Source organism: Mustela nivalis, assembly GCF_964662115.1.
Source record: "Mustela nivalis genome assembly, chromosome: 7".
Lineage (NCBI taxonomy): Eukaryota > Metazoa > Chordata > Mammalia > Carnivora > Mustelidae > Mustela > Mustela nivalis.
This window is the reverse complement of record NC_139026.1, coordinates 44,156,577-44,655,349: the sequence shown is the minus strand read 5'-3', so window position 1 is coordinate 44,655,349 and position 498,773 is coordinate 44,156,577. Positions and strand designations below refer to the sequence as shown.

General features: G+C 36.7%; 2 protein-coding genes across 3 annotated transcripts; one reads left to right on the top strand and one right to left on the bottom strand.

Moving 5' to 3' along the window:
• Positions 1 to 14,555: 14,555 nt before the first annotated feature.
• Positions 14,556 to 107,982, bottom strand: LOC309870518 (uncharacterized protein). 2 transcript variants are annotated; one of them, XR_014314637.1, is made up of 6 exons: positions 107,892 to 107,982; positions 66,624 to 66,857; positions 65,516 to 65,703; positions 36,332 to 36,421; positions 30,243 to 30,410; positions 14,556 to 15,518 (listed from the first exon to the last, which is right to left on the bottom strand). XR_014314637.1 is itself a non-coding variant. In XM_082742856.1 (5 exons), the coding sequence occupies exons 2-5, from the start codon at positions 66,629 to 66,631 to the stop codon at positions 15,505 to 15,507; spliced, it is 300 nt and encodes a 99-aa protein (XP_082598982.1). In that variant the 5' UTR covers positions 66,632 to 66,857; positions 107,892 to 107,982; the 3' UTR covers positions 14,556 to 15,504. The 2 variants fall into 2 exon arrangements, 1 of the variants encoding a protein (XP_082598982.1); XM_082742856.1 differs by lacking the exon at positions 30,243 to 30,410.
• A 744-nt stretch (positions 107,983 to 108,726) lies between these two features.
• TRHDE (thyrotropin releasing hormone degrading enzyme) lies at positions 108,727 to 484,763 on the top strand. Its single transcript, XM_082742838.1, has 19 exons — positions 108,727 to 109,642; positions 121,608 to 121,881; positions 216,745 to 216,871; positions 304,406 to 304,560; positions 307,528 to 307,641; positions 328,037 to 328,174; positions 372,388 to 372,453; positions 393,248 to 393,313; positions 393,942 to 394,129; positions 399,289 to 399,377; positions 405,952 to 406,082; positions 406,214 to 406,269; positions 447,885 to 448,032; positions 449,925 to 450,022; positions 450,511 to 450,618; positions 471,784 to 471,951; positions 472,416 to 472,556; positions 475,023 to 475,104; positions 480,970 to 484,763. Exons 1-19 carry the CDS (start codon positions 108,732 to 108,734, stop codon positions 481,111 to 481,113), a joined length of 3,204 nt encoding a protein of 1,067 aa, XP_082598964.1. The 5' UTR covers positions 108,727 to 108,731; the 3' UTR covers positions 481,114 to 484,763.
• Positions 484,764 to 498,773: the final 14,010 nt, after the last annotated feature.

The following is a 498,773-nucleotide window of genomic DNA, read 5'->3' as shown; positions in this document are numbered from 1 at the left end:
CCAGCACTCTCCCTTAAGGACCTACTACTTGGGGGATCTGCATTAGTTCAGTTGATTAAGCATTTGACTCTTTTTTTTTTTTTTTAGATTTTATTTATTTATTTGACAGACAGAGATCACAAGTAGGCAGAGAGGCAGGCAGAGAGAGAGAGGGAAGCAGGCTCCTTGCTGAGCAGAGAGCTTGATATGGGGCTCCATCCCAGGACCCTAGGATCATGACCTGAGCCAAAGGCAGAGGCTTTAACCCTCTGAACCACCCAGGTGCCCCAAACATCTGACTCTTTATCTCAGTTCAGGTCTTGAACTCAGGGACATGAATTCAAGCACCATGTTGGGCCCTGTGTTGGGTCATGCTGGGTATAGAGCTTACTTAAAAAAATAAATAAAAGGACCTACTTTTCATCCCACCCATACTGTTCCTATATGTTATTTTGCTATAGTGATTCTATAACCCTCGGAGAAAACTGGTGATCAAATACTTCAATGAGATTTAAATTTTTTTATTATGAAATAATTGTAAACTAAAGGACTTATGAGAATATCCTTTATACCTATCATGCAGATTCAGCGTTAGTTTCTCTCTCTCTCCATATGCATGCACATATATTTTTTCCCAAGCTATTTGTAAGTAAGTTGAAGACATTATGCACCTTTATCCATAAATAAACTTCTGTGTGTATTTTCTAAGAGTGAGGACATTCTTAATTACAGTATTATGGATTGCAAAATGATGAAGTATTCCTCTTATATCTGTATGCAAGTCCTTTTGTAATGTGACTTTGCTGCGGCTTCTATCAAGGGGGAGAGTCTATTTCTTCGCTCTCAAATCTGGGTTTAGCCATGTGACTTGCCTCAGACACAGGACATTAAACGTTAATGTAAGCAGAAGCTTGAAAAGTGCTTATGCTTTGGGGCTTGCCCTCTCTTGATGCTGGGAACCTTTCTGCCACCATGTGAACAAGCCTGGGCTAAGCTGCTGGAGGATCAGAGACATGCAGCTGTCATTTCTGCTGACATCAAGCCAAGTGTCATTAACGAGTGAGGCTATCTAGACCATACAGCTCCAGCAGAAACAGCTCAGACTGTAAGAGTTACACAGTCAACCCACAGAACCATGAGAAGGAATGAATATTTGTGGTCTTAAGCTATTAAGTTTTAGGGTGGTTTGTTGCACACCAACAAAGTGAAGTGACCAAACCAGAAAATTTAATACAATATTATTATCCAAGCCATATTCAGGTTCTTCCGGTTGTCCCAAAAATGTGCTTTGATAGCGTTTTTTTCTCTCCAATCCATGTTCAATTCCAAGATGATACAGTGTAATTAACTGTTTTGTTTCTCTCTCTTCTTTTTTTAGTTTTCAAATTATTATTTTTGGACATGTAAAAAGCTGTACATAATTTTTATTATTATTTTATACAACTGGATGTGTTTGGAGAGAAGTATATACCCTTAAAGTCAGCACCACAATCTATGCCACAAACCTATCACCTCCAAAAGTTTTCTTCTACTCTTTTATTATTATTATTATCAGTATTATTCTTATTGTGATGAGAATACTTACAAGATCTACCATCTTAGGAAATTTTTAAGCACTCAGTACTGCCTTGCTATCTATAGGCACTGTTTTATATAGTAGATATTTAGGATTTATTCACTTTATATAATGAAAACCTTTTACTCTTTGACTAATACTTGTTTTCCTCTTCTCTCAGCCCCTGGCAACCACCATTTCTCTCTCTTTCTGTGAACTGACAATGTATTCAACATGTAAATGTTATCATGTATTTGTTTTCTGTGTCTGGCTTATTTCACCTATCATAATATCCTCTCAAGTTTATCAATGTTGTAAATGGGAGGATTTCCTTCATTTTTAAAACCAAATAATATTCCGTTGTATGTATATTCCTCATTTTTTAAATCCACTCATTCATCAATGGACATCTAGGACGCTTCCATGTCTTGGCTATTATAAATAGAGCTGCAATGAACATGAGAGCAGAGCTATCCCTTTGAGACCCTGATTTCGATTCCTTTGGATATGTACCCAAATGTGGGATTGCTGGATTACATGGAAGTTCTACTTACAGTTTTTTGAGGAGCATTCATATTGTTTTCCATGATTACTCTATCAGTTTACCTGTCCAGTGTAACAATAATAAATAAATTGTACATTGTACACTATATAAGGGTTCCCTTTTCTCTATATCCTTGCCAACATTCTGACTTTTTTTTTTTTTTTTTTTTAAGTAATAGGTATTCTAACAAGTGTGGGGTGATATCTTATTGTGGTTTTGATTTATATTTCCCTAATGATTAGTGATATTGAACACCTTTTAATATACCTGTTGGCTAGTTGTATGACTTCTTTGGAGAAATGTCTATTCAGTTTCTCTGGTCATTTTTATTTTATTTATTATTATTTTTTATTTTATTATGTTATGTTAGACACCATACAGGACATCATCAGTTTTTGACATAGTGTTCCATGATTCATTGTTTGCATGTAACACCCAGTGCTCTGTGCAATCATCTCCTCCTTTTTTTTTTTTTTAAAGATTTTATTTATTTATTTGACAGAGAGAGATCATAAGTAGACAGAGAGGCAGGCAGAGAGAGAGGGGGAAGCAGGCTCCCTACCGAGCAGAAAGCCTGATGCAGGGCTCGAGCCTAGGACCCTGAGATCACAACCTGAGCTGAAGGCAGAGGCTTAACCCACTGAGCCACCCAGGTGCCTCAATCGTGTCCTTCTTAATACCCAACATCAGGCCCAACCATCCCCTTATGCCCTTCCCTTCTAAAACCCTCTGTTTCCTGGAGTCCATAGTCTCTCATGGTTCATCTCCCACTCTGATTGCCCCCCTTCACTTTTCCCTTTCTTCTCTTAATGTTCTCCATGTAATTCCTTATGTTCCACAAGTAAGTGAAACCATATGATAATTGACTTTCTTTGCTTGACTTATTTTACTTAGCATAATCTCCTCCAGGTCCATCCATGTTGATGAAAAAGTTGGGTATTCATCCTTTCTGAAGGCTGAGTAATATTCCATTGTGTGTATGGACCACACCTTCTTTATCCATTCGTCTGTTGAAGGGCAACTTGGCTCCTTCCATAGTTTAGCGATTGTGAACTTTGCTGCTATGAACACTGGGGTGCATATGGCCCTTCTTTTCATCACATATATATCTTTGGGAGTAAGTACCCAGTAATGCAATTGCTGGGTCATAAGGTAGCTCTATTTTTAATTTTTTGAGGAACCTCCACACTGTTTTCCAAAGTGACTATACCAACTTGCATTCCCACCAACAGTGTAAGAGGGTTCCCCTTTCTCCACAACTTCTCCAACATTTGTTGTTTCTTGCTTTGTCAATTGTTGTCATTCTAAGTGGGGTGAGGTGGCATCTCAGTGTGGCTCTGATTTGAATTTCCCTGATGGCTAATGATGTTGAACATTTTTTCATGTGTCTGTTAGCCATTTGTATGTATTCTTTGGGGAAGTGACTGTTCATATCGTCTGCCCATTTTTAAATTTGATTATTTGGTTTTTTTGGGTGTTGAGTTTGAGAAGTTCTTTTTTTTAAAATTTATTTATTTTCAGCATAACAGTATCAGAAGTTCTTTATAGATCGTGGATGTCAACCCTTTGACTATAGTGTCTTTTGCAAATATCTTCTCCCATTCCGTGGATTGCCTCTTTGTTTTGTTGACTGTTTACTTTGCTGTGCAAAAGCTTTATATCTTGATGAAATACCAAAAGTTCATTTTCACTTCTGTTTCTCTTGCCCTTGGAGATATGTCTTAAAAGAAGTTGCTGTGTCTTTGGCCATTTTTAAATTGGGCTATCATACTTCCTGATTTCAAAATATGTTACAAAACTACAGTAATCAAAAGAGTATGGTACTGGCATAAAAATAGATATATAGATCAACAGAATCGAATAACAGAGCCCCCAATATACTCATACACATAAGGCTAACTGATCTTTGACAAAGGTCCAAGAATACAATGTGGGGAAAAGATAGTCTCTTAAATAAATCACGTTAAGAAAACTGGATATCCACATGCAGAAAAATGAAATTGAACCCTTATCTTATGCTACTTACAAAACTCAACTCAAAATGGATTAAAGACGTAAATGTAAGACCTGAAACTCTAAAACGTGCTAGAAGAGCTCCTGGACATTTGTCTTAGCAATGATGTGCCATGGGTATGAGATCAAAATCACAGGCAACAAAAGCAAACACAGATAGGTGGGATTAAAAACTTCTTCATAACAAAGGAAAAATCAAAACAAAAGGCAACCTATGAAATGGGAGAAAATATTTGTAAATCATATGTCTGATGAAAGGTTAATATCTAAAATATAGAAGGAACTTACACAACTTAATGTCCTGTCTCTTTAATTTTCTTTGGTCTAGAACTTTTAGCTGTTTTTTTCATAACTGACATTTTTTAAGAGTACAGAGCAGGTTTTTTTTTTTTTTTTTTGAAGAATGTCTTTCAGTTTGAGTCTGTGTGATATTTCCTTGTGATTAAAATATTACATTTAATATTTTTTAAGAATACTACATAAATGATCTTGTATCCTTCTCAGTGCTTAAGATTAAAAGGCACATAATGTTAATTTGTCTCATTATTGGTTATGTTAACTTTGACATTTCATTAAAGTTGTGTCCACTAGGTTTCTCCACTGTAAGATTACCACATTTCCCTTTGCTATTATTAAGTATCACCACACCAGGGAGGGGATTGGATGGCCCTAAAACAAAGCATTGAGGAAGGACAAGGTAGAACCAGTACTCTTAATTCATCTGGTATTACCAATACTGATCTAGAAACCTGGACTATGGAACATTTTATTGATAATATTGGGTATGGATTTCTTTTTTGTCAATCCAACTAGGTAGGCAGCCCATCAAACTGCTCACCAGAGGGTCCTAAAAATACCACCATTAGAGCCATGGATTACCATGCTCAGATTTGCAAAAGGTTCATGTGGCTCATCCCAGGTTATGGACATTTGAGAGCCCAGGCACTCCTATGTTGGGAACAGAAAAATTACCTAAACAGAACCAACCTGATTGTACCATGACTATGGGATAGATATCATTGGAACTGTGGAGTTCATTTTGTCATATTATAGGATAGTGGTTGGTTTCCACTAACTGGCCATGCTGCCCAGGTATTTATTGGGTATCCCAGTGGTTGTATAGCACAAATCTTTGGTGATGGCTTCTACCTGGGTTGTTGAGCTACAGCAGCCTGGGGTTTCCCTGAACACAGGAGAGAATCTGGTCCATAGAAACAAAAATTGCGAAACTCCCTCTCTTCAACACCAAGTGGGCACATTTTATTTTCTACTGGTACAATTATTTGGCCACTATCTTTGACCCCTCCATCAGCCCAAAGGATATTATAGCACACATAGATGCCCTCATTAAATTTATCCTTAATGGATAGCCACCAAAGCATGTCTTTACTGAACACTGAAATGTGTCTGATGAGAAAAAGCTGTCTTCTAAAATAGGTTGGCCTTGGACATTATTATTGGCTCATGAGGAGGCACCTGTGCCATTATCCAAGCAGAATGTTTTGTATTTATACTTGATGAGTCTGCTAATACATCATCTTTATTAAATCATATGAGGATACAAGTGAGTGACTTGAATGACTCACCTAGTCAAGGGGATTTAATAAATCAGTGGTTCAGATTAGGGGGCTCTTGGTGGACAAAGGTTTTACTTATGTTGACTATCATTATCTTAATCTGTGTTTTCTCTTGCACATGTCTGTATTATTGCTGTGTTATCTGCTTTCAGTGTAGCCAAAGAGTCACCAAACAAGGTGCTCCCATGCCAGTGACTTGCTGACTGCTCAGGTCACACTGAGGAAGAGGGGGCAAGTAAGATTGATGGTAGGAGCTACTCATGATGGGAGGGGTGTTGGGAGGAGGTTATCAAGAGGATGTGACCACAGGTTGACCCCCAGACAATTGGAGGCTCCTCATATACTTTTCTGTCATTGGAATGTATGTTCCACCCATCATACCCATAGCTGGGGCCATTTTAAGAACAGCCTTGAGAGAGCAATGTGTTGTTGAGACCATCTCAACTAGATACTTGACTGAATTCAGTGAAAGACTCTATATAAACTCTTAAGATTCTGGTACATGTGTACAGAGATCTATTCATCTGATAGCTGCTGGAGATAAGCTTCAAGTAAGTTCCTTTGTACATTAAACCTGCCATCTATCAGCTGGAGTGGCTTGTCTCTTTTTTGGGCCTCTCCTTGCCCTTTGTGTCCATGGGTCAATTTAAGATTTCATCTGGGAAACCAAAAGAGTATTGCTTGCCAGAGAATCCTGGTCTGGCCAAAATTGCTGGTCCTTTATACTCTCACCCTGAGAAAGGTGTGATCTCGGGCTGAGTGACTCTCAAAGTTGAGGCAGATCCCAAAAGAGTTTGATAGTTTGGATGCTCTCTGATGATTACCCTCCCCACATCTTGGCAGCAGATCTTTTTGGACAGCTCATCTTTGTGCCTACCACACCATCATACTCAAAATGTGAGTGATATGTATTTATATGAGTAAACATATGCGGTCCTCAGTTAGTTAAAACTAATTGTGTGCATTAATGTAGTGGTATGCTTTTCCTAAAGAGCTGTTATTAAATTTATGATGCATGTACAGCCAATGTCATCTTAGAGTGAAAAAGATAGAGCAATTGAGATTTGAGTCATTAAATGAAAAGTGGTCATTAACTTGTTTGAAAGTTTCCTGTCCTATCCCATTTATTTCATAGTATATAAAGGAACTTTGAAAACTTTACTTTCAAAGGAGTTACTTCTCATTCAGAGGAAATGATAGTAGCAAAACCAAAATGGTCATTTTGGTATTTTGATACTAGGGTTCTTGTGGATTTATTTAAAAGAACAAGTTAAATAATACCTTAGAGAGAGGCAGAAAGCATATAAGAAGAACAAGATAAATAATGGAAAATAAAAAGTTTTTTTTTTTTTTTCCAGTGGTAAGGAAGCTTGGGCAGTCCCATACATCATGGTGACAAGTGAGTGGTGATAACAATAAAAGATATTCTTGGAATGGACATCCCCACAATTCAAGTGACTGGCCTTAGTCCAGGTCTTTATTTCTAGGTCTTAAAAATGATATGTGTCTGAGCATCACCAAAGGTTTTTTTTTTATTGGAAATTGCTATAACTAAGGACAGATATGATTGGAATTTGGAAGGCAGCATTTATCATTGCTAAATTGGATTGCTTATATTTATAGTTCTTTCAAAAGTACCAAACATGGAAGGTTTCCACTTGCAACAATTCTACTATATTGTATGTTGGCTCAAAAAATATGAGAATGAGGTACTTTTGAGACTTGGTTTTATAAATACAATTTGGCAAATATACATTGTGCCTGGAACCCTAATACCAGGAGGTCTCATCAATTCAGGTCCCTCAGTGGCGTTTATATAGGAATGTGTGCTAAACACAGGCATGCAGAAGATGAAATAAATAGCTACAGTACAAATGCTTCAACCTACAGTCTAGCAACTGTAAGACCAATGAGGACAAAATTAGGAAATTTCTGTAAATATTATCATAAATAAATATACACTATAAATTCTACACATGCAGAATAATGACTAAATGCCAACCAACCTATTTTCTACAAAACTAGGATTATAGCATGCCATGATGAGGTGTGGATTTAGACAAAGAAACATTTTTTTCTTTTTTAAAAAATGAAAAGTTTTATACTGCATAGCTGCCCAGGACTTCAGATAGCTATTCAACTGTGCCCAAATATGTAAAATGATTAACTATCATTAGAATCTATATATTTATATTAACCAGCAATCATGACTTCTACGCCTACGAAAGGAAGACAAACAAAACAAGGGAATACTTAGAACTGTGTTTAACTTCACTCCATACTCTGTTTTGTTAGAGGAAGCTTCAAGATACACATTCCAGGCGTTGCAGGGGGAAGGCGCCCATTGCCTTCTTTTGTGAAGGAGAAAAAAACAAAGACGCTATTGAGAGCTAAGTCTGGGGGCTCTAAGTGCCAAATATGTAAAGGAAAAGTATCAAATAGGTTTTGGAAGATTGTTTTATACATGCATTTCAGAAAATGAACAATTTGTATGATGTCAAGCACCATTAATTGAAATCTTTGTGCCCTTGCTTTGATAAATTTGCCTCACTGACTTGATCCAGAAGCTTTTTTGATTAAATAGCTTATATTTCTAAGTTAAAAAAATATATAGGAGGAGTATGTATTTTGACTTAGTTTGGCAGGATGTGCTGCAAGTAGAAAGCTGTATTATCTATCAGGAAATGCAGGCTCCAATATTAAATCATCAGATAATACATACGGCTATCATAAATAATAATATTTGTAATAACAGCTAATAGCAACAGCATCGACAATATCAAGCCCAAATTTAAAATGGCAAAAAATAGTGACAATATATATACTGGTTTGAAACTATAAAACCCGATTTAAAAAAATCTTGTCCAATAAACCATACATTTTATTCCCTAAAACTAATAATATGAGGGAACCTATGCTTATAACTATTCTAAATAGAAACATCTCAATAACAGAGGGGAGCAATATTGGTGTTGCCTGTGGGTTTGACAAGATTTGATGAGAGATGGAAATTGAAGAATATCAAAGAGGTAGAGGTAGTTATCTTGCTAAGAGGAGTGGTTTCAGAATGGCTAAAGGGAAATATTACACATCTGGAGACTCTATTGCTCTTCAACATCAGTTAAAAAGTTACTGCTTCCTGCTACTTGTCATACATCAGTGTATTTCTAACCCCAAGAGAAGATATGATAATGTATTTGACCAGTACTGTTAAACTGACTTAAGAACAGATTTATCTGACCTGCATAAACAAACATAAATTATAAGTCCAGGGTGAGAAATACCAAATATTTCTTTAAAATGAATAGAAATATCTTTGAGACCACTTACTATGGGAAATTGCCTACAGACGTAATTCCCACCAACTGAAGATATATGGAAGCCACAATTTGGAAGTTTCCCAAATGTCACTGAAACAATATGGCCTTGAGAAGAGATAAATTAGACAGATGGAACCATGCAAATGTAACCTATTGGAAATCTGAACAGGAGGTGACTGATAAAATAAAAGCAGCTTGTAACCAGAAAGCTCAGGTTCTGACTTATTGCAGAATTCTGGTACAAGAGGATCATGAAACACTTGGAGTTGTTGCAGGATATATCATGAGTAAATCAGAATACTGTACTTAATTAGACTGGAAAACAAGTAGCAAGGGTAAATAATACTCGTTTGAAGTCACTAAAATTTAGATCAGTAACATTTTACTTATTTTCTATAAACCACTGGCATCAGTTTTGTTATGGGAGATTGATCCTCTTGAGAGGGAAATATCTCCAGGGATGAACTTCAAGAATGTTACTAATCATGTTACTAATCAAGGATGTTACTAGTCTTTATTTGCCTTCAGGTATTTCATTTTCTAGCCAACCCAACACTGTCCCACATACCTATTCTTTTCCTAGTCTCATGTCTTTGCTAATGCTCTCTGCTTTTCATGGGACCCCTGCAAACCATCTCTACCTATCCACATCTTACCTTTACACATCTTCTCAAGCCACTTTCCATGAAGCCTTTTCTGATCATCCTTAGCCAGACAGAATCTCTTCCCCGTCTGACCCATACAGCCATAACTCACTTATGGCTCTTTTGCTGATTTTAACTTATACCTTGGTTCTGTACTACTTCCTTATTAAAATATTCCTCAAGGGCCCTCTGAATTGTTCTTATTTTCTCTGCATCAGCTAACAATATCTGGTACATATAGGAAGCATTTGTTAAATGATTAAACAAATTACAGTTTAATTTCCAAGGAATTAAGAAACTAAGAAATATAGTTGTGTCTACTCATGATTCTTGTTATTTAAAGGACTTATAGAAGTTTAGGCAGTCTCTGTTATTGGTTGCTTTATATTGGGTTATTAGCACAACCACTGGGTTGTAGCACATGGTAACTCTTTAGTACCACCCAATACCCATTCCTCCACTGTGAAATTTGTTTTTTAATCAACTTTAGCCTAGGCAAGCATGCATCACGGTATTATGGTGTATATATATTTTTTAATAGTTTGCTTTTAGACCCTGGTTAAAATTTTCAAGCAGTTTTCAATTTACATATTTTGGGGACAAATAGGACATGCAGAAACATTTGTGTGACCTGCATATTATTTTTTCAAACATTGAATAGGTGTCAACATTTTAATAATGGAAGAATTCACCTTAAAAAGAACTACCATATTTCTGGCTTTTCTTGAAAAATCAAATCTGACAAGACTCCATTCCCATTTTTTCAGATCCCCAAACTATTTGATTTTAATATGGGGATGTGAGATTCTTTCCAGTTTTGGACAGTTCCAGCCCGGCCCCTGTTCCTCATTTACGTACTTTCTTTGTACATTTTAGGCCTCTGAGTTCATTATTCCTATTTTAAAGCTTCTTTTGAAAAGATAGGGTGTGTCAGAGACTACCAGCTATTTATTAAACCTGATTTGTTTGTCCTGGCTGTAGAGTCAGACTATTTTTCCTAGCTTCCTTTGCAGTTCAGTGTGACCATGAGATTGAGGTTAGCCATGAATGGGGGAGAAGTACTATATGCCACTTTGCAGCCTATTTCATGCAAACTTTCGGTGCAGACTTCTCCATTGTATTTCTCCTTCTGATAGCCAGCTGTAGACAAAGAGACCCCGTAACTTGGCAGAGTCACAAAACTGAAGGTGTGGGTCCTTCAGTGACCCTGTCTGTAGGGAAGCAGAGTTACTAACTGCTATGGCCTTGATTGTTGTTATGTGAGCAAGAAATATACTTCTTTTTCAAAAAAAATTTCTGAACTTTAAATCTCAGAGATCAAAAAGTATGATACTTTTCTCAGAATTGTACTGCAAGTTCTAGTCTTTTAGCTTCAGTTGTTGGAGTCATATGTAAGTTTATGGTTTGAATAGAACAGAAGAAGAAATATACTTTTGGGGCACCTGGGTGGCTCAGTGGGTTAAAGCCTCTGCCTTCGGCTCAGGTCATGGTCCCAGGGTCCTGGGATCGAGCCCCGCATCAGGCTCTCTGCTCAGCTGGGAGCCTGCTTCCCTTCCTTGCTCTCTGCCTGCCTCTCTGTCTACTTGTGATCTCTGTCTTTCAGATGAATGGATAAAATCTTAAAAAAAAAAAAGAAATATACTTTTATGGTCAAACTTCCTTTATTTAGGTCTCTTTTATGGCAATTGCTCCATACTAAATAACCCAGCATGCTAATGAACTGGTAATTGCTCGTGGCATCTGATCTTTGGTAGCAAATGTCAAGTAGGCAGAGGACAAGTGAGAATAAATGCCCCAGCTTTCCTGGGGGTGCTACTGGGTCTGAGTGCCTGGTATGAAGGGCCTTGTAGATAAAATTTGGCAGCAGCAAGGGGTGAGGGAGAGGCATGTAGGGTCATCCCTGACTTTTAAAATGCTTTCTAGTCAGAGAAGCCCTATCATTAGTAGCAACAACAAACCTTCACTGAGCACCTGGTTAGTGCTTTGAGTTCATATCCAAGGGCGGTACAATGCATTTCTCTGCTAGCTTTATTGAAATTTTTTGATAGAAAAAAACCCCTCAGTTTTGACTTACATGCAGCCTCTTTGAGAGCCCTGGGCTAACCAAACCATTTCACTTACATCTTTCTGAATTAGTAGGTTCAAGCAAAATTCATTTAAATCAAGTATTTGATGTTTATTATAGTTTGCCTATTAGTTTTAGGTCAAATTTTGAGGCTATAAAATTAATTATTTACATTCAGCATGACTTAAAATTATATATTTATATGCTAATAATACATTGATCCTAGCATAATCATTGTGTAGAGAACATCATACCCATTATAATATTTGAAACATAATTTTAATTGACCAGAGCATGGTTTCTATAATTATTGCTTTGAAATGTTTATCAGAGAAGGCCTCTGTGGGGAGAGGCCTGGAAATTTCTAGCTGTTCTGCTTGCTACTGTGCAGGTAACTTCAACTTTGGGGATGTAAACAGCAAAGGCAGTCCCTTTGACCTCCAATGTGTTGTTCATGACCGTAATGTGCTAGAGGGCACATGACTCCTACTTGTACTATTGTTTTTATAGTTTGCTTAATGGCGATCCACTTAATGACATAATGTTCAGGACCACATTGCAATAAAAGTGAGGAATACCCGAAATCCTTTAATGTAGAGTTTGGATGGCAAGAACTTTTATCTGTCAAATCGAAAGCCATCTTCTTACTGTGTTCATTATGTGGGATTCATTAAATAATAACAGCTTTAAGAGTGAATGCTCCTTTAGAGTCCTGGAATGTTAGCGTTCATAGAGACTCTATGAATTAGACTCTCTCTTGACTCTTGGTGGTTCTACCCAAGTTACTTCCCCATTGTTGGGGAAATTTTCCCATGGTTTTTGCTGAAGTGGTAGAAGGAGGCTTAACTAAACTTACCCCATTGGTCCTTACTGAAATAACTGTCCACAAATGGGATAGACAGTTGATTTAAATTGAACAGTCGAATTATCTTGCTGTCTTTTGTTTGAACAGAGTTATAGAGACTGAGGTAGTTGGTCGGTGGCTCCAGAGTTGTTTGTTGTTAAGGAATGAATGGGTCAAGTAACCAGGGTAAAGGAGAGACACAGGATTTAAGAAGATACCAAAATATTAGCTTTGTTCTTAGTAAATCTGAGTTGGAAAACAGATCTGGATACAAGACCAAAATGGGCTGGCTTCCTAGCCTTACTCTTTTTAGTTGGAATTTCCTTCCAGGCAGCAGAAAGCATTTAGAATTCTCTACCTCCCACCCTCTGGGGCAAGGCCTGACTGGATGAGCACTCTGCACAGAAATCACATACCCTTGGAGGAGAGAGTACCCAAAATTTTTGAGCAGATCAGGCTCCAAAAGAAAGATAATAAAAAAGATCCTGGACTCTATACATGCAAAGGTCTTCTCAGTCCCACCAATCAGGTAAGTTACTCCCAGGGAAAAGAATGAGAGAAGGGGCTAAGGAGAAGGTGTACTGCCTGCCCCGCACTGTCTAAACAGGGAATACTTGCCGTTTTATAGGCCAGGCAGGAATCTGAGGAGGAGACAGTCATTTCTCCCATACAGTCTTGGAACCACATTGTAAGCCAATGTCATAGGGAGCAAGGATTAGGAGTGTGCACAGAAAGAAAAAATAAGGACAGTATTGGGGAGAGATCATATAGCTGACAAAAAGTGGAGAAAGTAGTTGCTGGACATCTCTATTCCCATGCGGCCAACCTCTTCTTGTTACAGGTTCTATGAAGGTCCTCTGACTCCATTTACTCATTTGTTTGTTTGCTTGATATTATTTTTATTTTTAAAGATTTTATTTATTTATTTGACAGATAGATATCACAAGTAGGCAGAGAGGCAGGCAGAGAGAGGGAGAGGAGGAAACAGGCTCCCTGCTGAGCAGATAGCCTGATGCGGGACTTGATCCCAGGACCCTGGGATCACGACCGGAGCTGAAGGCAGAGGTTTTAACCCACTGAGCCACCCAGGTACCCCTTGATCTTATCTTTTTTTTTTTTAATTTTATTTTATTTTTAAATTTTTTATTTTTTATAAACATATATTTTTATCCCCAGGGGTACAGGTCTGTGAATCACCAGGTTTACACACTTCACAGCACTCACCAAAGCACATACCCTCCCCAATGTCCATAATCCCACCCCCTTCTCCCAAACCCCCTCCCCCCAGCAACCCTCAGTTTGTTTTGTGAGATTAAGAGTCACTTATGATTTGTCTCCCTCCCAATCCCATCTTGTTTCATTGATTCTTCTCCTACCCACTTAAACCCCCATGTTGCATCACCACTTCCTCATATCAGGGAGATCATATGATTAAGTAATCTCTACACCCAACATGGAGCTTGAATTTACAACTCCAAGATCAAGAGTCACATGCTCTACAGATGATGTTCACTAACTGAGCCAACCATGCCCTGGTCCTCCAACCCAACTCCTTATAACAAACCCTGACTACTTAACTTGGCTTATAAGCTTCTCTCTTTTTAACCAAATCATCCTTAATATACTAAATAACCTTTGGTGGTTTTAAAACTTTATTATATGCTCTACACTGTGGTATGCACCTGATAATCTTTAGTTAATTTAGGGAAAGCCTGATTTGTTATAATAGACTTAAGTAAAGATTTAGTAATTAAGTCTTTTAAAAATTAATTTAATGTATTAATTAATAAGGTTTATTAATTAAATTAGATATTTAAAAGATTAACATTTCTGTAGTCCCCTTTGCCTTATAAAGACTGCAAGCAACTGTGCAGAATATTTTAAGTAGTACTTTAAAAATCCACCCCTTTCAAAAGAAACAAAAAAAACAAAACAAAACCAAAACACGAATTCATTTATGAAGAATTATTACACACTTTCTGCAGAAAAGATGTAGTTCCACAGTTTCTGTGAATACATTTGTAATAGTTCTAACATTTATTTGACATTATAAAATGGTCAAGTGCAGACAAAAAGATCATGATATTCATTCGAACCATATGACATTTTTTGTAGGTCAAAATGGGCAAATATAGGCAAATTCCTATGAGCAAACCTCATTATGCACCATAACAATGTTATAATAGTGCTAATGGTTTTGTGCATCTGAGAGAATTCTTCATGCGGAGAATTGTCTAGGCTCTGATCCAGTCTTAAGTCTAGGGAAGTAGTTCACAAACCCAGTTCATGACTAAGTTGAAACCTGCCTAAGAAAAATGAGAGAAATAATAATAATGTAAAGAATTTTAGTTTCAAAAAAAGGTAAAATTCTGCAATTATGAAAGTCTGAGATTAGAGGATCTTGGAGGGTTAAAAATAGCTTTCCTTTTGTAAAATGATGTTATAGTAGATAGTACTTCTAAAATGTACTTACCTGGAAAAAATAATGGCAAGTTCCTATCAGCCTTCAAAACAGTTCTTGATATTTTACTATTCTCTAATATCCAAATGTTTAGGAACCATCCACGGGCACACAAAATAACCACAAACAGGATGACACAGACGTAGGCAAGGAAGGAAAACCGAAAGCTGAACAGCCCATTCAGTCATCGTGGATTCTTTATTCTTTCTTTTATCCATGCGATGAGGAACCAAAAGTTCTTTCTTTCTATTCTTAGAAGAAGAAGGTCTCCACTGCCTGCGATCTTCTCTGATGCCATTCCCCCATATCTCGTCTTTGCTTTGTAATTCATTGCCAGGGGCTTTATTCTTCCCAGCACCTTTTCTTCTGAAGCCTGAGCAAGGTGATGGAGAAATTATCATTCTCTCCCTGGTACTCCCACTCTGCCATCTTCCTCAGCACAAGTGTGTATCTGATTATTGTAGCAATTTCTTGAGTTCTCTGATGAAGGGTCTTCTAGGTCTCAAAACACCAAAACTGTAAAGAAAAAACAGAGGAGAAGGTTGTCTTACTTTCTTTCCCTCTTGTACTAAGGAACCTTCATTTAATTTAGCCTTCAAAAGTCCTCTTTTTCTCTTCACTGACTTCTCTTCCCTTGATATTTTACAGTCAACTTTTCTAAGTTTCTCATCTGTTTCTCTACTCCTTCCTTCATAGAATGGAGTTTCCATGTCCACCATTGGCCTTCTCATTCCTTCCTGTGTCTTGAGGGCCTCAGGATTGACTGTGTCCAGTCTGGAGATGGAGGAGATGACCTTTTTTCCCTATGCCTGGGGGAAAAGTAAAATTCTCTAATTTTAGTTTAGTCTGCCCCCCAGCAGATGCTGTACTTGATTTCCAAAGTGATTTTCCCTAAGAAATAAGGTAAGAATATGTTTTTTTTTTTTCCATAGACAACATGGTATTATCTAAATGAGTAAAGTATATTTCTTCTATTAGCATTTGGGCATGATAGGACTTTGCCCATTACTAAATAATAATATCAATGAATATGATTTTTTACCAAAAAGATTTGACTCTTGTTTGGATTTGGATTTTAAAAAAAGAGTTTACAGTTGCAGTTGTAAATGGCTCTCTACCACTCTGGAGGGGTGGCACCAGTTCCAATTAGATTCCATTAAATTCTGAATCTCCTGGCTGATAGAAATAGAATGGACAGCTTCTGTTACCGGTCCCACCACTTACATAATAGGAACTGAATTTGGCATGGTGATACAGAGAAGAATACAGTATAGGACCAGCTTTTAAAAAGCTCAGTCTAGGAGCAGGCTGGGGGATTCAGGCAGTTGAGCATCTGACTCTCGATTTCAGTTCAGGTCATGATCTCAGGGTCAGTGAGATGGAGCCCAGCATCTGGCTCCCTCTCCCTCTGCCTACCCCCCCCCCAAAGGGTATGCTCTCTTTTTCTCTCTCAAATCAATCAATCTTAAAAAGAGAGCTCACAGTCTAGATGGAACTTAAATTACAAACATTTATATAATCTTGTACAAAGTAGTCTATAAGCCAAGAAACAGAATTTAGCTGTTCAACACAAGACATTCTTGATACTTTAAGGCTACTACGAAGTCACACAAGATTAGTTTATAACAGTTTGCAAGTGTTTTTAATTTTTATTATTTCATTTGACCCTTGAAATTATGTTGTTAGATGTTGTTATTTCATTTTAAAAATTAATAGAGCTCAGTAAGCTGAAGTAATTTGTCCAAGATCACCTAGTTTCTGAGAGGCAGAACTGGGGTTCAATTGTGATTAAACTCTGACTGCTCTGGAATATATTACCAGATTAAATAAGCTAAGAATGTGTATTAACAGTTCTCGAATTTAAGCTAATCAACAGTTTAGGGCTGTATTACACACACATGATAAGAAATAAGGAATAGGAGAATACAAAACTCTGCTTCAAAGAATAGGTGTTGTGATATTCGTTTAAAGTAGTTAGTAGTCATGACTCCTGATACTACTTTCCCGTGAAGTGAGGGTATGAAGAATTTACCCAATGACATATATTGTTGAGTATATGAGTCAGAGGAATTGCTCAATCAAATGTAGAGACTGATTGAATTAATTACTAGGATGATTTTGGTGACAGGGTATAGTAGTTTCTAATTTAATTTCTTGATAAAAACAGAATTCATTGTAGTTGTAAGTAAATTCACTCAATTGCACTGACATTTGGAATCAAACCAGACAAGTTTCAGTTTCTTTAAATAGTTAGGGCAATTGTGAGTCCTTAGGTGGCTCAGTTGGTTGTCTGCCTTCAGCCTGGGAACTGAGTCTGGCATTGGGTTCCCTGCTCAGCCTCCACCCATCCCCCTGCTAGTGATCTCTCCCTCTCTCTCTCTCTCTCTCTCTCTCAAATAAATAAATAATATAAATTTAAAAAATAGTTAGAGCCATTGTGAAAATGGATCTTTTTATTGGAATCAAGGAAGAATATAGTGTTTCTGTATCTCAATTCTCAAGATCTACCTTAGACCAAGCTATTTATGCCCCACTCTTTCCCATTCCCCCAACTCTGTACCTAGTAGAGCTGGAATAATAAGAGTAAGCTTAAGAGCCTGTGAGAGCATTGTAGACGACTTGGATAAGGGAGACAGGCTAAATGTAAACAAAGACTGTTGGGCATTACCTGTGCCCTTAGTAACTACCTCTCCCACCTCTCTCACCCAGACTCACCTTCCTACAAATGCGTGACAAGCTGAAAATCTCATCCCCATCCAGATGCTCATGTCATAAAGGTCAAGAGAAAAGCATTTGGAGACTGATAGACCTATAAGTTCAAGGGATAAACTTATATTTCAACTCATTTGTTTTCTTAACTAAAATGGAGATTATAAAACTCATCTTCACGGTAGCTACCTTTATTATGTAAGAACTTGATTATTTCACCATCTCAAAAACAAAACAAACAAGAGAACACGTATTGACCTGTTTCCTTTATGACCTCATAAAGGCAGGACCTGGTAAATAGATAGTACAGTTATTCTAGAAGTCCTGGTAGGAAATATATGATTTGAGAGTAGGAAAATAATCCAAAGAGAATTTAGGGCCAGTTACGTCAGTGAAATTTCTGGGAGACTGTGATCTGGGGTGTGAAGGACTATCCCTTCCAAAGTGCTTCTAAGAAGGAGGTGCTTAGCATTGTGGGTCACTTTGGATCTCAGGGACAACATATCCCACATTTGGAATCTATTTACTAATAGAACCCATAAAGTTACTAGTTTTGAATGGAAGAGCTCACTGCAGCTGGTCCAAGCCTCGGAACAAAGCTCTGCCATGCAGTCGTTACGAGCCAGCAAGTCCAATGGTGCTTGAAATGTCTGTGGCAGTTTGGGATGCCCTATGTAGCTTCTAGCAGACCCCTATCAGAGCATAATATACAAAGCAAGCTGGTAATATTTGGAAATAAATACTTTACTGTTGAGAAACTGCTCTTGGCTTGCTAATGGACTCTGTTACGCATTGAAAGTCTGACCATGTGAACTTCACCTCTATTAATGACATGTCTTCTGCCCCACCAGGCACTAATGTTCAGTTTGTCCAGCAGCACTCCATCATCAGGTGAAAATTGCATGCATGAGATCAGACCTACACATGTGCTGGAGGCACTAATAAGTTTTAAGACCAGGTGGCTCACATCGCCCATGTACTTACACCTATTAAAGTAACAGACTTCCATCAACCCACCATGGCCTCAGGTAGACTTTTCTCTAACTAGCTAATATAGGAAGAAGTTCAGTTCTGGTTTACAGATGCTTCTGTCTTATAATATAACTTTGCACCAGTGCCCTGCTGCAGCCATATAACCCCATGAGGGGTGGACCTGAAGGACAAGAAGAAAGAAAATCCTTCTAGTGGGTAGCAATTTGGGTGATATAACTGATTTTCAGTGTTGTTTGTCTGAAAGGAGAGATGGTTGTAATCATGTATCTATACCAATTTATGTACTGTGGTTAATGGTTTGGCTAGATATTCAGGGATTTGGAAAGATCATGATTGGAGGAATGCTGATAAGTAGGTTTGGGGAAGAGATATGTAGATTGACTTATAAGAATGGGCCCATCTAGTGGCAGGTCAGTTGGATCAAACTCTGTTTTAGAAAGGTTCTCAACTTGTTCTCACTGAAGTATTCATTTGTCCTAGATTTTGTGTTGTCTTCCCTGTTGTCATCTTTCTGCAAATACTTTGTCATGTTACCGCACAAACAGTGAGTTTGACCAAGTAAATAATTTTATGTAAAAAGTAGAAGGTGATGGGCTTTCATGGAATACACTGGTCTTAACATGTATTCCGTAAATCATAGATAACTTCTCCCTCCCCAGCTTGACTGAGGTATAATTGGCAAATAAAATTATTAGATATTTAAATTATGCAATGTAATTATTTGATATATACATTGTGAAAAGATTCCCCGCATCGAGTTAATTAACACAGCACTACATATTTACCTTTTTTTCTTGGTTAGAGCATTTAGGTTCTACTCTGTCATCAAATTTCAATTATACAATACAATGTTATCAACTATAGTCACCATGTTACACATTATATCCTTAAGCCTTATTCATTTTTGAACTGAGAGTTTTCACTCTTTACCAAACTCTCTCTAGTTCCCCCAGCCCCTGGCAACCTCTTTTCTACTTTACGTTTCTATGAATTTGACTTTTTTTTTTCCAGCTGCCATATGTAAGTGATACCATGCAATATTTGTCTTTCTCTGCCTGGCTTATTTCACTTAGCATAGTGTTCACCAGGTTCATCCATGTTTTCACAATGGTAGGATTTCCTTTTAAGATGGAGTAATATCCCATTGTACATAGATGCACTTTTTCTTGATCCATCTGACAATGGCTCTATAGAATGCTTAGCAGGCTCTATTGAAGACTGGTTTGTGTGGATTTTGGCAGAAGTGGTGTGGTTCTGGAGCTAGTTGCTATTGTAGAGGCTTCCCAATGCCACAGGCAGTTCTTCATCATACAGTTTCCTGATTTTTGTCAGAAGCAGTAGCTCCCTTAGTAAGCAAGTACTATGATGTGACTTTGGGAGTCACTCCATGAGTTCCAGACTGCATTCAGTTTCTATAGCACTCCTAAAGTCGAAGTCATTTAATTTAAGCAATTTCCATACTGCTTTCTTTAGTTAGCTAGAATGGCTTCTGTGTTCTCCCACTAAGCCTTGACTGGTACAGTCAGGAAAGTCTTACCCCAATCCAAAAGTAGTCAGAAAATGGACTCCATGCACAGGTAAAGGCAGTTTTAACCTGTGTCTTTAATAGGTAGCATTTTGAAAAAGTTTCAATAGCAGCATATTATATATATTCCCAAAATGTTTCATTGCTGTCTTAATGCTAAGCAGATTATGAGAAAGGACAGAAGAGTATTGGTATGAATTCTTGGGAAGTTTAAGTTTAAAAATGTGAAGTGAAACTAGCAATAATAATAATGTTTACAGATTCTGTGACCATGTGGACAAGTCACTGACTATTTTGTAAATTTAGAATAGCAATGTGTTCTCTTCAACATATCATGAAACTACTGGAGATGTTAATGGGGTATTTTGTGATTCACAGCAATGTGCTATAGAAGAGAAATATAAGGAAGCCATAATGTACTGTGAAAATCTTATCTATTCATTATTTTTACAAAAATCAGTGACGGAAATACTTTTTTGAAAACAGAATCCTCCCACTGAAGTCAAGCAGTAGTAAATGCTGTCTGCTTAAAAGTCTCTAAATAGAAGCTTTTCTGGGTTAGCTCTATAGATTGGAAAACTGGGGGAAATTTGAAAACCCAACGAAAGTACTTCCTGAAGCTTAAACCAGTGCATCTGCTGGCCTCCTTTTCCTATCATTGTCATCAAGTACTAGAAGTTTATAGTATCTACTTGCAAAGGATACTTTAAAACATGACTGTGCTTTTAGGTAATTTTAAATTATGTAATTTTAAAGGGTATTAGTGCTGGATCTGTGTAAACCTGGATGACCTATTATTTGTAGCAATGTTTCTTAAGCTGGGGACTTGTTTGGCTGGCCAGTAAGGGGACTAAATTTCTGCATTTCCAACAAGGTCCCAGGTGTTGTTGATACTTCTGACCTATGGATCACACTTTGAATAAGAAGGATTTGTAGGCTAAGATTTAAAATCTTAGCCAAGTTCTTTAAAAATTAATGGCAAATTATTTGTTTCCTTCTTCTAATTCAGACAGGTAATTTGGATACTGCACTTAACCCAGTCCCAATGTCAAACCAGGATACATATTTGTAAAAGAAAAAAAAGGCATGGAAGTTAAGGTTGTGATTTTAAATACTGGCAGATTTTCTATTCTGGAGTAACTAAAGCTTTTATTTCCGTGTTACAAAACAGAGTCTACTTAATAGTGTGGACTTGAATTAAGAAAGATGTGGACTGAAGTAACTGGGTGGCTCACTTGGCTGAGGGTCTGACTCTTGATTTTGGCTCAGGTCTTGATCTCTGGGTTATAAGACTGAGCCCTGCATTGGGCTCCATGATGAGAAGAGAGTCTGCTTGAGATTCTCTCTCTCTGTTTTCCCTCTTTGCCATTCCCTCACCCCTGTTCTTTCTCTCTCTCAAATAAATAAACAATTCTTTAAAAAGAAAAGAGAGAGAAAGACCTGTATTTGGATCAGATTTACCTTTAACGTTGTATGAACTTGGGCAAATCAAAAAAATTCCTAAGCTTGGTTTTCTGTGTGGTTGTCACAATGTCTTAGAGTTGCAGTGAGGTTAAAAGGGACAATATGGGGAGTCCTTTGCCATGTGCCTACATACAGGAAGTCATCAATAAAGATTACTTGCTTCATTAGTTATTATCTCCAAGCAGCAGTCTGGCTCCAGGTTGGTTGTGACTCTTAATTAGAGTAGGAATTCTTGACTAAGAGTCTAGTGCCTCTAATGAGTGAGATTGCTTTGTGAAAACTAGTCATTGCCATCATCATTGTCTGGTCATATTGTCAAATATGGAGCTGATAATTGCCTATGAAATACTTCACCTGGAAGAAATAATGTGAGTATCAAAATTGGATACATTCTATTTTCAAATTACTTATAACTAGACTTGTGTCATTATAGCTTTTGGCTTAGACCCTTAAATATCAGCATACTTATTTGGGTGGAGCTAGAGAGTATTATGCTAAGGGAAATAAGTCAGTGAGAAAGACGAATACCACATGATTTCACTCATATGTGAAATTTAAGGAAAAAAATGGTCAAAGGGAAAAAACAAGAGAGGCAAACCAAGAAACAGACTCTTAACTATAGAGAACAAAGTGATGGTTACCAGAAGGAAGGCAGGGATGGGGGTTGGGTAAGAGGGAAATGGGTGATGGGGATTGAGGAGTGCAATTGTGTTGAGTACCAGATGTTGTATGGAAGGTAGAACTACTACATTGTACACCTGCAATGAATATTGCACCATATGTTAACTAATTGGAATTTAAAGAAAAACTTAAAAAGTAAAAACAAACAAACAAACAAATATTCATATATTTTTTTGTTATTCTGAATATGTAAGGAAAATTTTAAAGTATGTATATTTTGTCTTTATGAATATTTAGCTGTGTAGTTGCCTGAAAGCTTTGTAATACAGAATCCTAAAAAAATAAAGATTAATATTCAATACATCAAATGTTCCATATTTATCCAGCATGTTAGCTACTTTCAACCTCAGAAACTTTTTTTCCCCCCATTGAGGAGGCATTTGTGCAATTGTTCATATCTGTAGAACTTCTAACACTGTATTTATGTAAAATTATACTTCAGTATAATTGCCTATGTAATTAACATTCAGGAAAAAATTATTTATTCAGGAGCACATTTCACAATTCAATTTCAGTCTGTGACAAAGAGGCTTTTAAATGTTAATCTTATGAAAGAAAACGGAGCAAATAGTAAAGGCTGTGGATTAATACAAGAGGCAGCTATTTACAGCGTAACATTTTTCCTCCCTGGGAATTACCTATTTTCTACCAGAGAGTCTAGGCATGTTTCAAATCTCACTGGGAAGTGTGGGGTTGAATCTTATATTTTGTGCATATTAGACAGTTTCACATCAGGTGACTAAATAAAAGAGCAAAATGGTTACAAATACATTTGTTGTTGAAGCTTTAAAAGAGACAGAAGAATAAATGCACATTATGGTGGAGTTAAAAATGATCAAGAATACGTAGAAAATAGAAATAGGAGGTATATTTTCTCAGTCTCAATTCTACAGGTATTTTCTGCTTCAGATAATAATCCTTTCAGAGCTTATGAACAGGATGCGTGCTCCCCCTCCCATCAGCTAGCTTTTAATTTCAATAACATGCAGTAACATCTCTGGAGAACCACAGGGACTATTTCTGTCACATACCTATGATTGTGGAAATTGGTGGAAGTTTGAGGGAGACAAGAGTAGAAATATCATTATCTATTCACATGTTTCTTTTCTGATTACAGAATATCATGTTGGAATAAGATTAAAGAACTTGTTAATACCTAATGAAACATAAAAACTTACAGGAAAGTTATTTTCTAGTGGTATTTTTGATAGGAACTTAAAAATGTACTGTGTGTCTGTAATTGTTCTAAGGCATAATGTAGTGCTTTCAGTTTATTTGCAAAATAAATGTATAAATAAATTCTTGTTAGAAAGATTATTGTTGATGATACACAGAAATAACATATGTTGTTTAATCATAATATAGAACTTCATTGTCATTGCCACCACCTTAGTCCAAGACACCAAAATCTCTTGTTTATATAATTGCACCAGCTTTCTTTCTGGACTCCCCGCTTTCACACTTGGCCTATTGCCCACAGAACGGTCAGAATTAACTTTTCAAGCTTAACTTTGATTATATGCACAGACTCTCAGAACCATGTCTATCCACCTACCTGTATATGTGCCGTTCTGACCTCCTTTTCCTCCTACTATTTTGGATAAACTCTCCCATCCAAAGCCGCTCCTCCTCTCATGGGTGAGATGCAATCTTGTTTCACTTACTCAAAAAATGACTCCAGATATTCTCCCGGTTCTGTCCAGCATCACTACTTTCCCCTCTCCATCAGGTCATCTCTACGAGCATATCTACCCAAACCCCTTGCCCCATTTTTCTACTTCCATTTACAAGGAAATTCCTCTAAGTAGTAATTTATACTTATTTCCTCCACTTCTCCATTTTCTCTGAACTCCTTCTATTCAGGCCAATCCCCACCGTTACTTTACTGAAACTACTTTATTAAAGTTTGCCATTGATTTCCACATTGTAAAATTCAACCAACAGTCAAGTCTTAGCCCTCCTCTTAACTGAGCAATAGCCAGCATTGGGCACAACCGATTGTTCTTTACTACTTGAAACACTATCTTTAGTAGGCTTTTGGGCTATCACAGTTTCCAGTTTTCTTCCTACCTCACTGGCAGCTCTTTCTTAGATTCCCTCATGAACACTATGTCCTGCTTCCTTCACTTCTTTCAAGTCTTTGTTCATGTATCACATCACAACGAGGTCTTCCTATTCTCTCTGTGTTAGGACTCTCCACAGAAACAGATTTAATAAGATATATATATGAATATATATATTCTTGTGAATATATATGATATGATATATATATGATATATATATTCATGAGAGACACAGAGAGATATTTATTATAAGGAATGGCTCACACAATTATGGAGGTTAAGTCCCAAGATCTGCAAGCTGGAGATGAAGGAATAGTTCCAGTCCCAGTTGGAAGGCTTGAGAACCAGGACAGGGTGAATGTTCTAGCCCAAGGGCAGGAGAAGACCAATGTCCCAGCTCAAGAAAAGCAGATTTCAGGCAGATTAACTTCCCACTTATTCAGCTCCCTTTTTTTTCTACTCAGGTTTTCAATTGATGGAGGCCATCTACATTAGGAAAGGCAATCGGCTTTACTCTGGCTACAGATTCAAAGGTTAATCTCATCTAGAAACACACACACCCAAAATAATGTGTGACCAAATGTCTGGACATCTCATGTCCCAATCAAGTTGACACATTACATTTACCATCACACCACCCTATTTAAAATGGCAACCCTCCTTGACAGACTCTATCCCTTTCCCTTGTTTTCTTGTCTCCACAGCAGCCATCACCATCCACAGATACTATGCTGCATTAATTTACTGATCGGGTGACTGTCTCCTCCACTAGACTGGTAGTTCCATGAGGGTAAAAGATTGTATGATGTTTATGGCTGCATCTTCTGTTCTACAACAGTGCTTAGCACATGGTAGATGATAATTAACCTTGTTGGGTGAATGAACAGGGGTCACTCCCTTGCTTAAAACTTTTCAGGGGAGGGGCACCTGGGTGACTCAGTGGGTTAAGCCTTTGCCTTCGGCTCAGGTCATAATATCAGGGTCCTGGGATCGAGTCCCACATTGGGCTCTCTGCTCGGCGGGAAGCCGGCTCACCCCCGTCTCTGCCTGCCTCTCTGACTGTGATCTCTCTCTGTGTCAAATAAATAAATAAGATCTTTTAAAAAAAAACTTTTCAATGGCTTCTTTTTTCACTTAAGATAAAATCCAAATGTTTACCATGACCTAAAACCCTGTGTGATCTGCCCATTTCTTCCTCTTTAACTTCTTGTGTCCTTTTCTCATTTTTACATTGGATTCCTTGAACACACCAAAAGTCTTCCTGCTTCAAGGTCTTGATTCTGTTCCTTCTTCCAGGAACAGGTTCCTCTTTCTTTGTGTATCTGGATCTTGCTTATTTTAGGTATGAGACTGTCTACTGCCACTCAGAATGACTTTCCCTGACCATTATGTTTCCTAGGTTTCCCTTGATTATTCTGTTCCACTCTACTCTTTTTGCTTATTCACATCTCTGATTAATGGTGATTAAATTCTTTTTCATTTTAAAATTGATTATAATTCATGTACAATAAATTTATATGGGGCCTGTTATGTTGGCAAAACTATGCAGAAACACGTGTCAGGTTGTGGCAACATGTTGGAGGGACAAACTAAAGACCACAAGGAGGATGAGAATATGCTATAGATGGGGGTTAGTTTGTGGAAGGCCTTGGAGGCTGGGAGATATTTGTGCCCACAAATGCCTGCAAATAGTAAGGAGCCACTATGGTGGTTTAAACAGGTAACAGGATAAAAATAGCCTCTAGGAAAATAAAGACATCGCATACTAGCAGGCCACTCCAAGAACTGAAATAAGCCTTCAAGAGGCAGGTAATTTGATTAAATTACTTTGTTCATTATTCATTCAGTGATTTGGGGGCTTGCCATTTAATTCTTGGATTATGTGAAGATTCTTCTGGTCCCTGTGCACCAGTGCATTCTGATTAGGGAGCTCATGTGATTTTGGTGTTTAGATCCTTGTAGGAATTTAAATTCTAAAGGGCTAGCCTGTTTGAGATTTCTTCTTCTTTGTGCTAAATGTGGTTGGTTGTGGTGAAATGAAGCCTGAACTCCTTAAAAATCCCTTCAGTGTTTATCCGCACATGTTTAATTATTTCTGATAGGGAGGGATGTGTGTCTCTCAGCCGAATATAGGGTGCCCCTGAATAGTTCTACTGCGTTCCAAGGTATTCTTGGGTGAATTACAGCATGACCTGAGAAACCCTGTGATTTCTAGCAAATTGATGGATGGAGATTTATTTCCTATTGACATTGTTCCTTGAATAGAATAGGAACAGTGACACCCCCAATCCATTAGGCTGACATGTCTTGTAATGGAAAGCCAAGTGGGTGTGTGTAGTAGAGATTGCTTGTGGATTTGCACATGTGTTGTGAAGAGGGAAAGTGGGGGTAGAACAGAAAGTGAAGGGGGAACACTATAAAGTAGGGGTTGAAACCTTAATATATTTAAAGAGCTTGAACCCTGTCATAAGAGGGCTCCATTTAATAAGCTGTCACAGAGATATGTACTAGAACACACACTTGTTGCCGAGAAAATTGGTGTCTCACTTGGAGTTACATTTCCCACAGAAGTATCATTTGTGATAATGGTTTATATCATTGATTATGAAATCAGAAAACACATTCCCTGTGCCTGGGTGGGAGGTATTGACTATTGGAAAAAAGTTAAAATGATTTTTAGAAAGTTTGCTTTATGACTTGGGATTGGTAAGTGCGGGGAATGAAAAGGAAGTGAAGTGGAGAAATCACTTTTAGGGGTCCAGTAACCTGGAGCGCTGCTGTATGTCTAGTACAATAGTGAGGATGTAGGTGACCAAACTGGCCCCTAGATTCAGCTTAAGGTACGGATTCATTCAACCCCTGTGTGGCTTGTCCTGCTTGCAAGAATCTACCTGTCTAGTGGAGAAGACAGAAAAATAAACAAATAAGCAAACCTGTAATACAGATAAGGCTTTTACAGGCTGTTTAGGGCCTCAAAGGCAGGGCATTTAACCCAACTTTGTGAGTGTGGGCATCAGGGAAGCATTTGGGAATGGCTGTGAATGACACTGAATATATTAATAGGGAGTCTGGAGAAGGACAGTGACAAGGGAAGACTTCCCTTTCTAGTATGTCCAAACTGCTAGGGGTAGAATTTTACAGAATGATATGCCATTAAGTGCATTGATTTAATATTCCAGGAGATCCTCTCACTCTCTCTCTCTAATGAATTGCAGGGAAGGTCAGTGTGGATGTGGAACTAGGGAAGCATGTAAAGAGATGCAGCTGCGGCAGTAATCAGGCTCCAGATCACAAAGGCCTCATAAAACCAGGTTAAGTGATCTTAGTCAATGAAATGGAAACAATTAAAGGAGGAAAAGAAAATGCTATAGCCGTAAACAACAACAAAAAGGGTTATAAAATCCAAATTCAGGAGCTTGTACTTACAAGTGTTTTTAGAAAAGGATTTTTTAGGTGAGCGGAAAAACATAAAGAAGACAAAGTAAAAAAGCATAGCAAGGAGGGATCAGTGTTTTTATTTTTATTTATTTGACAGACAGAGATTACAAGTAGGCAGAGAGGCAGCCAGAGAGAGGAGGAAGCAGGCTCCCCGCTGAGCAGAAAGCCTGATGTGGGGCTTGATCCCAGGACCCTGGGAACATGACCTGTGCTGAAGGCAGAGGCTTTAACCCACTGAGCCACCCAGGTGCCCCTTCGCCTCCTTTAATTAAGCTCCTAGTTAGTCCCATGTAGTATCTCTAGTTGTTGAAGATTTGGAAACCCAAGGATGACTCTTGGGACCCCTTTAAGCTCCAGACCCTCTGAGATGATTTTCAGGTGGATTGCACGAGGGAACACCTCAGGTACTGTAGGAGTGAGGTCATTAGTTTAGTGGAGTGAAGCATGCTGGGATGGGAATAAACAGGGATCAGCATGCACCATTAAAGGGAGAAGTAGCTGTTCAGTCAATTGTTGCTATGCAGCCACCGTGCCCTGGTGTTCATCGCCACATCTTCTGTTTTGTACAGTATTGATGACTAATTAAAATTTCCTCTGGTTTTTGCCTTTGTTTCTATCACAGCTACCTCCAATCATTTGTGTTGTTCGAATCCTAAAACCATGTGAGCTGTTGGTTAATAGTTTATAAAGTTTCTATTTTTAATAACTCCAGAATGCTATTTTATTAATTCTGAGTTGAGAATATAAAATGCTAAGTGGAATAGATATTTGCATTGGCCTCAACAGTTTGCCTCTCTCTGCAAGCAACCTAAATGGGAAGCCAATTAATCATGATGGTTGCTTGGTGAGATGGCTGAAATCAGATTTGGGTTTTAATTTGCCTCCATCTCCATGGTAGGCCTAGGCCTTAGATGCTCTGCTTGTTTTTTTTACTGCTAAGACTATTCTCTTTTCTGTCAGTTTGATGCCTTGTCCTCTGATTAACTGTTGGCTCTGACCAATGGGGAGCCTTGACAGGAGTTCTGAAGGAGGAAGGGAAGTAGGTCATTGTATTTATTTCCTTGGTTTCTCCAGGGAGTATCTAGATCATACAGTTATTGGGAATTTAAATAATGTAAACTTAGTACAGTCCCTGGAACATGGAAGCTCTCAATAAAACTTCTTTTAGTTTTCTTTTTAGCAATGATTAGTACAGGGGTGCCTGGGTGGCTCAGTTGGTTAAGTGTCTGCCTTCAGCTCAGGTCATGATCTCAGGGTCCTGGGATTGAGCCCTGTTTCAAGCTCCTTGCTTTGTGGGGAGCCTGCTTCTCCACCCCCCCCCCCCCCGCCCCTCCCCCTGTTCAGCTTGCTCTCTCTCTCTCTCTGTCAAATAAGTCAACAAAATATTTTTTTAAAAGAATAATTAATACAGTTTAAGAAGTCAAATAATACTTTCTTGTCTCTCCTATGGGATGTGGGTCTTTTCAAGGTAATCTGCTCTCCTCAACTCCCTTCTTGAATTTTGATGCTCTATCCTTCCCATCTTCCTTTAGGTCTAAGGGGAAAGTTGATTTTAGTCTTACTGCTTCTAATTCCTGATTTCTGCACTATCCCTTGAGGTTCCCTATCCCCACTCAGATCATGCAATTAAATTTCTTCTTAAATAAACTCTCCTAGCATTATCTTAATATGAATGTGCCATCCATTTCCTGTTGGAATGCTGACTGTTTACTACTTGAAGCCATTGATGTCTCTGGCTTAGACTATTTCCTTTCTCCAGTCGCCTTTCAGGCAAAGACAGCTTAATATGTAGTTCTGAATATACCCCTTCCTTTCTGAATATCTCTCAGAATCCACTACCTTCAATTTAGCTTCTGTTTATATCTTATATTTAACTCTTTTTTTTTTTAAATTTTATTTATTTATCAGAGAGAGAGGGGGGAGAGAGCAAGCACAGGCAGACAGAATGGCAGGCAGAGGCAGAGGGAGAAGCAGGCTCCCCGCCGAGCAAGGAGCCCAACATGGGACTCGATCCCAGGACGCCGGGATCATGACCTGAGCCGAAGGCAGCTGCTTAACCAACTGAGCCACCCAGGCGTCCCTTTAACTCTTTTTCAATGAGAACTTTACCTATATCTTCACCTGCCCTTATCTTTCTCCAGACACAGGTGGAGCTGGAACCCTACTGTTAAGCAATGCTTAACTAAGTGGTTGATTCAGGCTCTCCCCTTCCTCCAATCCTTTGAAATGTCTTCCATATTGCAAAATTCAATCAGTGATTAATTCTGCACCCATCTCACTTCATCTCCTAGGAGAATATGAATCAGTTGACTAATTTTTCCTTCTTGAAACACTTTTATTTCTTACCTTCCTTTCCAAGATACTTACGGGTTTTCTCCTCCTTCATAGCTTGCTTCTTTCCAGTTTCCTTTGATAGATTCTCATCTTCCTTTCTTCTAAATTTTGGGGGACTCCAAGGCTCTGTTCTTACCCATCTTTTTAATATAGGCTCTTCCTCTGGGTAATTTCATGTATCATCTTGACAGTAAATAGTATCTATATGGAGATAATTATCACATTCCTCTCCTGAAACTTGAACCCTTCTTTGAATTCTAGGCACTTACAGTAAGGTCATTAGTTTAATGGAGATGTTTCAATCGCTTCTCAGCCTTTTGGCTAAGATCAAGTGTAATGGAGATGTTTCATATTTATCTCAAATGTATCAAGTCCAAAATAGAACTCCTTATTTGCTACTCTCCTTAATTTAATCTTTCTCCTTTTTTTTATTGTATACATTTTAGGTTGTAGTATTTCCTGTAACTACTACTATAGCTAAATTCATTATTGTTATATAATAATTCATTATTTTCTAAATATTTTAAAATTTCCTTTATGAATTCTTTTGGATCAATGAATTATATAGAAGTATATTTTGAATATTTCAAATGTGGGTCTTTTAGAATTACATTATTTTTATTCACTTCTAATTTTATTGCATTTATTGAGAAAGTAGTCTTTATGATATCCAATCTTTACTTTTTTGTTGAGATTTGCCTTGTGGCTTAGTACATGGTACATTTTTATTACTATTTAATGTTTGCTTAGGAGAGAGGTCAAGAGGGAGGGAGAGAGAAAGAGAATAGTTTTGTGGGGCAGATTGTGGGAGATCCCTGAAAAGCATTTTTTTCTGCCAGGAGCCCCAGGAATATAGAAAAAAGTCTGAATTCATTTTATGTTAATTTCTTGGCTTTGGTGTTCTGGCCACCAGACACCTACATGGATAGGCCTGTTGTTTTGATATTTTAAAATAAATTTCTTGATTGTTCAGTCACTCAGAACTCAGGAGGAATCAGATAAGTTTCATCATTATCTCCCTGAGCTCGTGGATAGATTTTTTCTAGTCCATCCTTTAATTGAGCTTTTAACACTTTGAAGTGCCTGGGTTTATGACGTATCTCAGTTGCAACTCCCTGCATCACATAGGCCAGATGCATTGTTTTCTTCTTGCTCATGTGTCAATCCTAAATTAGCTTAGTAAGATTTTTAATTAATTAAAAATATATTTTACTATTTTTTTGATGAATATAATTGTATATATTTAAAGTGTGCAATGTGGTTATTGGACATACATATACATTTGTGGAATGATTATCAAGGTCAAGATAATTAACACATTCTTCACTTCACATAGTTAACTCTTTCTTGTGCGTGTGGATAAGAATGCTTAAGAACTTTTCTCAGCAACTTTCAAGCTTACAATACTGTATTTTTAACTCTTGTCACCATGCTGTACATTAGATCTTCAGAACTTATAACTGAAAATTTGTACCCTTTGACCTACATCACCCATCTCCCCATCCACCAACATCTATTCTCTGTTTCTGTGATATTGGCCTTATTTATTTATTTTTTAGATTTCACACATAATTGACACCATTCAATGTTTGTCTTTCTCTGTTTGGCTTATTTCACTTAGCATAATGTCTTCCATTTTCATCCATAGCATCACAAGTGGCAGGATTTCCTTATTTATAAGGACAATATATATACCCATATAATGGAATAATATTTTCTATAATATATAATATGTAAACCACATTTTCTTTATAGGTTATTCATATCTTGGCTATTGTGAATAATGCTGGAATGAACATGGGAATGCAGGTATCTCTTAGAGATACTGTTTTCAGTTCTTTCATATATACCTAGGAATGGGATTGTTAGTTCATCTCATAGTTAAATTTTGAATTTTTTGAGGAAACTCCATTCTGTTTTTCATAATGGCTATACCAGTTTATATTCCTACCAACAGTGCAAAAGTGTTCCCTTTTCTTCACATCCTTGTGAATATTTATCTTTTGTATTTTTGATAATAGCCATCCTAACAGGTGTGAGATGATCACATTATGATTTTGATTGGCATTTCTCTGACAATTAGTGATGTTGATCATCTTTTCAAATACCTACTGGTCATTTGCATGTTGTCTTTTAAAAAATGTCTAATCAGGTCCTTTGCCCATTTTTATATTGTGTTATTTGCTTTTTTGCTGTTGAGTTGTATAGGTTCTTCATATAATTTAACTATTAATTCCTACCAGATTTTTGGTGTCTAAATATTTTTTCCTTTTCTGTAGGTTACCTTTTCAATTTATTGACTGTTTCCTTTGTTGTGAAGATGCTCTTTAATTTGATCTAGTCCCGCTTGTCTATTTTAGGGTCTGTTGTCCATGCTTTTGGTGTCTTTTCCAACAAATTATTGGCAAGAGCAATGTTCAGAGGCTTAACCCACTGAGCCACCCAGGCACCCTTTGCTCTGTGGGTTAAGCCTCTGCCTTCAGCCCAGGTCATGATCCCAGGGTCCTGGGATCGAGCCCCGAGTCAGGCTCTCTGCTCAGCAGGGAGCCTGCTTCCCTTCCTCTCTCTCTGCCTGCCTCTCTGCCTACTTGTGATCTGTCTGACAAATAAATAAATAAAATCTTAAAAAAAAAAAAGAAATGGATCACAGACTTAAATATACAATCTGAAACTATAAAGCTCCCCCAAAATAATTATATATATATATATATATATATATGAGAAAAAATTCTGATCCATTTCAAGTTAATTTTTGTGAGTGATATAAGATAGGATTCCTGTTTCGTTAGTTTGCATGTGGGTATCCAGATTGCCTAGCATCATTTATCAAAATGACTATCCTCTCCCAGTTGTTTGGTTTTGGTGCCTTTGTCAAAATTAGTTTACTGTATAAATGTGAGTTTCATTCTTGTCAAACTCTTTTCTAAGTTCCAACCTCCTGTTATTATTGATTATTCAACATTTCCATCTGAATGTCCCATAAGCATCTCAAACAGGCCTAGTCTAAATTCATTACTTTTACTTCCTTCTTTCTATTTTAATTATTAATATCTTTGTCAAATTAGACAGAAATAAGTTTTGGCCATTAAGGTTTATAACTGTCTTAAATAAGAGACTTGGGCAACAACAAAACATATTCTTATATATATCAGAATTATAAACTTAGTAATGAGCTTTGATTTGTATATACTTTTTCTCTTGATAGTGTTTTTAATGTCTGTGTTTCTTGAATTGAATTGCTTTGTCCCATGTTAAGTCATGATAAACAACTCTTTAAAATTTAAGGGCAAAAATATCAAGATTTAGTGGAATCACAATCTATTTCTTTCTACACTTTCTAGGAGGGGTGTTAAATAAGCTATGATGTATAAGACTTTTACAATGAGGTTATAAAATAACATTCTATCCTGGTAAAATAGCTGTAAATTGTTACAGATAACAGAGAAGATGTTATTGTCCTTTAAAGGAAGCTGTTTGAGAAGTGCTCTGAGCTGGTCCTACATGGCATGTATTCTAACTACCCAGATTGCTGGTTCCTCAAGCAATCCATGAAATTTTACTTATCTGGATCTTTGTTAATGCTTTCCCATACCTTCTTGTACATCAAAATTTTACTCACTCTTCTAAACTCAGGTCAAATGCTGCCACCACTCTGAAGCTATGTTCCCCTGAATCAGAATTAATTTATTCCTTTCTTTATATTGCTAAAACACTAATTTTTTTTGAGGACTCCTTTTATTGTGGTAAAAAACATATAACGTACATTTATCCTCTTAACAATTTTAAGAATGTTATAGTATTGTTAACTGTGCTCATTGTTGTACAAAGATCTCTAGAACATTTTAATTTTGCATGATTGAATTTCTATACTCATTGAACAACGCCCCCCTTGCCCCTCTTCCTACTTCTTGGTGACCACCATTATACCTTCTGTTTCTATGAATTTGATTACTTTAGATAACTCATACAAGTAGAATCATGAAGTGTACATCTTTATGTGGCTGGCTTATTTCACTTAGCATAATGTCTTCTAAATTCACTCATCTTTTGCATATGATAGGATTTCCTTCTTTTTAAGGATGAATAATATGCATTGCATTTTACATTTTCTTTATCCTTTGACGCATTGATGACATTTAGGTTGCGTACATATCTTGGCTGTTGTGAATAATGCTACAATGAATGTTGGTGTGCAAATATCTATTTGATATTTTGTTTTGAACTCATTCTGATAAATACCCAGGAGTGGGATTGCTGGATCATGCGACAGTTCTATTTTTAATTTTAAAAAAAAAATATTTTATTTTATTTATTTATTTAGAGAGTGAGCAGAGAAAGAGCCAGAGGGGCAGAAGGGGATAGGGGGATGGGGAAAGAGGGAGGGAGAGAGACAAGCACACTCTGTGCTCACTGTGAAGCCTGACATGGGGCTCCACCCCACAACCCTGAGATCATGACCTGAGCTGAAGCCAAGAGTGGGCCCTTTAACTGACTGAGCCACCCAGGTGCCCCCTATTTTTAATTTTTTGAGGTTACTCCATACTGCTTTTTCCATAGTAGCTGCATCATTTTATAATCCCACTAACAGCATATGAGGGTTATAGTTTTCCCCCATCCTTGCCACCCTTTATATATTTATAGTGGCCATTCTAATACTATGAGGTAATATCTCATACCAAAGTGCCTGACTCTTATTTAATTCTGTTTTGCACTTTAGATAGTTGTTTACATGTCTTTTTCTTCATTAAGCATAGAGTAAGCACTGCCTACTAATAGTAACCTCATAGTGCCTAGTTCATAATAGGTGCTCAAGGTGTACTTAATTATTTAATTCCTATTAGTAGGTAAATAATATTCTACTTCTTATTATCCCTCTGTCAATATGTATACAAAGAGTTGATCTAACACCAACTGTATCCTCTATTTTTTAAAAGCGAAGAACATGAACTATGTTTCAATATTATTCCTTTTCCCATGGAATTTGATTGACTCATTGGTGTAGTTATTCTATTCCTATTCCAAAATGAAGATTTCTTTAAAAAAAGAAATAAACATCATTATATTGTTTTGTAAGTAAGGGCTTTATTTTAAATTAAAGTGTTATATGCTATAAATTAATACCTAAATGCTTACTTACATGTAATATGTTTATCTATAACAACACATACAAGGAGAAAGGGTTTTGCATATGATAAATTGGACCTAACAACTAATGACAACTCCTAGTAAGTGAACAAACTTCTCAAAAACAACTGGAACTACATGATTTATTGAACACAATGGATGAAAATAAGACTTTTTACCTTTTCTCTTTTAGTGTTGTACTCAAAGGTCCTCAACATTTTCTATTACAGTTTGCTAAAGTGTGCCAATAAATCTCTACATTTTATTTGCAATGTTATTTTATCTTTCTCTTGGACATCTGTTCATACTTCATCCTTTTGAGAATTTTTAAAAGGCTGTTTCCCCCCTAAGATTGCCTGCTACAGCTGATGACTGAAAAGATATGTACAAAATAAAAAATAGGAGAAGGACAGCAGGGCTATTACATATGGTCCAGTCACATTAGCTTACATAAAAAATGCTTATTCTGTTGTTTTGAGGGTTTTTTTTTTTTTTTTTTTAACGACTTATGTCACCTGGTCCTTGGAATCTGACTTCAGGCAACCTAAGAAAACACAAGTTCAGTGAATAGTTAAAAGGTCACAGTTAAATTTCTTAAGACTTGAATTGAATCACATCTGGAGGGACAAGCTTGAGTACCAAGTGCCAGTACTAATGGGAAAAATGCACAAAAATTTGCACATTGTGAGAATACCATAACAAAGAGAACAACCATTTTAATATATGATTAAAATTCAATATTTATAATAATGACTACAAAAATAAAACCTCAACAACAAAGGCCTTGATGGATTATAAACTATTCTAACACAACATTTGTGTTGACCTTTATTAAGTAGAATATGTTGGTGGTTGTGCTCAACATGATGGAAGGGCTCTTATTCTTCCCTCTCTTGAATATCCGGCAAGCTAGGATGTCCCTAGGCCTTGCTGGTCTCTGCAAATAATGCAGTCCCATTAACAAAAATACTTGCATTTTGCTCCTTGGTGGTGCTTACCTGTACAACTCGGGGGTCTCATCTTTTTCCTGCTCCCATTCAAAGCCTCCCTTTTATTTCTAAGATTCTCTGGAAGAGTTCTCATGAGACCTGAAGAACAAGACCATCAATCTACATTAGTCTGTTCGAAATCTGCTGGTTGTGAGTCACCCGCTGTCCTTAGCTGGTGCTGTGCTGAGTGTCTCAGTCCCTTCTGTTGCCCTTTCCCCAACTGTTCCTCATTTTATCACTTGGGCTTTACTCAGCCTGTGTAAGTCACAAGTTTCAACCAGTTCCTCCTAAACACAGCTCCTCTATTCCCACCTTCAACCTTTCGCTGTTCTTCAATCTCCACCTTCTCTATCCTACCCACGGCCCTTTACATCTGTATGAGTATGTGCAAATGCATAAGCACGTGCACGGGCACACACATACACACACACACACACAAACCCTCATGTCCTTTATATGGTTCAGGCACTCAAAAGCGAAACTTCTCTGGCCCCAAGCCAGAAGTCCTTCCTTATTTTAACCCAAGCAAATGGGTTTGGAAGAAGAGGAGGGCATGCTCTTATGTATTTGAAGTCCTTTCCCCGGTATCCACCATGAATATCCCTCCCGATGTTCATGATATGATAGAAGGGGGAAATCAGAGGGAAAAGGGTTGAATAGGGCAAGTGGAGTATAAAGTAAGAAAATAAGAGAAGAGCTCAGCTTTTGGAGTTTCTTGGAAGGTACAAGGAAATGAAAGCAGCATACGGTACTGGTGAAGAGTATAGACAGCTGGCTTTCATATCCAGCCCTACCACCTAACGTCACTTGGGGACGTTACTAAATCTTCTGCACTTAATATTTCTAATCTCCAAGTTGAGGATAACCATAGTACCTACCTCACAGGGTTATGGTGAGGATTGAATATACACAAAGTACTACTAAGTGCTGTGTAAGTATTGACTATATTTATTATTATTATTTACCACTGAGACTGTAAATTAATCCTAGATTCTATATTTTTGCCTTAGTCAGGAGTTGAATTAATCTACATGTATCTGTCTGTTCTGAAGTTACAATCAATGTCTCTGGTTCCAGACACACCTGTGTTCAGCAGGCCATTAAAACAACCCACTCCCTAATGCTGTTCTTTTGGCTTCTCTGAGCTCCTGGGCTCCAAATAATTCCTGTGTTTCTGCTTCTCCAAGCCTCCTACTTCTGTCTTCCTTAACCAAATCGGCCTTCTGTCTCTGTCATCATGGTAACTTCTAGACATCTTTTGCTTAGCTGGACTTGTAGTGTTGGCCTGTCTGAGTCAGTTCTCTCCTGGTATCAGCTTGCCATGGCAGCATCAGATATTCGGAGACTAGAAACAGATGGATTATGATGAACACTATATATTGTGTCCTCACTCATCTTGGCAACAGGTGGCTGCTCAGCCAGCTGGGGTCTTTTTAAGGACACTCTCCCAGGCCTCCCTCTGACCATTTGCACTTCAGTCCAGATGGTGACATGGCTCCCCAGAGTCCTGAATGAACTTAACGGGAGATGGCAGGGTTATGCTGATTTTGCCTTGGGTCTAATACAAGCTTAGAGTTTTCTTTTTTTAATTTTACTTTCTAATTCAGGAAAAAGGAACAAGCCTTATGTGAAAGTCATGTTCACAATGTGGTTTCAAATTCTGTCATAGGAAGTCTAAATTTACGTGATTAAATTAGAATTCATAAATGCCAAGGGCCAGAAAGCAAATTAATTTGTTTTTACTGTTGGAGAAGAATAAAGATGACTTTGGGTAATCTGAGGTATTAGTTTATTTGCTTTGTCTATCTGATTTCCCTTTATAAAGATTCCTGCTACATCAAACCATGGCAAACATATTTGGTATGATATATTGGGTACAGGTTCACCTTGGTAAGAGATGGAGGCAAGTTGCTTTCATTTAAGGTTAAAACTACTTTACACCATATTCTGGAACTAACCTACTTTCAAACAAATTATGGCTTAGAAGAACAGTACATATTTGCTTAAAGTTATCTCTGCTTATACAGTGTTTTCCGATGCATTTATGCAAGTGTTGATTAAATCCTTCATGTTGCTTGAATGCTTTATGATCACTGAATTGTTGGTTAAGGAAATCAAGGAAAAGTGTTCCAAGACCAAGGCATAGACATTTTTGAGATGTAAAATGAATAAAAATAGTAGACATTATTTAAGACTGGTTGAGAAATTTATAATAACTGCAAAGGACATATTTTATGGACTCTTTCCAGTTAATTTAAGTATCTAAAATTTTATCTTAATATCTAAACATGAACTTCGGAATATCTAGAACCAGAAAGGTTCTAAGTTCTTAAAGATAGGTTTAAATATATATACATTTTTCTGATAGAATAACATACCTATTTTATAGATGTTTGTTAAGCGATGACATTCAGACATTAATCTGTGAATCATTAATCTATGACATAAAAGCTTTGGTAACAACATTGAGATACTACCTTACACCAGTTAGAATGGCCCAAATTAGCAAGACAGGAAACAACGTGTGTTGGAGAGGATGTGGAGAAAGAGGAACCCTCTTACCCTGTTGGTGGGAATGCAAGTTGGTGCAGCCACTTTGGAGAACAGTGTGGAGATTCCTCAAGAAATTAAAAATAGAGCTTCCCTATGACCCTGCAATTGCACTACTGGGTATTTACCCCAAAGATACAGATGCAGTGAAAAGAAGGGCCATCTGTACCCCAATGTTTATAGCAGCAATGGCCACGGTCACCAAACTATGGAAAGAACCAACAAGCCCTTCAACAGATTAATGGATAAGGAGGATGTGGTCCATATACACTATGGAGTATTATGCCTCCATCAGAAAGTATGAATACCTAACTTTTGTAGCAACATGGATGAGACTGGAAGAGATTATGCTGAGTGAAATAAGTCAAGCAGAGAGAGTCAATTATCATATGGTTTCACTTATTTGTGGAGCATAACAAACAATATGGAGAACATGGGGAGATGGAGAGGAGAAGGGAGTTGAGGGAAATTGGAAGGGGAAGTGAACCATGAGAGACTATGAACTCTGAAAAACAACCTGAGGGTTTTGAAGGGGCAGGGGGTGGGAGGTTGGGGGAGCCAGGAGGTGGGTATTATGGAGGGCACGGATTGCATGGAGCGCTGGGTGTGGTACAAAAACAATGAATACTGTTACGCTGAAAAGAAATTAAAAAAAAAAAACGCTTTGGTAACATTCTTCTCAATAACATGGCTCCTTATTGAAACATTACAGAATTCTGATGGGGCCTCCATTGTTTCCTTGTCCATCATCAGAGTTGCACCTGCCTGCTACTTTCCATGTCTAACCCCGAGATTAAATTTAGTAAATAGGAAAGAAAAGTTATGAAAGAGAGGAAAATCAATGAAGGGCAGAGAAATTAGAGCAGCAGCAGTAATACTGCCCACATAATCTTCTGTATTTTAGAGGGTCATATTTTTAAAAGGGTAAAATCATACAGATTTCATACAAATACAAAATGAACAGTGTTAAAGAGTTTGTTTAGCTCGTTAGTTAATGAGGAAACCAGTAAGATGTTACAACTGGTTAAAAGGGGAATTTAATTTATGTTCTCTGTGGAACAGATCTATTTGCATTTGAATGAAGAGGAACCATTTGCATAATTATGGACGAGGAACTTTTTCATTACTATCAGTTTTCTAAATAGGCTAGTCAAAGGGGGAGATAACCCTAATGACTGAGCTAAGCAGAACCCCAATTTCTTTATTTCTTCTTCTTTTTAACCAATTAGAAGTCATTCACCGTTTTTTTCTGACATTCATATACATGATACTTATGAACTAAACTGCGTTCTCCCAAATTCATATGTTGAATCTCTAACCCCTACTATGACTATATTTTGAGATAAGGCCTTTAGAGGGGCATTAAAGTTAAATGAGGTCATAAGCATGGAGCACTAATCCACTATGACTAGTACCCCTATAAGAGGAAGAGACACCATGTTGACTTGCATATGCAAAAAAGACCATGTGAAGACATAGCAAACTGGCCATCAGCAAGCCAAGGAAAGAGGTCTTACGAGACACTAAACCTGCCAGCACCTTCATCTCGGACTTCTAGCTTCCAAAACTTTGAGAAAATACATTTTTGTTGTTTTAGCCTCCCAGTCTGTGGTATTTTGTTATGGCAACCTTAGAAAATGAATACAATTCCCGAATCCTACTTTAACATGAATAGACGAAAAACTTCAAAGAGAGTACTGTTTCATTCCCAAATTAATGAAATTATGAAAACTTAACAGCTGGCTGGCCAGATAATTAATACTTGTCCATTGATGCCATCTCCCTGCTAGCTCTCAATTCTATGACATTTGAACCCTCACTTCAAAGGAATTGTGAATGTCAGGTGAATATCATGAAGTGGAAAGCCTCTCTCCTTGATGCTTCCAGAGACAGTTTTGTCTGCCAGCCCAGCACCCTCCTCTTACTCTCCTCCATTTCTCTCCAACTCATCTCCCAACTTCTCCTCCCTCTAGAAATACACCCTTTCCCCAGAAATGAGTAGGAGGACAGGCACCAAGGTCTACAGGTTATTTCATAATACTAAACTGGATTGGATTTTATGTTAATCTGTTTTCTGTTTAAAAAAAAAAAAGGCAAACACAGTCTTGTTAGCTGCTATTCGCTACCCAGTGAACCTTGCAGGTCCACTCCTGAAACAGATCTGAGAACAGCCCTACCCCCAGGCAACTTCCAATCATATCTGTTCTGAAAACATTATTAGCACAATCTCAAGCTCTTAGTGTTATTCATTTTTTAATTCAAAGAATAATTGACATACAATAACCTCTTAGTTTCAGGTGTACATCATAGTGACTCAATATTTTTATACACTACGATATGATCCCCACAATCGACCAGTTACCAAATCTGTCATCATACAAAGTTATTACAATATATATGTATGTATATATGTATGACTATATATAACTGAAATTTTGTATCTCTCAGTTCCTTTCACATGTTTTGCTCAACCCTCTCCCTCCACCATCTCTGGTGACCAATAGCTTGTTTCCTGTATCTATGAGTCTGTTTCTATACTTTTTTGTTTGTTCATTTGTTTTGTTTTGTTTTGTTTTTAGATTCCACACATAAATGAAATCACACAGTATTTACCTTTCTCTGTTTGATGTATTTCATGCAGCATAATGCCCTCTAGGCCCATTTTATTGTTATTCTTAAAGACTTCACATCTCTTTTGGTACCTGCCTCAAGGCATCAGCATCCTTAGGCCTTTGCCTCTAGGCTCCTTTTTTCCCTCTTCAACTCCTTTCTTATAGTACAAGAAATCTGAAAGCTTCTAAGGGGATGTTTCTGAGCCTATAATGCTTTTTGCCTGGAAAGTTTCCACTATAGAAATTTCAGTAACACTTAAAAAATTATCATAATGGGAATGGCAGAGTAAGGAGATCAGTAGACCCTAAGCAATTTAAGTGGTGAAATTATTAAAAAAAATATTTAAAGTCTCTGGAAATTTTCCTGAGGGTATACAGAAAATGGAGAATCATTCAGGAAAATCTACTAAATCTTTTGGCAAGAACACCAGGGTCTATGGTATTTCAGCCACAACCTAGTCCATCATCTCCTCCATGTTATGAAAATCTACCTGGTATATTCTAATTTGGTCAAGTATAGGGAAGGAAATGGGCTCTCTCTTTCCCCCCAGCTCCCATCCTGGGGCTATAATCCTCCTGAAAGGGCAGGCTGCCAGTATTTCTCATGCCTCCTTTCCCACTAGCTATAACTCCAGTCACTGACCTTAACCCATCCCACCCACCCCCCCCCCCCCATAGGGTAGAAACTCTGTCTCAGGTGTCACAGGCCTTGAATCCTGGGAGCATAATCTTCCCCTCCTCAGCTGTCTCCTCTGGTTGCTCACCCAAAGTGGCAAGCTGAGAAGACCAGAGGCAACCACTCCCAGCTCCACTGCAGTGGTACTGGAACTCTGCCTAGGGAGAAAGGGAGACCATTAGGATGAAGAGCTCTACAGTTCCTAGTTGAGGGGACTTTATATGTAACAGATGGAAAAATATATATCATGCGAACAGCAACCATGAGAGAGCTGAAATGATTATGCTAATATTAGACAGAGCAGACTTTAAACCAAAAATATGTTTCTAGAGATAAATAGGGATATTTTATGATGATAAAAGGGTCAATCCATCAGGGAGATATAACAATTATAAACTTATACTCATCAAACATTTGATAATATTAACTTCATGATCAAGAACAACACTTACTTTTAAAAAATTCAGAGGTGTTGACAGTAAACATTAATTCTGACAATTGCTGAGCACTAATATGGGCCAGGAATTGTGGCCGGCTTTGGGGACCAAAGATATAGACCTTTAATCTTGAAGAATTTAGTGGACATAGGCATTAAAGAATTATTAATTTGCTAATATAGCGGGATGAGCATTCTTTTTTTTTTTTTAATTTTATTTATTTATTTGACAGAGAGAGATCACAAGCAGCAGAGAGGCAGGCAGAGAGAGAGAAGGAAGCAGGCTCCCCGCTGAGCAGAGAGCCCAATGCGGGGCTCCATTTCAGGACTCTGAGATCATGACCTGAGCCGAAGGCAGAGGCTTTAACCCACTGAGCCACCCAGGTGCCCCCGGGATGAGCATTCTTATAGAGTATTGGAAGAAAACATTTCAGTAAAAAGGACTGATTTAGCACAATAATAAAAACAAAATGAATTTACTCTATTAATAAAATCTTACAAAATGCTTTTACATCATTATTTTACTTGATCCTAACAATTACTTGCTTTTAGACAGCTAAAGAAATTGAAGTTCACAAAAGACCAAAAAACAGAAATGTAAATATGTTTATAATTATCAAAGGAAAAAAGTTGCCTACAGAACCTGTCCATTATGTGATCCCATTAAAAAATAAATAAAATACACATACAGAGAAGAGGTTTTAGAAGCATATAAACCAGAATGCTAAAAGTAGTTATTTAGGGATAAATAGGATTGTGGATATTTTTTATTTTATTCCTTTTTCTTGTATATATTTTATGATTTTTTTTAATGAACATGTATTGCTTTGGGCATATTTAATTGACAAAACAATAAAGTTGAACCTCTATCAGCGATCATTAACAAAAATTAACTCAAAATGGAGCATAGACCTAAATGTAAGAACTAAAACTATATAACTCTGAGAAGACTTAGGAATAAACCTTAGGACCTTAGGTTAGGCAAAGCCTTTTTTCTACAATGCCAAATGTGGATACAAAAGCAAAGAAAGAAAAGATAGATTGAACTTCATGAAAATTAAAACATTGTGGTGTAAATAATAACAATAAGAAAGTAAAAACACAATCCACACAGTGACAGAAAATAGTAAACCATATATCTGATAAAACACTCTAGAATATATAAAGATTTCTTACAACTCAATAATAAACAATAACCCCATTATATAATGGGCAAAGGGTTAAGACATTTCTCCCAGGAAGCTGTACAAATAGTCAATCAGCTCATGAAAGGTATTCAACTCATTAATCACTAAGAAAATGCAAATCAAAACCATGATGTCATACCACTACACACCCACTAGGATGATTATAATAAAAAAGCTAACAATAACAAGTGTTAGTGATGAGGTGGAGAAATTGATATTCTTATACATTGCTGGCGAATGTAAAACAGCACAGCTGCTTTAGAAAACAATTTGGCAGAGTCTTCAAAATGTTAAAAAGTTATAGAATCCAGTAGATGCACTCCTTGATATATACCCATTAGAAATGAAAGCACACATCCACACAAAAACTTGTACATGAATGTTCATAGCAGCATTATTCATAAAAGCTAAAAAAAGTAAACAACTCAAATATTTGTCATCTGATGAATGCATAATAAAATGTGGTTTATCTATACAATGGGAAGTTATTTGGCAATAAAAAGGAAGGAAGTACTGATAATATGTACACTATGGATGGATCTTGTAAAGACGGCCAAGTGAAAAAAGCCAGTCACAAAAGATTATGTATTTATAGGAGTCCTTTTATATAAAATGTACAGAACAGGAAATCTATAGAGATAGCAGATAGACTTGTGGTTTCCTGGAATAGGGACAGAAGGAGCAGGGAACATTGGGGATGACTGTTAATGGGTATAGGGTTACTTTTGGGGAGGCAAAGAGGCTTTAAAATTAGATGATTGTGCAATCTTGTGAATTTAGTAAAAAAAAAAAAACATTGTATTGTATACTTAAAATGTGTACAATTATATGGTATGTGAATTATATCTCAATCAAGCTTTAAAAAGTACCGTATCTTTAGAGTGCATACAGGTAGTGAAGATACCAGACATTTCTCTTAAACATGGCAGTAACCTTTATTGCTATTTCTTAGTCATTTTTAAGGCATTCTTTTCAATGAGTTTTTGAGGATAGGGATCTGAAATTCAAAGAGAGTGACTTGCACAAGACCATATTACCAGGGCTGGGACACAGATAGTAGATCTTCTGAATCTAAGTCTCCTGTTCTTTCTGTTTACCATGCTACCGGTTATATTACACCTGCAACTATCAAATTTCAATATGAGTTTTGTAGTTGCCTGAAAGATGTACCTGGATGGGCACCACAATTGTGGTGGGGCTTTGTAAAGCCCCAATAGCATTGTTTGGAATTATTTGCATGTGACACTGCAACACGGAATTTGTTTAAGCTTCTGCAAGTCAGTTGAAAGGATTATATTTGAGTTGAATAAAATTATCGTTTTGTCATGATACTGGCCACGTTACAGAGATCACCTAGCTAGGAACTGAGGAGAAAAAAAATTATATAATAGTCTTTAGATCTCCTTTACTTTTAAAAAAAATATTTTATTTATTTAATTATTTAGAGGGAGAGTGGGGGAGAGAGAGAGAGCTAGCGAGCAGGGGGAGGTGCAGAGGGAAAGGGAGAGAGAATCTCAAGCAGGCTCCCTGCTGAGTGCAGAGTCAGATGCTGGACTGGATCTCAGGATGCTGAGGCCATGAACTGGATGGAAATCAAGAGTCAGATGCTCAACTGACTGAGCCACCCAGGCCCTCCAGATCTCCTTTACTTTTATATTTTTGATACTAAAATTCCAAAATCAATGACAAATTGAAAAGTGAACGAAAACAGTAACAGCTCTCTTCATCCTTGGTCACTCATACATAACTAGACATAGTTTTCGGTAAGTTAAAACTTTGTACTTTTTACTCACTACAGATCAAGAATAAATAAACAGCTTTGATACTTTTAGTATGGTTTGTGGGAAAGTGTCTGAGACATGGGGAAGGGTTAATACACTTAATAATCTCACTAATACTTTCTTTGGAGAGGTCACGCAGGTCTCCTGCTTTCTGTGGCAGCTCTCTCTACAGAGCACTGCATTCTGAATACTGAAACACAACACTTTCTGGAATGTAAAATAAAACCATTAGTTCTCTTTGACCCTATTCCCGGATAATTTGACTAGAAATTAATAACTGTCAACTGGAGATATTTTGCTGGCACTAAGGCAAAATGATGTGTGATTCCTCCTTCAGGTTACTCACAGTGCATACCGAATTTACATTCAAAGATTAAGTTACTGACTGGAGTGGGGAAAAGGATTTTAATTTGCCAAACAACTATTGCTTTTTCTGAGGTCATGAATTTGGTTTTCTAGATGTTTCAGATGTTTTAAAGTGCTGCCTCACTCAATTGCTGAGTAACAAGCAAAGCTAATGATACGGTTTCTGTGACTTTATAATAACATGTTCAGTGTTTTACATTTGAACTGGGTTTTTAGAAAGCATTTTAAACAAAATGATGCCATGACTACAATATAAAACAATAACAAGAAACAAAAAAAAAATGATGGAAAATAACATTTACTTATTTTTCTTGAATGAGCCGTCATTTTGTTGAAATTTTTAAAAAAAAATAGACCTTACGAGACAAATTTTAAATTGTGATTGAAATTGTGCTTCACTATACTTTTCTTCCCCTCACATAATTTTTTTTCATCCTATCCCTGGTCAAAGGACCAAACTCTCTTTTTCTTTCTTCATGCACATTCTCCTGTGTTGCTAATTCATGGCAGGGATTGTCCGGAATCTCTAAAAGCTTTGTAGGCATTGTGGCAGGAAGAGGGATATATTTTCACTCCTTAATCCCACCAAATTCTCATTCCTTGAGAGCCTTCTTTGTGTTAGGAGCCTCTCCTATGTGACCTCACTTATCTCTCAACACTTTGAGGTGCTGTTTTCATCTTTATATGTGAAAAATGAGGCTCACAGAGGTCTGATAACTGCCAAGGTCATGAGCTACTGATGGGAAGCATTGGAACCAGCTTTGGTCCCTAAATTCATTGTGTACCTTTCTGCTGCCCTAGTCAACAACTCTTCACCTGTCTTCAGCTGTCCTCCTCAATCTGTCGTGGTGATCATAGTGTCTGGGATCCCACAGCTAAATTCTCTGGGCCCATGAAGATTTAGATTAATGTCAGCTCATGAGGCAGCTTTGTTTTGTGACTTCACCAGGAGTTTAGAAAGGACAGGTGGCCCAGCAGTGCCCTGGAATCCATTTGGATGGCGGCGGCAACACCTGAGTTCCCTGGGGGCCTCAGGGATGGTTGGACACTGACAATCTGGAAGCTAAGCAGCTACGTTTGAACACAGAGGAGGATCATGGTTATGCTTATGGTTGACGTGTGACTCTCCCCCTCGAATTGCACTGTAGCCAGAAGGAGAAATTCGGAGGGGTTACAGATTCAGGTAGGAAAAATAGTTTGGGCATTGCTGCAAAAGACAGCTGAGTTTGCATCTCACCTCTGCTGTTATTTCCAAATGAAATGAGGCGAGTTCCTCCATGGGGTCTCCTGCCTCATTTGTAAAAGGCAGATAGCAAAGCCGAACTCTCTATATTGTTGTGGGGATGAATTTAGGTTATGAAAGGGAGTAGGTAGTCGGCACTCAACAAATGTCGAGTTGGCTTCATACTTCCCAGAAATCCAATGAATCCTGTTCCAGTGGGAACAGTAAAATTACAGAACGAAGACTGCTTGATTCTATGAGACTTCGGGGCTGGCGGCTTAGGACTCAGGAGTAGCTGCGAACGCATTCCGACTCTGAGGTGTTTTATCATGTATCAAGCATTCTTTCATTATTTCACTTGACTCTTATAAGAACTTCATGGTAGGGGCATGACTAGCCATTTATGCATCTACTATTTAAACTCCATTTAATACAGATGAGGGGACTGATGCTCAGAGAGGTCCTACAACTTAGGAAAAATCAGAGAATTGTCAGGGAGAGACAGGAGGATAAAAGCCAGGTCTTTCTTCATCTGAGACTTCATTAGGGGTCTGTCCTGAGAGGTGAGGACATGGTCGTGCTGCAAGGTTTATGACATTCAGATCCACTTGAACCCACAGTGCCTACTTATCTCATTCCCCTCTGCAACGTGTCTTAAATAGAAAAACATGCCTTCTAATGGGCAACAAGAAATACATTTTAGTGATTTTTTTTTAAGCTTGACCATTTACGCTGATTGATTTGTTGTGTCACCAAAACAAGTATCATTTCTATATTTTCAATTATGATTTGCATTTCCTCTAAGGTTTTATACCAGTCTAGTCATCTAATGAATTAAATTTGCATTTATTTCACTTCAGAAAGGTGAGAGAATTTCCTATTATAAATAATTTAACTGAAAAAATTTACATAAATTGAATTCTTGGCATTTCATTTTAATGGTATTGGCCATGGAAAGTAAACAGCAACCTAACTTGATTTTTTTGTTTGTTTGTTTCATTTTTTTTTCTTTTCGTCATTGAAAAGGTTTTAAGGTAATATCAGTTTTTCTTTCTTTCTTTTTTTTTTTTTTTTTAAGTAAGAGTATATTAAGGGAATTGTTCAGGTGAGCAATCACAGTTTTCTGATTTCATTACACATACCATAAATGATTTCTTTTGGAATGTCTATTGGTGTGCACTGCTACCCTAAGTGAAGAAAATAGGAAGAGGATAATTTTTACTGATAAGAAACAATTTTAAAAAAAGTTCAAATGAAGGTGTAGAGAAGGTAATCATATATGCAGTATTTCTACTATTTCCCTGCTCAGGAAATCAGGCCTGGTAATGAACTTTGATTGTTCCCATTCAATTTTAGCTAGTAGCCATAATGAATCAAATTACTCTATAATCTCATTAATACTAAATAGCTCTCTTTCTAGCCTTTGGTTTCCTAAATAACTATCCATCCACATCTTGGTTAAGGACTTTCCCTAGTGCCTTTAGTAATTAATGGATGGCAGCATTCTTCAACAGCTACTTGAAAAGCCAAAGATCATTTACTGCATTTGGAAAAATCCAATGGATGTCTGACAGGACACGAGAGTTACTTGCATCTGTCAATCTCTTATTTGGTCATCAATGTACATGCAACATGTCAGTTAGATGATCTCTGTAGGAGGAAGTAAGCCTTGTTAATCACTATGAAAACCAGAAATTGCTGTTCCATCATTCCAACTTAATGGCTGATTTTTATGCTAGAAGCACAGTGCATATACATTTAAAGTAGCAAGATCTCTGCAGATTCAACAGAATGCTAAGTGAAAGAGAGATGCTTTCATTGCACAATATAATGAATCAGAAACATGAGAAACATAAAAATTTTAAAAACATAAGCCTAAATGTCAGATTGCAGAACAACAGCAACTCAACTTTTTTTTATACTATGTTTGATGGGGAAAGGTTAGAACAAAATATTGGGTCTTGCAGAGACCCAGGATCAGATATACTCATTCCTCATTTGTTTCTGCATATTATTAAAATAAAATTTAAAATCCGGTTTAAATTTTAATTTCCTTTGTCTACAACAAAGAATGTGTATATGATTATGAGTTATGATGTAGCTCAGTTCATGATTTAGCAATGGTAAAAAAAAAAAGTAGCCTACCTACATCACTAACCCTGATTTTTAATTTCCTTCATAGATTAGTGATGAAATGATATTACATATCTATTGAAATAAAGATTCCAAGGTAAGCTATAGGCAATATAGGTGCAGGAAAAAAAATGTGAAGTTACTTTCTTCATGATCCTGATTTTATGTCAGTAAGATTTTATATTAAAGCAAATAATGGAAAATTTTACACAGTGGTTTCTGAATTGGGTATAAGAAATTTGGTCAAACAAGTTTGATTAAAATTTGGCTTTTATAGCTATGTATACTTATCAGCTCTGAGTCAAAAGAAATGCAAAGTTGGGAGTGCTATCACTTGATACTCTTCTTCCAACATAAAATACTAAACACAATGGCCTGTCTCAGATTACAGATTCCTCCTTTTTCTTACATTCTCATAATGCCTTGTTTGCCAGTCTCCAATAGAATAACTCCCTGTATTAGCTTCCTAGGGCTGCTATAACATTACCACTAACTGGGTGGTTCAAGATAACCAAGATTTATTCTCTCACAGTTCTGGAAGCCAGAAGTCTGCCAGAGATTTCTGCTCCTTCAGGGAGAACCCATTCTATGTTTCTCTCCTAACTTCAGGTAGCTACTGGCAATCCTTAGTGTTTCTTGGTCTATGACTGCAGAACTCTTATCTACAGCTGCTGTGGTTCTCAAATCCCCCTCTGCATTTTTCTTATATGGATTCTCATTGTTGGATTTAGGGTCTAGGATGACCTCATCCTGAGATCTGTAATGTAATTATATCTGCAGAGACTGTTTTCCCAAATAAGGTCACAGTCACTTGTACTAGGGGCTCGGACTTGGACATTTTTTTGAGAACCCCTGTTCAACCTACACTCTCCCTAGTGCCCTAGTTCCATGGTAAGTCTGACCTAAGTTTCCTAGATGGCAAAGAATTAAGAGAATCAATGGTAATGAAGTTAATTCTTCATAAAGTTAAATGAATTCAATATAGATAAGATCTTTTGTTCCAAGATTACTCCTTCCTAGTTTCTGCTTATTCAAATGTGATGATAATAATAGATAATAATAATAAATGGAGGTTCTTTGAGGGAAGGGAGCAAGCACATTTTGGTAAAAACCATGCTAATGTAATAAAGCTCCTAATCTGATTTTTCTATTAGGACTCTTTACTTGCCAGTAGCCCAAACTCCAACTATGTCTGAAAATATGGCTGTTGGGTGCTCTGGACTCATTCATCCAACATACATTTTTTGAGTATTTGTTTTGTACCTATTCATGTCCAGCTATAAAAAAGACATTAAATGTCCATGTTCTCTTGAAGCTCACATTGCAATAACTTACATAAAAATGTAGACCCTAATCCAAAGGGTTTACCCTGGCCACCAAAGGGTAAGAATCATTCCAATCAGCTACAGTGAAAGTCATTTTCAGAGAAGGATCCCAACGGGCTGAGCTTGGGTTGTGCTTTGCCCATTGTTGAACCAACCACTGTGGCTGTGAGCAAACTACTCTGATCAACCCAGCTTGGGTCACATGCTCAGCACTGAGGTCCACATGATAGGCTTATTGCTAGCAGTTAGGAATAAAACCTGTATAAACAAAATCAAAAGATATTTATGACCTTCTGATACTTGGACACTGAGCATTCTAGAGGAAGTCACAAAACTGTTTTTGGGAACTACAAATTCAGGGCATTCAGTCTCAGGTCTTTACTGACGATCTCTGGCCCTTTTATTCATCTTGGTGTTGATTTTGTGCATTTATTCACTGGCAACCTGTTGAGATGTTATGTTTGATGCTGAGGGAATAAAGATAAAAGGGTACACAGGCCCCTCTCATAAATAACTTTAAACATTTAATTAAAACATAACATGGTTAACTACCCTCAAAGGAGTATGGGAAAGTGCCATTTGCAGCAATGAAAAAATAACTAACCAACCCTAGAATAGGTTGAGATTCACTAAGGAAAGGAGAAGTATGAGTGGGCCTTCCAGGCTTAGATAATAAATGGCATGTAAAAAGGCATGGGTGTTTCAAAGGGCACCACATGTCTGCAGATGAATTTAGGGTGGCTAGGAAAAGGGTGTGTGGTGGGGAGAGTGCAAAATGTGGCCAGAGGCTTGCGAGTAGAAGTTTTGCATGACTTTGGGCGGCATCTTTTTGCAAGCCACTTAAAGGTCTCTGCAGCCTCCAGATTCTCCTCTTTTCAGTCCTGAGAGTTGTCATCAAGTTATTCGTCTTGAAGGTTGCTTTGGTCATGTCATCTTCCTGCTAAAAAGCTGACTAGATGTCTATGTGAAGTGGTGGATACTTGAGTTTTTGGTGGGAGAGAAGGCCACAGAAGAGGATTTGTTACTGTTTGACCAAAAAATCCCCACCAAATTCTGCCTCAGGCTCCAATTGGAAAGCTTCTTTCCTTCAAGAACCTGCTGATAACTTATGACAAGTTCTGTCCATACAGTGGAGAGCAACTCATCTTTGATGAGTCTTAGATGACAGGGGTTTCTGGACTGTCCCAAACCCTCACCTAGTTAGTGTAGTTACCTGAGAAACAAATTGGAAGAAACAGTGTGACATCTCATAAAATTGAAATCTTTTTTTTTTAATATTTATTTATTTATTTATTTATTTTAGAGGGAGAGAGAGAGAGAAAAAGAACATGATCACAGAGAGGAGGGGCAGAGGGAGAGAGGATCTCAGGCAGACTCCCCACTAAGTATGGAGCCTGATGCAGGCCTCAAGCTCACCGCCCTGAGATCACAGTCTTAGTTGAAGTCAAGAGTCAGATGCTTCACTGACTGAGCCACTCAGGTGCCCTTGAAATAGTCTTATAATCTTTGGTGGCATAACAATTTCCAATATAATTAGTCCAGGTGGGAGGATCTGAGTTTAGCTGTAAAATCAGAAAAGAGGCCAGATTATACAATGTAGTCTCCTGAATTTGGTGATGATGTCATGGAAACTCAGCATTCAGAGGACATCTGGAGGGTTATTTTTCCTGGTTTTGCAACCCAAGTTTAACAACTCTGAATTTTGTGGAAACTGGGATACTCTGGCTGGTGAAACTTATTCACAGTTGACTTAAATGCTCAAAGCAAATAAAGCTGGCAGAGAGGAGCATCTTTCCCCAATACTGTTCAAGGACAACTTTAAGTGTTGGGCTCTGATCCTTGTCTGTATTAATCCAGGTCATAGACTGTTTAGTTGGAGTAGATGAAAAGTTGTTCAACTTCTTTTTTTCTCAAAGGATGAAAAGTTTTTAGCCTTGGATTATAGGTGTATTAGTTTAATAACTCTGTCTTTTTAATTACTATATTCAGCCATATGAACTCAGTGCAATATAAATGTAAAATATCTTACATTTTCTCCAATAGTTGAATTCAAACATACTCAGTTGAATGGGCTTTTTCATCCCTTACCTGCAATTAGACAAGTTCTATGGTTTTCTATTCCTTTGTTGGTTTACAAAGCTCAGTTTAAAGATTCTATCAAACCACTACCAGTTTCCAACTCACTCTTGACCAGGGAGGGAGGCTTGCTAGGGAATGGAAGGAGCCTATCCTTTGCTTTCCCCTCTGTTTTGGGGCTACTGTGTATCCTTTAGGGTGTTGAGATCTGGCAAGCAAAATGAGAGATGATATTAAGTAGCACCACTCAATAATATTACTATGGTCCTTTTATAGTTGATGACTTCTGTATAACAGGAACCCAAACTCGGCTTCTATAAGATGTATATGTTTGTTCTTCAGGGGCCCCTGGGAGAGTCCCCACTGCATCATCCTTGACATGGGAGATGGGCTCCTGCAAGACTTCTTCCAAGTCCCATCAACCTTGGATCCCAGTGGTACTTCCTACAGCCTCCCATTGCCTGGGATCTCATACTTGTCAGACATCCCATTAGTTATCTTCCATGGTGTTTCCTCACACCCCAAACTCAAGATTTCTTAAATCCTTGCCACTTCAAATGGAAATGTACAGGCTAGCACACTAACTGTTGTCCCCAGTTTCACACTATTTTACTTTATTTTTACTCCAATTCCTTCCCCCTGTCCACCTAGGCAACTTCATATGTTACATCAGTGTATATCCAATTAAGAATTGAGATGGTAGTCTATTTTTTTTTGGCAAGGACTTCTCATCCTTACAAGTGACTTTCATCTCTATTATACTCAAAGCCCCCTTTGGTAATAAATACTTCGTATATCCTCTTTTTTAAAATCATGAAATAAAATTCAGAGAAAATAAAATATCATAAAAAATATTTTAACTTTTAAAAGAACATAATTTAAGAAGAATAATAATTTAACACTATAAAATAAAGAAAAAAGAGTGTAATTTATAATAAAATAATAGATAATATGAGTGCTAAGTCATGATTACACTGGAAAACATAATGAAATAGTCAGATGCTTGCAGTTACTTATGATGAATACTTGCGTTTAAGATAAAGGAGCCAGAAGTCATTCTGCACATAGGAAAGAAAATTAAAGGGCAGAGAGCAGGAGGACCCTAATTAAAACTAGTGGAATGATAAGTAATAATAACCTGGCTATATGTAAATGATAAGGAAAAAAGGAAAGAACCTTGACCAAGGTAGGAATAACAATGCCCTAGCAAATTACAGACTCTGAAAATGGAGAAAATTAGGAATCAGCAAATGATCAAATAACACAGAAAACATTCTTCCGGACTTGAAATGCCACCCCCTGTGCAAACATATAGTAGTATAATATCTAGCTCGTCATGTGAAAGATAAGAAGGTGTGAAGTTGCCTAGGTGGACAGGGGGAAGGAATCTTCATTGGGTGGGATTCTCCTGGGCGTTAAACATTTCTGGCACCCCTGCCTCTTCCCCATCAAATGCCTGTAGTGCCCCACAAACACAGCAGTTACAAAACCAAAAAAACCAAAATTTCCAATGCTCTCTAGAGGATGATTCCTCCCTTGTAGGAAAAGGTTTAAAAACATTTCTTTTAAAACATTAAGCCAGACCATTTCTTTGGTGCATCCAGTATGAACAGATTTCTTTCTCTCTTTCTCTCTCTCTCTCTCTTTTTTTTTTTTTTTTTTTTTTTTTGCCACATTAAGCTTTCACATGATGTCGCTGGTCTACTCTGAAACTCAACACTGTATTTTCTACAAATGTAGTGTTGGGGATATCACACAGGGTCTTCTGTGCAGACTAACGGGATATATTTATTTCTGTTCCAATACTAGGGTACTCCAGCTTTTCCTGAATACTGTTCACCTTGAGTCACAGATCTCAACATGTTTGTTTGTCTTGCAAAAATGAAAGCTTAGATATCTGACCTGTGTCCGGCAAGTTGACAAAATGGCATAGAATGCCTTGCTTATACTAGCTTCATTCTTTTCTTTTTAATTTTTTTTATTTATACTAGCTTCATTCTTGATTTCTATTTTATTTTCTGCCCTCTTCCCCATTTTTCTTTTGTCATTTCATGTGTTTATCTTTTTAAAAATATTTTTTTCCCTGTTGGGACAAAATAACTCAAAACGTCCAGTTTTAAGAGTGCAGACTAAAAACATGTCCTAACCTCTTCTTCCTTGCACCAAACCCTTGCATCAATATATTAAATCATATACTGTTCTTAACTGTGGTTGCAAATAAGAAGGGTTCCTGTGGTGGACCAGGACTTATGCGGGGAGAAAGACATTAAAAAGCCTGGAGCCTTTGTAGGTCGTATCTGCCCAAGAAAGCACCATAGGATCTAGAGCCCAGGATAACGGGCATAGTACCATAGGAAGGACAGCTGCCCAATATCTTTCAAAATCTCAATATTCATCTCTTATTCCATACCAATGTGCTCCACATCACTAATTGGACTTGGTGAATGCAAAATATTATTTTTGCTTGGAACTTGTTATTGAAGCATCAGGGTCACATGGTTCCCCAATGGAGGGTTGTGCAGAGATTACTGGTTAGATGTGGTAATAAGATCTGTGTTCTAAGGGAACAGTGGCATTCTCTGTAGGTTTTCATCACATTGATGGTTCCCTGGAATTGCCATTATGAGCTGCTCAGACAAAGATAGCAATCAATAAGCTACACTTCAGTAACAAGAAAATTAACTGCTAGCATACAGCTTCATACTAATGAGTATTTTGCAGCATACATATCCTATAAGCCACCTTAAAAAATTAAAATGGGTTATAAAGAATCTCAATGGTGTGATTATTAGTCATATCTCTCCACTAATGCAACTACATATCATGGTTACATTTTAATCATTCTCCTCCCTCTTCTTTTTAAAATCCTTATTAGCAAACTCAGCATTTCATCATTTAATTTTAATGTTTTTTTCTAACTATGTTATTTATTAACACTGAGTCTAAGTAATTTTAGGTTTACTTTGGAATGAATAATTTGCACTGAGCTTAAGTCAACTCTCCCATTTCTTGAAGCATTGGTAAGTCCGATTCTGCAAGAAGTTCTGCAGAGAAATACACCTCTTCCCAGCGAATAATAATATAATAGTATGCTGTCTGTCATATACTAAAATGATGCAATTGACCAACTGTCAGGAAATGTTCTCTGAAATCTTTTGTAGCGATCTTGCTGAATTACTCTGCTGGCTGCAGTTATGGATGCAGTCTTGTTGCCGAAAGAGTTTTCTCTCTATGAAGTTAATTGGCTAAGGTAGGAATGAATGTGTGACTTTAGCCTCATAAGCATCATACCCTCTAACCAAGTGAATTGCTTAAATAATACTTATTACTATTAATTATAATAACCTATTGTTTATTAAAAGCCTGATGCCAGCTGCTTTCTGCATAGTGTTAATTTGTCTCCAACTGTCTTGGGAGTTAGAGAAGAGCCAGTGGAGAGAGAGAAGAAAGCTGGGAAGCAGAAATGGGTGATGGGATGAAGGACACATTAACTTCAAATTCAGGCATTGAAATTCATTCCAAAGATTTTTGTCCTGGTCTGAAGGAAGTGTTGTGTTGGTTTCCTTGTATAAAGTGTGCATGATTAAGCACTTAGTGTGGTGATATTTGAAAACACAACTCTATTGTTTCTTCTGTTTATAGGAAGCATTCCATTTCTCCTGGGTGGGTGGAAGATAAGTCATTGTCTCCCTAGAGAGATCAGGAACATGAATAGTTTCTTTTTGTGGTTGGCTGTCTGATCGTCCAGTACTTCGTGATGTGCCACAAAGAAAGGACCAGAGAAAGAAAGGCTGTGTTGTTGTCATCGTTGTTGTTATTGTTGTTTGTTCTTTATTATATTCTGTATTGTGTTCTGTATCTGCTGGTTTGTATTGTTTTGTTTGGGGCAGAGAAATGAAAGCTTAACCTTTCAGAAGGCAGGAGAATTCCTCAGAGCAGAAGGGGTCAAAGGCTGACTGCCCTTTTGGGGTGGCAGACACGAGGTCTCACCAGAAAGCTGAGCCTAGAAGGGGCCATAGCTCATAAACAACATCTGGATGGGTGTCAGGGAGGTCTGTGCCCTAAGGGTTGTCATACGGGGGACCACAGCGGAAGTGCGCGGTGATGACATGGATGCGACCTGCAGAGTGGTCCACCTTTGCACGTGGGTGGGTATGATCAGCTTCTCAACCATGACCAAAACCTCTCCTTTATTTCCATGGGATTCTATAGACTCAGGGGAGCTTGGGATTCTGCAATCCTCCTAAGGGAGGAAAGGGAGCCATTTAAAATGACCTACATTTCTGGCCATTGCAATTGGGGGTCCAAAGGTAGACTTGATTTGACATAATAAGCAAAGGTGACATTTCCTTGCACTTTGGGAATGAGACCTTTTGGTTATATTAGCATGCACACTTTGCCCTGTTCACAGCAAAGGGTTTCTAAAGGGATTAGGGTTATTCCTTGCTGTTCAGATCTTGATTTTCTTTAAACTCCTGTACATACAAAATTGTAGAAAACAGTTCTTTATTTTGTGGAAATCCTTTAAAATAGGTCCAACCTATTTTTAACTGCAGTGTATTTGAACTGACAGTTATGTTAATAAACATTGTATTAATAAAATAGAAACTACTTCTAATTAGTAGAAATTCAAGTTACGATCTTTAACTTATCATGTAAAATAAATAGACTGTAAACCTCATTGCTGATTTGTGAATTTCCAGGGACCAACTAGTAATTGTTTGACTTACTGTTGTAAAGAATGTACCCAAGTGACAAATAGAATTATCATTTAAATATGCTGAGGCTGGCATAATTGAGTATGTTGTGGAATATGTATAAGCTATTTAAAAGTACTCTAAAATGGATGACAAACATAACCTCTGATTGAATTGGCACATGATTCAGAAACTACAGATTTTTCTTATGATTTTATCAGGGAATAATTAGCTAAAAGGATGAGCTTGGTGCCTAAGATTAATGGTAACATCAATAAGCTATTTGAACTCAATAGGCTAAAAATGAACACATGGAACACAGCAATTAAGCACAGTTGGTTTAAATAAAGCACCCTTACTTGCCAGGAAAATTACCCACTGTGTTTATGTTTCCATTAGGAAATATTTCTTGGGATCAGGGCAACCAAAGCATTTCAAAAACAATAGGAACAATAAGCAAGTTAAAAATACTTCAGAAGGAAAGAAAGAGATAAAAGGAAGCCTTCTCGCTATTACTATCTTAAATTCTTAGTAGAATAACAGAGTGGATATTAAGAAAAAAAAATATTATATATGTGTGAAGAGAGTAGTAGAAGCCTGGGAGATAAACAGCATAGGCTTATACAGAACCCATTATAGCGGACATATTCAATTTCATCCCTTTGATCAAATTACCAAGTGGATGAAGGGAGTTCAGTAGATATAATATATCTGGACTTCACTAAATCATTTGCTTTATGCCTTTTGAAAGCCTGCTTAAAATTTTAATTAAAATTAGCTTAACTAGTTACAATGATACATTGTCTAAAATAAACTCATAAATAAAAAAAAAAGAGAGATCAGATTTAACAGCCATCTGAGTTGAGAAAGAGGGAAATGGAAAAGCTCCAGAATGGGCAGTAGAGGAACAATTGGTCCCCAAAGACAGTGAGAACCATCAAAAGAGCAGAGAGGTGAGAGGCTAAAATGGTATTACAGAACGGAATGGACATCTCAGATAGTATAAGTCAGTGTTTATTTTGTGGGATCTGGAAAAAATGGGTATTTCTACACATAAGAAATGATATTCTGTCAGTTTGTAGCTGTGCTAGCAAGAAGATCCTCTGGCCTGCTACCACCTTAGGTCCTAAAGAGTCTGAAAACTGCACTAATAAAACCCTATTTCCTCTAGAAGGTTTAATAAATATTGCCTTAGAGCCCATCTAGGTTTTAGTCATTAATAATGGTCTTTGTGTTCTCATTATCATTAACCCTACCATTAGCACAGTGCTTCCATACATTCATATCATCCTTATTACCCCTATTATGATAAAGAAAGCAGCTGTTATAACAGTTGCTTCAATTTTTTCTTCTTCTATGAATGCGTTGGCACCCAGACATGATCCTGCTATAACAGATAATCTCTGTTTTGCAAAACATGTTTTGCAATTTATCAATCACATCATATCCAATTCAGAATATGGAAATTCACACTGTTACATAAAAACTGTGTATAGAAGTAAATTGTTTAACAGCACACCCCAAATGCGTGTCATTCAGGGTAACTGGCTATAATTTTCAGTAACTGCCACTAGATGGTGAAATCTATGACACTATAGTATACCAAAATTCAAACAAATTTCGGAGCTCCCCACTCAGAGCCCTAAGCTTTTCCCTAGAGTGTCTGTTGCAAAAGCTCTCAGAGCACCCTAGCGGAAAGACCCACTGACCTTGTCCGGGCAGGGAGATACATTTTCCTTCTACTCTTTTTGCTATAAAATCTGCCCCCCCCAACAATCCCCAACATATGCTTATAAAAGTTTGCTGTGCTTTATAAACTGTCAAAGCTTATAAACCAGAAAATATGGTAATGTGTTAAACAGATATGTAGTCTTTCCCCTCCAGTAGCACAAAATTCTTTTTAAGGCAAACATACTGTTACTATGAATCATGATTCTGTTTTCATCTCTCTATAGAAATGTAATTGAAAAATAACACACTGGGGTTATTTTAGGACTAAGAATTAACATAAATTGTGAAAGGAAAATGAGTAACAGAAATGATATTGTCACTTTTGGAATTTGGACATTTATCAACACTTAGAAGTCAGAACTCTGTTGTTCCCAAAGAATTAATTCACATATAAGGCAGCATTTTAGCAGATTAAAAGTTTTAACTGTTTTTTGAAAAAAAAATTAAAAGCCTATAAAAATATATGTATATGTCTATTTGACAAACATAACAATTAAGAATAAAAACCTGATATGAGGAAGTAGTGATGCAACATGGGGGCTTAAGTGAGTAGGAGAAGAATAAAGGAAACAAGATGGGATTGGGAGGGAGACAAACCATAAGTGACTCTTAATCTCACAAAACAAACTGAGGGTTGCTGGGGGGAGGGGGTTTGGGAGAAGGGGGTGGGATTATGGACATTGGGGAGGGTATGTGCTTTGGTGAGTGCTGTGAAGTGTGTAAGCCTGGTGATTCACAGACCTGTACCCCTGGGGATAAAAATATATGTTTATAAAAAATAAAAAATTAAAAAAAAACATGAAAACACAAGGCAAAATAAAACAAAATGTTTCCTGTTTCACTATGTTATTGAGATGCCCACAATCTATGAGATAAGGTTTTTAATGGCTTTAATATTTATCTACCCCCCCCCCCCCACTCAAATCAGACAGTTATAACTGCCTAATGTACATAGTCAACTTCCAAGGTCATAGAGATGGAATATATTATTCAGTATTTACAAAATTTACTTGCTCAACGAAAGCCTCTCTGGGACTCTTGGTTGGCTCCATGGGTTTAGTGTCCAACTCTTGGTTTCGGCTCAGGTCATAATCTCAGGGTCCTGAGACTGAGCCCAGAGTTGTGCTCTGCACTGGGCCTGGAACTTGCTCAAGAGTCTCTCTCCCTCTCTCTCTGACTTCACCCCCCGTGACCCGCCTCTCTCTCTATCTCTCTCTTACTTCCTCCCCACGCCCCCCCCCAAAAGAAAACCTCCCTTTTGGAAGAATATCAAGTATGAGGAGAGTTCTGTTGTATACAACAGTCTGGAAAACCCAACTCACATTCCCAGCTAGAGGGTTGGGCCATCAAGGGTGGCCCATCATGCCATTCCTGCCTTTTGTGTTATCAAACCAGATGGGTGGTTTTCTTAAAGTCCAGAAAAGGCAGAACGTAGAGTCTCTAGGGATACCAACTTGTTAAGGTCTGTAGATGGATACTTCTGAAAAAACTGTAAGCCTTCCTGGGCCACAAGACCTTGTGCGTAGGATATGTTTAGCTTAGAGGCACCTGGGGGCTCAGTCCCTTGAGGATCTGACTCTTGGTTAGGCTTAGGTCATGATCTTGCAGTTGTGAGTTCTAACCCTATGTTGGGCTCTGTGTTCAGTGAGGAGTCTCTTCAGATTCTCTCTCCTTCTTACTCTCTCTCTCAAATAAATAAAAGTTTTTTTTTTTTTTAAAAGATATGTTTAGTTTAGGTTTGGTCACTTCCTTAGTGAACACACTGCTCAAAATTAAGGTGGTAGATTATATGTGACCTGGGGTGCATCCCTTATATTAAAGAATTAAATGGTATGGAAATTGGAATGAGGCTATGGAGTGATGGCAGGCATTTATGGTCATGTAATCAGAAGTGGAGTTGAATTTTAGTGCCATAGAAGATCTTTATTTTGTGTAGGTAAGTTAATTGATGTGTTTGTTAGTTATGCCAAGGTAGATCTCAAGACCTGGCCTGAGTAGGAGCCATTACTGGAAAGAAAGAGCCGCTGTTCTTTTACTGAGGAATAAAAAGAATCTGTGAGCTGTCACTGGCTACCTGGTATGGACTTCTCTTAACGTGTACCTGGGATTTTGTTTTTATTCAGGTATGGTGAGGCCGACAGATCAAGAGATGATTGCCATCTCTTGAAAGGATAGTTTGTTACAGTTCCCAAAAGGTGATGAGATGCCATGCTGAGCAAAGCCATATGGGCAAACACCAGAGCCAATAAGAAGGAAGAAGCAGGGGAGGGAGAAGCATGGACAAAAGTCTTTATTGTGGGTTTCCAAGGAAGGAATGAGTGAGGCAGGATAAGCAGCTAAGCAGGTTAGTGTCAAAGGTTAGTGTGAATAACTTGGACTCTAGGCTTTGGGGCAGTTTCTAGTTGTCTAGTACCTGGTCCTAGGATAATTAGGGCAGAGGAATATTGACTCTGGGTGTGTAAAAGCCAGACAGCAGAGACAGTTCTGAGTTTGCGTTCTGATCTGGCTAATTTGCATGTGAGAGATGATCCTTCTGGATAGTAATTTGCTATCGTTAGGAACTGACTGGCCCTGGAGGGGTAATCTCTCCCCAGATGAGAGGCCTAAGACACCAGAGCTTTAAGAATTTAGAAAATAAAGAAATATAGTTAATATGGGACTCTGGAATGAGAAGAGTCTAGATAGTAAAAAGTTTCAGAATTTAACCCCGGTATCATCTTTGCTGTTATTTTAACATACCAAGGAAACTTCTACCAAAGGCCATTGCATTGGCTATTCCCTTTACCTAAGCTCTCTTTCCAAACTTCTCTCTGTGGCTTCCTCCCTTATTTCCTTCACATCTTGACCTGAATAACACAGAGTAAATCTTTCCCTGACCACTCTACATAAAGTTGCACCCTTAACAGTCCCTCTGCCTTCCCTGCTTTATTCTTCTCGATCACACCACTCTGTAAGATACATTTTATTGTTTATTATTAACTCTTTCCGAGAACTAGAATGCAAACTCTATAAAAGCAGATTTTAAAAATTATTTTATTTACTGCTGCATCTCCATTATCTTGAACACTGCCTGTATGTAGTAGGTACTTAATGAATATTAGTTGAATGAACAAGTTAATGAATGGGCAGTGATATTCAACATTCAATGAAGGCTGCTTTCTGTTTCCCTGAAACCTCCAATAACACCCTGTTGGATACACAATCTTGGGTAATGGTACCTTGGACAATGAACTGGGAATAGTGTCCAAATGGGAATGAAAGAGTACAGGGAGAAAATGGTAGCTCCAGGAGGAGAAACCATAGGTTGGGATCAAGAAATAGGCAAGAGTAAGAATTCAGGGTAAAACTGAAGAGTGGCAGATAATCCAGAAGAACTGGAGGCAACTGCTCCAGTTCTTGGGGCCAGGTATGTGGATTGGATTTCCCCAGGTATGTGGCAGGGACAATCAAATCATTTTATCTGAATATTCAACAAATAAAGTGACTCTGATGGCTGGAGTGCTGGAATACCTATACATTAAAATGACAGTGAAAGACACTATTAGGTAAAAGAACATTTAAAGAACAATATATTTAATAATAAGCAAATCTGACTTTCTAAGGTAAGTCCACTTCATACATTCATGCAAGAAAGAAAGCACACTGAGTTTTGTTAAGGAGTGAGGAGACAAGGTCTGTCCTAGTGTCATTCTGGGTTCTTCCTTGATGATCTCCATGCATTTCACTGAAATATAAGAAACACAAAACCTCAGCACAAAATTGCATCGTTTGTGAGTCAACAATGCAAGGACATGTACAATAATGCAGCAGCCTTTAGATAAATAAAAACACTGCTATTGTTTCTCAGTGCTTGGCAAAGTTATTCTCTTTTATGCATTTTCAAGATTCCACTTTGCAGATATTTTTCCCAGTCAATGCAATACTTGCTTTGTTTTGTCACCTAATTTTTCAATCACCTACTTCTAGCTGATAATACAAGAAATGAATAATATCCCGAGCGTATGCACAATTCTGTGTTTGTATTACCAATGGCAGGAACTACTTGTATATAATAATAGTAGACCATTTCTCTAAAGTGAGGATAATTTAAGTTGTTTTTATTTGTGGTATGACAAGTCTACTGTATACCTATGAAACCAGAAAACACTGAATTTTATTATAAAGCTTGCTGATGAGATACAGTATACTTCAAACACATTTTAGTATAAGTGAATAAAAGAAATTTTTTTTTTCTGTAAGTGATACAGAGAAAATATTTAAATGTTGAATAAAGCCATATAATTTTTATGTTCACAGCTTTGTCAAGAAGATGTTATCTTCTCAGCAGCATCGTGTTATCAAAGATGCAAACCTTAAATCAACAGCTGTTACACCTCCAGCAAGTTGTGAATTTTTCCTGATTTATAGAAATCATTCTTTTTATTTCTTTTCTCAGTCAAGCAGGGAAATTAAGGTTATTTTCATGTAAAAGATACACACATTGTGGCTTAGCATTGCACATAATCCACATCTCTTACTTTTTAAATTAAATTGCTGTTGAATTGAATGTTATCTGAGGGCTCTTCTTCATTAATACCAGAAATATTGTTAGTAAATAGAAGGTAGAAACAACATTATTTACATAAAAATAAAGAGAAAATAACAGAGACATAATAATAGGAATCATTTTTATGATTTTCATGATTCATATTATATTATTATATCTGAACAAAATGAAGATAAAAGCTAAAGATATTTGTGTTAGTAGAGGAGAGAAATGTTATTTTTATTGGTTTTAGGTATTCTTTAAAAAAAAATCGACTCGGCCTCAAATAGATTAGAGGTTACCTTTTGGTGAATTTTGGCAAACAGTACTTTGAAGTTACAATCTACTTCCTTAACAAGCTGAAAGTGACCTTGCAGTTCCTAAAATTGTTTGCCTAAATTGAAAGTAACTAACATTTGTTAGGCAATTATAATGCATTGTTTATTGTGTTACAGTGTTACAATGTTACATAGAACACCTACTGTAACACTGCTAACTCTACAGAGCTAACTACTGTGATGGTCTCCAGTTACTGATGAAGGAATTGGACTGGGAACAAGATCTTAGATTGTGGAACGAGAATTTAAATCCAGGCTGTTTGACTCATCAGAAGGAAGTCTCAACAGATGGAACTCTTAACATTATGTAACACAGACTCCTGATTACAGAGAAGAAGCTCTCTGGAGAATTCAAGCATCCTCTGGCAGCAGCAACCAATATAGAAATTGTCATGTTCTTGAATAGGGTTATTTTGCTGATACATTTATGGGTTAATGAGGTTTATTCTGTTTATCTCATGTATACTATGGCAATGACTACTATGTTCCAGGCACTGTAGCACTTTCTAAGCATTAACTGTATGAGATAGGTACAATTATTTTTATTACTAAGTATATTATGAGATGGATACTATTATCCCATTTCATGAATGAGAAAACCAAGGCATGGTTTAAATAACTTTCACAAGGAAATGTAGCTAATGAATAATATAGATTTGACATAAAGAATTTGAAAACTTTTTTTTGACACAGAGAGAGAGCACAAGTGTGGAGTGGAGTAGAGGGACAAGGAGAGGGAGACAGAATCTTAAGCAGGCTCCATACCCAGCATGGATCCCGATGCAGGGCTCAATCTCATGAACCTGAGATCATGACCTGAGGCAAAATCAGGAGTTGGATGCCTAACAGACTGAGTCATCCAGGCAACCCTTGACATAAAGAATTTAGCCAAATAGTCCACACCCTTAACCACCGTACATTAAGTCGGCCTGTGTATCATCAGCTAGTGCTTACTCAGTGGCTTATAAGCATACGCTTTTCTTGCCGAGAGAGCTTTAGGGTAACCAGCTATGGTTTGTCTGATCTACCAAGGGCTCAGCTGGATGACTCCATCTCCAACTGTGGGTCAAATGTCCTTTGCCTCAGGCTGTGGGTGGGTTCAGGCTGCAGGACTTGGGCTGAAGGGGCAGCAATCCAGGTCATGGTCTTCTCAGACTGCAGTCCAGCAGGGTGCTGCACCCAAGTCCCACACGACACAAGCATATTTAAGGCTTCTACTCATACCACATCTGCTGACATGCCATTGGCCAGAGGGCAACGTCACTACTGCAACAAGTATATCCTTCCCACAGCGGGAGGAAGTGGTGAATGTTTTCTAAATAGCAGCAATCCAAATTATTTCTCTTTAACCCGGTTACCCAGTTACCACCCAACCAAGTTTAAGGAGTAAGGGTGTGCATTAGTTGAGATTATTTTGGCTCCTAAATTATATAATCCCCCAAATGTCAATTATTTAACATAATAATATTTATTTCTCATGCACATGGCATTTGGGCAGTGTTTCACTTGTTCATTTATGGGGTCAACTAGATCCTAACCTAGCATGCTGTCTCTGTCTTCCTCTGTGATCTTGGAGACCATTTGTTCAGCCAGCAGACATAGAAGAAGAGTGGAGGATTGGGCACGACAGCTTGTTAGGGACCAAATCTGGAAGTCGCATTCATTACTTCTCCACATTCTTTTGGCTAGAACTCGGTCACATGGCTGCTCCTGACTCCAAGAAAGGCTGGAGAGAAAATAAAATTGTGAACTCAGAAAGAAGGATAAATGGACTTGGTGAGAGCCTCTAGCTGGTCTTTGTCAGGGAGGGCGATGTGCTTTTGTAAGCAAAGGTGTTCATATGAGCATACAACAAAGCCTGGGTATTTGAGCTCATGCCTCATGGTACCATCATATAGCATGAACCGGAAAGACTTGGATATATTTAGTCTCTTTCTAAAATGAAGATAAAATCTCAGGATAAAATGAGAGACTTATGATAATGGTAGAGAAAGTCTTGACATTTTGGGGAGCTGAGTGGGCAGAGTGGTCATGTGAAAAGAGGAAGCCAACTCTACTGATCCTTGCCTCTATCCTGTCCTGTAAAAATGAGCCCGGAGTGTGAAAGCCCAGAGTTTACACCAGAATAAAGCAGTCAATATGTACAAATAGGAAGGTTTGAAGTCCCTAAGCAGCATATGAGTCTTTTGAGGAAAATATTTTGTGATGGCATGATTTCCCTGAAGCCATTTAGAACTGACATTTCTCTTCAGTTTTATGAAAGCATACTGCAATTTTGCAGGGTCTCAGGGAAGTCTTATCTTCCCCATTAATCTACACTGTTCTTGAGGACCATGACCAGTTAAAACTCTACCTCATTACTTAACTTCCTGAATTTTCTTTTCTTTCTGTGTATTTTTAAAAATAAAATTATTCATAAAAGACAGGTGGAAGATGAAAGATTAAATCTATTTTCTATATGGCCAAATTGAATTCAATTTTGAGGCACAACTGTAGCTATACTATGAAAACAAGTATTCAGTTAAAGATGATATTCATGATATGACTCACTAATTACTAATACAATTATTAAAACACTTGTTGCAATGAATAGTTCAATTATATTAGAGCACAATTACAGTGAAATCCAAAATTGATGTTTCTTACCTTTTCATTTTCAGGGATTTGAAGCACCTCAATCACATCTCGTAGCTGTCAGTTTTCAATCATTATTTATGTTGGATGTATTATTGACTGATAAAAGCTGGGTTTTCCTTGCACCCTTTAAAACACTTAGAAGAGTTGCTTTTGTATCCTGCATTTGTGACAAGTACTTTTTGTGTCAAAAACATATTATGTCACAGTATAAGTCACTGCCGCAGCCTCTCCATGCATGCTTTTCTAAAAGGAGATAAAAGCTGTTAGAGTCCTTTAAAGTGAAAAGCCCATAAAACAAAACAAAATGAAAAAAAAGTTGTTACACATCATCTGCAACATTTTAGTTTTAATTTATCACATTTGCTTTCCACCAGTTATATGGCAAATTTAATTGGGAATGTGGGTGAGGCATTTTTGTGTCAACAGTGTAATAATAATGACAACTCTAATTATGAAAATTCATGGTTTATCTGATTTTGTTATTTTCCTGGGAATTTTTGTATCTTGTACCTTAACAGAAGAAATCTTGCAGTGTTGTCAAAACTCAGGTTTGTTTGTTTGTTTGTTTGTTTGTTTTGAGTTGATGTTTGTTTGGTTTAGGTGGCCCTGAGAAATGCTCCTTTATTTTCTCTTTCCTCTTTTAAGTAAAATTGTTCATTCATGGAAAAGAACTGTTCTCTAATGTTAAAGCAGCTGGTGCCTCAATATTCATATTTTTAAGCTGAAATAGCATGGTGAGATCATTGTGGATAGAGAAGGAAATAAATCAGCTTGTGAGATATTATCATTCACTTTACATCATGAAAAACAAATACAGCTGTCATATTCTAACATGCACCATAGATAAATTGAAAGTATATATCACTATTTAACATAGTAAAAAAGAGAGACCATCAATGACTATGGAATGTACAGTATTTTGGTAATGTGTCTTATTAAAGCAAAGTAAATTGGCTACTGGATGGTAAAATTGCAAAGAGCTTATCCAAGTGCTGAATCAGAGGTTCAGTGTATGGAGAAAATTCTTACACATTTAGAAGTGAACATCACATTATATTTATTAATCTCAAGAATAAGTTATAGCATTATGCAGCGTTTTATTTATTTTTAAAAAAGATTTTATTTATTTATTTGTCAGAGAGAGAGCAGCATAAGCAGGGGGAGCGGCAGACAGAGAGAGAAGCAGGTTCCCTGCTGAACAAGGAGCCTGATGCAGGACTCTGCAATCAGGCTCTGAGATCACAACCTGAGCTGAAGGCAGATGCTTAGCCAACTGAGCAACCCAAGCATCCCATTATGCAGCATTTTAAAAAAATGTAAAAAGGTATGGAAATGTATTTTTTATATTTTTTTTATATATTTTATATATATTTTTAATATATTTTATTTACTTTTCTCACCTCTCATTTCTTTTGGGGAAAGGAAATTGGTTTCTTCTGAGGAAGTGCTTCTCTTTCCCTCTTTTCTGTTCACATGAGAATAGTTGTCATTTTGTGGGCAGGGACCTGCATTTTTGATGACAGTGATTGCTAGTGGAGGGAATGGGGGAGAGGGGCAACGTAGCATTTCTTGTTCTTTCCAAAATGGGTGTGATTCAAGCTGAGGCCAATAGAAGTCAGTCCTTCCCTGGGATTTTTTTTTTTTTTTTCCCCTTAACTACAGCTGGGAGAATTTCCACAGTCAGTCTGCAATAGGAGAAAGGAAGTCCAAAATACAGGAAGAACAGAGAAGAGAGGAGAGAATTTTGTTTGAGTCTTAGTTCTTGTGTGTAGGCTCTAAAAATCCCAGAAGCTGTGTGCTAAGTTTTTGTCTCTCATTTCTCTGAGATTCCACAGTATCTTTCTAATCAAGGCCTTCCCCACTTTTTTTTTTTTTTTCTTCTTTCAGAAGTTCAGGTTAAATTTCTATCACTTTCAACTAAAGGAATAAAGGAATCCTGGTATATACTTATTCAATATAATAATCTACATTTATTTAAATCAGGAAAATATTTAAATGAAAACTCAAACATCTTTTAAGTCTAGGATAATGAATTTTATTTAGATAATAAAGCATGTTGGATAATGTGGCTTCAAAAATATTGAAAAATAGAATATTTTTCAAGGTCCCCAAAGTTAAATTTGTATTTTATTTTACTTTGATATCTAGTGGGAAAACAAGTTTCTAGCTACTCACTTGTGTGTTCATTTATTAATAAGCATTCATTGAGAACTTTTATACTAGGCACTGTTTTAGAGGCTGGGGATACAATATTGAAAATAAAATAGGCAATATGCCTGCCTTCATGGAGCTTAATAGCTAATACAGAATGCAGATAGCAAACACAATAAATAAGAAAGAAATATGGTAAAGTGGAGGAGAAAAGAACCATAAATAAAAAGAAGAAGAAGAACAACAAAAAACCCATGGGTGCTTCAGTGGCTTGACTTACTTAGTTGAATGTCTGTCTTTGGCTCAGGTCATAATCCCAGGGTCCTAGGATGGCTCCCCGCTCAGCAGGGAGTCTGCTTCTCCCTTTCCTTCTGCCTGCCCCCCACACTCATGGTCTCTCTCTCTAATAAATAAATAAATAAAATCTTAAGAAAGGCCCCATGAAACAAGGAGATGTATAGTGTGCTGAGGTGGGGCCATAATTTTAAATCAGAAATTACAGAGTTCTCAAGAAGTTGAAATAGAGCAGACCTGAAAGAGTTGAAGCAGTGAAACATGAATAGGGTGATCATATAACTTATCATCCAAATGGGGACACTTTCAAAATTGTGCCTGTCATTCTGGGATAGCAGACAAAAATGAGGACTCTCTCAGGTAAAACATGGGCTATGGTCATCCTGGCTATGTGAGGATCTAGAAGCAGATACTCCTAGGGAGAGAAGAGAGCACATGCAAGGGCCCTGAGGCAGGAGTGTGTAGGGCTTGTTTAAGGCCCAGCAAGGAGGTACCCTGGCTAGAGCCAGAGAGCAAGAGAGAGAGCAGGAGGGAAAAAAGAAACCCAAGCATTTCACTAGGGCCCCTGAAGGTCATGGTAAAGATCTTGGCATTCACTTTGAGTAAAATGAAGAGTTATCTAAGAGTTTTCTAACAGGAGTGACATGATCTAATTTGTGTTTTAAAAGGGTAGTAGGGTGTAAGTAGTCAAGAATGGATATAGGGATTACACTTAGAGGCTGTTGTAACAAGCCAGATGGGAAAAGATGGTGTATGGCGGGGGGCACTGGGCCACAGGGTAGTGGTAGCAGCAATGGTGAGAAAGTGGTTGGATCATTGATGTATATTCAAGGTAGAACCTAAAGTATTTGCAGATGGATTTGAAGGTGCAGTGTGAGAAACGGTGATGCATTAGGGATGATTCTATGATGGTTGGCTGGAGTAACAGAAGGTTGAAGTTGCTATGTCCTGAGATGAGAAAGATACTAAAAGGACCAGGTTTAGGGGAAAAGATGAATTAATCGTTGGACATGGTAAGTTTTAGAAGTCTATAAAATAGCCAAAGTAATTTCCCCAAATAAAATCAAGACACTATCATCAGCAAGAGAGAAAAATGTGTTGAACAGGTCAAGTCTGAGGACATCTTGAGTAACTTTCTGGAAAATGAAATGAAGTTCGTGTTGGATCATTGATGTATATTCAAGGTAGAACCTAAAGTATTTGCAGATGGATTTGAAGGTGCAGTGTGAGAAACGGTGATGCATTAGGGATGATTCTATGATGGTTGGCTGGAGTAACAGAAGGTTGAAGTTGCTATGTCCTGAGATGAGAAAGATACTAAAAGGACCAGGTTTAGGGGAAAAGATGAATTAATCGTTGGACATGGTAAGTTTTAGAAGTCTATAAAATAGCCAAAGTAATTTCCCCAAATAAAATCAAGACACTATCATCAGCAAGAGAGAAAAATGTGTTGAACAGGTCAAGTCTGAGGACATCTTGAGTAACTTTCTGGAAAATGAAATGAAGTTCGTGTGTCATGACTTATTTTTAGTGAGCCTAAGCTAGGATCCTAGTAGTATATCTTTTCTAAGTTCTCCAAATCCACTCCTTCAATAATTAGGTGTAAGGTCTTGCCATACTTTTCAGAAACTTTGATTTTTGAAGATTGGGATTACTTTTGCATATGTTCTATACTCCAATATTTCTTGCTGTGCTTTGGGAAGTACTTAATTGTAACTCTCATAGAATCTCTATATTCTTTAAAAATCTTCTCCTCTGGAGATTCTGTTTTCTTAAAGTTTCTTTTATGCTATTTTTCATTTTAAAGCCACTTATTTGTTCTGCTTTATTTTGAAAGTATTAAGTGTGCATTGAGGAATATTCAGCAAATACATGTGCAGAGCAAAAAGGAAAATGAAAATCTTACACCTAGAAAGGACAATTGCTAACATATCAGTGTATATGCTTCCCATGTTATTTCTATACACATACAGGTGTGTGTGTGTGTGTGTGTGTGTGTGTGTGTGTGTGTCTTTGTATCTATCTGTTTCAAGTGGAATTATATTGTACATTGTGTTTTGGAATATATAAGGTCACTTCCTTGACAGATAAAATGGAGACATAATAACAATTAGACAGTCCCATGTTCTCACTGACATCTGTTAACCTTATACCATCTGCCCTTAACAGAGGGCTTATTGCTTCCTTATTTTTGTTCCAAATAACTAAAAAAAAAAAATCAGGTTTATTTTTGTATTAATTTTCATACATGGCAATTCAATGTAGAATTTATCCACTACCACAATTTTTAAAAGATCTAAGCTACTGTCTTTATGTATTTTTCCTTTATTGTATGCTTATAGTGATCACTGCTGGTTTGTATATTGAACACATATATATATATATATATATTTTGCCTTTCTTCTTTCTAAAAGGATTCCTGGGTGTGGCTGAATTATCTCAATCCTTACCTAACACTCCGCTTATACATGCAGTCATGTGCCTAATCCATTTCACGTTTTTTTAAAAAAATTTTTAAATTAATGTACAATTCACTTTGTGTGTGTGTGCATACAGTACCAAAGATTTTTAACACATATGGATAGATGGTAACACCACTACAGTCAGAATTCAGAACAGTGCCATCACCCCCCAAAATTTCATTGTGCTATCCCTTTTTAGTTATGGCCTCACCCTTACCATACGTCCTGGAAATCACTGAGTCTCTGTTAATATCATTTTATCTCTTTGAGAGTCTCTTATAAATGTAATTTTATAGTTGTAAACTTTAAGACTGGCTTCCTTCATTCAGCAAAATACTTTTGAAATTCATCCAAGTTGTGCATGTGGCAATACTTTGTTCCTTTTTATGCTGAGTAGTATTTATGATAACTAGGAAGCACAGTTTGTTTATTGACTCACCTGCTAAAGGATATCTGGATCATTTCCAATTTTTGGTGATCATTTATAGAGCAGTAGTAAACATTGTGTACAAGTATTTTTGTGAACATGGTTTTCATTTCCCTAGGGTAAATATTAAGGAGTAGGATAGATAGTCATATAGTAAGTGTATATTTAACATAAGAAAGCACCAGACCATTTTCCAGAGTGACTGGATCATGCATGGCCATCAGCATTTTATGACTGCCCATGGTTCTGCATCTTTATCTGCTCATGGTATTTAATTTTAGCTCTTCTTATAGTTATGTACTGGATTCATTGTGGCTTTAATTTCTATTTCTCCAATGATTGATCATATTGCTGGTGTTTATGTAACTTATATATGTCCTCTTTGGTGAACTGTCTTTTCAAGTTCTTTTTCTATTTCTTAATTGGGTTATTTTACTATTGTATTATAATAGTTCTTTCTATATACTGGATACAAGTACTTTGTAGCTATATGATTTAAAAATATTTTCTCTCAATCTGCAGCCTGTCTTTTGATTATTTTAACAGTATCTTTCATAGAGCAATTTTAAAAAATTTTAATGGTTTAATCTATTAATTTTTATGTTTTATGGATTTATACCTATGTGTTATACTTAAGATCACTTTGCTTAATCTCAGGTCATGAGAAATTTCTTCTGTGTTTTATTCTGAGAGATATAGTTCTGCGTCTTGTATTTATATCTATGATTCATTTTGTGTTCATTTTTGTTTTAAGTGTGTGATTTAGGTCAAAGTTCTTTTCTTTCTCTCTTTTTTTCTGGATGGATCTTCAATTGTTCCAATAACCACCTTTTAGAAAACCTATCCCTTCTCCATTGAATTGGTTTTCCATTTTTGTAAAAAATCAGTTGGTCATATTTGTTTGGTTCTATTTTACTCTCTGTTCTGTTCTCTTGATCTATGTGCATTTCCCTTTGCCAATATCATACTGTCTTGATTACTGCAGTGGGGTAGGGAGAGGGTGCTTGGGTTATGGACATTGGGGAAGGTATATGCTATGGTGAGTGCTGTGAGGTGTGTAAACCTGGCGATTCACAGACCTGTACCCCTGGGGCTAATAATACATTGCATGTTAATAAAAATAAAAAGTTTTAAAATATAAAATTGAATAGTGTGATTTCTCATACTTTATTCTTCTTTTTCAAAATTGTTTTGGTTACTCTAGTTTCTTTGGACTTTTCATTTTTCTATATATATATATAACTCTTAGAATCAGTTTGTTGATCTCCAGTAAACATTCTACTGGATTTTGATTGGACTGTTTGCTTTGAATCTGTACATTGATTTGGGCAGAATTGATATATTTACTATGTTGAGTTTTCCAATCCAAAAATGTTGAGTATCTTGTTACTAATTCAGGTTTCTTTGAATTCTTTAATTAGTGTTTTATAGTTTTCAGGATACAGATCCAGTACATGGTTTGTTAAATTTGTATCTATTTCTTGTTTTGGAGTTATTTTAAATGGTATTACTTTTGAAATTTTGATTCTCACTGATTATTGCTAGTGTATTGAAATATCTATATATATTTTGTACTAACCTTATATCCTGTGATCTTGCTAAACAAAATAAATATTTTTGGGTAGATTTCTTGGGATTTTTCTATAGAAGCAATTATGTCATTTGTAAATAGAGCCAGTCTTATACCTTTCTTTCTCAATTGTATGCCCTTCTTTTCTCTCTTCCTCCTTCTTCCCTTTCCTCCCTCCCTTCTTTCCTTATTTCCAAACTTAGGGAGAAAACTCAGTTTTTTCACCATGTAAGTATGATGTTACTCATAGGATTTTTGTAGATACTCTTTACCAGGTTGAGGTTGGTTCTATTTGCTTCATTTAGTTTGCTATGCATCCTTATGATGAATGGATGTTGGATTTTTTTCAAATGTTTTTTCTGCATAAATTGATAAAATCATATGATTTTTCTTTTTATATTATCAATATAATGGATTACACGGGTTGATTTTTGAGTATTGTACTAGTCTTAAATTTCTGAGATAAATTCCACTTGGCTGTGTTCTATTATATGTTTTATATAGTGCTACAATTGATTTACTAATTTTTTTTGAGGATTTCTACATCTATGATCATAAAGAATATTGGTCTATAGTCTTTCTTTTGTTTTGTTTTGTGTTTTTGTATTGTCTTTTCTAGTTTTGGTATCAGGGTAATGCTGGTCTCATAAAATAGGTTGGGAAGTTTTACTTCCTTAGTATTTTCTAGAAGAGTTTAGAATTGGTGGTACTATTCTTTCTTTAAATGTTTGGTATAATTGATTGATGAAACCATGTGGGTTAGAGATTATTTTCTTATAAGGTGTTTAATTATGGCTTTAATTTCTTAAATAGTCATAGGGCTACTTAAGTTGTGATTATTTATAAAAGTGCTCATTATTCCCTTGATTTTCCATGTTTGGAGTTTTATCTGTTTTATCATTCCTGATATTCCTGAAATATTCCTGATTTTTCTCATTCCTGATAATTAATGACTTCTCTTTTTTTAAAAGTCAGTCTTTGTTGAGTTATATAAATTTTATTGATCTTTTCAAAGAACTTGTTTTTGATTTGGTTGTTGTTATTGTTTTTCTGTTATCAAAGTCATTGATATTTGCTCTTATATCCTTTATTCTACTTGCATTGATTGGCTTTACTTTAATTTTTTTTTGTTTATTAAATTAAAAGCTAGATTATTGATTTAAAGCTTTTCTGCTTTCTAATATGAGAATTTGATGCTATAAATTTCCCTCTAACCACTACTTAGGAGTGGGTGCCTGGGTGGCTCAGTTGGTTAAACATCTGCCTTCAGCTTAGGTCATGGTCCCAGGGCCTGGGACAGAGCCCAGCGTTGGGCTCCCTGGTCAATGGTAAGTCTGCTTCTCCCTTGCCCTCTGCCTCTTTCCCCTGCTCATGCTCAATCTTTAAAAAAATAAATAAATAAATAAAAGAAAGAGAAAAACAAAACATTGCTTAGGAGAATCCCCAATTTTTTGATATCTTGATTTTTTCATTAAGATCAAATTATTTTCTCTTTTCAATGGAGAATTTCTCTTTGAATCATGAATTACTTAGAAGTATATACTTAGAAGTATATTGTTTAATTTCCAAGTGCTAGTGGATTTTCTCAGTATCTTTATTGATTTCTTCTTCAATTCCATTATGATCAGAAAAGTACTTTATAGGATTTTAATTCTTTAACACTTTTTAAAGTTTTATTGTTATTGTCCTGGATGTGGTCTATCTTGATGATATCCCATGTCTAATTGAAAGTGATGTGTTCTGAAATCATTGAGTAGAGTGTTTCTATAAATGCTGACTGATCTAGTTTGTTGATGATACTTTTCACTTTTACATATATTTTTTTATTTATAGTCTACTAATTCTATCAATTTCTGAGAAATGAGTTTAGAACTTTTCATCTGTAATGTGGATTTATCTATTTTTCCTTTCAATTCTGTTATTTTTATCCATGTATTTTTAATCTCATTTGTTATATATGCACAGTTTTGTTTGTTATATCCTAATTAGTCATTCCACTCTTTTTATCATTATGTAATGTCTCTCTTTTACCTTGTTAATTTATTGTATTCTGAGATTTAATTTGTCTGATATTAAATAGCATTACTAGCTTTTTTGTCTAGTGTTTGCATAGTATATTTTTTGTTTCTGCCCTTTTATTTTATTTTTATTTCTATTCTTTTAAAAACTTTTAATGTATCTATAGCATTATTTTGATGTGAGTTTCTTATGGACAATATATAGTTGAATCAGACAGTTTAAATCCATTATGTCAATCTCTGTTTTTTAGTCTACACATTTAGGCCATTAACATTTAGTATAATTATTGATTTATTTAGTTGGAGGTATATACCATTATTTTTTCCTGTTTCTTTCCCCTGTTTTCCATTCCTCTGTTTCCCCTTTCTTGCCTGGGTTATCTGAAAATTGTTTTAGGATAGCATTTTAAATTTAAATATATATTCTCATTTACATTTTCTTTTTTAATAGATGACCTAATGGAGGCATTACAATATGCATACTTAACTTTTTTCAGTTATTTAAAATCAATCAAGGAGAATGTATATATCCTACCACATGGTACAGATGACTTTATCTTACCCATTTGTGATATAATTTCATATATACCTCATTATTGAAAACCTATAGTGTAATAATATATTTTAAACTATCAATCATATTTTAAAGAACTCAAGAGGCAAGTAGTATATTTACCAATATATTTACTATTTCTAATGCCCTTTTTATTAATGATATCCTAACTTTGCTTCAGTTATCATTTCCCTTCTGTCTGAATAACTTGCTTTGACAATTCTTTTATAGCAGGTCTAGAGGCAATGAATTTTCTTAATTTTTCTCTAGCTGAGCATGTCTTTGTTTCATCTTCATTCCTGATATTTTCATTGGATATAAAATTCTGGGTTGATAGGTATTTTCTTCCATCACTTTAAGAATGTTGTTCTGTTTCCTTCTGGTCTTTATCATTTTTGATGAGAAATCCTCAGTCATTTTAACTATTGTTCTACTATGAGTAATGTGTCATTTTTCTCTGACTTCTTTCAAGATGCTCTTCTTTAGTCTTCAGTAGTATGAGTGTGAAGTGCATGAGCATGGATATGAAGATACTAATGGCTTTTCTCCTGTTTAGGATTCACCAAGTTTTTGGAATTTGTAAGTTTATACCTTTTACCAAACAGGAAGTTTTTAGCTATTAGCTTTTCAAATATTATGTTCTGTACCATACACTTTTTTTTCTTCTAGGGTTTTGATGAAATGAATGTTAACCTTTTGGTATTGTCTCTAAGATCTCTGAGGCCCTGTACAGGTTTCCAAACTTTTTTCTCTCTGTTGCTCAGATGAGATGATTCTATTAGTCTGTCCTTAAGTTCACCAAATCTTGCCTCAGTCACACCCATTCAGCTATTGAGAATATCCAGTGAATTGTAAATTTTAATTATTGCATTTTTTAGTTCTAAGGATTTTATTTTGGTCTTCTTTTTTTTTTCTATTTCATTGCTGAGACGATATTTCTGTTCATTCATTACTTGTTAAACATTTTTTTACTAGCTTCCTGCCTTCGTAAGACAGTTTCAAAATTTGTGTCATTGCAGGATTGGCTTCTATTGATCATCTTTTCCCATGTGGGTTGAGATTTTTCTGGGTCTTAATATGTTGAGTACTTTTGGATTTAACTTAGGCATTTTGAATATGAGATTGTGAAACTTTATGTCTTATTTGAATATTATGGACATTGTTGATATTTTTGTTTAGCAGCCAATTGATCTGTTGGAGTTCAAGCCATTAGTTCCAGTGAGCTTTCTATGAGTTGTGGTTTTAATATCAGTTTTATTTCAAAACCTTTCCTGAGCCATGCAGATTTGTCACACATCCAGTGACCAGTCTGGGACCTGGTAGGGTTTTGTCTCTTAATTCAGTCATCAAAATATTTAATATACTGTTTAGTATTAGATCCATGTATGTGAGACTCCAGGGTGAGCCCAGGAATTAACAAAGAACCTTATAGTGTTGCTTTTTTGAGCTACTTCCTCTCCACTAGCTCCTCAGTAGTTTGTGGTTCCTGTGACTCCCTTTTATGGTCCTATGGCTAGAAAGCTGAGGTTTTATTTACCCTGCTGTCACACAGTTCTTGCACCTGCACCCAACTTCAGAACCGAAGTGAAATGTGCACTAACTTTTTAGAGCATTTCCTCTGTAGTCATCTATTTTCATCAGAACACACAGAAAAACAACAGAAGTTCTTGCCACATTCTTGGGACCACAGCTCCTTTGGCTGGAGAGTAAAGTTTCTGTTCCTTGGAATTTTAGGGGCATGTGGGCTCCTGCTGAAGTGACTGTTGCTACCAGTAGACTTCTGTGCTCCTTGAGACTGGACTAGAGGGCTGCTTCTTGAGATCTCTCTATCCACACTAATGTGTACATCTGGCTTTTGGCCTGCCTTGAAACCAGGCTCTGAGATATTGGAGGAAAAAAAGAAAGAAAGAAAGAAAGAAATAGACTCACTGTTGATTCAGGGGTGATTTGAATCCTTATCTTCTTCCCAAATCTGTATGCTGATCTTCACTTTTAAGAGTCCTCAAATATCTTTTCCATTTATATTTTTCTAGCTTAATTTTTATAGATATGTTGGAAAATGCCTACTTCATATTATCCAGAATTCCAGAACTCCCCGTATTCACTTCTTGACAGTGACTAGTTAAAGAATAGCATTTAACTCAACTTTGGCCAATGAGATGTGAAATGAATCCTGTGGGGAGGGTGGGTCTCTTGGCAAAGTTTTCTTATAAGAGAGACACAAAAGAAGAAGTGCTTCATTTTACTTCTGAATGCTGTTGTGTCAAGGCATGACATCTGGGACTACTGCTGCCATTTTCTACCAGCCTTGGGATAAAGGCAACACACATATGATGATGTAAAAACATGGAAAGAACATTGGTCTTTGATGACATGTTTGTATTTGCCCCACTTCAAGACTTCCTCTAATGGCTGCTACATTCTTTCCTCTAAGCTTGTTTGAGGTTTGGGGCATGAGGATTTTACTTGTTGCCCAAAGTATCTTAAAGTACAGTATTCTTACTATAATTCATTAAATTTTTTTTTATTTGAACTTTTCCATTTCCTTTGTAGTCATCTATTTTTTTTTTTAAACCTGTGCTGTCCAACAAGATAGCCACCAGTCACATGTGGCTATAAAATACTTAAAATGTGGCTATTTTGAGTTAAGAATGTGCTCTGAAGTGTAAAATATACACCAGATTTTGAAAACTTAGTTTTTTTCTTAAAAGACAGTTAAGTGTCTGGTTAATTTTTATATTAATTACTTGTTGAAAAGATAATATTTTAGAGACCTAAAAAATAAATATAACACTAAAATAAACTTTACCTGTTTTTTTTAAACTTTTAAAAATGTGGCTACTAGAAAATTTAAAATTACATATGTGACTTGCATTATATTTCTATTGAAGAGCACTGAATCCCAAACTCATATATTCAACTGCTATTCAATAGTTCTACATGGGAGTCTAACAGTCACCTCAAACTTAGTATGTCTAAAATTGAATTCCTCAGTTTCTCTTCAAATATGCTTATTCTGTAGTCTTTCCACATTTCAGTAAATGACAACTCAATCCTTCAAGTTACATGGGTTAAAATTTTGAATTTATTTATGGTTCTTTCTTTCATATCTCACATCTATTTTTCCTACATTCAGAAACGATCCATGATCCAAACCCACCCCATTGCACTGTCTTCTATATTTCTATTTGAATTCATATTGCTATCATCTATTGTCTGTATTATTGAAACTGTCTCTATTTTAAATAGAAACCGGAACAGTCCTTCTGAGAAGTAAGATTATGTTACTTCTCTGTTCACAATCCTCCAATGGTGTATCTTTTCACTCAGTGAGAGTTCAAATCAGAGCCCTGCCATCTCTCCGACCTTATCACCTCCAACTCTCTTCCTCATCCACCAGACTCCAGCCACGTGGACTTCATGCTGATCTTGCACTTATTCAGTGAGCTCCTGCAGGATCTTTGTACTTAACGATCTATCTGACTGAAATGCCTTTTCTTCCAGATATCCATAGGGCTTGTTCTTACTTCCTTTGTGTTTCTACCCAAAGTGTGTAAGATTTTACACTCTACCTCTAGTGTGTTTCCTGTCTCCCTTATCTTATCATTTCTCCTTAGTACTTATTACCATCATATGTTATTTATTTTCTATCTTATCCCCACATGATGAACTCTGTCAGGGCAGGGATTTTGTCTACTGGATTCACTCTTGAATCTTCTGCATCTAGAACAGTGGCTGGCACATGGTAGGCATTCCATATCTACTCTTTCTTCCCTTTTCATTAAAGATCATTCAGATTTACTTTTCACAGTTTACCCTTTGTTATCTTATGGATTTTGATATACTTTTATTCCATACTCAAATTTTAAATTTAAAAAAAAGAGAAAGAAGTAATAACTTTAGAGTAGTTTCACCACTATTTCATTTTCTTTCTGAGAGTTGAAAATATTAGCAGATGCAATTAAAACCTCACTGACAATTTATTTAAGAGGAAAGTAAGACTTTCAGCAAAATGTCCAGGTAGTTAATTTTATGACTAATATCTTCTCCTCTCTCTTTTCCTGTTTTATAATCTATATTAATGGGGAATATTTATTTCCTACTGATCTTTCTATATAGGGAGTTAAAGTAGTAAACTATGGGTCTCTCTTCTCTATTTACTCACATTGTCCCTGGGGGGTTTTGGACTGGAGAATTTGGCAGGAGCAAATGGGAATGCTTATTTCAGCTTTCCCCTTATTTCACTGAAGAGGGAGGATGTGCATAGAAAGGTTAAATTTTCCTTTGTTCATCCTTGTTGTAAGCTGATGTAAGCCTCCTTAAAACCGCCTGTGAATAACTGGCTTCATTTTCCTAATTCAGAGATTACATTAGAAGTGATGGTAGGAGAAAAAAAAAAAAAAAAGAAGTGATGGTAGGAAAGGAAATGCTATTTATGGCATCTTCTTTAAGATTTACAATCTGCATAAAAAATCATCATCAAATTTGAACTGGCTTTGTTGTCTATGGTATATTTTAATAACAGTGTCATTTTTTTCCTTTTTAAAAATTAAATTTATTTATTTTCAGCATAAAAGTATTCATTATTTTTTCACCACACCCAGTGCTCCATGCAATCTGTGCCCTCTATAATACCCACCACCTGGTACCCCAACCTCCCCCCGCCCCCCCCGCCACTTCAAACCCCTCAGATTGTTTTTCAGAGTCCATAGTCTCTCATGATTCACCTCCCCTTCCAATTTACCCCAACTCCCTTCTCCTCTCTAACACCCCTTGTCCTCCATGATATTTGTTATGCTCCACAAATAAGTGAAACCATATGATAATTGACTCTCTCTGCTTGACTTATTTCACTCAGCATAATCTCTTCCAGTCCCGTCCATGTTACTACAAAAGTTGGGTATTCATCCTTTCTGATGGAGGCATAATACTCCATAGTGTATATGGACCACATCTTCCTTATCCATTCGTCCATTGAAGGGCATCTTGGTTCTTTCCATAGTTTGGCGACCGTGACCATTGCTGCTATAAACATTGGGGTACAGATGGCCCTTCTTTTCACTACATCTGTATCTTTGGGGTAAATACCCAGGAGTGCAATTGCAGGGTCATAGGGAAGTTCTATTTTTAATTTTTTGAGGAATCACCACACTGTTCTCCAAAGAGGCTGCACCAACTTGCATTCCCACCAACAGTGTAAGAGGGTTCCCCTTTCTCCACATCTCCTCCAACACATGTTGTTTCCTGTCTTACTAATTTTGGCCATTCTAACTGGTGTAAGGTGATATCTCAATGTGGTTTTAATTTGAATCTCCCTGAGGGCTAGTGATGATGAACATTTTTTTCATGTGTCTGATAGCCATTTGTATGTCTTGATTGGAGAAGTGTCTGTTCATATCTTCTGCCCATATTTTTATATGATTGCCTGTTTTGTATGTGTTGAGTTTGAGGAGTTCATTATAGATCTTGGATATCAACCTTTTGTCTGTACTCTCATTTGCAAATTTCTTCTCCCATTCCTCGGGTTGCCTTTTTGTTTTTTTGACATAACAGTATCATTTTAATTCATGGTTTCTGGGATATTTTTCTAACTGTTTCTCAGTATGCTACCACAATTAGGTGTATAAGGGATGAATGACGTACAGTCGTACCCTGCCTTCCTTCAAATATCTCTATTTGGACTACATTATAGTTTTGTATCATTTCACATATTTACTCAGCTGTAGTCTTTATCACCTAAGTTATTTTATCACCTATTAGATTTACTTTTTATCTATTGCTTGCACATTGGTATATAAATGTGAGATTACGATGTTATTGATCCTTTTCTTAAGGACTTTCTCATGTGACCTATTGGACCCTTGCCATCACTTTATGTTGTCCTGATTTTCAAACGGGGGCACACATAACTCTGGAGTAAATGAGCTTTTCCAAGGGATATGGTATTAGAGTTGGGTAATTTAACAGAAACACATTGTGGATTCTACTGTAAGTGATGCATTTAACAACACTGTTTTTAAGTCCAGCTCCTAATGGTGGTCCAATATGTCTCTTCTTTTGGCTGTTAATTTCCACTGACTCCTCATTATAAATAAAAGGAGTAATCATCCATGAATACATGAACTCAGTGAAAAATACAAAGCATCTTAGTTTCAGTAAGGGATGACTTGTCAATAAAATTTTACTTTATGTTTACTAATTCTAATAATTTTAAATACGTTTACATTTTGATTATGTACTAAAAGTTATTTTAATGAAAATTCAGTCCAGAAGAAAGGCTGTCATACTTAATGGTCTCATAAAATTTTTGAAAATTAAACTTTTAATTTTTATAAATATTTTATTAAAGAGAATATGACAAGTTGATCAATAAAAGACTTTTAAGCATAACAATATCTTGCTTTAAGATCAAATACTTTGGGACTGGGGAGTTGAAAATGTACATTAAGATAGAAAAAAGAATGATAAAAGAATGACAATGAATGTATTCTTTGAATTATGTCATTTAGATTCATCTGACTCACATTAAATATGATGGAACAGTTCTATTTAAGAATGTAATTATTTAAAATACACAAGAAATTATATCCTTTACAACAATTTATACATATATTAACATTTTTAGACCTTAACCCCAAAATGTGGAAGTGATATTAACAATGAAAAATTATTTCATAGAGTGCAAGAGAAACTGATGCTTTTGTGTAAAAATTGTCAAATTTTGTCTGGATATTTCTTGTTCCCAACTTATCATATTCAATATAAATTCTCCTTGAAAAAGTCAGATAGATAGTCTGTAGGTCAATTATCTCACCAGTTGGGTGACAAGAATATATTCCTAATTAACTATGTTTAGAGATCCAAACCTTATTCTTTGAGTTTGTAGCTATATCTATATCCATCTCCAGCTACTCACTTCCTACATACTACTTTTTCCTCTCATACTCCAACATTCAGAGAGAAAACACAACAAAAGCACTCCACTCTCCCAGAGGCCTAAATGCTACAAATCCTTGTTTTCTCTCTAAGACTTCATTGTCTCTATAGAAGAGTCCCAAGTCTCTTCTGTGGGAATTTTCCCTTCTCTGACCCTTACAAAAAGCAGCAGGGTATTGCTTCCACTTTAAAAAGTCCACTTTTACTGATTTGGGTATAGTCATATATCTAGGAATACATGCATATGTCCTTGTATCTATTTATATATTTATTTATTCAATACCTTTTCCTACATTACATGAACTAATGTAGGAAATTATTTAAATTTTTTTCTATGTCTTTAAATACACACACACACACACACAATTTAGTTGAGGTATTTTTATATTATTGGGGCATAGTATATATTTTATTGATCCATCTCATTGTTCTTAACTACAACAAAATACAAAGTACCATGCTATATTTAGCTCTGTCCATTTTCATGGCCACATAAGAGGTTTTCTGTGCTTAGTCTCAGTCACAGATAATACTGCAAAGAGCATTCTTGTGACTGTATCTTTGTGCTCATGTTTGATTATTTTTCAAGGATAGATTCTTGTGAGATTACTTGATCACAGTAACGTTAACCTTTAATGGATATTATCCTCCAAAAACTGCCATTTTTACATCTAAATAACAATGGAAGAAATATATGTTTCCTTATACCTTCCCAAAGATGCATATAATCAACTTTTATAATGTTTTGCCAATCAAATAGCAAAAAATGAATTCTTGTGAATATTTAAATTTGCCTTTCTCTGACTTCTGGTGCATTACTCTGCGAGAAGAGGCATGCACTTAAATCGAGTTTTGGTAATACTAAGTTGCTGTTCGTTTTCCCTTAGGCCATATTTATCTGCTTAGTATTATTTTGCTATGGCTTTTGATTCCCCTATGACTCCTAAAAAACATATTTTCCAGGTTTTTTTTTGGATCATTTCCTCTTTTCTATTTTTGTCTTCATCTTTTTTGATAAAGTATAAAGAGCAGTCTTCCTCAAGCCTGCTTGCTTTCACTTCAAGCAGCTGACTTGCTTAACATAAATAGCTAGATATTGCTTCTGGCAAGAACACAAACCCAGACACTCCCTGAAGGGCCAAAGGAATAATCACCTCACCTTCCATTCCATTCCTCCTGCTTTTGGTTAGTTTCTAACACTTTGTTATTAAGTGTTAGAAAAGTTATTTTCTTCTTTATATTAAGGTGGTGCTTTTGAAACTTCTCCACCAAATTGCTTCTATAAGCAGAGAAGAGTGATCTTAAAAACAATTATTTGTTTTCTTTTTCCAAACCTTTGAATGAAATAGAAAGTATGAGAACACTTATTGTTTTATTGTCAATTCTTTTACTCTCTGACAAAGAATATCTTGTTTCAAAATCACTGTATTAAGTTGAATGAAGATCAAAATCATGATTAACTCAATTCAATATATCAAAGTGTATATATTGTATGCTGAAAGGTCTATTCAATAATTATATAGGAGTTTGGGAGAAAGGTTTGTCATTTAACATTGTAGACCCCCTGAAAAGGTCTCAGAGACCTCACTTTAAGGCCATTAATAGCTTTAAAGCCATTTATGGCTCTCCATCTACCTGAAATGAGAATCATTTGGGTTACCTTGAGTTTCAGCCCCAGAGATTTTGATTCAATTAGATTGGGTAGGCCTGGCCATTGGTATTTTATCAAAACTTCCTAGGTTATTTTAACATGCAGCCAGAGTTCAAGATCACCACTATAGAACATAGCATGGTGTCTTTCTCATTGTCGACACTCAAGATCTCTTGTGGAATTGTATTGAAAAACATAAACACAGAAACATTTAAAAGACAAAATTATATAACACAATATTAGGCCATGTTGTGTAGACCAGGGTTGTTGTGTGTAGAGAATGGGCCAGAGCAATTTCAAGAATCACTTTTTTTGGAATTACAGACATTGGAATGGTGTCTTAGAACCTCATTTTCATTAGGTACAGACCACTGGTTATCTCTGTATTTATGCGTATATTTATATTTATATATATAAAACTATATATGTATATGTATATGTAAAACTATAACTATATATGTATATATATATTTATATATGTATATATAAAACTAATGGAATTAGATATTAAAATCAAAGAGTGAAATGCTTATTCATATGTGTCTTCACATTACTTACATAAAAAATGAATTAATAATATAAAATGCTTTTCCTAAGTCATTATAAAACTTCCTCTGATGTCTCTTGAGGCCAATCCATTTCAGAACATAAATCATTAGAAATATGAGGGAAATAGAAGTATGAGGGAGGAAGATGGAACACTAAGAGCAGAATTAAAATACTGATTGTATAGTAGTTTTCTCAACTCTTGAGTATGAGATGAGGTGGAATTTTGACTGAGCTCTCTCCTCTGGTCACTTTTTCTTGTAAGATAGATCTATTGAGATCTTTCTGAGAGTAAAAGGAGAAGCAGGGACAGAGTACTTGAAAAAAACATGATTAGGGTAGAAATTCTTATGGTTAGTGTTTTTACCTTGGTACATGTGAAATGTGATATTTTTGCTAAGAACAAAGCAGTTTATATATTAGAAACCCTCACTAATAGATATTACTGTTCAGATTTATTACATTGATAGTAATTCTTGGGGATTTAAAGTAAAACACTGAATCACTAATAAATTCAATTTAAATAAGTTTAATATTAATGAGGACATAGGGAGGAGAGTTATGGCTTTTATTATTATTTTTAAATCAAAAGAGAATTAGAATATATTATTGACCTAAACATAAAAAATAAAACTATAAAACCTCCAGACAAAAATATAGGAAAAAATCTTCACAGACTTGGGGCAGGCAAACATTTCATAAGAAAGACATTAAAAGCACCACTGATAAAATTTTAAAAATGATAAGTTGGATCTTATTAAAATTAAAACTTATGATCTTCATAAGATATTCTTAAGAAAAATTGAAATAATAAGCCATGGATTGGAAGATAATATTCACAATTTGTGTACCTGACAAAGGATTTTATTCAGAATACATAAACTCAATAAGATAAACAATTCAAGAAACAAATGAGAAAAGACTTGAGCAGACATTTCATAAAAGAAGTTATACAAAGGTTAATAAGCATATAGAAAGATTTTCATCATTATTCATCATCAGGAAAATGTAACTCAAAACCACATGATATTCCATTATATACCTACTAAAAGTTAAAGTTAAAGAGACTAAACTAGTATTAGCAAGAATGTGGAACAACTGTAATTCTCATATGTTGTTGGTAGGAATGTAAAATAGTCTGGCAGTTCCTTATAAAGTTAAATATATACCTACCATTTGTTCCTAGGAGCCATTCCCCTCACAAGTATTTACCCAAGAGAGGTAAAACCATATGACCCCCTACAAAGACATGTGCATGACTCTTTATAGCAATTATATTTGGAATAGTCTGAAACTAAAAGCAATCCAAATGGCTATCAATATGTGAAAAAAAATATATGTAGTATAACTATACATATACACACAATAGAATGGAAATGAACAAATACTAATACACACAACTGTATAGATAAGTATCAGAAACATTATGTTGCATCAAATAAGCCAGATAATAAAGAATATACACTTTCTGCTTCCGTTTCAGTAAAATTCTAGAATAGGCAAAACTAATCCATAGTGATAGAACACAAAATAATGGTTGCCTGGGGCAGAGAGATAGAGAAAGAAGCCAAGGGAACTTGGGGTGATGGAAATGTCCCATAATTTAATTATGATGGTTACAGAGAGGTGAATTAATTTTCCAACATGTATTAGCTTACACTTAAAATGAGTGCTGTTTTATTGCATATAAATATGCCTTCACTGAAAATCAACACAGTAGTGTAGGTAATAAGTGTTAGAGAAGTTCAGGGATGAGAGCTATCATTAGATGCTGACAGGTTAGAATGCAGAAATGTCAGGCCTGGCTAAACTCTGTGACATGCAGCTGAAGACGGTCAGAAGATCACACCGGAGTGGGAGTTTGACAATCCAGCTTTGAGGACTCTTCCTTTCATCTAAACTTTGTTTTCACAGATTATAAGGGGCTGAAAGGTGTTTCTCTGTTATGCTAAAGATCACAGAGTAATCAGAACTGGGTAAAATGAGAATTGTGTTGTGTTAAGAAAGCAACTTACAATTTTTTTTTCAATAAGTTAGAAATATATTCAAAGAATGTCTGACACTAAGCTGCTTAGAAAGGTATCAGAGACGTCTCAGTCAAGAAAGGCTTCAGAGTGGATCTGAAGAGTTTCTTTCTTTCTTTCTTTCTTTCTTTCTTTCTTTCTTTCTTTCTTTCTTTCTTTTTCTTTTTTTCTTTCTTTTGCTTTTCTTTCTTTCTTTTTTTTTTTAATGGTGTGGACAGAGAAAAAACCAGAGATAGTGTAAAAGATTACTGTAGAGCTAACGTATGCTCCTGTTTTTTTTTCTTTTCACTTTTGCCCAAAATGGTGTATAACTTTTAATGTAAGTTATAGATTTAAAATTGTTTGATTTTGATGGCTTCTTTTTGAAAGTTTAAGATTGCTTGAATTATCTGTTCTTCACAGGAGAGCCTTCTCTTGTTCTCTCTCCCTCTCTGTGTTCCTTTAATTTATGCATTTAAATTTTTAATTTGAAGTAATTGAGATTTGCAGGCAGTTATACAGAAACAATTCAGAGAGATCCTGTATGTTCACCACCCAGCGTCCCCAAGCATCCACCTTGGATAACTGTAGCACAATAACAACTGGAAAACTGACACTGAATGCACTTCATTGACCTTATTCAGATTTCATGAGTGAGAGCGTGTCTGTGTGTTATGGGGGTGGTGTGTGTGTACTTAATTCTACGTCATTTTGTCGCAGGTGTAGATTTATGTGACCATCAAAAGTCAGGACGTGAAAGTTCCATCACCACAAGGATCTCTTATATAACTACAGCCACTTTCCTCCCACTCACTCTTACTGCTATATAGAACTCCTAGAAACCTCTAAGAAGTTCTTCATTTATATAATTTTTTAAAAGGTTTAAAAAAATTATTTATTTGACAGACAGAGATCACAGAGAGAGAGAGAGAGAGAGAGAGGAGGAGGAGGAAGCAGGCTCCCTGCTGAGCAGAGAGCCCAATGTGGGGCTCGATCCCAGGACTCTGGGATCATGACCTGAGCCAAAGGCAGAGGCTTTAACCCACTGAGCCACTCAGACGCCCCCATTTATATAATTTTATCATTTAATGAACATTACGGAAATGGAATCATAAAGTATATAACGTCTTGGGAATAATTTATTTTCACTCAGCATACTTCCCTCAGGATTCATCCTAGCTGCCGCATATATGAATAGTTCATTCTTTTTATTGCTGAGTTCTAATCCATAGTATGGATGTACCTGTTTGTTTGGCTGTTCACTTAGGACATTTGGACTGTTTGCAGTTTTTGGCTATTATGGATAACACCGTTATGAACATTCAAATACAGGCTTTTGTGCAAACATAAGTTTCCATTTCTCTGAGATAAATGCTGGAGAGTAGAATTACTGTGCATGGTAACCACATGTTTAACTTTAAAAATTTTTTTAATTTATTTTTTTATTTTTACTTTTTTATTTTTATTTTTTATTATTTTTTTTATTTTCAGCATAACAGTATTCATTATTTTTGCACCACTTTTTAAAAAACTGCCAAACTGTTTTCCAGTATAGCACAACAATTTTATATTAGCATTAGCTATATATATGAGTGATCCAATTTCTCAACATCTTTGACAACATTTGGTATTATCACTATTTTTTTTTAATTTTAGCCATTCTGATAGGTATTTAGTGATAGCTAATTGTGGTTTAATTTGCATTTACTTTATGAAATTGCATTAGGCCTACAGATGAATTTAGAGAGAACTGATGTCTTTAGTATGTTGAATCTTTCCAGCCTATGAACATGATATGTCTTTCTATGTAGATTATTGACTTCTCAACATTTGTGTGTATTCCATTTTCTTTGGAGTGATTATAAACATGTTTTAATTTGTTTTCATATGTGTTACTATATAGAAATGACATGTCTGTCTGCCTTTCTTTCTTTCTTTTTTCTTTCCAGCATAACAAAATTCATTGTTTATGCACCACACCCAGTGCTCCATGCAATCCGTGCCCTCCATAGTACCCACCACCTGGGCTCCCCCAACCTCCCACCTCCCGCCCCTTCAAAACCCTCAGGTTGTTTTTCAGAGTCCACAGTCTCTTGTGGTTCACCTCCCCCTCCAATTTCCCTCAACTTCCTTCTCCTCTCCATCTCCTCATGTCCTCCATGCTATTTGTTATGCTCCACAAATAAGTGAAACCATATGATAATTGACTCTCTCTGCTTGACTTATTTCACTCAGCATAATCTCTTCCAGTCCCGTCCATGTTGCTACAAAAGTTGGGTATTCATCCTTTCTGATGGAGGCATAATACTCCATAGTGTATATGGACCTCATCTTCCTTATCCATTCGTCCGGTGAAGGGCATCTTGGTTCTTTCCATAGTTTGGTGACCATGGCCATTGCTGCTATAAACATTGGGTGCAAGACATTGATTTCTGTGTGTAGATCTTTTCTCCTCTGATCTTGCTGAAATCAATTTTTAGGTTCTAGGCATTTTATTTTTGTAGAATCCTGGATATTTTAAAAATAGGCAGTCATGTCATCTGCAATCATAGAGTTTTATTTATTCCTTTCCAATTTGTATGCCCTTTCTTTCCTTTTCTTGCCTTACTGCACTGGCTAGAGCTTCTAGTACTTTGTTGAGTGGGAGAAGTGAGAAATGAATCTTTATTCCCTAACTTAGGGGAAAGTATTCATCTTTTACCATTAAGAATGATTTCTGTAGGTTTTTTTAAACACGTTCTTTATCAAATTGAGGTATATATTGTCTATCTCTAACTTAGTTGTTTTTTTAAAGATTTTAATTTATTTGTTTGACAGAGAGAGACTCAGAGAGAGAGGGAACACAAGCAAAGGGAGTGGGAGAGGGAGAAGCAGACTTCCCACTGAGCAGGGAGCCTGATACAGGTCTCAATCCCAGGACTCTGGGATCATGATGCAGATGCTTAAAGACTGAGCCACCCAGGTGCCCCTCAATTATGGTTTCTAAATTATGAATGAGTACTGGGTTTTGTCAGATGTTTTTTCTGCTTTAATTGATATAATCATACTAATTCCTCCAACTCATCCTGTAAGTTGAGGGCTTATGGTGATGAAATTTATTATGAAAATGGAATCTTGGAAGAAAGCCTGGTGTCAGTCATGGCTAGCAAAAATTAGGAAAAGTGCCGGAAGAAAATAAAGTCCAAAGAATGGATTCATAACAGTACAGAAATTTTGTACTATACATTAAAGTCAAGGGGGGGTGGTCAGTGGAATTACATGTGAATTCTTAATAAGTGACAATGAAGAAAAGGATATATGTGTATTTGAGTTCTGGAGCATGGAGGATGTTATTACCTCTTGAGATACAAGAGCCATTATTTTCTGGGATTCACTGTGCCTTAAGAATATAATACCTTCATTTCAATAACCAATATTAAACAATAATATTTCTTTAATTTTTCAGGGATGTATAATCTATTAAATCTACCTCATTTTCACCATCTTTAGCTCTTGATATTCTTATTTTCCTGCTTATTCAGTCTTGATTCCACTGTAAATATTTAAAATTGCTCCCTTGCTGATAGACTTTATCTTCCATACCTCACTCTCACTCCATTGCAGCTGCCTGAATCTTAATCCTATTAAATCCAACGGTCCAACAACTCTGGACCTGCATCTACATGGCATGGAAGTGGCTCCACTTTAAATTTGTGTCTACTAATATCATCTAGGCCCTTAGGCCCAATAAGCTTAAAGCCCAACATTTCCATTTACTATTTACTCATCCTTTTAGATGATTATAGACTATTTTTTACCTTTTTCCTCAAACCTTCAATATCTTCTTACCCACTCAGTTGGTGACCTTGCTTCCTATTTTCACTGATAAAATAGGAACAATTGGGAGAGAATGTTCACAAGCACCCACTACCACATGTACCCACTAAACCATCTTCCTCTTGGTTCCTACAGATGAACTGTCTATCCTCAAACCAAGGCCCACCCCTTTACTTCCAGCCATCCTCTCAAACCCATTCTAGGACATAATTCCAACAACTCTTCCCATTCTCTCATGCATCAAGGTTTTCTCCCTGACTGGATCATTCCCATTAGCATATAAGTCTGTTATAATTAACTCCAATCTACCTACCCTCCCCCACAACCACTACCAAGCCATTTCTTAATCCTCCATCTTCTTCTGGATAATATCCATTTCTCTATCACCTTTTACAGAAAAAAACACTATAAATATTTGCCTGTATGCTCCAGTTACTACCACTCTTTTCAGATTCATTCTTGAACCCTCTCTAATTAGGCTTTTGCCTCCAACAATCTACTGAGACTGATCATGTGAAGGTCAATAATGGCTTCCACATTGCCAAATATAATGATCAATTCTCTGACCACATATTCTTTTTTTAAAAAGATTTTATTTATTTATTTGAGAGAGAACAAGAGACAGAGAGAGAGAAAGCATGAGAAGTGGAGGGTTGGGGGAGAAGCAGACTTCCTGCTGAGCAGGGAGCTCAATGTGGTACTTGATCCTAGGACTCCAGGATCATGTCCTGAGCCGAAGGCAGTCACCTAACCAATGGAGCCACCCAGGGTGTCCCATGACCACATATTCTTAACTATCAGCAATATAAACACAAAGATCTTGATCTTCCTTTCACACCTGATTCTCTCTAAGCCTTTGCTATCTCAATAAACGTCAACCTCATCCAGCTAGCTGCTCAGATCAAAATCTGGCGTCAACCTTGAAGTTTCTCATTCATACCCTAACTACAATTAGCAAATCAAATCTCTTCTTACTACTTCTACTGTCCTAGAACAAACCACAGTCATCTCTTATATGGACTATTTCAATTGCCTTGAAACTCTTCTTTCTTTTTTATTCTTATGTAAATTCTCATCAAATCCACCATAAGGATTTCTCTAGAACTCACTACAGATTATGTCATTCCTTCAGCTCAAAACTCTCCAATGGCTTTTTACTCTCAGAATAAATGCAGAGTTCTTATAAAAACCTACAAAGCCTTATACAATATTGGCTTCACATTATCTTTCTGATCCCACTCCCTTTTCTGTCTCTCTAGCTTACTCTACTCCAGCCCCACAGGTGGTCTTGCCATGTCTCAAACACACCAGTCACACCCCTGTCTTGGGGCCTTTGCTCTTGCTGTTCCCCTTCCCTCAGTGATGTACACACCTCACTTCCTACAAGTCCTTGTTCAAATGTGAAGACTTCCCTGTCATCTTTAATACTGTGACCTCTCTTCCCGGACCTATCACTCTCTATATCCCTTCTCTTATTCTCATTTATTTTACTTAAAATTTTTTTCATTGTCTGTCTCCCATATTTGAATGCAATTTCCATGAGGTCAGGAATTTTAACCCATACTGCTCACTATGCCAAGAACAGTACCCACTGCACTCTTGCTTCTTAGTAAATATTAGCCCAATAAATAAATTAATTAGTACATAAATTACAGGGATGATAATCTTGGGACGAGTTTGAGAAAAGAAAACTTATGAGGTAACACTTACATTAGTGGCCATACTGAAAAGAGATTGATGTTAAGTCGGGAAACACATCTGAGTTCCCGCCCTTATGGTACTCATAATACCTAAGGAAAGCTATAGTCTGTTGAGAGGTATGGGGGCAGACCTGCGTTGGAAGAACATAGAACCAGGATTCTCTTCAACTCAGAGATGTGGCGGAATGAGAGGGGCTACTGGATGAAATCAGGAACAGCCCTTGTACCAGCTCTGCGTGAACACTGTGTCACATGGAATGAGAAATAAACGTCGTATTAATTCAAGTGGCAATACTTCTTGACTACAGAGTGCTCAATGGGAATGAATGTGTTAGCAATGGTTTTCATGATGCCAGGAATAGTGCTGCTTAGCCGCGTAGTTGCTTTGTTTTTTTGTCATCATCATCATCGTCAAATCAGAGTGACTACAAGGAGAGCACTCGGCTTTTTATGAGTATATTTCCCAGGTTTTTGTGAGGCAGGTTTCGGCAAGAGAAAGGAACTATCTCTGCAAATATAATTTGAGGCTGCGTTTCTCAGATGTTTCTGGTATCCTAGGAGTGTTGCTTGACATCTTAGACCATCTCTTTATTGTCTTCTTTCTGCCTCTCCTGTCATTACTACAGAATGGTGGCTATTTTAATTGTAGTTCAGGTAATTTGAATTTAGATCTTTTGAGGTTTCTTCTAAGAAGTTCTGATATTCCTGGCAAGCAAGTGTTGTTTAGAATGGCAGACTGTTTCATAGCCCCGACTTAATGCTGAGGAAGATGGCTTAGACAGCAAATAAATAAATAAATAAATAAATAAATAAATAAATAAATAAAATTAAAAGTACAGAGTTAAGAAAGGGGATATTATTTCAGTCCTGATTTTCTCTCCTTTATATCTTAAGTGAAGGGTTTGAGTACTTTAGATTATAGGGGAAGAACAGTCCCTGGAGGCTCAATTCTGCTAATTAACTTCAAGGACAATTTTACATTCCTGGTCCGGGAAGAAAGGAGGAAAATAGTGATGAAGAAGAATGGGTGTGAGAGACTGCTGCCTGGGTGAGGAAGGGTGGGTGTGTAATGGTGCTTCTCTCTTCTGACTGATCAGAGGCTACTTTGTCAAGGGGGTGAGGCAAGGTATTTTATGTTAAGGATGGGTTCTTCTCATAGGATGAATGCTGCTTCTAAAATAAATAAACCAAGGAAGAAGGGAAGAAGAAGAGGAAAAGAGAGAAAAAGATAAAAGCAGTTGCAAAAGGGATTCTCAACATATCTTTTAAAATGTGTTCATGAGATAATATTGAAGGAAAAATGTGAATGAGCAAAACTGGTGCCTTTGGGATGCCAAGAGAGTAGATAAAACCCAAAAAGCATTGTGAAAAAATTAGTTGATGTCATATGATTAGTTCATCTTCTCTGACATGTTATTGATGCTCCTATTACTGTTTTTCAACCAATTCCTTTCCTGGCTTGTGTAACTTTGGAGCTGCACATTGGGAGTTTGAAAAAGTACCAATGAGCCTGGACTTCTTTAAAAAATATTTTTTACTTTTTTACTTTCAAAAAGTTTCAAACTCTCAGAAGAACTGCATGAATAGCATGGCAAGCTTAATGCCTTCTTCTAGACCCCTGGCTCAAATTTTGCCCGTTGTTCTAATAATATCTTTATACTGAAAGGTCCAGTTCAGGACTACGCATTGTACTCAATTATCCTGTCTCTCTAGCCTCCTTCAATCTGGAAGAGCTCCCCAGTCTCTACTTTACCTTTATGACCTTGACATTTTTGAAGGTCAGTTATTTTATAGAAGTTTTCTAAAGTTCTGTTTGTCTGACATTTGTTCCTGATTATAACTGGGTTGTGAATTTTTTCCTTGTGGAAGTAAAAGAAGTATGGTGTGTTCTTCTCACTGCATGTTATCAAGTGGCACATAATACTGATTTGGCCCAGGACTGGTAATGTTAACTTTGGACATTTGATTCAGATGGTGTCTGTTAGATTTTTCCACTCTGAAGTTAATTTTTCTTTCCTTTTGTAGTTAATACACTTTTAGAGAGAGCTATATTGAGACTCTAAGAACTTGTCCCTCATTCTTCCTTCATCCACTAATTTAAGCGTTCATTGATGTGTCTAGCCTGGATCCCTCCTGTATTGGAATTCCAATCTAAAAAAGATTTCCTTTCTATTTATCTGTTATGATATCAGTGTAGATTCATGGATTCATATATTATTCAGTGGATTATAATCCATTACTGTTATTTTTTAAATTTTAATGCTCAAATTGTTCTAGATTTAGTAAGTGGGAGTTTCTTCAAGGTGGCTCCTATATTATTCGGTTATATCCTCATCATTCTTTCAAGAACTTCCTTATTTTCTGGCATAGTGGTATGTTCAGTGCTCACCTTATTCTTTCCCTGATCCTCCCTTAGAATTTGCAGGGAGCCTTGGACGATGTATTTAGTAACCAAGACTTGGGCATTAAGTTTGCTCATTGCTACTTAGGTGTTACCACTCTCAGGCCGTCTTAATGAATACACACACACACACACACACACACACATCTTTATCTTTATATATTTATAAAATCATAAATTTGTATCTATTCTTCCAATTCTAATCCAATGATCCAGCCTCACAGGGTTCATCTGAACTTCTTCCCCTTCCATATTTGTATCTTCTTCCTCCAGCACTAAAAATCTCAACTCCTTGTGTGTGTAGCTAACCATCCAATCCTGCTGGACCTCTGACCCACTCCGAAGCTTACCCTATGTGAGCCCTGATTCCTACTTGATGCAAAGGCAGGGAGGCATTGCCCTTATTTTTAACTGGACTTTCTGCATTGGTTGGTAATTTTGGCATCAAAGAAACATGGTAGTGAATTGATAGCAGTGCTGTTATTAACAGTGGAGTCACAACATCCTGGTATTTTATTTACTCTACTTCAACTGAATTAAAAACACTGAAAACATTGTATTATTGTACATACTTTACACTTACATCTATATGTATATATTGCTATACAAGAATGGACATACATAACCATGGTTTGCTGCCTTTTGACCCCAGTTTTAGGGGATTTTCAAGGGCAAATTTGACCAGAGGTACTTTTAACTTTATATGACACTTTCAGACTCTAATGATCCAGTATGTAGCCTAAATTGTCTCAAAATCTCCTTCCAGGAGAACACATCACTTTGGTTTCCAAGATGAAAGCTGAGAGGATCAGATACTGATTTTAGATTGTATTTACTTATTCAAAGAAAAATGATACGGTTTTTGTTTGTTAGCTCATTCCCTCAAAAATATGGATAAAAATGCTTTCAATAAATACTTTGATGCCATGTTCCTAGGCCAGAGCTCATCTTGGCCATGGGAAAACCCAATAGGGTGGCTCACTGGGCCAATTCATGGTAGGCCATGCTGAAGGGTACCCTCACCAGGTGTGGAGGCCAAGGAGTGCTCCAAAGAGAGGAAGGAAGAGAGAAGACTTAAACTACTGAAAGAAGGGGCCAAGAATCTGACAACGACACTACTGAGTGGAAATCTCAGGAGTCTTGTTGTAGTTTTAGATTTGTGAATTTTGACAGCTGTTGCTAAATTGTTTTCCATAAGGTTAATAAGAGTTGGAAAGTCATTTCTAAATACTTATTGAACAACCCATTTCACACATGTCATGTATTTGAAAGGCACAATTTAAGAAGATTTAGATAAGAATTCACAACCTACCTAGGATACTTCCCCTCCCCTTCTTAAGTTGTTAAATAAGCACCAAGAAAGTAGATAATGGCTTTTTGAGAAAAAACAAACAAACAAACAAACAAAACACAAAATACAAAGACCAAAACCAGTGCCTCTATTGCCTGTATTTTTCTAGATTTTGATGGTAATGGACTGGATTCCAAAGGGTATAGAGAATTATGTTTCAGTTAAAGCATTGCTAATTTGTTACTTTTGTTGATTGTTCATTATCTTAACATTTGTAAATGGCTATTTTGTTTAAGAGGTTGTCTGGACTTCATAAAATCAAGTGGTAATTCCATAAGACACTCCTCCCCAGGAGATAACATGTCTGGCAGAAACTTATTTTGAGAATTAGGAAGAAATTACAAATTGCTCTTAAGCCATTGTCAATAAATAAGCAGTGATATTTGTGGAATTTATCTTCAACAAAATTTGATTTTTAGAAATAGGATTTGGCTCTTCTTTAAAAAAAAATAAAAAAAAAACTTTATTTGAGAGAGAGAGAGAAAGAAACTGAGAGCAATCACAATTAGGATGAAGGGAAGAGGGAGAAGCAATCTTCCTGCCAATCAGGGAGTCCAATCTGGGACTTGATCGAGGGACTCTGGGATCATGATCTGAGCCAAAGGCAGATGCTTCATCAACTGAGCCACCCAGGTGTCCCATGGGATTCAGCTCCTTTATCTTTATTTTTAGTTACTTCTTGTTTATTTGTGAGCCTTCTCTTGGTCACTTCTCTTTGCTGACATACTTTCAGTTCTATAGCGTTTTTGGCAAAATATATTAGAAAAGCAAGTAAATCACCATGATGTACTATATATTACGTTTGCAAAGAATTCCTTGGGCAAGAGCTCTAGACTAATAAATGAGAGCATGTGGATAATTCAGAATGGTTTTCTTTTTAGAACCAATTGCCTACGAATTGAAAAATTCAAAGTGCTTTTTCATGGCAGTATTGTTTGAATTAATTAGAAAAAAAAAAACTGCACTTCATTTAGACCTGTTTCTGTGTCTTCTCAATTTGCTCTCTGGAGAAAGAACCAGGGAATGTTGCACTTCGGGAAAATTTAATTAAGTCAGTTCACAATGGAACATCAGAAGATAAAATTCTTCAGGCCAATCCTTTTTGGAGTTGTGGAAACAGACAGGAGGTGAAGATCTGTAGCCAGTCTTCTGTCTGCAGAACCCAAACTCCCCTCTCTGGTAAGCAGGAGCAGAAAGACTGGTGAAGTGAGACTGAGGTCAAGACCATAATTTATTCTCTTGTTTTAATGCATTTTCAACTTGCTGGAACGTATGATGTGTGTCATGAGCATTAACATTTTGAGCCTTAGGCCATCAGATCTAAGGGCTCATTCTGTTCAATTCATAATGTGGATTGTGTTTCATAATGTTGCTAGAACTTGAGTACTTGCAGATCCTAGAAGGTGTAGCTCCTGCTCTGAATATTTAGAAGAGCACTGCTGTAGAGCTCTGAACACTGAATGATATTCACTATAGGTAAATCTCACAGAAATAAAGAAATGAGACTATAATCATGGTTTTGGAATTACATATTTGGATAAATATCATGCCAGCAGTTTAATTTGACTATCCAGGCAAGCACTGAAAATGGAGAGGCACAGAGAACTATTTGCGTGCTTTATAACATTGCAAGTTAGCACGGTGAAAAATAAAACACCTATTCAGACCACACAGAAACATATACACTTTTCTCATCTATTTATATCTTTACAGATAGATATAGATGAATAAAGACACCCCCCCCAAATAAGACATAATGGCCAAAGTGTTTGTAAACATTAATGGTAACTTCTAGACAGACATTGATTTTAAATGCATCCTTTACTTTAAATAGCTTTGATTTTCTGTCTAGAAGACAAAAGAGAACATTAATAGCTATCACTTACTTAGTTTACCTAGTTGAATGTTAGCGCTTCTAAAAATGAGTCAATATTAATTACTTTCCCACAATGGAAGATTAGAGGAGTACATGATCCTTTGAAACTGAAATTCTCAGAAATGTCAAGAAAATATTTTGCTTTGTCTCACTTTAAGAGGAACTGAATGGAGATCATAAAAGCCTTTTGATATTAAAAGGGAAAGTCTGTTGGTATATAATGTAACCCAATTAATCAGAATCTGCTTAATTTAGAATCTGTAACACAGTAGATATGAAATGTGTTTTGTTGCTTTGTAACTTGTTTAAAAAACACATATGGGAGCAACCGGGTGGCTCAGTCGGTTAAGTGTCTACCTTCGGCTCAGTTCATGATCCCAGGGTCCTGGGATTGAGTCCTGCATTGGGCTCTCTGCTCAGTGGGGAGCCTGCTTCTCTATCTCCCTCTGCTGCTCCCCCTGCCTGTGCACACTCTCTCTTTCTCTCTCAAATAAATAAATTACTTTTAAAAAAGTATCTAACATGAACATAATAAAAATAAGAAGAGGCTAAATCTTATTCCTAGAATTATGCTGTACGGTGAATGGAGGTCCAGCTTATCTGAATATAGTGCAGCCCCACCATGGCCAACAAACGTGTCCAAGGAGTCTTCTCGATAGTACCACATGGCAGTTCATTCAGCTTAAAGTGAAGGAAGACACACCTAAGCTACAGTTGAAGCAAGAGTGGAAAAATGGTCACAACTTTTCTTGGTTCCCAGAGAAGAAAGCCCTTTCCCTAGTTTTTGGTTTTGTTTTTTAGGATAAATTCTAAGAATAAGGACTTGTTTAGTGATAGTCACATAAAGGTTAAATGGAGGACTATGGATTGAATGTTGCCATTCTAAGGCACCTTTTAATTTGCTCCAGTACCAAATCCATGAAAAACTGATTATGTGTCAGAATGTCATGGAAAAATTCAAATAATAAAGGGTATAAAAATTAACAGTTGAAGTGCATTTCCTGAATTGGAAAGCACAATATACTACTTTTAGAGACAAAGCACAAGACTTGTTCAAGTTAAAAAATGACTAGGGAGTTAAATTGTAAGTTTTTGCAGCCTTATTTGATACTATTTAGCTACTTTGGTTTTATAATAAGATTTCAGCAAGCCTATAAAAATGCTTAAATTTTTTTTGTTCTTGGTGTGCTTCCAGAATAGATAACTGATAGCTTACGATATTCAGGTTATAGGTCAAATATGATGCTTTACTGCACATTTAGGGAAAATTACTTTTTGAATAACACCCAGTACAACCTTTAACTCATGATAGGGCAGGAGGAGTTCTGATACAGAATTTACACTTTCAGAGTGACCAGCATATATAATTTTCACTTGCTCTGAAATGACTCCATAAATGCAATTTCAAAATGTATTTCTTCATCATACCACAAAAGACTTAGCAATAAATTGTAACATGCTTAGGTGCTTCAAAGAGGACAAACTATTCTTTTTTGTTTGGTTAATCAAGATCACTATAGCATTTCTACTATATGGAGAATGTTAGAGAACGTGGAACACATTTCCTGTGTGTCTCCGTTAAAAGATATTTCAACATACTATACTAAATTTTTCCTTATTCCCTTACACCTTCAGCATAATTAAAAAGTTAACTCAATACAAATTAAATATGATGCTAGCAATGAGCTGCATACAAGTCTAAAACAGATGCGGGAGTTTCTTCTAAAACAGGATTCAACAGTGTTTTGAATCACCTGGGATCAATTCACATGGGACAGTATTGTAGAAATTATGATACTGAGTTTAGAAAACATTTTTCTTATGGAAAAATCATCACAAGTCACAGCTTGCCACTTATGTTAGCCATTGTCAGTTTGGTGATTATCCTTTAAATTAATATCAATTTTTGTGTAGATCCAGTATTTTCAATCTTCGAGAAACTGTTCTGGTGCTCAGAATGGTCGATTGCTGAATTATGGCAAATATCTTCTAGTGAAGTGCTTGCTTCTTGGAGAAAACAAAGAAATTGCTTCACATCTGAGTTCTACTGCAATATTTCCCATGACGAACTTTAACATAGCACAGGAAAGAAAAAACCCCAAACTCAAAACCTTATATATTTAATTGTTACTAGCTAACCCACAAGGTGGCACTAAAGAGAAAAGTGACAAAAGTGATCACAGGCAACTTTTATACTAAATCAATTCTATTATGAGAACTAAATTTATTTCATGAAATGATCATCCACATTTTAATATGCTAGTAACTAAAAACATATATATTCAAGTTCATTGCTTTTTTCCTACAGACTTTTTGGAGTAAAGAAGTTTCATTTAATCAAGCAGTTGGTTATTTTCAAAAGTTAGTAATTTGATTATTTCTGTGTAGTTCTTCTATAGGAAAGTTCCCCCCACCACCATAAGCAGACTCCATGACCACTATATGGTTATAAATTATGAACACTTCTTTTTTATGTTTATACAATGCCTAGCATGTACATATAAATATAAATGTAAAAAATATAAATATATTATTAATAGAAATGTAAAAAACTAACATTATACTATTTATAACATAATGATTTATTTAGACTTTCAGTCTTTGTATAATAGTTTATAAATAACTTTTTTAAAGCTCCAAGGAAAAGGCATTTTAGCCAAAGGCTAATTGTTTAAATTCCAAGCATAATTTCTGAATCCTGAAATACAAAATTTCACCTAACTTTCAAGGCAGGCAGGAGAGAACTCCTTGGATGTGAATGCAGAAATGTTCTTAGAAAACCATGTATGGAGGGAAAAAAAATGGTAGGACATTGGCATACCCTTGGTACACCACCCTAAAAGTAAAGATGCATGGGGGAACCTTAATTACAGAGTCACATGGTAGAAGGAACCAACTCATTATGAGCAGGGAGAAGGTATAGACCCAAAAAAGAGAGCTATTGTTCAGTTCATGGTTAAGAGAGAGGATCTTCACGCACAGGCCTAAAACTTGAAGGGAAATATTATGCTTCATCCTTTTTTTCTTAGTTTCAAAGTAGGAATTCAATGAGTTGAAAAATAATGTAATATTAATTTTTACTATTATTTTATTAGCAATTGTGAAATATTTTTCTAACAGAAATACTTCCTAACAGAAGATGTGTTTCTCACCTGAAATAACTGTCTTTGACTACAATACTGATTCAGCAAAACTACATATTTTATATATATATATGTTTTATATTCTTAAAAAAATTTTTTTTAACATATAATGTATTATTAGCCCCAGGGGTACAGGTCTGTGAATTGCCAGGTTTACACACTTCACAGCACTTACCATAGCACATACACTCCCCAATGTCCATAACCCCACTCCCTCTCTCCACCCCCCTGCCCCCCCACCACCCTCAGTTTGTGAGATTAAGAATTTCTTATGGTTTGTCTATGTTTTATATTCTATTATGAAAAATAAAAATAAAATAAAAAAAACCACTGTAGATCAGCTTTCAAAAACTCACAAGTACTTGAGCCCAGGATTAGTGATATCTCATTATTTGAAAGAGAAAAACATCATTATATTTCTTTTATCAACCCACTCATGATGATCATTTGCGGCTCAATTTTAAGAAAATACTGTAACTACCTCATTTAAAAAGCTACAGTGATAAACATTTACATATCACTAATGTGTAGGTGTAAAGAGAGGAGCAGTCAAGAATAGGAAGTACAGATTTTAAGAGATAAATAATATATTTTATTGTTAAATGGAAGAGGGATAAATAAATGATTGGAAAAGAGGAAAAAACATGTATCAGGAGGTGCCTATGGAAGAAATAAAACAGGATACTTTATGTCTTCATGAGACTTTACATTAATATTGATATGTGTGCCTTTGAAGCAGATACTTTTTGTGGTTTCAAAGGGGTGAGGCACCCTTCAAATCATGTAAATTTGAGTTGTCAAATAAGCCCGGGTCAAAGATACATTTTTTAATGCATTCAAGAGGTAAGATTTCTAAGGCATATAAACTGCTGGTTCTGCAGTATGAAAATAAGCTATAGTTAATGCTTTCAACTACTTGCTTCTCAATCCAGGGTGAATAATGCTCTCCTTTTTTCTTTGTCATTATTTTATAAAATTGCAATCATTATTCTACTCAGGGTCATACTACATTTTCTCTATTTATTCATCTATTTTATTTTTAAAAAGATTTTATTTATTCACTTGAGAAAGAGAGTGTACATGAGTAGAGGGGAGAGGCAGAGGGAGAGGGAGAAGCACACTCCCACTGAGCAGGGAACCCAATGTGGGACTCGATCTCAGGACCCTGTGATCATGACCTGAGCCAAAGGCAGATGCTTAATGGATTGAGCCCCCCCCCAGGCACCCCTATTCATCTCCTTTAATAAACACTCACCATGGTACTTAAAATGGGCCAGGCACTGTACCCCACAAAGAGGGTGGAGATCATGGCTCTTTGGTTCAGTGCTCTACCTCTAGCACTCTGCCTGGCACTGACTTCCCAACTTGTGCAGCAAATATTGCTTATGCATTTGGATAGTGTGCATCTGGCTGATTTTCAGACTGCAGTACTGCATACTGGTTAAGCGTACAGGTGATGAAGTAACATTGTCTAAATTGGAATTCCAGCTCTGCCACCTAGTAATTATAAGCATTCGGGCAAGGTATTTCTTCTTGCTAACCCTCCATTTCTTCATCTTTCAAATGGGGGAAGTAACAGCACCGACCTATGGGATTAATTTTCATGATTAAATAACACAAAGTGCTTAAACAAACACCTGGTGCAAGATGGACACTTGAAAAGTGTTGGCTGTGATTATTATTAATTCTTCGTACCTTATTTATCTAGAAACATGGATTTGAACAACTTATATTCATGGTAAAAGCTGTATTGGTATGTTTACTATTCGATTTTTTTTTTTTTAAGATTTATTTAAGAGAGAAAGAGAGTGTGTGGGAGTGGGGAGGGGAGGAGGAGTAGAGGAAATCTTAAGTGAACTTGCTGCTGAGCACAGAGCACGATGAGGAAGGGGCTTGATCTCAAGACTGTGACTTCATGACCTGAGCTGAAACCAAGACTCGGAGGCATAATCGACTGAGCCACCCAGGTGCCCCTACTATTTCGATTTCTTAAGCTTCTAGACAAATTGAATAGTTCAACAGACACATATCCAGAAAGTTACCCAATTTCTATTCTGTTTGCAGAATTTGGCATATATTATGTTTTCAGATTTCATGAATTAACTATAAACATTTCCATGACACATTTTTTTTTTTTTTTGCCTTTTTATGGAACTTTCTTACTGAGATCATAAACCTTCTTGGGATCCCAATTCTCTCCTCTCTGGATATAACATTTAATGCTGGAATTGGGAGTGATATGATGGTTATTTGGTTATACTTTTTTTTAATATTCACCATCTACAGAGGTTCTTTCTGTGCTATAAGATTTGTTCTGTTTTGGTGAAGCTGTAATTATTGAGACTTTGCTAGGGCTGATAACATATAGTAATAGATTACGGAATGTTTTCTTTTTTTAAAAAAAATGGATAATTTCATAGATTTTATGTGAGAAAAAGAGATAATCAAATTTAGATATAATTTCCTTTCAGATCAATATTTTTAAATAAATAGAAGTCAGACAACTAACAGTTAAATCAAGGTGTTACTTGTATTTAGTGAATTTGGCAAACAATTGACATCATGAAATTGCCCAGTCTCAATTATGGCTAATTTTAAACAATTCTCCTCTTTCCCTCTTTAAGATCTTCTATCTAGAAGAGTATTTCCTAAATGAAACCGCTCAACAATGTCAACAGATACAGTGATTAGATGATATGAAATTCTGAAATGACACAATATAAAATATTAAAGTTTGCAATAAGCTGAGTTTCCTCAAATTAAAAATTTCATGAAATAATCACCGTCTCCAGGCACCTAGCTGCCTTGGTCAGTAGACCATGCGACTCTTGATCTCAGGTTTGTGAGTTCAAGCCCCATGTCGGGTGTGGAGCCTACTTAAGAACAAATTATCACAATCTCAAATTTCCAACTGGCTTTTTATAATTGCCACATGGCGGCACCACTTCAGCTAGTAAACAGACTTCTGCCATTCTTTGTCAGCACTGGTCTCTAATTGTGTGGGGTCTTCAGGAACACATTCCACAAAGAAAACACATCTGTTCACTGCCAGGGTAGTGGAGCTTGTTTTCTCCCAACACCACCCCTCCCTCATGTTTTTGCTAATACAGTGTATTCTTATAAAGTCTCTTTACCCACTGAACTTTGAGTTTTTCATTGAATTTTTTTGGCTTCTCAATAGAGAAGATTAATTAAAAATCACTTGAAAGCATAAAGAGACTCTGTATTAGCTTTGGAATTTCTTTCACAGACTTTGAGAACCAGAGAGACCTCTGAGCTAACCCTCTAACTCCAATACATTAACACATCAAGAAAATGAGTTATAAAGTAACCAGGTTAAGATAATGTATGGAGGGGAGGGCAGAGTGGGATTTAGTTCTTTCTTCTGAGTCAAGCTTCTTCTGGATGTGAAGTGCTAATCACACGTGAAGGACTGAGTACTTAAGGACACTTAAGTTTTAACTCTCATACAAATCAGAGTGAAAGGAAAAAAAAAGCAGTTCTGGTGTCAGCAAAGAGTAAAGACTCTGGGCCAGGACATTTACTGAAGATAGTTCATTTTGATTATTTGCAGGACCAAGGGGTAGATTTAATTAAGCATAACTTCTGCTGGCCTCGTGTATATTAAATGTTCATACTTTTTAAGTCCTTAAATCAAATATGGCTACAAAATGACTTTAAAGACGTTTGTTAGCTAAAGAAATAACCATAAAATTCTCCCAGCAATAAATGTATTTCTGAGAGAAGTGTCAGGCACTTTGGAAAGTCTCATCCCACTAAATGGCCCTAGCATTTAGCAAAGTCAAAACTATCTCCAATTTAGTGATTGACAACACTGAAGGCAACTTCTTTATGGAAAATTAGTGAGTCATCCCTTTAATATTTTTTTCACCTACACAATCTGAACTTTTGCCTTTTTTTTTTTTTCTTGGTTTGTGGGTAGAATGGACATTCTCTAGAAAAAAAATATTAAAAAAAACTATTCACAGAGTACTGGCTTTTCAGGGGAAGGGTGTTATATGCCTTCAGAAATTAAAAAAAGAAAGACTTACTGGGGCCCTTTTGTAACACTGATACAAGAGTAAGAAATACTTACCCACCAGACCTGATACTGAGTTTATTGGATAAAGTTACATTTTAAGGGAATCAGTATTTTAATAAACTGTGTGTACTCTGTGTTAATAAGCTTGGGTCTGTTCCACTTGGATTTCAGAAAAAAAAAATCCATCTACTAATTTAATCACAGGCAGTAGTGACTTTACTACTTGGTAAACATATACTTAAATTCCCAAATATTTGAAAGTTGCCTTATAATTTTCAGAAGTACATATACACTTCAGTAAAATACAAATAAGATTGAAAAAGTCTTTCTTCTTTGAATCTTTTCTTGACTAATATCATTTTAGAGAAAGGTCTTAGAGATTCCTTAGTGGATGAACTCTTCATTTAGGTAGTGATTCTAAAACTTCTCGGGGTTTCCAGGCCCCTCTTGATAATCATAGTGAGTTGAATCCATGGATTTTAGGTTGATAATCCTGGCTTGACAGATTAGCCCCTTGTGGTCAGGGAAGTCTGGTGGTCTCCTAAGAGTCACACAGTGCTTTTTGCCTGCCTGTACTATATTTCCTGATTCTGTCAAAACAAACTAACAAATCCCAACTCCTCAACTCTTAAAATGCATACAGCCAAATACATATGGACAGCAAGAGCATGGAGATTTAAAAACAGAGCAGAAAAAAGTAACTTGAACAGAATGTGGCATTTCCCTTGGTCTGTTGCTAACGGCCCACATACAACATGCTTTAAAAAAAAAAAAAAATCCCACCCTGGCACTTCTTTTCATCATCATTTAAAAAGGATTCAAATGGACCTTTAGAATGTATGGCATTGAGAATATATCCCATCTGGGGATAAATAGAAAAGAGCTTCATTGAGCAGGGCTGTTTTCAGTGGTTGTCAGGCTAAAGTTTATGTGCATTTCATCTCTTCTGTTTGGTCATGCTTTTAAAGCCAAACACAATATTTTAGTTGTTCATTTTCAGGATGTGTACAAAGCCAGGGGCATTTAACGTTCCTTTTGGTAAGAAAAATAATTATGGACATGATTTTTAAAATGCCTTCAGGATTTGAAGATGTGAAAGAAACACCTAAAAAGGAATTACTTCTTTTTATTCTTTATTTTCTATTTATTATTCATTTTTTATTGGCTCTGAAGTCCATTATACTTTGTTTTATTAAAAAGTGGAGACTCCTGCCTCTTAGTTGTTACCTTTGGGGTGGCTGCTTTCTGAATATTATTCCAATTCAAGTTCTTCACACAAATCCTAAGGCTTGCATATCAAATATACTCATACACACTCTGCACTGTACAACTTCAATAAACTTAGAAGTCCATAACCAGCCAACAGTCTGTGAGCCTGTTTGGATGCTCCTGCTATCAGCAAAACTTCCTCTTGATATCTGTTCTAAAAAAAGTTTAAACGATTTTCCTGATAACACTAAAAACTGCAAAAAAGCAATTGTGGCTGGGTGAAGTGAAAAACTGGTCAATCATGGAATGTATTTGTTCACTGCTCTAGTGAGTCCCCAGTGATGGGGCTCAGATCCCAAGCTTCTCTCAGTCTCAAGCTTTTGGTCCTGCATGTAGGCATTCGATTTTAATCATTTCCCCAATCTATAAATAGAAATTATTCATTGGGGGAAAGTACTTCTTTTATTTAGCCTTTCCTACTGGGAGATTCTAATGCTTCATTGCTAACTCGTATTTTCATACTGAACACCTGGACTCATCACAACAGTATAATATATGTAGTCAGGCTTTGGAGAATTTGTTTCAATTTACATACAATCCTCCAAATCCTCTGGCGAGCCTGATGTGAAATCTGATACAACCACGTCTCCGCACCAGGATCTTCCTTTGCTCTCGATGTTAATAGCCAAAGGCTCCAAGGATCCCTCCCGAGAGGCGCGGTGAGGCTAAGGAGTCGGGGGAAAAAGGGAGACTGCCGGGCTGGCTGCGCTGAAGATTTACAATGTACTTCTTGCAGGCGGCTCAGCAACCCCCTCTGTGGCTGTGGGTGTCTGGTGTGACAGAGCGGAGAAAAGCTCTCTAATCTCCCAGTGCCTGCCTCTGCCGCTCAGCCGCTCCCCTCCCTCCCGCCTTCCCTGCCTCCTCGCGGTCTCTCGCTCTCTCCTTTGCCTCTCTCGGGGAGTTTCAGTCCCTGAATGCAGTCAGAGTAGCCTTGGCAATCTGGACCCGGAGACTGTGTGTACACACACAGGCACACACGCGCACACACATGCACACACACTCGCACTCGCACACACGCACTCCGGCTCTCCCCACGGGGATACAGAGCAAACCCGGAGCATCATCTACCTGAAGGGGATGGCCCGACCGGACACTTCTTGCTCACTTGTCATCCCCGGAGGTCAGAACAACGTCGGAACGAGGGAGGCTCGCTGTCCGGTCTGCAACCTCACGCCGTTTGCCGCCCCCGCTGCTTAAAGTGTCCGGGGTGGAAGAGACGGCTTCTTCAGGGCAGATTCCCGGCGCAGCTCTGCGGCCCTGGGACTTCGCCCGCCGGCTTCACCCCGCTGTCTTCTTCCCCGGCCATCCTCTCGCCCCCGGCTGCGGAGTGCATGGCTCGGGCGCCTCCGCTGCTGCCGCCGCTACCGCTGCGAGCACATCCCACCCAGAGGACTGAACGCCACCGCTGGAGTGGGGAGAGAAAGCGGAAGCCCTAACTTCCCTCTCCACCGCTCCCCGTTCTTTCTAGCCGAGGACCCGCTGGAAGGCTCCCGCGGAAGGCTCCCGCGGAAAACCTGGGGAGAGCCGGGCGCAGGGGAGGGCGAGCCGGGAGCGGCAGGCGCACAGGGGCGGAGGCAGCATGTGCCCCGGCGCCTCGCGCCGGCCGGAGAAGTAGCGCGCCGTGGGGCGAGCGAGACGCTCCCTAAGTTGGGCGCGTCCCAGACCTCGCCGCCCCGCGCCTCGACCGCCAGTGTCCGGAGAAAGGCGGGGCTGATGGGGGGCGCCGAGGTTGCCGTCGCCTGCGGCCAGAACCCGTCTTAAAAGAACCTGGGCCGGCGTCTCCAGGGTCCCAGCTGGCGTCGCGCCCTCGGCCCGCGTGCGCTCTCTGATGCCTGCGCCGGCGGTGGCCCGGGTGGCCCGCCCGCGGGGGGTGCCGGAGGGGGCGGGGGAGGAGGAGGAGGCTGTGTGATGGCCCTGGACGGCGAGCGGGGGGAGCAAGAGGAGGAGAAGAAAAAGAAGAAGAAGAAAAAGAAGAGGAAGAAGAAGAAGGAGGAGGAAGAGGAGGGGGCTGAGAAGAGCAGCTCACCCTTCGCGGCCAGCATGGGGGAGAACGACGCCGCGCTCCGGGCCGGCGGCAGGGGGCTCTCGGACCCGTGGACGGACTCCGTGGGGGTGCGACCCCGCACAACCGAGCGCCACATCACGGTGCACAAGCGGCTCGTGCTGGCCTTCGCGGTGTCCATCGTGGCACTGCTCGCGGTCACCATGCTCGCGGTGTTGCTCAGCTTGCGCTTCGACGAGTGCGGAGCTAGCGCAGCCCCGGGCGCCGACGGCGGTCTCGCCGGCTTCCCGGCACGCGGGGGCAACGGGAGCCTTCCGGGTTCCGCCCGGCGCAACCACCAGGCTGGCGGGGACTCCTCGCAGCCCGAGGTGGACGGAGAGGCCACCCCTGGGACCCCGTCCGCCCAGCCGCCGTCGGAGGAGGAGCGGGAGCAGTGGCAGCCGTGGACGCAGCTGCGCCTGTCCGGCCACCTCAAGCCGCTGCACTACAACCTAATGCTCACCGCCTTCATGGAGAACTTCACCTTCTCCGGCGAGGTCAACGTGGAGATCGCGTGCCGGAACGCCACCCGCTACGTCGTGCTGCACGCCTCCCGGGTGGCGGTTGAGAAGGTGCAGGTGGCCGAGGACCGGGTGGCCGGGGCTGTCCCGGTGGCCGGTTTTTTCCTCTACCCGCAAACCCAGGTCTTGGTGGTGGTGCTGAATAGGACCCTGGATGCGCAGAGGAATTACAACCTGAAGATCATCTACAACGCCCTGATCGAGAACGAGCTCTTGGGCTTCTTCCGCAGCTCCTACGTGCTCCACGGGGAGAGAAGGTAGGGAGGGAGGCGGTGCCCGGCACCGCCCCACCCAGCCAGGCTGCTTGAAAGGCTGGGCGGCCGGCGACCCGGGGGACCCGGTTGGCTTCCGAGTCCGAAAAGCGCGGGGTGGGTGAAGGAAGCGAAGGTGGGGTAGGGCCGTCACCCAGAACCCCTGGGGTCTCCCAGATGCTCGGGCTTTCACTGCTGCCGACTCCACACAGTTACCAGCACCAAACGTTGAGTGCCACCCCCTCCTCTAGTTTGGAACTCCCTCCTGTCAAAGTTCCTTAGCCAGCATGGCGCCTAGCAATTTTTAAAGGGTAGTGTGAAATCTGAGCGATGCCAGGGTGACATCGAAAGCCTGCCAAGATACCGTCGAGGGAATATACTCGCGGGGTCAAAGGCCAGGGCTGTAGCGCATCCAGGTGAGATGGCAGTGCAGGGCAAAATCCTTCCCTCCCCCTCAGCATGCCCACCTCGCCTGTTATCTGGCAGGCACAGAGCAGAGAGTGAGCTTTGGCTGCATGAAGTTTCCCAAACTGCAAGTTGAGATTCGGAGCAGTAAGAGCAGGCCCAGGTGACAGACTCAGGGGGAGGGCGACAGGGGTCTGGGGGAGGCTACCATGGCCAATGCCAATGAGAAATGCCCTTGCAGGTGCTGCCAGGTCTCTCAACACAGACACAGAGTGACTTTAGCTTTTTGTTGTTGTTCTTGAGTTACTGCCTCTGGAAATGACTCCAGGGGTGCAAAGAGGGAAAGCTAGCCATCAGTCTCCAATGCCTTGTTAATGAGTGCCTTTGATGCTTTTTAAATTTGGGCAGTATTTTATTTTATTTTTTTTCTGAGAGTCTGTGGGGTTTTTCACAACTTGTTTAGACCTCAGATTTCGGAGTCAAACAGAAGCGGGTTCGAATCCCAGATGCAGAGCTAGCTGTGGTGAAGGTTGGAGGACACTGACGAATCTGTCACCAGCTCCTGACAATGGCTATCTGTAGTGCTTATCCAGCCAAATATATTAACTTAGTCCCACAAGACACTTTCCTATCTTACAGGTAGGGAAATGGAGGCACAGAGAAGTCAAGTAATTCGTCACGTAATGAGCTGACACAGCAGGGATTTAGACCCAAGCAATTTGGCTCTGGAGCCCATACGCTTAGTTTTAACTTGAGGACAATAATAAGTACTGTCTTCATAGGGATTTGTCCATGAGCAAATGCATTGAAAAGCACTTAAACTATACAGGGCATATAGAGTGTCTACTATACATATGAGCTATTTTGTGCCTCCTGGAGTAGTGAGCAATCAAGCATATTACTGAAGGAATAAACAAGTGATTTTTGCTTTTTGTCCTAATCCATTGCATTTAAAACAACTTTGATTAATTAAATGACGATAGGGCCAGCAAACAACTGAAATGACCTTAAAAAAGAAACTGACAACCTTAGAAGTAGAGGTAGGTTGGAGATTAGCAATGATACCCCTGGAAGAGCCTCTTCTGTCCTCAAATGATTTTCACAACAGCAGAAAACTGGGGCTCAAAGCAGCCCCAGGTGCCTGAGATCAGCCCCATGTGTCTGAGAACAGCAGGTTTGTCAGTGGAGAAGTGAGGCTTGAACTTTGGTTTTCTGATGGACCGGGGCTTATGGTGGCTGGAAACTCCCAGAAGAAGTTGTTATTATATAGGAGGCTGGGAAATGTCAGTGTGTTATGGGAGAACACAAACGTTTTATTATTTATATATTGCTTATGAAGCAACCTCAGATAAATTTTCTAATGCTTTAGTAGTTGTGTGATAGTTGAAGCCTCCTACAAGTGAATGTATAAATTATTCACTTTCAAACTACTAAGATCAGGTGTGGATAATTTAAACCCTCTTATACCACTTCCTTCAACATATTCTAAACAATACAGAATAAATACATTTTTAAAACCCACCATCATATCAAATATGGGGGGAAAATGCATAGAAGGCAAATTTGCATGTTGTGTTTGGAAACAAGCTTATGTCAAAATGTCAATAGTGGGAGTGCATATCACTGATAAATCTTGCTCTGGTGAAATAAATACTTCCAACAAATCCTGTTTTTTTGAGCCATGCCAAAATGTGTTTGTTGGAACTGAGCTTGTTTTGGTCAGTATATTCAAATTAGCAGGACTTTTAAAAAGACCAGATGTTTCAGCTTGACCCGTAACTGTTTTCTTGTACCCCTAATGCATATTTGTGTTTAAACTGTCTCCTTCAGTTTTCTCCCAAAGATGTAAATGACTTGGTTGAAAGTTTAACCTAGAGCACATGTAGCTGTATTCTGCATCCCAATAGAAAATCTGGATTCAATATTTCTGGAGCTCTCAGGTTTTTCTTTCTTTCTTTTTTTTTTTAAGATTTTTATTTATTTATTTGACAGACAGAGATCACAAGTAGGCAGAGAGGCAGGCAGAGAGAGAGAGGGGGAAGCAGGCTCCCTGCTGAGCAGAGAGCCCGATGTGGGCCTCGATCCCAGGACTCTGAGATCATGACCTGAGCCAAAGGCAGAGGCTTTAACCCTCTGAGTCACCCAGGCACCCCAGGTTTTTGTTTCTAAACAGCATCTGAGAGAAAGTCCTTCTCTTCTTCTTCTTCTTCTTCTTTTTTTTTTTTTCCATCAATACCAGAGTGAATATGATAATTTTTTGAGTGTGTTTCTAACTAGGGTTAATATGGCAAAGGAAATCTCTGTTCACAATTATGTGAACATTACATCTATTAAGTCTTTTTTTTTTTTTTTTTTTTTTGATTGTTGTTGTTACCATGGCTACTTGGAGAATTTTTAAAACACACCAATGTCAGGAACTCAGTCAAGTTTGGACTTTGGTGATGATTTCATCCCCAGAATGCTCTGTAATTTGATATTTTAAACACTTTCAAAGAGGACATAGGTATAAATTCTAAATTTTCATTTGATTAATGATAAAACATCATGGTCTTTAGTTAGTTGCAGTTTTTGCCAAGTTAATTATTGGATAATCTTTGCAATAAAATAGGTATTTATTCTGCCAATGGGGAGTCACAGAGAGCAACTGGAAGTATTTAAAAGAGCAGTGCTGCAATTGAGTCCACCTTATTTAGCCTATATGGAGACATTAATACCCAGGAGTCAATGTGATTCTTTGGTTCACTTCTCGGAAATCTGAGAAAAAGAATTTGGGTGAGGGCAGGAAAATTAGATCTCACTATTGCTATATACCTATGACCCTTGGAAGGTTTTATCCCCCACAAGGTATTGAATGGGACCTGGTTTTATCCTACATGGAACACTTACCTTTTCTGGTTCTTATACCGCACTGGAGAAAGGTAGAGGACAGAAGGATAGACTCTACCTTGAAACCCAAGGCTCTTCTGCTTTCAGTTGATAATTTGGATAATGAGAAATTCACCACTTGTTGAATATTGCAAATACATAAATTCTCTTGAATTTGAAATGTTTACACACAGTGGTAAATTATCTCCATTAGGCGGAGCACATACTCATTTTTTTCCTCAAGTTGGTGCATAGCAGGCAGATAAAAAGGGTGTGTATTTAGGTAGATTATCCTATAGTAGAATATACTTTAGAATTAGGTATATGTTCATTTACCTGAAGTAATTGCTGCTTTCGGGTAGCCAGATGGCAAGCATACCCATGTTCAAAGTAGGGTACCTTAATTTAGAACCAGATGGTTGGATCAAAAGAGGAAATTTACTCAAAGTAAATGAATGTTTTATCCATTTTCAAATGGAAGACTTTTTTTTTTTTTTTGACAAACTTTGATTGGGTCTATAACATGCCACAGTTACAGAAGACAAATTAAAAATGGGTGGTCTTTTTCTGTAAAGGATTATTTTAAAGAGAAACCATGATCTCCACATAAAATGGGAAAATAAGATTGTGGTTCTCAAGGAGAACTGCAAAAAACTGTCTTGCAAAGTCTTGTGGCGAGAATCGAGGATTTTATGGAGAGCTATTTGATCTTCTGTGGTATTAGTGTACATGATCTGATGCCTCATACTTTCCCGGACTGAATTAATAATCATGATATTTAATAAAAACTAGAAAACCACCACATGGCTTTTATATTGAAAGCAGTCTCATTTCTGATGTTCATTCCGGAGAGGAGATATCTTTATATGAGCAAGTTAGAGTTTATGTCTTTTTGCTCCTCTATAGAAGGCTCTGAACTGAAAAATCTGTAAGAACCAGTTATTTCTGTGAAAACTTTTTTTTATAGAATTCCTTAATGGACTTAGCTCATTGTTTTCTTGTCAGGCACACATAACCATATGGCCTAACAGAGTCCCAAGCTGGATTTTGGTCATAATTCAGAATGCCATCAGTAAACCATATCTAGAAAACATTTTTAAAAAGCTTTGATCAGAGGTACCTGAGTGGCTCAGTCTGATAAGCACCTGCCTTCTGCTCAGGTCATGATCCCAGGGTTCGAAGATGGGGTCCCGCGTTGAGGCCCCTGCTCAGCAGGAAGCTTGCTTCTCCCTCTCCCACCCACCCTGCCGGATTCCCTCTCTTGATGTTTCCTTCTCTCTGTCAAATAAATAAATTAAGGAAAAAAAAAAAAAGCTTTGATCAGTTCATAATGACTAGTGACTCATTTAGATAGGAAAATCCATACAGTTGGTGTTTGTCCTGTGTGCTTTTCTTTTTCTTTTTTTTTTTTTTTAAATATTTTATTTATTTATTTGACAGAGAGAGATCACAAGTAGGCAGAGAGACAGGCAGAGAGAGAGGGAAGAAGCAGACTCTCTGCTGAGCAGAGAGCCTGATGCGGGGCTCAATCTCAGGACCTTGAGATCATGACCTGTGCTGAAGGCAGAGGCTTAATGCACTGAGCCATCCAGGCGCCCCTGTCCTGCATGCTTTTCTGATTTGATTACCCTGGATAGTAATACAATATATACTTCTTCTCAAGGAGTTAAATTAGTTTGCCTGTGTTTTTATGTGTTCAAAGTACTCTAAATCCTAAATAGGGCCTATCTGCTCAGATCCGTTTCAAACAAAGGTGGACCTGTGACTGGTTCTCTGGTATTTGTTTGGTTTGCAAAGCATGTTTTATTTCCTCAAATCAGTTCTCCCCACTGGGTATGGTGATGGGCTGGAGGCCGTTTGTTGAGGATGGGGACATTTGTCCATGTGATGACAAGAATAACACTCACTTCTTTAAGCACAGCTTCGAGAATGATATAAAAGGAGCAAGGAAGAAATGATTGATCTTTAATACATCCTTTTGCAAGGAAAGGTGTTCCTCTTCACCCCCTGCTCATTCTCCCACCTGACATCATCATTGTCAAAATTGCCCACTTCATTTTAATTATTTATTTGTCCTTTACGTGCTTTTAGATTTGCTATGGTGACTAGGTTCCTCCAGAGTTTTTCAAAGTCCCAGGTCTTCCTGCTTTTTGCCACTAGAGAGTGGATGTTTCTCCAGCAAGTAGAATCTCACCACATGGAAATTGGAAGAATATAAAGTTGAAAGATACCCCCTCCCCCAGGTTTCCTGGCCAATCTAGAATGATTTCACGTGGCCGCAATGTATGGTGGTATTGAAAATAAGATTGGCAAGATTGGGTGGGGCTGAAGTGGGTGAGGGGGTTTCGGCTCACCCCTCCTGCCTTCCCTGCTTCTGAATAAATGAGTGGCTTCCTGGTTTAGAGAGCTCTAGCACTGGTTTTTCCAGGATTGGGTGAATTCCCAGTGTAGATGTAGGTTCACTTGCAGGGTGATGATTTAATTTAATTATTCAGATCTTTCCCTAGGACCACACAACTGAAAAAAAAAAATCAGAGGATGGGTATACAAAGAAAAAAGTTTTAAAATTACCAATCCTGGTTACTTCCCATCTCTTTTAAGAATCGGTTCAAGCTGCTTTTGGTTGTTGCTGGATGGAAGAGCACGTGTGTGCTTAGCGTGTTCAGGGACTCTGGATCCAAGCTGCCTGTGTTCATGACCTGACTCTGCCACTTCCTAGCTTTATGACCCTGGCAAAATTTCCTAATTGTTCTGTGTCTGGTATCCTCATCTGGAAAATGGGGATAATGATACCCTGTTTCCTAGGGTTATTGTGAGGATCACAAGTTAAGTAATAAAGCATTTAGAGCCATGTCTGACAACTGGTAAGCTTTTTTGGGGGGTTTTAATATTATTATATTATTCCATGGCTGGAGATCTACTATTTGCATTGGTACAAGGTCATGTAGGGTCAATATTCTTGGGTTGGGGTTTTTAACTATTATCAAGACAGTGGGGAAGTGGTCACCTGTGGACATTCCTCCTGCTGCTTTCTGTTTTTCCTCCCAAGCAAGGTTCCAAAGACAGAGAAGAGGAAGCAGAGCCTTTCCACTCTGAAGAAGAGAGTGAAGAGCAGTGCTGTGGTTTTGGGCAGCGAGAGGAACCCATGCTTGGTCCAGGCCCTGTGAGCTGGAGGGGGCCGAGAGAGCAGGAAGAGAGTGTGAAACAAAAGGAACATACAACTCTCTAGTTATGGTACTGCTCTCTATCAGCAGCGAGAAGAGCAGAGACCAGTGGCTGAAGGGCCGGGGCGGGGGGTGCCTTCATTGTCATCGCAAGCTAGAGCATCAAATAGAAAAAAACTGCAAGTACGAAGGGAAAGGCACAGTAGTCATTAGCTGTTGTTCCTAAGACTTTATTTGAGTTCTGAGAGTAGTGGTATTTCATAATACTTACGTATTGCTCTGCCTCCTTCCACTATGAAACAAATGAATCTCAGACTCTAGTTTATTTATTCTTATGAGAACCTAATATTATGGCCTGCAAACGTAATTTTAGTGCATTCATAATACTCTTCATCAATGGTGATCAAGCACTCAGGACTCATTTTTGATAAGAGTATTTAGTACATAAATAGGAAAACAATTATGAATATTGTGCTCTGTTTTTATAACACGATTATTCACATATGCACCACTTCCTACATACATATTGCTGGCATTATTGCATTATGTTTTTACTTTACTAGAATGGTTATTTAAAAAAAATAGATTACACGCTTGCTTATGGCACTGAATATTCAGCAGGAGCACTTTTCTTCTGAAGTGGCAGAGGTTTAATGACTCATTGAAGTACATAAAAACACACAGTCTAAACAACGACCCGTTTTAGCTTAAAATGTTTTGTCATTGAGTAATAATTTGCATTTTGATTAACAACCTTAACTTTAAATGGGACATGTGAAACTTCCATGACCTTGTAACTGAGTCCATCTATTGCAAACAGTGGAATAGTTCCATTGGAACTTTTCTTTAGGTCTTGGGAGTTTTCATTAAGAGTCAGAAACTATTGCAACACCGGGCAAATTGCAAGTGAGGTAGAAGGAAACTAAAGATCATTCTCGCTGCTTTATGTGTGGTGTGCAAAGATGTGGTCCAGACGCAAACCTCTTGAATAGGGCATACCATTTGTGGGGTTCTCTTAGTTTGGGTGGGTTCCACAATGAAAAGTCACAAATCAACCTGAATGCTAACAGAGTCATGCAAATGTTGGTTTCCTATGCATATTTTAACTTTACGAAAAGGCGAACTGAAAATAATGGAACAGAAATTGTTTTGCATCACATACAGTAATTTGTTGGCAATATCAGCCAACATTAATGCATTACTTCTGCTGGATCTTATCATAATGACTAGACACAAGTAGCTTGCCTAGTGAACTTCCGCAGAAATAAGAAGAAATCAATTCTCTGTATCCTTCAGAGGCAACACGGAGCTTTACGCCCTCCTTCTTAGCTCAACCAAAATGTCAAATAGGCAAGTTGTTAAGAAATAAAGTAATTTATTTTAGATAGAAGAGAATTAAAATATATGTATATTATTTCTGTTTTTCTAGTTATGCTAAAGTGACATTCTTGGAATGACACTTCTAGGATGTCACTTTTGGATGTAGCATTTTTTATGGTAATAGAGAGATTCATTAAAAGATAAAAATGATTTTGTTTAAAAAGCAGGAGAAAAACAGAAAATGAAATACTTGTCCCGATTACCTTCTGCCTCCTGCTGTTTTATATTACTTGCTGCATTTACGTGTATATTTCGTATCTATACTATATATGAAAATGTTTCTATTTTTAATTAATTTTTTGTATTTCTTCTATCTGGTGTCCTGCTACCACTTCAGACTTACTTTGAATTTACTCAAAACCCAAATTCATTACTTTCTACTCCAAGTCACCTTGTTTAGAGGCTTCTTTGATGTTTGGGGTGATAGTAAACAGAAAAGAAGTCTCATTTCCACCAACTGAAGGCAACCCTAACAAGGCAACGATGAAGGCAGAATAATATTTTTAAAATCCAGCAGACACTGTTGCATGTTGAGGGGACAGAGCCTTGAACTAGGTCTCTTTGTTAGACAGAGGAGTACTGAGGGTAAGAGAGGTGTTAGAGACGGACAGGCAATGCTGAGACCTGTTAAAGCCAGAATCCATGAGAGGCCAGGCAGAACGCTAACTTAATAAGTGAGTCAACACTCTTTTAAAGGCTTATTTCTGTGCTACGTGGAGTCAACTGCCTTACTTCTTCATCTGCTTCTGACCTTTAAAATACTACCCAGGCTTCCAGACCAATTGTTATGCTTCTTTCTCTGTGAAGTCTCTTCCGTTCTTAAGGCAGATGGCTCTCAACTGAGTATTTGCCCTGCTCCTCCTTTAGGCTGTCAGATGGGGTGGAAAGTGCTATTGGCATCTAGTGGTAAGGGCCCCGGGATGCTGCTACAAATCCTACAGGACACGGGTCAGCCCCCAACAAAGAATATTTATCCAATCTAAAATGTCAGGGGTGCGGAAACTGAGAAGTCTTGCTTCAGGAGAATGTAATGTCTTCATATGTTTTCCTTTTTTGTCATGGCTTTTTGTAGAATACCTGGTTAGGTATTTGTTTAATTTCTTTTATTAGAGTATAAACTCCTTGAGGGAAGGAAGCATATATATTTATCTTTTTCTCCTCAGTGTTGAACACTCAAGAATGATGATTAAGAGAAACAAATGTGCAACAGAGCTTATAGTAAAAAGCTATTTAGCGGTAGTGTAATTTAATATTCAAGAAAAAAATCTCATCAAGTTCAGGGAATATTTTATTTCTCAGTTTTGTTCAGTTATAGGATCTTGAGCTTGGAAAAGACCTAAAAAGTAATCTAGTCCAACCACTCTTCTTTACCAAGGGACTTCTTTTGATTTCCTAAATACCGAATTGAAATTCAATTGCAATCGTCCTCAGTTGCCAGACTGTGAAATTGGTATTTCCTCATTTAGACATAATCAGAATATATGGTGGCCCTCTGTGCATAGATATATACTGTGGTGTGTGAATTCATTAAGAATATTAATTGCAGAAAAAGGCACTAGATGGTCTTTATATTCCTTTCAACCCTGAGAATCAGTGATTTAAATTGCTAGCTTTACTAACATATTTACTTACTATATAAGGCAAAAAGAGAGTACACAACATGATTCTTCTGCATAAATATTTGGTTTATGAATTTATCATTAACCAAGATGTATTAAATCTTCTATATCTAATAAATTCCTACCCACTAATTACTTAATGCCAAAGATAACTTTGATTTTTACTTAATGACTAATACATTCTAATTGCAAACCTTCTGTTGAACTCTTGCAGAGCCTTTTCCCCAGAATTATTAGTCGTCTACCTTATCATGACCTTAAGAAAAAAAAGGTCGTATCTTAAAAAAAAAAATCCTACCATGTACCTAAAAAGCTCACACACAGCAGATGTCTGTCAGTGGTGGAACTGGAGTTCTCAGACTCAGAAAATTAAAAAGGAACACTCTTTACCCATATGTGGAATCCTACAGGTAACTTCTAAAGAGCTCAGGAAAGAAATATCAAGCTCAGTGAACATTTCAATTAATGAGATGGAAAGATGAGATTCAAAAACATTATGGAAGACCAAAGCATGTCAAGAGAAAATTGTAAATGGGTACTTTTTAACTGAAAGGACATTTTATTAAACTGACCTCTCATTAAACAAAACTATATTACTATCAATAGAAAATCATAAGGAAAACTATTATCATGGTACTGGCATTTTTGGAAAGAAGAACCTTTATTACCAATAGTCAAATTAAAACATTGTTTATAAATTATGGCTAAAGGTTATTTTACTGTTCTTGAAATATAATAACTTTTTACTCAGATGCAGAAACTGACTTCTAGACCCAGCTTTGTGCTAATTGCTAGTGTAACTTTGGACAAATCACTTACCTACTGGAATTACTTTTTCATTTTAGAAATTTATGAGAGAGGACAGTTTGCTCCTAAGATTGCTTCCAACTTTAACCTTTTATTTGTCTGAAGATTTGACTTCTTTCCCATATATTATATCATTTTATCATCTCGACAGCTTTAGAAGGAAAGCATAGAAAGCATTATTATTTTCCTTCTGCTAATGAAAAAATAGGCTCTAGCAGTTACCCAAGCCTGTTATGTGGCAACCCAGTACTCTTTTCAAGATAACTCCCCAAAATCCTCTTTCCAAGAGTAAGTATACAGTTAATCTTTAGAATGTCTTATTTTTCTCTGTTTCAAAATTAACTTTTAAAAAAGTAGACTCTCCAGGATAAATGTAAGCTTCATAATGTTAAAAAGGTATAAGCATTTACATCTGATGGTTTGAGCCGGGGAAAGCCAATAAGATTCAATGCATATGTCAACTCCTATTGATTGCTAGCAGCTGCCTCAAGTGTTATGCTGAAAATAATTTTGAGGCCAGGTTTGAGCTCAGTGGGATAGGGTGCCATGTTAGATTAACCAGGAACATTGTGGGTGATGAAGAGGGGAGTGGTGGCAGGACTACTTCTGGGGGAAGGAGTCTTCTAAAGAAATGACTTCAGCGCTCAGTCATGTTTTATGAAGGGTCTGATGTTGACTTGCCTGGTATTGAGTTTTGTAACTAATATTATCAGAAAACTTTAGATTGATTTGTATCATGACTGTTTTCATAAATGATGGCTTCTTTTTCAAGTTAAAGGGTGGCCCTGAATTACTTAGTTTGAGTATTTTCATTTGTAATAACTGTGGAAAAATGAAGAGGTTGTTTCTAGTTAGCTTTAATGAAATGCAATGTTGCAGCTTGATCTGAAAACTTGAAGGCATTAAATATACTTAGTAGAACTATATACACCTATATCTACATTAACATGTTTATTATATATTTATTATGTACAATTACCTGTATTATATTAACACAATAATACCAAAGTTATAATTTGTATAATAAATATGTATTGTGGGTCGTAAAACTGATAATCTCTGGATTAGTCAATATAAACATGTGTTTATATATATTTCCAATAAGCTTTATAGTATTTTTTAAAAGTTAGGCTTGATTATTTCCTTCCAAGCAAGGAATACCTAAACCGTAGGGAAATTTAGTAGTCATCCAAGATGATATGGCTGAGAATGTTGCAAAGCCAGAATTTAGACCAAAGTTTGTCATGTTTCAAAGTCCTTAACAAAATCAGATCACATCTAGCTGAAGTTTGAGGGCACAGATGTTTCCCACTGATGGTCTGTATTCTACATGTATCTGATGACATCTTTTGGATTTTAGTTTCATTAACTTAAATGCATTTAGAGGGGAAAGTGAGGGCATACCAAAAAAGAGAACTATTGTTTTCCAGTGTTAGCCAATGGGATGCTGATGAATTGTTTTTCTGTAAAGTGTAATGTTTCGTCTAAAAAGCACTGGTCTGGGTTTAGAGGATTTACTTTAATTGAGATAAAAACTTCCCCAAAGAATTTTTATTGTTGGGGAAATACATACAAATTATACTTTCATGCTATTCATACACCTAAGTTTGGCACAGAAGAAACTACCTTGCAATTTGGCAAAATACATTATTTTATCGGCAGAAGCATGTAAAATGGTCATAACTTATCAAGCCATGAATGTAATTGAGAACGTCATTTTCTGTTTTCCAGATTCCTTGGTGTCACTCAGTTTTCACCTACCCATGCCAGAAAGGCATTTCCTTGTTTTGATGAGCCGATCTACAAGGCTACTTTCAAAATTAGCATCAAGCACCAAGCAACCTATTTATCTTTATCCAATATGCCAGTGGAAACTTCTGTGTTTGAGGAAGATGGATGGGTTACGGATCACTTTTCACAGACCCCTCTCATGTCTACATATTATTTAGCCTGGGCGATCTGCAACTTCACATACAGAGAAACTACCACCAAGAGTGGGGTTGCAGTAAGTATTTTACACTTAAATATGCTTTTAGATAATGTACGCATTGTATAGTAATCTTATTTCTGGATGAAGAATGAATCATTTTTATCCTCTTCAAGACCTACAGAGCTAAATTCTGTTGTTAACCCTTGGCGGGAAATTATTTTCCTGGTTTCTAGAGTCAAAGAGGAGTGTCTTTTCCGTACCCACCCCTCTTGTCCCTTTCACTGCCTCCTCCGTCCCCAGCATCCCCATCCCTTTGTAGCTTCTCAATGTTTCTGAAACAACTGTTGTCTGCTTTGGGAAATTGCTTTTGATTCATGGGGCTGGGAAAGCTGCTTCTCTTCATAGTGAAATATTTCAAATATCCAGAAACTGTAGAGAATAATGCAATAAACTCCACAAGCCTACAAGCCAGCTCTAGAGAATCTAAACAATTTACCATCTTTGCTCTCGTCTAATTTAGTTTTTGGGAAAGTGAAAGGCACTGGATAGAATTGAAGCCCTCTGTCTGCACCTGCCTGATCTCATTGCCTTACCTCTTCCTTTAGAGATAATTATTGTCCTGAATTTGATGTTTGCCATTTCTATGCATATTTTCATACAATTACCAAGTGTGTGTGTATGTCTATTTCTATAATAGATGCTGTGCTTTAAAATTTCACATAAGTGATTTATATTACAGATATAGTCCTCTAAGTTATTTCATTTTAATTTTTGATTTAAATTATGTTTTTGTGGTTTATCTGAATAGAATGGTTTGAGTGAAGATATCAAAATCTGTCATCCTCCTATAGATAACCATTTTAATTTTTTTGATTAGCAACAATGCTCAATGGGTATTTTTGTCCATGAGTTCATCTGCCAGTGTGCTAGAATTTCTGTAGGGTTATCAAGCTTCTCTTAGCCCGTAATACCGAAGTGTACAGAAATACATTCTTAGGGGCGCATGATATATAGGAAGCCTAGAGAAGACATGCTCTGCATTTAGTTTACAATAAGATGCAATTGGACGTTCTGTGATAACTATCATTTGTGACAGCATGGTGTTCCAAGCATTTTTTGCATGCTGTTTATTGTATTGGCACTAGTCAGGTCAGGTCACGCTATGCTGAGTTAACAACTTCCTCCTCATTTCAATGACTTACACAATAAGTATGTATCTATTTTAATTTTTATGTTGCCCCTAAAGTAAGGTATTATGATTCTGTTTTTCCAGATGAATAAAGTAAATTGAGGTTTAAAGCGATTAAGTAACTTATCCTGAGTCAAAAAGTTAAATAAGTGGTAGAGCTGCAAGACACACTTCGTTGGTCTGATGCCATATTTTGGGCTTTTTCCCACCATGTGCCCTGGGAACTCTGTTTCATCATTTCAGCTGTATGTCTGTAAAAGAATTCCAGTAATAGTTCTCCCTGTTCAGGGCCATTGTATTCAGCATTGCTCAAACATGACAAAAGGAGTTAACAGAAATCTATATTCTTGTTCTGTAAGAAGTTCATAGGTCCAAAACCACCTAAATTTTGAAAAATAGGTTTGGATCAATAAATTTTCTCAGTGTTACTTTCAATTTAAATCACTGTGGCACCTATTTAAAAAGTAAAATCTGCATGCATAAAAAATTAATGCCATTATTGAAGAACTGTGTATAATGAATTAATCTACATAATCCTTAAAATTAGGTCCTAAGTGCTGGCTATAGAGGGCCAGAAGATATTTTGCTCTTCTGGACTTGTACTCATTTGATATGTTGAGTTCCTCTGATGTTTGTTGATGTCTCCTATGGATACTTCAAGGCTATACATGTTGGACCGCACACAGAAAAGGACCACCAAGACATCTCATTTACTCTGACGTCTTCAAAAGTTGATGGCTGGCTTGCTGTGCATCAGCTTGCAGCATGGGGCACACTGGAAGTGTTTTTTCTAGTATGTTTTCTTTAAAGCATCTTAAAGGTGTTCTCAGCTCTACACAATTAAGCTTGTTGCTAAGTGACCTATATTTAAATCCAGACACACTCTAATTATTAGATGTGACTTTTATTAGGGTTAAGAATCCAAGTAGTAAATATTTTAAAATTCCTCTTTAATAATTTTTATGTAGAAAAGATAAAACATGCTACCAGAGAACATCGAAAGGTCAACTGAAATAAAATTTTAGATTATATAATCTAAAAATGCTAAGGATAATAAAAAGGAAAATGAAATTGCCACTGGGAGCCCTTATTTATCAATTGTGGAAATACAGTTTAAAACCTGGTTCTTTTTTTTTTTTTTTTTTTTTGGTCACCCCTTGGATATCCAATCTGTTTTTATTTTCATCACGTTTCCTCTTTATTACTGGAGAGGAGCACATAGGAATCACATTTCTGAACTCTTAACAGCTGGAAGGAGTGGAAGTTTAGCTTTAGGATCTTGGGGGTAGGGACAGTCTTGTGAAGTCCAGGTGGTCATGTTGGAGCAGAAGCTGACACAGATTTCTTTGAGCTGTAAGAGCATAACTAGAGTAGCATCTTAATAATTTGCAGCTGAATCGTAATAGTGCCTCAAGTGTGTGTATTTGAAGCATCATCATTTACTTCTCAAGTTTTCTGCACCTTGCTAGGCACTATTCTAAGTAATTAGGTAAAAAACTCTCAGATCGTTCTAGTACAGCAATTGCACGTGCCTCTTTCAGGTGGAATCCAAGCTGGGAGACCTATTTTGTTTACCCATTCCTAAAACGGCTTAATATTTTTGTAATAAATTGTTGATATTTAGAAATTGAGAGAGTGCACATAAAATTATTTATTTCTGGCTTCTCTTGAAAAATGGGAAGAACTTGTGACATTGGGCTCACATTCCCATGTGGCAACAACTGGTCATTCATTTATTCCTTCCGCAAATACTTACTGAGTGTCAGGTATTGTTCTGGGCTCTGGTGATATAGCAGCAAACAAAGCAACAACTCTACTCTCAGGGAACTTACATTCTCATGGGGAGAGAGTGACAATAAACAAATAAATGTATATCAGGTGGTAATATTTGCTATGAAGAAAATCAGTGCCCTGTAGCTGGGTGGTGGCTGGTCCATTTACATGAAACAATTGCTTCCTAGTGTAACCTAATTCAGACCACTCTTTTCTTTTGCACCATGTCAGATTTATTATTGTATATTACTTGCTTTCATTCTGTAGGCATTTGGAGTCTAGGGACATAATTCAAGAGCATAGCCAAGGAATCTGCATTAGAAAAGCAATGAATTCACTCATTACATCTTAGTGATACTGGCATTCACTAATTGTGAAATGAAAGTTGTAGAAAATAAATTCAAGACCATTTAGAAGAGGGAGAAATTGCTAAGGCTGGAGTCTAATGGTATGATTTATGGAGTAGATGGGATTTACTAAGACCCCGAATGATGGTTTGGTCTTAGAAAAGCAGATGATGTATGTATATAGTCCTTGGTGGGAAATGTTACTAAGAAAAGACAAAGGTAGGGATATCTATGGGGTATCTACGGGACATAGTGTGTGGTTATTATGATCATAAACATTATCACTTCTGCTCCTGGTTACAAGCAGGTCATTAAGGCTGCTTCTGAATTGCTGGAGAAGGGCGTATATCCCACCTCTTGATAAGGGAGTGTCAGTGAATTTGCGGATGTGTTTTCAAATCAGTACATCTTCTCTCAGGCTGCAAATTATTTACATTCATCTCACATACAAAATATACTCACCAGTAGGTCTAACTGCATTACAACATCAGGCTGAAGTCTGACATCCAGGATCTCACCATCTGATTTAGCTCTAGGTGTAGATGAGACTATTTGGATTTCGTTTCTTGGACATGGTTCTTTTGCTCTGAAGGCCTGTTAACTAAAGGGACATGTTATCTATCTTCTCTCCCACAACAGATGATGCTGAGCTGGGAATATGATTGTTTCAAAAGGACTTTCCATTCAAGAATGGAGAAAATGGGAGGACATAGCAGTTGTTGGCCCATAGCAGTTCTGAAATCCAAGTGGGCACATGTTGGCAATTTAAAAATTATGGCTTAATACTGTCCAATATAAATTGTCCTTTTGTCCTCCTGGCCCTTGGCACCATCACTTGGGTTCTTAGTTTTGCCTTTTAAGCCATCTTTTATTTCGTAATTAAAAATTAGTTTGTGTTTGCCATGGAATAACCTTCTCCACCTGCTTCCTATCTGTAAGAACTTAAGGTTCCAAAAGCTTATTATTATTATTATTTTGCATTGGTTCTGTTGCTTTAAGTCAAAACAGGCATAATTATTATTTTTTAAAAATGATTTTATTTATTTGAGAGTGAGAGAGCACAAGAGAGAATACAAGTGGGGTGAGGGGCAGAGAGAGAAGCAGACTCCCCACTGAGCAGGGTACCTGATGTGGGGCTCCATCACAGGACTCCAGGATCACGACCTAAGCTAAAGGTAGACGCTTAGCTGAGGCACCCAGGCACCCCCAGGTATAATTATTATTTTTTTTAAATTGGACTTTTTGTGTATCCAGTTACATACATTCCATTAGACAAAATTATACTCTGGGTTTCTTTAATATGAGCCTTTGTCTACTGTGAGGCTTTGTAGAACAATGCTCATAACACTCTTAGATGCTCTGTTACTGAACAGAGAAGGTTTATGAGGCAGAACCTTAATGTCCTTAGAAACTTTTTATCTGTTTGAAAAGGTTTGAAGGGCACCACTTTAAAAGTATTTGAAGTCTTAACAGTTCCTGAAGTTGAGTCCTTGGCTTCATCTTTAGATCATCTTTTCCTGACAGTGACCTATATTTTTCCTCCCTGAGTTTGTTTCTTACTTTGAGAATCTCTTGCCATCCGGAGAGCCTGGGAAGGAGAAGAGTTTTAATTTCAAGCTCCAAATTTTGCTTGGAAACTGGACAGTTTGTTCTTAAGCTCATCTCTCCTGTTTGGGACTTTTCATGGCCAGAGAAAAGGTGCTTTCCATATTCTACTTGAAAGTCTTCTGAGCTAGAAAATATAGTTACATTTCCTATTTTACATAGCATTACAGACATCACTGTTGCCAGACTTGTTTCTACTGTGTGACGGAGGACTCCTTTCCTTTTGCTTCCAGTACCATTTACCTTAACATCTTTCATACTGTCACCAGCAGCTTCCTTAAAGCCCATAAAGCCTCAGATACATAGTCCTCTCAAGGATCGTTTACTGTCACCCACAGTCCAATCCCAAAGCCAGTACCTCATGTTTTAAGTCTTCTGCTCTGCCAGTGCCCTACGTCTATGTACTAAAAGTAGCCCCAATTGATACTGGTAAGTTAGAAATCACTATGAAACTTAGCAATAAAAAAATAACCATTTCTTATGCATGTGGATTCTGTGTGTCCTGAGTATGGGCAGTACAGAGTAGGGGAGGACTCTGCTGTCAGTGTTTTAGCTGGGAGGGTTGACAGCAGGGGTGACTTGACAGCTGGGGGCCAGACTCATCTGGGAGCATCTTTACTAAGTGTCTTTACTTGATGTTGGCTGTTTCTCGTCCCTTATTTGGGGCTCTCATCTGGAGCACCTGTGGGTGGTCTTACCATGTAGCCTGAGCTACTTTGCTGCCTGGTGGCCTGAAGTCATCAAACACATTATTGGTGCCCCAGGCCTCCAAAGGTGAGTGTATCAAGGGGCCTACACTGCCTGTTCACTCCATTACAAATGGTTACATAGACGGTATTAGTCACCACCTTTTTTTCTCCCTCTCTGTCTTTGAGCAAGGAATTGCTATCTTACCCAGCCTAAAAAGTTTAACAGTGTCACTTTTAATGCCCTGTATTAGGAACAAATAGAGCATCCCAGATTCTAGCAAAGGGAATGTAGACCCCATCTTTCAATGAGAATAGTGTCAAAGAATTTGGACTCATTGGAAATCATCACAGTAGTTATATGTATTATAGGAGATTATATTAATAAAATCCTAAGCATGGTGCCTGACACATTGTTCTTACTCTGATGATGATAATTAAATTGATAATATATTCAGAAATCCTAGAAGGGAGTAGGGATGTATAAATTTGAGAGGTAGATGGAAACTAGATTGTGAAAGAGCTTGATGCCAGGCTTCATTTTCAGATTTTGTTCAGTTAACAATAAGAGCCACTGAGAATTTAAAAGCTGCAGTCATGACATGTGTAATTTTTATAATCTGCTTGAGAAAAGCATGGAAAATATGTGGACCTGAGGAGAATGGGGTGAGGGGTTTGGGGTTAAGACTAGGTCTTTCACCTGAGAAACTCTGGACTAGAGTAGTTATAGTGTAAATGGATAAGGTTGTATGGATATGAAAGGCATTTAAAAAAAAATGGTAGGACTTGATGAGGGACAAAAGATAGGAATAAGTAAACATTGGGGAAGCAGAAAAGCAAAGACTCAAGAATGTGACCCTTGAGCAAAGAATCAAGAATGTAGTATCATAGAATGTTTCTTTCCTCCAGATTCCCTATGTATTCTGAATTGGCTATCACAACCAAAGAAGGGTTTTCATTTTTTTTTTTTTTTGGTTATTCTCTTGGCTGCACAGTCTACACTGCCCAAATATTCTGTTCATCCTATTATAACTGGATATATAAAATTTTATTTGTTAGCATTCTTTTATTAGCAAGTTGCAAAAACTCAATGTGAGCTTAAGCACAAAGGAAAATTTATCGGGAAGGTATTGGGATATCTCAAGGCATCCCAGGTCAGGGATAGACCTGGGACTTGGAGTCCCGTGAGAAGCTTGGGAATCCTATGGCAGGTCCTCATCAGTGTTGCTTCTGCTTTGCTTTACTCACTGTGGACAGACTTCTGTTCTTTGATTCACATGGTGTCATATTGCCAACAAAAGTCCCCAAGTTTCGCATATTGTCACGGAGGACCCAAGAGGGAAAATGACCTTTAGAAACCCCCAGACTTATAGAGAGTGTTACTGATTGCCCCTGTATCGTTCATGTGATCATCTCTGGTCACTGTGTCTGGACAGTATACATGTGGAGACACATCATAGGAACATGGCATCTTCTGCTTCACCTCATAGATGGGAGGGTATGTTGCAAAGAAGAGGAGTTTCTAGAGAAGGCACACTGGGAAAAATCTACTACAAGTGCTGCAGATGTTTTCTTTTAGTTTTATTGTGTGGACTGCGTACAACAGGAGGGATACACAAAATTTATAGTAGTGATAAATATTACAAATATACCAAGGAAAATGTATACAAGCATACATGTGACACACATTTCCGATGCTAGAGTTCTAGTAATATTGTATATATACCCTTAAAATATGGGATTATTCCATGTAATTTCCTACTGAAAATAAAACTTAGGTCTCATTTTAATAAGAGATGTGCAAGTGTAGGTTAATGTGCTCTAAGCATATATTCCAGTATGAAAAAAATTCATGTTAATAGTAGATCTTTTGTCATTAGACATTCTGTTTAGATTGTATTACCAATATAATAAGGTCCACTGAGAAAGAAAAATAGTAACAAAAGAGTTAGATTACAGTCAATTTAGGAATATAAATGGAGGCTTCCTGATGACCCCAATAAGAGACAGCTATCCTCCTCCTCTCTACTCCTAGAAAGTTTGTAAACTCATCCATTATAGTCAGTACATATCTTATTCATCTTTGTAAGATTTTGTAAGATTCAGCACCTAGAAAATGATAGGTACTCATTGAAAGTCCATTGAACATCTAAATGAGTGAATTCCCTTTAGAGAAGTCACAAGGCCAGGGGTGTTCCAAAATCTTTTGATTAATATATGACATGAAAATTTGTGAAAAATGTTTGACTAATATTGAAATATAAATAGCAAATGTTACAATACAGATATCATTTGTTTTTAGGAACTTTGTAGGAACACGTAGGTGAAAAGTGTTGAGAGTTGAATACTGAGGGGAAAAGTTTTACTGTCAAACAGGGAGCTGAATTCAGTACAGAGTCTAAGCTGTGGGGGATCTAGTATGGGGGGGTGGAAATTGGGTGGCCCTTAAATACAAAAGGACCAGGGATTGTCTCTGTCCCTTATCAGGAAAGCCAAGTTTCTGAGTATTATTGATTGGCTGGTAAGAGTTAGGCTTGCCAGTGAGGAAGCCCTAGGCTGGCTGTCCTACGGGTGCCTGCCTTGGGATTATAGCTCCCAGCTCACCTCTGCTGCATGAGAGATAAGTTTGAGCCAGGTTTGGGTTATCCAGTTGGGTCTGCAGTCTTGTCAGCAAGCTATGTGGCTAGGTCACAAGTTTATTGGAGCCAACGAGTTTGATAACTGAAAAAGGAAAATGATTTAATTGACGAACCTCCTTAAATTTCATTAGTGTGGGAGGAACAAACCTGATGAGTTTTGCAAAGAAGTGAATGTAGAGTGAAGAAATGCACGCAGTGACTGTAGACTGTTTTTAATAGTGCTAGTTATGGAAGGGATAAGAAAATAAATCTATGCAGAGCCTACTTGTGGGTGGCTTTTAGATATGGGAGAGCTGAATTTATAGGAAGAGAACCAAAAAGATCCCAGACAGAAGCCAATGACTACTTGATGTTTAATGGCTTGTTTTCATAGGGGAAATAGCCAACACTGTTTTGTACCTTTCTGTTTAAAGAACCCAGGACCAGGAACAGAGAAAACAGATGTGGGCAGATTCAGCATGGGAGACTGATGAGGCACACAAGGCCAATAGTCAAAGGGGTAGCAGTAAAAGAGTGATCATAAAAGCCTTGTTGAAATCATAGGCCTTGGTGTCCAGAGAGGCAGAAAGGCAAGAGAACCCACAATGGGAGTGATATTCATGGAAAATGGATTGGGACAGTTGGCGAATAGAAGTCACTGTGAGAATAAAAAGTAGGAGTAGAATGATAAAGGGAGTAAGGTGGAAAGATGGTCTGGGGTAGAGTGGGAGGTTTCAGATTTCAGGATGAGTTGAAGGAGTTTTAAGCCTGTTATTGCAAAGTTGGATGGATGAACAGGATTGAAGACACAGTCATGGAGTGCACAGAGAACTGTGGGGCCATATTGGAACAAACATCAGAAACACTAAGGGGGAATCCTTGAGAATGTGGCAAGAAAACTATGCCAGCCTTCAGATTCTCGAGTGTAACACCTACATGCCTAGATGTGGAAGAGGGTTGGTGAAAGCCATGAACTCTGAAAGAAGAGTTTATTTTAATGGAAGTGGAGCAATAGTGGTGTAAAGTCACCATTGAGGAGCTGGGAAAGTGCTCACGTCTCTCACTCCGGCTCTGAGGGTGGATAAGAACAGATCTAAATAAGGAAAAGAATGTGGGCTGAAGCATGGGTGTCTAGGGTTTGTGTAAGGAATAAGAGCTGTTGATAATAAGGATTACTTACGTAGAGGATGGAATGGTAGACCGGAGGCATGTGTTAACAGAGAGGGAGTGAACTGAGTAGGCACAATTTAGTTAATGGAAGAGCTTAAGAACTATCTTGCCCCAAAGTTTCCATTGGGATGTTGGTGTAATGGAGTGTGCTTTAGCAAATACCCATCCCCTGGTGGCTAGCCTGGGCTGATGGTGAGTTCAGTGATGGATGATAATGGGTTTCGTTATACAATCCACAACTGTCCTGAGGTTTAAGAGTCTACATATTGAGGAGGATAATAGAAGCTACAGGAAAAGCTTGAAGTAAAAAAGCAAACCTGCAAAACAGACTAATTTAGTTAGTGTAGAGTATTCATGGCTGTAGTATGTTTATTCTTGATTGTGTGTGTGATGGGTTGTGTGGTACATAGCGAGGTCCACTTCTCTTTTTGGGAGAGGGAAGGTTGATTTGGCTATGATCTTCCTTTCCCCAGACTTCCTGATAGGATTTTCAGAGCAGAGGCCACCACCAATTCAGCTGTCTTTTAGCTACTGTCCCCACATATCTAAGTAGTAGCATATAATCTGATAACATAATTTTCTTTGCTGTCTACTTTCTTTCTAACTTCAGATTCATTACTGTTGTTTTTTGATATTCCTAATTCTTTTTCCTTCTAGTTCTTTAGGACTTCTACTTTTTTAATTTTAATTTTTTTTTTTATAAAGAGGGGTTCATTCTTTGAAAAGAGTTATTTATTTGAGAGTGAGAGTAAGCATGCATGAGTGGAGGGAGGGGCAGGAGGAGAGAGTGAGGGGAGAGAGAATCTCAAGTGGTCTCCCCACTGAGTGTGGAGCCTGACGTGAGGAACTCTGTCCCATAACCATGATATCATGACCTGAGCCAAAATCAAGAGTCAGAGGCTTAACTGACTGAGCCACCTTGTACTTAAAGGATTGTTTTGGCTAACCCTTTATAATCTAAGAGAGGTAGACAGAATATTGTGTAATATTGAGGAGAGAATAGTAAGAGACGGGGTTGGGGATTTATGCAGGGGCCAGATCATGAAGGGATTTGTAAGTCATGTTAAGGAGTTTTGATTTTATCCTTTAAGCAGAGGGATTTGAGCTTGGGAGGGCTTCAGATCATATCAGGAGTTTTCTGTTGAAGCATGGGGATAATCTAAAATAATAAACTAAAATCTAATCTAAAATGTCTCATCATTGTTGCTAAAAGACTCTCACTTCCTTTTTTCCATTATTTACCTGACCAGGGTCTGTTTTCCTGTTTGATTAAAGCTGCCATGCCAGTCTAGATCAAGCTTTCTAAGGATCAAGGAGCAGACAGTAATTGGATGTAGGACAAACAAGCTCCATTGCTTAGATTGTGGCTGACATGAAAAAGTAGCCCAGCTTTTGCATCTAGACTCAGACAGAAAATGTGCTGCCGTCTAGAGAAAAATCTCTGGGTAGCTATGATCTAAAACAAAGGGTGAAACAAAATCATATTCTAAAGGTTCATGTAACTCAGATCAGACTATTATTATATGATTTATAATCAACTTTTAGGAAGACTAGGATATTTAGTTGAGGTATATTAATATTTCTGGAGATGGAACTTACAGGAAATAAAGAGAAATATTCTTTGCTAAAGAATCAAAGGAAGGCCTACAAGGCCTTTATATTCAGTTGGATATATAAAAGCGAATATTCAGAGTGGAAGAAGGCATCAGAAGTGCTAATAGTACTGCCTGTCCTTAGCTACTGCCACCTACTTAATGTTTCTTGACTTCCTTTTCAGACCAGATGGCAGAAAAGAAATTCACTGGGTCTGTGAGTGCTGCTTTCTGATTAGGTTTGATTTGGGGAGGAATGGTGAATGCCTAAAGCCAATCATTACCCATATGTACTATTCACACGACACTGAAAATGACTTATTTCTTGTTATATTTCTTAAAAATCATAAGAAACACATTTCTTTATCCATTCACAAATATGTATTGAGCAACTGCGTTCAATAATGGACTATTGATATTTGGAAAATTATGGCCCACTTAAGATCAATGAGAGAAGAGACTGAGCAGAATTCATAAGTTCACTTATAAGACTTCAAGTGGCAAGGAGAGGAAAAAATCCTCTAACTATTCGGATTAACCTTAATTAGTAAGCTAATAGATACCCGGTGTCATCTCTGGACTTAGCACCATGTTAAATACTAGACATATACTGATGCATAAGGTATAGATTTTGTTTCCCAAGGATTTAGAAGCCAGTTGATGAGACAAGATAAACTCGCAGCCGTACCCTGGATGGTACAGAGGGCACTAGTTTATAAAGGAAAGGTAAAGTTCAGTGGTATGCTAGATGTTGAAGAACAGAAAAAGAAATCAGTGAGGGCATAGATAATTATTGAAAAGCTTTGGGTCCTGAGGGATGGGTGGATATGGGTAGGCAGAAAGTAAATTAGAGAGCCTCTGTGTGAGGTGAAGAGAATGTCCAAGGAAGGAATGAGATTGGGGTTTTCTTCAGTTTGAGAAGATTAATATATCAGGCAGTTGGTCCCAAATATCTGAAAGCATCTCAGGAAAACTTAAGCAAAAGAGAAGAAAATCAATGGTACATTCTGGAAAGCTCACAGAAATGAAGAATTAAATAATTAGGTCTTGAGAAGGATAGTTTGAGGATCTAGATGGCATACCAATTAAGAAACTTCTCAGGGCACTGTCATCAGATTGTTTTAGCTTTTGTCTTCAAATTTTCAGGAGAAAGAGCAATTTATTTTACTTGAATAGAGTGCCCACTTTTGGGATGATGAAGATACTTGGGTTCCTTCTTCAACGTACCTTTCAGGGCAGAGTGGTAGTTTTTCAAAGGAAAAACAGTAGGACATTATCAAGAAAGGAGAAAGTATATCCTATAAGCAAAAGCAGCAGAAATAGAGATATCCCTTACGGAGTCCTGACTAGCTGCTGGGCACAGTTCTAAGTATTATTTCATTTAATACTTCAATAATTACTATTCCCATTTTCTAGATGAGGAAAGTGAGGCACAGGGAAATGCCTGCTGAACTTGCCCATGGTCGTGTGGCTTACAGTGGCAGAGCCAGCATCCAAACCCAGGCCGCTGAGCTCCCACGCTGAGCTCCAACCAGGCTGGATCCCAGAGAAGATGCAAGGTGGCATTGTGGGAAGTGAAATTAAATAGGTAGAGTGGGGTCATAGAGACTAGTTTAGATCAGGAATGGAAAAAAATAAGGACGCCCAAAGGGTAGGGAAATGACATAATAAATGTGAAGTTTAAGAAGTAGTCATCTTTGAAGACCTGTGCGAATAATTTTAGAGGGTAAGGAAGCCTACAGTTTTGGAAGCATCCCCCACCGCAAGGTCATGACTGAGCATGGATAATGAACATTTAGACCTTGAAAAGGCAAATACAGCAACTGTCTATCTGTGTTTTTTACATGACAGTGAAACTTTTTCTCAGCATAACTCTGTGAGGGATGCCTGGGTGTCTCAGTTGGTTAAGCGTCTCTCTTTGGCTCAGGTTATGATCCCAGGGTCCTGGGATCGAGTCCCACATCGGGCTCCCTACTCAGTGGGGAGTCTGCTTGTCCCTCTGCCCTTCCCCTTGCTTGTGTTCTCTCTCAAACAAATAATTAAAATCTTTAAAAAAAACACCCCATAAATACTGTGCTTCAATTACTGAGTTGAAATTTTAAAGAACATTGGTGTAACAAGGAAGAATTACACTTGCTTAACTGTTTAAGGGAATACCTGTTCTTCTAGTTGGTTTTAGGTTTCACGGCCTCCACAAAGCCTTGCCCAGCTAGTTTCCCTCCCTTCCTTGAACTGTAATAGCCCTTCAGCTGTAAATTCTCTTTGGATCATTGTCCTAATGAATTCATTTTGTTGTTTCCTGCACATCTTCTCTCACTAGATTGCAATATCTGTAAGAGCTGTTGTCAGTGACGAACACACGCATGTGCTATTTGATATATGTGATCACACACACACACACACACACACACACACACACACACATGCTGGGGAAGCTCACAGAAATGACATGGATAGCATATACTATATCCTCCATTGTGTGTAGCAAACAGCAGTCACTCAGTAATTATTTGAAGCATGGATGATAGGAGACACATTTGGAAGAAAAATCAAAAAGCCTTAATGAGTGTCTTGGTTTGGGTGACAAAGGAAGAAATAAAAGTGAATCACAGAACCTCAGAGTTTTAGGTTGCTTGACCTAGAGGATGGTGTATCAGTAGTGTGCCCTGATTTCCAGTAGTTTTTCCCTGCTTTCTTTCGCTTACTCTCTTACCTTCTCTCTTTTCCATAGAGCTCAGATTCAGGCTGAGGACTGGCCAGAGTGAGGCATTTCATTCTTTCTTCCCCTCCAACTTAACATGACACACTCCTGTCGTGCCAGTGAAAGAAAATGAAGAAATACAGAGTTCTTTTTTTTTTTTTTGTGGCAAATTTATTATACATGTCTCTCTGATGATGTAAATCTTTTAAATGGCAAGTCAGGCTGGAAGTTGGGTTATCTGTACACACGCTTAAAATTAATGCAGAAGTGTGTCTCAGCATTTCACATGGAGAAAAATAATTGTTTGAAACAGGATCACTTTGTCTGAGTGGGAGAGTGTTCTTCTTCTTATTTTTTTTCTCTAGTTATTCATTAGACGACGAGAACTTCCATCGGAAGGACCTCTGTGGAAATATTAGAGAGGCTCCTGGTGGAGACCGTCCTTTTGCCTTCCCTTCCCTTTGGGAGAAGCAGTGTGAACAGCAAGCATGTAGAGTAGTCCTGTGCAAAACATCGCCGGAGCGTGAAGGGATTCTCTCCCGTGATGTGTGTTTTTTTGGGAGGCTGTGGGGAGTCAAGTGCAGGCTGGGAAAAGAAATGTGGTGGAGGTAACATTGGTATTTGGCACTCAGGGTGAGATTTTGGATTTCCCCCATTTACTAGGGCAGGTTTCTTAACTGGAGCTGCAGTCTCTTCTATAGAACAGGGTTAACAACATATGCCTTCTAATGCTGCTGAAAAGCTCAAAGAAATAGAGTGCTGGACCCAGAAGGATGCTCAGGGCATGGCCACCTCTACAGAAGAGAGACCACTTGTGTCTCAGTAGTAAGAAGGCTGATTGGAGCGTGGGAAGGAAGAGCACACAAGGTTGACATGGGAACTTTTGTGTGAATGCCTTAAAAATGATGGTCTGTGAAGGAGGATTGTTTAGCGGGGGAGACAAGAACCCCTGCCATTTCATCTCAACTCCCCAGCATAATGGCACTGTGAAAAGTGCTGCAAAATTTGTAATGTTTATTTTTCCCGTGATTACCAGCATCACGCAAGTGACTTATAACCTTATGGTTAGAGGAAGTGAGATGGGTGTGAGGGATATTTTACTATGATTCTCTCTCATGGGGGAAGATGGACTCTTCTTAGGTGTGTGGAAGAATTGCTCTCAGGAGGAAATCAGGGAAAGAAAGCTATTTGAAGACATGGAGAATTAAACCAGAATTGAACAAAGTGTCTATGTCTATTATCCTATGTCCACATATAAAAAATAAAGTGATATTCTGTATCCTGTTAGTTACCAGATTACAGTTAAGGGTGGGGGGGAGGTCAGGGGAGTTTGGGTTAAAAGATGGAAAGGAGGAGATTTTCTGCACTATTGGACATTGGAAAATCATTCATTCATCAGATTAGTTATTTCATTTTATAATAGCATTATTTTATTAATCCCGCATTACGTGTCAGTTACTGTTCTAAGAACTTTACATGGATTATCTAATTTAATCTTTAGAACAGTGTGATTAGGAATTTTCATTCACAGATAAGGGGATAAGCAGCTCTGAGAGATGGCATACCTTGTCTGTTGTACCACAGTATTAAATGCTGAAGCGGGGGCTTGAGTTCAGTTGGTCTGACTGCAAAGCCTGCATTCCTCTCTGTTCCTGCTATACACTTGCACAGACGTTAAGACTGAAATCTGCCCCTGCAGAGGTGTGTGCACGAGGAACAAGGCTTCTCTCTTCATGGAGCTTATTTTCTGGATCAGTGTGAGATGCTTCTTAGAGCTTGTGTGTTTAGGGTATTCTAACCACAGATCTATAGGGGAAGGGGTTTCGTTCAACTCCCTTTGGAACAGTTTCTCCATCCTTGACGCTGTTGATTTTTGGACTGGATATTTCTTTGTTGTGATTCTCTTCCTGTGCATTACGAGGTCATTAGCAGCATCCCTGGGCTCCACATGCTAGATGCTGGTGGCGCCCCCCCATTGTGACACAGATGGTGTCAGATGTGCCCTGGCAAAATCACCCTTGATTGAGAATACGGGGGGTTGATGACCCCGTTTGAAGGAATGGAGGCGACTCCGTCTGGAAGTGTGCAGCCAGGCTGCTGCACGTGTTCAAGAGGCAACAGAGGACTCATCCAGATCATTTCACTTACAGATACCCGCTTGCTTCTGCAGATCAGCGTGCACGCAAAGGCCCTGGGAGGTAATCTAGGGCACACCGTTAGGGAGTTGGATGTTCTGGTTGGGAAACAGAAGGATTAAGAGACAAAGGTTTTCATAATTAAAGAGCATAAGCTCATCATGCAGAAAGAACACATGAGAAGGCACTTTTATACTGTGTTCTGCGCTCAGGTATCGTTCGGCTGTTTTAGGATAGCATGAATGTTGTTCTGTTTGAGGAGTTTCCAGATGTATGGAACTTTTCATATTCCCGATGTATGGAACTTCATGGAGGCTCTACAGCCGTGGTCCTTAAAGTACAGGTGCGTATCTGCATCACCTAGTAACTGTTTCTCAGTTTCACATTTCCAGGCACTCCTCTAGGCTTGCTGAACCTGAACCTTCAGGCTGAGGGTCTTGGCTTTGGGAGTATATTAAAATGCTCTGATGTACATTCCTGAATCAGGATCATGGACAAAAGGTTTTCTTCCCATGCTATCTGGATGATCTTTGGTCATTCTGTCACATATAAAGCATTAAAAAAAATGCTCTCATTGACTTCAATTTTCTTACTTGCTACACACATCCAGGTGGAAAGGCTATTGGGGAGTGTTGTGTATTCTATAAAGTCATGTGTTGAAATGAAAATGTGGGGTTCTAAAAGTAAAAAGCACAGGGATTGGACATTGGTAGATAATTAGCAGTCCTTGCCACAGAATATTATCATTAAAACACAATAACAGCATTAGACACTTAGCAAACATGAAGCCTGTGCCCGGAGCAGTGAGAAGTAGCTATGTGATGATGCTGCTGTCATTATCCCTATTTTTTTTTAGGTAGGGAAATGGAATCTCAAAGGGCTTAACAACTCCATCATTGTCACGTAGTTGGTGGATGTTAGAGCTAAAATACTAAACAGGTTCTGTCTGGTTCTACAAACATTTTCCATGAGACAATCTAATTGCACTGCCTCTATTGCCTCCAATGAAGCTCCTAGTTACAGTTTTTGGATTCTTCAGATTTACATATAAAAGATATTTGGCCCTTATTGGTAATGGGAATGTCAGTATTCCTTTATCCTTCAGCTTTTGTTGCAATTTTACTACTGTGCATTTTAAACTTAATGTCTCCCTTGTCATTTTTATTCTAAGTGGGGAAAGGAAATATCTCCATAAGATAGGGTGGCTACAGAGAGAGCCTGATTTTATTTAGTAAGTTTGGCATCGTTTCCAGTATATAGGGCTCAATGATCAAGGGGATCATATAGAAATATTAGGAAATATTGACGTTGTAGTGATCCTACCAGGGTATGATTTATAGAAAATTTTGTTTGGATTTATATAAATATATGTACCTCTCTCTGCATGATAGCTAGCTCATGAATTAAGTAGAGAAATACCTGGTTAATCTTATTCATTATCTTGAGGTGACACAAACAGCAACCTCTTAGAAGTCTTAGGCATTCTGCTTTAATCAAGAGGTTAATAATGAGTTCCTTATAGCTAGGTCTGTCCCTGAGATGGTTATTTGCCTCGAGAATCTTTCCTTAAATTTCTTTGGATTCCCAGTAACACTGAGCTGGATTACACACTGACTGAGCCAGTTTGATTATACACTAAGTGAACTGGTTTTTTAAAGGAAGTATTTCCTCTATAGGTAGTTGTACGGGGTTGTAGAAGAGCAGAAATCAGTCTTACTATATCATGTGTCTGTCATCTCATTCTGGGGTTGGATGAATATTCTGAGATGGAGAAAGAGAGTGAGAGATCGAGATTGATTTTTTTTTTTAAGATTATATTCATTTGGTGTTCTTTTGACATACAGAGATCACAAGTAGGCAGAGAGGCAGGCAGAGAGAGAAGGAGGAAGCAGGCTCCCTGCTGAGCAGAGAGCCCTATGCGGGGCTCGATCCCAGGACACTGAGATCATGACATGAGCCGAAGGCAGAGGCTTTAACCTACTGAGCCACCCAGGCGCCCCAATTGATTTTTTTAAATTAGAATAATCCACCAAAAAAAGAGAGACCCTAATAAAATTTCAAAAACAGTAAAAGCCCTTATTCCTGGGAAATAGTCTCATTGAATTTTTTTTGTATTTTTTATTCCAAGAGTACCTAACCCCCTCCATAACAATTGAACCATTTTGATAAAATTTTAAAGGTGACATGTGGCATTCTCATTAGGAAATAATAAAAATAATAAACTCTCTTTCCAGAAATTAAGTGAAGTTATTTTCAACAATTTATCTATTCTAAACCCCTTTGAAAGACTCCAGGCCAATCATCATGGGTAATTACTGAGAATGATGTTGGAACATTGTTGGTGCTCATGGTGTGACTTTTGCAAAAGCAATCATAGAGGTATAAATTGCCATTGATGAGAAGCCAAACAATTAATCACCAAATGGTGACTAAGCATCCAGGAGGATATTGGCTACAGAGTCATTTGCCTCCTCAATCATAGGTACTAATATTTTCAGTAGGATAGTTTCTAACTGTATGGGGATGGTTGTATCAGGATGTATCTAGGACTAGAGAAGGAATCTCTTTCTGGTTGAATATATGGGACCAATCCCAATCTAGGTAAAAAACCCCAGAGTGATGAGATTTTATTATTGAAGGTACAAGGTCTGTCTGAATGAGGAGGTACAGTCTGACAAAAGTAGGTCATTTTCTCCAGTAATTTTACTTGTTTTACTGATTCCGTGCCTTAAACTCCTTTCTTTTCCTTGAACATAGCTTATTATCCCTCTTCATGCTCCAAATCTTGGAAGGCACTCCTGGATTTCTGTCTTGGTGTTCTGCTTTCCTTTACCTTGGCTGTTATTACTTTTTAGCTCCATGTGGTTATACAGCTCAGTTGTCCGAACAAATCCATCTTACAAGGTCACTCCTAGTGAGAGTTGCTACTCCTAAGACAGATTCTTTGCAGCTTGGGTTCTTCGGTCCTCTCCTTCTCCCCCTCCACCTGCCTCATGAGACCTTGTTCTGCTGATGGATACCCAACTGAAACTCTTGGTTTTCTCAAAAAAAAAATTATGAGATTAGTTTAAAATCTAATATTTTGTAAGACAAACAAAGTAGAATTTATTCACATCTATTTCTTTCTTATTTTGAGAATTTATTTATTTCACAGAGAGGGAGAGTGAGAGCAGGGGGAGTGGCAGGCAGAGAGAGGGGGGTGCAGAAAGAGAGGGAGAAGAAGGCTCCCTGCTAAACAGAGAGACCGACAAGGGACTTGATCCCAGGAGCCTGGGATCATGGTCTGAGCCAAAGGCAGACACTTAAAAAACTATGCCACTCAGGCACCCCTATTCACGTCTGTTTCTTATAAATGTTTCCCATACCCATAGTTTTCACTGAAAACAAGCTAGAGGACAGTATTTATTAATTCCATCATTAGTTTTTGATTCCATGTAAGAAAGTAATGATGTATTAAGCATACTATTTCTGTAAATCACAGCCTAGTAAATGCTGGGCTTTTGGAAAATCTGCATAATACTAGCATTTTTAAATTGGAGAGGATAGGAAGCCTTTTTATGATACACATAATTCCAGTACTCAATACATCAAACATTCTTTTGCCCTAATTCCTCATTTGTTTTAAATTTACATTAAACAACTTGGCAACAGTACTAGATGTAGTAAATGTACATATTTCAGCTGTAGCTAACAGGATATGCCTTCTTCTCTCTATAGATACCATAATTTCATTCCTTTAGTCAACCAGTAATGTTCACTCAACAAATATTTACTGGAATTTTTACATATCCCAGCATGGTTCTAGGTACTAGGGGGACCCCACAATGAATAAAACGGGCAGAGCTTCATGGAGCCTACATTCTATTTCAGTGGGGTAGAGATTGACAAGAAAATAGAATTCATAATATATGAGGTGGTGATATGTGCTAAGGAGAAAGAAAAAGCAGGAAGAGAGTGTGTTTTATTAAAAAGGGGATGCTTATGAAAGAGCTCTGTGAACATGTTGAGTAGACAGAACTACACTGAAGGAGCGAGTACTGGAATACCTAGGGAAAGAGAGAATACCTAGGTGGAGAGAACAGACTGTGCCAAGGCACTGGGGCCGGGGGGGGCATTGCCTGGAGTGTTCCAGGTGCTTCAAAAAGAGCATTGGGGTGAGGAGGAGAATGGGAGATTATGAGGTCAGATGTCTGTTGAGTGTGCGTGTGTGCGTGTGCATGTAGGTGGTATCTTGTAGGTGATCATAGGGATGTTTATTTTCATTCTGAGTGTGACAGGTGGCCTCTGAAAGGTTTCAAACAGAGGAATGACATGTCAGACTTACAGTTTTAGAAAATACCTCTGCTGCAGTGTGGGAATATACGGTAGCGGATTAAAGGATGGAAGCAAAGGGACCATCTACATGGTGACTGCAGTGTGTAGGCAGTGGAGTGTAGAAAAGTAGTAGAATTGGGGCTATATTTTAAAGGTGGAACTGCCGGGATTCATGATATATTGGATCTGGGTTTTGAGAAAATGAGAGAATTCAAGGAATGCTCTCAAGTTTGTTTTATGCTGAGGAGATCCGTACGGTTTCTGTGTTACACAGGGAACAGCTGAGTTAGTTGCTCATTGTCGTCAGAGCGAACAGCTCCGAATCTGCTCAACTAAAACTAAAATTGAAATCTTTCCATTTTCTAAATAGGTAAGACTAAATAATTCCACCCAACAAGGTAATTCACTGAACTTTGGCAAATGAATTTTGTAGCAAATGCATTTTATGTGCAACTATAAAAATGTAGTTTTTATTAAAAATCGAATGCTTTATGGTGAAGGTCCCCTTTTTGTCATGCTTGTCTCTTCCCTATTATATGGTGTGGAACTCTTGTTTTGCAAAGAATAACTGCCTAGCGGCTTCAGTAGAATCAAGGCTGATTGTATACTTTTTGCTTTCTCGAAGGTTCTTCTCTGGTTTACATCATTTGAGAGGACTGGGAGACAATACAAGTAGGCTGTCCAAGCAGGGCCGCTCTTGGTGGTTAAAGCACATTTATTTCTCCTTCTGTCCCATAGGCTATTAGGACACCATGCACACAGCAGTGTATGTGAGGACACATTGCCTGTGACCCAGCATTTGCCAATGACTTCTTTAGACAATTGATATCTGAGAGCATTTAATGGGCATGTGGACAACGTACTTCTTTGGATAGTGGATGTGTGTGGCATAGAGGGAGGATTTTTTTTTTTTTAAGATTTTATTTATTTTCTTATTTGTCAGAGGTCGAGCAAGCACAAGCAGGGGGAGGAGTGGCAGGCAGAGGAAGAAGCAGGCTCCTCACTGAGCAGGGAGCCTGATGCAGGACTTGATCCCAGGGCCCTGGGACTATGACCTGAGCCGAAGGCAGACGTTTAACCAGCTGAGCCACCCAGCATCCCCAGAGGGAGGATTTTAAAGGTTGGCTGATTCTGGAATGGAACTGATTTCTGGTTCTACTACACGTTAGCCGTGTTATTTAAGCACTTAGAATAAGTAATTTCATTTAACCTAACAAGCTTTTATTATGCATGTTAGACAAAATGAGAAGACATATATAAAGTACCTGATGTGTGGAAGATGGTTTTTCTCCCACTCTTACCTATTCCTGCAGTGTATTACATTGTCAGAGAGTAACAAGCCCCATCCAGATTAGAGTGGTAACTACAGAAATGCTTTCATTGAGTAATAATTCAATGTTATGCTTTCATCTTTTAAAAATTGGAGGTGATACATATAATGTTCAATTAAATGACATTTCTCTATTTTTTTTAAAGGTGTTCTGTTATCTAAAATCTCATCTGTAAAGTCTACATGTTACATTCCTCATTGAAGAAATTTCTCTAAGCCAATGTCATTTCCTTTCTGAGGCTGAAAGGAAACTCACATCTCAATTTAGTGTCTAGTTGCATAATTTATCTTATTTTAGTTTTTGATAATGCTAGTCGACTTACTTTTAGCTCATTTCTCATTCTTTTTTTCTTTAACAGTAGAACTCTTTGTCATACTGGGTTTATTTTTTAATCAACTGTAATCAACATGATTTGTGTATGATAAAGGGCACCCTCTTAAAGTGTACAATTCATTGGGTTTTGACAGTTGTGAAACTGGGGGCACAATGAGGAGACAGATCATTTCTGTCATGGCCCAGGATTCCCTCATGCCCCTCCCCCCACTTCCAGCCCCAACCCCAGCCAGCTACTGTCTGCTTTTAATTCTGCCAGCCTTTGCAAAGTCGTTTTAAGGTAGAAGACATTTGACACTGGTTTGAGAAGCAAAGAGGAGGAGAAGAAGAGGAGATAGCAAATATCCACTCTCGAAAGAAATTCAATTGAGATGAAAGCCTAAGAGAGGAAGTCAGACACAAATTGAGGGAGGAATTTTTAAAAATTAAAAAAAAAAAAAGATTTTAGCATGCTTATGTGCTGAGTAGAAAAAGCAGTGGAGAGGGGGATTATAAAACTACTGAAGAGAGTGGAGTTCTGTGATGGAAAATCAGCCAAAAGAGATGAGAGGGCCTGGGATGAAAAGTATAATTGGGGGAATAACTCGAAACAAGAAGAGAAAGAGCTTTTTCTCAAAAAGTGGAGGTGAGGTGGTATGAGACAAAGCAGAGAACAGATGTATTACTATACTTCAAGGCAGGGTTGAAGAGCTCATATCTGACGGCTCAATTTCTTTTATCGAGTACCAGGAAAGCTCATGTGTTGAGAGATATGGAGAAGAGAAGCAAGAGGGTGCCCGAGGACACTAAGGAGGCTTTGGAACAGCAGCTGTGAGAGAAAGGGAGCGGACAAAGTTGTCCTGTGTGACGAAGATTGCTGAGTGGCACTAAAGCTCCATAACCTCGGAAGTCAGGACTTCATGGTGGAACCAGTCTCCTGGTGATTGTTTCTTTCAGTTGTGCTGTGTGGCTAGGATACAGCAGCAAGAGAAGTAGAAGATGGGGTTTTTCAAAGCTGAAGAGAAGTTGCAAAGAGAGGAGAGTGAAAGGACTGGAAAATCAGAAGATCGAATGCTTGTAGTCAAGGAGATGGTGTTATACGCCACGGAGTTTAAATGTTTTAGGGAACAAGTCAGCGTCAGGAGTCAGGATAGGGTGAAAATGTTTCATGTTCTCTTTCATATAGGAAGCCCTGTAAAAAGAAAAAGAAGTGAAACACCAATCCTTCTAATTTATAACTTGTTAATTTAATTCAGTTTCCATGAAACAAACATGAGTTGAGTGTGTGTTGGTTACAGAAGGCCTTCTGCACAGTGTAAGAACAACAGAAGATGCTGTGACACACAATATTTCATGATCTTGGACCATGCAATCTGGAGACCTTGTGTCTGTGTTTCAGTTCCTCAGTTGTCTAGCTGTGTGACCTTGGACAAGTCAATTAACCTCTCTATAACTCAGTTTCCTCTTTGCTAAAGGGAGACAATAATAGTTTTCAATTAATAGTGTTTTGTGCAAATTAAGTGCTTTACTATGTGCTAACTGGTAAGTCTAGCTATTATGAATAGGAGTCAGAAAACCTGAGTTTAAGCCGCAGGTCTAAATCAGAGCCTTGAGTCTGGGACTCTGGGCAAACCATCCAGTCATTGCTGGTTGCTTTTCACTCAGCTCATTTGTAAAACAGGTTTAATAACCTTGACTACATATGCTCTAGTGACAATTGAAGGAGATAATATATGTGGCAGTAATCTATAACTCTGAAATCCTAATCAAAATAAAGACGTCTTATTATTCCCAGGTAATGTGTTGTATTAATTGTGTGTCCAGTTACATAAGAATTATATAAAGTAATGAATGTGAAAATTTCAAAAAATGAAATGTTTATATAAATGTAGAGCAGCATTGGGAATTGGAATTGTTTTGTGGGCTTTATTATAATATAATTATATAGTAATATGGTTATATTTTCAACTTGGAGCTCTGAAGAAAATAAATTGGAGAGAAGGCAGCCATTTTAATTCCTAATTAAAATAAAGTTTTTGCTCTCTCATGGATCTCATTTCCTCCTTTTGCCTTAGCATGTGGAGTTGAAATTTGATAGTACTCAATCAATACCAATTTCAGTTGATTCTGACCTTTAATGGTATTGAATCCAAGAATTTATTCATGTACAGAATGTTGCAAGTTCTTTTAAAGATTTGTGACAACTCTGCATTTTAGCTTCACGGAGCATTATTGGAGGATAAATTATAGCATTTGTTGTCACTAAGGGCCCCTTGACTTTCTTTTCCCTTTTCCAATTAGCTGGCTCTTATTAAAGTCAGGTTTATTGGGCTATAAGTTATAAAAGTAATATTCATCCTTTTTAGGTATATAATTCTGTGGGTTTTGACGAATGTATGCAGTCGTGTAATCACCAACACAATCAAGATATAGAACATTTCCATCACTTCCAAAAGTTCCTTTTAAGCTTCTTTATGGTCATTCCTCTTTCCCCGACCTCTAGTCCCTGGCAATCACTGGTCTTTTTTCTTTTCCAATTGTTTCGTCCTTTTCAGAATGTCGTTTAAGTCAGTTAGCTACTTTAAGACAGGTTTGGAAACCTTTTACTGAACTTTATTACTCATTACACCCTTATTTATTCATCACCTGGGCATGTGTGAGTGTTTGTGTGGGTCTAGGTAGCTGGCTATGGGTCGTTGAATGAAGATGGGCTAATGAGCCCACAGATGCAAGCTTCGTTTAAGACATACTAGCTCCTAGGTGTGATTGTCATAGATGGGGTCAGCATGTAACAATTGCAGGAAATCCAGGAACAGGAAAAGATTATTTTTCAAAGATTTTATTTGTTTATTTATTTATTTGTTAGAGATAGAGACAGAGAGAGAGAGAGAGCACATGAGCACACAAGCAGGCAGGGGCGGAGAGAGAAGCAGGCCTCCTGCCGAGCAAGGAGCCCGATGTGGGACTTGATCCCAGGACCCCGGGATCATGACCCGAGCTGAAGGCAACAGCCCAACCCACTGAGCCACCCAGGTGTCCCCAGGAAAAGATTATTTTTGTCAGCCGCCACTCAGTAGATTTTTTTTTAAAAAGATTTTATTTATTTATTTGTCAGATTGAGAGAGAGAGCAGGAGAGAAAGCACAATCAAGGAGAACAGCAGGCAGAGACAGAAGCAGGCTTTTCTCTGAGCAAGGACCCCATTGAGGAACTTGATCCCAGAACTCTGGGATCATGACCTGAACTGAAGACAGATGCCTAACTGACTGAGCCACCCAGGCGTCCCACTCAGTAAATATTGTTGACATCAAATGAGTGATACTCTAACGGAACACTAACAAAATTGCCTTACCTATTGCCAGTCTATATGATAATCATGATAATAAAAGCAGAATTAATCGTATTTTTCCCATTACACTGGCCAGTTTGGAGTACCAAAGTTGAGTCTGTACATTTTAGTAGATGTCCAGGAGCACAACGAGAGAAAACTAAATTGATCGCAAAATGGTCAGTTGGGAGACAGTGTAAACTCTTCCCATAACATTTGCGAGAGAATGAAACTCATTCCTAACTGCCAGTTGTGATAGCTTCAAATTATTTAGTACATTCCTTGGAGAAAGTGGTCTTTTCTTACAATTCTTTTTTTCTTCCCGTTCGTTAGGAAATCCAAAGTCTGGATTGTAACCTTAGCATAGGTGTAGGTAGGCAAGGAGGCAAAATGAACCCACAGTTAAGTCTGTGCTACACAAACAACAAGCACTTTTAATATATTTCACTTAATCTTCACAAACCCCTTGAGAAGTAGGTAAATCACCATTATATAGATAAGTAGGTGGAAAGGGAACTTGTCTAGGGTCACCCAGCTGGCAAAACCAAGTGTGTCCTCAAGGGCCATAGTCAATGCACCTGCCCTTGCCGATTTCTCATATGGCAGCCTTTAATGACTTTTCAGTGTTATCCCTTATGCTCCATTTATCTACTGGCTAAATGTATTGATACTGGTCACAGTGCAGCAGCTTTATGATTATGTACAATTGTTCAACAAAAAACAGGAGTTGCTTTTTATTTTCTATATTTAGGAGGTTAGACCAACTTATAATAAATATGATGACCTTTAGGTCAGACATTTCCTGTAAAGTAATGACCAGGCCTTCTCTAGCCTGCTATTAATTATGATCCAAGAGCACTCAGCCATTGTTTTAAAAATAATAAAAAAAAATAAATAACACAACAAATGATCCTTTGGTTATTATGTAACAGTGTGGTGGGTGTTAAAAAGGTAATATCGGTAGCCTGTGACTATTTCCCGTCATTTCATTTACAGAGTAGATGAACACATTTTCCGGGAGGCCACGAATTTACCAGATTTCATTGGGCTATATTATTCTCTCAAGCCTAAAAAAAATTCCTTGAAGGTTACAGTTAGGCAAACTTTTGAAGGTTGTCTCACTTGAAATTATACGAAATACACACCTGTTTCTTAGGCTAATGAGAAAACATTTTATTTTATTATGTAATAGTGACCTGTATGTCACTGCTATCATTTCCCTTCCTTCTCTCTTTCTCCATCTCTCTGAGCATAGGTGAAGAAATCTCTAGTTTTTGAAGGTCTTGAAGCAAAACTTTTCTTAATTTTTTTTTTCTCTTGGGGGCGGCTCCCCCTGCCCCTCTCTCTCCCTCCCTATAAGGAAGATAAAATTTCAGACCCTTCCCAATTCTTGATATAATCCTGTTCTATCACATGTGAGCTGAATATGAAAGACCAGAGCACCAGGTCTTTCTTTAAAAAACAAAACAAAAAAAAGAACAAAAACATCTTATAAATTGCAAACTTGCAATCTGTTACTCCCGATTTTTGGTTGATTTTGCAAATTAAATGCACTGGGAATGAATCGTTCATATATAATATTTGCCTTATAAAACATAATCCACTATGGCAGCATTTATGGTAGACGCAGTACATGAATATGAAATTAATTTTATTTGCATAAAACTGCTACTGTTTCAAATGAATGTCACTGAAAGAAAAATGGTAGTTCTGTGGAGTTCAACCCTTTGGCCTACAAAAATTGCAGGTGAAGTTTTTACCTGAATTGTAGCAACTGCCTAAAAACAGAGCTGTAAAGAGTAGAGATTCCTGGTGACTATGACCTTGTTTTGCCTCTGACATGGTGCCTTTTTTTTCTCCCAGACTCAGATCCTTTGACTAAATCCTGGAACTAGAAATTTGGGATTAATATGTGCTTTTATTAAAACTAGTTTTTTAACATTATGTTCAGGACCAGTGTTCAGCAGTTAGATGGCAAGTTTGCTCTCACTGAACCACAGATACCTGTTAATATAACTCTTGTGTTCATTGCAAATTGACCAGATTAACTTTGTGCTACATAATTGAAAATAGTTAGGCAGGTCTATCTCTATAATTTATATTAGGATGGGATCTTAAAGTATATTTAGAGTGTTTTTACCCATGGCTTTTTTGAAGAAGACTTTCTGTTCCATTTAAGGGAAAATTGTCTGTGTGTTTGTTTGTTTGTTTGTTTATTTATTTTTAAGTTGATGTGTTTGCCCTAAGATCTTTCATTTGCCTAATCTATGTGAGGAAGATAAACTTTTACCTTCGTCTCTGGTGAGATGTGAAAGTATTGCCAAGTGAGACCTATGGGTTGCTTTCTACTAATTTTGTAAGGAAAAAAAAATGAATGAACTGATAAGTCTTACACAAGTTCCTCAAGGTGGCAATATTTTATGGAACAAGGAGTTTGGATTTTATGATGTCCATATACACTTTAGGGTTTTTTTTCTGCAGCCATCTGTGCTGCAACTCATGATTTCTTGTGCGTTTTTAATCAGCATCTAGTTATGCATAGCCCCAGAGTTATTGCCATCTAAGTACTTAAAAGAGTCAAGTGCTGCAGGATATTAGAACCCGTAGCTGTGGCATTACGGTGTGCACTTTCTTCCTGTACCTGAGCAGATGATGTGCAAATAAGGCCTGTTGAGCGGCTGGGAGCTCGGCTGGCAACAGGAACCCCGGGGCTGGCGTCTGAGGCTGCCAGGGGGCCTGGCCTTCTTGCGGTTGGGCCTTGGGTCCTGCGGGTTTGGAAAGATGGACGGGTGCCCTCTCACTCCTGGCTGACTCTGACCAGCCTCTCAGTACTGAAGGGAGAGGTGCGACGGCAATGCAGCGTGATTACCACCTAGCCTGATTTTCGGCAGCATTTTAATTGCATTGTGTGGCCTTGGAATTATGGTTCCTTTAAATGGATACGTAATGATTTCCCCCCACTCCGTTATATGTAATTTAGCTGGGAAAAAAAGAACGCAACTGAATTTCATTTCAAATAGAAATGTGTTGCACCAGCTGCAGATTGAGGCCTGGCCTTGATTTGCACATTTTCACAGATTCAGGGGATGTTCTGCCAGCAGCCAGCGTAAGAGCTGGGACATGGCCAAAGAGCAGCTTTTCATCGAATATATTCTATTCCAGCTTCCAAATGCACAGATCCAAGGAACTTTTTCCTTGAGAAGACACTGATATATTTACTTGGAATAGCATTATGCACACATATAAATCAAGAGGCCTGGCAAGAAAATCAGTACTTGCAGGTTTTAGTTCTGAGTCATGGATTTGTTCTATGACTTTGGGGCAGTCACTTCTGCTGCTGCACCCTTCTCATTTTAAAAACCTGTGCATTGCCTGTAGAACGGGTATCACTGGGAGTTGGGCAGCTACCATGGAATATGGCTGATCCTTGGGCTACCAAAAAAAAAAAAAAATTAACATTTTTATTGAAGTGTAACAAATGTACAGAAGAGCGATCAAGTCATGTGTTTATATTTCCATGAATTTTTACATGGTAAAAACACCCATGTAACCACTATCCAGATCAAGAAAGAAACACCCATAAAGGCCCTCCGAGGCTCCCTCTCAGTAACTAACCCCACCCACTTTCCCAAAGGAAAATGCTATCCTGACTTCTAACACCATAAATTGGTTTTTGTGTCTTTTTAAAACTTTGTGTAAATGGGATCATCCATTCTTGCTCTTTGTTTTTGACTTTTCACTCATCCATACGTCTGTAAAATTCATTCATGTCAATGCATGTGGCAAAATTCCATCATTCGAATGTACTAAAATTTACTGGTCTGATAAAAAAAAAATGAGAGTGTATTAGGTTAAGTGATGCTGTAGTCTCTCTTTGGTTTGAAGGAGAGATTATGCTGAATGACCCATCAGAGACCTGTGTTCTGATGTAGACATGATGTGGTTGTGTTGTGGTAGTTCTCACAAGATAGCATTTAATGCAAACTCAAATTCTGGAGAAGTAGGATATAACAACTTTAAAAAATAGAGATGTTTGAACCTAATATATATCAAAAGAAGGGTTTTTGTATATTTTGTTGTGCTCTGTACTATTAGATTCATTAAATGTATTGAGTCTCAGACACTATATTAGTTATTTTTAATTCTTAAAGCAAGTCTACAAAGTATTATCATTCTAGTTTTTTTTTTAATAGATGAGAAGACTGAATATGAGCAAGTTTATTAGTTGTCTGTTTCTATATAGCTTCTAAGTAATGGAACTGTGAAATAGGCTGCATCATCATGCCTCTTCTACTATGTCTTACAAATTACTTAAGCCGTGATATTTGCATGCCTGGAGTGTGTATTTCTGTGAAGGCTGAAGCTGCAAGTGGGCAAAGCAGACAGATTAGAAGGGAATTTCAATATGGTAGAGAAAAATTTTAAGAGCCATATGGGAGCTATCAGCACATAGGAGGGAAATGCCAGCGGCAGCCCACGGAGTGAGGAAGAGACTGCAGGAGGGGTGGAGTTGTAGGGTGGAATGGTCAGAGAGCGTTCAGGGCAGTACAGGGACACACCTGGAATATTTGGGAATGTTGCTGTCATAAGACATCGAGGCGGCTGGCTGGAGTGGGGTGGCAGAAGGAAGGATCTAGTAGGAGTAAGGCTGAAGAAGGAGGCATAGATCGAAGCACAGAGGACTGGGATTTCCTCCTCATGAGCTCAGGTTTTTCCATGTCAGGAATGTGTAGCCATCAAAAGGTTTTCATCACGGAAAAGTCATGATTATAGGTAGGAGAGCATTCTGGTGCCAGTGTCCTTTAGCCAGGGACATATCTGTAATTGGAAAACATAAATTTGTTGCTCATTGCAATGAGGGAAAATCTATGCTACGGTCAACAGGGGGACATCTCAATAAGAAGGTGTTAGAAAGGACTTGTTGGATCAGGATTACAGTTGGCTGAGTTTGGGGAGGGTCTGAAAAAGTGGGGGTTCATTCTGGATTGGGATCTACCAGGAAATGGGGGTAATTCTATGTACCATAATTAGTATAATTTATGTCCCATAATTATACTAATTGGTACATATATGGTACATAATAGTAATTATGTACCATAATTAGTGTAATTTAATACTATAATAATCTTGTCTAAAAGAAGGAAAGAAAAGAGAAGTTTAAAGCTGTATTTGGCGAAGATGCAGCAGCCCCTCATATTAGTTGGAGACAGGGATGTTTGGTATTTTTGTCATTTACACAGTAAATTTATTTGTGCGGGCAGAGAAGAGATTATGAAATGGTCTTGGTTTTAGTCTCGTTTCATCACAGTAAACTTGGCTGATGTTGGCATTCTTTTGAGATTGTTTATACCAATGGAAGAGTCCCATGGCCTAGCTGTGAGTTTCAGGCCAATTTCTGGAAGGGCTGCTTTTCTGTTTCTCAGTAGTTAGTAATGTGGTGTGTAAACTCAGTCTGGCACTTCTCATATCCTGGATCCATTATGTCCCAGCTGAGTGATATTTGAAAAATACTTATTTTTCTTGTGCCTTAATTTCTTTAACCCACTGAGTCACCCAGGTGCCCCAACCTTAATTTCTTATCTGAAGATGGGGCTGTTTTGATGAGTTATGAAGAATATATGAGGATATGTACCCAATACAGGATCACCTAAATATATAAAGCAAATATTAGCATACTTAAAGGGAGAAGCAGGCAGCAATACAGTAATAGTAGGGGATTTCACTAATAGTAGGGGATTTCACTACCCTGCTTTCCACAATGGATAGATCATCTGGACATAAAATCAATAAGGAAACATTGGATTTAAACTACGCATTAGACCAGAAGGTCTTAACCAATATTTACAGAACATCCCATCCAACAGCCGCAGGACACACATTCTTCTCAAGTGCACATGGAACATTTTCCAGTATAGATCATATGTTATTAAAGAAGTCTTTATATATTTAAAAAGATTAAAGTCACAGCTAGCATCTTTTCTGGACCCTGTGGTATGAAACTAGTTGGTGAAATGTCAATATGCACTTAAAAGTGAATGACATTGGTGAAAGAAATTGGAGAAGACACGAACTAATGAAAGATATTCCCTGATTATGGATTGGCAAAATGAATATAGTTAAAACCCACACTTCCCAAAGCAATGTGCAATGCAATCCCTTTGAAATTCCAACAGCATATTTTGTAGAGATAGAACAATCCTGAAGATTGTGTGGGAACATAGAAGACCCTGAATAGCCAAAGCAATCTTGAGAAAGAAGAACAAAGCTGAAGGCATCACACGTCCTTATTTCAAACTATATAACAGAGCTATAGTATTCAAAACAATATAGTATCCGTGTAAAAACACATACAGATAAATGGAACAGAATAGAGAACGCCGAAATAAACCCACACGTATATAGTCAATTAATTTATGATAGAGAGGTGTATTTATGACAGAGAGTATATGAGGAAGAAGGGATAGTCTGTTCAATAAATGGTGTTGGGAATACTGGACAGTCACATGAGAAAGAATGAAACTGGCCTCCTCTCTAACACCATACCAAAAATGAAATTAAAATGGATTCAAAGGTTGAATGTAAGACCTGAAACATAAAACTCCTGCAAGAAAACACAGGGGGAAATCTTCTGAACATTGGTCCTGGCAATGACTTTTTAGAGCTGATACCAAAAGGAAATGTAACAAAAGTAAAAATAAACAAATGGGACCACATTAATTGAAAAAGCTTCTGTATAACCAAGGACATCATCAACAAAATGAAAAGGCAGCCTACCTAATATGAGAAAATATTTGTAAACCATGTATTTGGTAAAGGGTTAATATCCAAAATATGTAAGGAACTCCTACAACTCAGTACCAAACAATCTGATTAGTAAATGGGCAGAGGAATTGACTAGACATTTTCCCAAAGAAGATAGACATATAGCTCACAGGTACCTGAAAAGATGCTCATTACCACTAACCATCAGAGAGATGCAAATCAAAGCATGATGAAATAGCACCTCACACCTATGGGAAGAAATGGTTTTGTTCAAAAGACCAGAGAGGACAAATGTTGGCGAGGATGTGGAGAAAAGTGAACCCTGTGCACTTTTGGTGGGAATGCGAACCAGATGCATCCACTGGCAGAACAATATGGATGTTCCTCAAAAAATTAAAAATGGAGCTACCGTGGCACCTGAGTGGCTCAGTGGGTTAAAGCCTCTGCCTTTGGCTCAGGTCATGATCCCATCGTCCAGGGATCAAGCCCCGCATCGGGCTTTCTGCTGCACGGGGAGCCTGCTTCCTCCTTTCTCTCTGCCTACCTCTCTGCCTACTTGTGATCTCTGTCAAATAAATAAATAAAATCTTAAAAAAAACCACTTTCTAGTAAATTTTAAAGTCACTATAAAAACTTTACTTTTATAAGAGAAATGAAAACAATAAGTATTTAAAAAAAATAGAGCTACCACATGATGTAGCCATCCCACTTCTGGGTATATATACAAAGAAAACAGGTGATCAGAGAGACATCTGCACTTGCCATGTTTGCTGCAGCATTATTAACAAAAGCCAAGGTATGGAAACAACCCAAGTGTCCATTAACAGATAAATGGATAAATGAGATGTGACATATACATACTGTGGAATTCTAGTTACTGTATATGGGAAAAGAAGTCCTGCCATTTCAGACAACATGGATGGAACTTAAGGGCTTTATGCTAAGTGAAATAAGTCAGAGAAAGACAAATACTGTACAATATTACTTATATGTGCAGTTAAACCCATAGACACAGGATGTAGAAAGTGGTTGCTAGGGGTGTAGGAGGTTGAGGGAATTAGGGAGAGGTTGGTCAAAGGGGGCAGACTCCTGTGTAAGATGAAAGGAGTCGGAGGAGCTACTGTAAAACATGGTGATGATAGTTGATAACACTGTACGCTGTATTGCACAATTGAAATTTGCTAAGAAAGTAGAATTTAAATGTTCCCACCACACACACACACACACACACACACACACACACACACACACAAAGATAAATATGCGAGGAGATGGACGTGTTCATGAACTTGATGTGGGAATCCTTTTATAAACTATATGTACATCAGGGGCACCTGGGTTGTACAGTTGGTTAGGCATGTGATTCTTGGTTTTGGGTCAGGTTTTGATTTCATGGTCATCAGATTGAGCCCCATGTAGAGGCCCCTATGAAGTCCTACATGGGGCCCCCCTTGAGCCTGTGTGCAGCCCCACTTTCGAGCTTCTTGTGGAGTCAGTGGGGAGTCTGAGATTCTCTCCCTATCTACCCCTCCCATTCATGCTTTCTCTAAAATTAAAAAAAAATCTTTTTAAAAAAGTATACATATGGATGAAGGACCTCAATGTGAGAAAGGAATCCATCAAAATCCTTGAGGAGAACACAGGCAGCAACCTCTTCGACCTCAGCCACAGCAACATCTTCCTAGGAACAACGCCAAAGGCAAGGGAAGCAAGGGCAAAAATGAACTATTGGGATTTCATCAAGATCAAAAGCTTTTGCACAGCAAAGGAAACAGTTAACAAAATCAAAAGACAACTGACAGAATGGGAGAAGATATTTGCAAACGACATATCAGATAAAGGACTAGTGTCCAGAATCTATAAAGAACTTAGCAAACTCAACACCCAAAGAACAGATAATCCAATCAAGAAATGGGCAGAGGACATGAACAGATATTTCTGCAAAGAAGACATCCAGATGGCCAACAGACACATGAAAAAGTGCTCCATATCACTCGGCATCAGGGAAATACAAATCAAAACCACAATGAGATATCACCTCACACCAGTCAGAATGGCTAAAATCAACAAGTCAGGAAATGACAGATGCTGGCGAGGATGCGGAGAAAGGGGAACCCTCCTACACTGTTGGTGGGAATGCAAGCTGGTGCAGCCACTCTGGAAAACAACATGGAGGTTCCTCAAAATGTTGAAAATAGAACTGCCCTATGACCCAGCAATTGCACTACTGGGTATTTACCCTAAAGATACAAACATAGTGGTCCAAAGGGGCACATGTACCCGAATGTTTATAGCAGCAATGTCCACAATAGCCAAACTATGGAAAGAACCTAGATGTCCATCAACAGATGAATGGATCAAGAAGATGTGGTATATATACACAATGGAATACTATGCAGCCATGAAAAGATATGAAATCTTGCCATTTGCGACAACATGGATGGAACTAGAGCGTATCATGCTTAGTGAAATAAGTCAAGCAGAGAAAGACAACTATCATATGATCTCCCTGATATGAGGAAGTGGTGATGCAACATGGGGGCTTAAGTGGGTAGGAGAAGAATCAATGAAACAAGATGGGATTGGGAGGGAGACAAACCATAAGTGACTCTTAATCTCACAAAACAAACTGAGGGTTGCTGGGGGGAGGGTTTGGGAGAAGGGGGTGGGATTATGGACATTGGAGAGGGTATGTGCTTTGGTGAGTGCTGTGAAGTGTGTAAACCTGGTGATTCACAGACCTGTACCCCTGGGGATAAAAATATATGTTTATAAAAAATAAAAAATTTAAAAAAAAGTATACATACATCAAAGTCCTGTGGCATGCACTTTAAGTTGCTTACAACTTTATGTATCAATTATGCATTAATTAAACTGAAACTAAAAAAAAATATGCGATAATATATGTAAAATACTTAAGACAGTGCCTTGCATGTGGTAAAGTCTCAATAAATTCTAGTAGTAGTCATAGTAGTAGTAGTAGTAGTAATAAAAAGCAGAGGAGTGGTATTTTGGCAAGATAATTCCATCAGAGCAGAAAGTAGGCATGAAGAAGGAGAGATGGAGAAATTCATTAGGAGCACTGTCCAGGAATGCACGTGATAGATGGTTCTCTCTTGAACCTGTGCCATGGAGGCAGGCATGGAGAGAGGGTGCAGCTGGTGAGCGCTAACCCTGGGAGCTCTTGTTCACCAGTAATGGGTTGAAGGGAAGGAGAGGAAATGAGACAGTTTCCATTTGCTTCTAGTTTAGATGAATGGGTAGGAAGTGAGTTCAGCACTAGAGACTGGGAATACAAGAACAGAAGAGCACATTGAAAAGCAGACACTAGAGCCAGATGGAAATGTTCAGTAGGCTGCTGATGATACAGGACTGAAGCTCAGCGGAGAGGTCAACCGCCATACCCTTCTGCACTTTCTGATCTCTCATAGAGGGGCCAGCTGTCTAGGTGAGAAAATAAGTGCCACTGACCTTGCCCTCCATGGCTCCATGGCTCCCGTCTGTAGGACTGTGGGAAAGGGCTTCAGTTATTTTGTATGCAGTATCAAACCTAGACCCAAGTCAGTAGACTGTCAAAAGTTATGGATTTGTCTTTAATCAACAATGTGAAATTTTTCTGTGCCAAGATCTTGTCAGCGATTTTTAACCTTGAACTCTTTTCTGCATGATACTTAATCAAAAGCTTGGATAGGAAAAAGTATATGTATGGAATGCCTGAAAGGTATACAGTTTATAGATGGTTTATCAGATGTCTTATATGTCACCTATGCATGTATGTATGTATGTATGTATGTATCTGTCATCTGTCATCTATTTGTTTTTATTAATCTGGCCATCAGATTTGCTGGGTAACTGGATTGTTTCAAATTGGTTCTTATAAGATTGCATTTGCTGACCTGTGATTTGGTATTATGCCATCAGCCTGTATTGAGAAATATTATAAGAAACAACCAAGGGAACTAGGGCTTACTCTTTTATTCACTGTTTTCATATATTGGAGAATCAGAGTCTTTATATTGCACAGAGGAATTTATGAGGACTCTGGGGAAAAAAATCTCTTTGAGACAACAATAGTATATATTTCCTTCCTTAACATGTGGAATTGAGTGGCTGAGGATGTTTCCTTCTGTGCACTGATCACTGGGAAGCTCAGAGTAAGATATATGGTCTTGAATGAAGCTTCCGATTATTACTATATGTGCTCATGTACTAACCATGCCTCTAGATTTATTTTCTCTCTCCTATTTTTATTTCCCCTTAAACATCATTTTTTCAATTTTTCTAGTCTTATAGTGGTAAATTGCTCCAGTTCCTATTTGGAATGAGGAGTATACATGTGCACTGGGGCATGAACACACGTACCGAAAATCATATATTTTTTAGTAGCATTAATGGAATGATCTAGACAAAAATGTTTTTATTCAAGTGAAGTTGGCTCTTCTTTGTGGAATATAAAAGAAACACCTTAATTTCTATCACTTCAGAGTTTTATCTTGATGGCAAAGTCATACTAAAAAAAGTACAATATGTGATAAAATATGGGTCAGCCCTCTTGCCTCTATGCATAGTATATTAGGAAAAGCTCTGCAGTTGGAATCAGAAGATTTCTTAGTCTGTTCCTAGCTGTGTGGCCTTGGACAAACTGCTTAATCTCTGTGGGCTTTGGATTTCTTAGTAGAGCAAGCATGAAAATATCTGCTCTCCCTGCCTTATCTTTATTGCAGATTAAATTAGGGAAGACATGAGCCTCTGTAAACTGTAAAGAGGTATAAGCATGATTGCTCTTCAGGCATTGATTCTATGAGGGGTATATTTTAACTTTGTCTGAAGAGTATCTACCTTAGCTTTAGAACAGAAATCACCAACTCAAATGCCTCTACGAATGAACAGGGGGAGGGAAAATATTGTGATTCTCAGCAATTTTTCATCTCTTTCATCTTTTTCAAATCTTTCATCTTTTTGATAGAGGCATTAGTAGGAGACGTAGTGAACCTGTACCTTAATTTTACAGTAGGAAAAATGCAACTGACACTCAGCCAGAGTGGGAGGGTTAATAGGATGTGGCAGAAACAGGCCAGCAGGAGAGGGCATGTGCCCTGAGCTGGAGCAATCATTATTGAGTCCTTGCTAATGGTTTCCACGCAGGAATGGGAGCTTGTGTTCGCAGATGACTTTTTTTCAAGAGAATACAGAAAAATTAAATTTTGTGAAAGTTCTCCTGATTTATAACTTCAGTAATTAGTTCAAATTCTAAAGAAATACACTGTGTAACGTTGTTCAGGGAAAACTGAATATTGTATTCAACCTTTGGCCTACTAGTTCATGCTTTCTGCTCTGGAAACAGTTTTCAAAATTCATCTTGTGTTTGAGACCATATAGGCTCAAGAAAGGATACATTTGTAAGTTGTTTTTAGAAAGCATGCCTGGATCTATTTTACCAAATGTTACAAAGCCTTTTCTCTGGTGCGTATTCATTAAAATCTATACATTGTGTTCTAAATATATTGTTTTGTTTCTAAAAGGCACACTTTACTATGAATGAGTTTTAGAGGCATACATTAAAATGCAAAGCTAATATGGGTGTAAAATACAAAAGTAGCAGTATTTATAGACGATTATTTGTAAATAATGTAAAATTTTGCTTAGCGTTGGTATTCTCTGCCTCGTTGTTGACAATATAATGTTATACATATGACATTATGTTGACAACATAATGTATGTATGTACATGTATGTGTGTGTGTGTGTATGTGTATATATACACACACACACACACCATATATACCATATATATATATGGTATATATACATATATATGGTAGTTCTGGAGGCTGTTTTCCACGGACACCAAAGAAACTGTTGGCTGTTCATTTGATTGTAGTATTCTCTACATAAATATCAGGAAGAAAAGCAACAGGAAATATCAGGAAGAAAGTAGGATGCAATTTAATTACCTAGATTATATATAAATACAGTCAGTCCTCATTATTTGCAGATTCCATGTTTGCATATTTGCCCACGTGCTAAAATTTATTTGTAGCCTCAAAGTCAATATTTGTGGCATGTTTATGGTCATGCTCAGACACGTACAGAATGGTGAAAAATTTGGGTCACCTGATGTGAATGTGCCCAGCTGAGGTCAAATAAGGCAACATTTTTTCCCACTTGTTTTCAGCTCTCCTGCTGTAGACAAGTGTCCTTTTCATAGTGATTTTAGTGTCATTTCTTTTCTTTCCCTACACATCTAGGCCTTTTGTTGGTGATTTCCCTGTTTAAAATGGCCCCTAAGTGTAGTGCTGAAATGCTACTTAGGGTTCCCAAGTTCAGGAAGGCTGTGATGTGCCTCATGGAGAAAGCACATGAGCTGGATAAGCTTTGTGTAGGTGAGTTACAGCACAACTGTGCTGTTCAGTGTTAATGAATGAACAGTGTATAGTAAATAAGTTGTCTTTAAACAGAAATGGGCATATGAAATGGTTCTGTATTGATTGGTTGAAGAGGATGTGACCAGAGGCTTTCAGGAACCGAACTTTGTATTTTCCTAGGAGCAGTGATTCAGTATTCATTAAATCAATTTTTGCAGCAACGTCCCAGAACATAAGTACTGCAAATAACTACTCTGAGTAGACCGTATATGAAAATAATGAGATAATTGCTATTTTTTTCAATAGGTACACACACTTGTAAATACTACTTTAATATTGAAAGACATCTCTGACAAATTCAGTAACTACATAAGAAATTATAAATGAATTTTTCGTAGAGATATGCCTGCTTGTGTGTCATATAACATAGATAGAAGGGGGCATAAATACTGGCCATGACTGTAACCCACCTGGGTTCTTGTGCTAGCCCTATCACTGATTAGCTGTTTGAAATCAGACAAACTATTTTTACTCTGTTTGGACCCCATTTTGTCATCACTAAAATAAGGAGAAGAGTGCTTATAATTAAGAAGGTCACAACCAATTTGGAATAACACACTAAAATTGAAACAGTAAGCAAATATGAAATGATGTATAATTAATCATAAATTAGATCCTTTTGAGCAATGGGTTTCAATCTGGACATGGACAGTAGAGACATGGCTGGCAGTGGCTCATTAGAATCACCTGGTGGGGAACAGTATTTTTTCTGATTAACTACATATAACCCCCTCTCTCTTTTGCCCTGTTCTAAGAAAATAAGAATGTGTTCTCCCAAAATAAGATTTCAAACCCTTGGTGGTGAGTGTCGTATGAGTTTCCAGAAAAGGCCCGCCATGTCCTTGCCATCCTTCTCCTGATTTGTCCTTCCTACAGCTTTGCTTGCAAGGTCACACCCCTGAAAGGGCTGCCCTTTCACACTCCTGCCCTTCTTGCAACCAGGCTGGTCACTGCTTCCTGGGCCTGTTTCTCCTCCATGGAACCAAAGGCTATGACCATACTGAGTATTGAACCTGAAGTAATCAGCCTGAGTCCTGGTTAGTGAAAACCTACTGAACACATTGTATATGTTCTATCTGTTTAAAACCAGTAGGGGGGCATCTCTGCTTAGAGACCTCTGAGGCACAGAGGGGTTAAATGACAGACAAATAAGTAAGTACATCAAAGCCACGACCGGAACCTGGGTCTCCCCGATGCCACAGGCCTCGATTGTTACATACTGTTGCCGTGAATGTAGAAAAGGCTTCATGAAGGAGGTAAGGGCGCTGGTGATGGGGCGGGTTTACAGCGAAAGGAGAGATGAGTCTTTCACATTTTGATCACATGGCATCTGTTTGCCTGGCATCTGTTCACCAGGACTAGAGTCTGACTTCTGGTAGTTGGGACTTGTGCCGAATGCATCTTAGTATGGGAGTTGCCAAGGAAAGCCCAGTAAAGGCACTGATTAGAGCAATGCTTTGACTCATATGGAGAAGAGACAGAGCAGGACCAACTTCAGTAGTGCGCATGAGCCTACACTGGGTGGTTCCCAGCAGCAAAGGGAGGGTCATTGACCTCTTTTGTGCCTGCAGCAGAAGGACCCTCTCTCCTGCCCACAGAGAACACGCACATAGAGCAGCGGGGCTGGCCAGGTACCCTATGAAGAACATGCTTAAGCAGAATAAAGGAGCGAGCACACATTGAGTCTGGAACAAGGGTAGGTAGTCCCAAGCAAGGCGATAAGCCCAATACAAGCTGGGAGAGCACCTTCTCTCCTGCTAAAGAGTGCTCCAGGCTGAAGGCTCATTCTTATGCAGCCAAGTGGGGTCAAGACTGCATGCTTGAGACTGCCTTTCCCAACACATGTAGAAGTAAAGACATCTCAAGATGTCTGTGCAATGGAAGTAAGTGTGGGAAACTTTGGGTGAAAAGTCAGGTATGAGCTGGATATTCCTGTGGTCCAGATTGGTCATCACAGAAAGGCTCCCAAATTAGGCAGGGAAGTTCAGTGGCTATGTGGAGCTGTGCCATGGTTTTAACCCCATGGTTAAAAGCGAAGTGGATCTGCCAAAAAAATCAGAGTCAAGGATGGGGTAGAATTTAACTGCATAAATCACAATTTTTTAAAAAGATTTTATTTATTTATTTGACAGATAGAGATCACAAGTAAGCAGAGAGGCAGGCAGAGAGAGAGGAAGGGAAGCAGGCTCCTTGCTGAGCAGAGAGCCCGATGCAGGGCTCAATCCCAGGGCCCTGGGATCATGATCTGAGCAGAAGGCAGAGGATTTAACCCACTGAGCCACCCAGATGCCCTCATAAATCACAATTTTATATGACCTCCTGAGAGAGGGGAATATTTACCCCCATTGTGGATTTTTGCAGACTGTCACTTATATCTCTAGATTTTTGTATCAGAAGGCTTCATACACCATCTTTAGTGTTATTTTATGAAACTCCTTAATAAATGACTATATGTAAGTGATGTTCTTTCATCTTTCTGTCATAAACTTCTTTGTAGACCTTGGTTATGACTTGACATTTCAGAAAACACTGGTCATAATATGGTCAATGTATGGTGAATTCTGCTTCTGAGGCGTCGATCATCAGTTGGAAGCTTTTGAGCTAAAATATCCTTCTCAGGGGTAGCACAAAAAAGCAGTGAATTGTTTGAAACAAAATGAAAAAAGAATTAAAAGAGAAAAACGAAACAAAACTCAGTGGAACTCTTTTGGCATAAAACATTGCCCATAGTCATTTGGTCCATATTTTTAACCTGAAACAAACAAACAAACAAACAAACACATTTTATTATTTGTTCTATCGACATAACAGGGTTATGTGCAGAGAAAGATTAATTCTAAATTAAATGCTAGTTTTTTCAGTATAAGCCTGCACCCTCCAGTTTTGTTCTCACACATCACTTTTTGTCTCTTAACAATTCTTCATGTATTTTAAAGTTCGGCACACCAAAGACATTTTGAATTCATCTTCAGAGATTTATATACTTTTATACATTTATTCAAATCTCAGAAAGAAGAAATCTAAAGAAAGAAAGCCAGTAAAACAAATGAACACTTCTGTTTACCAAACAGCATTTTGTAAAGAAAAACCACACTGATGATTTTGCTATTGTCCCCAAAATTTGATGCTTTGGTAGTGAAGAAGCTATATACATATAACAAATAGCAACAATGTCAACAAAATAAGGGATCCTCTCCCCCCCCCCCCCACCGGGGGTGGGTGGGTAGAAATAAAGGCTAGGAAAAAGAGAGTACTATTTTTTATCAGAAGTCTTTTACGTATATTTTATCATTTCATTTACCTGGAAATTGTTTTCATTTTTTTCAGCCTTTCGAAGATTTTAATCAATGATTACAGAGCCAAGTCTCTGTGTTTAAGCACCACAGTGAAACCTTTCTATTATAAGGATGATTTTCATTACTTTAAAATGAGGAATTATTTAGTGAAATTGACAATAGAGCCAGCCAGTTCCTTTTTTAATAGCAGGCTTGGGGCTTTTTGCTTGAATTAACTGGATAACTACGTGTTGTGCAGTTCACTTTACTTCTACACAAAATTTGATTCTTGGTTTATGGGACTATAAACCAAGCACTTGATGTGGTGTATTCAGTCAAGGAAGTTGCCTGTTTGTTGGGGGGACAAGTCTTATTCTTGTAGACCACTCAAAGCAGTCATCAATCTAGTCCTCCAAGTAGCTGGCATTCTTAACAAGCAATTAGAACATAGAGACAAGAGAACAACGAGAACATTTGAAAGAGTCTCTGCTTTCTTTTTAACTGCCAATGGTTGCATGTTCATAAGGAAAATGGTCTTTTTATTGTTTCGTTTTTATTTTTTTATTGTTTTATTTTTAAAGGACACCAAGACAGTTCAAAGACAAATGGTACTGATTTGTTGTGAAACGAGACTAATCCTCTCTCCCATCATGGTACATACTAGTCCATGTGACTTTGTTCTAGTTTATCTCACCTTTCTTCCTCTTTAAAATACAGTGTTTGGGTTAGATAAAAATGTAAGCTGAGGGAATTCACAGAACAGAAAAATTAAGCAACAAATATTATAGATTGGCATAGGTTTGCCATGTTTTAGTCTGCCAGATAAACACAGGTCGCCCTTCCTCCAGCAACCACCATCATCATTGTCATCATTGAAATGAAAGAAAGTCTAAGTCTATCAAAGAAAGTCTATTTAACATCGTTCCAGTAGGAACTACGCTCTCAGAATAACAGATAATTCTTCATATTGAACAAATTAAGCTTTGTGAAAACTTGCTGCATTACTCTGACCTTTCTCATTTTGACCTGAATCATGAATATTGGAATATATTGGGAAGGAGCAGCAGCAACCTTGGGACCCCTATTTGGAATCTTCTGGGCTAGATTATTATCTATCTCTCGATCACCATTTCTGCTTCTATCCCAACAAGCTTTAAAGTTCTTTGATTTTATGACTCTAAGTTTTGTTTAAGCATACATTTATAAACTAGAGAAAAAGATAAAGTCTATTGCCAGATTTTGATTTTTTTGCTTTTATACTTCTTGAGGACTTTTATCTCACTCATATTTTCAACTGGAGGTTGTTTCACAAAATGTTTTGAGCTGGCATGTCTATTGAGAAGGAAGGGCACAGAGCAGGAGCTCAAATTGGTGAGCATGAAGTCTGAGTGGGAGAGCCCTTTTTCATATCTCCTTAATGAATATTAGGGGATACAGAGAAAAATGGGGCATAGTGTTGAGACTTGTGGGTTGGGCAGTCATAGAAGTCTGGTGTAGATTTCCCAAGTTGATAAGTATTGGTTGGGAGAATGAATGAATGAATGAATGAACTTTTTTTCTCACTTCATTAAGTCCTCCTGATGAAAGTACTTAAGTTGGATTCATGATGTTTTGAAACTGTTTGTATCTGGGAAATCCTTATGACTTAATGGGTCATCTAGTAGAACACACTTAATTACCAAACTGACTATAGAGATTTCTTTTCATATTTCAACACAATATTCAGAGTGACATTGTCAATAGAGAAAACTGCTCTGAGGCCACAATTAAGAGATGGTACAGATCGTTTTAGGAATGATTTTTTTTTCCTGTTTTTGCAGACTTACACTTTTTTTTTCTTTTGAAGCTTCTTAAATCCCAGATGAAACTAGCTCTTAGCAGTTGTTCTCTTTTATGGAATTAATTTTAAAAGAAAATAAAAAGATGTAACATAAAATTAACACCTAAGCCATTTGATTACATATCAGACCATAAATACGAAAGAACTAGCTTTGACTTTCAGAAGATGGTTTTGGGATTTTTTTTCTACTCAGACTTCTTTTTGCCACTTATGTCTCATCTATATGTTTTCCCCTCTGTTTTCTCACTGGGAGTGTGTGCAGGGCAAGCAGCCCAGTTTTAGTAATTGTCCTTGCTTGGCTCTTACCTAATCAACACCAGTCACTCTGGTTTTGCATCCTGACATGTATTGTAAATGGCCTAAGAGTATCAGAGGGAAAAACCTGGCTTACCAGCTTTAAACAATGTCAGGTTATAAATTATATAGACCAAGGCCAAAATACTGAAATCTGAGACCCCCAAAACTCCATTTTGAGTTTGATGCTAGGATGCGTGTCCTTTCGTTTTGCTGTGTACTGAAACATACTAACATTAGATTTCTACAAAGGCTGGCATTATGGGATGGGTTAGGTGTTCAGGGACAGTAAAGACAGAAGCTGGGCATTACAGACACATTATAAGTAATTGCCTAATTTGGGATTTCTTTTTTTGCGGTAGGTCACTTTCTACAATTGAATGGTTCAAATTTAAATTTGATCTATATTCTTTTTCTAAGTAGCATTCACACATTTTCTGCTGGTTTCTCTTTTAAATGCTTGTGCATATGCCTAAAGATAAAAGGGATAATCTTACATGTACCTTTGAATTATTGATGACTTAATTTATCACGATCTTAGGGAGATAAAATAGGAAAGCAATTTGTATTTTTATGATTTGGGGGCCTTGAGCGGGAAGCATATAGATCATTTTTACTCTAGGTACCTCTGACATTTTAGTACATTTCCACCATGTTCTGTTTTAGAGAGAAACTATACTACCTATGCACCATAAGTGGATTGAGCCAGAAAAAATTTTGTTGAAATGGTTTAACATGACAATATTTAACTTTTCATAGAGTGAGGAAATTTTACAGTGAGGAAAACTTCGTTTGCTGCTAACTTTGCCATACAGTGAATTTTCAAGGTGTATTTTCAAGGCATTCTCTTAAGTGACATAATCCTCTATGAGAAAATAGTTTATTATTTATTCAGGCTAGTACTATAATATCTAGTTTATTTAACAGCTAAATCACATAAGTTCCTGAGTAATAACTTAGCCGTCTGCTATCCCCATTTATTTGGTCCCATTTCTCTGATGTTATCAAAACTGTCTCTAGTGAGATAGGAAAAATTGTTTCTTGTAAGCTTTGTAAGGTTCTTGTTCATTCCATCACAAACACATTTATGGAGTGTTCACTATGTTCTCTTGTCTTTTGCTAGACATGGGTTATCCTACATGCTTCCCAGCTCACAATCAACTGATTAGGAGATAGTTAAGAAAATCAGTAACTATTGTACATGGTCTACTATGGTTAGCCAACAAGAGGGCATTATTGGACTGCTAAATGTATGTTCTTTCAAATATTAATTGGAGAACAGTGTTGGTAGCATTCATCCACTTTAGATAGAGCAGTCTTTAAGTTTTTTTTTTATTTCCAATATTATCTTTTATTTATTTACTTATTTATTTTATTTTATTTTTTTAAAATTTTTAATTTTTTATAAACATATATTTTTATCCTCGGGGTACAGGTCTGTGAATCACCAGGTTTACACACTTCACAGCACTCACCAAAGCACATACCCTCTCCAATGTCCATAATCCCACCCCCTTCTCCCAAACCCCCTCCCCCCAGCAACCCTCAGTTTGTTTTGTGAGATTAAGAGTCACTTATGGTTTGTCTCCCTCCCAATCCCATCTTGTTTCATTGATTCTTCTCCTACCCACTTAAGCCGCCATGTTGCATCACCACTTCCTCATATCAGGGAGATCATATGATAGTTGTCTTTCTCTGCTTGACTTATTTCGCTAAGCATGATATGCTCTAGTTCCATCCATGTTGTCACAAATGGCAAGATTTCATTTCTTTTGATGGCGTGCAGCCAAATGTTTATAGCAGCAATGTCCACAATAGCCAAACTATGGAAAGAACCTAGATGTCCATCAACAGATGAATGGATCAAGAAGATGTGGTATATATACACAATGGAATACTATGCAGCCAGCAGTCTTTAAGTTTTATAGTTGACAATAAACTCAGCAATTTTAAAGCCAGATTTAGGCTGCAGAAAAATCCAATTTGATCTGGAAATGTGACTTTCATATATCTAGAGCAAAACATGGGAAATCAGAGAATTATTAATATGATACTGAATGCCTTGAACCCATTTTTATCCTCCATGTTGATAATGCAATACCTTTCCCATGGAGTCTTTGAAATGGGTGTTGTGTTATGTTTTTAAAAGCAAGCAGATGGAACTTTTTAAGGAAAATCGATTCTTTGGTTTTTTAAAAAAATATTTTATTTATTTGACAGAGAGAGAGAGAGAGATCACGAGTAGGCAGAGAGGCAGGCAGAGAGAGAGAGAAGAAGCAGGCTCCCTGCTGAGCAGAGAGCCCGATGCGGGACTTGATCCCAGGACCCTGAGATCATGACCTGAGCCGAAGGCAGAGGCTTTAACCCACTGAGGCATCCAGGTATCCCGATTCTTTCGTTTTTGAGGAAATTTCTAGCTTGTTCCAATTTTGCTTCATTACTATAATACAGGTTGCATTGGTAGATGGTAGAACCATATATCTTCATTTTAAAGAAGAATAAGTAGTGAAAGTGGAACATTTTCTTTGACTTTTGTTTATCTCATTTGGATAGAAAAAAGTGTTGTTTGTTTTTGTTTTCTTCTGGTTTACACTGTGAATTGATGGCTTATTTATCCTGCGTCACATCCCTCGGAGAGGAAAAGTGGTCTTGGGGCTTGGTGCCCAAAGGACTCCCTTGTACTGGATGCCACCAGTTTGTTCTCATCAAAATTCAAGAACACTGAAATGACAGGAGGGGTGGGGCTGACAGAACCAAGAGAAACATAAGGGAAGCAGAGAGATGAAAGTGGGACTCCAAAAAAGATAAATGGTTTTGCTGTCAGTGCAGTGTAATGAAAATGAAATCAGTGTAGGCAGCGCCCATTTCCCTCATCATGCCTAGCCCCAAACACTGCTTTAAATAAAACATATTTCTTTTATTTCCCATTTCTTGCTTGCTAACTTAAAGATAAATGACTTGCTTGCAAGTGCAGTGAAAAGGAAATAAAATCAGTAACAGGCAGTGCCCAAAATGCCCCAGCTGCTGCATGGTCTGGCCTTGAGCAATACACGGTTTTTATGGAAAAGTTTTACTGTTTGCTGTTAAGGAAACAAAAGCTGCTCTCCCTAACCCCTTCCCACAACTCTAAAATAAATAAATAAATAAAAACAAAGAAAAATAGAGCTCCAAAATCAAAGCTGAAAAAGGCAAAGCAATTCCGAGTCATGCACGTGGTTGGTTCCTGGGGCCAACGCGACCGTGAACTGTGCGAGGGAAAACTTGGCCACTGGAGTTTTGTGTGCGGCGCTCGGGCTCAAGGCTGCTTTCCTGAACTGGGAGAATTCCTGGTCTTGCTACTGCAGCCAGGGGTCAGCCGCTGGTAATGAGGAGCAGGGCTGTTTCTAGGTAGGAAATTGGATAAGCAATTAAATAGTTTGTGAGCAGCAGTTTGGGGCACTCTGAAAGGCCGGCAATTAGGCAGCTCCATGACTGAGGCCATGAGGCAGTTGGCTACGCTGGTCAGAAGAGTTAACATTAAGAAATGGAATAAAGGGGCTTTCCTAGCAAAAATAATAGGAACCATTTAGTATCTTTTCCTGTGCCTGACACTAATCACAGGTCGTTAACATCTCCAGTTTCTTTAACCTTTGGAACAGTGCTTCTCAAACTTAGCATCTGATTTCCCAGGGCTTGTTAAAAGCAGATTTCAGGGGCCCCCCTTCCAGAGACCGGAATTCAGGAAGTCTGAATAACTACGTATTCCTAACAAGTTCCCAGGTGACAATGCTGCTGGCTCTGAGAACCAATGCCTACAGAAAACCCTCTATGGTAATGGCTCCAGTAGCAAACTGGGAGTACCTCCTATATGCCAGGCACTTTGCTCAGCCAATTAAATCCATTATCTCGTTTAATCTTTACAGAGAGTTTGTTGGATATCACTTATCCCCCTTTAAATGCACAGTTTTGGGCTCCCACAAGCCAGAGGACTGGCCAAAGCTGTGGAGATAACTAGTGATGGAGGTGGAATTTGAACCCACGTGTTGGTTTCCAAAAACCCGTGCTCTAACCATGGCATCACAGCATGTCTTGGTGCCTTGTCTTTACAAATGGCCTGGCTCAAATTTCTCACTTGTTCTTGTATCCCAAGAATGGAGAAACCTCTGAAGAGGATTAATCTTATTTATTTAGCAGGGATCATGCAAATACAAGACAGCTTTCTCAGTGGATTTTACCTTGACCAGAGGACATTTCATTGCTTTGCCATCAAAGTTATAATTACATTTGCCATGGAGCTGCTCACGTGTCCTTTTGCTCTACTTTGGGTGTCCAAAAGAACTGAACTACAGACTTCCTGGGAAGGTGGTATTGGGGATGGTCAAGGACAGTGGGTAGAACTTCAGGGAAGAAGTAAGACTCGAGCCAAAGAGGTTGGCAAACCCAGACTGTGATGGGGAAAAAGGAACAGGGTAGGTTATAGGTGTTCTATATAATGGGCATGCATTTATGCACATATATTGAGAAAAATGGTCCAGTCTGAGGGGAAGGTAGGGGGAGAAGCAAAAATTAGGGATGGGGGAGTCAAATATGGATCAGTTGGATGTCCAGGATGCAAAGTTGAGTTTAAAAATATTTTGACCAATTCCATGAAAGAGAAAAATTGAGTTGAGATGAATGCACTCCTTCTCTATATTTTTTCTCCTTTAATTATGTCTCTTCCATGACTATTCATTCCAAAGATATTTATCAGGCATTCACTATACGCACTATATGCAGTGGGCCAGGCACTGGGCCAAAGTGACGTATAAAAGACCAACAGAGACACTGCACTTGGAGGACTTCCAACGTAGCCCCTTGCTACTCAGTGCTCTGGCAGCATCAGCTTTAGGTATTATCATCTGCGAGTGTGTTAGGAATACATTGTCTCAGCTCTAGCCTAGACCGACTGAGTTGGAATCTGCATTTAAGCAAGATTCTCAGGCTATTTATGTGGACATTCATGTTTGAGAAGTACTAAACAATTCAGCTTTTAGCACTTGTCTCTGTCCTTCTCATTCACTGAAGTTATCACCGTCCGTGAAGGAGAGTCTGAATTAGGAGATGAATACATTTCCAAGAATGAACAAAGTAAATAGGAACACGTAAAAATATGAAAGATATAAAGTCCCGATAGTCAGCTGGTACTTGATTTAACATCTCTGGTGATAGGGAGGATGCTTATTTCCTTTTTATCTCTTCTTCAGCTTTTACCTCAGGGCCAAGCACTTTGGTGGTGCCCCGTGAGGACTGATGGATTGTTCAAATGGTGAGAAAGGGATAAAAATTAAATTAAAAAATAGAGATTATTTATGAATATTTACCAATATATGTTAATGTCTTACTGTGAGATCTAAAGCTAGGACAAAAATTGTAAGGAAAGCTACTTTTAGCAGATTTGAAAGCTGTCTGAATTGAGGAATGTTAAGAATTCAGAATTTGGAATAGGAAAGAGAGGTAATCCAGGTGAAGATAATTGAGGTCTAGCTTTAGAAAAGGAGGTGGTTTGGGGAGATATTGTGACGAATTTGTGACAGTAATGGGATTAAAATAATAGCTCTGTGCTACTGAAGATTTCTTGTTCCACGCATTAAAAATGGATGGACATGGGCTGAAGGGACCCAGTAGGTGGAAATTCACCAACCTTGATGATTAGGTATATATTAGGTCAGGAATACATGCCTGTGCCATTAGTAAATCTTGTTTGATCCTCCTGGCTATGTAGCCTGGATAAACTTCTAAAGATAGAACTGGGGACAAAAAAATACCAATACCACCAGACTGAGTCAGTGATTTGGATTTGGGGCTGAGATGAAGGGTTATTTTGAATCTTGGTTATCTATCTATATATTTTTTCCTTAGGAATGTGTACACTGTTTATTGGAAATCTTGTTACTCAAGAAACACAGGGTTTTAAAAAAGCATTATGACACTGGATAATTCAAATTTAAGTAACAGTGCATGGAGAGATGTGACGTTTTATGGTCCAGATAGTTGGGGATTAAAGTCAACCTTTGATTTTCTATAGCTAGTGGATGGTATAATTTTAGGTTTGTGCAGAGTCCTCTGAATGACTTTTCTAATTACTCTCTCCTCTTCTAATTCTTTTAAAGTGGAAAGAGAAGATAGCAGTGGCTTATACCGTTAGAATTGTATTTCAAGGGGCATGGTGTAAAATAATAACATTATAGTGCTGACAGAGAGCAAGAATCTCTGTGTAATATATTGTTCAGCAAATCATTCATCATCATAATTGCTATACTCGACACTTGGCTCATTTGTAGATTTTTCCTTTCTCACTAGAATTTTTCTTCAGTAAAAATGATTTAAAGAGTAGCTATAGGGTTCAATCCTATCCTTCATGATAGAACAGGGACAAGAACAGTGTCTTTTTCAAATCCACTTCCACTCGAATTCTGGTTTATTGTGATTGCACGTTCCTCAGGACCTTGCCAATCACAGAGCATTTTCTTTATGTTCTCTTGGGGGCGGATTCCATATTCTGTCAAGAGGTTTCAGGAAGTAGACCCTGTGACTGCTGCATAGCCCTTAAATGCCATTTTGTATCTATTTTAGGAAGACTCATTCTTTGAGCCACAGATAGGAAGTTCCAATGAACCAGTGGGCACACATTTGTAATATTAGAAATTACTTTGGCATTTAGGCATCTTTTATTTCAGTCTTTTCCTTGATGGGCCAGAGAAATAAAGAAGATGGGACTTAAAATGAGTGACTTGGCACCAAATACTAGACTACACTCCGGGGTGCTTCCCTCGTTTCCCGCCAGCCACCACCTGGCACACACACAGCACCTCCTTGAGTATGAACCCCCGGAAGGCAGGGACAATGTCATAATCATGTAGGTCTGTCCCATAGAACCGTATGTATAGGAATTCAAAGATGAACATCTATCAAATTGAGCTTATTGAATAAAGAATTTAATAAAACATTTCCCAGAGACTGTGGCAGCAATTTAGAATACTCAGTTTTATATTTCTGGTGATATTTTTCAGCCAAAAATTGGAGACCATTCTTTGATGAGTGGGCAGAATATTTGAAATCAGAGCTTCTGTGAAAAACCAAGGGTGTATGATTGCCCTGTTTGTATTCCTGTTAAAGAATAGTCTCATGAACAATTATTTCCAAAATGCTTAGTGAGCAAGTAGGATAATACATTGAAAACATTAAAAAAAGAAGAGAAATGTGTAAATTCAATGTTATTTTCCTTAGATGTAAGCACATCCCGAGTACTCAGGAATAGAGCAGGATTGGAGGGAAAGGAAAAACATTTAGGGGGAGGTTGGAGATGCAGTTTATTTTAGGTGCTAGTAAAAGGGAAAAAGAGCTTTAATATTTGTTAAGAGCTTGTGTTTGTTATCTCTTCTAAAACCCTGTAGACAGGTTGTTTTTTCCCCCAACTTTATTGAGAAATTATCAACAAATATCCCTGTGTATGTTTATAGTGGACCAGGTGATGGTTTGGTATATGGAATGATGAGCAAGTTTTTTTTTTATCATTTCAAATTTATTATTATTATTATCATGTTTAATTGTACTAAAGTACACATAACCTAAATCATATCACTGTTACCATTTTTAGTGTACAACTCAGTGGTATTAAATATATTAATGTTTATAGAACCATCACCGTCATCCATCCCTGAAACTTCATCTTGCAAAATTGAACCTTCATGCCCATTAAGTAGTAACTCCCATTTCTCCCTCCCCCTCACCCCCAACAACCACCACTCTACATCTTTCTCCGAATTTGACTACTTTAAGTACCTCATACAAGTGGAATCATACAGTATTTGTCCTTTCACTTAACATAATGTCTTCATCCATGCTGTAGCATGTGTGAGAATTTTTTTCCTTTCTAAGATGGAATAATGTTCCATTGTCTAGCTGTACCATGCCTTATTATCCATTTATCCATGAATGGACACTTGGGTTGCTTTCATCTTTTGGCTGTTGTGCACAATGATACTATGAACAGGGACCTGTTCAAGTCCCCGTTTTCAGTTCTTTCAGGTATATACTCAGAAACCAATTGCTAGATCATAGAGTAATTCTATTTTTAATTTTCTGAGGAACCACCACGCTGTTTTCCATGGTGGCTGCATTTTACAATACCACCAGGAGGGCACAAGGGTTCCAGTTTTTTATATCCTCCAGTACTGTTTTCTTCTGTTTTGTTATTGCTGTTCTTAATGGCCATCCTGACAAATGGGAGATGGTATCTCATTGTGGTTTTGATTTGCATTTTCCTAAAGACTAGCAATGTTGAGCGTCTTTTCAAGTTCTAATTGGCCATTGGAATATCTTCTTTGGAGAAATTCAATAGACTCTTTAAGTCCTTTGCTTATTTTTGAATTGGGTTGTTTGTTTTGGTTTTTGAGTTGTAGGAGCTCCTTATGTAATTTGGTTATTAACCTCTTATCAGATATATGATTCCCAATGAGTGGGATATTTTTTCATTCTTTCATTCAAAGGACATTTGATAGTATCCTTTGATGTAGAGAACTTTGTTTGTTTGTTTTAATTATAGCCCTATTTATTTGTTTTTTCTTTTCTTATTGTCTTTTGCCACTCCTATTCAAGAAATCATTGCCAAATCCAACATCATGAAGCTTTGCCTCCATGTCATCTTCTAAGAATTTTATAGTTTACCTCTTAGCATTCTGGTCTTTGATTTATTTGGAGTTAATTGTTGTGTATTGTTTTATTACGCTTGTTTTACTTCTGGGAAACTGAAGCTCAGAAGAGGCTATTTGACCTAAAAGCCTATGCTATTTCTACTCTACACTCTTCTTATGTTAGAGCACTGTAAAGCTCATAGACTAATACAAGAAAGTCAGCAGCTAATAGAATCCCTCTTAATCCTCAAAATATCCATATTAATTGCATATGAATGAATATCATGGGAATTTCCTGGGCACTCTTTTCTGATGTTTAATTGCTAATATCCTTTCTGACTCAGTTCAAAGGATTGGTCTCTTCAAGAAGCTTGCTTTCGCTGTACCTCCCAGGTTAGGTTAGATGCCTATGGCATGTTACCGTACTGTGTTTTAGTTCACTCTGTGTCTGCCTATCCCAAGGGACTAAGCTCCTAGCCCCTTATTACTCAGAGCCCCTTATTACTCAGCAGCGTTGACATTACGTGTAAGCATGTTAAAAACACAGAAATTCAGGCTTCACTCCAGACCTATTAAGTCAGAATCTGCATGTATGGAAACCCCCAAGCGGTTTGTTTGCACTTGGAAGCACTCTCCTAGCAGAAGGTAAGCACTCATTTGAGCAAACAGATGAAACAACAAATGATATTTAAAATACAGGAAGCTTAGGGCACCTGAGTGGTGCAGTTGGCTAGGTGTTGGATTCTTGGTTTTGGCTCAGGTTGCAATCTTGGGGTCCTGAGAGCCCTCCCTCTGGCTCAGCACTCAGTAAAGGGTCTGCTTGGGTTCTCTCTCCCTCTTCCTCTACTTCCCTCCCCACCCCATTCTCATTCTCTCTCTCTCTTTTTCTCTAAAATAAATAAGTAAAATCTTTGGGGTGCCTGGGTGGCTCAGTCAGCTAAGTGTCTGACTCTTGGTCTTGGCTCAGGTCATGATCTCGAGATCATGAAATTGAGCCCCACTTGGGGCTCCGTGCTCAGTGAGGAGTCTGTCCCTTCCTGGGCTCACATACATGTACAGGTGGTCTCTCTCTCTCTAAATAAATTTATTAACTTAAAACAACAACAACAACAACAACAACCCATGTAGTTCAGTTCTATGCTTGGGTTTTAGAAGAGTATGGGTACTCTGATTTCCTGGGGTGCAGAAGTGTGTGCTGAGAAAGGTCCTACTCTTCTGCTTCTGCACCTGCTCTTTATAGTCCTGGGCTGCATGGCTAGAGAGAAAGAGAGGGAGTCATGCTCCTCATGCAGGATAGACTAGCTCCAGGCCTCTGCCCATCTCGTGCTCTGTTCCAATATATCCCAGGCAAGAGCAACCAACTCTCCATATCAACATGTTCTGATGTCAAAAAGAAAGGAAGGGAAAAGTAAATCTAAAACTTCATTTTTAGACTTGCTTAAGAGACAACGAATAGTTCTCCTTAATTATTTATGGTGTTACCTTGGTGGTATTTATAGATTATGATCAGGTTCCCTCCTTGAAGCTCATTCTCTAGACTGTATAAATTTAGTTTCCCCGAGTGTGTCTCATATGTCTTTTCCTCTGAGCCAAGCCTGAAATGCATTCTATTCCCCTTTACTTGCTCTATGATTTATCTGCATTATTCCTAAACTGCTGGAGTCAGAAGAGTTCCTGCTTATGGTCTTTGGCTGGTTTAGATTCACTGTTGCCTCCCTGGTTTCACATGCTGTTCCTAATATGCATAGCTGAGATTGCACTGGGGTTATTACTATTATTATTATTATTTTTTATGGTCATCCTGGTGCAAACATTTCAAGGTAGTAGGGTGGATAAATACACTGTTTTCCTGCCACATGGACTTGGCTGTGCTTATGCACGATGCTAAGAACTCTTGTAGGTAGGAACTTGAATCTGTGAAAACATATCGACAAAATCAAATAAAGCCTCAAATAGATCCTGGAAAAAAAGAACTTTTAGAAATTTCAGATTAGTAGGAATTTTCTGCTAATTAGAACTCGTAAATATGTTTGAGATGACTTTTTAAACAAATGTCACTGTGCTGCTTATGTTTTCACACAGAGCATTGGAAAGGAATGTGTTTTCTCTTTCTCGGTTAAACTTATTTCCTAGATTGATGCCAAGCTTTTCCTCTGAAGCTTTTTTATTGCCAGTTTGGGGCTTTATTCCACCATCCCACCTCAGGCAAAAATCCTATTGTTTTCTAACTAAGGACAGTGGTGATTGCTTTTTTGCTTGGCAGTTGTTACACCAAAGATTTCTTGTGTAGATAGAATGTGAATTCTCCAATTGGGTATTTCCTTCTTGTAGCACTTACCTGGTAAATTTTAAAGAATTCAGGGATGGTGAAGAAATAGATACTTCATAGCTAAACTGACCTTCAGAGTTTGGAACTATTGAAAGTAGAAGAAAGTATATTTGAGTATCAGTGTATTTCCATATTCAAGTATCAGTATATGAAGATATCATAAGTACTGGGTCAGGAGTCAGGAATAGGTTCTAACTTTGGATCTACCATGTGGTGGTTATATGACTTTGCCCAAGTCACTTGTTTGTACTGAGGATAAATTTCTCTTTCATAATACTTTAAGGAGGGTTGAGTGGTTGATGTATGTAAAGCCCTTGGCAAACATTGATGTGCCATAAACATATCAAGTAGCAGATGATGAAGATGCTGCTTTTGTTCATGGTAATGAAACTTATGTCCCATAAGGAAGACATATTATAAATGAATTTTGTGAACTTACAACATATCTTTAGAAAGAGCTATGAACAAAAGGAGACTATTAGTATATGACTTCTTTTTCTCCCAAGAACTCCAGGATTTAACAATCAACATAATTTGAGTTCCTTAAAAAGGAAAAAGAGCCTAGATGTTTTTTCTTTTAGAATTGACCTTACATTTTTTCCTAAGAGCCAAATCCTGAAATCAGTCAAGATGTCCTTCACGAGATGAATAGGTAAATAAACTGTAATACCTCTAGACAATGCAATATTATTTGGCATTAAAAAGAAATGAGCTATCTAGCCATGAAAAGACATGGAGGAATTTTCAATGCTTATTACTAAGTGAAAAAGCTAATCTGAAAAGGCTCTAGACTGTATGATTCTAATTATCGGTGTTCTGGAAAAGAAAAAAATATGGAGACAGTACAAAGTTCAGTTTTTGCCAGGGACTGAGGGGCCAAGGTGGTAAAGAGAGCTATATAGGAGGAAATAGACAGGATTTTTAGGGCAGGGAAAATACTCTTTGATATTATAATGATGGATATATGTTATTACACATTTGTATAAATCCATAGAATGTACACCAAGAAAGAACTCTAGGGTAAACTATGGCATTGGGTGAGAAAATCCCCTTACATGGGGGAAAAGGATAATATTAAGTTGAACAAATCCAGGCTACCTATGTTATCAGTAAAGTATTTTTTGAAATGAAAATTCTAAAAATAACTTTTTTCCTGTAAGCACTGACTTTTGTGACCTGGTGTATGACAACTAATGGTCCTTACACTTTAACTGAACTTCTGGCGTGGTTAACAATGCTCTATGTAGATGCCCACCTTCTGCATATCTCTTCATTTCCAGAGACACTCCTATAACATCTTTACAAACTTTGACCCTTTTAACGTTCTTGCAAACTTCTAATCATTTTCCACTAATTATTTTTACTTTCCATTTTGCTGAAAATATTGAAGCTTTTAACTTCAAATTATCTCCTTAAACTCAATATTTTTTTTTCTTTGAATCAATACTGGCTTCTTTTGTTGCTATCATAACAAATGAAGTATCATTCCTTATTTCCTTATCTTCGACTAGTTTGATCTACCTATGCCTCAACTGTCATTCCTACTATGTACCGTATCTCTAAAGAGTGGCAGCCTAGAGCTGATGTGTTACTGCAACCCTGTTTTCGTCTCTCTGGCAGGACTTTGCTTCCATAGTTATCATTTTCATGAGCCTCTTCTTTTTCCGCTTTATTGATTTTATCCCCTCTGCCTGAAAATAGACATCATTATTCATTGGTTTGGTGTCATCTGTCCATCCATCCATCCATCCATCCTTCCATCCATCTATTCATTTATTCAAAATTAAATGGTTTCCTTTTTCCATTGTTTTAAGCATTGCTTTATTTCCAAACAAACAAGACACAGTCTGTCACTGTAGTGGATACTGTGGTGCTTACCCATCCCCTTGTTGCTGAGGATCCCTACTGCTAAAGGATCATAGTTGAGTCCCCACCTTGGGAATTGCTCTTGGCTGGAAGTAAATTTCTCATTCCAGGTTTATCTTCCTGGGAGGTGAAGGGAGGTAGTAGCAGTAGGAGAAGGGGCAAAAATAAATAACTCATTCATGTAAAGAAAACAAGGCCTCTACTCCTTTGCTTTTGTGACAACTTTGAAGAGCCACCCTAGCCCCAGAGGGCCATCCTGCCCTCTTGGATGGGCTGGAGCCTCAGGTCCATCAGGTTCAACTGAATTGCAGGTCAGCCTCCCCCTCTGCCCAGTCCTGCCTTCCCTGCTTCCTTACAGATACTTTTTTTTTTTTTTTTGAGAATGCATCCTGAGAGACATTGTGTATACAGTTCTCTCCCCTGAGAGTTGGTTTCTAGAGAAACCAGTCTAAGATACTGCTTTTCAGGAGTTCATACCTTAGTTAGTGTAAGAGATTGACAAGAAAACCAGTCATTAAAAGTAAATATGGTAAGCACAATGGTGAACTGCTGAGTTGTGTGAGAATTCGCAGGAAGGGTAAAAGATGCTTTGAATTAAGGGAATGCACAAAACAATAAGGAAGTAAAGATTGATGACCTCACACCTGTGTGTATAGAAGCTGGCCATTTAGATGAAGGGGATAAAAGCAATCCAGGCAACAAATGTTTTTGCTAGGAGAGCTTGATATATTTGGGAAACCCTAAATAGAAATGAACTCTGCACAAATGAGGGAAAAGGTAAATGGAATGATTGAAAATTATGAATGGCTGTGTGCAGTGGGCATCTATTGTTTTATTCCTGTCCATTATCCAGTACTCTTGCTTCTAGTGTTAACATTTTGAGTTGCTATGAGGAGCTGCTTTAGTTGAGTTTGGATTTGGCTACAAGTAATGGAAACCCCACAATAATAGTGGCTTAAACTAGAAATGTTTCTGTTTCTTTGTCACATAAAAAGAGTAGGGATGTAGTCAATCTAGGGCTGCTATGGTGTTTCATGGTAGCAGGGACCCAGCTTCACTCTAGGCTGTTATTTCACCACAGATGGCTTCCATTCCCAAAACCGCTAGATGTTCAAGATGCCTGCTGGACCCATCTATCCTTTCAGTATTCCAGCCAGCAGAAAGGAGCAAGGGGAGGAAAAAAACCATGCCCCCATCTTTAAAGATACTTACTGAAGTTGTACACAATAATGTCCATTTATGCTCCGTTGGCCAGAACTCAGTCACATTATTTTTCGGAGGATAAAATGTGGTATTTATTCTAAGAGACTGTGTATGAAGTAAAAATATGATGAAAAGACACAATATTGTGAATAATTAGTGTTCTCTGCCACGGAAGCTGTCACCTCCCACGGGATACAGTCTTGTTAGATGCCAACGGGTGGACAGGTGATTTTAACCTGGTAATCATATGCTCGGTCCATGATATTTGTATATCACCTGAATGACCCAAAGACTGACATGGTTGGTATTCTGAAAGACCATCCGTGTGTTCCTGCATCCTGGAACTCCTTTTCTAAGCCTGTTTAATCAATCTTCTCTTTGATTTTGTGAGCCACTCTGTGTCTTTCCTCAGTTCAAAGTTGTTTCTGTTACTTGCAAAAAATTTCCTAACTAGTATATCATATTAACTACATTAAAGGATTCAGACATAATTCTAGAGATGAAAGAGTACATTGATGAATTTTAAGCAGGATAGAATGTTATCAGATTTTTGTCTTGGAAACGTTTTTTAAAACCTTCAGAATTGGACGAATTGGAAGAAGTTAAGATTGGAAGCAGAGAGAGCTCTGAAACTAGTGCATGAATCTAGATAAGAAGTGGTGAGGGGCTCAGCTTAGAGATGCCAATAAGGACGGGGCCAAGATGCAGTGTTTAAAAGATATTTAAAAGGTAGAGGCCACAGGATTTTAAAAATTCCATATCTACAGACCAGTAATATTCATTAATAAAAGATGAAGCTGGTGTTTATGAAGGCAGTTCTAAAAGAACCTTCTAAAAACAAATGAAATACAATATTTATTGAAAATCCTGGTCTTATAAATTATGGGTATATGTTCAGAAAGAAAATATTTGAAAAGGTTTTGAAAGGGCTAGTCTACAGAAATGGTGAGCTACAAAACAGCAGGAAATGGATAAATAGTAGAAAGGATTGAAATACAATTCAAAATCAGTGCTCAAGATACAAATATGAGTAGAAAGAAAAGACTTCAAAAAGTCCCAAATTTCTATAAATATGGAGCTATGTGAAATAAAATTGAAGCTCATTTAGAGAAAGAGTTGCCAATACTTGGTATTTGTCTTCCTGAATTGTTAGTATGTTTTATTGTTATAATTTGATTCTCTTCACTTACCTGCATCACTGTACAGTAACCTAACTTAAAGAAAACTGTAGATGTAATAACCTTTTTCTTAAACTGGCAAATACTTGAGAAGTGTGGTGTAAGTAATATGAGTTAAATCTACCAGTGCTACGGACTTGTTTTAGTTCTCAACCAATCATTTCTTTTTAAATGTGTCCTCTAAACAAATTTTTGGTGTTTTGAACTCTTGGAGAACAGAATAGGTTTTCAAGGAGAGAGAAAAGTTCCCTGTACCCACTAAAAAGCAGGGAGTATATCTTTGAGTATATTCTATTTCCTAAAGAAAGCAATGATGAAGAGAATATGGTTAGTGCAGGTGATTGAGATGTGGAATTGGAAGAATAAATCTTTTTTATATTCATTAACTTGTGAGGTAAGCAGTTAATGAAAAAAAAAGAACACCATTTGAGCATAATTTATGTATCATATAAGTAGATTTAGCTAATAACTCTGAGGAAGAATTCATTCTATTGTCTTTCTTAACATTCGAGGAAGATGAAGCTGAACATTTAGGAATTAGAACACATTCATTGCTTTTCTCTCTGTTTATTTTAGTGGCCATTTAATATAGTTGTTTGAACATGACTCTCAGATAGAAATTTTTTCTTTCATTTTTTTTTTTTTAATGCAGCCAGTGTAGAAACTAGGCTTTGGGATATGCTCTGGTCAGTTTGGGCTGCTGTAACAGAATGCTATAGACTGGGTGGTTTAAACAACAAACATTAATTTCTTATCGTTCTGGAGGTAGGAGAGTCTGACATCAAATATTGGCAGATTGTTGGGGGCCATCTTCCTGGTTTGAAATGCAGCCTTCTTACTGTATTCTCACATCGTGGAGAGAGACAGAGCTAGCCTTCCAGCCTCTTTTTATAAAGGAATTAATGCCATCAAGACAACTCTATCTCACCTAAACCTTGTTACTTCCCAAAGGCTCTACCTCCAAGTATCATCATGTTGAGGGTTAGGATTTCAACATATGAATTTGAAGAGGGATACAAACATGCAGTCCATAACAAAATATTTAATTTCAACAATGATGCTAATAATCACAGCCAACATACAGCATTTATTATACTTTACAAGTCCTTTACGTATAATACTCCTAATATCCCTTGAGGTAGGTCCTGTTACTAACTCCATTTTGTAGATTAGAAAAGTATGGAGCAAAGAGATTATATAACACTGCTAAAAACAATCAGAATCAGGATTCTAATCCAAGCAGTAAGGCTCCAGAATGTATGGTCACTATGCTATTTAAATAGCATATATTGGGAATGTCAACCATGCCCAAAGAAGAAACCAGAGAAAGTAGCTTTGCTGTATAAATATTGATTTGCCAGCTTAAATGTTAATTAAATTTTCTTAACATTTCTTTTTAAAAATTTTATTTAAATTCAATTAATTAACATAGAATGTATTATTAGTTTCAGAGGTAGAGTTCAGGGATTCATCAGTTGCCTATAATACCCAGTTCTTATTACATCAGGTGTCCTCCTTAATGCCCATCACCCAGTTACCCCACCACCCACCTTCCTTCCAGAAATCCTCAGTTTGTTTCCTATAGTTAAGAGTCTCTTATGGTTTTTCTCCCTCTCTGATTTTCTCTTATTTTATTTTTCCATCCCTTACCCTACAATCCTCTGTTTTGTTTCTTAAATTCCACATGAGTGAAATTATATGGTAATTGTCTTTCTCTGATTAACTTGTTTCACTTAGTGTAATACCCTCTATTCCATCCATGTTGCTGCAAATGGTAAGATTTCATTTTTTTGATGGCTGAGTAATAATTCATTGTGTATTATTACCACATCTTCTTTATCCATTCATCTTTTGAAGGACATCAAGGCTCTTTCCATAGTTTGGCTATCATCGACATTGCTGCTATAAGCATTGAGGTGCATGTACCCTTTTGGATCACTACATTTGTGTCCTTTGGGTAAATATCCAGTAGTGCAATTGCTGGGTCACAGGGTAGCACCATTTTTAACTTTTTGATGAACCTCCACCCTGTTTTCCAGAGTGGCTGCATCAGCTTGCATTCCCATCAACAGTGTAGGAGGGTTCCCCTTTCTCTGCATCCTTGCCAACATCTGTCATTTCCTATCTTCTTAATTTTAGCCATTCTGACTGGTGTGAGGTGGTATCTCATTATGGTTTTGATGTGTATTTCCCTGGTGCCGAGTGATGTTGAGCATTTTTTCATGTGTCTGTTGTCCATTGTTGAATATATCTGTGAAGTCCACCTGGTCCAGTGTGTCATTCAAAGCCCTTGTTTCCTTGTTGATCTTCTGCTGAGATAATCTGTCCATTGATATGAGTGGGGTATTAAAATCCCCTACTATTATTGTGTTATTATCAGTGTGTTTCTTTAGTTTTGTTATAATTGGTTTATGTAATTGGCTGCTCCCAAGTTAGGGATCTAAAAGAATTTATAATTTTTAGATCTTCTTGTTGGATAGACTTTTAATTATGATATAATGCCCCTCTTCATCTCTTATTACAGACTTTGGCTTAAAATCTAATTTGTATGATATAAGGATTGCTACCCCAGTTTTCTTTTCATGTCCATTACCATGATAAATACTCCATCCCCTTACTTTCATCTGGAGGTGTCTATGGGTCTAAAATGAGTCTCTTGTAGACAGCCTATCAATGGGTCTTCTTTTTTTTTTTATCCAATCGGCTATGCTGTGTCTTTTGATTGAAGCATTTAGTCCATTTACATTTAGAGTAATTATTGAAAGATAAGAATTTAGTGCCATATTATTCTTAACTATAGTTTATAGCAGTCCATATGTTTTTGTCTTTGGCCAGGTGAAATTAACAAACTTACTACCTGTTACTTTATTTATTTATTTTTTAAAGGATTTTATTTATTGATTTGTCAAAGAGAGAGCGAGCACAAGCAGGGGGAGTGGCAGGCAGAGGGAGAAGCAGACTTCCTGCTAAGCAGGGAACTTGATGCGGAACTCAATCGCAGGACCCTGGGATCATGACCTGAACCAGATGCAGACACTTGGCTGACCTAGCCCCCCAGCCATCCCTATCTGTTACTTTAAATTTAATTTTATGTGCTTTCCTGCTTACTGTGCTGAGTTTGTGTTGTCAGTGTCAGTTGTTTGAAATAGTTTATAACTGTTGTTTGAGTGGCACTCTTCTCATTGGATATACTGTTTTAGAGATTTTTTTCTGAAGGAAAAAAAAAATTAACATGAATAGGGATATGGCACAGAGAGACTTAAAGGATCTAAAGAAAGCATGAAGGTTCCTAAAATATCTTCTAGCTCCTTGGCTCTAAATGGAGAGGGTCCTTCTCACGGCTGGAGAACTGATTGTTAATTTAGATCTTGGAATAGGTCATTTATATATTTTATTGCTTTCACTGAAAACTTGCCTTGTGGTTGTTATTCTTATTTATCTAAATCAGCTTTATAGTAGAATCATATTTAATTTCCTTTGACTATATTGATTTCTTATAATTTGTTGTCATTGGACTCACTAATATTTGCTTTTTAGTACAGGATTTACTGAACATATGACTGGATTAGATGGGCTGCTTCTTTATTAATATTTTAATAATAATTTTATTGGAATTTATTGCAGCTTAAACACTGATTCAAATACTTCATTGCTTTGGTGGGAGTAGATACAGAGATATTATTTGAGTTCTATGATGTGAGCATAAACTTCTGAAGCCTTAGTTTTTGCCTTTCGAAAATGGGCATAATAATAGTACCTAGCTCCTAGAGTTAAAGAGTGATAGTATTAAAATGAGATAGTCTCTGGAAAGCTCCAAGCACAGTGACCAGCATGTAAGTGCTTAGCAGATTTTGCTACTATAATTATCACCTAAGTATCTTATTTAGTCTCTGCAGCAAGGTAAGATTTATTTCTCCTCCCCACTAGGAAACCAAAGTCTGAGGAGCTTAAATGTCTTGTCTGATGTAGCTAGTAGCTCATGGACCAAGCATTGGTGCCCATACAATTCACTTATTCATTAATTCAATCAAGTGTTTGAGTCCTACTATGTACCAGGCCCTGGGTTGGGTTTTGGTAATAAAATGATGGAAATAAAAGGGTATTCCATGCAAATAAGCAACATGAGCAAGAGCTTGTTTGTCAAACAACATGCTGTGGGAGGTGTGAACACTGCAGTCAGTCTGTTTTTGGCATGCAAAAGGCAAGACAGTTACAGAGAGTGGTATGGGGCCTGGACTGCCCGTCAGAAGTCTAGTACCTGCAGAACTATGTCAGAGTACAAGCTGAAACCATGCCCAATCTCCCAGCCTTATGCTCTGACCATCTGCAGTTCTTTTGTCTTTCCACTCCTGGCTTAGTCATCCTGGCTTATGGATGAACATATGGATGAACATATCTGTCCCACGTATCTGTCCGCCAAGGGTGGACACCCCAGGTAACATGATCCTCTCCTCTCTTGGAGGATGGATCAAAGAAGAGGTCAGTTCTGGCCCTAGTAATGAACTCTGGGCCTAGTGGTATGTAAACATTTAACAACTAGCTTTGAGGAATAGTTCTGTAGCTTTTGGGTATAATTCCTGCATGCATAGTGGTTGACACATTTATTTATGTTAATGAGTAAGATGAAGGTGAAATGGTGAAGTGAAACTTCACTTGTTCCTCAACGACATGGTGACTTTTTTGCTAAATTATGTGATATTTTTTGAATAATGGATACATTTTTTTAAAAAAAAGATTTTATTTATTTATTTGAGACAGAGAGAGAGAGTGGGTGGGGAGGAGCAGAGGGAGAAGCAGACTCCCCACTGAATAGGAAGCCCAATGTGGGGCTCGATCCCAAGACCCCAAGATCATGACCTGAGCTAAAGGCAGATGCTTTACCAACAGAGCCATCCAGGTGCCCTGCGGATACATTATTTTTTTTATGCCTATATATAATGGCAAGAGACACAGAACTTTTTGTTTTGTTTTTGCTCTCTTAATTTCTTTATTTTATTTTCTTTATTTGCCAGAGAAAGAGAGCACAAGCAGGGGGAGCAGCAGGCAGAGGGAGAAGCAGGCTCCCTACTAAGCAAGGAGCTTGATGGGGGACTTGATCCCAGGACCCTGGGATCATGACCTGAACTAAAGGCAAACTTCTAACTGACTGAGCCACCCAGACGTCCCAGACACAGTATATGTTTAAGTTGACTCTGCATTATTAACATTTTCTCCATCACTTTCTTATGCCTAAAGAATCAAGAAAACATGAAATCAAATCTTTATTTATAGCATTTGCTGATTTCTCTGTTGTAAATACTCTTACCATGACCAATTTTAAGCTACTAACATGATGTATGCAGGCAAATTTGGAAAGAGATGTAAGTAGCACACTATCGTATAGTAGAATCTACCATACAGATACATAGACATAAATAACTTCAAATTCATAAATAATAGCAATATGATTAAGAAATTATGCGTTTTTAATATTTAGTATGTTTGTTTTCAACGTAACTTGCTTAAACTTATTTTTAATTATGAACACTTTTAATACCCTGCTTACCAAATTTTGGAAATTTAAGAGTGGTCTTTTGTGAACCAGTAGAAGTCAGAACCAGAACACCATGCTGTTTGGGTGTGGGATTCTGGGTTCTTGGGTATCTAAAGCATTGTCTAATGGGGTGGACAAATGTGTCAGCTTCCAGGGGTCATATCTCCTTGACCCTGGGGGAGAGACTCAGGTGGAGAAAAGGAAGAGAGAGGTCCTCCAAAGCTTGAGGCCAGTAGAGGGACCCTGGTCCCTCATCAAAAGACCATTCTGAGGCCAGATCACAGAATGCCTTCTGGTCTGCTTTTGGTACCTCTCAGTGTTTAAGCAATTAATTGTTCCTTAGTTGAGTGAAGCTACAGTATGAGCATCTTCATACAGTGTTTTACTGTTTTACTGAGTTTTACTCAGACGTTTGAGAAGTAAGACTATTACTTTCTCTTACAGTAAGAATGAATGTATCATGGAAATGTATAAAAATTTGCATTTATTTTTCAAACTAGATGCCACACAGAACAAATTTCATGTCTGAGGTCATCTGTTTCTGTATACTAGAAGATTCTATCATTTTCCTCTGCTATCATGGGCCAGTCAGTGGACATCGAGCCCTGTTGTAGGACCCAGCTCCAGCCAACCACTGTTTGGGCTGTTTGAGCATGGGATTCTGGAGTCTTGGAATAACACCAATGAAGAATCGATGAGGAGCGCTGAATAAATGTTATATTTTGAAAGATCTCTAAGGGGAGGGAAGTAGAGAGAGATGTTTAACTCAGGTCTGCCATTAATGGCTGTGGAAGTTGTCCCCTCATAACAGCATCCAGCCAAGAGGGTGGCTATGCAGGCTGAAATCCAGTTGGTGTACCCTTACCAAGTATAATTCTTCTGCCCAGATGGAACCGATGGAGTTGTCTGCCCGTGCGCTGTAGTTTGGTCTACTTATTCCTTCAGGGGAACATCTTTCTATTAATTCATCCCACATAAGGGAACAACATTTTGCAATTTGTCTGCCTGGAGATGACCCTTCTTTTCTCAAGCACAAGATACCCTTTGTGCTAGTGCACTCATGTATGTAGCAGCTGTATCCCTTGTTTACTGCTGAATGTCCAGTACTTAGCTTAGAGCCTGGCATATAGAAGGCACCGAGTAAGTACTTGTTGAATAAATGAATGAAGAAGTGCAATGACACATAAGATTCATATTTCAGATGGATCTCCCTTGGCAAGTGTGTAGAAGATGATGAATTAGTTTACTAGGGCTATTGTAATAAAATAGCACAGACAGAGTATTTTAAACAAAAAATTTATTGTCTCATGGTTTTGGAGGCTAGAAGTCTGTGATCAATGTGTCAGTAGGGCAGTACATCCTCTGATGGTAGGAGGGAAGAATCTGTTCCAAGCCTCTCCCTTAGTTCTGATAATTCTTTGGCTGTGCCAACATAACTCTAGTCTCACATGGCATTCTCCCTGTGTATGCATCTGTGTCCAAATGTCCCCTTTCTGTAAGGACACCAATAACATTGGATTAGGGGCCCACCTGTTCCAACCTGGCTTCATCTTGATTAATTACCTCTGTAACAACCTTATTTTCAAGTAAGAATATACTTTGAGGGTTAAGACTTTAACATATGAGTTTTTGAGGGATGTAAACCTGTAACAGTGGCTTCAGGGGTGCAAAATTAGAAGCAAATAGACAAGTCTGAGGTGAGAGATACTGATGTCCAGGAATTGAGTAATATGAATTGGGGTGAGACAAGGGTCTTTCCATTCTGAAATCAGTAATATATTCATTCAAAGTGGAGGCCATTAAGATGTTTTGTTGAATATTGTACATTGATTTTCACTATGTAACAGATTATTTCAAAAATTGAGTGGCCTGAAACAACAGCATGGTGTTATCTCATGGTGTAGCTGGGGCCTCTTTTGGCTCAAGGGGTTCCTCGTGAGGCTGCCATCAAGTGTTGGCAGGGACCTTGGTTGTCTCAAGGCTCGACTGGGACAGGAACCACTTCCAAGTAATTCACATGGTTATTGGCAGGATTCAGTTCTTTGTGGGTTGCTGGCATTGGCTGGAGGCTGCCCTCAGTTCTTTGTCATATGGGTCTCTCCATAGAGCATCTCACAACATGAAAGCCGGCTTCATGACAATGATTAAACTAAAAGAGCCAGGTAGTTGCAAGACAAAAATCATAGTCTTCATAGTCATCTGAGTGACAGAAGACTATGACTCACCCACTTTCAGAAAGTGGCTCACCCACTTTCAGAACTGGTAGCCCATTATTTCTGCCATGTCCTCTGCATTAACAACATGTTGCCAGGTCCAGCTAACACTTAAGGGAAAGCAATTACACAAGGCCGGCAAAGATCCCTGGGGACTGTCTTAGAGAGTCTGTCTACACATATGCTTTGTTCATGTGAGTAATGATTTGCACTTGAAGTAGTTATTCATCCTTTTAAGAGTTTTTTTGTGGCAGTCATCTTGGAATTTATTTATTTAATCCCATTAAAGTAGTAGAAAGCCTCCATCTTCTGGTTTAATTCTCAGTGTGTATATGCTATGTCACCTCTCTTCTGCATTTCTCTTGAGAGTGGCTTGACCTTTTCTGTCTAGGAGGGGTGCTATGTGGGCAACTGTCTAATTGATTCAGGTTATTTTTTCTCTTTTTTTTGGTGTGTACTACTTTAAAGAGATTGTTCAAGGAGCCATTACAAATTTTAGCATATTTAAGTATATTGAGAGGGTCAAATCTCTCTTATTTGTCTAACTCTTTATAATGGAGACACCAGAATTCTTTTCCAGATTAAATGTTGTTTGGAGTAATTTCATGATGGAATTGAAAACTTGAGACACTTCACATCAATTTTGTGGTAGCTAATACAATACTTTCTTAAACTAAAAAAAAAAAAAAATGCATTTTTGTACCCTTCAATTGACATGCATTCTTTTGAGATCTGTACACTCAGAGAACTATGTTAGCACTTTGATGGATCTGTATTGCCAACACAATATCAACCGTATAAATTTTCTGGAATTTTTTTGTGACTTTAAATCATTTATTTCTATATTTGTTTTGAGTTGAAAACATTTTGTTTAGTAGAGGTCTTTTTTGCTAATAGATTTTTTCCAGTAGGATATGGTATATGGAAAGTTTGATTTTTTGTTTCCCTATTTCATGGTTAATGGATTTTGCTTTTTCAAGCTGAATTGTATGTCTTTCCCTTCTGACATGTTTTTAGCTTCAGGGAATGTAGTCCCTTCTGGTCCATTAATATTAGGAACTGTCAGTGATGTAATCCTGTTTTCATTTCTACTATGGATTTTATACCGTAGTTATGACTTCTCATACATAAAGTTGAGTTTAGCAAAGCATGCATTTTTACCATTTTTTCCTATGAATATCTTTGCATTCCCAAAAATGCTAACCATATATATCAGAAATTCATTTGCTCATACAAATATTCTGCAATCATCGTGGAAATACATAGTTTTATTTCTAATCTGCCTGACTTTATTTTGTTTTATTGCCCTTATTAGACAAATAGGTGTTCTCTATGCCTCTGAAATTTCTAAGCATTTTATGGCAATCTTAAAAGGAATATCACAAGCAATGCTTTTATTAGAATGACTTTATTTGATGCCTGGGAACAATGAATGCAAACATCGTTCATTTTTTTCTTTCCCGTGTTTTACTTTTCATCAGAGGATTTCCTTAAAAGGTAATTGGTATTGTTTTAGCTTGTAGACAGATACACTCATACAGTGTCCTGAGCAGTAAGACCTTCTTACTTTACACTGAGGCCTAACTGTTGAGGATGGTGATTTGTGACTATAACTAATTGCATGTGCAACGCTGATCTAAGAAGGCCAACCTGTGTGGCTTTGGGATTGACTTTGGTGTAGAAGAAGAGCATGGACTTTTGAAATGAGTTTAGGTTTTGGCCTATAATTTTGGCCTATAATTTCCTAGATGTATGACTATAAGTGAATCACTTCTTTGGGCCTTACTTGCCTCCTGTGTAAAATGGGAAGAGCTGTCATGCATTCTCATTCATCATTGTTAATTATACACAAGAACATTCTTCTTTTGACACAAATATGAGAACCAAAACAAAATAGAGATATTGGATTCTTCAATTTGTGGAATATATTTTCCATATACCATCTACTTTTTTATTCAGAACTACAGCTTACTCTGTCATTGAACCTACTCAACAAACACATATGCAAACACCACTTCACACCTTCTCTTTTTATTTATTCTTGCTGGACTTGCCTAATTCTTTAAGTCTCTAATTGTGCGGTTAGTTGCATCTTTCAGTATTCTAGGAGATGGAAGATCATTGGCACAATTTTTTTCTTCTTGAGTATCTCTCCTTTGGTGAATGGTCATGCCTGGAGGCAAGTAGGAAACCTAACAGTGGTGACAGCATTGCTGGTGATGATAGCTCCCACACACATCTCTGTGTCATGCACTTTATATATCCCAACATATTATATACTGTGTAATATAATGTGGAATATAATATATTTTATATGAATTTTTAATATGAGACTAAGGCTTATGTATGTTGAATGACATGCCCAAGGCCATGTAACTGGTAAATGGTAGAATATCAGATTGATACCAAAGCTGACTTTTTAAAAAAAGATTTATTTATTTAGAGAGCAATAGAGCAGGGACAGGGGCAAAGGGAGAGGGAGAGAAAACCCAAGCAGATCCCTGCTGAAAACAGAGCCCTGAACCCCATGACAGGCTCAATCCCACGACCCCGAGATCATGACTGAACCAAAACCAAGAGTCAGACTCTTAGCCAACTCACCACCCAGGCACCCTCTGAAGTCCATGGTTTTGGTTTTTGTTTTTAAAGATTTTTATTTATTTATTTGACAGACAGAGATCACAAGTAGGCAGAGAGGCAGGCAGAGAGAGGGGTGGGGTGGAAACAGGCTTCCTGCTGAGCAGAGAGCCCCATGTGGGTCTTGATCCCAGTACCCTGAGATCATGATCTGAGCTAAAGGCAGAGGCTTTAACCCACTGAGCCGCCCAGGTGCCCTGAAGTCCATGTTTTCAACCGGTGGCTGTGGACCCAGAATTCCAGCAGATGGTTATACGCTAATTCTACTTGGCTAGGTTAGAATCTTCTAGGTACCAAACTCCCTTATTGAAGGGAGAAATGAGGCTTGATGGAAAAATGGAAGTATAGATGTATCCTAAAAATTAAAACTGGATGTGTTTTCAGAATATGTGAATGGATGCTAACAAATAAATCTAATAATCCATTTAGAAGAGAACGTGGCAAAAGCTCACAACATCCATAGTGCTTATGGCTTAGCAAGAAACAAATGTTAATCTCAAAATCGCACAAGCACACAAAGGTGAAATTACTCTGAAGACAGGATTATGGTCAGTGTTTACTATGAGAATCTATAGTAAAAGAATCCAGACCTAGCCAAATAGAACTATCTGTTTGCATACAGTTGACTATGAACGTGAATGAAAAATTGTAGCAGAGCCTTTAAAACACGTTTATATTTCTGTTATACACACTTTGTTCAACTAGTAGTCAACCCAAAGGAAAAGATGAGAAAATTTTCTAAATTTTTACAGGTAAAAGATTTTATAAACAGGAAAAATCCTTGGAAAAAAATGAAGCCCTGGGAAGTGGACATCCTATGTGTGATAATCTGCCATGCTGAAGAGGCAAGCAAAATTAACAGCTATGAAAATAACTTGTGTCCTACAGGGTTAAAAAGGATCTTACATTGGTCTGGAAAATCAGTTCTGCCATGTCACAAGAGTGTAGATTACAGAATATCTACAACTAAAACTTTTATTGTAAATGGCACCCAAAACAATTTCTTTCATGGATACCTAAAAATTCCACCTGGGTATCTAAACAGTTGCAAGCATGTAGTTTCTGTTCAGTCTGCAGGATGTGACTGACTGGCGGCCATAATAGAAAGCAGTACAATGCCTGAAGATTCTTGGGGAAATTAGGAAAGAGGCTTTGTTGCCTACTCTATTCTTACTTAACTCATCCTATTGATTTTGCTGCTTCAGTGTCTCTAGATGTGCTATACTTCTCTTCATTACTACCACCTTAGTTCAAGTTACTACAATCTTACCAGGACTCTGGAAACATTTTTATTTGCTGCTCCCCCAAGTCATTCCCCAAATTAAAATCCCATCACAGCTTTCCGTTTCACTTACAGAATAAACCCTTAAGATAACTAAGTAGCCAGGCACATTCTGGACACCCCCCAGTTCTACATTCCATCTCCTTTATACATTCCCTTCCTGCCATAGTTGTGGACTCACCACATTCCCTTACATGGTAGAGTTTTGAACATGCTGTTCCCTTCACCATCTTAATTTATCTTCTCCCTACAGATATTGGCTCAAGGAAGCTTTCTCTAAGCTTCCATACTAGGTCAGATTCTTGTATAATATAGACTTTTACAGGAACATTGACCATGATTCTCTCCTTCAGGATGATTTCACCTTGGCATGATTTTCAAATCAATATTCTTTCCTGCTCAGTCAAAACCATTAGGGATATTCAGGTTTTACTCATAATTGTAACTCCAGAATGTTCATTAAACAGAATGAATCTGCCTATCAGCTTTGGAATTTGTTAGAGAAGATGAGAATTGGACAACTTTTTCATAATTATGTCTATTTAATCTACTAAGAATATTACTAATGCAGATAGAAACACGTCATTATTCACCAAGATGTCTTCTCTGTCAATGCATGAATTCATATCTACATCATTTCCATTAAAAATTAAAAAAAATAGTGGCATCAGGTATTAGAAAGTCATCTGGGTGGCACGTGAAAGTGGTGGTGATTGGTCATCATTTCTAAGTCATATTTAGCTATGATTCCCACCTCCACTTTTATGTACATTGCACACCTTTAAGATAGAGACAATTACTTTTTATTCACTGATACTTTTGACCCTCTGCTTAAAAATATTGAGTAATCATAGACTTCCTATATAGATCTGAACTGAACAGTTTACTTGCCACTATATTGTCATTTTGTGTTATGTCCTGAGTTGCTAGGAAAATGGTACAGATTTGGGAGCTCTCCACAAATATTTTCATTAAACACTTGTTCTATCAAATGTTTATTAGAGGGACGCCTGGGTGGCTCAGTGGGTTAAAACCTCTGCCTTCGGCTCAGGTTATGATCCCAGAGTCCTGGGATTAAGCCCCGCATCGGTCTCTGCTCAGCGGGGAGCCTGCTTTCCCTCTTTCTCTCTCTGCTTGCCTCTCTGCCTACTTGTGATCTCTGTCTGTCAAATAAATAAATAAAATCTTTAAAAAAATGTTTATTACAGCTCTATTTTGGAGTTTCTAAGATTCTCTGTGTGTTTTTTTTAATGGTTACTAGAATTTTATTAAAAGTGGCCCTTTAGGGTGCCTGGGTGGCTCAGTGGGTTAAGCCTCTGCCTTCAGCTGCGGTCAGGATCTCAGGGTCCTGGGATCGAGTCCCACGTTGGGCTGTCTGCTTGGCAGGGAGCCTGCTTCCTCCTCTCTCTCTGCCTACTTGTGATATCTCTCTGTCAAACAAACAAACAACAAACAAAACTTTAAAAGTGGCCCTTTAATGGTGATAAATAGTTCCTTTGGTAGTCTTGCAGAAAATTAGGCTGTTTTGGCAGCCCATTGTAGGGATTGTTCTCATTGAATAATGAGTTTGAAATTGAGACAAAGTACTTGTCTTTGATAGCATTTGACAAAATCAGTAACTCTTTGTACCCTCTGCTTTTCTAAAAAATTGCCCAATAAAAGTCACAAATAGCATTATTTAAATTTTTCACTGTGGAGCTAGCTATTTTCCCCCCTACAGTTGTGGCTTTGTGTATTGTTGACTTAGAAAAATGGAATATAAATTAAATTTTATTTAAAATTTATTGACCAGATTAAAAATACATTGAGATTCAACATTTTGTTCACAAAAATGACCCAGCAATGCAGTGAGTATAGAAAGCAAACAGCTGGATCTCTGTTAAGACAAAACTGGCATGTTTAATCTCTGATCACTCACTCACTTATTCATTTAAACACATTTGGAGGGAATTGATATCCAGAATACACAAGAAGCTCATGTAAACCAGAAAGGAATATATGGAAAATATAATGGAAAAATTAAGAGGTATCAATAGAAAATTTATAGAAGAGGAAACTTGAATGAAAGATAATAGAAAATAATTTTAGTAAGTGATAATAATATCCAGCTTTTTAAAAAATATTTTATTTATTCATTTTGCAGACAGAGATCACAACCAGGCAGAGAGGCAGGCAGAGAGAGAGAGGGGGAAGCAGGCTCCCTGCTGAGCAGAGAGCCCGATGCGGGGCTAGATCCCAGGACCCTGAGACCAGGACCTGAGATGAGGCAGAGGCTCAACCCACTGAGCCACCCAGGCACCCCTATCCAACTTTTACTGAACACTTCTTTGTGCCAGATTTTCTTGTGGTGCCCAATTTTTAAACCATTTAATTTCTCATTAAAGAAGTATTATCAGCCTTAGTTTATAGAGGAAGCAACTGAGTCATAGAGCAATCAATGATATACTTATGACTTGGATGCTAACTGGAAGTCTGGCTTCAGATCTCTCATATGTTTATGGATATTCAATTTCACTAGTTAGCAGAGAAACATGTATTAAAACAATAATCAAAGAATACAATAATCAGATTTTCAGAGATGTGAAAATCAGATAATATTAATTCTAAGTGAGGATGAGAAGATGGGGGAGCCCTCTTCTACTATTGGGGGGCATAGGCTGGTATGGCCATTTCAGAGAACAACTTATAGCTTTTAGGGAAATTGGGTATGCTAGTCCTGACGTGCTGACACTTCCACCCTTGGACATGTGCCAGAAGGAAAATATCAAGTCAATGCATGTGGAGACAAACACTAGGATGCTTTATTGTCTCAATGTTGGAGTTGTGGGGAGTTGAAAGAAACATGGCAGGTTTTTTTTTGGGGGGGGGAGTTTCAAGTTTTTATTCAAATTCCAGTTATTTAATGTATGGTGTAATATTAGATTCAGGAGTAGAATTTAGTGATTCATCACTTACATGCAGCAGTTTTTTTTTTTTTCCCCTCTTAGGGGAATTGATAACTTGGCATATTTATAGGCTGGTTTAGTATGGACTACTCGGAAGAAATTAACTAGATTTTACAGTTAGAAATATGGATAGATCTCAAAATTAGTTGAGTGGACAACCAGTAAAAGTAAAAAAGAAGGAGATGATAACATAATATCATATATAAAACTTTAAGCATACACTACTGTATGTATTTCTGGATATTGTTACGTGTAAAAACAGGTCGGGTAGACGGATAGAAAGTACATATGAGTAGTTACCAATAAGGAAAAAAGAATGGCTTTGAAAATAGGGAATGCAGGGGAAAACAAAAATAAAGCCAAGTATAAAACTGAAGAGGAAAATTTCACAGAACACCAATGCAAGCATGACATGACATAAGCTCAATGCAGACAGGAATTTAGTTAATTTTATTTATTGCTATATCTATTTTGCCTGAACCAGTACTTGGGATGTAGCATATACTCAGATAAGTAAAATAGGAATGAAGACTGGATGAATAAATTAAGAAGAATGGCCAGTTCTGTTTCATATACCTGGAAGACAATAAAAACTATTGCCCTTCCCCCAATTTCATATTTTTAACTAAATACAGTGGGCTGGTTGTGGGCTGGTTGTTAGAGAAACAACAGTGGATCTGTTGTATATACTTTTGCCCTCTGGGGAGCTCATAATCTATTTGGGGAGATTGAGTGGAAAACTATTAGTAATGTCAAGTGTAATAACTACTATAAGATAGGAATTTGCCAATTAAGGTGGAAGCATGGAGGAAAAATGCCAGGGTATATGTTCATCCATCCTTCCTTCCTTCCTTCCTTTCTTCCTTTCCTCTTTTCCTTCTTCCCTTCCTTTTCCTTCCCTTTTTCCTTCCTTCCATCCTTCCTCTCTCTCTCTTTCTCTCTCTCTTTCTTTTTTCTATCTGAGCTAAGTGATTGAGTTCTTGCTTTATGCCAATTTCTTTTCTAGGTGTGGGGGATAAAATGTGGAGCTTTCATGAAACTCCTGTCTCCCCTGGAGACTGACATTAATCAAATAATCATACACACACACACACACACACACACACACACACACAAATGGAAGGTACAAAATTGCTATTGCGCCAGGTGTTCTCTCTGAGAACTTATAAAAAAGAATGAAACAAAATCTTGATCTAGATCTGGATTCCAAGGATGGTTTCTTTGAAGAAGAGATGGGAAATCTGAAGGATTACTAAAAGTTAATTAGGAAGTCATTAGGGGGTGTGGTGGAGAGTAGAGTTTGGGAAAGGTGTTCAAGATTAAGTTAATAGTTTATACATAGGTGTTGGGAGATGGATCACACAGCTTGTCGACCTTTTCTTCAGAGAAGGTGAAGCTTTTCAGATGGAGGTTACATCATTGAATCCGCATTCTAAAAAGAGCCTCTGGCTGCATTCTGAAGATTGTAGAGGGGAAGGAAGGAACCTGAGAAGTTGTGAAATGATAGTAGCGCAGGCTAGAGATGTGTTCACGTGACTCAGATGGCAGTGGATATGGAGAAAAGTGGTGGATTAAAAATGTATTAAAGAGGCAAAATCAAAAGGGCTCAGGGATGGATTGGATTTGGGATAGTGTGATGAGGTAGAGGAGAGGTCAAAATGACATGAGCAAAGTAAGTAAAGACAAAGCCATGCTGGATACATTATGATAAAACTATGAAACACCAAATGCAAAGAAAGCTTAAAAGAAGTTGTATTTCATTTTGTGAGATGTATAATGACATTGAGGTTACATAAAAAAAAATTGTAGTTTTGGAAGTGCATATGGTATGGATGAAATGGCATAGTATCTGTGATTTCCTTTAAAACACCTCAGTAGGGGGCACCTGGGTGGCTCAGTGGGTAAAAGCCTCTGCCTTTGGCTCAGGACATGATCCCAGGGTCCTGGGATCAAGCCCCACATCGGGCTCTCTGCTCAGCAGGGAGCCTGCTTCCCCCTCTCTCTCTCTGCCTGCCTCTCTGCCTACTTGTGATCTCCATCTGTCAAATAAATAAATAAAATCTTAAAAAACAACAAACAACAAAAAACAAAACAAAAAAACAAATCTCAGTAGGGACACCTGGGTGGCTCAGTCGGTTAAGTGTCTGTCTTTGGCTCATGATCTCAAGGTCCTGGGGTCGAGTCCCACATCACGCTCCTTGCTCAGCAGGGAGCCTGCTTCTCCTTCTGTCTGCTCCTGTCTCTCATCTCTCTCTCTCTCTCTCTCTCTCTCTCTCTCTCTCTGACAAATAAATAAATAAAATCTTAAAAAAAAAAACAAAACCATTTCTATAAAGGAAAAAAAGAGGTAGTTGAAGTAAATTCTTAATAATTATTAAATATAGGAGATGATTACACAGGGGTCCATTATACTGTTCTTTCTGCTTCCTTCTCAAAATTTAAAACTTTTCATGTTTAATAAAGAGCAACCTGAGACAAAGGAAATATTACGTATTAAGAATGGAATGACACGTAGACTTCTCATCAGGGAAAACAGAGTTTCATAGATAGTGTAACACATACTTTCAAAATGCTGGGAGAAGGTTGAATTCATGGTCTACCTCGGCTTCCATATATTTCTAAATTATTAAATATGAGTGAAGGCAAATATAGACATTTTCAGACAAAAAGGACTGACCATTTTCTATTTATAGACCATTGTGAGAAGACTGACCACAGGATATACCCCAGGAAGAAGGAAATTGAACTTAGAAAGAAAGAAACAATGGTGAAGCAGGAATTGGTAAATCTGTTGGTAAATTAAACTACACATCATCTGTAAAATAATGATAATGACTAACTTTGGTAGTTTTATTTTATTTTATATTTTTAAAGATTTATTTATTCATTTTAGAGAGAGAGTGAGCATGTGTGGGAATAAGGGCAGAGGGAGAGGGAGAGAGAGAATCCTCAAGTAGACTCTCTGCTGAGCACAGAGCTTGACTCGGGGCTCCACATGGGGCTTGACTAGGGGGTCTTGTGTGGGGTTCCATGTAGGGCTTAGGTCCCAGGACCCTGAGATCATGACCTGGGCTAAAACCAAGAGTCAGCCACTTAACCAACAGAGCCACCCAAACATTCCTAACATTGGTGGTTTTAAAAATGAGTTGTAACTATAGTTTAATAGGAAAATGAGCATTTGTAACAGCTGATATATGTACTTGGTATTTCTGTAAGCCCTTTCCTTGTGTGACTAATCTAATTCTCACGATTTCCAAGCAATTATTATTAACTTTATTTCTCAGATGAGGGAACTGATGTGGAGACATGGTTAGTAACTTGCCTGTTAAATGTTAGTAAGAGGTAAAACAAGGATTCACATTCAGGTAATCCATCTTCAGACCTAATTACGGGACAACTATACTCTATTGAATGTATAGTGTATTCAGGTCCTTGTTCTCAAGGCATGTGGAAATATGAATTAACATATGTAATATTTAACATATGTTATAAAATGTTATAAATAAATACATATTTGACATATGTAAAGTCATTATACATTAACATCAAAGTGCAACCACTGAAGGGTAAATAGAAACAGAGTATACAACTTCCAAGTGAGTGAAAGGAGAAAATTAGAATAAAGAAAACAGGATCAACCTAATAGAAAACAGAAATGAAGAGTAGTACCTGGGTGGCTCAGTTGGTTAGGTGTCTGACTCTTGATTTTGGCTCAGTTTGTGAGCTCAGGGTGGTGAGATCAAGTCTCAGGTCAGGCTCCATGCTGGGTGTGAAATGAGCTTAAGATCTCTCTTTCCCCCTGCACCTCTCATTCCCACTTGTGCTGTCTCTCCCATTATCTCTCTTAAAAAAAAAAAAAAAGCATAGTAAAATAAAGATGAATAGGAAATATTGAATAAGATAGTAAAATAGTTCAGGAGAATTCATATATATATATATAATATCTCTATATATGGATATATACACATATATCTATATCTGTTTATACTGAATTTGCCTATTAAAACATAGAGTAGGTAAAATTGGATAAAGAAATAAAATCCAACACTATGCTTAACAGAAGATTCATCTTATATATGAAGCCCAAAATTCTGCATGTGAAAGGAAGAAAGCTGATGTTACTTGGTGAAATAGATTTTAAAGCATTAGCATAATTGAGGCTAAAATTATGAAAGCTTTAACCTGAAAGATATCAACCTGTATGCAACAAATAATAATGGCTCAAAACGTATGAGGCAAGAAACCAGCAGAACTACAGAAGGACAGACTCCAATTAATGGATTTGGGGGAGATTTTTATACCTTTTTTAGAAACATAAAGCGAAAAGCCTAGCAGGTTTAGAAACATTAGACAATACAATATTAATCTAAGTAGTATATTTAGAATCATGTACCTTAAAGTTAGAGGTTAAACATTGGTTTCAAGCATCTGTATCAGTTACGGAATTCATCAATTATTAGTCTATGAAAAATCTGAAATAATACCGAGTATCAGTATCAAACAGGCCATGGTTTTGACAATAAAGTTAGATAACAATAATAAAAAGATAACTTAAAAATCACATACATTAGGAAGTTAAGTGCATATTTCTAAATAACTTATGGGTTAAATAGAAAGTTACTAAATACTTAGGAATTAATGAAAAATGAGAATATTGCTAATTAAACTTCATGGGATGCAATAAAGCTGTACTTAGAAGGAATTTATAGCCTTAAAGGACCTAGTATATAAGGTCATGTTTAAAACATGACTTGAAGAGTTCAGAGAAATAACAGAGTATAAGGGAAAAAATTGTCTGACAGTCTTGATCAAGAGAAACAGAAGATAACGAACATTAATAGAGTTGAAACGATTATAGATAAGGGAGAGATATTAAAAACAGAATATTATGAAGAATTTCATGCTCATGCTTTTAAAACTTAGATGAAATGCATAATTTTAAGAAAATTATAAATTACCAGTAACCATAGAGATATTAAATCACTAATCAAAAAATCTATTCTCCTGCAAACAACTACAACCACCATGTTTACACAGTTTTGGGAAAAGTTAAATCTTATCTATCTATCTATCTATCCATCCATCCATCCATCTATCTGAGCATAGTTACACACCACGTGACTAGTTTCAGGTGTACAAATTGGTGATTCAAGGACTCTATACCTTATGCTATGGTTACACAAGTGTGGGTCCCATCTGTTACCATGTTAACACTATTACAGTACCATGGACTGTATTCCCTGTGCTGTGCCTTTCATTCCTGTGACTTATTCATTCAACCTGTATCTCTCGCTTCCTTTCCTCCATTCTGCTTATCCCCTCCCAATTACCTCTCCTCTGGCAACCACCAGTTTGTTCTCTGGATTTATAGGTTTGATTCTGCTTTTTAAGTTACATCTTATCTTAAAGAGGAAGGCTCCCCAACACATCTAAGTAGGTTGTCTTCTACCCTTTCTCCCTGCCCAGGAAAGCAAACAGTTTAACACTGGAAAATTTATTACTATAATTCACTGCCTTAACAGAACACAGGAGAAAAGAAGAAACATGTTATCTGAATAGATGTGATGAAAGCATTAGAAAAATCCAACACTATTCATGTTGCAATTCTTGGCAAACAATGAATAGAAGGGAATTTCCTTATCTTTGCAGCAAGAATTATAGTTGGTAGTGAAACAATAGAAGCATTCCAAATAGAGTAAAAATAAGATAAGGATGCCTTCTTTCACTGCTCCGATTTGGCATTGTTCTAGGAATCCTGACTGAGACAAGCCAACACAAAACAACACAGTAAAACTATTAGAATTAATTCAGAAAGTTGGCTTGTTTCCCAGTCACTTCATGAAAATCAGTAAGTAGCTAATATCAAACTAATAGATTAGAAATATGATTTTTCAAGTCCCATTCAATGTAACAACAAACTGTAAGATATCTAAAAATAAAATCTAATGGAAGATGTGTAAGGCTTTTCTCATAACACTTGAAAGTGGGGTAAGGACTGAAATAATCAAGAGATATTCCATGGGCATGGATGTTAAGATATAATGTTTGAAGATGTCAAATTAACATGCAAATCCAGTGTAAGTTTAGCAAAATCCCCAACAGGATTTTGTGTGTAAGTATGGAAAATGATCCTAAAATTAATATAGAATAATAAGGAAGTTTTGAAAAAGAATAAGAACAGCGTCTTATTAGACCTCACAATTTATTATTTAGTCCTAGTGATTACAGAATGTGCTATTGGCACGATGATAGACATACTGACCAATAATAGAAACAGAGATCCAAGTAGATGTGAGAGGGGGCATTATTAATCAGTGGGAAAGACAGTGCTCTTCAACAAATTGTACTGAGACAATTGATTATCCATATAGAAAAAAATAAAATGAGATCTTTATTTCACATCATTCACACAAATACCATCTACATGACTTAAAGCTCTGACTTTGAGTAGCAGAAGTTTAAAAACTTTAGAAGAAAATGTAAGAAAAATATCTTTTTGACCTTGAGGGCAGTGAAAGACTTCTTTAAAGAGACCCAGAAAGAAAAAACCCTAAAGGGAACATTTGATATTTGACTACATTCAAAGTAAAGCATTCTGTTTGATCAGAGACAGTGCACAAGGCTAGCAGAGACTAGGAGAAGGTTTTTTGCAAATCATATACTGCGAAATGATTACTGTCCATAATATACAAAGAATGACTACAAATCATGAGAAAAAAAAAAGAGAAACAACTGGAAGAATGGGCAAATGAATAGAGCAGTTTGCGGAAGAACAGCTAAGAAACATATGAAATGATGTGGACATCACCAGTATCAGAAACATGCAAATTACAACTAACAATGAGACACCATTCATACCCACTGATTAACAGGCATTTCAAAATACAAGATTTGGTGAGGATGTGGGGAAGCAGGGCTGTCCTGCACTGCTGGTGGGATGTAAATTGGTACAATTTCTCTGAAGAGAAGTTGAATAAAAGTGTAAGACAAATATAACATGCAGTAGAAATATACTCTCATGCCATGGCCTGGCTAATTCTAGAGTGGGAGGGAGGGGAATGGGGAGGGGGGGGTGTATTGCTTCAAAGGAATTGTAATGTTTTACATTGTTAAAGAAGACCCAAAGCAAATGTAGAAAAACGTACCAGCATTATTTAAATCTTTTGAGGATATGAGGATAATGTACTTTGGTCCTGTACTTTTCTATTATTTGGCAATTTCTTTAGAGAAGGAGTTGATTTGAGAGGCTTGAGGACTGAAACAGTGATTTTCAGGACACTGATAAGAGCCTCTTCTCCTTGCCTCCAGAAATCCGTATCCACATTGCTCTCATCCTCACTTATTTTATTTTACCTTAAATAACACCTTTTTGGTGAGGCATTCTCTGGCCTTTGACATTTCCTCCCTCCCTTCTTTGACTTACTTTTGTGCTGAGCATTTGCTATTATTTAACATGCTATATGTTGTTTGTATTTATCTCACTTAGCTCTCCATGGCAGGGGTTTCTGTCTGTTTGGTTCATTTCTATATTTGCAGCACCCCAAAGAGGGCCTGGCACAAAGTCAGACTCTCAGTAAATACATTTTTTACTATTTTATTTATTTATTTGAGAGAGAGAGAGAGAGAGAACAAGTCGGGGAAGGGCAGAGGGACAATCTGCCTCCCTGCTGAGCAGGGAGCTTGACTCAGGGCTAGATCCCAGGACCCCAGAACCATGACCTGAGCTGAAGGCAAACACTTAACTGATTGAGCCACCCAGTCGTCCTCACTAAATATTTTTGTTAAATGAGAGAACGAACAAATGAATTCTGGGTTCTGCTCCTAGACGGTAGAGAGCTACCGAAATCACTGATAGATACAGGAGAACCAAAGAGGCAGGCAGGACTGTGTTTGAACTTGACAGTCACTTTGGAAGGGAAGGTGGCATATGCAAAAGTGAGGTCAGCAGGGAGTGTGAAATCAGGGAATAAAAGGACAGATGGGCCAAACCAAATTGAAACTGAATCCAACTGAGCACTGAGCTTCTGTATGTACAAATAGATGTACTTGGCTGTCCGTCTTGCTGAAGAAATTTGACCAGTCATAACAAGGATTGCTCAATAAGGAAATTCTCTATATTTATTCTATGTTATTTAAAAACAAACAAACCCTGAAATTCAATTAACTATCAAAGAGGTTCTCTACCTCAGAGAGGGATTAAAAGCTACTGTTTTATCTATACTCTGTGACAGTATTAAGCAACTCTTCCTGGTTTCCAATCAGTAGACTTGACCCATCTGTTGTTTATCATTTATTGTGCAGGGGAAGGAAAGATTGGTTGTTAGAGCTAAAAATAGTATCAGCCATGCTGAATGGATCTTATATTTATATTATATTATATTATTATATTATTTTATATTATATCAGATCAAGAGTCTGATATTGAAAGAGATTTAAGGAATAAAGATATATGTTTTCCTCTGTGTTAGGATTTTGCTAAATATTTCTCTCAAGACTTAAGGTTTGCTTGCCATGGAGCTGAATGAACAAAAGTTTCTTCAGGGGACTCTAGTTCCTCAATTTTAGAATACTTCTATGATTCCATTGGTAGGTTTATTAAAATGAAGGATTTTTAGGGCCCTACCCGAGAGAGAAAGGTGATTCTAAATTCCCAGAGTGTGTAGGCCCAGGAATCTGAATTTTAAAATTACCCTCCCCAGGTGATTCTGATGCAAAACAGAGTGCAACACTTGGGAGAAAAATTGCTGTAGATGATTTTAACTTTTACTCAATCATCTCACTCTTTTGCCTGTGGACCAGATACATGCAGTGTTGTGTTGGGTGCGTGGTAATAATATGTGTGGGTAAAGTAAGTGTGCCAACGCGAGCAGTTTGAAAGCTGTAAATAATATGCTTACCACAGAAAGAGCAGCACATGAATAAATACGAAATGTGCTCCTGCAAGAAGCTGAAAATCTAACACAAAACAAACTGTATTAACTGGTGGGAAGATAAAAAAGGTATAAAGTATTCATTTCCTCTTGCTGCTGTAACGAATCACCACAAACTTAGTCACTTAACACAAATTCATTTTCTTACTGTTCCAGTGGTTAGTAATTCAAAATGAGTCTTATGGGATTAAAATAAAAATGTTAGCAGAGCTGGTTCCTGTATTGCCTTTCCAGCTTCTGCAACTATTTTCCTTCTATGCTCTGGTTCATAGCATCGGCAGCTTTCTCTCTTTTTTCTGTCATCCTATTAAGCCTTCTCCTTTTCTGTCCTCAAAACTCCCCCCCTCCCTCCATCTTATAAGGACATTTGTGATTCCATTGAGGGCCCACCCAAATAATCCAAGATGATCGCCTCACCTCAGAATTCTTAATTGATCACAACTGCCAAGTCCCTTTAGGGAACATTCACAGGTTCTGGGGATTGGGGCATGGCGTTCTGGGGGCCGTTATTCAAGCCATTATTCAGTATATTAGAAAAATGTGACAACAGTGTTGTGACTATGGCAAAGCCGTGTCCTTTCCTTGAAGTATCCGTAAGTAAGTGAACTTGTAAGCCCCATCATGAACTAGCAAATACTGTGCTTAGTAAATAAAGGTGAAGTGATTTAGAAGAAGAGACTATACAGGTTGCCACAGTGCTAATTTCCTTGCCTGAAGCAAAATGCGGTTGGAAGGTGTAATCAATCTCTTATAACAGCATTTTAGTGCTGGAGCGGACAAGGACCTTCAAAGTTTATTGCCATTTTATGGGAGTCAGCAACATGTTGTTAGTCCCTACTAGGCGAATGGCCCTGTATTAGACATAGTAAGGAGTGAAAGGAGAAATTGGAGAGATGGACACAGTACTGAAAGCAGTTGTTGTCCTGTGGAGAGACGAGACAAAAACACTTCAGATATAGAGAGCCGATGAGCCTGAAGAGTAAAGGCTACTGGGTCCCAAAGGAACAGGTAGCAGCACTGTCTCAGAATCCTTAAGTCAGACACTCAAGGTGGAGAGAGGAAGCTAGTAGGGACAGGCCCTTAAGAACCTTGCGCAGGGACAGTATTCTGCGTCTCCATGACAGGGTTTGATATGAAATGGATCTGAGTGGAAGGCTGGTACTTGGCCTCACCCGTGATGTGTTAGTCCTGGTTCCCAGGATAGCTGTCACGGGGCTCTGGGGGCCTGCTCTCCACGGCGAGACTCCCGGAGAGGCTCTGATACTAGTTTCTGCGGTGCGTTTTGGGAGAATGGTGGGCTTTGAAGTAGTTGTGGGGTTGCTTTGGTCCTGAGCTTCATTCTGAGGACCGTCCTGGGACTTGACTACCTCCCCATCCCCGATTCTAAATTCACCTCCTTCCCAGAATGAGTTCTTGGGCTGCAGGGGTGGAGGCTGCCTATTACTGGCTGTTCTCACTGTAAAAGCTCCAGAACAAATTTTTCCCTTGTAATGAGCTTTTTGACACACAGGCCTCCCTTTCTCAATACATCTGAAATTCTGTTGCTTCAGTCCTCTCCTTTTGTCTTTTCCAGTTAGGTTACTCTGCTTCAGACCCTGAGGTGACTCTCGGTGGCTCAGAGCAGCAACGGAGACCGTCCCCTTGAGATGTCTGGGCTTCGCAAGTCCCTGTCTCCTGGGCCCACACAGCCTGCTGTAGGCCGGCCAGCTCCCTCCCTAGGCCCCTCCCCGCCTCCTCTTTATGTTTATTGGCTTGTGCTCTGAGCACGGATTCCTTGTTTCTATCAGAATTTTGTGTGTATTGATTTCCCTTTGGCTTCACACACACACACACACACACACACACACACACACACAGAAAATTATCTTCTGAATTTTAAATAAGACGAGCACTCTCGGGCTTTTAGTTTCTTGTTTACACAATCCTTTCCTCTTGGTATCAATATATTTGTCTTCTACATAGTACCAGAAGCACCTGCTCCCTTCTCCCTGGCTTGTTCTGTTTTACTGCTTTATATGGAGAACCCCCAAATCAAATTATATTCACAGAGGTGAATTAATTCAGCTTTATTGGCTGAGAATTTAGTGACAACAACATCGTCGTTTTGCAGTTATTAAGAAAGAGACTGATTTTTCAGTTAGGTGGAAGGAAAAGTGAACTTATTATCATTACTATAGTGATATTTCAAAGCCATGAAATAATTACTATGTCTTCCAAAGTTCCTAGTGTATTCCTGCCATGCAGAATTTTCTCAGAGGATAACTCTGGCAAACCAGAAAGTTTGTTTTACTTAATGCACCGAATTACAAATGTCAAATGAGAGAAAGTGTTATTCAAGTCTTTATTTAGCAGGTGTATTACTGTTGTAAATGTTTTCTCTTTCCTTCTTTGCTGTATGGCGTAACTACACACTGTTTCACATAATTATAGAGCAAATACTACAATTCACTTTTAGCACAACAAATAATTAAAACAATCTAGAAGAGAGGCTTAGGCACAGAGAGATTTAGTTTCATTGTCCTTTAATGTGACTTGATGACTATAAAAAAACCTCTTAAAAAAAAACTTCAAAATTTCAAAATTTTCATCTATAAAATCAGAATGTACTGCTAACTCCATGCTTCTCCTACAGGTGTTATCTTTTTTTTTTAAGATAAAAGAGAAAATCTATGAATTGTTTTAAATTATTAAAAGAAAGTCTGAAAAATTATTTAGTATATGATTTTAAAATATTTCTGACAATTGCATGTGTTTGCTAACACTTTTTGCATTATATTACAATTATATATGTATTTTTACCTTTCCTTTGAAATCATTATAGCAGTGAAAGATGAACATTATATGTAAAAATTTAAACAGTTGCTTGCTTTCCTTTACTTCCCTGGTGCTCTGTCCCTGTTCTGCTCATCATCATCTCTGTAGAGAGGATTCCTCTGAAAAGACAATGTAAATTTGATCTACTTTATTATTCTCAATTATAAGACTTTGTTGCTGTTTCTCCCCACTGGACCACGAGCTCCTTGAGAAAAGAGACTACCTGTCTTTTGCTTACCTTTGGACATCCAGCATGTGAACAGTGGCTTGACCATTAATGGATGCTTTTTAAAATAATAACTGAATAAATAAATGTCCCGTGGATGAAATCCTTAATTAGCCTTTGATGTTCTTATTATAAATTGCACAGCTCTCAGAGACAAAGTCAATTTGAATTTTCTAAAGTTCCCTTGCATTATGACTCCCTTCCATAGGATAGTCTATCCTAATAATGGCAAAAGCTGACCCCAGTGCTGCTGCTTCCATCCTTAAGAGCACAGATGGCATTTCACAGATCTGCCAGCTGCAGATGTGGTCTCAGGGTTCATCCCAACGTGTCCTCTAAGCAGCCACTCTCAGTTTTCAGGATAGTTGAGACTTAATTGCCATCCCTGTTTTTATGACAAATGGATTTGAGATAACTGCCTTTAACATTTTTTCCCTTCAAAGATTAAAATACTTAAAATCTTATAAAGAGAGAAACAACTATACTTTAAATATAGAGAGTCCATTAAGCTATGAGGTAAAGGCCCCTGAGTCCATAGACACCCCCCTAGGAACACTTATTTTGAGCATCCAAATGTTCTAAGAGACCCAAAATATGTAACTCTTACACCTTAGTTCATTGCTATGATGTATTACTACATCATAAGAATATTTTCCAAAGGCAGCTTCTTCTATTCCATATTGGCTACTAAAGTTATTTTGGTCTAATTGGTGTCAAGCTCATGGGCAGTTAGTGGGGAAAAAAAAGGAGGTACAATCAATAAAGGATGTTAGCTGAGCAGTTGGTATGCGTGTGTTTCCAGGGGATGTGAATTGAGACATACCAATCTCTCAGGCATAATATATACAGGTCATGACAAACTATTACCCCTGGAAAGAACTTGGAACAACAACCTGGAAAAGTTAACCGACTGTCACAAGTTGACAAAAGTAGTTAGGGAGAAAGCAGAGTTTCACATCTTTGCATGTTCCTCGTGTTGTATCCTTTTCACTGGACTCAATGGGCAGTTTGGTTTACACTGGTTGTTGGAAGAAGCTCTGCAGAGGGAGAGAAAAACCCTGGTAAGTGATTTACATATTCAGAGCTGGGCTCTTATCATGGAATATCAGAAAATTGAAATAAGCAAGTATAATAAAATTATATTTTATTGCTTTTGAGTGATAGATGTATTTATGAAGACTTAGTTTCTATGTTATGATTAAGTGGAACTTTGTTCTTCTGAAAGAAGAAAACAACTGTGATTTTTTTCACAGTATAAAATGAGTTATTGTATGGTAAACTCCTGACTAACCACACACAAAAATTATCCAGTTGATGATGTATTTTGAACTATTCCCCTCATCCTTCAACTGGATCTCCTTTGTTCCAACAGGGCACTGGTGTGGGATGGGTATAGACAAGGTAAATGATTGTCCTTAAGTGAGATGTGACTATAATTGGCTTTATTTGGTAACCAAAGAAGCAAATAGAATGTTAGGACTAGTTGAACAAATCCATCCATTTTTTTTTTTTTTCTGTACCCCACTGCCATCTCTCCAGTCCAAACCATAACATCTTTTACTAGGACTTCTGCAATAGTCTAAATCATTTCCTTCTACATTTTCCGATTCCCTTCTAGCTCATTATCTACACTGCAGTGATGTAATCTGGTTTTTTCTTTGTTTCAGTGACATTTTTCCCTGGTTTAATATTTCTTTTTTTGCCTTTTTCTGCTTTTGGAATGAGCTCTCAATTACAAAACATCAAAGGCCACTAAAATATGCCAGCTCTTGGCATATCAGGGAGAAGCTCACAAGTAGGGACAGGTAGCAGCAGCAGGTGGCAAAAGGTGGGAGGTGATTAAAGCAGGGGTTACAAATGTTCACAGAAAGCTAAAACTGTTGAACAGGTTGTGCCCTAATGTCAGCGCAGGTTAGACTATTCACCACCTTGGTGTGTGGTCTCAATGTGTTTGGGTTCAGATTTTACAAGGCAATAGAATTTCTTCTAGTTAAGAGTTCTTGGCTTGCACCAATCACAGGGTGGCCAGAGAGCACTAGACAAGTAATCTACATCATCTATTTAATACATGCCCCCCTCCTCCTATCTAGTAACCATCAGTTTGTTCTCTCTAGTTAAGAATCTCTTTCTTGGTTCTTTCTCTTTATCCCTTTGCTTATTTGTTTTGTTTCTTAAATTCTATCTGTGAATGAAATCGTACAGTATTTCATTCTGACTGGCTTATATCGCTTAGCATAATGCTCTAGCTCTATCCATGTCACTGCAGATGGTAAGATTTTATTCTTTTTGATGGTAAGATATTCGTGTGTGTGTGTGTGTGTGTGTGTGTGTGTGTGTGTGTATCACTTTTTCTTTAGCCATTCATCAGTCAATGGACACTTGGGCTGTTTCCATAATTTGGCTGTTGTAGATAATACTGCTGAGAACATCAGGGTGCTGTGTCTCTTTGAATTAGCATTTTTGCATTCTTTGGGTAAATATCTATAGTGTGATTGCTGGATCATAGGGTAATTTTTTTTTAAACTTTCTGAGGAATCTCCATACTGTTTTTCAGAGTAGCTGTACCAGTTTGCATTCCCACCAACAGTGCAAGAGAGTTCCCCTTTTTCCACATCCTTGCCAACATCTTTTGTTTCTTGTGTTGTTGATTTTAGCCATTCTGACAGATGTGAGGTGATACCTCATTGTAGTTTGATTTATATTTTCCTGGTGATGAGTGATGTTGAGATCTCTTCACCATCTGTATATCTTCTTTGGAAAAATGCCTGTTCATGTCTTCTGCACATTTTTATTTGGATTATTTGGTTTTGGGGTGTTGACCTTTATAAATTTTTTGTATATTCTGTATACTAACCCTTCATTAGATATATCGTTTGCAAATATCTTCTCCCATTCTGTAGGTTGCCTTTTAGTTTTACTGATTGTTTCCTTCACTGTGAAAAGCTTTTTATTTTGATGAAGTCCTAACAATTTATTTTTGCCTCTGTTTCTCTTGCTTTAGGAGACATATCTCATAAGAAGTTGCTACTACTAATGTCAAAGAGGTTACTGCCCATGTTCTTCTCTAGGGTTTTAATGGTTTCCTGTTTCATATTTAGGTCTTTCATCCATTTTGAACTTATTTTTGTGTATGGTATAAGAAAGTGACCAAGTTTCATTCTTTTGTGTGTTGCTGTCCAGTTTTCCCAGCACCATTTTTTGAAGAGATTTTTTTCCCCATTGGATATTCTTTCCTGCTTAGTTGAAGATTAATTGACCATATATTGTGGGCTTAATTCTGGGTGTTCTGTTCTGTTTTATTGATCCCTATGTCTGTTTTTTTTGCCAGTCCCATACTGTTTTGATCATTACAGCTTTGTAATATAACTTGAAGTTACTTCCTGCTTTGCTTTTTTTTCTCAAAGTTGCTTTGGCTATTTTGGGTGTTTTGTGGTTTCATGCATATTTTAGGATTGCTTGTTGTAGTTATGTCAAAAATGCTGTTGTTATTTTGATAGAGGTTGCATTAAATGTGTAGATTGTTTCAGGTAGTATAGACATTTTTTTCAGACTTGGAAAATCTGAATGTTTATTATGATAAATAGTAGCTTTGGTAACTTGTGGCTATTACAGGTATTCATGTTAAAAATTGTGCCTTTGACAAATGGAAAATTATGTAGCCAGGGAAACATGTGTGATGGCATTGCCTATGATGACATTGTTGGGTTAGTTCCCTTTAATAGGTTAATATATCTTAGTATTGACTAATTGCTAAAATGCTTTCACATGAATGTTCTTTTTTAAAAAATTTTCCTTCTATTTTCTGGATTTAGAAACTTTTAAAAAAATTAATATATAATGTATGGTTTGTTTTGGGGGTACAGGTCTGTGATTCTTCGGTCTTATGTAATACCCAGTGCTCATTATAGCACACACCCTCCCCAGTGTCCATTGTCTGGTTATCACATCCCTCCACCCCACTCCCTATCAGCAACCCTCAGTTTGTTTCCTATGATTAAGAGGCTCTTATTGGTAGTATAGACATTTTAGCAATATTCTTCCAATCCATGAGCATGGAACGTTTTTCCGTTTCTATATGTCATCTTCAATTTCTTTCCTCAGTGTTTTATAGTTTTCAAACTACAAGTCTTTCACCTCTTTGGTTAGGTTTATTTCTGGGTTTCTCATTATTTTTGGTGCAATTATAAATGGGATCGATTCCTTAATTTTTTTTTGCAGTGATGTAATCTGTTAAAACCTAATTCTGACTATGTCATTTGTGCCTTAAAATCTTGTCTGTGCCCATAGTATTAAATTAATATCCTAAAATTTGGTTTATAGGCCCTTTATAAATCCGGTTTGAAATTTTTCTTCACTTCTTTAGTGTCATCTATCACTGCATGCTTCCTCACTTTTCTCATTTTGTCTGTGGGCAGGTTTAATAAGTAGCCCCCATACCTTAGTTCAACTGGTATAGGTCACTGATATGGTCTTTCTGAAATGCAAAAGTAATTTTGTTATTTTCTGGCTTAATATTTAGCAATGAAGTGCCATCATTATTATAATAAAATGCCAATGTTTGTTACTAATTTTAAAATCACTTATTATTTGGTGAACATTGTTGCCTTAGCACATAATGTTATTTTGTTCTGGGATTTCCACTTGGTAGCTTACTACATTCAGCTTATCTTTCGAGGTGAAATGTCCCCTCCTTCTGAGAATCCCACAGTTTTATCAAAGAATTCCTGTTATATACTCCCTTGGGACCTGCACACACCTGTGGAGTTAATTCATTCCTTCATCAAAGTTTTATTGAATGTCTACTATGCACAAGACACTTGGGAAGTAAATTGAACAAAATATTTTGACCTCCAAAGTGGCACTTTCACATAGTTAGAATTAATAGGTAAAAATCTTTGTTCTCATGCAATCTATATTCTTGGGAAAAAAAGCAACAAGAAGCAAAACGAATAAGGAAAACTTATGTTTTGTTAAATGGTGACAAATGATACAGGAAACAATAAAGCAAGGAAGGGAGTCCTGAAGTGAGAGGAAAGACTTCTCAGCAACAGGGGGTCATTAGGACAATTATCTAAAAGAGGAGGGGATAAGTCATGGAGATACCCAATGGAAAACTCAAAGCCTTGACAGAGGAATCTCTGGTGTGTTTGAGGAATGACAAGGAAGCTAGTGTGTAAGGTTAATGTGGAAGAAAGTAGTAGGAAATGAGGCCAGAGAAGTTAAGGAGACTAGATTTTTATAGGGATTTTGGGACCCTTCTAGAAACCTGGGCTTTTTTTCTGAATGAGATGGCAGGCCACTAGAAGAGGAAATACAGAAGAGTGATATGATTTGATGTTCATTTGAAAGCATTGGTTGCTGTGTAGAGAACTGACTGAAGGGAGAAGGAATGAGACATCAGTAGAGAGCCAAAGGATTTAATAACCAATTGAATGTGGAATGCAAGAGAAAGAAGGATAAGGTTGAGGAATTGGCCTTGGGCAGCCAGATGGAAAGAATTTAAAGGGAACTTATGTGTGTCTGTGAGAGAGAGAGAGAGGGAGAGAGAATAGAAGAGAGGAGGAGAGGAGATCTGGTATCTGGCTTCAAACGTGTTAAGCTTGAGATGCCTTTTAGATATCCAAGTGCAGATATCCAATGGGCAGCTAGATTAATGAGTCTGGAAGTTGGAAATAGGCCTTCGGCATCTAATATTTGTAATCACGAGACTAAATGTTACCACCAAGATAACAAACATAGGCAGAAAAATTAAGATGTCTATGGATTGATACCTGGGACCCTCCAAAATTAAGTGATGAAACGGATGAGGATGAGGAAGAGTCACTGAGGAAACTGAGAAGGAGTGGTTAATGAGATAGAAGAAAAAGTAAGATGGAAGCCAAGGGAAGAAAATGGTTCAAGGAGGGGAAACAGTGGTTCAAGGAGGGTGAAGCATGTTGAAGACTAGAATCTGACTGTTGGATTTGGCAACCTGGGGCTATTAGTGATCTCAGTGATAACACTTTTGGGATATAGTAGGGATGAACATTGTTGGTATATAATGGGGATGAGTTGCAGTGAGTTCAAGAAGGATTAGAAGCAGGCAGAATAAATAGACAACCATCTTACTTACTATCTCATGGTGTAAGGGCTATTTTCATTCTGAAAAGTGTTTTAGTTTGGATTTTAACTTATATGTTCATACTAACTATATGGAAAACTCAATAGGCATTGCTGGAAACCATAGCTGGAGAAACTGTGCTCAAGAAAAATTTTTTGTTTGAAAACATAGGAAACAATACAGAGTATATGCTAATGAAAATTATCCAGTTTGGAGGCATAAATTGGTGATGTAGGAGATAAAGGAGAGAAGTTTGGGCATGGTGTTCAAAAAGGCAAGAAGAGATAGAGTGTATGTGGGGGGCTTGGCCTCATGTAGGAGCTTAGTCAGTTAATTCTTTGTAATGGGGAAAGGCAGAGTTCACTGTTACATTGCTCACATTATATTTTTGTTGTGGATGTGTTTGTTTTCCACATACTATGAACCTCTTAAGAGTAGTAGGTGTAGGGGCACCTGGGTGGCTCAGTGGGTTAAGCCACTGCCTTCGGCTCGGGTCATGATCTCAGGGTCCTGGGATTGAGTCCCGCATAGGGCTCTCTGCTCAGCAGAGAGCCTGCTTCCTCCTCTCTCTCTGTCTGCCTCTCTGCCTACTTGTGTCAAGTAAATAAATTTAAAAAAAATCTTTAAAAAAAAAGAGTCTCATTCATTTTGTGGTAGGAAGTTGTATTGTTCTATTTCTATCCCTGGCACACAGAGTAATGTGTGTACAATGCCTGGTACACAGAAGGTATGCAATAAATGTTTGAATGGAGCAAATAAAATCACCGTGCTAAGCCTGTGTATATTTTATCTTCTCATGCAGATTGGATTATTTCCATCAAATCTTGACAAACAGATTGATTTAATTGTTTCTCTTGTCTGGGCCTACAGATAGGTTGACCAACTGGTAGAGTTGATTGATGGGAATGGCTGTGTTTCTACCAAAATCAATGATGCTTTGTAGGAATAAAATCAGCAATCTTTTGCTGTATCATTTTACAGCGGTACTGGTTATAGTTTCAACATGAATTTACTATTTACTTCACCTTTGAGCCTTCTGAAAGCTATCCATTCTTCCTCAGAATACATTTGTTAGTTTAGTTTACCATTAATATGACATATATCATTATCTGTTATCATCTAACTTACTGAGTCCATGGGAAACTCTTTGAGAATAGGGACTACACCTTCATTGCTCTTTTTTCCCCTCAAAATCATTTGTACAATCTCTGGTTAGAAAACATGGCTTCATCACTAAATAAAAAATCCTTAGTCCAGGCCCTGGTGCAAGCTAGATGCCAAATAAATATTTGTTGAATGAATGACTACATGAGTAAACGATTATTGTCTGTGGTATATGCTGATGATGCCAGGACCAGATCTCCTCAAACCTTTCCTGTTTGATGTGCCTATCTCCCAGCTTTTCATTACTTTGCTCCTAGTAGCTCACACCTAAAATCTTTTTCCAGAGGGCTGTCTTTGGGCCACTGGAGCTACATCACCTAGATGCTCCAAGAACAAGAAGTCCTTGGTATTTTAGACCTTGCCCTTAGTAACCAGTATCCAATGACTGAATGCAAAGTATGGAGGTTTAGCTCTCATGCCTCAATACAGTGCAAACTTGCAAGTGCAGTTTATACTCTAGAGCTCCCTGTGGGATCAGGCTAAGGCCAGGACTTTGCCTAAAATTGCATGCAACCTTCCTTGACTTCTTAGCCTCCCTTATCTTGCTTGCCTTGCTCTCTTGTAGGTTTCTCCAAAGAACACTTTCTTAGTGACTCACTTGCATGCTCACCCTTTCCTTAGGGTGTGCTTCTTGGGAATTTACTTAAGACAGTGCCTATTTATAATCAGTTAATGTCAGGGTCAGGGAATCATGTCCACACTCTCTCTGAGTGTTAAGTTCTGCTGTTGTAGCTGGTAGTTCCTGATAGTTTTTGGTTTTATATTACTGCCAACTATAAGTGAAGGTGACTGTGAACTAAATTTGATATTTGATTCGGTTGTTGGGTAGGAAGTACCTTCACTACTTTAGTAAATAATTGTTATTGAATTTAGTAAATATCTTATTGAGTTACAGTTCTTTCTAACATCAAGTCAGAATGCATTTTTCTTAACTTTCTACTCTTTGTGTTTGTATACGTTGCTGTTCTCTCTCCTTAAGCAAGGATAACAGAATTGATTGTATAATCAATTTCATATGATTGAGTACAGCTTTCCTTAGTCTTCCTGTTGAATATAAATACCCATTTCCACATACTGAGTAAACCATTTATTTTATTTTTGTAGTGATTTGAAAAGAACACAAACTCCTTTATCTGTAAAATGGGACTGGAAATAATGTGTTTTAGAACTTAAAAGCACTTTAGTCAACACCTTCATTTTATAAGCGAGAACATTTGAAGCCCAAAGAGGTTAAGTAATTTGTTCAGTATCACCCAGCTTGCTTAGTGGCATAGCAGGACTAACGCCCAACTCCCTGACTGCTGTGTTCTCCACTGCTCTACGAAATGCTTATTTCTTATTCACAGAATTGATATGAGAATTAGGGGCCACATCTGTGAAAAATAGATTTAGCCTTTAGGAAGAAGGATGCTGGATAGCTTTATGAAATCTTGATGTCAACTAATCTCATTTTAACCTTTCCTGTACAATTGTTAGTTTTGTTCAGTTTGTGTTATTTGCCTCAGGCTTCTTTTTGGCCAAGGACTAGATAATATACAGGGCTTGATTTAAAAATCAATATTAAGTATCTAAATTGTATTAGAAATATGAAATACTTCAGCTGGTTTTGAAGCTGGGAGCAGCTGTAGCCAGACTTCCAGAATGGCAGTCATTTATGTATGGAAAAAGTTTGCTATTCCTACTTTGCATACTGGGAATTAGGACATTTGGTTCCAAAGAAAAGAAGGAAGAATAAATTATATTTTGTTCAGTCTAGTAATACTTACAAAACTGATGCAATGTGCCTTTAACAAACCATGGATTTTCTCTCCTGTGGAGCCACCATATCCTGCCTACTTAGAGCATAGTTAGGGAACCATTATACTAATCCACCATACCTTCATATCTCTAGCAAGCACATGTAAATGATAACTTGAATATTTATTTTGATGCAAGGTGTATAAATCTTCTCTATGTCATCTTGTAAAGCGAGGAAATTGTGACTTGCTCCACTTGGTTACTTTAATTGTTCAAGTTTGGTTCTTTCTGCCACAGCATGCTTTGATATATGAATAGGAATACTGTTTAATTTTTATAGTATTCACAGTGATTTTTGTAGATTCATAATATGCAGGGAAGATAAAATTTGAATACCAAAAGGCTAAAGTAACTTTTATATATATTTTTAATTAGGTACGATTATATGCAAGACCCGATGCTATCAGAAGAGGATCTGGGGACTATGCTCTCCATATAACAAAGAGATTAATAGAATTTTATGAAGACTACTTTAAAGTGCCCTACTCCTTGCCAAAACTAGGTAAGTATTTTCTTGATTATTTTACTGGAAGGGATCCTTGAAGGTAGAAATTTGTCTTCATGCATTTATTTGACACATGAAAATTCCAAGAATTATATTTTTAGAGAAGATGAACATGAAAAACAATTTCTTCTGAAGAGATAAAATAAAGCTTAAGCTTCTTAAATCTTGCCAAGAATTCCTCGTAGGAATTAAGAAAGGCATTATGTAAGTTTAGGTTTCCAAAAGATAACTCAGGTAGCTATAATTCATTGAGTTTGTGCTCTGGAGGGGTGCTTGCTAACATCTCATTTAATCCTCAAGTACTAGATGGATAGGTACTGTTAGAACATTTTCCACTCAAGGGACTTGATATCCAGGGAATCTTTCCTTTATTCAGATAGCCAGTAAGTGGTGGAACTGGGATTTCAAGCAAGGTCTTGATGACTCCCAGAATTCTTTCATGTTTTATACTGAGAAGACACTCATTATTTTCTCTTTCCTAATTCTCAGATCTTGGACCACAATATATTAGTTATCCCTCACATTTATTTTTGTGTGGTCATGTTTCAGTACAGTTGTAGCAAGTAGAATAAAAACAAAAGAGAAGGGAAATTATACAATGGAGATTATGTTCATCATGAATACTTTGACTTTTCTTCCTTTTACAAAGACAGTATGTTCAATAGTTGTTTGTTGAATGAATAAATGAATTTTATTATCCTAATCTGAGTGAAGCTCCTGCTTTTGCAAGGGAGTGAACAATGAATTTCCAGGAAGTTAGAAAGGGTACATGTACCCATTAGAAAACACTGAAGTTATTTTTCCTTTTCAGAAAACCCGTTTTGAAATAGTACATCACAGCAATCTTTTGTTCCTCCCCCCCCCAATATTTTTCCTTCCCAAGAACATTTTTCATCAGCACACACATAAAAGTGATCGCTCATTGGCGAGAATAAAGTGCTTACCTGATCAAAAGTGTTGGTATTTGAACAACAGTTTCCTCTCTCAGGAGAACTGGGCCTATTTTATTAAAGTAACTGCCTGCTGTGTAGCTTTATTGGTCTTACAATGAGTAGCTTAGAAAGTAAGTAGAATAGTTGATATTGTTACCAAAATGGGTGTGGCATACAATTTTAAGGAATGATATTACAGAATTCTGAGGTCTTTTTGAAATATGTGCTCTTAGAATGCATACAATTTTATTTCAAATTTCTAAACAAAATTGTATTTCACATAGGATCTATATTTAGTTTAGTTTTGTTCTGTCTTCTTTCCTTCTTTCTCTTTCTCCCCCCTGTATCAACTTCCCTGTTAGAATTTGTTACACTGAAATCTCCCTGGTAGGCACCCAAGGCAGGAAGGACTCTCTGACCTCATTTGCATGGGAGGTGACACTGTTCTCTACTCCAGGTAAAACCAGCTGGGAACTTCCCAGCTTGACCCTAATGTAAAATTCACAAGTGCTTATGTTGCAAGTTCAGCAAGAAAAATAAAATGTGGATCTTTGTCCCCTTCAGACCAGTAATTAGTAGAGGAACTCAATTTATAACTTCAGGGGGTTCGATGTAACTGTCAGCTTGCAGCAGGAAGCATTTCTGTTCCTCTCTTTCACTCACAATTGAACCATGCAGGCTTTCACCTGGTAGAAAAGAGCTTTGTTCACTGTTACTATTACTATTTAAGCTCCTTACGGTGTATATAATTGAATGATTTGACTTACCCCAGCACACTCCTTTGTAGGTAACTAGGGGAATTACCACAGCCCATGGCACTTTATAAAATCCCTTTTTTAAGTTCTACTTATTTTATATATCTATAGATATTTAGTTCTACATATTAATGGACTTATGAGTATGTTTTCTAAATACTCCCTACATAAAATTCCTAAACACAGAAGCATTTTGACAAATCCTTAGTTTCTGTTGTATGTAATGATTAAATAAGTTCAGTGGAAAACAATCAGTCTTTCTTAATGGTGCTTGTATGTGTATCCTAGATGTCAGCTGCATCTGCCTTGAAGCCTTCAAATCTACCTACAGTGGTTTCCAAGACCTAGTCTATCCTCTCTTCCTCCCCCCTTCTATCTTTGCTTCTGCTCCTCTTTTCTTCTTTCCCTTCCTCTTTCTTCCTTCCCTCATTTATTAAATATGCACTATTGAGTGTCCCCACCATGGGCACTTTTCTGTGTGATGGGATTACAACAGTGAATAAAAAAGTCAAAAATTCCTTTCTTTCTGGGGCTTCATTTGGAAGCCAACTTTTTTTTTTTTATAATTTTTTATTTTTTATAAACATATATTTTTATCCCCAGGGGTACAGGTCTGTGAATCACCAGGTTTACACACTTCACAGCACTCACCAAAGCACATACCCTCCCCAATGTCTATAATCCCACCCTCTTCTCCCAAACCCCCTCCCCCCAGCAACCCTCAGTTTGTTTTGTGAGATTAAGAGTCACTTATGGTTTGTCTCTTTCCCAATTTTTGAGCAAAGAACCCAAGGCAGTGTGAAGGAGCAAGCCAAATGGAGATCGTGGGACAAGGATATAGGTATATAGGCACAGGTAACAAAGTACCCAGACTTAGAGATGGAAACTTGGTATATTTGAGGAACACAAGGAGGCAACTAGGCAAGTATGACTAGAACAGGGTGAGTAAATGGGCGAGAAAGGAGATGAGGTCTAAGAAGGAGTAAAGGGGTGGGTATTCTATCATGTAGAGTCATCAGGCCATGGTAAGGGCTCTGGCTTTTTTTTTTTCCTTTTCTTTCTTTCTTTTTTCTTTTCCTCTTCCTTTTCCCTTTTTTTTTCTTTTTTTTCCCTGGGTGAGATGGAAAGCTATTGGTTACTTTTGAGCTCAGCCTTTATAAGACTAGCTCCCAGTGTCAGTAGTGCTGAGGTTGAGAGACCCTGATGAAGGGAAAAGGCCAGACCATGAAAAACATTTAAGAGGCTCCAACAAAATTCAGGCAAAATATGATGGTTGCTTAGATTAAGATGTTAACAGTGAGGTGGTTGGAAATGGTCCAATTCTTGATATGTATCTCAGAGACAAAAATATTTGCCGATGATCAGAATGAGGGATGAGAGACAGGTACCAAGGACAGCTCCAAGTCTTTGTATTTGGCTTGAGAATGAGAAAGATGGAATTGCCTTTTACTGAGACAGAATGATTGTGGAAGGAGATGATTTTTTGATACTGATGTGTCTGTTAAACATTTAAGTAGCACCTTGATGTGGGAAAGGAATTTAAATAGGTAGTTGAATTTATAGATACGAGGTTTGGGTGAATAATCTGGCTAGAGATATCCATTTGACAGTGTATGATGATATAGAAAGCTATGTGGTTGGATGGGCTTGTCAGGGCTGTGAGAGCAGATAGAAAAGAGAATAGAAACAAGGAGGGACTGATCCAATATTCAGAGGTTAAGGACATTAAGAGCCAGTAAAGGCTATGGAGAAGGAGCAACTGGTTGATGCACTAAGAAAACAGGTATCCACAGTACTTCTGGGCATCTAGTGAAGAATTTCAAAAATAAGCAGATGGTAAATTGTGGGAAGTCAAGTTGGATGGAGACTGAGAATTGACTATTTATTGAACCTAGCCAGGTGAACCTCATTAGGGACCTTGACAAGAGCAGTTTCAGGTCAAAGTCCTAATGAATGTATTCAGGAATAAATGGGGGTGAGACTGGGAGGAGATACAGTGACTAGAGTCAGTGAGTTTAGTTGATAGATTGGCACTTCTGAAAATTCCCCATGGAGAATATTCCTCTGGGAATAGAGGGGAAAGAGAGAAATATTTGTATTCATTCTATCTAATACTGCTCACCTCTGGATAAGAGGTGTTTCTGTGAACTGGTAGCTTTCAGATCTGTTCCTGTCCAAAACCATGTCAAGGGAGACATGGATCTTGCATTTCTTTGATTTGCATTAGAAAACCAAAAACCAAACAAGTAAGAAAACTCTCTCCTGTTAACCTGCTACTACTGATGCGTGGGAGGTGATGTGTGCATGTGTGAATGCTGGGGTGTTATGTTGCAAAACCCAAAATGAAACCACACAGACTCATAAAATGTAATGTTGGGTCTTTCTTTCCTTAAAAGTCACTTTGCTGTTCTGTCATAAATTCTGCAACAGCTTCTCTGTCGCTAAGTTCTTTTTCATTTCTAATGCTGAATTGTTTAACTTCCTCTACTGTGGCATCATCTCATGCTGGCTCATCTCTAAGGATTTGAGTTTCCGCTCGAAGTGGTTTATCAGAATGGTTCCTAAGAGGAATTCTCATACTTGCTGTTAGGACAGTAATTTATTCTCCTTTTTGCACAAAGACATCCCTTTAATATTTTAAGCCCAAATAGGCAGCCAGTGTACACTGTATGATAATTCGTTTTTAAAGTCTCTGAATTAGGTAATTAAAACTTATTTGTATGGGGTTTGTAGAGATTTCCTCTTTCTTGGTGTTAGGTTATAATGAAAGGTATAGACTCTAGAGGAGACAATACAGGAAGACATTCTATAACTGTGTGCCCTATTTTCCCAAGAATTTTCAGAGGTATGGAAGTTTACTTTAAAACAAGGTTATTGTAGATGTATAAAGAATTAAGTTATCTTTCTTCTTATCTCAAAAACATTGACCAGAGCTACAAAAGTGAATGGGTTTGTATTTACAAAATATGGGCTACTCTTAATGACTTTGTTCGTTCTAACCCATTTACTCTTTTTTTCCACAACCTTTTGAGGTAGTACCTGTTACTTTCTCATTTTACATGTGAGGAAATTTGGGGACTGAGTGATTACATAATGTACTCAGTTCAGATAGTAGGAATTAGTGGATTTATAATTCAAGCCCATGCTGTCTAGCTCCAGAGCCTTGAGATTCTGCTGAAACAGACCCCAGAAATGTTGAGAATTCTGAGGATTAAATATGGACTACTTTAATAATCTAGATAATCTGATTGCTGGAGGAATAATGTAATAGCTATTTTTGTTAATTCCATTTGATGTTAAAAGTAATATATGGTCCTTGTAGAAAATGTGAGGACACATTAAAATTAAAGAAGCACATGTTTTATAACTCACAATGTCATCAACTAGTAGAAGATATATTTGAATATTCTATTTCATTTTTTAATTTCAATTCCAGTATAGTTAACATACAATGTTATATTTGTTTTTAGTGTACAATATAGTGATTCAACACTCTCATACATCCCCCAGTGGTCATCCTGACAGATGCACTCCTTAATTCCCATTTTTTTTCTTTTTTAAAGAATTTATTTATTTATTTGACAGACAGAGATCACAAGCAGGCAGAGAGGCAGGCAGAGAGAGGGGAAAGCAGGCTCCCTGCTGAGCAGAGAGCCCTGTTCAGAGCTGGATTCTAGGACCCTGAGATCATGACCTGAGCCTAAGGCAGTGGCTTTAACCCACTGAGCCACCCAGGCACCCCTAATTCCCATCTTTTATTTTATCCATCCCCCACTCTGCATTTGAATATTTTAAATGTTTTCCTCATCATAGCTGCTTTATAAGTTAATTAGGTGGCAGGTAAAGTGACTCAGATTTGTGTTAGAGTATTTTATTATTCATCCTATTTATATTTCAATTAACTATGGCAGATAGTTTTTAGTTTCCTTTTGCTCCCATTTTGTAATTTGTAAATCAATAAGTTTTGTAAAGGAGTTTGCTTGATTGCTTCTTTTCAGTATACTGTGCTTTTTTGAAGAATTCATTATCTACTTGGCACAGTGCTGTGATTGTAGAAAGAGCCACAGGTATTTTGTAACAAGAATTTCTAGCCTCAAGGAGATTGTGGTTTTGTTGAGGAGAAAATACAGTATTTACTAAAATTAATGGATTAGAGTCTCACACAATAAGGAATTTAATCAAACACTGAAATTTTGTAGAGCAAAAATATAGTACCATGTTAAGTTAAGAAATGTGGGATCGTTGCACAATGCTATAGGCATGAAATGCACATAAAAAGAAGCTTTATCTTTGAGTCCTGAAAAAAGAAATACATTTAATTGGAGGGGGAGAAGTCTTTTGAGATTTGTGCACTAGGGAAAGCCCATGGATACATTGGGCTTTATGTATCATGTTGATAGTCTATTTTTTTATAATAGAATAAGTTATGGGATAACTTGTGGGATAAAAGGCCTTATTGAAGTTCACGAATAGGAGAGCCTCGCTTGAATGATTGCATTTTAAGCTGTCATGGATACATTCATTTTTTTATTGTAGTGGTGGTGATGATGATGATGACAGTGGGTTGTCTGCAAGTAGTAAAGCTTTGGAGATATTTCCTTCATAAAATATTTGTAGTGGCTGCTAAGTATTTCCCTCTCTGTGGTTATGTATTTTTTCTTTATTTTTTATTATTTTAAAAATTTTATTTATTTGTGTGTGAGAGAGAGAGAGAGAGAGATTGAGCCTGGTGCGGGTGGGAAGAGCAAAGGGAGAAAGACAAGCAGACTCGGCACTAAGTGCGGAGCCCAAAGTGGGGCTCGATTCCCCCCACCTTGAGATCATGACCTCAGCCAAAATCAAGAGCTGGACGCTTAAGGTGGCTCAGTGGGTTAAGCATCTGCCTTTGGCTCAGGTCATGATCCCAGGGTCCTGCCAACCAACCCTGCATCAGGCTCCCTGCTCTGCAGAGTCTGCTTCTCCCTCTTCCACTCTCCCTGCTTGTGTTCCCTGTGTCTCTTTCTCTTTGTCAAAGAAATAAATAAAATCTCTAAAAACAAAACAAAACAAAAAACAACAGGAGTTGGACGCTTAACCAATTGAGCCACCCATGTGCCCTGTATCTATTTTCTGTAAGTAGTGGATATATTTGTTGTTTCTAATTTGAAATGATAATTATATAATCCTATTTCCATCTTAGTATTACATCTTATACCTCAGTTATTATTTGAGACTTCATTTTTTAAAAAAAGTTGGACTTTTTTTTTTAACCTTGCTTTTGTTTAGGTAAACATGGAGTACTATGTATGTATTTATTGACTCAAGTAATACTGCTTTTAAAAATAAAATCTATAGAGTTTCTTTATATAGGCTGGTCTAATTATGTATAACATCATTTTACTCTCAAGATGCTTTTTTCAACCAGAATTCCTAAAAATATTTGGAGTTATACTGCATCTGTTTAATTCTATGGTTTTTTAGTGGAAACTAATGTAAGGCTCTCCCTGTGGATTAACATTCTAGTGCATTGTTAAGGGAGCAGCTGAGGAAGTACTTTGTCTTCTGGGTTACTAGGTAGTGTAGAGAAATGAGTTTCCTTAAGTGACTATCCTCTCTCCCCTCTTTGGAAGCAAATAAATACAGTCTCTCCCTATTTTAAAAAGGTAATTCATTTTTTAAAAACCTTCATATGGTGATTTTCTCATAAACCAAAAGAGCAGCTATTGTTTCTCTCAAAAGGATAATATTTTTTATATATTCCTAACCCCCACTCTAACCATCATTCGTAGTAAAACAACACCAAATCCTATTAAAATGGACACAGTTACTTCAATATATTACAGTTATTTTAACACAATTTAACAAGGCATTTTCCCCTTCATTAATTATTCCATAATATGACCACTTAACTGTTCTTGTTAAGCTATTTTGCAGCTATTCCATACTATACACTTCCAAGACTATATTAACAAACAAAAACATATATATGATACTCAGTGTTTATGATATTTAATCACTAATGCCAAAAAAAAGAAAGGGAAACAAGCAGAACAGTAAAGAAGAAAGAAATCAATGAAACAATGCATGCTGTGGGAATGATGCATGAGATTATTACTGCTGTAAACTAGCAAACCACGAGTGAGTGGAGAATTAAACGCAACAAAACCGACCATAGAACTGAAATTAACTAATTAATTCAGGAAGCACTTATTGAATAGTTAATATATACATGGTACTCAGGAATTATAATAAATTGCCTCTTCCACTAGGAGATTAAGATCTAGTTGAAGAGATGTTTTGTATGTTTTGTCAGTTACCCAGTATTGTTCCATGTTCAGCTTGCATACTACCTTCCTTTTTTAAGAATTTCAAACTTTCACAGCTTTGAATTTACTCCTAGGTATATTTTCACTGATTTTAATCAGGGTTTGTGAAAGATCGCTTATCCCGAAAATAAATGCAATTTTAGAAAGTGCATAATTTAGTCAGAACATATTTATAAAGAGACCTCCAAGGCATTGTTGCACATTTTCCAACAGAGGTAGCTGGCCCTTACAACCTGGCCATTAAGTTAGGAAAGAACTCCTTCCAGTTTTTTTATATGTCATCGTTGCCTAGGCCTGTGCGATATATTCTGTATTCTTTCCTATTACAAGTTAAGCTATGTTGCTCCATCTTTGGAACCTCCTCCTTTTTGCACTTGATTCCATTATCTCTCACCTGCTCAAGGGTATCACTTCATCAGTTTTCCCTTCTCACTCCTGAATCTTCAGTTTTCTCTGTTGGCTCTTTCCCCACCAACATTAAAGATACAGTGCTGTTTCTCTCAACTTAACCACACACATGCACACTCACTCCAGCTACTACACCATTCTTTCTTTCCTTTTACAGCTGAATTGTTTGAAAGTGTTGTCTATCTGTACTGACTCCAATTTCTCTCTTTCCTTTGTCTCTTGAATGCCCTCTACATCAGCCTTTCACCCCAACACTGTACTAAAACTATTCTCGTCAAATTCAATTATGCCGCCACATTGCTAAATCCAATGGCCAATTCTCAGTCCTCCTCTTGAGTTGTCAGCAGCCTCTGACGGTTATTCTCTCCAGTCCCTTGAAACACATTTTTCTCTTGTCTCCCTGGAAAACACATCTCCTGATCCTCCCCCCCACCAACTCACTGGACATTCTTTCAAAGTCTGTTTTCTTCTCTCTTCCCGAACTCTTGCGCTAATTCATATTAGAGTATCTTGGGGCTCAGGTATTGGACCTTTTCTTTTCGCTCTTTCCATTGCTGTTGACCTCATCTAGCCTCATGGCTTTAAATACCATGTATTGATACTGCTGATTTCCAAATGTACAGATCCAGCCTGGTTCTCTTCTCCATTCCAAACTTCTTCATTCTCCTGACTATCTGACATCTACATTTGAATGCCTCATGAATATCTCAACTTCATATGTTCAAATTGGAGCTCCAGATCTTACACCACTACCTTCATAGCCTCTCCCATTTTAGAGAAGGGCAACTTTGTTCCTTCAAAAGTTGTTTCAATAAAGATTGGAACTATAATCATTTTCTCTTGTTAAATGACCAAACCATCAACACATCTTTTTGGTTTCATATTCTACCTATGTCCAGAATCTGACTGCTTCTCACTATTTCCACAGTTATTACTCTCTTTCCAGCTTCCATGCTTTCTTGCCTGTGTCAAGAATCCAACCAAAATGAATTGTGAAGTTCAAGTGATGTGAGAACACGAGATATTTGAATTTACTGTGTTCTTATGAAGGATGTTGGACTTGTCTGATGATGTTGCTCTCCTGCTCAAACATTCCAATGGCTTCTTATTGGTAACAGAAGAGAATCCATAACTCTTCCATTGTCCTCCAAGACCCCTGAGGATCTGGCCACATGCTGCTACTCTAACCTATCCACTACTTCTCTCCTACTCATTCTCTGTGTTTCAGTGGCAGTCCCTTCCTTGCTCTTTCTCTACCATACTAAGCATGCACCAGTTTTGGGCCTTTACACTTGTTTCTCTTTGAAGCCTAGAACACTTTTCCTTCAGATATGCATAGCTGAAATACTACCTTTTACAGTAGGGCTTCTTTGACCCTTATATTTAAAAATGCAAGCTTATTGATTATTTCTTATCTCATTTCTCTGATTCACTTTTCTTCATAGCACTTTTATTGTCTCCCTTAGCATAGATTTATCTTTTGTTATCTACCTCCAAGTACCTGTGATCCCTACCCCAAATGTAAGCTCCGTGATAGCAGACATTTTTGTCTGTTCACTGCTCTATTCTTTTTCCTAGAACAATGCCTGACCCAAGGTAGACACTTAATAAATTCTAGTTGACTGAATGAGCAATTGCCAATTTCTTCCTTTTTAAACCATCTTCACCACATTGGAGAGAAGGCCAAGCTTTGGCTGCTTTGTGAATCAAATAAAATATGCTTTTTTTTTCAGTAACATAAAAAAATATGGTAATATATCTTACAACCTTCTAAGGAAATTATTATTTTTTTTTTCTTTCTTTCTTTTTTTTTTTTTTCTTTTGTAAATCTAAGTGGAAGGAGTGAAAGATGAGTTAGCTATAGCTATAGTCACTTTTTCATTAAGGATTCATGTAAAGGAAGTTTTTGGTGGAAAATGGGTGAGTTGATATCTAGAAGAAGTATTAAACTTTTGGTTTGTTAGCATGGCACTCCTAGAGGGAAGGAGGCTATTAAGAAGCTATACTTTGCACCTGGAGTGATTTTGCAATCTAAAAATGAAATAACTATCTAATTGTCTATCAGTTCTTTTCCCTCTTACTGTTCACTGAGATGAAAACAACATTTATTCATGAATTTGACAACATTGTTTACTGTCTACTATGTATTGGGCACTGTTCTATTAGGTACTGGAGAAATCAGCAGTTAACAAGAGACAACAATCCTTTCCTCACTGGGCTTTAAAGGAGAGAGGCAAACAACACAAAAATATATAGTATTAAAAAGTGATAAAACTGCTATAGAGAAAATAAGGCAGAGAAGAAAGCGTCAGAAATATTAGTGGGCTCCTTTAAATAGGGTGAGTGGTCAGGGAATGCCTTGCTGAAATGGTGACACTTGATTCAAAATCTGAAAGAGTGAGGGTGCTCTGAGGAGGAGGGTGTCTGACTTTTTGAAGAAACAGCAAGGAGACCCGTGTGCCTGGAGTGAAGCAGGTGAAACTGTGGTTGACAGGAGATGAAGTCTGCGAAAAAGTGGAGCCAGGTTGTGAAGAAACTTATTGGTTAGCCATTGAAAGGTATGCACTTTTATTTTGATTGGAGGCATTTCTTTAGTCTGCTCAGGCTGCCGTAACAAAATACCTTAGAGTGGGTGGTTTAAACATACCAGATTTATTTTCTCACCATTCTGGAGGCTGGAAATCTGAGATCAGGGTACCTACCTGTATAGGCCAGTTCTGGTGAGAACTCTCTTCCTTGCTTGCAGATAGCCATCATTTTGTGTGTTTTCACACAGCAGGAGAGAGAACAAACTCTCTGGTGTTCCTTCTTGTAAGGGCATTATTTCATCATGAAGACCCCTGCTCTCATGACCTCATCTACATGTAATTATCTCCCTTCTGAAGGCCCTGTCTCCAAATACCATCAGGTGGGGAGTTAAGGCTTCAACATATGAATTTAGAAGGGATACAGTTCAGTCCATAACAGGCATGATCTGTCATGGCTTACATTTTTTTTTTAATTTTAAAATTTTTTATTTATTTTTGAGAGACAGCAAGCATGAGTGGGAGGGGCAAAGGGAACGTCTCAAGCAGACTTCACGCTGAACATGGAACCTGACAGAGGGCTTCATCTCACAACCCTGAGATCACCACCTGAGCCAAAACCCAAGAGTCAGATGCTTAATTGACTGACTATACCACCCAGGTGTCCCTGACCTGGCTTCCATTTTTAAGGGATCACATTGGCTGCCTTATGTACAACAGATTGTTGGTGGGGGAGAGGGGAGAGGCAAGGCCTTGGGCAAGGCCAAAGCAGAGATAAGCTACTGCATTAATCTGAGAAATAATGTTCCAATGGACTAGGGTGGTGACAGTGGAGATGGTGAGAAGTGAGCAGATTTTGGTATATTTTTTGAAAGGAGATTCAACAGGATTTACTACATTACAATAGGATTTCAAATGAAGGTTTGATGTCAGTTCCTCTCAGCTAGAGTTTAGAAGATTATGACAAGCTTGAAAAACTATGAGCTTTCATTTTTTCCCCTGTGGCTTACTTTCCTATGTAGCTATAGTGAAAGGGAGCAATCTTTCTATGCCCCTTTCTCTCTTTCTTGGTTATTTGAAATTAACATAGCAAGATAAATAATTTGTATTTTCTAGACAGAGCAGCTATACTTAGAACAAAATAATGTCTGTAATAATCCTTTTCTGGGAGTGAGTTACTTCTTTCACTGGCTTCACTGGTCAGTCTGGAGTTAATTATAGCCAAATAGCAATCCAAAGCCCTAGAGAAAGGGAGGAACATTTCATTAAAGTCTAGGCTGAGGATTACTGCTGACAGAAGCATTGACAATCAGGCGGTTTTAAAAGAAAGGTGACCATTCCCATAAACTTTAGAGCTAAAATAGCTTATATTGAGATCAGAAGGTTTTTCAGAATAGCTTCATTTCAGGAAGCTGAAACTGAGGGATAGTTATGTAAATTAAGGTTAAAGCATCTAAAAGTCAATTAAGGCAAAATGCTCAATAAGACGGAAATAGTCAAAATACATTTTTTCCTTTCCTTTGTTCCATTGTATTTGTGATGATGTTCTTTATCCAATTCAGAACTTTTCAAATGATTCCATTGTAAACATATGCAGTGATTACTTCCTAATTGATGATCATTTCGAAGGGTTAGGAACTTTAAGTGGTAATCCTGATCAGGGCATATTTACCTTTGGCATTAAGGTCCTTTGATCTTATCAGATAATGGAGGGTAATAAAACTCCTTGGTGTAAACCAAGGAATACCCACTTAGAATTTCATAGGGTGGAAAGTAGATGGACTGTTGTAAGATGAGGAGGGTGTATTTTTTTTACTCTGTTGTCTATTGGAGGAAGAAGTGTCCTCATCAAATCCATCAGACCATATAAAATTCAACGTGGATGGATATTGACAGATCTTTACAAGAAAAGAGAATCTTAGGAAAAAACTCTAGCTAATATAACATGATGTTAATATTTTGGGTTTGAATTATTATTGGAGAATAAGCTATTTTTTTTTTCAATTTTAAAAATTGTGTCTCTATTCACTATGACATTGGGGGATCCAGGACTCAAACGAAAACTTGTGGAGATGTCAGATGGAAAATGTGCTACTGGTCCACCTTTTAGTGTTCAGATCTTTCATTACTGTCTGTGAGAATTTTGATGCTGCTGCTTATGGACTTTGAAATGTAAAACAGACTGAAGTGTAAAACAAACCTTAGCCTGTCAGGGAGGTTGCAATACACAAACAGAGCGAATCCAATATGGTAGTTGTAAATGAAGCCTTTAGGGCATTTCTGAAGCTTTTTAAAGGGTAATTTTAAAAGAGAGGGTGAGTCCCATATGCCATTTTTCAGTTGGAGGAATTTTAATGCTTTGTAACTTAGATTTATTCTTTATTGGCTTTATTTTTTTTTTCTTTTTGCATTCTGTCTTTGTATGGGAAATAATTCATGAATGACTTGAGTGTGTCTTCAACACTATAGAATAAGATGCTTTTAAGCTTTTAGCTTGTTTAGCATTTCTTTTTATTTTACAGACTGAAAAATATTCACTAAGTTGTAAAATAATTGTTAGGTTGATAATATTTAGGACCATTTAGCTTCTTAAGTATATTGAGATATAGCCTGTCAATTTTTATTAATATTAGTAAAGTCAGCTGGTACACAGTATGAAACCTGAGAAGCGAAATTTCTCTAGTGTACAAAACCAGCATTTCATGTCTGTATCAGAAATCTGTTACACCCATCACTAGGAACTGAATTGTATCTCTTTCAAATTCATATGTTGAAGCTTTAACCCTTTATGTGAACATCCTTGGAGAACAGGGGTAATTAAGAGGTAATTTGGAGGTCATAAGAATGGTCCTAATCTGATAGGATTAGGACTTTATAATAAAGAGAAAAGAGAGATCTCTCTTTGCTCTGTTTTTTTCATGTGAGATCATTGACAGCTATCCTCAATCTAGAAAGAAAGCTCCCACCAGAACCTGACCAGGCTGGCAACATGACTTTATATTTCTAGCTTCCAGAACTATGATAAAACTAATTTCTGTTGTTTAAGCCACCCAGTCTTTGATATTTTGTTATGGCAGCCCAAGCTGAGTAATAATCCTATAGGTAATTTTCAATACTGTTTGCTTATGTTTGTGTTAGGATGCCAATGAAAACATGGGTCAAATAAAGATCCTAGCACCCACTTGAATTATTCAGGTCTTCCGATAACACTTCTATTTTGCTGAATTAGTTTGATCATTTAAGAAGAAATTATTGATTAACCTTCTTAAATATCTGTTACTTTGCCTCACCCTGCCCTCTCATCTGTACTGAGAAAAGATCTGTGATTAGAAAGAATTTTAATCATTTAAAGAATTCTCCATAATCAATATCATAGTGTTCAGCAAACTTTCTTTGTAAAGGGTCAGAAAGAAAACATTTTGAGCTTTGTGAATCATACCATCTCAGAAGCAACTTTTAAACTCTGCCATAATAGCAAAGTGCCATAGACAACATATAAATGAATGAATGTGGCTATGTTCCAAAAAAATTTCATTTATAGAAGCAGACGGTTGGCCAGATTTGGCCCATAGGCTATAGTCTGCTGAGTCCTGCACTACTAGATAACCTCTTCAGTTCAACAATACAAAAATTACAAATCTCTCAAACCAAGAGACCCTTATTAGGGATTTATTTTTTCTACATTTTTATAAATGTTTAAGAATCAAACTGAATCAGTACATTCAAAATAATTAGTATATGTTGTTCTTAAAGGCATCCATTTACTCATAAGTACATGCAGAATATACTCATTAATAGAATTTACATTAGTATTTAATTATTAATGTATTTACATACTATACCAATTTATTAATATATAAATTTAAAACTATATATATTTGTATATAATTAATTTATATACCTAATTACATATTCACATTTTATATATTACATATTCATATTCCATATTACATAGTCACATGAAGACTGTTATGCTGAATACCATATAATTTATTTCCCATTTACAAGTTAAATGAATAACATTTGGAAACTTTGACTTTTTTGGTCAGGATTAGCATGCCTGTTTTTCTCTACAACCTCTAATAATGTTCCAAATTAAGAAGCGAGATAGTATAGAGAAATGGCTGGGATTGAGGAAGGAAAAGCATGCTGAAGATTTGAGGAGAGGGAAGATGTGGGGTCATTGTCCTGGAGAAGGAGAGAACAAAAGGACAACAGAAATATAGTATGAGTGCTGCACAGCATAAGGGCTCACTTAACTCTGGGGTCATAAATTTAAAGGGAATGCCATGATCCAGGCAAGGCAGGCACAGGACAGACATAGAGCAGGGCTGTGGACACTCTGGAGAAGAGAGAATGATGGAAAGAGGGGCAAAGGAGTTGAAGATAGCAGCAAGGGACAAGACTGAATGGTAACTACCGTCATGCCTCCTATCATCTATCCTGGGTGAAATGGGATCTGGGAGATGAGAGGAGGAACGGCTGTGAAAATGTGTAGAATTTATGGGCAGGGCATGATGCATTGTTGGAACAGAAGCGGAAGAGCAAAACTGGGAAGGTAGGATGCTGCAAACAAGGACTGGAATGCTTGAAATGATGACATGTCCCAGGTGGTACAGGCATTGGAAAAGGCAATGTTCAGGCTATGAACATGAATTGGGTGGGTCAATGGGAAAGATCACTAGAACCAGGAGAACAAAGCCTCTTAAAGATTTTGAGGGGTTATCAATATGGACATTGAAACAACCAACAAAGATGGCAGAAGAGTGGTAGAAAGAAAGTCAGTGTTTCAGGATCTTCAGTGAGACATTGCTTAATGAAATTTACCTGGAAGACGGCAATACCAGGTAAATTCAGTCAAGATGAGTCAGGAGACAGCATAATTCACTTGCATCAAATCAGTTTAGCTGGGATTTTAGGGAGGTGGTAGAGAAGCTTTTTAACATGTAAGTGGATTTCAACAACAAGTGGATTTCAACATACCCTACAGGCTTGTGCGTTGTAGGGTATGAAAGAAAACTCACCCCGACTTGAGAGAGCCACAGGTGAATAGGTGTCCTTCAAAATATGCTCAAGATTTGGTTAGGGCTAAAAAGTAAACAAAACATTTAGGAAAGAAGTTAAGAATGTAGAAGGGTAGGATGAAAATGTGTGGAACAGATGTGGATTTGAAGATTAGGGAATGCACATGTAGAAATGTGGCAAAGACTCAAGATGATGAGAGATGTCTTGGATGCCTGGGATTATGATGGTGTAGAATTGAATAGTCTTGGTCATCTATTATGGAAGGCCAATAATCAAATCTGATTATGATTTTATTTTTTGTACAGTTTTTTCTTAGGCAGTTTGTTGTACCTAAGAAAAGTAAGAGCTGTTTTGGGAGATGAGAGGCATAAAATTCATAAAATTCACGTCATAAATACACATGGCTCCTGTAAATCCTGTTGAAACTGGCGTTTTCAGAATCTACCTCAACACGTTTTTCAGTGTTGAGAATTTGAGAGCTCAGAAAGTGTTGTCTTGTCCCCATTTATTAGACACTGGTGACTGTTAACAAATTTCAATTAAGTACACTAAGATAGGCCTGAAAATCGTTCATCTGAACATTCCCAATTAATTGCCTAAACTAGTATTTCTTACACTTTTACCACCCTCGGTGCACTAATAAGTAATGTACACCTGAGCATGAGTCGGGTGAATTACTAATTGCAATTCCAACCCATTCATTCTCTCCCAGGGAAGCACTGAAAAAAGCAAATGCATGAGAACTGTATTGATAGATTAATCTAGATTCTGCTATATTTTTTTGATTCTGCTATATTTTTGAAGACAAAAGGGACTTCCTAATAGTAAGTTCAATACTTTAATGAAATTTGGAGTAACATCTTTGTGATATGTGTGACACATTTACCATCTGATCTGAGCATCGTAAGATTCACTCTCTAGGCTCAGTACAAAATATAAAAAATAAAACCACACACACACACATCAACTGTAACACAGCATTGTATCTATCAAAATAAATCAACTTCCATCTGAGAATGAGGATCAGTGTATTTTCTTCTTTGTGATCATTTATTTGTAGTTTTTTTTTCATCTCGTATCTTCAGTGACTGATATGTTTGACAACAGATACACGAAATCTGACACTGTAGGAACAGATCCTCAATTTTACTATTTGCTAGGTTTAAAAATGTGACAGATTCTGAAACATGTTTTGTGTTCTCTGAGATTGACTGTTTGTTATGCACTCCCCTCCCCACCCTTGGCTTGTCCCCCCTGCACTTCTCAGGAGTAACCTTTGCAATGTGAGGACCAGTTTCCTTCCTGTGGCCCATGTTCTGAACCAGAGCTGTAGCGGTCTAGGCATGTGGCTTAGTGAATTTAGGACTTTGAGAAGCATTGTATTAGTAAAAATAATATCTCTTATTATTAGATCTACAGATCTGAAATTTAAGTCCAGTTGCCTAATTCAAAAGTCTTTTTCATTCTCTCCATCCAGTCTGTGGTCATACCCTGGACATTGCCTTTTCCAATGCCTGTACCACCTAGGACATGTCATCATTTCAAGCATTCCAGTCCTTGTTTGCAGCATCCTACCTTCCCAGTTTTGCTCTTCCGCTTCTGTTCCAACAATGCATCATGCCCTGCCCATAAATTCTACACATTTTCACAGCCGTTCCTCCTCTCATCTCCCAGATCCCATTTCACCCAGGATAGATGATAGGAGGCATGACGGTAGTTACCATTCAGTCTTGTCCCTTGCTGCCCCTCTTTCCATCATTCTCTCTTCATTCTCTCTTCTCCAGAGTGTCCACAGCCCTGCTCTATGTCTGTCCTGTGCCTGCCTTGCCTGGATCATGGCATTCCCTTTAAATTTATGACCCCAGAGTTAAGTGAGCCCCTGTGCTGTGCAGCACTCATACTATATTTCTGTTGTCCTTTTGTTCTCCCCTTCTCCAGGACAATGACCCCACATCTTCCCTCTCCTCAAATCTCCAAGACACCCTTCCCTTCCTCAGTCTGTGCGCATAATATGTGCACTTATTTCATTTAAAAAAAGAAAAGAAAAAGCATTCAGAAGTGAATTTCCTTCTTGATTCATCTGCATCTCTACCCATATGCCTTGCCTTCCTTCCTGGTAGGATGGATTTTTCTACAAATCTGTATGAGGCTAGCTCTTCCACAGATGGTCTTGATCTTAAACCTGCTCTAAAATATTGCTCTTAAAATTACCCTCTCAGAGTGCCTGGATGGCTCAATCTGTTAAAATCCATGGTTTTTGGCTCAGGTTATGATCTTGGGGTCCTGGGATTGAGCCCTGCTGAGGATTCTGGTTGGGGATTCTCTTTCCCTCTTCCCCCTCGCTCCTTCAACAGTTTCTTTTCTTAGCTTCTTGAATGTTACCCTACTTTCTTCTTACTTTACTGGCTAGGATTTCTCAGACTCCTTTCTTGAATTCTCATTTTCTCCATGTCTCCATATTTCCCAATACAAGAATGGAATCTTTGCTCCCTCTTTTTTCTCTGCTTGGTGTCTCCTTGTTGATTGCATCCAGTCGATGGCCTTGGAAACTTATGTTTGCTAATCTCAGATGTTTATGTCTTCATCTCTGATATTCTGTGAGCTCCATCTTACTGACATTTCAGATGCCAAATAGGCAGATGTAAACACCCAAACTCAGATGTCTTGTTTTCCCATGAAGTTTTCTCCTTCTTCCATCTTTATTTTAGTAAATGCAGCTCAAGTCACCAGAAGGTTTAGGCAAAATGTCAACCGGTCAGCTTTGATTCTTCTCTCCTGTGCATCCTTTATGTGATCCTCCAGCAAGTCCTGTAGGCTTCTACCTTCAAAGTGTATCCTGTATTTTCTTAGGCCTCACTAATTCTACTGCTACTCTCTATACCATATCACCTTCTTCTTCCTCCTGGATTACTGACACAGCCTTCAAATGATTCTCTTGCAGCTTTCCCTGCCACCCAATTCTGTTGTCCAAACAGCAATCAAGAGTGGGCTTTGAAAAATGTAAATGACATTATACCAGTCTCTCCCTCCATTGCTTTCCATCACATTTAGAACAAGTTCTCACATAGCAGGGGAGGTCCTCCACGATCTGACCTCCAGTTATGTTTCTGACGGAACCAACCCTTGACTTTGATATCACTCCTCTCTAATAATACAAATTTATACGCTTTTTAATTATACCACTCTCGTTCCCCCTCAGAAGCTCAATTTTATGTTCCCCCAGTCTGAAATGTTTTTCACTAGAGTTGTATTTTGGGAATATGTTCAAATGCTGCCCCCTGTGGAGACACAGACAAGCATTCTCTGGTGAAGTTACCAAAAGTAACTACTCTTTAGAACTCATCTCCTCCTCCTTTTTCATTTTTCTTGCAGCACTTGTGCGCCATTTGTTATGTATTTTGCCATTTACACAACGGTGTCTTGTTACTCAGCTGGAAGTTACACGAAGGGAGGAATTTTATCTCATTAATTATATATGGTTTCTCAATGACTGAAAAGTAGTAGGTGCTTAGTAAATATTCATTGGATAAGTGAATTATTGAAATATCAGTGTTTTATTCTGAATCATCCCTGGTTCACTATTTTTTTTCCTTGTATAAATACGGACAACTTTTTCAATTATTTTAAGTCAGCAGAACCCAATTTAAAACATTTAAATCTCATGTGGATTCCCATTATAGACAGAAAAGTGTAAGCAGAGCTTGTCTTGTTAAAGGGGATGGGGGATTGATAGGGTATCCCTCACTCTACCCTTTCTTCATGTTGTGCAAACAAGTATTACATACTTAATGTCTGTGATAGAAATATTTTTATTAGTCTAAGCTTGAGGTGTTTCCAAATTAATAGATAAGTTAAACTCCAAGCACTACAGAAGGCCAGTGTTAGAAAAATCTTTGCACAGCGGTTTAGGAGAATCTCCTAACATTAGATCATGAAATTGAATTTTTGAGAGAAAAATATCTCATTCATATTAGGAAACCATTGCACTTGAGTCAGTTTCCAATTTCTGGGATGATCTGATGTGAAACTTGATAATTTTTTGTTGCTTAGTAAAGTGTAGGAAATAGGGATGATTTATTAATTATATTATTCACATGAGAACATAAATGTCAATGTTGTGACTTATATTTTCCACCAAGAAAGTTTTTTTATAATGAAAAACAAGTAGTTTTTTGAAAAAGCTAAAGTTCACATGCAGAAAGTTCAAACCTAGTTTGTAATTGATGAGACATATACGTGATGAAAATAACCCCCTTTCACTGGGTGTTAGATAATTCCTGCACAAGTATAATTAAAAGTCTTCTTTTCTCCTTATTCTTTATTAAAGTGTAGTCATTCTTATGACTCTAAGAAGCAGACTACCTTTTTTTTTTAAGAATAAACTTTTAATGATAAATGACTGACAGATTTCTAGGTTCTTTATTGCTTCTGTATCTCAATTGTCTGTGGTCTATTTTAAAATGTAGATGAATAGGCTATCAAGGGAGAAAATGGAGTGCAATGATTTCAGTTTTAATTTCCCACTCTGCCACTAACTCACTGTTTAATCTTGGACAAAAATCTCTCTGGACCTCAGTTTCTTAATCTAATAAATGGGGATCTTACTACTTGTCATTTTCATTTTGTCTTGGATATTGACAGTTGTGTATCAAGCCTTTTGAGTCAGCCTTATTTGATCTATGTAGATTAGATACCTATGAAAGCGTGTTAAATTCTTTTCAATTAAACAAGTGTGTCTTCTAATGTATTAGTAAAATGCATCATTTTAAATGGCGAAAATTCACTTAAAAGACACTGCAGCAGAAAGTATTTTGTAAAGCATTCAAGTTTAGTGGTATAAACAGCATTTCCTGGTTTTTGGCCCTGTAAATGTAGAAAACTAGGCATTCGCATTAACTGCTATTACTATGACTAATTCTTTTCTTCAAAAGAGAGATACATCTTAGACTGCACATACATTTATTTAACAGGGCTGTAAGCAAAATCAGATTTCATATACTGCCAAAAACTCTCAGGCTAAACGTGTTTGTTATGCACATCAGCAACTATGCACCTACAGAGCTTCTATTTAATGTGTATTGCATATTCTCAAACCTTGGGAGAGTAAGGACTTTGTACAGATACTGGTAGAAATGCCTTTCAAGATATTACCATACATTTATGAGCAACTTGAGTAAATCACATCCCTAGCATAGATAGGCAATTTTAAATAGGCCTTTTCAGGACTGAATTATAAGTTACATATGTTTAGTTGAATTACATATTTCACTGTCTATTGTATCCTGTTAAGAAAAAATGTTAAATCACATACTTCACTGTATATTGTATCCTGTTAAGAAAATAATTTTTCTTAATTAGGGAGACTATGATTACTGAAATACTTTGAAGGTTGAATAATGCTCTCTTATGTCTTCTTTGCTTGAGGAAAGTAATTATCAACTATAAAGTGAGTACATTAATGGACTAAAACAGTTTATCTCTTGAATTATTAGAGTTTGTATTCAGTTAAGGTAACCTGCTGAGAAGATTTAGGCAATTTTTTTAAGATAAAATATTTTGGGAAGGTCCTACTCAGCCATTATATCCCCTTTTAAAAAATATGCATAATACCACCTTTTAAAAATGTTAATTCCAGTATAGTTAACATATAGTGTTATATTAATTTTAGGTGTACAATATAGTGACTTAACAATTCCATACATCACCCCGTGCCACTTGTGATAAGTGTACTCTCAATCCCCTTTACCTATTTCACCTATCCCCTTCACATACTTTACCTCCACCTGCCTCCCATCTGGTATCAGTTTCTTTTCTATAGTTAAGAGTCTGTTTCATGGTTTGTCTATTTTTTTCATTTGTTTTGTTTCCTAAATTCAACATGTGAGTGAAATCATATGGTATTTGTCTTTCTTTGACAGACTTATTTCACTTAGCATTATACTCTTTAGATCCATCCATGTTGTTGCAAGTGGCAAGATTTCATTCTTTTTCATGGCTGCGTAATATTCCAGGTATGCACATGTGCATGTGGGTGCATTTGTGTGTGTTTATCACTCTTTTTAATCATCCATTTATGGATGAATACTTAAGTTGCTTATATATCTTGACTATACTAAATAATGCTGCAATAAACATTATTTTAAAATGAGTGTATCTTTTTAAATGTGTGTATACCTTTTTAAACTAGTGTTTTCATATTCCTTGGATAAATACACAATTGTGGAGTTCTGTATCATATGGTAATTTTATTTTAATTTTTTTGTGAACTTCAATACTATTTTCCATGATGGCTGCATTTCCATCAATGGTGCATGAGTGCTTCATTTTCTCCACATCCTCACCATCTCCTATTATTTCTTATGTTTTTGATTTAAGTCATTCTGATGGGTACAAGGTGATACCTCATTGTGTTTTTGGTTTGCATTTTCCTGATGATGATTGATTTTGAGCATCTTTTCAGGTGTCTGTTGGCTATCTATATGTCATCTTTAGAGAAATGTCTATTCTGATATTCTGCCTATTTTTAAATTGGATTATTTGTTTTTGGGGGGTTGAGTGGTATAAGTTCTTTATATTTTTGGATACTAACCCTTTTTGGATGCATCATTTGCATATATCTTCTCCCATTTGGTATGTTGTGTTTAAGTTTTAATGACTGTTTCTTTTGCTGTGTGCAGAAGTTTGTGTGTTTTTTTTTTTAAATGTAGTCCCAGTAGTTTATTTTTGCTTTAATTTCTCTTGCCTCGGGAGACACACCTAGAAAAATGTTGCTATGGCCAATGTCAAAGAAATTACTGCCTATGCTCTCTCCTAAAACTTTTTTGGTTTCTATTCTCACATTTAGGTCCTTGATCCATTTTGAGTTTATTTTTTGTATATGGTGTAAGAAAATGTACAGTTTCATCCAGTTTTCCCAACACCTTTTGTTGAAGAGATTTTTTTTTTTCCCCCTGCATTGCGTATTCTTGCCTCCTTTGTTGAAGGGTTTATTTCTGGACTCCTTACTCTGCTCCATTGACCTACATGTCTATTCTTGTGCCTGTACAATACTGTTTTGATTACCACAACTCTGCAGTATATCTTGAAATCTGGTATTATGATATTTCTAGTTTTGTTCTTCTTTTTCAAGATTGCTTTGGCGGGGTACCTGGGGGACTCAGTGGGTTAAAGCCTCTGCCTTTGGCTCAGGTCATGATCTCAGGGTCCTGGGATCGAGCCTTGCATCAGGCTTTCTGCTTGGCAGGTAGCCTGCTTCCTCCTCTCTCTCTCTGCCTGCCTCTCTGCCTGCTTGTGATCTCTGTAAAATAAATTAAAAAAAAAAAAAAGATTGTTTTGGCAATTTGGGATCTTTTGTGGTCCCATTCAAATATGAGGATTACTTGTTCTAGTTGTGTAAAAAAATGCTGTTGATCTCAATAAATCTGTAGATTGCTTTGGGTAGTATGGACATTTTAACAATATTTGTTCTTCCAATCCATGAGCATGGTATATCTTTCCATTTCTTCATATTGTCTTAAATTTCTTTCACCAGTGTTTTATAGTTTTCAGAGTAACAGGTCTTTTCACCTCCTTGGTTAAGATTATTCTTAGATATCTCATTATTTTTGATGCAATTGTAAATGGGATTATTTTCTTAAATTCTTTCTGCTATTTCATTATTAGTGTATAGAAGTGCAATGAATTTCTGTACATTGTTTTTGTATTTTGCAACCTTACTGAATCCATTTATCAGTTTTAGTAGTTTTCTTTTTATGAGTCTTTAGGGTTTCTATATATAGAATTATGTCATCTGCAAATAATGAAAGTTTTACTTCTTCCTTGAATTTGGATGCCTTTTATTTCTTTTTCTTGTCTGAGTGCTGCAGGCAGGACTTCCAGTATTATGTTGAATAAAAGTGGTGAATGTTAACAGTATTGTCTTATTCCTGATCTTAGGGAAAAAGCTCTCAGTTTTCACCATTGAGTATGATGTTAGCTATGGGTTTTTCATGTATGGCCTTTATTATGTTGAGGTATGCTTCTTTACCTACTTTGTTGGGGCTTTCATCATGAATGGATGTTGTATTTTGTCAAATGCTTTCTCTGCATCTATTGAAATGATCTCATGGTTTTTATTCTTTTTCTTGTTTGTGTAATGTAGCACAAAGGTTGATTTATAAATATTGGACCACCCTTGTATCTCAGGAATAAATCCTTCTTGATTGTGGTAAGCAATTTTTATGGTGAGTGAAGTATTATTGGATTTGGTTTGCTTTTATTATGTTGAAGAGTTTTGGATCCTATGTTCATCAGAGATACTGGCCTGTAGTTCTCTTTTTTTGAAGTGTTTTATCTGGTTTTGATATCAGGGTAATGCTGGCCTCATAGAATGAATTTGGAAGCTTTTCCTCCTTTCTGTTTTTTTAGAACAGGTTGAGAAGAATAGATATTAACTCTTCTTTAAATGGTAGAATTTTCCTGTAAAGTCATCTAGTCCTGGACTTTTGTTTGTTGGGTGTCTTTTGATTACTGATTCAATTTCTTTGCTGGTTATTGGTCTGTTCAAATTTTCTGTTTCTTCCTGATTCAGGTTTGGGAGATTATATGTTTCTAGGAATTATCCATTTCTTCTAGGTTGTCCAATTTGTTGACGTATATTATTCTCTTATGGTTCTGTGTATTCTGTGATATTGGTTATTTCTCCTCTTTCATTTCTGATTTTGTTTATTTGAGTCTTCTCTCTCTCTCCCTCTGACTCCCCCCACTCTTTTCCTGAGTCTGTCAGTTTTGTTGATCATTTCCAAGAACCAGCTCTTGGCTTCATTAATTTGTTCTATTATTTTTTATGTTCCTATTTTTTATTTCCACTTTAATTTTTATTATTTCCTTCCTTCTACAGGTTTCGGTTTTGTTTGTTCTTCTTTTTCTAACTCCTTTAGGTATAATAGTAGGTTGTTTGAGATTTTTCTTGCTTCTTGAGGAAGGCCTGTATGCTGTAAACTTCCTCTTAGAATAGGTTTTGCTACATCCCAAAGATTTTAGACCATTGTGTTTTCATTTTCATTTGTTTCTGTGTACTTTTTGATTTCCTCTTTGATTTCTTGGTTGACCCATTCATTGTATAGAAGCTTGTTATTTAACCTCCTTTAAGCTCCTTGTACATGTGTTCTTTCCAGATTTTTTTTTTTTTTTTTTGGTAGTTGATTTCTAGTTTCATAGTGTTTTGAAAAGATGCATGGTATGACTTTGATCTTTTCAATTTGCCAAGAATTGATTTATGGACTAATATATGATCTATTCTGGAGAATGTTTCATGTGCACTTGGAAAGAACATTTATTTTGCTGTTTTAGGATGGAATGTTGTGAATAGCTCTGTTAAATCCATCTGGTCAATGTGTCTTTCAAAGCCACTGTTTCCTTGTTGATTTTCTGTTTGGATGGTCTATGCATTGACGTAAATGGGCTGTTAAAGTCCCCTACTATTACTTTATTATTATTGATTACTTCCTTAATCTTTGTTATTAGCTGTTTTATGTATTTGGATGCTCCTGTGTTGAGTACATATTTACAATTGTTATATCTTCTTGTTTAATTGTCCCCTTTATGATTATATAGTGCCCTTCTTTGTCTTTTGTTCATCTTTATTTTATTATTTTAGTTTAGTTTTAAAGTTTTTATTTTAATTCTAGTTAGTTAACATACAGTGTAATATTAGTTTCAAGTGTAGAATTTATCACTTACAAGTGATTTATCACTTACATACAACCCCTGTGCCATCACAACCAGTGCTGTCTTTAATACCCATCACCCATTTAACCCGTCCCCCTGCTCACCTCCTCTCCAGAAACTCTCAGTTTGTTCTTGATAGTTAAGTGTGTTTTATTGTTTATATGTCTCTCTGCCCTGCCATGTTCATTTGTTTCATCTCCCAAATTCTATATATGAGTAAAATCATATGGTATTTCTCTTTCTCTGACATATTTTGCTTAGCGTAATTGTCTCCAGCTCTAGCCATGTCATTACAAATGGCAAAATTTCATTATTTTTCATGCTTGAGTAATATTCCATTGCATATATATACTATATCATTTTTGTCCATTCATCAGTCAAAGGGATATAAGCACATCAATGTTTATAGCAGCATTATCAATGGCCAAATTATAGAAAGTCTTTATTTTAAAATCTATTTTGTCTGAGAATTGATATCCTAACTTTCTTTTTACTTCCCTTTACATGATAAATGCTTTTTCATCTATACTAAGCATTCTATGCATATAGCAATTTATAATAAGTTGATAGTCATTTAGGTTTGAATCCATTCTTTACTCCTCTCCCTCCCATGTTTTAGGTATATAGTGTCATACTTTACATCCTTTTATTTTGTGGATTCCTTGACTGATTTTTGCAAATATACCTGTATTTACTGGTTTTGTGCTTCCTACTTTTCTTATTGCTACTTATGGTCTTTCTTTTCCAACTTGGAGTCTCCTTTAACATTTCTTACCTTTTTTCTTTTTAAAAATATTTTATTTATTTATTTGACAGAGAGAGATCACAAGTAGACGGAGAGGCAGGCAGAGAGAGAGAGGGAAGCAGGCTCCCTGCTGAGCAGAGAGCCTGAGGTGGAGCTTAATCCCAGGACTCTGAGATCATGACCTGAGCTGAAGGCAGCGGCTTAACCCACTGAGCCACCCCGGTGCCCCACCTTTAACATTTCTTGTAAGGTTGCTTTGGTGGTCATGAATCCCTTTAACTTTTGTTTGGAAAGCTTTTTCTTTCTCCTTCTATTCCAAATCATAGCCTTTCTAGGCTATTCTATTCTGAATCATAGCCTTTGTAGGCTATTCTTGACTGGAGATTTTTTTCTTTTAGTATTTTGAATATATCATGCCACTCTCTTCTGAACTGTAAAGTTTCTGCTGAAAAATCCACTGAAACCTTATGGGGTTTCCCTTATATGTAGCTGTCTCCCTCCACCCCCACCCATCCCTTTCCTCTTGCTGCTTTTAAAATTCTCTCACTGCTTTTTGCCATTTTAATTACTATGTGTATTGGTCTGGACCTCCTTGGGTTGATTTTGTTGAGGGCTGTCTGTGCTGGATCTGGATTTCTGTTTCCTTTCCCAGATTTGGGAAGCACTCAGCTCTTACTCTTCAAATAAGTTTTCTGCCTCCTTTTCTCTCTCTCTTCTATTTTTGGGATCCTTATAATACAAATGTTATTATTTTTGATGGTGTTGAGCTCCTAAGTCTCTTTTTATTTTTTATGATTATTTTTTCTCTTTCCTATTCAGCTTGATTGTTTTCCATCACTCTGTCCTCCAGGTTACTGAACCATTCTTCTACTTCCTTTAGTCTACTATTTATTCCATTTAGTGTATTTTTATTTCAGTTATTGAGTTCTTCATCTCTGATTCTTTTTTTATGTTTACCCTATCTTTTTTGAGGGGCTTACTGAGGTCTTCCACTCTTTTCTCAAGTCTGGTGGTTATTTTTACAACTATCACTTTAAATTCTCTAGTAGGCATATTATTTATCTTTATTTCATCTAAGTCACTTGCTGTGATTTTGTTCTTTTCTTTCATTTGGGACATATTCCTCTGCCCTTTCATTTTGGCTAGCTCTCTGTGTCTATTTCTTTTCTTTTTTTTTTTTTTTTAAGATTTTATTTATTGGGGCACCTGGGTGACTCAGTGGGTTAAAACCTCTGCCTTCAGCTCAGGTCATGATCTCAGGGTCCTGGGATTAAGCTCCACCTCAGGCTCTCTTCTCAGCGGGGAGCCTGCTTCCTTCTCTCTCTCTGCCTGCCTCTCTGCCTACTTGTGATCTCTGTCTTTCAAGTAAATAAAAAAAATAAGTAAAAATAGAAAAGATTTTATTTACTTATTTAAGACAGAGAGAGAATGAGAGTGAGCTAACATGAGAGGGGGGAGGTCAGAGGGAGAAGCAGATTGCCTACTGAGCAGGGAGCCTGATGCGGGACTTGATCCTGGGACTCCCAGGATCATGACTTGAGCTGAAGGGCAGTCATTCAACCAACTGAGCCACCCAGGTGCCCTCTGTGTCTATTTCTGTGTAAGTTGTGTGTGCTCTACTATTGTGGCTGAGCCACTTTTGCCCTCAATTTAACCTGCAATGCTAGTTTGCCTGTTGTGGGCAGGGTTTGGCTCCTGTGTTGTTAGTGGTCCAGTCTGGGGCTGTCTTGGGCTTAATTGAGTCTGAGCAGGTAATTAACAGAGATGTGGTGGCACTGAACTGTAGGGGATATAGGGGTAGGGTGCATGTTTCTAACACGGTTTGAGCTGGCAGGAAGAGGACCTTCTACTGGGGGAACTGGGGACCAAAGCAGACAGATTGGAGGGCATGGAGTTTGGTGTTAACAAGGTTTGTCTGCCTTGAGAGGGGTCCTAGAGCTGAGGTCTGGCTTGGAAGTGTGTTCCTATAGTAAAACAAGGAGGCAGGGTGCGCTGTTAACAATTTAGGTAGTGAGTGTGGGCACCATGCTCGTTCTGACAGATGTCTGTGTTTCTAGGTTGGGCGTCTAGGAGGGAAATGGTGCTTGCCAGCTCCTTGTTCCTGGAGAAGTCTCCTAATAGTTCTTGCCCTTCTAACATGCTCTCTGAAATTAGTAAAGAAATCTTACTCCCATATATTCCAGGATTTTTTTTCACACTTCTGTAGTGTATCTCCACAGGGTTGTTTGTTGTGCTGTCTTTTTAAGGATGGCAACCCAGTTTCCACTTGTTCTTCCAACTCTCCTAGGAACCCATGGATTTTCAAATTTCCAGGTTTTAAGCCTTGCTTATTTAAGTGTCTGACAAAATTTTGCCTTTCTGATATTCAAAGCCTAATGTTTTAGGGATTCGTCTTCCCCATGCAAGCTTCCCACACTTGGGACACCTGGTATGAGGAACTGCTTTTCTCCCCTCTTGGTATCTGCACTGTCCCTCCCTCCTGCTGACAGTCACAGGTCTGTTTTCTCTACCTGCATCTTTATCCTTCCTATTCTCTTCTCTATATTTAGCTAAGGAGAGTCAGTTTTGCCAGGCTTTGGGTCATTTTGTGGGTTATTTGCATTGATGTGGCTGTTATCTGGTTCTGTGGGAGGAGATGAGCTGAGAGTCCTCCTACTCTGCCATCTTCTTTGTAAGTCTTTACATTTAACACTGTTTTTCAACTTCACTTTGTTTGTAAATGACATATATACTAGGGGAAAAAGTAACAATCAGAAAAAAATGTAGTCTTTTAAAATTGAAATGACATTATTTTAAAGTGATTTTTAGTTTTGGGGGAGCGTTTGTCTTTTCTTAAGACAGACAACCATGACAATTATCATTTTTTCAGTGTCTTATTAGGAAATTAATCAAAAATACTAATGACAGCAACAAAGATATCTAATATTCACTGAAGTCTTACTATATTCAAGACATGCTAAGCATTTTATACTCATTATTTCATTAAAATCTTGTAATCCTTATGTGGTAAGTATGGCTATTATCCTCATTTTACAGGAGAGAAAGCAGCCTTGAAGAGGTTTAGTGGCTGGGGTCATTGTGATATTGAACTTATAATAAGAAAGATATATTTGGTCTTCATCCCAGTTTCTGGCACAGTGCTCCTAAAACCCTTGGAATTTCCTAAGTGATGAGAATGCTACAAGTGTCTTTTGTTATGTTAATGAAGTAACTTTTGGATTGCACCTAAGGATAGGGCTGGTTGCCAAGAGATCCAACTATATGATTAGAGAGTTGGAACATTCAGTCCAGTGAGAGGCTAGAAACTGAATCAGTTGCCAATGGCCAATCAGTTTAATCAACCATGCCTATGTAACGAAGCCTCCATAAAAATCATAAAGGACAGAGTTTGTAGAGCTTCTGGGTTGGTGAACACACAGAAGTTTGGGGAGAGTGGCCAGCTGGGAGAAAATATGGACTCTCCATGCCTTTTCCCCATACCTTGCCCTATGCATCTGTTCCATCTGGCTATTCCTGAGTTAAATCATTTTATAATAAACCAGCAGTCTAGTAAGTAAAATGTTTCTCTGAGTTCCTTTTTTTTCAAAGATTTTATTTTTTTAAGTAATCTTCCCTCAATGTGAGGCTTGAACTCACAATCCTGAGATCAAGAGACACATGCTTCACTGACTGAGCCAGCCAGGGCACCCCAATTTCTCTGAGTTCTGTGAGCCACTCTAGCAAATTAATTGAACCTGAGGATGGGGACACTGGCATCTAGCTAGTTGGTCAGAAGCATAGTTAACAACCTGGACTTGGGACTAGCATTCTGAGTAGGAGGGAATCATTGGAACCTACAGTTTGTAGTGTGGCCAGTCAGTGAGGAGCACAAGTAACAACTTGGACTTGCAACTGGAGTATGAAGTGTATGTGGAGGGCAGTATTATAGGACTGACTCCTTAACCCGTGGAATCTTACGCTATCTCCAAGTAGATAGCATCAGAATTATGTTGAATTATAGGATATCTGGCTGGTGTCCCAGAGAATAGCTTTTTGGTATGAGGAACCCCCAGCTCCCATTGGAACTGGTACCAGAATTTATTTAGCCACATTCAAAACAAGTGGAAAAGTATGAGTTTGTACCTGAGCATTGTGTTCCAGGGCCTGAAGCTGACCATAACACATACCACTTGAGGTTTCTTTTGCACTATCAGGTGACAATATAAATATGAGAAATGTGAGCAAATTCACATTAACAACAAATTTTGTAAAATACACAGGAATGTCATGAATAAGGTATTTTTGAATCTTATATTGTGTCATTTAAAAATTGACTTGAAACATTTTATATATTATCTTAAAATACTCTTTAACAAAAGGCTCCTAAAGTTCACTTGGAGGAATAGAAATAGTTGAGCAAGAATGGACAATGAACATTTAGAAAAAGAATAGTAATAGCTGAGACTGGAGAGTGCTTGCTTTTCCAGATGTGGGTGATAAGCTGCTAAGCGGAATTGTTGGCCTGGGATGAGTAACAATGTTCCTTTGTTTCAGAATTTTGGTTAAAATGGTTTTATTTATTTTTCCATTGGATTCTGTTATACTTATCTTTTATTGATATTTCTCTGTTGTTTCCTGAATAAATGTGTATTGGTTTACTAAGGCTACTGTAACAAAACACCACAAACTGGCTAGCTTAACAGAAATTTTCTTGTTTCAGTCTGAAAGCTAGATGTTAAAGATCAAAGTCTAAAAGGCAAGTTTGGCCCCTTTTGAGGGTTTTGAGGGACAATCTGTTTATGCCTCTCTCATAGCTTCTGTAGGTTTGTTGGCAGACTTTGGTGTTCCTTGACTTATAGAAGAATCATCTTGATATCTGTCTTCATCTTCACATGACATTCTCCACGTGTATGTCTTTCTTCTGCATGAGTCTATCTCCGTGCACAAATTTACTCTTTTTTATAATGGTATCAATCATATTGGATTAGGGCTGTCCTGATAACTTCATAATAAATTGATCATCTGTAAAGAGGCTATTTATAAATAAGATCATATTCATAGCAACTGGGGCCTAGGACTTCAGCATCTCTTTGGGGGACACAATTCAACCCATAACAGTATCTCATTCTAGTTTTGATAATGCTATGTTTCTTATGAAATATCCCCACTAACTTATTTTTAACAGGATACACCTTCTCATTCTTTATTTCCTAAGGCAAAAGATGATTAATCTACACTGGGGAGACTACCTGATTCAGTGGCAGGGTGGAGGTTCAAAGTACCTCATTCTGCCATGGAGCTGAGAAGCAGTTGTAGGCTGATGAATACTTCCTCACTAACTTCCCTCTAGTCCACCCAGACTCATTATTTAGCCAGGTATTACTTTCCTATTACATTGTTGTGACATAAGGTCATGTACTCAGTTCAGTTAAGTCCAGAAAAAGCCAGTGTTTATGATGGGGAACATTGGTGAGTATATGATCACTCCAAACACGCTTTCCTGCACCCCCAGACACCCACACCTACACCCACCAGCCTTTCTCAGGAAGCTGAAAACCTAGTAGTATAGACTAAAAAATACATGATATAAAATACAGCAAAGACTAAGATTAAAGTTAATTGGGATTGTTGTTGTAGCACAAAAGAGAGGGGTATTCCTTAAAGAGATGATGATTGAGCTGAGTCTTAAAGAATGAAGGGAAAGAGAAGAGGAAGAAGCATGTTCAGGTAGACAAAATAACGAAAGCAGACTGAATTATTCTATCCCAACCTTTTTTTTTTTTCTTTTATTCAGTGTACTTTTACATTGCTTGCTATGTAGTAAGCACCATTTTAAGTGCTTTACATGTTATTCTATTTCATTCACACAGCAACCTGGTGAGGCAGGCCTTAATAATTTCTACGTTTCCAGTGAGGAAACTGGGGCTCAGAGAGATTGAAAACTTGTTTAGGATTACTGGAACTAGTGATCAGTGGTTTAATTTAGGATCAGTGATCCTAAATTAGACTGACTCTAAATATCCATACTTGCCTTCAGGGAAAGGTAGATTCTAAAACAAAGGCCAAGAATGGGTTCCCAGTGACCTGGATTCGACACATGAATAGCATAAGACATATCCAAAGATAAGAGCATTTCAAACCATAGGTAATCTAGATTCTGGAATGAAGCTAACATTGAAATTCAGGTAGGAAGTTTAAATTGGACTTTTATTTGATGAGGATTGTCAGAAAAGCAGAACCCAATAGACAGAAAACAGAATTACCAGAAGGGGCTTGGAATATAGAGTGAAAGATGTGGGTCTTAACTGAAGTTAGTTTTAACAGCCTTTCTGATTTTGACTAGGTGTAAAAAGGAAAATATAAAGGAGATCAAGCTGATCGAGTCTTGACATCTGTTGTCTTTATAGTTAAGTAGAATGCATGCAAATGTGTGTGTGTGGTAGGGAGGACGTACTAAATGTGTCAATATTTGTATTTTATTACTTATGGGCCATACTATCTGAGTTAAGTCTTAACTCTGCCTTTTCCCAGTTATGTGGTCTTGGTCAAGTTTTTGCCCTCTCAATCCCCATTTTCTTGTCTGTAAAATAAGGGTAACAATGGTATCCACATGTAAAATATGTAAATCAGTGCCTAGTGAATAGTAATTTCTCACTTAATAGAGAACTTAAATATAAAAGAGAACTGAGACAAGGAGAATAATATGTGGGTATGTATAGTTAAACATCATCTCAGGATACTGTAATAACCCTGTTTGTTGGCGGGTGTAGAGGAGGGTCATGAAAAGCCCCATGTTGGAGATCATGTTTAATATTTTTATCTATTGACTTGCAAAATATCGCATCTGAGTTGCCTATTTTTGCTCCTTTAAATTGACCTCTACATAGCTCACCACTCTAGCTCTACTTTCTTTAATGGTTCTCCTCCATGATTTGATTTAGTTCTCTAGTTGTAACTTGGTAACTCTTTTCTCTAATACTTGGTTGATTCCTAATTGTACTTTTCCCAAAGTCATCACTTATCTTAACCATATCTCACCGAAGTCTTCTATTATTTTTCTTTTTCTCTAACTATATTCATTTTACAAGTACATTGGCCACAGAGAGGGAAATTAAAAACAAATAAATAAAAAAAACCCTTGCTTATCTAATTCAAAGAGGCTTTATGTAGATTGATTTAAAGCCTCATGCAGTCTTTTGTGATGTTTCTAAAAGGGTGAATGCTTGTTCGGTGTAAAGGAAAACATAACATTTCACAAGGATTATATATGCAAGCAAGTTGTATACATGGAACTGTTACTGAGGACAAGATTCTGGCATATAAATATCAAGGATGGTCAGAGTTCCCATCTTTAATTCATAACACTATTACCTTTACACCAAACTTTGCTTTGTAGGACTTGCCAACTGAAACAGCTCCTTCTCTGTCTCATTAACTCCTTTCACTATTCAAACATTTCTTTGTTCATTGGCCCATAGGACTTTTACTTCTCCCCTACTTCAAAAAAAAAAAAAATTAAGTAAGTAACTTGGCTCCTTTACTAGAAAGCATTCAGGGATGCAAGACTCTGAAGGCTTCTCTATAAAATAATGTGTTATGTTATTTCAAATACTGTGTTTACAGAGCTCATACTGCTAAGGATTAAAGGAATGTGCCAAGACAAATCTGATCCTGAGTAGGATTGCCTTCCTCAGAATAGATCAGATGCATTCAAGTAGAACTTTGATTTAGAAGAATTAGAGCTACTCAGAGCATTGTATAGTGTCCTATATAATGTCAACAGATTATTGTTTCCACTAAAATTCCCAGTAGAAGTCCTGCAAAAATCTCAGTTTATAATATCACTGCTTCTGAGCAGGAGCAAGGATATTCAGGCTTCTCATCATGTAAGATGCACACAGCCTTTAGAGGAAATAGGGTTTTTTCCTGTGTAAATATCAAATACATGGTCAGTGTTTCTGTCTTTAATTAATATCACTTTTACCTCTGCATGACTCTTTGCTTTGTGGTAATGGTCTTAAATTGGAGATAAATGGAAGCATACCTGAATGTTTTTGGTGAGCATGCATTTTTCCCTTCTTTTTACAAGTCTTAAAAATATCTGTTTCTCTTAAGTATTATTCAAATATATTTTTCTCTTTTAGAAAACATTAAAACTTTCTCTCCCATTCTGTTTTTGTGAGATACATATTTTTGCCCTTGTTTTCCCTACTAAAGTTTGCATTTTTTGTCAATAAACAATTATAAAATTCTACCAATCCTCTACTATGACATTTAAAAAAATCATTTACTATTGATTATGAAAAATGATTTTCAAAGTGTACAGAATGTCCCATTTTTTTACTGAAGTGTCAAAAGAAGGATGCCAAGTAAGAGTAGGATGGTTCATTAACAATGAACCATGAATTTATGAACCAATGAATTTATAGAGAATGGGGATAAGCTATTCCATGAATCTTGGATTCCTCATCAAGAACATCAAGAACAAGGTCTTAAAGAGTCAGAGGATTTGGGGGAAAGATTTCCAATGAGGTTTCTTTTCAGAGAACTACAGCCCCATGGTGAGTCTCTGTTCCACAGCCTTTGGAAAGATTGTCTGTTTCTTTTTGTCAAACTAGTTGGGGAAGACATTAGTGAGATCACTTATAACTTTATATGTATTCCTTACAATGTGTGACCTACATGTGAAAAAAGCTAAAGCAGACATAAGACTGAGGTCCAACTGAAAAATATGAAAAATATGAAGGTTGATAACAAGTGGACAGATTGCTTTGTGACAAAACTAAGAGGGTCCTGGAGTATACTGGTTGACCTGTGCTTCCAGAGTTTGTCAGGGAAAGGGATATGAAGCATTTTCAGTGGCCTGAATATGGGCTATATGGGAGAAATTTAGCATAGAATTACCTGAGGATTGATTCAAAGTCATCCTTGAAAGAAGAGGCCTGAAAGCCTATATATAGGCTTTCATTATATATATATATACACACACACACACACACACACACACGTATATACACATATGTATATACACACCTGTGTCTATATATATGTACATATATATGTATATACATATATGTATACATATATGTACATATACACATATATGTATACACATATGTATACATACATATGTATATACATGTGTGTGTGTGTGTGTGTGTGTGTGTGTGTATATATATATATATATATATATATATATATAATGAAAATGAAAGCCTATATATAGACTTTCAGGCCTCTTCTTCCAAGGATGACTTTGAATATATATATATATATATTTGAATATATATATATATATATATATATATATATATATAAAATTGGTTGCCAGGGCTTAAGGAAGGAATTTCAAATGGCTTTCAGGAATAGACTCTCATCTGTCCTGTTAGGGATGAGAACCCACAAAATATTCCATAAAGAGTCCGCTTTCATGATTTGCTAGATGTCTACAGCCCAGATCTGCCAGTCTAAGTACGTACTCTTGTTTCCTTAACTAAGCCTACTTTCTTGTTTCCTTAATTTTTTTCTCTTCCATGCTCATGACTTCCATACACAACTTTGATCCTGGAGAGAGGCTAATTAGCTGATAGTGAAAGGGGAATAAATCACATATAGAGGAGTACAGTAGAGTAGAATAGCAAAGTGATCCCTTCGAACACATCGGACTTCAGAACAAAACAAGTTAAAGTTACTGAAGATGGGTGGAAGTGAGACAGTTTAATGCTAATTGAGAGATCTTCATCATACAAAGAGTACCTACAAATATTTTTCTTAGGAAAATGACCCAATGGTATTTACTGGAATAAAACCAATTTACTGGAATAAAACCATGTGCAGGAGCCAACCGACAAAACATAAAACAAAAACAAATGTGTAAATACTTTAGATATTGTAATTATAGTTATATGTTATAAGACAATCATACTAATAATATTTAAAGAAATAAAAACATATTTGAATTTAGAGTACTCTAAAACTACCCTACAGCATATTTGAAAGAGAATCAAACAAATTTTAGAAATGAGAAATTCAATAACTGGAATTAAAAATTCAGTGAATCACTCAGAATAATAATACATAAAGTAAGTGAGAATAATTTTACAGAGTATAGCATGAAAAGGCAAAGAGATCATATATGTGAAATAATATGATTATATGTATATATATATATGAATGAAAAGAGGCAGTTAAGCATCATGTAGGACAGAAAGAGAAAATCTCTTTCTCTATATCTGAGGTATAATATATGTCTAACTGTATTTCTAGAAGTAAAGGAGAAAAAAGAATGAGAAAGAAGAAATATCTGAGGAGATACTGGCTATAAATTTTCCAGAACAGAGAAACAGTACAGGCTGTAGATTCAAGATGCCCAACAAATCTAAAGCATAAATAGAATGGAATACATACCTGTGTCTATATATATCATAGTGAAACTGCAGAGCATCAAATACAAGTTAATATCTTCAAAATAGCCAGAGATGAAAAGAGATAATGTTTAAAGTGGTACCAGTTAGACTGACAGCTAACTTCTCAATAATAACAATGAAGTCAGAGGGAAGTAGAATGATATTATTATTGTGCAGAAAGGAAAAATACCCAGGGAACTGCATACCCAGGGAGCATAAGTAAATTAAAGACATTTTCTCAAACAAGCACTGAGTTTGTCATTAACAGACTCTAACAAATGGAAACTCAAAAAAATGGTAGGGAAAGTCTTATTAATGTCAGCTTTTCTGGCTCTTTCTAATATAGACCACGTGCCCCAGTAATATCAGATGTGACCACATCATTTTATAAGCCAATGAAGTGTGAGTAGAAGTATCATGTAACATTTCTGAGTAGAGGTTTTAAAATTGTCCTAGGTAGGGGTTTCTCCATCAACTTTGATCCTGAAATGAAGAATACATTGAGCAGAACTGTAGTCAATCCACCATGGGGATAAATGCGAGAAAGGATTAAACCTTTGTTGTCCAAGCCAATAAGATATTGGAGTTGTCTGTTATTGCAGCAAAATTTGGCTTAAATTTCTGATATAGGTGTCAGTCAGCCTGAAGGAAACTGATCCCAGATGGAAGGTCTGAAACCCAAGAGGGATGACTCAAAAACAAAACAAAACAAAAAAACAAAAAACCTAGGCAAAAATAAAGTAATATTAATTATTTAAAATAATAAAAAAGGCATAACAACAAGGTATTATTAGGTTTAAAATAGAAATAAAGTAACTGGTAATGATAACAAAATATGGATGGGGAATAAATGTAGTTAAACTGTTCTAAGGTCCTTGCATTATCTAGGAAGAGGGCAGAAACTGAACTGTAAAATAATCCAAAATGAGGTGATCAACGAAGCCACGGTTTGATTTTCTGAAAAGAGTAATCAGATTTACAAATATCTGAGCTATTAACCAGTAAATAAAAAATCAGAATGTATGAATTATCAATGTATGGGATAAAATAGGCTGTTGCCACAAATATTGTATATGTTAAAAATAATGAGGTTTTATTAATATTTTATGCCAGTAGTTTTGACAGCTCAGTAAAATGGACAGACTCCCAGAAAAATAAACTTACTAGTGTTGATAAAGAATAAATAGAAATATATGAATAGTTCTATATCCATTAAATAAATTGTGTTAAAATATTCATACAAAGAAACCTCTGAGACTAGCTGGCATTATTATTGAATTCTATCATTTTCTATCAATTAGTAAAAAGGGAATAATCTCATTTTTATACAAATTCTTAAATTCAATAGAAAAGAAAGAATATTCTCAATTCACTCTATATATTCTATGGCCATTGTAACTTTAATATCAGAACCTGACATGGTCATTCTAAAATGTAAAATTAAATGTGTTTCTCATTCATGAACAATACATGCAAAAATTCTAAGCAAAAAAAAAGAATAGTGAATATAAAATAAATCATTGCAAAGTCAATTTTATTCCAGAAGTATGAGATGGGTTGAACATTTGCAAATCAATCAATGTAAGTCAGCAAAATAAAAGAATACAAAAGAAAAAATATATGACCATTTCAATAGATACAGAAATATACTTAATCAATGTTAATATCTAATTCATGACAAAAATTTGTAGCAGATTAGGATCAGCACTGGTAAAATAAAAGGTCATTTGTACCCATTATGTAGTAAAATACAACTTAATGATAAGACATTGAACATTTTCTGTTTTGGATCAGGAATCACGCATTGATACTGGCTTACTGTCCACACCTTCTATTCAGTATTACACTAGAAGCCTTAGCCAATGAAGTGATGCAGGAAAAGAGCAAAAGATGAAGATTAAAAACCCAATACAAAATTACCACCATTTAAGATGATATAATCCTGTTTGGAACAACCAAGATTCAAATATTATGATTAACAAGTTTAATAGAATTGTTAAATGTACATTAATATATGATAATGAGTTGGATTTTTATATACCAACAATATACCAGTTAAAATAAAATAACTTATTTTACTCTAGCTTAAAAAATATGAACTCCTTGGGAATAAATCCAACAAAGATATATGATTAATATGAAAAAAAATATAAAAATTTTGTATTAAGAATGACCTAAATATATTTAGAACAAAAATGAATATAGTGAAAGACTCAAAATTAAAATAAAAACTTAATTCTGTCTCGGGTGATCTGCAGATTCAATGAATTCTAAACCAAATCCTAGGAGGTTCCTTTGTTTAACTCAGCAAGCAAGTTCAAAAATTACATGGAAATTGAAAGACTCAAAAAGAAAGTCAAGGAACTTTTGGAAGAGGTCTGTAAGGTATGAGAGAGAATTGCCTTATCAAGTATCAAGATGTATTTTAAAGTTATAGGAATGTGACAGTGACATAGGGCTAAGTTGGTAGACCAAAAGGAACAGGAAAACCCAGAAAGACCCATTTATTTATGGACATTTGATATATGAGTGAGATAGCTCTGTAGACTATATTGAAAAAGAAAGACTTTTTAATAAATAATGCTAAAACTATGTAGATATCCAAGTTGAAAAAAAAAATTAAACTTGGCTCCTATCTCACACCATATAAAAACTGAATCCATGAAAATTAAAGAATTACATGTAAAAAGAATTAGGAGTCTAGAAGATAATATAGAAGAATTTTCATAACTTCAATATAGACAAGGCTTACTTATACAAGATGAAAAAAAAAAAAACCAACCAACCAACCCAGTACCTGTAAAGGAAAAGTTTGGCGTATTGATTTAATTAAAATTAACAATGTCTTTTCATTAGAAGGTCCCATTAAAAGCATGATAAGACACATTACAGAGTTGGGGAGTTATAAGAACTAGTATGACCAAAGAGGGAAAGGGGAGATAAATACTGAGAACATGCAAAGGAGAACAAATCAATAAGAAAAAAGAGACACTGTGCTACTAATACGGACTAAAAGAGTTTACAGGCACATCACAAAAGAAGATACCCAAATGGTAAACATATATTTGAAAAGGTAACTGCTTTTATTAACACTTAGAGAAATATGAAATCAGGGTACAATGATTTATATTTCCATCTGTTTGGCAAAAATTATAAAGTCTGACTATTCCAGCCATTGGCAAAGATGTGGCAGAACTCACCCCTGGTGGAAATGAAAACTTATTTAACAAATCAGAAGGGTTAGACATTTTCGAATAAAGCTAAAGATGGGCTTATTGTATGACAGAAAATTCATTAAGTGTCCTCTTGATATACTCTTGGACATCTGTCTTTTTAATATATGTGGACAAGAATGTTCACAGAAGAATTATTTATAATGTCCAACTTTGGAAAGTCTTTGAATGTATATCGATAATAGAATGGTAATAGTTACACAATGCACTAATATAGGCATGAAAATGAATAAACTATATCTAAAAGATAATATGAATCTCACAAAGATAGTTTGAGTAACTACGTTGTGTGTTTTGCAAACTACAGAATGACTTTTAGGTTTCTAGACTTTTAGGTTAAGAGAGAAACTTGAAGTTTGTGTGGAGTTAGATGGCAGCTGCTAGGCTCATGTGACTGTTTTGCACTAGAAATGTAGCCATCTCAAATGTGGTGCAAGTCCCAAACACACTGGATTTCTAAGGTTTAGGAAAAAATAATATAAAAATCTCCTTAATAATTTCATATAGATTACATGTGGGAATGATATTTAGATATATTGGGTTGAATATTAAAACTAAGTTCACCTGTTTCATTTTACCTTTATAAACTTCACTACTGGATAATTCACATTTTATTCCTCATGAACATTGCTGATATAATTTCACAGATGGGAAAGTGCATCCCAAATATAGTACATTACTTGCCCTCCCTCAAATTTGTCTTTTATTGCATACAATACAACTTAATTTTTTTTTTTTGAGGGTTTTAGAATCAGGAAAGGATGGTGAGCACCGTAGTCCTCCACAACTTTTTATATTGTTATGTAGTTGTGGTAAAGTACAAAGAATGTTGGCCTTGTTGTCATACAGACTTGGGTTCACATCTCAGCCGAACAACTTTGTAGCTATTCATAAAGCTATGTAATTTAACTAGGTCTTGATTTTTTTTTTTCTGTAAAATTGTATAACATTACTTAACTCACTGAGCAATTTTGACAGTAAAATGAGAGAATTTCCATGCTGGTTCTTAGCATGGTGGCTGTCACAGAATAAATCTTTTAAAAAATTCTTTCCTTTTACTATTTATAGGGATGGACTGTTGCTGCCATAGTTTCCGTTTGCTTATATATTGCCTAAAGAACAAGACCTATTTTCTTTATGTTTTTATTTTACTGCTTTCTACAAATGGATTCTAAGTTGCTGTGGATATAGCTGGAGAGATATTCTAAAAGAAATTTTCAAAATATGAAAAGTTGTTTAAGTGTCCATTGTCAAATTCAAAATCAATATTTTATAAAATATGTGCTTTTGGGAATCCTGAGTGGCTCAGCTGGTTAAGTGTCTGACTCTGATTTTGGCTCTGGTCATGATATCAAGGTCATAGGATTGAGCCCCTTGTTGGGTTTTGTGCTCAGTGTGGAGTCTGCTTGTCTCTCTCCCTCTGCTCCTCTCCCCATTCAGGGTCTCTCTCTCCTCTCTCTCATAAATAAATAAATAACCTAAAAAAATGCTTTTATAACCATAGAAGACACTAATTTTGGTAATTACTAGGCTACCTCCAGTAACCTTTTGGAGGAATAGATTCTCTTGTGCTCATTCATTCTGTGGGGCTTGAAATTTTCTTTGTCTTCCATGATTATGCTTTTGGTGCGATATTTTATCCATAAGGAAGTGAATAATTGCATAGTTTTGACTAGGATTATAACAAATTGGTAACAATGCAAAGTTCTAATTTAGATTTAGGTTTTTTAAAGGAAGTAATGAAATCAGTTGCTTTATAAATGAGTAGTGAGGGAAATCAGAGACCATGGACACCTTAGATAAATTTGAAAGACTGGTGGAGATATCGAGACAGCAAAATTCATGTGCTGTAGTACTAACCCAATATTAGATACTAGCTACTTGATGCAAGTGTTCATTTGCAAGAAATAGAAGAACAAAGAAAGGTTAAAAATACATTAATAGATTTTAGTTTAAAACAATGAATTTTCAAAGGCAAAGAATTTCTCAAATAAATCTTTGTCTAGAAGCCTAAAATTAAGGAGTGTGGTAATTGAATAAGGTCAAGAAGAAACTGACTTAATTTGTAGTTAGGTAAGCAGCAGGGACAACATCTTGACAGTAAGTTTGTAAATCACTATGATAACCTATAAGAGATGGTTGCTATAACATTGCTTTCATGCAAAGCTGTTCATATATAAAACATTTAGTTTTGATAGAGACATAGGGATGTCTTAATTGATTCCTGCTTAGTGCATTCTGGGGTGAAGAAGGGAAGGACATAATTTATTCATTTACTACTCTCTGCTGATCTCTTTACATACATTTAAATGCCAAATTATTATAACTGTCCTGTGAAGGTGGTATTAATATGCTTTTATTTTTAATTAAGAAACTGAGATTTAGAAAATTTAAGTAAATTGTTTAAAATTGTACGATTAGTAGGATCAGAACAGGATTTGAATTTAATTCCAGTTGTTTGATTCTGGGGCTTGTGCAGTTGCCTTTTATGGCCAGATCTCTTATTCTTTGTTACTTCACAAATTTGTATTTCAGGATTTTATTTCATTTTATTTTTTTAAAGATTTTATTTATTTATTTGACAAACAGAGATCACAAGTAGGTGGGGGGTGGTGTGGGAAGCAGGCTCCCTGCTGAGCAGAGAGCCTAATATGGGGCTCAATCCCAGGACCCTGAGATCATGACCTGAGCCAAAGGCAGAGGCTTAACCCACTGAGCCACACAGGCACCCCTGTATTTCAGGATTTTAGTGGTGGAGTTCTTTATATAAGTGAGATCTCTGTATATGGTATGATCCTGCCTTACAATGCCAGCCCTTCAATACCTCGCTTGGGGAACCAGGGCTATAGTTTGTTCCTTTAATATTTAGTTCTTAATTCTTTGGGTTTTTACTGCTAACCTGTATAAGGCAAGTGTAATAACCACAAGGAGACTGAAACCTAACTTCAATAGTCTTAAATTTCAGTTGTGTTTTCTCAATAGATATATAATTGAAATCAGTGGGAGGTTAGCCTTGGTGAGGAATATAGAATTAAACCCTTATTCTTGCAATTTCACACCAATTTTAGCTTATTTGGTTACTCTGGTTTTCTTTTCTACCTTCTGCAGTCTGGAGCAAACCATTGCTGAGTCTTTGGCCAAACAACTGTGCTTTGCATGTTGGAGTTACTATGAGCAACTGATACTTTCTGTACCAAATATAATGTTAATGATTTTGTATTTAAAGTTGTTTCCAAAGGGGGGGGCATAGGAGAAATGGAGCTGAGTAGTGTTCTTTACTGGATTTTATTTGCATTCATGCTCTATGATGGATTTTTTATAGTTCTTTCGAAAAAGATGTGAAGTTCTATTTGGTGCATAACATTTGTATTATTATTGAAGATTTTTTCCCCAGTTTGATTCTTGAATTTCGTAGAAACATGACTCCTTCTGTATCTAGCCATCTAAATAAGCCTTAGATATTTCTATATAATCATAAAGTAATTTCGTCCCTGCATCTGTTAATATTTTATTTCTTTTAAGTCTGCTGCTAAGTTTTCATAAGTCTTTCTCATATTTTTACTGTCTTTCTAAATTACATAGAAACATTCATTGCATATAGTAATTATTTATCAAAGATAGTAGAAAAATGGAAATTTCATATATAGTAATTTCTGGAACTACACATGAACTCAGGTAGGGTATTTTGTGTTTTTAGATGTCCTAAGCATTATTTTTAGTTTCAGAACTTATGGTGAAGTTTAAATCTCTCCATACTTCCTCCTTTATTAACTCTTATTATCAAAAATAACTGGCAGAGAGAGGGTGTTGCTTAAATTTCTTTGAGACATGAAGATATGTAGCAATAGTGGTTCTCAAGAGTAACTTTTAATTCTCTCATTTATTCAGGTATGGCTTAAAGTTTTTATTAGCTCAATGTTTCTCTCTTTGTATCCCATTATAGCAGCAGAACATAAGATAAATACTTTTGTGGATGGTTTAAAAATGTGTAATAATCACTGGAATAATGTCCATTTACTTTTTTAGGTAAATGTATATTTAATATATTTCAAAGCTGTCCATTGCATGCCAGGTTTCTTAGATCTAATGTACTTCATGGTTCTAATGACAACATGCAGTACAAAATCATTGAATCTGTTGTTTTTCCTATGTAAATTTCTTCTGTCTCTTCCAGCTCTGTTACAAAAGGTGAGCAAAATGAATTTTCAGAGAACTTTCCATAGAGACTGGTAAATTGATTTCTACATTTTTAAGGAAAAATCAGAGTGATCATAGAGCAACTTCCATTGGAGGCTCTCAAAGAGCTTTACAAGCATTGTCTTATAAATCCTTACCCCAGTAATAGAAAAAAACATTATTGCCCAGTATTTTGGTGAGAAATAGACAGTATCAAGAGATCTTGTTTCCAGTCACGTGCCAAGTCAGAGATCAAGTCTATAATAGAACTTCGTTTTTTGTTCCTGTTTCCAAGAAGTATTGCTGTCTCCTGTGCATTTTGATGCTAAACAAGAAGAAAATGCTTTAGAACAGTCTCTAGTTTTTAAAAGTCATCAGAAATCAATCACAAGGATTATGATGATGAGCAGAAGTTAATGATTTTCTTGGGAGACAGAGTAAGTGAGTAGAATACTGCTATTTTGTCTTAAATCTGGCCAAGGAGACATGGAACCCCAAAAGGGAAATGATAGAAATAACTCTAGGACAAAAACAGCTCCACCATTCAAGAGTTAATCAGCTATTTGAACACATCACAATTCAAAATTAATAGAAGAAAAACTATGCAGAATTCTTTTGATGGAAAGAATTCTTTTAAGAATGAGTAGGTAGATCAAGAGGAATGGAAAAATAACTAAATAAAATTCTGACAGTATAATCATTTTTTAAAAATTTAATATTATTTTTTCAGTGTTCCAAGATTCATTGTTTATGCACCATACCCAGTGCTCCATGCAATAAGTGCGCTCCTTAATACCCACCACCAGGCTCACCCATCCCCTCCGCCCCCTCCTTCCAAAACTCTGTCAGAGTCTACAGTCTCTCATGGTTTGTCTCCCCCTCTGATTTCCCCCAATTCACTTTTCCTTTTGTTCTCCTAATGTCCTCCAGGAGGACTTACTTATGCTCCACAAGTAAGTGAAATCATATGATGATTGACTTTCTCTGCTTGACTTATTTCACTCAGCATAATCTCCTCCAGACCCGTCCATGTTAATACAAAAGTTGGGTATTCATCCTTTCTGATGGAAGTGTAATACTCCATTGTATATATGGACCATATCTTCTTTATCCATTTGTCTGTTGAGGGGCATCTTTGTTCTTTACACAGTATGGCGATTGTGGCCATTGCTGCTATGACATTGGGGGTACATATGGCCCTTCTTTTCCCTGCTTCTATATCATTGTTAAAAGAAATTGATGTGTCTCACTAAGAAGATCCTGGATGAATTTGTCAGAGTAAAGATACAAAAGGATGCATACAAAAAGATGGAAGGAGAGATGGATGACTAAGGATGATAATGGAAATAATAGATGACACTTGCTGAGCACTCAGTACAACCATATTGTGTTTTAATATCTCAACAAGAGGGGCAGCTGTCTGGCTCAGTCAGTGGAGCATGTGACTCTTGCTTTTGGTGCTGTGAGTTTCAGCTCCACATTGGGCATAGACCTTACTTTCAAAATAAATAAGTAAGTAAATAAATCTACCCAGTAAATAAATAAATAAATAAATATCTCACTATATATTATGAGTTATATTTTTCATTTTAAAGATGAGGCAACTAAGTTTCAGAGGGGTTAATAAGAAAGTTACTCCAGGTTATAGATGAGTATAAAAGAGTGGCATAGATTTGTAGGAACCTTCTGAAAAGTAAAACATAGGTTTAGGTGAAACTTTTTGAAAGGAAAAAAAAAGTGCTAATAATAATCAAAGGGCAAGTTATGTGTGGAGCAAGATAAAAAAGCTTACTCTTTGGGACAGATGGCAGGGAGAAGAGAAATTTCTCAGCTTCAAATTTCTTTTTCACTTCTTTGTGAAGAAAAATAATCCTCAGACTTTTGAGAGAAATTTTTATAAAGAGAAATGAGAAATCCAAGATTGAGTAGATTATGGGAGGTAAATAACTGCCCCACACGAGTTGGAACTTCATGGCAGTGAGGCATGGTGAAGGGAACATGGGCTTTGGAGTCAATCAGATGTAGGTTCAAATCTTGATTTATGCCTTTTTCTTGGTTTAGAACTTGGCCAACGTATTTAACCTCTGTGAGTCTCAGTTTCTTTACATGGTAACTATGAAAAATATACCTAGATTCTAGAAGTTAGGAGACTGGAAGAGATAACTAATGTTAATAAGGGGTCCGGTGAATGGTGGCCACTTAATTAAATGTTAGTTGCCTTACACTTCCTTCTCAGACCCTGAGGAATTGTGCTCATCGAGTTACAGAGGAATCTGCCAAGCTTCTACGGGTAACTCTTTGAAAAATCATGGAAAATAAGAATGGAAATTGAAAAATATTCCATTTTTCAAATAAGCAAAAAGACAAGTTAGTAAAACCATACCTCCCCAAATCGATTAACAATAGATACAATTCTAGAATGCATTGTGTTAAAGATTGCTGCCATATACCATACAAAAGAGCAATCATCTCTATTAAACAGTGCCTTTTTTTTCTGGCCTCTACATTTTGCTACCTTTTACCACCAGGGCACTTTGATCCTCACTGTAGATGCAGGCCCATCTCACGTTTCTAAAGTCAGGCTCAAAATTAGGTTGTATGTAATTATGGAACTCTAGTTTAGAACACTGAATGTCAGAATCCAGGCAGTCCAGTCCTAATTTTGGAAACTGCAGTCTTGTCTTGTTAATGTTCTTGATCCCTGTCTTGGCAGCCACTTCTAGTATCTTAATTTTCATAGAATGAAGGTCAGGAGCTGAGGGAACAATCTTGCAACAGAAAGGCCGACTTAGTGCTTGGAAGGTATAAACTGTTTACGTAAATGAGTCCAAGGGACTTGAGACCTTTTTGATCTAGGCCAACATCATATTCAATGAGTCTGCGTGATATGATATATAATATTGTCCATGGTTCTTATCATTAGGTGGGCTCTCATTCATGGAAAAGAAAATCTGAATAACTTCCTGGAAGTAGAGTTCAGCCCTAGAGAAAAGAGCTTGAAAAAGCCAAGGCGAATAAAGTACCATGTAAATAGATTGAGTTCAGTTCTACCAGAGATTAGCACCTAGAGTCAATCACACAGACTGGCCACACAAAAGATACTTAGGGAGACTCTAGATCAGTTTCATGTATATTGATACTGTCTCCAAATTTGTAACATCAGATGTGGGAAAGTAGATTCCAGTCTTTAGTGGGACAACAATGCCTAATATACTTTTAAACTAAATTCTCAGCGTGGTTGAAGGCTGGGATGTAGGTGGTAGACTTTTGGCACAGATGTAATTCCTAAATGGAGCGATACATCCTATTTATTGGATTTTTTTCTTAACAAACTAAATTTGAGATTAATAGTTTGTATATAAAATATGAAGTAGGGTGAGTATTCCAGTTATCAATACTGCATAACAAGCCAACTCAAATTTTGTGCTATCATATAATAGCCATTTTGCTCTGTTCATGGATTGTGAAGCTTGTGTCAACTCCATGATGTCTGGGCTTCAGTTGGGAAATTTTGAGGTTTAGAGTGACTCTCAAATGGCTGGTGTATCATTTGGAAACTTCTTAACTTATTATATGTTTGTTATCTGGGCCAAGAGGAATTGAAGGCTGACTCAACTGTGCCTGAAGCAAGAGTACATGCATGTGACCTCTCTATGTAGTTTGGCCTTCTTAGTATGGAGACCCCTTCTGGAGTAATGGCCTAAAAGGGATACCAGGGAAGAGCATTCCCAGAGACCAACACAGGAGCTGTAGGGCTTCCTTTGATCTGGTATCTGAAGTCATAAAGCACCATTCTGCTACATTTTGTTGGTTATGAGAGTCTCTAAAGACAACTCAGATTCAAAGGGATGGGGACTTTGCAAGATCACATTATCCTCGAAGATCCTATGGGATGGAAGATACTGTTGTGGACATTTTGAAAAATTTTCTGACACATTCTGCAGTTTTGGTTAATTAGTTTCGTTGATTTACTTGTTTTTCTTGGAAAGTGAGTAAAATGGGAAAATGTAAAAGAAACCTCTCAGTTATTTTTTGTTAGGTACCTATGCTTTTTGAGACATGTCTATGGTGACAGTGGCAGTTCAATTAAGAGTTTTAAAAGCTCCATTGCTTCAGGACATTTTTGCAAAATCTGTGATAGACATATAATACCCTATTAAAAAGAAATGTGTAAACCATAATGCCAAATATTTTATGGTACAGAGACAATAGATATATATGTCCATCTTTATTTCTATATATTGACATAAGAGTCTTATGTCTTTCTCATTCTCATAGTTGCAATGACTCATTATCTCTCATCCCGAAACCATTGTTTTAAATGTTCTTGGGTTGCTGCTCTTCATTTCTTATATTAAATTTTTATCTTTAGAAATAGTTTCTTTTGCAGTTGGGGTTTTATGGTTCCTCGAAATAGTGACAAGAGTATGAAAATCTTGCCAATTTTATAGTGCACCTTAAAACAATGGAAAGAGTTTGAAATTGGTTAACTAGATATTAACATCATGTTGAATTGGATAAGGCTAACAGTTATTATTACTTGTGCCATTTAATCTTTGCATTCCCTATATAGTTCTCTGAGTCTATATTCATTAACAGTGAAAGATGAGATACTATATTTTCTGGTTATAGACAGTGCCAAGTAACTAAAACATTTTGATTAGTGACCTATCTTTTTAACTCTAACTGATGACTAACTCTTGGAGAGAAATGGATTAAGATAGGAATAGTAATTTTTTAAGTCCTCATAACTAAATAATAGAAAGTGGTATTATTTCAAAAATATCTTCAAGTTCTACAGAATGTTTTCATTTTAATCTTCCTGGTATAAATTTCTTTTTGGAGAGAAAGCAAACATGTCCAGGAAAAAGAAAAAAAAAAGGATTCTACCTCTATAATGTCTTTGGTTTCTTGACTTTCCAAGTGACATTAAACTTGGGTAGGTTGTTGGCCTTTGAAGTTATTTCATCTCTGGCCCCATCCCCATTTCAAACTTATTTTTCATGAACCTCTTTTAGGTTATCCTTCAGTATAGTAAAACTGCACTGTTTACATTTCTATGATCACAATATTTATTTTCCTCTTTTTATAGATAGACTCAAAGTATTCTTCCACTTAAGATAGTTTTTCGGTCAATACTACCAGTCAAGAATCCTACTCTACTTTTATTTATTTATTTTAAAAAAGATTTTATTTACTTATTTGCCAGAGAGAGAAAGAAAGAGAGAGAGAGAGAGAGAGAGAGAGAGCGCACAAGCAGGGGGAGCAGCAGGCAGAGGGAGAAGCAGACTTCCCCACTGAGACAGAAGCCTGATGTGGGACTTGATCCCAGGATGCCAGGATCATGACCTGAGCTAAAGGCAAACTGCCTGAACCAACTAGGCATCCCTCTATTCTACTTTTAAATTTGCATGGTTTTTTTGGTCCCCACTCATAATGTAGCAATCAAGGTCTAGGGATATGCCTTTTTACCCAATACCACGGTGATTCTGATATAGGTGCTCTGTCTACCATGCTTCAAAGAACTCTACTTTATGGACTGTGGTAGGCAGTACAGTGGTCTGAAGATGTCCCCATTATTATCTCAGGAGCCTATGAATACATCATGTTTAAAGGGAAATTAAGATTGCAAATAGAATTAAGGTTGCAAATCAGTTGTCCTTTAAAATAAGGAAATAATCCTGGATTATCTGGGAGAGTCAGTGTGATTATAGGCATCTTTAAAAGTGGAAGAGGAAAGCAGAAGAGGAAACTTTCAGAGAAGAGATGTAACAGTGAAAGCAGAGCTCAGAGTAGTGTGATATGAGAACAAGATCTGCCCTTGTTGGCTTCGAAGTTAGAGAAAAAGGGACACGAGGCAAGGAAACTAACACAAATGCTGTCCTACCTTTGACATCCTTTACCTCCCTCCCGCTAAATTTCATCTCCTGATACTAAATTGTTTATTTTCTCTAATTAAATATTAACCATTAATCATTTCCTTGTTATTTCATGATACTTGTATCCCTCTAATCCTAAAGTTCTTGAGGGAAGAGGCAATTAATTCTTCATCTTTATATGTCCTTGAGTAGCTAGCACCCAAGAGGCATTCTTTAACTATCTAGTGAATTATTATCCAGAACATAATTCCTATTGTATAGTGTTAAGGGATTCTCTCAGAATAACTATTTTAAAACTAAAATAAGTAACCCTCAGTGGAACAAACGTAGTGATCCAAAGGGGCACATGCACCCGAATGTTTATAGCAGCAATGTCCACAATAGCCAAACTATGGAAAGAACCTAGATGTCCATCAACAGATGAATGGATCAAGAAGATGTGATATATATACACAATGGAATACTATGCAGCCATCAAAAGAAATGAAATCTTGCCATTTGCGACAACATGGATGGAACTAGAGCGTATCATGCTTAGTGAAATAAGTCAAGCAGAGAAAGACAACTATCATATGATCTCCCTGATATGAGGAAGTGGTGATGCAACATGGGGGCTTAAGTGGGTAGAAGAAGAATCAATGAAACAAGATGGAATTGGGAGGGAATTAAGTGACTCTTAATTAAGGAATTAAGGAATTAAGTGACTCTTAATCTCACAAAACAAACTGAGGGTTGCTGGGGGGAGGGAGGTTGGGAGAAGGGGGTGGGATTATGGACATTGGGGAGGGTATGTGCTTTGGTGAGTGCTGTGAAGTGTGTAAACCTGGTGATTCACAGACCTGTACCCCTGGGGATAAAAATATATGTTTATAAAAAATAAAAAATTAAAAAAAAAACTAAAATAAGGTTGAAGAAATCTAAGAAAGGAAAGGAAAAAAATCCTTTAAAAATTTACTATAAAACCACTTTATAAGGGTGCCTGGGTGGCTCAGTGGGTTAAGCCTCTGCCTTAGCTCAGGTCATGATCTCAGGGTCCTGGGATTGAGCCCCACATCAGGCTCTCTGCTCAGCAAGTAGCCCACTTCTCTCTCTCTCTCTCTGCCTGCCTCTCTGCTTACTTGTGATCTGTCAAATAAATAAATAAAATCTGAAAAAAAAAACACTTTATAGTAAATTTTAAAGTCACTACAAAAACTTTACTTTTGTAAGAGAAATGAAAACAATACTGGCCATGAGTCTTACATTAAATTTTATTGTGAGTTTAGAATATCTTGATAAAAAAGAGCAATTGTACATGCATTTTGTTGTTGTTGTTAGTGTGACTTAGGTTCCAAAAGTGTTTTTCAGAAAGTATTGGCATTCTGTTGGCCAGCTAAACCCTCAAAGCTTTCCCTTAAAAAGTTTGAATGGATCAGTTTTGTTTTCCTTGATTCAATTTCTTTCTTTCTCTCTTTTTTTAATATAAAGATTTTATTTACATATTAGAGAGAAAGAATGAGTGAGAGAGAGAACCTGAGCAAGGAGAGGGGCAGAGGGAGAAGCAGACTCCCCACTGAACATGGAGCCTGATACAGGGCCTGAGTGAAAGTCAGATGCTTCACCAACTGAACCATCCAGCTGCTCCTAATTAGTTCAATTTTTGCAGCTATTGCAAATTGCATGTTCCTGATTAAATATGCCCAAAATACATAGTTAATATCAAACTTTGTTTTATAGTTTCTGATGGTTCCAAAGTACATTTACTGTTCTAAAATTCTTGCTTACAGAAGAATTTGGAGGAATCTCTTATCCAGATTGTCCTTTGTGTGTGTGTTGGCTCTATTTACTTTAGTAACTCTTCTTTAAGTTCTCAGATCAATGGTATTTCAGTAATTTGTCTTCAGTTAAGATCCTCACTTCATGACAGCTGATGGAACCCTTTTGAAAGAAATTTTCATTATAAGATAACATTGAAGGGCACCTGGGTGGCTCAGTCATTAATTGTCTGACTTGAGCTCAGCTTCATGATGGCAGGGTCCAGGGATCAAGCCCTTTGTTGGGCTTCCTGCTCGGCGGGAAGACTGTTTCTCCCTCTCCCACTCCCCCTGCTTGTGTTCCCTCTCTTTATGTATCTCTCTCTGTCAAATAAATAAATAAATAAATAAAATCTTAAAAAGTAAACATTTAAAATACATGGGAAAACAACATTTTTCTCTCATCTCAATTCTGAGCAATTGTTTCTTCAACATTTTGAAATTTTGTGCTATCTTCCTGTTTCCACCCCTCATTGAGAGAAATGATTTTAGGAGGAAAGTCTTAACATTGCCTCATATTGTTCTTTCATACTTACTTATTTAACTATTTGCTTTTTACTATTGTTCTGTTATAAAGAAAGCATATTCAAGTTTTAGGTAACAACCACATCAACAGCAACAATTTTTTGCTGAAGAAATTTGGAAGTCCAGCAACCATTGGAGTTGCTAAAACTTGCAGCTCTAAAATCAGAGGATCCTCAAAAAGTTAAAAATAGAACTACCCCATGATGCAGCAATCATACTACTAGGTATTTACTCAAAGGATACAAAAATACTGATTCAGGGGGATACATGCTCCCTGATGCCTATAGCAACTTTATCAACAATAGCCAAATTATGGAAACAGCTCAAGTGTCCACTGACTGATGAATGGATAAAGATGATGTGTATGTATATGTAAATATACATATATATATGAATATCACTAGTCATAAAGAATGAAACCTTACCATTTGCAACGACATGGATTGGAAATAGAGATTATTATGCTAAGCTAAATAATGCAGTCAGAGAAAGACAGATACCACATGACTTCACTCATATGTGGAATTTAAGAACAAAACAAATGAGTAAAGGGAAAAAAAAAGAGAGAGAGAGAGAGAGAGAGAGAGAGGGGCAAACCGAGAAACAGACTCTTAACTGTAGAGAACAAACTGATAGTTACCAGAGGGGAGGTGGTAGAGGTAGTTTAAATAGGTGATGGGTATCAAGGAGTACACTTCTCATGTTGAGCACCAGATGTCATATAGTAATGTTCAATTACTTTATTGTAACCTGAAACTAATATTATACCATATGTTAACTAACTGGAATTTAAATAAAACTTTAAAAAAATCATGGAGGATCTAGAAGGGAAAAGTAAGACACCAGGTGTTCATGCCAATAGCATTGGTGATTGAATCAATCAAGGTAGTGGTAGGGATTAAACTAATACTATTAAGAAACACTTGCCACACTGTGTTGTAAATGTGATTACATAGCAAGTGAATATCGTATGCATATGTTTGATTGAAGACATACAGTGGCACACACTATTTTCTCATTGTTGGATATAATTGTTAATGTATCCTAGTGGGTAAAATATTTCCATAGAAATATACCACATATATGTTGGTCTTTCCTTAGAGGTTTATAAATTACAAACTTTAATTTCTGTGAAAGAGCATGAGAAGTTCCAAAATTTCCAAGAGTAACACTCAGTGGTTACAACCAATTGTATATTGTAATTGAAGACTTTCAGAAAATAGCAGCAGTATTAGACACATTGTACCAGACACTGTCCTAAATAATCTATATATGTCAACTCAGTTAATCATAACAGCCTATGAGGTAGGACTACCGTTTTCCTCATTTTTAAGATGAGGGAACTGAGAGAGGCTTCTGGGAAGATGGCAAAATGGGAGGATCCTGGGCTGACATCTTGTGGCATGGCTGCCACCTAGAGAATACCCACATGGGAATAAACGATCCAGAAATCCACTCGAAGAATGGTAAAACAGATTCTCTGCAGCTGGACATAGACAAGAGGCCACAGTGAAGTGGATCCACACCCTCTAGTATGCTCTTGGCAAGAGCCCATCAAAGCAGTGTCATAAGGCTGGCAGTGTGTGCACAGCCCAGGCAAAAGCCAGCCCCACCCCAAAGTGAGTCCTGCTCCAGGGAGAGGGGAAGATAACCACACATCAGTTGACTGTGACCTCAGCACTGGGTTGGGGGCAGGAAGCTGATCTGACTGCAGGCCCCACTCACCAATAAAAACTTCTCAGGGGGAAAACACAGGTAAAGTGCTTGCAGTTTGGTGCAACTTCATCTCTGGCAAACAACTGGTCTGACTCAACTCAAGCCCAGGGCAGGCCCAGACTGTCTCATTAATACCACAGGCATTAGACTCTGCCCACAACAGGCAGAGAGCCACCACAGGTTGGACTGAAGGCAAACACAGCTCTGTCACAACAGTAGTACACCCCCATAGCAATACACATAGGAGAAACACCTGAAGCACCATTTTTCTGGTGAAAAGGAGATATTGTACTATGGGGCACTATAGGACCTCTTTTTCATAAAGCTACTACTTTCAGGTGTGGGAGACATAGCTGATTTTCCTATATAGCAATAGACAAAATGAGGAAACAGAGAAATGTGTTCCAAATGAAAGAGCAGGACAAAATCATAGCAAGAGACCTCAACAAAATAGAGATAAGTAATATGTCTGATAGCATATTTAAAGTAATGCTCATAAAGATACTTGCTAGAATTGAAAGAGGAGTGCAGGACCTCTATGAGACCCTCCACCAAGAGATAGGAGTCCTGAGGAGGAACTAATTAGAGATAATGAGATCACTATATGAAATTAAAAACCAACCACCTGGAATAAATAACAAACAAGAGGAAGTAGAAGAATGGATCAGCAACTTGGAAGACAGAGTAATGGAAAGTAATCAAGCTGAGCTGATGAGAAGGGAAAAAAAATACACAAAATGAGAACAGGCCCAGGGAACTCAGGGACACTGTCAAGCATAACAGTCACATAATAGAGATCCCAGAAGACGAAGAGAGAGAAAATGGGGCAGAAGAATTGTCTGAAGAAATAATAGCTGAAAACTTCCTGAATCTGGGGAAGGAAAGAGAAATCCAGATCCAGGAGACATAAAGAGCTCTCAACAAAACCAATCCAAAAAGATCTGCACCAAGATAAAAAGTAAACAAGATGGCCAAAAGCAGTGATAAAGAGAGAATTTTAAAAGCAGCAAGAGTAAAGAAAGCAGTTACATACAAGTGAAACCCTATAAGGCTATCAGTGGATTTTTCAACAGAAACTCTGTAGGTCAGAAGGAAGAAGGATTATATTCAAAGTGCTAAAAGGAAAAAAAAAAAATCTGCAGCCAAGAGTAATCTATTCAGTAAGGCTTCCATTCAGAATAGAAGGCGAGATGGAGTTTCCCAGAAAAGCAAAAGTTAAAAGAATTTATGACCAGGAGCAAAACCAGCCACTTCCCTGTCTCACATGATGCCATCGACCTGTGGGTCCTAAATCCATAGTCTAGCCACCCTCTTACCTGAGTCAGCATGCACTGCCTGCCACCTGCTCAATGCCAAGTCAATACTCCTTCACCTCAGATTGACTAGGACCCAAACTGACACTCTTCCCCTCAAATTCCAGCTCTTGTACTCAAGTTTGTGCACAAAAGTGAGCATAATTATGACAGCAGAGTGAAGCAACCCAAATAGTAAGCAACACTAATTCTGTGAGATATATAATGGATAAAAGGAGTGTACTAGGTTGAGAATTTCCAACAAGCATATCAAAGAACAATACATACAGTATGATTCAGGTTACTAAAAGAAACAAACCCAGGAAAAATAAAACAAGACAAAATTAGAGAGGGAGACAAACCATAAGAGACTCTGAATCATAGGAAACAGACTAAGGGTTTTTGGAGGGGAGGGAGATGGCTATTTTGGGTCCCTTAAATTAACATATGGAAAATTTGCATCTCATTATCAAATTCTGCTATGGAGCTAATTGTGGTTTTGATAGAGAATGCTTTCAATCTTTAAATCAGTCTGAAGAGGATTATCATAAAATTAAGTCTTTTGACCCATGAATGTATATTGTCTTGCCGTTTATTTGGGTCTTCAATTCCTCTCAAAAATATTTTGTAGTTTTTAGTGCAGATAACTTGTACTTCTTTTATTAAACATAGTCCTAAGGATTTATTCTTTTTTGTGCTATTGTAAATGGGATTATTTTCTCAATTTCATGTTTGGATTTTTCATTACTAATATGTAAAATACAACCAATTTTTCCATATTGAAGTTAATCTGTTTGACTTGCTGAACTCATTCATTACTCTAATTGTTTTTTAGTGGATTTCTTAGAATTTTCTATGTGAAATATCCTGACATTTGCAAATAGAGACGATTTTACTTCTTCTCTTCTAATATGGATACCTTTTATTTCACTCTTGCCCAATGACTCTGGCTAGAACATCCAGTACAAAGATGAATAGAATTGGAGAGAGTAAAGACCCTTGTGTTGTTGTTCTTAGGGGAAAACCTTCAGTCTTTTAACATTAAGTATTTTAGGTGTCGGTTTTTCATAGGTATCCTTTATAAGATTGAGGAAGCTCCTATTTGTTTGTTTATTTTTCATCAGCAGCATTTATTTTTAATTTTTTTAATTAACGTATAATGTGTTATTTGTTTCAGGGGTTCAGGTCTGTGAATCATCAGTCTTACAAAATTCACAGCACTCACCATAGCACATACTCTCTGTTTATTCATTTATTATGAAGTAGTGTTTTTTAAAAATGCCTTTAATGCTTCTATTGAAATGTGTGGTTTGTTCTTTATTATGGATATGTTACATTACTAATTTTTGGATATTACATCTACTTTGCTTTCCTAGGATAAATTTCATTTGATCATGGTGTTCAATCATTTTTATATATTTCTGATCTTGTTAGATAGTATTTTGGTGATGATTTTATGTCTATGGTCATAAGAGATACTGACCTGTATATTTACTTTATCTGATGTCTTGTCTGGTTTGGTATCAGGGTAATACTGACCTCATAAAATGAATTGGGACATGTTTCCTCCTCTTCTATTTTTTGGAAAAAATTTGTGGTGAATCCATATGAATTCTTCTTTAAACTCTGGTCCAATTAAATTTAGGCTTCTTTGCAGGAACATTTTATGAAGCTAATTACTGAGGTTTGTTTGGACTTTGGAGGGCTCTTTTTAGCTTTTTCTTTCTCTGATTCTCTCTGATAAACAAGCCGGCCTATGGCTTAGCTTGTTGCTCCCCTTTTAATTGCTTGCTACCAAAATATCCATGATTTCTGAGAGTACCCTAGGTTTGGACTTTTTCCTGTTCTTTTCCAATAAAGATATCTATGAGAATAACTGCTGAGTCCTCTGTTCTTCCACCCTGCCTTTTCTATGGGCAAAATCTCTGAGCCACTGCTTTACAACTGGTTCTGGGGAGAGTAACCTGCTTCTTTTGGAGTAAAACCCCTGATTAATATGAGAGATTCCAGGCAGGAGCAGTAAGTCTAGTGTTATTCGCTTGCCTCTTCTAGCATGGAATCTTTGAGAAAGCTGAAGCAAAGGCAGTTGAGGCTGCAGTGTTCTCAACCTATCACATCTGGGGTAGAGTCTCTACTGTACCAGTTGGTACTGGGTATAGAATGGAAACTCTTGATATCTTCTTGCTACACATGACTGGATGCTAACCTCTGCAACATGGAGCTGGGGTACAGTAGAAATGATGGGAGCCTTTCTCCTCAGGAGAGATATTATAGATGGTGATTGGGAGCTAGACAGAGTTTTTGGTCCCTGTCCTCTTGGCCACAGTTGTCGGTAGTGCAGCTTCCCTCATATTGATTTGGAGCGAGGGGGTGAGTGAGGGATTGTTTTGTGGTTCACGTGTCGTAGACTCTCATGTTTCCTACTGAGACTTAGTAGGTTTTCTTAAATAAATGTTTCTTCATTTGTTGTATACCCTTAGGGAAATTTCCAAAGATTGTGTATGTTTGTATAATTCTCACCAGTTATGAGTGCTTTGTTGAGAATTGGTTCTGAGAGTTCCCCATATTGTTATTCTGGAAATATTCTGAATTTCTAGATTTGACTTAATTCACTACTGAAATTCCTGTCAAAAATAAAGATTTAAAAAATTCTCATGATGGGCCAGTTTGGGAGACCTAGGACAAAATAACCTCATAGGTTCTTTCTAATGTTAGGGTCTCATATTTAATGCATACTTCTTAACTTCCAGGCTACATTGGTCATGGGAAAAATCAAGGGTTCCAGTGGGTGGGAGAACTGTCTACCAAATCACTCTCCACCCCCAATATGCTCACGTGTTTATGGGAATGAATCCCACCACTTGTTCTCCTTCTGTACCCCACAATTATTCCTCTCCAATGTAAGACCTACTCCAGAGTAGAAGAAGAGCAGTAAGATGTGGTCTTTGGGCTATAGAACAAAGATGTCAAGTTTAAATATTGTAAATATGGCTACAGGGGTCAAGAGTGTAATAGGAATTAGAGAATTGGAAATTGAGGTAAACCAGAGAAGGAAGATGTGCCTCTCTTTGAAATGAAAATGTATTCTTCATCATATGATTATATCCAGATGGATGTTCTTGTCGTTCCTCAGATCTTGCCATTATTGAAGAGCAACCAGAAATCCAGATTTATTTTATATGTGAAAGCTCCCAAATTTTTAACTGCTGACAACTAATTAAAAAATGAAACTAAAACAACCCTGTAGGTCAAGCAAAACATGGCTGTCATCTATATCTGTTATCAGATAAAATTAGTATCCACTTCAATAATCTGTCTTCCCCAAAGAATGGGAATCTTCCCTCAAAACACAGCAGCTCACTTAACTAATCTTGAAGGAATTGATCTTTATGATATTCATTCATAAGTATTGGTGGTCTTTTAGATTGAAAGCCCCATGACTTGGAGAATTAGGCCAAATTCCTCCAAACTGGGGTGGGGAGCTGCTATTCAGGACTGAGTTCTTCCCTACCTCAGTCTCTTCTAAATTAGATTGTTATGTTTGATTGTAGTATTTTTAAAAACCTTCTAATTTTATGACATTAATAACATTATCATGCTTTTCTTACACTCTCATTCATAATGTATCTCATTTAATTTTGTGGGTACAATTCTTTTTTTTTTTTTAAAGATTTATTTATTTATTTGACAGACAAAGATCTCAAGTAGGCAGAAAGGTAGGCAGAGAGAGAGGGGGAAGCAGGCTCCGTGCCAAGCAGACAGCCCGATGCAGGGCTCGATCCCAGGACCCTGGGACCATGACCTGAGCCAAAGGCAGAGGCTTTAACCCACTGAGCCACCCAGGTGCCCCTGTGGGTACAATTCTCGAATAAAAGTAGGGCCAACCTTGGGCATACTTTTTTGGCCAAAACCTCCCCAGTCCACTGGTGCATTGTGTTTGCTCTGAATGAAGTGGTTAATAGGAATTTTTTTCATAGTTCTTTGGGGATGCAATATAAGAATTTGTTATTATCAGCTGTTACAAGAGAAACATATAATTCTGAACTAATGACCTGATAGGTAATGGAATAAATAGCTGCAATATAAAAACCAGTTCCCGAGGACATAATTATGTTATTACTAGCAAACAGAGAGTTTCTGGTTCATTAAGTAGGGAAGGCAAGAAATAAGTATAAATGATAAAGGTGAAAATTTAATTTTTTTACTTGTTCACATATTTCCCCCTCTGACCAATAAAAATAAGAGGGAGGTTTTTTTATACTAAATGAATATATAAACGATGAAGCCTCTCTTAAAGCCAGGGCCATGTGTCTGTCCTCAAGTGTTTTATTATGTGAAATTTGACCTTTATTTAAAGAGCATCTCTGTTTGATGATAATTGATGGTGCTATGAGTGAGAGTTTATGACAGTGCTTCTATTTATTAAAAATATTTTCCTTAAGGTGAGGATGCTCCTTTTTAACTTTTGTCCTAGCTTAACCTTTGGAAATACCATATCAGTTTAGTTGCATTCATAGATATAATTAATATATTGTGGGCTTTTTTTCAAGTTATTAATAAAGATATGGGGTATGACCAGGCTTATTTCTGATCCCAATAATTCACTAGCTTTTTCAATTAAATCATTCACTCTTTTTGTCATGTTGACGTTTAATCTGGTTTATGATAAGTCACACCTATTAAAATTTGAAAATGTTCTATATATAAAGACATTGTAGCAAATTCTTCACACAGATTATTTTTGAGGTGTTACTACAAAATAATGATGTCTTATTTTGTCTTGTTTACTCAAGCATATGCCATCTGCTGGGATTCACAGGGTTCCTGTGAGGTCAGGTCCAGTGATAAGAGATGGCCTGTCACCAATATTATGGCTTCCTTTAATAGTATTCCAAGAGAATTGGCCCAACATGTTCTCCAGAATCAGGAGGCTTGAAAGTTCAGTAAAGTTGAGGGGTTGAAGAACAGAGAGCTATTTCTCTGAACTCGCTTCTTGCTTTTGTGGTTCTAGAATCGTTTATTTGGCACTATCAAGGAAGGATCTGGACAGGTAAGGTGCAATATAAACTTCCCTCTTACGTGTCATAATCAGACATTCCTGTGAACCTCACAGATTTCAGGATATTAAAGCAAAACTTCAACATGCAGTGTGTGCATATTTGCTCTATGCTCATATCTGAGAGAATAAATACACCATAAATAATATCCTTCATTATGGGTTTTCAGGTATTTATAACTTCAGTTTATACATGATCTAATTGAGCTAAACACATTACCTTGTGGGGTGGGGTGGATATCTCATGAACAGAAGCTAGACTGGTTTGGGCATAATCCCTATCTAGACCATTTACTGGCTACAGTATGAATTTGGCAAGTTAATTAGCCTCTTTTGGTTTCCTCATATGGAAAATGAAAATGATACTAGTACATTTTTAAAAATTTAGGTCATTGTGAGGGTTAAACAAGTTAATATGAGTTAAGCACTCAGAACACTGCCAGACAAGAACAAGCATGCCATGAGAGTAATTATTATTGCGCTTTCTTCTAACCCCTAGTCATCCCTAAGTCCTCCTTCGCTGGCCTCCTGCCACCATTTCTCAGCTGCGTCTCACAAGCTAATCCAACATTTGTCTATCTAATATGGCAGGTTGTTAAAAGAGGCCTGTTACCCCATTGGCTCCCCCTCAGGGCCTCTGTCATTTTTGTCCCCAAGTACCGACTGTCAGGCCAGAGTCCAGCAAGTTTTGAACTACTATTATTACTTTCAGCTTATGATATAATTTAATAGTTTTATGGAATCGGAGCATGGTAAGAATCTTCAGAAGTCCATTTTTCTTTTCTTTTCTTTTCTTTTCTTTTCTTTTCTTTTCTTTTCTTTTCTTTCTTTCTTTCTTTTTTTTTTTTTTAAAGATTTTATTTATTTATTTGACAGAGATCACAAGTAGGCAGAGAGGCAGACAGAGAGAGAGGGGGAAACAGCCTTTCGGCTTGAGCAGAGAGCCTGACGCGGGGCTTGATCCCAGGACCCTGAGATCATGACCCGAGCCGAAGACAGAGACCTTAAGACACTGAGCCACCCAGGCGCCCCCCAGAAGTCCATTTTTAATTCATCGTTACACACATGAAGATTGACTTTAATTTTTACATAGACATTTATGAGAATAAGCTGACCTTAGGACTTGATTTTTTGCAAAAATTTTGTTTCATATTTACCTCTTACACTCATGTTAATAATGTTAGCTGAGACATATTCAGCATGTTTGACATGCCAGCACATACACACAGACTTAGGTAGTCTTCATAACCTTCCTAAGATATATACATTCATATAATGACATTTTGACCAAAACAGGAACTGCGGCTCAAAGAGGTTAAGCAGTGGCAATAGGTGGCAGATTCAGGATTCAATTCTAGGGAGCCCACCTGGTCTGGGATCTAACATCTAGACCTCTCTGTTCTGTGAGTGAGAGCTGTCCTGTGTTGAGTATTGAGTGCAGGTCTCGCCCAGCACCGTGTCTCCTGCAGATAAGCGTGGGGCGTATTTGTTAATAATGGCCACCAGGACTTCAATTATAGGAACTCAGATAACATCACACATTCACCAGGACTTCAAAGGATGGAAGTAAGCTCATGCAAAATGATTTTAATCAAGGATCTAGTAACAAATGGCTCAATTAATAAACAGTCCACACTGGGTGAGATTTTTCAGGTGGAGGATATTTATGTCTGTTATAACTTTCTGAAATGAGAAAAATAAGGATGAAATAGGGAGGATTGAAATACCATTTTACTCAGTCCCTTGTAATTGCCTTAGATTTTAGTGCTACGTAGGTGAGAAAGGCTTAAAAAAAAGTCAACATAAATTATAACTGCTTGCAATTCACAGTGGCTGTATTGTGACAGTTTCTTCCTGTTTTATTTCTGTTGCTGTTGTTTTTAACTGATACTTCTAACCCCCCTCCTCTCAGATCAAGTTCTCCCTTTTTATCACCGAAGTTCTGTCGTAATTTGCAAGCAAAAAAAAAGGTAATTTGTTGTTTGGTTGAAGCAAAAATAAAATTACCTTGATAATAACTTTTCTATTTTTCCTTTACTCCCCTTGCTTGCCTCCTCCCTGCCCCCACAGTGACTGCCTCGCTGTCCCTGCAGAAGCCTCCTGAGATGAGTATCTCTGGATAAGGCAGTCCATCATTGCTACACACAAGGTGGTTGACATGGAGCTGGACAGGCAGGAAAAGGAAAGTGACAGGAGGCGTGGGAAAAGTCTGATGAGAAACACAGCTTCCTATTAATCCTCCTGGAGAAGAATCTCTTAAAATCTCTTTAAGTGGTTTACTGTTACAAGAAGAATCATAAAATTTAAGTAATACCAGATTTGTATTTAATGAAGAAAGCTGTTATAGGTGCATTCTTATTTCTAAAGAACCAGAAGCTATTCCATTCCTGTTGATGTTGCTAGGCCAAATTCATCATATATGTGTTGAATCTAATCGCCAAATGACAATGACAAATGACAATAAAGCCAATGCTTGCAAGAAATAGAAAAGAACAATAATAGTTCAGAGGCAGTGCTTAAAATATAAAAAAAGAAATAAGTTAATTGGGACGAGCGTTCTCTCCTTCTCTCCTTTTCTGCCACCCTTACTCCGAGCAAGTTTGGGTACAAGAGACAGAACTCTTTAGAACTTTTCCTATGCACATTAAGCCCAAGTTGTGGCAAACTGAAGCCACAAGTCTCTTGATATTCTTTATAATATTTGGTGTGTATATAGAACAACATTTAACTTGCAAAGAAGGCAGAGTCCCTAAATAATGCTGGGACGATTTGAGATTTGTGGTTGGCCCGTTTACAGAAGACTTATTAAAGTGGTTGATAACTACTATTCACAATGACTTTTACTTGGGATTAAGGCTTTTTTACTCAGTCGAAAGAAAATGATTCTATTTTCAAGTATCTTGATAGAGCTCCTCATTGATACGTGATAAAGTATAAAGGAAATTTCAGCTCTGGAAAGAGAGGGCAGAGATACCTGGGCAGGTCTCACTCTTTTTTTTTTTTTTTTTTTTTTTTTTTTTTAAAGATTTTATTTATTCATTTGACATAGAGAAATCACAAGTAGACGGAGAGGCAGGCAGAGAGAGAGAGAGAGAGGGAAGCAGGCTCCCTGCTGAGCAGAGAGCCCGATGCGGGACTCGATCCCAGGACCCTGAGATCATGACCTGAGCCGAAGGCAGCGGCTTAACCCACTGAGCCACCCAGGCGCCCCAGGTCTCACTCTTTTGCATGGGCGTGTCATCTCCGGATGATTTGGGACCGTCTCTTCCTTGCCGCTTAGTCACTGCAGCCCATAGCGGGCGGGCTCTCATTCCCAACCATCCCTTGAAACTGCCTGGCAAAGGCAAAATCACCAAATCCAATCAACATGTTTCCAGTACTTATCTAACTGCATTTGCTTGCTGCATTTGGCATTATTGATCCTTCTTTCAGTCTTAGATCTTAATTTCGTCTAATAGCTCTACCTCCTGTTCCTCCTTCTCTCACTTTGATTAATGCTGGCTGAATCTCCCCTCATGGATTATGACTCCTATTTTTGCAGCAGATCCAAACAGAATTCAGCTTCCCTATTCCCCATTCTGCACCTTAACCAGGCCCGCTCCTCCCATATATTTCATGTCTCAATTGTTTGCTCTCCTGTCTAAGCAATTGGCCTTAGAGCCATAAACATAAGGAAAGGATTCCTAGATTCTTCCATCTTGCCGCCCTCAGGTCATTCCTTTGATTTTAATTCTTAAATATTTTTTTAATTCTAGCCACTGTTAACTTTGTACACCATAAGGACTCACTTGTCATGGATTTTCTTGCCCTCTCTTATTTCTATCTCAGATCCACTTTTCTAACACAATAAAGACAAATCTGGTCACGCTCTTCTCTTGCACCCTCCACTGGCTTCTCGTTGTCCCTAAAATAAAATCTAAACTCTCAGCCCGACATATAAGGCCCTCCATGATTCAGCACTGACAGCTGCAGCTTCATTTCCCTGTGCTCTTTGTGTCTCACTCAGTACTTCGATAGTATTTTATAGCTTGTTTTCCATGCGTACGGTGCTCGTTGACCCTTGTGTCTTTCTTTTCACTGTTCCCTCTGCTTGGGTTGCCCCGTGTTCCCTTTGGCTTTTTTTTTCTTTTTTTTTTAAGGATTTTATTTATTTATTTGAGAGAGAGAATGAGAGCAGGAGAGCATGAGAGGGAGGAGGGTCAGAGGGAGAAGCGGGCTCCCCGCTGAGCAGGGAGCCCAATGAGGGCCTCCATCCTGGGACTCCACCATCATGACCTGAGCGACCGGCAGTCGCTTAACCAACTGAACCACCCAGGTGGCCATCCCCTTTTGCTTTTTGTCCCACCCCGGTTTCCTCTTCAGGGGACCTACTCAAACATCATTTGTTCTAGGAAACCTTCTTTTTGACACCTTGATTGCATCAGATGCTCTCTTTTTGTGTTTTCTTAGCATCCTAGGCATATTACACTTACCATGTACTGAAACAATTTGTTTTATAATCTTTTTGAGTCCCAAGAAACAAGGGCTTGAACTGAGCATCATTCCTTTTTGTTTCTCTAATATTTAGCATAGTAGGTCTGTATCAACATAGATATATCAGTGAAACAAACTGGGAAAACAAAGGAAAACTTGAATACCTCTAGGAAAAATGGAAAACACATTGATTGGAATATTTTGCACTAAGTGCTGTAAATCTGTTTTCTTCTTTTTTCCCCCTCACTCTAACATTATAATGTGCTACCACAACATGACCAGAAAGAAAGGCATTTTATTTCTTTCCTATCATAGATCCTCTCTAAGGTTCTGGGTTTCATATTAATAAGTAAATGCAAGTGTTATTCATTGCAGGTGAGTGAGGCTATGGTTGAAAGAGAATGGATTCTAAGAGAACTGTGGTCCTTGTGTAACGAACTTACTGTGATCAGGATTTACATATCAATTTATGACATAGTCCATAGAAACAAGATAAGTTTTCAATTAAAGTAGCCATAAAGATTGTCTAGTTCATCCTTTCATCTGGCTGGTGATTTTGTCACACAGAGCCTAGCAGATATTTGGCCTTGATTAAATGCTAATTTATTTCATTCCTCCTTTTGTATATAATGAAAATGAAATTGTGACATCAATTTAAAGTAAAGAAGCTGAAATGCTTTGGCCTTAGGTCACATGGTTTCTTTCTTTCTTTTTTTTTTTTTAATAAAGTCTTTTTTTTTTTTTTAATTTATTTGACAGACAGAGATCACAGGTAGGCAGAGAGGCAGGTAGAGAGAGAGGAAGGGGCTTTAACCCACTGAGCCACCCAGGCGCCCCGGTAACATGGTTTCTTATAGACAGCAGTAAAAAGCGAAGTGCTTCTGATTTTCTGTGACTTCTTTGATACCATGTTCTATATTTTAAAAATTCTATGTTCTATGTTTAAAAAAATTCCCAAACTTGAAAAGTTACCTAACCTTGGCAGCTTTAACTGCTAAGACCCTTATTTTGGTAGGCCTAGGAATCTATCCTTCATCTACTCATATTTGTCATTTAAGGCACATATGCAGTTTAAGGTGCTACTTTACTTTTTTTTTTTTTTTTTAAAGGAACAATTTCATCTAATATACCTTTGCTCGTAAAATGTCATTGGTACACCCAAGGGTTTTTTAAATAGGCTGATGAGAGAATAGAGAGATGATGGTGATTCTCTCAAATGTTGAACTGAGAAAGACATCCCACTGACCTTTGTTTCAATATTCTGATGGCAGAAGTTTGGAAGTTTGTAAGGACATATTTAGAGAACAGGAAAGTATCCACCCTCTTCATTGTGGGCCTGATTGAAGCAATTTAGAGAGAAGTGTGAGATAGTATTTAATAATTTAGTAGGATTGAAGCTAAACTGTATTATGAATGTCTTTTATCACAGTTTAAGAAATGTTTACTGATCCTGGAGAGAAGACCTTTCGAGGTTATGGCGTTCAAGGGTCATGTAGTGGAAGAGATGTGTTTGGAAGGCCAGCCTGGTTGTGGAAGATCAGAGATTTCTCTTAATCTTTTTTCCTGTTCCATCCCGTGTCCTTTATGAAACGTCACTTGTTTACGGCTACTCTAACAGAGTAATAAGCAGTTTTCATGACTTTCTGTTCTCTTCTGTCCCACTTCAGACATAGGATTTGACTTTCATGATGCTTTTCAACCTGCTTAGTGACTCCTTTTGTGTTTTTCTGGTCCTATGTGACCCTATTGCTAGGTACCTTCTTGTTATTCTTTAGATAGCTTCTAAGATGACTTTAATGAGTGATCGTATAAGGTTTAAAGAAAAAACACCCAGTGACCATTAAAATGGCATCCACAAAGAACATCATGTGCCTCGTTGGAAATCTTTTTCAGACTGCTTTCTGTGAAAGGAAATGACACAATGCAGTGCTGTTAAATAAAGATGGAGAAGAAGGATAGAACAAGGTATTTTTTTAAACCTTATCTTCCTTTACAAGTAAAAATAAATTCTGCATATATAATACCACTATTTTTCTTCTGCTCTGAAAGGCTTAGGATTAGAAATTTGGCTGTGTCCATCTGTGTATTTATCAGCAAACACAATCAAGTGCCTCACTTTTCTTATTTTGAGATTTATTGCTTACGATTCCCCTGTTCTTCAGGGGCACAACCGAGGCATCTCAGCATCCTCTCTCACCTCTACCTTACAGCTATGTAGTTTTTCTTCCATAACGCATATATCAAAGCTGCCCTGTCTAACATTTATTTCTGTTGCTTTGCTGAGTTCATGTCAGGCAGAAGTATGCCCTATGGAAAATAATTAACTGTTGTCAAATATATCATTTATCTTCGGTTTTTAAAGGAGGAATTCTAAGGGGATTTCCAGTGATTTATTTCAAACTCTAATTCAATTAGTTGATCAGCTCTTTCTAGACCGGGGGTCACATAACAGGCAAGCTAGGGGCCAGATATGGGCCACAGACATAATTTATTTGGTCTTAAAGGTGTTATAAAACCTCTGAATTAATTGCTAATATTTTACAGTTGGGGATTTCACATTAAAAATCCAGATTGCTATCTTTCTTGAAAAATTAGAATATCTGGTAACTGAGCCTGCATTCCTACATGGACACTGGTTAGCACAGAAGGTTTTAGAATATGAGCTCTCTAGGTATTTATAAGCCCCTTCTCTAGTTCATCCCCATTTATATTGTTCTTATTCTAGTAAACTTCTTAACTGCTCTATGCTCTAAAACAGTGTTTCTCACATTTTTATCTTTATATGAATCATTTGCAGATCTTGTTAAAATTCAGATATTAATTCAGTAGTGGTTTTAGCCTGAGATCCTGCATTTCCCTTTTTTTTTTTTTTTTAAGATTTAATTTATTTATTTATATGAGGGAGGGTAGGACCCGAAGGAAAGGGAGAGACAGAATCTCAAGCAGACTCCACACTGAGCAAGGGGTCCAATGCAGGGCTCAATCTCATGGCCCTGAGATCATGACCTGACCCAAAATCACGAGTCAAATGATTAACTGACTGAGCCTCCCAGGTGCTCCCTGAGATTCTGCATTTCTAACAGACTCCAAGTGATGTCAAAATTTCCATCTCAGGACAACATTTTAAGATTAAGCTTCCAAACCAGTCATCCTCAAGGTGTTTTTTGATCAGCAGCATCAGAATCTACTCAATTATGAACTCTGCTTGGCAATCTGTTTTATGAAACCCTCCTGGTGATTCTAATGTAAACTAATGTTTGAGAACCACCTTTTCAGTCTAATCTCAAGTAGAACGTTGTTCATAAAATCACCTAAGTCAGAGGTTTTAGATCCTGGCTGGACATTAGAAATCATCTGGGGAACTTCCAAAAAGACTGATGCTTAGGCTTCCACCCCTAGAGATTTGGATAGAATCTGGGGTGGCCTCTGCATCAGTATTGCTAAAAGCTCCTGAATTGATTCTAGTGTACAGCAGAGCTGAGAACAATGCTAAGTAAGGAGACTTTCTTGGCACATTACCTGGATTTTCAATAGCTCTCGTCAGAAAAAAATGTTTTAACTCCATTACTACTTTTAACTTAACGTTCGTTTGTTTTTTTGTGCTATATCTGATGTAAAGGAAAGCATAGCTGATTTCCCATCACGTTCTTAATGATTTCTGGGTTCTTTGATCAAATATGGTATTTCATAAATCAGCTCTTCACAGTATTTGTTATTTTGAAAGCATATCTCACTGTCTCCTTGCGGAGTGCATTAGACTTCTGGGCTACATGGATCAGGAATCACTTTTTGTTAATTCTGTTGAATGGTCTGATAGGTTAGATTGTGCACAACTCTAGAAGGGGACTGTTTGTGTTTGTAACCATCAAATCTGTATATATTTATTAAGACCTTTTTCTGGCAGATGGCAGTACAGTGCCTTGAAAAGAGGTTGCTTTCTAAATTGTGTAATGATGCCATTTGGGTTAGCAGTAAGGTTGTGTTTAGTCTAACAGATGAGACCACTGTAAATTCCTGATAAAACAGATTTCCCTCAGATGAAAAACATTCTGAGTAATCAATCATTTGGCAAATAAACAGTGGCTCAGTTTAGTATCAGTGTTAAGCATTTAATAGTTTTTAATTAGCTTCTATAAACTTAGGGTGGGAGTGTTCCAATAAAAATGTATTTGAAAGCCATATTTTTAAAAAATTATTTATTTCTTTTCAGCGTAACAGTTTCATTGTTTTTGCACCACACCCAGTGCTCCATGCAATCTGGTTCCCCCAACCCACCCCCACCCCATCAAAACCCTCAGGTTGTTTTTCAGAGTCCATAGTCTCTCATGATTCACCTCCCCTTCCAATTTCCCTCAACTCCCTTCTCCTCTCAATCTCCCCTGTCCTCCATGTTATTTGTTATGCTCCGCAAATAAGTGAAACCGTGTGATAATTGACTCTCTCTGCTTGACTTATTTCACTCAGCATAATCTCTTCCAGTCCCATCCATGTTGCTACAAAAGTTGGGTATTCCTCCTTTCTGATGGAGGCATAATACTCCATAGTGTATATGGACCATATCCTCCTTATCCATTAATCTGTTGAAGGGCTTGTTGGTTCTTTGCACAGTTTGGCGACTGTGGCCATTGCTGCTATAAACATTGGGTACAGATGGCCCTTCTTTTCACTACATCTGTATCTTTGGGGTAAATACCCAGTAGTGCAATGGCAGGGTCATAGGGAAGTTCTATTTTTAATTTCTTGAGGAATCTCCACACTGTTCTCCAAAGAGGCTGCACCAACTTGCATTCCCACCAACAGGGTAAGAGGGTTCCCCTTTCTCAGCATCCTCTCCAACACATGTTGTTTCCTGTCTTGCTAATTTTGGCCATTCTAACTGGTGTAAGGTGGTATCTCAATGTGGTTTTAATTTGAATCTCCCTGATTGAAAGCCATATATTAATGTCTAATTCATTTGACTATTTTAGAACTATTTTTAAAAGTTGTGCCTATTATGTATGGCAATCGGAATTATAGGATTATTAAGCAATGATAGTATTACTAAAGCATTTTAGAATAAGCAAAGTGCCATTGTCGGTTAGCCCAATGATTTGAATAACAGCATTATAGAAAGCAATCTAGGGAAGAGAAAAAAAGGAGACATATTATCAACTAGTCATTTTGTTTGCCTTTAGAGATAATGGAAAGTTTCTATTTTTAGGGGTGTGCGTGTGTGTGTGCGCAAGCGCGCACGAGCGTGCGTGTGTATAGAAGAAGCAATAAAATAACTTAAGCTAACTCGGCAAATAGAATGGATCTTTTGCCTTTGGGCTTAAAGTGACTGTCTTGTAATGCCACTTTACCACCTGCTGTTCTATTCAGCCAGAGTGGAAATGAAACATTTTTATATCATAGCAGTTAGTACCTTGCCATATATATTTTCTTAATTTGAGAATGTCAACAGAGTGTGGTTTGAATGCGATCCCATTTCCCCTTTTCCCTAGGGATTAAAATTCACTCCTTCTTGTTCTCTTTGTAGGATGTTTGCGGGTGGGGAGAGCAGCTTTTGATGTTATTCATTAACATCAGATAAAGTGCCATACTGAGGAATTTTTCAGGCTCTTAGCTGACAACAAAATTATGTTTAAAATAGAGATCTAAGTAATTTTTACATGAACTTTTTGTCACTTAAGCAAAGGAATTTAGAGCTAGTGTACTAGGAGTCTTGCCTTTTATTTTATTATTTTTATTTTTATTTTTTTTTTTTAAAGATTTTTTCTTTATTTATCTGGAGTCTTGCCTTTTATAATACAGTTCTGTAAGAGGCAATTGAACATTTGTGGAAATCAACACTGATAGTCCATAATAAACCCGAAAACGTTTATTTCATGTCTTCCTAGATACCAGCCGAAGTCCATATGATCTGAAATTTCAACACTTTTCCCCTGGATTCCAGACACACTACCTCTGCTGTTGTTACTGTTTCTTCTGAAAGCTTTCTAAAACAATAGTAGTTCAGACTGCATCATCAGGAGTAAAAAGAAAGATGGACTAGGGCAGTCATGATGGTTTAGTATCTCATAGCCCTGGGTGGTAATCCCTACTATTTTTGACTTATTGTTTGAGTTTTAATTTAGTTTCTTTCTCATTAACATAAAAATAGAACAGGATGCAGCACAGAGTAGAGATTAAGAACATGAACTCTGAAGCTAGGCGGCCTGGGTTTTAACCACTGGAAAGGATTTAAAGACATGTATGCTGTTAATGGAAAGGAACTTTTTGTATCATTTTTCCATTACTAGCAAAGATGGACTTCTGAGGTGAGCACTATAAAAATAATTTGTTCTATTTGTAATATAAAAATATTTTCCCCTTTCTCTTCTCCTTATCTTCCTGCCCCTTCTGGTTCCTTGGATTCACAGTCCTGGTTAATGAAATACCATGATCTTATTCATTACCCGTTCATTCAGCTAGGTAGCATGGTCTATGTCTCCTTGGTAGGTTTCTTATCTTCATACTTAATTAATTACCAACTCCTGTCTGTTTCCATCGCTGAGACACCTCTATATTTTAGTTAGGATTCTATTATTTCTTACCTGGACTAATTTGAACTAGTCTTTGTCCTTCTATTTTCCCCTCTTCCTTAAGCAGTGATTTTCAACTCTTGCTGCAGGTGAGGACTCTTTAAAGAGTAAGGAAGCCTAGGTCCCTCTTTAGAACAGTCAATTTGGACTTTGAATTGTCACAAATTATGAGAGACTAAAGAGATAAGACAACTAAATGCAAGACATGTAACTCAATTTTCTTTTGCTACAGAGAACATTATTGGACCATTCGCTAAAATTGAGTGAGGTCTGCCAACAGTTTCTACTATATTAATGGTGATTTCCTGATTTTGGTACATATAGGTGCTTAGTAAGAGGATGTTTCTTAGGAAATACACCATGAAAGATGGAGGGATAAAGGGTACCATATTCTCAATTTACCTGAAATGGTTAATTATATACTTGTTTTCATCATTTGCATGTAGAAAAACTTATTACTCTGAGTGTATTTAAACTAAAATGTGATAAGATATTAATGTTTGAAGAATTTTGTTAAAGAACATATATGTATTCTTTGTACTAAATTATGTAGGCTTGAAATGATGTCCAAATAAAATGGATTTTTAAAAAAAGAACAATCTATTTGAAATCTCTGGGAGGGGAACCAGACATTAACACTTTTTAAACATTTCCCAGCTGACTTCCATGTATGAGAGTATTTGAGATCCTCTGTTCTCATGGCTCCTTTATAGCAGTGATTTTCAAGGTGTGATTGCCTGACCCAGCAGCAGCATCACCATCTTCTGGACACTTGTTAGAAATACAAATTCATGGCCTACCTGGTATCTACTGGATCAGAGACTCTGGGCTTGAGGCCCAGAAATATGTATTTTTAACCAACTATACCAATGACTACTTGAATTTAAGAATCACAGTGTTATGCCAGAAGTCTTTGATTGTGCATCACTAGCATGATTTTTTTTTAGCATGTTCATACCTATTTAGCTATATTTATTTGTTTTGAAGTAATACACATAATACTTATACCGCTAAATTTCAAAGCACAGTATGTACTTAAAGTGAAGTTCATTGTTACTGAGAATGGATATAAATCAATAGTTGAAGTACTCTTGTTGATAAATGTTTTTCCTTTTCTTTTGTAATAACATATCTTAGTCTTTAACCTTATAATGCAAAGGCAATAGAGTGAATAGAGTATAGTGGTTGGGATATCTAAACTAGACTGCCAAAGTTTGGATCCCATCTCTGCCAATACCAAACTGGTCTGGGCGATTGACTTAATGTCTCTTGTGCTTCAAGTCCTCATCTGTGAAATGGAGCTATGAATAGTATCCATCTCAATGAATTGTTAGCATTAGCTGAGTTAATGTGTGCAAATCACATAGAAAGTGCATGGCTGTTAGTATGTGACCCCCAAACACCAGTTATTCTTACTGAGAATTAAAGAGCTCTCACGTTTTGTCATTTTCTGTTGTGCTTGTATCATTATATGAAGCTCAATCTATTTATTTATTTATTTATTTGCATGAATCTTTTTAAGCCACTATTTTGTTAGGGTTGGTTTAGTTGAAGAAGGCAATATAATTAACATCCATTTAATTGGGTACCGCATGCCTTAATCGCTTTAAAGTGAACTAGTGAAAGAGCCAGTGCGGGGTTGTCTGTGGAACTTCTGCTCTCTCTCCAAGGTCCTGAATAATTTGGCCAGGGGAGAGTATTTTTGTATTAGACCAAAGTAAATAGAAATAAAAGTTGTAATTTAGTTTCACCCCTTCCTGGATAGTCTTATGAAACTCCTGGGAGGGGGGGACATTTCACTTTAATGTGTATGTGAATCACTTGAGGATCTCGTTAAAAGGCATATTCTGATTCAGTAGATAACAGAGCTAGTTCTGAAAGTCTGATGGAGATTTCATTAAATAGGAGAACTTACCTAGTAGTCAACAATTGATTAAACTTGAAGAGTTGTAGAGATCAGGAGGTTAGGAGTAAAACCAGCTGAGAAGTTAGGGGTCTTGTATTTGTATAGCTAATTTGGAGACATTGAGAATGATTTTTGGAAAGTATTGTTAGCTATTACTTGTATTTAATTAGACCCTTTGGGACAAAGTACACAATTGTGGCCTGATTTTAATAACTACATCTGCCTTCAGTTACATAGCACGAGATATAGAGAAGTCTACTTCCAGCATGAATTTAGAATGGTAGACTCATGAAGTCACCAAAATTCAGCTAATTTCAATTGTATACACTGTCTATATATGTATATATGTAATTTATATAATATATACCTTTATATACACTATGTATATTTATATAGTATGTATGTTATAAATATTATATATCTACATATATGCATACACACATATGTATGTACATACATTGATGCACTGAAATCCAGAGAAGTGGACACAAGCTCCCTGAGGTGGTTAGCTTTTAGAAGGTCCCAAACACTTTGTAACATTTTCTGCTCAGGCTGTAAGGTAGTCAGGTTCTCAGAGTACCATCCCCCATCCAGGACTGGGATGTCCCAAATGCTCCTGCAAGACCTGAGGAGCAGCTTTGGTGCTTTTGGACCTGTGCACTGTAATGCAGCACTCCACAGAATACTGTTTTAGTAACTATTCATACAGGTTCCAATGCACATGTAAAAAATTTGCATAGTGTATTAAGAGGACAAGAAAAAAACAGAAATAATGAGAGGGGTGTTGCCATTTGCTTTACGGTGGCCTCCCCCCCCCCACCCAAGTGTGGAGTGATCAGTTACATGTCAGTTTGAGGTATGGAACCCTCATGCTCTATTAACTGTGGTGTTAGGAAGATGGCTTCTGGCAATTTTCCATCATGTCAATTCCCTGTATATTTACATTAGGAGCAACATTTTTATGATGGGTAAAAAAAAAAAAATCCCCTCTTCTCAGCATTTCCCCATTAGGCATACAAAATGTTTTCCTTCCTATAGAATATACTTTAGGAGTATAACTTAGTGATACACATTAGATACTGGAGCTTGGGGGGGAAGTAAAGGTTTCAGTTGGATCCCTGGCTCATTATCAGTTCTTTCTGTACTTCATTTCTTGATCTAACATAAATTGAACTAGGGAATATTTGGAACACTCGTAATGGGTTTTGAAAAAAAAAAAATCATTGAGTAGAAACTTTCAGAAACCCTTCTGTAGAAAAATTTGGAAAAGGTAGCTTTTTTTTTTTTTCCTACTCTCAAGAAGATATTTATAACAAATCATCAGGTACCTTTGGTAATGAAAGACATGGTTCTTATTTTGATCAATGCCTCTCATCTGATATGTTATTCAGCCTGAATGGGACATGACATTCATTTTTCTTCATGGAGTGACTTGATGCTATTTCAAATGGTAAATCTATGGGTTTGGATTGTTTAAAAAGAGTCTTTTAGTGATATGCCAAGGACTAAATTGATAAGGTTCTATTTTAGTTCTCTTAAAGGCAAATGAGCTTGGGGTAGTGTTAAAATTTAGTAAAGTAACACTGTGCCACCACATTTTCTGGTTGTATACTTGTGCTATTTTTCCTCCCCTTTTCTTCTGCCTTCATTGCCCCAAACACCATCAGAGATTTCCCTGGAAACCTTTAAAATTCACAGTGAATTTTGGTCTTTGCTGTTTATACTGCTAGCCCTCTGAAAATGCATCCATTGTTTAGCTGCCATTTAATATCAGGTAATAGTTTATACTGCAATAAGAAGTGATAAAAAATCAACAGCTATGGGCTTCAATGATTTTTTTTTTCCTCGGGGGCTTCAACAGGTATTTGATTTTGCTTGAAATTAATGCTTGACAGTTTTAAGCTAAGAATCCAACATTAGTTCCTTTGAATTATATGTTTGCATTTTTTTTTTATTGAATATTGTGTGTAGTTCTAGTACAGTTTATGCTAAGAGGGACTGCCTTTAAGGCACAATGAATCTTTGTTTCCACTTTACCAGACCCACATAAATAATTTCTTTTAGAGGTAACCACTTTGTACTCAGACTGTCTAAAGTGCATATTAATTTGGAAATACATTTTACTGACAACTCAAGTTTCAAAAGTTAAGAATGCTCATTTATAAATAGTACTATTTTTATACTCTCTTCTGCTGGAAATGTGAATCTGTCAATTAAAGAGTGTCAAAGAGCTATCCATATCTCCAAAATGACTCCCAGCTACCTCACTTTTGAAACAAGGAAGACTCCTGAGTTGCATGTTGTGGGAAGGACCCATTCCAGCAACTAAGACTCAATAAATAACTGATTAATGAGAGCCCCTAGCACAGTATTGTATTCTGCCCCCCACCTTCAAGTGATGACGTTAACACATGTGATTGGATGTTATCTTATATTTTGTGTAAAGGGCTTTATAGATCATTTTGAAAATCTGTTGAGAATGATATTGAATGGTAAGCTAGTATTACTTTAAAGAGTTAATATTTAATTAATTAATATTTGACTACTTGAGTGCATAATAGCTGCACTTTATAAATTCACATGAATTTACTGAAGATACTCACAGACATTGTCAACTTGTCTACTCTTGCCTTCTTTTTGGGTGGTTCACTGCTCTTGAGTGATGTGATGTCACACTTCTTCTGGTTTTTCCCCCCACTCTTAGGATGGGGGGGACCCTTTGTGTCCTGCTCCCTTTCCCCCTTCCTCTGCCTGTTTTTTTTTTTCAAATTTCAGTGCCCCTCAGACATCATCTTGGTACTCTTCTATGCTCTGTATCAGTCACAGTCTAGTGTATACCTGTTGATGACTTTAAATCTGCTCCCCCAGTCCAGATCACTCCCCAACACATCAGACCTTTATATTCAGCCTCTCTTACTAGATATCTCTTTGAATGTTCCAGACTCAGCACGTCCCAAACAGGACTGGTCACTATATTCTTCAGCCACCTTGACTTAGTTTTTATGAACTAAAATTACCATATTTTCCCTTACTTGTTTGCACATACCCTTACCCTGAAATGTACTTTCCCTCCATATAATTCCCTTTGTCTCAATAAATCTCATAATTGACTTTCTTCAGATAGCCTTTCCCCATTCCTATGTTAAGATTTGGGACCTCTTTCATGTAGTACTAATGATAATAATATAGTAATGCTGTGGTAATATAGTATATAAGATAGCAATATAATATATACTATTATTACATATTATGTAGTATATATAGTAATAGAGTATATCAATATAGTAATAATGATAAAGGTAATGATGATGACAGCAATGCTCTATTAGTTTCTTGTTGATGGTATAAAAAATGGCACTATCCTTAGTGGTTTAAAATGACACAAATTTATTATCTTATGGTTCTGTACATTGACAGTTTGACACAGCCTTCACTAAAGGCTTTAGGGGGGGAAATCTCTAAATTTTTTTCACCTTCTCTAATTTCTGGAGTTGGCCTGCATTCCTTGGCTCATGACCCCCTTCTATCTCACATTGCTTCACTCTGACACCAACACCTGTGGCTCCTGCTTTCACTTTTCAGGACCCTTGTGATTATATCAGGTGCACCTGGATAATCTGGGTTGCCCTTCCATTTTAAGGTCCACTGATGAGTAAACTTAATTTTATTTGCCCCTTAGTTTCTCTTTGCCAAGTAATCTAATATATTCACAGGTTCTGAGAAAGAGGCCATGGACCTCTTTGGATGGGCATTTTGCTGTCTACCATAATATCTGTTACTGAGAACTTACCACTTGCTAGGAACAATTCTAAGCACCTCACATGTATGAGATCATGTGGTTGTCAAGAACTGTGGGGGGGCTGAGATTTTGCCTTGCCCCATTTGCAAGCTCGACAAGTCATCCAGGCGTTGTTTCAGGAATGCTTGCACAAGACACAAAATCCCTGGGCTAGAGATAAACTCTTGACAGCCCTAGCTATGGCAGTGGCCAGAGATTTAGTATTTTGTGTGCCGGTTCTCTGAGCCCCAGCTCCCAAGAGCAATGCCAGGAAGGCCAGGTGACACCTGCATATGGAGTGGATTATGTTACAGGAGAAGAACCTGAGCCTACGGAACCTGATTCTTTCAGAAATGATGGTATCTCTGCCTATCCTTTGCTGTGGAGAGGACACGCTCTTTATCTTTGCTATACAAACATTCTTAAAAAGACTGCCTGGAACAAAAAGCAGTCAGTGTCTGTGCTCATAAGACATAGAGAAATGTGAGAGACCCTTGAGAATTGTGTTCCAACAATAGCCTTCGCAGTAACCCTGTGAAATAGTTGCAATTATAATCATCTCCATTTTACAGGTAAAGAAAATGAGGGACAAAAATGATAAGTAACATGCCTCATTAAGTAGCAGAATTGAGTTTGAACCTAGGCTGCCTGGCTTCCAAGCCCGTGTTCTTAATCTCCGCTCTGTGAGGCATCCATTATACAGGTATATGCTGTGATGGTGGCATAGGCACGGAACTGCAGTTTCCTACGTGCTTGTCAATAATGTCTCTACTTTTTAACTTGACTGCATCCCCCATTGGGGCTTCATGGGACTGCGTCTTTATTGTTCAAGGTTTATATATCCAGTGTCCAGATCAGTCTGGCCTCTCTTAGGTAATGAATCAGTACTTTGGGAATAAATGAAAATGCATCATAAATGAAACCTTAATAAAGAGCAACTTTTACTTTCAACCTACATTCTCTTAGATAATAACTTGTCTTTGTTATATAACAAGCATTAGTCAATTTGGCCTGTTACCAAATGATGAGGATAGGGGTCATTCAGTGTGTGTTCGATGTTTATACCTAATCATGCCCATTAAAGCAAAGACCAATGAGTTTGGAAAGTGCTTGAAAGAAGATGCAAAATATGATGATGGAAATTGGAAGTAGAGCTAATTTAAAAAATTAAATGGGTGAGAAAATGACAAATATTCCCTGTGCATATAGGATAAGTCCTTTGGCATAGAAATTCTTTTTCAAGGGAAAAGGAAATTAAGCAACACATGAAAAGCATTCCTCCTTTGCAATTGACAGTAATCAGTAAGTGTCGAAAAAAAGTGATTGCAGAAATGAAAAAAAAAAAAAAAACCTTATGAATATGTGGCAGGAGAATCAGCAAAAACATAGACTGCATATTATGGCCTAATGCTACTTTGGGAAAATGCTAGGAATTTGAGAACTTAAATGCTAAGCTGGTGAATACAAGTGGTACTGATGAAAATTCTGTTATGGGCCAAAAGGTGTAGCTGAAACTAGCCTTTTTTGATAGAGAGATGCCCCATTAGAAAGTCCATCAGGAGAAAGGGTGTTTTGTTTTAAGCTTTGAAGGACTGATTCACTCTTAAATTTGGTTTAATGTACCCAGGGAAGGGCAAAGCTTAAACTCCTCTTTGTCAAATGATCTTAAAAACACTGGTTTAGGACCTAACCACTTTGTGAGTAAAAAAACCAAAAAACAAAACTTCAGAATTTACAATTGGGAGGAAGAAAAGAAGTTGTTTGTTCTCATTTTATAAATACTGGTAATAGGTGACCTCTGTGCAATTCACCTTGTTCATATTACAATTTCAAATGCAACTTATATTTCTACTAGCCACATATGGTAATTGTCAGAGCAAGGAGTTTTATTTTTTATACTTAAGAATAAATGCATATGTATATAGTATCTTGAGCAAGTGCTAGTCATGGCATAATCAAAATATAACATTTTTTTTTACCTGCTATACCTTTTAAAATGTACTTAGGATCCCTGGATGATAATATGGAAATGTCCTATGATGTAGTCTCTTTTGTTTTGTTTTCTCATTTGTAGGTAGGTCCTATATGGCTTTAACATAAAATCTCAATTCAGAATTTAAAATTCAGAAATTAAAATGCCTAATGTAACATTAGCCAACACTTCATCTTTGTTCAAAGATAAGATTTTTCCTCTTCCAAGCTAGAGCCTGTGATGCATTCAATTCCCCCAAGTGGGGGTGAGCTAGAAAGATCCCAACTAGTGATAGCATTGATTTATCAGGGTTTGTACTGCAGACTAACTGTTTTCATGCACCATCTCATTTAATCTGCATGACAACCTGCAGGGAAGGTACCATTAATATCCGCATTTTATCCATGAGGAATGGAACCTGGGAGAGATTAAGCCATGTGTTCCAAGTCCTCCAACATGTAAGTGTTGGAGCTGGGTTTGGATCCCAGACAGTGAAGACTCAGAGTCCCAAGGTTTAACTGTTACATTCACTATCCTCTGCAAGAAGGCCTGGGCAGCAGAGCTGGAAAGAGAACTTGGGTTGTGATTGAGATGCTGTTAGAGTAGAGAACGGAGGACAGTGTTGGAGGGGGGTGTGATTTATAGGGTGACATGCAGCAGGACACAGAAGGAAGAATTAGGTCAGAAGTTGGGGATTTGAGAGCAAGATGGATTTGGGTGGAAGGTCCAGGGCAGAGTCTACAATGCTTCTGTGAATCTGGAGGGTGTGCCTCTGAGTGCTCCTTGGTGGAAGAGTTTAAAGAAGCAGCAGAACACTTCACATGCCAGAGAACCATGGGCCTGCGGACCAGAATTGCAGAATTTAATGCTCTTTCTTAGATGGGTACTGGTAATGGTTATGTACCTATTTGGCCCTTAATACCAGCAAAACCAGTTGTAAACTATATTCAGCATGACTCGTCATCAGAAGGAAAATGATTCATTTATTTTGCAGTAAGTTCTTGGACATCAGCCATATTCTTGGCACTGCTGGGCCCTGGAAATGCAGTGATTGAAATAAAGTAACTTGCCTTTATGGAGGTGAAATTCAGTTGGTTTGGGGTTCCAACTTCAATACTGTCTCCCCAGAGAGGCTTTTCCTTGTCACTCACTCTGACTGGGAAGTATCCTCCCTACAACCCCATTTTTTTTTTTAACATCTCCTGTGTTATTTTCACTATAGTGCCAATCTTAATCTCTTATTGTTTTATTTATCTGAGTATTCTTTGGCCCCTCCCCCACCCTCCCCCTCCACTGCCCTTCAGCCCCAAAGCTGGAATGTGAGTTCCATGGGAGCCAGGTCATTGTCAGACTCCTGTCCTGAGGCAGAGTAAGGACTCAGCCAACTTTGTGAATGACTGGATGAATGGACAAAATATATTGCACATATAGGGAAAATAAGAAAGATTACTCCTGTGAGAAAGCCTTATGGATTTTTCCCCATTGTGAGACCAAAACTTCTAGGATTAATGTCTGGCACCTTAGATTTTCCAAGCAGAAAATCGCACATCCAAACAGGGACCACTGCTGTTCTGGAAAGAGCCACTTCCTCTGGTCATACTCCGGACTTGGCAATGGCTTTGTCCTCTGCTCAGGTCTGGAGGGATTGGTCCCTGAGGTGATGCTCTTGAGTTGCAGGTATCCGACTTCTTTCTTTGGTATTTAACTGTTATCTTCCAGGACTTTCTATCCCTATTCAGGCTCAAGTTTGAAATATGAGTCATTGTGAGTTCTGATCTTAACCAGGACTTTCTTACTACTCTCAAAATGTTTAGATAAATAAATGGATGGCAAATGCAAAATGAATTCACAAGTTTGCATGTGGATAATCGAAGCCAGAATTGGCTGGTGAAGAAAATATTGCTGAGGAGAGCCAGGACTTTAGGGAGTCTGACTTAGGCAAAAGGGAAAGTGTCAAGAGAGAGCAAGACCATAGACAAGTACTTCGAAGACATGTTTCAGATGATATCGCCTTCAGATGATATCGCCTTTACTCTTAGAACATGGAGTGCAAACGCAATACTGTGGCAGAAAGTATCTGAGCTGAAGGACACTAGATTCTCACTCTAGAGCCAGGGCTTGGATGTGCCCAGAGTTAGAGCCAATACAACCTATTCTAGATGACAATCCACAATGATCTGTAAGTCCAGAATCTGACCACAGCATGGAGAGGCCAAATATCCCACACTTTTTCTGCTAGTGGTTGTTTAATTATGTAGAGTACATTAGAATAGATATTTACAAAGTCATGCATCAAAACACTGCCACTAATGCTGGAGACCATTTCGGTTTGTATGTATTATTAAACCGTATTTGGTGATTCTTTGGATCTTTCCACATAGTTTCAGTCTTCCTCAAAGTATAGTGTTGTCATGATAGTAGGACATTTTCCTTGGTGATTGACTTCGCTTCAGAGTGCAGAGGAGGAAGTTGCAAGGTTATCTTTAGGTTTAGACTAGATTAATGGGAGCGATCTATTCCAGAAGGAATAGTATACACTGGGGAGATATCAAATAACAGTCTACCACAAAGACGTTTCCATATTTTCCTCTGGAGCTCAAAGAGGGCTTCTGTGCATGTAGGAGGTGACAGATGACATTGGAGTGGGTGAGAACATTCAAAGAAAACTAGTTCAATGGGTTGTAAAGAAAACCAACACAAAACAACTCACAGATGGAAATCTTAGGAACTTTGATTTTCAAAAGCCAGGATGACGAAATAGAAACAAACAAGCAACAAAAATAAGATAGGCTAATCTCAGAAGTGGAGGAAAACATCAATATCCTGTTATGACAGACCCCGACCAACAAACAGTATGATAGTTCTCAATAATATCAAGCAAATAAGAACTGAGAAGTGTCCATAGGATTCTGAGATTTTAGTCAGCAAGAGCTGTTTTGACACAGTGTTAAAGGTAGAAGGCAAATTACAGTGCATTGAAGGGATCAAGTAGAGAAAGTCAGATTTTTATGTTAATGTATGTAATTGCATTCACTAGAATTATACGAATATTTGCTATCTGTCTATAGTTTTTAAGGCTGTAGTAATTAATTGGAAACAGAGTCCTATGCATAATTTTATCCAGGATTTTCCTTGAATTTCCAAGTAAATTAAATCTGAACCATTTGAATTTTCTTCTGTTTTCAGGGCATATTAAAGAGGATGGTTGCACATTTTAATGGATGTAGCCTCATGACAAAGTTATTTTTGTAAAAATGGAAATAACCTAATTCATTGTGAATAACTCTTAACAACTTCAAAGTTAAGCAAAAGAATATTTCAGGGGTGCCTGGGTGGCTCAGTGGATTAAGAATCTGCCTTCTGCTCATGTCATGATCTCAGGGTCCTGGGGTCGAGCCCCATATAGGGCTCTTTGCTCAGCAGGGATCCTGCTCCCCCCCGCCCCTGCCCTCTGCCTGCCTATCTGCCTACTGGTGATCTCTATTTGTCAAATAAATAAATAAAATCTTAAAAAAAATTTCAACTTACCGAAGGTACTTTTTGAAAAAACATCTTCATTGAGGTATAGTAAGTGCAGTAACTACCCACATTTAAAGTGTACAGTTTGATTTTTTTAAGATGTGTATATACCCATGAAATCATCACCCTAATGAGCATATCCTTCACTCCTAAGAATTTCCTGTTGCAATCTTTTTTAACATTTAACATTTTAACATCTCCCATCTTTGTCCCCAGGAGACCACTGATCTGCTTTTTGACACTGTAGGTCAGTTTGCATTTTCTAGAATTTCATATAAATGTGTGATTCATTATATATATATATATATATATATATATATATATATATATATATATATTCCTTTTTACTCAGTATAGCTATTTCAGGATTCAACTTTGCTATGTATATCGATAGTTCATGTCTTCTTATTGCTGAATAGAATTTTGTTGATATACCACAGTATCTACTTGCTGATAGACATTTGATTTATTTCTAGTTTTTGGCTATTGGAAGTAAAACTGGTAAGAATATTTGTGTACCAGTATGGATATATGCTTCACAAAAGCATTCTTTTTTTTATGATTTATCTATTTATTTGAGAGAGAGAGTATGTGAGCAAGTGGGGGGAGGGGCAGAGAGAGAGAAACTCAAGTAAACTCCCTGCTATTTGGAGAGCCTGACTTGGGGCTCAGTCCCATGACCCATGAGATCATGACCTGAGCCAAAATCACGAGTCATATGCTCAACTAACTGGGCCACCCAGATGCTCCCCAAATATTCTTAAAATATAAAACTATATATAAATATAAAAATATTAAGAGTCCTTAAGTTATAAAGACACAGAGCAGAGAGGCCCAGTTAAAATATCTCTTAGCGGGGTGCCTGGGTGGCTCAGTAGGTTAAAGCCTCTGCCTTCGGCTCAGGTCATGATCCCAGGGTCCTGGGATCGAGCCCCACATCGGGCTCTCTGCAGAGAGTATGTGGGTATGTGCTTCCTCCTCTCTCTCTACCTGCCTCTCTGCCTACTTGTGATCTCTGTCTGTCAAATAAATAAATAAAATCTTTAAAAAATTAAAAAAAAATCTCTTAGCAGTTGTTAGAACAAAATCCAATTTTCTTTGGTATTTTGTTGCAAGGTTATTATATGCATAGTAGCATAATCTGGTTTTTTTAGTTCCACATTTTCCCCCTTTCTGCTATCCATAGACATGGTTCCCTCTACCTATTGTAAGACCTTTCTGTGTCTGTGAAGCTGCCTCCTATTACTGATGCTTCTGTGTTTTACTCTGTTCTCCATCACTTTTTCAGAGTCTAGCTCCATTTGCTGAAGAGTTCTTGTCTGGCTGATGTATAGCCTTATTACTCAGGCCTGACTTCTGTGCCCTTGGAAGTCTGGAAACCAATAGGTAACCTGCTGACTGTTTAGATCACCATTAGTGGTTTCTTTGGCACCTTTAACTGACCCTTCACTGTACCTGCTTATGCTGCTAGTTAGGCTCTTGCTGTCTGATGACTAGCCCCTAAGTGTACCTTCCTACTTATCACCGAGAGTCCCCATCAGGCTCAAGTCAAGAATCTCTCTGTGCCAGTTGAGCCAATCCAGTGTGTGGACTGATCTGCTCACTTATTTTCGGAGACCTGACTACTCTCAACTCTTGAAGAACTCCAGCATGCAGAAGTGCCTCTGTACCAAAGGATTGTTCATAAGTTCACGTGTTCCTTCAAGAAAATGACCCCAGATGGGTTACTGCTGTTGCCATCTGCTGGTGGCAGATAGAGTTGGCACAGGGTGGGTCCGTTGCCTAGCGTGGTCATATTTAGGGAAGGTCTCAAATTAAAATCTTACACAGAAGAATGTCTACCTATGCTGTATTTGCAATTGGTTCTCTTTTATCTCTTTCAGCCACATTGGCCTTCTTCCTGTTTGTCCAATATACTCACCTCATTTCCCAGTTCATGTCCTCCTTAGGACCTTGACATTTGTTGTCCCTTCTTAGAACACACTTCAACAAATGTATCTGGTGCTCCTACCAGATTTTTGGCTTAGAGCTTCCAAAACCCTTGGAATTTCCTAAGGGTTTGAATGTCTTTGTTATGTTAATGTTGGTATCTTTGTAGGTTGATGAGGTGGCTTTTGGAATTCACCTAAAGATGGGGGCAGATCTGACCTTGCTGTGGACCCAATCACATGATTAGGGAGTAGGAACTTTTAGTCCTATCTTCTGGCCTCCACCTCCTGAAAGGGGAAAAGAGCTGGAGATTGAGGTCAGTTCTCAAAGACCAAAAATTTAGTCAGTTAGGTCTGTGTAACAAAGTCTCTGTTAAAACCCCAAGGGATGGAGTTCAGAGAGCCTCCCTGGTAGTGAACAGAAAGATTTTGGGAGAATGGTGCATTCTAAGAGGGCATGGAAGCCTCACATCCTTTGTCAGTATCTTGCCCTATGCATCACTTCCATTTGGTTGTTCCTGAGTTATATGCTTTTGTAATAAACTGTAATAATCTAGTAAGTAAAAACACGAGTTATGTGTACCTCTCTTGCAAATTAATCAAACCAAAGGAGGTGGTTGTGGGAACCTCTGATTTATAGCCAGTCAGTTGGAAATACAGATAACAACCCGGGCTTGTTACTAGCATCTTAAGTGGGGCTACAGGATGGTCTTGTAGGACCAAACCCTTAACCTGTGGAATCTGATGCTATCTCCGGGTAGATAGTGGCAGAACTGAGTTGAATTCTCATATTTTCCAATGTCCAGGAATTTCTTGGTGGTGTGGAAATCCTCTTTAACCCTGTGCTGAAATGGAGTCCATGAACCTAAAAGACTGTCCCTCAACCCCTTTCTGCCCTTTCTTTCCTGAAGCAATCATGATTCTGAATTTGGTGTTCATCATTCCTGTACGTGTGTGATTGTATGTGCATTTTGCCACTACTATCTGGGTATGTGTGTACCTGTGTGTGAGTGTCCATTTATAACATATGGAATTAGTCTGCTTATTTTTGAGTATCATATAATAAGGGTTAATTTACATCTTACTTGTTCCCTCAACATTATGTTTTTCAGATTATCCATATTGATTTATATAGGATAAGAATCTAGGGGTAAGATTGCTATGTAGTATTCCTCTCTTATAACTATTTTATAGTTTCTTTCTCCACTATCTTATTAAAAGGCATTTGATTTTCCCTTTTCATTCTTCTTTTTTTTTTTTTAAAGATTTTATTTCTTAGGGAGAGAGAGCATGAGCGGGGGGCAGGGCAAGAGGCAAAGGGAGAGGGAGAAGCAGGCTCCCTGCTGAGCAGGGAGCCCAAAGCAAGACTAGATCCCAGGACCCGAGGATTATGACCTGAGCCAAAGGCAGATATTGAACCTTAACCGACTGAGCCACTCAGGCACCCCTCTTCTTTCACTCTCAAAAAACTATACTGGGGTGCCTGGGTGGCTCAGTTGGTTAAGTAACTGCCTTTGGCTCGGGTCATGATCCTGGAGTCCCGGGATGGAGTCCCAGGCTCCCTGCTTGGCAGGGAGGCTGCTTCTCCCACTGACCTCTCTCCTCTCATGCTCTCTTTCTCTCTCTCAAATAAATAAATAAAATCTTTAAAAAAAAAAAAAAACAAAAACAATACTGTAGCAAACATTCTTGTGCCATTTTTTTCTCAACATCCCAGGTAGTTCCTCTAGGGTTATTGGGAGTTGGAGCTTTTGGGTCAAAGACTGAAAACATTATGTTGTGATTAAGAGCAAAGCTCTGGAATCGAGCTCCCTGGGTTTGAATCCTCACTCTGCACCTTCCTGGTTTTCCCGAGAAGCCATGAGCAGCAGCTGCGTACAGCCCTTGCGAACACACACACACCTTACCCAACCCCTGGCATCACGCGTTCATCTTGGCTTAGGTCCCTTTGGCTCCAGCTGATCCCGCTGGCTTCACACGCAATGACTGCTTTGCATTTCTGTACCATTTCTGATCCATGAAGAGGTTTATTTTCAAGCCTGGAGATATTTTTTAGTTTTCCCTTTTAATATTTTATTTATCACTCCTATGTTGTTTGGAGCTGAGGGAGTACATCAAAGCGTGAACTTATTGTGTCACCTTAACCAGAACTTGATAATACCTCTGCAGCCTTTTAAAAGAAGCACACATCTTAGTATCATCTAATCAAAGATTTTTGGAGCTGGAAGGGATTTTAGAGATAATGAAGGCCAATAACCTTATTTTATAGGTGAGGGAATTGTGGTCTTGAGAAATTAAGTGATTTGCCGAGGTCATATATCTAGTTAATGGTGGAGGGCAGGACCGGAACCAAAGCCTGCGGACTCCCTCAGTAGTCCTTTTGCTAGTTTCCACTATTGCAGTCTTGTCTCTAATCTGTATTTGCATGCAACATTTTATTTTTAACAGAACTCAAAAAATCCAGGAGCATCTCTGCAATTAAAAAAATGACACATCACATTTTTAAACTGATAGATGTTTTCTCTCAAAAAAAATTTGAGGTAAAAGAAAGAGTACAGTATTCACTGCCTTGGGCTGAATATATTTTCATTAGAAGGCACAATGCCTTTTGACTCTGTAGATTTCTGCTGCATTTGGTTTCCTTGACTTCCTGAAACTTATTAGGATGGGCCCATCAATAATGGTGCCGATACTTCCAGCCTCTTCCAACACTGGGTCTGAAAATGAACGGTGATGAATGGATATGGCCAGCGTGTACAGTGATAGCCTATATTTCTGCTGTCATGGAGAAATAGCAGGTAGTTTAATTTAGAAAAAAAAATTACTGAGAAGCAAATATTCCCTTTCATTAGGATTTCTGGACTTTTCTAGGATATGAATTTAGAATCCGATATGTCTGTTAAAGCCTTTGGAATTTTTTTATTCTATTTCTAGATCTCTTAGCTGTGCCTAAGCATCCGTACGCTGCTATGGAGAACTGGGGACTAAGTATTTTTGTGGAGCAAAGAATACTGCTGGATCCCAGTGTTTCATCTATTTCTTATTTACTGGATGTCACCATGGTCATTGTTCATGAGATATGTCACCAGGTAGGAGAAAAAGGATCAGGTGTAAGTATGACTGCAAACTATTGAGAATGCAGAATGATTTCAGATCCTTAGATTAGGAACTACATTATTACCCTCCCAATTAAGTTTTAATTAGGTAGAGAGCACTGTGCTGTTCTTTACGGAGGGTATGTCATTTTTCTCAGCTGACGGCACAAACAAAAGCAAACACACTGATGGTATTGAATAAGCAACTGTCATTCAGTGTAGTTGAGGAGTGAGAGGGAACCGCCACCCAGCAGCCTCTTCTGAGACCCTGTCCGGTCCTGGGTCCTTGTCAACCTTGCTTTATTTCCTTGTGATTATTGGCATGTATGTATGGTAAGTGCAGCGATGGCAGTGATTTATTGCGTTGCTGCAAGATGCAGCTGAGTTTTGTATACGTGTCAAAATTTGCTTTTGCTGAAATCAATTTGTTATTCCCTTTTTCCCATCACATAGACACTTAGGAAGTCTTTCACTAACTCAGCCATAGACTCTTTGTTCTCTAGTGATTGATATTTTTTTGTCTTGGCATGTTTAGAAATTCATATGTAAATTAGCCAACTTTGTAGTGAAGCAAAGATAAAATTAATTTCATTTTGATTTTATGCACTTTCTTACAACGAGTGGAAGGTATTACAGAGATTTCGCAATGCTTATTTGAATCTTGATTCTAGTTTAAAAAAAAAAAAGACAAAACTGAAAATAAATGTTCATGCTAATGGAAAGCAGTACCTCTCCTGGTGGGTATGGATGGTTTTAAATTAAACCACTGGAAATCTCATTGCGATACTGTATGGCTTCTATTTGTTAGGAACCCAAAACCTTTTTAAAAAGATGGAAAAACTCAAGAAGGAATTATGTGGAAAATGCTGTTAGCAAAAGAAAGTGAAGTGCTAAATGCTAATACATGAACACTGACTTAATGATAAATTGGTTCAGGCCATGCGGCCATTTCCCTCAATGCCAGCCTCCCTCAAGGACACCTACCTGTATGATGCTTCTGTCTGTCCTGCTGGCCAGGTCAGGCATGTGCCCCTTGCCCCAGAGATGTAAGGGGATCCATTGCACAGATAATCAGGGTTCCTCCACCATGCTAAAGAGGAGGCTTTCCAATGAAACACAGTAATTCTTGGAGGCATAAGCAGATTCTTTTTTGTAGATTCCTAGAAACAGTTCACTTGTATAGTCTGTTGAAATAAGAGTATATTGATGATGTTATCTTTGTTCCTAGAACTGGATTTTATTTGTTCCATATTTTATGTCAACTTTCTTGTTATAACTTATTGGTGCTAGGCTACTTACCATGAGAAGATGGACCAGAGGCTGGGAAAAACAGAATTTCCATTCTCATGTTATTTTCTGCATTACCCTCTCTTCTCACCTATGCATTGTCATGATTTTCAAGACAGGCTCTCAGTTTAAAGGAGAAATGTCCATTTTTGATTAAGAATAAAAATTATTTTAAATATCATTTATTTTGTGTCCATTAATGTTGAGTTATTGTTTATTTGTACTTCAGTTTGAGATCCTTTTGAGTAACTGATTCTTTATTATTGATACTGAAACCCTCAGCTCTTTCCTGGAGCTCCTAAAGCTATACCTGACCTGATAACTGTTTTTTTTCTCCTTCAGTTTCTTAAATATCTTGTTCCCACTTAGGCTTTTCACACTGAGTGTTGCTTACATCTGTCTGGAATCTTCTTTCCAAGGCTTTCTCCTGACTGTTTCCTCCTTATCGTTAAAAGTCTAAGCTCAACGGTCAATGGCTTAGAGAGAGCATTTTTGCTTTGACAGTCAAGAGTGGCTCTTCCCCCATTCCTGTCACATTTTATTAGGATTTGAAATTGTGTTGTTCATCTGCTTATATATTATTTATTTTGTACCTTACCTCATTACTCCTGTCTCCACAATAAAGCATCAGCTGTACAAGAAGGGACATTTCCCAACTTCTCATCATCACACCCAAGGTCCTTAGGATAACTCTAAATATATAATGTTTTTGTTTTTATTTTTAATGGAAAAAAGAATTTCTTTAACTTTTTGCTGAACTAAGCAAGGATTTCAGAGTGGCGCATTGTGAATTAATTAAAACACCATTTAACAATGACAACATTATTGGGACACCTTGGTGGCTCTGTCAGTTAAGCGTCTAACTCTTGGTTTCAGCTCAGGTCATGATCTTAGAGTCTTGAGAGCAAGCCCTGTGTCCAGAACCAGGCTGGGCATGGAGCCTGCATAAGATTTGCTGTATCCTTCTCCCTTTGCTCCTCCCCCCACTAGCTTTCTCTCTCTCTCTCTCTCTATCTCTCTTCATTTATAAATAAATAAATAAATAAAAATAAGACATTATTTTTCATGAAGGGATTTTAGAGATTTTTTTGATCCAGCCCCTTGTTATCACAAGATCATAGAGAGACTGAAAGTCCTCAGTTTCTTCAACCAGCCCATGTCTTCTTTGAGTTGTCTGTGCTATTGGAAGGCAATGCTTCAATACCTCCTGTGATGAGAGCTCACCACTTGAGGCAGTATTCTCCCATCTTTGGCCATCTCATTCCATTAGAGGGTCTCCTATATTTTCAGCAGACATCTTCCAACCCTGATTTCCATCCGTTAGTCCTTATTTGTACCTTGTAGGGCCACATGACACAAGTCTCTTTGTCTTCTGTGTATTAGACCTCCAAATATTTGAAAATAGCTATCATTTGTTTTTTCTCTTGAGTTTTTTCTTCTCCAGGTTAAATACTCTTTTTTTATTCTTGGTCATTATATTTTTGTTCTTCCCTGAAAACAAAAACAAAAAACTCATGTCACCAAGTGATCGAACAAATGAGTAGTCTTGCCACAATACATTTTAAGATCATGAATTCCAGTATGATAGCCATAGTTTAATACATTTAATTTTAGATGAAATAATTCTGGGATAAATTTGATTTAATCTGATGCTCATTCATTTTTCAATTGCAGTGGTTTGGTGACCTTGTGACTCCAGTATGGTGGGAAGATGTGTGGCTGAAGGAAGGTTTTGCTCACTACTTTGAATTTGTTGGCACAGACTACCTCTACCCTGGCTGGAATATGGTAGGTGCACTTTTTAGTTGTTTGGACTTCCTAGCAAAAGGTTGGTCTCATATTATATTATCATTATCTTATATAATCATTATATTATATTATATTATCATTATATTATATTATCATTAGAGCTTATATTTGTATCTTACCTCATTCCTCCTGTCTCCACAATAAAGCTTATATTTCATTAAAGCTTATATTATCATTAAAGCTTATATTGTCGTTAGAGGTGACTGAAAATACCCTCTGGAAAAATCACATGTCCAATAAAGAAAAAGTAACCAAAATTTAAATTTAACTTAAATTCCAAAAAGTATTTCAAAAGAGTTCTGTTTTATTTATTAGAACTGAATAGAGTTTGATTGGTTATAAGTTGATTTCAAAATGGTATAGCTTTTCTTATAGAAATATCTTAGATTGTAACATTTGAGAACAAAGGAAAATTCTTTAAAATGGAAAAGTTAACAGTAGTTAATAAGTAATATTTTAAGTGTGAAGAGTATTTTAGTATATATAAAAATGAGACCTTAATACTTCTTCATTGTGACTAATATTTGCTTATTTATAAAATACATTATAGTTGTAGATATACTTTAGAATCAAATAACTTAGTAAGATGTCATTAACTTCATGAGGAATTATGCACATTATACCTGTACTCTAAGAATCCCTCTGGGGTTGCCTGGGTGGCTCAGTCATTAAACATCTGCCTTGCACTCAGGTCATGTTCCCAGGGTCTTGGGATTGAGCTCCACACTGGGATCCCTGCTTAATGGGAACCCTGCTTCTCCCTCTCCCACTCCCGCCTTGGGTTTCCTCTCTTGGTGTCTCTCTCCCTGTCAAATATATAAATAAAACCTTTAAGAAAAAAAAGCCTCAAAAATATATCTGTCTGAACCTGAAGTCGGATTTGTTGTCCTTTAAACAATGATGGTTCTAGAACATCCTAAAAGAAAAAGTGGAGGAAAGGCATGGTTTTTATGTGTCTTTTAATATAAGTTTTCATTTTATATATGCTTTTGTTAATCAATAAGTAACTATGTTCTTATTAAATGAAACCCGGGATGTATGTTTTTTTTTGCTTTGGAACTTGAATTTTAAATTTAATTTAAGTGATACTGTGTAAAAGTTGCCAAGTACTAACATTTGTTGGCTTCCAGAAGCTCATATTTTCACCTGCGATATAGCATAAACAATAACATATATTTATTTTACATTGCTGCTTTTTTTTTTTTTTTTTTTTTTAATTTATTGTTTATTTTCAGCATAACAGTATTCATTATTTTTCACCACACCCAGTGCTCCATGCAATTCGTGCCCTTTATAATACCCACCACCTAGTACCCCAAACTCCCACCCCCCACCCACATTGCTGCTTTTTGATGTTTAAATTATTAATAGTGATTATCTAATTATCTATCGTCATTATGAGTATGTTTTGAAGAGTTAAACCAAGGTGAAATATGGTCTGTAAGTCATGATATAACTACTTTATCATCAGTTCAGCCAACTTCTGCTGCATAAAAATAATGTGATCTTACAAATCTCACAGAGGAACCATGACAAGAGTAATATCATTTGATATATTTTCATTATGTTCATGCATGTTTTGTCCTTATTTTGTAAAAGCACATGGGTCATCTCCTCAAACAATGAGATACTTTTATTTAACCCTCTGTAACTAGGTGCGTCTGCATATATGACATGATTCTAAAAATCTTGCTGCTTTATCATGGAAGTGAAAATGCCTTTTAAGAGCTTTAAAGAAAAATCACCAATACTGTATCCTATTAATTATTTAATGCATTCTTGTAACAAATGTGAAATTTTAAAACAAGAATGTTTAAAGATATTGAAAATATTCCCCAAGTTCCTTCAAATATCTTTTCATTTTTACATGATTTTTAACCAACTTTGTTTAAAATTTTCATTTAATTTTCATTATGCTGTGGATTATTACTGATTTATAATTTCATTATGTTTCAATATTAAAAAAATGACCTAAATACAAGTGACATGCTACTCATATAGGTAAGCTTTTTTTTTTTTAAAGTTCATTCAGCCATCTATTGTAAAACCCCTTCTAGTCATCATTATGAAAAATACATCTTGGATTAAAAAGTAATCAACAGAATTATACATGGGCTGAAAACTGACAGCCTTTGTTGGCTCTGGCATGGCAATATATCCCAAGTCTCAATGTCTTTATACTGATTTTGTCTCTGAATAATTTTTTTGTGCTCTTTCATCATTTTTTATCAGTTAAGTTATAAATGTAGGCCTTCTGGAGAACATATTTATAAGATGTATTGGAAATGAACATAAAGTATAAATAACCCACCTGGGACTTTGTTTTTAATAGAATACAGACCATGAACTGAAAGTATAAAAACCCTGGGGTGGTAAGATATAAGATTTTTATTTCCTATAAATCCATATTTCATAATTAAGAAATGAGAACTAATGATGTTATAAGTACAGTGATATAGGAAGCTCACCTTATTATTAAACTAATAAATGGAAGAATAAAATCCATTACAGTTAATTAGGCAACAGTGAGAGGAGGTACAGGTCTTATCATGATGTCTCTTTATGTTGTAAAGATTATAAACACTTTCTAATCTCTGATTGCTTTTGCTTTTTGGTAGCTATATTTAGAATACCTCATTGTACTAAATTCAAAAAACCTATGAGAAAAAATTATAAACAAATTGCTCCTCTCTATATCATTAATATCTTCTTTGCAAACAAAATTTTTAGAGTAAGTTAGCCCCATAGATAAGAGGATTATTAAGTAACTTTCAGGCTCTGCCAGCACTATTTTTCATAATGGCATCAGCAGGAGTGGAAGAAATACTAGAAAGAACAAGAGTGACAGCTGCGTCAGCAGTAACTCATACCGTTGTGATATGTGCAAAAGCTTACCTAGGAGTGCCGGGCTGGGGCTTCGCTAGAGCTTAGCCTAAAATAGAAAAATCAGAAGTCAGACTCGTGTCAGGAGTAAAGGAATTCCAGAAGCTGACCCCTTTTGTCTCTAATCTCAAAAACAGTGCTTTTATCATTTTTACATACCGAGTCTCGAGCCCTAAAGTAGAATTTCAATTTGCTATGGTGATTGTTACGACAAAGTACCTTCAATGGAATAGCAATAAAGAAGCCCTGAATTACATAATCTTGTCAAGGAAGTCCTTGTTCTGATTTAGGCCAGTATATTTGCTTATTCTGCTTAATTAGTTTGTAAAGTCTTAGATTGTGTGTGTGTGTGTGTATGTTTAGAGCCAGTTGCTGATACAGAAGTAATCAGTTTTTATATTAGAAACACTCCATGGAATAAAAGCTGTTAAGATGGTTTTGTTCCCAACAAACTAATCAAGTTTACCATTTTATAGATATGGGCCTTTACAGGTGCTATGACGGAAGGTCCGAGGAATGGACTGGAAAGAAGAAATTCAGATTCCAGGAAGGTGTTTCACTGCTCTGACTGTTTCTTATCATTTGAAAAATGGGGGCAATTGTCCTGACTTATCACGCTCGCAGGATTTTTGTGAAGATAAAATAACTTGCAAGGTCTTTGAAATGTATGAGCCACTATACAAATGTGAGTCGGCATCATGTACCTGGAAAATAAATGCTCCATTAGAAAGGGGCATTGATTTTATGTATAGATGCCCTAACACTTCCAAGCCCAGTCATCTGTTTTGACACCCTAGATTTATAACAATTATGTAGAGATTACAAAATAATTTTTATAATCCTTGTACCTGGACTCAGTCTCACCAAATCAATTCTTATCTATACTGGCAATGTGGATTCTTCTGTAGGAACATAAGCCTTGTATAATATTTCATTCATCAAACAGAAGTGTCAGGATTATCAGAAGCAACTTCTTCAGCTCAGGGCTAAGGATGCATTTCAGGGGCATGTAGTCCTTTTGCTTGACGCTATTTCATCAGAGTTGGCTGTTAGTGACAATGTTATTGGATGGATCAAGTTACAGTATGATAGTGATGGCAGTTGTATTAAGTCTCACTATGTTCTCCGGAATGGGAGGGAAAAAAGGGAAGACTCACTCAACATAGTTACTATTCTTCAATAATTCTTGACCATTTTAATGTGAAATAAACTATGATAAAAGACTTTTAGTACAAGAAAAGGATACATGGTAAAATGCTACTTTGAACTCCTTATTTTATAGGCCTAGTGCTGATGCAGGCCAAATCAGATCTCCTCTGTAGATAGCATACATTTTCATTATAGTTTGTATCTATATTGTAGGCATGTCCTTTAGTTTCCTGAATACAGCATTATAAAGACGTGCTGCTATAATGAGAATTATTAAACATGAGTGTATGTTCCTTTGTTAAATGAATTGGGATTCTCTGGAGCTGCACACGGCAATAACTTTGTATGCTGATAAAGTCTGCAGACTGGGAATTCTCCCTAAATTTTTATGAGGACACATACCTGGGCATAAAGATAATTACTAATGGAGAATCATGCAACTAAATTTCATTATGCTAAATACTTAAGATAATCTTAAATTGTATTGCCCAAAACCTTGAGAAGTGTTCTCAATTGTCTCTGTCCTGGATGGGGCTGAAATAGTAAAAATGAATTCTTCCATTAGACTTAGTATCATTTTAATGTGCTCCAACAAAAATTGCCTGCCTAAGTTAACAGACATTGTGATAAAATTATCTTTCCTTTTTAAATTATTTTATTTTTACTCAAAAAGAAGTTGAGAAAATCATTGATGAACTGAAACAGAGTTGATTGAGTTCAGTGTTTCTTCCAGTTTAAATGTAAAGATAAACTGTTTCAGCATTCCAGATAATAATATACACTCTACCAGAGTTGGGCGGAACAGAAAGGTAGAAAGAAAACATCTTGGTTTTGGTTAATATTTTACTGGTTCAGGTCTTTGTTTCTCAATTCCATACTTGACTTAATGTCTGTAGGGAAAAATTCTTTTGCGTTCTTTTTAAAATTAGTTAATAGATGTTTCAATAATAGTTGGTATATTGATGTTATTGTCTGTACTTCATCAGTATCAAAGTATATTTGCCCAGTAGGTCTATGGGGGTCACAGATAGATCACTTGGAAATTAAATATGTATTTTAGAATCTTACTTAACAAATACTGAATACCAAATGAATGTATGTATATATATATTCATGATTTTTCATATAGTTGTATTTGTCTATTATGATCAAAATCCACATTATAATATTCTTTCTGCTCCTGAGAAGCCAGTAAATTAGATGACCCCATTGTTTTCAACTGGTCAATGATATTTTTTTTTCAAATGACTAACACACATTGGATGTGAAAAATTTAAAGGATTCTTATGACTAGTTCCATGGGGCTATGGTCTTTTTGATCCTCTTCAGTAGCTTAGTGGTGACATTGACATTAAAAGGCTAGAAGGAGGAAGGAGGGTGTACTTGGGTCTCTTGGGGGACCACAGCCTTCAAAATGGCCCTCATCTCCTGCTTTCCCTTTGTTCTTCCCTCCTCCCCTTTTCTGCAAGCCAGTTCTCTGATGAAGACATAGATTTTTTTTATTTAAAGAATAGAAAATCGTTTTTTTTTTTTTTGTTGTTTTTGTTTTTTTTTTTCCCCTCATTGGAGTGGAACTGGTGAGCTGTAGCTCTCTTTTCTGGGAAGAAGAGTTGCTTTTTCCTTAACATTTGTGATTAGAGCAGTTTGGGGCATTGGTGGACAGTAGGTTTGTAACAAAGAAACAAAGTGCACAGAGGAAGTAAGAGCTGTAGTGAGGAAAGTAGCCAATGCCCCTGAAGGAAAGAATCTCGTCCACAGTATCTGAAATCTGAGTAAACATTGAAGGAGTTCCCAGTGCACTGAGGGTTAGACCAAAGAGCGTACAAATTGTGCTCATCCAAAAAGCACATCAGTGTGAGGAAGCAGGCCAGAGACTTGGGTTCTAACCATCGCTGGCTGAAGAGACACAAAGAATCTCTAGCAGAAATAGCAGTGAAAAAGGAACTAGGCCAGTTATACTAACACGTGACAATACTTCTCACTAAGGCTACTATAATAAAAAAGTTATGTTTACATTTTCTCTCATTTCAGGGCTAATTCTGTGCTTTTTACAAAACATGTTAATGATGGGCCAGTAGCCCTGTTAAGGGCATCTCTTCACAAAAGGGATGAAAAAGGCTGAGCAGTCATTTATTAATTGTAAAACTACATTAACAATTTTAGAAGTTTTATGTCACAAATGCATTTTTGAGGATGAAACTACAACTGAAGACAGTGCATTCATACTTTTACTTACACTTGTCATTCTTATTTATAAGAATCAAAACGTTGGCTTCACAATTGTTTGAGAAATGCAAGCTTTTGAAGAGCTTGTTATCAATGTGTGATAAGTTTCAGAAAATGTAACTCTGCTTCATTTACTGTTTCTAATAGAAGACCAATTTTTATTAAGTACAATCTTTAGGGAGGAAAGAAAAAAAATAATCATAATTCCTTAGTTTTCAAATATTTTCATTTATCCTTTTGTATGTTCAGGTGTGTATCTGGGAGGTTTTCTTAGTCACATTACCTCGCATTTTCTCTTATGTGAATTTTTAAAATTTAAGACAAAGCTGCAAATGGAAACCTCCTGTATGTTCCTAAAGAATGAATTTTCTTTAAAGCAATCATTTTCTTCAGAAAGACACTAAGTGTTTCAGGTTTTGTATATTTTAAACTTAGAGATAAAAGATAAATGAGCATTCCCTTTGGAATAAAGTATTTCTTCTGAAGACCATGTTCAGGGTTGCATGGTGTCAAGGTGTTTCTACATTTCCATAGGAATTTCAAAAGCAACTGATCAATTGACAAGATTAGACACTTTCTAAGAAGAAAGTCCTTCTGAACCTGGAGCTCAACAATAATGCAAGACCATCCTTTTTCATATCTAGAAATATTGCAAGGAAAATCAACCCATTCATTCCCTTTTCAAGTAAGAGCAGTTTGTAAGCAGAATACCTTCCACTTACTAAAACTTGTCAGACAGTGCTTTGTAAACCAAAAAATTGATAATGTCAAAAATTTATACCAAAATGATGAAATGTTCTGTTAGACATCCTTGTTCACAAACACATTATTTATGATAGCAGATTATGCCATTGTTAATCTGTATCTCTTACCACTGCTAGTAAAAATGTTTGTCTCGCTATAATATAGTATTGTTCAACGTTTGATATCATTCAGCTTTTTCCCAGATATGCTAAAAAAATTTTTGTTTTGCAACGTACAACCAAAACTGAAGGTGGAGGACTAAGAGGACAACCAAAAGCTGATTTATTAATTTCCTAATTATTAATCATCCTTAACCAGGCAGCTATATGTTTTCAAAGACATTAGAACACAACTCATTTCTAAGCAAGGAGTGACTGTTTCAGTCCATAACACTTTATGGGACTTTTTTCTCCCCCTTTTCATCAAGGTTACTTTCACTGTTGAAATGTTACCAGACAAGAATGTGAGAAATGAAAGTAGTGAGTTCAAGTGATATGAATTAAAAAAAAAAAAAAATGTAAAAGGCTATCCTGTGAAGATAAAGCCAAACAAAAACAAAAACAAAAACCCACAAAGGGTAATTAAATAGTTTGAGGTTGTTGAAAATTTTGCCTCAGTTATACCTATAATACTTATTTTTGTTTTCTTAAGATTTTATTTATTTATTTGAGAGAGAGCACAAGCTAGGGAGTGGTATAAAGAGAGGGAGAGGCAGACTCCTGCGAATCAAGGAACCTAACGTGGGGCTTGATCCAGGACCCTGAAATCATGACCTGAGCCAAAGGCAGATGCTTAACCGACTGTGCCACCCAGGTGTCCCTACCATTAACACTTGTGATGGCGAAGACTTAGGTTGCATTTACTGTGTAGCATTAAACATCATTAAACATCACTGTGACATAGAGTAAGACATTCTGCTAGGTGTCTTGAGAGTACACCTGTTACCATCTTTCCTAACAGTCTGAAGAGTGTTGTAATGGCTAAACCACCACACAGTTCACCACTCAGGCAGTTCTCCTCAACTGCATTTCCAAAAAGATGGTTTGTGGTAGAACATGTTTTGGCACTGAGCTCAATAACCTCTGTGAATCTGCGTTCACAAATGTAGGAAAGCCCCTTTATATGAAACTGGTTGTATCTTTGGGTTTTCACCTCACCCTCGGATTGATGAAATCGAATTCTTTATAATGATCGGTGTGCTGTCTTTTGTCATATTTCTGTCATATTTGTGTTACAAAATTAAGATATGTGGGAATGCTTCCTTTACCTACTTCAGATACACCTGTGCCCAGTTAATTCCTTTAATCATTTTTTTCTCCTCTCCAGATATAGTCCAGCGATACTTTTCTTGAGTGCTGTTAACAATGTACCAGCTCAATGGTTTTATGTAAACTACTTTGATGGATTGCTGCTATTTTTTTGCCATTACATTCAGTAATACAATTAATTTATTCTCTTTATTAATTAAGTAAAAGAATTATCAAGCACTTAAAATGAGGCCTTTGTTTTGCTAATTTCTGTGGAATAAACCTCATGGTATTATAAGCTTGGAACTGCTCTGTATTAGTTCCTTGTGTATACTGTATTCTGTCTTTGGTGTAGTGGTTTCCATTAGTAGGTATGGATAGGTTCAGGATACATCCTCTGTTAGAAGTAGCCTCTGTCCGAAGTAGCTTTGTTTATGGAATAGCTCAAAAACACAGTTTGTCACCTCCATCAGACTGCTCATATTCGTAGATACATTTGGAAAATAAAATTTAGCACAGTTAGTCTCAGAAGATTAGTCAAACAATGGAACAGTAGAACATTTAGCCACCAATGATCATGTTTATATCACATGGCTCAAACATGTCTACTAATACATCAAATTTATCTGGTTACAGTAGCCATTTCTTTTCCTGTAGATTTTGAGCATCTTTCTGCTTCGTTAATTTCTGCTTTTGAGTCCTGTTCTTTCTGTAAACTTCCCAGATTTGCTTGGAAGATAAGTACTTTATGCAGAAGACTTGTCTTCTCTTGATTGTAGTGGTAGGGGTGGTATATGGTAGGATATTTATATTGAAATATTCTTTATTTCCCAACTTGTCTGATTAAAGATAAGGTTAGGTCAGTTGGTCCTTCAGAGCAGATTTGGCATGAATTACATTCTCTTCTTAACTACCCATATGACTGGTCCGATTTGAAGAATCTTAAACATACTACACTATTGAAGATGACTAATTAAAAATGAAAGCTCTTTAAATAAAGCTTTTGCCTTGGTTTTGAGGCCATAAGGAGCTTTTCTTGGAATTTTTGGCTTCTTTTGAGAGCTCACAAGCCATATCCCTTCCCAGGCCTGAAAATAATTTGGCTTCTCACCACAAAATAATATTTTTCCATTTGTTGCTAAGCATTTTGTTGGCATTTTTGGGCCTTTAATTGACAAAATATTTCCAGAGATCAATCTATATTGACTAATTTTTCACTATTTAACAAACATTTATTGGATACTGATTTTTTTTTTTTTGCTAGTTTCTCTGCCAGAGATGGGGAACACACTGATAAGTGTGAAAATCAAATCCTCACAGATCTCTTTTACCAGTTTAATTATTTTCATCAGAGTAATGTTACTTTACAGTTTCCTAGAACGAGGTTCAATTCCTTTTTTCTACCTATTCCATGGACTAAATTTTTGACCCTCGATGCTTCCTAATTGTGTGATCTTGTTTCTTCATCTTCAAAATATGTATAAAATATTCATGCTGTTTTTTTATCATAGGATAGTTTCAAGAATCAAAAAAAATGGTTTTATGATCACTGTCACCAATATTATTGTTATTCTTATGTAATTAAGTGTAATGGTATTACCTTTAAGGTTCAAAAATTATCTTCCGGTGGAGAATATTCTGAATCACATATTAAAGATTCGTAATTACCAGAGGGGAGGTGAGTAAGGGCGGGGTTGGGAGAAACAGGTGATGGGAATTAGGGAGTGCACCTGTGAGATGAGCAGGAAGTGATGTTTGGAAGTGTTCAATTACTAGGTTGTATCCCTGAAGCTAAAATAACAACTGTATGTTAACTGGAATTAACATAAAAGCTCTTAAGAAGGAAAAAAAAATAAACTGTGTAGAATCAGAAACAAAACAAAACAAAAACAAAGCCAGCCACAAGGAAGCCTGCGAGTAGACACAGGCATACCTGTGTGCTAGTATGTTTGCAGTGAGTGATTTGCTTCACATCTGCATTATAGCTTTTGTGGAACTTAGCCACACAATCTCAATGGCTGAAGAAAGTGGCTGCACGACACTCTAGACCAGATCAACATTTGCTACGATCAAGCAAAGATGATAAATCTGATTTTCCTGACTGTAACTAGACTCAAAGCAGAATTCCCATCTAAGTTCATCTCAATCCTTACTGAGTGTATTAAACAGATTCTTGATTTTGACAGCATCTCAGTGCTAGGTCGGCCCTGCTAGCTGAGCTAGCAGGGGGTCTGGGTCATGCCCATAACTGATCTCTCTGGTTATACCAGAAGCAGCGTTTGATGTCCATTAGGTCTTAGTTGAGTTTGAGAATGGTTTCTAATGGAGTACATACAAACCGTTGCCCTATTATTTCTCCTAATTCTGGCCGACATGGTGCAGTGGCTAAGAGCATGGACTCTAGAACCCAGCTGGCCAGGTTCAGTCCCCAGTTCTTAGGCAAACTTGAGCAAGCCAGTGAACTTCCTGTAAAATGAGGATCACAATAGTATCTCTCATTATTAATAATAATGCCATAAAAATTAGTAAGAAAAAAGAAAGTGCCTTTACAAGATACTATTGAGTACACTTATTCTATTTCTGAATGATTCTAGAATGCTAATATTTTAATATTTTTGCACTTTATAAATGAATTGCTAATCCAGATTTTGCATTCTGAATGTTGAAAATTTTCTCTATTAATATTATAATCAACATATAAATATTCTGGTAGCTTACTTTGAGAGCTGGGAATAAATATGGAACTTCCTTCTGAATGGTTAACTTTTTGGGCCATAAGTACCGTATATGTTTTGGAGTTTTGGGTTTAAATTTTCAAATTTGAAAAAAAAAATAGTACTTTTTGTTTTTATTGAAAATGCAGACTTCTGTAATCTGGCAACAAATGTAAAGTATGTTTTTTTTTTTTTACTTTATTTATTTATTTTAGAGAGCAGGAGGAGGGGCAGAGGGAGAGGGAGAGAGAATCTCAAGCAGATGGTGCTGAACGTGGAGCCTGATGTGAGACTCAGTCTTATCGCCCTCAGATCATGACCTGAGCTGAAACCAAGAGTTGAATGCTTAACTGACTGAGCCCCCTAGGAGCCCCAACAAATGTAAAGTTTTATTAGTCTAGGTTATTTGATGAATTGACCAGGTATAGCACTAAATATTGATATTAAAGTATAAAAAGTGTTCTAATAAATTTCATTCATCAAGTTACTAAGAATTTTATTACCGATTAAGGTCATTTGAATTATTTTTGATTTCACAAATTAAAATAACATAAAATGAATTAGCCACTTGGTATCTATGTTAATAACTTCAGGGAGTTGATTAGCTTATCCTTGGAATTCTTCCAGACTGAATGGTATAAGAAAGTTTCTTTAAGAATTTAAACAGAAAATGATTTTGTTTAAGATGGCTAGTCAGAATGCATTTAAAAATATTCTGAATTATATTTTATCAGTTAAATACTGTAGTGCCTTCATTGCTTATTACTAATGTGTCTGCAAAATATTAGTGAGTCCTTGTGATGGATGTGAGGAACAAGTGTGTGGTTATCAAAGAAGATTGGCAAATTTGATTTCATTGAAATGCCTTATCAGCCTGTCAAAAAAATTAAGCATAGAAATAGAGAAAAAGATTCTCACTGCCAGAGTCAAGATAGGATTATTGAAAAATATGAAGAAGCTATTTTCTGTCAGAAGCTTAAAGTCTCTGGAAAAGATCCTGAAGTGACATGTGGAAGAGCGGGAATTAGTTCCTGTTAACCAGCAAAGGACAGGAAGTAAATCTCCCTTATTAAACAATATGCTTCACCAGGTTAGAGACTTTCTTTTACCCTAATTTCTCAGCATTTAACCTGAGGTATAGCATCTATGAGGTGTTAAATAATAAAATTCCAGTCAAAAGTTAACAAAAAATTATGAAATGAAGGTCAATAGATCACTTACGAAAGATGATAACAGTTTTTGTACCTATATTAGGGACTCATTCATTGACTTAAAAAGGAGATTGATATTTCAAATATATGCAGTCGCATTGGGTAAGTGTTTGAAGGAAAAATGAGGGAAAGGTGTCAAGAAACCCTAAAAAGTAAAGGGAAGCTAAATGATATGAACATTTTAAGAGGGTTATATGAAAGCTTATGGCATATGGTTATTATTCACAGTGATGTTTTGGGCTGCTAGAATCAGAATGAGCTATGTAATTAGACAACCTGTTCTTAATTATTACTGTGATTGGCATTATTTGAAGCACATTCATGATTGTTCCATAAGACCCAGGATTATCATAATTAATGAAAGCATGAGTGACTAATTGATGATAACGTCTGCCCTATGAATACAATACTGCTATACTTTTCAGGTTCTTGAGTAAGTCTGTAGAAGGTTCATGATTTAGTTGTATATAATGAAGTACTTTTTGTTTTCCATCTTAGTATTTTCTCTTAGCTGTGCCACATTTTAGATAATATGAGACGTGACATATTTAACTTGTGTGTTACAAACAAAACAAGACAGCTGAAGGATATCGTCATGGGAGAGACAATTTAACCCACTTTCTCTGTGTTAGTCACGTTTGAGAATATAGCCGTTCATAGAAAACTGTACAGGGGGTTATTTGGGGTTACGAGAGGCTTACAAAGTCATCTGAGGTAGGCTTATAGAAATCTAATTGCTTTTTTAGTTTATGCATTGAATAAGGCATCTTAGAAATTTGTGGCTTGGCAGGGGTTGAGATGTGGTTGATAGTTAAAAGAAATAAGAACATATAGAACTCATTTTAGTTACTTACTGTAAAGCTTGTGTGAAATCCCAGAATAATGGGATATCACTAGAGATCTGCCTGGATTATTGTGTTTATAATTTTCTGTAATTTTCTGTATCATTTTCTGTTAAAGGTTATGCAAACAAATATAGTAGTAAAATTTTCAGTACAGTGCTTGTTTCATTGTAGGTGTTAATGGTGATATTTTAAAAATTATTCTTCAATGGCTACTATATATGTGTGTTTACACAAGTTTGATTTTAATATAGATGGAGTGCTTTAACAAACTGTCCATGAAAATTATTATTAACATCTTGGGCATGTGTATTTTAAACATGAGATATTAAAATGCTAATTTTTAAGATACATTGCTATAGGGAAGCACCATTTATTTTCACTAGCTCTTTAGTTTTATTTCATCCATCCATATGATTTAGCTGTCTATAAAATGTTAACTAATCAGCTAAATAATGACATAGTATTTCACAAGTACATCTAGCTAACTTTCAACTGAATAAAATTTGAAATACTTTTGGACATTTTAGAACTTTGTAAAAGTAGGACGACAATATAAAACTGCAGAGTAAAATTCTTTTAATATTTTAGGAAACTCGGAATCCAAATAATTTCTAATTTTTACAAGTATGGCATGGTGTTATTTGTTGACAAAGATAATAATTGCAAAGTTACAGAGATACCATATCAACATAAATAAAACCTGATTAATATTTTTCCTCCATATATTTGCTTTTCTTTTTTGAATTCTTGATTATATTCCTCTGCTTTAACCCTTGTCATGGTTTGAATAAGTCGCAGAGAACAAGACTGAAAAACCCGGACTATGCAAACAAAGCTCTATCACTTGTTCTAGTCTTGCGTAGAAAGGGGCTCAGAATAGTAATGCTTTATGCGGCATTTTGTTGACGCTGTGAAATCTTAAAGATCTTTATCTCACGGTAGAATAGATTTCAGAGGGGTAAAACATAAATAACATATTATGTCTTTTTTCTTTGTATTGACAGATCAATTGAGATTGAATGGACTCGGTCATAGACGCTGAAAGCATTTCTACCCATAACCTTCCCTCTATTCTCTACTCCCATAGTACTTTATTTATGCTACTAATGCTTCACCCATCAGATGGCACTAACGATTTGTACACGTACCTGTCTCCTTATCATAATGGGAGTTGCTTGGGTCCCAGCTGTGTTTGTTTCCCCAGCTTCTAAAGGATGTCACATGTACAAAGCAATCTATAAACATGTATAGAATAAGATTGCATTGTTCAAATATTTAATGTCAGATATCCTTACTGATTTGCTCCATGGATTAGAAAAGTACCTATATCTATATCCAACAGGACATTGTGAACATTAAATATTTCAATAAGACACTGCTTTAAACAAATGAAAATACTGAAAAAGGAAATACTTGTGTCTATTTGGCTATCTGTATATGTATCTACATATGTATCTATATGGGTCTTTGTCTGTATTTATGTCTAAATCTGCATTTAATTCATACATCTTAGAATTCCAAAATAAATATCTTACTGATCACCAGTGATCATCACAAAGTTGAACTATATTTTAGATAAATAATTATTACAGTGTCTTGTGAGCACAAAGATAATGTCCATACTGTGTGTTCTTCGCACACAATTACACAATTTTGTCCTCTGTTTCTGGTTGCTCTGCATCCTAGTCCACTTTCCACTGTTCATTCATAATCTCTCTAAATGTAGGTCTGGTGATGTCACTTCTTAATTCTAGCTTCCTCACTTGCTGTGGAGGATCCTTGATGATTCTGTTCTTCTCTATCTCTATGTGATAATCATTTACCCCATTTTACTTCCGGCCGTCTGGCACGCAAAACTTGGTAGTCTCCCAAACAAGCCATTAAATCTCATGACTTTTCCAAGATATCCCGTCTGTTCCAAATGCCCTTTCCCGCTGTATCTGTCTAGAAAACTCAAATCGTCCTTAAAGATTCAACACTGTCAGAGGCTGTTCCTGCCATCCCCCAGGCAGAACGAATCTCAGCCTTATGTGTGGAGGCACACTGTCTCCTGAACCTACTCCCACTTATATAGCAGGTGGTTTTGTAATATTTGTTTTCATCATTATCTCTCTTTTTACTACTATAAAATCTTTGAAGGTCGAGTCCATGTCTTTGTATCTTTTTTATCTCCAGAACCAGGCATACCATCTGGGATATAGCAGGTGCTCAATAAATATTTGTAGAACAAATTCTCTTATTTAATCTTCACAACCACCTATGTTTACAAATGAAGGTGAAGTCTAAAAATACTGAGTAACTTGCTCAAGGTCACACAGCTCATGAATGGCAGATACTTTCCTGGGCATGTAGGGCACTTTCATCAACTTCACAGGCGTGAGCCTGCCTTTTCTCCCAGGAATACCAAAGAGCCATTTGTGTTCACATCCATCCTCCTAGAAAATTGGGTCCTCGTGGCTGCTCTGATGTAACCCGCTGCTGCCCTGAGAATTGTTTTTTTTCTGCTCTTTTCATGCCTATGAGCACCTCACCACAACTTGAACTGGCTGAGGCTTGGCTGTCATCTTCGTCTGGTTTGATGTATCTGACTTTCTTTGATCTTGATTCAGATTAGTCTCTGTTTTTTTTTCTTTCTTTGCTGGTGACGGAGTCAAAGTGACTGCCTTGTATTGTTCTTCACTAAAACTGCTCAGACTTCTTGTAGAAACTTGGTGACACCCACCCCACCTTTCAGTAGTATCTCCTGTTTTCCTATGCGCATCCCTGCACCCCCAAGCCTGTGGCTGGATTAGAGTCTGACATGTCCAGGCAGAAGCCATTTTGAAGTGTTAAGGAAAGTAATTTGTCAAGTGTGTCTAACACTGCGGTAAGAATTCTTAATAACTCCCTTTACATGTATTACTAGACTCCAGTCTAGGAAATGTTAATATTGTAAGAAATAATAAAAAAGACTCGATTCTGAGATTTTATTTATATTTTTAAACGGACTACAATTTACTGCCAAAAGTTGTTTAGCGCATGCTCCTTGGAGGCTGGCCTTTCCTTTCCGCCAGGTACTTGTAGCATGTTGCTTTGTAGATGTTTACTGTCACCTTCCAGCACCATGTCTAGAAGTGGTCTTCTTCAGTTTGCCCTCCAAAAGCAAACTTTTTTCCACGACTCCCATTTCTTTCAGGAGCTTCCCCCCAACTCTTTAAAAAAATTCTGTCAAGTCATCTCTTAATACTTTCTCTCCATCATCCACTAAGAGGACCAGGGCATCGAGGTATCTGTGTTGGTGGATTTTTCATTCAAAATATCTCTCAGGTACAGGGGTCCTTCACCAGCGCCTTGTTCTAATACATCATCGCCGCATCCCCTCTGAGCACAACAGCCACTTTCTGCCTCCCGTCACTGCATACATCAAGCCTCCCTGTATACCACAGATAAGTTAATTTTCATACGACATTACTTTTATTATGTCATTATGCCTGCTACTGCCTATTTATTAGGACCAGACTCTTCCACCTGGTAACTGAGGACTCACACAGAGGAGGTTTTTTTTTTCCATGTTTTCTCTGCCTGGAGTTGTCCCTTTTAAAAAAGCTGCTTCCCCCATTCATCTAAGTAACCCTTCATCCTTCAACAACCCGCTTTAATGTCACTTCCCCTGTGAAGCCTTTTCTGAACTAATTAATCATTTCATCCTTTGTGTTTTATAACATCCATCATATTATAATACAGTTAGCTGTTTATCGGTCTATCTCTTACACTTTTGAGTTCTTTACGGTTAGAATCTAAGTCTCTGTCATATATTTCCTCCCCAGACACAGCACAGTATCTGGCACAGAGGAGGAATTTAATACATATTGGTTAAATGAATGAATTAAAAAAAAAAATAAGGGAGCCTTTCTTTTTTTCCCATGTGTTATTCTCAACTCCGAATTTATTCATACTTTCTTTACCTAGCTAAAAAGTTTTTTCACTATTCTCCAAAAATTCAAATATAATTTATTTTTAAAAATAGTTCAATACAGAATGATATATTATGTATTATTTGAATAGTTTAAATGTAGACACAGATGCAACAACTCCAAGAAGGGTCTATGTTAGAGTGGTAGGATTTATTCTTACTATTAACATTAAACTTAAACAAATTTTAAAGTTCCACATTTACCTTATTGTGCTGCTTTTTGAAACTGGTAGAATAGCTTATCATCGTGACCTTAAAATATGAGCTAGAATAAAACTGTTAGATATGCACCATAAATATATTATTACACACACACAACTTTAAAGTTTCTTCAAGCATCAGAACAAATTCTATTTCTTTCATTAAACTTTGTATAAATAATTCTATTTTACAGATTTTCTCCCCCCTTCAGATTTCCTATGGCATTTCTAGTGTGTAAGAGAAAACCATTATTTTGTTCACTGTATCCAACTATTTTGTTTGATCTCTTACCTCACATTAGAGCCAGGATATCTTGAACTTTATTTTGAAACTTTCTCGGTCTCAGATTCACAGTAGGCAATTAATCAATACTTTGTAATTGTTGCTGTTACTATTATTGTAGTTGTGGAGGAAGGTGGGGGAGGGCCCCAGCAGGTGATGGACAAGCTAAGATTTTTTTTTTTTTTAAGTTTTATAGTGACACAGTTTTTATAAAAAATTAGCAGCTTCCCTCCTGGAAACTCTTTGTAGTTTTGCTAAATTGGGTTTGCCTCTGGCTAGAATTTTCTTTTTTTCTTCCTTAATTTAAAGTGTTATCTCTTCAGAATTTTGTAAGTGTTCTTCTGCCAGGCATTTCTTTTCTTCTTTTTTTCCTCTTCTCTTTTAATGCCTTTTTTCACCCTCAATTAAACAATGTCATTTTCTCCAAAAATGTAGAAAATGAATCTTTTGCTAATGACTCAACATTACTAAATTTAAGCAGTTTCTTGAAATTCTACTGATGAGGCAAAGGTTTGTTTTTGTTTTCCTTCAGAAGCATGAAGCAACATATCACGTATAACTTATATCTTCTTAAACAAGAGAATTTCATTTTAAGACATTTAAGTTTCATTTTTGTAATTACTTAGCCATTCACTTTATAGCATTTAAAAATCACATTGTTAGCAAACCAAGATACATGCACTAAATTTTCATATTGATCAATATACACTTATTGGTGCTAAATATTAAAAATTAAGATTTGAATAAAATAGCATTTTAAGTTCAGTTTGCACTGTGGTTTCAATCAGATGTTTGAGTTACATAGTGGAGTGGGCAATATTTAAAGAATTAAATATTATTTTTTCTTTGGAATGAAAACCACATCTTTAATTTGTATTTTGTGTAAATAAAAGTGTTCATTGATCAAGTTGAAGTATGATGATATATTCCAAGTTCCTACCCATTAAATTCAATATCAAATAGTTGTAATGTGCATTTTAAATTGAATGAGTAACAAGATTGCATACCTGCTTAAGAGTAACATTAACATGTGTATTTTGGAAATACACAATTTTCTCTTATTCTCTTAATCTAAGCCATCTGTCTTTTTATTCTTAAAATTTTATTTTTTAAAAAGATTTTTATTTATTTATTTATTTGACAGACAGTGATCACAAGTAGGCAGAGAGGCAGGCAGAGAGGGAGAGAGGAGGAAGCAGGCTCCCCACTGAACAGGAAGCCTGATTCCGGGGCTTGATCCCAAGACCCTGAGATCATGACCTCAGCCAAAGGCAGAGGCTTTAACCCAGTAAGCCACCCAGGTGACCTTATTAAAATTTTAAATTCCAAGGTCCAATCTCACTCTCCTTAATTTGTCTTGAATTTGGAACTTAATTTGAGAAGAAATACAGTATTAGTTTATGTCATATTTGTCAATTTGTTGCTAAGTTTGAACTTCTCATCATGGGCTCTTAGGGTCTGAAGCAGACTCCTGGGACCAGTTCAGTCCCAGTTCAGTGGGACCATTGGTGTGAAACTCTCAGACCAAGAAAGGACTGAAGAAATTAGATCTGTAGTCCACAGAGTATAAAAATATGCTATTAGAAATAAACATGATAGTATACAGTTGGCTGGAGAACTAATTAAATTATTGATTAAACATACTAAATCATTGAACAAATGGTGATGAAGTAAGATGCCTCTCTAAAGCCAGATTTAAAGAACACACATATATAATGGCTAGTTAACTATTCCTTTTTTAGCATATTTATTCTCTATTTCCATTTTTGTAAAAATCCAGGATTGGTGTACTCCCAGCTTGAAATTACAACTCACTCAGAAATAACACGCTGTTTATCTGCTGGCTCAGAACTAGAAGGCTGCAGGAGTGAGCTCAAAATTAGCTCTAGCAATTTAAGTGTTGCAGTCTTTAATCTCGGTAATGATACTCCTCCAGTCTGAACTACCTAGGGGCTATTTAGCCCTCCTTATCTCTTGCAACTTCTTTTCTCTCTCCTTCCTCCCTCAATGAAGGCAGGAGGCCAGAGGACTAAGAGCTGCTAGCATTTTTGTTAACAAAACCCTAGCTGTTTCTTTAAAGCAGGCTTCTTAAAACAAAACGACAGAAAAGTGCTTTTTCTTTGCAGTTTATTTCTAACTTAACAAATCAGCGTTTATCAGAGCAAATACAAAGGTCTGAACATCACACAGAATAGACATCTGATGATTTCCTTTGTTTTCACAACTTTATGGTAATGGGTCATTAATACCTGTTGAGCTCTACTTTTTGTTCGTTATCCTGAAGTCACATATATATCCACAGATATTACAGTTTTATGTCAATTTGCCTTTTGCTATTTGTTGGGGTCTCTTGAGGTTCTTTAAGAAGATAAATGGTGTGTGTGTGTGTGTGTGTGTGTGTGTGTGTGTGTGTGTACTAGAGAGAAAATAATGTGGGGGGAGGACAGAGGAAAAGTGGACAGATTAGCGAGAGAGAGGATGAGGTGTTGGAGTGGTACTACCCGTAAATGGTATAAATAGCAAAATGGCACTGGAACCCGGAAATTTAGTTCTTATTCCTATGTTGAACTTAACGAAAAAGGTTATTTGGCACTGGAACTGTGGGCTAGATCCTGTAGAACACACAAACAAGCTTAGTCTGCTTCACATAAGTCCCCACTGTCTGAATTTGCTCTAACCACTGATAAAGCACCGTCCACTGTTTTTATGTTTATTTAAGGCCCATTGTAGCCCGTTGATTTTGTTTCGTGTTGCACTCAAATCAACCACCTTCATTTCAGAGTAACTTAGAGGCATTTTATTTACTGGGCTCTCCTTGGGAGTTCAGTCTCCACTGACAAGCATCGTCAATGAAGTAACACTCATTCTGTTATGGTTATGACGAACCACCTATGATATTGCCCCGTCTACTGTATTGCAGGAAAAACAGAGGTTTCTGACGGATGTTCTGCATGAAGTGATGCTGCTTGACGGCTTGGCCAGTTCCCACCCAGTATCACAGGAAGTGCTGCGGGCCACAGACATTGACCGGGTGTTTGACTGGATCGCCTATAAAAAGGTGGGAATAGATAAGACCCAAGCGCCAACTGGATATTTCACTATCCCAGGGCGGCCCAGCTATTTCATGCGAGATATAGTCTCTCCATCCTGCTGATAGAAATGGACTGAGTTAGAAGGTTCATGTCATTTTATGAGTTAGGGCTTTTTGCTTTATAAATCAGCAAGATGGAGATGAATGTTTGCCAAATAATGCATAGAAATGTTGGAAGTATTAATGAATAAATGTTTGGAGCCTTGGTATGAAATTGCTGTACAAATGGTGTTGTGTCAATGTCAGTTTTTATTATTATTAATAAGAGAGCTGACCTAAACAGTGACAGATTATTTGTCATCAATGCCCCTTAAATACTTAACTTGTTTTGCTTGGCTGGTACAAATGGATGTAGGAAGTGACATATATATTTTATAAATATTATTTAAGGGACATTTAGGAGATTAAACATCTTTCTTGGATAGTAATCATGATCAGTGAAATTTTGAAGACTAGACTTTGACTGACAAAGATTTTGGACCAATGACGAGACACAGAAATAAGACCCACTCTGAACTTTTCCCCATTGTTACTTGGATTAAGATTTTTCCTGTCTCTATCCCTTTGTTGTTCTCATTTAACATAAATATGTATATCTCTTTGTTTAATACTTACAGCTACTTGGGAATTGTGAAGATAGTGTTAAAGTCTCGTTCAACTTTGGCGTAGATCGAATTGCATTTACTGGGATTTCCATGTACTTTATTGATTAAGTTTTTAATTGATTAAAACTGTTTCTAACATTTTTCCTGATATATTCCTATTTACAATTAGAGGTGAAATAAGGTACACTAATTTAGATTTTGGTTTTGTACTCATGAAATGACTATCTCAATGACTATGAGTTAATATTATATGTTATACTATGTAAAGATATAAATTGTGTTATAAAATATCTTTTCAAGTCATGGATCTTTGCATTGGCTATAAAGGGGTTTCTGATGTTTTAGAAAAATAAGTGGAAGTATAGAATCATATTTAAAATATATGTTGTTATATTTATATAAAATATCAAAATTTAAAATATGTATTTTTTATAAATGAGGTTTTTTTACTATATATTTTTAAAACACTTTATTTGAATTTGGTGTAGTTAGTACATACTTTTATGAGTTTTGGGGGTAGAATTTAATGATTCATTAGTTGCATATAACCCTCAGCGCTTATTACATCAAATGCCCTCCTTAATGCCCATCACCAATTACCTCTTCCCCCAACCACCTCCCCTCCAGCAACCCTCAGTTTGTTTTCAGTGTCTCTTATGGTTTGCCTCCTTCTCTATTTTCATCTTATTTTTCCTTCCCTTTCCCTATGTTCATCTGTTTTGTTTCTTAAGTTCCACATATGAGTAAAATCGTATGGTATGTGTCTTTCTCTAACTTATTTCACTTAGCATAATATCCTCTAGTTCCATCCACGTGATTGCAAATGACAAGATTTCATACCTTTTGATGGCTGAGTAATATTCCATTGTATTTATATATCACATCTTCTTTATCCATTCATCAGTCGATAGTCATCTGGGCTCTATTCCATATTTTAGCTATTATTGATAGTGCTGCTCTCAACATTGTGGTGGGGTGCCCCTTCAAATTACTATGTTTGTATCCTTTGGATAAATACCCAGTAGTGCAATTCAGGCATAGGGCTTAAACCCACAATTACAAGAGCAAGAGTCACTCGCATGCTCTACTGACTGAGCCAGCAAGGTACCCCCATCTCTTGCGTTTTTGTTAGTAGCCATTCTAACAGTTATGTAATAATATCTCATTGTGGGTTTGGTATGCATTTCCCTGATGATTAGTGATGTAGTCTTTGTTTATTTCAGCTTAATTCTTTTTTTCAGGGTTATTTTGGCTATTTGAGGTCTTTAGGATATGGAGATCTTTCTCTTTCTCTCTCTCGATATATATTCTTGATATATAGAAATATAGATATCTGAAAAAAGCCATTGGAATTTTGATACGGATTGTATCGAATCTTTTGATCGCTTTGGTTTGTATAGAGATTTCACAGTATTAATCCTTCCCATCCAAGATCATAAGCTATTTTTGCATTTACTTGTGTCTTTGTCAGTCTCTTTCATAAATATCTTATGGTCTCAGTGTAGAAGTCTTTCATCTCCTTGGTTAAATGTATCACTAAGTATTATTTGCCTTTGATGTTATTGTAAATGGGATTGATTTTTAAATTTCTCTTTTAGATAGTTCATTGTTAGTGTATAGAAACATGATTGATTTCTGTATGTTGAATTTGTATCTTGTAATTTTACTTAATTAATGTATTAGTTGCACTTTTGGTGGAGTCTTTAGGGTTTTCTATATCATCTACACAAAGAGATAATTTTACTACTTGCTTTTTGACTTGGATACATTTTATTTCTTGTTCTTGTCTGGTTGGTTTGGCTAGGATTTCCAGTACTGTGTTGAATAGAAATGATGACAGTGGGCATCCTTGTCATTCCTGATCTTAGAGGAAAGGATTTTAACTTTCACCACTTTGTATGATGTTAGCTAGGGGCTTGTCTTCATATCTATGTATCTTTAAGTACCACTGTATGCTTTAAGTACCACTAAAATACTGTCCTTCCTGTGTGTTTTCAAGTGATGATAGATCTACTGGATTTTTCAAAGAAGATTTTACAAGAAATAAATTTTAACAGCTATACTGAGATATAATTAAAATACAGTAAATTGTACATGTTTAAAAGGTACAGTTTGATATAGTCTGACAAACGTATACACAGTGAAATCATCACCATGATCCAGTTAATGATCATATCTATCGAAAGTTTTCTCATGCCTCTTTATAATCACTTTCCCATTATTACTGTTTCCTCCATTGATCAACTTTGTCACTATCAATTAAATGCATTTTCTAGAGTTTTATATAAATGAAATCATACACATGTACTATTTTTGTCTGCTCTCTTTTACTCAACATAATGATTCTGAGATACATTCATGTTGCAGAATATATGGATATAATACAATTTCTACATTCTCCTGGATATTTGAGTTCTTTCTAGTTTTTGTCTGTTTCAAATAAAGCTGCTATGAACATTTGTATGCAGCTCTTTGTATGTATATTTACTTTTATTTCTCTTGGGTAAATACCTGGAAGTGGAATGTCCAGATGATATGATAGGTATGTTCAATGTTTTAAGACTGATGATCTGTTTTCCACTGTAGTTGTACCATTGTACCATGGTAGATTCCTGCAGAACCTGTATCAAAGTTCCACTTTTTCCACATCTTCACCAGCATAAACATGTTATAATCAGTTCTCTTAATTTTAGATATTTTTAAATATATAATATATAAATTATAAATAAACACATTTTATTTATTTGAGAGAGAGAGAGAGAACATGAGCCAGGGGTTCAAGGGGCAGGAGAAACAGGCTCCTTGCTGTACAGGGGGCCCAGCATGGTGCTCAATACTGTGACCCCAAGATCATGACCTGAGCTGAAGGCAGACGTTTAAATGACTGAGCCACCCAGGCACCCCCCAATTTTAGATATTGTAATGGTATCTCACTGTAGTTTTATGTTACATTTCTGCAACAACTAATGATATGGACCAGTTTTTCACTTGCATATTTTCCCTCATATACCTACATTATGGAAGAGTCAGTTCAAATCCTTCACCCATTTTTTAAAAAATTTGATTGTTTTATTACTGAGCTTCTTTTAAAAAAAGTTTTATTTATTTATTTGAGAAAGAGGGACAAGCAGACTCTGCGCTGAGTGTGGAGGTCACTGTGGGGCTCAGTCTCAAGACACTGATATCATGACCTAAGCCAAAATTAAGAGTGGGACGCTTGACACACAGATTCTTCATATACTCTGAATACAGATTCTTCATCGGATATATGATATGCAAATAATATTTTCCCCACTTCATGATCTGACCCTTATTTTTATAATAGTGAATTATTTCATAATTTAGAAATTTTGCATCTATGTTGAGGGGTATCAGTCTGTAGTTTTGTTTTCTTATAACATCTTTTTCTGGTTTTGTTATCACTATAATGTTAGCCTCACAGAAACTATTACTTTTTTTTTTCAGTTTTCTGGAAGAATTTATGTACAATTTATGTTCTTTTGTTGTTGTTAAATATGTGGTAGTATTTACCAGTATAGCAATTTAACCAATACAGCCTGGAATTCCTTCATGGGAAGATTTTTAACTAGTAACTTAATTTTGAAAATATTAGCAGGTTATTCAGGTTATTTAAGCTTCTTGAATAAGCTTTGTAGTTTGTATCTTTTCTAGGATTTGGCTCGTTTCATCTAAGAAGTTTAATTTATTGGCATCAAGTTGTACGTGATAATTCCCTTATCAGTTTAATAACCACAGAATCACTAATAATGTCACCTCTTTAACTCCAGATATTGTTAATTTTTGTCTTGTCTTTATGTAGCTAGAAGTTTATACACTTTATTTTCTGAACTCAGGCCTGTGATCTAATTGATTCTTATTCTTCCTTTCTTTTTTTTTTTTTTTAATACTTTGTTTCTTTATTTGAGAGGGAGAGAGAGAGAGAGAATGAGAGGAGAGAGGTCAGAGGGAGAAGCAGACTCCCTGCTGAGCAGGGAGCCTGATGTAGGACTTGACCCCAGGACTCCAGGATCACGACCTGAGGCAAAGGCAGTCGCTTAACCAGCTGAGCCACCCAGGCACCCTTACTCTTACTTTCTGTGTCATAGATGTTCTCTATGACATCTTCTTTTTTACTTTGGATTTAACTTACTTTTTTTTATGGTTTCTTTAGGTGTAAATTCAGGTCATTATTTGGAGACATTTCTTTGAGTTCAGATGTTTAGTCCATAAATTTCCTCTTAAGTGTACTGCCTAAAGTATGCCTCATATTTTGATACTTTGAGGTTTCATTTTCATTCACTTTAGGATAGTTTCTAAATTCCTTATTTGATTTATTAGTTGCCCCATAGGTTATTTAACTTGTGTTATTTAGTTTATGAATATTTGAAGATTTTCCAGAATTTTTTTTCTGTTATTTATCTCTTATTTAATTCTTTTGTGGTCAGTTAAACATATTCTGTATGACTTGAATTTTCTTAGAGTTGAGGTTTGTTTTATGGCCTAGAATTTGATGTCTGCTAGTAAACGTACCATATGCTCTTCAAAATAATGTGTATTCCGCTGTTGTTGGCTGGTCTATTTTATGAATCTCAAGTAGGTCAAAATGGTTGATAGAGTTGTTCAAGTTTTTTATATCCTTACTGATTTTCTGTCTACTTATTCATCATGCTTTCTTGACGAGCCCTCATTGTTTGAATTCACTCACATCATATCAAATCAAACATCTAAAAATTTAGTGAAAAATAGTGGCTCAGGTACTGTTGGACTATCTGAAAAATAATCTTCAAATGTAAATTTGGAAAAATAAAGATTAGAGCAATTTGACTGAATTATCAGGGATTTTATTTTGAGAATCTCTGTATTAGGCCTTGATATACACCTTGTCCCTTAGTCTAGGTCTCTGTTTGGCTTCTCTCAGGCTCTTCCTATTAGATAAGTTAGTTTGTAGATAATATGCAATAACGAGTTTAACTTTGTAGGTAGCATGGGTAAACCATGTCATTCTGGGATGTATGACAGTTGATATAGATAATTGTACAGGTATAAATAAGATCAACAGTTAATGCATGCTTCTTCGTGCCAGGCACTGTGCCAAACTTCCCATTTATTAACTCATTGAATTCTCATAACCCCCTTATTGTATGGTAATTTAAATGGTTCATTTTAAAGATGAGGATATTGTGGCTAACAATAATATGTTTCCCAGGAACTTAAGTTCTAGAACCATTGTTATTAAACACTACCATATTTTATCAACCAGTGTGGCTGGAGCATTCATTCAGAATAATATGATAAGCTTCTGCTCCTATTCCAGGGACTGTGTGCTAATAAGTACTAGGATATAATGATAAGGCACAAAGGAGAGACAGCATATAAGTAAGTCAGTGCAGTAACTGAGTATTAGTAGCAATATATCCATTTTAAATGTAGACACCTAACTCAAACCATCTTAAGCAATAAAAAGGAATTTGTTGACTGAATAATTGATAAATCTGAGATGTAGTAGTAGTTTTAGTAATGGTTGACTCCAGATATTTTAACAATATCATCAGAAATCCATCTTTTATCAGCTTCTTAGCTCTTTTTCTCTATCTAGATTATTCTTAGGTGACCCCAAAGAAATTAGGCTGATAGAATCTTCAACTTTGTGATCCTAATGAGCTCACAACAGAATCTATAACTTTTTCTACAAAGGGCTATGATCAATACTGGCCAATCCCTGTGTTTAAAGGATGAACAATTTCTTTTTTTTTTCTATTTTTATTTTTATTTTATTTTTTTATTAATTTTTTATTTTTTATAGACATATATTTTTATCCCCAGGGGTACAGGTCTGTGAATCACCAGGTTTACACACTTCACAGCACTCACCAAAGCACATACCCTCCCCAATGTCCATAATCCCATCCCCTTCTCCCAAACCCCCTCCCCCCAGCAACCCTCAGTTTGTTTTGTGAGATTAAGAGTCACTTATGGTTTGTCTCCCTCCCAATCCCATCTTGTTTCATTTATTCTTCTCCTACACACTTAAGCCCCCATGTTGCATCACCACTTCCTCATATCAGGGAGATCATATGATAGTTGTCTTTCTCTGCTTGACTTATTTCGCTAAGCATGATATGCTCTAGTTCCATCCATGTTGTCGCAAATGGCAAGATTTCATTTCTTTTGATGGCTGCATAGTATTCCATCGTGTATATATACCACATCTTCTTGATCCATTCATCTGTTGATGGACATCTAGGTTCTTTCCATAGTTTGGCTATTGTGGACATTGCTGCTATAAACATTCGGGTGCACGTGCCCCTTTGGATCACTACGTTTGTATCTTTAGGGTAAATACCCAATAGTGCAATTGCTGGGTCATAGCGCAGTTCTATTTTCAACATTTTGAGGAACCTCCATGCTGTTTTCCAGAGTGGCTGCACCAGCTTGCATTCCCACCAACAGTGTAGGAGGGTTCCCCTTTCTCCGCATCCTCGCCAGCATCTGTCATTTCCTGACTTGTTGATTTTAGCCATTCTGACTGGTGTGAGGTGATATCTCATTGTGGTTTTGATTTGTATTTCCCTGATGCCGAGTGATATGGATGAACAATTTCTAACAGATATTCTGACTAGCTAGTATGGGTCATGAGCTCATCCTCTGGCATAAGAGATAAATCACATAATTAATAAGCCCTTGGGATCACCTGAAGGTGGGTTTAAAAAAAAAAGGAAAAAAAAAAAGATAGCTAGAAAAAGTAATGGATGTCAACCTCAGAATTTTAGGTGTTATGATAAAAATATGTACAATGTATAGCTGCCAGGGAAAGGGGGAGCAGAGTGACAAAAAGACAAAGGAGGACCATTCTGTCAAGGAGGTTTAGAAAAGGAAGACCCTGTTGCTCCTTGATTGAGTGAAACATCAAATTCAACATGGATATAGAACAGTGAGTGTTCGGGGCAATAGGCAGTCTGAGGAGATAAGCCTGTAAGAACTGGAGAACCTCTTGTGCAATACCAAGAAGTTTGATCTTTATCCAGGATGCTGAGAAGAGCCAACAAAGAGTTTCAAGCAGTGCAGTAACATAATTAAAATTGTATTCTAGAAGGAATATTCCTAGAGGTGTGAAAGGTTAAAATAATATGATAGATCTAGACATTTTAGAAAAGGTTGTAATGACTGGAGTTGTAGTATATAAAACTTATTATTTTTTGTATTGTAATATATGGTACTTAATAAAAACTTTTTGCTACTCCTTTTCTGTGCTCTATTCCCTGAAGATCCCTGTTACTAAACAACATTAACCTCTGCCAACAATCAACCTCTTATTGCATTGGTGCTTTGTTGGCTTATCATGTCTTGTAATTATTCCCTTAATAATTATTCAAATTATTCCCATTTCTGTTTTTTTTGTTATTCCTCCTGCATAGTAATTTCATTACACTTTAAATAACTTTTTTGAATAGAAATGTATTATGGGGTAGAGAATATTATACAGAAATAAATGTTAGAAACCAATAGACCAAATACTAATTTTTGTAGATTTGAATTTAAGAACTGAGTGGTTTTGAATAAATACTGAGTGATGTTCAGTACAGATAGTCTCAAAGCCAGGATTTAAAGAAAGATAAACTCCTAAAATTGCATACATATTTTTAGAATGGGAAGAGAGAAATGCGAGAGATAGTCTATTAAAAAATTACATTCCAGTGAAATGACAATTTTCCATTTTAATATTAATTGAAAATGTAGATGCTTTTTCCTAAAGTACAGTGGAAACAGGAAATACTGTCCATAGATAAAACGACTGGAAAAGATGGATTGAGATAGTCTCTTTGCTCTAAAAGCACAGAGGGAAATAAGAATCAATGACCCAATGACCTGGATGATGAAAGTGAGCCTATGCTTATTAAATTTACATATGATACCAAATTGAAAGAATTGCTACAAGCTTGGGAGAGAATAAGAGATTTCCAAATGACTTCAGCAAACTTAGACAGGATCCTTTAAAAGCAAGAACACTTTTGAACAATTCTTTTATCAAGGCTGATAGATTTTATGAAAATCCTTGTGTGGCTAATGAGGAAGATGTGTACAATTTCCATCATCTTTATAAATAAATATGAAATGGCCAGTCATTTGCATCTGTTGTCCTTTCTGATAACATGTTTCCCATCCACTGTATTGTGTCAGCCGGGCTGCGATCAGAACACGGAGAAAGCACATACCAATGCAGGTCATTTCTGCATAAAACAAAAACATAAGACAGTCACTTCCTTCAAGAATATAACCCAGTCATAGACAAAAAACATATGAAATAAAAACAGAAATTATACTAAGACTAACAGTAACGCACATTGCTCACTTAATGAGCACTTACTATTTACAAGGCATTTTGTGAAATGCTTTGCAGGTATTATCCCATTGATCCCTAATAGAATACTTGGAATGTAGGCATTTCTAACCCATTTTACTGATGAGGAAACGGAAACTTAAGAAATGAAGTAATTTCTACAGGGTCGGACATCTAGCAAGTGAACAAGCCAACAATTTGAAATCAGATCTATAACACTTTTCACAAATAAATATATTTTAAGGCAGGTAATGGTATGAACCATCTCAGTGGATGACCATTTTCAAGTTCTGGCCATCTTCATTTCTCTCTTTCTGATCTTATTTGTCAGGAAAGCTTACTGTCTCTGCTGTCAGAGTATTTCCAGTATTTATACTTTGTCATCCCCCCGACTTCATCTCTTATAACTGTCTTTTCACTCATGGTTCTCCTGTTCCCCCAACTCTTTTGCTTTCCCTGAAATCCAACTAAACTCCCTTCCACACCAAGGTATTTGAACTGGCTGTTCCCAAGGTCAAGACTGATGTTCCTCCAGATGTTACCATGATTCTAACCCTGTTTTCCTTCAAGACTTCACAGAAATGTCACCTTCTCAAAGAGGGTGCCCGTTTTAACATGTCAGCTGTTACCCTCATTTTTTTTCTTCACTCATTTCTCCTATTCTGATCCACTTACTGTTTGGGGCTGTTTAGCGATCACCTTCTAACATGTTACACAATTTTCTCAATATTGTGCTTACTGTGTTATCTGGCTTCCTGCTTTCCCCCACTGAATGTGAGCTTCATAAAGGGAGGGGGTCTCTCTATGTTTTCATTGTTTTCCAGTACTCGTTATACTGCCTGTGTATAGTAGGCACTCACTCAGTATTGCTCGAGTTGAATTAAAGTAAATGTAAGGAAAGTGATATAAACGAAACATTATGATGTTTCAGAGGGAAAGATCCCATCTGTTTATAGGAATTAGGAAAAAGAGCTGGCACTTGAAATAGGATTAATGAGTTTCAGATATATTCCATATGAATTCCAGAGGGGGAAGGAAGATTGTGTTGTCCAATCATTCTGGCTCCTAATGGACTCTGTCACATGTGGCCTGACCACTGAGTCCTAGACCTCGTGGGACCCCTTTCCTGTGAACTCAGCTCTTCTCCTTCTGTCTCTGCATTCTCCTGCCTCAGGCACATTAGCCTCCTGTTCCACAAGTCTTTCCAGCCCTTGCTCTTCTAAACAGATCCTTCTTCACAGCTTTGATTCTTACTCACAGGCTATTACATACACACCATCAAACGAATACAACTGATGACTATTTTGTCTTCTTTGACACATTGGTGCATACTTTATTGTATAGTGTGCATAATATATATATATTTATAGCTTTGCTATTCATCTGGTATATTATATATATTGATGAACTATAGCACTTATGGTCACTTCTGTCCAAACAGTTGGATAACAGTGTTTGGGTCAGGTTCATAATGGCAATATACTATTAGTAGGAATAATAGTATTAGTTGCTCTTTGACGGTCTGCTTTGCCACTGGACATTCATTTAATTATCTCCTTTACTTTCCCACTCCTGCAAGGTGGGTATAATAATCTTCACTTTTAATAAGGGTAAACAGAGGCCCAGGGAGTTTAACAGTGTTCACAGGATCTTAGGAGTCAGACCTGGGTTTTACATCTTGTTTCTAACCCACGCTCCTTCCACTTTACCAGGATACTTTCAATAAGTAATTGCCTCTTATGTCATTGTTTCAGTAGGAAGTATGGTTTGGGTTTTATATATATATATATATATAAAGGAAGGGATTGTCCCTGAATGAAAAAGTACAGTATTTTTAAAATAAATAATGGACTGCTATACACATAAAAAGAAGGGTTGTGCAATCTGGAAGTAATAATCACTGGTTATGATAATCTCAAAAAGAAAATATGATCAGTTTAGGAGATTGAGAAAAATTAAGCAGAGGAGAGAGGAAGAGAGAGGGATGAAGGGTGAGAGAGAGATGGATTTAGAAACCGCTAGAGATAAATTCTATCAGAAAAGAGATAAAGAACTTACATATGTCTAGCCTGGAGGAGAAAGGGCAAAGAGGTGACTTAATAATTGGCTCTAATATATGAATGGTCATTATAGGAAGGCTGCTCACTACTTCTCTGTCAACATCAAGGTCTGAGTAAGATAAATAGCCTTAAATTACAGGAAGAAATTTCAGCTCCATCTAAGAAAGAATTTCTTGACAGAAAAGGGAATGAAACATTTCAGTGTGAAATACCAAGGGTTAGAAAATCTTCATTCTTTGATATTATTTAAAAATTAAGTTAAGAACTTGCTCCCAAATTAGCAAAATAATTGAAGAAGGGCACTAAAACAATTCCTCCTGGGACTTGACTTCCTAGTATATCATAATCAAATAATGTAGTTCAAAATTTATAACCTACTAGAAATTTATTTTGTATGCCAATCTTTATGTATCATTCAATTTCTTTAATATAATTGTAGAAGTGTAAATGTAAAGGCTATAAACTACTTGTGTCTTTGGTAAAAATGGGGAAATTTAGAGATAATTCCCATACATCTCCGAATCATCTGTTGATATCTAAATAATTAGTGAAAGAATGTCCATGATTGAACATACTTTAGAAATTCCTTCCCTTTATTACCATGAAGCTTATCTTTGTCCTAGGCTTTGAATTACTATTTTTCTAGGCCAGAGGTGATTTTAAGTATATCATGTAAAGGAAATGCCTTTTTGCCCTTTTGCAAAGAAAATGTACATGGTGGGAGGAGATGACTTTATTGACATTTTTCTGATAAATGCCTTTAGCACTTCCTGGTAAATTATTAATTTGTGCAATTTGCTGATGGAGGCACGTTTTCTTTTGCACATGTGTTTGACTGACTCATCACCATCTGGCTGATGGTTCCTTTCTCTTTTTTTCTTTCTCAATTCTTAAAAGAGCTTGCTTTTTTCTTTTGAGTCACTTTTACATCTTCTCCATTAGCTATAAATCTATGATTTAGAGTTACTTGATGAAATTGAAACAAAAAGTACCTATTTGTGGAACTAAATCACAGGTTCCTCCATCATGTAAGGAATGGATTAATCCCACTGGAAGAATTTTCATAGTCTCCTGCCCTTCTGTGTCTCATTGTTTTGATATTAACTAATGGTTCAGTATATTAGTTTTGAATTCCTCTGCTGCATAAACTTTCTGTGTTTTTGACTTTGCTGAACTGGTTCAAAAGGTACAGTGTTGGTTTTGACTCTTTTTTTTTTTTTTTTTGCTTTTCTTTGTGAAAGCCAGAGGGGTGATCACAAAATGTAAGAAGCTTAAGGGTCAGAGCTGTGTAACTCCTAGCTTGTAGAACTTGGCTATAGGAAGATTGTGCTTCTGCAGCTTTCTGAAATACTTTCACAACTACACTTGTTCTGAGTGTTTTGCTAATGCAAAAGACTAATTCTAATGAATTTTGCAATGGTTCACTCATGCCAGACTTCATCAGTAGCCAAAATTAAGAACAAAAAGTACCATTTTGATTAGTGTAAATGGGAACATACAATGAGAATTCAATTCCTATAAGTTGCTCACCATGTTACTATATGTGATTCTAATTCCATTAGGTGAGGAGGCAGCTATAGTGCATCTTAGAAAGAAAAGGGCTTCTCTTAATAGAATAAGATCAGTTCAGTCAGTAGACCTGTGAATCTTAAAATGTTTCATACAAGATATTCAGGGAAAAATAGCAATTGAAGATAAAAACCAAAAAGAATTGGGAATCAGTCAATGCATCGTCCCCTAGCACATTGGGGATTGCAATGTTTTGAATAGGTTTTCTGGAATAATAACAGGCTTCTATGTTGGTTAGAAAAGGGACAAGTAAAGTTAGGAATAAATTAAGATTTAAAGGATAAACAAGCAAGGCAACTGGAATTAAAGGTTGACATTTTGACAAATGAGAAGTACAGAAGAGGGAAAAGGAGAACAGGAGTAAAATTTCCTTTTCACAAAAAAGGATGTTTGGAGAAAATAGAGAATAAAAACATTCACAATGTAATTTTTGTTTGTGTACTTACAACAACGAAATAGGTTGGAAGAGGTTGAACTGAATTGAATTTTTATGAAGAACAATCCTGAATGGGCTGTGTTTTAGCATCTGAGGGACTCACACCTTTTTCCTCAACAGAGCCACGCTCCATTTTTAATCAACCATACATGGTATGTTTAGATAATATTAAAATCTGTAAGAAGGCTAAATAGTTACCAGTGTTGCATGCAAAGTTCAAAAGAGTTATTCCCCAGTTACCCACATTACCCTTAAGGACCCTTTTCATTACTGTTCCTTTTACATGTGAACCCAGAGATTCTCTAATCTTATTACTAAAAACAAAGTACCTTCTAAGTATTAAACAATGTGCTACTATATTCATCAAAAACTTTTATATAAGTCTCAAGCAGAGTTTTTGTTTCAAAAAGGCCAAATTGTGTCACTACGCTGGGCTGATACAATTCTAGCCAAATAAATAAACAAAAACTCTTTCTGTTTGGCCCATGTCGGCTTACTGAAGGTAAATATGCTATTTCCTTTGAAATAATGGAAATAGTTCTTTGGGTACACTTTCACAGATGTTTTCATGGATTCTTTCAGTGGAGGCTAAGGGCCATTCGATGACCTACTGAGAAAATTATCTAGAGACTACATGTTTCCTATATCCTTTATCATTCATGCTATTGCATATTTCCTGGTAGCACTGAATCAAGTTTTTGATTTTTCTGCTTTTTTAAAAATAGGATGTCTTAAAGCTTTTTTGAGTTGTCTTTATGTCAGTATTAGAAGGCTTGACCGTGATTTCATACAACATATTCTTACCTTAAAAAAACAGAAAGATTAAAAAAAATACTGAAGCTGGCTTTTGTCTTGAGGACATTTTTCCAACTGGGAGAATTTGAGCATACTTTTCAGGGTTTCACAAAGATAGGAAAAGAAGACAAAGCCTAAGGTGAGAAGTTTAATGGGAGGCCTCCCACAAAGCCAGGACCTTAAAGATCTGTACCCTTAGCACACAGGTGAACTAGAAATAAACCTATCTCCTTCCTTGGGGGACTGCGGAGAAATTGTCTGTTCCAAATTTTTCCCTGAAAATTTGTGGCCACAAGTAACAGTTGCATGGCATTGCAGCTCAAATGAAAATGACCTTGGTATACTTAAACCTCAAGACAGGATTTTAATTTAAAATGCTTGTTCCTGCACTAGAGGGGTCCCCAGATGCCAGACGGAAGCTAAAACAAATCCTTTCTAGAAATATGTGCTTTTGTATCACATCTCAAAAGATTTCCACAAATAAATCCCAAAGAAAAAGAGCATCTCACAGTCAAATATCACTAATCATGCAAGGAACCAAAGTCCTGTGAATCTGAGATAGCTAAAATAATTGAGAACAGAATCATTCATGCAAATAATGAAAATATTGGGTATATGAGACACAGAATATAAAATGGCATGTTAATAAATTTGAGGGAATAAAAAGAGAATTGGAAATAAAAGCAAAATGCAAGCATAGTTTACATAGAACCAAGGAGGATTCCTAGAAATTAAAATGTAATAATTACATTTAAAAATACAGTATATGGAGTAGATGATTTATTACAGATTAGAAAGAGCTGAAGAGAGAATTGTAAACAGGAAGATAGAACTGAAGAAACTATCCAGCGTATGGTACTGAGAGACAAAGAGATGGAAAATTCACAAGAGAGGTTAAGGGACAGGAGAGAGATTGAAAAGTTGTAATCATTGGCCAATACATATACTCAAGGTTTAGCTTCACTTACTTTTTCCATCCTTAGTGTCTCCACCAAATTATTGCTTCTCAGCTTGAGGGATTAACAATTTTGCCTTAAACAAGTGGCATCATTCTTAGAAACAGAGCTCTGTGTTTGATCTAAGATTTTCTTTTACATAACAAATTTAAGCCACGAACAAAGCACTGTTTTGTCATTTCTATTCTCTTTTATTACCATCTTAAGTAAAATAAAACAAAGATACTAATTTAAAAACTAAGCACAAAGTATACTTTCCATGGTAATAGTTATTATGTATTGAGTGCTCCCTATGTTCCAGAAATATTACATATTACATCAAGCTGAAGTCTAGAATTGTTATTTATTTATTTGTTTTTGGCTCAAGCTTACATAGCTCATGAGTAGAAGAACCAAATTTCAACCCAGCCTACCTGACTCCAAATTCTGTTCTCCAACTGCCTGATCACATAGTCAAGTAGGTGCTGACTTACCTAGCAGAGAACTTTACACATTTATTCAAATAATTCTGCCTTTCCTCTGACCAATTATTTAATCTCCCTTTTAAAAGGACCTTTAAATACAATTTCTTGCCTAAGAAAACTGGTATCATTATTTTATCATTCTTGAAGAGCTACCTTGATTAGGTATTTTTATTTTTGTTGTCCTCCTCTTCTCAATCTTTTTTTTTTTTTTTTTTTTTTTTTTACTCTACTTAGCTCTTCTTGACTTACCCTCTTTTACATTTGAGCCAATAATCTACAGACCCTCAGAAACATTCTATGCCAAGACTTTCATGGAGCTGAAAGACTAAGTAGAGAGGGGCATTAGCTGGAGTGGAGCTGTGTGGACCTAGGTGACTCAGAGAGGCATGGCTAGGCTTCCATAGAGTAAAACTCATCCAGAAGCCAACCAACTGGTGCAGTCAAGATGTGCATTGCCTCTTTGCTGTAATTTTACATGAGGATGCAATTATGTCCATGCCATAAAAATATCTGGCCTACAGGAGAGAACTTTTGGTATGTATCCCCCTGGTAAGTACTGTAAGCCAAAACAGAGCAATGATCAAGCAGCTGAATGTCTGTTTTGCTTACATATCCCCGAAACTGTTTTCTGGCCCTACGGTTGTAAGACGAAATGTGCAAACATTTAATGCTGCATCACTTTCCTTCTGGAAGGGCATCAGTCCCAGCAGGAACTTCATGAGTAAATTGGAACAGTTTGGTCACATTTGTTAAAGAGTAAAAGCAAGAGTTTTAAGTGCTCTCTAATATCTAAAATAGTTTTTCTAGTTTGAAATGAGTGTGATGGTAGTGTTGGGGAAAGTTAGCTGTTTAAAGGTATTTATGTCTGAAATAATAACCTCATCTAGCACTCTATAACATGATGCACTAGTCTCTTCTCTTTAAGTTATTTATGTATATTAAGTCATTTAATCCTTATAACAACCAAATGGTACAGATGCTCTTTCCATCCCCAATTTATGGATGGGGGGAAACCTAAGTAGTAACTTAACCGGCATCTCAAAGTTAGTAAGTGTTAGAGTTGGGATTCATACAGTGTTGTTTCTATCTGTGCCCTCCATCAACTACGTTGGACTGGTAATCCTTCAGTTTCTTTTTATGTTTACAGAACATGTTGAACATAAAACATGAAAAGGCACCTATTTCATTTCTAGCAGAGCTCTTAGATTTTGACATTATTTGTAAATATCAGCTTCACCAGTCCTTTTTAGAGACAAGGCTTCAATGTATCCTAGTTATTACCTCGTTCAATGCCTTATAGATAGTGAACACACAATAATGCTTCTAGTTTAAAGAAATTTTCACAGCGATTTATTCTACTCTCAAAACCCCAGAGATAAGGTGGTAATGCAAATTTAATTTCTATTTGTTTCAGATTCCTAACAGCAGTATCTTTTTGAGACATTTTTTTGTTTTTTATTTTAAACATTTGGGATGCAAAAGAAATGTCAAGATGGCTCTGTACCATTACACAAATTTATGCTTTATTAAATGCTAGTATTCCCTTTTTAAGAATTCTTTAGGTTGAATTATTCACACGTTCCCTGAAATATAACACAGAGTGAAACTTCTTCTACTTGTTCTGAATTACCTGCCTTGAGCATTACGTGATACTCCCTTGTTCTGAGATCCTGTGATTCTTTAGACAAACCTGATGGAGAAGTTAGGAACATTCAGAGCACACCCCTCACCTCACAGATGCCGGCCATAGAAAACAACGAGCATTCCTGTTTCAGCATCCCTTGTTGCCTCTCTCAGACACAGTCCCCAGTCTGACGGGCCATTGATCTGCCCCTTTATGGCCTTTTCCCCCTAATTCCACTCTTGTTTACTTTAAAAGCCAGATCTTTCACTATTTTCCACTTCTGCTTGAGAAACCATTTTTATAGCTTTGGGACCAAACGTTTTTCATTTGCTCATTTTAATGTCTCTTTTCAGTGACCTTGTTGCCAACTGAAACCAGGATGCTGCCAGAGGAGTATGGGAGAAATTTGCTACCAGCCAAGCACACTTATTTTCTCCCAGAAATAAGGGAATGAGAGTCAGTTAATTTTTCCCTTCTACATTGGCTCTGTGTTAAGCTATAAGAAAGTCAAGTGGACCTTTCTTTAATTGTTCCTGAAGTTGAGAGGGTACTAGATCACCAGGTGTTAGAGTGGCTTACTTCTTCTAGACTTCTGGCGGGGACGATACCCAATGTTTCTTGTTCTGGTTGATGATAAAATGGATGAAAGAAAGCTAGGGGTAGAAATTTGCTGCCACATACAAAGAGCTAAAGTTTAGGAATTTAACAACAGAATCTGTGATGTACATGTTTGCTTACAGAGTGTCCAATGCTTCCTCATAGATTCCCAGACAAAAGGGCGTTGTGTATTCTTACATGTTTGTGTTGGGAAATTTTATCCTGCAAAGATGGTGTTTCCCAAAGTGCAATCTGTGGAACACCACAATATATTCTCTTACAGCTATTTTTCCCCCCTTTACTCAGATATTAAAACTTCTGATTTGGCTAAAGGTGCAAAACTTTGCCTTAAATGAAAAGTTTAAGCAGTGAATTTCCTCTGTGGACTCGGTGGGTGAACACTGGCAAGAATGCATTTGCTTGTCTATATATAGCAAGGGGCTGATTCTTTGTGTGCATGATCCACACTGTTGGAAGGGTTTGTTCCGTGATAAATGGCTTGCTGCTTCAGTTCCCTGGACGATATGTTTCTGAGTTTTGAAACTCTCTGGGGATAGAATACATCTGTGCCTTGCCACACTGAAAACAAAAATCAAAGGCTGGAGGCAAAAGCTGTCCTTATGTTTTACAAGAGGGGCAGGTGAGGTGCACATACCGGATGTCCGGATGTTATGGACTGGTTTCTAGATGTTATCAAGTCCTCAGTACTAACCTGCTCCCCGTTACCCTCTGTTACCCACTAGCATCCAAACTGAAGTTATGACTTCTGCCTTCCTAGAGGTAAGGCAGGGAGAGAAATAATCCATTTCTCAATGAACTATGTGAAGAGGCGAATTTATTTTCTTGAGAAGAGCTGAAGGTGGTTTGATGAAACTTTAATCTGGACATTTCATTCTCTCTGTAAACTCACCCTGAAGTCAGAATAGCAGAAAGGGAGAGAGAGAAAACCTTACTCTAGCAATTATTTCCCTTATCCTGCAAATACCAGTACAGTAAAATAATTTCCTTCGCTTCCAGAAAATTGGTCATATCAAGTATGAATAAATGAACCCAACAATGAAGGTTAAAAAGTGTCAGTTATTAAGCCCATACCCCAGACACGAAGTTTTTCTTCTTTTCCTTTTCTATGTATACCTTGGTGATAAGATGATGTTCAGGTTTTAGCTGATCTGTTTCCATTGTGGATTAATTGTACTGATCAAAACATCAGTTATGCTGATATTCACCGATAATGCATATTTTATTTATTATGGATCCAGTAAGATGGTAAATTCAGTTTTATGGCCCAGTGGAGTTTGAGAAGTGTGGCTTTATTCAATATTGTTCTTGAACTCTGTGATGGCCCATCTCTGTAAATAATCTCATCAACCTCTTATGTGAGCCCATCCTTGAAGATCTCCTCTTATGGATGCTTAATGAAAAAATATACTATGCTTTTGTCCTTGTCAATGGTGTCAGAACATATGAGATGTTCAGCACAACTGCTAAATAAAGCTTCTGTTGTAAGAGGAGGCCCAGTAACATTTTATCTGGATGAGTAAGCAGCTAGTGCATCCTGGGTTTCACAGAAAAAAGACAATCCTGAGCCCACGTGAAGGACATAGTTATTTATGGTCATGTCTAGTGAATTTTGTTCATGTGGAAAGTATGGCTTGATGTCCAGAGGACTGACCTCCAACTCTCAAGTCCTTCTTGCCTTGAATTTCCTTAATTTTCCATGGAGGCTTCTTTTAATACCTGTCTTCAGAGATACATTTATACCACCCAAGACAAAATTTATACCAAGACAAATTTGAATCTCGAGTTTCTGAATTAGACCAGCAAACGATGGGTGTTTACATAAAATACCCTGTGAATACAGTTTCCAGGTAATACTCTGTGAATATAGTTGCACTACAGTTTACTTCATTTTAAAATCATTTAGAAAAAGGTCACTTGACAGTATACATGGTTGAGAAAAAAGTTTTGAAAATCTAGGGTCTTCTTTTAAAATAAAAATAAATATTTTTGCTCTTTAGATGTTTATTTCCTTATTTTTATTTATCTATTTATCTATTTTTGCTTATCAACTGTGGAATTTATTTTTTTTAAGCTTTTATTTATATTCCAATTACTTAACTTACCGTGTAATGTTGGTTTCAGGTGTGCAGTATAGTGATTCCACCTTCCATACAACACCCTGTGCTCATCATAGCACGTGCCCTCCTTAATCCCTATCACCTATTTAGCCCATTCCCCCCACCTCCCTCCTGGGGATCATCAGTTCTCTGTAGTTAAGAGTCTGTTTCTTGGTTAGCCTCCCTTTCTCTTTTTTCCTCCTTTGCTCTTTTGTTTTGTTTCATAAGTTCTACATCTGAGTGAAGTCTTATGGTATTTGTCTTTCTTGGACTTATTTCTCATAGCATTATACTCTCTAGATCCTTTCATGTTTTACAAATGGCAAGATTTTATTCTTTTTCTTATGGCGGAATACTATTCCATTGTACACATATGCCACATCTTCTTTATACATTCATCAGTCAGTGGACATTTGGGCTACTTCCATAATTTGGCTATTATAAATAATGCTGCTGTAAGCATCGGGGTACATATACATCTTCAAATTAGTATTTTTGTATTCTGTGGGTAAATACTAATAGTACAATTGCTAGATTGCAGGGCAGTGTTATTTTAAAACTCCACACTGTTTTCCAGAGTGACTGTACCAGTTGGCATTCCCATCAGCCATGTAAGAGTGTTTCCTCATTTTCCACATCTTTGCCAGGACTTGTTTTTTCTGTTGTTATTTTTTAGCCATTCTGACAGGTGTGAGGTGATATCTCATTGCTTTTGATTTTATTTCTCTGATAAGAGTGATGTTGAGCATCTTTTAATGTGTCTGTTGGCTACCTGGTTGTCTTCTTTGGAAAAATGCCTGTATGTCATCTGCCCGTTTTTATTTTTTATTTTTATTTTTTATTATTTTTTAAAGATTTTATTTACTTATTTAACACAGAAAGAGATCACAGGTAGGCAGAAATGCAGGCAGAGAGAGAAGGGGGAGAGAAGGCTTCTTGCTGAGCAGAGAGCCCGATGTGGGGCTCGATCCCAGGACCCTGAGATCATGACCCGAGCCAAAGGCAGAGGCTTAACCCACTGAGCCACCCAGGCGCCCCCATCTGCCCATTTTTAATTGGATTATTCATTTTTTTGGTGTTGAGTTTATAAATTCTTTATATATTTTGGATACTTGACCTCTATCAGATATGTCATTTCCAAATGTTTTCTCCCATTTCATTTTGTTGATTTATTTCATTTCATTTCATTTCTCCCATTTTACTTTGTTGATTGTTTCTTTTACTGTGTAGAAGTTTTTATTTTAATGAAGTCCCAGTAGTTTATTTTTGTTTTGTTTCCCTTGCTTGAGGAGACATATCTAGAAAGAAGTTGCTGTGGCCAATGTCGAAGAAGTTGCTATCTGTGTTTTCCTCTGGGATTTTTATGGTTTCAGATCTCACAGTTAGATCTTTAATCTGTTTTTATTGCGTTTTTGTGTATGGTGTAAGAAAGTAGTCCAATTTCATTCTTTTGCGTGTTGCTGTCCAGTTTTCCCAACATCATTGCTGAAGATTAATTGACCATATGGTTGTGGGTTCATTTCAGATTTTCTAGTCTATTCTATTGATCTTAGTGTCTATTTTTATACTAGTACCATGTTGCTTTGATCACAAAAGCTTTGTAATATAACTTGAAGTTCAGAATTGTAATGCCCCCAGCTTTGCTTTTGTTTTTCAAGGTTGCTTTCTCTATTTGGAGTCTTTCATGGTTCCATACAAATTTTAGGTTTGTTTGTTCTAGCTCTATGGAAAATGCTGTTTGTATTTTGATAGGGATTGCATTAAATGTGTAGGTGGCTTTGGGTAGTGTAGACATTTTAACAGTATTTGTTCTTCCAGTCCATGAACATGGAATATTTTTCCATTTCTTTGTCATCTTCAGTTTCTTTCATCAGTGTTTTATAGTTTTCAGAATACATGTCTTTTATTGTTCTGGTTAGGTTTATTCCTAGGTACCTTATTGTTTTGGGGGTAATTGTAAATGGCATTGATTCCTTAATTTTTTTTGTACTGCTGTTTCATTATTGTATAGAAATGCAACAGATTTCTGTATGCTGATTTTGTATACTGAAACCTTACTGAATTCATGTATTCTAGCAGTTTTTTGGCATAGTCTTTTGGGTTTTCTACATAGAGTATCATGTCATCTGCGAAGAGTAAAATTTTTACTTCTTCTTGCTGGTTTGGATGCCTGTTATTTCTTTTTGTCATCTGATTGCTGTGGCTAGGACTTCCAGTATTATGTCAAATATAAGTGGTGAGGCTGGACATTCGTGTCTTCCTTCTGAGTGTAGAGGAAAATCTCCTGACTTTTTCCCCATTGAAGATGGTATGAGCTGTGGTGGCCTTAATTATGATGAGCTGTGTTCCCTCAAAACCTATTCTGCTGAGAGTTTTTTATAATGAATGACTGTTGTACTTTGTCAGATGTTTTTTCAGCACCTTTTGAAATGGTCATTTGGTTCAAGTGGGCGTCATTCCTGAATTGCAAGGGTGGTTTGATATACTCAAATCAATGTGATACACCACATTAATAAAAGAGAGGCTAAGAACCATAGGATCACTTCAATAGATATTTGTATTATTTTTATATTAATAAATAGTGTTTTCTTAGGTCTTCTATTATTTCCTAAGGCTACTCATTTCTAAAATTATCAACTCTTCTAAATTTAAATAATAGCATAATGTAATAAAATATTTAAATATTATCTAGCCTGATGAATTACAAAATAAAAAAAATTGGAAGGTTCTCTGTGGTATATTTTGGGACTATATTATTGAAATAGATTTCTTTGTATTTACTATATACAACTATATATAACAGCAAGATGCTACACTAGGCTTCTTTTATTACTTGTGTGTGTGTGTGTGTGTGTGTGTGTGTATGGGTGGGTAGTTAAAAGGAATACCAGTGAGCTATCGTAGAAAAGGATCTGGGGCAGCAATTTTTTAGTAAGTAGCTGGGTTAGATGGATGAATAAATGAATAGATAAAAAAAAAATGCACCAGTTTGGAGATGAGCTAAACAGAGTCCATATATAACTGTTTCTTTGTGGCAGGTCTTACTTGAGAATATTCTACTTTCTGGCAGCTTAATACTTAAACTCTTAGTACAAAAAATAATTGCAATAAACTGTAGTTTATTGAAACTATACTTTAAAGCACCATCTACATGTTCCATTGGTGATTAATAACAAATATTCAGTCTTTCATGGCTAAGAAATACTTTCCTTCCTTCAGGGATCTTTCTTAGTCTTTTTTCTGCCCATATGGTTGCTCATTAATTCCCAGTGCAGTTGCAGATCAACTGACCATATTTACTTTATATGAAACTTTCCTACATTGTAAATTATTTTTTAAAATATTTTAAAAGATTTTATTTATGTTTTTGACAGAGATCACAAGTAGGAAGAGAGGCAGGCAGAGAGGGAAGGGGAGAAGCAGGTTCACTGCCCAGCAGAGAGCCTGATGCGGGGCTCAATCCCAGGGCTCTGAGATCACAATCTGAGCCGAAGGCAGAGGCTTAACCCACTGAGCCCCCCAGGCACCCCCTAAAAATTATTACTAAGTGTTTGGATAGCCTTTCTTTCTATCTAGTTTTAAAACATTTTATCTTATCTCTGTATTTCCTCAATATCTCTCTGACATTTTTACCTATAACTTTTTTTTGAGCACATGGTTATTTCAAATCATGCTCAATATAATTTTTTTCCTGCATTATGTTTTACATCCCAATATTGTGTTCATACTGAATAGCACTTCCAGACACTCACTATACTCATGAGCAAAGGGTCATGCATTCTATTATTGTGCTTTCACTGAATTGATTTCTTTATACTTTTTTCAGATAACTTATTGCTACAATCTCTCTTTTTTTAACAACTCTAGGCAATAGCAATTGCTTGCTTTTTATCAGCTATTGGTAGATAATTTAGAAATAGTACCTGAGGATTATAGCTTCTTTTGATTTGATTATTAAGCTCACAATTGATATTTTATGTTGTTAGAATGTCTGCTTTATAAATGTTCTGTAGTTGATATGTAATAGTTCAAAATTATTATTATTTTTTTTTATTTAGAGAAGGGGGAGGGGAAGAGGGAGAGGGAGAAGGAGAGAGGGAAAGAGAGAGAGAGAGAGAATTCCAAGCAGATTGTGTGCTGCGCATGGAGCCTGACACAGGGCTCCCTCTCATGACCCAGAGATCATGACCTGAGCCAAAACCAAGAGTCATATGCTTAACCGACTGAGCCAGTCAGGCACTCCCCAAATTATCTTTAAAAGTAATTATGTGTCATTGATTCTTCTCCTACCCACTTAAGCCCCCATGTTGTATCACCACTTCCTCATATCAGGGAGATCATATGATAGTTGTCTATTTCTCTGCTTGACTTATTTCGCTAAGCATGATACGCTCTAGTTCCATGGAGACAAACCATAAGTGACTCTTAATCTCACAAAACAAACTGAGGGTTGCTGGGGGGAGGGGGTTTGGGCGAAGGGGGTGGGATTATGGACATTGGGGAGGCTATGTGCTATGGTGAGTGCTGTGAAGTGTGTAAACCTGGTGATTCACAGACCTGTACCCCTGGGGATACAATATATGTTTATAAAAAATAAAAAATTAAAAAAAAAAGAATTACAAAAATAGTAGGAAAAAAAAAGTAATTATGTGGAGACATTTTCCCATTATAATTAAAATCAATTCTTTATAACCAGTAAACAGGTTTTCTCTGATGACCTGAGAATTACACACAAGTGCCTGGACTCTCCTGAAGTTCACCCTTCTCCAAGCATCATTTGCCATATGGCTACACTTGACATAGAGTCTGTGAGGTGTCTGTACATGGATAGCTAAGCTATAGAGGAATGTCTCTTTATGACTTTAATATAAAGACTAAAAACACCTTTTATAACTAAAGGTTATAATTTAATGGTTGAATGGATGAAATTATTTAAGAAAAAATATTAAGAAATATTGAAAATATTAAGGCCAATCTATAAAAGGGAATCATGAATTTGGGAATCCCTAAAGAGAAGAGTAGGTGAATAATAAGAACTGTATGTAATTTTATACAATCATTTTCTTCTTTTCATCCCCACCTGGACTGGTCTCTAGAAACAAGAGAATTATTTTGTTTTAAATAATGCTGCAACTGTACTTAATTCACTGCTTTTTCCACCCCCATCATTTCCTGTTAATATTACACACTTAGTGCATTTACTTAGTTATCTCACTTAATAGACATGTATTGAATGTGTAGTCATGCAGGAAAATGGGACGTTTTATAGCACAGGGCCCCCTCCTCTCCTGACTACTGGTGGTGTGGCAAAAATTTGTTATATATGAGTTCTCAAAATAAGACCGGCTGTGCTCTATGTATGTAAAATAAATACAAAAATAGATACTGCAAGCAGAGACTGTAGGAGAATTATGAGAGCAGTTTTAATTCTTTTGAATTAGGAAATGTTTCTGAGAAAAAAAGGTGATATTAAAGACTTTAGTCCTGTAAGAGTTAAGACCTGATTTGGGGCAATTGGGGCATTTCAGGGTTGAAGAAGTCATTCAAAGTCAAGGATAACAGGAATTGCAGGGAGACCAAATAAAAAGTTCTTTACATAGTTTCTCAAAAGACAACACAGGCCAGAATCTGGGAGAGGGATTATAAAAGAAAGACATTTAAGAAAATACTATTTCTTAAGAGTCACATGCCCATTCATTTTCTTTTATTTTTCAGTAAGTCAAATAAAAATATGAAGGACTGATGCAAGCTGTATATATTTTATACACCTCAGTATTATATATATCTGTATACATAATAAAAATAAAATTTAGGAGGGCTGCCTTGGTGGCTCTGTCAGTTAAGTGTCTGCCTTCAGCTTGGATCTGCTCTCAGGGTCCTGGGATTGAGGCCCGCCTTGGGCTCCCTGCTCAGCAGGAAGCTGGCTTCTCCCCCTCTCTCTGCCCCTTTCCCCCCCGCTTGTGCACTCATACTCTAACACACTTTTTCTCTCAAATAAGTAAATAAAACCTTTAAAAAGAATAAAATTTAGGAAAGAAAAGAAAGATTGGAAGGAAGAATGATTTTAACCATGTAGCTGAATGTTGTGCTTATAAATTAGTTTATAGGTAGCTTTCAAGTATTTGAATATTTGGCATTTTGATTATTAGGTGAACAAGTGAATATTTAGATTATTCAGAAAAGATGCAACTTAATGTATCAGAGGTTAGTGTTGCACTCTGATTTTCAAACAATATCCTATTGACACTAAAATATCATTACACTAAAGTATGTTGTTGTTTGCATAATAAACCATATTTACTCAAATTATTAGCATTCAACTTAATCAAGCAATGCCTCTTTAAGAAATACCATGTCCTTTTTTTATATTAGACAGAAACTGGGGAAGTGTTTTGTATTCCAAGCATATCAAAACCTAATTCGTAATGATTCTGTTAAGTATTTAATTTGTGACATTTGCCAGTACAATATTATGCGAGTGTCTTTAAAAGTCTTATTTATGTAGCATGTTTGATATGCCTTGTTCACTAACATTAATTTATGTTGTATTTTTCTTAATAAGCTAAATTTCATATGGGTTTCCAGCTGTGATAGTTTAACTCCAACAAGGAATGATTGTTCTATAATAAGTGACAAGAATACCATTTGTTGGCTGATACACAAAAACCACAAATGATATTGGCATCTTTGTGCAATTACTTTATAGCCTGTTGTTATCAAGTTCTCAAATGAATTTGAGATTAAAGAATATTTAGATTTTTACAAACAAATGGTGTTTTTTATAATTCTTCAAATTGTTTTACTCGTTTAACACTGTTATTGGTTTGGGACATTTTAGCTTTCCATTTGGTTCAGAAATTAAAAATAATAATATTTTTACCATGTACTTTTAAACCTTTGCTCTGCTAATATCATTGCACTGTAATGGGAATTACAATATGTTCAATAATAATTTTATTTTTAAAGTAAAATTATTACTCATAAGATCAGAATTGTTTAAAGAGTTACTCCAAATGCCTGGCTAATTCAGTTCAATTTATTTCATTTTTCCTCTGTCAGAGTAATTCATTTTATATAAATAAAATAATAAATGGTAGGACCAAAATCATCCTAGAAGGATCCACAGTTAATTCGTGGAATAGGGGGTTTTCTACCACTAAGATAAAGATAAGATGACCTCAAGATTTATATAAAACAAGGAAGATTGAACTAAATGGAGATTAATTATATGGTGTTTCAGGTTAGCAATTTTCCCAGAGACTCTATATTTAAGAAAAATCTCAAGAAATTTTTCAAACAGGGAACAATATATGCATGTACTCAAAACCCAAATTTAACACATATCATTATTTCATTATTATCTTTACCATGTTATGTTCCTTGCTCTCTTTACAGAGATATCCATTAAATGGATATAACTCTATCTCATTCATATTTTTATGCTCAGGTGTCTATGCTATTTATCTTCACTGCTATACAATATGATTAAAAAACAATTTATAAATTTGTCCCTTATTCATCAATGGACACTTGGGTTCTTTCCATAATTTGGCTATCGTTGATAATGGGGCTATAAATATCGGGTTACATGTGTCTCTTTAAATCAGTATTTTTTTGTCCTTTGGATAAATACCTACTAGTGCAATTGCTAGATCATAGGGTAATTCTGTATTTTTAAGATTTATTTGTTTCAGAGATAGAGAGAGAGAGAGAGAGAGAGCAAGCAAGTAATGGTGAGGGGCAAAGGGAGAAGGAGAGATAGTCTCAAGCAGACTCCATGCAAAGCCCAGAGCCTCACACAGGGCTGGATCCCAGGACCCTGTGACCACAACCTGAGCTGAAACCAAGAGTCAGTAGCTTAGTTGACTGTGCTACCCAGGCACTCCCTACTTTTAACTTTAGACTAATGAATGGATAAAGAAGAAGTGATACACACACACACAGAGTGGAATATTACTCATACATATAAAAAGAACGAAATCTTGCCATTTGCAATGACATGCTTGGAGCTAGAGTGTATTATGCTAAGTGAAATAAATCAGTAAAAGAAAGACAGATACTGTATGATTTCACTCATATGTGGAATTTAAAAACTGAAACAGATGAACTTAGGGGGAAAAAAGAGGCAAGGTATGCAACAGACTCTTAACCATAGAGAACAAACTGAGGGTTACCTGGAGGGGAGGCAGGAGGGTGGATGGGTTAAATGGGTGATAGGTATTAAGGAGAGCACTTATATGTAGGTGACAGATCACTAGATTCTACTCCTAAAACTAATATTACACTATATGTTAACTAATTGGAATTTAAATAAAAACTTGAAACAAAAAATAAATCTATCTAGACCTCATTCGTGGACCCATGTTTGTTTGCAGTTTTTGTTCATTAGAAGTTATTGTAATTTGAATTAGAAATGAAAAATAGGGGCTCCTGGGTGGCTCAGTCTTTTAAGTAGCTACCTCCAGTTCAGGTTGTAATCCTGGGATCTTGAGATTGAGTCCTGCATTGGGCTCCTTGCTCAGCAGAGAGACTGTTTCTCCTTTTCCTTCTGCCTGCCACTTCCCCTGCTTATGCTTGCTCTCTCTCTCTCTAATCAAGAAATAAAAGCTTTTAAAACAAGAAATGGAAAATAATGTTGCAAATGACATCTTTGTGCATGTGTCTGGGTGTACCTACACAAATCATTCACACTGTGTATATACCTGCTAGAGAAATTACTGGATAATTGCTGGGTTTGTGCATTTATGTTTCTGCAATTTACCCTACTTCCAGACAGCTAGGGCTTTCTTCTTTTTTCTGTGTTCACATTCTGTCATTCTTCTTCACTCTTATTTGATGACTGCATTTATTTCACAGAGGTATTAGAAAAAAAAATCAACGTCCCACCTCCAAAGTTTGACATCTCACCTGTCGATCCCTAAATACTCCATTTGCCTTGCTCTGGGTCCAGGGGATGACTTTGTCCTGGTTCCCTTCCTCTCTTGCCTACAGGAGGAGATTGCTCACGCAGAGCTGTGTCCTCTGTCCTGACGCATTAAAGCTACTGGGGGCGCCTGCATGGCTCAGTGGGTTAAAGCCTCTGCCTTGGGCTCAGGTCATGATCCTGGGGTCCTGGGATTGAGCCCCATATCCAGCTCTCTGCTCAGTGGGGAGCCTGCTTCCTCCTCTCTCTCTCTCTCTCTCTGCCTGCCTCTCTGCTTACTTGTGATCTCTGTCTGTCAAATAAATAAAATCTTAAAAAAAGAAGTTCCCTTCTGAACTCGATTACTCTTATCTGTATAAAATGTTATATTTTGTTCTTAATAAAAATTCTTGACTTATGTCCCCTCAGACTATTTCTTTATGTTTTTATAGTATTTTAATGCAAAATATCGATTCTTCTTCCCCCTTCTCTTTTAAAACTACTCTAATTATACTTTCATTTTTATTCCTTGACCAAATTTTTCTTGTCGGGTCAAAAATTAACTCCACATTGAAAAATCCAATTAGTCTTCAACTTAGTTGACTTGCTTTCTCAAGCACATTTTAAAGTGATTATCATTCTCCCCTTGAAACACTTCTTCATTTTGTTTCCTAGATGCCATGCTCTTTCTTTAAAAACTTTTTCTTTTTGGTTTATTACTAACTCACTGGCCATTCTTCCCTCACCTTTTTGATGAACTCAATTACTTTTCTTGGACTCTAAATGTTGAAATATCCAAGGACCCATTCTTCAGAATATACTTATAAGTATATATTTATAATTTATGTAACAATAGGTATGTAGTTGTATATTTATAATACATATTCTAGTAATTTGATTTAGTATTTTATAATATAAAATGTAAAAATAATAATTATCATAAATATATAATATGTAATACACGAAGAACAAATGTATACTATGAAATATATAATATAAAACAACATATATATAATTACAAATAGATATTTTTAATCTATACTGGCTTCTTGTGGGAGGCTGTGACTTCTGGGTTTCTAGCTCAAATCTCTCTTGTGAGTTTCAGATTTCAGAAGTCAACTGTTACCTCTGCTTGGGATGCTCGTCCCCAATTATCAAGAGGGTTTACTTCCTTTGATTCATGTCTCTGCTCAAATATCAATTTATTAGAAGAGTCTTCCCTAATTATCTTACAAAAAAATTTGAGAGCCTTCTCTTCCGGCATTCTCCAGCATCCTTGTCCTGCTTTATTTTTCTTCACGGCCATAATCAGTACTTAGCATGATTACGTTAAGCTGTTTGTTAGCTGTCTCTTCTCCCTCGAATATAAACTCCAAAAAACTTTCATGTGGTTTGTTCTCTGCATTATCTTCGGTCCTTACAGCGATGCCTATCTAGCATAGCAAGTACTCAATAATTATATGTTGGTTTCCAAATAAATGAATCCTTAAATTTCCCATAAGGTGCCACTTTCTCCCCCAGTGTATTTGTATACATACTCCCACTAGAATGTTTGAGAGATCTTGTTTCCTCAGGTCCTTATCTATACTTGATATTATTAAACTCCCCAATTTTTTTTTTTTTACTTTTAATTTTTTATTTTTTTATAAACATATATTTTTATCCCCAGGGGTACAGGTCTGTGAATCACCAGGTTTACACACTTCACAGCACTCACCAAAGCACATACCCTCCCCAATGTCCATAATCCCACCCCCTTCTCCCAAACCCTCCCCCCAGCAACCCTCAGTTTGTTTTGTGAGATTAAGAGTCACTTATGGTTTGTCTCCCTCCCAATCCCATCTTGTTTCATTTATTCTTCTCCTACCCACTTAAGCCCCCATGTTGCATCACAACTTCCTCATATCAGGGAGATCATATGATAGTTGTCTTTTTCTGCTTGACTTATTTCGTTGAGCATGATACGCTCTAGTTCCATCCATGTTGTCGCAAATGGCAAGATTTCATTTCTTTTCATGGCTGCATAGTATTCCATTGTGTATATATACCACATCTTCTTGGTCCATTCATCTGTTGATGGACATCTAGGTTCTTTCCATAGTTTGGCTATTGTGGACATTGCTGCTATAAACATTCGGGTGCACGTGCCCCTTTGGACCACTACGTTTGTATCTTTAGGGTAAATACCCAGTAGTGCAATTGCTGGGTCATAGGGCAGTTCTATTTTCAACATTTTGAGGAACCTCCATGCTGTTTTCCAGAGTGGCTGCACCAGCTTGCATTCCCACCAACAGTGTAGGAGGGTTCCCCTTTCTCCGCATCCTCGCCAGCATCTGTCATTTCCTGACTTGTTTATTTTAGCCATTCTGACTGGTGTGAGGTGATATCTCATTGTGGTTTTGATTTGTATTTCCCTGATGCCGAGTGATATGGAGCACTTTTTCATGTGTCTGTTGGCCATCTGGATGTCTTCTTTGCAGAAATGTCTGTTCATGTCCTCTGCCCATTTCTTGATTGGATTATTTGTTCTTTGGGTGTTGAGTTTGCTAAGTTCTTTATAGATTCTGGACACTAGTCCTTTATCTGATATGTCGTTTGCAAATATTTTCTCCCATTCTGTCAGTTGTCTTTTGATTTTGTTAACTGTTTCCTTTGCTGTGCAAAAGCTTTTGATCTTGATGAAGTCCCAATAGTTCATTTTTTCCCTTGCTTCCCTTGCCTTTGGCGTTGTTCCTAGGAAGATGTTGCTGTGGCTGAGGTCGAAGAGGTTGCTGCCTGTGTTCTCCTCAAGGATTTTGATGGATTCCTTTCTCACATTGAGGTCCTTCATCCATATGTATACTTTTTTAAAAAGATTTTTTTTTTTAAATTTTAGAGAAAGCATGAATGGGAGGGGTAGATAGAGAGGGAGAGAATCTCAGACTCCCCACTGACTCCACAAGAAGCTCGAAAGTGGGGCTGCACACAGGCTCAAGGGGGGCCCCATGTAGGACTTCATAGGGGCCTCTACATGGGCCCTATACCCTCCCCAATGTCCATAATCCCACCCCCTTCTACCAAACCCCCTCCCCCCAGCAACCCTCAGTTTGTTTTGTGAGATTAAGAGTCATTTATGGTTTGTCTCCCTCCCAATCCCAATGTTGAAAATAGAACTGCCCTATGACCCAGCAATTGCACTATTGGGTATTTACCCTAAAGATACAAACGTAGTGATCCAAAGGGGCACGTGCACCCGAATGTTTATAGCAGCAATGTCCACAATAGCCAAACTATGGAAAGAACCTAGATGTCCATCAACAGATGAATGGATCAAGAAGATGTGGTATATATACACAATGGAATACTATGCAGCCATCAAAAGAAATGAAATCTTGCCATTTGCGACAACATGGATGGAACTAGAGTGTATCATGCTTAGTGAAATAAGTCAAGCAGAAAAAGACAACTATCATATGATCTCCCTGATATGAGGAAGTGGTGATGCAACATGGGGGCTTAAGTGGGTATGAGAAGAATAAATAAACTCCACAATTTTTTTATCTGGTTTGTTAAGGCTGTGAAATGCTATTTTACTGTTTTAATTTGCATTTCTTTATTAGTGAGAATATGTCTCTTTTGTGTATTTACTGCCCTTTGGATTTCTTACATTTTGAATTTTCTGTGTATATCTTTTGCCCATTTCCTTCCTTCCTTCCTTCTTTCTTTCCTCCCTGCCTGTTTTTATTTAAATTCCAGTTAGTTAACATACACTCTAATATTCCTTTCAGGTATAGAGTATAGTGACTCAGCACTTCCATACATCACCCAGTGCTCATCCCAAGTGCACTCTTTAATCCCCATCACCTGTTTCCCCCACCTTCACCCCACCCCCCTTCTAGTAACTCTCAGTTTGTTCTCTATAGTTAGGAGTCTGTTTCTTGGTTTTTCTCTCCCTCTCTCTCCTCTCTCTTTTCTTTCTTTTGCTCATTTGTTTTATTTCTTAAGTTCTGCATGTGAGTGAAACCATATGGTATTTGTCTTTCTCCGACTGACTTACTTTGCTTAGCGTAATACTCTCTAGCTCCATTTATGTCATTGCAAATGGCTAGATTTTATTCTTTTTATGGCTGAGTAATATTCCATTAGAGCTATATAGTATCTACCTACTATATATATATATATATATATATATATATATATACTCTCTCTCACATGTTTTTTATCCATTCATTTGTTGATGGACATTTGGACTGTTTCCATAATTTGGCTATTGTAGATAATGCTGCTGTGAGTGTCAGGGTGCTGTGTCCCTTTGATGAATTAGTGTTTTTTTACCTTTTGGGTAAATACCGAGTATTGCAATTGCTGGATAATAGCAAATGGTGTTGAGATAACTGGAGAGTGACATGCAAAATAATGAAACTGGACCACTTTCTTATACCATACACAAAAATATATTGAAAATAGATGAAAGACCTAAATGTGAGACCTGAAACCATAAAAATCCTAGAGGAGGACACAGGCAGTAACTTCTTTGACATTGGCCATACCAAATTCCTTCTAGATATGTCTCTTGAGGTAAAGGATACAAAAGGAAAAACAAATTATTGAGACTTCATCTTTTGCCCATTTTCCAATGGGGTCTTTGTTTTCAAATTTGTTTGCTTATTTACTTAATCATTGATTAGTAAGAGTCTTTTTGTATATTCTGGGTACTAATTTTTTGTGGCTAGTAAGACTGTAATTTATCATTTATCATTTAATTTATGATGTCTTTTATCAGATGTTTTTAGCTCTGTTGTAGTCTGTGTAGTCTGTCCATTTTCTCTTTTATGCTTCATGCTTTTTGTTTGATTTAATTATCCTTCTTTAATGCAAATTCTTAAACACATGTTTTGATATTTTTTCCCAACATTTTAAAAATTAGGCATTTTATATTAAGTTCCTTAATTGACATGGATATTTTCAATTGTTTCCTTTTGTGTGTAAACATAATTATGTAAACATAATTTCATTTTTGTTTGGATAATCAATATTCTTGGTGCTATTTATGAATTTCCTGTGCTAGTCCTACTCTTCTGTAATACCAGCTCTGTCAGCTATCCCCAGTATCAGCATTGGTGCATCTGCAGTCCTTTGTGCTGGTCCCTGATCTGTATGTGTATCCCCACTTCAACATTTCTGCCTTAGGTCTATTATAGCCTTTTAGGTTTACTATTGGGTATGATGATTCTACCTGTCTTGTTCTCTTTTAGAATTCCTACTGTTAATATGCCAATCCATATGAATTTTCAGATGAAGACAGTTTCTAGGAAAAGTCTTTTGAAGTTTTTATATATTAATTTTGACATTTTTATAATAACTCTTCCTAGCTTAGTAAGAAATATAGTTCTTCATAGTTAGTTCCTTGTGTCAGTTTTATGACTTTTTTTTTCATGAAAGTGCTAATTTTTAATTTCTCCAGATAATATTTGGTTTTGTCATATTCGTATATTTTGTTTTTGAGAATGAGATTCTTTGAAAATTATTTTAATTAGTTTTTACTAATATATATCAATTCTAGATTTTTATCTACTGATCTGTGTCATTCAATCCTGTTGCACTCTTATTGACATTATAGACTAATTCTATGCATTTGTTTGGATTTCTGTGGGGGATTTTTACATCATCTTTGAATAATACTAATTTGTTGCTTTCTGGCTATCTTTTGCTTCATATTTCTGTTGTTACTTGTTCTGTTGTGCTGTTGAATATAAGTATTAATAGAGTCCATTTTTTTTTCTTTACCATTTTAAGGAAAATGCATATAATGATTCACTATCAGTGTATTTTTGAAGATGTCCTTTTTTTTTTTTTTAAAGATTTTATTTATTTATTTGACAGACAGAGATCACGAGTAGGCAGAGAGGCAGGCAGAGAGAGAGGAAAGCAGGTTCCCTGCTGAACAGAGAGCCCGATATGGGGCTCGATCTCAGGACCCTGGGATCATGACCTGAGCCGAAGGCAGAGGCTTTAACCCACTGAGCCACCCAGGCACCCCGAAGATGTCCTTTAAAGTGTTAATGAATTCCCATCTTTTCCTACTTTACTAAGGTGTATTATTTTGAATGAATTCTAAGTCATAGCAAATGTTTTCACACATGTAATGAGATCATTATATAGTTTATCTCTTAGTCCATTAATGGGATGAATTGCATCCATATAATTTTTGCTATTAAACCATTATATTAAGGGGTGCCTGGGTGGCTCAGTGGGTTAAAGCCTCTGCCTTCAGCTCAGGTCATGATCCCAGGGTCCTGGGATCGAGCCCCGCATCAGGCTCTCTGCTCACCAGGGAGCCTGCTTTCCCCTCTCTCTCTGCTTGTCTCTCTGCCTGCTTGTGATCTCTGTCAAATAAATAAATAAAATCTTTAAAAAAAATAAACCATTATTAAATTTCTAGGATCAACTCCACTTCTACTTAAACTCTACTTTTAAAGTCTCTCTCTTCCTCCATTTTATGTACATTCTATGTACATACATTATTTGTTGTATTATAGAATACATATAAAATATATAACCAAGTTGCATTTTATAGTAAGTGGGATTTATCCCAGAAATTTTATATCTATGTATCCTTACATGATCAACAGTGAGACTAGAGTATCATTTACTGTGTCCAATTTGCCTATCAGTTACACAAACATCATAAAAAATGCTAAGGTTTTGCTCTCTTTTATTTCCTTTTAGTTATTTGTATAAGACAAGGGTAACATGTTACAGAATTTCCTTTAAAGTTGAGTTGCCTGTAAAACTGGTATGGGTGTGTGTGTGTGTGTATGTGTTTCTGTTTTTTATTAATGATTAGTATTTTTACTTCTTGGGTCATTTTTGACAACTTTGTAGTTTTATAGAAAATACTTTTTATCTAGGTTTTCATATTTAGTAGCATGCTGTTATAGTATTCTCTATTTTTAATTCTTTCAGTAGGTATGTGCCCATTTTTATTTCTAATATTGTTCATTTGATGTATTTTATATTTTCTTCCCCCTTGATCAATTTTTTCTCCAGCACTTTCCTTTTAGTCTTTGTGTTCATGTGGTTATTTTATTTTTCATTTCTCAACCATTTCTTTATTCTCTATTCTGTTAGTTTCTGTTCTTATGTTACATCCCTCCATGAACATTCATTTGAATTTACAGTATTGTTATGTTTCAAATTTCTTTAATTGAATGCTTTCATGTAATTGCTATTTCAGACACTGTTGAAAGCTCCCTGTTTTCTTTGTCTCTGGATCTGTGGTCCTCATTTTTGGTTTCCTACTGACTTAAATATAGATTGCACTGTTTGAATATCATTGCCTGAGAATAGTAAAAATTAAAAGTTCCCAGTTGTAGAGGAGATGCTGAATTTTATTACAAGGAAGATTGAGACCTATGTGTTGGCTCCAAGTTTGTGGTTTGGGTTGCTGATTTGAAAACAGCAAATAGTTGGTGGACACTTTGCTTAGCAGGGAACAGCTTTCACTGGCAATGGATAAATTATAGCATTGACAGCTAACAGGTGTGCCAATAATAAGTCTAAATGACATGACCTGCATCCAGTTGTGTAAAGAAGAACAGTCATATGAAACAATTAGTGAGTGATGTAAAATAATTTGATAAATTGTGTAGTGAGGCTTAAAGGATTTATGACTGCAGTAGAGAGAAAAATGTTGAGGGCTAACATTTTGGAATGTATTCTTTGACAGTATGGGCTTTCCCTGTGCTTTTGAATAATGTACAGGACTTAGAACATAAGATTGAGAAAGAATATTATTGCTATTGGAGTAAATACTATGATTAAAACATGAAAATATAAAGTTGGCCCATGGGATCATGAAAAGATCAGCTTAACTAGAGTAGAAGCTGATTATTTGGTCATATGAGGAAAATGTGTCGGTAGGCAATGGTAAGTTTCATTCTGTATGGGATTTATGGGCTACCCTAAGAAATGTGTTAAAAAGCAGATTTTGGGGGTAGGGAGCTGACATAAAATTGATGGTAATGATGAAGGCAATGACAGTAACTACATACTTTTGTGGAAGTATATTATATGGCAAACATTTTTTCAAGTGCTTCCTATAAATGATTTAAGTGAATACTTAGAAGAATCTTGAGGTCACTATCACCTTCACCAGCAGCATCCCAGCAGCATTGTCATCATCAGTAGTGGTAGTGAATGCTGTGAGATTTTAATGCAGGTCATCTAACTTGCCTAAGCTTTTCCATCTAGTAGATGACAGAGCTAGGACTTTCAGCAAACATCCTTCTTCAGAAATAATTATTAAAATTAGTCTGCTGTGGTCCATAGAATGGACTTGAGAAAAATAATGGATCTGGGGTTTCTTGGGAAGCGGTAGTATAATTCAGCTCTGCAGTGTTAGAGTCTTGGTCTTAGGAAGTAAAACATCAAAGAGGACCTCGGGCTTCCAAGCATGGGTGACTGGAGCAACGGGACATTGAGTCTGCTTTCTTATAGTAACCTTTTTTTTTCCCCTTTTTTGTCCTTTTTTTCCTCTTCTTCCATTCTCTTGCCCCATCAGCTTTTCTTTTTGGTAGTCAATTTATGAGTGAGCGTTATACAAGATTAGGTATTTATTTTTTTTCTTCCTCAGATCCTAAATATAGCTATCATTCTGTTGGAAAAAGCAAAGGAAAAGATCATATTTTTAAAAAACCATGATGGATTTAAGATAGGCTTTTACTCCAGAGCAAAAACCATTCTTCAGTACTAAATGATGTGAGAACACTATGTTATCTCCACATATGTCTAAGTTTAATGCACAGACATCATTTAGGAATTTACATTTTAGGGGTGCCTGTGTGGCTCAGATGGTTAGGCATCTGCCTTCTGCTCAGGTCATGGGATGGAGCCCCATGTTGGGCTCCTTGCTCAGTGGGAAGTCTGCTTCTCCCTCTGACTCTGGCTCTATCCAACTCCCCACCTGGGTTATGAGCTCTCTCTCTCTCTTTTGGATGAATAAATAAAATCTTTTTTAAAAAAGAAATTTACATTTTAAAAGTACTTTGATTTAGAATCAATGGACGAATCCTTCCAGTAACTTAAATAATAACAAGAAAGTCTTACCTCCTAGGTTTCTCTGCTAATCAAAGAACTCAACAACTGAAAAGATGAAACCAAGTCTGGAGACAAGTTCTAGTAATTACTAACCCTGTGTAAACTTTAGATAAATGACTTTATTCTTTGGCTTCAGTCACTCCTGTATGTAAACTGAATGTAATGATTCCTTACCTGCTTCTCTACCAAAGAAGGGCAAACACATCTGTAATGAGGAATGTAGGAATATACCCACTAAAAGGTTTTCTGTGAGAGGAATAAGAAGGGGGAAGATCTGGTTTTGGTGTGTGACTTAGTTATTATTAGAGTATACTCATGGCCAATTTATTTCAGTGACCTCTGTTCCAACAATTTACACTTGTTTGGACCTCAGTATTTAAAGTTGTCCCACTGGGTCAGATTTCTAAGAAGAAGACATTGTGGTGTTTGAGATATTTATTTGGGAAAGGAGCCCAAGAAGGTAGTTAGGGTCTCCTTAAGACTGTACTTCAGGGTGGCTAAGTCAGTTAAGCATCTGCCTTCGGCTCAGGTCATGATCCCAGGGTCCTGAGATGGAGCCCTGCATTGGGTTCCTGCTCAGTGAGGAGCCTGCTTCTCCCTCTCCCTCTGTTTACTGCTCCCCTGTTTGTGCTCTCTGTCAAATAAATAAATAAATAAATAAAATCTTAAAACAAACAGACAAACAAACAAAACTACACTGCAGGAAGATAGGGAAGGAAGAAGCACTGGGTTGTAAGAGTTTCAGATTACAGCCCAGTTGTAGAAACATTCATCCAGGCCAGTGGAGACTCCTTGAGGCAGAATTTCCTGCTGTAGGGGTCCCTATCTCAGTGGAATGGGCCCACCTTCATTCCACCATTGTGGTTAGTCATTGGCTGGGAGTACACTGAGAAAAGCATTGCTTTCATGGTGGCAAGTGCAGAGGGCCAAGAGTAGAAATTTTGAGCACTGCATTTTCATGGCTGCCATATCCACACATAGCTTGGGATAAAAGATAACACTATTTTTAACCTTGCTAGTATTTTACTCTTACTTAACCTGTCCTAAACTAGCTTTGTGACTCCTTATCTATCTACATGTTCTGTTATGCCAGCCAGTTTATGTCTTCTAATTCATCCCCACTCCTGGACTTACTGGTCAACTGTTTCAACTATGTCTCATTGAATTAGATTTCCCTTCATCCTCTTTTGGGAACATCTACTAGTTCCAAGAAATGAGTAATTCTAAGAATTTCCTTTCTTTTTTTAATTTCTTGCTGTATCCAGTGTTTCTAAAGAGTATCATGTAACTATTTTGATTAAGGATCAAGATAATATAAACCACTTTGGTTAAGAATACTGATTTTGGACTTGGATATAAATGGATTTCTAATCCTAACTCCATAACTTACTACCTAGGTTAATTTGGACAATTACACAACTTTTCAAGCCTCAATTTTCTGATCTGACAAATAAGATAATGATATTTTCCCTATTGGGAAATATGGAATATTTCCCTATTCCCAGTATTGCGAATCTGGCATATAGAAGGTGCTTAATGAATGAAAGTTACATTATTAATCATTTCAACTAGGACTTGGGAATTTTCTGCACATTTCCACATTCTAGATTCCCTACTACCTTTTTACTAGAGTTACTTCAAACCTAGCTTCACTCTTTCCGATTCACATAATCTTGGGACCATATCCCCTACATTACTGAGAAGTGACAGGCCATCAATTATTCAGTATTTTTTGAGAACCTACTATGTGCCAGGAACTATTTTTTTTTTTTTTGCAATGCGTCTATAGCAGTGACTCAGACAAACTCAAGTGTTCAACTTGATGAAACAACACATTTCCTCAACTTCTGTGTTATATACTTCAAAATGTCTTATTTATCTTTACTTACCTTTTCTGCTTTAGTCCTGTCTCACAGGAAGATTGTCCTTATTGTTTTCAATATTCACCATAATTCTTTTCTTACCCAGCTATCCTATAATCTTGGTCTGAAAACTCTTTCTTGATCTACTGTGTGTTCACTCTCTGTCTCCACTAGATCATCTTTTTCTTTGCCTAAAATTTTCTCCCATAATCTTACAAAGAGAAACACAAACCTCATGTGGACATGCGTATTGCTTTTTCTTTCTTCCTTCTGTTTCCATTGTTTTTCATTCTGGCTTTCACACCAAGTCTACTTAAATAACTTTCTCTTAAACGTGACCTACTATGGCTTTCTCAGCTATTTTTTCTTTTGAAATCTGAAGCACTTATTCTTAAAACATGTCTTAAAACATGACACTACTTAAACCCAGTGCTACTTCTGTTTTTTGTCACAATGTGTCATCCTTTGCTCTTAATTCCATTTCTTCACTGACTTTCTCGGCAGTTATTTACTGGCTACCTATTATGGGCACTCAAGTGCTGACCATACAGATTCTGGAGAGAGTCTAAGTTTCTGTTTTCTCTTTCCTTCACTAAAACCTCAGTGCTTTTCTCCAAGCAATCTCACCCACTACAGATGCTAATTTAGGTCTTCAGTCATAACCTGCCAATGAATTTCATTCCTGGGGTCACATATGCCTTCTATTCTTCTGGTTCCTACCTGTTCCTCAAACTCTACATGTTTTAAGTGGAAGTTACTATATTCCCCTAACTCTTTCTTTTAAATTCTACATATTTGCTAATATTATCTTCCAGTCACTGAGGCTTTAAGGTTTAAAATCTTTGCTCTATTCCTTAAACCTATCTCTGGTTTATCCTCATTGTTACCATTATTCTCTTCTGCTTCTAGTTCTTTTCCTTCCTTGGAATATCACAGATAAGTCACTTGCCCTTGAATGATGCAGGGATTAGGGGTGCTGACACCATGCAAAAACCCATGTATAACTTTAACTGCCCCCAAATGTAACTACTCATTGCCTACTATTGACCTAGAAACCTTACCCATAACATAAATAGTTAGCACATATTTTGTATCCTATATATATTATATTCTGTTTTCTTATGGTAAGATAAGATAGAATACTGTGTTACTAAAATCAATAAGGGAGGAAAAGACTCATTTATAGTCGTGTACTGTACTCATTGAAAAAAATCAGCATGTAAGTGGACCTGTGAAGTTCAAATCTGTGTTGTCCAAGGGTCCACTGTATTTTTAAACCACCTTTCCAAAATCCTGCCTCATCTTTTAAATAAGCTCTAATCCCTAGCCTTGGTATTCACTCTTCTCTAATGACTGCTGAAAACTTACATTCCATCAATTCTTCTGTTGCCTGGATTTATACCCTTTGTTCCTCAGTATCCCCTTCCCTACTAGGATCTCTCACTTTCACACCTGCATGACTGTACAAAGGCCATTGCTGCCATAGCATATGCTCTGTTTAGCTGTGCTACCGGAATCCTATCCCTCCTTCAAGTCCAACCCAAGCATCACTTTTTCAGATCCCCTGATACTTCATCCCTTCAGATGTAAGAACTTTTCCCCCTTCTGAAACAGAATAGAATATTTTATTTCTTTGTCATTCATAGAATAACATATTGTATCTTCTCATTTCATTTAGAAGGTTTTGAGGTCCTTGAGGACAGAGACTTGTGGCATTCCTATTTTTATTCTATTGGATACTGAGTACACTTATGGAGTCTTACTCCATAAGCATATGTTAAAGGAATAAGTTAGTTGAGAAGATCTTCCTCTCTTTCAGAGTGATTACTTAACACTAATGCCCACTGATAAAGCAGTAAACTGTGTCTCCCGGCTGACTGGTCTTCAAGAATACAAAGTAATTGCTGTACTTTTACCAATTTCTCTTTCTCTGTCATCCAGTTATAATGTTAAGAGAACACCTTCTCTGAGCCAGGCACAGAGAGCAGGGGGACCTAAAGGACCCAGTCCTTTCTCTGGAGATGTTTACTCTCTATAAGACTGGCATGCATGCAGATGACTACAGTGTAAAATGAAAGAAATCTAGCAGAGAACTTATCTGAAATTTAAGTGTTAGCAGAGAACTTATATGAAAAAAAGTATTCCATATAGAAGAATTAGTACATGAAGAATATGTTTGTAAGTATACTTTTTTGGAATATTCTTTATGAAACCTTAAAAGAAATCAGTAGCTTCCATCCTTATATCATCCTGAACCTTAGTATAGCAAATGCAATGTTAGGTTTTCTTGATCAAGTCTTAAAATTATAAAAATCTTGCAGAAATAGTATATTTATTTCCCATAAATCTATTGAGGCTATCTAAAATCCATTTTGTTTGAATGTGTCTAGAATTCTGTATAGCAGGTGAATATAATTTACAATATTTTAAATGGTATTTGCTTGGTGAAAGCAGTGTTTTAAAGACATGCTGAAAGGGGATTTAGTGTTTTCTTAAAAAAAAAAAAAAGTTTGTGGTGAGTTATGCCTATGTTAAGACGTGTGATCTTTGTTATAATCCAGACCTAGTAGGTGCTCAGTATATGTTGTCTGAATGATAACAGTTGGAGAGCCCATCTGTCTATGCAGTTCTATGATATAAGGATTCTCAAAATTTAGCTGTGGAAAGAAAAGGCTAGTTAAATATAGAAGAGTGCATGCTACTCCGGGGAATTTTAAATATTCAAGTGGGCAACAGAGACATATTTTCTAAAAGTTAACTAAATTACACGGTATAATAATAAAAGAAGTCCAGTGGTATTATATAACTTTTAAATATTTCTACGTTTTATTTCCTGTTAACGCTCAACCCAGACAGGAAAACGGGTACATTCTTTATGATTAGAAAGGACTCTTGTGCCATTAGACCATGCTAAATTGATAGTTTTTATAGCCTGACAAGAGACCAAGTCATCATTACCTGGAGGGAAACACTTAAATCATCTGAAGATAGCTATTCTGTTCTGAAGGAAAGTTTGAGTTGACTGCTTGAGATTCTAAGTTTCACTTCCCAAGTGGCAAGGGTTAGTTTCGCTGCAGAATTGACAGTTTCTACCCTCTGGGTGGGTAGATTAGACTGGGAAATGTATAGGAGGAGAGCTTGTCAAGGAAATTCAAGGAGCAGAGATGATAAGTTCTAGAGGGAATTCTAACCTGGTCCTCTGATTGAATCATAAATGCTTATATTTTATGGACTTACACAAGTGTCCAGAAGATAAAGAGGAAGAAGCCAAAGAAAGAGCAAAAAGTAGAAGGTGTGGGAGGAAAATATATCAGAAGAGGCATAAAACTCTATGGCTTGTCCAGCTTATCATTTGTTGAGCTGTGAATAAAATACCAATTTGAAGAGCATTGTTGGTGACGATTGAAATTTTTTGAGACATTTCTTGAATGGCGATTCATGGAGCCTGAGTACTGGATTGCATTAAAATTCCAGAGTTATAGGAAACAATTTTTAACAAACAATAGAAATGCATTTTTGTGACTGAACTGGCTGCCACAGTTCAGTTCCCGGCAGGATGAACCCATGTGTAGTTCTAATGATTCTCTCATAAAAAAAAATGACAAGTAAGAAATGAGTCGTCGGAGGGTATGAATTTGTAAACGAGCATGAAGTGGAGTATGTAATCATCAAGGGACTTTTTTTCCCACTAAAACCAGGCTATCATTTATATTTATGCTTTTGCAGCTTATAACCCATCACTTTATACTTCAAACAACTTAGTGCAGACTAAAACATCTTCTTGATGTCTTCTGTATATTTCACATACAAATTCACGATTATCCAGGCTTAATTATCATTTGGAATGTTTCATATTGATTACATGTCTATCCTTTCTCACTGATATTGTTCCACTGTATTATCATACTTGTGATAGGTGAGGTGAACTCTTAAACTAGTATTTTCTTCTATTATTCTAAATATTTATATTGATCACATGTTTTTCCTGCACATAGGGGGCTACATCCAGCCTCTAAACAAAGTAGGCAGGAAATAAAAACAATTATATAATACTGATCACTAACATTCATATCATGGTTACTGTTTTTCAGACCCAGTTCGCCTTACATATAGTAATTCATGTAAGCTTCAGAACAATTACATGACATAAAGCCTAGTATAGGCTACACTTTATAAGGTGACACAAGTGAGGAATAGAGAGGTTAAATAATTTTCCTGAGTACGTATGGCAAGATAAGTGTCGGAACCAGGATTTGAACCCAAGCAGTCTCAATACATGGTATTCTCTACTCTCCACTTTTATAGCTCAACTTCTAGTGGAACCAGAGGTAGAGTAAGTACCTATGAGACTCTAAAGATCTATTTTAATATGATTATTTATTAACAGGGGTATCCCTCTCTTACTAGATTATGAGCTTGTAGGAACAAGGACCATGTTTTATTAACTCCATCATAGGCAGTGTTCAATAAAAATTTTATTACTCCTAAATTACAGCTTATTTTTGCCTTGAGATACTCACTCTATCCAGGAGACTGTCCAGAAGTCACTGGTTTTATATCCATGGAACTTTTAGATCCACAAAACAAATAGTCCATTGTTATCTGCAAGGTGGGATATTGTATTCATGATTCTCTTGTTTCTTTTCTAAGAATACAATAGCATGATGGAAGCAGATTTTTTAATGGATATAGGATAATTATTGAATTATGTTATTTGATTAATTTTTTCCCCTTTCTTTCTTTCTTTCTTTTTCTTTTTAAATACTTTTTCCTACAGGGTGCTGCTCTAATTAGAATGCTGGCTAATTTTATGGGCCATTCAGTATTTCAAAGGGGTTTGCAAGTGAGTAAAACATTTTCTACTTTTTCTTAACATTTTCCTTGTCAATATATTTATTTTAAAGATATTTCACAGCTTGAGAAATTGCCAATACAAAATTGCTGCCTTTGATGGAAAACTTTAAGATGAATAAGGTAAGCAGAGTCTTTCCGTATGACAAACGAAAGTGGTAGATAGTATTCTCACTGTATCAACTGGTAGAACTTGAAGAGTTATGCAATTTAGATCTGTTCAATATGCATTTTTAAATTGAAGTATTTTTCAAATATGTGAGATTCCAAATAATCGGTATAAGATGCTCTAAAAGCCTACCTCACTTTTCCTTCGGTATAAAAGTTAATATAAAGTGAAAATAAATTATGTTAAACTTAAAATCTTAATGCCGGTTTTTCAGACTTGTTCTTTTATGTTGCTGTTGTTTTACTGTTGATATACATAAATTGTTATTTGTTCTGAATATATTTAAATGTTTTTAAAATTGGAAATATGTTTTAAAATAAACAAAATAAACAAAAAACCCCAGTGTTATCAGACTGCATTTTAAGTATGAAGTATGTAATCTAAGAGTGATTCTTTAAAAAGGAGGGTCCTTAAACACTTTAAAGCATACACAAATATAGAAAAATAGAACTTTTATTCCATTGAATCTGTTGAAGTAAATCATGTTTCGAGCAGCTGTGATTGATGAATTATTTATGATGCATTCTGCTACTTAGAAGTGTCCTTTAAAGTAAATTGATGTTCACCTGAAATACAATTATGGTAAGACAGAGAGAGCAATCAATCTTATCTGTTCTTAGTAAGCTTTTCATTTTGAAATTTAAATAAACTACGTATGGGATTAGGTCATATCTTAGTAGTATAATTCTATCTTTACCTAAAATAAACTAAAAGATAAAATACAAAGCAAGAGTTGAATATGTTATGACAAAGTTACATATACTTAACAGAATGAAGAAAAAAATATAAATTTGTTGGAGACTAATTTCCCTTAGAAAATATTCTTACAGATTTGTTCCAGCAGGGGTTGAAATTTACTTTAATCAGCTCTTTCCATTCGGGACACCTTCAGAATAGCTGAATTCTGTTGAACCTGTTTGCTGGATGCTGAAGTCTCTATTCTGATCACATAGTTGGGAAAATCTTTTTTCTCAAGGAGTGCCCTCCATGAATACCAACTGTCTGGAGGAATGTCCTTCCTATCCCCAATCCTTTGTTTTTCCCCCATTGAAATTGTAGTATGACAGTTCCAGAAAATATCTAAGCTTTCATAAGGGCAACACAAATTGAATTTGATTTCCTGGCAGCAAGTTGATGTGAAATCACTTTCTGTATAAAATTTTTATTGTTTTTCTTCATCTGGATTTGCTCAGCAGATTGAATAACTCTAGTTATATTATTTGGGAAGGATTACTGCTTTGCAAAGTTTTTCTTTATCCTGTCGCTTTTTTGGTGGTATGCAAAAATATATCAATTTTTTGTACACCCTGTACTACTGACTCAGTCTCTTCAGTTTTATCTGAAAAGGAATAAAGCCTTGGACTCCTATTATAGTAAACTTTTATTAAATATGTGCCTTTATGCTCTGATACATGAAGTGGTTAATTTTCAACTGAGGGGACTCTATGTTTGTCAACATTGCATTTCATTTGCCTGTGACATCTCATTGATCAGAAAGATCTGTATCCTTCAGTACTTTGCTTGCAGCTTTATTTATACTCATCACTCAAACTGATTTAGTGTATCATCAGCAGTTTGGATTAGTTTACAGTAGATCCCTATGTCTAGGTGATAAATTATCATCTCTTGTGCATGAAGATGTATGGGGTACATTTTGGAAATGACCTCCTGAACAGACCGTTTGTGTCATGGTGTTGAGTGGTCACTGAGTTGATTTAATGTATTTCCCATCCACAAGGCTCTGGGGAGTCTTGGTTTACATGTTGTTGTAGGTGGTAATCTGGACTGTCAACGCTTACCTTTGCTGGAAAATCCATTAACTGTTTTTACATTAACCGTGGCTATTTCTATGTTGGCAAATAGAAGTTTATGTTGAAGACAGACCCAGGGTTAGTTTTGTAGTCAATCACAGATTGGAAATAGTATGTTTTTCATATACATTTTCTCTCTCCTTTTTTTTCCCCCCTTCCTTCTTCCCTCTGTTTTTCTTGCCTTTCCTTTCCTCCTTTTTTTCTTCATTTTTTACTAAGACCTTTCATGTTCTGCATAGGAAAAATCTTATGCTGGAGGTTTCTAGTAAAATTTGTGCTCTCTTACAGTTTTTGTATCCTCACGACTCATCCTAAACACTTTTCGGAACAAGGCTAATATTTTTTACAAATACAACCAGAAATATATTAAATATATACAGTTGAACCTTGAACAATGAAGAGGTTAGGGGAACTGACCCCCTCACACCCCCTGACACAGCCAAAAATCTTCATATAAATTTGATGATCAAAAACTTAACTATGAGTAGCTTACTGTTGACTGGAAGACTTACTGATAACATAAACAGTCAATTGACACATTTTGTATGTTCTGTTATATACTATATTCTTACAGTAAAGCATGCTGGAGAAAAAGGGTTATCAAATATTAAAGACAAGAAAATACCTCAATAATACTATACGATAAAAAATCCATGTATAAGTGGACCTGTGTAATTCAAACCCATGTTGTTCAAGGGTCAACTGTATACATTATATAATATACACAATATAAAATTTACAATCTAATATAAATAATTATTAATATGTAATAAATATTGATAGCTATAAAATAATTTATATAAATATAATACTTATATATTAAATGTAATAAAAGTAATATAGAAAGGTAGTAGGTTTCTTAAAAATTTCTAGATCAATTCAAATGTTTGTATTTAACTTACAAAGTATCTGAGTATCAATTCAAATATATTCATCTACCTTTTGTATTATCTTGTATCACTTCACCCATATATTCCACAGCAGGAAGGCACTCTAGAGACTTTTTGAGGAAAGTTCTATTCCTAGTAACCATTTGATTCATTTAATCATCTATTAGAAAGTCTAATAAATAGTTTCTTTTTTAAAAAGATTTTTATTTATTTGACAGAGAGAGAGAGAGAGAGAGAGAGAGAGACAGTGAGAGAGGGGACACAAGCAAAGGGAGTGGTAGAGGGGGAAGCAGACCTCCTGTGAAGCAGGGAGCCCAATGGGGCCTCGATCCCAGGACCCTGGGATCGGGACCTGAGCTGAAAGCAGATATTTAATGACTGAGCCACCCAGGTGCCCCCTAATAAATAGTTTCATACAGAATAATCACAGCTTTCCTTGGTCTGGTCTTCTTGATTTTTTTTGTTTAATTCCCTTGTTTCTTAAATTTTATTTGATGCTTAAATGGTTCATTTTGACATAGTTTTAAAATTAATTGCCTCCCATTCAAGTACTAACCAGGCCTCACCCTGGTTAGCTTCCAAGATCAGATGAGATTGAGCGCAAGCAAGGTGTTTACCCCAAAGATACAACTAGTGATCTGAAGCGGCATCTGTACCCCAGTGTTTATAGCAGCAATGTCCACAATAGCTAAACTGTGGAAAGAGCCCATATGTTCATTGACAGATGAATGAATAAAGAAGATGTGATGTATACATATATAATATTAATATTAATATCATATTATTAATATTCATCTATATGAATATTAATGCAGCCATCAAAAATGAAATCTTGGCATTCGCAGTGATGTTGATGGAACTAGAGGGTATTATGCTAAGCAAAATAAGTCTATCAGAGAAAGATAATTATCATATGAACTGATACGCAGAATTTAAGAAAGAAGGCAGAGGATTGTAAAGGAAGAGAGGAAAAAATGAAACTGTGAAACCAGAGAGGGAGACAAACCATAAGAGATTCTCAATCTTAGGAAACAAACTGAGGGTTGCTGGAAGAGTAGGGGATTGAAGAAATGGGATGCCTGAGTGATGGGCATTGGGGAGGTTATGTGTTGTGGTGAGTGTTGTGTGTTGTGTAGGACAGATGAATCACAGACCTACATCCCTGAAACAAATAATGCATTATACACTAAAAATAAATAAAATAAATAAATAAAATTGCCTCAAAAACTTCTCTTTGTAGTATATAGATAGTATATACAGTTATATATATAGATAGTATGTATAGTTCTAAAATAGCTATAGATAGTCATACACAGTTATAAATAGATAGTATATATAGTTTTAAAATATTAGTCCTGCCTACCATTAATAAGTCGGCTTCTGTTTTGATGTTTAAATTGAAAATGAAATGTGGAGCAAATCAAGCATGAACTCTTGTTGCATTAGGTATGTCCTCATATGAGGTATGAGGTATGTCCTCATAAGTAATATAATACCTCTTATGAGGTATGTCCTCATAAGTAATATATTTTTAAAACGTAGATATGTTTATAGTTTTGCAAACTCTGTATCTACTGTTTTACATAAGCCATTTCCCAGAATAATAGCTCATATATTTTGGGAAGCATGAGGCAATGAAAATGATTCTCATTTTTGTTTCCAATTAATGCTGGGCTTTCTACAAATCATGAAATCTTCTCGATTCCTGACTCCATAGTTATAAAATGCAAGAGTTGGAATAAATACTCTCTTAAGGTTTTTTTGATCTTTCAGATTCTCCAAATGTAAGATTTATTTAATGCATTTTTTTTTTTTTACTAGTTAGACAATTTGGGTTTGATAATTTAATTTGGGAACAACTATTTTGATAGAAAAATTTGTAAACCAGATGTGCAAAAGTGAGTGACTCCCTATTCTTGAATCTTTAGTTATTATCTGAATATTAAGGCTAATGGCCTTCAATGTGCATAGTGCTGTAACTATAGTCAAACCAGACCAGCAATTTTTGTTACAGGGAATTTTTGCTGGCGATGTTTCTTTTTGCCTACTGCTAAGAAACTGCTTCTATTTCCCTTGCTTTTTAGTTATCTTTGGTATTTTGTTATACTTTCATATTTTGCACTGGATACTTTACATGTTTATGATGAAGCTACAGTTGTCTCAGATGACATTTTCTACGGACTTTTTGAAATTTCTTGATGATTTTTAGTGTATATGCTATCTTTTCTAAAGTAAAAATTTCTACTTATATTCCTGGAATCAACTGGAGTCAACTGTCCTTGTGGGTCTGATGGCATTGAGATATATTGGATGTTGGTTTTGAGAATCAGCATTCCCCCCTCTCCCCCAGTGAGTGTGCCATTATCAGAAATTCAAACTAGTGATAACTAACTTTTCCAGAGACAGGAAGAGCTGCTTTTGACCCCAAAAGAGGCTCAGTGGAATTTATACTTTCAAGGTCCCCGTCCCAATTCCCTCCTGTCAGAAATAGCCTTTGTAAAGGCTTTATAAAGCCTCAAAGACTTTGTAATTCTGTATGCTCTGGTAATGTCCTGTTGAAGCAATTATTTGTTTTCCCCAAAAGCCTCTTCTTCAATTTAGACAACTACAGATGATAATTTAAGAAACTGGTTGACCCTGAAAAACCATAGTTTACCAGAACCTTATTACCCATGTTCAGTGATATTACCTCATCTAAATATAATCAAAGCACAAATCTAGATTGTAGATTCCCATCGTTGAGGGTCTATTTCCTGGAACATACCACTCCTGGCCCATGATACAGTAGCAAAACCAAATCCATTCTAGGTCTTTCAAAAGAAAGGGATTTAACACAGAGTATATAAATTTTCTAAAATACTGTTGGAAGGGTTAGAGGAGTAAATGTCAGGAAAGCTCCTGCTAGATTTCAGAAAATCAAGATATTTAGTTTTCACAAAGAATTGATGATACCTATACACTCAGTATAGTTCTACTTAGGTTTGGGAAGTGAGTGAAACTAGATGGGTTTGTTCAATCCATAGTCTTTATCCAGAAGTGCTTTGAAAGACTTTCTTCTGTTGGCTTGGGTAACACTGTGGTCTCCTGAGTGTGGTTATAGTTCACTCCGTCTTCAAACCATAATACTGGTTAAGTATTGCTGAATCTTTCAGCAGTCCTTACATCTTTTTATTTCCTGGGTATCTGATTGTTTCAGTGCCTATTTGTTAATTTTCGTCCACATGTAGTAATGTTTATACATATGATCAGTAAATTAAGCTGTACTTCTTTTACTGTGTGGTTTTTTTTTTTTTACTGTGTTTTTATAACTTAAGTTCCCATAGCTCAAATCCTCATTCTATTTAAGTACTATGCTTATTTCTGAAGTGATTCAAGTAATGATTCTTTCAGAAAGAATTTTTTTTACATGGCATTGACCTTTCTTATTTCATTTTTTATATGTTTTAATCTCCTAGTTATATTTTCTCCTTTTCTCTTATTTTTCTGGAAATAAAAGAATAAAGCTATAATTATGAAACCCTCAGATAACATTGATTGGCTCAGTAGCTATTAAAAAATAATTATTACATAGTACTGTTGCTTTTTCTTTTTAAACAAAACAATATTGTTATAATGATTTGAACCTCACGACATCATTTTTCATGTTATTATGAGTCAACATCAGGGAAATGAAATTGTGAAGAAACATCATTATTAAGCTTGATATAAACTCAAAACTTGAAATCCATGTCAGAAAATGAGTTACCTTCTTTCTCAACCAATAAGGGTAATTCAATATCATCTAAAATGTAGTTGAATAAAAAAAGATTTCCCCTGATTAGTATTTAACTGCTCTTTTCCATAAGATAACCCAGAACAAGATGTTTGGCTCCAATTATCAGGGTAGAAATTGCTTATGCAAATCAATGTAAGGCAATGAGGTGTGGATAAAAAGCAAAAGGGAAATATCATTATTATTGGTTTGTGCTCATAAAATTCTGATAGCCTGAAGGTAATGACAGGCACAAAGCCAGAGGGATTATTAGTAGCAACAACATACTCAATAACTTGTGTTCCAGTGAGAAGTTCTATGTTAACATGTGTACACAGGATTTTTATTCAATAACTTCCAGCTTGCGTTTCTGAGAGAACGTTTTTTCTCTCACATGTAGTTTTTTCGGAAAAATGAAAAGTCATAGAATAATAGAGGAACAGAGACAGTGTGTCGAAGTTCATTTCCTTTCTGAAGAGGTAGTATTGTGTTTTCATCCAGATGATAACTCAATCATGCTTAATCTAAAATGAATAACCACTGACAGCTTTTGCTCAAAATTCTCCGTGTTTCACTTAAATCACTGGGCAGTTTTAGTTATACTAGAGGGAGAAGGTTAACACTTCTCACTTATTTGTTGTGATCACTCAATACCATATGATAATAGTGCTATCATTGCTGGTGTTTCTAGTTGTTGGATTTGACCTAATTAGCATTTAACTTATATAGACCTAACTAGAAAGCTAAAATTATTGAGAATACTAATATAGAAAAATATTAATTATATAGATTTCAGAATCAAGAATACAATCTCAATAAAAAGCAAATACTTTAAAAATTAGAAAGCAGCAGTTATTCATATTTCTCAATCAGAGAGAAATAGCTTCCATTTCATCAGTTTCAACTCATTTGTTTATATACAGCTACTTATTGAAACCTTATCATTTTGCCTTTGAGTTCAATATTGTTAACTGACCACTATGACTATATAGCATTAGCTAAAAAGCCCTTATTATTAATGACAAATATCTCTATTTGGTCATCCTGCAGGCATTTACCCAGCTAATAGGAAGTCTTAGAAAGTTATATTTATTGGTTTTCTTTTACCTGTTAAGGGCTCAGGATATTTTATACATTTTAGCTATATAGAGTTGATCCTATAAAATGATATCTTAGATAACCTTATTTATTTTTTTAATTTATTTTTTATTTATTTTCAGCATAACAGTATTCATTAGTTTTGCACCACACCCAGTGCTCCATGCAATCCGTGCCCCCTAATACCCACCACCTGGTACCCCAACCTCCCACCCCCCACCCCTTCAAAACCCTCAGATTGTTTTTGAGAGTCCATAGTCTCTCATGATTCACCTCCCCTTCCAATTTCCCCCAATTCCCTTCTTCTCTCTAACTCCCCATGTCCTTTATGCCATTTGTTATGCTCCACAAATAAGTGAAACCATATTTAAATTGTATCTGTGAAATTTTTAGACACCTTTGGTTGACGAGTGGATATATTTGTATGTGGATATGTGTGCAAACATACACCAGTCTCTAAATTTGCATTGCTATGGGTACACCGAACTGCAAAGTGTCTCTCACTCCTTGAGGACTGTACCAATTGATTAGATCGCTAGTGCAGGATACGGTAAACTTGCTTCCCAGGCATCTGTTTCCCTGACCTGTTATAATGCCTACGTCAGCAGTTTTCTTTCTTTTCCTCTGTTAATTTCTTTTTCTTTTCCTTTATTGTTCTCTTTTCAGAACCTTCATGTAATAGCCTAGAACCACATATCTGGCAATGTTGTAAGTTTTGATGCAAAAAGAACCTTACTGAGTTGGGAAGGTGGTTTTTCTCATTACTCATGTTTCCTTAACTGCTTGGTGATGCTATTATATAGGTTAATACTGGGTGTGCCATAATATATTTAGTTTTTTCCTTGTTTGTGAACATCCAGATCACTTTCCAGTTTCTGTTAAATGAACAATACTGTCATGGTCTTCAAATGATAGATTTTTCCTATTACATTTTGGTTGTCTCTTCATATCCACTTCTGGAATCACATTCTTAATTTTTCTTCCAAAATGTTAAGCCAGTACATAGTAGTAGAAGTAAAGTTTGAAAATTCTCTTTTTATAATGCACTAAGCAAACAGCCTCAGGTCTTACTTTCCAAAATAATTTTCTTACTAATTTCATAAATAAAAAAAAATTACCCAATTGCTATCTCAGTGTTTATGTTTTTTTTTTTTTTTATCACAAATGATGTTGGAAACACTTCATATATTCTCTTGTATTTCACTTTTTCGTGATATAATCACCCACGTTCCTACCCATTTGAAGATTGAAGGTTTACTCCCTTTTTCATAATTTTGTATAAATGACTATACAGTAAAAATAATAAACCATAACATATTTACTACACATTATTTTTTCTCCATGATTCTAAGTATCTTAGTATTATGGTGAAAAAGCCCATGTTATAAATTAGTGGCTTAGGAGGAGTGCTAAAGACCTAAGTTATATATTTGGAAAATGCCTTACAAAAGGTTCAAGTCTATTCAAAACATTTGGCTCAGGGGGTTAAAGCCTCTGCCTTTGGCTCGGGTCATGATTCCAGGGTCCTGGGATCGAGCCCCACATTGGACTTTCTGCTCAACAGGAGCCTGCTTCCTTCTCTCTCTCTCTCTGCCTCCTTGTGATCTCTGTCTGTCAAATAAATAAATAAAATCTTTAAAACAACAACAACAGCAACAACACAAACCCATTTGGTCTACCTCTGGTTTTTTTCGTCCATGGAGGAGGGGGATCCGTGCTAGTATGACACACAAAGAAATGGCGATGTTCATTTGTCATCCTGAATCTCATTGCCTCTTGCAATCAGGCTCTTATAGTCACTTGTTCTTTCCTGCTCAAGGTCTCTCCCTGTGATTATTTCACAGATCATTTTTTTTCCCCTGAAACCTAGCTCATTATAGTGCTAAGATTTTTCCTTAATGCTTTGTGCTAATAAACCAAAATTCTGATTTCACTTCCTGCACCAGCTGTGCTTTGTTTTAGACCCACAGCACACGTTGCTCCCCTATCAGGCATGTTCGGTTATTCATTTATTCCACACAAACTTATTATATACCCACTTTATGTCAGACACTGTGGTAAGTACCGAGTGTTCAGGGCATGCCGCCCCCAGCAGAGATGGCCCCTGATCTCACAAATCATATGTAACAGGATAAGATTGACCCTAAACAGGAAAAAAGCAAATACATATATATTTACTAAATGCGAGAAATGCTGGGAAGGAAGAAAATAGAATGCTGTGAGGGAACATATGGGCAGATGGGTCAGGCAATTTTAGATTGGGCGCTCAGGAACTCCTTAAGAAGAAGGCATCCATACTGAGGTCTGCAGGCCAAGAGAAACCTGGGGGAGGAAGGAGATCATTCTGGAAAGGGCTTGTGCAAAGGGCTGAGGCCAAGGACTGAGCAACTTCTAGGGAAAGAACGAAGCTGGTGTGGCTCAGCCGAGTCAGTCAGGAGAGAGAAGGTGGGAGAGGAAGGCCAGAAGTAGTCACGCAGTACCAAGTGCTAAGAAGGCTGGATTTTATTCTGAGTGCAGCGGGCTGCTATTAAACAGTTTTAAACTGGGATGTGATGTGGTTCTATTTATATTTAAAATAGTTATTTGGCAACTTATAATAATACACGGGGAGTGGGGCAATCAGCATACCAAGACAGGAATCGGGTAATAAAATTAGGAAGATATTTGAAGAGTCAGGTGAGAGGTGATGGCAACATAAATAGTCAGTAAATACACAGAGACGTGGATTCACAATGTTTTTTGAAGGTCCCGTGGAGGGATCTGGGGATAGATGGGGTAAAGGGTATGTATGAGAGGTGAGGAAGAGGGGGGACCTGAGAATGTTTCGGGGGCAAAGGCCAGGAAACAAGCCCTGCGGGTCTTGAACAACTGGAGGCTGAGAGAAGGGGAGGGTCCCAAGGCTAGAGATGGAGATGCGGCAGCAGGAGAGGCAGGCAGGGCACCAAGAGTGTGGTGTCACCCAAGTCAAGAAGAAAGCTTATTTCAAGAAAGTGATCGATGAGGTTAAATGCAACTGAGCGGTGGAGTAAAGACTGAAAAGTGTTTCTTTTGGCAGCTTGCCAATTTATTGATTATCTCTGGAATGGCTTAAAGAGTGCATGGGTTGTTTTTTTTTTTTAATTTTTTATTTTTTATAAACATATATATATATATATTTTATATTTTTATCCCCAGGGGTACAGGTCTGTGAATCACCAGGTTTACACACTTCACAGCACTCACCAAAGCACATACCCTCCCCAATGTCCATAATCCCACCCCCTTCTCCCAAACCCCTCACCTACCAAGGAGTGCGGTTTCAATACCATGGAGTGCATGGGTTTTTGTCTGAGTGGAAATAGGCCTGGAGAGTAAAATTTAAAGAAATTTGCCAAGGAAAGAGATCAGAAAACCAGGGTAGGTTGTTAGAGGAGGATAAGGCTAAAGAAAGTTTTTGTTTTGTTTCGTTTTTAAAGATGGGGGACCGTGGATGTGAGGGCGATCTGGCTGCGACATCTGTCACCCCATTGATCGCCAGGGTTGATTCGGCTGATCTGGCTGTCTAGGCAGGTATCCCCTTCCTCCCTCACCACTCCATGTGCGTCCCTCCCGAAGCTGCGCACTCGGTCAAGAGGACGACCTTCCCAGATAGAGGAGAGGACCGTTCTTCGGTCAAGGGTATACGAGTAGCTGCGCTCCCCTGCTAGAACCCCCAAACAAGCTCTCAAAGATGGGGGACCGTTGTACAAATTAGGCTGGTGGAGAAGGCGTCAGGAGAGGAAAAGCTTAATGGACAGAAACTAGAGAAGTGACTGGGACGTTTGTCCTTGCGAAGGTAAAGTAATTGGTCTCTGATAAGAGATACACCAGTAAATTTAGGGATTTGGAAATGGGAACATGAGGGAGTTCCTTTCTGATGAATTCTATTTTTTTCTTTTTTTTTTTTTTTTTTAAAGCAAAGTCAGTAGCTAAAATTGGGGGGTAAGCCTGGGCAGGAAAGAGGTTTGGAGATTGAAGATTGGGAAGAGTAGATGGCATGACTGTTGTATTGAGTGCCTATTTGAGTTTGGGAATTATGAATTTATAATACAACCAAACTATTCAATCGCATTATTCTCTCCCATGATGCTCAGCGGCATGGTGCAGGTTTAGAGAAGGCACATGCTTGGGTTCATCCAGGACTGGGGTTTTGCCAACTAGTAAACCTAAAGGATAGCACTGCAAAGGAGATGAGCCAGTTTGCTATGAACCGGTTAAGATGAGCTATGCAATATAAGCTAGATAATCAGGGGACTAAAACCAGAAAGGATCTGATAGACTAATAGCTGTCATTGATAAACAGTGTATTAACAAGTATATATGATTTTAACACTGACTAGAAGAGATCCCCCATGCTTCTGAGCATATGGGAAATTCAATCTGTGCTTATTGATATTAATATGAGGATATTCCAGGGGACTTTTTCAGTCCGGAATGTGTGGTGAAGAACCCTTTGTTCTCTTCCACACGGACACGCACTCCTGTTGGTTTCTTGGTGTGGGTTGATTAGTGAGTGGGAAAGAAGTGAGAGAGCACATGTTGCTTGAGTGTTTGCTATATATCTTGACCAAGCCTTGTCTTTCTGGTCACCTGAATAGTAGTGTTTTTGCAGCTTCATGCCAACTTAGGTATGGCTATTTTGTGTTGAAGTCCCTAATTAGTGCCCTTATTCCATGAGCCACCCAAGTCATAAACAGTCAGTGGCTTGTCACCTGAGTAGAGCTCTGTGAAAAATAGGGCGCTAGACTGCACAACTCAGGAGTCCTCCTAGTTTCTTTTTCCAGACCCAGGAGGGGGAAGGTTTCTAAGCATTCCTCAAACCTAAAAAAACGTTGGCCTCAATTTTTTTCTTGCATTTTTACTTTTTTTAAAAATTAAAAAAAAGGTCCCTCTAAGCACTAACTTTCTTCCAGTTAGTCCGTATCATTTCCCTTCCTTAGCCTCTAGAATATTTTGACTGCTCTTGGACGTGAGAGCAAAAATATTGACTCTAGAGGTATTTTCCCCTTGCACTTGGTCTTATAATAACTAATGTTCCTTGGGTTTTTGTGTGGCAGGCATTTTTCTAAGTGCTTTTCTTGTTCTATGTCATTTTCTGTGCACTGTTTTCCTAAGTAGGTACTATATTATCTATCCTTTCCAGCTGAAAAAATTGAAGTTTAGAGATAATAGAAAAATTACTCAAGATCACATGACTGATAAGGATCAGCCTAAATTTCTGTTTAGTTTTCTAAATACACACATGCTTCTATCTTAATTGAATTGCATTTTTTTTCCCCTCAACTAGTCACCAGGGCTAGGGCTGGTTAAGAAAAGGAGTGGAAGTGGAGGGAGCTCCACGTACATGCTCCACAGTCCATGGGCATCTTGATTTACAAAAGGCAATGTATTTTTACCAGTCAGGATATAGTTTATCTATTTCATGAGCTTGTTGTGGTCAAAGTCCTTTACCAGGGCATTCAGGAAAGGCATTCAGTTTTGCAAATAGATTCATTTTATGTCTCAGTAATATTTCAAGCTAGTGGCAGAAGGGAGAGGGGGGGACATTTTAGTACCCCAGAACACCCCTATAGACTTACATTCACATTATTTTACTGACAGGTGTAAGACCTGTCAGCTTGCTCTGGAATGCACAAATTCAGCGGTGGCGATATCCCTCACACCTCTCGTGATGCTTCTGCCTGTGAAGGCATTGATGGTATGATGTGTAATTGCTAAGTAAGAGATCTGTGAAAACAAAGCTGATATGAGAACTTGCCATTGCCTGTGATTTAAAACAAACAAACACCAACAAACAAATCTTTTATGTACCAGCAAGTTGTTTTGATTTAAGATTTTCTGATTTTCTGGTATACTTCGCAACTCCTAAAGAACATATGCTGATTTTACAAAATTATCCTCATTAGGTGGTTAGTGGATTTTTTGGAACATGTAAAATACCTTTTTGTTCTTAGAGAAATATCTCAATTCTCCTGTATGTAAGTAAGCAACGTGTAATGGTAAATCTAGGTCAAATGCACATTAAAAAAATAAAAATAAAAAATGCATGCAAACAGTGGCATAATTGATTTTGTTCTATCTAGTCGAATAATTTTCTTTCCTAAATACCGCTTCTTTTTTACTGTGTCTGGTAGACAGACACTCATGTACCTTGAAAACTTTAGTATTGGTGCCTCTTTTATTGGGCTTCCTCCTTAGAAACTTGTTATAATTTAACAGTCAAGGTTTAACAATTATTGATACCTTTTCATCCTTGGTTCCTGGCTAATAGAATAAAATGTAAACATTCTTTGATTTTGCATAATGCTTTTCCAGTGCTCTGCTTCTCATTTTTATTTAATTTCATAATCTACAGCCATGTTTCAGATAAAAAACAAAATAACATCTCGATCTGTAGTTGATCTTTCTTGTGTGTGTTAGTTGGTCTTCTGTCACTCGTTTGGTCTCCTTGCTACTGTTTCTCAAGGTCAGAGAATGTAGAAACATTTCTGAAGTGCATGGCCCAGGCTTCAGATGGGGTTTTTCCAACCCTTCTGTGACATTGCTTTGATCTGACAGCCTTTAATCTGCTTTCTTATTGTCCATGGATTCCTTTAACATCACCCAACTCTAGTAACGCATACACTCACAAGTATTTAAGTTTTGAGCTTTAGGTTTCTAGTTTAAAAGCCCCTGCTCTAGAAGCTTTTTTTTTTTTATATTTAAAATATATTTATTGAGTACTTGAGATATTACATGATATTACATTAATCCTTTATGAGAATATAAAAATTAGAGGAAATGCTATGTCAAATAACTCACAATTGATAATCAGTACCAAATGACAAAAATAATGTAAATATAATTGCTGAAAGTAGATTTAATGTGCACCTGTAACAGAATTATAAATAATTATTTGTTTTCAAATTCATATATGATATCATGTGTTCTGGGTTGAACCACTTTTTAGACTTTTCAAGAAAGTTAATACATGTACTAGCCCTGATATATAGTTAGTGCTCAATAATTAGATCTAAAATATAAATAAAGACTATCTTTTTTTTAAATTTTATTTTTTATAAACATATAATATATTTTTATCCCCAGGGGTACAGGTCTGTGAATCGCCCGGTTTACATACTTCACAGCACTCATCAAAGCACATACTCTCACCAAACACACTCACCAAAGCATACCATACCAAAGCATACCATACCAAAGCATGCCAGACCAAAGCATACCATACCAAAACACTCACCAAAGCACATACCCTCCCCAATGTCCATAATCCCACCGCCCCTTCTGCCAACCCTCCTCCCCCCAGCAACCCTCAGTTGTTTTGTGAGATTAAGAGTCACTTATGGTTTGTCTCCCAAATCATAAGAATCACTTATGGTTTGTCTAGAAGCTTTTTTTTTTTTTTTTTTTTAAGACAAGAGTTTAACATAGGTTTGTTTTTATTATTGTTACTCTCTGTGCATTCCTGTCTATGGAAGTTTTATACTTTTTCTCCAGTCTTCTTGTCTGCCTCTTTTTTCCTTTTTAAACCTAAGTATCTACCTCCTTCCCCTCATACCTACTGTTTCTAATACCGTGAAACCCTAGATTTATGCAGTAAAACTGGGTGTCCTTTGCTTTTCATTTTGTATAAGTTGTGTGAGAACATTTCTATTTTTCATTCCGAGGTTAACAAGAAAACTTAAGATGTTTGTGTTTGTTTTGATTATATCCCCTATTAGTGTTGTAACAGTCAGGGTTTTGGGTTGCAAGCAATAGAAACAAAGTTTGGCCAATCAGGCAAAAAAAAAAAAAAAAAAAAAAATTGCTGGAAGGGTGTAGGTCAGTAGCCTTTGGAAGCATTGGGAATGCTGGAGCACCAGGCTTGCAAAATGGGTAGTAGGAACTAAGAGAAACTAAGAAATTAAGAAAGCTAGCCAAGGGCTTGCCACAGGAGTGGTTAGTTTAACTGCTACCGTTAATGTGGCTACCTGTTCCTTCTTCTTTGCATCGATCTGGCAGGATTCACAGTCCTGCGCTGAAGTATCTACTTATCTGAGGCCAGGGCACGCGTACATACTTTAGCTGTCAGGGAAAGGGGAGAAGGAGGGATTTACTCTTTTGTCCCTTCCATTGAGAGTGGGAGGCAGAGCCCTCACCTTCCTGCAGGATTCTATGGTGAGTTATTGTCCCCATATAAACGTGGTGTTTAAATGCTGGAAAGCCAAAAGAATGACAAATGCTTACTACACATTTTTTGAGGTACAATTATTCTTAATAGAAAGGAACAATATTTCAAATTCCTGCTTCAGCCTTCTTGTCACATAGTCAGAAAAATCGATGCCTGGATTTACCTGGCATTTCCCAGGCTAGTCTTACGGGTAGAAGGGCTCCTACTTGCCAGTATCACTGAGGCCCAGACTTGCCTCTCTTCTGTCATTGGAGAAAACCTAGCACCGAGCCGGCCTTGAGCTGTCCCAAAACAATACCCCCTAAGAGCTTCATCAGCAGATTTCAGCTGGAGCCCGTGATACAATTCTGACAAGTGGGAAACACGGAGAGTCTGATGCAGCAACTGAAAGGAAGTTTCTCAGAAAGAAATTCTGTCTCTTTCCTCTGTGCAATGTCCTGTCTGAATGTGATGGCTGGGATTGCTTGTGCCATCCAGCCTCAAACCCAAGCAGGGAGACAAAACACAAGGAACGGCAAGGCCAAACAATTTCTGGAGAAAAAAATTGCGGCTGTCTTACCTTCTTATAATAGGAAGAATAAATCTTGTCATTATAAAGGTTATTCTAGGATGGATTTTTTTTTTATAATTTGCAGCTAAACACAAATAAACCAGCCCATATATCTTTGGATTTTATTAAACTGTCCTTCTGTGTCCTGAGGAATAAATCCTTTGTGCAGTTAGTCCTCTTTTTTAACATGCTAAGGGACCCATTAGTAGGAGAGCATAATTATTCCATATAAACATGTTAAAAGATAATAGTGCTTTACCTCCTCAGATCATTTTTTCCTTTTCTCCTGTTTACTTAGTAGTCCCATTGGCTTTTGTACATGCAAAATTGTGGATCATGTCACTTGTTAGCAAAGAAAGTAAAATAAAAATGGCCTCCTACCCAATCATTTGGTCTTTCAATGACATCACATGCAATTGTATATATCAATGCAAGTTATAGACCTGGCATATATGCACTGAAATAAGAAATTGTGTCCTGTGCTAGTGTTTAAATAAGACATTTTGGAGGAATCTGATGGATATGAGAAACGTCTTTTAACTGCACTGTCAGTTGTTAACTGAAAAGCATGATGAATAAGGAAAGTCAAAAATCACACAAATATATTCAGCATTTGCTGTGTACTGGGCTGGGCACAGAGATGTCAGCTAAACAGTGGTCAAGAGGAGCAACAGGGAGGGGCTTTACTCCCATGGAGTTTACAGAGTATATGGGTGGTTAAAGTGATGAACAAGCAATTATAACACAGTGTGATAGATGCTCTTATATGGTGCAATGTGTGAGAATATGAGAGGGGTATGTAACTCAGGACGGTCTGGGAATGGCCAAGAAAGAATCTCTGGGAAGAATTTATCAAGCCTGAGTCCCGGAGCTTGAAGTAGAGCATATGTGGAGAAGGGCTTGTGCAGGGGACTAGAAGGAAAGAGTATGCACAGGCATGGGTAGAGAGCGGAGCGACAGAGTGACAGTTGGGCTGGCAGAAATACAGAGGGACCGTTCCTTTAGGGTGTTCGGACTGTCTTCTGAATGCAGCAGGGATCCATGTGTGCATCTGATGAAAGCTCTTGTGGCTGCACGGGAGAGACACCATCTGAAAGGGACAGAGCAGTGATGGTCTTAGTCATCTAGAGAGGCTGTCAGACAGGTGGAGGGAAAGGGGAACCTGGAGGGAAGATTTCCAATGTAGATCATTACTTGAATGTGGTAGAAAGGGAAAGAGAGGCACCCAAGAAGCCTCCTTGGTTGAGGTGGTTGGAAGGCCATCGCTGGGGAAGGATTGCCAAAAGGAGCTAATGCTGGGGAGGACAATGAGTTCAGCTCTTAGTTAGTTGTCTGTGGGGCATCTAGCAGACATTGGATTTGGGTCAGCAGCGGTGTGCACAGGAATGGCATTTGGACATGGGCCAGAGTCTCTGAGTTCTAGTGTTCTGATTTATTAGATGATGATGATGATATCTATCTCATAAATGTCCTGGGATTGAATGGGATAAAAGAAAGCAACTCACACAATGCTACAAAAGAGACAGATATTGTTTTCATGTGTTCTTTGGTTATTATCCTCAGTGATGCTTTTCCTTCTGTTACTCTAACAGGTAGCCTAAGTGATTAAAAAGCCTATGACAACTGATGTCTGTTGAATACTTACTGGGTACTAGACACTTTTTGCTCTTCTAATACTGTACAGATATTAAATCATTTATTCCTTAACCTAATTCTATAAAAAAAAAATCATTCATTCCTTAGCATAACTCATACCCAAAGAGATTAAGCAACTTGCCAAAATCAAGTAACTAGAGAGCATTGGGGTGCAGATTTGGACAAAGGCAGTCAGAATCCCATTCTTGTACTTTAGGGATGAGAATATACTTTGGCTAAATAGGCCTTTAACTTTTAATCAGTTTATAATGTTGGTTTGATCCCTTAAGAATATTCTAGTGGTCATCTATGGTTGTTTTTTTTCCCCCCTTTTCAACAACTCTTCTGTTTCTGAAATTCTTTGTATGGTTAATATTAAAAAATTCTTCTATTTTGTATCATAATGTCAAATCTACTGCTAATTGACTTTCATACACATACATATAAACATAAATTTACATTTCAGATTCATAACTCCAGCCATTTTCATATTCATCGGCTTGTAGGCTTGAAAGGAATTTAAAATCTTATTTAATTACACAGCAAATGTTTAAATTCATCTTGTCAAGTAGTTTTTGTACCAAGATTTCTACAGTTTCAGTCCCAGAAACCGTCCTCCACAAATCCCATCTCCGTGTCTGCCATTGTTCTTAGTCTCCCCGCACCATTCCCCAGCATGTGAAAGCTACCAGCACATGCAAAGTACACCATACCTTTTGTGGAAAGAATGAATAAATAAATAATTGATTATCAGAAAAACCATATTTACTATTCTGTAAGTTTCTTTGTAATTCAGCAAGGACAAAACACAATTTCTTTAACTTAAAATATGACTATTTTCATGTAAGAGGAAGGCTAAGATAATTAAGGAAAACACTTGGGGTTTTCTCAGTTTTTGAAAAACAAGAGTTGACTTATGTAGAATTCCAGTAACACCCGAAAATTGGGACTGCTGGGAATCCAAGCAGATGCTTTTTGCCCTGACTTCCGAGGCAAGCAAGTTGGAACTGCTTCCTAAGCCTGGATAATTGCCCTTTCAGCTTGCTTGAAATGTAAATTTGAACTTTATTCTGAATTGGGGAGGGAACCAAGAGTTCGAGTTGATGATCAATATTGGGCCAAAGTCAACTTGTATCTTGAACAGTTGGATTTTTATGATCTGTCTGTGAAGAGAATCCTGTAGTTAGGTATTGGACTTTTCAAAGTCCATGGGGTATTTCTTTGTTCCCTCTTTAGGATTATCCTAGCAGCATATCCATAAACCAAACCCAATAAATAAATAGTTCTAATGTTGATACTTCTAAAAAAAATCACGTACTAAAATAAACCCCAAATTTGTGTTTCATAATTCCTATTGTTCCCAGATTTATTCATTTAGGTGCCGAAAAAGCATGAAAGATAATGCTGATAGTTAAATCTGAAATACTTTATTTTAATCCTGGTCTCCAAGTTCTAATGGAAAATGACTCATATGGCATATTCAAAACCAAAAGTAGAGTTCAGATTGGTTATTTGGGGTTATATTTTTTCATTAAAGTTATTCATAATCCCTGATGACGATGATGAATTTGTGGTTGCTAAGTTAGTGTTGGGCATTGCATCTTTAGAATCTGATTAAGTGGGAGTTGCCATTTTCTGGGCTGTGAGTTGCCAACGAAGCTGAATCTGTCACAGGTGCTACAATTTGTATTTCAGAAAAACGTCTTCCCCAAGTTTAATTATCCCTAAAGTATTCTACTCTACACAAAGTACTGAAGAGAGTCAGCATTTTTTTTTTCATTTTCAGTACTGTGATGTAAATTAGGATTTTGTTTACTACCTACATGTTGTAGAGATGAAGGAATTTCAAATTGAGGAGACTCTCTGTTTTATAACATAAAACACTATTTCCTATTCATTTTTCCACTTTGATGTTGAAAAAGAATAACACCAACTGGCCGTAACCAAATCACGTATCCACAGTGACACAGACCATGCTTCATAGAAGGGAGCAGGCATAGGTAGATAGAAAGTGTGTAGGTTTAACTACTAATGGTGGAAACTGGGAAGTGAAAAACCGGACCCTCAAAAATATTAAATAAATTTAGGATTAACTTTTCCTTATTAAGTATTAATATGTGTTTCAAGCTCATGGAAATAAGTATGTGTCCTTTTTTGTATTAGGTAGCCTGTCCCTTGCAGAGAGACTAGGGAACTGGACAGCTTGTGGATATAGTCATGACTCTTTTAGCAAAGCGATTCCTCTTCATGTTGGCATATATCAGTCGGGTCTCTGTTGTTGTTTTTACTTTTCCGTAAAACAGAATTTGTTTTTTTCAACATTTCAACAGGAAAGTCTGATGGGGAAGTTTCTCCTAAATGTATCATTGCAGAGGTTGTTTCTTTACAATTGCCTGAGGTTGATTTGTTAAATTAGAGGAAGGTCTTTGACGCTGGAAATCCACGGGAAGTGATTATGGCTACGAACATATTTTTTAAGAGACCAGTATTGTTTGATGAGTGAAGAAATGTGTGACAGTTAAAGCTCTTCAGGATATTGTAAAATGAAATTTTTCATCTTTTTCCACATTTTTCTCCTTGTCTTTGTAGTAATGTAATTCTAACAAATAGAAATTATTAATTGAATTGAGAAATATATGTGTTTCCTGGAAATTGCTTAGCCTCTGAGTTGTAATTTTAATTTTATATTCTTTGTAGGATTATTTAACCATTCATAAGTATGGCAATGCAGCCAGAAACGATCTCTGGAATACACTGTCAGAGGTAAAGTATAGGAAGCTCGAATAGCAAAACCTTTTCTTGAATATTTGAATTGAGTTTATAAACCATTCGTTTAACTTTTATTGAGACTGACAGTTGTTTTTACTTTTTATATTTTCTCATATTGCTTTATCATTTTATTTTTGGTGTATTACAAAAGTAATGGGGTTTAAAATTACTTAAAGTACAAATGGTAGTAAAAAAGTACCTTGCCTCCTCTCAAACAAGACAATACTGAAATACAACATTCCTATGGTGTCAGATATTCATGTTTGAGAGAAATATTGAAGTTAAAGTAGTTTTTTTCTATAAGTGAATAACAAATATTTAAATTTGGTACTAGGCATACTGGGGATACTTAATGATGCTACAAGCACTTATTTTAACAATCAGCTATGTTTTATCTCCCATTAAGTAAAAACTTTAATGCTTATAAGGCTTTCCTTTCTCTATATATGCATGAAACTTAAGGCAACAAGATTAATTTTACTAACACGTTATATTAGCTTCACTGATTTTACATGTTTTCATCCTTAAGTAAATCATAAAGGTAAAAATAAAAATGGCTTAATGTTAATTATGTTTATGGTTCATGTTTATGAAACTAATTTATACAATTTGGGTTACAAAGGCTTTAAAACGAAATGGAAAATTTGTAAATATACAAGAAGTAATGGATCAGTGGACACTCCAGATGGGTTATCCTGTTATCACAATCTTGGGAAATTCAACAGCAGAAAATAGAATAATAATTACCCAACAACATTTTATTTATGACATCAGTGCTAAAACTAAAGCACTTGAACTTCAAAATAACAGGTACAGCACTCTTTTACATGAAAAAACAATTGCTTATATTCTTAGGTTTCACTTTGTGTTTTTAGCATTTTAAAAAGGATCCTCTAGCCCAATTATAAAATGTAAGTGAAATATGGTTTTCATTTCTTTATTTACATATGGTGTTTTCATTTTGATTCCTCTTTTACTCCCATTTCCAGATATTTTAACCATCAAAGTGACAGCACACCAAAGTTATTTTGTTTAAGCAGAGTTTAAATTATCATGGTGATTTAGAAAAATATGTGATTTTTTTTACTTTTCCCTGTTTGTTGAATAAAATTCAAAAAAGTTAAGATGCAATGAAGTCAATTAAATGGAATTGAGTAAACTGCGATTTATAAAATAGATGAGAATAGAAACTAACAATCCAGAAAGACTAATTAAAACAAACAAAAACCACCACTAGACTAGTATCTGAGCCAAAGGAACTCAAAGTAGAACCATTTTTAAATGATCTGAGTATCAGTGTTACTTGGCATCAAATTATTTTCTCCTCCCTCATTCCATGTGTAAAACCACTGAACAGACAACATACATAGAATTTTTATTTGTTGTTAAACTTTCTTTTGAAACTCTTATTTAATTACTGAAAACAGCATATAGTGTTTCTTTCCTACTTCACTTTTCCTTACTGTATGGTGGTTTACTAAAGGCTGAGCCAAAGAAAGATAATGGAATGGTTCATTTCATTCTTCAAAAGGTGCCCTAAGAAAAGGTTGGAGTGGGGAGGGGACAGAAGGAATGGAATTTAAAATTAATAAAGTGGGGTGTTTGGATTAGGTTGGTCATGCTGTCTCCCATTACATTACCCGGAGGTGTGAAGCATGAATTGTTTTTGTTTTTGCTTTTGTTCTTGTTTTAATCTCTGAGAGGGACGGAAATCATTCCCAAGTAAGCTAGCTCCAAGATGGGCTATAGGTAGAAGTGACTGAGAAATTCCTGAATGTTTTCTGGTGACTAAATTTGGAACAGCACGGACTTAAATCTCCCGGTCAATATATACGTGGGTCTTCAACAAACTGCCTTTGCAAAGTGGGATTACCCTGCCATACGTCAGGGTCTGACTCTGCCAGTGCTTTCTTTTACCCAGCCTGGGATTCTATAGAGCTGGCAAATGTGGCTTCTCATCCTCCACCCTTTGGCCCCAGGCTAAACCTGCTTAGGCATCAACCCCAGCCTTGCCCGGAAGTACATAAAAACTACTTGACTGCGGCAAAGTTAGAGAGATTTAGGCCATGCCTTTGAGAATGATCAGTTTGACACAAACATCACTGATGCAGAAAAACATAAAGGACCTGCAAATGACAGAACAAATTTTGAACAAAAATATGCTGTCAGCCTGTAACATGCATCAGATGTATGAGCTGTGAGTCTGGCTCTTTTAAAGGCAGAATTTCTCCCAGGCTGCATAAGTATATGTAACGTGAATAGAGCTTTGCTTTCCTTAGAGTTGTAAAATCATATGGATAACGTTGAACCCGGAGAACCTGGTGTATAAAATATTAAGAGTAAGATAAGGCATGGAGTCCCTTTAAGCTCGAAAATTATTTTCTATCTATTTTGGAATAATTGAGCTTGCAGTTAAAAATTTAGTATTCATTTGTGTCTTATTGATCCATTTTATTCACTCTAAGATTGTGGTCAGAGCTTCAATATCATTTCTATTCATCCTTTGTACATAACCTTCCTAGGTCTTTATTGTACAGTGCAAACTGTTGATGCAGTGAGACAGTGCCCACTGGTACCAGAAATCCCATGAGCTGTGGATATTTTCTGAGCCAGTCTCATCAATTCTTTGTCCTGAATTTTGTAAAGGATATCAGAATATCACAACAACATGCCCAAAACATTTTTAATGTATATAGTAATTATATTTTTCATATGGACTAACTGTATTATAGTATAAAAGACTGCTACATAACTAATAATTGCATACAGTTCATTGATATGCAAAAGCGAGTAAGATATTGGCTAGAATTTATGTATTCTGGAAGTTCTGAATTTATGTAGCTTTTTTCTTTTTTTCTTCTTTTTTTTCTTTGTAGCTTTTTTCTTTATGAAGTTAATACATTGCAATGTCAACCATTGTCTCCTCATCTACTTATGGGGTTTCTCGGAGTCCTGTGCTACAGACAATTGTATTTATCTCCACAGTCATAATTCCCTTTGGTTATTGACCTGATGACAGGAATTTCTGTAGAGTTCGTGGTGTCTATGTTAATGCTTCGTTGACATTGGTACCATTTTTAAGAAAGATTTTTCCCTTAAGCTAAAATAAGTACCTATTATTGTCTACCTTAACATGATTACTAGGATAAACATTGTTTTATTATAAAAAACATGAACTACAGAGAGAGCGATAACCCTGGGGAATATTAAAGAAAAATATATCTTAGAGGTCTATTGAAATGCATTTGTGTTTTTGTTTGTTTGTTTGTTTGTTTTTTGGTTTTTTTTCTGCTTAAAATGAGATGACTAAAATTCAACTTAGGTAGCTAAGGACACAATTTAATTTCACAAATGCTTTTTTCTAGTTTTTCTTCAAACATAACCCACTGCAGTCTGAGATTTTCTTTATAGCACACCACGCTTCACTCAACCATGTTTCGTGTCTTCCTCTCTTTTAAGTTCTAACCATCAAGCAAAGAGCTTTCTTTGATTTTTCAAATGAAACTTCAAAATGAAGTTGGGAAAAGACCAGATAGGTGTTGTTTGGAAAGTTATGAAAAACAATATACAGGATTCATAGTATAGCAATTCAGAAATGAATACAAATTTTAGATAGGCTTGGTAATTTGTAATTTTTTATTTTGTTTTTGTGACAATATAAACATTTTAACTGTGTGCATACACGATCATGCAGACGTATACACACACAGACACAGAGTAAAAACATTCTTGGGAAGAATACAGAAGACTATTTCAAAAGTTTTACAAAATGCCCAAGTGTTTGGATCCCAATACTTTATAGTTAACTCTTTTGCATCTGAACAGCTGTGTGATTAAGTGTCTGCCATGCATTAAGTTTCCCATAGGGATGTGGCATTGACTGTAAGCAACACCCAGGTTCTAAGAAGAATTTCTTTTTCTTGTACTTAGGAAACTTTTGCTAAAACTCAAATACTGAAGCATTACCATAGAAATATTATCATTGTTTCTAGTTCTACTATTTAAAAGAATACAGCTTAAATAAATGCAAAAGTATATTTATTTATATTGGGGCAAATAATATTTCACATTTTAAGATCATGCTTTAAAAAGGCACATTTATCCTTGAGGATCTTTAAACATCTTCAATTTTGTTTATTCCTTGCCCTTTAAAGGATACTTGTTTGACTTCTCAATTTAGTTGACCCAACTCCATGTCGAAGATGTGGACCAGAAAGTTAAGTTCATAAAGTTAATCTCGGATTAACTGATTTGGTTCCTTTCATTTTACTTTGGTCTCATCCCATTTGATCCAATTCAATAGCAGTTTCTGGAACGCCTTCCATTTCTAGGTTTTTTCAAGATATTAGGTTTACAAATATGAGCATGTGGTTTAAGAGTCAGACACACAGTTAAGCATTACTGTCTGTTAAATTTTTTTTTTCAATTAATCAAAGAAGAGTCATTATTTTTAGAGAACAACTGTTAAAGAAATATATATCTATTCTCTTTGTCTTTCTTATAGTAATACCATTATTAAATATTTTCCATATTCTTGGTATTATGTGAAGAGGTTGGCAGGCTTTGAATAAGAGCTTACATGGGTTATGTTCATTTATGTCTACTTTAAAAATGATACGTTTGGGTATATAGGTTATTGATTTCCTGACCAACCATGTGGATTCCACTGTGGTGGAGCTTAGTGTCTCCATGTAGTTGGCACTCAAAAATATTTTGCTGATTAAATACAGCATAATATTTTTAAAATTTAGAATTTTAAACACATTATTTTAACTTTACATATCATAGGAGGGCAATTGGTGTAAAATTATTAATTTCTTCCACTCTTCCACTTAGATTTGTTACATTACTGATATTTGTTTATTGTGAATGAGAAACATGAAATGACAAAGTAATTAAATTCCATATAACAGATTTAGAGGAAATGTCTTCTCTTCCCATCCCCCCAAAGCAGATTCATTATATTTGTAATTATATAATCCCTGGTATGTTTCCTGAAAAACTATCAATTCTCTGTTTACTTTCCCAATTATAGAACTCACACAGTGTCTATTCCATAAAATCAAAAATATTTTTCACATACTAGATAATATTGGCTACCCCTGCTGTTAATAGTGCAATGATAAGTCAACATAATTCGGCTGTACTTCATAGAAAGGAACATAAAGTAGTCATTGAACTTATTGTAAGACCATCCAGTTTATCTCTGGGTAGCCATTTGAGATTAAATTGATACTACTCCATATACAAGTGTAAACTTCCATTTTTTTCCTACAAAAAGGCAAATTCTAGAAAATGCTTCTCTTAATAGCTGAGACTCCTGACAGATCCCTGAATGTTGGTTGATGATTTCATACACCAGTTTGGAAATTTCATTTCAGAAAACAGCATTAAAGGTGTACTGCACTAATCTTTATATTGATCTGAATTTTAGGGGAATCTGATTACTTTCACCTTTCATTCCTGCTTTGCTGAATAACTTTAGGTGTGCTGTTTTAACTTTTCTGTAAAATGTGATACTACTGCTTTTTAGGATAGTTAAGTGAATAAACAAGTATAATGTTGAAATGTAAATGCATCAAGCCACTGAAATGTGCATTAATTTAACATAGAAACAAGGAGAAGGGAGTTATTTTGAGACTTTAATCAATATTTGGTGTGGCTCTGATTTACTGATTTTAGCTACTTTTTATTCCATAATGTAAAATGCAAATTTTTTTTCAAGATAAATTGTGTTGTTTAAAGTCTCCCTTTTATATTGAAATTAAAACTCTTATAGGCTAAGTCTGCTTAGTGGCATTGTAGAAGTGAATTCATCTTCTTGACTTACTCCTTACTTTTGTAAGTGGGGGATTTTTAATTTTCCCCTAAAGAGAATAATGGAAATCATCCAGAAGGTGCATAGCAAATGTTGTTTGTTTATTTGTTATAACCAATTTTATTCTTAAAGCTTCTATTATATTTTGCAGTTATCTGTGGCAGATTCCACTAACTATTGTGGTAGGAAATAGAAGCCATGTGTCTTCAGAAGCAATTATTTGGGTGTCTAACAAATCAGGTAAAATATATATGCTCCCCTCAGGAACTATTTGGTTTCAGATAATTGTTTAGCAACTTAACCTCTGGTTTCAGCCTTTATAAAAATGTGAATGAAGACAAATTAGAAAGAGAATATAGAAGAATGATAATCACCTCTACAAAATTAAGTATAGTATAGTTTAAGTCTAATTTTCATATGCCTATATAATTCTTAAGTTTCTTTGGGTCATTGGTGGTAAAGAGAAAATTTAAAACAAAACATTGATAGTACTTTTAGCTGTTTTAAACTGTATCATTTTCTAATGCCAAATGTAATTAAATTATAATTATAAACTCCCCATAGAACAGTATGCCAAATAATGAAACAGAGGTCACCATTTTCAATTCCATTTTCCTGCTATTTTCTTTTTGCCACACTGGCTCTTTAAAGAATGGACAAGGCGATATTCTCCATAAAATTAGATAATTATAGGCACAGAAGGGAGGGGCCCTGATAGGTCATCAAAGCATCACCTAAACTAGGGTCAATTCTCAAGCAGTAGAGAAAGATGAGATTCTATTCTGTTTCTAAAAATCTTCAAATAAGATAGCGCCCTATTTAAATTCACTATCAGAAAGCTATTTCTTGAATTCAATCTGAATCCTTCATGCTAGATGTAAAACAGGTCTCTTTAATTTCTGTTTACTATTGAACTGGAGAAAAAGCCAATTATCTTTTATGTAACATTTTATTTAGATTTAGATGTAGATGGTCAAGTATGTCCACATTTTGTTTTTTCTAACTCCTTTCTTCCATTCTGCTAATTGATATTGTCTTATTTCATAACCACTATAAGCAGCCACAAACTCTTTTTTGCAGTAAGTGAGGCATAAACAAATAACAAACATTGTGTCTGTCCCTCAGTCTTGCTATTATAAAAGAGATGTAAGTGCTCACAATACATATTTACAAGAAAAAGTTCTTAAAGCAAAATCTAATCTAGCTTACCAAAAATATAAATGTTTGTATTTTCAGTTGAATTTTTACTCATATGTTCATGTGGTATTTTAACATATGATCACATATTATTGAAAATGTGCGCTTTTATTTATATACATTGTGTATGAAAGATTCATAAGTAATGTAGTGATGAATTGAAATGCTTATTTTAAAATTAGTGTTTTTCCTTTTAAAGTTGCTTATTATAATCTAGTCTTTTTATTTCTTAGAATTAGCATTTATACCATGATTCTTAATTCACTTACTGTATTATTTGTTTTGTTTTTTTTACTGCTTTTTTACTCTCATGTAGTTGTTTTGTTTATCTACATAATTTGCTATGAAATGATGAGTGAAAACAGTGAGTCATTAACTTAATGACCTAACTATTAGATCCTCCATGGGATTGCTAGGAACATAAAATAGAACAGTTTTCAGAAACACAAGTAAAACATTTCTCATTGGGGGGTACAATTACAAGAGAGCAAAGATACTGATTAAGGCAGTATCAAGCCAAAACATCACTCGTAGAGAACAGATCCAGGGCAAGCCTGATTCTTCTTGGTTACTTTCCCCACATCCATTTCCTCTAACTCCCTAGTTGTCTGTATGCTCTTTTTTCACATGGTATCCCCTCATTTCACACATCGTACATGGAATAGTGTCACAGCTCTTCTTGACCAATAACCACAGGTGTGTTTGAGAGGTTGTTTCCGTTTGTAGTCTCTCATTATTAATCAGGAATAATAACAACATGATTTACATTTACCTGAAATGTCACCTTTATTAATACATGTGACATGCACACTACCTAGTGTGTGCAGTGCATAACTCTGGGAGATGATACTGATATTGACCCTGATACTGAGTTGTGCCATCTACAGTGTGTCAGTTTCCATTTAATCACAGCAGTCTTCTGGCTGATGAAACATGGTCCCAGTGGCAGTGTTGACGCTTTTGTGGGGAATGCCCACACAAAGTAAATGTTTCTTGAAAACTTTATAAATATGTAAATCTGGAAGAAGCTTCCAAGAGAGACTTAAAAGAAAGACAACCATTCTGTTTTCCCTGTTCAGGCTCATTCTTTAGTTTTGTCTTAAAGTCCTTCATTCTGATGACAAAAAAAAATTGACACAAGGCACAGACTAGGGGAAAAATGATTGTTAACTCTTATCTCCTTTTATTCAAAATACAGTTAACTAGGGACACCGGGGTGGCTCAGTTGGTTAAGTGTCCAACTTTGAGTTTCAGTTCAGGTCATGATCTTAGGGTCTTGAGATCAAGCCCCACACTGAGCTCCATGCTCAGCAGGGAGTCATGTACAGATTCTTTCCCTCTGCCCTTACTGCCCTCTCTAAAAATAAATAAATCACTCAAGATAAAAAATATAGTTAACTAATATCGGTAATAATGTTTTTCCATAAAAACATTAAGAAAATTTCGGTCAATTCTTACCAACATTATATTTTAGAAGTCTACCTTTTGGTTATAACAGTAAGATCAATGTTTTTATAATTTTTCATTGTCAGTCATATAGATTTGATCTCACCAGGTATTAAGACACAGTCGTGGTGATTTAAAAAAGTATAAATTTGATTTGAATCAAATTTCCATTTTTTAAACCCATTAGATGAATATCGAATTAATTCCAAGTTAAGGTATAGTTCATTTTAGCCTAAAATAGCTTTTAAATAAACTTTTAAATTACTAAAAGAAGGTAAAAGGATTTATCTCTTTTGTTTTTACTGCTGAGATATTGAGAATGCAAAAGTTTATAAATATAGCAACTTGTAGGGTAACAATGAATGTGTAATGTAAATTTAATGCCAGATGTTAGGAAAGAAAAGATTGAGAGTAAAAGGGAAATTGATGCTGAAATTGTAAGTAAACATTAAAAATAATGTAATGATATAGTGCTTGCCTTAAGCATTGTTTTGTATGACTTGCAAGGCTTTAGAATGTGTTATTTTTATCTCCATTTTACAAATGAGGAAGTTAGGGTTTGAGAAATAAGTTGCCTAAATTGTCTTAGGAGCTTGCTTTTTCTTCCCCTAAACATATTCCCTCTAAACCACAAACACACACATAAAATTTTAAGATTTTGGCAGGTTGCTTTGCTGATGAGCTAATTACTCAACATGTTACCATTGTATACATATACATTTCTTTATAGGGTCTATGGAGCATTTTCTAATTAAATTCTCACACAAGTCCAGTGAGAAAACAAGTATGTGTTATACCTGAGTATACAAGTATGTACAAGCAACTTGTATACAGGCAACAAGTATGTGCTGCTACCCTCGTTACTTTGGTTAACTTTTTGTTTGTTTTAAATTCTGATTTTTCTGCAACCGGCCAATACAGAGAAGAAAGCCTTAATCATCATCTTTTTGTGTAGAAAGTATAGGCTATAAACCCAAAATATTATAAAATTCCAACTATTCTGTGCCCTGATATAATCTAAATTTTGTGCCATTTTGGATACATTCTACATACAATTTTAAGTTGTTATTACTAACACTCAAAACACAACTTTCATACTTTTTATTTTGGTACACATCACATACCATACCTCATTAAGCCATTGAAAAAGATCTCTTTAAAATTCGTTGCTTGCCATTAGTTAATTTGAAGAACATTTTAAAGATATAATTAACTAGAATGAAAAAAGACATTTAAAAATCTATTAAAAAATCTTTCAGGGAATCATTTCTCCAAAGATTTCATTTATAACAAAGGCATAAAAACATTCATGAACAGTAATAACCTTCAGGTTTTAGTTATCAATTTAATAATAGTATACTTATAACAATAGATGCTTGCCTTTTTTATTCTTATCAGATGAAATAGAAGGTATAGGGGTTGCTTTCCCATTTTAATTAGTCTCTTTTCTACCTGTAAGCCGTTGAATTCCGTAAGTCTATTTTTTTAATTTTTTAAATTTTCAAGTTTTTATTTTAATTCCGGTTAATTAATATACAGTGTAATATTGGTTTCAGGAGTAGGATTTAGTGATTCATCACTTACATATAACACCCAGTGCTCATTACAATAGGTTCCCTCCTTAATGTCCATCACCAATTTATAGCCAAGTGTACCACATGAAGTTAAATTTTCCCAGCTCTCTAAAATGTGAACAAGAATAACTTTTTAAAAAACAGATTTAATATCATAGGATTTGATGTCTGTTTCAGAATTGTAAAGACCTAAATCACATATTCATATATTAAACTTGATTCTTGAATATTATAATTTCTTCAAAAAATAACACTTCTTAGATCAAAATAATCAAATTTACTTTTTTAAAATTAATTAATTAATTAATTAATTTGACAGACAGAGATCACAAGTAGGCAGAGAGGCAGGCAGAGAGAGAAGAGGAAGCAGGCTCCCTGCTGAGCAGAGAGCCCAATGCAGGGCTTGATCCTAGCACCCTGGGATCATGACCTGAGCTGAAGGCAAAGGCTTTAACCCACTGAGCCACCCTGGCGCCCCTCAAATTTACTCTTAAACCAAGTGAATTTAGTATATGTGCTGTCAGAGTGAGCACCTAATCCACATGAATTTAATCACAACTTAAACGTGTTGTAAAAATCCTCATATTCTTCAAGACTGCGTTCGAGAGAAACAGTATCCTCAATATTTTAATCTTAAATTTTTTTCACTGAATTTGGACATGATTAATTAAAATCTTGCTTTAGATGGTTAAGTTTTTAAAAATGTCATACCCTTTGTTAATTATTTTTTATTTTTATATTTGTAAAAGGGGGTGATATTCTAAAACTTCAAAGTAATTGTGTACATAAGCACATTAAGGTTTTGAAAAATATCTCAAAACAAAGAATCAGAAAGTTGGGAAACTATTAATATTTTAAAGCATTATCTGATAGATTTATTTTTTTAAGTACCATAGATGAAGCCTGGTAAAATTTTACACTGAGGAAAACCATTCCTCCTTCCATTGAGTCGTAGAGTTGGAAGGAAACTTAAATGCGATTAGTTTGCCCTTAGATTATATGAGTGGCCTAAGCTCAAACATTTAAGTCTAGGAGAACTGGAACAAAAATCTAGCTATCTTGCTCTGGTTCTAATTCTTGTTTCCAACGCTATGTCCCTCTTTTTCAAATCGATTTAAGAATGTGAGAAATATATTACAGGAAAAGTGCTATACCATCTTGTATCAATAGAGTATAATTGTAGTGAAAAGGACACCCAAGTCAGGAGACCTGAGACGGACCATCCCAGCTTTCTTGGACAATTCGATTAGCCTGTCTGAGCCTTGTTTCTTTATCTGTTCTGACAGATACTATTTATAAAAGTGACAAAAAAACTGACGTGCTATTCGAAACATTAAAGATTAGATTTTTTATGTTCAACATGCATTTTTTACTTTACTGTACATTTATAAAAATTGGCAAAATATAACAGGCATTAGCTTAAGAAGTTCACCCCATTTCAGAGCTCACTCCATTTCAGCAATTAATAGTCATTAATGTTCACTCAATTTTTGTGGTCACACCTTGTTCCTGTGTGGCTTCTACTTGAAAGAGAATGTAGATTCAGTGTTTCAGAAAGAGAGAGGAAAAGAAAACTTGTTTTGTAGCCTGATGTGTAAAAAACCTGGATAATAAGGTGAGAATTGGAGGTTGTGTGTCCCAATCAGAGCTGATACAAACGTTTTCTGTGATGCATATTCTGGTTTTGAATAATTGTGGAATTTGGTAGACTGGTGTGTGTGTGTGTGTGTCTGTGTGTATATAAAATATAAATTTTAAGTAAACAATACATTTTGTAACTTCTGTGAACCATGGGTCCTGAAAATATCCACAAATGATTAGAATGGTAAGCTATGGTTCTGTGAAGTCAACAGAGGCTGACATTAAAGTGAATGGAGTTCTCCATCTGTACCATATTTTGAAGGAGTTAAATATATAAGTTATAAGATTGCTTTTGCTGGCTTCCTTTAATTGAATTAGCTGGGGAATATAATCAAGTTACAATTTTCCAAAGTGATTCCAATAAACAGAATTTATTATCTTTGTTCCAATTATATGTAGAAATATTAGAGTCTTAAATAAATGAGTTTCCTTTTTCCAACATTACTGATGATGCTGGAAAGACTGTTATTTATTACTACTTCCAAAAAAGCACAAGAAAAAAGGCAAGAAACAATAGTGACTTTAAAATGAATGAGTCCTGTTGTTTTAATCACTTTCTTACTGAATAAAATAAGTAGAATATGCATCTAAAACCGTTTCTTCTATTCTAGCCCCATATTTAAATACAATCTAACTAGAAGTCACATGAATCCAGGCAATTTCTTGGTGACATTTATCTGAGACAAACATTGTGTATAAGTAACGAGGTTTTATCAAGAAAAAAAATGTTAATTATAAGAAAACAACTGAGGTAATAGAGTAAACAACTGAAGGTTTTCTAGTGAATTCTAGATATAGTGATGAATTGATTAAAGATTAAATTTCAATTAGGTATTTATCACGGTGTTCTCTTTTTATTATTTTTACTCTAATATCCATTATTTAGAAAATATACTTCATATCATTTTAATCCATAAATTTAAAATCTGTTTTACCCCCAAAAATGTTGTTTTCAGAGCACCACAGAATAACTTTGGACAAAGGAAGCTGGTTGCTGGGGAATATCAATCAAACTGGCTATTTTAGAGTCAACTATGATTTAAGGAATTGGCGATTATTAATTGATCAATTAATCAGGAACCATGAGGTAAACTGGATTTACTCTCAAACATGTTTCAAGAGGTCAACATGTGCCATTTTAATCCTGATTAATTCTTCCTTTCTTCCTTCCTTCCTTCCTTCCTTTCTTTCTTTCTTTCTTTCTTTCTGATCTCATAGGTTCTCTCTGTCAGTAACAGAGCAGGTTTGATTGACGATGCCTTCAGCCTGGCCAGGTATGTTTTCCAGTGGATCTTCACAAGAAAACTGTGTCCATAAGGCTTCCTCTATAAAGCTAAATATTACATGTTTTGAATAAGAAACCTTTTAAGAACAATTTCTATCTCATTTTTTTTTTTTTGGTATTTGGATATGAATTATAATCACTGTCCCAAACTCTTGATCAATAGTAGCCATGGGGTATTTCTGAATCAGGAGAAGCTTGATCAATTTTCACTGTAAGTTCAATTTAACACTGGAGATTAATAATCCCTTCCCAATTTCATTAATGAACTCTACAAAATGACCATTGTGCCATATTTAATTTTTGATGGAAAATACCTTCAAGCAACAGCAATTTTTTTTCCCAACATATACTCGTATATCTTTTTTTAATGTTTTTTGTATGTGATTCATTATGAGAAGCTTGTGCTGCAAGACGGAAATAAATATTCCATGGAGTAAAGCTGTTCTGGACAAAATGTATATCAATCTTATAGCAGAAGCCTCTAGTTGTACTTGTTATGGTAATATTTATATTATTTTCATCATTAGACTTACAATGCTAATATGAGTTATTCCTTGGAATAGTCATTGAACAGTTATTTCTTTAAAATAATATTGATTGTAAACTCAAGCTATTTAGTCAATGTTGAGATTAAACAGTAAAATAAACTCAGTCCTTTAAGTATTTTGAATTGTTCCACATCCAAGTACAGTTTTAATTTTAATAATCCATTGTTATTGGGCAGAAACTTAGAAATAATAGTGCTAGAAGAAGGCCCACCAAGATAGCAATATAAGGAGTAATGATTAAGATGTACCTTTGATTCTATAATAAGACATGAAGACTCTGAGTAAAGTATTCAGTATGACATGAAGATTACTTTGACATAGAAGTTTAAAAAGGACAGAAAGCCAGTAAGACAGTGTACTTAAATGTAACATTGCATTGAAAGAGAAGCAGGAAAAGGAGAGAATTATGTTGATAGCACCACAAGTAAAGGTTTGAGGACTAGAAGAGACCTCTTACCATCCACTACATAAACACTCTTAAGGGCCCAGACACTGTTCTAACTGTTGAATATGTAGCAATTCATTTAATTCTGACAACAACCTTTAGGATATGTAGATTTATCATTATTATTATTATTATTATTATTATTCCCATATCATAGGTAAGGGAACTGAGGCTCAGAGAGGTCAAGCATCATGCCTAAGTTTACACAGCTAGTAACTGACAGGACCAGGGCTTTGTCCAGGTAGTCTGGCTATAGAGCCCAATGCTGTCAACTCATTATAATAAATATTCTTACTGTAGATATATATTATACACACACACACTCACACACACACACACAAAACTACCATTTCAAATCCTATGAGTTTTTCTATATTGCCTGGTTCTTTAATCATAATAATTAAATTAATTATTTTAATTAAATTACTATTACTGCTGATATATATATATGTATATATATAATGTTACTAAGTGAATAAGAAATACTTATTCTTAATGTTACTAATACTTGTTATAATGTTAATAAGTAATATATAATATTACTGCATATATATATATATATATATAATGAATACATACATATATTCATGTGAATTCTTACGGATTTGAAACAATGATGAGAAAGCATATAAGTAGCAAATGTCCTAAAGTTGGAGGGCAGATGAAAACTGAAAGAAAAGGATATTTGACTCATCTTCATTACATTAGTTTTTAATGGAATATTTTATTGAATTCCAGTGGATGAATTATTTTTTTCAAAAATTAAATTCCTTTTTGTCTAAGACAAAACATTGTTTTCAATTCTAGTTTTGGAAGCCTTACATACTTGGAGTAAATAATTTAATTATCATTTATACAATTCACCAGGAAAATAATGCAAATCTCATTGAATATATATTAAAATTTGTTTTACTGATACTGAGATAGTTGTCCCATTGGTATGCAAGTGAGTAAATACAAAAATCAGATTTCTATAGGCACATGCCTGGCCATAACTTGGAGGTGAGGGTTATCATGGGTCACTGTTTCCTAGGAAAATTTCATAGTTTTGCTACCAGTCTGTATCAGCCTTTCAGTTTCTGAAGCATAGCATGCTCTTCTTGGCTTCTTTAAAGATAGCACGTATGCCATTATGGAAATGTAGATGCAATGGCTAGAATTCCAGTAACCATCTTGAATTAAGAGGTGCTGAACCCTATCACTGAAGGTGGAAAATAGTAAAATAGAAACCTGGGTTTACCATGTCCTCTGAAAATCCTATGCCAATCATAATTGTGTACCTTTGGACCTCTTTTATATAATTGAAATAAACTGCTAGGGGCACCTGGGTGGATCAGTGGTTTAAGCCTCTCCCTTTGGCGCAGGTCATGATCTTAGGGTCCTGGCATCGAGCCCTGCATCAGGCTCTCTGCTCAGCAGGGAGCCTGCTTCCCCCTCTCTCTCTGCCTGCCTTTCTGCCTCTTGTGAGCTCTGTCAAATAAATAAAATATTTAAAAAAAATAAAGATAGCAAGTAGAAGAAAAGCAAATATTTATTAAAACTTGTGTTCTGGGTATTCTACTGAGGCTCTTATGAATGGCCTTGTGCAGTTTTCTCAGTAATCCCTCAGGATGGATGGTTACATTAGCCATGTTATAGCTGAGACATAGAGATTAAGGGGAGTTAAGTCACTTAGCCGAAGGTTGCACAGCTTTTAAGTGAGGGGCAGAGGTGAGATTCAACAGCCAACACTGGCACAGCAGAGCCCATGACCTCAAGTCAGAGTGACTTTGCCCATTATGTGAATTCCTTCCCACTTGCATTCCCTCTTATCTGTTGGGAATATTACTATTCACTAAAGAAAAAAAAAATTTCACTTGCACTCCCATGCCTGAAATCTGTCTTCTCCAGTAAGGATAAGGTAACATCCTGTATGTCTGAATTGTAGCAATTGGCAATTGTCACCTTGTAGTTCATTCCCTTTCTGCATCCCTGATGATTTTTTGGTAACTTTGAAGATAGGACTTTGTCTCATCCTTGTATTACTACTCTCGCATTTAATCTTTAGTGCAAACTCTGTCAGTATTTATTTGTTGCATGAATTGGTAATTAATTACTAATTATTCAAACTATAAACTTTCATGCCTACCATTTTTTGTACAGTTAAGTAAACTTATTCTTGGGTACTCTTATTGGAGTTGTTTTTTAAATACATAAAAGCCACATGAATTAGTTCTAATTGTAAAAGAATAAAACAAAAGAGCAATACAATGTGAAAAATTTCTTTTACTCTTTTCCATGCCTTCCCATAATGTTTATCCTCCTCACAAATAAAATTGTCAATATTTCGTGTGTATCAATCCAGTCATTTTTTCTTTACATTTCCATAGAGTTTGATTTTTTTAAAAAAATTTACAGAAATGTATTCTGTTCTCAGACTCATTTCTATAAATTAGACTGGGGAGCTTTATTCCATTGTTTCTAATTTTTCATTATTATAAGTAAGACTACCATGAGTACCCTTGAGTAGTCTTTTGTTGTGCATATGATATTTTGATAGGATAGATACCTGCAAGTGGAATTGTGGGTTCACAAGGTATAAAATTTTTGATAAATATTACAAATTGTTTTCCAAAAGCTTTACCATTTTAGCCCTCCATCAACCTTGTGTGAGAGGGTCTGATCTCCTCAAACCCTCCATGATGATAAATCATATATATCTTTTAAGTTTTTGATAGCCTGGTAGCAAATATAAGTTGCTACCATACTAGTTAAATTAGCTTGTTCGTCTTTGTCATACACATTTGCTATTTGTATTTTTTCTTTTGTGAATTATTACCCGATTAAAAAAAAAGAATTAAAAACTAACAGAAAAAGGATAAGATATTTTTCTGAGTATATTTTCTTATATATTTTATATGTATTAAGTTATTAATTCTTTTTGTAACATACACTTTTACAGTATTTTCTCTTGACTCTGGCAATTTTTATTTTGTGATGTATTTCATCATTCAAAGGCATTTGTTTTATATGTCTAGTCATCCCTTTTATAACTTCCTAGTTCTCTGGTTCTGTCTCATTTAGAAGAACTCCTCTTATCTGAAGATTTTGAAAATACTGTGTTTTTTAAAATGCTATTTTGCTTTTACATCTATCTACTCAGCCCTTCCTCCTCTAATTAGTTTTTGTGCACAGAATGGAGTTGGGGGTCTAATTTTCTTTCACATTAATATATATTTTTAAAAGATTAAATTATTTATATGAAATAGAGAATAGGAGGGAGTGACAGAGGGAAAGAGAGAGGATCTTAAGCAGACTCCCCCTGTTGAGCACAGAGCCTGACATAGGGCTCAATCTCATGACCCTGAGATCATGACTTGAGCCAAAATCAAGAGTCAGATTCTTAACTGACTGAGCCACCAGGAAGCCCTCATTTTAATACATTTTTAACCAATTATTTCCATCTGACTTAAAAGGAGTTCCTTATTCAAACATTTGAAATTATATGTTTATCTTAATACAAGTGGTCATATTTTAGGGAATTGATTTGATTCTGTTTACTTGGTCCTTTGTTCTTTTGTGAGCTCCTGTTGTATTCTAATTAGTTTATTTAGCTTTATAGTGTGTTATGGTTGAAAAAGTTTTTATAAAATTTTTGTTCAAAACCTTGCAGATTTTCTCAACATAAATTTAGAATCAATTTGACAAAGTCGACTTAAAAATCCTCCTATAGTTATGACCGGATATGCATTGAATTTATAAATTAATTTTTAAAGATTAATATATTTTCAAATGTAAGCTTTCTATATTAAGACATGCTACTTCTCCCCATTTATTTAGGTCCCCAAGTCAAGCTTTATGATTTTATGTCCATGAATTCTGGTCATGTTATATTTTTGCCCCATTTTTTATGGTATGTGCTTCTATAGGAAATGACACTGCCTTGTCCAAGTATACTCTGATTTTCATTGCTTGTGTATAAGGATCAATCAATTGCTTGTGAATACCATTGTGTTATGACTCAGACTTTGAAATTAGTGATGAAAATGCCTAGAATTTTGTTGTTGATGGATGTTCATGTTTGGTTTTGTTTTTTGCTTTGATAAAGCATTATTAGATTGGGTGACATAAAATGAACAAGATGCAGCCCTTGTCTTCAATGAATTCACAGTCTAGCAGGGATGATACACAGTATGTAATTAATTATATTCAGTATATAAGTGCTATGAATAAAATATTATGAAAGCATTGGGAAGTAAAGAATTAATGAGGCTTAGGCATATTATGGAGGACATCATATGGCAAACAATATTAGAAGATTGAGTTTACTAGGAAAATCCATTAAATGTTTAAAAGTAGGAGAATGAGAGTAGGAAAAGTGTGAACTAAAGGATGGACTTCTGTGAGAGCTGTTAGGATAGTCATGACTCGTGCTGCACCCTGAGTAAAGCAGGGACTGGGAAAGAGTAGAATTAGCAGCTAGAGAAAATAGAACTCTTACTGAAGCCACTTGTTAGCTTAATATTGAGAGAAACTGAAAATTTACAAGATTTGCAACAAGAAGTGTAATTACCACTGCATTTGTATATTTAAAGTTATTAATATACTCTGAGTACAGTTTTAAGCTATAAAAGGGTGTATCACTTGATCATGGACTTGCATAGTATTTTGTTTGCAAATATTCAAAATACATGAAAATTATTTGGAAAATGTGTTAATTTTCCAAAAGAATTTAGAGATAAATTATCATCATCATCACCATCACCATTATCTCATCATCATCATCATCATCTTTGCCCTGGGCAGTTCTGCATTGATTTATTTATGTAGTAGCATTTTTCCTGGAACTTTCAGTTATGGTGAACACATGCCAATTTGTTGCATTATGAATATAATAACTTTTTTGGCCTGCATTACATATTTTAAAAACTTCTGTTATAGGCTATTCAGCTAAGGATCCAATGACTTAAAAAGCCTTAAAGAAGTACACATTATTATACCTTAGTTTAAAAACTTTGTTAAGGAATAAAATAGCAGTTATTTCATTTAAAATATCAGTGTTATATTAACAACAAATATAAGGACCTGTATCTGGAGGTTATGAATGTCACAAGCAGAAGTGCTCTATCAGTGGTGAGCAGTCATGGGTAGTGCTTAATATGTGTTCGATGCATATGTGAGTTAAAAAAATTAATAGATACATTTTTATCTACTTGTTTCAGAGTTTATAAATCTAAGATACATTAGGAAAACTGTAAATTCAGTTTATGAACTAGTGAAAATATAATGGCTCATGAAGAAACAAATTATGAGAACATCCAAAATTCTACTCTTTCGTGTTTTCATTTCTGAACCCTGCTTTCAGGAGTAGTAACATTGTTAAAATCACCCTAACAGTATTTACAAATTGAGTAGTAGTAATCTCCTTGTGGAACCGCTTCCATCATGATTTTGTTTAGATGTTCTGCTATGTGTGGAATGTGCATGTGTGTGTAAACATGTGTGTGTGTGTGTGCATGCGTGTGCACACACAGGAATATTACTCAGCCATCAAAAAGAATGAAATTTTGCCATTTGCAATGACATAGATGGAACTAGAGGGTATTATGCTAAGTGAAATAAGTCAGGCAGAAAAAGACAAATACCATATGATTTCACCTATATGTGGAACTTAAGAAACAAAACAGGTGAAAATAGGGGAAGGGAAGGAAAAAGAAAATAAGATTAAAAACAGAGAGGGAGGCAAACCATAGGAAACTTAAGTCCTGGGAACAAACTGAAGGTTGCTGGGGGGAGGTGGGCGAAGGGCTGGATAACTGGGTGATGGGCATGGAGTAGGGCACTTATAAGGAACACTGGGTGGTATAGGCAAGTGATGACTCACTAGATTCTGCCCCTGAAATTAATAAGACAATATATGTTAACTAACTTGAATTTAAATAAAATTCTAAGAAAACGTTCTTCTACGACTTCTTGATGGCTCTCCTGTACCTTGTTTAAAGCTACTCCTACAAAACATGTGTTGATCTTTCTTCGGTCAATGCAGAAAAGAGCCTGATGTGCCTGAAAAGCAATTCCATGCCAATAAGCTTTTCATACTTTGATGGCTAGTTGTTTAAAGGTGATATGCTGGCCTTTCATAGATGAAATTGAGAAGGAATGACTTAAACACCTTTTGTGAGAAATAGGTGGGAGGTTGGACTTTTTGTCCTGATTTCCCATTGTGTTCCAGAGATAACGAGACTACCTCACTTCTGCTGAACACTGCCATGCAAAAGCTGGTTAAGGATCCTGGGTCCTTCTGATACTGTCTTCTGCTTTATAAATTCTGATTTTATGAAAGATGTCTAGTTTTGGAATTCTATACTCAGAATTCTTTATTCCTTTCCCTTTTTAAAGTACTGTAAAATCTCAGCATTAACATTTTCCTTTCTTACTTGTGTTTTATAAGGGAATCATGAGAGTCATTAATAATAATAGAATACTGATTAAAGTGTATTTTATATTGTACTCACTGAGTGAAGGATGATTCTTTAGTTGTTTGTATTAGGCTCATTTGGGAGAAGTATCCATGTATGATTATATTCTTATTTATCTTCTGTTAAGCCACGAGAATGTGTGTGTAAGAGGATTACAATTAAATATTTATGCAGTCCTGAAAGTGATAAAATTGTTTATTGCAAAATAAGAATTATTGTTGACTCTATGCTTCCAATCTTCTGCTATTGACCAAAAGCTATTAAAATTAGCTTGTAGTTATCCTCTCAGACTTTCTAACCAGTGCAGATATTTCCATGCTATGAGGAGTGACTCACAGTGAGTACATTTAGGAACCTCATGGCCATCCCTGCAAAATCACAATATTTTTCACATCTCTGAGGCTAAGGAAGCATTCTGTTAATTGATTTGTCATCATTCGCTAATGCTTCTCTTGAGACATACAAAAAAATCACCTTAGAACCCTCTCATTCTACACCTTTCTGCATGCAATTGCTTTAGAATTCATTTCTGAAAGACCTCTAAATTAGTCTTAGTTTATGCAACACTTTGCCACCAATAAGTTAAAAATACTTTGAGAGCATTTTCAGGATATTTTACTGTAATGAGAGCTCAGTGTCTTCAGCTTTCTTCCTATGATAGCCCAGTAAAAGCCTGAAGTATATTCCTGAATTTTCATGCTAGACTCTTCCTGTAGGCATACCCTGATTTGTTCAAGGCTAACGTAGGGTAACACATTCATTGCGCTTTCTTTTTAAAAATCAGTTAAGTCACAGACTATTCCCTGGAATAAGGACTTGGGTGGAGCTACCATCTGAGGTATTTCTGAGAAGTACAATCCTTCTGAAGAATTAGGCGGAAGGCCTGTGGCTCTTGAGGAGGCAAACTTTCTTGGAAACTTAAGTTGCACTGCATTAAATCAAGGGCATATTTGTAACCTTCTGCTGCCAAATTGACGTTTCAACTCTGTAGGTAAAAATGCTGTAATATTAGTGCCTAATGTCTGACAGTGTTGAGTAGCAGATGGGAGAGAGACGTCTTGACATCATTCTGTAGTTTTGTGCCATTTTCATGACAAACAGCATTCAATCTTGAGTTGCAAAAGTGTGGGTGATATTTGTAGGTTGCATGGATTTGCCATTCTTTTTAAAGATTGAATAGTCTAAATTTCCAAAGCAAGTACAGATTTGTTTGAATAAGTGTATATATTTATGCTCCTTAGTATCTCACACATTAAAAATAATTTTTATAATTCACACTGTAGTTAGTACTGTCTGGTCATATTTAACACCAATTGTGGTTCTTTTATTTCTGTAAGAATTTTGAAACCTAAGCCTGAGATTCCATAAGAATTTGCTTTAGGCTCTCTGACCTTCCTAAGAATTTAACAATAATTTACTTGGGCAGAGGTGTATAAATGGTCCCTCCAAAATGCCATTTATATATACCAATTTTCCTTGAACAGATATTTGTAAGGCATACTTTTAAAATGAAGGCATGACTATTCCTCTGATCTGGGATTCCTGAACTGAGATTGTTTTATCTTAGGGTTTCTCCTTTTATGAATTTAAGTTATCCCTTCTGCAGCTTGCTGGAAATTTTTTGCATGTTCAAGTACAGTGCTCCTTTGAGTGTGCTCTGAAAGGCCACCTGCATCAGAATCTCTGGAAATATTTTATTAAAAATTGCATATTCCCCAGGCTGCCTGGAAACCTGCATTCTGTGAAGCACTGCATATGATTCCAACACACACAACAATGTGAAAACTGCTCCTTTTGAGTCCCAGAGGGTATTTATGGCATTAGGTTAGGCAGACAGGTACTCATTTGAGGCCGGGAGGTCTGAGACAGGCATCCGTAATAACAGGAAGCATGGTTTTCTCTGGATCCTGGAGTCAAGAGTGACCATTCAGCAATCAGGATGTCAGGGAATCAGTTATAAGGACTCAAAAACATTTTTTTTAATTCTTACTATTAAATATGTTATTGTTTTAGATATTCCACCTGACAGCTACAAACAAGCTTCATAATCTGGGTGTCTCCGAAATCTTCCCAAGAATGGGAAAGTACTGGAGGATACTCATGTAATTAGGAAGGACCTTTATGTTCCAATGAGTAGACTGGCATCTATCAATCATGCATAGGCATGTTGATCTATAAGGTATTCAGTAGTTTTCTCTGGTCTAAGGCATGGCAGAATTTTCTTGCAAATTAATCTGGCTTCTACACCTGGAATAATCTGCAAATCTATTGATAATGCAGGTAAGCAAGAACACTTGAGCTATCTGAAACAAGTGTTAACTGAGGGATATCTTCAGGGTTTTTTGTTTTGTTTTGTTTTGATTTTAAGACTTTATCAGAGAGAGAGAGAGAGAACAAGCAGAGGGAGTGACAGGCAGTGCAGGCAGAGGGAGAAGCAGGCTCCCCACTACAGACTGAATCCCAGGACCCTGGGATCATGACCTGAGCCAAAGGGAGCCGCCTAACTGACTGAGCCACCCAGACGTCCCAGCCTCAGGTCTTGTGGTTACTCTGTGACGTCAAGGAAATCAGAAACCAAGAAAGATAAAGGAAAGAAAGGAAAAGTAAGTAGGTTGCTTCAGCAAGGAGTGTGTGATAAGAAAGAAGAAAATGAGAGCTTTGAGGTGGATCCAGTGTGTGGAAAAATTAAATGAATGCTTCTGGTATTTGGCTTGTTAACGTAAAGGCTTAATTTTCATAACGAGCTATGTATACGCTAGCTCCTTTCATCTTTATTATGATAAATGATAAAGAAGTCATTAAAATGAAGACTGTATGAATATATGTATTAATACTGGTTTTACATCAATTATTTGCTGCTTAAGGTTATTTTATGATAGTTTCTCACCTTAGAACAGAGATGCGAAGAGGCCTTTCTGATTGTCATCTTTCTTAACAAACATGCTAATCAGCCAATGATAAAGTAAGAGCTGCTCCTGTGTTTCTCCCAGAACTCAAAAAAGAGTCTGTTCTGGACCTCAGCAGTTATTTACCTAAATTGCAGCACTACCGTGGTAAAGAAACTTGGATAAAGGTAATGAAAAGTAGGCATTTTACAGTGGTTTCTCCTTTTCATGAAAATATACAAGATTCATTTTTGTATTTGAGGCAGGAATAATTTGGAGAAGAGGGGAAAGGAAAAGAAATTTAGTTCTAACATTATGTGCAATGAAGGTGAGTGATTAATTCAAATTAACACACTCTTGCTTATGAGGCAAATCTTGAGGCCTTTGGGAGATGATTTGAAATACATGATGTTCTTCCTTAATTGCATGCAATTTGAACCATTATGTGTGGAATGCTTCAGATGCCCTTACGTGGAATGGAGTACCAGTGAAGAGGTCTTCACTATTTTGGATGTAAGAAAACATCAGGTTAGGAAAACCTGCCTCATTACAGCTGTGCCAAAGCCTTCTTTAGTGTTATTGAAAGATAGGAACACAGGCCAACTCAGAAGCTAAGAAGCAGTGCTGGGACCTGTGGAATCAGACCACATTTGACTCTCAGATCAGATTTTTTCCTTCCTAAATGAGGAGTGGCCTGAGTGCCATTCACTGGAGCCTCCAAAGGGAAGTAGGTAGAGGTTTCCTGTTGTTTAGCTGATTTACCTAATTAGGATGAGGATTGAACAGTTCAGTATCAACTCTCCAGGTCACCAGGTGGTTATGCTAACTGAAAGAGGAGAAAATAGAGTTTGTAATAAGAAAGTGTTGGTCTTGCACTCTATATGGGACAAACTCAAGTAAGACTAATAGGCCCTGAAGAGAATAATGATTGAGTATCAGAGTTTCAAATGGGTGCTAACTTAAACACACTCTAAGTTAGTGGAGGGTTCTTGGGAGTGCTATCAGAAATGCCAAAGTAGAAAGGACCACAGGTGAAAGTAGTTGGTTTTGCATTCCCCGTGTGCAAATGTATTGGAAGTTAATTGTGTAAGTTGGGGGCAGATCATGAATTTTACCCAATGCAGATTGAGGGAAATGTCACTTTTCCCTTTTCCACCAATAGTGAGACTAAAATCATTACAGAAAGATAGTTACTGTGCAGAGCAGTTAGACCCCTTGCCTCCTAGCTTACTAGATTTTAAAATTTCCATCTTTGTAGTTTCTTAGGTTTCCTATCCATTTTTTAAATGTCACTGCATTCTCTTGAATTTTGACATTGATAGACTATCAGTTACTTCTCAGAGTATGTGCGTAGAGTTGAGAAATCCATATGAAAATTTGTGTCTCAATAAATGCTAAAGTAGCATGTAGAGTATTTCAATATACAGTAGGGTATTTCACATACATAGGGTATTTCATATACCATATGAAAGTTAATGAGTTTGTTGACTAATAGGTAAATGATAGATACATGTTTGAGAGGTGGGTGGAGAACAAAGAGCCACGAGACTTATTTCATATAATGGAATCACTGTCTTTGGATTCAGAAAGATTATTTTGTCATGCTTATTTAATATAAGAAAAGTGATAAGAATTTTGAAATTTGAGAATCATAGCCAATGTTTACTTAAAATAAATTCAAGTGATTTCTCTTAGTGAAATGAGGGTATTACTGAGATAAATATTTTATACACATGAGTAACATGTTAAATAATTATCACATGTAACAATAATAGGCTATAAGTGTTTGATGAAAAAATTTTCAAATAGTCACATACTTCAAAGATATGCCACATTAAGAGGAAGGTAGAAACATACATTCTTTATTTTTTAGTCTAAATTTTATCATAAGAATGCATAGAAACTAGTAGGAAAATCTTTCAATAGTTACTTACCTATTTGTATGTGCTATTATCATTGATTGTGTACTTTTTATTGTAGGTAAGTTAATCGGTTTCTAGAGTGCATACACATATTAAAATGAACAGTGAGTTCTTATCCCTAACAGATAAGTGATGTGAGAGCATCTTTCATAAACAGGCAAATGGAACTAATGAAAAGAATGAGAAGCACTTCAAAGAGCTTTTAGTGGGGTGGCTTTCTTTATTTTAATTTTTGATGCTTGTTAGTACAAATAATTCACAAATGGAAAATTCTGTAACACAAAGTTGGTCACACGCTGTTCTAGTTTTGTAATAACAGCTTTTTACGTTTGAAAACAGGGATGTTGCAAATATATGTAGATAGGGATGGAGTGGTGATCCCAGATGGCTTATCTGTAATGCAAATTTCTTTATTCAACAAATATTTAATGAACACTTACTGTATACCAGGTAGTGTTACAAGACACTAGAGTGTATAATAGTGAACAAAAGAACCAGTCTCCACCCTCCACCCCACCCCCGCCCAAAAAGAGCCAAAGTCCCTGTTTCATGAGCTTGCAGTGTAGAGTGACTGCAGTCAGATTATCACTCAAATATATCTTAGATGGTGTTATTTTTACAGTAAATAAATAGTAAAGCAAAGAATGGGAGTGTTTGGAGAAGTGGCACAGAGAAGGAATTTATTTTAAATATGGCAGTGAGGGAAGCTCTCACTTTCCAGTTGACAATCTGAGCAGTTGACGCTAACCTAAAAGAAGTAAATAAGGGAACTACCCAGAAATAGAGCTTTCCAGACAGAGGAATAGCAAGTGCAAGGGCCCTGAGGTGGAAGGTACTTGGCATGTTCAAGAGAAAGAAAACAGATGGATGTGGCTCTAATGGAATGATAAGGGGCAAAGCAGGATGAGATGAGTTTAGGGAGTTAAAAGAGTACTGATCATGTAAGGCCTTTTTTTGTAATTGATTTAATTTTTAATTCTCTGGCAGTCAGTGATGTTGAGAATCTTTCCATGTGTTTACTTGACATCTGTATATCTTCTTTTGTGAATTATCTATTCAAATCTTTTGTCCATTTTTTAAAAAATTTGGGTTGTCTTATTATCGACAACAAGAATTCCTTAAATATTCTGATACAAGCCCGTTATTCAGATATATGTTTTGCAAAATTTTCTCCAGGTTTATGGTTTGCCTTTTTATTTTCTTGACTTGTCTCTCAAAATTGAATGTTTTTAACTTGAAGAGGTCAATTTTATTAATTTTTCTTTCATAAGATGTGCTTTTTATGACTTATTTATGATATCTATGCTAAATTCAATAACACAAAGTTTTTCTTCTACATTTTTGGCCAAGAGACTGGTAATTTTAGCTCTTTTATATAGTCTGTGACCCATGGTTAGTTTTTGTGACTGATGTAAGGTAGGGGTTATTTTTAGCTGTTTTCATTGCAGATACATTGCAGCACCATTAGGTAAAAAGACTTCATTTTTCTCTGACTTTCCATGGAAGTTTTGTCAAAAATCAGTTGACTGTGTAAGTTATACATCTATCTTTTGGACTCTGTAACCTGTTCCATTGATTTATAAGTCTATTGCTATGCCAATACTATACTATCTTATTACTATAGCTTTAAAATAAGTCTTTTAGGATTTGGGTTGAGATTACTTTAAGAATATAAATCAATTTGGAGAGAATTGCCATCTTGATAGCCATGTCTGTGGCTTAGCTCCTCATTTGTTCAGGTCTTTTAAAGTTTGCCTTTGCTATGCTTTGTAGTTTGCAGTGTGCAGATCTTACACATCTCTTAATAAATTTATTCCTGTATATTTTATCTGTTAGTTATTATAAATAAAGTTGTATTTTTAAAATTTTGCACTGGAGTTGTTAGTTGCATAATTATATACACACACACACATCATGGATGAACTGAGGCCCACATGCCAGGCACTAGCTATTGTGAATGAACTCTCATTGGAACGTAGCCAGGCCCATTTACTTATATATCGTCTATGGTTTCTTTTCCATTACAAAGGTAGAGCTAAATTTTTGCGACAGAGACTGTGTAGCTTGCAAGCCTGAAATATTTACCGTCTGACCCTTTAAGAAAGAGAATGCCAAACCTTCATACTTAGAAATATCCTTGAGCTTTCTATATTCACTTTATGCCTGCAACCTTGCCAAATTTGCTTATTATTTCTTACAGTTTTTAAATAGTTTCTAGAGTTTTCTACAAGCATTGTAATGTCTTTTAAAAATAACAGTAGCATTACTTCCTTTCCAATATTTATACATTTTATCTCCCTATCTTCATAAAATAGTTTTGAAATGCTCTCTACTATATGGTCGTATGGCTATGTATATCATAATTAACCTAAACATATTTATATTATTGGAAATTTAGGATGTTTTCAAATTCTCACTTATGAATAACTCTATTAAGAAAATTTTTGTGCATGCAGTTTTTATTATTTATTTGTTGTTTATGAATATATATTTTTAGAACTTTGATTATTGAGTCCATGATTGTAAACATGATAAATAGCAGTGAAACACGTGGTCAAGTTGCCACTAAAGATGGACACATTTCTCTCAAGAAGAGTAGAGTGTTTTCTAGTGTGGCTATCTTAAAATTATTATTATTTATTTTACTTTTTATAGTATTCTATTCTCTAGACCAAAATAAGCTTAAGGAATATTTATTTTGTTAAAAGTAAATTGTTTCCCCTTCCCTAGTGTTTAGTTTATGAAATTTAGTGGTTAAGATCATTAACTCTAGATTTAAGATGAATGTTAGTCCTAGCTTCAACAAAAATGTAACTCTGAACAAGTTACCATCTTCTTAATTTCGCCAACTACAAAGTGTAGATAAATGGGTACCTAGATTAGAGTTTTATTTTGAGTATGAAATGAGATTATGTAATAAATATTCTGTATAGTCCTGAGCCCAGTAAGTGCTTGATCAATATTTTCTGTTATTACATGACCCTTCCATGACAGATCAGCATCTATCATGACATTCAGGGGACAAAAGATATTGAACTGAGACTTTAGACTAGAAAACTAGTTAATTCAGGATATACCCATTTTCCCTTAGTTTCACCTCAGTTTAAAACATATCGTTAAGGACTGATTTTATTGGAAATGTATACCCATATACTCAAGTAAAAAATGTGTCCCAAGTTTAATTCAAGTCCATTCTGATGAAGTTTTCTACTCTCAGTTTTCATTCCATTTTATCTTTCTCTATAACATACTCTTCCTTAGCTTTCTTTGGGTAACTAATATCATTGTAATCTAGAATCCTCCTTCCAATATATACCATATGGTTTTAAGTATGAAGGTTGCATATTAATACTAAATTTAGTCACTTTGGTGATTAAATGGATAAAAGACATACAAAGAATTGTGGATAAATGTAGCTTCATTATGTTGAAAGCAATTAATCTGTTAAAAACAACATTCACTTTTTTATAGTTGTTAGAAACGCATGTATTTCATTTGTTCATTAAGTGAATGTTTATGAGGAACCCACTACGCTGGTGTATTATATTAAACATATGAACTATAAAATTTAATAGGATGTCATCAAATGCCTTAGAATTTAGAGAGAGACTATAATCTCACAATTATCTAGTGTAAGATTTTATCTAATGTAATACATTGGTCTAAAATATTTAAAGTTTTTCTAATATAAATGTTAGGTGTTTTAAGAGCACATCTAAACACTGTTTTAAAGGAGTGATCACTTCTGGGTGATACGTTCACAGTCTCCTACTGCTCCACGGAAGAAGTAGCAATTGGGAACTTAGGGTGATCTTTGAAAAACATGTGAAAGAAGGAAACAAGGAACCTCACACAAATGATGGCATGATACCTGCATCCGGGATTACCTGGTAATAGATCTCAAGCATTTTTTTAAAACAAATTATGATATATTCTTTTTTTTAGACTTTATTTATTTATTTATTTTTAAATTTTCTTTTATTATGTTATGTTAGTCACCATACAGTGTATTATTAGATTTTGATGTAGCGTTCCATGATTCATTGTTTGGGTGTGACACCCAGTGCTCCATGCAGTGTGTGCTCCCCTTAATACCCACCACTGAGCTCACCCACCACTGGGCCACCCAAACCCCTGCCACCATCTGCTCTCAAACCCTCAGTTTGTTGAAAAGTGTAATTCTGGTGTAGTTGACATACAGTACTGTATTAATCAGGTATGCAATACAGGGAGTTAAAAGTTCCAAATACTACTCAGTTCTCATCAAGTGTACTCTTAATTCCCTTTCACCTATTCACCCATCTTCCTACTTACCTTCCTTCTGGTAACCATGTCTTTGTTCTCTATATTTAGGAGTCTGTTTCTGGTTTGTCTTTTTTTTTTTTTTTTTCCCCTTCTTTGTTTCTTTCTTAAATTCTACATAAGAGTGAAATCACATAGTATTTTTCTCTTTCTGATTAACATTATACTCTCTAGATCTATTCATGTTGCAAATGACAAGATTTCATTCCTTTTATGGTTGATATAGATAGATGATAGATATAGATATAGACATAGGTAGATACTAATTCCTCTACCCATTCACCTATCAATGGACACTTGGGCTGCTTGCTTTCATACTTTGGCATTTGTAAATGATGCTGCAATAAACATAAGGGTGCATATATCCCCATAAATTACTGTTTTTATATTTTTAGGGTCAATACTGAGTATGGTAGGGTAGTTCTATTTTTAACTTCTGGTAGAATCTCCATACTGTTTTCCACAGTGGCTGCATCAGTCTGCATTCCCACCAACAGTGCATGAGGTTTCCTTTTTCTCCACATCTTCACCAACACTTGTTGTTTCTTGAGTTTTTTTATTTTACCCATTCTGACAAGTGTGAGTTGATATCTCACTGTGGTTTTGATTTGCATTTCCCTGATGATGAACAATGCTAATCACCTTTAATGTGTCTTTTGGCCATCTGTGTATTTAAAGAAATATCTGTTCATGTGTTAGGCCCATTTTTTTTTTAATTGAATTATTTGTAGGGTTTTTGGTGTTGAGTTTTATCAGTTCTTTATATATTTTGGATCCTGACCCTTTATCAGATTTCATCATTTGCAAATATTCTCTTCAATTTGGTACATTATGTTTCGATTTTGTTGGTTTCCTTATGTTTCAGTTTTGTTGGTTTCCTTCTTGTGCAGAAGCTTTTTATTTTGATGTAGTTTCAATAGTTTATTTTTAGTTTTGTTTCCTTTGCCTCAGGAGACATAGCTGGAAAGATGTTGTAGCCAATGTCAGAGAAATTGCTACCGGTACTCTCTTTTAGGATTTTTATTATTTCACTTCTCACATTTAGGACTTTAATCCATCTGGAGTTTACTTTTGTGCATGGTGTAGGAAAGAGGTCCAGTTTCATATTTTTTGCATGTTGTTGTCCAGTTTTCCCAACACCTTTTGTTGGAGAGACTGTCACTTTCCCATTGCATATCCTGGCTTCTTTTATCAAGGATTAGTTGACCATGTACATGTAGATTTGTTTCTGGGCTTTCTATTCTGTTCCAATGATCTATGTGTCTATTTTTGTATTAGTATCATACCGTCTTTATTACTGGAATTTTTAAAGATAACTTGAAGTCTGGAATTGTATACCTCTTCTGGTTTTGCTTTTCTTTTTCAAGCTTGCTTTGGCTATTCAGAGTCTTCTGTAGTTCCATACAAATTTTAGGGTTGTTCTAGTTTTGTGAAAAATACTGCTGGTAGTTTGGTATGGAGTGCATTAAATGTGTAGATTATTTTGGTAGTATAGCTATTTTAACAATATTTCTTCTTTCAGTTCATGAGTGTGGAATGTTTTTTATTTCTTTGTGTCATTTTCAATTTCTTTCATTAATTTTTATTCTTTTAGAGTACAGGTATTTCATCTCTTTGGTTAAGTTCATTCCTAGGTGTTTTATTTTTTTGATACAATTATAAATGGGATTGTTTTCTTGATTCCTCTTGCTGCTGCTTCATTTTTAGTGTATAGAAATGCAGCAGATTTCTGTACACTGATTTTGTATCTTGTAACCTTATTGAATTTGTTTATCACTTTTAGTAGTTTTTTTTCGTGGAATAGTATCATGCCATTTACAAATAATGTAAGTTTTCCATCTGTCTTACCTATTTGGGTGCCTTTTTTGGTTATCTGATTGCTGTGGCTAGGACTTCAATACTATGTTGAATAAAAGTGGTAAGAGTGGGAATTCTTGTCTTGTTCCTGACCTTAGGGGAAAAGTTCTATTTTTCCCCATTGAGTATGAAGTTAGCAGTAGGATTTTGATAAAAGGCTTTTATCATGCTCAAGTATATTCCCTCTGAACCTACTTTTTTGAGGGTTTTTGTCATGAATGGATGTTGTATTTGTCAAATGCCTTTTTTTCATCTGTTGAAATGATCACATAGTTTTTATCCTTTCTCTTATTAATGTGATACGTCACATTGACTGATTTACAAATATCCAACCACCCTTGCATCCTGGGAATAAACACCATTTGATCATGGTGAATTATGTGTATGTTTGTGTTGTGTGTCTGTGTTATTTTTGTTGTTGTTGTTGTTGTTTTGTGTGAATGATACTTTTAATATATTGTTGGATTTGGTTTGCTACTATTTTGTTGAGGATTTTTGCATCAGTGTTCATCAGAGAGAATGGCCTGTAGTCCTCTTCTTCTGGTTTTTGGTATCAGGGTAATGCTGGCCTCATAGAGTGAGCTTGGAAGTTTTCCTTTCTCTTCTATTTTTGGAAAAGTTTGAGAAGAATAGATATTAACTCTTCTTTAAATGTTTGACAGAATTCCTCTGTGAAGCTATCTGCTCCTGTACTTTTGTTTTTTGGGAAATTTTTGATAACTAATTCAATTTCATTGCTGATAATCAGTCTGTTCAAATTTTTTATTTCTTTCTTCTTCAGTTTTAGTAGGTTATATGTTTCTGGGAATTTATCTATTTCTTCTAGGTTGTCCCATTTGTTGGCATATAACTTTTCATAATAATCTCTTAGTATTCCTTGTATTTCTGTAGTGTCAGTTGTTACCTTTCCTCTTTCATTTGTGATTTTGAGTCTTCTTTTTTTGGATGAGTCTAGCTAAGCATTATTCAATTTTGTTGATCCTTTCAAAGAAACAGCTCCTGCTTTTCATTGATCTATAATATGGTTTTCTTTTATTTTATTTCTATAACATTTCTTTCTTTTTTTTAAAGATTATTTTGTTTTATTTATTTGACAGAAAGAGAGATCACAAGTAGGCAGAGAGGCAGGTAGAGAGATAAGGGGAAGCAGGCTCCCTGCCGAGCGGAGAGCCCGGTACTGGGCTTAATCCCAGGACCTCGAGATTATGACCTGGGCCGAAGGCAGAGGCTTAGCCCACTGAGCCACCCAGGTGTCCCATATATCATTTATTTCTTTAGAATCTATTATTTTCTTCCTTCTGCTGGAGTTGGGTTTCATTAGTTCTTCTTTTTCTAGCTCATTTTGGTGTAAGATTAAGTTGTTTATTTGAGATATTTCATACTTCTTGATGTAGGCCTGTATGACTATAAACCTCCCTCTTCAGGATAGCTTTGGCTATATCCCAGAGGTTTTTAGAATGTTTTGTTTTTGTTTTCATTTGTTTCCAGATGCTTTTTTATTTCTTCTTTTATTTTCTGGCTGACCCATTCATTGTATAGTAGCATGTTATTTAACCACTGTGTATTTGTGCTCTTTCCATATTTTTTCTTGTGATTTCTAGTTTCATAGTGTTGTTGTCAGACAAGATGCATGACATGACTTTGATCTTTTTAAATTTGTGGAGGGTTATTTTGTGGCTTAATATGTGATCTGTTCTGGAAAATGTTCCATGTACATCTGAGAGGAATGTGTTTTTTGCTGTTTTAGGATGGAGTGTTCTGAATGTATGTGTTAAATCCGTCTGTCCAGTTTGTCATTCAAAACCACTAATTCTTTGCTGATTTTCTGTTTGGATGATCTGACCATTGATATGAGTGGGGTGTTAAAGTCCCCCACTATTACTGTATTACTATTGATTAACTTCTTTCTCTTTGCCATTAACTTTTTTATGAATTTGGGTATTCTCATGCTGGGTGCATAAATATTTATAATTGTTATGTCTTCTTGTTGGATTGTCCCCTTTATGATTATGATTATACAGTGTCCTTCTTTGTCTCTTGATACAGTTTTAAAATGTATTTTCTTTGCCATAAGTATTGGTATCCCAGCTTTCTTTTCACTTCAATTTGTATGATGAATGTGTCTCCATTCCCTCACTTTCAAACTATATTTGTCTTTAGGTCTATAATGAGACTCTCATTAAAAATGTCTTATCTAGGGGTGCCTGGGTGGCTCAGTGGGTTAAAGCCTCTGCCTTCGGCTCAGGCCATGATCTCAGGGTCCTGGGATCGAGCCCCACATCGGGCTCTCTGCTCCGCAGGGAACCTGCTTCCTCCTCTCTCTCTGCTTGCCTCTCTATGCTACTTGTGATCTCTGTCTGTCAAATAAATAAATAAAATCTTTAAAAAAAATAAATAAAATGTCTCATCTAAAATGAGGTAGCATATACATGGGTCTTGTGTTTTTTATTCATTCTGTCATCCTACATCTTTTAATTAGAGCATTTAGTCCATTTACATCCAAAATAATTATTGATAGGTATTTATTTATTGCCAATTTGCTACTTCTTTTGTGGATTTTGTGGTTGTTTTTATAGTTTACTTCTGATCCTTTCTTCTCTTGCTCTCTTTTCTCACAGATTGCTGGTTTTCTTTAGTGATTGTGGTTTTATTCTATTCTTTCATTCCTGTCTTTTTATTTTTTGAAAATCTATTACTGATTTTTGATTTGTGCACCATGAGGGTTGTGTATAACATCTTCTACATATAGCAGTCTCTATGAAGTTGATGGTTACTTATATTTGAACACATTTTTACTCCTCTTCTCCACATTTTAGGTATATGGTCTCATATTCTACATCCTTTTATTTTTGAGTCCCTTGATTGATTTTTTACATATATATTTATTTTTTACTGCTTTTGTGCTTGCTAATTTTCTTATTCTTACTTATGGTCTTTCCTTTCTACTCAGAGTCCCACTTTAGTGGTTATGTACTCCTTTAGCTATTGTTTGTCTGGGAAACTCTTTTATCTCTCCATTCTGAATGATCATCTTGCTGGTTAGAGTATTCTTGGCTGTAGATTTTTTCCTTTCCATTGAATATATCATGCCACTTTCTTATGGCTTGCAAAGTTCCTCTAATAAAATTCACTGAAATCTTTATGGGGTTTCCCTGGTATGTGGCGTCTCTTCTTTTCTCTTGTTACTTTAAAAATTCTGTTTATCACTATTTTTTGCCATTGTAATGACTAGGTGTCTTGGACTGGATCACCTTGGGTTGATTTTGTTGGGATTTGTGGCCTCCTGGATCTAAATATCTATTTTCTTCCCCAGATTAGGGAAGATACAGTTCAGCTATTATTTCTTTGAATAAATTTTTTGCCCCCCTTTCTCTCTATTCATTTTCTGAGATCTGTATAATGTGAATGTTACTAATTTTTATGGAGCTGTTGAGTTCTCGGAGTCTGTTCTCATTTTGCATAATTTTTATTTAAATCTCAGCTTCTAAGCTTGATTACTTTCCATTGCTGTCCTCCAGATCACTAAGTCTTTTTTCTGCTTCTTTTAACCTATTGATTTCATCTAGTATATTTTTACTTTAACTTATTGTGTTCTTCATCTCAGATTGGTTCTTTTTTATCTCTTTGTTTAGGGTCTCACTGATGTTCTCCACTCTTTTCTCAAGTCCAGTGAGTATTTTTATGATCATTACTTTAAATTCTCTATCAGGCATATTACTTATATCCATTTCACTTAGGTTTATTGCTGTGGTTTTGTTCTATTCTTTCATTTGGGACATATTCCTCTGTCTCCTCATTTTATCTTGCTCTCTCTATTAATGTGTCCTAGGAAGGTTAGATATGTCTTCTGCTCTTGAAAATAATGGCCTTATGAAGAAAAGGTCTGTAGTTCCCTACAGTGCAGTGTCCTGTTCACCAGAACATGGCACTTAAAGGATATCTCTTATGTATTTTGTGTGCACCATGCTCTCATGTCTTGGTTGCTTTTTCTTTTAGTCATCCGCAGTGGTTCTCTTTGCCTGTTGTAGGCAGTGTTTTGCCTCTCTGGCAGACTGATTTTAACAAGGTACATTTTGGTCTTTTGTGAAAAGGGGACCACTGCTGCTGCTGCCACCAAGACCAAGACCTCACAAACTGTGTGGGGCAGGAGGTGAGGTGTTGGCAAGTTTTGCATCAGTCTTCTGGGGGAGGGGGCCTGCAGTGCCAGCACTGAGGGAAGTGTGATCAGAAAGGGCAGATCCTCCAAAGAGCAGTGGTGGGCCCAGTGCTTGGTGTAAACAAGTTTTGGTATTGAATGTCCATGACTTGATCATTCCTGCAGGTGACCCTGTGTTTATGTTGGGGAGGCGGAAAAAAAAAATGGCATCTGCCTCCTCCTCTGTTCCTGGAGAAGTCCCTTGGGGGAACCCTGCCCTTCCTGGACAAGCTCTGAGATTAGTAAATAACTCTCCCTCCTATTTTTTAACTCTCCCAGCCATTTTTTAAACTGCTGTTTCTATGGTTGTTTCTACATGCTCTTTTTCCTGCTATATCTTTAAGGGTGGGGAGTGGGGACTCAGATTCCTATTGACCTCCAGCTCTCCCAGAACAGAACCTGCAATTTTAAAAGTCCAGTCTTTAAAAGTCCAGTCCTGCTGATTGTAAGAACTCATGAAATTTGGCCCCCCTAGTTTTCAAAGACAAATGTTATGAGGATTCTCCTTCCCCACATAGGCTCCCTGGTATGATAGTCTGTTTCCCCTCTCCATGCTTGTGGCTTCCTCACCTCCTCTGAATGACCTAAGACCTGTTTAGCACACTACCACATCCCTGCCCTTCCTACTCTCTTAGATGTAGTTTTTCTTCTCCCTTTAGTTGTGGAACTTGTTCTGCCAGTTTTGGGGTCATTTTCTGGGTTGCTTACACTGATAAGAATGTTATCTGGTTGTATCCATGGGATGAGGTGAGGTTAGGGTCCTCCTATTCCACCATCTTCCTTGACGTCTCTCCAACTCAAGCTTTTTAGCAGTCAGTGGTATTTTAAGATAGTCTTCAAAGAGACCTCAAAATAAAGTATCTATAATAAACACATGTAGAAGAGGAAGGTGTACAGGAAAAGATCAGAATGAGAAATTCAAAATGATAGCATCTTTTTGAAATCAAAGTTTTAAAAAAGGAATTCCTTGCCATTATGAAAATCTCCCAGTTTTGGATTAAGAAGCATGCTCAGATTTCAAATCTCTGGATACATAGAGGATGTCCAAATTTTAGCTTTACCTACTTAGGGTGACATGTTACAATAGAAAGGCCATTTAAAAATATTTTCTTGGCTAGCCAGTTTCAAGTTTTATTTGATTCAGTTTTAAGCCATATTTATCTGAATTAAATCACTAATGAGATAGCAAGATAGGAAAGCAAAACAAAAAAAAAGTCTGTCATTCTGGAGAATATAATGTGTCTCTAGTTATACATTGTTATATATGGGAATTTAATGATGATCTGGAAATACAGATTTCTCTCCCTGTTAAGCGTCATTGAACTGGAAAGCTTTTGGAATTTCTTGTTGTTGGATTCATGCTTAGAATATTATACTGCATGCATTTGCTTTTTAACTATAAACAATTCTTGTTTATTTATATTATTTATATTATGAGTCAACAGCAACTTGTGCTTTGATTAGGAAAAGTAAGAGAGGGTTTTATGTGTGAGTGTATTCTACAATATCTATTATAAAAGGCTTTTTCATATATATTCTAAAATAAAAATTATGTGTTTGGTTTCTTTAAAGCTGCTAATGTGCTCTTTCTCCTAACCTGCATGCCATATTTGAGGAGGTAAAAGGGGAAAAAAAAACTGGTATAATCACTACTACTTCTTCTTCTTCTTCTTCTTCTTCTTCTTTTTCTTTTTTGAAATACACTATTCTCATAAAAACCATTTGCTGCAGAAATTTACTAAGTAATACTTATTTAATTGCCCAAACAAATTTAAGTATACTTAACCAACTCTGTTCTCCACAAATGGATTATGTAATGTACCTAGCATGTGGTAAATAAAAAATCCATTGATTTACACTTAGTAATTACCAGAACTTAACATCGATGATCATATTTTTAAATTTAGTTGAAGTTAGCATTGTCTTTATGTACTTTTGATTTCCAAATATACCCACTGAAGTCCTACACTGTTTTTCCATACTAGAAAATCCTAAAGAAAACATTTCCTTCACATGATAAAGTACAAGGAGTAATTCATGAAATGCTAATTTTGTAGGTTTATTTTATATTCTTGGTTAGCAAACTAGATAATCAAATGATACATTCTGAAATTGTATCTTTTATATACAAACCAAAGTCCAAAGTTCAATATCTCCAAGTGAAGCAGAGAGATCTCTATATCAACTCTGGAAATCCATGAATTAATAAGTTGGTGTCTTTCACACAACCAATTCTCAATGATGGGGCAAAAATACAAAAACTTGCCATTCAAGACAGAGAAAAAAATGGGAGACATTGAAACCATTGTGCAAGATTCCTGGGGATGAGTAGTTTGATTAAATTCTGATTTTGTTGTTTGAGCATGACTTCTTGGTCAAGTTTTCTTAGTATTCTCTGGATCTGCCCTTTGGGAAACTTTTTCTTTTCCATGATCTTACATGGGCATATATGAGATGAGTGCTGGGCATTTAGCTTCTTTGGGTGCCATGCAGCTTTATATCCCACTGTCTGCTTCTAGAAGGTTGTGTACCTAAGGGTTCTTTCAAGTCTTAAACAGTTACTCATTCATTGAGTCCAAGATTATGGCATCTTTGGTTAATAGACCCCTCTTAAAAACTTAGTGGGCTTCCTATTTAATGCCAGGCAATTTCATATTGGGGATATCTTGAATTCATCAATCTTCAACAAGAGAGCCAGACCCTTAGGCTCTTTCCTTGCATTATATTTCTATTTGAAAAAATTTGCTATTAAGTAGGCCTCCTTTGTGACCAAGGTTGTAGATATCTTTAACAAATAACTCCACGTCAGCTTGGGATTGTCTCCATTTCAGCATGGCGGAAGGGTACAGGGCATGGAGAAACCCATAGTGGGCTTTATATTGTCAGTCTGGAAGACTTGTATCACTTCTGCCTATTTTCCTCTGATAGAAATCAAATTACATAATAAGACCTAACTTTGAAGGAATCAGATAAATGAAGTCTGGTCATGTTCTCAGGATGAGGAAAGAAAGGGATTTTTGGTCAAGAGCAAGCTGAGTACTCTACAGATACCAACTGAATATGCTCCCAGAAATAGATGAGAGTGCCAGTTTAAACACAGCATCCCCACGACTTTTATTGGTATGGCCATTTTTTGTTTGTTTGTTTGTTTATTCTGCATTGTTTTTTTAAGGATATTCTGTTAAAGGAAATGAAATACATATCCATTTCCACCTTAACACCAACTGCCAACAACCAAAAAGAAAGGAAGAAAGAAAGGGAGAGAGGGAGGGAGGGAGGAAGGAAGGAAGGAAAGGAAAAAGAATGACTAACAAATACAATGAATTATGGACCTAAATTGACAATGATTCTGAAAATAGAAGACAGTATTTATAGATATTTATATATCTATAGATTTATAGATGTAGATTGTCCTCTGTGGGATGCAGAAATCTATAAAAATGGAAGGCAGCTTCTTGGAGGGACTGGCTTATTTAGAATAATAAAATCTTAAGGCATGATGGGTTCCATTGCTGAATCTTTCTTCACTCGAAGGAAGAGGAAACAAAATCAGGCCTGAAAGAGACAACATGGAAACTCCCATGTTTTTCAGGAAGCAGGGAACAGAAATGGGGTGGGGGAAGAAATATATATGGCAATTGGCTTGGCAACCATTAATCGAGACAGCTGGAGAGAAACAATTAAATGCTAAATCACCACAATGAGAACCTGGGATGTACAAGGTCGAAGTAAGAATCACACAGCTATACAGCATATTCTGAAATGGAACTATGGCACAGAAATATGCTCCTAAACAGATGGAACTACTGATTTGATTAGAACTTGGTCGGAAGTAACAACCCTGATGTAAACTGCTACTGCTCCAACCTATTCACCATGATTGCTCTTAAGCCATAACTTGTCAGCAACTGTTTTTACGGTATAGGAATTTACTTTTTAATTATGAGTACTGTTTAAACATAATCCAATCTTAAATCTATAGGAGTATAGAAAGAATGATAGTTAAGAATCATAATAACAGGGACACCTGGGTGTCTGAGTTGGTTAAGAGTCTGAGTTCGGCTCAGATTGTGATCTCAGGGTCCTGGGATTCAACCCCACATGAGGCTCCATGCTCAGTGGGGAGTCTGCTTCTCCCTCTGACCCTCCCCTGCTCATGCGCTTTCTCTCTCTCAAATAAATAAATAAAATCTTTTAAAAAACAGAATCATAATAACAACAGAAGAACTAGAACATCAAACAAATAATTCAAATATACCCCTCTATGTGATTTCAAAGAATGGAAACAAAGAAATGGGGGATTTTATCGAGTTTGTCATTTGAGGTGAGAGTTTAAAGAAAACATGCAAAGAAATCTGAAAGAGATAAGGTAGCAAAAAGAATGAAGGTAATCTGGCATTACAAGAAAGAAAGCCATGTGAGAAGCAGTAAACATTACAGACACAGGGGAAACATCATCAAGGACATGGAGAATGAGCTTGCAATCACTGAGATCAATGAAATGGAAAAAAAACAATGAAAATCATAATGTAAATAAGACACATCTAGTGTGTGTGTTGGTGTATGTGTACATGTATGCATCTAATATTCATGAAAAAGAAGAAGAAAATTTTGAAAACTTGAAGACATACAAAGAGTAGCTTTCTCAAAATAAAGATGTTAGTATGTAGATTAAAAGGTACCCTGTGTCTTAGGAAAAAAAAACACAGATGTATCTTGATAAATAGCCTGAACTTTCAAAATTAAACATAAGAAAAAGTTACCTGGAAAGTGGGAAATTCAGACTGACTCAGATTTCTATAAGCCCAGAATATTCCAGTAGATAGAATATAAAATCTTTTCTACGGTCAACTTATCCTTTGCCTACGAAAGAATGGTGATGAGGCTTGAATGTACTTGCACATGGAGCCAAGGATAAAGAGGAAAGAGAATTAGGGTTACAAAATAGAAGGCAAATCTTTAAACCGAGAAAATGTAGAAATGATTCAGCAAGTGAAAATCCAGCGGGGCCGCGGAGTTTAGTAGAAAGTGCTAAGTCTGATGATTTCCTCATCGTTCTTATCAGGAAACAGTGGTACAGATTTAACCATGAATAAATCAATAGGAAAAAAAATTCTTTTTAGATAGCTTACTTTAATTGAGATGAAGTTCTTTTTGAAAAGATAGAGTAGCAAATGTAAGTTTTTAAAGGGTATTTCAGTTGCATCGAGTGGCAGATTTCTGCCATCTTTCTCAAACTACAAATTCTTTGAGAGACCTCATCACTTTATCATTTTTCTTGTAAATTTCTGCCTTTTAGTATTAAATACATGATCCTTGTGAAAATTATGATTGTATTAGAATTATATATTAGATAATACTGATAATGACTTCTACTAAACTGATTCCAGAATTATTTTTCTCATGAAAGTGGTTTTCTTACTAGAGAGAAATTTCTAATTTTTAAAAATTTTATATCAATTTCAATAATGTTTTTGAACCACATGTGATCATTTTAGCAGGATATAAAATATTTTAAGCAGGGGTGCCTGGGTGGCTCAGAGGGTTAAGCCTCTGCCTTCGGCTCGGGTCATGATCTCAGGGTCCTGGGGTCAAGCCCCACATCTGGCTCTCTGCTCAGCCTGCTTTCTCTCTGCCTGCTTCCCCCTCCTTCTCTGCCTGCCTCTCTGCCTGCTTGTGATCTCTGTCTGTTAAATAAATAAATAAACAAATCTTAAAAATATATATTTTAAGCATATGGTTCTTACTAAGAGACAATATTTTATTTTTACACTAATATTTTTTAAATAATGTAAATTAACTAGCACTTTTAAATTGTTTTGTATTTTCACTGGTGCTTCAACTTTAAAAAATTGCTTCCTACAAGTGGTAATGAGGGGTAAATTTTCAGACAGTAAGCAAGGACTGAACTATAGGACTGTTATTAAAATTAATGAGTGTCATTGTTAGAACACAGTCAATCTATACCATTAATGTTCTCTAATTGTTAATCATCATTAAGGAGTTAGAACATCATTATCATTATTTTTTTCCTAAGTTTTATTTGAACATTATCAGCGTTAAAGAAAATCAAGGAAAGGTTAAGGTCTTATATTTCTGAGCTCGGGATCCAGGATTAATTAAATATTTCCATAATAATAGTGTATCTTCAGAATCTTGTGACCCTGGGAGTTGAAGGATAAATGGAGAGATTGAGAGCTATGGAGCTAGTAGAGAAAGCTACTTCCCTTCCTAACCTCTGCTTCTGGAGGTTCGATGATTTGTCTGCAAGTTAGTGTCCCACAGGACAAGAATTACCTGTTATTTCAATATATAGTTATGGGCCAATCTCAAAAGGAGTTTAACGTATTTTAATTCTAAGAATTGAAAATTTCCTCAAATAAATCCAGAACTCCTTGTGGGCACAAATTCTCAACTAAGTTGATTGTATCATTATAGGGCTAGCATTTATTTTTATTTTTATTTTTATTTTTTTAAAGATTTTATTTATCCATTTGACAGAGAGAGATCACAAGTAAACAGAGAGGCAGGCAGAGAGAGAGAGAGGGAAGCAGGCTCCCTCTGAGCAGAGAGCCCGATGCGGGACTCGATCCCAGGACCCCGAGATCATGACCTGAGCCGAAGGCAGCTGCTTAACCCACTGAGCCACCCAGGCGCCCCAGGGCTAGCATTTTTTAGTACGCCATGGCTAGGTACATTTGTTTATCTTCATCCTTCATTTCCTGACGTTCTCATTAGCCCCTTATGAAAGAAAAATAAAGTCCCACAAGTTTAACTAACATGCCTGACTCCCTGAACGTGATTTCAAATGGGTACAGCTCTCTTCTTTTTCAAGATACTAATCCTATTTTTATATAATGAATTATATAGTTGAAGTCCTTTTTCTATCTCACCGGTAATAAAAAGTATTTTTACCTTCCACATTTCATCTACAATGCCACGGAGTGGCTTTTAACTCTAATTTGGAATGGAGTATTATATTCTGAGAGGCAGGAAAATATCACTTTAAATCATAAAGAATTAGATTAGATATTTCATTTCATCCTAAGTAAAGATGAATATTTTACCAAGATTAGAGAAGGAGAAAATGCATGACACACAGACAAGCTGTGTCCTTCTCTCTGCCTTTCTATGATTCACCATTCTTACCAGAAATCATTTCTTTGACATGCTAAGAGAAGTTGTGATTGAATTTAGGAGAAATATGGGTGATTGTTATCATTACTAAATGAAAAAGACTTTTTCTCCTGCGATTCAATAGAAAAATGTGTAAAGAAAAGCAAACAAAATGCTTGTCACATTTTGCGCAATCTACATAAGACAGATGACGGGACATTTCTCGAACTGATGGCTGAGTAAATCACCTCATTTTCATTGTTTCCACAGTGTTGACCAACGTGCTGCCAGCCGGGCTTCCCACTTGTGATTTAAACACATGAGTCAGAATGACTTTGGAGGGTTGTGATACTCTCGGATTTATGGGGCACTTGTATGTGGGATTCTCATCACTGTACAGCAACCCTGTCGTTTCTGTGACAGAGCCTGTTTGACTGGTTTTGGATTTATGATAGAAATAATTCAGAACAGAGTAATAATTTTCCCTTGGCAATTACACTACCATTTGGTACTTTGTCCCTAAGGGGAAAAATGAATGCGCTGGGATCTATCCATGAGTTTAGTAGCTCCGTGTAAGGAACAAATCAAGGTCAGAATACAAATGCAGAATATACGGTTGCCAAATTCTCATTCTGGTTCTTCAGCCTGAAGGCTCTCCACATTTCTGTGGACCTTTACAGTTTACAAAATACGCTTCCATTTCTTGTCTTTTAGCTTTCACAGCAACTCTAGGAGGTAAATAGCGTTTCTCTCGTTTTGTAAGGAAGGAAACGGAGGCCAGAAATGTTGCCTTCCTTGAATTTGTTATTCAGCAAATATTGTTAATTTTTTTTGTTGTTGTTGTTAGGCTCCATTCCCAATGGGGGGCCTAAACACTCGATCCTGAGACTGAGTCGCCTGCCCTACAGACTGAGCCACCAGACACCCCTTCAGCAAATATTTTTAAACATAGACAATAAGAAGACTTTTTGATGCACACTGGGGAAACACAGATAAGACTTAGTCCCTTCTTTGTTTTTTTAAAAAAACCTCTTTAGGGGCACCTGGGTGGCTCAGTGGATTAAGCCACTGCCTTCAGGTCAGGTCATGATCTCAGTGTCCTGGGATCGAGCCCCGCGTTGGGCTCTTTGCTCAGAGGGGAGTCTGCTTCTCTCTCTTTCTGTCTGACTCTCTGCCTACTTGTAATCTCTCTCTCTGTCAAATAAATAAATAAAATCTTAAAAAAAAACCACCTCTTTATTATGAATAATTTCAAATATACACAAAAGCCAGTAGAAAGGTGTATCCTTTGCTTTGCATCAGCCATGATTAACTCATGGTCAGTCTTACTTCATATCTCCAACCAACCTTTCATACCATTTTGTTATTTATTTAAAAATTTTACTTATTTATTTGACACAGAAAGAGATCACAAGTAGGTAGGCAGAGAAAGGGGAGGGGGAAGCATGTTCTCTGCTGAGCAGAGGGCCCCATGCAGGGCTCAATCCCAGGACCCTGAGATCATGACCTGAGCCAAAGGCAGAGGCTTAATCCACTGAGCCACCCAGGTGCCCCCCTTTCATACCATTTTGAAATGAATTCCAGACATTTCATCATTTCATAAAATAATTTTCACTATATGGCTCTTAAAAATGAACATTATTAAAGATGGTGACCTAAAATGAACATTTCCTCAATAATATAAAAATCCAGGAAGTATTTAAATTTCAATGATCTTATAAGTGGCATGTATCTTTTTTCTTTTTTTACACTTTGTTTGAATTAGAAGCCAAATGATATTACTGCTCTGTGACTAGTTGATGTTATCTTTTCACACTCTTTTAAACTATTGATTTTCCCCTTTGTCTTAAAAAAAAAAAATTCCAAGTTATTTGGCGAGGAACGAAGTGGTTTGTCCTACGTGATTCCCACTGTCTAGATTTTGCTGACTGCCTCCTCACTCTGTACCTTTCTATGATCCTCTGTCCTCTCTCTGGCCTGTAAATTGGTCATCAAATCCAAGGCCTTGATCCATTACAGCTTCAGCTTTTTGGTAGTCTGCGTCACAGTTGACTCTCAATGAACACATAAAAGAAACAGTGGTCTTTTTATGACATTTGCAGCGATTACTGTTCAATGCCTAAATCTGTTGATTTACTGGAGGTGGCAAAATGAGGATGCCCTGGTTCTTCTTCCATTCCTAAACAAAATAGTTCTCTCAAGAGAAACTCGCTCTCACGTACTGTTCGGTGACCCCGTGATATAGTTCTTCAGGAAAGGCAGGATAAATGCTGAACTGATTCCCTGTCGTTTTCAGTTTAAAAAATAGTGAGTCAATCCTCTAGCATGCTCCATAGTGACCAATTATTTTGCTTTGTTTTGTTTTTAGTCAAGTACCATTTTATCCTATGCGTTTGAGTATATTTGATAAGTTTAATTCCATGGCAGTTTTCATTCTTACTGATACTCAAGATGTCCTAACTTGGCCAGGAGCTTCTTCAAGCTGATAGCAGAGCCCAGATCTAATGGGTTGCTGTCACTTTGTACTTCTTAGATCTCCTTTATGACTTTTTTTTTTTAATTTTATTTATTTATTTGACAGACAGAGATCACAGACAGGCAGAGAAGCAGGCAGAGAGAGAGGAGGAAGCAGGCTCCATGTTGAGCGGAGAGCCCGACACAGGGCTCGATCCCAGGACCCTGAGATCATGACCTGAGCTGAAGGCAGAGACTTAACCCACTGAGCCACCCAGGCGCCCCCTTTATGACTTTTGGTGGCTCTTCTAGAACCTTTCCACCTGGGTCATTACTGACTTCTGCATGGCTAGATTATACTCTCAGAAGTGTTTTTCTTTTATTTTTTTGAATGCATCCATTTGGGACTGAATCTTCCTTCTTAATTATTACCTTTGTGTTATTCTAAAATTCAGACCTTAGCTGTGCGTTTAGAAAATTATGTACAGAATTATTATGGCCGCATATATGTAAAGACACTTCTATGAATAGACTGGCAGAGGGACTGTCTTGGTTTTGACAGTTCTCATTGAGGTTTTTAATTGAAGCACACTATCCAGACCCAGGAGTCTCCCCTACAGTTATATCCAGAAAGTGATTTCCCCCACACTCCGTATGCCAGTGTTCAAGTCTTCATTCTTTCCTGCTCAGCCTGTGTCTAGGAGCCTCACACCATGTTGCTTAGCTTCAATTTCTCTTTCTTGCAAGACTTTGAGATGGAAACTACCTTCTCTATTTTGAAATATTTCCTTTTATTTGAATTAAAGATCCTAAGTGCAGATGATTACCCCTCCCTTTCTTCTGTAGACCACATCCTAGCACTCTGTTGTTTTCCTGCGTCAGCAAGATCTCTGAAAGCAGCATGTTGTTGAAGAGGATGCTCGTTATGGCAGATAAAGTGCCTCTAAATGGCGTCAGGCCTTCCAGGCCAGAGTCTAGGCTGACAGTGTTCTTGTCTTATGGGGATTCGAACCCGGGGAATTAGAGGCAGTGGTGACTAAAGTGGTTTTGCCAGAAGTGGCCCCAAATGAGCAAAGTCTAAAAGCTAGATCAACAATAAGTCCACTAAAGCCTCCATTTCAAAGTTGCAGCCACAGACCATACTACTCTCTCCTTCCCCATGGGTTCTACTATGTTTCGTTATAAGGCCTCCAAAGATTACTCCCACTGGATGTCCCTTAAATTCCTCTTCTCATTTCCTCCTTTTACTAGAAGATGGGAGAGGGAATTCAAGATGACTTGCTGGGCCTTTTTGGTATAGTGATAAAAATATTTGTGCAGGAAGACTGGGTTCAAATACCAGTACCACCCTTATTTGCAATATGATCCTGGAGAGGTAAGGAAGCATTTTCGATTTCAATTTTGATCTGCAAAATGGGGTTAGTGATATTGCTAAGCTCAGAAGATTGTCACGAGGATTTCATAACATGATGTATTATGTTATATAACATATATAACATTATATGATACAATGTATAATATTATATATGATATATAATATGTAATATATAATATATGCACTTGACACAGGGTCTGGAGTAACAGGGGTTGCTAAATCAGTGTTGGTCACCACAGGGACTGTCTACGTCTTTTTCTTTTACCTAGACCAATTGCTAATTGATGAAGCCTGAGAACGTGAACTTAGATTTGCCAAGAATCACAACATGCACAAAGATGTTCATAGCTCTGTTATGTGCACCTCAGGTACTCAACAGCAGTGAACTCCATCTATCTTTCCAACAGAACGTTGCTAAAGTAATTATGAGGAATCTCCAATAATATGGAAAACTATTATAAAAATTATGTAAACTTTAATGTATAGTATAGTAAAATATATACAAAAAGCAAAAATTTGATATAATATCAGATATGAGGATATATAACCAGTTATTATTTTTTAAAGATTTTATTTGTTTGACAGAGAGAGATCACAAGTAGACAGAGAGGCAAGCAGAGAGAGAGAGGAGGAAGCAGGCTCCCTGTCAAGCAGAGAGCCCGATGCGGGGCTCTATCCCAGGACCCTGGGATCATGACCTAACCGAAGGCAGAGGCTTAACCCACTGAGCCACCCAGATGCCCCTAACCAGTTATTTTTTTAAAGTTTTTTTTTAAGGTTTTTATTTATTTAAGTAATCTTTGCACCCAATGTGGGGCTCAAACTCAAAACCCCAAGGTCAAAAGTCACATGCTCTTCCAACTAAGACAGCCAGACGCTCTTTAGTTCTTTTTAAGTGGTTTGGTTTCAGTGATATTTTTCTTTTTTCTAGTTTCCTATTATTCACACATATCTCTAAAAAGCAGCCAAATAGGAAGTATGAAACACAGTCGATGATTTGATATCCTAATGTCAGTAAAATCCTACTGGATTTTTAAATTCTTTTTACTCCTGTGTGACTATGGAGAACATCGGAAAATGTCACTACCTAGTAAGCAAAATTCCATACCAAATTTAAGCATTGTATTTTCTTTTTTTTTTAACTTAAAAAAAATTTTTTATTGACATATAATATATTATTAGTCCCAGGGGTAAGTATTGTGTTTTTAGTGGAAATCATAAGCTATGTGGATTATTTTCCTCGTGGTCTTTCAGGCTGCTTTCACTATTTAAATTCTGGAATAATTGTGCTAATTAACCCAGAGTGGAAAGTGCAGCTTCCTATATGTAAAATATATACTCTTATCTTTTAAAATGTGTTCATTGCCTAAACAATGTCACAGTCCCATATCATCATTGCTGTTTTTTGTTTTCTGTTTTTGTTTTTAGCAATTGAGTAACAATAAATAATACATAGATAAACTTTGGGAATATTTCCTTTTCCTGATACCTGCATAAGCTACTGTTTCTAAAACAAATCTCATGTGAAGCCTACCTCAAAAAATCATTGTCTGGTTTCATGTCAGTAACTTCCCTCACTAGGTATGTTTTTCTCATAGGCATAGCCTGTATAGTGGGAGAGGGAGACGGTCAGCTAGGAGATCATGCTTCACTCTGTTCTTGTCTGGGTGGACCACATGGCATATTTGGGTTTCCTCTCTACTGCAGTAGAGTCACCCTTTCAGAGCATAAATCAGATCAAACACTTGCTGTAGAATTCCATCACCCATAGAAAAACAAGCCAAAGCCCTTCTTATTTAAGTGCCTTTCAGCACCACCAACATCGGCAACCTCATTATACCTAGCCTACTCTTCTGCAGCTCACTCCACGCCAGCCACAAAAACCTCCTTGTGATTCTGCCAATGTCCCCAATTTATTCCTGGTCTAGGAATTTGGACCTTGCTGTTTCCCGGGGGTGGGGGGGTGCTGAATTCCTCCCCTGCCGGATCTGCTCTCTCATGTCACGCAGGCAGGTGTCCTCACTGAGGCCTGGCCTAAGCCTCCTCTTTAAATCATTCCCCATAATCCTCTGATCCTTACCATTGCTCACTTGCCCTGTTAGCATCTGGGCTTTGATTACGTATTTCTTCATGAACTAGACTTAACGTGATGAGAGCTATGATAGTGATGTGTAAACAGATGTTAAAGGAAAGGAGACAGAAAGCGTTTAACTCTAGTTCAAAGTGGTATTTAGGGAGGCAGTCTCATGTGGTGGCATCAGTGAGAGCTTTCTTGTCAGTCTTGGTTTTCAATTCCTGCTCTCTCACTTATTAGCCAAGTCAGCTTGGCAAGTTGCTTATCTTCTTTAAATTGTAGCTTCTTCATCTAAAAAAAAAAAAAAAGAAGTAGTTTGGGGGGCTGCAGAATAGCACTGATTCTAAAGCTTTTAAGGATAGTAAATTAAAACAAACTTAGACCATCATTCCATAACACCATACCATATGGTAAATCCTTAATATACAAGAGCTTAAAATAAGTTGATCATTTTCCTTTAAAAAATAATTCATTTCAGCCATAAAGCTAAGGGTGTTTTCCTTTTCAGGTGAATAGCTAACATCTATTAACTCTTCCAATTAATAACCAAACATTGATTCTGCTTTTTAACATTACTGAGTACCCAGAGGATCCCTCTATTTAGATGATGGCTGATTTCTTGAGAAATTATACTTGGAAATAAAGAAGCAAGTGCGTTTGCAGATAGGAAAGGCTGATTGTGGTGGTGGCAGGGGGACCATACAAGTTGCAAAAAATTATTTCTGGATGTTTTATTTTTAATCTTCAAATTTTTACTGAAGAAGGGACCCTAGAGATCATGTAGTTCATCCTTGTCCATTTACTGATTAAGAGAAAGAGATTTCCAAACCCACGATCAGTTTGCTTAAAGACATGGTATAAAATAATGCTGTTGCTTCCAGGAAAGTAGGAAAGTAATTTACTAATCGGGGACAAAAACATACAGACAAACAAACAAACAACAGAGGTGTTTATACAGTGCTTCTGCTTTCTCTCTGGCTATAAAGATATTTCATTTGGATATAGATTAGCTGATTCAAAGCTCCTTAGCTAGATAGCAATGGCCTTCTTATCTTCTATCATTACCATCATTACCATTAATAAACAAGATGACTAAAAATAGTATAAATATCACTCTAATAGACTTTCCTCATCCTGTTGGTATCTTTTAACCCTAAAAAATGCTTAATTTAAAAAATAACATATGTGTATGTTAAAATTTATTATGCTTGTAAAGTGCTCCTGTTTTTAAGAACAATGACATTGGGACGCCTGGGTGGCTCAGTCGGTTAAGCGACTGCCTTCAGCTCAGGTCATGATCCCAGAGTTCTGGGATCAAATCCCGCGTCGGGCTCTCCACTCAGTGGGAAGCTTGCTTCTCCCTCTCCCTCTGTTGCTCTGCCTGCTTGTGTCTCTCACTCTCTCTGTCAAAAAAAAAAAAAAAAAAAAAAAAGAACAATGACATTATTGCCATAATGTAATTTAGTGTAAAATAAAACATTTATTGAGTACCTATTTTGTACTAGAGTCTGCATTAGATTATGGGGATACAAAGATAGGCAAAGCATGCTTCATTTCTTTAAGGAGGTAAGTCCAGTGAGTGAGAAAGACCATCTTATGATAAAATTATGATTAATATCATGATAACTATTATAAAGATTACTGTTATCAAGGTATTCTGTGAGCCCAGAAAAGAAGTGCCTAAGTCAGTGTGGAAGAAGGCTTTCTGGAGGAGAAGGAACAGGAGAAGGGGGTGCTATGAGAATTCTTTGTTGTGCAACTTTTTGTGGTTCTGATTTCATGGGGCTACAAATAAGCAATTTCCTTTCCGTCTCTGCCGACAACATTTCTCCAATGTCCGAATCATAGCTTTTGTTTCATCTATGACCTAACCAAATAGACTGTTGGTTGACAAAGATACCTCCCCTGTGTTTTTCCTTTTTGAATCTATGGTACTTTGAGGACTACTGGAGTTTCCAGTCTCGGCCATGGGACCTTCTCACAACGAAGACATAAAAGCCCTTTCCAATGATTAACGAAAGATAATAGATAGAATAGTAAACTTTTTAATTAAGCATGTCAGCAAATACTTTACAAATCTGTGCCCTCAAAGAGAGATATAATGTCTCTTAGACATATTGTGAAAGATGTAGTATGTAATTTATTGGTTTTAAATGAATATTCCACTAGTGAAACCTGGAAGCAGGATGTTTTGAAGAGTCTAATTGTGCTTTTTATTTTTTTCCAAGTATCAAGAACCCAGAAGCCAAATGCTTTGCAAGGAAATTCACATAAAATAAGTTATTTGTGTGCAAGCCACCCATCTCAGTAGATTTAAGAATTAACATTCACAGAATTCAGAGCAGTTTTTAACAAGTAGTTTTGGATCTTAGGTGAAAACAAAGCCAGCTAAGATCAGTGCATTTCAATATCAGCTAATATTGTCTGGTTTTAATCTTCTTCTTATTAAAAAAATACTCTCTTGTATGCCTAAAGATATATTTCTTTGCAAGCTCCAGTAAATCAAAGAAGGAGAAGAGGGTATGTGTGTGTTTAAGAAGGGGAAGTGGGAAGAGGAACTATATATATAGGTGTATAAGGGCAATCTTCATCTATTTTTTTTTAACTTTCCTCATTTCCCCATCATATTTCCTTTGATTCCTAAATTATTTTTTTTTTTAAAAAGATTTATTTATTTATTTAAGAGAGAATCAGTGTACACCTGGGGGAAGTGGCAGAGAGAGAGGGAGAGAGAGAATCTCCAGCAGACTCCCCACTGAGTGAGAAGACCGACACGGGGCTCCGTCCCACAACTCATGAGATCATGACCTGAACTGAAATCATGCGTTAGACACTTAACTGACTGTGCCTGCCAGGCGCCCCCCTAAATTATTTCTTATGCCAACCTATACCCCAATACAGAAGATAGATATCATCTACAACCTCTACCTAAAATATTAATAAAACACAGTTGTACATGAAATATTCTTTAAATTTGCTCTTTTTCCCCCTATTTTGTTAGCAGCATTTCTCTGTGATGATGCAAATCTAGGGCAACTGCCTTTTGGCATCGGGACCCTAAATGTGCTCTCTACTGGGCTGATTACTTGAAGCTAATGTAGTGTTCCATTCATTGGATTCCACACACTTCCCCCATATTGATTGCATTATCAGTAGTAGTAATCACAGATATCATTACCAGCCAATTACACAAACACATATCTAAACTAGGTAACTTATGCAGCAACATTATCTCTTACGAGTCTTAATTTTGTAATGAAGCTGATCATCTTGTCCAATTGAGTGTAGCTACATATTTTGATCTAGTAGGCTAAATGTGAGTGTATTGAATTATGTAGTAGGTAATTACTTACGTATGTTTGTAACAACGCAAATGAGAGCAATTTGAATGTAATCTGTTTCTTATTCTCTTTGAGGGCTGCATTAGAGAAGGTTAACTGCTTTAAAAAAAATAGACCCAAGCATGTATTTGGATCAAACACAATAGAAGTGTTTTTTTTTTTTTTTTTTCTGCTCACATAACAGAACTGGTGTGAGAACTAGTACATAGGCATGCGGTCATCCAGACACCCAGGTGGGCTTCTGACATATTCAGTACAAGAGTTCCAAGGTCACCCTGAACGATTCACTTCAGGGAAAATGAGTATTGAGGAGCTAATAGGAGAGGTCTAACCTTGGCAGTGATGAGCGTTCACAAGACCACACCTAAATACCAAAAAAATGGGCATTATACTCTATCCCAGGAAGTATAGGAAAGCATGGACTTTGGTGAACAGTTAGCAATTTTTTCCATAAGGACTCAAAACAGAACTTGCTTTCTTTCCCTATTTAATGAATACTTTCTTTGGTTTGTCATTATTTGGAACTTCTGTCATTATTTGAAAGTAGGACTCTGGAGATGGGCGTCCAGATTTGCCACTATGAGCTAGGTGATTCTGGCAGGGTACTCAATCTTGAGATATATTTCTATTTATCTAAAGAATGAGCAAAATATTCTCTATGCTATTTACCTCATAAATTGCTTTGCTTTTTTTTTTTTTTTACACTCTGTCAGATATCTTCTGAAAAACCTAGATCCAAGCCCTGCCTCTCAGATTTACACATATTGAACTGAAGAATGGGGAATGAAAGAAGTTACAAAGTTTTTTTTTTCAAATATTTGAACAAATAAAGTATGACCGTATTATTATAATATTTGTTGCAGTTTAAATTGTACACAAGAAGGTTAGGATAAAAGGTTTGGGAGCTAAAAAAGAGGTCTTCTTTTTCAAACTTCTTTTTTTTTTTCCAACCTTCTTATTTTGTAAATAAAGAATGTGAAGCTTGGCAAGATGAATTTGTTTAATTCTATGGGAAGCAAGAGTAGTTCCCAGCTCTTTCTCAAACCCAAGTCTCTTCCATAACATTATTTGTCATCTTCTTTAGTCATATCTCCTACAAAGCACAAATCATTGTATTATGCCATGAGTGAACTAAAATCATTAGAGTGACACACATCTGTGTTTTAAAAAACTTTAAAGAAAACTGAAGCACAGTTTTCAGAATTGGTTTTTCTTTTCTTTTCTTTTCTTTTTTTTAATATTTTATTTATTTATTTGAGAGAGAATGAGTGAGAGAGAGAGCTTGAGAGAGGAGAAGGTCGGGGGGAGAAGCAGACTCCCCAAGGAGTCCCCCGATGCGGGACTCGATCCTGGAAGTCTGGGATCATGACCTGAGCCGGAGGCAGTCACTCAACCAACTGAGCCACCTAGGCACCCCCAGAATTGGTTTTTCTTACAGACATCTGAACATGGCCACAAGTTTACCATAGCTTGCTTGTCAGACTGTGTAAGAATTACATAATCTGGCAAACTTATTTTAGGTGAAGACGAGACAGACTTTGCTCCCTGCCTGTCCACCTCTACCAAGGAAAAAATGAAAGGTCCATCTAATTTTGTGATGTTACAAAAGAACATCAGTGCGAGAGGTAGAAAAAGGAGATAAGCAGGCTTTGGTTACTTTCATATTTAGCTGGTCCTCATGTTAGAAGTCTGCATTCAGTTGATCATTCTTGTAAAATAAAAAAAAAAAATCCAGCAAAACACATAGTGTCACAATGTGTATGCATCAGGGACATCAAGGCTAAGACAGACTATCTTTTAATGTACTGTGGATTGTCATTTATAATGCTTTGATTTGCAAGGATTTTATATGTAGTTTCCTGGAGAGTAGAGATATACACTTCTTTTTGGATCCTTTTCGGACATATCCTCTTTAAATATGCACAACGTGTGTTCAGATCATTTTTTAAAAAGCTACAGTTTCATATTCTCCAAGGAATCTGACATTGGTCCCCAAGGTGACACAGCATCTATTTTGAAAGAAAAATAATAAACGGGAAGAGCCGGTTCTTTCAACTTGTTTGGAATTTGGACTCTATTAAAATCTAACTGAGATTTTCATAGGTGTTTTGGAAACCATTTCTTTTGAGCTGTTCAAATTTTAATATGACACAGATACAGTCAAAACTATAAGTTGCCTCTTTAGTTTGATCTTTTGAACACAATCTGTAGTAAATATTACACAGAACTACATGAAGAGCAAAGAGTATGCATTGAGAAACTGAAATTGCATTTCAGTAATCAATTATTTTCAACTACATGTGACCTCGGAAGAGTTTCTATGAAGGAAAATACCTAGAGTCGATTTTATTCAAATTCCGGAATTCTTTCCTTTTAAAAAATATGCATTCTGATATTTTTGTGTATGTAAATTTTTAACTCTCTAACTCTGTATGTATTAAGGCACATGGCATCATAAGTAGGACTATATTTAAAAAGTGAGTAATTTTATTTTTATAGCACTGAGTATGACTTCTTTATACTGTGATGAATCTTGCTTTCTGCCTTTTATTTGCATAAGTAAAATCTTGACTTTTGCATCATCATGTATATTTTCTGCATATAATTAACATGAACTTTTTTGACTGTGCAGAGCCGGCTACTTGCCTCAGCATATCCCCCTGGAGATTATCAGATACCTATCTGAGGAGAAGGATTTTCTTCCTTGGCATGCTGCCAGCCGAGCTCTTTATCCCCTTGATAAATTACTGGACCGCATGGAGAAATACAATGTCTTCAATGTAAAAAGACCTATTTTCTTCTTTCTTATTTTCAGATGATGAACTGTTTTCTCATTATCCACTTTATGCAACTGATCCTGAGTTATTTGTGTTTCTTCTTCTCATTTGTATTATCATTTTTGTCCTGATTTTCTGTGCAACACTGATGACAATTACTTGAAGAAGAAATGGAATCTGAGCTACTTTTTATTCTGGCCTAAAAGTGTCAATTAAGCTTAAATGCCTCAGAATTTGAGAACAAATATACATGGCAAATCCTTAAAGTTCAAACTTACTTTCCAAGAGTTAAAGGGCTCTGTGTTCACAAAGGACTTAACCTGGGTAGAGGGATCCCAAAGATCTTAACAGAATATAGACAGTTTCAGTAAAGATTCTTAGTCATTATTTTTATCCAAAAGGGCATAGTGAATTCAATTCACTTCCTTAATTAACAAGGATAAGATCAACATTGAGGCGAGAGCCCATTCATAATTGGGTCCAAGGGGATACAGGAGAGCAAACAATAGATAATCCAAATAGACACAAAGACATGACAAACATTCCAAAATGTTACCTGACCAGATTTCCTAAGCTGAAGTCTGGTAAACCAACACTGCATGGCCGACACCACCTAATCTAATTTAATAACCATTTTGAATAAGATTAAGATTAAGTATGGCTAATGAGCTTCTGATTCCTAAATTTCTTATCACCAGTGAGGCTTTGTATATGAGACTATGTCTCTTTGCCTTCTATCTACCTTCGAGCCCTATTTGGTTCCCCTCAGTTATTTTAGGAGTCTGCCCTGTGTTTTATAAAATCCTCCTACGTCTTATGACCCATGGGCTCTGCTAGAATACTCGAGACTAGAGTATTTGGAATTACTCGAGACTAGAATACCATGACATGAAGTATGTTTCTGGCCCCCTCCACATTGTCTGATGACCATCAGAGTTGCTTCTTGTTTCCCTATTCCAAGTCTGCATGCAAATACCTCTGTTTTCATATATTTTTTAAAAACTGGAATGATCCTGGCTTGACTGTTCGTTGTCATTAGTTTGGTCTAATCCCTGACAACAGACATGCAAAAAAAAAAATGGGTCGTTATAGTTCTGGTGTAACTTTTATCGGCTAGAGAAAGACTTACCACACTTCTCTTTTCTCCTTAACAGAGACACTGCCATGTTAAGCTTCTGTAAAAGTAAAATACATTTTTGTATATATTTGTACTTTGGAATAGTATTTCATGTCAGACACCTCAATTTCAGTAAAAGTTAAGAATTGCTTTTACTGTAATTTTGATGCTTTCATTTCTTTGACAAAATTCAAGGACCACATTAAAGTGAGGAGAGCATATTTTATATCGCTGCTAATATTTAAATATATCATTAGCTCAATGGATTTTGACTTTGAAATGCCATATTTTTTACTGAAGAGTGTTCTGTGTATCTCAGATTCAACAGTGCTAGGCTATCGGCTGGGCTTACATCACAGCTTTTCTTTAAATGTGCTCTGTTGACATGAACTGCATAAATGTTAGGTGCTTATTTTCCACAAGCTATGTCTACATACATTTGTATATTTGTGTGCATGGTTGTCATTGTCACTGTTCCTCAGTGTCCTTGTTTCGCTGTCCAAATTTTCATCTAAAATATTGATTAGTGCAAATTACTTAATCATTCAATAGGAAGTAAAGAGTAGACTTCTACCATTGCAACTGTATTTTATCCTTATTTTCTATATTTGAAACACTGAGCTGGATAAAATTAGAGCCTTTACCATGGCCATCTTTTTACTGATTCTTTAAAGTAGGTGCATTTAGAAAATATTTTAATCGTATTATGGAACTGTAATTATCATCATGGAGAGGTTTGAAACTGACATCCTCTTTATTTCCCCTAACCCCCATTTAGGAATATATTTTAAAGCAAGTTGCAACCACGTACATCAAGCTTGGATGGCCAAAAAACAATTTTAATGGATCTCTTGTTCAAGCCTCCTACCAACATGAGTACTGTTTTATTTTCTTATTTGCCTCTTTCCCTCCAGAGCTGTACAATAACATATAACTAGTACCACTGCGACTTCAGCAGCATGAGATGATCTTTCTTTCATTCTGCATCTTTCATTTCCCTTTGCTGGGAGGCCTGCTGATGGATAGCACAGTTTCCCCTACCTGGTCCTGAGAACAAAAGCATATCCTTGCCATGCTTCATTGTAAGATCTGCCGTTACTGGTAAAAGGGAGATTTGAACCCAGCCCCACCTCCCCCGCCCCTGCCCGACTGTATTACTGTTCCAGAGAAGACTTGTAACTTGTATTATCCTGAACTTCTTTTCCTCTGCCTGACCATCTCCTCCTTGGCAAAATAGGATTTCTGTATCTGGAAATTATTTTGGGGCTGATTATTTACGTATCTACTGCTTATGCAATGAGGAACCCTTCCTCTCCAGATAGTAACACCGCTTTTTCATTGTTTTTCCTTTTGATGGTACCTAGAGAGCTCCGGAGAGAAGTTATAATGCTGGCGTGCAGTTTTGGCAACAAACACTGTCACCAACAGGCATCGACACTTATTTCAGATTGGATTTCCAGCAACAGGAACAGGTAAGTGGAACCAAATCCTGTATTTCTGATGTGATTTAATACTGCTTTCAGGCTCTCAGCTGATGCATTGCATTTATCAACGAGAGGAAGACAAGACAAGGAAAAAACACTGTGAAACTGTGTTTCAGGTTCATCGCTTACAAGGCGATCCCATAAAAGCCACAATAGGCTTTCCCCTGGAGTGTTTTGTAGAGTTTTAAATTAACTTTCTTAATCTAGGCTCTTATTCTTCATACATACAGTGCCAGCTTATTTTGAATTTGGGTAGTTTGCTATTCTGTTAGAATAAAATAATTTTATGTAGGCCAGATTCTAAGGTTCTTTATAAAGGTTGTGGTATTTATTTATAAAACAACTGCAAGTGTATGATATAATAAAACAGAGCAACGTATGTTAATATTAAAAACCAAAAACCAAAAAGGTTATCGAAAAAAATCTACTCTTTTAGTGACCCTTGACAGAGACCTTAAACTTGTATCTTATCTTGGAATTTCACAATACAGGATTTTAATACATAATGTCATGTTAAAATTGTTTAATAGAATTACCTTTGATAAAAATATTATACTAAATGTCACTTGTTAATGTTAATGATGTTTTAATATTGAATATTAGGCATAAAAAATTGAAGATCATGATCTTTTCACTACAGTTTTTTAAACCTTCTTAGGTATTTTTATATTTCCAAAGACCTTTATGTTCCATTTCTTATTACACTTTGGGCAACTTACAATCACTCCTCCCAGTCTTTGGCCCCTGTGTTAAGGCAAGCCTGATGGGAAAGTTGAGGAGCTGGGGGACAGTATATTCAGATGGTGCTAGTTCGCTTGCCTGCATGCCGCTGTGGGCTTCTCCCCAGCTGAGTGGCTTGGATGACTCATGGGAAACAGAGAAAGGGACTTGTTCTAGGCAAATACAGAGAACCACACAGAGTGTAATTTGTTCCTACTTAAGGAACAAATTGATTGTTGTCTGGTCAAAAGTGACTTAGGTTTAAATGTAGTAGTTAACTGACTCCAGAGCAAAGCACAGCTATCCTGCTTCACAAATCTGTGAGAGATCTTTCACTGCATTGCTAAGTAATTTGTCACCTTTTTAACCATTGTCTGGTTTGCTCTTTAAGTTAACCATTTCTGGGTTTACCCAGGAGCTAAAGAAGGAAAATATTTTATCACTATCCTCTCTCAGTTGATCCATTATGTACTCAAAGACAGCAGTTGAATTTGTCACGGGTCTTTTCTAGAACTAAAAGTGCTCTCATTTATTAACTTTTACCAATGATTATCCATTGTGCTAAGTCTTCTGAAACCTATTACATCAAACTTGAAAATGATATAATAAAAGCTTTGTTTTCCTTTTTTCTACCACCTTCTTCAGTTCTACCACATGTATTTAAGGGAGGAACACATAAAAATTTACCCAAAACCAATACACCCAAAATTGTATTAGGATACCTGATCATAAATGCATATGAGAAAAAAAGGTAAAATATATTATTTAAAGATCATGTCTCTGCCATTTTGTTTTTTATTTGATTAGTCTTTTGTGTGTTTGATTCCTCTTGCTGCAGACACATGCCTTTTCTCAGACCTGACAGTTGCTTTTTAGCCCATAAAAGTACAGTTATTGGGAAAATGCTATTTTTTTAAATAATTCATTTATTTAACCAAATTTTACTAAGCAATTCTCAATACCAGCTGGTGGGCGGGAAGCAAAGAGAAGAGGGAGAGCTCAAAATTAGAGAATGCATCTCTATAAACAAAGAGTCATTCTTTGAAGTAAGAGCTCAGCACATGGAGGACTCTGCTTTGGGGGAATCACCTTCATCCTCAAGAGGATGAGCAGGATCCTGCTGGGACTAGGAGGGCAGGCGAGACCAGGGCAGGTGCATGAATACTTACGTCAGGGGTGGGGAGTGCAGGGTGCGTGGATGGGGTTTCCAGGCAGAGGAAAGGTACACAGATTGATGTTTAGTTGAACGAGCGTAGTAAATTTCGGTCTGTGAATTTGAACAACCCGTCCAAAATTCCCTTATACATGAAAGCTTATGCATGAGGTATCAGTTGATTTCTGTTTTGATAACTCTGCCACTTATTTATGGCAAAGTAACTAAACTTGGGTCCAATACTTAAAGGTTCTTTCATTCTTTCCTTCATCATTTGTATGTTCTCCTCCTTTGCTTTCTTCTGTAACTGGCTAAGTAAACACGCTACGTGGAACTAACGCTGTGTTTCTAAGATTTGCCCAACCAGCCGTAGGACGTGTCCCTGCATACACAAGGGACCTCCCGCAGTGAGGGTACAGGGTACTCTCTGAGCTACCTGTGTGTGAGGACCAGAGATTTAACCTGTATTTTTTTTTTTTTTCAGTGACAGCTTAATAATGAAACAATTGTGTGATCCTGTAGTTGTTTCTGAGATTAACTTTCTTAAATCAAGTCAGTAAAGGGGAGGGGAAGGTTTCTTTTTATTTTTTATTTTTTTTAAAGATTTATTTATTTATTTGACAGAGAGAGAGAGATCACAAGTAGAGAGGCAGGCAGAGAGAGAGAGAGAGAGAGAGAGAGAAGCAGGCTCCCTGCTGAGCAGAGAGGCCGATGCGGGACTTGATCCCAGGACCCCAAGATCATGATCTGAGCCGAAGCCAGCGGCTTAACCCACTGAGCCACCCAGGCGCCCCGGAAGGTTTCTTTTTAAATGTGCCTGAAGCAACACACCAGTCAGTTGCATTTGTTTGCTTGTTTTTTGTCTCAAAGGACCCTTAAAAATCATCTCTAAGAAAAGCCTCCCAAGGTAATGCAATAGGGTACTTACAAAATGGTTTGGGAGATGCTGCGTATGTATGCTAATAAATTTAAAAGACAGTGAGTCATGGAAGTTCGCAGGGATTGCAAATCTGGGGTGCTGTGCTTTTTTTTTTTTTTTTAGGATTTATTTATTTATTTAATTGACAGAGAGAGGAGAGAGAGAGAGAACGAACACAAGCAGGGGGAGTGGGAGAGGGAGAAGCAGGCTTCCTGCTGAGCAGGGAGCCTGATGGGGCTCTATCCCATGACGCTTGATGACTGAGCCACCCAGGAGCCTCTGTGCTATTTTACAGCCGGATCTTGATATGCTGGGAAGATAGGTCCCAGGGCGAGGTGGGATTCAGGAGGATCGAATGGATATGAAAGTTGGTCTAGGGAAAGGTAAGGGAACCAAAAAGTGCCTTGCAAAGCTAGAGACAGTAGCAGCAGAGAGAGAGAAAAACTCAAGAATTCCAGTGAATGATAAATTGAATGATTCCACATGTTAATATATTCAAATGCTGCAGTGTGTTGAATTGTAATGGTGATGTCATGCATCAAAAGGGATGAGCTACATTCAGGTCTTGTTAGGCTGTGATTTGGGGACTGAGTTCAGCAGAACACCATATCTCAGAAAAGAGACAAATTGCCAAGCATTCAGCAGAGAACAATACAAATGATAAAAAAGATCTTGAAAACACGAGCTGCAAGAGGAGGTTATGAGACCTGAAAATTTCATTCTAAAAAAAAATAACATAGAGAAGATGATAGCCTTTTGTAAGTAAAAAAATGTAATAAAAGGGACAGAAATTGGTTTCTTTCACAGATTAGCACAAATAAACAAGAAATAATAGGCATAAGCTTCACTGAGTAAAATATAGGGATTATATTATTACTGTAGGTAAATTATTATTTGAAGATTTCGTATTAAAACGCTATTGAGATTGTACAATTAATATACAGAGATCACAATATGGTATAATGGTTTTTTTTTAATAAGCAATTTATTCCGAAATTAAATGTGTGTGTCAGTAGTAACACAGCCTCTTAATTTTGTGATAATGTATTATTTTTCAAATAATGTTAAAAGATACAATTTAAAGCTTTCAGCCCATATGGAACGAAGATTTAAAGTATTTAATTTTTAAAAAGTATTCAGTAGATACTGATATCCATTCCCTAGTAGATTAATTGATAACTGGTATCATCACTCTACTTAAAAAATATCCTGAACAGTGCGATACCTTCTACACTATGAGAGATCAAAAATGTATATTGAATTGAAATGAATTGGAAATCATTTTGAAAATGGAAAAATTAAGGTCCTTCCATACTAAAAATTATAAGTAGAGGACCATCTCTGGAACTTCGTGACATACATAATACATAAATGTCATTACTCATGCAATTCATTATAATGTTACTGGTATTATTGTCTTTAATGATGATCATAATGAAAAATATATTTATTTATTGAGTGGTTGGTACGTTACAGGCATTGGACCAACTGCTTTTTGTGCACGATCTCATTGTTTTTATTTCATTTTTATAGATGACAAATCCAAAACTCTCAAAGGTTGTATACAACTTGGCAAGGTTATGTGACAGCAGGCAGTGGATCTGGGCTTCCTTTCCCAGGCTGCCTGCTCTTCTAACCTGACCGCATGTGATGCTGTGGAAGAATATCAAATTACCATATATTGGTAATATATATTTGTTCAGAAATGATTTAAAAAAGAAGAAAGGAAAAAAAAAGACACCCACCAGAACTTAAATACTCTCTGCACTGAGTATAAGCCGTAGTTGAATGCAGGTTGTGCTCACGAGATAAGCCCGTGGTTCTCGCATCTGGTCACATGTAAGAATCACTGGGAGGGCCTGTGAAACAGGTTGCTGTAACCCACCCCCAGAGTTCTGTTTCAGTAGGTAGAATGGGGCCCAAGAATTTGTATTCAAGACAAGTTCCTGAGTGAGGGTGATGCTGCTGGTCTGGGGACCACTTTTTGGGAACCACTGGTGTAGGGAAAAGCTACTGTCATCAAAGACACCAGTGATCAAAATGCAGCTGGGCCACTCACTGACCTGAGGAAAACCACGTGGTTTCATCATCTGAAAAATGGCGGTCATAAGACTAACCAAACAAGTCATAAGCATTAGACAAAAATGCCTATTTATTATTTGGCTTTTATAGGAAATCTTAAACTTGATCATCTTTGGAGCTGGCCTTCTACTTGTTTTGACTATACAGGTGGGTGCTGTGAGTTTGGAATGGGGGAGTAGGAATAATTAGAGAATAGAGCAGTACGGAACATGAAGAGAATGCCTTCATTATCAGATCTCTGTAAGTTTAGGGGTTATAAGCACGTGACCTGTAACATAGACTATACACAAACTATTACCATAGAGATTGTCAAACAGGAGCACGGGATGTTTGCCCTTTTCCTCCTGCTTTAAGAAATACTGCCTGGCTTGGCCTCCAGGCCGATGTTTCATTTTCCTCCCTCCTCTTCACCTGCTGGTCATGTCCCTCCGTCAGCCATAGCTCATTGTATCTCATAGGTAAAGAGCTCCAGTTCAGCTCCCTTCCTTTGTGTCTCTCTCCGCCCGTCAATGTTCACTTTCCTTCTCTAAAAACACAAAGGAGGACAGACAAAAGGCTCTTTTTGCTATAGTCTGTATATCTGGTTCAGAAATCTCATGTATTCTTCCCCTAGAAACATGGATCCTAAGTTATTATCCATGTTCCCAAGTTATTATGGTCCTATGCCCCTTGTTCTGTACACTGCTTTTTGTATCCTTCTTACTATGAGCTGTCCTACTATAAATTTTCACAGGCTGAAGTTATACCAGCCAGACCAGCCATTTTCATGTTCAGCTTCCAGCATATGCATTTCTCAGACAAGTGAAGGCAGTAGGAAGTCTTTAGGGAGTAAGGGGAAGGACAGGACTGCCCACAACTCCCTGGGTTGGGGTGAGGAATTAGGTTTGCTCCTAATTGTAATTGTGATGTTATTAGACATCCAGGTTGTCATTAGACAGCTGTGGCTTTAGATGAGTCTGTGTTTACTCCACATCCCCCCAATCCCTGCCCCACCATTTCTAAAGCAAGGGCATTACCCCCAAATCTCCAGGGCTTACATTAGATGTAACAGTCCAAAATTTCGTACTCCCTGTCCATGAACATAAATCATATCAATATTATGCTACAGTTGCTTGGTTATTATATAATGTAAAGGGTGTGTTTTCACCCTTTACATGTCAGCACTGTGCTGGACACTTGGAAGGCAAAGTTCTTTCATTCAACTAGTGCCCGCCTCTGCTACTTACTTGGCATTGAGAATATGTGGTTTATGTCCTGACATACCTTAAAGATTTATGGTGGAAGCAGGGAGAGAGTGTAGGAGGGAAACAGAAATTGTTCAGATAAACACACACCAAAAAATGAAACTCAAGAGAAGTGCAACCAAGAAGTCTGGGGTGTTCTGAGAGAATGTCATGGGAACTGGACTAGATCAGAGAGACCAGGGGAAAACTTCCAGCCCTGAGAGCTAGTGGTGAAAATGAAGAGGACATACTTGAGCATGACTGAAGGAAGAGAGAGAGGAGTTAATGATCGCTTGCATATAAATGGTAAAAAAGGAAAGGATTAATGACAGTCCATTAGAATAATCCAGTAGAGCTCAAACATTTATACATACGAATGGCCAAAGATAACATTTTCTAGTCTCTATCCAAAACTCTTCATCATACATGTAAATAATTGCAAGGTTTTACCTTTCAGCATATTATAAATAGACATTTTTTTTAAACAAAATTCTTTCAAACCCCTAAATGTATCCAATGGAATTGAAACACCCTAGCTACTTATACCCACCATTGGCTATTTAAAAATATGAATTATGTTCTTCCTTAACTCTCCAATTTTATATTATTTTTTTCTCCTCCCCCAAACTATATTCTAATATATTTTTGCTAGAGAATCCTTTTTGGATCACCCTATCATACTTTTCTGCAATAGGAAATATATACATACAGACACATACACACGTCATTTCTTCATGTCATAATATCTTATGTTAATTTTTTTCAAAATTAAGTTTTCATTACAACGGTTACTTGTATATAGTTGTTTAACATAATACATAAATTACACAAATACAACTCTTAACATAAGTACAAACTCTGGTAAGTAATTTCCAAACATAAAAGTTGTTAAATATAAGCGTTTAAAATTGAGATTAGCTTTTTTTCCCCAACCAGTTTATATATTCACAGACAAATATTACTTACAGCTAGAATGAGAAGAGCTTCACCATCAATTCCATTTGATTTTTATGTTAAAGAACTGAGAAACTTTATACATAAAAATAAGTAGACAGGAATGGAAGGTATTTTGTTATAGTTCTTTTGTCTTTCTAAGTGTTGTGCCAAAAATTACATAGTAATCTATCACCACAATTTTTAAATTATCACCTGACAACTTGATTAGGGCTTTCTTCAATTCTGATGGAAGCAAAGAATTTTAAAAAATTGAAAACTCATTTTCTAGATATCAACACCAATATTTAGAATTTTTATTTGATATTGCAGTACAGTGTACTCTCAGAAGATACGAGATGAGTGAATGAGAAATACACCTTTCTCCTGGAAAGTGAGGGAAAATGAGAGACAGGTTTTTATGAAGAGCTATCCATAGGAAAGCTTAGATTGTGGAATTTGGTTGTTGTCAAAGTACCCTTTAGATCTTCTTTAAGAAGTCTGTCCTTACTCCCAGAGATAGAAATGCCTATGTCTGGGGGTAAGGAAGGCCTTGACACTAGGCGGTGGGTGGAAATGGAAAGAACGAGTGATGGATTAGATGGTTTAGAGAGAGAGTGTAACAAGGAGAGCAAAAGCAAAGAATTGAGAAATCACACTGTTGAATTGTTGGGTATCATCCAGACATGAGTTGTGGCCCTTGAAGCTTAACATTTACAGTGTCTTCTGAAACTTGTTTCATTCCCTCTGCCAATGTTCATATTTTTAAATTTATTATTAATCCTTTTCCCTTGAGTACAAAGAATTTTATCTATTTGAAGATAGAGATCTATCTGTAGCTATAAATATCTAAAAACAGTGGATAGTCTAAAAACATGTCTGGACTTTCTTCTTATAAATATGTCCCCAGAAACCTGTACAATTCTTAAAACTTATTTCTCCTTAAAAAAAAAAAAATCCCACTATATCCATTCTATCTTACCTTACAAAATAGGCAGTTTATATCTTAGTTTCAGAATAGTTTTCATGATTTTCTCATACATCTTTAAAAACTTAAAGCATTATTTTTCTACATTAAACCAAACCTGCTTTTATAAGTCATGTAGCTCTTTAACTCCTAACACCTGGGCTATAAACTATTCTTTTTTTCATCAGAATATCAGAACTTATTTCATTTTTAATTTCTAAGAGTTTAGGAAGGATGCTGTAAAAGGTAGTTCTGTTCTCAGTAGACTAGGTTGAGAAACTTAAAACTCGCTGACCTCTACTCTGAGTCATTCACAATTTTACTTGCATGTGAGATAACACAGCATCATGTACTGTCATTTTTTGCCTTATTTTGCACTGTCCACAGTTGGGGTCCTGTTAATAGAGAACTTTGTGCAATCTCTACCCTGAACATTCTTCATAACAGACCCACTGAGGTGAGGGGGAAAATATAGTGAATTACCTATTGGAATGTTTGTAAGGCTGATTTTTTTTTTTTTAAGTACTTTCAGCTAGTTTTCCCTAATGCAAATTGGAGCACACATATTTTTTACTTTTATTATATACTTGGAAAATAAACCTTAAGCAGTAGTCACCTCCCTTCCATTATCTTTCTGCCCTAGTAATTGTATATTTCAGTAGTTTGGGCCAGTCACCTGGTTCTGAATGGTTGCCTGTGTAACCCTAGCCCAAGCATTTAAAAGTTGCTCATGAAAATATTTAAAGTAGAAAGTGGTATGGGAACCTCTGGAATAATTCACAATTGCCATCAAAATCATCACTGTCATTAACATCTTATCAATTTATCCCTCTGTAATTCTTCAAAGCTAAGACATATTTAATATGCTGCACCCCTCCCTCATTGTGACCCTTGCAGTGTTCCAGGGCTATGTTCCTCTGTCCACTCTTGGATAATGGGGTATCTGGTTATGAGTCCACTTGGTGTTTAGCTTTCAACTTTATTTCTAAAATAAAATAGTATTGCACATTTCTTCCATCGTAATATATCTCCTTAATCTAATCAAAATTAATTGAGTCTCATACACTACTTGATTCATGTACTGAATACATCTTGAGCCTCTGTCGCATTTCAGGCATCATACTAAAAAACACCAGATATCCAGTGATGAACAAAAGGACACAGTTTCTGCCTTCCTGGAGCTTACAGTCCAGTCAGGTAGACAGAGAGTAATCAGAGGTCATACAAACACTTTAAGACTTAAATGTATTAAGAAGCCAGAAGGGAGATTTCTAAGAAAAGGACAGTTTGACCTGACAGTGAGATTGACACACCTGCAGAGTGACAACTGACCTGAGGCCTACAGGAAAAATACACATTCATCAGTCAGAGCAAGAAAGGAGATGTCCCCCCGCCCCAAAAACAAACAAACAAACAAAAACAGTGTGCAAGAATAGCCTTCTTTCCGAACACCATTTCTCAAGATTAAAGTCTTGGTACTTTCCAAAGGCATAACTATTTGGGCAGAATCTATACTAATCCAAGGACATCCTTTGGAAGTCTTGCAATTTTTTTTCAGCTAATCATGTTTGTTTTGTTTTTATTTGCTGAGAAGAGCAAAAATCCCAGTTAATTGATTAGGCACCTTCATCAAAGCTTGAGGGAACCGCTCTTCTAAAAGAGTATGCTATCAAGCAAAAATGTTTTGGAAAATCTATGTAGAAGAAAGATAATATATAAAGTGTAGTAAATGTGCTTGCTATCTGAATTTATCCTATTGTGAATTCCTTTGTCAAAGTAGAAATCTCCTTCATAACCAGTGATGCTGTGTGATTTGCCATTTGTGGAAGTAGAGGTCATCTGTTAAGGTTACTCAAGTAATGGCTACATCTGTCTGCAGAAGAGGGTTGTAGTAGTTCTCTTTTCCAAAGTTCCTCTAGAATCATACTGAGAGGTCCACTTTTCCTTGCCATTAGGAGAATTCGATACATGCTGGCTTAGTTCAGTCTGTCATGGAATAAATATTTGACTAAATGACCTACTTGAGGCACTAACTAATCTGGATGTATTTTTTTAATTTACTTCTTGGTGTAGCAGAGACTTTGCCTCGAGAGCTAATATAACGTCAGTAAATGCATATTTCTCATCATTTTCATATAGTCATATTTAGCTTCTAATCTAAATACACCAATAATTTTATATTCTAATTTAAAATGCAGAAATAATCCTATACTTGTTTTCTTTTTCCTGACACTTTGGGCTTTTTCCTGACATTTTACTTTAAAAAAAAAATTCTATTACCATCATGCATAGAAGCAAATAGTCAATAGTATTTTTTTAAGGTATTTTAATTTTTACAGAAGCATGCTTTTGAAGGTGACTTGATTTAATTTAACTGTTTTTTCTTTTCAGTGTAATTGGTTTTTCCCCCATTTCTGCCAATAGTAATTTTCCTATCATGTTAGTATTGTTTGCATGATATTATACCAACTTCAGGCATAACACTATTGAACTTTTGTGTCATCTATCAAAAGATATGCTTATTGATTAGTTATAGAATAGCTCTATTTTAACCGGCTGACTGTTTGTCACAGTACAAGTGCTAAGTGAATATAGATTTCCATGGGCAACACAGGGAGCAATGTTGATTAACTCACAGTAGTGATCACTATTATTTACTAAGCCAGAGCAGGAACACCAATAAAAATATTTGCAGCTTCCAAAACATTCTTACTTACTCACATATAGTGGATTACAGTAATGGATTCAGATTCAGGTTTATGGTAACTTTTACCAACCACTATAAAGAAGAAATTTCCCCCACATTTTCCAAAAATAATATAAGCACTGAGAAGAATCCTTCAGCAACATTAGCAACATAGCCTTTTTGTTTATTTTTTCCCTCCAAGATTAAGACTTAGGACTGATTCTATACACATAATTCATTCTAGCTCAAAATGAAAATGAAAATAATTTAGGTTTGTCTTTCTAATGATAGTGTGATATTGTTTACTTAATATTGTGATAACATTGATGGAGAATACTCTACAAGTATCAAATATTGTTTTGTGATATATATACCTATCTTAAATTTTGTGAGATACATATACATATCTATCTACCTATATATCTTAAAATACCTACACATGAAAACATTGATGATTTGTAATCACAGGAAAAGTAAAAACAGATGCATGCACTGTAGTGGGTTGAATAGTGGCCTCTAAAAGATATGTCTAAATCCTAATTGCAATCTGTTAATACGGCCTTATTTGGAAATAGGTTTGCAATGAACTCATGTGGATTGAGGGTAAACCCTAAGTCCCGTGATGAAGGTACTCACAACAGACAGAAGAGAAGACACAGACAGCCACCAAGGGAAGCTCATGTGACGACAGAGGTAGAAACTGAAGAAATGGGTTTGTAAACCAAGGCATGCCAAGGATTGCTGGAGGCACAGGAACTAGAAGAGAGGCATAGAGCAGATTCTGTGGAGCCTCTGGAAGCAAGCAATCCTGCTGACACCTTGACTTTAGACTTCTGGCCACGGGAACTAGGGAGGAATAAATTTCTGTTGTTTTAAGCCATCAAGTTTGTGGTAGTTTGTTAGGGCAGTCTAGTATCTCTTATTCAAAATTTGGTTTATAGTCAATGTTTTGCTTTTTCTTTCTTTGATAGAATATCAAGGGTCACTACAGAGAGCAAGTTCAACTTTTAATTTTCACTCACTTCTTCCTGCTCTTAAGATTTTCATCAAGAATGAGCTACTGAGAAGCCAGTTCTTATTTATCACAAAATTTCAACAAAACTGCCCTCATCAGTGCTCATGGAATTATTTTTGTAAATGTGTAAAGAAATATATGGGAGTGCTCATTGCTATGAAAATAGAATAATTATGTAGAGATAGCTCCTAAAATTCACAGCAAAGAACCTGTGCTCATGTTTTAGGATCCCTTCTAAATATTTTGAAAGAGCCTCTTCTTTTTTCTTTTTCATGATTTGGGATTCTTTTTATAGTTAAAAAAAAATCAAATAGAAAAAAGTTCTCGTGACTTCTATTCTATTTTCTCATATATATATAAAATAAACATTGCTTGTTGTATTCTGCAGTATAGAATGCAGGCATCCAATATACTCTCTACTTTGTTCTCTTCATATACGTCAGTGCTATAGCCAGTGCCTGCCAGTTACATGTATATGTGCATATATATATATTTGTTATTTCAGAAAAATCATAAAACTGGTATTTTTCTTAGATTTATCATCTTCCAATGCAAAATATGCCTTTTGCCTTATTTTATAACTTTGTCATTTGCACTTGTGATTGCCCTTTCCTCCAGAACCCAGATTGTCAGGGTTTTACCCTGCAATAATTTTCTGTTACCTTATATAACAGGAATAAATTATCGTTAACTATTTTTAATTATCAGATTTAATTATACCTATCCTTATTCCTTAAAACACACACATACACATATATGAAGTTTCCCATGGATGTCACTGCTTTTTCATAGGAGGGTCAAAGTGAAACCGTAGAACATATAGGATTTGATATAAATAAGAATATTTTTCTATTTTTAGAAAGCACTATTTTTTTGTGTAGTGAATCTGCCAGTTAAATCTCTGAAAACCTGACAATTCCATGTTGGTTAGGGTGTGTGTACACACACACACACACACACATACACACACACACAGTAGAATTTACTTTGGCTAAAGTAAAATCTATTTTTAGTTGAGGACCTTGCTAGTGAGAAAAATACATTACTTACTGCTCTGCATCACAGCTTAGTGGTTATCCTAAAAAATTAACTGAATTGCTGTAGTTGATTCTTCCCAGGCTGGAGAAACAGCCTTGTTAACCTCAGTGACCTTGACAGTGCATTAGAAATGAAAGTAAACCGCATTTGCACAGGCCCTCCCATTTATAGAAGTAGGATTTTGATGGATACAATAAATCTATGTAATTTTCAACCTTTCTATGAAGAATACAGAAGACAATGAGTGTTGCTATAAATTATGCCTGGGCAGTAAGAGTTATTGTCAAGGTGGCGCCCAATGTCATCAGGTAGGGTTTTTACAAACACTCAGGCCTGGGTCATGATTTGAATGAGAAGAGAGCTTATGGATTGGATTGCTGATGTTACCAATGTGTCATTATCTTGTGTCATCATAGTCAGTCATAATTAGGCATATTTTGGATTGGCAGATGGTAAATCTAATCTTGTGTCTTCACGTACTGATTCCTAATCATTGTGATTCGGACATCACCGTCATATGTATGTATGTATATAGATTTAGACTTCTCATCCCAGCAGGCCCTTAGCTTTACAGTGCTATGGCCAGAGCCCAATGAAGGAAATGTAAATATCACAGATCAAGACAGAGCAGGTTCCTTGAGAAGCCAAGGATAATGGGCACCTGGTAATCAGGAAACAATTAATCTTATCTCTAACACAGGCATCTATAAATAGGGCAATTTATCATGCATTTCACAACATCTACTACAACTGTATACCTCTTAAGTTTTAAATGATGCTATGCTCTTGGAACTATTTATACTAGCAGGCTGCTGCCCACTGTTTCAGAGTGAGTCATCAGAGATATCTTAATTTTTCTACTTTTGTTATAAAGCAGTTTGATTTTTTTTTGAGCTCTCACGGGTATAATTGATTCTGGATGTCATAAGGGTTCTGAGTTGTGAAATGTTAAGTAACAATGTTCTAGGCTTTTCAGTGGAGTGGTTACAGTCCAGGACAAAGAAACAGTTTAAACAAGTCAAGTCACGAATTCTCTATTCTCTAATTGTTTGCCTTTTTTTTTTCTTTTACCTTTTTGTAGCTCTTTGTCATTGCCTGTCTTTGTCATCATCATGCTGAAAGTTTGGGCCTCTCTGTACATTTCTCACTTGTGTTATTTTTTCTACCTTTTCTTTGATGTCTCCTTCTTTTTATCCTCTTTTGGTAATGTTGTCTGGGCCACCTGAGTTCTTACATTTTTGTGCTTTAGCAATCATATTTTATAGAGTGGTCTTATAGCCTAAATATTTACACTCACCATCTCTCTTCTTTCCTACCCAGTAGAAATAATAGCTATTTTATATATGGGACTTAAAAGTTTAAAATGTAATGTCCTGTATATTATTTCAGGTTAAAGAAAGTGAAAGTCTCTTCTAAAGTACAATTATTTTATTTTAAAAGCCACTTAAAGGAGTGCTGTTATCTTAAAATATAGTCTTTTGATAATCTCCAGATAGTAGCAATTAAGATGAGCCCCCCTTCAGCAATCCTTTTTTCTTTCATATGGAAAGAGCAGCATATGCCTCTTGGCAAATATGCAGAATTCAAACCTAAAGAGGTATTGAACATCTCAGAACACAACAATTTTAAATATAGCTGGTCTGTTATCCACCTGGTTTATCCACCTCTATTTTTTGAGGTCCAAAGGGCCACAAAGTCTAGTTTTGAACTGCCTTTTCCTTCATTCCGGGGTTTTAGTATTCCTTTTGTTATGTTCAAGTTTCAGTGGGAATGAGCAGGTGCTGTATGGTCACAAGTGAGAGAAGCTTCTGGAAACAGAGCAGCCTCAGCTGCTGCCCCACAGATGTCTGGCCCACAGCCCTGCGACCTCGTGTTCTTTCCACCAGTCACCGATGCACCGTGCACGGGGGATTCTTGCTAGGGGCCTTGTAGAGATACTATAAAACAATACTGCTTCCGGGTGCCAGATTTTTTATGAGTTTGGTGGGTGTTTGATTGACAAGCATACCAGTGAAGTTAGGTAGGATTATAAAACTATGTTTTATCATAATGCCTTAATGTATTGTCAGTCATGATTTTTATAATTTCTCATTCACTTGTCTGAAAACTTTATTTCTGCTTTCTTTTGAGTCCTATACACTTTTGGGAAAGATTTGTTTGCTCTTTCATACTACTAGTAATAGTAATAATAAAAATAATGAGGAGGAATGTCATTACAACAAATTGAGACAATTGTCTGTGTACCCAGCAGTTGGCTATGCGAGGCATTTAGATAACGTCCATACTGAGCTCCAGATATGTACTGGGCACTGCGCTACACCCTTGATAAACATGATTTCACTTAATCATTGGAAAAAACCTCAAAAGAATGGTTTTCCCCATTTTCCAGATGAGGAAATTGATCCTCAGATGCAAAAAGTCACATGTCTTTTCGAAACAGCTTTAAGTTTTTATTCCACACAGCTTCTTGGGAGCAGCTAAGGGACAAAGGAATGGAGATAGAATGAAAGGTGGCCTTGGGGGGTACTATGACCAGGGTCAAACTTTGTAAATGCAGGTTATTTTTCAGTCTGATATTTTAATGTCAATGATTACCCTGAAAGAAATAATGGTACTAATACTTATAAGGTCAAACAAGACCAAGAGTATTGATGAGGAAGCCGCAACCAAAGCTGTCTTTTAACTTTTAGACTAGGCAAGGGATCTTTCAAATGAATGAATGAACTGCAAATTAATTAAAGTTAATTAAATAGTAGGCCACACACTAAATTAATGTGTAGTGCCACTGACAGAAACAGGCGCTCTTTGAGAGGCTAGTGATTTAAGAAACTTTTTTCATTGTCTTTGAAAATAATTACATCTGCATTTCAATGTTAATACAATCACTAATGAAAAGAATCTTATACTAACAGAACAGGAAGGGACTTTAGAACTCATGTATGTTAGCCCTGTCTAATTAGGATGAAAAATGAAGCCCAAAGCAATGACCTTGACTTTCCTGGTCCTAGAGGCAGTTATTGGCCAAATTAGGTCTACTGAGAACCTGCTTAAAAATAGACCCCTATCATGATTAAGCATGAAAATTTATATTTTAAAATAGTACGATTTTTTTTTCCTTTGGCCTGTATAATTTCCTTTGGGAGATATTTTAACTGAATCATCAGAATTGTTTCTACATATTATTCAATAGCATTTTTCTATATTGGAATATGTTTTACTCTAATAGTAATAGAATTTTGTCTTTATAAATGTAATTATACTTCACTTATATTATTTCCAAAGTAACTGTCAAATTTATTTAGTGATTAAATTCAAAATATATGCATTACAAAAAGAAAAACTAGTTAACTGTAATCCCTCAACTCAGAGGCAAATGTTAATATTTTCTTGTTTTTTTTTCTTTTAGTCTTTATTTCTAACATAAACATTATTTTTTTTCACTTAATATAGTGGTATTATGTATCTGTTATATTCATCCTTAATAATATATTTCATATATTAAATAATGTGTTTTATCATATCATTAAATATTAATCTGTGACATCTCATTCTCTGTTGCTATTTCTATCTTAAACCAGTCCCTGATTGTTATTTTAGATGTGTCCTGGTATTTTACCTTAAAAAACACTTTTAACAAAGAAAACTTTTATAGCAAAATCTTCAGAAATTTGTCTAATTATTTTTATGAATTTATCAACCTACTTCACAGATTTCCATTTAAAAACTAAAATATCATTTTACTGAGATTCAAGATACTAGTCCCATTCCACCATCATTATTTAACTCAGTAAAAAAAAAAAAAAATTCTAAATTTTTCTAAATTAAAAAAAAATTGCTCTATTTTTCCACCTACTAAATGTTTTTAACCTCTACCCCAAAGTATCTCATTATCATGCATCTGCTTTTGGTAAAGTAAAAAAAGGTTCAACATATCACCAAAATACAAAATAAATTATTTCAAGATGATATTGCTCTGCTTTCAAAACTTTTACCAAACCAATCAACTTTGTCATGGTCCTGTTTAAAATGAGAATAGAGGGGCACCTGGGTGGTTCAGTGGGTTAAGCCGCTGCCTTCGGCTCAGGTCATGATCCCAGGGTGCTGGGATCGAGTCCTGCATCAGACTCTCTGCTAAGCAGGGAGCCTGCTTCCTCCTCTCTCTGCCTGCCTCTCTGCCTACTTGTGATCTCTCTCTGTCAAATAAATAAATAAAATTTTTAAAAATAAATAAAATGAGAATAGAGTAAAAGCTACAGTACAAGTTACACTAATTAGGTATAATTTTCTGCAGTGTTAGACCCTCGAGAAGATCAAGACACTTCCTTTTGGCTAAGCACTCCTCCAATCATCTCCTATGAAGACCGCTGGGAGAGACTAGCTTCCTCGTCCTGTATATGGATACTACTACACATGGAGAAATATAAGCACATTTCCTTCTCAGATAATAAAATTCCATTAAAAGATTTATTTCTGAGGCGGAAGTTTAAAAGAAATGACCGTGGGATATTCACATTCTTATAAACAATTTCCATGTCCGTGAGAAGGGGCCCATCTCCCTGTTATCCTGATAGCAAGAATCTCACAAAACTCATTTGTACTGCTCATAACTATGGGTTCCATGGGGTTTTCAGCTCATGCTTTCCCAACAAATGAGCTTTTTCATTTGTTCCTAATGACTTTGGTTTATACAAAGAGATCTTAAACTGTCCCCAGAGCAATCATTTTGCTAAAATGTTATTAGAACATCTTTACAAATTTAGCGACAAAAGGGGCTTCATTAACAATGGAAATCATCAGGAACCAAGGCCCTTAGCAAATTCAGTGCTCACCAGTCTTGTTTTATTTTCAGCAACGAGTACAATAATGTTGTGGTCTATCCACTGACTCCTTAGCTGGTGGGTGGGTAAGGAAGTTGAGGAGTGGATGCCATGGGAAGAGATGCTCGAAAAATCCGGACGGTATTCTCTGGTTAATCGGCTCTGTCCTTGCTCTTGGAAGGAGACCTGTAAACCGGAAGCAGCGTGTACTCATGGCATCTGCTAATAGAGTCATTTCTTTCCTGAGAGTTTGGGGATTTGCAGACGAGACTGAGGGCTGTTTTTCAATGGACTATCCACAGGATTGAAATTAAATATGTAAACATATGTGTGTCTCATTTTTCTAGTAACCAAATTTGATTCATATGCTGTGCACAGAGGGCCAGCTGCTGGAAAGCCTGCAAGTTGACCTGCAGCTTCTGGCAGAGCAAATCCAAATTATGGGGTTTTCTTTGGGTTTGACACTGCAGCTTGAGATGCAGAATCAGCCTCTATTCTGGGCAGCTTTGAGTTTAAAGGCCTCCTTTGCCCGGGATAAATTCTGCTAGATTCCTTCAGGGTGGTCTCTCTGTCATTTTATCCAGCACTTTATTGCTGAGTGCCCTTTTAAGACTTTTTTTTCTTCTTGCTGTGTGTATGGCCAGATTGCCATAGAGCAGTTCCTTCAGTACACCGCTAGCCTCTGTCCTTATGCTGGCCCAGAGGCGGCATTTTAACAAGTATCAGTTCAGTGCTGGGGAGCACTGAGGATACTTATTGTTGGAAATCTGGTCTTACCAACATTACATATTTCTCAAAGACGACTGATTAAACTGTGTATTAGAAAATTAACTTAAAAAAAAAAAAGAGAGATTAGCGGCAACCCTATGGCCAGGCCAGTTCAGCACTGAGAAAATGATAGGTTGGATGTGTCGATATTACTCTGACTACTGCTACCAATAAAAATCAACGTATCAGGGGCACCTGGGTAGCTCAGTGGGTTAAGCCTCTGCCTTCGGCTCAGGTCATGATCCCAGGGTCCTGGGATTGAGCCCTGCATCAGGCTCTCTGCTCAGCAGGGGCCTGCTTCCCCTCTCCACCCCCCGCCTGCCTCTCTGCCTACTTGAGATCTCTGTCAAATAAATAAGTAAAATCTTACAAAACAAAACAAAAGCCAACGTATCATACTTTTGTTGTCATTAGCCATCTTGAAGCTGATAAAAATGGGAAAGACTGTCTTGTACAGATCATCTTGGATCTCAGTTTACTATATTGTGGTGATAGAGCAAAATATCCTCTCTCAGAACAGAGTCCCCTCACTTGCAAAAAGAAATGTATAAGGCAGACATCATGATATTATTATATAGACTAAATAAAATGTGTAACCTGAAACATGGTATTGCTCAGAGGTGTTATTTTCTACCTCTTGTGCTCCTCCAGCCAGTGCCCAGGGCTTTGGAGGGACAGTCCCTTTATTCATTTGTATGTGCCTCTTAGTTCTGCATCAGCCAACAGCATCTACTGAATAATGAAGTATGGACTATTGCTAGTGACTATGATATATGGCAGTCAAGTTATTTCTAAGGAATATAGTTTAATATCTGGTGGGTTTCTTTTCTTTCTTTTCTTTTCTTTCTTTTTTTTTTTTTTTTTTGCATTTTCCTTATTTCTGTATGCTTTTTCTATTGGAAACCATTGATATTGGAAATGCATTTCATAGGCAGTAACAAACTTAATTTAATGGACTCTATCCCTATATTCTCTTTAATACATTAATAACTTAATGACTCTCTATTAGAGCTAATGTTAAGAAAATGTACACTGAGAAAAAAAGGAAAATATACATTGATTGATGAGCTGATGATTTCAGTAGACATTTTATTGTTTTCTCTTGCAAATTTTTTGTCGATTGCTTGGCTAAAGTCATAACAATTATACAGTGTTTTGCTCTGTAGCCTATATTTGAAAGAAAAGACACATCCTCCTTTCTAGCTGTTGATTTAGAGAAAAACTAAGTTTCTTATTTTCTAATCGTTACTAAAGATGGAGGCGTATTTGTAATCCTGTATTGCATCTACCATGATTAAACATGGCAGCAATGTTTTCTGAAGCTCTGGGCTGATGCTGTGTTCTTTTGTTTAAAACAAAACAAGCAGAGTGCTTGTCTTCTAATACCACAAAGACAAAAGGCTTTAGTCAGCAAGTTTAAAGTAACATTTGTCCGAACACTCCAGATCACTTACTTCTAGGAAGAGACAGAATAATATAGTTTTAGGCATTTCTGGGGACAATTAATTTTGTACGATTCTTCTAGCAAATCTCAGCATGTGGTATCCTGAAGCCCAGTGGTCTATATTCTGAGTGTCCTCCGTCCTCCGTAGCTGCTTAACAGAGCCAGATGAAGCATCTTCCCGGTGGTCATTCAGATACTTCCTCCTGTTTTCGAAATAGCCCTTCAACCATAGCAGTGTTTTAACCATCGGTCAAGGTCCTAAATCTTTAGAAGAGAGGGTTTTATCTTGCTGTCCAGAAAAAAACACCTGTTATCACCCACATTCAAGTTACAAGTAAGAAAATTAAATAGTGGATCACTGAATATGACACAATGCAGAATGTATTTTTTTGACTTTTTGTAAGCATTCTAGTCTTCTTTCAGAGAAGTCAGTTTTTTAAAATGTGGGATATATACTGAGACTCGAGAGGACAATATTTAGTAGCAAATTGCTATGGTGAGTAAACATGAGCTTTTATAAGCTATAAATAGTCAAGAGTAATTAAATCCACTCACACTTTCCCACCATAATATTTATTTTGGAGTCCAAGTCAAAATTTAGTCTGTTTTTATAGTCACTTTTGTAAATGTAGGGAAAAGACATTTTTTTTCTCAAAATTTATTACTTTATGTTTTATCTGTTTATTATCTCTATTAGTAATCTTCTAGGTTCTGCAATGTGAAGGCCTATTTGAGAAAAATAATTTTAGGGATACCTGTCCATGATTTTAGGAGAAATGTTTCTTTTATTCAAATTAGTCTCTTCAACCTGTGCTTTCTTGCCATTCTTGGGTCTACCAGTTATGAAAGCAAAATCTTTGATAAGTGTATTAATGTTGGTAGAACTATAGGCATCCTGCTTGCATTGTTTCTTTAAGCCTTTATATTCTGACCCTTTTTAAGGTTTTATTTATTTATTTGACACAGAGAGAGAGAGAGAGAGAGAGAGAGAGAGAGATCACAAGCAGGGGGAGTGGCAGAGGGAAAGGGAGAAGCAGGCTCCCCTCTGAGCAGGGAGCCTGAGGCCAGGCTGGATCCTAGCACCTGAGACCATGACCTGAGCCTAAGGCAGACATTTAGCCCACTGAGCCACCAGGCACCCTGTGACTTTGGTTTAAATATAGTTTCAAGAATAGAAACAAAACTTGCATTCAAAATACATGATTTTGCATCGTTCAATTGCCAATTTTTAAAATCTTGTTACTATATAGTATTATTCTCTTTCAGGTAAAATCTGATTAACAAAATCATCTTTTTAAAAACTGACTGTAGTAAGGCAACATCTGTCTTTAGTTTCAATGCTATGAAGCATTTAATTAACAGAAAACCACCATGGGTTGCTTCTTTAGAATACCACTAAATGTTAGAGACATCGTCTACTGTACAGGAGTTTCACTACTAGATGAGGATGTCTGGGAATTCATATGGATGAAATTCCACTCCACTACAGCGGTTTCTGAGAAGAAAATATTATTGGAAGCCTTAACTTGCAGTGATGACAGGAACTTATTAAATAGGTGAGTCAATTAATTTTCTAAATTTTTTGTATAATGAGAGTACTCTCAGTTAATCAAAGTACACTGAACTTGATTTTATTTCCTTGAATATAAGCTAGTTACGCTAGGATATAGCTAAAGAAAACTGCTGTGTTGACATGACTAATGCTAATTGAATTGAAAGAAACACCTTTGTTTCTCACTATAAAGATTTTTAAGTAAGTTGATAGCATCAGAACAAACTTGTGATTTCTTCACCAGCAAGATTTTTTAAAATTTAATTAATGAGCTAATTAAAATGCTATGAATTTGCTCTTCCCCCTTTTAAAAACAGAAAATTGTTCTGTTGAGAAGTTGTATTGGTAGTTTACATAGGACTGTTTTTCTAAAGAATATGACAAATTATTATGCATGTAATTTTTGTAATTTTATAAAAATTTTTAAGTTATTGGGCTAAAAGCTTTTCTACAATTCTATCCTTAAAGGCTTCTGAATCTATCACTGAATTCTGAGGTGGTGTTAGATCAAGATGCAATTGATGTGATAATCCATGTCGCTCGAAATCCACATGGCCGAGACCTTGCCTGGAAGTTTTTCAGAGATAAATGGAAGATATTAAATACCAGGTAGAATAAGAGTTCAATCATTCAAACCTGAATGAATAAATTAAAGGTGACATAGTAGAGATAAAGACCCAAATTTTTGTGTTAAAACTAAGGTCCAGATAATAGAATTGGATTTTAAAATAGTCAGCCAAGTTGAGTGTTGCCACTCCTGTGAAACTCAGAATTATTTTAACGATTCTATAATATTATTCATATAATAAAGATTAAAGACTATGATTATATATGGAAATGTGAGAGTAAAAATGTTTAGCAGTACAACGTTTGTGGAAAATCTATTAAGTTGTCTAAGGTTGAAGAAATATCATACAGCTGTATTCTGAATGTGTTATAGAAAAAATGATTTATAAATCAGATATAATTTTTATACTACATAACAAGAAAATTTAACCTCTGCAAGAATTGTTTTTAAATTTTCTTTATATGTGAATATCATAAAACACCTGAAATAAAACCAAGATATAGAGAAGGAACATTTGAATCATTGTATCATCCTAGTTTCAATAGAAGTCATTCCTGAGACATCTTGTTTCATGGTGAGACTTTTTCGGCCTCAATTTAAGAAAATGTTTCATTATGTATTTAAATATATTATAATAAATGTTGATTTATTACTCTGATAATCTCTATGGAATTTTAAAATTTAATTTATTATAAGGCATGTAGATGCTACGTGTTCTCAAACTTAAATGTCCCCAAAAAGTGAGCAGACCTCTTGTTCTGTCTATTAAAAATTGGTGTGTAAACGTCATGTTTTTAAGGTACATAGACCTTTCTCAGTTGCCCTTGTATAAAGGGTTCCATTTGAATGGATGTGTCCTGTTAAAACACAACTCTATCTACAAATATTTCATCAGAAAGTGCTGATATTCCTAGAAGACACATTAGCTTTCTTGTATTTGCAGCTCAGAAATTGGAATGATTGGAAGATTAGAACTTACTTTGCTCTCATGTACCATAATATAGTGAATAGTCAGATACAAGGTGAAATTAATATATAGGAGCATTTCACTTTAAAAAGTGTCAAATATCTGCCAATACACAGCCTGTGTAGGGAGTGGTTTTGTCTATCAGGGCTCAGCAGAGTGGGCATGTATAGTTCAGTCCCAACCAAAAAATGTTTGGTTCCTACTGTGCTTATTTTGTATCACTTGAGAGTCCATGGTCTCTAACCAAAAGCTAAAAAGTTTGAGATTTGGAAATGTTTAAATTCTTGACAAATAGAACTGTCTTCTTCATTGACTTCTACTGCTCTAGCAGTCCTTAAACACTGGAGTTCATGGAAGTGCTGTCCAAGGTACTCTATCTTTTGCAGATTGTCCCTGCTTTTAATTGCCATCTATTCCAATGGTTTCAATTGCTCCCAAATCTAGATCTCTTACTCAAACATTTTGTCTAAGCTTCACTCTATGATAGACAGTTGCTTGTTTGGTCCCCCTACTGAGGTGTACCTGCAAAGCTAAACCTATCATTATCCTCTTGTCTTCCTTTCCTCAGTAAATATTATGGCCATCCACCAATTGCTCAAGCCAGACACTTGGAAAACTACAGATACCCCCTGATCATGTATGACAATTAGGCCTGAGATATTGTCAATTTAACAAGTCCTAAAAGAAAGGTGCCACAATGCTGTAAGGAAGCATTAGAAAACCTCTTATAATGGGGGCTGAGCCTTTGCTTCCAAAACCTCAGAATATTTTTTATCTTAATTCTGAGAGTATGGTAGTCTGTGATAGGTATCCTTAGCACAACAGAGATAAATCAATAAAATGAGAAACCTTTCCAACTCACCAATACAAACTGCTCCTTACTGTGGGTCATGAGTCAAGAATTTATGTCTGTGGCACAAGGATTATGCAATCCAGGTGAACAACTAAATACTTCAATTTAATGTCTACATGAAAACACACTAATATTTGGGAAGCATTTCAAAGAAATCTGGCTCAGTTTCTAAGCATGAAAAAGGAGAATGCCAATGTCAATTGTGACTGACTAGACCAAAGGAGCTGTGTGACATACTGTTAATGCCCATGTTTTTCTTATACTCCTCTTTCTTTTGTTGGGATTTCCTTTTTTTTTTTTTTTTCTTATAGTGAACTAGGTTGCTTTAAAGTTGAAAGTTTTAAAATATTTCTTCCTCAGGCCTTAGATCGAAAATATAACAATAATTCCTAAATCTAATTTTAGAGGAGTCCTTTTTTTTTAAATGTACTACAACATAGACCTCCCTGAAACATTTTGAGCCAAATCAGGTGGCATCTGATATTATTCTGCAGTCACAGCTCTTTGCACCTCCTTGGCTCCCTGGAGAAATGTCCTTGAAATGGTCTGAGATCTTAATGGCAACAAGATAACATTGGTCAAATGGAGCCTTTGAAAAGGATTCTTAAAAAAAAAAAATCTGAAGAGTAGGATTTCTTAAATTATTGCTTATATAACATCAAGCCTTTTTTTTTTTAATCTTTCTAGGTATGGAGAGGCATTATTTATGAATTCCAAACTCATTAGTGGAGTTACAGAATTTCTTAATACCGAAGGTGAACTCAAAGAGGTAAATATTTTAATATAGGAGTTCTAATGATTTTCTTTTATAAATATATAAAATTATACATTTCTTTTAACCACTTTTTTTCCGACAGACTCCTATCTATTTCTTTAAAAAACACACGTTCATGCTAAAGACTTGAATTAATTCATTATTTGCAAAGGTATTTCTATTGTATTAAACATGAAATGTCTTCGGGGGGCACCTCTGTGGCTCAGTTGGTTGAGAATCTGACTCTTGGTTTGAGCTCGGGTCATGATCTCAGAGTTTTGAGATCCCCTCCTGGGGCTCTGTGCACCCAGTGCAGAGTCTACTTGTTCCTCTTTCTCCCCCTCTGCCCATCCCTCTGTGTCCCTGCACATGTGAATGTTAGCTTTCTCTTTATCAAATAAGTAAATACAATCTAAGAACAGACAGACATAAAATGCCTTCTAGAGGTGTTTAAATATAATGATTCTCAAACTCCAGGACTCCAAATCCACTCCCAATATCTTTGATCCAATCTGCTGCTCCTGGGCTGATGATGTGAACCCAGGTTGGGATCCTAGAAATAACAGAACCATCCTGTCACAATGACTCAGCATTAGGGTACAAAGGATCAAGGATTGTGTTAAGATATAGAACTTGAGTCTCCCTGCTTCATGTTCAGGCAGATTACAGGGTGTGGATCACCAGGTGTGATTATAAAGCTTCGTGCTATCTATTCTGTTCAGTGGAATGAATTCAGTGTATGAAAGAGGATATATCTGGCAATATATATTGAGATTAATAGTTTGTTGAAAATTCTGCTTGATTTAATCATACATGAATTTCATTAAAGAAAATGAACAATTCTTTAAGGACTAGTGTCCAGTTTAGAGTATATCTAATGTTTCTTTTTTTTTTTTTTCCTGGTTTATTTCTCTGGAAATTTAAACCAGCTTCCCCGCCCCCCCCCCCAACCTTTAACTCACATTTGTAGAAGAGGGGGTGTGAAATGGGGAGGGATAAGTATGTAGGAGGGAGGAAAAACATATAGATACTTAAAAAAATTTTTTTTAAAGATTTTATTTATTTGAGAGAGAGAGAATGAGAGAGAGAGAGAGAGAGCATGAGAAGTGGGAAGGTCAGAGGGAGAAGCAGATTCCCTGCTGAGCAGGGAGCCTGATTTGGGACTCTAGGATCATGACCTGAGCTGAAGGCAGTCGCTTAACCAACTGAGCCACCCAGGCATCCCAATACAATTTTTTTTTAAGATTTTATATATTTATTTGACAGAGATCACAAGTAGGCAGAGAGGGAGACAGAGAGAGAGAGGGGAAAGCAGGCTCCCTGCTGAGCAGAAAGTCCGATGTGGGGCTCCATCCCAGGACCCTGGGATCATGACCTGAGCCGAACGCAGAGGCTTTAACCCACTGAGCCACCCAGGTGCCTCTAGATCCTTTTAAAGGATTCTGATGAGCTGGGCTTCAACCATCTACTTTTTTTCTGCTGCTTCCCTCCATTACAAAGGATTGCTGAGATTTGGCTTTGACAATCATGGCTTCCTCGATTCTCACTCATCGAATATCTGGGCTGTGACCCAGAGCTAAACATATCCAGCAGCATTTCCCTAGAAGCATCACCCTGGCACCACCCTTAACATCTTCTAATAGTGCCGGTGTTGTATGACCATCCCGCATGCCCTGACTTGGATTCTTGCACGTGACGAGCTAAGCTAAGCTAAGTCTCTGATTGTAATGATTTGAAATTCAATTTTTACCCCTGCTGTGTGTTCCCAACCCTAAAGGATTTGGTTCTGAAAGCCCCAGCCCAATGTTTTACTAAATTTTTTTAATGAAGGAAGCTAAATGAGAAGGACTCCTTTCATAACCATAAGAAACAATGAAAGAACAATTAAATGAATGATTGCTTCCAATTTTCTCTGTATTTAAATGAAGTACTTTTAATTTCTTGATTTTACATTCAATAATCAGTGAGTAAAAGACTCATTTAGTCACAACCTATGAAGCCACTGAAGTGAGTACCTTCTCCTGTCTTCTTCCCAGTATTCTCTGCCTTTGCCTCCTTTCTTGCTGCCTCACTTCTGTTCCCGCTTCCTTTGCTTCACCCTCAAACTCTTATCAGTCTTTTCTACTTTCCTTGTATCAGGTATACCCAGGCCCTGGGAAAACATCTTTTAAATGGATATTTATTTGACTTTATTGTATGCTGACCACTTTGTTTTACTTACTTCTCACATATTTTTAATATTTTTCCATTTGATTTGTCATTTGAAATGTCCTTGTAATGAAAAGTGCAGTTTCATACCTGAAACTAAACTGTGGTTTTTATTCCATTATCTACACAGCAGCTAACCTCACACTATCTGGCTGTGGCATGAGTTAGGAATCACTTCCCGACATGGCCGCTTGTGCTGACTTTCTTTCTTTTTTTTTTTTTTTTAAAGGTTTTATTTATTTATTTGACAGAGAGAAATCACAAGTAGATGGAGAGGCAAGTAGAGAGAGAGAGAGAGAGAGAGAGAGGGAAGCAGGCTCCCTGCTGAGCAGAGAGCCCGATGCGGGACTCGATCCAGAACCCTGAGATCATGACCTGAGCCGAAGGCAGCGACTTAACCCACTGAGCCACCCAGGCGCCCCTTGTGCTGACTTTCTAGTTTGATAGTTGCCCTCTGAGGATTTTCCATACGTTCATTATCTCATCATTATCTTTAAGATTGGGGATCACTGTTATAGAGTAGGATGGCAGTTTGCTTTGCATTGCTCATTACTCCCTCCTCCCACGCCCATTAATGTAAAGCAGGTGAGGAAATTCCAGACTCATCCTCTAATAACCAATGAACCTCACAAGCAGAAAACCCAATGCCCTCCCTTTGGATGTGGGAATAGTCTTATTTTCAAGACATTATATAGATCAAAAGGGAACCGGCATCTTTATGAATTCTGAAAACTCAGCTGAGGTGTTAATGACCCCATCAGACCCAGGGGCATTCAGTAGAGAAATAGGAGTAGTTGCAAGGTCCCTTCCCCAAAACTGCCTTCTAGTACCTGAAACTGGCAATTTCCTTCTAATTATTTGAATTTGAAAACTATTTCTCCATGAAACAGTGTGTTATTTCCTTAATTTTAAACTAATGGAAGTACAACCTGAGGGAGCGACAGAAGCCCTTTGCCAGTTTTTCATACTGATGTCTGTTGAGCAATTCTCCCCAGAGCTCCTTTTTCTGCCTCTTGAATCTCATCGGCAGCCCTGTTGTGGAGGAACATAGATCCTGGGCATCACAGACATCCCATTTACAGTTTTAATGTTGAAAATATAAACCTCATAATAGGGCAATAGCTAATTCAATTCATTTATATGGTTACTGAGAGTATATTATGTTTTGCAATTTACTCTACAAATAATTTATTTTGTGATGTTTAGGGTCTTGGGTACCCTAAAATCAGAGTTTCTTTTTAAATGTGAAAATGCCTTCTAATGGAGAAATTAACAAACATGTCTAGAAATTTTATGCTAAGAACAGGAAGCACAAACAACTCTGACATCTTACTAAATGCTATTTTATAAAAATGTCTAAACTTGCAACATTTTCAAATAAAAGCAGAAGATGGCATAAATATTTAGGAAACACAATAATAAAAGCTAATAACAGCAGAAAATTACCAAAGAACTGCAGAAATAAGCAAACCGGAATGCCAAGTGTCTTCCGTCTACCCTGTACCCTCTAAAGTCAGGCAAAGGGTCTGGAAGGTGCTATGATCACACACCCCGGGACCTGTTAGATGGCTGCTCTGACCACATGTTTGCCAGAAGAGCTGCAGAGGAATCTGGGCATAAAATCAATTTGTGTCAACCACGGAAAGTGGGCCATATGTGTTCTGATGAATAAGCTACTCCCAAGATTCATTCAAGTCACCTCAGGCTCTCTGAGCTCACGAGGCTAGTACTTAGTGCACTTAAATAGTGATTTAAGAAATGAATCCCTGGAGACCCACCACTTACATTTTTTATTGATGGTTCTCTTGCAAGATAATCTGACCTACTGTCTTTGTGTCAATAACACATTCATATTCAAACCCATAGTTTGCCTTTGAGGAGGACTTAAGTGTTTTACTTCCAGTGTTAAGGCTGGCTTGCTCTGTCTTCCATCAAGGGGCCAAGAACATGCTGTACAGAGTCAAAGTTGCCAGTGGGTCATTTATCACTCACTATCTGGCATATTTAGTACTGCTGAGGAAAGCCTGTAATAATGCAGAATGTATTTTAAGAGCAGCAAATATAATTTTTTCCTGATTGACATATATTATGTAAAGAATACCACTATAATGAACATATGTGATATATACATGTATGCTGTGATATACATATTTGTGTAATAAAACAATTCAAGACATAGATCATGATGTATTACTTGTTGCTATAGGAATATAGACTGAACGAATCCAAACATATAAATACCAATGAATTATTGCATTAATCAGTTAAAGTTTAAAAATATGATTCAGTGTTTCCATTAGACTTCCTTTTAACATATGTGTGTCTGTTACAGGCATATGTGTGTGGCACGGTGCCTGTAATATTGAAGACATTCAGTAAATTCCCATGTTTTCCCTTCTTCCTCTTAGCATGTGTAAATTTGGTAAAATGTCAAATCAATTTTCAGGGTAGCATCAATAAATCTTTGCTATATGTTGGATATTTTACATATTTGTTATCAAAGCATAGGGATTTTGAAGTCTTATAAAGGATATAGCTCTGCGATGAAGTCATCCATTGCTAATGACGTGGAGGGGCATGGGGCTTTGTAGGAAAGTGGAGGGAAAACTTTGAGAAAACCGATGGGTATCATGTAATCAAAGTAACACTGTCATAAACAAACCGAGCTACCAATGAACCACTTTCTAGATTAACTCAGAAAGGTATTAAGAAGTCCATTTTAAATGTCCTTCCCCCTGTCCCTGAGTCAGTCTTGCTGCACTACATTTCGCTCCTGGCATGTCCTCCATGTGGCACCCACCATATGATGAATCACACCCACACTAATTACACCACTAATGTTTCTGTGTTGCAAGCTGATTTTTCACATTTGCCTATTAGCATTGAGATTGTTGGTTGGTTGCCAGTTTCTTAACATATTGAACAGAAAGACTGCTAGAAAGACTCTTGAAACAAAATCCCTGAGCATTCCCAGAATACGTGAACTCTCTAGAGAAAATCTTATATCCAGAAAAATATTAGCAAAATATCTTAAAATGGTAACTTATTTTAATTAAGTGCTCAAAGTCTCTAGCTAAATGAGTCCACATTTAACTATCTTTCATTCTTTCTAAGCTGAGTCACTTGGGCAACTGAAATGTCATTAATCATCCAGTTTTCACAGCATCGTTACTTTCTTCCCACCACCCAATATCTGGTAATCCTTTGCTGCTAAAGATAGTGTCAACTCCTTATGCTACTTATTTGGGGATGATGAAGAAGATTTGGATCGCTACCAACAAAGAGTGAGCTTTAATCCTTATCTTCAGTTTTTGAGGCTATTTGAACATTGATGTGCTTCGTAATTAGAACTAGCTTTGGCCACAGTCCGGTCAACCTATTACGAAAAGATAAATATGTCTGTTTTAATATTTACTTAGGAAACAAGAATCTGAATTTGGAACTCTTGAAACTGTAATGTCCACTCTTTTTTCCTTCTGGTTCCAGAAGATACTATACCACACTTAATGGGCACAATTTGTTATATTGTATTTCGTTAGTGAGCTCTCTTCCCGTATTAAATATGCCTTCTGTGGTGGCTGTGGCACTTCGTTTTTCATACAGTCTTGTTTACATACGTTAGACAGGAGCTTGAGGCATGCATATTTACCATTCAAAACTGTTTCTTTCCAGCTGAAGAACTTCATGAAGAACTATGACGGAGTAGCTGCTGCCTCATTCTTGAGAGCTGTGGAAACCGTGGAAGCCAACGTGCGCTGGAAAATGCTTTATCAAGATGAGCTTTTCCAATGGTTAGGAAAAGCTCTGAGACACTAAACTCTCTCTTATAAACAATCCAACTCCGAATTTTGGGAGAAGACCTGCTTTCTATGGAATGAGGAAAATGTGCTATGTGGAAAATGGCCAGATTTTCAGCATTAACGTGTGGGAGGAAAATTTTATTTATTTATTTTTTTTGGTTTTGGGGAAGTTTTTGGTTTGTTTCATTCATTCTGTTTTGTTTCTCTACTGGGTGTTCTTCTCTAAAGAAACTCTTGCAAGTGACACTAGCCATGATGGCCTCAGCTGTACATTCCTCTTTGTACAGGACCAAATATGATAGTGGTGCATGCTGATGTTGCCGTCAGTTCGGAAAAACATATTCAGAATATTTTGTGCATGGTTGTATGGTCCTGCCTGTGTTCAGCATGCTTACTTAAACTGTCTGATGTCGTATGTGTATATATGTTACATCCAGGATGGGCATTATACAAAAGCACAAAGATTATCTATGACAATCATTGTTGCAATGAAAGAAAAACTGAAAAGGAATTCTCTTCTTAGTCCTGGGCAATGTGGGAGGTGAAATAGCTCTTTAAGTGATCATTATCACTTCTTTCAGCAATTGGCTTGTCTTGCAATGATGACTGTGTAGCTAACTCATTTTCTTCGAGTTAAAGCCGTGTATATGTTTAAAAAGGCGTATAGATAGTGTATGCATATGTATATGTACAGAGGGAAGCCCTATATGTATATAGTATGTTGTACACTGCACTTCTGCAAAGAATCTCTTCCAATCAAAGAAACTTTATCTCTTTTTATAAACTTGTGCAAACTTTGAAAAGGCTGAAAAGAATTTATCTCACCACTCTCCACCATTTTCTAACGAAATTTCTCGACTCTTACAGATTCTTTTTCATCTATTTCCTGAACAACAGTCTATTCTACTACATGAAAGTGAATTCAAGCAAAATTTATGTATAAACACTCTTCTAATTCTCCAAAGTGGCAGAAACATACCCTAAATACAGATTCTGTCATCATTCTGGTCAAACTTCCTGTTGCATAAAACAATTGTGCACGTTTAATAATTATCAGTGCTGAGAAAATGTTTCTTTCCCATCTTGTTTGTTTTTCCATCTCATGTTGTGTGGTCCAGAGGGTTAAAAACTTTCTGTGTATGTGTGTGTTGGTCTTTGTGTCTGTGTCAGTCAAATCCTCCATTAAGTGATGGGACCTCAAGTAGGTCTGATACCATGTAATGACCCTTGGATCCCAGTCGTGCCATCCATTCAGAGGACAGTTATTTTCCTGGAGCAAAGCTTTTTCTTTGGCATTGACAGCTCTCTTCTACCTAGGAATTTTAAATAGCCCTTGCCATGGCTGTCTATTATGTAACACAAGTGCTTTTAAATGGTATTCTCACCCAGTAGGCCAGCTCTCCAAACATTGCTTAGATGATCTAAAATGAACATATTTTAAGTTTGCCGTTATAAAATACCAACACAACCAATGGACCCAAGCCAAAAGTTTGTGGACCACTTTTTATTGTCCTGAGGTTTTCCACTCCTCCAAATCTTCTTGCAGATTATTGAGAGAAATAGATTCTAATAGTCACTGAGCACTGGGGGAAAAATAGGTATTTTAAAAACCAGAGCCATAGATTTATTTTGAGTCTGTAGAAAAAAGGAGCAATTTCCCAATTCATCAAACAAGTATCACCTACAACTGAATTTTATCTTTTTAGCAATTAATAACTATTACTCATACCTAACATTTTCAGCACTTCATTCAATTAAAACACATGAATTTTAAGGACACTGTGTGGTATTAGTAAGACATAGTAATAGTAGAAAATCTAAAAGTCATTCTGCTGATCAGAAGTCGTGAAATTTAACTCGTACTTATCGCATATAAAATCCTTTAGGGACAAGTTCTGAGACATCACAATAATAAATATCACTCTGCAGTGCAGGTCCAAAACATGTACTGTATCACCCTTGGATTCATGAAATTGAGGTAAATAGATTAAAAAATTAGAGGTGGATGTCTTATTTTGTGTCATGGATTATTGAAAATTCTTTGTAGTTGTGACATTCTTTTTGAGTGAAATCTCCATTTCCAGATTTGAGTTAGAAAGCCTTTAAGAGTTCTTTTTTTCCTCCCCACTGTTAATAATCTTAATCCTCTTTCAGTATTTTAGTGGCCTTGAACAACTGGTTTAGCTATGGTGTCAAATCCTAAATGTGTAATTATGTGCAATGTTTGATACCTCATAGAATATCTGTTCAACGGTATAGTAGTATCAATGGCATCGAGATGGAATTTCTGTTCTACATATTTTTCAATGATTTATCCTTTCCAATGTTGAAGATTATATCAGGCTTTGACGTTTTTTAGTTGTTTAAATAAGTAATATTTTCAAAATAATAAAATGACCAATGATATCTCTTGGAATATTCTGTAAAATGTAGTTATAAAAGTCTATTTTCTACATAGAGTTTTTATCTTTTTTCTCTTCTTTGTATGTTTTACAAGTCCTATATATGCATGAAATAACAAACTGTTGAAATTGTTCAGTATCTAGGCTGAAATCTTTACTCTGCCAATATATATATATATACAACACAAAAGTTGGTTTCAATTAGGCAGGACTAAATTGTTTACCATACCGAATATTAAATAACTTATAAATAAAACTTTTTCCCCATTTTCACACATTTTCCCTTAAACTTTTCTTAAAATCTTCATGTTTTTAAAAAATAGTCGAGTACGACCTCTAAGGTTAATTTCTACAATGTGAGGTTGATTTCTGAGTTTCAATAACCCAGATTTTAATTGGAGCTTTTTTAAAATTGGAGCTTAGCTGACTTAGATTTATGTTATTTCTAAGATACTTTATATCATAGGACTGAGATTTTTGTGTCAGTGCTATTTACAAACATAACTGTAATATCTTACAAGGTTAAGATTACAACGTACTCATAAATTGCATTTCATTTGTGAAAAACTTCTACAAATGCTGTTTTATTGCTTATTATGCTTAACATAATAAATTATATTAGCCCTGATAGTCTGATGAGAAAACTGAGGCTCGGATTAGCAACAGGAACCTTGAAAATTACATAGTTGTTATCTGGGAAACAGGCACAATAACCTTAGCTTTTCAATAGAACCTTCCTACGACAAAACTAGAAAGACACTTTGAAATGCTTCTATCCATTGCACGAGTTGGAGGTTTTCCAAATACCAGAAAAAGCATCAAAACACGTGATGAAATAGGTCTACACTAATTATATTATTTTGTAAAGTCTGTGTTTCTAATGGGCATGATGTCAAACAAGTTCATGGAATGTTCATCAGCAATTCACTTCAGTCAGGATAAGCATCCTGATATTGTGACAAAACATATAGTTCATTAATTATAGTTTCCTTTTTTGATCTTTTGGTGAACACTGTTTAAATAGGACTTTAACATGGTTTATAATATGCTTTATTTTTATACATATTTCTCTGGTAAACTCTAACTGTAGTAACAGATGGTCAGACCACAGATAAAATGGTTTCCATCTAAATCAGTGAAAATAATATTCAGTAAAATGTTATGTAGACTAAATTGTGAAAAAGCAATGTTTATGCAGCTGCAATATAGGAATTCCTGAAGAAACTTACAATGATGTATTTAAATTAAAATCCACTGGCTGTTAAAAATTTTTTTTTTAATATAATTTTTTATTTTTTATAAACATATATTTTTATCCCCTGTACCCCACTGGCTGTTAAAATTTTAAGGAATTTTTTTTTTTCCCCTGAGGAATTGAAGACCTAAAATAGCTCAATTATTCTCAGGATGACCAAGAGGTAACCACATATACCTCTTAAAGACATGGTAAAAGTTTATATAATGAGATATTAGGATTCCTAAATAATTTTTCTTCCCTTTACCAGAGATCATAGCTGGATTATTATCATTTGACACTGCTAATTATATAGGGCAAAATTCAATTTAATTAAACAGATATTTATAGAGCACATTTTATTTCACAAAGCACTCTGTGAAGGGAAAGGAAGGAGGAGCAGAAAAAGGCCTAGAGGAATACACATCACAGTAAATGCAACAAACATAAATCATGAGCCAATCAGAGTGAGGGTGACATGAAAAATAATTACCTGCTACATCAGAGAAACTAAATTTTTAGGTATAGATAATATTGTGCATTATTTTTGTACACTCGTTTTCAAAACTTATATGGTACTTGAGGATAATTCTCAATGTTTGCTATCACAGCACTTAATTATGTTTCGTAAAAATGTGTAACATTTAGTAAGTATAATAAAACCACATGGTTTAAACTTTGTAATTGGAATATAAACTGGGATAGAATTTATCTTCAAGAAAAGCTATTTGAACAATTTAATAATATCAGTAAGGTGCAGGAAAGATGTTTAACCTACTTAGGAAAAGTAGTTCAAGTTTTCTAAAATGGGTTTAGCATACTATTTGTATATTCACAATGTGTTAATTTTAAGTTAATCATATATTCTTTAAAGCAGGTTCAACAATTCTTATCCCAGGCAAAAATGTATTTGTTCAAATTAGTACATGTGAACTTTTGAGTAAAGAAATGTACTTATAAAATATTTTAAAATTTCAAGTTTTAGTTATATAAAGGTAACCTTGAGTTCAATCGCTGTGAATTAATAAGGAATTATTTTATTAAAATAATTTGCTTAACGTGGTTTCTCTTCAGGAAAACACTAACAATAGGGAACTCTAGTAGCTTTTATTTTCAATTTTATTTTATGAAATTTTGTTTCAAAGTTTAGAAAAGTTTTTAGAGTCTTTATTAAAATTAAGCAGTTGGTGAAAAATAGATGTTCTAATTTTAAGTATACTATTTATGTATAAGTATATGCATTATATTTTTTAAAAAAGTTTTTCACCAAAGGTCTTATTAGTAGACAGTATGATTTTATTCAGATTTTGAACACATAGCACATTAAGGAACTTTATTTTGAATATTAAGTACTTTAAGGATAGTACACTGAAAATGTTTCTTTTTTACATTCTCAGTTCATGTACTAATGCACTAAGAGAAAAGAAAAATAATGACCAGTTCTTTATTTTTATCTGAATTAATTTTTTCTGTACTGTATTAATGTTAAACGAGATAAAATATAGGAAAAGAATGAACCTTTGAGCATCTACTAAATGTTAGGCATTTTTCAATCTTTTTAAAGATTTTATTTATTAGTTGACAGACAGAGATCATAAGTAGGCAGAAAGGCAGGCAGAGAGAGAGGGAGAAGCAGGCTCCCTGCTGAGAAGAAAGTCAGATGCAGGGCTGGATCCCAGGACCCTGAGATCATGACCTGAGCTGAGGGCAGAAGCTTAACCCACTGAACCACCCAGATGCCCCTAAATGTCAGGCATTTTATAGACATCATCTCATTTAATAACTGAAACACCATCAGTTTCAATTTATCAACGGGGAAACTGAAGTTAAGAGTTGGGATCAGTTTACATGACTGGTGATAGGTATTAGCTGGGATTCAAAACGGTGCAAAACAAGACTTACGGGGCTCAAGTCAGTCATCAATCTGCCTCCCATATGCCCGGAAGCATAATCATTATCAGTACAGACCAGTCTCTATAGAGGATTTGAATACTTAGCTTACTTTTTCATTGTCACTGACTCGTTTGAGGAAAAAATGCTAGTTAGTGCTTTTTGGTTTGACACTCGGTTCTTAACAGTTACTTCACATGGCCTATTGACAGTTTTCATCCAAATGTTTTATGTTAGTGTGTAGTGTAGTGGGTTTTAAGCTACAACAGATAATGAACAGATACTCCAGACAATCAACCTTGAAAAATAAGTAAAAAGAGAGGGTGGATTACAAAACTCTTCACCAGTGGACCAAAAGATAGGTTAAACCTCTGTCCTACATGCAGAAGAGATCTATTCGTGTAGCCAGAACTTTCCTGTTGTTTAGCCATGAGGTCAGAGAGCTCTTCTTTCTGCTTAGAGCTGTATAGATGGACTGCTGCTGCTGAATTTACTCGAAGTTATCTTTTCCATTGGCCTGCTGTACGTAGTGGATGCGGTTTAAGATAACTGCTTTGACCTAGCTTGGCGCAGGTCAACTTACTTCTAATCGCACACATTTTTACTATGTCATGTAAGTAAATGAGAGAGTGAAATGTTTTATAGCGAATATTACCGTAAAGCACATCTGCCTTGAATGTGCAGTGGATTTATCTTCCAAGTTAATCATTAAGTCGCTACCGTTTTAACCCCTACTAGGTTCACAATATTACTATGCTTGTTCTTGGACAGTATCCTGTTCCCACCTGCATATACTCTAGGACCTACTGGGTGAGAACATTTGCTATTAATTTTACGTTATTCGGTTTTATTTAACATAGGTTTCTTATCCATCACTTCTCAAGCATATAACATTTTTTCAAGTGAATTTCTCCTCAAATGTTGTTTCTATCTTTTAAACTATGGTATAATAGTAATCTCACATTACCTTTTTAAATGCTCCCTGTACCTTGTCACATATGAATATACTTGCCATTTTCCTTTGATATATTTTGGTACCTTTATGTTTTGATAGTCTTTGAAGACAAATTCACACTATAAAATAAAACACATTAGTTCTGTGAAGCTTATGCACTGTCCAGTTACTTGGGGTGAAATGAGACGTTCTGTCCTTGAACTGTCAAGAGTGGCTTTCTGCACACCACTGGACTCATCAGATAATCTTTTAAAATATTATGTGGACTATTTTTAATGAACTTGAATTAATTCGGCAACAAACTTTATTTTCCTAAAGCCATTTCCCAAATGGACAGACTTACTTAAAATATGCCTAATGGAAGCAGTTTTTTGCTTTTTAATATTTTATGATTTAGAAACAAAATAACTATTCTTTTAGTAAATACAACTTGCTAAAGAATTTACCAAATCAATGTTTTTGTGTTAGTTTAGAAGATAAATGTTTTCTGTGGTATGCCTTTAAAACTATTCAGTGAAAATCGAATCAGTATGTGTTCAACATGAAATTTTTATTCCATTAAAATCAAGCACTAACAAAGTGGATTTTTCTAAATGAGAAAATTTCTCTTCTGTATTTTAAGCAGAACAAATTTGAATTTTGCCTCTGACAATAAAATTTTGTACAGTAATTCATCACTGTCTTAATTTTCTGACATGTACAGATAAGGCCAAGATAAACAATACCTTCTGCTTTTTCATTCTTCTGTTTTCATTTAAGAACCCATTTTTAATTATGAGTATCCATACTGTAGAGGTCCATGGCAAGAAAAAAAAGTCACTTGCTTTTCTGACATGAGCCTTTCCCAAGCTATACACTTATTGAAGCTAGAATAAAGAAGTATGTATTTATGCAATATCGTAAAAAAAAAAAAAAATCCAAGGCAGTCTTTTCTTCCAATTGTATACCCTTAGAATAAATTAAATGATCTTCACTTCAGTAAAAGTGATTTCACCTGCAATGCATTTCAGATTGCTTTTTAATAGGTTTTCCACATTGGACAGACTGTCAGAATCCCTGAATTTCAAGAATCATCTTCAGTAACAACAGAACTATAAAATATATATAATCAGGACTCATAAGTATTACTCAAGATAAATTTTTTGATGTCCCTGGGTTTTTCTCTTTTTAAGGGTTATTCAGAAAACATTAAATTTGGCTGTGTATAGCCACCCATTTGCGATTTTACCCCGATACATTATATACAGCCATAGGAAGTCCTCCTCTGTCATGAGCATGAAAATAAGAAATGGAAGTCTTTTTTTTAATTTTTTTTGAAGAAATGGAAGTTCTTTAAAACTGGAGTCAAGACGATTCCTATTTGTATTATAGCCAGTGTCTCTATGTGTATGTACTGGAGAAATATAGATGTCTGTATCTATTTCATATAGATAGAAATATATGGTATCTATCCAAATCTATATAATCTATACATACACATATAGTTTCATTTCTGTACTGAAATGAAAATTGTGCTGTGGAATAATCACAGAGGTCAGAAAATGGTTATTATAAAATATCAGTTGGGAGAGTAGAGCATGGGTACTATTTTTACCTAAAGTACCTGTCAAATGGGTCATTAAGTTATAGAAGCATGACCACAAGAATTTTCCCTAAGAATCATGCAGGAACTTATAAAGAAACAATTCTGATGAGATCAGAACACATTCAGGGTGGTCTGATTATAAACAACAACAACAACAACAAATCCATTCTGTCTGGTCCCTAACCTTAGAGATTCTATCTCAGTAGGTGATGGGTGGGATGGGGTCTTCTGCATTTTGAACAAGACTGTAGGTGATTCCAGTGGAGGCAATCTGTCTAGACCATGGTTTAAGGAATATTGGCTAGGCTCAGTGGTTCTCTTCCTGACTTGATAGTAGATTCCCCCAGATAGTGTTTAAACCTTCCTGATGTCTGGGCTGTACTTCGATCCAATTAAAAAGAATCTCTGGCATCAGGCATATGCATCAGCATTTGTAAAAGACTCCCGATGATTCTAATACACAGGGTTAAGAATTCTGGGTAACAGATACCAAATGGAACAATAAGCCCTTAAGGAATAGTTATGAAATGTTACCCAAGTACCTATTTTTAGAAATCTAAGAGGTTCTTATTATTGCTTGACTTTCTCCACTAAATGTAGAAGCAAAACCTGTGTTGTCAATTAGCTGAATAGTGAGAAGCAAATAAGAACCTTGGACAATGGCTCTCCGTGGTATATAACTGGCCCTGTGCAGAAAGCTGAGTGGTCCCAGACCATCCATGTAGATGCCTCTGTTTCCCTGTTTCCTCTGTTTCACTGACTTTCTCCATCACCTGCTTTGTCTTACATCCTTTTCTCTACAGTCTTAATGAGAATGAATATATCCACATCTACTATCAGCAATAACAATTTTTCAACTTTTATTTTGCTTGGAAATAAAAGGGAAGGCCGTTGGCAGGGTGTTCCATCAAATGACTGCACCTTTGCCCTTCCGACCAGAACAATTGTTTTCTGTGCCTCATCTGGCAAGTGTCTGAAACTGGAGCTCAGGGCTGACACATGGGATAACATGGTCACATCAGGGACATAAACTAACCATACACTATTATTATAAATGGTTATCATCTGGAATGTTCTTTTTCCTAGTTCTTTCCTGGTTTCTTTTACTCTCGCTTCTCTTTCTTTCTGTCTCTCACTGCGACCTGTCCGTTGAGCACTGAGACTTCTTTAGCAACAGACACTATATTTTCACTTGACATTGCAAAAAGAATAGTGGAAGTTTTGAGCTGTTACCATATCTGTGTGCATAATAGAAAGTGACATGTGTTCTTGGGATTGTCAAGCAAGGCCCAAAGGGCATCGGGCACATTGCAACTGCCTGGTTGTGCTCTGGACTCTGTGCTCATTCATTAATTCTTTAGTTTTTGGCCTCCTTTAGGTTGTTAAATTTTGCTTGCTTTTCCTAAAATCTCTGGCTAATTAGAGATTTCAGAATGCAAACGAATTCATTTTTTTTTTCACTAGAAAGGAAACTAGAAACATTGCCACCTCTGAAACATTTTAGCAACTAGTAGAGGGTGAATTATTTAATTGGAGAACTCTTGAGCCATATCTGACAAAAAAAAAAAAAAAAAGAAGGTGCCCTAATGCCCTAATCCTCTCTATCCCTAGTTCTGCTATTTTTTTTTCTTCTCCATCTTTTACCCTATATGTAATGATCTTGATATGATTTAACAGTGAGCCAATTTGCATGCAGAAGGGAAATTTTGCTTTGAGTAAGACCTTCCAAATTAGTAACTTTTTATTAAGTTATCAAAATTTGTACAAAGACTAACTTCATGGAGACAGATTTGACAAATTCAGGTCTACTCAAGAATTCCAACAACTGGCTGCCAGGTAGAGTAAGGAGGGAACTGCTTAATGAGCAAAGAATTGTATAGAAATCCTAAAGCTAAAATCTTAATTGAAATGGTTTCCATCCAACATTGCTAGGTAGACATACATCAAAATTTAGCACAAAAAGGGGATGGGGAGGTAGGTTTGCCATATTTAAGATGGCGGTGGACTTTAGCGCACAGAGATGTTCCAAGAATGCAACAAGTGTGTAAAGGACTACAGACAGTTTAAGTATAGCACCAACATACTATACAAGTAAATTGTTCTATGCTTGGATGACCTCAGCATTTTTCAGTGATATTTGACTGAAAATAATTGACTGAGATAAATGGAAGGTTTCATGTAATAAAAACAAATTTAGATGTTTTAAGTGTGTGTGTGTGTGTGTGTGTTGTGTGTGTGTGTGTGTGTGTCATAGATGAAGGGGGAGAGGAGGAGAGTTAAAAGCAGAGGAAGGAACCTTAAAGAAGGCATATTTTCACATGGAAAAAAAAGTGAAATTAGAGTCCCACATTACACAATGAAATCATTTTACAATATTTTAGACTCAATTTATTTAATTTGCTAGTTTGAAAATTCTCATCTTGTTGCATATGAAAAAAAATACCTGGTGATTTAGAAGAGAGATTTAGACTGAAATGTGATATTATTAGTTTTGGTTCAATAGAAAGTGACATGAGTTTCTAGAACTGTCAAGTAAGATTCTGGACACATAGAAACTAGACATTCTTTTGATTGCAAAAAGAAATACCAAAACCTAACTTTGGGTAAATGAAACTGGAAAAAAATCAGGTTGCCTTTTCTGGTTAGTAACAAAACATTGGAACTCCAGGATTAGAAATGTAGATGAGTATCTGCTCGTTTTGTCACAAGTTCATTTTAAAATAAGGGTCCGTATGTGTTAAGTTTTGAGTCATTCTTGTAACTCAAACAACTTGAGTGATGGCAAATGCTTTATTTGAATTTTGTGTGTAAAATTTTCATTTGTTTTGATTACAGATTTTTATCTTACTATAATATTTGTCATCACTTGAGAGATTTGATTTTGTCCTACAGACCTTGTACAGATTGGCTAAATTGCAAGAATCAAGCGAAATATGCACATGCCATGCCCTAGGTATATACATATATATATGTATATATGTGTGAATATATATCCTATATGTACTATATATGTACTATAAATTAGCAGTTTCCTTAAAAGGATCAACTTGTTCCACATAGCTCTTAGTTAATTAAAGGTCCAAAGTTTGAATACCGCTAAGCCACATCTCAGTTAAATATTGGCTGTATTTTGGACCCAAACCAAGAAATTAAAATTTTTTGTTCTTGTTCAGTTTTGTCATGTGAGAATTTGGGGATTCTGACCTTGTCAGTACAATGGATTATTTCTCTTTCTATATAAGTAGCATATCTTCATTCCCACTTAAAATCACGAGAAGGGAATTTTATCCCCCAGATATCACTGTGCTAGTGCATCTGTTACTTGAGAGTAGTTTCTCACTCAATTAGATGTGTACAGCCTGTGGTTAGTCTATGTTTTTGTAGGACATGTTTGGGAAGAACTTTTTTGTTATAGACTACACACTACCTCCTTCAGGGATTCATTAAGGTAGACAGAATATCATGGTAACAGAACACTGCCCTATGTTTCTGATAACTTCACTTTCCCTACTTTAGAAACATTGAAATGACAGCTATCAACATACCACACAACCAAGAAATTTTTTTATTCTCATATGTTGTCAAAGTTCTTTGAAAAGGAGTAGGGTGGATTTTTGTTCTTTCTCACAGTTCTCAAACTTACCTAAATAAAACCTATTGAAAATCTTATCATCTACATCAGAGATTTATTTCACAGTTAAAATTTTTCACAGTTTAAAAAGAATTTTTTTTTTTTGGTCAATTTGAAATCTCTCTCCTCTGAATAGATTCTCTTTTCAGTGTATATAGTCCTTACTGACTATACCATCCATTTCACACTTCTTTGATAGTTTATATCAATATGTTTTATTTCCCAACTAGATTATACATTCTTCATAGGTAGAGATATCTTTTTCCATTTCTTGACAGCAACTTCAAATTTAATAAATTTTCAATCACATTCTCCTGATTGAGAACCACCTAAGTGCCAGCATAGAAACCAATGGCTTTTCTAGTATGAGCAAAAATAGCACAGAGCAAGAAATGTTTTTGGGGATTTAGAAGCATAACTAGAATAAAAAGTGTTGATCATTTTAAAATATTGTAAAGCTAAAGCTTTAAAGCTCACTCCATTTCTTTAATTTGTTCAAAAATATCACTTTAGAGTAACACTTGTTATCGACTTTGACCTGCTTGGTGGAGAAAGTAGAAGAAGAAGAGGATAATAAGATGCTATTTCATGACACATCTATTACAGTAATTCATTTATAGTACGGAACCTTTGCCAATGATAAATGCATGTTACTGTGGTGCAATTATGAATGTACCTTGGCTTTTCAACAATAAAGCTGCCAAAAGGTTGCAAAATGCACTAGGGAGAAAGAAATTTTAGTTGAAGAACTGAAATAACCAAGAAGTACATTTAAAAAAAAAATGTCTATATTGTTTCCGTAAAGAGATTTTTTTCCCCCAGTGTTAATGATGATTCTGTGGTAACAAAGCACATTTTCCATTTAATATTCTATCAACTTCACATACACTTGACTTTGTACACGTGCTGCCTTCTAAAATTATCTTCATATAGAAAACATTCACAGTATTACCTATTACCAAAACATAAATCTATCCAAGAAAATGATGCCATTTACAACTTTGGAATTCCCTGCAAGAGCATGATTGCACTGGGAAAAGGAACCCCATGGAGGCTGGAGCTAAGACTCTAGGAAAAACAATCCTATGGTGCTTCTCCTTGAGTCCTAGCCTCTACCTCTACTGCTTTGGCCATATGTCAATACAGAGAAGGAATGCTAGTTTTCTTTCCTTTTGGAGGAGGTCATGGAGAGGACGTGACCACTGACTGACCTGCAAGCTAAACCCAGGCAATCAGAGGCTCCTCACTCCCTCCTTTGCCCTTGGAATGCATCTTCTCCTTACCATTCCCACACACTAGATATGGGTCCAAGGATGCGGTCTTAAAAGAGTAAGGTGTTTTCGAGACCATCTGGACTGAATACGAAACTGAACCCAGTGAAAGGTCTGTATAAACTTTGAAGATTTTGGCTGGCTGGTGTAGATATCTATTTGTCTTCCAGGCACCCAAGACAAGGTGTGGAAGTAAGTTCCCTGGAATGGTTATTCTGAAGTAATCTGCCTCGTCCTTCTGTCTCTCCTTGCCCTCCATGTCGCAGTGAAGGATGGGGAGGGGGCTTGGCAGTTTCAGATGTCACCTGGGGAACTCCCCAGTGTGTGAACCAACATTTTCTCCAGCAGAATGTCGTGTGAGGGCATATAAGATGTAATGTAGGGACATGAGTGAAAGTAAAATGAGAATAAAGGAATCTGAGTTTATGTCCAAAGACACAGGACACAGGAAACTCCCAGTCCCTTGCAGGAGGCCAAGGGAGTAGCAGAGTGGATTTCCCCATCCCCTCCGTGCCATGACCATCATTCATCACATGTTTATGAATACTGTCCAGTGATTACAGAGATAGATTGAGTCAGCCTGGCACCAGCAAGACAGACCAGTTACTCAGAGCACACCCACAGAAAAGCAGTATCCACATGTTGTTCCAAAAAAGGGATCATAACTTCGCTGACCATCAATGTGAGTGCTCTAGGATGCCTTTCCTTCACGAGATCGATCGCTGTTTCAGTGAGCTCGCCCACCTAATCAGGTGAGGATCTCTTACTGATACTTCACAAACTCTTCATCAATTACTCTTCATCAATGTTTAGGTAATTTAGGGATATTTTGGGGTGGAGATATTGAATCTGTTCTGTTGTGAAATTCCAAGTCTCTCCATATTGGAGAACTGCTCCTCAGAAACCATTGTTATTTTAATAGGCTAACAGGAGTGAGAGAAAGGAATTCTAACCCCCCCCAAAAGAGATCAGATGGTACATCAAACCTTTTCCATCTCTTGATTTATCCTATCGTTCCTTTAAGCTGAATACTTTCTCTGTTCATCATGGCTTTCTCATCATTTCTATTTATCTTTTAAGGCTCCAACCATGTGTTCCTAAAGCACACTGCTTGGGTCATTTCTGTCGCAGTCACCTGGGGTATTGGCTAGAAATGCAGACCCACTGCATAAATCACAATCTCTAGGGATGGTCCAGAAATCTAAATTTTAACGAGCTCCCCCGGCATCTTTCAAGCATGCAGAAGTTTGCGAAACACCATTCTACTCAAATACCGTGAAGTCTTTTTCATTCCGCCAGAAAACCAATGTACTTTATCTATCTTTGAAATTTCTAAAAAAAAGTTTGCTTTTGCATCCTTCCTGTAACATTTATAATATTCTGTCTTATATTATAGTTTTTCATAACATAATGATCAGTGCACTTGTTTTATTCCCTCTATAATAGGGATAAGCTTCTTGCAGACTAGGCCTATGTATCTCAGAGCATCTGGCATGGAGCTTTGCTTCAAGCAGGTGCTCAATTCTTATCTCTAAGAATGCATGAAATGTTACCTCCAGGCCTTTCCCCTCCTCTTCTGTCAGTGCACTGTGAATATAAGCTACAGTATAACTCCAAAATGCTTGTACCATATTAAAATAAATGAACTGCTTAGAAAACCTCTTGCTTGAACTAAGCTTAGTTCACAGAATTTGGTCCCAGATAAATAGTTGACTCAGGCTTTTTTGTTCTCTGTAAATCTCCTTATCAGCAGAAGGTTTATTTTTGCAACGCACGGCTCAATATAGTGGAAAGTAGTCACTTGAATCAAGAACTGAAGAACGATTCATGGCTCGGGTCATAAAAATTACCTATATGTCTGTCACCGGTGAATCATTTATGATGTCCTCAAGTACAGTTTGAATTTTCCAAAGGTTAAATTTGGATGCACATTTTTAGAGTGCGTGTGTTTGTTTAGGATATGTCAAGCTACAAAAAGGGCATTTTCCTAAAATGCCACTTTTTAATTTCTACACAATCTGAGTGGATGAAGGAAGCATTCTCAAATTGAAGATTGGAAGCATGGCTTCAACTTCAGTTGTTCAACGGCAATTACGAGGTGTGTTCCCTGGTACCTGGGTTTTCTGAAATCAGGATATCACCTAACCCCTTTAAACATGTGTTGCTATAGAATTAAATGACTTGAGTGATTAATTTTGCTTTCTAATATTGGTAAGCTTGATGCTTTTCCTTCTCTTTTGCAAGTCAGATAAAATTCAGTAAAACACATACACACAAAATATAACTGAGGTACCGATTTGAAAAATAAAACTTGCATTAAATAACCTTATTGTGGTAACCATTTTGCAATAAAAACGTGTATCCTATCATCAAGTTGTACACCTAAACTTACACAATGTTGTTTATCAATTATATTTCAGTAAAGCTGAGAAATAAAGCTTAGCAGAGAGAGGATAGATTTCTCTAAGCCTGTTATAAATATTGTAGGAACCTTAATTATCATTCAATACTGCATTTAAATAAGGCATTAAATAAGTATTAGTGCAATTATATTAATAAATAACACTAGAGCTGACATCAAAATCACATCCATCATAGAAAAGATATCACAAATTTATAGTTTTACAGGGGTGGAGTAGATACACTTTTGCAGGGATGGAGAAGATACCCTTGAATATTTTATAGATGTATGCCTTTCTCAAATGATAGGGAAGGAAAACATTTTAGGGAGAAAACATGTTAGGCATGAAAACTACAAAAGTCCCAGGCTCAAATAAAAGGTGAACACAGTATTTTGAATACAAAAGAAAAGTCACTTATTAACATGCTGTCAGAAAGTAATAGACATGCAGAAAAATAAACTGTCAAATGTGAGCATGTGCACATTTTAAAATATAAAGACTCCCACAATCAGATACCCTCTGAAGAATTCCAAGAAAGCTGACTCTCCCCTAATCAACTCAATTGGCTATTTTCTCTATCCCAACAGTGTTCGCCATCCAACCTTACCTGGGTCATTTGCATGACCCAGGCCTAAATGGGGCAGAATTCCTACAGAACATTTCCAAGTGTGTCTCCTGGCTTCCTCTCTTCTCCCTGCCTCCCCTCCAACTCTAAGATTACATCCTACACACCTCTGCTAAAATGATTCTTTTCAAACAGTTTTCATCAAGTCACTCCTCTACTTGAACATTTAGAGTAATTTTCCATAAGTTGTTATATAAAATCCCAACTTGTCTTGCAATAACATCTTTCACCAACCGGACTACCCCTTCCTCTAACCAAACAAATATTCAACACTCTCAGAAACATGTGAGCCTCTGCACCTTGCATAACTTGCTTGCTAATTTTGGAAAAATTCTGAAAGATTTTCCAAAAGGATCACCAGATGCCCTTTCAAAGGAATGCTGGATGTTATCTAGGCTACTCTTCAAGGATTATTTTATTTTGTGGGGTGTGTATCTTTGATGGTCTTCAGCCGGTGTATTTTGTGCTTTTATGGAGATAAAGATGGACATTTAGAGGGCAGATGGCAATGAATGGATGAGACATCATGGTATTACCTGTCCACAGCAATGCAGACAAGTCTTGATCATGGCAGTGTAGAGAGTTGGATGTTGTTAAAAGATCATTAATGAGGGAACTAGAAGGGTATTATAAGATGTTCAAAGAAACTCAAAGAACTACACATACCTAAAGCCATCAGGAACGTTGATATGAATTTCTTAGATGAAAAATTGCCAAGCTGATCAATATCCACCAGCCGTAATCAACCAGGTCTCCAGCAAAACAACTTACATTTCTATGGACAAGTATCTTGCTTTACTTTCGAATATTCTATAATTGGTTGGAAACTGTTCTAGGCACTGGAGATATAGGAATAAAGAAAACAAAATGCCTGCTTCCTTGGAGCTTATATTCTAGCTTGTATGTGTGTGGTTAGAATCAGATATTAAATACATAAATATATAATATGACCTTTAGAGATATGTGCTATATCAATGAAGAAATCCAAACCAGGATAATAATGCTAAGTAATGTAGAGTACTAATTTCTGTGGAGTTATCAGGAATGGTCTCTGCTAAGGTGATATTTCATTAGAAATCTGAAGGAAGAAAGGGAGTATATCATGAGGCTCTGGGCTGTATATACGTATTTTTCTCTCCCTTCAATTCCCATAGCCTCATAATACATGTGGAATCATGTTATACGATATATATATATATATATATAGAATACTAAGTGCAAAGGCCCTGAGACAGAAGTCAGAATAGAATGAGTCCCAGGGAGAGAAGTCCTGAAGAGTGACCCAGAGTGAAGGGTTGGAAGTTGGAAGGCAGGTATGGGGAGACCAAGATGAAACATTTTGTCCTTTTTCAGGACTTTGATTTTTTTTTTTTTTTTTTTTTTTTTTTTTTTTTTTTTTACTTTAAGAGAAATGGAGAATCACTGGAGAGTTTGAACAAAGGTGGAACATGATCTGACATGGGAACAAACATTTTGGCTGTGATGAGGTAAACAGTTTAAAGCTGTCTAGGGTAAAGCAGGGAGACAACACAGGAAGTGTTACAGGTTGCATTCTGTCCCCACAAAGGCCATGTTGAAGTTCTTACCAGCCCCTCATCCAGATACTTGTAAATATGACTTACTTTGTAAATAGAGTCTTTGCAGATTTCATCAAGTTAGCATATGGTCATACTGGATCAGG

What these genes read in the sequence shown, in the direction of transcription:
- LOC309870518 (XM_082742856.1), bottom strand. An exon ending in AGACAGAGACAGCATGCTAG is followed by an intron (nt 36,422 to 65,515) that starts GTTAGGATCTAG and finishes CTTGTTCTTCAG; the next exon opens with GTCTCATGAGAACTCTTCCA.
- TRHDE (XM_082742838.1), top strand. Translation starts at nt 108,732, where the DNA reads ATGGCCCTGGACGGCGAGCGGGGGGAGCAAGAGGAGGAGAAGAAAAAG. An exon ending in TTCATGAGATATGTCACCAG is followed by an intron (nt 304,561 to 307,527) that starts GTAGGAGAAAAA and finishes TTTCAATTGCAG; the next exon opens with TGGTTTGGTGACCTTGTGAC. An exon ending in TTGGGTGTCTAACAAATCAG is followed by an intron (nt 399,378 to 405,951) that starts GTAAAATATATA and finishes TGTTGTTTTCAG; the next exon opens with AGCACCACAGAATAACTTTG.